The sequence below is a fragment of the Pan troglodytes genome, chromosome 1, assembly GCF_028858775.2.
Source record: "Pan troglodytes isolate AG18354 chromosome 1, NHGRI_mPanTro3-v2.0_pri, whole genome shotgun sequence".
Classification (NCBI taxonomy): Eukaryota; Metazoa; Chordata; class Mammalia; order Primates; family Hominidae; genus Pan; species Pan troglodytes.
In genome coordinates, this window is record NC_072398.2 from 51,104,875 (window position 1) to 51,592,461 (window position 487,587).

At 36.4% G+C, this 487,587-nt stretch overlaps 3 protein-coding genes and 2 pseudogenes across 13 annotated transcripts; 2 read left to right on the forward strand and 3 right to left on the reverse strand.

Annotated features, from left to right (window-relative positions):
- Positions 1–64,059: 64,059 nt before the first annotated feature.
- LHX9 (LIM homeobox 9) lies at positions 64,060–82,944 on the reverse strand. Of its 2 annotated transcripts, XM_009440369.5 has the most exons (6): positions 82,806–82,944; positions 81,558–81,676; positions 79,386–79,588; positions 77,900–78,255; positions 71,759–71,961; positions 65,813–67,628 (listed from the first exon to the last, which is right to left on the reverse strand). In XM_009440369.5, the coding sequence occupies exons 1-6, from the start codon at positions 82,876–82,878 to the stop codon at positions 67,572–67,574; spliced, it is 1,011 nt and encodes a 336-aa protein (XP_009438644.2). In that variant the 5' UTR covers positions 82,879–82,944; the 3' UTR covers positions 65,813–67,571. The 2 variants fall into 2 exon arrangements, with proteins under 2 accessions (XP_009438630.1, XP_009438644.2); XM_009440355.5 differs by lacking the exon at positions 82,806–82,944 and having other exon boundaries at positions 64,060–70,547; positions 81,558–82,183.
- Positions 82,945–92,226: 9,282 nt separating this feature from the next.
- Positions 92,227–97,076, reverse strand: C1H1orf53 (chromosome 1 C1orf53 homolog). Its single transcript, XM_001138922.8, has 3 exons — positions 96,711–97,076; positions 93,687–93,788; positions 92,227–92,435 (listed from the first exon to the last, which is right to left on the reverse strand). Exons 1-3 carry the CDS (start codon positions 96,972–96,974, stop codon positions 92,364–92,366), a joined length of 438 nt encoding a protein of 145 aa, XP_001138922.2. The 5' UTR covers positions 96,975–97,076; the 3' UTR covers positions 92,227–92,363.
- Positions 97,077–227,675: 130,599 nt separating this feature from the next.
- DENND1B (DENN domain containing 1B) lies at positions 227,676–485,207 on the forward strand. 10 transcript variants are annotated; one of them, XM_063794083.1, is made up of 23 exons: positions 227,676–228,240; positions 230,965–231,029; positions 288,553–288,596; positions 324,115–324,164; positions 326,130–326,249; positions 340,221–340,290; positions 346,269–346,349; positions 351,520–351,579; positions 352,895–352,948; positions 355,791–355,901; positions 380,922–381,022; positions 386,712–386,757; positions 391,507–391,608; positions 403,368–403,493; positions 415,451–415,552; positions 445,545–445,635; positions 451,869–451,909; positions 452,643–452,711; positions 457,631–457,687; positions 458,575–458,682; positions 482,645–482,727; positions 483,640–483,856; positions 484,612–485,207. In XM_063794083.1, exons 1-23 carry the CDS (start codon positions 228,191–228,193, stop codon positions 485,122–485,124), a joined length of 2,361 nt encoding a protein of 786 aa, XP_063650153.1. In that variant the 5' UTR covers positions 227,676–228,190; the 3' UTR covers positions 485,125–485,207. The 10 variants fall into 10 exon arrangements, 9 of the variants coding, with proteins under 9 accessions (XP_063650153.1, XP_063650157.1, XP_063650172.1 ...); XM_063794115.1 differs by lacking the exon at positions 227,676–228,240 and adding an exon at positions 228,298–228,357; XM_063794085.1 differs by lacking the exon at positions 227,676–228,240 and adding an exon at positions 228,328–228,758.
- LOC134808447 (protein FAM204A-like) lies at positions 256,130–256,995 on the forward strand (annotated as a pseudogene).
- On the reverse strand, positions 307,647–309,593 carry LOC129141244 (elongation factor 1-alpha 1-like; annotated as a pseudogene).
- Positions 485,208–487,587: the final 2,380 nt, after the last annotated feature.

The window sequence follows — 487,587 nt, forward strand, 5'->3', positions numbered from 1 at the left end:
GGTATAAATTTGGGAGCCCTGGTTTATAGGTTCCTAAAACTATTCCATATTCTTCTGAAAATTGCTGTCTATCTTGTCTGGACCATGGAAAATCTTTCACGTGGCTTTGAGCTCTGAGCAAGAACAGGACTTAAAATCAGCTCTAAGAAGTTTTCTCTGTTCTGAGGGATGTTTAACTCTAAGAGGTAACTGAGTGTTGGGGTTTGGGGTGATTGAGGAGGCATGGGGAACTGGTCAGAGGGAGAGATGAAGGCAGGGGAAAACAGAGGAGGGAAGACTAGGGTGAGAGAAATCGTATGATAATTGTGCAACAAAGGCTGTTAGGTCTGAATTTTGAATTAAGGGGATCTAAAAAAGAGATAGTTTTAGGTTTTTTAATATTTTCTTATCTTAAGGCCACAGTTTTGAAATCTGAATTTCTTTTGAATGCCTCCTTATACCAATGAAAACATGCAGAACACTGGATATTTGATATTGTGTTTCCTTTTTGTTCTAAGGCACCTTTCAAATAAATAATCTTGGTCATAACAAAAGTTCCCCACAGTAGCCCCTGCAATTCTAAACTACTCTTGGGGAAACTGGGAAATTATGACATTTAGAAAGAGAAGAACACAAATTTGGATTATAGCATAAATACATGGACGATGCAGAAGTCTAGCACAAAGAGGGAGTGAACTTAAGTTCAAATTGAGACAAACCCATAGGAAAATGGGAAAAGTTGTTCCCGTTATAACTTTACAAAACGTTACAAATGCTCATGTCCCAGACACCTGCAAAATTATAAAATCGCAACAAGGAGTGTGGAAAGGAAGTCTCTCTTAGAATTAGACTCTCATGAACAAAAAGCAAGGCAAGACAGAAAAAAACAAATAGAATTTGAGGAGTAACTCAGGACAAGATGTATCCAAGGAATGCCAGTCTGAGAAGAAAACTTTTGAATACCTCAGTTCCTGGGGTAGCTTGGTGTGTTCGTTTTGCATTGTTATTTGCTTTGTTATAAAGGACTGCTTGAGGCTGAGAAATTTATATAGAAAAGAGGTTGATTTGGCTCATGGTTCTGCAAGCTGTACAAGAAGCATAGCATCAGCATCTGCTTCTGGCGAGGCCTCAGGAAGCTTGCAATTTTGGCAAAAGGCAAAGGGGGAGCCAGAGTATTACATAGCAAGAGAGGGAGCAAAAGAGAAACGAGGGAGTGCTGGGCTCCTTTAAACAACCAGATTTTTTGTGTGAACTCATTACTACTCATTACCATGGGAATGACATCAAGCTATTCATGAGGGATCCACTTCCATGACCCAAATACCTCCCACAAGGCCCTACCTCCAACATTGGAGGTCACGTTTCAACATGAGATCTGGAGGGGACAGACATCCAGACGATAACATTTGGAGAATAAACTTATCTCGGGGCCTACTACACTCACACTTTTCCATATGAACTTTCATACTGAGGGACAACAAAAATGACAAAAACAGTCAGAGATAACCAATAGTGTTATTAGGAATAAGGCAGATTTCCACCAAGGGTAAGTATTCTTTTTTTTTTCTAAATCTAGTGAGATAACCAAAGGATATCTAAAAAGTATTTCTTACTACTAGGAGAAAAAAATAAAATCAGCATTTGAGGAGCTTAAATGAAATAGACCAGAGTTTAATAGACCAGACTCAATGCAAGGCCTGCTTACCCTTTCCTTCTTGCCCCATCTATGCCAGGGAGCCTGAGCAGGTTCACAAGGTGCCTCAGAGCAGTGAGTTGTTTCTCTGGGAAGAGTCTTGGACTTAGCAGTCTCAAATGAATCCCAGGGGCCTACAAGACTGTCAAATGCCAAATGTCACCAACCTTCTCACCCTCAGAATTCCTGCAAGTCCCACCCCCTTTAAAACCTACCTCATCCCTTCAGGATTTTGCTTTTTCTAGATTATGAAAGTGAATTTTAAACAAATAACCGTGAATATTAATGAGCTATTTTCTGATATAACATAAAATTATACTAACATCTTTAGACAGTAGACTGGTGGAAACATAATTTGGTCTTGGAGAGAGAGGGCCAGAGTTTTAATACTCTGTCAACCACTCTCCAACTGAGAGGTTTTTAATGGGCAAACAATTTCATGTGTCTGAATTTTTTCTTATCTATGAAATGAAAGTAATAATGTATGAGCTCACAGCATAACAAGAAAGACTAAATAAATTTGCACTAAATACATTGGTTAACTGTGAAGTACTAAGCAACACAAGCTATTAACAATGATAACCAAAGAAGAATGAAAGTTAATGGGGGAAATTTTGGGTTCTCTACAAGTATGAGATAAAAAATATTTTTCTAAATAGATAAATTGTACACTATCTAATCCTTTATATGAATTATATCAGTAGTATATGCATTTTTTTTAAATCCCCAGTTAAGGCATAGTGTCTGCAGATTCTAAAATTTTCACTGGTGAATACTCCTGCATTCTTTGTATTACTGATTTACTGATTTATAGGGTGGTTGTTGTTTTCTCATCTGATATATGTGGACTGAGGAGCTTAGATGAAGCTTATTCTTCATCAGAATGAAACTTTATAATTTACATTACTAGTCATGAATAGATAATAAATATTGGCTGGGCAAGGTGGCCTGTAACACTAACAATTGGGAGGCTGTGGTGGGAGGGTTACTTGAGGCCAGGAGTTCAACAGCAGCCTGAGCAACATAGTAAGACCCATCTCTACAGACAACAAAACAGAACAATTACCTGGGTGTGGTTACCTGACCCTATAGCTACTCAGAAGGCTACTCAGGAGGCTGTGGGGAGAGAATCCCTTGAGCCCAGGAGTTCAAGGCTGCAGTGAGTTAGGATTGTCACTGCACTCCAATCTGAATGACAAAGTGAGACCCTGTCTTAACAACAAAAACGATAATGAAAAATCGGCCAGGCATGGTGGCTCATGCCTGTAATCCCAGCACTTTGGGAGGCCAAGGCTGGCAGGTCACTTGAGGCCAGCAGTTTGAGACCAGCCCGGCCAACATGGTGAAAACCTGTCTCTACTAAAAATACAAAAATTAGCCAGGTATTGTGATGCAGCGTGCAATCCCAGCTACTCTGGAGACTGAGGCAGGAACATCACCTGAACGCAGGGGGCAGAGGTTGCAGTGAGCCAAGATCCCACCACTGCACCCCAGCCTGGGTGACAGAGTAAGAATATGTCTCCAAAAAAAAGATATTAAAAACCCACAGCAAGATTTGAAAAAAATAAGTATCTCAACTCAAAATGGAACAAATACAGTAGTCCCTCTTATCCCCAGCTTCAGATACTTATTGTCAACCACAATCTAAAAATATTAAATAGAAGATTCTAGAAATAAACAATTCATAAGTTTTTAGTTGTGCACTGTTCTGGGTAGTGTGATGAAATATCAAGCCCTCATGCTCCATCCTGTCCAGTAAGTGAATCCTCCATTTGTTCAATATGTCCACACTGTATGCACTACCTACTTAATATGGTTTGGCTGTGCCCTCACCCAAATCTCAACTTGAATTGTATTTCCCAGAATTCCCATGTTTAGTGGGAGGGACCTAGAAGGAGGTAATTGAATCATGGGTGTTGGTCTTTCCCCTGCTATTTTCGTGATAGTGAATAAGTCTCACGATATCTGATGGGTTTATCAGGGGTTTCTGCTTTTCTTCTTCCTCATTTTCTCTCGCTGCCGCATGTAAGAAGTGCCTTTCACCTCCTACCATGATTCTGAGGCCTTCCCAGCCATGTGGAACTGTAAGTCCAACTAAACCTCTTTTTGTTCCAGTTTCAGGTATGTCTTTATCAGCAGTGTGAAACAAACTAATACGCTGCTTGTTAGTCACTTAATAGTCATGTAGGCTATCAGGTAAAAAAAAAAAACAAACAAACCCTAAGCATACATAGAGTTCAGTACTATCTGTGGTTTCAGGCATCCACGGAGGGTCTTGGAACATATATTCTGAAGACAGTGGGGCACTATGGTACTCTCAAAATAGCTGTCTGGAGTTGTTGCACAATTTAGCATTTGCTTACCAAAATTTTTTAAGCCTGCCTCCTGGGTCCTATCTCTTGCCCTGAAAGGCATGAGACACTGCTTTGAAGGCAACCTCTTGGGAAATCACAATCTTGATTTTCCTCTGGTTAGTAAGTACTCAGGTTACCTAAGTAAACTGCTCTTGCTCATTGTTGCTACTGGTTTCATCTTCACCTTGGCTCTCCACTCCAAGTATTGCAACAGCCTCCTAACAAGCATCCTCGCTTCCACTCTTCTCACACAACACTTCGTCTTTAACACCGCAGCCAGGATAACCTTTTTAAAACATAAATCTGATAACATCTCTCCCCTGCTTAGAACTCACTTCAGTGACTTCCTGATGCAACAAGGTGGTAAAGCGAAACTCCTTTTCCCAGGTTACAAATTCAACCGTGATCTGGATACTGCCTGCCTCAGATATCAATTACTTATTACGCTGTTTCCCTTGCCCAATCTACTCCACCGTGCCAGCCTTCATGCTGACCCAGACACAATAATCTCAATCAAATCTGTGCCTTACATTTGCTTGCCACTCTCCTGAAATGTCCTCAGCTAACCGGATCTTTAGCAACATTCTTTTCTCAAATGCCATCTCTTTAGAGGGGACTCCCTGACCACCTACTAAAGTAGCTCCCGTACCCCACTTCCCAATTGCACTCTATCTCACTACCCTGTTTTGTTGTTGTCTTCTTAATACTTCCCACTATGGATTTTAAAAAAATTAATAATTTATGCATATGTTTACATTCTATCTCCTCATACCAGAACATCCACCTGCTTGTCTAGTTCATTGTATCCCCAGCACTAGAACAATGCCTGACATAGACTAAGTGCTCCACAAATACTTAAGGGATATAAATACCACTCATGTACATAAAACTCCCAAGCACTCCTGGGAGTCATAAAGACAAATTTGAATATCTGGTGTACGATAATTAATCTTATATGTCAACTTGGCTGGGCCGTGGGATGCCCAGATATCTGATTAAGCATTATTGCTGAGTGTGACTGTGAGGGTGTTTCTGAAAGAGATTAGCTTTTGAACTAGTAGACTGAGTAAAGCAGATGGCACTCCCTAATACGGGTGGGCATCACACGATCCATTGAGGTCTTGTATAGAACAAAAGGGCAGAGGGAGATTAAATACACTTCCTCTGTCTCCTCCCCTAGGCATTCCTGGTTCTCAGTGCTTCAGATGGAAATGGAATCTACACCGTTGGCCTTCCTAAGTCTCCAGCTTGCAAATGGCAGATTAAGGGCATTCTCAGCCTTCATAATCATGTGGACCAATATATTCTTATAAGTATCTTTTATATATATATAAAAAAGATATATATAAAGATATATTTTTATTATATTCTTATATATATTTTATATATTCATTTTATGTCTTTTATATATTATATATATCTTTTATATATTATATATTATATATTATATATACATAAATGTGTGTGTATATATCTTTTTTATATATTATATATTATATGTATATTATTTATTATTACATATTCTGTATGTAATTATACATGTATATTATATGTGTAATTATTACATATTATATAAAATATGTATATATAATATGTATATTATATATAATATATCATAGATACATATATAAAAGACAAATGTATCTTTATACACATATTATATATAATATATATAAAAGATATACACATATTATATATAATATATAAAAGATATATATACACATATATAATATATATAAAAGATATATATACATATATAATATATATAAAAGATATATATTATATGATATATAAAATATATATTATATGATATATAATATATAAAATATATATGATATATTATATAAAAGATATATCTTATATATAATATATAAAAATATATCTCATATGACATGTTATATATAATATATAAAAGACATATATACACACATATTATATAGATATAGATATAGATATCTATATCTATTGGTTCTGTTTCCCTGGAACTTTAATACATGGAGAAACATAACATGTTTCCTCACTAGAGGGCTTAATATTATAAAGATGTTGCTTCTCCCCAAATTCAGCTATTAAATTACCTCAACTGCAGTTCCAATTTCAATCAACAAAATGATTCTAAATTATACTTAAAAATAAATGTTTGGGAAAAATAAATTTGCTAAGTAATAAAAATATTTTTAAAACAAAACAAAAAAAGTAAAGACACAGTAGGCAATAGGGGGTCTTTCTTACCAGAGAATAAAACACAGGTTTAAAGCACTAGGGTTGGAAAAGACAGGTCAGTTGAAGAGAATAGAAATTCCAGAAACAGAATTAAGTCTATATGAGAAACAACTGTTCCTTTTACTGTGTTGAAAAAAATTGGTAAAATTTCCCTCTTAAAGAGCTTCTATGTAACAACAGCAACAAACCCCACAAAGTTAAAGCAAGAAGTAGGATAACATTTACAAAATATAATGTATGTAAAGAACCCCTTATATGTGAAAATATTTTTTCAAATTAATTTTTAAAAGACATGCTATAGAAGAAAACAAGTCTAAAAATACAAAGTGTCAGTACACTGTGGGAAAATACAAATATCCAATAAATGTACAAAAAAATTCTCATAATACAGTAAATGTACATTAACACGCTAAGATGGAATTTTCATTATTTAATCGAAAAAGATTAAAAATCATACTACTCAGGGTTGCTCAGCATGTGAGGAAACAGTGCCTTTAGACACAAGAAAGCCTAGAATAATATTTTGGTAGAATTCTTGTGGAAGCCAATTTTCCATTGTGATTTAAAAACCTTTAAAATTGCCAAATTTTAGCAATTCCCCTTTTAGTAATTTATAATAAAAAATTAATTGGACAAGTCTTATGTATAATAATGTTTCTTACACAGTTTGTAAGATAAAAAATCAGACAGTATAAATGTGTACATCGTGTCAGTCTAACAGTGGAACAGCAACAAAAAAATGATGGTGTAGCAGCATATTAATTAATATGCAAAGATGTTCATAATATATTGTTGACTGAATAAAGTATATTAATAGTAGTTTGTAGAAATTGAATTATAAATTAATATATATTTCTGTATATTGTATGTATATTATGATATATTGTATGTATTATACAATAGTTTAGAAAAAAGTGAACACTTAACTGAAGGTTAACTGTTATCTCTATCTTTTTTTCTTGGTGCTTATTTGCACTTTCTAATTGTTCTATAATGAATATTTATTGCTTGCATAGTAGAGAAAGTTAGAGAGTTTTGTGGGGAGAGAGGTTAATTACTGATCTCTATTTGGCTGCAGATACTTTTTGCAAGCCTATTTTTCATGAAGAAAATCTAGATTAAAAATATAATCATCCTTTGAGTTGAAGAAAACATGAAATATCCCACACATGTAAGTTTCAGTACTCCACCCACACAAGAAACCAGCTTTACAATATAGCAGCTCCTTTTCGTTTCTGTTACTACCAAGTAACACAGCCAATAAAGAGGCTTTGGAATGCAAAAATTTTAAAATAAGGTATGAGAGATAATGTGGTTATTGTATGGTAATGAACTTCAGAGGCATCAAAAGTTTAATATATTGCTGAGTGCGGTTATTTCCCTTGGGTGTAATTAAGATCTGAAAAGCTTGCCCCAGAGCCACTGATATAAATAGTTCTCCTTGTAGATAAATATGTTTCTAACTGTTGTATAGGTGCTTCAGTTGTATTCAATTATACTGTACTATAAAAACATAACAAAACTGATTCTGAATTAAGGTGTGGGAATAATTGGAGCAACCCAAAAGATTAATTCTAATAGCATAACTGTACAACATTACTAAAAGCAAACTACAACAACAATTACTAATGCGATTAGAAACATCACAGTAATAACAGCAACAACAAAAGACTTCTAAACCCTTGTCAGGCAGGATAATCTTTCATGTTTTATAAGCCTAGAAAATAAGCCCATTAAATATTTAACATTTAAATATTTCAACTAGAATGGATTAACCAAGCAGAAATGAAATCTGAAAATTCAAGCCTATTCAACCTCATGTAGATGCTAATTTGAACACACTTTTTTAAAAAGTGTGACATAATCAGGGAAAAGTTAAAAGTGGATATTAACAAATTTTTTAGAGTTGATAATGCTACTATGGTTATACTTTTTGAAAGCACTCTTACTTACTCTTAAGAAATACATTCTGAAATATTCCAGGATAAAATGATATGATGTCTAGGGTTTGGTTTAAATAATCCAGTGGGAGTGAGCAGGTACAGAGAAAACACAACTGGCTTTGAGTTAACCGCTGAAGACGGGTGATGAGTACATGTAGGCTCATTATAGTATTCTCTTCATTTTTGTGAATGTTTGAAATTTGCAATAAAAAGGTTGGTTTTAAAAAATTATTTCCTTCAGAAATAGTGCCTATAATCATTCTGCATTACTGCATGTTTTATGCAATTTGGTGAAAGTATTCATTATAAGGCTATTTTTTAATTCAACATATTTGGTAATACATAAAGACCCCATTTCTTTAATTAAAGAATTTCGCATTATTGAAAAGCAAATAACAATAATCACTGAAAACATAAAATTAAATGAGTATAAGCCACTCAGATGAAATAAAATTAAAGTATAAAATCTGGATGTGAGTCATATTTAAATATTACGGAGCTGAGTTCCTTACCAGAATAGTGGGGCATCCTATTTGAACTGAATTGAGAGAATTGCTGAAAGAAGTGATTCTTAAAAACTAAAATTCCCCTCAAAGAACAAATCGCTTGTTCTTTGGAGGAGTCACAGCAGTTGGTTATCAATGAATTGTAAAGAATTCTATTAACAATATAAAATAGGCCAGGTGCCGTGGCTCATGTGAAGCGGGCGGACTGCTTGAGCCCAGGTGTTGGAGACCAGACTGGGCAACATAGCAAAACCCTGTCTCTACCAAAAAAATAAAAAATTGCTAGCCAGTCTTGGTGGCGTGCGCATGTAGTCCCAGCTACTCAAGAGGCTGGAGTGGGAAGATTGCTTGAACCCGGGATGTCGAGGCTGCAGTGAGTTATGATCGTACCGCTGCACTCCAGCCCGAGTGACAGAGCAAGACCCTGTCTCGAAAAAACAAACAAAAAACCAAAAACACAATATAAAATAAAAGCACAAGATGTAGAAAGGAGCAAACCAATTTGGTTTCAGAGATAATTTGAAAGACTGCCAAACACGCACTTTCTCTCCTTAAATGGTAATTAAATTTCATTAACCTTCCACATTTCTATTTTGTATTTCACATTGCCTTCTTTTTTTTTTTTTTTTTTTTCCAGATGAAGTCTCTCTCTTTTGCCAGGCTGGAGTGCGACGGCACAATCTCGGCTCACTGCAACCTCCACCTCCCGGGTTCAAGCAATTATCCTGCCTCAGCCTCCTAAGTGGCTAGGACTACAGGTTCACGCCACCATGCCCGCTAATATTTCGTATTTTTAGTAGAGATGGGGTTTCACCGTGTTGGCCTGGATGGTGTCTATATCCTGACCTCATGATCCGCCCACCTCACCTACTAAAGTGCTGGGATTACAGGCGTGAGCCACAGCGCCCAGCCTCACATTGCTTTCTTAAGGCCACTAAATTAGTAGCTATCAACTCAGTTTTTTCAATCACCCACAGTAGGTCTAGGCATAGGGAACGCCAAATGGCGTATCATCTGGAGACTAGTCAGCTCTGGATACTTCACACCTTCACAGAATTATTCACACCTTCATATAATTTATTCACTTAAGAAATATTTATTGCTTTTCCTCTGTGTCTGACACTGTAAGGCACAGGGACTATAACCATGAACAAAATACTGACAGTTGGAATTAATATTGCAGGTCAGGAGGCTCAGGATCTATGTAGTTACCAAAAGCCAATTGACTCATTGACTGGACTATTCACCAAATTACCAATTCACTAATTTACTATGGTTTTAAATAAAATATGTTTAAGGGTCAGAGAAATTCATATTGGATGGATTGGCAGAGCCTGAGAGATATGTGAGAAGGAGGATGGGACTCTGGGACTTCAGACTGTCCTCCCTTACCTAAACTCTTCTTTCCTCTCACCCCTGTTTGCTTTTTCTCCCCTCTCTGACTTTCACTTCCCCTTGTCCCTGAACTTTGTCTCCTCCACTCTCTGGAACCCAGACTTCTCTCTCAGATGCTGCTGTGACTCTCTGCTCCTCCACCCCCATGGTCCCCCAGGGCCGGCAGCACAGGCTGGGCTATGTCCCAGCCTTCTAGCCTCATTTCCTAGCACTAAGTCTCCACTCTGTCTCACCTCCTCCAGACACAGCAGCGGGAAGCTGAGCCAGAAACAGGTTAAATATTTAAAAACAATTATGAAAACATAAAGCCGGGCACGGTGGCTCACGCCTGTAATCCCAGCACTTTGGGAGGTTGAGGTGGGCAAATGACTTGAGGTCAGAAGTTAGAGACCAGCCTGTCCAACATGGTGAAACCCCGTCTCTACTAAAAATACAAAAATTAGCTGGGCTTAGTGGCACACGCCTGTAATCCCAGCTACTAGGGAGGCTGAGGCAGGAGAATTGCTTGAGCCCGGGGGGCGGAGGTTGCAGTGAGCCGAGATCGCAACACTGCACTCCAACCTGGGCGACAGAGTAAGACTCCATCTCAGAAAAATAAATAAATAAATAAATAAATAAATAAAACCTGGTCACTGGAGCTTTTTGTGAAATGCTCAAAAACTGTTACAAAGCGTTTTATTCGACATATCAAGTTTATGCATAATTATAAGGAGCCAGTGTTTAGAAATCAGTCAATTAAGAAAATTGGTTCTCAACCCAAATGTCCAACAATGATAGACTGGATCAAGAAAATGTGGCACATATACACCATGGAATACTATGCAGCCATAAAAAATGATGAGTTCATGTCCTTTGTAGGGACATGGATGAAGCTGGAAACCATCATTCTCAGCAAACTATAGCAAGGACAAAAAACCAAACACCACACGTTCTCACTCATAGGTGGGAATTGAACAATGAGAACACACGGACACAGGAAGGGGAACATCACACACCTGGGCCTGTTGTGGGGTGGGGGGAGGGGGGAGGGATAACATTAGGAGATATACCTAATGTTAAATGACAGGTTAATGGGTGCAGCACACCAACATGGCACATATATACATATGTAACCTGCACGTTGTGCACATGTACCCTAAAACTTAAAGTATAATAAAAAATAAAAATTCTTTTAGAAGTAAAAAAAAGAAAAAAAAGAAAATTGGTTCTTGGGTGAATTGATTCTTTGTTGAATTGGCTTTTGCTGAAATTAGGCAAATGATGTTGTTTCCAAGTTTGACAGATACAGTCAGGAGCACCATGCAGGTAACACGAAATATGTCTCCAGAGCCTGGACCCACTTTACTTTCCCTATGTCTAGTCCCACCTCAGGCTCTAGGACAGGGGGGAAATAAAGAGCTGCCCATTTCTAGCTTAGCAGACTTGGCAAACCTTATGTGTGTATGATAGTCAGGTTTCTGCATTGAATTTTTTATATTAAAACAAGGCCCTTCCCTAGAGGTGAAAGCTTTAATCAATTAATATAGAGCAACGTTTCTCAAAGCATATTATGTTCAATGTTGTCTCTATTAGATGTTCTGCCAAAAATTCTTTTTTATCTCAAATAAATTTGGGAAATGTGGCACACAGTATTCCTGCTTTCTTGATAATTTGTAGTGCATATTAGTATATTAAATTCCTGAAATATATTATGAAAAAAAGAACCAAAATTCTGCCTTCTTCCCATGACTTTTGTTGTGGAGGCAGTTTGATTTCTCCCTTTTTGATTTATTTAAATAATTGTTACTGCTTAGAAGTCATGCAAGATATGTCCTACCATTTTGACACTTTGGGGGTTAGTTTCATGCTCTTTTTTATCCTAAAGTTTCTTCAAGTAGCGCCTACACTTGGCAGGGTGTGGGGAAGGAAGTGTGGAGGGAGTTAGCCACCACAAAGCTGTGGTGAATGAATATATTATCTAAAATAATCAAGCTGTAGTATAAACTAACAAGTGAAATCCCATAAGTGGTGTGCTCAAAAATCCTGAATTACCGAATTATAATTGATGCAGTGATAGTTGTAGGTAGTTCAGGGAAAACTATAGGCATAAAAAGGTGCTAATCTCATATAAGGCCTGAAAACCATGATATTAAAACTTAACATTGAATAAGTTCAGCAGAATTAAAACCAAAACATCATAATAAAAAATAATGTAAATGAGATTGTCACTTTCTCCAGGGGCCGATGAAGACTCAGAGTAAACGTAAGTTAGGTTTGATCTCCTTGCCCTGCTGTTTATCCAACTCAACCCAGTCAGAAATCTCGCTGACAGATTCAGGGCACACCTTCTAGCAGTTATAAGTGGCAACTGCTCCACTAGCATTGTTCCCCATTTCATTCCAAATACTTATGACTTCCATGACCTCGCTCTGTCTGCACCTTCCCAAAGAATTCCAGGACACCTATAACAAAAAGGCAGTACCAATCAAAGTTATTACTTCCCACTGCCTCCTGTATCTAATAATAAGTATTCTAGACTTTCACCAAGTTGCTTTTATTACTTCTTAATTTTCTCCACCTATGTTCACTTTTCTCTCCCTTTCTATTACAAAAGATTTAATTTCTATATTCTACTAGTCTTTATCCTGTATTAAAGCAAAAAGTAAACAAATATATAAATGCAAATAAATAAATAACCAGTGCCCTCATCTCTGTAACTCAATGTTTAATTCCTGGTACTTCTAGAGTATAAGTTTGGCACTTTTGATTTAATATTTCCAAATGCTCAAATCCCTAGTTTGTCCATTTTTTAAAACCATAAAACTTTAAATGAGAAAATAGGGAAGCAAATTCCTTGCCCTCCCAACATTGTCCCCACCTGTTCCTTAATTCAGTTTCAGATCATATCAATATGGAGCATCAGTGAGATCTATGTCATTTTTTTCTCATTCTTTATGTTTTAGGGGTTCCAACAACTTCACATAATATATAATCACCTTATTGTTTTGCAACATGGAAATATTTTTTACTGACATGAAATTCTCTTATTTATGCACCCAAAAAGGAAAAAAGAAAAACTGTCGATGTTCAGTTCTGAGAGATGGAGGTCAGAGTATGCTGAAATACCTAAATAAATCTGTAAGTGGCTCATAAATAATTGAACAGACCAACAAGCTAGCTCAATTATACCAAAAAATGATTGCTCAGTACCCCATATTATATCATTTGTGGAAGAAAAAAACTTTTGAAGTTAAATATAAATTTAACCCCCCGTCCCACTGTGTATGGTTTCCAAAAAGGCCTGTCTGGTAAGGTGAAATTTTCCATGCTCAGTTTCAGGCCCAAAGGGGAAACATTGATGGAGACTTGAAGAAAACGCTCAGCAAAGCCTAGTGATTTATGAAGGGTAAAACAAGTTTTTAATTTTATCCTAAAGAAATTATTTTGGGAAAACATAGTTAATGGAAGATATTTGTGTTAGAATCTCTACATGAATTGGTTACATACTCAGAGATGTTATCAAATAATTTGGGGAAAGTTCTTTTCACTCTATGATAAAAATCCATGTGTATATACTCAGAATAAAAATACCAACTACATTTAGAACAGTGTGACAAATAAATTATACACACTTCATAGGTACACAACACTTGGGTGTGAAATGTATTTTTGCCTCGCCAGAGTTTAATTATATTTATCAATCTCTGTCATAAGCAAATACTAAGAAAGCCAACCACTTCAAAAGTGACTCTTGACATCTTATTTCTGACCCAGAGTTTGTAACAACGCACCTCACTGTCGCAACTCATGACTACACCCCCACCTCCTTCATGACATCTTCCGGGATTAACCCCATCTGAGTTTACATGACGTCATCCTCAAGTGATCTTTTATGAAGTAGCCCTGAGCAGTGCATTGTGCTCCCTTCTGTAGATTGTAGAATTTGTGAGCACAGGAATCAGATCTATTGCTAATTTTATTTTTTCCAAGCTCCTAGACCAGGAGGGTGACCTTCATAGATATGTACCATTTATACCCACTCCACCCAGCCCCTGGCCGAGCTTAGAAAAAAATAACCATCTGTCCATAGAAAACATCCTCACATCTTCTACACAAGCGACACTGTCATGGAACTAGAAAAATAAAACAGAAAAGGAACTAAGATTTAGTGACTCTATGAAAAGTATGATAATAGTTATCTTTAAATACACGAAAATCCATTTACAAAAAGATTGAAACTAATTTAGTGTGAGTTCGTTGGTGAGTGGAAGTAAGGGGTATTTTTTTCACTTTGAGAAAGAATGTATGAATGACTGGAGGAGTCAAGAAAAACAGAATGAGTTTCATTAAGAGATAGTGAATTCTCTTAATACTGGAACACTTCAAACAGAAGCTGTATTACCAGTTGGGATATCACAGAAGAAACTTGAGACTTGAATTGGAGCGCATCATCTCTGAGATGCCTTAGTATCCTGAGCTTCTTATTTGGCAGACTCACTGTCTAACTTTCTGGTGGTCTTTGCTAATTTATTTTAGCCTCTGGTATTCAGACAATTGCCAACACCTAAGATTCTTGTAAAGAAAAGTTTAAATCCTTAACAAAGCCATTCTTACCTCACTTTTCAAATGCTGTTTGTTGTTAACATGTTTTAAAACCTACTGAAGAGCTTTTGATGAAAAGCTTTTACTGGAAAAATAAGTACCCAGAAGATAATTGCACCAGGAAATCAGAATTTTTCCTCAGGAAGATATCATTTTTCAAAAATCAATCTAACATGGCCAATTAACGTGTTGGAGAATAGTATGCCTTCACCGAGATAAATACAGGAGACTTCTTTCCTTTGAAATAAATGACATCCTAATGCTCACAGAGGTTCTTGGGAAATTTTTCTCTGACACTGAAATAAATATATGTGATTCATCATCAGAGAATTAGAAACTAGCACTCAGCTAGTTGGTTTACTTCTACTGCAGTGCACAGCTGATTTTGATACTCACAGTGGGCAAGATTTTAGAGTTGAGACTGTTGTATTCCAGAACCAGCTCCTGCATCTACTTGTTTGGAAAAGGGGGGAATGTACCTCCCTCTGATGTCAGTCCCACCATCCGTTCTCCCCATCTCTACTTCTTTAACTTTTCCAGTCTCGAAATAAATTTATTAGACACAACTAAGAAAAAGTCATAATTTGAGAGGGATTTTAGAGAAAAATACCAGTTAAAACAAGTCATTCAGCCCGTAGCTCTCTCCTGCATTCTCAGGGTCTTGAGTGCAGTAATGCATCCTCAGTTTAGACCATGGCTAATGGTTTTTCTCTGGAAAACCTTCCCTGATAAAGGCCACTCATTTAATCTCCAAGCTGCTAGTATTTTTAATACCTCTTTATTTCTTCTCGGTGCATTCGTATAATCACATAAGTATTCCATTTATCTATGCCAGATATGGCAAACTTATAGTTGCAGACCCTATCTGCCAAACCTGATGTCGTTTTATGATCAGTGCTTTGTTCAGTTTTTTGTTAATTTTAATTTCAAAGTTAAGTCTTCTGTTTCATCATACATCCCATTAGTCCCAGATACCTTACCTAGGCTAACATTCACACCTTTATATTACCTGTGTGGCTCCTGTGGCCATTTGAATTTGCATCTCTGAATTTTATGCAAAATACTTCCACATTGACTTGCATGTTTGTGCGTCTATATAGCATACTGAAAACTTAGGATAGCATATATCTCATATCTACTGCATGGTTTCTAACATCCGAAACCATGCTAGACATTGAATAATGGAAAGCTTTTGTTAAACCCTTAATATTTGAGGAAAAAAAATATTATCAGAAAAACGTCTAGAAGTCTATGCTCCTAAGAGTTTCTTATGCGTGTGTGCAGAACAGAGTGAAAATATGACTTTATTCTGCCTCTATGCTAAATAAAACTCCTGTTCCTTATTATGGCCTAATAGGTGGAAACATTTTTTTATAAACAGGCTTAAAATTTTTATTTTATTTTTTACAGAGGGCAAAGGATTGGTGGAAGAAAGAATATGACTTTGTTAAGATTAAAAAAAGCCCCCCTTATTTTTCATCTAACTGGGTCCTGGGCTTGATTATAAACTCCCTGGAGGAGAATGCAGTGGCCATTTGACATTCTCAGCACACACAGGAAGAGATATTTTAATGAGGAGAGTTACTCAGGCTTTTTTTTTTCCAGTGTCCAGAGAAGTCTCATGGAAATACAGTGTCTATTTAAATAAATATGATTTCAAATCTGTCATATGAATTTGGATATGCTTCTCCCCAAGCAACATCTACCTTGAATTGAATCATTTCAAGTAAAATGTTGAAAATGGAAGGCTAAAGGTTTAGAATGAACCAATCGGTCAAAAACAAGGCCAATATATAGAGACAAAGAGGTCTGCTAAGCATGTGAGGATCTGGGCAGAGAGGATTTCAAACTAAAAAGATACAATTTGAAATTTAAGTTTTCATCACACATCTAACTATTTTTGGCACATCTCTCTGACTCCTTCCTCCCTGCATTTTAGCTTTCTATTGCCCATTCCTTTTCTATCCATAGTTCCTTCATCTCCTTCTCAACACCCTATTGTTTCTCTGGCTAGTCTGGATGCATCATTTTTCTAAATGATTCACATCCATGTCCCCTTTTTCAAGCACGCGCACTGCTAGCCCACTCTCATGACTGGTTCCATTTAAAACAGACACATGTCAGATACCAGCCTACAGAGCTATTTCAGGTATAGTATTCAATCAGCACATTTAAAACAACAGAAACAAGCACATGCTTGGGAACTTTTATTGAATGGTAAAACATTTGTGCAGTTACTTCCCAAAGAAATGAGTGGATTTTGGAAGGCCATTTCTTCTCTCACAGAAACTCAGATGTTCTTAATTCTTTTCCTCTCAGCACATTGGATTGCATGCCTCTTTCATTTGTATACTCAACTTCCAGGCAAGAAGCTAAATCAGACTTTCAGGGCCAGACTGTCTCTGAACTTTCTTTTCCTTTCTTTAGTCTTATCCTCCATTGGCACACAGATTTTTTTTTTCCGTATTTCCTACAACACTGTTTTTATTTAGTTGCAATGGATTCTGTAAAGTAACATAAAATTCCTCTTGATAAATTTCTGCAGTTTTTGTTACTATCACTTAGCATCTACAACCAATGGCTAACTTTTTAGAGAAATATATGGCTCATCTGTCATCACACAAAAGCAGAGTTGACCACATCTCCTTTGAGAGTTTTCAAAGAGCTCCCAGAGCAAGGATGGTGCCCATTTCTCTACCTGATTAAGTTCTATCAATAGCATTTCCTGAGGCCAAGGAATGATAAAGAAACTGATGAAAAACTATGAAACAGTATGTTTAACAATTCTTAAAACAATCCCAAAAGAAAAGCACTATTTAATCCATCTTTCAGATAGCTGGAGACAGAAAGAATCTAGTCATTCAAATGACTGTCTTTCTTGACTTATGGTTTTCTACTGTCTCATCATTCAAATGTCCCAGGGGAGCTGATTTAATATTTTTAAATAGCCTAAAATGCCCAAGTGATCATTTTTCAAAGAATTTTTCATGTGCACTTACAATCCAGGAGTCTCTTCATGAGGGGTTCTCTCATTACTACTAGAGAGTACTCATTTCCAAACAGCTGTTGAGGAAAAGATTATTCATGGGAAACTTCTAATACTTTACACTGTATAAAAATTTTCATAGGATTATGAAATCAAAAAGATTGCAAAAGAACACATTTCCGTGTAATTTTACTGAAAATGGAAGAGACAGTATTTAAATGTTTCTTGCTATTTCTTTCATTTCAATGCATTGAAGTGTGAAGGCAAGTGCATGGGTTTAGGAATCAATCCTGAGTTCAAACAGCATACAGCTATCTACTCTGAAATCTGGGACAAGTTACTTAGCTTCCTGAGCTTTAGTTTCTTCATCTGTAAATTGGGGATAATAAGATCAATCTCATTGATTTGCTAAGAAGATTAAATAAGATTACGTGTGGCTCGGCATGGTGGCACACTCCTGTCATCTCAGCACTTTGGGAGGCCAAGGTGGGCAGATCATCTGAGGTCAGGAGTTTGAGACCAGCCTGGCCAACACGGTGAAACCCCATCTTTACTAAAAATACCAAAAAAAAAAAAAAAAGGCAGTTATCATAGTGCCTAACATATAGCATGCATTAACAAATAGAGTTAATAATATAGATTTAAATCAAAACATTGCACAATTATAATGGTTTAGGTTAGACTTTTAAAATTGTCAGAGATACTGGTAAAAGAGCAATCTTATGGGACTCCGGTTAGGTCTATGCATTTTTATTCATGGACTTCTTTATATCATCATTAAAATTTTATTAAAAATTATATAAAATAAACACCAAATTATATATATAAACTAAGCTTAAATTAAAATGATTTGGTATTAGAAGGGATCATGTGGAGAGAAATACCTTCAGTTACTCGAGTTGTCATTGCCTTAGTCAGGTGCCCCAAAAGCAGACCCTGCCCTGAGATAAAGAAGCATGTACAAGTGATTTATTAAAGAAGTGATTCCAGGAGACACCAGTAAGGGAGGAGGAAAGCTGAATAGGAGAGGGCAAGGGGCCATTTCAAGCCAAGTCCCAATCTTAGCCTGATCCTACGGGGGAGCTCTGGAGTACAAATTGTGTGCCAAGGGTGCTCCTGGCAAAGGGAATTGGGCTTGGCACTCTTTAGTCTTTGGGCTGTGAAGTGGAGGATGGGAAGGTGGGGAATGTAAACTCCAGGCACTCTGGGCTCTGTGGCATGTAGACAAAGCAGCTCCAGTAGCCCAAAGGCACTCTTCCATGCAGAGTGGCAGGTGGGTTATAAAAACCCAAACCAGTCAGAAGCGCAAGGGGAGCAGTTAGGAATAGGGTGGGATGTGTGCTCAGCAACAGTAAAAAGCATCAAGGAATATAAGGGGAGTGGAGTGGAGCACTGACTGTGTCTGCTATAGTCACACATCTTACATTGCATTGATAAGCTCAACTTCATACAAGATCCAGGCTGAGTATGGTGGCTTATGCCTGTAATTCTAACACTTTGGGAGGCCAAGGCAGGTGGATTGCTTGAGCTCAGGATTTCAAGACCAGCCTGGGCAACATGGCAAAACCCTGTCGAAGAAAGGAAGAATAAAAGTAAAAATAAGAATGAGAACGAGAATGAGGAAGAGAATGAGAATGAGAATCAGAACCAGAAGGAGAAGGAGTAGGAGGAGAAGGAGAAGGAGGAGAAAGAGTAGGAGGAGAAGGAGAAGGAGAAGAAGGAGGAGGAGAAGGAGAAGGAGAAGAAGACAGCAGCTTGATGCCCTTACTTGAATGAAATTAATTGCTTAGCAGCCAAGCAAAGAAATAAAATATACCTGCTTTGCAATTGTCCAAGAATGTCCTCACTTAAGGAAGACTAAATCTTTCTCATGTACCCTCAAAACATATACTACTACTAAATATCAATTAAAATATTTTTAAGGAAAATATCCAACAAAAGGAACAGGAAGGGACTAAAGGAGAAAAGAAGACTGAAGCTTTTTAATTTGATGCAGTCCCTTTGTTGATTTTTCTTTTGTTACCTTGGCTTTTGAGATCATATCCAAAAAATCATTTCCCAGACTAGTGTCATGGAGCTTTTTCCCTGTGTTTTCTTCTCATAGTTTTACAGTTTCAGGTCTTACATTTAAGCTTTTAATCCATTTTGAATGTTTTTAATATGGTGTGAGATAGGGTTCAATTTTATTCTTCTGCATGTGGGTACTCAGTTTTCCCAACACCATTTAGGAAACAATTCAGAGTCAAGGGACAATCTATAGATTGGGCAGAAATATTTTCAAATCATATATACAGTAAAGGGTTACTATTCAAAATATATAGGAACTCAAACAACACAATAGCAAGAAAACAAATAATCCAACTAACAATAGGACAGAGAACCTGAATAGACATTTCTCAAAAGAAGACATACAAATGGCCAACAGGTATATTAAAAAAAAAAAATGCTCAACAACACTAATCATCAGGAAAATGCAAATTACAACCAAAAGCTATCACCTCACACCTGTTAAAATGGCTATCATTATAAAAAAAAAAAGATAAGTGTTGGACAGACTGTGAAGGAAAAAGACCCCCTCTAAGCAGTGGGAATATAAATTAGTACAACCATTATGGAAAACAGTATGGAAGTTTCTCAAAAAATTAAACATAAACCTACTATCCAAACTAGCAATCCCATTTCTGGGTATTTATCTAAGGGAATTGAAGTCAATATGTTAAGAGAGAGCTGCACTTCCATGTTTATTATATCACTATTCACAATAGCCGAAATATGGAATCAACTTGTGTCCACCAACAAATAAATAAAAGAAAATCTGGTCTAAATACACAATGGAATATTAGCCTTTAAAAAGAAGGAAATTCTAGCTGGGCACGGTGGCTCATGCCTGTAATCCCAGCACTCTGGGAGGCTGAGGCAGGTGGATCACCTGAGTTCAGGAGTTCAAGAGCAGCCTGGCAAGCCTAGCCAATGTGGTGAAACCTCATCTCTACTAAAAATACAAAAAATTAGCTGGGCGTGGTGGTGGGTGCCTGTAATCCCAGCTACTCGGGAGGCTGAAGCAGGAGAATTGTTGAACCTGGGAGGCGGAGGTTGTAGTAAGCCGTGATAGCGCCACGGCACTCCAGCCTGGGCAACAAGAGTGAAACTCCATTTCCAAAAAAAAAAAAGGAAATTCTGACATTTGTGACAATATGGATAAACCCAGAGGACATTATCCTAAGTGAAATATGCCAGGCACAGAAAGATGATTATTGCATGATTTCACTTATATGTGGAATCTTAAAACATCAGACTCATAGAAGTAGAGCATGGAATGGTGGTTACCAGAGGCTGGGGATGGGGGAGAGGGGAGAGATGTTAATGAAAAGAAACAAAGTTTCAGTCAGACAGGAGGAATAAGTTTTTGAGATCCACTGCATAATGTGGTAACTATAGTTAATAATAATATAATCTGTATTTCAAAGTTGCAAAGAGAATAGATTTTAAATGTTCATGCCACAAGAAAAATGATAAGTATGTGAGATGGCAGATATGTTCATTCGTTTGATTTAATCATTCCATAATATATGGATATATCAAAACATCACATGGTACCCTAGAAGTATATACAGTTATTATTTTAATTAAAAATTTAAAAAGGAAAAGACAGACTAAAGATTAAGCAAGCCCCTGTGCCCACTCTGACCCTATTTTGCCCCATTCTGTTTCAATTCCAATCCACAAATGTAGGCCAAGGTATGCTGTAAAACTCCAGTGATGCCAATGGTAATATAGGCTCTTCATTACTAATGCACTTTGCAGCTTACAAATTATTATCAAATATGTTATCCACCTGTCACCATGCCCATGAAATAGGAATAATAATCATTATACACTACCCCATTCTCCATTTAATAAATGAAAACCTGGGGCTCAGAAGTTAAGTGGCATAACCAAGGTTGTATAGCAAATGTAAGAATTGGGACTCAATCCCGGGTTTGCTAATTCCAGTGCTCTTTCTAAGGTATCAGTCTGAATGGAAACATACCATGTAGCTGTAGGATGGTGCTGCAGTGGAGAGCCTCTGTTGGCCATCTGACTTTGGACTGCACAGGGGACCCTAGAACAGTCCTACCAGTAAAGATTCTCAATTGGATTTCTGTGAAGTAAGCAGATCAGGGACTCTTCTGTTTCAGGGTCTTCTCTGATGACTCTTGGTCTTTCAACCATCCTTTAAAGGCACGTTTTCTGCCTTTATTCATCTCTGGCTCTCTCTAACTCATTAGGTCATCTTATCTACTCTCGGGCTTTCAGCTCTTAACTCTAGTAATATTTTAGTGACCCATGAATCCACACCTCCTAGTTAAAACTACTCTCTAATCCTGAATGTTTATATATCCAACTAACTATTGGCTAACCTCAAATTTTAGACTGTCCCTAAAATTGAACACAGTAAAATCATATTCTGACTTAAACCTGTTTCCATTTTGTACTCCCTTTCTCAGTGACTCCCAGACATTGAAGCTACAAACTTGAATTCATTCTTGACTCCTCATCCCTTACAACAGATCTATTGCTAAGTCCTCTGGATTCCACATTCTCAACATCTGTCTCATATATACCTTTCTTCCCATCTACAGTGATTTTTGCCAAAGCAGGCAAATGCAACTCTGATCATTCTGTTTCCACACTTAAGAGTATTGGAATTTTTAGTTGCCCCTATCATCTGATGTCCAGACACAATAAGCTTGCTGAGGCTCTCCATGGCTGAGCTTCTGTCTACACTCCTAGTTACATTGACACTGCTTCCTGTGTTCCATCCTCCAGCTACATAGATAATATACAGACACTTGCCTCTTCTTACACCACTCTTTCTCTTCCAAAATGGGAAATTAGCCTTATTTATCTCTGCATTCCAAGTGTCTAAAACATTGTTGACATTTCATGGGTGTTCAATAAATTTTCATTGAATTGATTAATTGAACACCAACTTAGCCAACTGGAATTGTTATATAAACTATCTGATCAATATGTGACAGCTGTTACAGCCACAGTCTTCTCAATCTTTCATTCCATTCACTTGGTTTAGAAATATCCTTGTCTTCTTAAGGGATCATATCTATGCAGGGTACAGTTGCTAAAATTTTTAGAAAAACTTGGCTTCCATCTCCCAGTAAACAGATTCTTTTTCCAAGAAGTTACTCTTGGTTTTCAGATGACACTTTCTGTTCAAAGAGCTGAGTGATTTTTTCATAAACATTTCTACAGAGCAAAACAAACATTTCTACATAGTCAATTCCAAGTCACATGTTCATCTTAGCAGACAACACAGGTTAGCACCTGCCAATTTCAAAAAAGTGTCATGTTTCTACATGCTTTTCTAGTTATAGAGCCCTGGCAGTCTGATGCTTCAAATTCTGAACACTTCTTCATATAAAATTTTGGGGCTGGGCATGGTGGCTCACACCTGTAATCCCAGCACTTTGGGAGGCTGAGGTGGGTGGATCACCTGAGGTCAGGAGTTTGAGACCAGCCTGGCCAACATGGTGAAACCCTGTCTCTACTAAAACTACAAAAATTAGCTGGGTGTGGTGGCAGGCACTTGTAATCCCAGCTACTTGGGAGGCTGAGGCAGGAGAATCTCTTGAACTTGGGAGGTGGAAGTTGCAGTGAGCTGAGATTGCACCACTGCACTCCAGCCTGGGAGACACAGCAAGATTCCATCTCAGAAAAAAAAAAATTTTTGAAAGTACGATTAAAAAAAATAATCCATACGCATTGCAGCAAATAGGAAAGCATTAAAGTGTATGTATGTGGATCTCAATCTGACTTATTATTCTAACTTTCCCTGAAGAGGGGCTCCCAGATAGCCAGGCTCCTGTCTTGGCCTCCTGTGTCTCCCTGTTGCCTAGCACAAGGCTTTGGCCTATGGTGCTCATTGACTGAGTGAACAGATGAATTAATGAATCAATCCTTGAGGACCATAAAAGGAAGGTCAAAAATTACCAGTCGTAACATGTTTTTCAACCATCTGCCTTTGATTGTGAGACTAGAACAGATAATATGCCTACAATTATTTTTGGCTAAATGATTCTAATTTTGCTGGACAAAATTTTGTATTTTTGTACAATGCATAAAAACTCTATATATGGTAAGGTTCAGGAGGGAAGATGGATCAATCCCATTCACACTGTGATCTAGGCCAGTTTTCATGTCCGTTTACAAGGAAAGGAATGACTTTGTTTTAATGAAGCTCTCATTAGACTTAACTTCTTTTTTATTTACCCAATGTTTTATTTTGAAAATCTTCAAACCTACAAAAATACTAATATAGTACAATGAATACTCATATACCGTTTACTTAGATTTACTAATTTTCAACATTTTGATATTTTTGCTTTATATATGTCTCAAATATTTGTGTGTGTATGTAAATATATGTGTATGTGTGTATTTCAACTTGTTTCTCAACCATTTGAAAGTACGTTGTAATCACGATTTTTTACCCTAAGTTCCTCATACGTGTTTCCTAAGAACAAGGACATTCTCCTTCAAAACCACAATATGATTATCACACTCAGTAAATGTAATATTACACAATAACATTTTCAAACGTAAGTCCACTTCAAATTCCCCCAACTATCATCAAAATGTTCTTTCTAGCTATGTTATGAAGTGTGTGTGTGCATGCGTGTGTGCGTGTGTGTGTGTGTGTGAATGTTTGGTATCCAGAATCCAATCAAGGACATGACTTTTAGCTGTCATGTCTCTTTTTAGTCTTCTCCCACCTAGGAAAGTCCCCCTGTCTTTTATTGTCTTTCATAACATTGGTATTTTTGAAGAATCCAGCTAATTGTCTTGCTGATGTAGAATGTTTTCATAATCTGAATTGCTTTTTCTTACCTCAGGATTATATTCAGGTTAAACATTCCTTGAAAAAATATTACATGGGTGATGGCATGTACTTTGTATTATAGTGCATCAGTACCTACATAATGTGACTTTACCCAATCATTTGTGATCATAGATTTGATCTCTTCTTTAACATGATGTCTGCCAGATTTATCCATTGTAAAAGGAAACTTTTCCTTTTTTATATTTAATCATAGTCTGGGGATAATGCCCTGAAATTCTGTGAATATCCTGTTCCATCAGAAACTTACTTAATGGGTTTAATATCCATTGATAATCCTTGCCTGAATCAATTATTATATATGGGATTGAAGAATAGCTATTTTTTAAATTCTATACTTTTTTACATTTATAAACTGGCATTATTCTGTACAGAAGCTCTCTTACCATCCATCTGTTTTTTGAAGTACCCACACATTATTTTTTTAATCATAGTCTTAATACATTACCCTTCTTTATTGGGGGGGTGGGTGCTCAAATCATCCTGTGTCTTGTTAGATCCTCTTCAAGGCAGTTCCTGTGTCCTTTCAACATATAGCCATCATTCTTTGTATACTTTTTTGCTTTCTGATACAACAAAATGTTCCAGTTTTACCTTCTACTTTCCCTGCCTTCAGGATCCAGTCAGCCATCTCTCAAAGGAGCCCCGATTCCTTTAAGAAGGCAGTGGAATTTGGAAACCAAAATCTGTTAGCGTACTTAACGCTACAACTTAAACTTTTTGAAAACAGAGAAAGTGTTTGGTTTTGCTCAGTCTCGTATCACCAGTGCCTAAGCAGACGATCGCACAGTGTAAGTGCTCAATAAACACATGTTGGATGTTGACATTCTAAGAAGTGGATATGCTTGCAAAAATTATTATGTTTCTTAAGGGCATTTGAATTTGGAATATCTTTCATCTGCAGAGTCTCTGATCACATTTTATTATGTGACTTTGGCAATCACATACTTAGTCTTGAAATCAAATCTTAAATGAGCTTACTCTTTTCCTTTGTGAATGCTGATCTGGTCATAAGAGGGCTTTTACATTTAGGAGCCTTTTCCTGACAATGAGATATGAATAAACATATCTATACAAAAGACCAGATAAATATGCAGCACAAGTAAGGTAGGAAAAACTTGGTATTCAGTATTAAACATTTTTTTTCCCATAGTTTACAAATTATACCATTTTGGGGTAGCCCATTTCTTATTTGTCCGCCAACTCTCAATATGTCCAGATATAAGTGGAAGACTGGTACCTACATTTCTTCACTTTAACAGAAACTAGGTTCCTAAAAATTGTTGTATTTGACCTACAACTCTGGATGCTGTGACTGTAGACTCCATTTATACCAAGTATTAAAAGAGTTTTAAGATAAGAATTAGGATTTTTTTGCTCACCCTACTTATTTTTTCCTTAACTTACATCCAGTTCCAAGGGGGAGAATTACATGGCTTACTAGTTTTTTTTTTCTTTTTTCAAAAAGCTACAGTTTTCCGAAATGGCAGACTGCCATTTAAAGCAGAGTTGTTAGGCATCTCTCTTGTGGATTTAAACTGTGGCTGCTGGCTAAAAGCTGAAAGGGCCATTTTTCAAGCAGCACTTAGGTTTAGGAGCCAAGAGGGTCCTAAAATCTAAAGTGTCTCTACTTTTACTGGGGAAAAAGAAGTTAATTTTTTTTTAACCAAAAGAGAGTAGATGTTTTCACTAGTTTTTCTCTTTCACAGTCATCATAATTTTAAAAGCTATTCATCAAAGAGCTCTGACTAGCATATTTTGGCATAGCGATATATTTTTCTGAAAATGTCACCAGTTTATAAGCCACCTTTCATTATTCCCATCTTAAACCTGCATAGGGATGCTTCAAACGTGCATCTTTATGATTTTGATTATGAAAGTAACATTTTATGAAAACCTTTAATAAATAAGTATAATGCATTTTAATTAAATTCTTACAAAGAACTTTATTTGTACGCTAACAAAGTATACATTAGTGGTGTTATAAAAAGCATTTTCTTTACACCACATTATGCAAAACAATGTATTTAAATGTTTTTGCTATAATTTGTCACCTGTAACACTGAAGGTGACCTCTTAGGACATCAACACCTTATGAAAGGAGAAAACGAGTCCCAACTTTCTCCAAAAGAAAACGCAGTTATGACTATGATTTAGGTCAAATCCCTGAGGCAATGTCATGTTGGTTAAATAATTTGAAAAAAGCATTGAGCAAATGTGTAATTTATAAATAGCAAATTCCATTAGGTCTTCCTTAACAACTTAGCTATTCCTGGTGATGTGATTCCAGGCATTGTCAGAGCAGAATGGCTCGTGGTTAGAAATCCCTCATTTATACTGTCGAGGAACTTCTCTCTGGGTTCAAGTTTCATCAGAAATGGCCCCTTCTAACAGCATTTGTCCTGGGACCATTTTTTTTCTTGCCCCCATCTCCCCATATAGGCTTAAAAAATTATAACAGTCAGTAGTCATCAAGAATTTAATGACTGCCAACAGGGTGCATAGCATCGTACCAGGCTCCCCTGTTACTTTGATGCTCCTTTTTTACTGCTAACCATGAAACTGGCCTCTGTCTTTGCTGCAGCTGCCTGCACTTTACAATTGCTAGAGGGTCAAACACCTCTCATCTAAGGAAAGTTTGGTTTGAACTATGTGTATAATTACAATCATATAATTATAATCTATGGCAACACATGACTAAAAGTTGAAATTTTTATTATGATTCGCCAAAAATGAGATAATGTTTATTAATTATACTTAGTCAATTTAGATCCCTAAAAATCAATCTAACACATGGTTCACTTTGATGATTTTTGAGAAATATTTAATAAAAATCATGATTGTATTATTTTCTGTGAGGCATGGAAACTATAAGGAATAAACATTCATTTTTGTGGTTCCCCTATCTCCTACTTTTTTCTTCTTAATATTGAAATATTTAAGTAAAGTGAAACAAGAGGGGGAAGGAAAGAAACCTTAAATAAGGAAGATTTAATTCAAAAAATTCTAAGCTTCTATATTTATTCTTTAGAAAATGCTCACAGCATGGTTTGAGCACTTACTATGTGCCAGGCACTTTGTGACATGTTACAACAAACATAAGTAAGATGAAGTTTTAATCTACAAGAAAACAAACATCCTAAAAATTATACACCACCTTGGGCAACATAGCGAGACCTCATCTCTACAAAAATTTTTAAAGTGAAAAATAATTATCCATGTGTGATGGCACACACCTATAGTCCTACTACTCAGGAAGTTGAGGCAGGAGGATCTCTTGAGCCCAGGAGTTCAAGGCTGCAGTGATCATGCCACTGCGCTTCAGCCTGGGTGACAGAGTGAGACTCTGTATCAAAAAAAAAAAAAAAATCAAACAAGAAACTTCTAAGGATTACTCCAATTCAAATGCTGTCATTAATGCCAAAAGATGTTTAATCAGTTATTCATTTGGCACTCCTTATAAGGAAAAAAAATTTGTTAATAATTAAAATGTCCGTCCATTGATGGCTAATTACTAATTGATAATCAATGGAAAATAAATGGATTAATAAATAATGTACTACCGCGCAGCCATTTAAAAATAGGTCTGTATAAACTGACTTGTACAAGATCATCTAATAAAAAATGCAATTTACTGAGTAGTATTGCCATGTGACCTCACTTCTTTTACCTATATGCAAAATTAATTATACTAAATATTTTAAATTGGAAATCTAACCTAAAATTAGTACATATATATACACAAAGACAATCTGTATCTTATACACACACCCTTATAGATAGACATACATAATAAGTATGTATAATTTTCATAATAAGAGGAAAAAAAATTATGGATTTAATTTAAAATAAAGAAAAAAGAAAAAAATAATAATTGTATTTTTTTAAATAAAATAATTATTTTTTAATAAAATAATTATTTTTTAATAAAATAATTATTTTATTTTAAATAACTTTTATTTTTAAATGAAATAATAATTTTATTATTTTTTTTAAAGACAGGGTCTCACTCTCGCCCAGGCTCTCTGGGCACAGGTTCACACCAGTGCAGTGGTGTGAACATAGCTCACTGCAGCCTCAAATTCCTGAGCTCATGAAATCCTTCAGCCTTAGCCTCCTGAGTAGCTGGGATCACAGGTACAGACCACCATGCCAGGTCAATTAAGAATTTTTAAATACAGAGGATTCTTTAGTGATATGGCAGATACTGACAATACATCAACTGAGATAAAAATATTTCAAAGCAGCACACATGGCATGGTCCCAATGTCATATTAATAAAAAAAATGAATGTGTGTATGCATGCAAGTACACACATGTATTTGTACAGAGAAAAACTGAAATAGCCACCTAAACATGGAAAGGGTCTATTTCTGGAGGGTAGGCTGTGGTTGATTTGTTTTCTTCTTTGTTATTTTCTTCATTATCCTTTTTTAAAAGTTTTCCAATGTTTCTATAATAAACATCGATTATTTTGTAATCAGAAAAGTAACACTTTTTGAAGAAAAAAGCAATGTAAAAGGGAATTTGTTGCAACATAGTTTGTAGTGGCAAAAATTTAAATAAAGAAAACCAACCACCAGATAGTTAATATTCTTACTATTAGTTGAAGTGGGGCTGTGGACAGGACGATAGGAAAGGAGAAGAGTAGAGAATATATATGTATATTCACTACTCCATCTATATACACACACATTATATATGAACATTATATACAATACATACATACATTGCACTATTCAGCTAACAGTAAAATATGCTGGGAGCAGCATGCTTCCCACTTCTTGCCCTGCAAACCTGACATTTCCCCTTCCTAATCTCAGGAGTGGGTCCAGATGAGGTGAGCTCCTCGGTCTGATTCTGGACAAGTAGTCCATGAAGTCTTTCTGATGTTGTTGATGATGTCACCTTCTCCAGGAAGCCTTCCTTAACAACTCTCCCACTCGCCTGCTAGTAGGCATCCCTATTCAATGTTCCCATAATAACTTTAGCATTGAACTGGGAAGGTTATATTTTAAGTGCTAGCTTTCACATGTATCTTCCCCAGTAAACTGTATTATCTTATTCATCTTTGTATTCTCACTACCTACATGGTGCATGTACATGGTGTAGGTAGTACAACCTACATGGTGCAGTAATGATAGGTGCTTATTGAAAGTAAGTGTGTATTGATTAATTGAATGAATTACCAGATCCATTCCTGGAGAAGTCTGCCAGAAGGTTGGAAATTGTGTCACTTCAGGGCTGCTCTGTGACAAATTTAAATGCCAGTGTCAATCCCTAAAGTGATTTCATGACCTGATATCTTTCTAAGTCAAGAGACCAAGTCAGATGTTACACATCAAGACATAAAGTATGCATTCTCAACTGGGGAGATGTCATCCAAACAGAGCAAAAATCTATTCCTGGTGGTGAGGGGGTATCAGAAAAAGATCTGTGTTTTATAGTGGTTTGCAGTCTTCCAAAGCTTAATCCTATTTGACAAAATTCTTACTCTTTAGTAATTAATTCTTCTCATTAGGGAGAAATTAAAATAACTTATGTTTAAATTAAGATAATTTAATTTAATCAATTAATGTAAATTAAATTCTAATTAGTTAAGTATCACTGACCTAAAGTCAGTTGTACTCTGCTTGGATAAGGACCAACATTCACCTCCACTATAAGAGATAAAAAATAAATTGCCTAATTAATGAATTCCCATGTACCTTAATTTAATCTGAGGAAACTCAAAGTGCAGATTTGGATCCACAAAATACTCTTGTATTTCTTGCTTATCTCACAGCTGCCGTAACGCATCAGCAGGATACAGATACTGACATGGAAGGGACAGAAAATATGATCCTGTAGAAGCAGGGACAGAACACCAGGATCAGTCCATGAGGCAAGAAACAAAGCATGGAAAGAAGGTACATAGAGTTGTGCTTTCCCAATGAAAGACACAACAGCTAATGCAGTAACAGGAGCCAGGGAGGTCCTGAGGCCAGCTTCAGGCATGTCTTAGATCAAGTTTCAAGATACAAAATTAGGAACCATGTTGTTGCCACTCTCTTGACTTCAAGTGTCAACTCTGACAGAAAGTTGTGTTCCTATACCTCTTCCTTCAGATGAGGCCAAATGAACACACATGCTATTTTGGACCAAGACTCCTTTGATGTCTGAGACACATTACTGAAGGACTAAACCAGTTATCTAGTCTGATCACTTCCCTTGGCACTAATTCATCCTGGCTCTGGCTTCTTCTCTTCATCTGCCTGCCACTGAGGTCCCAGTAGTCCAAGTTTTCACACCAAGGGACCTTCCAATTATGACATGTTTATTATGTGATATATTCCTTGATTATACCACTAACAGATTCTGCCCTCTTATAAATTATCATGTGTTACCTGTTCCCCACATTTTGGACTTTAAACAAATGAGGGCTAACATTAGGCTCTAATTCATCATTTTCCAAACTGTGTTCTATAGAAGTGAAAAGACAATCCACGAATGGAAAAAAAAATTTGCAAATCACATGTCGAATAAGGGACTTATATCTAAAATGCATAAAGAATCTTTGTCACTCAAGACAACTGACCCAAATTAAAAATGGGTAAAGCTATTTTTCCAAAGAAGATACACAAATAATAAGCACATGAAATGATGCTTGTTATCATTAGTAATTAGGGAAATACAAATCAAAACCTCAATAAGATAACTTCTTCATATCCACTAGAATGGCTATAATCCAAAAGTCAGATTACAGCAAGTGCTGCAGAGAATGTGGAGAAATTGGAATGCTTATAAATTGTTAGTGGAAATGTAAAATATTGCAGCTGCTTTGGAAAACTTTGGCATTTTCTCAAATAGTTAAAGAAAGATATGATCCAGCAATTCCACTCCTAGGTATACACCCTAGAGAAATGAAAAACAAATGTCCACACAGAAACTTGTTCACAAATGTGATAGTAGCATTATTTGTATCAGGCAAAAAGTTGAAACCACCCAATTGTCTGTTACCTGGTGAATGGCTAAACAAAATGTGGCAGAATCATACAATGTAATAATAATCAGCTATAAAAAGGAATTAAATACTGATACATGCCACAACACAGCTCAACCTTGAAAATGTATTAAGTGAAATAAGCCAGTTACAAAAGACTACATATTATATGATGACATTTATATGAAATGTCCAGAATAGACACATTTATAGAGTCAGAAAGTAGAATAGTGGTTGCTTAGGGACTGGGAGATGGGAGTAGACAGAACAAGGTGCTGATAGCTAAAGGATACATATTGTATTTTGATGTGGTCAAAGTGTTCTAAAATTGAAGGTGGTAATGGTTGTACATATCTGTCAGTATAATACAAGCCATTAAATTGTATACTTTAAGTGAATGAACTATATGATATATTAACTATATGTCAATAAAACTTTTCAAAAATGTTCTAAGACCTTAGCTTTTTTCTCTGAACCTCATGGATTGTCAGTCCAAGAATGCAATAAATATCACTGTTGTTCTGTTTACCATATAGGTCAGAAAAGAAAGAATTTGACTACTGACCCTTATCCCACACACGCACACACACAGAAGCTAAAAAAGTATCCCCACATTTGGAAGAGACAAGGACTATAGTCATAGTTAGAGGTCATCAAAGTAAAATTTTTCAAATTCCTGGGGAGGGAAGGGCACACTGGCCTGCCACTGCCTTCCCCTGGTCTGTCTCTGATCCTGCCAGTCCACCTGCTCTGATGGCATATGTTAGCAGCCACCCAGCACAAACAAGAAGCCTGTGCTTTAGTTTTCTTCCACCTGTGGAACATGAAAGGACCCTTTTTAATAAATCAGCAATGATCCTAAATTGTATCATCCAAACATAGTCTTTTCCATCTTCAAATCCTGTGCCTGGGCTCACTTGACAGAACTGTGATATCTTGTTAACAAGATATCTTATTCACCAAATGCTGCTTTGTTTGGCTCCTGAATCAATACAGTCTGCATGTTTGCAATAAATGTTTCCTTAGATCAGAGTATCCATAAATAGTTCAAAAATCAGAAAGTAGAGGATTAAAGGAAGTGCCTTTTTCTCATTGTCAGAATTTTTCCTCTAGTCTCTAAAGTCCAGTTTTTGTTATATGTTGACCCTAGTTTGCAAAACCAGGATTACTCCAATAACTATGGGAAAAATAAATTACTGGAGCTAAATTCTTAGGTAAGTTTGAAAAGAAAATCCTCTGAACATAAAAATGAGTAGTCTAAAGAAGAATTAAATAGTCTTCTTCAAGTAGTTGACATTATGAGAAATACCAGTTGTGCAGTCCAAAGAACATAGGAGGGACTTTGTATTTAGTAAGTAGACATTGAGTAAGTATTGTAATATTACTTTAAAATTACAAGTTGGCCAGAGAACAGCTAAGGATTCTCAGCTATGACAATTGCCTTTGTTTCTTCTAAAGATTGAATAGCTGTTGCAGTCAAATAGATGGTAGATACTCAATAAAAGTCTGATCAATTGAATTATCAGTTTCTAGAAGTATTTTGATTAAAAAGAAAATGTTATATTGGGGAAAAAGTTAGACCCTACAAATTAGAACTTACATTAACAACTTAGAAATTTTTAAGAGATATTTGATAATAAAATATGTCAAAAAAAAAGCAACAATAACTAGACACCATTACCAAAATGCTCCTCATCTTAAATTGCCAATATTGGTTAAGAAAATCAGCATTCATTCTGTTGCCCAAGTTGGAAATCACAAGGTCGTCCTTGGCTCCCTGGTTCCATCTAATCAGCCACCATTTATTTCCTTTAGATTCTGCTTTAGCAATCTTCATATCCATTGTTTACTTTCTAGACTAGACCCTCATCCTTTATTCTTTCCTGTATTATTATAAACTGCTCTTCTAAATCACAGTCTTTGCTTCACTTCAACTCCCATTCTGCATACACATCTGAGCTAATCATGTTACCATGGTGCTCAAAACTCTCCATGAATCTCCATTGCCAGCAACATCCAAATTCCAGGCACAAAAGGTTCTTCAAAATCTGGTCCCAGTCTGACTGCCTGGCCTTATTTTCCAGGCCCGCAGTAGCACCTTCTGGTTGCTCCAGCAACATCCCTCAATTCCTTCTGTAACAAGCCCTGTATTTTCTTGCCTCCAGGCCTCTTGCTGCTGCCTAATATGATATTTCTCTTTCCCATCCCCTTTCCTTTGCTTGTGTCCTACTTCTACTTTAGGACTCACCTTACTCATCACTTCTCATTTCCTCTGTGTAGTGCCCTCTCATTCCCATCCCTGAGGCAGAATTAATTTCCTGCTTATCTGTATTCTCCTGGCACCATATAGCTCCTTGCTTATCACTTTGTATTATGGTTATGTCACTTACATGTCCACAACATTTTTAAAAGAAAAGACTTATTTATTATTGCATCATGGCACTGAGTCTGGCTTGAAGTACATACTGATTTTATTAAATGAAACTTCTATGTAAACACAAGGCAGGCAATACGATTTTTGGACCTTCAGATCTAAAGTTTCTGTTAACCGAAGAGGCAGTATAGTATACTAAGTAAGAGTCCAAATCTAGGCAGACAGAATAAGTTTGAGTCATGACTTGTGTCACTATGAGAAGTTATTTAACTTTTCTCTGACTCAACCTTCTCAACTGTATGTTGTTAATAATAGTACTATCAACTTCAAACAATTGTCCCTAATAGTTCAGGAAAATATGCTTGTCAAGCATGTTCAATAATATCTGTTAAATGTTAGACATACAGAACTTCTGTCACATTGATACAAAGACTGTGCATTACATGTTTTTTATACCAAAATATAGATTTTGTACTATAATCAGGATATAAGGGGAAAATAGAGTTCTCTGAAAACTTAGATATTAGTTATTCCCTGAAAGTAAAAGTAGGACGGGTCAACATTAGAAGGCACAAGCTTTAAGTCAGGCAGAACTGGTCTTAAATCCTAACTTGGGGCCAGGCATGGTGGGTCATGCCTGTAATCCCAGCACTTTGGGAGGCTGAGGCGGGCAGACCTCTTGAGCCAGGGAGTTTGAGACCAGCCTAGTCAATATGGAGAAACCCCATCTCTATAAAAGATACAAAAATTAGCTGGGCATTTTGGTGCACACCTGTGGTCCCAGCTACTCAGGAGGCTGAGGTGGGAGGATCTCTTGAGCACAGGAAGGAGAAGTTGCAGTGAGCTGAGATGGCTCCACTGCATTCCAGCCTGGGTGACAGAGAAAGACCTTGTTTCAGAAAAACTCAATCAATCCCAACTTGGTCCCTTTCAAGCTGTGTACAAAAAGCGAGTCCTTTAACTCTTTGAGTCTCAATTTTCTTACTTCAGAAATAGATATTATAATACACAGTCTGTGAAAACAAGAACCTGGTGGTATATTGTAAGCTAAAAAAATGGCAGTTATTATTATTATTATTTAGAGACAGAGTCTTGCTCTGTTGCCCAGGCTGGAGTGCAGTGGAGTGATCATAACTCACTGCAGCCTCAACCTCCTGAGCTCAAGAGATCCATCCTCCTTCCACTTCAGCCTCCTGAGTAGCTAGGACTACAGGTGCATGCCACCATGCCCTGCTAATTTATTTATTTATTTATTTTTATTTTTATTTTTGGTGGAGTCAAGGTCTCACTGTGTTGCCCAGGCTGGCCTCAAACTTCTGGCCCCAAGGAATTCTTCAGCCTCAGCCTCCCAAAGTACTGGGATTACAGACATGAGCCAGCATGCCTGGCCAGCAGTTATTATTATCATGAAATTGGCCATCTGTGGAAGAAGCCCACCTTAAAATATGGCCTAAAACTATGTGACTGAGAGATATTTAGAACCCCCAAGTTCAATCAACATTACTTAGCTACAGGAAAATATGATTGACTGTTAAAGTCACCTACGGTCTAATAAAAGAATGTGTTGGCAGAAGGGCTACAATCTGCATGGGATGCAGAATTCATGGAAACAAGAAGTCCAAGATTTTGACAGAGTTTACCTCGCTCCGAATCAGAAAAAAAGATGCTGAATCTAGTGGAAGAGTCACAGAAAAACTATGCCCTATTGAGAAGCAGGGAAAATTCACCAGGATTTACCATGGCATCACTGAAGTATCATTTAAACTAATCCAATTATCTTTGCTCTGATTCCACAATCTCCAAGCAGTATTCTATTTATAAATATGTTCTTGCTGGTAACTTAATTCTAGAAACTGGGATCCCTGAATGGCAGAAACAAATACCTGAATGTTGAAAGGACATATTCTCTGGAAATTAATAACTTGTTTCTTTTAATAAAATCAGGTGTTTGCTGTTATCGTTGTTAATTTAGTTAACATGAGCCAGACCTGAAGAACCTGATAAAGTCTAGAAGACATGGCAAAAGAAATCAAGATGCTTTGCCTTCAAACCAGAGGCCCATGTCCCAGGGTATGGAAACTCCATCAAACTACTGCTTCACTGTGAAAATCTGTCTAGCTGGCCAGCCTACCTGCGTCCCTGACATCTCTACTCTGACGATATGTCTTTAAAACCAACCATTAGAGTGTGTTGTGAATGACTCAGTTTGCAGATTTCCATCCCTGAAAAGATCAACCCCTAGATACTCTCGTTCTCATCAGATAGAATGAGAAGAACCTCGGCATAATATTAGGTATCCTGTTCAAGTCTGTACATCAAGGTGTTAACAGAGCAGGGATGAAAATCCTTACTACACCCTAGACTCTGATATCATCTCAAATGCACTTTCATATTTATAGTCATTTATCTCTATAAGATATTTATTACCTGTTATTGCTAATGGGCCATTAGTAAGGAGGATTGTATTAATAATGCCAATACAGGTATGTTAATCTTGGTTAATGTTTCATACCACTTGGTTAATTAAATGAAGAAAGAACTATGTGCCATCTTTCCTCTCTGGTCTTCATTGAGATGCTCCTGACAACTCACCCACAAGAAAATTAGTTATTTAGGCCAGGTGCAGTGACTCACGCCTGTAATCCCAGCACTTTGGGAGGCTGAGGCAGGCAGATGACTTGAAGTCGGGAGTTCAAGATCAGCCTGGCCAACATGGTGAAACCTCATCTCTACTAAAAATACAAAAATTAGGCAGGCATGGTGGCACGTGCCTGTAATCCCAGCTACTCAGGAGGCTGAGGCAGAAGAATCGCTTGACCCTGGGAGACGGAAGTTGCAGTGAGCCGAGATTGCACCACTGCACTCCAGCCTGGGTGACAGAGAGAGATTCCGTCTCAAAAAAAAAAATACATATATATATATATATATATATATATGTATAGTATATATATGTATAGTATATATATATGTATAGTATATATATGTATAGTATATATGTATAGTATATATGTATAGTATATATATGTATAGTATATATGTGTATGTATAGTATATATGTATAGTATATATATGTATAGTATATATATGTATACATATGTATAGTGTATATATATATATTTAAATGAAAATGGAACCTAGCATTTTATGTTTAAAATATAGACATATCAACATAAGCAAACACAAATGGAATGCCTTCCAAGTGTTTTAAATCAAAGAACTACAGAGAATTTCACAGTTTACTTCTTAGTTAAGGATGGTATCTCAAAATATGGACTGTTTAGTTTTAAAAAGCTTCCTGGCAAGAGAAACCTGTGAGCCAAAAGGCATGCAAAACTTGGAGAAGAAAAACACGACCTAAATTTTATTTCCAAAATCTATTAAATGAAAACATATATTCTATTAAGAAAAAGAGAGAGACGCTCCCCTCCCCTTTTTACCCTCAAAAAGGAGGATGTGTGAAATGTTGCAGCCCCCAGAGAGCAATATTTGACTCACAGCAGACGACGTGGTTTCACACGTTTGTTACTATACTAATCCAAATAGATGCAGAAATACACAGCCACTCGTTCACTAAAGAGTTTCCACGTTACTTATGAAATTCAGAAATCTTTCCCAAGAAATGTTTTCCAAAAATACAAATTTTCTTTTAGTTTATCACACTTCTAGCATAGAAATATGCTACTAAATGGGCCTATGGTCATATTTATTGAAAATCTTTGTGCTGCAATGTTCCCAAATATTTTTAAAATGTAATAAAATGAATACATTTAAATACACATTTACTAAATTAGTTTTAATATGTTCAAAGATAAAAGAAAAATACACTCCACTTAATAATTTTAATTCATTCTACTAAAGAAAAAGAGGGATGAAGAAGGCCCCCATTTACCAGCAGTGAGCTCTGTGAATTCACACCACATCACCCAAAGTCTTTTGAGTATGACAGAATAGTGATCTACTGGCAAGAGCCAACCTGAACCAGCAATTAACTGTGATATATGCTATTCCCCAAATGCTCTCAAGTCTCAGGAGAGAGATTGCTCAACATGTCAACAGAAATGCAGTTGTGCAAAAAAACTGGACGATGCAAACTATACATCTTCCAAAGTCCCCATTTAAGCCAACCTAGTAATATAAAGTCATCACACCTGGGGTGTTACCCCATCCCACAGTCTTCTCAGAAAACTTCCATTATCCACCCCCACCTACAGAGAGAAATTTGGCCTTCTGATTTGTACCAGATGACACCGCCTCATCTTGTGACCACAGTGGTGCCTATCAGAATTTCTCTCTCAGTGGTTTGGAATTGTGAGAGAGGCAAGTCAGTTAGCTACTCTATTCCCTCATTTCAGCCCATGTACACTCAGGGGCAGTGGTGCAACCATGTTGAACACATGCTGAGTAGCAAACACTCAACCACAGGAAAGTGAGGTGGGTGGGAGAAAGTAAAAGTCAAGAGAGAAGCCGAGGCAAAAGACCATGTGGGGCTGGAGAGGGGAGGAAAAGGGAGCCGCTACCTGGTCCCAATGTCATTCCAGCCCCTATTTCTAGTCCCTCAGATTCAACCACAATTATTTCTTCTTATTTTTACTTTTTAAAATGGACAAATCATGATTGTATACGTTTATGAGATACAATGTGATGTTTTGAGTATGTATACAATGTGGTATGTTTAATGCAAGCTGATTAACCTATCTATCACCTTGCTTTCCTGTCACTTTTTATAATTATAATAAGACATTTGAAATTTACTCTGTTATTTTGAATTAGATAATACATTATTATCGACAATAGTCACCCTGGTGTGCAATAAAATCTCAAAATCTATTCCTCTTGTCTATCTGAAACTTCGTACCGTTTGATCAACAGCTTACTCCCTATCCCACAGATAAATGGATAAAGAAAATGTGGTATATGTCCACCATAGAATATTATTCAGCCTTTAAAAGGGAGAAAATCTTGTCAATTGTGACAATGTGGATTAATCTAGAGGACATTATGCTAAGCAAAATAAACCAGGCACAAAAAGACCAATACTGCATGATTTCATTTACATGTGAAATCTAACCAAGCTCAACTCATAGGAGAAAGAGTAGAATGATGGTTACTAAGGGCTTGCAGGGTAGGGAGGTAGGGAACGGGAAGTTGCATTTATTTCTTCCCGTTTCATTTTCCCTTAAGCTAGTTCGAATGAGTTTTCAACTTAAGTCTGTTACAGCTCTTCTTACCGTCCTCTTTTACACATCTAATCACGTCCTATCCTCTTCCCACCACATGAAGCATACCACCTAGAAATCACATACTTCTTCCTAACTGCTCCCTTCTCATACTTTTCAGGTAGAATTTTGTGAAAATGTTTATGTAGGTATCTATTGCTGCAGTAAATTAGGCAAGTTTGAGAATAATCAATATTTGTTCTCACTTCTCTCTTGAATTTGGGACTTTTAGGCTCCTTTATTAAAAGGAATTTCCTTTTAAAATCTACTTACCTTTACTCAGAACCAGAAACATACAATCAACAGTTTGCAATAACACTAACAGCAATAGCAACAACTAAGAAGCAGTTGTTTTTCCCTTCACTTTGATTTCTGGTTAGTCTGTCTGGTGTGCTTGTTTCCACCCTTTAAAAAATAAAGAGAAAAGACTTTCTACCTGAATTTCCATATTTTTAATGATTTAGCACATTCACCTGCCAAAAAGCCCAAGGCTTAAAAACCCTAATAAGGCCTTATAATAATAGAGTTTCTCCTCAGAACAAACTTCTCCTCAAAAGCACCTGAGTCAGCTGGTTCAAAATGTAACAAGTTTCCTAACAAGCCCTCCTACTCCACATCTCAGCAAAACCAGAAAGGAGAATAGTGTTCCCAGGCACAAACCAGCAATCAGAGAATTCCAAGTACAATTCAAGCCAATGCAAAGAATTAGCAAGGAGACAGCTCCAAACTCAGAAGCAATATGGACTTTAAAAATATATATATTGACATTACAGTTTTGGAAACATAAATTGCATCTTTTTTTTAGATGTGGGGCTCACAATTTTTCTGGCTAAGATAACATGCTATCATTATAAATACACATAAAGGTCTTTTTTTCTTAATATGAAGGGTGGGACATTTCCATCTCAATGCACATTAACAAACTTCTTTTGTCTCTTGACATTAGAGGTCTTTCTCTACCTCTCTTCCAGGTGAAAACCACCTGGCAAGGTGACGCCTTGTACATATGAAATCCGGATTTAAAATTGCCTTCTAATGTCAAGGGTTACTAAAAAATAATGTTGACCTGCTCTTCTCTCTCTTCACTAAAGAAAATAAAAAAGGACATAGGATTTTAATTCAATAAAAGTGTTTTACAAAATCTACCACCTGAACAAGAGTGTTTGGCAGCAAATGACCAACTCACCTGGGTGGTGGCATTTTCTTCCCCAAGATGTTCAGAATTGGTGGGAGTATGTGAAGTCATCTGAACTAGGACCTCTTGAAGTTGCTTCCAGGCATGTGGTTTTATTATTCATTAACTTCCAGGAGTACAGTAACATTTTTATTAGCCTGCCCTCTCCTTGTGGAAACAGTAACAAACAGAAGTTGCAGCCTTGGGGGCACTTTTAAAACTTTAAGACTCTCATTAATTAATGGATTTTACCTGTTAGTCAAAGGCCTTTCTGTAAATTGGATTGGAGGACTCAGGACACAGTGGCCACAGTCTCCATTTTAAGAATTTCACTCTCTGGTCTCCACCTCCTCTCACACCAGCTCACTTCCTCTGGTACCATGACTCCAGCAATCCTTTGCCAGCCCAGGGAACCTCAATCTGTTGATCCGCCACCTTTTCAAGGTCCCTCAGCCCCATCGTGTCATCGCTGTTCTGTAACAGCTCAGCCTTTGTAGTTCATCATGATAATTGCTCCCTTGGTTAGACCCTTCACTCCATGGGCCCTCTCTCACCTTGTCTTCCTTGCTTGGCAAAACTCCAGCTCTCTGCCTAATCCATGCCTGCACCTGCTCAGCTGATTGTGGCTGGAGACAGGCCAGTCTCTGTTTAAATTCACAACCGTAACCTTAAAGGGGACCCTTCCAACTGGCAGGCAATTCAGCCATCATTTCTGAGTCCATGCATTCTCGCTTTCCCAAACCATTGTTTCATATCTTCTTTTTCATCAAACCTCTCACACCTCCTTACCTATTTTCTCTCTCAGTTGTCACCTTTCTTCCTTTTTCACTGAGAAAACTGAAGTAGTCAGTAGAGAATTTCCACAAACTCCCAAACATCACATTTACCCACCCCCTGCATTTGTGCTACAAACTCTACCTTTTTCCTGTTAGTCTGAATAAACGCCTGAGTTTTGGGGGGGACACCACATTCCATCTCCTCTCACCTATTGGAGAATGTCACTCCAGCAAACCTCTCCTCTCCTTCCCCACTATCAGTTTTCCCATCTCTGAGATATCTTTCCCACCAGCAGACACACATCTTGTCACTGATTCCATCTTAACTACTGCTTACTACCTGCTCACTCAACATCTCCCCTTGAATATCAAATACATATCTCAAACTTAATTTGTCTAAAGCCAAGATCCTGGTGTCCCATCCCCCAACTCCAGATCCTTCCTCCCACAGCTTCCCCACCTCAGCCAATGGCATCTCCATCCTCTGGTTGCTGAGTTTAAAATTTTTGGAGTGATTCTTAATTCCTTTCATTCACATCCCATATCCAATCCTGTCAACAAATTATTTGAATCCTACTTTCAAAATATATTCAAAATGTGATCACTTCTTGCCACCTCCATTACTCTAGCCTGGTCAAATCTACCATCATTTCTCAACTGAACTATCACAATAGTCTCCTAAAAAGTTTATCAGCTCCTCAGACTTTTCTCAACACCACAGCTCAGGTAATCAAGCTAAAATGTTAGACATTAGACGTCTTGGGTCACATCTCTGCTGCAAACCCCCCAGTGGCTTCACATCCCACACAGAGTTAAAACTACAGTGTGATGAATGCCTTACAGAAAAGACCCTGCATCATCAGCTTCCCCTGCACCCATTAAGGCTCTGAGCTCATCTCTTCAGGCTCTCACACTTCCACCACCCTGAACTGTTTTCTGTTCTTTTCTGTTCCTCAGGAGCACTCAGGCCATCTCACGACAGGAATTCTCATTTCACAGATAGCTAAATGGCTCTCTCTCTCTTCCCTCTTCCAGGTCTTTACTCAGCTGCCATCAATTGTCATTGAATACTATTTTTATATTGTGCTTAGGTTGGTATTTAAGCTCTCTTTGACCATAATAGACAATAAACTAGAATACAAGCTTCATGTAGTCTGCCTGCTACCATATCCCAGCACCTGGAACGGTGCCTGACACATAGGAGGCCCTCAAAAAAAAGCTTGTTGAATAAATCAAGAATGATGTGATAGCTGCCAGGTCACTTACTACCCTAGCTTGCAGTGCATCCATGTCTTAGGTGGTACCCTTTTGTTGCCTTTAAAGCAAGGATAATTAAATGTCACTCTCACTATCTCACCTTTGGGCTGGTAGGATGCAGACTGATAAAAATTAGAAGCAAATAGAAGACAGCTAATAGAGATCAGATATGGCAGATTGTATTGGTCAGCTCAGGCCGCCATAACAAAATACATGATTGTTGACTTCAACAACAAAAATCTATTTCTCACAATACTGGAAGCTAGAAGTTCAAGATCAAGGGTCTGGCCAATTTGGTTTCAGATGAAGACTCTCTTCCTGGCTTCTAGACAGCCACCTTCTTTCCATGTCCTCCTAAGACCTTTCCTTGGTGCATACCTAGAGAGATAATGAGAACCAGCTCTCTGGTGTCTTGTCTTAGACTTCAACCCCAGGGACCCACCCTTATGAACTTATTTGATTTTAATTACTTCATTAGAGACCCCATCTCCAAATACAGCCACACTGGGAGTTAGGACTTCAACATATGAATTGTGGGGGACACAACATTCAGTCTATAACATGACCTGGTTGAATTGTCTTGCCTCAGGCTGAGCATAAAGTAAGCCAACTTTTATTTTTCTTCATGAGTATAGCATATATAGGATTCAATTCCTAGAATATCCTTCTGTTTGTTCTCACACATGATATTGTTTGATGGTATATGATTATGCTTTTCTTTCCTGATATAATTATTATAAGTTTGTTTAAGATGCACAAATCTGTCACATTATCTCATCCACAAAAACAAAATAAAAGCATCACTTTAGTACTGACTTTTAAGGTTCTACTCATTATCTGATTCCCTAGTAATTAACAAATGGTCCAGAATTTACAAGTGCTTTCCTTAATTTGTTAATCTATCTATGTACAAGTATTTGCTATGCTCAGGTACAGGTACAGGCCCCCAAAACCACAAAAGAGGCACCTGGTGCTGTCCCCAGGTGGAAGGAGCCTCCAATCTTAGGAGAAAATATTCACACAGAGCACACAGCACTCAAATAGTGAAATACATGATAGAGTGACATGACAAGGTGCCACAGACAATACATGCTGTAGAATATCAGAAGTTTTCTGTGCACTTTGAACTAAATAAAGCCTCTTGGTGGCATTTCTACATATGAAAATAGTGTTGGTTCATCCCAGTGAACTTTAGTCATATATGACATATGAATTTCAAAAGTGAACACATTGAAAGCCAATGTGTCCTGATCAGCAGAAGAGAAACACCCCACAGCTCTGCTTTCTGATAGCCAGGGAGGAAAGGATACCTTCTCTTCTGACACTGGTCAGATTTAAGGGAGAGGAGGAAAAGTCGAGATACTGGTAGAAATGTTTGCCTTTGAGTGTAGGCTCATTGCTTTTTAAAATCAAGACCCACGTGGCAGTCACCAGAAGGAATTTACACATAAGACAAACTGTTATCCTGAGGAGTACATGCGTGGGTGGAAGAGAATTTCTTCTTAAATATTGTTTTCACACTGGTGAATGGATGATGAAGTGTTTGCAGTCTTTCGGGGGAAAAAATGTTGTCTCCTACCTAACTTACTGGAATGAGCACAAAACATTTGGCAAATTTCCTGGCAGAATGTTACTGTGTAACCAGTAGGAGAATGTGAAATATAATATGCCTAAAATTATCTAATCACATTTTTTAAAAGCCCTAGACTTATTTTAGTTCAATTTTGTAAAATTTAATTCTATATCTATGGAGTATTCATTACACAAATGAATGGATACAAAATATTTTGATAGTTTGTTATATTGAAAAATATTGTGTTTATAAAGAGATATATTCTAAAACAAAGAGTTTTCCCTGCTTAGAAAATCAAGGGCTGCATTTCTGTGTATTTCCTGGTTGTTAATGAATATTGATGGCAACTGGACTGTGCCAGGTTTGACACTCTGTCACCTGGTGTGAGTACAAGGGAAAGTCAGTCACTTTCAAGGCACAGTACTTCCCTATAACAAGTCCTTGTACTTTGAACAGTGCACGTTCTATAGCAGCTCTGAGTATTTTGCAATTTATCTCTGAAAAGGATTTGATGCAACGATAGCTGTAGAATCTTCTCAGACAATAGCGATGTTTTCAGCACCTTGCATTAAAAAGTAGAATCTTAATGGGCTATGATAACTTGTTCCAGGACCTGGTTTTTATCACACAAAAACCAAGCATTACAAAAATTTTGACACTCTTTGTCCTGCTATTTGGCTTTGTCAACATCATACAAGAGACTATAGTGATAGAAATGGTGTAACCCCCTGATGGTTTCTTCCTGCCTGCTGCACAAGTAAAGACCACAGCATTGAAGTAAAGGAAGAGTTTAATTGACACAAGACCAATCATGTCATGCCAGAGACAGAGTTATTACTCAAATTAATCTCCTTAAAGGCTCACAGGTTAGGTTTTTTTTTTAATTAGTTAGGAGGAAGGAGTGGGGGTGGCTGTGCAATGTGTGCTTAACTGCTGATTGGTTGGGGAGAAAATGAAGTCATAGGGGGTTGAAGCTGTCCTCTTGCATTGAGTTGCTTCTGGGTGGGGCCACAGAAGAGTCATTGGTCAATGGGTCCAGGTAGAGCCATGGGTGTGAGACATGCAAAAAACCTGAAGAGATACCTCAAAAGGCCAATCTACATAGTGAGGTTATATGCAAAGGTAACTGACAAGTTGCGTATCTTGTAACCAGTCTACACCTTAGCAGAATTCAGATTCCTCTCCTCCCCATAGCCTGGTGGTCTTTCATTAGCTTACAAAGTTGAGTTTTGAGGAAGGGCTATTATCATTTAAACTATAACCTAAATGTCTCTCAAAGTTAGCTAGGCCCAAAAGCCCAGGAATAATTGAGGAAAAGGCAAGATGGTGGTTGGGTTAGACCAGATCTCCCCACTGCCATAATTTTCTCACTGATACAATCTTTGCAAAGGCAGTTTCAGTGGAGCACATATTAGTTTGGAATATGTGCTTCTGTACAGGAGGTGGCTTTGGTATTTCCCAGAACCATTGTTTCTTTATAAATAAGACAGATAACAGATAAGGAACAAAAAATCAATATAGATATAATTTCATCACCCCCCTCCAAGACAAACAAAAAAATGTTACTAGCCCACCTCTTCTTATACTATTGCTCTCATGCTCAAACCTTTCCTTTTTTCTCTCCACTTTCCATCTAAATTTACATTCTTCCTTTGCATGAATCCCAGGTTCCAGGTGAATGAACTTATTCTCTTTATCTCCAGGCACATTGTTTGATTCCTCTCCTTTGTACTATTGCTCTGTTAAAGCAAACTAAGTATGGCCCAAGAAGTTCTCTGAACTTCTATATTTGAGTCCTTGTGGAGGAACCGCAACCTAGCTTAATAGGTTGACAGACTGAAAACCTAACTCAGGAGTATGCACCTGTAACAATGGCTGAGTCTTGGCCAATCTCAGTGGCCATATTTCAACCATTCATCACTGCTGAGTGTTCAAACTGTGTCCAAATAAGGCAAACACCAATCTGTAACCAATCCAGCCGTTCTGTACCTCACTTCCGATTTCTGTACGTCATTTCCCTTTTTTTGTCTATAAATCTTCTTCCACCACGTGGCTGCGCTGGAGTCTCTGTGAATCTGCTGTGATTCTAGGGGTTGCCAGATTCACAAATCATTCATTGCTCAATTAAACTCCTTTACATTTAATTTGGCTGAAGTTTTTCTTTTATCAGCTCTAACTGTCCCTTTTTCATATATTTATTCATCCTACTCCACCCTGAGAATTCAACCCCTCAATTCTTCTTAAATTTCCTTTAAGACTCACTTTACATCTTATGAACTAGTTGTATGATCATTTCAATCTGAAATGATCTTTGTTTTCCATAAACACCAATAATAATTATTGGCCATAAAATTGATATAGCCATCAATTACGTGCATCAACAAGAGGCAAGATCATGTAATGTCTTTTCTATTTCTGGCTGCCACAATTTTTAAATACTGTATTTTTTACGAAATTTCTCCTATTTACTATTTGACCCTGTAACTGCTCAACAGGTTCAATTTGCCCACTGCCTAGACAGAGCCGGTTTATCAACACAGGGGAATTGCAATAGCGAAAGCATTTAATTCACACAGAGCTGGCTGTACAGGAGAACGGAGTTTTATTATTACTCAAATCAGTCTCCCCACATATTTGGGGATCAGAGTTTTTAAGGATAATTTGGTGGGTGGGAGGCCAGTGAGTGGGGAATGTGGATTGGTTGGGTTGAAGATGAATCATAAGGAGTTGAAGCTGTCCTCTTATGCTGTGTCCTCTTGTGGGGGCCACAAGACCAGATGCACCAGTTTATTTATCTGGATGATGCTGGCTGATCCATTAAGTGCAGGGTCTGCAGAATATCTCAAGCACTGATCTTAGGTTTTACAATAGTGAGGTTATCCTGAGGAGTAATTTAGGGAGAGTCAGAATCTTGTAGCCTCCAGCTGCATGACTCCTAAACCATAATATCTAATTTTGTGGCTAATTTTTTAGTCCTGCAAAGGCAGTCTAGTCTCCAGGTAGAAAGGGGTTTTGTTTTGACAAAGGGCTGTTATTGTCTTTGTTTCAAAGTTAAACTATAAACTAAGTTCCTCCCAAAGTTAGTTGGGCCTATGCCCAGGAATGAACAAGGACAGCCTGGAAGTTAGAAGCAACATGGAGTTAGTCAGGTCAGACGTCTTTCACTGTAATAATTTTCTCAGTTATAATTTTGGTTTCACACCCAGAATAAAATTGTAAATTTCTTGAAGATGGTGACCATATCATAGTCATATGTTTAATTCCCTTAAGCAATGGTTCTCAAATTGTGGTCCATGGACCAGCAACATCAGCATTACCTTGGAAATTGTTAGATGTAAATATTTATGTGACACCCAAGACCTTCTGAATCAGAAATTCTAGGGTTCAGGCCCAGCAATCTGTGCCTTAACAAGCCTTCAGGTGATTCTGATGCTAAAGTTTGAGAATCAGTGCCCTAGAGCATCTAAAACAGTGCCCTGAACACTTATACAATCCATATCCATTCGATAAATATTTATGAAGTGCCTACTGCATGCCTAGCATTATGCTAGAAATACAGTGCAAAGTAGAAATGGTCCCTGGCTGTATGCATGAGTTTGTAGGCTAGTGAGGGAGACAGACATTATTAAGTAATCTCACAAATAAACATAAAATGGCAGCTGTCATAAGTTGTATAAAGGAAAGGCACGTGATGCTGTGAAAGCTTATTGTGGAAAATTGGTCTTGTCTTAGGTGTGCTTCTGAAAAAGTGTCACTTAAGCTGGAAATGAAGGATAAGTATGTGTTTTAACAGGTCAAAAGGGACCAAAGCACATTCCATGCTGAGGGAGCAGCGCTGAAAAGGCCTGTGTTGAAGGAGAACGTGGCCAGTGTGGCTGAAGCCCAGGAAGTCAGGAGCATAAAAGATGGTCCTTCCATCTCAAATATAAAACTCTGGCCTTTTTTTGTAAAATGCTGGAGAGCAATCTAGGAAGGGTTTAAAGCAGGATGACTGGGGTGGGGTTGGGGTCGTAACATTAGAGTTATGTTTTGAACACATCACATAATTTGGGAAATAAGTTAAAGGGGTCAAGAGTAGCTGTAGCAGGACAAGTTAAAAATGTTTGCTGTAGTCTAAAAAAATAAAGATGCTAGCTTATACCACAGCAAAGGGGAAAGTGAATTTGAAAAACATTTAAGAAGTAAAATGTTTAAAAACATTAAGAAGTAGAATGTGATGACAGATCTGATATTAAAGAAAACTAAGTGTCAAGGACCACTCCAGGGTTTCTAGTTTGCATAACAGGCAATCATGGGGTCATTCCTTAAAATAGCAAACACTGGATAGAGAGTGGATTTACCTGAGTACACATGGACACAAAGAAGGAAACAACAAACACTGAGGCCTACTGGAGCGGGGAGGGTGGCAGGAGGGTGAGGTCCAAAAAACTACCTATAAAGTACTATGCTTATTTCCTGGGTGACAAAATAATCTGTACACCATACCTTCACAACATGCAATTTACCTATATAACAAATCTTTACAGGTGCTCCTGAACCTAAAATAAAAAAAAAAAAAAGTTTAAGAAAAATAAATCTACTTTTTTTTTTTTTTTTTTTTGAGATGGAATCTCACTCTGTCACCCAGGTTGGAGTGCAGACATGATCTCGGATCACTGCAACCTCCACCTCCTGGATTCAAGTGACTCCCCTGCCTCAGGCTACCAGGTAGCTGGGATTACAGGTGCATGCCACCAAGCCCAGCTAATTTTTTTTATTTTTAGTAGAGACAGGGTTTCATCATGTTGGCTGGGCTGGTCTCAAACTCCTGACCTCAAGTGATCCTCCCACTTTGGCCTACCAAAGTGCTGGGATTACAGGCTTGAGCCACTGCACTTGGCAAAAACCTACTTTTTATAGCAATTTTGAAATATTAAAAAAGAATATACTACTTTTTATAGCAATTTTGAAATATTAAAAAAGAATATAAAAAAGCCTTTACTATTTTCAAAGAAAAATTAGCATTTCTAAGAGCTATGTATGGAATTACACTAATTTTGGAGTAGAGGAAGTTCACAGATAAAATCTACTACCTTTGAGGGTAAACATGTATTGTTGGAATTATCAAGCCCAACATAAACAGAGGTGTGATGGGGACAGTAGAGTGGCTTAATGGTTGTGTCGGTAGTTTATCTGGGTAACCTTTAATGTTGTTTCCAGTCCTGAGATATCAAGTAGCAATCTTAACTGGCCCTTTAAGTGTCATAAACTGAAGTTCGCAAAAATGTTTTGAAATAAAAAATATTATATATGAAAAAAGAAAAGAAAGTGGGCTTAGGGACTGATCTGTTTCTCCACCCAAATCTCACGTCAAATTTTAATCCCCAATATTGGAGGTAGGGTCTTGTGGGAGGTGATTGGATCATGCGGGTGGATTCTTCATGAATGGTTTAGCACCATCCCCAGTGATGTTCCTGTGATAGTGAGTGAGTGAGTTTTCATGAGATCTGGTTGTTTAAAAGTATGTGGCACCTCCCGCCTCTCTCTTCCTTCTGCTCTGCCCATGTGAAGCGCTCGCTTCTTCTTTGCCTTCCGCCATGATTGTAAGTTTCCTGTGGCCTCCCCAGAAGCAGAAGCCGCTATGCTTCCTGTACAGCCTACAGAACCATGAGCCAATTCAACCTCTTTTCTTGATAAATTACCCAGTTTCCAGTATTTATTTCTTTATAGCAGTGTGAGGACAGACTAATACAGGGACAATCAGGAGATCAGTTGGCATACAAGACAAAAGATGAATAAATTGTTGTGCAAATTTCATGAAAAGGCTAAAGAATGTGGGTCCACAGATGGAAGGATGTGTGTGTGTGTGTGGTGGGGTCTCATGAGGTTGCTCAGGCTCAAGTGATCCTCCCGCGTACCTGGCACACTGCACTGCACACAGCTTAGATGGATTTCCCCTCCTTTATTATGACAGGAGGGGAAACGCTGAATTTTGATGTGGCTAAGTTGGTATGTTTTAGCAGAAAGTTGATGCCGTTCCCATCTAATGGATTCTATTTCCTAGGAAATAAGCCAGGCCATTTGCTTAGAATAAGTGGAACATAGGATTGGTGGTACTGTGGAGAAGTTGGTGTTAAAGGTTTGAAAAGAGTGGAACAACTGAAAAGTTGTTGCAGAGAGTAAGATTAATCAGAAATAGTAGGTAGGATTGCCAGGAAATATTGAGGTTAGTATTGAGAACTTATCATAATACCCATCTGACCTATCATGCAAAGTTCTCTCACAGAGGCAGTTGTTTTACTGTGGTCGTGAAGAAAGTGCATAGTTAGGCTCAGCCAAGTTTTAACTTTTGTCATTCAAATGTGCTGAAAAGGTGGAGAGAGAGGACTTGGAGTATAACAAACAGTGTATAGATGAGTGAATGAATGAAGAGAGATGAATGAATTCTATTCTATGAAAATTTTACTCAGGTTCTTAAAATCCATGTATGAAAATAATCATTGCTGGACCACTTCACATATGACTGCATATCATAGTAACCTTAGAATACTTGTAACCTTGCTTGAAGGCCGCCCTCATGTAATCATTCTAGCATTTGCTTAGGATTTTGGCTGTCACCTCCCCTCTTTATATGTTCCATCTGATGAGCCCAAATTGCAGTGAGCTTGACGGTAGCATCAGGGGCTGACCCTGGGGATAGGTTCCAGGATCTCATTACTGGTGACTTGATTGAGAATGAAAAGGCTTGAGTTATGCCTGTGGCATTGATAAAAGCCACTGTGTCCCTTCAAATGCTCTCTAGCAGGGGTCGAAGCCAGCCTCTGTCTGCCTCACCTAGGTGATATGTGTCTTCACTCTGAATCAGATAAAAACAGAGATATGTCCTTCAAAAAGTTTTTAAAAGGGGAGTTGGGGAGGGATGGGGAGCTCAACAGGCTAGGAATCATCTGAAAATCCATTAAGAAGTTACATGAAAGTACAAAAATTATATCTATGTGTATACTCTGTCCTACTGTCCCTTCCCTTCTCCACTGATCCCTGCATGTTGAATACCCAACCAGAAGTCCTATTAATGAGTCACTTCCAAGCGAATGCAAGGATTTGAAGGCATTCGGCATTCACCTTACAGCTTTCAGGCTCTGCAGTAGCACTCACAAAACTGGCCCTTCATTTGAGTGCACCTTTGGGTCCCACCAATACAGATCATGCACTGATCTGGGCCTATCCTGGCCCTTTAAAAAAGAGTAAAACATAGAGTAATCCAGAGAAAAACTTCCATCTCTTTTCTGTGGGACCCTTCCAACCACAATGACTATATGATACTAGTCCTTCCTGCATCTTTGTTTTGGGAACACAAAAGGGTGTTGGATATCATCTCTTTCCTTGAATCTTGGACCTCCCATATTGCCTACCACCCTCAACTCAGCCTCCAATCCTCTTCTCCATCCCCTACATTACATTTTTATTCCCTTGAGATCTAACAAATGTTCTATCATTTTATTCTTATATAGAGTTTCTAAAGAATGCCCTTAATTGAAACAAAACTCAGAAAATAAGTTCTGAACTCTATATAAGAATAAAATGCTAGAGAGGGAACGAAAGGGAATGCTGTCATAGCTTCAAATAAATCAAAATATAAGAATTCAAGGAGTATTGCAGGATGATCATTTTTCGAATTGCTGATGGCTCTTCCTGATGGACCTTCATGTAAACAAATGAGGACAGAAAAGGAGGGAAGTTCAGGGGAGTAACAGCAGCAACCAGCCTCTTTCACAAGGTAGTGTGGCAATTCTGGTAACATTTTAGAACACCGGACCCCTTTACACTCAATATTTACTGAGGATCCTGAAGATATTTGTTTTTGAAGTTTATTTATATCACTATTTATGGTAGTAGAAATTGACTCTCATGTCTGGTTCTGCTTTCAATCTAAGACATTATTTTGGTTGTACTATATAAAGAAAACTTGGCCTTATAAGGATATGTAATTAGAAAATAGAGGAATATTTTAAGAGCCATATAATTGCCAATAGTCTTCTTTGACACTACACCAAAACATGACAATGTTTTTTAAAGGTCAGTTGCAATATGGAATCTGGCAACACAACAATAAATTTCTCATACTCCGAATATTCACTAGAAAATATGAGTGAAAATTACAAATGACAACTTAATACTACTATACAAATACTTTGACCTTATGGAAGCCCGAAAAGTGTCTGGGGTACCCACAGCAGTCTCAGGACCATACTTTGAGAACCGTTGCTTTAGAATCTCTGCAAGGAGTTTGCATGACTCTGACATGGAATAGATGGATTCAATTATAAGAATGAGGTATTATCACCTCTTTCTCTAAAAGTATGTTTTTGACTGACTGGAAACTATAATGGAATCATGAAACATTAAGATTGATAAGAACATTGAGATAATCTCATCTCAGTCGCTTATATTTAAGAAAAGGAAACTGAGTACTGAACAAGGTCAGAGGTGAGTTATATGTAAACCTGAAGCCATCCTGCTCATTTGGGAGAATCAAACTCATAATTCCTCTTAGCCAGGCATGGTGGCTCATGCCTGTAATCCCAGCACTTTGGGAGGCCAAGGCAGGTGGATCACGAGGCCAGGAGTTCAAGTCCAGCCTGGCCAAGATGGTGAAACCTCGTCTCTACTAAAAATACAAAAATTAGCCTGGCCCGGTGGCAGGCACCTATAATCCCAGCTACTCAGGAGGCTGAGGTAAGAGAACTGCTTGAACCCAGGTGGCAGAGGTTGCAGTGAGCTGAGATGGCAGCACTGCACTGCAGCCTGGGAAATAGAGTGACACTCCATCTCAAAAAAAAAAAAAAATTCTTCTCATTTGTGGATTGTAGAAAGAATGCTGGGAACCTGTGTGGAATATTTAACTGCTTCAGTCATTCTTCTTACCGAGACCAATGAGAAAACACCATACTCAGGTATTACTAGAATTCTTTAAATACTGGAGGAACAAATATATTTTTTACTATTTTCCGGCTATACCCATTGGTGTATGTCTGACCTTAAAAGACAGCATATCAAACACTGCAGGCTCTCATTTATAAGTGGGGGATAAATAATGTGTACACATGGACACAGTGTGTGGAATAATAGACATTGGCAACCTGGAAGGGTGGAAGAATGGGAAGGGGATGAGGAATGGTAAATTACTTAGTGGGTATAATGTGCATAATTTGGGTGATGGTTACACTAAATTCTCAGACTTCACCACTATGCAATATATCCACATAACAAAACTACACTTGTACCCCTTAAATTTATATAAATAATTTTAAAATGAAATTTTAGAGGTCTGAATAGCAGGCAACCTAAAGGAATAATGAGAAAAAAATAAGAAGAACAACTTTTTGTAATCATTATATTCTCTGAGAATGTCTTTGGACTTGTGCAGTGCACAGTCTATGCAGCTGTATTTGGCAGCCCTGCCCAATATTCCAATAGTGGGAGAGTGGTTACATGAAGTACCTACATGATGACATAGTATGCAGCCATTACAAATAATAATCTAACCATGTGGAAAATCCTTATGCTATAATAATAAAATCTTAATGAAAATATAAGTTGTAAAATTATAGCTTTCAGATGATCACAATGGTATGAAAACATGATGTCCCTGTGTGGTTTGTCCTGGAGAGAAACATTCCCCAGTCTTACTACACTGTGTCACTTACCTCAACCCAAATAAAATCACCATGTTCAAGGGATAACCACATCACATCTTTAGTTCTTATTGAGTCTGTCTGCTACTAAAATTGATCAGATTTTCTTCCCATATGTGCTGCTTAGCCATCTCTTCAGCCTTCTTGTCTCTTTCTCCTCACTCTGCCTGCCACCTCAGAGCCCAAGAGCTTTCAAATTGTGTTTCACAGAAAGTCCTCAGGGGCCATGGAGAGTGGTGCAGAGGAGTAAGGAGTGGGTTCCCAGAGCCTCCATTCCCACTTCAACCAGAACAAGTTTTTCTTACATATGAGAATTCTGGCAAGATTTTATTTGATGAAAGTATTCCATGGTAGTAGAATACTATGCGGCCATAAAAAAGAATGAGATCGTGTCTTTTGCAGGGGCACAGATGAAGCTGGAAGCCATCATCCTCAGCAAACTTACACAGGAACAGAAAACCAAACACTGCATATTCTCGCTTATAAGTGGGAGTTGAACAATGAGAACACTTGGACTCAGAGAGAGGAGCAACACATACCAGGACCTGTTAGGGGGTAGGGGGTGAGGGGAGGGAATTTAGAGAATGGGTCAATAGGTGCAGCACACCACCATGGCACACGTATACCTATGTAACAAACCTGCACGTTCTGCCCATGTATTCCAGAACTTAAAGTAAAATAAAAAATAAATACATAAATATAAATAATTAAAAAAGAAAGTAGTCCATGGTAAAATAAATGTGAAAGTCACTGCTATAGCTCATATCTATACAGGTGGAGTTTAGGACCTACATGTAGCTTTACGTTTTCTTCCTAATAAATTTTATCTCTTAGACTCAGATCAGCATTCCAATCTCTTAGTATATTTTTAATTCTGATTTTGCCATCCACTTTATTTTCTGTCCCTCCCAGCTTTCTGCCATCTACAAGTGTGATTAGCTTGACAGCTCTGTCCTCAAACTAATTCACTAATAAAAATGTTGAAAAAAAGTCATTGAACAAGCCCCTAGACACATCCCACAGGGTATAGTAATTCATTAATAGGTACTCTCTGGGATTCTTTTTCAAATCAGTTACCAATCTACACAACTATACATAGTGATTCTCCAATCCTGAGCCCAAATTCAGATTCCAACATGTCGAATCATGTCTGGCAAAATGGAGAGAACTGACAAGAGTGGATTTGCAGGTGTTAGTTGTTTGAGGACCTCTTTTTGGGAATAAATGAAGGAGAAGGATTGTATAAAGCTGCCTGGGGTGGGGTGGAGTTAGAATGGTATCTCTCCCACACAGTCTTCTGAGTTGATATCAAGGTCTGCGGATAGCAGAAACCAGAAGTTGAGGGAAGGACTCTATGACAAGGGAGTTCCCACAGTGCTGCTTGGATCCCAGTTGACCTGAAAAGTGCAACAGTGAGTGGGGAAGGAGTCATTTTCCTTCTCTGGGGACATTTAGGGAATAGCAGAACTTTTGATGCAAATGGTGCATTCTCTTAAAAGTCACCCTTACACAGCTTTATGAGAGGAAGACATCCAGGGGAAATCAGAGCTGAAGGGGAGAACATGAAATCACCTCCTATTATGTACTCAAGAGATACATGAGTATGTTTGAAACATCCCTAGGGACTTTCACATGTTTCTAGTAGGGGGTCTAAGAGAACCGTGGAAGTTGGGTGTCTGAAGTTATATGATGCCCTCTAGTACCCCAAGATAGACCAGGCCTGGAAAGATGCAGAGATATGTATGTTATTATTCAGAAATTATTTTACCCTAAAAAAACTCATGAAACACTTTAATAGCTTTTGCTGAACTCCAAGCAATGCCTTCTAATGTACACCCTAGTTTTTGCCACTTTCTAAAAGTCTCCTGACAGCTGTCTGGGCAAGTTCTCTGAGAATGAGACACCTTTGTGTAACTGCCATTACTCCATCATGTTTCGATTCCTGCTTTTCAGAGCTGCTCTACCCTTACTAATTTGAGGAAAAATGTTCCTGTCCCACAGGTTAGTGAAAAACTCAAGGAATTGAATGGAATCATCAAAACGTTAGTGCTGAAAGTAAAGAGCATCTGATCCAATGTTTTCCCAAAGTTGCCCCATCACTTGGGGTATATTTATGAAGAAAAAGAAAATGATTTCAGGCATCTTATATCGGGGAGAGTGAGGGCCAGAAACCCCCCACCCCCCAGCTTTTTTTTTTTTAGCAAGCCCTTGAGATAAACCTTCGGATCAAGTAAGTTTTGGGAGCTGAGTTAGGGCAGCCTCTCCAATGCCAACACTGTTCAAATGATTCACTTGAGGTTACAGCTTTATTTTGTCATGTTTACATTTTCCCCATATAATTGACTGCCACAAGAGTATCACTTTTGTTCCTTTATATATCAAAGTCTTTGACAGGATTTTAGGTTTGGATCTAAAATTTTGGTTTCCAAAGTGTTCACTTAGAAGTTTCCAGACTCCATGGCAAGGCTTAAGGTGTTGGAGACAGAATGGTGGAACCACGGCTTTTATTTTTTTTTTCCAGTGCTCTCTTCTCTCCACCAGAATAGCTTTATTCTTATCTGATTTATAAATTCAGTTTTATGGAAAAGTTCAATGAGCAATGTTTGTTGCTTAAAAGAAGAATTTGAGAATAAGCGATATAAAATATTTTCATCTGCAAGCCTGATCAACTTTAGAAGTTCACCTGTCTCAAAAGGAAAAAGTGTTCCAGAGCCTCTTATTTCAAAATTCATTCAATGTTCATTAATCTCCCTGCTAGTAACATCTATGTACACTTATCTAAAGGCCATATGTATTTTATTAATGTAGAGATAGCCAATTATTGGTCATTGTGCATCTCAAATAGTTCATACTTAATAAGGACTTAGCATCAATTTGGTAGAGGAGTTTAATACCTATTTTCTAATGTAAAAAATACAAAATCTATAACCAACCTTGAAAAATAATAAACACCAGTGAGCTGTAGGCTCCTGGGGAGAAAACAGCATACACCTCCTTCTTTTACAAAGCAATTCTCAACCAGGATGATGCAGCCATGGAAGCATGGCGAACCCTTCCCAGCTATGCTGTGAACACCTCAAAGATTTGATGCCACCTGGGCCCAGTGGCTCACGCCTGTAATCCCAGCACTTTGGGAGGCCAAAGCAGGCAGATAATTTGAGGTCAGGAATTCAAGACCAGCCTGGTCACCTGGCCAACATGGTGAAACCCCGTCTCTACTAAATATACAAAAATTAGCCAGGCATGGTGGTGGGTGCCTATAATCCCAGCTACTTGGGAGGCTGAGGCAGGAGAATCACTTGAATCCAGGAGGCAGAGTTTGCAGTGAGCAGAGATTGCACCACTACCCAAAAGAGCGAGACTCTATCTCAAAAAAACAAAACAAAACAAAACAAAAAACGATTTGATGCCATGCTTTAACTAATGTGCAGAATTTGTTTCTGCTCTGAGTTTATATATTGATAAGGTAATGCTGTTGGTTTCAGGTCGTGTTTAGCCAGATATGCTTGATATCAGCAACAGGAGAAAATGTAGTTTAACACTAATCTGGCACCAAAGAAATATTTATGCTTATTGAAATGTGAGATTTTGCCTTATGAATACGTAAGAAAGTCTGCTCAGAGCAATACACATTCTTACGCAAACCAAGACTCAGAACTGAAGGATAGATAAGTGAACAGTACAATTAAATGCCTTTGTCATTAATGAAAGGCGTTACGATTTAGTAGTAGTGATTTTGTGGTCATCATTAGTGACTTGTTCAATGCTCCTTTGAGTCTCTTAATTCCTTTCAAGTGTGCCTCCTGAAACTCTATGGTGGTAACTGTTCTTACAAAATGGAAAGAACTACTACAGTAACATAACTAAAATATTCAGGGCAAAAAGATTTTATCCTTCCCAATCAAAGCACCAGGACTGGTCCCTGGAATGCTCTCCCTGTGAGAAATTCATAATGATGCTGGGTGTTGCTTGCTACAGCATAGGATGAAAATAGTTAGCACTCTGACTTCCATTCTCGAGAAGCTAACCCCACATAGCACTTACTGGTCTCAGAGAAGGAAAGTAAGGCTTGAACAAGTCCTGCTGGGTCCACGTCATTGCCTTTCCCTTGACTTACATTATGAAGAATGGTAAGTGCCAGCAGTAGCTCTTCATAATGAAAGCTTCTCTTTCCCCCAGAATTCTTGACAAAATGTCTTATGTATGAAAGAGTTACTACATCACAACTCAATTTTTAAAATGCTTGTTGAACAATTACTATTTTCCTCATATGTTTAAAAATACAATTGAGGTATAAAAAAACCTATTTTCTCAAAAATAAAAAAAGTTTAATATTTGGGGAAGACATAGGAAATAACTAGACTTGTGCTATATATATAATAAAGGCCTACTATTCAGGTCAAATGTATGGGACACACAATGAATGCTATGGAGGGGTCAGAAAGGAAGGCATCAATTATGACAAGAGTTAATAGAGGGAATTTTCATGAAGATACTACAGAATAATGTAAATAATTAATGGCTTTGAGATTCAAATTCAATTACCACTTACTATTTACCATGTCCCAGATATCAAACTATGAACTTTAACAAAATTATTATAATTTTTCAAAAAAATACAAAGACTGGAAGAGAACTTGAAAAAATGTGTATTTATGATATATAATGGTTTATCATCATGATGGGGGTGGCCGGTGATGATTTTATTTCTTCTAAACATTTTTCTTTGTTAGTATTTTGTATTGTGCATGCAATAAGTAATGAAAAAGAATTTGTAAGATTTGGGCACATAAGAAGTAATGAAATCTGTTTTATAATTGGAGAAGATATTGTATGCAAAAACATGACAGAGAATTAATACATCACGTGCTGTGGATAACGGGGGGTTAGAGTGAGACAGGGTCATATTACAAAGAACCTTTACTGTTTCACAGAGGAGTTTATATTTAATCATATCTACAATGGGAATCTCTTAAAGTTCCTGAGACGAAGGAGTCATTGAAAGGCGATATTTAGAAAGATTACTCTTGCAACATACAGTAAATATTTCAGCCAAGAGAAATTAGACATAAGAGAATCCACAAATAAAGGACTGAAGTATGAAGAATGTGAGCAACTGAAGGATTGGACTAGAATTACAGTGGAAGAGGTAGAATCTGAACCCAGACCTGTCTGTCTGTCCAAATCCCATGATTCTCTGCTTCTTTTCTTTTCTTTTTCAAAGAGACAGGGGCCTGCTATGTTGCCCAGGCTGGTCATGAACTCCTGGCCTCAAGCAATCCTCCCACCTCAGTCTCCCAAAGTGCTGGGATTACAGGCATGAGCCACTGCACCGGCTGATTCTTCTACTTCACACACCTGTTACATGTGGTTGGAACCAGAGGAATCTTGATTCTACTCTACTCCTTCCCCACTTCTCAAACTCTTCCACCAATTTGTTCCTGAGAACCTGGAGTACAATCTTAGGATATCCGCCTGCAAACCAAAACTTTCTTTGAAGTAGCAGATTTTATCTTTACAATTCAAGCAAACACTTTTATTTTCTTACATTGCATATTCATATTTGTTTTAATAAAAAATTAATATTTAAAATTTTATCAAGTAAAATTAACAAGTACGATCATGCACTGTGCAACATTTCAGTCAATGATGGACTGCATGTATGAACTATCTTAAGTGGTTCCTTAAAACTAGCAGTTTTACTACATACATAGAGAGAGTTAAAAAAAGCAGTTTTACTATTCACAATAGCAAAGCCATGGAATCAACCTAAATGTCCATCAATGATAGACTAGATAAAGAAAATGTGGACCTGCTGTGGTGGCTGATACCTGTAATCCTAGCACTTTGGGAGGCCGAGGTGGGTGGATCACAAGGTCAGGAGATCGAGACCGTCCTAGCCAACATGGTGAAACCCCGTCTCTACTAAAAATACAAAAATTAACTGGGCGTGGTGGCACGTGCCTGTAATCTCAGTTGCTCGGGAGGCTGAGGCAGGAGAATCACTTGAACCAGAGAGTCGGAGGTTGCAGTGAGCTGAGATTGCACTGCTGCACTCCAGCCTGGCAACAGAGCGAGACTCAGTCTCAAAAAAAAAAAGAAAGAAAAGAAATGAAAAGAAAGAAAGAAAATGTGACACATACACCGTGGAATACTGTGCAGCTATAAAAACAATGAGATCATGTCTTCTGCAGGAACATGATTGGATCTGGAGGCCATTATCCTTAGCAAACTGACACAGGAACAGAAAACCAAATACTGTGTGTTCTCACTTATAAGTGGCAGCTAAATGATGAGAACACATGGACACACAGAAGGGAACAACACACACTGGGGCCTTTTGGAGAGTTGAGGATGGTAAGAGGGAGAGGATTAAGAAATATAACTAATGGGTACTAGGCTTAATATCTGGGTGATGAAATAATCTGTACAACAAACCCCTATGACACAAGTTTACCTATGTAACAAACCTATAGTTGTACCCCTGAACTTAAAATAAAAGTTTAAAAAGAAGATTATAGCATTTTTACCGTACCTTTTCTGTATTTAGATATGTTTAGGCATGGTGTTACAATTGCCTACAGTATTCAGTATAGTAACAGGCTATGCAGGTTTGTATCCTAGGAGCAACGGGCTATACAATATAGCCTAGGTATGTAGTAGACTATTCCAGCTAGATTGTTTAGGTACACTCTATGATGTTCACACAATGATGAAATCACCTAGCAATGCATTTCCCAGAATCCGTCCCCACTGTTAAGCAATGCATGACTGCATATTCTATTCTAAGTATACATGGGCTGAGAAAGCTCTCCTTCAGCTGCTGCAAATAAGTGATAATCAGGCTCTGTTTTTTAATTTATTTATTTATTTTTGGAGACAGAGTCTCACTCTGTCACCCAGGCTGAAGTGCAGTAGCGTGATCTTGGCTCACTGCAACCTCGACCTCTCAGGTTCAAGCCATTTTCCCATCTCAGCCTCCCGAGTAGCTGGGATGACAGGTGCGTGCCATCACTCCTGGCTAATTTTTGTATTTTTAGTAGAGATGGGTTTTCACCATGTTGACCTGGCTTGTCTTGGACTCCTGACCTCAGGTAATCTGCCTGCCTCGGTCTCCCAAAGTGCTGGGATCACAGGCTTGAGCCACCGCACCTGGCCCAGGCTCTTTTTAAATCCCTGCAGAGAATGATCAAAATCTTCTAGATCATATGATTCTACATTAGTAAGAAAGTTATTTCATATAGTTTAGATACAGTCTTTTTAAAAAGTCTGATCATTGGTTCTACTCTTCTAAGGCTGCAGAGAGTGAAGATGGAGGAAACAGCACAAAACCTGAAACAACTCATATGATGTCCTACAGAGAATATCTTCCCACCAATTAAGAAAACTTGGTTCTAGTGAGTACAATGATCAGGGGGATGTCAAAAATAAAATAAAATAAAATAAAAGAAGTAGATCAAGACTGAGATTAAAAACATAGAATGAAGAAAGGATCAATAGGATTTGGTAACAAAATGATACAAGATAATTTTAAAAAGAAAAAAAAAGAAGGAGAAGAAGTTGATGGAGAAATTGATGACTCCCAGTCTGGGTGACTGGGAGAAACTTCAGTAATGTCTTTAACAAAAATGGCAAAAAGTCCAGAAGTTTGCTGAAGAGAAAACTGAGTTCAATATTATTTATGCTGCCCTTCAAACAACAGCAGAAGAGTCAGGTGGAAATGTCTCAAGGAATATATTTGGAGTCATCACTAAAATGTTGAGCCTTTAAGAAAGAATGTTGTTTCCTGGGAAGCAAGTAGTGCAAGAGTGGAAGGAGATTTTGAAGCTGGACCGTGATGTGCTGGCTCTGAGTCAGCCGAACCCCAGGGAGAAGCAGCAGGTGCGTGGCCTGCGGGGAAATCATTTTGGAGAGAAGCAAGTAATAAGGAGTGTAAAATCTGGCACAAATGTAAATGTGAATAAAGAAGGGAAATACCAAGATTTGGGTAAGAGAAAGGTAATTGCTAACTTTAAGAAAAGTGGTTTCAATAGTGTAATGGGAATAGAAGTGATATGAACAAGAATTTAGGAGAAATGGTGGTAAGCCACTGATGGGTAATGGAAGCTATGAACATTTATAGAAAATTCAATGAAGTAATAACCATCCGTGTTTTATAATAACTGTAATCTATCTAAATGAATTGCAACTTCCAGTAACAATTCAGGGGCAATAAATAAGAGGTATCGATAGTGCCAAATTATTGCAATTACATTGTTTCAGCAATGGTTAGAAAAAAGTGTAAATCTGCAGAGATTAAGTGGAAACTCTTGATACACACATTTTTCTGAGGAAGGCCAAAAATTGTCTCTGAGCTAGAAACAATACACATCTGTCTGGGTGCTTTCCATTTCAACTGAAAAAATATGAGAATTTGAGCCAGACAATTTAGTAACCCTCTTTCTTGTACACAGAATGATTCTATGCTTTTATCAATATCCGATTCTAAACAGAAACAAAGTCTATGGTGGAAACTTTTATTAGTGATAAATTCCAATATAAGACACTCTGGAAAAGCAGAAAACATCAGTGTTGATCCCAAAGGCTTCATAATCCAACACTTAATAGTTAGGTATTCGGGATACTGAAGTTGCATATGTGGTGCAGTCTCAGGATCTAGCTGCATTTATTACATAGGACACACATTGAGCATGACATACTGGATACTTATGTGTACATAAATATGGATTGATTGATAAATGTATAGTTGATATTTACTAAGGAACTCATTGAAGTCCAGCCACTTTAATAGACCCATAATGTTGAAATTAAACCAAAATAGTCCGTTTGATTTGTGAAAGATCCTTTTGGGTTTTTTTCTTGTTTTTTTTTTTTTTTTTTTTTTTTTAGAGATGGTGTCTCGCCATGTTTGCCAGGTTGGTTTCGAATTCATGGTCTCAAGCGATCCTCCCACCTCGGCCTCCCAAACTGCTGGGTTACAAGTGTGAACCACTGTGCCTGGCCTATATAACCTTTTGTTTCTACTGTGCCTCTTTTAATAAATGAAGTAAATTATACTGTTCATTACAACAAAAATTACCTTTTTTGTTGTGGTTGTTTATGTTGAACTATAAGCATTTGCCAAACTTTGTTGAAGAGAAAAGTTCAAAATGGCAACACAAGTCCAGTAAAAAGCAAAGTTATGGCCAAGCTCAATGAAGAAAGTAACCTAGAAAGATCCCCTACTGCATTAGCAGGGAGGCTTTGGGGAGCGTGGCTTTATGTTAGGCTAACAAAAAGTAGGCCTATTACAATATCTCAACTGAAGAAAAATTGCCATTATTTTGGCGTTTTCTTTTGCTTTCAACTAAAAACTGGCTTTAGAAGAGATGAGCCTTCTTTCTTAAAAATATATATCTTTCTATGGGTGTTAGGATGAAAATAAACAACACACATACATACACAGGCTCATGATGCTGAATTTAAGAAGAAAACTAGGGAAATATATCAGAACCTTGGAAATATAAACATCTTGTTATTAAAATATCCAGAAGGAGGCTGGGCATGGTGGATCACGCCTGTAATCCCAGCACTTCGGGAGACCGAGGCAGGTGGATCACAAGGTCAAGAGATGGAGACTATCCTGGCCAATATGGTGAAATCCCATCTCTACTAAAAATACAAAAATTAGCTGGACATGGTGGCGCACACCTGTAGTCTCAGCTACTCGGGAAGCTGAGGCAGGAGAATCACTTGAACCCGGGAAGCGGAGGTTGCAGTGAACCGAGATGGCACCATTGCACTCCAGCCTGGTGACAGAGCAAGACTCCATCTCAAAAAATAATAATAATAATAATAATAAAAGAAAAAATATATGCAGAAGGAGACCTCAGAATCTGTACTCAATAAAGTAACTAAATAATTGTGTTTATAAAATAAACTGTCTCAATTTACGTTACAAAAATAATCATCACATAATTACATCCTAACATTTTGGAGGCTTTTATAACTCTTTAAAATTCATGTGCAGTATTTGGACCAATCAGGTAAAATGTTACAAATATTATATTTACAATTACTTTCCATTATATTTTTCTTCTGAAAAACTACTCTGTTTGCAGAATTCAAGCAGCTTTGACTGCTTGAAATCCTGAAATGCCTTTGTGCTTTCAAAAATCACACTTCATAAAGGGCATTTATTCTACAGAATTAAAGTTTACTGAATAATAAATATACTTTAAGTGATGCAAGCTGTCAAAACCCTTGAATGTTGAAGTTAAAGCTGATAGCCCTTCATAATTTTTGCTGCTTTAGAAAAGGAAAAGAAGCAGAATGAGAATAAGTAAAGGCAATTTCACCTTTGAATTTCTTCATCTTTGTATATTTGTCATAAATAACAGTTTAAATATCCTCTAAGGTTAATATTTTCTGATTTGATATGAAAGTACAGAAAAACATAATATATTCAGGCACAATATGAGGCAACAGAGACTGAAGCATCTTATTTGTAGCAAATTTTATTTTCAAATAACCATAAAAGGTATCCAATTACTCTTCAGGTTAATTTATAAGATCATGCAAAATGTAAACAGAAAGTTCCAAAAGAAAAAAACTTTCCTGACAATTCTAATATGTGAGGGAAAAGTACACAGAAATGCACACCAGGAACTTTCTACATATGGCTAATATCTGGATCTTTATTCTTGCTTGCTTTTTGTTATCTTAGCACAAGATAAAATGTAATGCAAAGAAGCAAAAATTAACCGAAAGGAAGAGAAACTTATTGATATGATACATAATAAGGGAGGGTTAACTATATTAATATTCACAGAGGAATGTTGCAAGTAGGGAGTGATGTTAGATGACATTATCTTATTCTGCAACACAGTTAAACAGAAATTTAGTTGTGGCAATAATGTTACTACTTACATCATATTCATAGACTTTTCCTTGAGTATCATGCACAGTTCTGAACTTTCCCTCTCCCAACCTCACCACCCCCCCAACTGCCAGGGAACCTCATAAAATAAAATGGAAATCTTCCCAGAGGGCATTTAAAATAATATTTTAAGTTAGAATTATAATTTATTTTTAAAATAAGGTAAATCATAATATTATTCTGAAAAAAAACTGTTGTGAGGGCAGAGCACTATTATTAAAATGTTTAAAATCAACAGTAAACCATTAAAAAACTTCCTATTTTTGACATTGGCTAGAAGCAGGGCTGTGGCTTTACATTAGAGGCATTTTATTTATTCTAATATTGAGAGTTTGTTCCCAATTACTAAAAACAGAAAACAGATCTAAAAGACCAATCCAGAGTTTATCTATATATATGGTTTCAAAGAAAATTCAATGATATTTCGTCAATTTGGACAAAGTCCTACTGTGCTTATGTGCTTATTTTGCCCTGTTGTGGAAGAGACTACAAAATGTAAAAGCTATTGAATGAGCTCAAGAGTACACGAACTCTCTACAAGTAGAGCTAGCTTTGTTTATAACATAGTTAAAATTTAAATAGCAAAACTTCATACAAAATTAGGTGTTTATATTTATTTTTTACAACAGTATTATCCCTAATATTCTCTTTAAGAGCCTAGAATGACACGATTCCAAATTTCCATTCCAGAGCTTCCCAGTTCTAATGATTTCCACCACAACATGCCTTGCAGTCACACTGCAACAGAAAATGAGATGATATTTATATGTGGCTAATAAAAAAACAATACTTTGACTCCCAAAAAAGGGTTATTATAAAAGAATGTGTGGTAGATTCCACTGGGATTTTGCTAAATAAAGCTATTTATGTTTTAGGTGATGAAAAATCACCTAAGTTTTAAAAGTATTTGCTTTGGGTCCTTTATTATGGAGTTTTATCCTTATTTGAGGTATCAAAAACCTACCCACTATGTAAGTCAGTATTAAGGTGGCTATTCAACCAAAGCACACAGACACTAACTCTCAGTGAAGCTTTTTGCCCAAGATCAATCTGCCAGAAGTTAGACTAACCCAGGCAACTGGGAGGTAGAAGCTATGAAAATTTAGTGTCCTGCTCTCAACTAAGAGGTCCACATTTTTCTATTCCACAACAAACAGTAAATGTGCAGTTGCCCAGACTCAAAGACTGCTTTACATCACAGTAAAGCACAATAGACCTTCCAGCTCTGCATCACACGCTTCCTCTTCCCACTCACATAATTAGTACTCCTTTCTCTCTCTCTCTCTCTCTCTCTTTTTTTTTTTTTTGGTTTTAAAAAATGTGCCTGTTTCAAATTTGTATTATTTTTTTCAGATGTCTAATTTCAGTTATGTTCTTTCCCTCTCTGGTCTCTTCCTGCATTTCACATACCAGACAAATATTTAAAGGTCTGTAAAACCAGGCGAAGTTCCAAAATACTTCTAAATGAAATTGCCATAGGTGACAGAACAGGGAAAGAAGGCAAGACTGTAGGGCAAAGATTTGAATAAACTGGCTGGAAATGCATTGGAAAATCTATTTAAGTTGCTATAGCTGTGGATGAGGTTTCAATGAGGCATAAACATTCAAGTTACTGACAAAACCAGCATGATTTGTGATCACTCAAAATAGTCTACTTGTCATGGTGCATTGCTTTTTTTTTATTAGTAAGTTGCTCTCTCTTCTTTAAAATTTTTTCTTTTTAGTATTCAGGAAGTGAAAGCATTTAAGAAAACATTCAAAATTCTGAGAATACATGTAAGTGAAATATTTAATGTCTGTCATTCATAAAAGTTACATCATTTACATAGGGTTCATTTGTATATAATAAAAATTTCATCATAATGAAAAATTTTCTGGGAAGTATATGTTAGTTTGTTTAACATATGCTTTGGATATACGGCTAAATAGGAATAGCTAAAATTTTATTCTTCAAATATTCCCTTTAACAATTAAAAAAACCTCATTCCTAAATATTTGTCTGTCTTTCCATTTGCTTTTTTGTTTGTAATAATCATATGTAACTTGAACTATGCAAAGATTGGATCTTTTTATAGTTCAGAATATATTTGTATACATCAATAAATTTGTTCATTGCATAGCAAACATGTAAACTCACATAGGATCTATAAATTTTACCCTAGTAATCTAAAAAAGTTGCTGAAATTTTACACAATAGTTTATTCTAAGGTTTATTTTGTTGTAATTTGGGTTCACTTTGTTTTTTAATACATGTGGCAATTGAATACAACAAATGAAAATAAGTCATGAAAAGGTAAAAACCAAGTAAGTAATTTTATCCTAGATTACCAGAATTTAATCTCACTATGCTGTTTGTATTTTTTCATTAGTATAACAAGTTGTAAATGTACTGTGCTGCCTCTTTAAGTGTTCAAAATTAATTTCAACAGCGTGTGTTTAACATAAAGTTAACTATGTTTGCATCAAATAAATGTTTATTAATGAAAGCTATTTATCATACAAGAAACAGCAAAGATAAGTCATCATACAGAGGTGTACACTAGAGGTGACATATGTAAAAGTGCATGCAGAGATTTCTGTTTAAAAAGGAAGTGATAAACAATAATGCTAAAATTACTGGGGTTTGATCCCTATACTCTTAAATGGGTGATAGCTTTTCTTTGAATTTACAGTTGGAAAATGCCATTAACAGGACTAATACACATTAGCAAGCAGGTGAAATGAATGTTTTGGACTTTATTTTACAACTATTTGTGCTTGACAAATGTGTGAAATTTTTTTCAATAATAATTTTTTTCAAATATGGGGTGGGCATATTACTGCCAGGTTGCTCTGGTTTTGTACATGGTTTATCTAATTTTGTTTAAACCACATAATTTTAGGCCTTCAGTTGTGTTAGACACCATAAAGAACACAAGATTCGTTAACATTCAGTAAATGACATTTAAGTCTCTCTCTCTCTCTTTTTTTTGGCTTAATAAATTTTTTAATGTATGATTATCATAACCTAATAGTGTCTTTGTCTTCACTGCAGTGGATTTCCGATCAAACTTTTCCCCTTCTTTTAATACTTTAGGGAATTTTCAAACGTCGGGATGTTTGGCTGTAATGCCCCAAGATTTGTTCTCCCTGAAAAAAATCATAGTGACAATTTATTAACTACAGAGCAACTTGGCTTTTAGGGGTCTGCAATTTCTATTTAGATTTACAAATATCCATTTGTGCTCAATAGACCTAACATGAAATCTTAATCATATTTAAGGTTTCGTTCCATGCAATTACTTTATATGCTAATTAGCCTTTTTATTCTAAAAATTGGACTGAGTCAAATCAGTGGGGCATTACTTTTGTTATAAGCAAATATATTCAAAGGTATTTCTAGGTTGAATTACATTGCATGTGCAACAATGTGTAACATTTCATATGAATCAGAAGTTTGGAAGTCTAAAAACTATTTGTATGTTTAAATATTTCTAACAATGTTGTATTACCATTTGAATAGCTTTTACCTATAGATGCTGGAACACACTAGTACGGTTAAAACTTAAATAAAACTGATGGGAAAGAAAACTCCTTAGATTCAAAATGGTTTATTCACACAAATTTAATAGGATATATCACAATTGTTTGGTCCATAAATATTTAGGGGAAATAGTTTCTATACAATGCATTTATCAATAAACAAAGAAACATGGACAATTTTGCTAGACCACTTACTGTACTATAAACACGAAGCTCAATATATAAGATTATTGAATTTATCAACTATATTTGAAAGAGTGCACAACTGCTTTCTATGACATGTTTGTCCCCTCTAACAGGATACACCATAAAAAGAGTTTCAGAAATAAGAGGTAAAACAGTACAAAACTAGTGAGGTGTTAAAAGGGCTTAAAACAGTTAATTTAACAAACAACACATATATCCTGATTTTTCACAAACTTACTTCCAAGTTATATCATAAGGCACATAGGAGAACTGAGTTATAATTAGTCTACTTAATAAAGTAGATCTATATAGTACCATATATTGTTCTGTCAAAGAACAAAATTTATAAGTGTCAATATTTTACCTGTAAAAGTGTATTAATAAGATCTCAGCCTTACCAAGGTTGTTTGGTCTGGTTAGTGGTAAATGCCCAAAATGTAATAGAAATATGAAAAGTCAAGATTTAAGCTCCATATAAGATGATAACCATACTTGCTAAATATATAATGGCAATCACACCTTTCTTCTGTTACAGTGTTAACTTATCTTCCATCATCTTTTTTTAAAAAATAAGCTACTTTCTGTGCTAATTTTCTAAAGACCCTGAGCAAAAGTTACAATAATGCACTTTAATGTGGGCAGTGAACTGTCAATATGTAACCACACATTTATACAGCCAGAAGGACACCTTTAAAATCTATTAAATAGCCACTTCGACCACCAAAGGAGATTTAAGGGGTCCAAAAAGTGGAAAATATGTGCAAAGTTATTCTTAACAATCCACTAAAGCAAGACATATATCTTGACTTCTTTTTTATTTTTTTAGGAAATCCACAATCTAATTGGTATTTAACTACAACAGAAGCGTAATAGATGAACATTCACCACTGCCCAGACCATTAAGATTTTAGCTTAAATTAAAAGAAAAAAATGCTACTGTAAACTAGGAAATATATTCAGATCAGCATCCACAAGGCTTCTGAGTTTATCTACTTTAAGACTAATAACTTCAAATCTCTAATATCAGAAAAATTATTTTCAATACATAAGTCAACCTATGTCAAAATAAAATAAAACAAAACAAAACCAATTGTTGGTATAAGTCTACCAGGCTGGGTATTTTAAACATTATTCATATAGAATGCCAGATACAATATCATGGTACAGCTGAAGCCAATTAATAGAGCTATTAATTAAATTATATTGATTTTTTTACTTCTTAAAACATTATATTTTGCTTATTTCCATTTTCCCTGGGAAAAAAAGTAACTAGAAAGAATGGTTTCCAAGCTATTGTTTTTAGCTTTAGGAGGTTAAAAGTATGGAATGTCAAAATCAATGCGGAATTTTCATGGATACATAGGGAGCTTAAGTATTTTTCAAATGTTGAAAAACAAATAACCAAGTAAAAAGTTTTTAGAGTTGTACACCACTAAGAGAAGGAAAAGTCACATTCCTGTAATAGATTTCTCACCTAATTAATCATTACTATTTAAAATGTCTGTAGTTAATGCTTTTATTTCATCATATTCCTCACTTGAATTAACAGTTCAGGTAAGAAATAGAAATACTAAAAACAAGTTTTCAGTTTTAAGATTTAAAAAATGTAACGTTTTCAAAACTCCATAATCACACATACAATTGCAAGATTTAAAAAGTAACTAATTAATTATCTGGTTCTTTATTAACCTAATCATTTAAGTGGGAATATGATTATTTGCCCATAATAATACCACTCTTTTTTCTTTTTTCTTCGAGATTCTGGAAATAAGTAACATACAATTTTAAGAGGCACTTATTAGAATTATTCAAAAACTCTCCTTACCAACTGAAAGACCTAATTAATTTTTTTAAATCCAAATACACTTTGTAGACAAAATATATTCACTTAAAGGAGACAATACTGTAAACTCATTTGCCAAGTGGCTGCAGATGCTACACACCAAGCTGTTATTTTTATTCCCCAAATATCTTGTGGGTTAGAAGGAAAAAAAAGTCTTGTAAATAATAAAATAATAATAATTAGAATAATAATAAAAAGAAGAGGAAGAATTTAAAAAATAAAAAAAAAAAAAACCAATGTTAGAAAAGGTTTGTTAAGGTAGTTTGTGAGGGGCTTCCGGATTCGTGGCTGTCCATGTTAGAGGTCACGGATGTCACTACAGTGATAGTGGGATTGGTCAGGTCTGTTAAAGTGGTCGCAGTGCCGGGTGGAGTGAGAGCTCCGCTGTCTGCTGAGGGCGGGGCCGGAAGCGACGTGCCGTCAGCTTTATCAACACCCCCATTCTCCTGCCGCAAAAGGTTCCTTCTGAATTTGGCTCGTGCGTTTTGGAACCAAACCTGCAAACCAATCCCAATTGATTTCTTTACCGATGTTCATTTTTATATTTCTTTTCTTTCTCTCTCACTTTTTCTTTTTTTCTTTTTCTTTCTTTCTTTTTTTTTTTTTTTTGATATAGGTTTCTCCTTTTAAATATAATTGTTTGTTTTTCTTAGGAGGAAAGGGGCTTTTTTTCTTTTCTTTTAAAACAGAGTTATTCAAGTAACACTACGGATTTATTCTCTCTCAACTGCACTTATTCCACCCTGTAGCATTAACAAGTGCCACTTGGAACAACTGATGCTTAAGTGGATATACCATGGAAATGAACACATGGTGATAAAAAGGGGGAAATACACGGTGATTCCTCAACTGTTATCTTTTGAGAAGGGGTAGAAGCAGGGCCATTGAAAGTATGGCAAAGTAAGAATCACTCATATGAAATGGACATCACTGAAACAGACTTCAAGCCATTCGTGAGCCCAACACACGGTATATATTCTTCACATAGAAAAAACTCCCAGGGCCACAGACCTCAAACAGCCTGAAACTGTTCAGCAGAATTTAAAATGCCTGCTATTTGTCACCAAGAAGTGAGAGAAGATCACAGGTGACTCACAGCAACCTATCATAATTTCATTAGTTATATGTTCTTGCCATGATGAGTTTAGGAAATCAATTGGACAGCAGAACTAACTTCCAGTATTTTGTTTTTAATTATGGTTTGTTAAGGCAGGAAAATACTTGCTCCAATTGGTTGCTGAAACACTAACCATACTTTTGGCTTTTCAGGAGTGGAAAAAAGGTTCCACCTGAATTTAGAAGGTGAGTGAGGCTGCCAAAAGTTTGCCGAGTTAAGGCAGTGCCAACAGGTCCCTCTCAAGTCCGTGCACTGAGCATAATATTAATGGAAATCGATAAAGCCACGGCCTGTGCAAATAACATCACTCGCATTTGCACAGCAGTGAGACAAGCTGTGCTGCCTTTGGAGGGCCCATCTCCACATATGTAGAGAGAATGTGGCTGTATTTAAAAAGACCCTGGGTCTCTGTTTGGGCACCCTCCAGGAAGCCCCTGCAAAATCTCAGAACACCCTCTAGGGAGATAGCTAAGATAAACTAGTAAGAAGCAATATAGGAAATATCTGCGTCACTCTAACCAGGGAAGAGCACTATTTTTACTGGGAAGGGGAAGGGAAATGTATGCACAGTCAATGATGCACGTGTCTTACCTGCAAAACTCTTTTGGTCAGACCTGTTTTCTGGGCAAGCTGCTTGAGGTCCTTGGCATCCGGGTTGTGGTTGATGGCAAAGTAGGATTTCATGGTCCGGAGCTGGTGATGCTTGAAAGAGGTTCGCATGCGCTTGGTCTTCTGCGAGGGTGGATAAGGCTGCTGGTCCCGGTCCAAGTGGTCTGCCTCATTCTCATTACAACCTGTTGCAGTAACAGTGAACAAACAACTGCTCAGTGGAAATTCTTGCATTAGCTGACATGATGGCAGGCTGTATGACACTGCTATGGTAATAAAGCAGCAGTGAAAAAGGTTGTCAACCCAATTATGAGTAGTATCTAGACAAAAAGAAAGAAGATAATTGCTAAAGTAAGCTGAACTCTTCTGTTAATGTAGACACAACCAAAGTTTATTCAATAGAAAAATATTGGTTAAATCCTCTCTTTTGTTTAATGGTTGCTAGAAGAATTTGAGAATATGAACAAACCCTAAGTAGTAAGGTGGGAGTGAGAGAGACCTACGAGAGTGAGAAGAAGAAACCCTTTTCTAATATAGTTATTTGTACCAGCTCCCCACTGCCCACACTCACAGTGTTTTAAGACTCTACCTTTTGTCTATATTTCTGGAATGAGACACACTGTCTGAAGGTATTGCTTTTTGTCATGAGACGTAGAGAAACAAGTATTACTACTCCCTCAAGTCTGAAAGTTTCTGAGAGCCCACCAACTAAGGAAGCATCTAGGTCAATTCTAAGGGTTAGCCTTTTCTCATATTCCTAGAGCTCTGTCAGTCAGGAAAATGTTAGAAAAGGCTGAAAAAGGAGGAGAAGTTAGAAATTTAAAATTTGTGAATTTCTTATGTAAACATAAGAATATTATTTGTTTCAGCTTTTAGCTATGACTGGTTAACACAGGGCTATACCAGAAAGAAAATATTTTTCCCCTGGAGTGATTTTAATAAATATTTCTGAAAGAGAATGAGCCCAGACTTCCCTTCACACGGTTCACGCCTGAAGCGCTCCCCACAGCTCACAGTTGAGAGATACTGATGGTGCTTATTTCTAGGCTCAGATCTTAGTCCCTTTTGCTCCAGATGTGTGTGAGTGGGATGTGAGCTGTGCCCCTGGCTGGCCTGGCAGAGAGAGGGCGGCATTTTCTCTTCCCTTACAAAGACTTTCTTAGCACCAAGGGCAAAACAACCCAGTCTTTGAAACCAGCCAGAAAGTCATTATCCCCAGGATGTAAAGCTACACTTTTAAAGGGTCATTTCCAAGAATCTACTGGCTCTGCATAGGAAATACAATTGTAAAATGAAAACATTTTGTGAAATATTTACACAACCAACTTCAGCCAACTTCACAAATTAAAGAGCATGGCAATTTTATTTCTTTAAATTCTTCCTTCAGATAGTTATATAAATTTAGATCTGATCATCCTGCTTTGTACTGCTTTATAATAGAAAATCTAAAACCAACCTGATCATGTCATTCCAGGGAGAAAGAAACCTGAATCTTAAAAAAGGGAGGCATCCCTTAATGTGAGCTCTTCCAATCTGCTTAATAAAATGTTCTGCTTAATACAATGTTATCTGCCTGCTAGGCTCTGTTTAGAATTACTTTTTAAAAAATATTCAGCAAATCAGCATATTTACAGAAAGACAGAAGTTTTGTAGTCATCACCCAAGAAGGCAGCCACATATAAAACTCACTTAACAAGAAATTCTTCCTAATGTAAAAAGACTAGACACAAACAAATGTCTCCTTTGTTTGTATTTCCATAAGACGCATAAGTAGGAGGACACACTTGGCAAAAGAACAGGTGAGTTCATTGAGGGAACTGACTATACCATATTCAACTTTGAATTGATTCCCTGAGTCAAACACAGGGGTAGGAGCTCAAGAAGCATTCAATCAAGATGTTGGGCCCTTTGTTCATCAGTAAATTACAAGTGAGTATTAATGCGAAATTAAATCAACTTGAAGTGGAATCCAAGTCAGATATATACATTCGAATGTAAAACATAGGCTTCCTAAACTCCACCAGAAAGGCTACCATATGTCCAGAGATAACAGAACGAGTATGCATTACATTTTATCCTATTTTGGCCCAGTGGGGATATGTCAAGTTCAAATATTCTACAGAATTGCACTTTCATATCCTCAAATGGATGAAACAGCATCTCTATGACCTACTATAAAACTATACTTATCTCCAGTAAACTCAGCCATATTTCATAACCAGATTATAAATATACCCACAAAAAATAGTCAAAGGGGCACACGTTAGTCATCGGAGGGTTCTTCAACTCAGATTTCTTTCCTATCATATGTAACATATAACCTTTCCTGAACAATACATCAAATTGAATTTCACACTTGGGACAGAGGACTTGGTGTTTAAATAATGCCCTTGGCCATCTTTCCCCCACTCCACACCAAGGCAATATATAGAAATGAATATGATTCCCAACCTGACTATATAATCATTAGTTCTTAAAATGAAATTTATGAAAAATAATTGTAGTAAGATTTAATGAAATGGCTTCCCTGAAAACGCACTCTATATCCATTATTGCTGATTAAAAACTCAGCAGAGCCTTTTAGTGTGTTAAATACAGTTATAGGCCCTGTTTCCACATAAAATACACAATCCAATATGTAAGGAGATAGCTCGTTGGGTCTTTATTAAACAGATATTACTATATATGATTTTCCTGTGACTGTTATATTATGCAACTTATTAGAGAAAGCTATTTCTTCTACAGAGTAACAGTGCATTATCTGATATTATTTATGTTTAACTACACATGCATTATATAAACTTGCAAATAACTGTTTCTCCAAGGCCTATTGCTAAAGCTGTAGGGGATTCCCCCACTCCCCGAATTATGAGATGAAATGATAACTCTTAAAACTGTCTTAAATATCTACCTGTCAGTTCACATCCAGTATTATAAGTTAATGAGAAGATCTAAGTATTTTATTTCCAGTCACTTATGCGATGGTCACCCATCCTAAAGTGAGTGTCGCTGTGAAGGTATGTAACCTTCTGAGAATGAAGTGATCCCTGGAAGACCACTAGGGGTCAGTGCCAGGCTAATTTAACCACCAGGAGCCTTAAAAGTTTGGATAGGAAGAAAGGGCTTAAGGAAAGGATATTTTGAGAAGTGGCAAAAGTTTAATCTCTCAATTAATGTTTAAATTACACAAATAAGAGCTTCCTATCCTAAACTAAATCTTCTTCTCATCCCTAGAGGGCTTTATTTCAAGCTAGCATTTCAGGTAAACTTTCCATGTCTCTTTCTAAAATATTTGCCTGATTAATTTGCACAGAGGTATAAACGAAACTAGGGACATTCTCATTAAAAGGCATTTGTCCTATCAAGCACTAGCTGGACTTTGCCAAGTTTCACATCTTCTCTGAGATTATTTGAATCACAAACATGTTTTCTGCACATTTTGAAAACATATTGTGTAAATTATACTTAGTTTAGTATCAACCTTACCCTTTATGAGACTTGTTTACATTTAATGTTTACATTTAATGAAAGATAGCAAGACAAAATCCAAAGAAGGCTAAAATAATGAGTTAAAACTGGATTTATTTTATTTTTTACATTTTAACGTGTGTTTAATTTGCTGAAGGGTTTCTTTCCCTAGTTTTGGAACAAAGTGGCATCAGATTCGCAAGCACTGTTTTAAATGATGGCCTGATTTCTGGTCAGGCATCTTCAAACCAATTCCCATAGATAATTTTAACCTGATCTTTAAAATATGTATACTATTGAATAGTATCTCTGGGAAAAGTCCAGAAAGGATGGAGTAGATGTTAACTAAGAGGCATCCAGTTTGTAGTGGTGCGAGGTACAAACTCTTCGGGCTAAGGGGGCCTAAGCAATTTTTCCCTCCTTTGGGACCAAGACAAAAGCGACCTTCTCCACAACAACTTGTAGCAGCATTAATTTGCAAACTAAAGACCTAAGTGGCTCAGAAGGATTCTTTTATTCTCCTTAAAAATAAATTTGTACTCTCTAGTTATTTTCAGAGAAGTAAAAGAATCTAAATTCTACTGTTCTTAAAGCTCCTTGGATCTAACATGAAGATCCAAGGCGAAATCAAATTTAGCTAATTAGATTAAATAAACAATCAAAAAGTCAGGCTTGCCTACTATTTGGCTAGAAATCTTCACTCTTCTGGACTTTATCCGGGCTGAGAGATCCTTTCTTTCCAAAAAAACCTCACTAGTTTGTGTATGAGTGGCTTGCTTTCTCTCTCTCTCTCTCTCTCTCTCTCTCTCTCTCTCGGGAATTAGGGCTTTGGTGAGTGGCTTGAGATTCCAATGTCACCTTCTATTAATAAAGAACAATTAGTGCCCTGCCTGCCCTGCCCTGGGGACCACGCATCAAAGAAGATGAAGTAAGCATGCTGGGCAAAGTGGCCCCTAACCAAATCTCCTGCCCCAGCACAGCAGGGGCCAGTGTGAGGGCATGGCCACTACTGAGGGTTGCCAAAACCCGGGGCTTCGCCCGCTGCCCTCACACAGATTGACCGACCCTGGTGAGATTTGCAGTGAGCTGGCAGGTCCTTTTCTTTTCGTCCAGCAGCCCTGGTATGAACCCCCTAGGGACAAGTGCTGCCGCACAGTGTTCCCCATTGCTCCCCATTCTCCCTGCAAGGCCACCCGCTGTGCTTGCCCATAAAGGATTCTCCTCTTCAGTTAGATCAGTCGGTAGAGAACCCCAGGAGAGAGCCTAACGGAGGTCTGAGACAGCGGCCACTCATCCTGTGTGGGTTCCCCTGAAAACTCTAAACTCAGAGCAGGATTCTTAGCTTCACATTCACACTGGCTGTGTAATCTTGGGCAAATCACTTAACTGGCTGGACACTGTTCTTCACCATTGACTAGCAATGTCAGGCACCATACCAGGCCCTGGGAACTGGAAGAGAAAAACAGGCAAGATCCCGTGCTCTGAGATGCCCATGCTTGGTATCTGAGGGCATTCATAGTAATAGAGTGGGGTTGCCATAATAAGGTCCTCAAGGTTCCTTCCAACAGAATGGTCTCCCCTGTCCTGAGTGTCAGTCTGCTGAGATTCTCAGCCAGGTGTGGGCCAGGGCACTGAAAGCCAAAGCAGTTAAGGTCCTTAGGCTCCCCAAAAGTTCGCCAGGGCTTTCTAAAACCTCTTTTTTCCAGTGATTGGGACTCACCAGAATAGCTTCTGTTCTGCTCAGAGTTAGATTATCATCTGCAGAGCCGATCACCATCCTCACCTGGAGGATGGGGAGTGGGGGCAGGCTACCAACAATGGGAAACTGCTGCATGTGAGAGATTGATACATGATAGGCGCGTCCCCCAAAGCAAGGAAGAATGTGTTCTTGACTTGTTGTCTGCATGTTGTTTTTAATGAAGAGAGAAGGTGGTTGAGTATAGATGAATGGCCTGAGATACCACTAAGCCTCTTCAGGAGGCCTGACCTGGAGGTACTTTCAGTTCCAGGGGTCTGGATGTCTGGATGGTCTATCACACCGGGAATGAGACGGCTGGTTGAATATCCTGGCTTAGGAAAGACACAGGCTAGCTCAGCTGTGGAGAGTGATTCCCACCCCTACAACTGCTTTTTGCCAAGATCAGGGATTAGGTTTTTCAACACTCTTGCCAACTGTGTTCCTGATTAACTTTGGGCTGGTGACCACAGCCTCTGACCCTCTAGACAGACTAGGGTTGGGCTCTGTAGACTTTTTTTTTTTTCTTCAGTATTTAGGAAACCTCCTACAGGATCTATAATTTGGCCTCCACAAAGAAATTGCCCTGGGGCTGTTTTGCTCCAACTGAGAGCCAGAAACTAATGGGCTCATTAACTAATGGGCAACAAGGATTTGGCTCTGCCTGTTTGGGGAAAGTCACTACAGCCCCATAGTTATGAATGTGTTTTTTGCCACAACCTAAATAAAGTGCTGCCTCTCCCTCCCTTCCCCCCTCCTCCTCCCTCTCTCCCTTCCTTCAGAGTGAGAGGGAGTTGCAGTGAGAACAGAGGCATTGGGCAAAACACACTCTTGCAGCAAGACTTTGGACGGGGAAGGAGCTCTACGAATTTTCCTCAGGGAGGCCGGGGCTGCGCCGGGGGTGAGGACAGGGGGCACACCTGAGTTGTAATTGACGATGTCCACTCCCAGCGCTGGGCTCTTCCGCTTCCGGGGCCGCCCTTTCTGCACGGTGCCCGTACCGTTGAAGTAAGGCAGGGCCAGGCCGCCGCTCTTGGCCGCCAGCTCCGTGTAGCTCAGCTGCGGTGGATACTCTCCTTGCAAGAGGGTCTCGAAGTGGGCGCGGCAGTACACCAGGCTGTCCTTCATGCCGAAATGGTCGCCCGTGGTCAGAGTCTTGTTGCAAGTGGAGCAGGTGAAGCAGCTCAGGTGGTAGACAGAGTCTCGGGCGCGCATGACCATCTCCGAGGCGGAAATGCCAAGGTGGCAGCGGGCACATCTCTGCACAGAGAACCTTCTGGAAGGAAACAGTTGAGTCAGGGCGCTAGTTGAAGCAAGGCAGAGCCATATCCCACCCGCGACACCTGGGTTTGGTCTGCAGTGGCCTGAGACTGGGACCTGGGAGGGTTCCAGGGGGACAGGAGAGTAGGCATTTATTTTATTTGCTCATCGACCTTTTCTGATAAACCAAGACAAAGGATCTTTACATTAAAGTCAGAAGAATCGGGCAACTAAGGCTTAGTTTTCTTCTCTGTAAAGTGAAAATTTAAAACATTTTAAAAAATTTAAAAAAGCAAACCACTAGTTAGCTCTAGCTAACTCACAGTACTAGAATATTAAATTGCCATGCCAAGTGAAAACACTTAATCAATTACAAAACATATGAATGAAAGAAGATATAATTATTCCTGGATGTGCGCGGGTGTGGGAAAGCATGCGGACACAGTCCTGGAAAATGACCATTTTGTAAAGGAAAGGTTATTATTTTTTTAACCATTTATCTTGCTTGGGCTGAGAGCGGAACTAGGTCACCTGCACTTAGTCCTGTCTTTCCCAATCCAGAAATATAACTGAGAAGAATCAATAAAGGCGCCTGCTGCTGAGTTTTCTCCAATCTGGCGGGCATGGTTGTAACTAGCGATAAAAGGAACCCGGAACTGAGTGGCTTGGGTTTTGGCAATGGCATTTATTCCTTTTCATAGTCATTTACAGAGTCTCCTGCCACCTGCGAAAACCTAACACTCTGTTGCTGCTGCCCGAGCCACTAGTTCAGTTTCAAGGCGCAGAACTTGCCCAATTCGTAGCAAGCGGAAAACAAACACCCAATCAAGTCTCGGTAGACGGAGACCACGTCCATTTACTCTTCCCCAGATTTCCCCAAGTTCCGCCAGCCAAGCTGAGAAGTGATGGGAGTGCGTGGTATTCGCTGATAAAGCTCTAGACTTTTAATGTCCCTCCCACCCACCCTCACCGTCGGTCAGGGAGATTACAGCTTGAAGGCATATGCAGTGGGTTTCCCTGGTCTCCGAAATGATAACCGCACCCGGAATGGGGCAAAAAGTAGGGGACGGAGAGGGGATTCCGGGCTCAGGCAGATGGCCCCTCCAGGTGTACTCGGGCGTAGGAAGTGGGGGTGTAGGGGAGTACCTGTAGTAATCCTCCTTGCAGTAAATGCTACCGTCCTTGGCAAAGCAGGTGAGCTCGGACTCGAGGGCCAGCTTACATTCACAGCACTTCAGGCATCTCAGATGCCACTGTTTGTCCACAGCCAGCAGATAGTACCTGTCCGAGATCTTGCCCCCGCAGCCGGCGCACAGGGCGGGCTTCTCCGGGCTGAGCGGGGGCATGCCCTGCAAAGAAAGCACACCACAAGGCTGAGGAGGGCGCGCGGTGTAGCCGCACGACGCGGGGTTCTCCCCCAGGCAGACCAAGCCCAGGGTGTGCAGGGAGAGCGGCAGGGGCCAGGGTCCACTGCACAAAGGCAAAAGTCAGGGGAAACATTTGTGATTTCTCTCTTTGCGGCCCGCTTGCTTTCTTCCGTGTCTGCCTGAACCGGCGTTCGCGTCCTCCCGGGACGATTAACCTAAAGACATCCCAGCCATCCGGAGCCTTGCTTAAAAAGGACTAGGAGAATATTGACTACAGTTTGGTGATCGTTTCCGAATTCAAATAATTACAAGCTAAAAATTGTGGTTTTCGACGCACACAAAATAAAACAACGGAAATGATAGGGGAGTGAAAAGGAAATTTCAACGAGCACAGGTTATTTTTAAACAAAAAATATTACAGTTCGATTTCTCTAAATTCTTATAAGCAGCATTGAAATCAAAAGCAAAGGGGAGATTATTGGACCTGTGCTCATAATTTGGTCGACTTTGTTTTGATTGAGATATATTTGGCAGACCCTGCTGTTCCCTAATTTTCAGGGCTATTGGTCCCGTTCCCAATAAATGTGTAAAGTGGCTGTTCCCAAAGAGGGTCCGCTGTCCAGCCCGCTCTATACAGTCCCCTCTTTCCCTAGCATCAACAGGCGTACTGAGACCTTTGTCTTGAAAATCTGTTTAGTGCCCAAGTTATGCTTCCCTCTGGGTCCCACTGACCCGACTCGGGATGCCCCAGTGGCCCCACCTTGAGGAGCCCAGCCCCGCTGCAAAATTTGGGTTTGGGTTGCTACTATTTGTTTTTAAAAGTGATGACCAGAAAAAGGGAAAAGGAGTTAACCTCCGGACATTTCCCTCACGACTAGCAGAAATGGGTTGATCTTCCCCACGAAACTTCAGCGGGCCTGAAAAAGTAAAGTTTAGCCCTTTACTCCGACCAGGGGCCCCGGCACTGAATGAGTGTTAGAAATATAGACACGTTCACCAGTTGGGCTACTTGGCCGGACCCAAAACCCAGCTGATAAGGGCTAGAGCAGTCTCCTGATTAGTTTGGGCTACAAGTCCTACTGTGGTACCAAAGGATCTACACAGCTATGTTTGGCCGAAATAATTTCCGGAGACTTCTGTAGTCCCCCCCCCGTTAGTAATCTGGAAAGGGAAGCGCTTAGATAAGTAATTAGTTTTCTTTATTAAGAGGACATGACTTTATTATTATGGATAGTAGAAACAGTGGTAGTTGATTAGCTTGTTTAAGGGTTGGTTATAAAGTTCATGCGTTTCGACTGGGTGCCGCGCTCCTCCGTATGTTTTATTTGATTTCCCCCTACACATGACACCCGCCCGGTCCTGGCGCTAAACGTAGTGCTGTCTCCTTAGAGGGACTGAGTCGGGATGCCAGAAACCCTGAGATTCTCTCGGTTAGGGGTCCCAAGCCCCGAGCGTCTAGAGAACTGGAAATGACCCAGTCGCGTCCGAATCTACTCCACAGGTCCGGTCATCAGGCCCAGAGACTAAGGCCACCTGGGCTCCTGCTTGGCTCGGACGCCTCGGCAGCGCGCCGTCCTCCTATTGCTTGCGCCCAGCTTGCCCTCGGAGCTGCGGATCCTCGCCGGGGAGACGCCTGCCCCGGAATCAAGGGAACCTTGAGGTCTGTAGAAGAGAATGCCACCACCCCCCACCCCACCTCCTCCCAGTTCCTCTCCCTGCTCTTTCGGAATCAGCTGCGACAGAGGATAGCCAGCTGCAGACATTTCGATTCAGAAAAACGACCGTTTCTTAGCCCTGTAGGCATAGGTGGACGGGAGAAAACTCACCCGCCACCCTCAAGCGGACGTCTCTACGACCCGCCGCCCCCGTTCTCCACCGGCCAGGGAGTCGGCTTGGTTTAACAGAGGGCGCAGGGGTGCCCGGCTACCGCCGCGGCGGAGCCCTTCCTTACCGCGTCGCGGCCGTTGAGCTGGGCGCCTTTGGCCAGACGGGCCTCAGTCTTGGATCTGCGCTCCATCTCCTCCATGATGCCTTGGATGTGGCCTCCGGAGATCCCGTGAAAGAGCATGGCTGGGGGGCGGAAAGGACACGAGTTGTCTTCTGCTCGGCACCCCACTATTTCCATATACACACGCCCGGGGCTTTCAGCTCATCCGAGTGAAGGAGGCAAGGGACCAGAGAGGGCTGCCCTGTAGGAGCGCAGAGACGCTCGAGGATGGAGGGAAAGAGGGAGAGAAAGGAGGAGAAGAAGCAGACGGAGTGGAAATCGGTCTGCTTGGGGGGCCGAGGGGAAGCAAAAAGAACTGGGAAGAGTTGGGGGGAAGCCTCAGCGGCTCCCTGAAGGAGATGTGCAGAAAACAAACAATTCGGGCGGAGGGAAAAAGAGGCGTAGAAGGCGAATCTTACTGCTCTGAGAGATCGAGTTACTAATGGGAAACAACTGCAGCGGGGGGAGGAAAACAAAATCTGGTGAAGAAAGAAAATAGTTTTGAACACAAAGAAAGAAAAAGACGTGCTATTTTCAGCGTTCCCTGGCTGCTTGCAAGTTCCCAGTGCCTGTAGATTGGGTTGGGGACTGCTCCTGCCTGAGCTGTGTCCAATTTGTTAAGAGACTAAAGCCAGCCCATTTTTGATAATTTAGTAGGAGGAGTTCTCTCCCCGGAGCTGCCACGGATTTTTATTCAGACAACAAAGACCTGTCATACTCCTCTCAACCCCCTGGTGATGGGCAAGCAGGACAAACATTACAAAGGGGTGGGGGGATAGAGAGCGGGGAGGCAGGAGGAGGGGGCATTTACCTCCCCACAAAACACACACGCGCGCGCGCGCGCACACACACACACACACACACACACACACATCCTTCCAAGAGTTCCCAGCAGTCATGTTTTAAAGGGGAAAAGGAGCTCTTGTTGTCCCCGCCCTGTTGCAGAAGGCCTAGAACCCGCCTATTTGATCCGAGTTCAAGATCAGACCTTGGCTCAGGACACACAGAATAACAACTTCAAACTTTGGATTTCCTCCTTGTGGACTTTTTCATCCCCAGCCTGCAGGACTGTCACCCGAAATGCATAAATATTGAGCAGAAATGTAAGCAATTTACTGAGGTGGAGATAATGCTGGTTCCTCTCCTCCCCATCCCATCTTCCTCAATCCACTTTTAAAAGCAGCTGTCTGACAATTCATCTCTTTGCCTCACCTTCTTGAGGGCCGGAGACCCTACTAGATGCTGGCTTCATCCGAAGTGGAGAGGGCGTTTGGAGCGTCTGCATTTCTCAGGGTTACTTTTGGCAAAACAATTTTCTTTGAGAAAATTAGAGTGTAGGGGACAGGGCATGGACCTGTACACACGGGTACGCAATTGCGCCTTGGCCATAGGGCGGCTTATTCTCTTCCCCGGTTCAGGTTTGAAGGAAGGCTGCCGGAGATTCTAATGTCTCATTTGAAGCTTGCCAATATGGGAAGCGACTTGCGGACTCCCGGGAGCTTGGCGCCTGCCCCCGCAGGACTGGGCGCTAGCCCCATCGCGTGCTGCTCCCACTACCCTGGCAGGACAGAGGACTTGTAAAACTGGGCGCACCCGCCCACTCAGAAGGGTGTGAAAGGGACTCTTTGCCGTGGAGGAGGGGAAGGTGAGAACTGACAAGCAGAATGGCAGACCTGCTCCTCACAAGAGGTGGGATTGTTCTGTCGCCCTCTGTTCTCGGCAGCGGCGGCCCCTCCCCGGCCCGATTAAACAGTGTCCACAATACTCTGATATTGTCGATTCATTCAAACGGCCAGAGGCCCCCTAGGAGTCCGAAGCACAGCGCTGCGGCAGGAACCAACGCGGCTTTACCCAGAGAGGAGGACGCGCCGGCCGCTCTCTGTTCCTTCCGTCCCCTTCGTCAGCCTGCGCTCCCCACTACTTCCCGCCGCCTTTCCCAGGACTGCGGTGCCTGTGTCCTGGCACATCCTAGATACCTCACAAGAGCCGCCCGGCCGCAGACCCGCTTCCCTCCGCCCGGGGGAGCCCGACCGGGAACTGTGGCCAAAGCTAGAAGGACGACGGGAGAAAAGCCAGGGAGAGAGGGAGAGAGGGAAGAAGGAAAGAAAAAAAGAAGTGAGAGGATGAGAAGAAGGGGAAGGAAGGAAGGCAGAAATAAAGCGAGGGAGGAAACGACCCCTGGTGCAGCAGCCTGACTTCCTGTCCCAAAGCGTTGTCTTCTGAGGCTCCTGGAGTGACCTCTTCCATGAAACTCAAGACACTACTGCTTCCCCTCCTTTTTTCTCAGGGTCAAAAATAATGTTATTTGCAGACTGGACGCAGTTTAGGTCCTCCGGGTGCCAAAATGCAGCTCATAAAACACAATTTCACACAAAAATGAAGCCAATCAAGTGAACTAAGCTGGAGACATCCCCCTCTTCCTTACTTTGGCAGCTATACCTGACAGCAGGGCTGCTATTTACTGTAAGTAATGTAATTAGCCCCTTTGGATGGGAATCAATGAGCTTTTCAAACCCACGTGCACACAAGAAGGGCCCTGAGGAGGGGCTGGGGGCAGCAGTCCTTTCAGAGACAGCAGGTCCTCTCACAAAGGGGCAGATTGCCTTCACACAAGTCAGAGGCTAAACTGGCTCAGAGCTGGAGGAGGAGAGGGAGAAAGAGGAGGAGGAGGAGGAGTCTCTGAGAAGTCCCCTCAGTCAATTCACCCAAGGAAGCTCCAAGCAAAAAGTAAATACAGGACTTCAACCTACTTTGTCTAGTTTCTGTGCTAAAACCTCTCCCAACCCCCAAATGGGGGTGTTTGAAATTAGGTTTGGTTCTTGTTGCATATTGCCCCTGCTCAGCAAAATCAACAATGAAGAACCCAAGAATACCACTGCTTCCTTGCAAGAGATAAAACTTTGGAGACTGCATGCAGGGAAAGTTAAACAACTCCAGGAAAAAGCCAGAACTTTACAGAGTCTCCAGGGAAGCCAAACACAGAGGTTTTGTAAGCCCTCCAATCATCCATTCATTCTTCTATTCCACGCAAGTTTGTTAATCATCTAGGTACAGGCAAGGGAGAACACCTTCTGCAATCAGTTTCCAAGTTGAATCCTAGCTATTCCTGCTCTTATAAAACTCAGGTTATAAGTTCCTGCATCCAGTGGCATTTGCTACTTCCTGTAAAGAAGCAAACTGCCAGGATTCTTCCTTCTCAGTGAATGCAGGAAGTCTGGAGAAAGCTGGGGGTGGGGTGGGGGTCAGCTGGAGTTTGGGAGGTCCTTGTTAGCTCTGCAGAAATAGGTCCCCATGGGTCCAGCCCTGCCTTCTCTCACAGTTCCTAAGGAGGAAGCCCAGGAAGGGTGGGAAGGAATGCCCTCGAATTGGGTGTGTGACCCTGGGTTTTCTACTCTTTTTGTCTTGGAGCCCCCAAGAAAGATTGCCTAAGAGCTCCCCGCTCCTCATTCTCAAAGGACTTTAAATAAGCACTTTAAATAAGGAGAGCATCTTTGTACCTCTGCCTTCTTTCACCTCTCCAGCAGAGGGGCTGAGGCCCGGTGGCTGGGGACAAAAAAAAAAAAAATGTTCCCCCTTCTCCCAGCTGTAGTCTGAATGGCCCGCAAGTGTTCCATAAAAATTACAGTGTTCGTTTTTTCAGTTCCTGAGCTGAGGGACAGGTGCATGTGGTTCTCTCTAGCCTGCATCGGGGATAAGATCTTAAGTCTCCTCTAAATTCAAAGTTCTACCAGGTATAATGGGGCAGGTCCCTTGACCAGCACTGCTCTCCCTCACAATTGAGCACAGGCAGTCCACTAAGCTTTCTTTCCTTTCTATTCTGACAGCACCCATCCCGCTACTGTTGCCGCTTTTAGGAAAGTGGACGGCCGGACTATAGTGGAGCATAATAGTTGGAACTGAGAGTTCGGGATCTTAGAATCTCTATGAAGGTCAAAAAGGCTGCAGCGCCCTTGTCGCGGGCTCAGGTGGGTCTACATGGGCAAAGAACCCGAGCCCAGTAGAATTCCCTAGGGGGGAGGAAAGGGAAATTAAACCCACAGAACAGTTAGGGTTGAGAGGGAAGAAGTAACCCAACAAATGTGCATATTTTGAGAGCAAAGGTGACTTAAGGTCTCTCTCTACCTGAATTTTGGAGGCCATGATTCTGTGCCTCTAAGTTTGCCCTTTAAGAAGGAGGCGTTACCTTTCCTCCAGACCCTGTTAAGCTGGTTAAGGAGCCCCTTTGGTTTGAAAGGCGCGGCTCTTAAAACAGTATCCAGCATCTGGCACTGTCCTGAGCACCCAAGGCCCAGTGAAACGTCAGCGTCAGCCTGAGGCTGGGAACCATGCGTTCAGTGCCGCGCCACCTGGCCCTGGATGCCCGGGCTGCGCTGGATGGAAGGTGAGCGGATTGCCGGGACACGCTGAGGCCTTTCTCCAGACAGTGGAGACTGAGATACTCCATGTGGAAAATTTCCCCCTACACTGAGGTTGGCAGATCCATACTGGGGCTGCTGCACGGGCGCACTTCTGATTCAGTCCTACTAGGGGATCCTCCCTCAAGACAAATGGGAGTCAGCCAAGCAGAGCTGGGATAGGGGGAGTTCGGCTGCCTGGAAAGGGGGACCCGAGGCCACGCTCCGGCTGCGCACCCTTGCCAGCCTTTCGCTGGGCGGTACTTCCCGGCCAAGGCCCTGCCCTTTCGCGCGTTCTCTACCTACCCTCACCCTTCGCGACAAAAAAAAAAAACCTCTCGCCAGCTTTTGCTTCCTTCAAACCTCTGTCCTCTATAGCCCCTGGGCTCTTCTCCCCAAAGGGGCCTGCGCCAAGTCTAGAATACAGCTTTTCTGAAATCTGATGCTCTTTTACCTGAGATTTGTTGCGCCGCCTGCCCTCAGCTCTGCAGAAATAAAGGGAGAAGTCCCGCACTGCGTCCGCTGAGATCAGGCGCAGAAACGGCTGCGCTGGGTTAGGACTGAACAACAACAAAAAAATGTGGGTGAAGCCAGTTTCCAGTTAACCCCTACACGTGTGAGAAACAGTGTCTTCTCGGCCCCCCTTCCATCCCTTCCAAGAAAGAGACACCCCCAGCAGCTCCCCGGAGGGTCAGGAGCGCGTCCCTGGAGCCACTGACTACTGGAGGATCAGCGGAACCAGGACCTCTGCCTGGCGCCCTGGACACTGATCCTGAGGAAAGTCAAAGACAGTCAAAGAGAAAGGCAAAAGGAGGGTTTCAGGAGTCCTATCAGGAGACTCTGAAAGAGAATGTGTATTTTTGAGCCTACGAAGCGCGGTTTAATTTTTAAGACAAACACACACTCCTCTTCGTTCCACCCAACGAAGGCGCACACACACGCACAAACACTCACATGGTATACGCACTGGCCCAAGGGGCAGAGAACATCAGAAGGAACCTGGCACATAACTCACCTGCCTCTAGAGTGGTACCGTTCAGCATTCTTAGAGGAAAAGGAGTGGATCACGCCGTAATGGTGGTTGCACTGACAGAGAAAAGCCGGGCGTCAGACCGGCGGTACGGCCCGGCTTCCCCAAGCACCTCCTCCCATCCGGTGGGGCGCGTCCAAACCACTCCTCCCGTGGAGACCTCAGGTAGGGACGCGGCTTGGAGCAAAGCCGGGCCTTCCTCCGGTAGGCTCCCAAGACGTCCCTGAAACTCCCGGGCGTCCGGGCGCACTCCGAGGGCAGAAAACTGCTCCGACTAAAATATCTCCATCAGGGTCTTACCTTGATGTCCAGATGTCAGACGTTTCCCCCACTAGAACTCGGTTCTCGGCGGGAGGCGGCGGCCAGAGGTGCGGACCAGTCCCTGCGTCTCGCTGAGGGTCCCCCTGTTAATCCAAATAAATAAATAAAGCGTTGGATGAAAATTAATTTCTCCCTTCTCTCTCTCCCCCACCCCGTTGGAGTTGATCTGTTTCCCTCACCTCTGACCCTTAGCTCTCTCCACCTGTCTTTTATTTTCTGTTTATGCTTCCAAATCAGGAGGGGGAAGAAGAAGGGGTGGGCAGAGGGCACAGACGCGGGCTGGTGCCCAGAGAAACGCTCTGAGGTTGCGTTCAGCCCTTCCAGCCTCTCAATAATCAGAGGAGGTGTTAATGGAGGACTCGGCGGTAACTGAACCTCATAAAGCCCAGAGCGTCTTGAGGCTGGGGCGCAGCAGGGGGACTGGAGTCCTGCGGCGTGCCCTGGGCTCCCGGCCCCCCAGCCAGCTTTTGCCTCCCTGCAGCTTGTACCTAAAAGATGCTGCCGCCAGCTGGTGCTTACATAGACGGTGAATGGGCGGTAGCTCCTGCGGGGAAACTAGGCTAAGCCATTGATTGTTCACCCACCGCGTCCCCGCCTTCCTCTCCCGGTCCCTCCTTCACTCCCCTCGCTCCCGGGCTGGGTATCAGGAACCCAGCACTCGGGAGTATTCTGCGCTCGAGGTCGGCGTTCGAGGCCGGGTCAACGAGAGAGCCGGGGCATCTCTTCCTCCCGGGACCCGGCTAGGGGATGGGGGTGGTGATTAACCTTCCGGGAGAAAACTCTCACTTGGACCCGGGCAGACAGGGGTTAGAGGGGATGCAGCCAGACCCGGGACGGGGCGGAGGCCACATTACCTGGTCTCAGGTTCCCAAGGGGCTGTGTTGCCCGGGGCGCAGTCAGGCCGCGGGAAAGTGGAGGGAGGACCGGGAAGCTGGGCCTTGGGCCAGTTATTTACCCATTCCCCCACCCGGTGCGCCCCTCACAGTCGGAGATGGGGAGGCGGGGGATTACAGCAAGGCTCCCGCGCCGGTAGGGAGGAGAGTATGAGCAGTGAGATTGACCGTTCCAAGATGCTGGTCCCGGTGATGGTGCCGCCCTGCCTACCCGCCCCTCCTCCACGTGCCACCATAGCTACTCCTTGGCCGTGCGTGGCGTGGGTCCAGGGCGCAGTGGGCGGGGTGGGGGGACGCCCGCTTGCCTCCCAGCCGCTTGCGAAAACCGCGTGGGATTGCTACTGCATGTGGGGCACGTGGGAGTGGATGCCGCCTCCACCCCTGCCCCACAAGCTCCGCCATACAGTTTAGGGTCGGTAAAGAACAAACCAGGAGCGGCGAACCCCCTGGCTTTCTCTTTTCATCCCAAATCCCGAAATGTAGCTCTGAGCACCTCCTACAAGATCTCTGTTCCTACCCAAACACTTGGCTTCGCTAACTAGTCCCACAAGCCTGGTCAGTCCCACCAGTTTACCTTTTAATCTCCCCTACACCTGACTTTCCTCTTTCCGCCCTGGCCTCCTTAGCTCTTTCTTCTAGAATCTCCCCTATATCGGTCAGGTTTCGCAGCCAGGAAGGGATAGTCCTCCGGGGTTCATCTTCTATGCTCATCAGCGAGGCCATCGAATGGATGGACGGCGATACCCACCCGAAAACGCTTGGGTGCTTTCAACTCATTCCTGTCGAAAGCAACCGGGTTTAACCTCTTCGCGGTCCAATACCGTTCTAGGTATTTGGTAACGACATTCATTCTATACACACACACACACACACACACACACACACACACACACGTAGGCGCACGCACACTGAAACGCGCACCAAAGCTCACACTTTAGAATACAAATTTCTGCTAGGAGGATGTGGTCGTTAAGGATCTTCCAATTCCTCTAGAGTCCATGATTCTTTGGTTAACACTGTCTTTTATGCCTGCAGTGTCAGGAAGGAAAGCCGTGAATCTGTGCGTTTTGTGTCATGAGCCCAACCTCGAAGCTGTTTGTGGGGACAGAGGTCAACCCAGTGCCCTGGGCACCCCAGCACACATCAGAGCATCCAGAGGTCCAGGGTACGCTGGACATTCCAGGGATAGCTCAGTCTCTGGCTAAAGACAGCTGCGTGTTCTTCCCCAACCTTTTTCTCAGAAATCAGGCTCTTCACAGAGACTCGCAAAAAGGATGTAGACTTTCTCTGCCCTCCACCCCCGACTTAAATATCTTACTTTTTTAATGATGGAAGGGGATAGTTTTGGTATCCAGGATTATGTCTTAATTTTTGCATGATAATGAAAAAATAGCACCGATTTTTCACTTCTCCACCACAGACATCCAATCCACAAACTCAAGCTATGGCTTGAATGTTAGAAAAGATGAAATGGCAGGTGTCAGCAAGGAGTGGAGGGCGAGGTTCCTTTTGCACTAGCCAGGGGCTGTGGGATCTCAAAGTGCTCATAGGAAGGCAACATGCCAATTGCCATTTGTCTGGTAGTGAGCTCTCTTCTCCAGCCTTGTCTGGAGACAAATCTAAGATCCGCAGATTTCTGACAGTGTAACGGTGTGTGCGGAATAGACTTTGCCAGTGCCTTTGGAGAAGGGATGCTGCGCTGGAACAAAGACCTGCGCCAGGCCCAGAGAGCGCCTCCACTTCTCAGGGCGCCGTCTGTTTCAAACACACCCTGTTTGAGAACCTTAAATTTTACTTGAAAAAAATAAAAGCCCTTCTCTTCCCTGCTCTGAATAAACAGTGGGGGCAGTGCTGCTGCTTGAAGAGACAGGAGTGTGCATCATGATCCACCTGCCATGACAATCAACGCTGCAGGAATCTGTCTTCACACCCCACCCCGGCAACCCTCACAAGATTCTCCAGTTTCCGTTGGGTCGTTTCACATACGAAACAATCTAAAAATCATTTTCCCTTGATTTATTGCACCCTGGGGCAGAAGGAGTCTCCAGAAACCTTGAAAGTGAAGCAGCACCAGAGTTGATTTAAACTCTAAAGTCTCTATGTACGTCTCTATTTCTTGGCATCCACATGTGTTTGTATACACACACCTAATAAGAAACCTGAATTTTACTTTACAATGTGCAAATACAATATAGCTTAAAGCTCTTACAGGGAGACCCATTTATGTGGCCGTATTTTATTTAATGTGGGAGCACTCGCCCCCGCTGCCACCTCTAACGTGTAGTTCGCATGCATTCCTCTAGAACTACAGCAAACTTCAGCCCTCCTTCTGGCTCCAGGAGCACGGAAGACTATAAGCATCTCTCTTCCCTAGTCCCCGCCGCAGCCCTCCAGCGGCTCCTTTGCTGTTCTTGCCCTCAAGGCTTGAAGTTCTGCCAGGAAGAATTGCGGATAAGAATTACGAACGTCCCACATCAGGGTCCTCCGTGACAAACATCCTTTCTTTTTCAGCCAGTTTCCTACTACAGGAAGTGCACTGGGAAGAGGCAAGAGCTGCGGGTAGGAAGGAGGCATCTTTCTACCTGCTAAGGGGCTTTCTCAGAACAGTCTTACCTCAGACCCCTTTTCAAAATGAATTTCCTTTCTTCGTTCCACCATTCTCCAGAAAGATGACATTTTAGACTCTACTCTCTTGCGGGGGGAGGGGGCTGCTAAAGAAACACTATCTATCCCACACACAGAATGGAGCAGAAAACATGGAAATAGCTGGTTGCTTCTTGACCAAAAAATGGAAAGGAAACTGGCTCCCAGGAATCCCTATGCTTTTCTGGAAAACTGCTTCAATTATCACAATGCTGATCACCTTCTCCTACTCCTCTGAAAGCAATTTCCAGATAGGACAGTACCAGTCCACAGACACTACTCTTTTACATCCTGCTGTTACCTCTCAGGGCTCATGGGCAGTGTTACTTAGGGCACCATGGTTAGAGCACCAGCAAAAGTAGGGCACCAAAAAAGCCAACAATTTGGGGAGACATTTTAATAGTTGACATTTAAAAATAAAAGACATAATCAGGAGGAAAATTAGAACTTTATTGGGCTTCTGCTCGCTCATTTCACGGTTAAAAATGGCTTTTATTTTGAATTGAATGTGGGAGAAAGTACCAAAACCTTTTGTTTGCTTAAGATTTCTAAAGCTCTTATTTGGGCCACAGGCAGAACCTGAGGCAGACCCCCGAGATGTCTGAGAACCTTTCAGATTCCACTGAGGGAAGGCTGGGAGTCAGCTCTGGGCAAAGTCAGTCTTCCAAGTGGGAAGCACCCTCATTTTTCTGAGTAGCGCAACTGGTTAGCAAAGGGTTTCTTGGGGACTGCTGTCCTCATAAGAAGCAGACAAGGTGTGGAAAGAAGCTCCTGTAAGCTCCTGACTCAGGCTGGAGACTGATGCCCAGGGGCATCACCGTGGTGAATGAAATAAGTGTACAGCTAATAAAATGTTCAAAGATAGATTTGCCTAGGAAGTGCCAAAAGAAATACAGGAGGAAAGGGTGGGGGAGAAAAGAAAGGATGGTCTAAGGGACACATCTTCAGCTGCCTGACCCTCAAGTCAAAATGATTTAAAGTTTTTATTGAAAGAACAGATGGAAGATGAGAGCATTTCTTGATGCAGGATGGCACTTCTTGGGCATTCATATGCTGCACGATATATTATATCAATCTCCGTATAGCTCAAGATATAAATAAAATGAAGAATATATCAAAACTCTTCTATTTGCCAGCAACCTCCCTGGGATTGCTAACACTGATGAGAAAACAGTAGGAGAACGGAGGCTAAGAAAAACCAAGAGCTACTAATGTGACCCGATTGCTACTATTTATTTAATGGAACAGCCATTATTTTTCTTCAACATATGTGTCTGATAATGAAGCAAAAAGAAAGGAAAATAACTATCAATGTGCCATTTCAGAAACACACAAACATTTGTTAGCTTTTCCATTTTATTGATGTTCTTTTAATATATGTATGTAGGATTAAACTAGTGTTCAAGTACTAATAATCCAGCAATTCTGAATTAGGGCTTTATTTTTTAAAAAATACAAGCACAGTTAGGGAACAGAGATGAAATTGTTGTCAAACATAAAAGTATGAATTGAATTGCTTCTTTTTAGATGGATCTTTAACATTGACTTGACCATATGGACACTGCAGAAGAAATAAAACAAATTATTATTAAATTATTTAACAATCATCTTGAAAAAGCACACTTCTCATGGTGACAAAAAGAGACTGTTAACAATTTTATATAGATCATTTGAACTATCAGGTCCTGCAGACTAAGAGAAAAATATTGGCAACCTCAGGCAAATGATCCTAATTAGGGTCCAAGAACCATTTCCTAAATTCATCCTTCCAAATTTAAGAATTTTACTGTCAAAAAATCCACTTTTAGAAAATCCTCAAATCCTCAATTTACAAAAAGCTCTTATGCATTTGATTAGAAACAGCTAAGGGCACAGGAACATACATAAAACGGAAGGTTTAATTTTTAATCCTGGCTACAGTTAATACATGCATTTAGTGTCTATTCTTTAATTATAGAGTGGCTAGTTAAAGGAAATTACACCTTCTTGCACCAAAACATACAAAGTGTTCTGTAAACAGAGGTTGTTACTGTTTATAATCTTGACCCTATAACAATTTACCTCACTACTATGCCTTTAAAAAGTAATAGTGAAGGATTCATTCCCATTTATTTTTTGCTTATAATAAGGAAGGAGAAGTTTGTTTATCTTAATTAGTGAACATAGAGAGGTATCTATTGAAATAAACATTTTAGGAAATGTACAGGCACTACATGCAGTATAATCTAGTTTCACAGTTATTTCAAACACAGACTGGAAAAGAGCCACAGAAAGGACCAGAGAGAGGAAGGTGGTGGCGGGGGGTGGGGAACAGAATGAGAGAGAGAGAGATGGAAAGAAGACAGGAAAAAAGGGAGGGAGGGAAGGAAGGAAAGAAGAAAAGAAAAAATCATTATCTGAAGGAAACCTACCTCTCAATGCTGGGCGAGTTTCTATTTATTCAACTAATAAAGAAGAGGGATCTCGTCTGCAACATTCTAGATTTCTTTTCCTGCCCTCTTTGTACTTGCCTAATGAAAACAACTTATTTGAAACCCCATGAAAAGTTTCCTTGTAATAAAGAGCTCCCATGAATTTCAAATCACAGCATTTCAAGGAACTGATGCTCACAGTGAAACTTTACAAAATTCCATTAACTTTAAAAGTCCTATGTTGGTACTAAGGACTTCATTGTCGTTGGCTAAAGTAGCTTGTGAAAAGTTCACTCCAGGTCTATTTGGTTTTTTATTTGACTTGTTGTTCAAATAATAGGTATTTACGAAGTTACAGAAGCACCGCAAACTGCTGCTGTAATGAAAGAATTGCTACTCACATGTCTGCAAGCAGAGCCACAACATTCACCTCTTTGCAAGTGGGCAATCTGCGTGAGCACCACATAGCCAGTAGCTGGATCCACATAGTTTAGCTGGCCAGCCTGAAGTGCAATAAAATGAAACAATTCATTAATCTCAATATTCATCATATCTCTTCACCATAATGTCTACACATAAAATACTGCAGAAAAATTTTAAACAATATTAAACTTCTTCCCAGCAGTTTTAGTGGCACTTGCAATTAAAGACCAAATGCACTCCAGCATTATACACAATCCAACTTTATGTGACATAAGGAGAAAATATACAGTTTGAGAAAAATGAGAAGTTGATGGAAAAACAAGAACTCCTCTGTACCTAATAACTATGTAGCCACTGCTCTGATATTTTTCATTTGGTTTCTAGGTAACAAGCTTAATAACAGGTGATTTAAATGATTTTAAGAGCTTAAGAGGCTGAAAATGAACTTTCACTCAGAAGTTGCAGTTGGAATTTCAGTATTTAAAATATGTGGATAATGATTTAAACTTACAGAAAAGGCGCTAATCAAAACCAACAGTCCTTATAGAAAAGTATTACCTTTGCTATTATTGAACACTTTCTTTACCTTCATGTGTTACTTCATTGCATATTTTATACTTTTTTTTTTTGCTGGTGTGTTATCAGTTGTATTTTTAAGTGAAAAAAGTATTGTTTTAACATATTAACACTCACAGTTTCACAAGTTTGATCAAAAGAAACTTTTATTGTACTATTTCAAATGTCAAGGAAGTATATTCTATCTACATTCAAACATGACTTAAAACGGTGTCTCAAGTACTTTGTGGGAAGGGAAAAGTAAATAACATAACCTTTTCTGTGGATTTGGGTCTTTTGGGTGATATTACTTAGCCTTGGGTTTTTGTAGAGGAACGTTCCCATGGACTTTTTGTATAACCTTTTTACCACGCAGTAACTCAGTGCATCAATCTTGTACAGAGTTTTTTTTTCATTAAAATACACATGAAACTTGCATGTCTTCTGACAAACACATTTTTGTATGAACCACCAACAACTTCTTCAGTGTCTCATTTAATGGCAGAATATTTTATTCTGGTTGAGGTTTTAACCCAATATGTTTCATGAAAAAAGTGTGTAGCAAAAGGACAGGTACAGTTGAAATCTAGCCTCACTCTAAGGCATCCCAGCAAAGCTAGAGCAGGGCAGGGCAGCAGAAATCCGAGCAAGTCCCAAGGCTGGTCTGAGAGAGACTTCCTAAGTCCAGGGAGACCACAGAAGCAGATTACATGAAATCAGGAGCACTCAGCACTACCTTAGAATGACCGATTGTCAGGACCTCACTTCTTTATTTATTTACGAAGCTCGTGTTTGGAGACTTGGAAGAAAAACAAAAAAACACTAGGAACTCTGTAGCAGGCTTCTTTTTGCTTTTCATAGCTTCTGGGAGTCTTCTGAGGGCAATTATCTGGCAACCTGGAAGCCTAACAGATTGCTCCTGCGCATGCGCCTGCTCTACAGCTTTCCATGTTGATTGAGCACCTCTGAGCTTGCTGGCTGCCCACACAAACTTAATTTGTCCTCAGTAAATGAGCCTCACGTAATGGTGGCCACAGACAAAGATGAGGCAAGGGTGCTGACAGTTTGACTGGAGAGCAAGATGCTCAGTGATGCGCATCGGTACCCGGAGAAAGGTAAGAGAGCTATCTGCTTTGAGGCTGGAAGAAGGACCATAGTGAGGGGGCTCAGATTTGTCGAAAAAGAAAAACAAGCAGCTTGTCATTTACTGGGCTTACTTATGCTCACCTGGATAGTCATTTAACCTGTGATACTGACACTGATGAAACAAGTGTGAATTTCCCGAGTGAGAAAAAGTTCCTTTCCTTCCCTAGACTGATTGAAAATTTATTCACATGATACTGGTGTTTGCTCTAAAGAGAATGACACTTTTCTTTAATATCCACCATATCTATATTGTGAAGTATGAGAACAAATTATATACATTATTTTTAAAAGGAGAGCATAAACAAGAACAATCAAAAGCTGCCAGTCACTTCCTAATGAGTCTTTATTCAGTTTCAGCACTTGAATGGGTCAGACCGACAGTGGATTCTCAGGGCCTACTAACTGTCATTATTTAAATAAGTCAATTTTAGGCAACCTCCGGGATTTTCTTCTCTACCCCTTTGGCTCAAGTCATACCATATAATGTTAGTCCCATCAAGTACTGGAGGCACACACACATAGCTTATTAAATGGGTTCATTTCATACTGCTTTTCTATCTTTATTATAGTCAGTTTCTCTTTTTTTCTCACTGTTTCTTTTGTAAAGGTAACCACGCTGCCTTTAAACTCACGCAGACTGTGTTAGAAGGCGTAAAGGGAGAGAAGTTTAGATACTGGTACTAACAGACAATTGTCAAATCCGCAAAACAGGAGAAAACAGCTGAGTGTCTACAAATGCCAGATTGTAGTTCCCTCTGCTCCGTTAAGAGTTAAGAGAAAGGACAAGAAGGCAATGGAAAAATTAAAATAAATGTGTCAATGTCTTTTTTTTTTCACTCGAAGAATCACTGGATTGCTAAGTGTTCAACTGACAATGCAGAAAAACACACAACACATTTTTGTTGTGACTTCTCAGTCCCTCCACCTTCTCCATCAATTCCTTAACACCCCCTTCCGCAACACACACACATACACCACAAAAGAGTGGTAGTGGGTCCCACACTGCGACCGGAGTTTAGCTCGGACGCTGATCGGAAAACAAATCACACTCATGCTCAAGACAGATACAGGGTAAATAAACCCTTTGTCTGGAACGCGAACTGTGGCCAGTTTTCCCGCGAAAATGTCGGGGCTGGAAGTTCGTGTGCGTGCGCGCGTGTCGCCCGAGGCAGGACCGCACCGGTATCCAGCAACCTTTGCCTCTGCCGGGCGGCCTCCGGGTCCGGAGAGGCCCGGGATGCGCAGGCGCGCCGAGCCCGGGGCGACCGCGGCGGGGCGGGGCGGGCAGGAGGGAGTCTCACCGCGCAGGCGGCAGCGTGCAGCTCTGCGATCTGTTGCTCCGCCGCGGTTAACTCTTCGCTCACCGAAGGCCTCGCCGCTCTCTCCGGCCTACCGGGCGTGCTGGGCGCGGAGCCGCCGCAGTTTCCCTCGTTAGCAGGGCAGAGGGTTAAGCTGAGCTGCTGTCGGAACCCAGCTCTTACCCAGAGAGGTGCTGGCGGCGGGGCGGCGGAAGGTTGCCTGCAGAGCGCGGCACCCGTCCGTGCCCAGATCTGCCTGGCCGCCATGCCGCCGCCGGCCTTGGGAGGCGGAGCACCCGGCGCTGGGGCCCGGAGGGGCGACCAACGCGGGCCTGGGCGCGGCGAGCCGGTCTTGGGCAGCTCGTGGCCACCGCTGCGTGGGGTCGGTTCGCGCTGCCGTGACAGCAGGTGGAGGCGGACGGACTGAGCCTTCTGCCTTCACCAGCGGGCCCGCTGCGGAAATAAAATGGGCTTTTAAGGCAGCTAACGAGGCTCTGATGAGCTGCCTGGACGGAGAAGAGCCTGGTGTTTCCACATCTTTGGACTTAAATTCTAAGCTCTTCCTTCTTCCCCCGCACCCACCCAGCTGAAAGGTGGACATTTTTTGTTATGTCAAACTGGACTTGGGATCATTCAGTATAATCTCCACAACTGTTAAGATCCCAGAAAGTGATCAAAAGACCCGAGGTTTGTGAATAACCACCTTGGGCCTATCCAGAAAAGGCCGAGTGTTTCCAGGTAGTATGTGATAGGAATAAAGGTGGAAGCGGAGCCTTCTTTGCTTGGTTCTTTGGCCCACCCTAGAATAAGGGCCAAAAGTAAAATCGCACACTGAATAAGAAAAGGTGTTGTGTTCATGTTGCTGAATATTTACAAAATCCAACCTAAAACTATTATCTCCTTTCTGATGGATGAAAGTGATCTTGATACCGTCACAGAATTGAATTTGAGAAAATTAGGGCAAGCCCGGGAAGTAATTTCAGGTGTTAGGATTAAATTAACACCACCCCATCTTCCTACCCCCCGTCTGGGTTTCAAGAAAAGGAGGGCTGAAGAGTACCAATTTTGTTAGTGCTCTTCAATACTGAAGAACGGAGGGCAGGAAATGATCTTTGAGGACAAAAGTAGATTATTCAGTTGTACAGGAGAAAGGCGACTAAGCCACTATAGACCATCACTAGGTGTTTTTTGGTTTCTGTGTTTACCATGCAACCCTGTAGTCATATTTTCATTTTCTTAAATCTTAGTAGGAGGTGATCGAAACAACCCTATTGGTTCATTAAAAATCTCAGTGAATTAATAAATTGGTATTATATTTTGCAAATTGATTTTCTTTTTGTTGGAATAAAAAATTAGGATCTGGAGACTGTTAAGTAATCTGAGGAGAGTTTAAAATCTGGAAAGCGAAGGAGGGACCCTAGAGAAAGCTGTGGAAGAGTGGGACCAAACATGAGATCACCAAAAATGAACAACTGTGATGTTATTCACATTCACCATAAGTCAGGTCCCCGCACCAACAAAAACCTGAGATTGATTTACTGCATTGCCTTTAAAATTAAGGATCAGGATCCACTAATAGGCCATGACATCGATTCAAAGGGTAGAGACAGCATTTTACAGGAATGAAATAGACTAGACCAGATTTAAATAGAAAATAAATGGAACTATCATATAGATACATATATAGATACATATGTACAAGAGTACATATTGTTACATGAAACTTCTTTTGGTGGAGATGAGAGGGTGGAAGTGGACTGTACAGGGCTTCAACAACAGAGATCTTGTGGGTAACAGAATAATTCTGTATCTTGACTATGATGATCACAAAAATTTACATGTGATAAGATGCCATGGAGCTATACATACATTGTTTTAATGTCAAATCCCTGGTTTTCATATTGTAAGCATGTAAGGTGAAAGCATTGGGGGAACCTGGGTGAAGTAAACACAGTACCATGTCTGCAACTGCATGTGAACCTGTAATTATTTCAAAATTTAAAAACAGTTTTTTTTTTTTTTTTGAGACAGAGTCTCACTCTGTTGCCAAGGCTAGAGTGCAGTGGTGCAGTCATAGCTCACTGCAATCTCTAACTCCTGATTTCACGTCATCCTCCTACCTCAGCCTCCTGAGTAGCTGGAACTACAGGTGTGTGCCACCATGCTTGGCTAACTTTTTATTTGTAGACACGCGGTCTCCCAATGTTGCACAGGCTGCTCTTGAATTCGTAGGTTCAAGGGATCCTCCCGCCTTGGCTTCCCAAAGTGCTGTGATTACAGGTGTGAGCCACCACACCTGGCTTAAAAACAGCAATTTTAAAGAGATGTAGAAATGGATTTCAGATTATTTGGTAAGGCAGATTACTGAATTAACCAAAATTAACTTTTTTTTTCTGTCTTCTCCATTCCCAGTGTCATTTAGATGTTGAATAGATTACCTGCCCCCTTCAATTTTCATTTGATCGTCATACTTTAGAGTCGGTGTCATTTCTCACCAAGTAACTTTCATTCATTATGTCTCTTGTTTTAGAAAGCCTCCTCAGGGCTTTACCCTTAGCTTATTCTATCATGTGTTCATTTCTCAGATTCTCTGTGCTCAAAGTAGACAAAACTGTATGAAAGTGGGGCACTAAGTCACACCTTAGAGTGGTACATAAAGTTTGAACTTTATTTACAAAGCATTTACATTTAGATTTGCTCTAGAGTCATTTTGTGCCACAACTCTGTGTGTAACATGTAATAGTTGATATATTTTATAACATTTATTATATCATTTGGGATATTTGTGTTAACATTGAACATGCTTGTTATGATGGAGGTGAGGCGATCAGAGAAATGCATTCCCCTAGATTTCATTGATATTAATTTTTAAATAGGTATATTAGGACTCTCTAGGTTGCAAGATATAGATTATACAACTCAATCTGGTTACAATAAAAGGAATGTGTTTGCTCATATAACCATGAAGCATGACTTGATTCAGGATTCACCAGGGCTTGGTTTTCATTTTTCTGCTTAGTCTCTTCAATGCTAATTCTCTTTTCAGGCAGGTGTTTTTCTCACTGGTGAAATATAGCTGCAGACAGCTCCCATGGTTTCATCCTTTCTGGTCCTTGTCCAAGTTAAAAAATAAAAAAAAGAGTCCTGTTATGCAGCTCTAGGATAAGAGAAGCCCTTTTTCCCTTCTGAAAGTCCCGTCAGCCATATCTTTATCATGTGCCCATTTCAGAACCAGTCTTTTGAGTATAGATTATACTTAAGCCAATCAGGGCCTATTCCTGGATCTGCCTATGGGCAACCAACCCAAACCTATTGCTGAAAATGGTCTGTATTAGTGCTGAGGACACAATTCACAAAAGTCCACTACAGCGTGACTTTCAAAAGCAAAGAAAATTCCACCAGCCCACCCAGTCCTTTTTAATACTTAGTATTTAAATGTTCATTTTTAAAGTTTTTTTATGTTCCTCTGTCCCCTCTAGAAGCCTTCCTTTTTGATTTCTCACAATTATTTGTGGCATTTGAACTTTTTATATTTTTTGCATTGTTTTCCCAACAGATCATAAGATAATAGGGAACATGTCATTTTCATCTTTTTATCTCTACAGCCCAACTTGTACTTCTGCAGAAAGTATTATGGCACATAGTGAATAATGAATAATGAATTTTTGAATGGACAAATGAGTCAGCAGTTTTTTATTCTCAAATACATATTCCTAATTACTGGACAAAAATGTCATGAAATTTTAATATTAAATTTCTATACATAGTATTGCATATTTGAACATATATAGTTGCAAATATTTCTTTAAAAAACTAAGTGAAAAGAGGTACTAAATCTGAAATCTTATTAAATTATATTATTAAATAAAGCGAGCTATTTTACTGACAGACAAGACAGATGCATATATTAAATGATCTGATCTAAGCCCTTGAAATGCTGCCTTTAATTGAATTTAAGTGTTATCTTTTAATGAATTATGAATGTATTGAGCTGATAGTGGACAAATTATTGCTGGAGCCACAGAGCTACCAACAGACTTCTTGTCCGTTTACTGCCTGTTTTGCACACTTCCATTTGGACACTGATTATGTATTTCATGTTTTCCAAATAGCCGAATGGTGTGTTATGACGTGTCATGCTCCACATAGAGTGGATTTTCACTATCAATTCTTATGATTGAGAGCAAATGTTACATGCCCCTAAGGTTGCCTATAGGGAATCTTTGTTTCATTTAATCGGACATCCAGTGGCACACTTTGTTTCACAGAGCTGGTCTTAGAAAATTCTTTTGGGAATTATAACCATTTCTATTTGCAAGCCCAGCAAATCTCTGCTGACTTCACAGAAGATGCTACTCTGCCAGTGTTACATGCCTAGAGCACTGCTGCATTTGGTGCCCATCTTTCCATTTTGTTTTTGTTATCTTGGACGAGTATAGATGAGCTATATAATATGAAGTAATCTAGCCATTTCATCTCCTCATCCACTCAGTCATTCTCTAATGGAATGGTAGTTGGCTTCTACCTGCACTGCCAACTTAAAGTGTTACTAAATCCAGTGCACTTATACAGCAGTTCCCTAACTAACACTGCTTGTACTTTAAGGTGGTCAGTTGTCTGCCCCTCAAAGCTATTCTCTTGACTTCTTGGACCCCGTATTCTTAAAATTTGCTTTTTATTTTTAGGATTATTCCTTGAATTTTTAAAAAGCGCTTCTTCTCTCCTCTTCATCCTTAAATGTTGATTTTCTTCAGATTTCTTCAGCAATTCTCAGCCCACTGCTCTCACTGTATAATACTTCTCCAAGTGATTTTACCCATGCTTATGTTTTTAATCTATTACCATGTAATGATTCTTCATCGGGTTCAAAGCTTTTGAGAGCAACATACCTATCTAGCCATCTGCCTGCTAGACATAGATGTTTAAAATTACCCCAAACTCATCGTGTCCAAAACAGACTTAATCACCATTACCTTTGAAATCTTACTTTCCCGTTTATTTTCAATTTTAAAGGCATGGGTGCCCAATCATTCATCAAATTCAGAGATCTTGGAGTAATTCTACACTTTTTCTACATCTCCCCATCCAGACCATCACCAACTCTTGTCAGTTTTGTCTGCAGTTAAAGTCTTAAATTGTCTCTAATTTCTCAAAAAGTCTCAAGTTGGTCCTTTCCTTTGCTTCTATCATTGTTCTTTATCTTTATCATTATCATTTCTTTCCCCTGACTACAACTATAACAGAATGGTTTCTTAATGGAAATAATATATAAGGAGGGCTTACTGTGTATCAGGGCACGCTGATAAGTGCTGGAGATTTATTATTCATATTTTGCACATGCTGTTTAGTCTGACAAAAAATACCCTATTCTCATCTCCACCTCAGTCTTCAGCTCATGTCTTTGATGAAGTTATACCTGTTTTTAAAGCCTCAGCCTATGCGTCACCTTCTCTAGTGAGCTTTTCCTGACTGCTTACTCTGCTCCTTGTCTGCTTTCCCCAGTCTTCTCTGCAGGCTGGCTAGGCACACCACCCCAAGGCTCCCATAATATCCAAAGCATGACTCTACATTTGCACTTTCCTATTGTATAATTTTATGTTTATGAGTTTTTACTGCCAGACTGTGAGGTCTTTAAGGATAAAGATTGTCTTAATAATCTGTATCTCCAGTAGCACAAGTTCGTAGGAAATGCTTAAAAAATGCTTGTTTAAATGAATAGATGAATGAATAATGGCAGCAAAAACCTACATATGAGTAACATAGCAAATAAATTATAGAAATGTATTTTTCCTTAATATTTTATGGTTATGAAGCAGTATTGCATTTTGCAAATACATTAGTTGTTCTCTGGCTATTGTTTATGAGACACAATATACCAAAATAACAACATAACTGTGATTTTATTTGGCAATCCATTTAGTAAGTTCCCCCAAAGTCATTGAATTAATGATAACTGCAGTGTATGAGCTGCATTCCAAATGAAGTAAGTGTATGTTGACAGTGAAGTGTAGCCTTGTTAACCCTGAACAATCATTTCAATTATAAACTACATGTACACAATCACTGTCATATCCAGACTAATTACTTCTAGCCCTTTTGTTATGCAAGTATTAGAGATGAAACCTACTCTTAGGTATATTTAGTATAACAGTGAAATCTCCAGGAACATCATTAGAAAAAAAAAAGGAAGAATTTTTACATTATTAAGATAAATGGATTAGCATCATGCTTTTAAAATTGCATGGGCAGCCACTGTTTTGTAGGATTTCCCACATACCAACACATTTGTAACAGATCTTGGTTAAGGCCATAAATACAACATACAAATCAGAGCGTTGTTCTCTGCACTCTTGTTGCTGCCTGAGGGGGAAAACCATGTCCACTGTTCCATGACTGGAATGAAAGGCACACTGAGTTTTAGGTCAAATATCCGTGACACTGACGTGTATGACTAGTCTACTGAGTATGATACATGTTAATATCTTCCCAGTGGTGGGCACAAGTGATATGCCTCAGTGATCAACACAGCATGCACAACCCCTTTAGGTTTTCTACAGGTGTAAAATTGAAATTGATGCATCTTTGAAATCCTGTGGAATGTGATTCTTCTGTGCAGTTAAACTGTACTACTGCTATGTGAGTTTTTTTCTGTGTATAATTCTGTAAGAATGTCATCAACATCAGTTGTTCCATCTGATGATATTTTTGATGGCACATTTCAGACAGCATTATTATGAACTAAACCTGTTTGTGTTGCATTGTTGGACCAATAAAAATAGAAAAAGCAAAGTTTCATGGCTGACTGAGTGCTGCAAAATATAAGTGCTATGCCCACATTGTGATTTCTGAAATGGTCAGTGGTACATTTGTAACATAATTATGTAATTCATATACAATCTAAGTTTTATGATAGAAACATGTATATTCTGCCTATCATCTTATTCCACTGTTAAGGACAGTGACTCACCCATAATTCACTGAATGAATATGTTCTTGAGTGGTAGCATGGAATGTTGAAAGAGCATTGTCTTTGAAGGCATGAAGACGTGAATTGAACCTTAACCTATCCACTTTCTAATTCTGTGACATTGAGATTATTTAAACTAAACCTTGGTTTCCTCCTCTGTGGAATGTGAATAGTATCTCAGAGCTGAATTATTGTGAAGGTTAAATGACATAGTATATATAAAACATCTGTCATGGTGTCTAGCACATAGTGGGAGCTCATAAATATTAGCTGTTGTTACTACTGAACTGGGAAACCACTTTTGTGCTTTTAGCCTTTTTGTATGTTAGCCTTCAGCTGCTTAATAGTTGCCTGTTTTACCATCAATCCTTAATGAGATGAGACTTAGGTTGTTTGAATGATGACTTTTTTTTAATAAATGACAAAAGCTTGTTATATACATACATAATCAAGCAGATTTTTCCATTAATTAAAAGTTTTGTACAGTGAGCTAAAGTTATATGTTAAGATTCCAGAGATCATGTTTCCAAAGCATATTGACTGTAAGAATATAAATAACACTCCTTGAGTAGCCCTAAATAGTTATGGACAGTAAGTGATAAAGGTATTCAGAATAGGGAGATATCTTTATAAGTTTCTTGGTGAGAAAAAGTTGTATGACAGAAGAAGAATTTGAACTGAGTATTAAAGAATGTTTATAATTTTGCTAAGAGCTATGAATGAACACCTTATTTTCAGCAAGAAAAAGATTTGAAGAAGAGAGCTTTTGTGGATGCTATTAGGATGCTTTTGGTTACAAGTGACAGCAAATGGCAACTCTCTTTGCATAAAATGAGAACATTGATCATGTCACAAAACAAGAAGTCCAGAGCTAAGTGCTGCAGGGTAGCCTGGCTCAATGGCTTTGTAGCAGCCCCAAGGACCTAAGTTCTTTGTCTTTTGCCCTGGCATTCTGAGTGAGCCCACGTGATACTCTTATTGCTTGCCTTAGAATGACAGCCTGGCTTGCTGCAGTTTCAGGCATCATATCCAGACATGGCAATGTTCAGTTGATATAGTTTGGATGTTTTGTCTCCTCCAAATCTCATGTTGAAATGTGACCTCCAGTGTTGGAGATGGGCCTAATGGAAGGTGTCTGGGTCTTGGGGGCAGATTCCTCATGAATGGTTTCAAGTTGTCCTCAAAGCAATAAGCGAGTTCTCACTCTATGAGTTCACACAAGATCTGGTTGTTTAAAAGAGCCTGGCACCTCCTCCCTTTCCCTCTCGTGTGCTCTCTCTCTCCTCTCCTCTCCTCGCTCTTGCTCTCTCACCATGTGAAATACTGGCTCCCACTGGCTCCCACTTTGCCCTCTGCCATGATTGGAAGCTTCCTGAAGCCTCACTGGGAGAAGATGCTGGTACTGTGTTTCTTGTACACCCTGCAGAACTGTGAGCCAAAATAAACCTCTTTTCTTTATACATTATCCAGCCTTAGGTAGTCCTTTATAGCAATACAGATGGACTGTCACACCAGTGAAAGAGGAAGGATGAGTTTTCTTGTGCCTCTTAAATTTTATTATGGATATGCAAACACACATACAAATATGAAGAGAGTATAACCAATACCCATATTCCTGTTACCCAGTTGAAAACATTAGAAACACAGTTTTAACTCCCTGTGCATACCACTCCAAGCATATTTCTTTTCCCCACATTCTGAATTTATCATTTCTGGTGTGCTATGGCTTTAGTTATATGGTCCTCCAAAATTTATGTGTTGAAACCTAATCAATAATGTGATGGTATTAGAAGGTGGAGCCTCTGGGAGGTGACTAGGTCATAAGCACTCTACCCTCATGAATGGGACTAATGTCCTTATAAAAAGACTGGAGGGAAGTAGCTAGGTTCTTTTACCCTTCCCTCCCTTCTGCCTTGTGAAGACACAGTGTTCATTCCTTTTTGTCCCCCTTTTTGTTCATTCCTTTTTGTCCCCCTTTTGCACCCATGTGAGGGTGCAGCAAGAGGCACCATCTTGGAAACAGCAGCCTTCACCAGGCATTGAATCTGCTGGCACCTTGATCTTGGACTAACCAGCCTCCAGAACTGTGATAAATAAATTCCTGTTATTTATAAATTACCCAGTATCAAATATTTTGTTGTAGCAGAAACAGACTAAGATACCATACATCCCTTTCACTACATGTATATCCCTCAACAATGTAGTATTGCTCCTCAACAATATAGTATTGCTCAACAATATAGTATCCCTCAGCAATATAGTATTGCTTTCTATGTTGTTCAACTTTACATAAATGATTTCATACAGCTACACAACCTTATAAAACTTGATTTTTCAGTTAACTTTGTGAGATGCACCTATGTTAATTCATGTAGCTTTAGCACATTCCTTTTCATCATGTATAGGATTCTATTTTGTAAATATAGCTAAAAGTGTTCAACATTAATAATTGGGAATGTAAATCAAAACTATAATGAGATATTATATCTATTAGGATGGTTATTATCCAACAATAATAATAAAATGAAAATAACAAGTGTTGGCAAGGATACGGAGGAAAGGGAACCCTAACATACACTGTCAGTGAGAACGTGAATTGGTACAGCCACTATGGGAAACAATATGAAGGCTTCTCAAAAAATTAATAATAGAACTACAATATGATCTAGCAATCCCACTTCTGGTTATTTATCCAAAGGAATTGAAATCAGGATCTTGAAGAGATACCCATATTTATTGCAGCATTATTCAGAACAACCAAGACATAGAAGCAACCACAATGTTCATCAACAGATGAATGGATAAAGAAAATGTGGTATATATGTACAATGGAGAACTACTCAGCCATAAGGAGAAAGTCCTGCAATATGGGACAACATTGATGAAGCTGGGGGACATTATGCTAAGTGAAATAAGCCAATCACAGAAGGACAACATGATACCACTTATATGGGAAATCTAAAGGAGTCAAACTCAAAGAAGCAGAGATAGAATAGTTGCTAGGGATTTGGGGGAGGGGAAAACAGAGAGGTATTAGTCAAAGGGTACAAAGTTCCAGTTACGCAAGATGAGTAAGTCCTAGTGATATACTGCACATCATAGTGCCTATAGTTAACAATAATGTAAACTGAAACATTGCAAAGAGATTAGATCTTAAAGTTCTCACCACAAAAAAAAAAAAAAAGTGAGGTGTTGGATATGCAAATTAGCTTGATTTAATCATTTAACAATAAATACATATAGGAAAACATCACATTGTACACCATAAATATAAGCTTCTGTCAATTCTACCTTGATAAAGCTGCAAAGGGGAAAAAGTTTATTTTGTACTTATCCAAAATCAGCTGTTGATATTTCTCATCAGTCAGTTCTCCTGGACAGTTTTCCATTAAGTAGTAATCCAAGAAATCAGGCTCCTTTTATTTTTTGCTGCAATTATTTGTAAGATATATCCTTTAGGTTTGCTGAAAGATACATAACCTACTCAGCCTGGAAGTGAGTTTACTTCACTCACCATTCATATTCCCTCATTCTTCAACTCTACTTTGCATTCCTGACTTACCACTGTTATCCTTTGCTCTTCACACCTTTCTTTAACACAGGAAAATTTATATGTCCCTTCTACCAACAGTTCCCAATACAATGAGCTATAACAGCCTTAAGGAATAGAGACACACCTACTAGCTCCTGTTGCAGTACCCAAATTAAATCCTTATATATGGTCGAGATGCCCTAATATTTATATAGTCTTACATAATTTTTGAAGTACATTCAGAAACTATAATTTTTACATTCTTTTAAGATAAGTATTAAATATATAATCATCTCAATTTTACAAATGAGAGAACTGGTCTTTATCACACTATCAAATATATTTAAGGGCACCAAATACTTGCCTTTTTCTCCTGTAACTTATCCTATATCCAACTGAATCACCAAATTCTATTTATTCTTCTCTCATACTTTGTCTCCCTTCCTTTGAATTTCTATTGTAATTTAACATGGTTTAGTTCATTATCATTTCATGCCTAAGTTACTGCAAAGCTCCCTAAATTATAATTACTGCCTCTAGTCTCTTCTCTCTCTAATTCATTCTCAACACTATTTACAAAATAGTACACATATTTTTATTGTCGTTTTCTGGTTCAGAAATCCTCAATATCACAACTGTACATGTAGGATAAAATATTAAATAATTACCTAGGCTTTTGTGGTACTCCCACACCTTGATGCCTGAAATACCTTTTCAGTCTTATGTTCTGCTGCTTTCTAATTCAAACACAAGGTTCTAGTCAGACTAATCTGCCCAGTCTCCCCTAAATTATCCATATTGCAGGCATGCTATTTTTGTCTCCCCAAAAGCTATTTCCCCATTCCCCAATTTTGTTTCATTGTCCATCACTTTCCTATGTGTCCCTGAGGTAAATCCTGACTAGTCTTTAATTAAATTTTGGAAACCACACTTTTCTTGCCATTGATCGATTTATGCAAGCAAGTGGCCAATGACACATGAGAGGAAATTCTGCAGGGAGACTACTGGGAAAGATTTTCTTAAGGGAATTTTGGTTTCCAAGAATATGGCATAGCAGATATCCTTAAAATGGAAAATTAAAACTATATCTTAAAAATGTATAGCTGAGCCTACATAAAGTAGAGAAAATCTAGGCACTAAAAATTGAAAACTGAGCTAAGCATTAGAGAGGTAATTTGTCTCTGGCACTACTGTTGCCCTGGAGAAATTTGTCAGTCTTTGTAACCATGATGATTGGATTTTAGCATCTGAATGGAGTCAGGAGTAAGAGCCTTGGCCTGTGCCAGGCGAGGAATTTAAGCCAAGATCCCTTTGTAAAATTGGAACATTCAAAGAGCTATACCCTTAGTCAGGCCAGCACTAGGGTGAAGCAAGTAGGGAACATACCTTAGTCACAGCCCGGCCCTTGGTGAATGGGTGTATTATAAACTAAATCTGCCTGCCAATCTTGGGACAAGGCAGAACACTTGTCTATCTCTGTCTAAGCTCCCCTGAAAATTTATGAAGAGATGTCCGCTCACACATGAGTTTGAGACTAAAACTTATGTTTCCTAAGTAAAACCCAATAACAAGAACTTGTCTTAGGTTGGTAAAATCCGTGGTTGCTTGAGAGAAGCAAGAAGAGAGAAATAAATTATCTCTAGAGAATTTACCAAGAAAAATGAACCTTAATCCTTGTCTCATAAGATTTCTATAGAAAAAGCCCTGCTGGGCCGGGCGCGGTGGCTCACACCTGTAATCCCAGCACTTTGGGAGGCCGAGGCGGGTGGATCATGAGCTCAGGAGATCGAGACCATCCTGGCTAACACAGTGAAACCCCGTCTCTACTAAAAACACAAAAAGTTAGCCGGGTGTTGTGGCGGGCACCTGTAGTCTCAGCTACTCGGGAGGCTGAGGCTGGAGAATGGTGTGAACCCGGGAGGCGGAGGTTGCAGTGAGCCGAGATGGCACCACTGCACTCTAGCCTGGGTGACAGAGTGAGACTCCATCTCAAAAAAAAAAAAAAGAAAAGAAAAAAAAAAGAAAAAGCCCTGCTGAACATAATCCCACAGCCCAAAATTACAAAACACATGAGGAATTCAGGCATCATGTAAACACAAATAACAAACAGCATAATTTGACAACCAAAATTTCTAAAAATGAAATTACTGATGTTAAGAGAAAAACATTTGACAAATTAAACAGAGTTTAAATAAGCAAAGAACAATTTATGAATCAGGCAGCCCCCAGAACCAGAACAGGTTCAGATAAACTCCAGGGCTGCCACATGGTTGGATCACATTTATGGAGAGAAAAAAAAAGTTGCATACAGAAGACAGAAGTAAAGTACAGAAACAGCTGGATTGGTTACAGCTAGGTGTTTACCTTATATGAACCTTACATGATTTTACCTTATATGATTTGAACAGTTGGCTGCCTCTGGTTGACTAAATTTTAGCTACTGTGATTGGCCGATACTCCAACACTTGTTACAAGAGTAGGTTACATTCTACTTACACATCAAGTTTTGTTACAGTTTATTATGTATGCAGAAACCTGTAGGCCAAACTTAAAATACATAAGGAGGCAGCCTTAGGCCAAACTTAATTTAATAGTGGATACAGAATATAAAATAATGCTTTAAATTTGTAAGGAAATAAGAATTAGAATTGGAACATGAGAAAGGAACAGGATAAAAGATTTTAAAAAGCCAGATAGATTTAAACAACAACTAAATGACAATTCATCAATGAAAAGAAGAATAGCTAAAATTAAAAACTCAATGAGTAGGTTAAAGAGCAGGTTCAGCACAAGTGAAACAATAATTCGTTAATTAGAATTAGAGAAACAGGGAGTGGTGGCTTGTGCCTATAGTCTTAGCTACTCAGGAGGCTAAAGTGAGAAGATTGCTTAAGCCCAGGAATTTGAGACCAATCTGAGCAACATAGTGAGACATCATCTCTGAAAAAAAAAATAATAAAAGAATTTGAATTAATCAAGAATTAGAAAAAATATTCATATACAAGGAAATCCAGAATGAAGCACAGAAAGCGCAAGAAATGTAAGATTTTAAATCGGGTAAAGAGACATAGAAGACAGAATTAGAAGATCTATAATACAGATCTTCTAAAAGGCGATAATGGAGAGAATAGGAAAGAAGAGCAAGAATTTTGTTCTGTAATGGCTGAGCACAGTGGCTCATGCTTGTAATCCCAGCACTTTGGGAGTCCAAGGTGGGTGGATCACTTTAGGCCAGGAGTTCAAGACCAGTCTGGCCAACATGGTGAAACACCGTGTCTACTAAAAAAATACAAAAATTCAAAAATTAGCCAGCCATGGTGGCACAAGCCTGTAATCCCAGCTACTGGGGAGTCTGAGGCACAAGAATCACTTGAACTCAGGAGGTGGAGGTTCCAATGAGCCAAGATTGCACCACTGCAGTCCAGCCTGGGCAACAGAGTGAGACTATGTCTCAAAAAAAAAAAAAAAAAAAAGAATTTTGTTCTGTAACTGATAGAACACATAAATTCTGAGATTCAGGAGGTACACTGAATTCTTAACAGGATAAAAAATAAATAGGCACTTATGAACACCATAGTGAATGTGCAGAACATTAAAACAAAGGGAAGATCTTTTTAAAAAGCCAGAGAGAAAAGGCAAGTTATCTACTCAGGAATTACAATTAGACTAACAGCTGACTTGAAAGCAGCAACAATAGAAACCAGAAGGCAATAATGGCATACTGTTTTTTAAACGCTGTGAAAAAATCTATCAACCTGGAATTGGATATCAAGGTAAACTACTGTTGGAGAATAGGGGTGAAAAATATTTTTCAGACAATAGCTTAAAATACTGACTAACAGTAGATAGTAAAGGAACTCCTCAACTATGTACTGCAGAAGGGACTGAGATGTGTGAAGGGAAGGTAAGCAATGATAATTGTAAATTTGTGAGTAAAGCTAAACAAAGGCTGATTATTTGAAATTATGATCCTAATGTATAATATATGGGATTTTAAAAACACTATTAAATAAAGCTAAAATAATAGTCAACAGTAGGATGTAAGCCTAGGGAGGGATAAGCAGATTTAAAGAGTTTTAAAATCTTGAATTGTTTGGAGGAGGAAAAAGTTATTATAACCTTAGATTTAGTTAAATATGCTTGCTAAAATTCAAAGGTAACCACAAAAAGTATAGAAACAGAGTATACAATTTTGAAAACAAAAAAAAGTCATAAGCAAAAAAATCAGTCAATCCAAAATATGGCAGGGAGAGAAAAAAAATGGATGAATAAGAATAAAATTAGGGAAATAAACTAAAATATATCAGTAATCATTAGTAAAAGTGAACTAACCTCTTAAAATATAAAAATTATTAGAATGAGTTTTCAAATTTCTATGTCATTGAAAAGAAACACAAATAAAATATGAACGCAGAAAAGTTGAAAGAGAAAAGAAGAAAAACATATACCAGCCAACTTCTAACCAAGAGAAAGCTGTTATATTAATATCAGACAAAATAAACTTTGAGACAAAAACATTACTAGAATGTAAAGGAATGGTATATAAACACAAAAGGTTTAGTTCACCAGAAAACTAGTATTTCTAAACAACTGTGCACATAGGATTATAAAGAATCTTCCTAAAATGATTTAAATGTAGCTGGAAACATCGACTGCAAACATCATTCTAAATGGTGAAAGTTTAGAAGACTGTGCTTTTAAAACATGGAATGAGAAAATGATATCTGCTATTACCACCTGTTTCCAACAATGTACTGAAATCCCTTATCAGCGTTAAGACAGACAAGGTAGATAAATAAAAAGTATAAACTTTGAAAATATAGAAATAAAATATCATAAATTTGTCATAAAATACACAAAAAGTTTAATTACCTATTAGAACAAATATGAAAATGTACAGGGTTATTGGAGTTCAAAATTCACATTAAAAGCCAACTTTATTATTTCTATATATGTTACAAATAATTAGAAGATACAATTTTAAAAGACATATTTATAATGCATCAAAAATATAAAGTATCCAGGAACAAATAGAACAAAAAATGTACAAGAACGTTTTGGAGAAACTTTTAAAACTTTATACGAGGACATAAAAGACAGCATAAACCATTGAAAAGCATTATAGATAGAGACTCAATATAATAGCAATATCAATGGTTCTTACACTGATCTCTATATTCAGTGTATTTCCCATCATGAAAACCAACAGGGATTTTCACTGAACATGAAAAGCTGATTTTAAAATGAAATCATTCCAAGTGTAATCATTTTATATGGAAGAGAAATAGGCAGACTACTACAGAAGACTTTGAAAAGAAAGAACAAGATATGGGGTGATACTACCCTGTTAGATTTCCAGATATATTGTAAAAGTAATGCAATTAAGACAACATGCACTTGGATAAGTGGTAGTAGACAAATAGTCATTGGAACATAGCATACATCTCATAAACAGACACACAAATATATAGAAACTTGATATAATGCAGTAGTGGCATTGAAGAAATATGTAGACTATTTAATTAATAGTCCTAGCTTATTTAGATAAGTATATTTTTTTAAAAAGATGTCTATTTCACACTATATGTAAAACCCAGCTTCTGCTGAATAAAATACTTCAAAGTGAAAAGGAAAACTTTAAATTTTCCAAGACAATGCATGAGATTACTTTATGACTTTTGTGTTAGGGGAATTTTTTTCAAACAAGATATAAAAAGCACAACACATAAAGAAAATGATAGATAAATTTGACTAAAGTAAAATTAAACTTCTGTTCTTCAAAATACACCATAAAAGTAAAGAGGCAGGCCACAAACAGGGGGAAAATATTTGTAACATATAACTGACAAAAGATTATTGTCCAGAAATATAATAAACTCATACGAACCGGTAAGAACAATACAAATTGATAAAATGTCAAAAGACATGAACAGTTATTTCAAGAAAATAAAACATAAATGTCTATTAAAAGTATGAAAAAATGCTGAGACTAAATTCCTTAGGACAATTCAAATTAATACCACAATTAGTTATTATTTTATACCAACAGATTGTAAAAAAAAAAGTCTGAGAATATTGAGTATTGCCTAGAGAATGGAACAAAGGAAAGAGTTATACTCTGTGGGTAGGAGTATAAATTGGCACAAGTATTTTGGAAAACAACTTGGAACTCTAATAAAGGCAAAGATGTGTATATCTTATAACCAATAATTTCACTTTTGACAATATATCTGCTATGTTTCCCCCAAATTCATATGTTGAAACATATGATAGTATTAAGCGTACGGCATTTGGGAAGTGATTAGGTCATGAGGGCTCCACTTTCATGAATGGTGTTAGTGCTCTTATGTAAGAGGTTTGAGAACTGCCCTTCCACCATGTGAGGACACATAGAAGACACCATCTATGAACCAGAGAGCCCTCACCAGACACTGAATCTGCTGGTGCCTTGATTTTGGACTTTCCAGCCTCCAGAACTGTCAGCAATACATTTCCATTGTTTATACATTACCCAGTCTAAGGTATTTTGTTATAGCAGCTAGAGGAGACTAAGAAAGTATCATAAATATGTGTCTGCAAACTTGTAGAAGATTGTTCCTAACAGCATAGTTTGTAAACAAAAACCTGTAGACCATGAAAATGTCATCCAGCAATGTGATTCTGGACAGCAATGAAAGCAAATGAACTGCAGCTACACAAATCAACATGATAGAATCTCACAAACATAATATTGATGAAAAAAGTTTTGAAGAATATGTACATGCAAAATCATTTATATAAGATTCAAAAAACATGCAAACATCAAACTTATTTACCTATGAACATATGTTTCAAAAATTATAAACAGAAATGGGAGCATTCATAGTATGACAATGCTTGGTTAACAGTCAACATCCCTCAATCACTGGTGTTCAGAAATCTGGTAAGATGCAACACAGCGTGATTTTACAACTGTCTCTTTAAGCGTTCATATGGCTTGGCTCTGTGTCCCCACCCAAATCTCATCTTGCACTGTAATTCCCATTGTTGGGAGGGACCTGATAGGAGGTGATTAAATCACGGGGGCAGATTTTCCCCTTGCCATTCTTCTGATAGTGAGTAAGTTCTCATGAGATCTAGTGCTTGAAAGTTTGTAGTAGCACTTCCCGCTTTTCACTCTAGCTCTTTCTCTCCTGCTCCACCATTGTAAGATGTGCTTGCTTCCTCTTCACTTTCTGCCATGATTGCAATTTTCCTGAGGCTTCCCAGCCATGCTTCCTTTATAGCTTGCCAAACTGTGAGTCAACTAAACATTTTTCTTTATAAATTACCCAGTCTCAGGTAGTTCTTTACAGCAGTGTGAGAACAGATTAATACAAGCATTTTGAAAGCCAGTTTCTCCAATTATTAAAAGTTTTTGGAGGCTGGCAAGATGGATGAATAGGAACAGCTCCAGTCTGCAGCTCCCAGCAAGATCAACGCAGAAGGCGGGTGATTTCTGCATTTCCAACTGAGGTAACCGGTTCATGTCATTAGGACTGATTGGACAGTAGGTGCAGCCCATGGAAGGTGAGCCAAAGCAGGGTGGGGTGTCATCTCACATGGGAAGCGCAAGGGGTAAAGGGACTTCCCTCCCCTAGTCAAGGGAAGCCGTGAGAGACTGTACCGGGAGGAATGGTGCACTCTGGCCCAGAGACTGCACTTTTCCCAGGGTCTTCACAACTGGCAGACCAGGAGATTCCCTCTGATGCCTACACCACCCAGGGCCCTGGGTTTCAACCACAAAACTGGGTGGCCATTCGGGCAGACACTGAACTAGCTGCAGGATTTTTTTTTTTCATACCCTAGTGGCACCTGGCGCCAGCGAGACAGAACCATTCACTCCCCTGGAAAGGGGGCTGAAGCCAGGGAGCCAAGTGGTCTGGCTCAGCGGGCACCACCCCCATGGAGTCCAGCAAGCTAAGATCCACTGGCTTGAAATTCTCATGGCCAGAACAACAGTGTGAGCTTGACCTGGGACGTTTGAACCTGGTGGGGGGAAGGGCATCTGCCATTGCGAAGTCTTGAGTAGGCGGCTTTCCCCTCACAGTGTAAACAAAGCTGCCTGGAAGTTCGAACTGGGAGGAGCCCACTGCAGCTCAGCAAGGCCGCTGTGGCCAGACTGCCTCTCTAGACTCCTCCTCTCTGGGCAGGGCATATCTGAAAAAAGGCAGCAGCCCCAGTCAGGGACTTATAGATAAAACCTCCATGGGACAGAGCACCTGGGGGAAGGGGTGGCTATGGGCACAGTTTCAGCAGACATGAACGTCCCTGCCTGACATCTCTGAATACAGCAACATATCTCCCAGTGCAGCATTCGAGCTCTGATAAGGGACAGAATGCCTCCTCTAGTGGGTCCCTGACCCCCTTGCCTCCTGACGGGGAGACACCTCCCATCAGGGGTTGACAGACACCTCATACAGGAGAGCTCTGGCTGGCATCTGGTGGGTGACCCTCTGGGGTGAAACTTCCAGAGGAAGGGACAGGCAACAATCTTTGCTGTTCTGTAGCTTCCGCTGGTGATATCCGGGCAAACGGTCTGGCGTGGACCTCCAGCAAACTCCAGCAGACCTGCAGCAGAGGGGCCTGACTGTTAGAAGGAAAACTGACAAACAGAAAGGAATAGTATCAACATCAACAAAAAGGATGTCCACTCAGAGACCCTATCCGAAGGTCACCAACATCAAAGGCCAAAGGTAGATATATTCATGAAGATGGGGAGAAACCAGCACAAAAAGGCTGAAAATTCCAAAAACTAGAATGCCTCTTCTCCAAAGGATCACAGCCCCTCACCAGCAAGAGAACTGGATGGAGAATGAGTCTGATGAACTGACAGAAGTAGGCTTCAGAAGATGGGTAATAAACTCCACCAAGATAAAGGAGCATGTTCTATCCGAATGCAAGGAAGTTAAGAACCTTGAAAAAAGGTTAGAGGAATTGCTAACTAGAATAACCAGTTTAGAGAAAAGCATACATGACCTGATGGAGCTGAAAAACACAGCACAAGAACTTCATGAAGCATACATAAGTATCAATAGCTGAATCGACCGAGTGGAAGAAACGATATCAGAGATTGAAGATCAACTCAAGGAAATAAAGTGAGAAGACAAGATTAGAGAAAAAAGAGTGAAAAGAAATGAACAAAGCCTCCAAGAAATATGGGACTATGTGAAAAGACCAAATCTACATTTGATTGATGTACCTGAAAGTGATGAGGAGAATGGAATCAAGTTGGAAAACACTCTACAGGATATTATCCAGAACTTCCCCAACCTAGCAAGGCAAGCCAACATTCAAATTCAGGAAATACAGAGAACACCACAAAGATACTACTCAAGAAGAGCAACCCCAAGACATATAATCGTCAGATTCACTAAGGTTGAAATGAAGGAAAAAATGTTAAGGGCAGCCAGAGAGAAAGGTCAGGTTACTCACAAAGGGAAGTCCATCAGACTAACAGCAGATCTCTCAGCAGAAATCCTACAAGACAGAAGAAAGAGGGGGACTCCTAAAGGAAGCACTAAACATGGAAAGGAACAACTGGTACAAGCCACTGCAAAAACATAAAAATTGTAAAGACCATTGACACTATGAAAAAACGGCATGAACTAGTGGGCAAAATAACGAGCTAGCATCATAATGACAGGAACAATTTCACACATAACAATATTAATGTTAAATGTAAATAGGCTAAATGCCCCAATTAAAAGACACAGACTGGCAAATTGGATAAAGAGTTAAGACCCATTGGTGTGCTGTATTCGGGAGACCCATCTCATGTGCAAAGACACACATAGGCTCAAAATAAAGGGATGGAAGAATATTTACAAAGCAAATTGAAAGTAAAAAAAAAAATGCAGGGGTTGCAATCCTAGTCTCTGATAAAACAGACTTTAAACCAACAAAGATCAAAAGAGACAAACAAAGGCATTACATAATGGCAAAAGGATCAATGCAACAAGAAGAGCTAACTATCCTAAATATAAATGCACACAATACAGGAGCACCCAGATTCATAAAGCAAGTTCTTAGAGACCTACAAAGAGACTCAGACTCCCACACAATAATAGTGGGAGACTTTAACACCCCACTGTCAATATTAGACAGATCAATGAGACAGAAAATTAACAAAGATATCCAGGACTTGAACTCAGCTCTGGACCAACAGAACCTAATAGACATCCACAGAACTCTCCACCCCAAATCAACAGAATATACATTCTTCTCAGAACCACATTGCACTTATTCTAAAATTGACCACATAATTGGAAGTAAAACATTCCTCAGCAAATGCAAAAGAATGGAAATCGTAAGAGTCTCTCAGACACAGTGCAATCAAATTAGAACTCAGGATTAAGAAACTCACTCAAAACTGCACAACTACATGGAAACTGAACAACCTGCTCCTGAATGACTACTGGGTAAATAACAAAATAAAGGCAGAAATAAAGATGTTCAATGAAACCAATGAGAACAAAGACACAACGTACCAGAATCTCTGGGACACATTTAAAGCAGTATGTAGAAGGAAATTTATAGCACTAAATGCTAACAAGAGAAAGCAGGAAAGATCTAAAAACAACACCCTAACATCACAATTAAAAGAACTAGAGAAGCAAGAGCAAACAAACTGAAAAGCGAGCAGAAGACAAGAAATAACTAAGATCAGAGCAGAACTGAAGGAGATAGAGACATGAAAAACTCTTCAAAAAAATCAATGACTCCAGGAGCTGTTTTTTTGAAAAGATCAACAAAGTAGATAGACCACTAGGCATATTAATAAAGAATAAAAAAGAGAAGAATCAAATGGATGCAATAAAAAATGATAAAGGGAATATCACCACTGATCCCACAGAAATAAAAGCTACCATCAGAGAATACTAAAAACACCTCTAAGCAAAAAAAAAAAAAAAAGAAAAAGAAAAAAGAAAAAAACTGAAAATCTAGAAGAAATGGATAAATTCCTGGACACATACACCCTCCCAAGACTAAACCAGGAAGAAGTTGAATCCCTGAATAGACCAATGACAAGTTCTGAAATTGAGGTAGTAATTAATAGCCTACCAACCAAAAAAAGTCGAGGACCAGAGGGATTCACAGCCGAATTCTACCAGAGGTACAAAGGGGAGCTGGTACCATTCCTTCTGAAACTATTCCAAACAATAGAAACAGAGGGACTCCTCCCTAACTCATTTTTTTGAGGCCAGCATCATCCTGGTACCAAAACCTGGCAGAGACACAACAAAAAAGAACATTTTATGCCAGTATCCCTGATGAACATCGATGCAAAAATCTTCAATAAAATACTGGAAAACTGAATCCATCAGCCCATCAAAAAGCTTATCCACCACGATCAAGTCAGCTTCATCCCTGAGATGCAAGGTTTGTTCAACATATGCAAATGAATAAATGTAATCCATGACATAAACAGAACCAATGACAAAAACCACGTGATTATCTCAATAGATGCAGAAAAGGCCTTCGACAAAATTCAACACCACTTCATACTAAGAATTCTCAATAAACTAGGTATTGATGGAACGTATCTCAAAATTATAAGAGCTATTTATGACAAACCCACAGCCAATATCATACTGAATGGGCAAAAACTGGAAGCATTCCCTTTGAAAACCGGCACAAGACAAGGATGCCCTGCTCCCCACTTCTATTCAACAGAGTATTGGAAGTTCTGGCCAGGGCAATCAGGCAAGAGAAAGAAATTAAGGGCGTCCAGTCAGGAAAAGAGGAAGTCAAATTGTCTCTGTTTGCAGATGACATAACAGTATATTTAGAAAACTCCATCGTCTCAGCCCCAAATCTCCTTAAGCTGATAAGCAACTTCAGCAAAGTCTCAAGATACAAAATCAATGTGCAAAAATCACAAGCATTCCTATACACCAATAACAGAGAGCCAAACCATGAGTGATTTCCCATTCACAATTGCTACAAAGAGAATAAAATACCTAGGAATTCAACTTAGAAGGGATGTGAAGGACCTCTTCAAGGAGAACTACAAACCACTGCTTAAGGAAATAAGAGAGGACACAAACAAATGGAAAAGCATTCCATGCTCATGGATAGGAAGAATCAATATCATGAAAATGACCATACTGCCCAAAGTAATTTATAGATTCAATACTATCCCCATCAAGCTACCATTGACTTTCTTCACAGAATTGGAAAAAACTACTTTAAATTTCATATGGAACCAAAAAAGGGCCCACATAGCCAAGACAATCCTAAGCAAAAAGAACAAAGCTGGAGGCATCATGCTACCTGACTTTAAACTATACTACAAAGGCTACAGTAACCAAAACGGCATGGTACTGGTACCAAAACAGATATGTAGACCAATAGAACAGAACAGAACAGAGGCCTCAGAAATAACACCACACATCTACAACCATCTGATCCTTGACAAATCTTGACACAAACAAGCAATGGGTAAAGGATTCCCTATTTAATAAATGGTGTTGGGAAAACTGGCTAGCCATATGCAGAAAGCTGAAACTGGATTCCTTCCTTACACCTTATGTAAAAATCAACTCAAGATGGATCAAAGACTTAAACATAAGACTTAAAACAGTAAAAACCCTAGAAGAAAACCTAGGTAATGCCATTCAGGACATAGGCATGGGTAAAGACTTCATGACTAAAACACCAAAAGCAATGGCAACAAAAGCCAAAGTGGACAAATGGGATCTAATTAAACTAAAGAGCTTCTGCACAGCAAAAGAAAATATTGCCGGGCACTGTGGCTCACGCCTGTAATCCCAGCACTTTGGGAGCCCGAGGTGGGCGGATCACGAGGTCAGGAGATCAAGACCATCCTGGCTAACACGGTGAAACCCCGTCTCTACTAAAAATACAAAAAATTAGCTGCGCGTGAAGGCGGGCACCTGTAGTCCCAGCTACTCAGGAGGCTGAGGGAGGAGAATGGCATGAACATGGGAGGCAGAGCTTGCAGTGAGCCAAGCTCACGCCACTGCACTCCAACCTGGGTGACAGAGCAAGACTCCATCTCAGAAAAATAAATAAATAAATAAATAAACTATCATCAGAGAGAACAAGCAACCTACAGAATGGGAGAAAAGTTTTGCAATCTATCCATCTTTGGATAACTATCTTGGTAGAGAGGCAGGTGATTGATGCCATGAACTTAAAGTATAAGTATGCCATACTTAAAGTATAATAATAAAAAAAAGAATGTGAAAAAACAAAACAAAAAAGAAATTACTTTAAATGTAAACTGATTAAACTGTCCAATCGAAAGACAGAAAATGGAAGAATGGATTTTAAAAAACATGACCAAAATATATGTTGAATATAAGAGACTCAATTTAGATCCAAATGCACAAATAGGTTGAAAGTGAAGTAAGGGAAAAGGATATTTTCTTTCCATGTACCATGCAACTAGTAACTAAGAGAGATTAAGGGTGACTATGCTAATTTCAGACAAAATAGAATTTAAATCCAAAAAAATTACAGTAACAAAGACAGACATCATTCATAAATGAAAGCTTCAATACAGCAAAAGATACAACAATTACAAACATTTTTGTACCCAATAATAGATCATCAAAATATGAAGAAAAAATCAACAAAATCGAAAGGAGAAATAGACAGTTCCACAATAATAGCTGGATATTGCAATACCCCACCCTCAGTATTGATAGAACACCCTGACAGAAGGCCAGGTATGGTGGCTTGTGCCTGTAATCCTAGCACCTTGTGAGGCTGAGGCAGGTGGATCACCTGAGATCAGGAGTTCGAGACCAGTCTGGCCAACATGGTGAAGCCCCATCTCTACTAAAAATACAAAAATTAGTCAGGAGTGGTGGCGCGTGCCTGTAATCCCAGCTACCCAGGAGGCTGAGGCAGGAGAATTGCTGCAGCCCAGGTGGCAGAGACTGCAGTGAGCCGAGATTGTGCCACTGCACTCCAGTCTGGGGAATGGAGCGAGACACTGTCTCAAAAAAGAAAAAAAAAAAAAAGAACACCCTGACAGAACGTAAGTAAAGAAATAGAGGACTTGGACAACACAATAATCCAACTAGATCTAACACATATACAGAACACTCTACTTAACAACACAGAATACATATTCTTAAGTGCATATGGGATATTTTCCAAGGTAGACCACATGAGACAAATTAAGTCTCAATAGGTTTAAAAAGATAGATATCATACAAAGTATCTTCTCTGACCTCATCAGCACAAAATTAGAAATCAATAATGAAAGATAAACTGTAAAATTTACAAATTTGTGGAAGTTAAACAAAATACTCTTAACCACTGGATCAAAGACTAAATTATAAGGGAAATACAAAATACTAAGAGACAAATGAAAATAAAAATAACATACCAAAACTTATAGGACACAGTGAAAACAGTGCTAAGGAAAAAAAATATAGCTATAAATGCTCACATTAAAAAACAAGAAAGATCTCAAATCAACAACCTAACTTTACAATTTAAGGAACTAGAAAAAGAACAAAGTAAACCCAAAGCCAGCAGAAGAAACGAAATAATAAAGATTAGGGCAGAGTTAAATAAAGTACATAGTAAAAAAAATAGAGAACAATCAATGAAACCAATAGGTTCTTTGAAAAGATCAACCAAATTGACAAATATTTAGCTATTAATCAAGAGAGATTAAGAGTGACTATGCTAATATGAGACAAAATAGTCTAAGAAAAAAGAGAGAAGACTCAAATTCTCAAATTACTAAAATCAGAAATAAAGTGGAAATGTTACTACTAAGTCCATAGAAACAAAAAGGAATACTTTTAGCAGTTATATGCCAACAAACTGAAAAGCCTATAAAATGGACCTATTACTAGAAATACAAACCCTATCACCACTAAGCCACAAAGAAGTAAAAAATATGAATAGACCTATAACTAGTTAGTAGATTAAATCAGTAATTAAATATATCTCAACAAAGAGAAACCCTGAACGTGATGGGTTCACTGGTAAATCTTACCGAATATTTAAAGAAGGACTAACACCAATCATTCTCAAACATTTCCAAAAAAATTGAAGAGAAGGAAACACTCTCTACACATTTTATGAGGCCAACATTGCCCCAATACCAAAGCCAGAAAATTACATTACAAGAAAACTATAGATCAATATCCTTTGTGAATATTGATACAAAAATCCTCTATAAAATACTAGCAAACCAAATTCAGCAGCATGTTAAAAGGATTATTCATCAAGTGGGATTTATTCCTGGAATGCAAGGATGGCTTAAAATATGAAAATTGATCAAAGTATTACACCACATTAACAGAATGAAAGGGAAAAAACCTGATCATCTAAATTGATGCAGAAAAATTATTTGACAAAAATCAACACTCTTTTATGACAAAAACACAAAAAAATAGGAATGGAAAAGAGCTACCTCAAAATGATAAAAGTCACATATGAAAAACCCACAGCAAATATCATATTCAGTGATAAAACACTGAAAGCTTTTCCTCTAAAAGCAGGAAGAAGGCAAGAATGCTTAATTTCACCATTTCTATTCAACATGGTACTGGAAGTCCTAGCCAGAGCAATTAGATAAGAAAAAGAAATAAAGCATCCAAATGGAAAAGAAGAAGTAAAATGATCTCTGTTTGCAAATAATATGGTCTTATATGTAGAAAACAAAAAATTCCACAAAAATATTAGAATTAATTAAGAAATTCGGCAAAATAACAGGATACAAAGTAAACATACATCAGTTGCATTTCTATACACTAACAATGAAAAATCTAAAAAAAAAAGGTAAGAAAACAGTTCCAGTTACAATAGCACTAAAAAGAATAAAGACAGGAATTAACCAAGGATAAGGAGGTTGTACACTGAAAACTAAAAAGACTTTCTAAAATAAATTAAAGAAAATATAAATAAGTGGAAAGCATAAATAAATCTAAAAATTTAATATTGTGCAGATGTAACTACTACCTAAAGTGATCTACAGATTTAATGCAATCTTTGTCAATATCCTAATGACTTATTTTTTGCAGAAACAGAAAAACCCATTCTGAAATTCAAATGGAATCTCAAGTGACCCCAAATAGCCAAAACAATCTTGCAAAAAAAGAATAAAGAATATGTCCTGATTTCAAAACTTACTACAAAGCTACAGGAATCAAAACAGTGGGGCATAAAAACAGACATATAGACCAATGGAATAGAATAGACAGTTCCAAAACAATCATTGCATATATTGTCAAATGATTTTAGACAAGGGTGTCAAGACCATTCAATAGGGAAAAGACAGTCTTTTTAAAGAAGTGGGGCTGGGAAAACTGGATATATCCACATCCAAAAGAATGAAGCTGGATCCTTATCTAACATCATATACAAAAATTAATTCAAACTGGATCCACCAGCTAATGTAAGACCTAAAACTGGAAAACTGTTAGAAAACACAGGGCAAGAGTTTCACAACATTGGATTTGGCAATTATTTCTTGGATATGACACCAAAGGCACAGGCAATAACAATAACAAAAAGACAAATTGGGAGGCCCAGGCAGGCAGATCACCTGAGGTCAGGAGTTCAAGACCAGCCTGGCCAACATGGCGAAACCCCGTCTCTACTAAACATACAAAAAAATTAGCTGGGCACAGTGGTGCATGCCTGTAATCCCAGCTACTCAGGAGGCTGGGGCAGGAGAATCGCTTGAACCCAGGAGGCAGATGTTGCAGTGAATGGAGATCACACCACTGTACTCCAGCCTGGGTGACAGAGCAAGTCTCCGTCTCAAAAAAAAAAGAGAAAGAGAAATTGAATTTCATGGCCAGGTGTGGTGCTTATGCCTGTAATGCCAGCGCTTTTGGAGGCCAAATTGCAAGGATCACTTGAGCCCAGGAGTTCAAGACTAGCTTGGGCAACATCGCAAGCCCCTGTCCTGGTATAAGAAAAAAAAAATTGAACTTCATGAAAATGTAAAAATTTTGTACATCAATAGACAACTATCAACAGAGTAAAAAGACAACCAAAAGGAAAAATATTTACAAATAATCTATTTCATAAGAAATTGATATCCAGAATATATAGAGAACTCCTAAAACTCAACAACCAAAAAACCCAAGCAATTTAATTCCAAAATGAGCAAAGAACTTAAATAGACATTTCTCCAAACTAGATATATAAATGGCCAATAAGTCCATGAAGAGATGCTCAACAACACAAATCATTAGAAATACATATTAAAACCATAAAGAAATACCACCTCATACCTATTAGGATGGCTGATATAAAAATGAACAGAAAATAAGTGTTGGTGAGAATGTGAAGAAATTGGAACCCTTATGCTTTGTTGGTGGGAATGTAAAATGGTACAACTGCTTTGGAAAACAGTGTGGCAGTTTCTTCAGAATTTAAAAATAGAATTATCATATAATTTAGCAATTCCACTTCTTGGTATATACCCCAAATAATTGAAAGCAGGAGCTTGAAGAGGTATTTGTATGCTCATGTTGATAGCAGCATTATTCACAATAGCCAAGTGGTAAAAACAACCCAAATGTCCATGGATGGATGAATAAACAAAATGTGGTATAAACAAGCAGTGGAATATTATTTAATCTTAAAGAAGAAGGAAATTCTGACATGATACAATATGGACGAACCTTGAAGACATTATGCTAAGTAAAATAAGCCAGTCACATAAGGAGAAACATTGTGATTTCACTTACACTAGGTACGTAGAGTAGTCAAATTTATACAGGCAGAAAGTAGAATGGTAGTTGGCAGGGTCTGGGTAGAGGGGGAATGAGAAATTCTCGTTTAATGAGTACAGAGTTTTGCAAGATGGAGAGTTCTGGAGATGGATGATGGTGATATTTGCACAACAGTATGAACATATTTAATGCCACTGAACCGTACACTTAAAAATGGTTATGATGATAATTTTTATATTATGAGTATTTACCACAAATAAAAATAACTTTTAAAAACGCTGTTGTTCTAAAACAATGTTCTTTTTCTAGAGAAAGTACTTATTAGTTCAAAACAATGTACATGTCAGTTCTCTGCTTCATATAATTTGTTTTCAGTGGAAGAAAATATGTTGGAAATACTTATGCCCCCTAGTTTCCTCCTCTCCCCAAATAATAAATGATAGGAGGGTGGTGTAATCTTGTCTTTTCTACTTGGGTGATCTAATTTTGGTTTAAACACATGTGTTAGTAGGTGTACTTTTTTTCTGTTTTTAGATTCCATTTGAAAGAAAACATTTCTCTGCTTCAGTAGTACACTCCGGCTACATTCTTTATGGCCTATTCTTTGTTGGGTGAGACTCTCTAAAATTAATGCCTACTCTTTATTGATTGCCCACCTGTGGCAGACATTTTGCAAACATTATCTTTAACTTTTTGAATAACCTTCAAATTAACTATTATTACCCCCATTTTTCAGGTAATGAAATGTAGATAGTAAGTAGTAAGCTCAGGATTTGAATGCAGATCTAGCTTTAAAACCTTGGAAAGTTGACTGCATAAATCTTTACCTAAAAGTTAAAGCCAAAGCCAGATAGACACTCAATCACCCCATCCATTCTATTTTAAACACAGGAAAGTTATCTCTATTTAATTCATATGAGTTTCAGTTTGCAAAATGGGCAACAAATCTTCATAGTTTTATAAGTGAGTAATTTGTAAATCCCTGAAGAAATGGTTTGTACCAGATGATCTTTAAGGATTTATGATGTATATGTCAAAAATAGATTATGTGGATTGTAAATAAATTGTATGGATTGACAGATTTTCACAAATTGAACACACCTGTTTAACCAGCACCTAGATTAAGAAACAGAACATTACCAATACCCTCCAAACACCCTTATGCCCCTAGCTGCTATATCTCCACTTTCAATAGCAATTGATTATTTTCACCTAAATGTTATTTACTTACTATTATTGACATTTAGTTTCCAGTTTTACTATTATGAACAGTGTTGTTATAAACATTCTTGTTCATGTCTTTTGGTGACACACATGCACACATATTTCTGCTGAGTATAAAACTATGAGTAGAATTAATTGCTGGATCACACTATATGCATGTGCTCAGCTGATATGGTTTGGCTCTGTGTCCCCACTCAAATCTCAGCTTCATGGTAGCTTCTGTAATTCCCATGTGTTGTGGGAGGGACCCGGTGGGAGATAATTTGAATCATGGAGGTGCTTTCCCCCATATTCTTCTCATGGTAGTGAATAAGTCTCATGAGATCTGAGATGGTTTTATCAGTGGTTTCCACTTTTGTATCTTCCTCATTTTTCTCTTGCTGCTACCATATCAGAAGTGCCTTTCGCCTCCCACATGATTCTGAGGCCTCCCCAGCCATGTGGAACTGTAAGTCCAATTAAACTTCTTTTTCTTCCCAGTCTTGGGTATGTCACTATCAGCAGTGTGAAAACGAACTAATACAGTAAATTGGTACCAGCAGAGTGGGGCATTGCTGAAAAGATACCCAAAAATGTGGATGCAACTTTGGAACTGGGTAATGGGAAGAGGTTGGAACAGTTTAGAGGACTCAGAAGAAGACAGGAAAATGTGGGAAAGTTTGGACCCTCCTAGGATTTATTGAATGGCTTTGACAAAAATACTGATTATGATATGGACAATGAAATTCAGGCTGAAGTGGTCTCAGATGTAGATGAGAAACTTGTTGGGTGCTGGAACAAAGGTGACTTGTTATGTTTTAGCAAAGAGACTGGCAGCATTTTGTCCCTTCCCTGGAGATTTGTGGAACTTTGAACTTGAGAGAGATGATTTAGGGTATCTGGCAGAAGTTTCTAAGCAGCAAAGCATTCAAGAGGTGACTTGAGTGCTGTTAAAGGCATTCAGTTTTAAAAGAGAAACAGAGCATAAAAGTTTGGAAAATTTGCAGCCTGACAATGTGATAGAAAAGAAAATCCCATTTTCTGAGGAGTAATTCAAGCCAGCTGCAGAATTTGCGTAAGTAACAAGAAACCCAATGTTAATCCCCAAGGCCATGGGGAAAATGTCTCCAGAGCATGTCAGAGGTCTTCACGGCAGCCCTTCCCATCACAGGCCTGGAGACCTAGGAGTAAAAAGTGGTTTCATGGACCAGACCCAGAGTCCCCAACCTGTGTGTAGCCTAGGAACTTGGTGCCCTGTGTCCTAGCCACTCCAGCCATTGCTAAAAGGGGTCAACGTAGAGCTTGGGCCATGGCTTCAGAGGGTGGAAGCCCCAAAGTGGCAGCTTTGACATGGTGTTGAGCCTGTGGGTACCCAGAAGTGAAGAGTTGAGGTTTGGGAACCTCCACCTAGATTTCAGAAGATGTATGGAAACTCCTGGATGCCCCAGGCAGAATTTTGCTGCAGGGGTGAGGCTCTCATGGAAAACCTCCCCTAGGGCAGTGCAGAAGGCAAATGTGGGGTTGGAGCCCCCACACAGGGTCCTTACTGGGACACTGCCTAGTGGAGCTGTGAGAAGAGGGCCACCGTCCTCCAGACCCCAGAATGGTAGATCCACTGACAGCTTGCACTGTGCACCTGGAAAAGCCACAGACACTCAACACCAGCCTGTGAAAGCAGCCAAGAGGGAGGCTGTACCCTGCAAAACCACAGAGGTGGAGCTGCCCAAGACCATGGGAACATGGTCTTGCATTAGCATGACCTGGATGTGAGACCTGGAGTCAAAGGAGATTCATTTTGGAGCTTTAAAATTTGACTGCCCTGCAGGATTTTGGACTTGCATGGGTCCTGTAACCCCTATGTTTTGGCCAATTTCTCCCCTTTGGAATGGCTGTATTTACCCAATGCCTGTACCACCATTGTATCTAGGAAGTAATTAGTTTTCTTTTGATTTTACAAGTTCATAGGCAGAAGGGACTTGTCTTGTCTCAGATAAGACTTTGGATTGTGGACTTTTGGCTTAATGCTGAAATGAGTTAAGACTTTGGGGGACTGTTGGGAAGGCGTGCTTGGTTTTGAAATGTGAGGACGTGAGATTTGAAGGGGCCAGGGGCAGAATGATATGGTTTGGCTCTGTGTCCCCACCCAAATCTCATCTTGAGTTGTACTCCTATAATTCCCACATGTTACAGGAGGGACTGAGTGGGAGATAATTTGAATCATGGGGGTGGCTTCCCCCATACTGTTCTCATGGTAGTGAATAAGTCTCATGAGATCTGATGGTTTTATCAGGGGTTTCTGCTTTTGCATCTTTCTCATTTTTGTCTTGCTGCCACCATGTAAAAAGTGCCTTTTGCCTCCCGCCATGATTCCGAGGCCTTCCCAGCCATGTGGAACTGTAAGTCCAATTAAACCTCTTTTTCTTCCCAGTTATCAGCAGCATGAAAATGAACTAATACATCAGCTTTAGTAAATATGGCAAGTTTTCCAAAGTATACATTACATTTTTTTTTACAAAGCATTAAGTAAAATCCTGACGGCCAATAGAAGAATAGGTAAAAGACTTGACAAAAAGGATCCCAAGTAATAAGAATAGCACAACTCTTGAAAATTGTAAGTCTTTTTAACCTTAACATTCTCTGATGCAAAGAGGAAAAAAGTTATTCTATAAGTATATTTAAAATGTTTGTCTCAAGCTAGCCAATTCTCTATTATATATTCTACAAAACAATTGTTTAAAACTTATGAAATAAATAGATACATCAATGGTTATGTTTTATCTGTAGTATAGTGGTTCAGAAGTTGAAAATACATATATTATTTTTCATTAAAGTCCATATTTTTAAAAAGCTTATTTACTTCACTTAAATTTAGAAAACAAAATATTTCAAAATCTCCAAAGTGATAGTATCTGGTTAAATTGTCTTCAATTTATTCAATTAATAATTAATAATCAAGTTGAAAGCAAACCAATAAAAGGGATATTCAGATAGATTTAACAATTATCTTAAGAGTCCACTACTTAAAAATAAATAAAACCAAATTTTTATAAATATATAAATTTTTTTACAAATTACAGGTAAATGGAATACACACACACAAAGTCCATAATCACCTAACAAGGCTCCTCCTTTGTAGTTTTTATTTTAGTGTTTGGAAGGAATGTTTAGTGTTTAGTTCTAAATTATTGCAATGCAAGACTGCAATACAGGTTAGGCTGTTATCTTGAATGTAAAGAAGTGATGATGAATGCATTGAAAAATAAGCAGTGAAAAAATGCAAGGCAGTTGAAGGAATAAAACTCCATGAGCTCTTGACCTCACATGTGTACAAATTAATTTAGCAAAATAAAAGAGCTATAATGTTAATGTGGCCTGGATTTTAAGAAAAATGTTAATTTTATTCTCTTTTCTGAGAGTGCAAAGGATAGAGAAAAAAAGTGAGAAGAAATAGTTCTGTGACTAAAGAGATTATAAATGGAAAATATGAGGTATTTTAAGAGCAAAAAGCATATGTTGATAAAGAGAGAGAGAGAAAGAGGGAGAGAGAGAGAGAGTCCTTACATATGTAAGGTCAGCCTTACGTTAGTGTATTCTTGCTGAATCTTTGACTGACATACCAGATGTTCATCACAGGCACACTTTACTTCTATTATTCCGTCTAGTTTTGTTTGTTTTCTATTTGTGTTTCTACGGAATCCATTCTCTTGTGATAAATGTGGAAATTTTGGTTGTTTTAATTTTATGATTGTACCCTCCATTATCTTTGAATTCCTCTAACTGGAACATTATTAAACTTGTCTCTTATAAGTGCCGTACTCTCATTTGTCATTGTACTACTAAAGGAACTTAATCCTTTGGTATTTGAGGTATTCTTGGGAGTCCTTTTAGGAACATGCATTTCACTGATGGATTTGACTGGGACTTTGGAAATATAATGGTTTTATGTTAATCTTGCCCATTAATGTTTTATGTCTTAAGACTAGAGACTTGGTTCCTCCTCCTGAAATTTTTAGCCCTATTTCCTATAAAGACTTATAGCTAGCTTGATTTGGGGTCTGCAATAAGTAAGAGATTTGGTCACTTATCTTTTCTCTCTCTTGCCATTGGGTGGATTCTATGAGCTGATTTTTCTTAGGCTTCTGTTAAACACACTTTTATTTCTAGAATTAAAGACAAATAGATAATCTCATCGCTATTTGCAAATATTGGTAGTATTTTCATATGCAAAGGTTTAAAGAGAATTCTTGGAAACCAGCACAGTAGAAGTAAGAGCAATGCAACAAAGCTACAGGAAGAAATGTTGGGCTTTGTATAGAGAGTTAGCATTCACAGTTTTCTAAACCTGCCTCTGGGAGGCAGTAGGGTGTAGAGGTTGAGTATGGCTTCCCATTGACTTCAAATCCAATACAACCACGCTCCTGTTGTGTGATCTGTGCCTTGGTTTATTCTGTGAAATAGGTATAGTAGTAAATCCTCCCCCATTGGGTTTTTGTGAGGATTAAATGAGATACTTCCTGCCGGGCACTTACAATTCTGTCTGGTACAGAATAAACGTTCAATAAAAGTTAGCTTTATTATTATGGAATAGGCTGTCTGCTTTTGTATGTTCTCCATCATTAGAGGAATTTAAGCAGAGGTGAAATAATAAATTGGTAGAGATTTTATAGTTAAGATTTAAGCATTGGATAGCTCCTTCAACCCCTCAGATTTGTGTTTCTATTATTTTGTTTCCAGTGAATATCAAGGTATCTTTCATATATGACAATGGTGGTATTAACCTATATAACATGCTTTTTTTTTTGGTAGTTCAATTCCAATGATACAGTCTCCTGTAGTCAATCTGGGACCTCAGAGTACGGCAAAGAAAACCACTGCTTAAGTCCAGTCTACATGCTGACCTTATGAAGCAAACCAGCTATAGATGCCAGAGACCTAAACAGATAGACTGTGAATTCAATTTGAGGAAAACACTGCAGAACAGTTCTTTTGATAACTTACAATCTTTCCTATCTGATGGCAAAAATTAAAAAGGGTTATAATATTCATTGTTGATAAGACATAAATGGGAAAATGGACACTGTAATATATTGTTAGTGGGAATATAAATTGCAAACATTTTGGAAAGAAAGCTGTCAATGTCTATTATAATTTTAAATATATATTCTCTTTGACCTGCCAACTCCACTTTTAAATGGCTTTCCTATATGTGTGTATATATATGTATATATGTGTAGATACATACATATACACACACATACATATATACACACATACATATATGTACACACACATATATACACATATATACATATATATACATATATACATATATACATATATACATATATGCATATCATTATTTAAAGCCACATTAAGAAACCTCTATTGTGGCATTAATTATGGTAGTAAAAATATGGAAACAATATAATTGTCTATTAACAGGGCAATACTTAAATGTGGTAAGCTCTTACAATGGAATATTATTAAGTGACTGTTTAAAAAAAGATTTAGATTTCTATCTATTGACATGAGAGGTCCGTGATGTACTGCTAAGTGAATAAAGTAAGTTCCAGCATAATATTTATAGTATATTTGATGTTTGAAACAGCAAACAAACAAACAAAAACTTCAAATTGCCTTTGCATGCTTTTATATGTAAAGGGAGAAGTGAGGGTGGTCACCAGGTCGATGACCTTGGTTACCTCAGTGTTGGGGCTAAAAGAGAATCAGTGTTTTCTATATATGTTTTTGCATTTTTTTACATGCAATAAATGAATTTTTTTGGAATGAAAAAGTAGAAGGAAATAATTTTATTTAAAGAACTTAATAATTACAAAAATGTACCTATTATAATACATGCACAATAGGAACATGCATTTCACTGATGGATTTGACTGGGACTTTGAAAATATAATGGTATTATGTTAATCTTTCCCATTAATGTTTTATGTCTTAAGGCTGGAGACTTGATTCCTTCTGAAATTCCTGGCACAATGCAAATTTCTTGAGAAAAATAATCCCACTCTCCCTTCCTGTGCTTATCATTATTCCTTTTTCTTCTGCCTCCTCTATAACTTTCTTCCTTATGCTTTTTCATTCCCACTTCCCCTCAAAAAAATAAAGTATTTTTGTGAAAATGGAAACATATTACCAGTCAAAATGTTTTACAAGTCTGAAAGTGATACAAAAAAGCAGTTCATTTTTTTTCCCTTTTTCACCTCAAACTCTAAAAATATTTTGTAAAAAACTATTTTTAAGTAGAATACAGGCCCTCTGACTCATATACGGTAAAGTTCTGCCATTTCTAGTGACATAGAGCTTCCTAGATCATGCTGTTCAGAAAGAACACAAAAACCAAATGCCTTCTTCCCTTCCTTCCTCCCTCCCTCCCTTCTTCCTTCCTTCCTTCTTTCCTTCCTCCTTCCTTACTTTCTTCCCTCCTTCCTTCCTTTTTGATAAATATTAGGAGCAGCAGCAGTATTTCTTCTTATGGTAAGTAATAATGGCGTGTGCTCTAAAAGAAAACTAGAATATTTTGACTCTGACTTTATGTGGACAAGGGCAAAAAAATGACTAAAATACATTAATTAATTGAAATTCATTAAAAAGAGGCAAATATAACCAAGATTTTTTCATGTAGTAGTAACAATTAACTATTATTAAACATTCATATAAACTAATTGAAATTTCTTTTCCTAAAATGGTATATCTTTAAGGTTTTAAAAAATTATGTAAACTCTGTAGTTGAACAAATTATATCATTTCTGAAGGATTTGATTTCTGGGTGAACCTTTTTAGGGTCGTTATTGTCTTTCATTACTTTTCTTTTTTTTTTTGACTTGAAGTCTCATTCTGTCACCCAGGCTGGAGTACACTGGCGGGATCTCAGCTCACTTCAACTTCTGCCTCCCAGGTTCAAGTGATTCTCCTGCCTCAGCCTCATGAGTAGCTGGGACTACAGGCACGTGCCACCACACCCCACTAATTTTTGTTATTTTTAGTAGAGATGAGGCTTTGCCATGTTAAACAGGCTGATCTCAAACTCCTGACTTCCAGTGATCCGCCCCTCCTTGACCTCCTAAAGTACTGGGATTACAGGTATGAGCCTCCGCTCCTGGCCATGTCTTCCATTACTTTTCTGAGTTCTATTTTTGTTCTTTTTTTTATTACCTTAAAATCTTTACTGTAGAAATACAAAAGCATACAGAAAAAATGTAATGAATCCCCATGTATCACAGCAATTCTTGTTTCATCTACAGCCCATCTATCCTCTAAATATATTTTGTAGCAGATACCAAACACCGTAAATGTTTTAGTACTTATGCCTACAAGATATGAACTCTTTTAAAACATAATCACAATATTATAAGTGTACCTAAACAAAGAGGGATATTTTCTTAATATCAACAAATAGGTACTGTTAAAATTCCTAATAGTCTCTTAAATGCCATAACTTTTTATAGTACACTGTTTTCCCTTTTGAAATTTATTTGTTGAATAAACTGAGTTGTTTTTACTTCGGCTCTAGAGACTGATCAGATTTAAATTAGTTTGTTTTTTCTTGCCAAGACACTTTATAGATATTGTTATATTTTATTGGGAGGCACAAAATATTTGACTGGCTCTCTTTTTGTGATGTTATTGGCTGTTAATGCTTAGTATCTACTTCCATTAATTTATCACAAAATAGTGATATTCTAATTGTAACCTTTGTTCTTTATTAGCTGAAATATCTCTCTAAAGAGAAAAATTCTACTTATCTATCATTTAGTTACTCAGCGTTACAGTTCATATAAAGAAAGCAAGATAAATGTTTGATTGTATCCCTTTATTTACTAATTTTCATAATGTATTTGTTCCCTAGAATCATCCAACAGTGATTAATTAGGTTTTTAAGAGTTTTTTTTTCATCACTACAAACGTATGGGTTTAAACATATTTTAGTTATGTTTTAAGCCATTGCAGCTATTATTCTTTTTTTTTTTTTTTTGAAACGGAGTTTTGCTCTTGTTGCCCAGGCTGCAGTGCAGTGGTGCAATCTCAATTCACTGCAACCTCTGCCTCCCGGGTTCAAGCGATTCTCCTGCCTCAGCCTCCTAAGTAGCTGGGATTAGAGGCACCTGCCACCATGCCCGGCTAATTTTGTATTTTTAATAGAGATGGGGTTTTGCCATATTGGGCAGGCTGGTCTCAAACTCCTGACTTCATGCGATCCGCCTGCTTCGGCCTCCCAAAGTGCTGGGATTACAGGCATGAGCCACCACGCCTGGCATGCAGCTATTATTCGTACTGATGCTCTTCTTGGCCAATGTTCTAAATGGTGTGAGTCCTGTCGACATGATCTTAATAACCTTTGATGGTTTCTTTGCTACTTGGTATGACAAGGTGTTCCACACTCATTTTGTACTTTTGCTGTCTTACACTTAGAACTAGCTGTATTAGTTCGTTTTCACACTGCTGATAAAGACATATACAAGACTGAGTAATTTATAAGGAAAAAGAGGTTTAATGGACTCACAGTTCCACATGGCTGGGGAGGCCTCCTGATCATAGCAGAAGGCAAAAGGCAAAAGGCACATCTTACATGGTGGCAGACAAGAAAGAAATGACAACCAAGCAAAAGGGGTTTGCCCTTATGAAACCATCACATCTCGTGAGACTTATTCACTACCATGAGAATGGTATGGGGGAAACCGTTCCACGATTCAATTTCCCACCTTATCTCCCCCACAAAACTTGGGAATTATGGGAGCTACAACTCAAGCTGAGATTAGGATGAGGACACAGCAAAATAATAGCACTAGCCAAGGCTCTTTTTAGTTTGTTTTTTTTTAGTGAGTTTTTAGTTCTATTAGGGTGACTACTTCCAGGCCTTTTCAGTGAACACAGTAGGGATTATTTTTTCAAACAAAATATATTATGAGCTCATATTTATATTTTCAATTCAGAGTTAGAGCAGTCTTACATCTGTAGTGCTTCTATTTCACATCAATATATCCTTTACACTGCTGATAATCCTAGTTCTTAAGGCTATGAAGGACAATATAATTAGACTATGTCATACTTGCTTATTTGCCATATTCTCAATAAACACACAGAATAACAGTGCTAACCCCACTAGCAACAATAAAAATATTGAAAAGAGTTAATGTTTTTTTACAGTTTTAATTTTTTGCCATGCTAGTGGGTATGTAGTGGTATCTTTGTATGGCAAATTTTTGACTGAATTCCAAACATTGTAGTTGCTGTCGTATTTTGCTGAATCTCCTTAGATATTATTAGATTTTATTCTAGGATTCTGCTAAATTACTTGTAAACAATTTTATCCTTTTAAGTCTCTTTTCCCAAACTTTGTTAGGGCAGGTCCAGAGCAGCTGTTCCTCTGAGGACTTATGCAATTCCACTGCTGAGGTAATAACCGTCTAAGGAGTCTACTCAATTCCCTACTTAATCAGGAGTCTTTCCCCTCTGATTGATTAGAACATGAAAGATTTCCTGTCCCTTGGATCTCCAGGGAAAAGTCCACCTATTCCCTTCCGTTGATCCTTTCTGAGGCTTTATGTAGTTTCCTCCACAATCTCCATGTGCAGATCAATACTCTGCCATAGACTAAAGCAGACTCCTGGACCTGGACAGATCTTTGGAGACCATTTTTTTTATTTGTTTGTTTGTTTGTTTTTTGTGCAGCACTCTTCTTCCTGAAGTTACACCCAGAAATCTAGCTGTTTTGCCTTTCTTAACTTTGAATTCTGTCTTTTCAGCTCAGCACTACTTTCAGGGTCTGTTTGGGGCCTCTTCTCACTATTATAGCCTGGAAGCCCTCTCTTTAAACAATAAACTGGGGTGATTGTAGGGGGCTTCTTTTGTTTCCCTTTTTTCAAAGATTATTGTTCTATACTGCTTGTCATCTAATGTTTCCAGTTCTTTAACATTGGAGGATTAATCTGGCCCCTGTTACTCCATGGTAGTCAAAATTAAAATGCCATTAATTTTTAACACTGAAAACTGAAGATCTATTGTTTTCTCTGGCTTCTGTCTATACAGCTTCATATCCCATTGTCTCTAGTATTTCTTTTTCTCTTAATATCCAGGATTCATCATCCAAACCAATAATAAAGATCAGCTCACTTTTGGTCTATTTGCTTAAAGACATGAAGAATCTGAAATATCCAAGTGGTAGTCTTGGCTTCCAATTTAATAGTACCATTTTTGTGTACCTAGAGGAACCATTTCTTCCCTAAGTGTTGATGTTTCCAAAAGGTTAGATCCCAGATTCACCATAACAGAAAGTATGTCACCTACAAACCTCTAGTTCATTGCACGGAGGCTCCAACTAGGTTCCCAGCTTTGAGCACCACCGCAGATGCTAGGACAGGACCCAGAGAAGTCCCAGGAGGGAAGGTGATTACTCAAGGAAAGAAAAGCATAGATATTTGCCTAAGGCTATCTCTCCTTCAAGGCAGAGGGGACAAGATAAACCATTAAAAGGTTTTGTCTTCATACTCTCCCACACATGCTTTTTAAAGGGTCAACCCAGGATGGGGCTGTAAAGTGTCAGTTGTGAATTTCTGTCTGGTGCCAGTAAATTATACAGTAATACCTGTAAATAAGGCTTGAACTTTTCCCCTTCTGGTCAATTAATAATAAGAAACTCCCCATGAGTCATAAATAGAGATTGAAGGAGGATGGCAGAGCAAAATACATAGGCAAGTTGGGAATGAAAATCAGTTGTTAACTCAATTTACTTGTGTTTTCAGGGTCTACTTTCTCTGGAGCCATATATTTCACTTCCATCTGAATAATGTAATGCCACTGAGTTTGTCTAAATCTATGACTAGGATGTCAAATAACCCCAGTTTGTTATAGCAATGGTGTCATGTTGCCACCCAATGTTCCAAAGTCAGACTTTCTTTTTGTTGTTGTTTTTATTTCTGAACCTAACATTATGAACATACCAAAGTCAGACTTCATTCTCTGCCAGGGACCAATCAAGTTAAGAGCTGTTTCTGAAAAGAGGATTGCTATTGCTAAAATACATGGCTTTGCTCTTAGACCTTGGGAGCCAACACTAGATTTTTTTCCTCCAGATTTGCCAAAAGTGTCACAACTGATCATAGACACTTGAGTATGAGTAAAGCTTCATTGTAATAGCATTGCATTTTTGTTCAGTTTACACTTGCCCTGGGATCCATTAAAAATATTCAGTCTTGGCCGGGCGCAGTGGCTCATGCCTGTAATCCCAACACTTTGGGAGGCCAAAGCAGGTGGATCACTTGAGGCTAGGAGTTCGAGACCAGCCTGGCCAACGTGGCAAAACCCCGTCTCTAATAAGAATACAAAAATTAGCTGGTGTGATGGCGTGCACCTGTAATCCCAGCTACTCCGGAGGCTGAGGCAGGAGAATCACTTGAACCCAGGAAGCGGAGGTTGCAATGAGACAAGATCCTGTCCCTGCACTCCAGCCTGGGCAACAGAACCAGACTCTGTCTCAGAAAAGCAGTATTCAGTCTTTTGGCAAATCTGACAAATGGATGTAAATCATATGTTTAAATATGATATTCATTACTTCCAAAATGAAAAGATGTTTACCAAGCCCTGTGCCTTTTTTTAATAGTAGGCAGTGAGAAGGTACAAGAATTTCTCCTTTCCTTTGGAGAAGGTATCTTGACATACTAAATTTCACTGGCTCTTCAGGAATTTTATGGAAGTGGCAGATCCCTGTATTTTGGTGGAATTAGTATCCAATGCTCTGGCACACAAGAATTTTATCAAGGCATCATGCATATCTGCCACTACATTGACATCAATGTAAGGGACCAGCATGAGCTCCTGTGAAATGACAATACAATAAATGTCTCCATGAGCTCAACTGTGGCACAGAACCAGTGAGTTGTCACCACTCTGGAACAAGATAGAAAAGGTATCCTGCTGTCCTTTCAGGTGAAAGAAACTGTGTTTTTTGATTAGCATAGAATGAAAGTATTTACCGCCCCAATAGCTGCATGTCATGTGCCAGTGGTATCAGTTTGCTCCAGGAAAAAGACACATCTGCAGTAGTTGCTATAACTGGAGCCACAAATTAATAAAAACAATTATTTGTAAATCATAGAAAACATTTAATGTGATAGTGTTTTTTAGACAATTAGAGATGTAAATGTTTATTTCTTGACTGCTTTTTTCTGATACATATATTCAATAATTTGCAAATTTTAAGAGTAAATCACTTGATACAAATTAATAATATTTGAATTTAATACATAGAAAATAAATACAGTCTAGGGCAGTTTTATCTGATTCATATTTCTGTGTGACTCTGGAAGGCCGTTATGAATGGCCCCTTTTTAATATCTACTTTGAAGTAATAACTGTGTGTTTAAAAATGTATCCCTTATAATATCTTTTTTTGCTGGTCTATTTGCTTTCTGATTTATTATTTAACATTAATCAAAGATTTAAAGTTATATCAACCAGATAATGAACTTTATTCATTTTAAGAAACACTAATTTTAAGGAGGAAGTCATTTATTTATTTGTTCAATAATAGACAATTCTGGTCATTTACCTAGACTTTTAACATAATGCGATTACTTACAACAGAATGGGTTTCTCCACTGTGAAAAATGAATACAATCATTTACTTGGGCCGTTTCTTGTGAAAATACATTTAATCTGGTAATATTTTATAATCTAACACTGTGATTGCTTTTACTATACTAGAAGGATTTCAACTAGATACAATTGAATTATTAAACAGTAAATAATTCCCATTTTCTTGTGTGTGTCTAATTCTCTTGTTTTCAATTACAACTCCTGGTCATAAAAATGCAAATTTAATATGCAAATTTAATTCACTTCAGTAAATATATTCACAGCAGCTTTAGGTGAAAACAAAACTACCTTTCAGCTAATGCCAAAACGTAAATCATGCCACTTTATAAAATAAGTCTGCATAATTTTCTTCAGGAAAAAAAAACACAAAAACTGTAACTGTAATTTCTTTCAAGATTGTTATATTTATGAAAAAAAGGGCATGGGTTGAAAATTTAGATAAATCAAGCACAATACATAGAGATTTATGGCTTCAGTGATTTTTTTTTTAATTTGTTCGTTTGTTTTTGAGACGGAGTCTGGCTCTGTCACCCAGGCTGGAGTGCAGCGGCGCTCTCTCGGCTTACTGCAGCCTTCGCCTCCCTGGTTCAAGTGATTCTGGTGCCTCAGCCTCTCAAATAGCTGGGATTAGAGATGTGTGCCACCATCCCGGCTAATTTTTTTTTTTTTTTTTTTTTTTTTTTTGTATTTTTAGTAGAGACGGGGTTTTGCCATGTTAGCCAGGCTGGTCTTGAACTCCTGGCCTCAAGTGATCTGCCTGCCTTGGCCTCCCAAAGTGCTGGGATTCCAGGCATGAGCCACCGTGCCTGGCCTTCAGTGATTCTTTGAACAGATAAAATATTGAGCTATTGCAAGGATGTAAGCAATGGCTAAATAAACATTATTATATACCTAGTGTGCAAAAGCTGTATAAAATGCTAAGTATGTAAGCCCTGAGGCTGCTGACAATAATATCAAGTCATTGGCTATACTAATTTAACAAACATTTATTAAATGCCTATCAGGTGCCAAATTTGTCTTAGACACTAGGGATTCAAAGATAAAGTCATAAACTTTATTCTTGAAGAGCTTACTTCCATATATAGGAAGAAAGGCATATAACAAATACTTACAATTCAATGTGCAGTAGTAGAGATTTTAAAATGTTAGAGGGTAGACTCACGGATTTGCATGGAGAAGTGGCAAAGGCTCCATAAAGGATATGAATTTTGAGCATTGGGAGATATAAAATATGGTAAATAAACTATATTTTGGTATTCAGAAAGTTGTTTATGTAAGGTTTATTAAGGGCATAGTATGATTAACTCTATCTGTTATCTATTGCTGTCTAACAAATCACCCCAAAGCCAGTGGCTTAAGACAAAAATACTTTATTATTGTAGGTAATGCATCCATAAAGACCATTTGAATTCCCACAGAAAGTTACTCAATTCTCTATTCTTATCTTGCACTCTTTTACTATAGTTAGTGGTTTCCTTCTGTAGATAGTAGCTCAGCAAACTATTGTTCACAAGACAAGCTGGCCTGCCACCTAGTTTTGAAAATAAAGTTTTATTTGGATATAATCATGCTCATTTATTTACTTATTGTATATGGCTGCTTTTTGAGCCACAACAGCAGAGCTGAGTTGTTACAATAGTGATTTTATGGTTTGCAAAGCTGAAAACCACAGCCACCACCCCTCAACTCTAGACCACTATTGTCCAATAGAACTTTCTGTGATGTTAATGTGGCTATAGAGCACTTGAAATGTGGTTACTGTGACTGAGAAACTGGATTTTAAAGTTTACTTAATTTTAGTTAATTTAAGTTTAAATTGCTACATGAGACAAGTGGCTACATATTGGACAGCCTAGTTCTAGACAGTAGGTTCCCTGAAGCCAGTGACCAACTTTGGGTTATCTTTTTTACCCCATTATATCCCATCGTGCCCAGTATATAGCTTTATACTTAGCAGACTCAGTTGTTGTCTCAACAAATATTTGTTGAATTAAATTTATCATGGTTGTTTTTATTTATTTTGGTCAAACTTTGTGAAATAGTTAAAGTATTTTTCTTGGGATGATTAGTGTTTGACTCAGTTCAAATGCCTAATGACTTCCCGAAAATGTCTCCAAAGGTTCTAGCCTACAGGAACTTTTCTCTCTGAAGGAGCAGCCATCTTCAAGGGTGTAATCCACAGCATAAATAATTCAACTTAGAATAATGGCCTCCAGCTGCATTCATGTTGCTGCAAAGGACACGATTTTGTTCTTTTTTATGGCTGTGTAGTATTCCATAGTGTATATGTACCACATTTTCTTTATCCAATTAATTATCCTAAGCGAATTAACACAGGGACAGAAAACGAATCCCGCATGTTCTCATATATAAGTGGGAGCTAAACATTGGGTATTCATGGGCATAAAGATGGGACCAATAGACACTGGGGACTACTAGAGGGAGGAGGGAACAACAACGGGGGCAAGGGTTAGAAAACTAACTATGCTCTCTTACCTGGGTGACTGGATCATTCATACACCAAACCTCAGCATCACATATGTAACCAACATCCATGTAACAAACCTGCAAATGTACCCCCTGAATCTAATATAAAAGTTGATATTTTTTTAAAAAGAATTACACTAAGTGCCCAGTTTGGCCATTATCTCAGATGCTGGGGCAAGGCCCTGCCCCTCCAGAGCAGCCCTGGGAGGGAAAGTGATTCTTCAGGGAAAGAAAAGCTCGCCTGGGATCTCAAGGCCTATAGCTCTTAATGACCCGCTCTGACTTTCCACACAGTCACTTCGCCCAGTGCTGAAGTCAACCTCAGGAGGACTGCAACAGTGCTTCAAGAACTACAGTTCCCTTTCTCTCAAAGACTCAGTTGCAGGGGCTGGCTTATCCATGCTCTTTCTTTGTTACCTCAAGGTAAATTTATTTATAGGATTTTACCACCCTGCTCTACCACTGCATTTTGGAAGGAGCCCATCTGTTTTTTCCAGAAGTCTTGTAGACTTTGAGTATCAGAGAATAGGAATGGGGGTACAGGTCATTCCTTCTCAGTGGCGTCTAATGCAAGTTGGTTCTTTATGTGCCAGGAAGAGGACAACCTTGTTAAATAAAAGGTGCTGTTATTCTTTCCAAAAGCAGGTGCCTTCTTGTCTTACATTTGCATAACTAAATAGTACCACTTGAAGGCTAGCAGAAAAGGGAAGTCAGCTTGGAGGCAACAATTTTTTGTTGTTGTTCTTTGTGACAGATGCTCTAATGAGCAAAATTTAGGTGCTTCCACTTATAGACTGATAGAAGGGAGGAAAGAAGAAAAGAATAAAGGAAAGAAGAAAAGAAGAAAAAGGAAAAAGGAAAGAAAAAATTAAAAATGCTTTGATAGACATGTTTATAGTTTTTTCATTTTGCAGTATACCCAATCTGTTTCCTCAATCCTATATTGGTGGCCTTTTAACTTTTCATCCACTTTCACTGTTATAAATAAGTGCAATTTTACATATATCCTTGTGTACCTGATAGGGTTTTTCTATAGGAAACGTTAAGAGAATGCACAATTTATAATTTGATAGATTGACAAATTGCCTTCCAAAACTATTTGCCACATAAAAATCTGTATTTCTGTTTTCTCTTGGAAAATTGAAAGTTTGGCCATCCTGGGCCTAAATTCCTACTAGGTAACCAATGTGCAGCAGTTGAGCAAGAGCTTCAGGCTTTCAACTGGGCCTGTGTGGTCCAGTTCACTATTATTGTGCCCCCCCCGTCCCTACTGCCTGTCTCTTTAATTTGAGATACCTATGTAGTTCATGAGGCCTTGAGTTTGCAACTCCTGCCTTAACACATAGCACACAAACGGTGACACAAACAACAACAACAACACACAAACAAAAACAACCACTTCCCAATAAGTGGTTGTTTTTGGAATAACCAGAAAAAAAATGGTTGCTCAACTCCTCCTCTGTAGTTTTAAAAGCTGGGGGAAAAAATGGGTAAAATCTATACAGGGTTTTGAAAATGCAACTAGATTTTGAAAGCCAGACTGGCCGGGCACGGTGGCTCACACCTGTAATCCCAGCACTTTGGGAGGCCAAGGCAGGCAGATCACTTGAGGTCAGGAGTTTGAGACCAGTCTGACCAACATGGAGACACCCCGTCTCTACTAAAAAAAAAAAAAAGATTAGCCGGGCATGGTGGCACATGCCTGTAATCCCAGCTACCCAGGAGGCTGAGGCAGGAGAATGGCTGGAACTTGGGAGGCAGAGGTTGCGGTGAGCCGAGATTGCGCCATTTGTACTCCAACCTGGGAAATGAGCGAAACTCCATCTCAAAAAATAAATAAATAAATAAAGCCAGACTGTTCATCAGTAGTAGGATATGGGAGCTATGATTCAGGCATCATGAGATAATTTACCCTGCCACCAACTTGCTACTGTATAAATGTTGAAGTGAGCGTTTCTTCTGAGATATATTCTGAGGAATCTAGAGAGCAGAGTATAATGGACTCATTTGTGTAAGAAGTAAACCACTATAGTTATTAATTCAAAGTCAAAACTCTTGTTTTTCAAATTTTATTTTACTTATTTATTTTTTAACTTTTATTTTAAGTTCAGAGGTGCAAGTGCAGGTTTGTTACATAGGTAAACTTGTGTCATGGGGGTTTATCTTACAGATTATTTCATCACTCAGACATTAAGCCTAGTACCCATTAGTTATTTCTCCTGATGCTCTCCTTCCTCCCACCCTCCATCCTCTGAAAGGGCCCAGTGTTTGTTGTTCCCCTCTAAGTGTTCATGTGTTCTCACCTTTTAGCTCCCACTTATAAGTGAAAACATGTGGTATTTGGTTTTCTGTTTCAGTGTTAGTTTGTTAAGGACAATGGCCTCCAGCTCCATTTATATCCCTGCAAAGGACGTGATCTCCTTCTTTTTTATGGCTGCATAGTATTCCGTGGTGTACATATACCTCATTTTATTTATCCAGTCTACCATTGATGGGCGTTTAGGTTGAATCTATGTCTTTGTTATCATGAATAGTGTTGCAATGAACATATGCATGCATGTGTCTTTATAATAGAATGATTTATATTCCTTTGGGTATATACCCAGGAATGGGATTGCTGGGTCAAATGATATTTCTGTATTCAGGTCTTTGAGGAATTGCCACACTTCTTTCCACAATGGTTGAACTAATTTACACTCCCAACAACAGTGTATGAGTGTTCCTTTTTCTCCACAACCTCACCAACATTTGTTATTTTTTACTTTTTAGTAATAGCCATTCTGACTGGTGTGAGATGGTATCTCATTATGGTTTTTATTTGCATTTCTCTAATGATCAGTGATGTTGCAGAGCTCTTTTTTAAAAAATAGAAAGTTAATTCAATTTATTTGAAAATATAGAGTTATTTTGATGATGATGTAAATAGATACATGTAAAACAAAGAAATGAGATAGGAAGTAGGAAGTTCTTTTTCTCTCTAACTTACCAGCAAGTAGGCAGGATATGAAATTGTTTGTTACTTGTTAAAAGATTGAACTACATCTTTACCTAAAGTGCAATGCTAGGCCATCTGGCAAAAGCCTTTTTAACCCATAAGTAGTTGGCTGTAATACAACTTCCAATTCTTGACAGCTTGTGTGGTCTTCAATCGTTCACAACGTGTATATGAGTGAGAGTGGAGGTAAGGAGTGGTTTAGGGTGTCTGAAAAGTGGGTTCTCTCTAATAGACAGTACAAATGGTAACATTTATAGAGGGCTGAGAGGAGTGAGAGTATTGGGGGTAGGGCTGTAAAGGCGATGCAGGACAGGGTGTGAGATCAAGTCTCCAGTGGTGTGGGAAGGAGAGCTGCAAGGTTTTCTATGTGTAGCAGCCAGGCGTTACTCAGCTCTACCTTCAAGAATAAAGGCAATTTAGCTAAAAGGAGTACAGCTAGCTGCTAGCCTCCAGTTGCAGTGCCTTCAGGATACATCTTAGCTTTGGGGCTGAGGAGATGCTCTTCCTGGGCAGCTTCCAACCAGTTATGGAACACTAAAGAGGTAATAAGACCTTCTCATTTCTGTCCAACATGGAACTCTTCTAACAGGCAATATTTTTTCCAAGCTATCCATTGGGTTGCTTGAGACTTTGCCAGAGATGCCTCCTGGTTAGAACCACATTCTTCCTTTCTCCCTTTCCTTTCACATGAGCATCACGGTCTGAAGGCTTTCCCTGCCCAATTCTTCAGCCTCCTCTTTTTAATCTTTCACTGGTGTTATTTCTCAATAAACTGTTGGCTCTCCTAACCCTATACCAGTATCTGCTTCTTAGAGGACCCAATATAGTGTCAGCTCTATGTAAACTCACTACTCCAGGAACAGTTAACCCCTGAACAACATGGGTTTGAACTGCACAGGTCCACTTATACTTGGATTTTCTTCCATCTCTGCCACCCCTACTCAACGTGAAGACAAGGATGAAGACCTCTATGATGATCCACTTCCATTTAATAAATAGTAAATACATTTTCTCTTCCTCATGATTTTCTTAATAACATTTCTTCTTCTAGCTTACTTCATTATAAGAATACAGTATATAATACATATAACATATAAAATGTGTTTATTGACTATATTATTGGTAAGGCTTCTGTTCAACAGTAGGCTATTAGTAGTTAAGTTTTCAGGAGTTGAATTTATACACCAATTTTTGACTACGCGAGTGTTGGTACTTCCAACCCCTGCAGTTGTTCAAGGGTAAACTATATATATATTTAAAGATTCACTAAGTAAGTCTGATGCAAATGCTACAAAGTATAGGAGATGAAATTAAATGTGTACAAATGCTGTGAAAACTTTTTACAGAATTAATTATATAACTCTAATTCTGCTTCACATTGCTTAATTTTTTAATGGAAGAAAAACTAAGTTTATGTATTTTCGATTTTTCATTGCCATTTCAGTGGGACCATTTGTATAATGTTTTCTCATATCATTTTCTTGAACAGAATATGTTTGACATGTTGAAATGCCTGATTTCTGAGGTTGCACAAGAGATTTATCTGCATCTCTTTTCTCCTGACGTAGCATCTGCTGAAAAGAAAATAGTATAGATTTTGGATTCATGTTCTTCTGTCTTTCAGAATTCACGAACCCAACATCTCCATACTTATAACTGGATTTGAATCCCTAAGATACTGTTTAAATTTTTTTCCCTTTTATGAGTTTTCTATTTCTTCAGTGAAAATCTTAAACATGTTATACCACTGGCTTGTCGATAAGGAAATAAATAATTAATTCAAAGAAAAACACAGCAAATACAAAAACAAGTCTAAAAGCAAACCTCAGAAGTATAATTTTTATGTTTATGACATTTGTGTTTTCCATATTTATGTTCACTGCAAGTAGCCATATGCATCTTTAAGTAATGTATATAAACAAGCAGACAAAGAAATGATGTTTGTATTTGTTTACTTATATTTAAAGATGCTCTGGATATAGCTTAGGTGCAGAGAGCACAGGAAACAAAGTATTAATCTAATCTGTGCGATGCCCCTTAAAGATACTTATTTATCTTTCTTTTTATCCTAGGCAGCAAGCAAATTGTCAGGAATTTATCAAATTGTTTACTAAAAGACTTAAGATGGTACTCTATAGAAGGTAACTTGATAAAATCTTTATGCTTTAGGTTCAAGTTTTTCCTTCAGTGTTTATATATGTTTTTATAAGATTTTTTAAAGTAAGGATAATTAAAGCCCTTTTTTTTTTTTTTTTTTTTTTTTTTGAGATAGAGTCTTGCTCTGTCGCCCAGGCTGGGGTTCAGTGGCGCGATCTCCGCTCACTGCAAGCTCCACCCCCCGGGTTCATGCCATTCTCCTGCCTCAGCCTCCCGACTAGCTGGGGACTACAGGTGCCCTCCACCACGCCCTAAAGCCTTTGTTTTTAAAGGCATCTTCAAGTAATTGCACATTCTGTCAGCAGACTTTTTTTGGTCTTTTTTAAAAAATGTGCTTATGATTGCACTATTCTTATCGGCATACTCTTTTACTTATTTGATGAATGGTGCATGTTTAATGTGTTTAATATTAAATAGTCTTTAATGCCAAAACATACTTCTGTCATCTCTTAGGTTTTCAAGTACAATTTTTTTATGTACATGTTCATTTGTGGTTTAAACTATTCTGACACACTTCAAATGAGAACAGCTAAAAATAGTGTGTTAAAGAAGAGTATTCTCCGTGCAGAAACCTTCTATTAAATCATTGATCATTTATTGGTAGTGGTTATTGAATTAGCCTATGTATATATGTGCATTAGGTTCCTAGGGGTTCCCTAACAAAATACCACAACCTGGGTGGCTTTAAACAACAGAGATTTAGTCTCTCACACTTTTAGGGGTTAGACGTCCAAAGTCCAGGTGTCAGCAGGGGTGGTTCCTTCGGAAGGTTCTGAAAGAGATCTGTCCATGTTTCTTTTCTAGCTTCTGGTGGTTGTCTGGAATCCTTGATGATCCTTGGCTTGCTGATGCACCCAATTTCTGCCTCTTTCTTCACACGGTATTTTCCCTTGTGTCTATCTCTTACGTTTCTTACATTTTCTCGTTTGTTTTCAAACTTGTCATTTCTTTCACTATGCATCTTTCTTTTCATGATGAATTGAAGGGAATTATTATGACTCATAATTGTCTCATATTTAATCCTGGAACCATTAATATTTATTGCTAGTATGTGAAATACAATTTCTTCACTAAAAGTCTTGCAACATGAAATAGTTTACATATTCTGAACATTTACATCAAAGTGTTCATCATCTGATACCCAAACTCTCTTCCAAATCTCTTAATGTCTGATCAGAATCTCTCAATCTATTAATTGAACAATTAAGTTTTGTCATTTTCAGTTCCCTTATTCTAAAATATTTCAAAGTCACTTAAGTTTTAGGTTAAATGTCATGTCATATTATAAGTATGGCTCTCCTGTTGACACAGGAGCTTGGTATGTACTCACAAAGACATGGAAGACAGGATGTGCAGTGAAGAAAACACAGGCTTTGGACAGAACCTGGATTCAAACCCTTGTTCTGCGACTCTTGCACGTATACATCCAGATGGCCTGAAGTAACTGAAGATCCACAAAAGAAGTAAAAACAGCCTTAACTGACGACATTCCACCATTGTGATTTGTTCCTGCCCCACCCTAACTGATCAATGTACTTTGTAATCTCCCCCACCCTTAAGAAGGTACTTTGTAGTCTCCCCCACCCTTAAGAAGGTTCTTTGTAATTCTCCCCACCCTTGAGAGTGTACTTGGTGAGATCCACCCCTGCCCACCAGAGAACAACCCCCTTTGACTGTAATTTTCCATTACCTTCCCAAATCCTATAAAATGGCCCCACCCCTATCTCCCTTCGCTGACTCTCTTTTCGGACTCAGCCCGCCTGCACCCAGGTGAAATAAACAGCCATGTTGCTCACACACACACACACAAAAAATAAATAAATAAATTTTTAATCTTGAGTAAGTTAGTTACTTTATCTGTGAAATGGTGCTGGTCATTTGGAGAATTAAATGACAATAGCTAATGCTTATGTAGCATTTATTATATGACAAGCATTGTTCTAAGTACGTTACATATATTAACTTTATTATCCCCATATTATAAAGAAGGGAAAGTGAGACACAAGAAAGTTTGGTAGCTTTCCCAAGTCAATTAACTAGTAATGATACAGATGGAATTTGAACACAAGCATTCTGGTTTCTAAATCTGCACTCTGAATAACTCCATATTGCCTCTCCAGTGAATCATTTATCACAGAGCAGCCTGACCCAGTGACCTCTGTACCTTTTGGTTTTTCACGTGGAGATGCATTCAGGCACCTCTATATATCTGCAGATGAATGGAAAATTCTTTGTTTTTACTACAAAATTAGATTAACAAGGTTCTGATGATTCCAAGCTCAGAAAGAAGGTTTTTACATTAAAAAGGAAAAAAAAAAAGTCAAGCATAATGTCTTCGGAAGGATGTGGAAGCTATTCTCTGCCTCTGATCAGCATTTTTTAAAATTAATTTAATTTTGAAGATGCCTTACTTATTCTCTTCATGAATAGCTATGAAGGAGATTATCTTATAGTCTTTAATATGTCATAATGAATATGAGAGTATCTGTTGCATAGGGAATGTTTAAATCATTCTTTAGAGTTTGAAACTATTCAGCAACAATTAAGTGGCCTGATAACACTTCAGAGTAACATACCAGATGTTTTAATGTTCTGTTCTCATCCTAGATGGCTGGACAGACTTAGAAATATGTGACTAATTTATAGAAAACTTCTGATGGGGGTCCATTATGGTCAACTCAAATACCTAAATTATAAACACTGCAGCAAACACAACAGAACATGAAAATACCCTCTTCACATACACAAGAACAAGGCACGTTGCACTCTAGGGACAAAACACTGTCTTTGATGAACTAATCTTGTAACTTAGACATTCGCCGGGGAGCAAAGTATAAATAATTTGAAGGTGTATTTAACTGAAAGAGACAGTCAAGCTACTCAGCTAGAACTAAGGCTTTTTTGTTTAGGTAGATGTGAAGGGTTAATTTCTGGTTCATGGCACTAGATAGTGGTGGTTCACTATCTGAGGAGGGGCCGGGGGAATCCGGTAGGAGGGTAAATCAAAAGTGTCTGGTGTATATGAGCAGCAGGCTGTGGGAAGCCCTCGTTTGACTGCTGATAACATATCTGTCTCCCTGCATTGAGGCTGGATCATGGTATTTAAAATATAGTCAGAGTATATTTTATGTTTGTGACACTATGGAGGTATTTATACAAATTTAAATCTTTAAAAAATTAAATTATGTAATATTTCACACTCACCAAATATACAAAAAATAAAATGACACTCACTTAGATATGATACATATTTAACCACTTGGTTGTAATAGATGCTTACATTTTTCTTGCTTGCATCCATTTTTCTTTCTTCTCCTCCTCCTTTTTTAAAAAAGTATTACTATGACATTTCAAACATATAAAAGAAGAAACAACAATCTTGTTTCATCTCTATAACTACCCACTTCTCTATCTCCTTAGATTATTTGGTAGCAAGTCCTAGACATCATTATCACTTCATCCATACATTTTTAAACATCGATCTTTAAAATAAAGGGATTAATTTTAAAAAAGATCTACATTACCATATGTCACCTAAATAATTAATAGTAATTCCTTAACATCCTTGAGTATTCACTCAGTATTCAACAATTCCTGTGTTTTTCATAATTTATAAGTTTGTTTGAATCAGAACCGAAGTGATGTCCATACATTGCAATTAGTAGATAGATTGCTTAGCTCTTATAATTTATACACTCTTAAATTTTTCTGATTGCATCCCAATAGCTCCATTTAACACTTTTCTGTGTTCCCTGTTTTTCAGAAAATTGGGGGTTGAATCTAGACGTTTATATGGAGATAAGCTCTCTTTTTTTGAGCAAGAATATTTCATAAATACCTTGTGTACTTCTATTTGGGGCATATAATGTTGATTTTGTCTTTCTCTTGTGATTACTGCTAAGATCATCTGAGCATGTTCTCTTTTATCATCCTCTCTTTAAAGAAGTAAAATGTTATAGATACCATTAAAGTCCTATCCCACCCTCTTTCCCTCCCTAGAGGTAAATACTATTCTGAACTTTGTATGTTTTGTGTCCATACATGTTTTTACACCTGGGCTCTATATGCAGATTTTTATAAACTAGATTTAAACTGTGTTTACAGTAAGATGCAATGGTTCACTCTTGTAATCCCAGCACTTTGGGAGGCCCAGGCAGGAGGATCCCTTGAGCCCAGGAGTTTGAGACCAGCCTGAGTAACATGGTGAGACTCTGTCTATACAAAAATTAAAATAAAAAAATTAGCCAGGTGTGGTGATGCATGCCTGTAGTCTCAGCTACTTGGTAGGCTGAGGTAGGAGGATCACTTGAGCCTGGGAGGTTGAGGCTGCAGTGAGCCACGATCATGCCGTGGCACTCCAGCTGGGCAACAGGGCCAGACCCTATCTAAAAAAAAAAAGTATTTTTATGTTTAAAAATGTAACACATTTGTTATCACATTGCATGAAGGCACTTACAGCTTTCTTTTGGGTTTGATCTATGTCAATATATGAGAATATAATTCATCTTTTAAAACTATAGTTTAATATTGCATTATATGAATGAATCCCACTTTATTTTATCAATATCTTTACTTTTGGACAAGCATGTCAGTTTCACTTTTTCCTATTATAAATAGCACTGCAATGAATATTCTTGTGCCTGAGTCCTTGTGCATATGGACTCAAGTTACTCCAGGGTAGGTACTTAAAAGGGAAATTTCTGAGTTGCAGTCATGTGCTGGAGTTAACTCATGCTGTCTCATGGAAGCCTATTAAATTGTCAAAATTCTGTAAGGTGGTTATTAAAAATAAAAATTATTAAAAATTAAATTCTATAAATATAATTATGCAAATTATATTAAGAACAAAAGTAATAAATACCTAAAATTCATCACTTGCTAATTATTTTACTCCAATTTACTATGTTCCTATTGTACATACTACAGTTATCTGTGCTCTTGGGGTTACGTACATCTATTGTAAATCTGTATGGAGGAAATACTATGTAACATCATGCTATCACTCATCTCTTCCCAACTCTGAGCTGAGTGGCATCACATTGGTAGCTTGAAATTAGCATGATGGGAGTATTTACACCACAGAAATTGGACGCCTCTATAATACAAATCAGCACTTAATTTATTGTTTTGTTGATGGTCTAGATTTGAGAAAATGAAGGGAAAATGTTAATAATGCAGATTAATTTTTAAAGTGTATCATGCCATGCTGGGCATGATGGCTCACATTTGTAATCCCAGCACTTTGGAGGGCCAAGGCAGGTGGATCACTTGAAGCCAGGAATTCAAGACTAGACTCGGCAAAAAAGCAAGACCCCATCTCTACAAAATAAAATAAAATACAATAAAATTAGTTGAGTGTGATGGCACAGGCCTGTAGTCCTGGCTACTCTGGAGGCTGAGGTGGGAGAGTCACCTGAACCCAGGAATTTGAGGCTGCAGTGAGCTATGATCACACCACTGCACTCCAACCTGGTTGACAGAGCAAGACCTTGTCTCAAAATGATAATAATAATAAAAAATAGTTTCATGTCTATAGCCATTATGTTGATTGCAAATAGCATAAAAATTTGAGGATATATTCTTCCAATATTTGATTAAAGATATCAAAGGACAATGCATTTAAAAAATATATTTTACTGTAGAGATGGGGTCTCATCATGTTGCCCAGGTTGGTTGGTCTTGAAATCCCACGTTTCCACTTTTTTTTCTTTCTCTCTCTCTCTCTCCCCCTTCTTTCTTTTCTTTTCTTTTTTTTTTTTTTTTTTTTTTTTTTTGAGACAAGGTCTTACTCTGCTGCCCAGGCTGGAGTACAGTGGCATGAACATGGCTCACTACAGCCTCGACCTCCTAGGCTCAAGAGATTCTCCCACCTCAGCAACGCCCCTGCATCCCCCAAGTACCTGGGAACACAGGCGCTTGCCATCATGGCTGGCTATTTTTTTCAGATTTTTGTAGAGTCAGGGTTTCACCATATTGCCTAGGCTCATCTCAAACTTCTAAGCTCAAGCCATTCTTCCCGCTTGGCCTCCCGAAGTGCTGAGATTACAAGCATGAGCCACTGTGCCCAGCCCACATTTTTCTTCTGAAAGAAAATGTAAGGGAATGTCTATGTGGCCAACAAGGAGGTATCACCCAGATCCATTTTCAGTAAAGGTCTCATTGGTCAGCTGCAATAAGTGTGGAAAGCTGTCAGCCTCTAGCTGTTAGCTTTGTCTGGATCCACGTCAGCTTTTAGCTCATGTTCATGCTGTTCTTGTAGGGGCCACCAGACAATGAGTGAGCAAGATGGTAGTCAATGTTCAAGCCATTTCCATCCAACACGGGATTCCTTGGATAGGCAGTCTTTGCTCTGGAGTCCCTCCTGGGCTCGTAGAAATGTATCAAATCTGCTTTTGGTTTGGCAGCCCAGTCCTGCTCTCTTTTTTTCATTCTTAGATGTTAAACCCCAGTAAGATTTTTGCACACCTGACTTCATCTCAGGGTCTGCTTCCTGGGGAACCCCACCTTCACTAATTTTTATGACTTTGAGTTAGAACAGGATTTTTTCCTTTATTATTTAAAAAGTTCTATGACATGAGTCCATTGCATTTTTGTTGGAATTGCTGATCATGATCACGTTATGGTAGGGATTGCATACAATTCCACTGAGTTTGGAATTCTGAACACTGAATTCAGACTTGATTCTAAAAGCAATTATTTGCTGAAATATTAGGTGCAGTTGTCAGGGCTGGGCGCAGTGGCTCAAGCCTGTAATCCCAGCACTTTGGGAGGCCGAGGCAGGTGGATCTCTTGAGCCCAGGAATTTGAGACTAGTCTGGGCAACATGGTGAGACCCATCTCTATAAAATATACAAAAAATTAGCTGGTCATGGTGGCACGCATATGTAGTCCTAGCTACACAGGCTGAGGTGGGAGGATCGCTTGAGCCGGGGAGGTCAGGGCTGTAGTGAGCCATGATGGCCTCACTGCACTCCAGCTTGGGAGGTAGAGTGAAACCATGTCTCAAAAAGAAAGGAAAGGAAGGCAAGGGAGGGGAGGGGAGGGCAGGGGAGGGGATAGGAAGGGAGAGGAAGGGAAGGGAAGGGAAAAAGAAAGGAAAGGAAAAAGAAAAGAAAGGAAAGGAGAAAGAAAGGAAAGAAAAGGAGAAAGGAAAAAAGGAAGAAAAAGAAAGAAAAGAAAGAAGTTGCTTTGGTTGGTAAAATTGTGGCTGAAATTTTTGTTTACTTATCTGTATTTTATCACTGATCTATAATTAACTTACTCTACTTTTATGTGAGTTATGTAAAAAAGTATGTTTCTTTAGGATGGGTGTTTATAACAATGGCTGGGAGCTTGAACATTAATGCTATTCAATTCAACAAACATTTGTTGAGAACTCACAAGTTGCCAGGTGTCATTCTAAAACAGTAAGGGGATTCAAATACAAGTAAAATTGTCCTTGCTATTAAGAATCTTACAAACTAGAATCAAGGCGAGAGATACTTTGTAGGAGTGTTTTGACCAATTGATTGTATTCTATCTTATTTGGTTTGATCAAATTAGCTTTGCTGAGAAACTTTTTATTTCCAGTTTTACGTGGTAACACCATTACCTCTAGAAAATGACTGTCCCTAGATTTACTTAAGGGGAGAAATCATTCCTTATTGGTGACACAGAATCTTTCCCACATTACTTCAAAATGGCCCTAGGAAATGACTGTTATGTGAGTGAGAAAATTTCTTCCAATAAAATTTCCCAGCTAGTTAGCTGGGACTCCGCTGTCTACATCAGCCGTGTCCCTGTTTGCTGGGGGCAGCATCTAAGTGCTGCTGCATCTATAAATAGAAAGGCTGTGCAAATGCGTGTGGAGTGCTCATCTGTTTCTACCACACACGTTACTGTTCTGAAATCCCTTTCCTGATCTCCGATAATCAGCCCTTTCCTCCCTTCCCTATAATGGCAAGAAGATGAGTGCCCTATGTTTAGAAATAGGAATAGGAATGCACATTGCAGCATTTCTGGGCAATAAAATAAGGTACAGTTTTTAAAAAGCGGTCTAGATTAATATTGAACGAAGAATGTGTAGGAATGAAAAGGAAACAGTTGTGTTCTAAAACTTTAAAATAAGCTGACCAAAAATCCCTTATGACAGAGAGAAATATGTGTCTGATGAGGCCAGTGGCACCAGACTAAACTCAGTGATAGTGATGATTTAGAATCTGGCATTGCAAAGTTTTTAGTTCTGTGTGTAAATTGTAACGCCCCCACACCCACTGGATCTGAATTAGAAAAGATACTCTAACTCATCTCCGTCAACCTTCAAAGGAAAGCTAATCAGAAGAGGAGCTGGAGGAGAGGAGAGAGGACTAGTTTTATGTCTAACCTGTCAGGGCAGTAGTCTCTGAATTTAGTCTTTCCAAACAGAAAAGATTGCTTATTGTTTTCCTTGTGGACCTATCACGTATCTGGCAATGTCCCAAAAACTCAATTTATTCTCTAGGGTCTTAGAACCAGAAAAAGACAAAGGAGAGCCTTTTCTCATGGTCACTCAGAGGAAATGGAATGAAAATCTTGTGCAGCAGTAGTTAAAAAGAAATGCCTCGAAAACTAAGAAATCCTCTATGCAATTTCTGTGTTTTGGCTGTTTTTGAATTTAAAGTGGAGATGCCTGAGAAGAGACAATAATAAAATATTTCATAGAGAGTTTAGTTTAGTGGTGTTTACTTAGTTGAAACTCTTACGGCCAGATATTTGGGAAAGAAAAAAGAATGAGTGCAAAGTCATGAGTTCCTAGTAGCTTTCTACAGTGCATATGGCCATGAACATGATGTACTGTCACAAACTCAGGCTAGAAATCTAAGAATTCAGGCCTTGAAACCCGTGACAAGGCAAGGGACTGCCCTTTACACATTTCTTCGCACTATCTCTACTTCCTAAACTTCCTAATCCATGGCGCCTCTGAAATTGGCTGTATTGTGATCCCTCACTTAGCAAAACTAGTACATTTCATCTATTTTAATATTTTTTCACATTTTTATTCATGTGAAATGAAATTTACCTTGATGGCCCATCATTATTTAGTTGGCAATATTTCCTTTTGTTCTTGGTGGGAAACAAAAGAATGGTTCATTTTATAATAGATTGGGAAAAATAACGCAATATTCATGACAAAAATAGCTGCATTTTTGAGAACCTTACTTGTACTAGTCACTGTGCTAAGTACTTTACAATTAGTATCTTAAGTAATCTTCACAAAAACATATGAGGATCAGTGTCACCTTATGTATTAGAAAACTGAGACCAGGAGACTTTAACTTGAAAGAAATAAGGCCTTCTAGAACCCAAGTCTATCTGATTCTAAACTCTATTCTCTTTCCACTATGTTACATTGCTTCTCATTTATCCAGTTTCAATAACAACAGCAACAATAGCAATGTTGTAATAGCAGCAAACACTTATATGGCATTTATGTGCCACACAATGTTTATATATATCTAAATTCATTTAATACAACACACATATAAGGTCAGTACCATCATTACCCTTATTTCACAAAAGAGGAAACTGAGGCACAGGGCCATTGCCCAAGGGCAGACAGCTAGTCAGTGGCAGAGTCAGCATTGAGTCAGGCAGGCAGTGTGGCTCCAGAGTCTTGAGCAACCCGTACTAGAATTAGCAACCTTCACTAGGGACCTCTGCTACCATAAGAGCTCATATCCCAGTGTCCACAGGCTTTGAACACTCTTCATTTATTTGTTTTTAGGAAGCAGATCAATTCCTATTCCAGTTTATTATTTTTTCCTCATGTCCTATATGCCTCAATATAGAATAGGCTTTTTGTAGGTTGTCAAAAAAAGTGTATATAATTACTCCTCTTTTGGGGGATTCCATTGAAGTACCAGGACTTAGACACATAAAACAATTAAATTATAGGGTAAAAAGGAATGGGATTTGCATATTTAGTACATAATATGAGCTAGGCATTTCGCTTAAGATACACATGTAATCCACATAATAATCTATTACTGTTCTCATTTTATAGATAAAGATTCTGGGCAAAGGTGAAAGGTATGAAATAATGTGAAGAAGGTCACATTGATAAGGGTAGAACATGTACTTCAACCTAGGTCTGTCTGGTGCCCAAGCTGATACACAATGGATATCTAAAACGCTTGTGGACAATAAAGGGAAGAATAGGAAGAAAGAGAAATCTGAGTTAGAATCCAACATGGGTCCCAGTAGTGGCATTTGAATGGAACTTGAGGATGGGGGCGGCATACTAGAAAGCTGTAGAGACTATGAGGAAAAAGCATGAAAGTAGCAGTAGCATGCTGTATGTGGAGGATGGTGGCCCTGAAAGGGTGAAAGTAATTTTGCAGGAGTGGGAGGTAAGCTTGGTGACCATTTGATTTCATAATGCTAGACTTTAGGAAGACACATGAAAAGTTTGAACCTGATTAGGAGTCATTGTGAGGCATTATAAGCCCCCAAGAAGTGTCTGAAGAACAATGTCATAATTAGTGAAATGAAATAATTATTTAGTGAACATGAGAGAGAGCACGTCCATTAAACTACGACTGAGATTAATGGAAATTCTGTGGTTAAAATTTAAAATCGGACGAATGATAAAGAAAATTCAGCCAAGCTTTTGCCACAAATCTGCTGCTTAAAAAGAAATAGTCATAGACCCTCAAAATAATACCCAGGCAATTGAAAAAGTCAGCAGGTGATTTACAATATGCCACTGAATTGAAGAGCTTTGGAGGGAGGTTTACTTAAACCTCATGAACACAATGATTTAAAGCATGGAGTGGAGTCACCAGTGTGGGCAGAAGTGAGAAAAGTTATTGCGAAAACAGCCTGTCTTCTCTTGCGTGGAAAAAAAAACAGAAGCAGGGAGGATCTGTAGTCAATCAGCATGTCTAAATGACTATATCACCCTAAAAAATGCAGATCAACACTGGGCTTTTCAAAGTTAAGATGGATTTCACCTCCCTTCCTCTTCCCTCCTCCACATGCTCAAGATCCTGTACCACCATCCTTTGTGATCACTACAGAATTGAATTGGTGATGAGCTGGAACTGAGATTTGGAACAGAACACTGTGAAGTCAATACACCAGCTGGGCAGAAAGTCCAAGAAACATAAATTTCTTGGAAAGTGACCCCATATTTTGGCAATCATTACTGTGAATGAGAGTACTTCAGAATCTTAACCCAGAACAAAGTAGCAGCTTTGTCCCACAAACTCCTCTGCAGTATGTTTTACTGTAATGTTTATCCCTGACTCACACTTGCAGGAAGAATGATGTTTATTCCTGAATTACTTTGAAGGATTTTATGCTGTAAAACAATTTCAGACTTTATTGTGTGCTATTAAAACTTTAAATTCTTTTTCTCACTATGAAGATTTTTCTTTTGAAGAATGTTATAAATGTATTCCTGGGAAATGCTTTAAAATAAAAAACACAATATATTTAGAATCTACTAATGTTTATGGTTTAAACATTTCCATTTTCAAGTATTAAACTTGTTGTAGCAAGTCAGGCTAACCTAGAACCTCCTGTAATTAGGACCCCACAGCAGAAAAGAGACAAATTACAAGTGAAACAGTTTTGCCATTTTCCTAGTTGATTTCTTTTGGCAGTGTACAGTAGGGAACCTGACGAATTCCACCTTATTCTATAGTAAGTAGCGTGTGCAAGTCCAAAGGTCTTTCTCTGCAGAAATAGTATTCTTTAAAAGTCTAGAAAAGGCCAAATGTAGTGGCTAAAGCCTGTAATCCCAGTGCCTTGAGAGGCTGAGGCAGCAGGATCACCTGACGCCAGGAGTTTGAGACCGTCCTGGGCAATAAAGTGAGACACCCCTCTCTACAAAACATAAAATCAGCTAGGTGGCGTTTGCTTGTAGTCTCAGCTACTCAGGAGGCTGAGGTGGAAGAATCATCTGAGCCCAGGAGTTTGAGGTTTCAGTGAGCTATGCTCGTACCACTGCACTCAAGCCTGGATGACAGAGTGAGACACTGTCTCTAAAAATAAATAATAAATAAATAAATAAAAATAAAATAATAAATAACAGTCTACAAAGGACTTGTAGACCTGGAGTTTGGGCAATCAGGGAGAATAAAACACCCTCTATACTGCTTTGTTAAGCCAGGGATGCCATCTTTCGCCTCCATGTTCCTTCTTGTATTCTCTTAATCTCTGAAAAGCAGCTGATAAACATAAGTGAAAATAACATGAGAACGGGCACTCCTCTTGGAGTAAAGCTCTGAGTTCTAGACACAGCTCTGCCATTTAACAGTATGGTCTTGTGGCCGGGCGTGGTGGCTCATGCCTGTAATCCCAGCACTTTGGGAGGCCGAGGCGGGCGGATCACGAGGTCAGGAGATCGAGACCAGCCTGGCTAACACGGTGAAACCCCATTTCTACCAAAAATACAAAAAAATTAGCCAGGCGTTGTGGCAGGCGCCTGTAGTCCCAGCTACTTGGGAGGCTGAGGCAGGAGAATGGCGTGAACCCAGGAGGCAGAGTTTGCAGTGAGCCGAGATCACGCCACTGCACTCCAGCCTGGGTGATAGAGTGAGGCTCCATCTCAAAAAACAACAACAACAAAACAAAACAGTATGGTCTTGTACAGTTTTAACCTCTGAGCTTCAGTTTTTGTTTTTGTTTGTTTTTGTCAACTCATTTATTCAAGCAATATTTACTGTGTGCTCTGAGTTAAGGACTGAAGTTATAGAAATGAACAATTTACACACAGATTCTGCCTTTGTGAAGCTTATAGCCTATGGAGGAAAATAGACACTAAACAAACAATTGCATTAATAATGAGTTGGTTATAGTTTTGATGAGTGCCAAGAAGGAACAGTACAGCAGACATTGATTCCTCGTAGCAGAGGATCCTAAGCTTGCTCTTGTGGGTCCTAAATGACAAAATGTGACTGGCACATAGTAGGTTCAATAAACGCAAGCTGAATCCGAAAATATGCTACTTGGCTAATGCATAAACTGGCAAAACAAAAACAAAACTCCATGTATTAGTCCGTTTTCATACTGCTGATAAAGACATACCCAAGACTGGGTAATTTATAAAGGAAAATAAGTTTAATGGACTCACAGTTCCACATGGCTGGGGAGGCCTCATAATCATGGCAGGAGGCAAAAGTCACATCTTACTTAATGGCAGACAAGAGAGAAGGAGAGCCAAGCGAAAGGGGTTTCCCCTTATAAAAACATCAGATCTCATGAGACTTATTCACCACCAAGAGAGCAGTATGGGGAAAACAGTCCCCGCCATGATTCAAGTATCTCCCACCAGGTCCCTCCCACAACATGCGGGAATTATGGGAGCTACAATTCAAGATGAGATTTGGGTGGGGACACAGCCAAACTATATCACCCCAGTACCAAAGTTCTCTGATTGCTATTTTAGTTTGCTTGCCTATCAGAAAATTGATAGCAGTCTTCTCATTCAGGGAGCTGACATAAGAAAAGTGAAGAATTTCATGTAGCTTGTGCTTTACCTTGAGGAGAGGTAGAAAATATTTCAAGGACTCAAATTCAGTATATCTCTTGGGTATAAATAAATCTTAAGGAATTCATGTAAGTGGCTTTTTTATTCTCTCTCTGTGTGTGTGTGTGTGTGTGTGTGTGTGTGTGTGTGTTCCCCCATACTGCTTTGGTGTGTCACCCAAAACTTAAATCCTTTGACAAGTGATTTTCTTTTCCTTAGAAAGAAGCTTAAAATATGAAGCAATGACTCAGGTGCCATTGGGTAAGATATTTAATAGAAATAAATTTAATTCAACTTTGTGCATTTTACCACATTTCTGTGAGGAAAAAAAAATAGGAGGAATCTGACCTGATAATTGAATGGAGCCTTGTTCTACTACCACTCATTAAATTAAATGATTGTTTGGCTGCAAGGCAAAGTAAAACTAAAAATGGAATATTATAGCCCCAGGAGGCAACCCAGGAAGTGTCATAATGGCTCACCTGATGAACTCTAAATCTAAATTTTATGAGGAAAAATACTGCTTTTAGTAATGCAGTGGTTCTGTTTTTTATATCATTGCTTGAGATATTTAGGATATCTTGTATTGTTGTGGACATCTTTAAGATCAAGAAACCCAAAACAACAAAAACGAGGAAGTTACGTCCTCAAGGAAATGTTATTAGTCAGAAGTAAGGCCAGAAGTACATGTCTCTGACTCACAGGATTCAGCTTCAGGAGTCAGTGGTATGATGAGGAGAAATGGCAAAATAAAGAGGGGGATGGGAAGAGAAATGAAGTCCATAGAGAAAGAGGGGAGAAAGAAGGAAGCTGAAGGAGAGAAATTTTAAAAGGATTGCTTCTTCCGTATTAATTTAGAGTGGCTGGGAATAATTTTATAGAAATTTTAATGAAAGTTACAACATCTGGGAAAGTTTTTCTTTGATTATTTCTTTTCTTTTCTCTCTTTCTTTCTTCTTCCTCTTCTCCTTCTTTTTTTTTTTTTCTTGAAGCAGGGTCTCACTCCTGTTGCCCAGGCTGGAGTGCAGTGGTGCCACAGCTCACTGTGGCCTTGACTTCCTGGGCTCAAGTGATGCTCGCACCTCAGCCCCTATGAGTAACTGGGACTATAGGGTGTGCCACCATGCCTAGATAATTTTTGTAATTTTAGTAGAGAAGGGGTTTTGCCATGTTGCCCAGGCTGATCTCAAACTCCTGGGCTCAAACGGTCCACCCACCTCAGCCTCCCAAAGTGCTGGGATTACAGGCATGAGCCACCATGCCCAGCCCTGATTGTTTCTTTGACTGTTTTTGAATGAATACTCCAAAACATTGATAAGTTAAATGTTCAGAAGATCAAACTTTGGAAGGGATAACATGATTTTTTTAAGTGAAAGCAAGTTTATTAAGAAAGTAAAGGACTAAAGAATGGCTACTGCATAGGCAGAGCAGCGAGCTAACATGATTTTAAAAATTTTACAGATTGGAAAATTGGGCCAAAATAAGTAATACAAGCTGTAGGATTGATAAATTAAAATTTAACATTCAGATTCTTATCTAATGACACAAATCCTGTCTACCCCAGCTTTGTTCAGAGCCCATGATGATATCATCCATAGGCTCTGTTTACTCCTTGCCCAACACCCAGGGCTAATGAAAGCAGGTCTTGTCAGTGTATTTGTAACTCCTCCCTGAAATGTGCCATAGAAGGTGCCACACTGTCATAGTTAAGAATGTGGACTTTGTCATCAAAAGGACTTTTCTTTGGATTATGCATCCTGCTGTATGATGTTGAGAAAATTAAGCTTTCTAAGTTTCAATTCCTTCATTTAGAAAATGTGATTAATGATAGTAACTAACCTAGACGGTTGCTATGAAGATTAAATGAAGTAACACATAACAAACTAATTAAAAGCAGACTTTGGAGCCAAAATGCCTGAGTTTGAATTCTACCTCTGCTAACTGTTGTCCATTTGATTTTAGGTAAATTGATTATATTCTTTGTGTCTCAGTTTCCTCATCTGCAATATAGGAGTAATACATACTATCTACCCCGTAGATTAGGGGGGTTAAATTAATTTAAGTAAAACACTTAGAATAGTACCTGGCATTTAGAAAGCAGCCAATAAGTGATTATGATTTTTATTATATAATTGATCAATATATATTAGCTACTATCATATGTCTTTATTTTTAATATTATGATTACCACTATATACATTATCTCCCTGAGCAACAGGGGAAGCATTGACCCTAAGCATCTCTATATAATGGCTATTTTATGTGTCAAATTTCAATAACTCTTTTCCTTATTTCTGATTTAAATTCAGATCTCTTTTAGTCTAGTAGCCTCACTGTGAACCACAATTCTTACTCTCTCTGTTTGACCAGAATTCAGTTTTCCTCATCCCAGTTCTAGATGGTAATTTCAGGATCCTCCAAGTATGGATTGGCTCTCGCACCAATGAAGACAGGTTTCTATGGGATGGTGACTCTGAGACCCACCTGATGACAAGAATCTTCTCTTCCTTGGAAAGCCACCCATTGTGGTTTTTGGATATCCACCCTAGTCTGGATCAAAATCAAGTTTCATGGGCCTTTAAATTTTATGAGTTAGAATTCTACACCTCTCTCAGGACTAGGTTGTGGGAATACCTGGTTGGCTATGGATGAGTTCTTTCAGTTCACCAGTCTCAATTTCTGGCAGGCATCACTAATATACAATTAATTTATATGGACCTAACAAAAGGTTAGTGTGTGGAGAGGAGAACATCTTAAAAGATCCAACATATGAATTCTCAATTTTTAAATACTGGGCATCAGTTTGATTGACAGGAATTATTAAGAGTATATCTAGTTCTTTTTTTTTTAAGTTATACTTTAAGTTCTGGGATACATGTGCAGAACGTGCAGGTTTGTTACATAGCTATACACGTGCCATGGTGGTTTGCTGCACCCATCAACCCGTCATCTACATTAGGTATTTCTCCTAATGCTATCCCTCCCCTACTCACTACCCCTTGACAGGCCCCAGTATGTGATGTTCCCCTTCCTGTGTCCATGTGTTCTCATTGTTCAACTCTCACTTATGAATGAGAACATGGAGTGTTTGGTTTTCTGTTCCTGTGTTAGTTTACTGAGAATGATGATTTCCAGCTTCATCCATGTCCCTGCAAAAGACATGAACTCATCCTTTTGTATGGCTGCATAGTATTCCATGGTGTATATGTGCCACATTTTCTTAATCCACTCTATTATTGATGGGCATTTGGGTTGGTTCCAAGCCTTTGCTATTGTGAATAGCGCTGCAATAAACATACGTGTGCATGTGTCCTTGTAGTAGAATGGTTTATAATCCTTTAGGGTATATACCCAGTATTGGGATTGCTGGGTCAAATGGTATTTCTGGTTTTAGATCCTTGAGGAATTGCCACACTGTCTTCCACAATGGTTGAACTAATTTACACTCCCACCAACAGTGTAAAAGCATTCCTGTTTCTCCACATTGTCTCCAGAATCTGTTGTTTCCTGACTTTTTAATGATCGCCATTCTAACTGGTGTGAGATGGTATCTCAATGTGGTTTTGATTTGCATTTCTCTAATGACGAGTGATGATGAGTTTTTTTTCATATGTTTGTTGGCCACATAAATGTCTTCTTTCGACAAGTATCTGTTTTTTTGATGTGTTTTTTTTTTTTCTTGTAAATTTGTTTACGTTCTTTGTAGATTCTGGATATTAGCCCTTTGTCAGATGGATAGATTGCAAAAACTTTCTCCCAATTTGTAGGTTGCCTGTTCACTATGATGATAGTTTATTTTGCTGTGCAGAAGCTCTTTAGTTTAATTAAATACCATTTGTCAATTTTGGCATTTGTTGCCATTGCTTTTGGTGTTTTAGTCATGAAGTCTTTACCCATGCCTATATCCTGAATGGTATTGTGTAGGTTTTCTTCTAGGGTTTTTGTGGTTTTAGGTCTAACATTTAAGACTTTAATCCATCTTGAGTTAAATTTTGTATAAGGTGTAAGGAAGGGGTCCAGTTTCAGTTTTCTGCATATCACCAGCCAGTTTTCCCAAAACCATTTATTAAATAGGGAATCCTTTCCCCCTTACTTGTTTTTGTCAGGTTTGTCAAAGATCAGATGATTGTAGATGTGTGGCATTATTTCTGAGGCCTCTGTTCTGTTCCATTGGTCTATATATCTGATTTGGTACCAGTGCCATGCTGTTTTGGTTGTAGCCTTGTGGTATAGTTTGAAGTCAGGTAGTATGATACCTCCAGCTTTGTTCTTTTTGTGTAGGATTGTCTTGGCTATATGGGCTCCCTTTTGATTCCATATGAAATTTAAAGCAGTTTATTCTAATTCTGTAAAGAAAGTCAATGGTAGCTTGATGGGGATAGCACTGAATCTATAAATTACTTTGGGCAGTAAGGTCATTTTCACGATTTTAAAAAAAATTTTATTGTTATTATACTTTAAGTTTTAGGGCACATGTGCACAATGTGCAGGTTTGTTACATATGTATACATGTGCCATGTTGGTGTGCTGCACCCATTAAGTCATCATTTAGCATTAGGTATATCTGCTAATGCTATCCCTCCCCCCTCCCCCCACCCCACAACAGTCCTCAGTGTGTGATGTTCCCCTTCCTGTGTCCATGTGTTCTCATTGTTCAATTCCCACCTATGAGTGAGAACATGCGGTGTTTGGTTTTTGTCCTTGCGATAGTTGGCTGAGAATGATGGTTTCCAGTTTAATCCATGTCCCTACGAAGGACATGAACTCATCATTTTTTATGGCTGCGTAGTATTCCATGGTGTATATGTGCCACATTTTCTTAATCCAGACTATCGTTGTTGGACATTTGGGTTGGTTCCAAGTCTTTGCTATTGTGAATAGTGACGCTATAAACATACGTGTGCATGTGTCTTTATAGCAGCATAATTTATAATCCCTTGGGTATATACCCAGTAATGGGATGGCTGGGTCAAATGGTATGTCTAGTTCTAGATCCCTGAGGAATCACCACACTGACTTCCACAATGGTTGAACTAGTTTACAGTCCCACCAACAGTGTAAAAGTGTTCCTATTTCTCCACATCCTCTCCAGCACCTGTTGTTTCCTGACTTTTTAATGCTTGTCATTCTAACTGGTGTGAGATGGTATCTCATTGTGGTTTTGTTTTGCATTTCTCTGATGGCCAGTGATGGTGAGCATTTTTTCATGTGTTTTTTGGCTGCATAAATGTCTTCTTTTGAGAAGTGTCTGTTCATATCCTTTGCCCACTTTTTGATGGGGTTGTTTGTTTTTTTCTTGTAAATTTGTTTGAGTTCATTGTAGATTCTGGATATTAGCCCTTTGTCAGATGAGTAGGTTGTGAAAATTTTCTCCCATTCTGTGGGTTGCCTGTTCACTCTGGTGGTAGTTTCCTTTGCTGTGCAGAAGCTCTTTAGTTTAATTAGATCCCATTTGTCAATTTTGGCTTTTGTTGCCATTGCTTTTGGTGTTTTAGACATGAAGCCCTTGCCCATGCCTATGTCCTGAATGGTATTGCCTAGGTTTTCTTCTAGGGTTTTTATGGTTTTAGGTCTAACATGTAAGTCTTTAATCCATCTTGAATTAATTTTTGTATAAGTTGTAAGGAAGGGATCCAGTTTCAACTTTCTACATATGGCTAGCCAGTTTTCCCAGCACCATTTATTAAATAGGGAATCCTTTCCCCATTGCTTGTTTTTGTCAGGTTTGTCAAAGATCAGATAGCTGTAGATATGCGGCATTATTTCTGAGGGCTCTGTTTTGTTCCATTGGTCTATATCTCTGTTTTGGTACCACTACCATGCTGTTTTGGTTACTGTAGCCTTGTAGTATAGTTTGAAGTCAGGCAGTGTGATGCCTCCAGCTTTGTTCTTTTGGCTTAGGATAGACTTGGCGATGTGGGCTCTTTTTTGGTTCCATAGGAACTTTAAATTAGATTTTTCCAATTCTGTGAAGAAAGTCATTGGTAGCTTGATGGGGATGGCATTGAATCTATAAATTACCTTGGGCAGTATGGCCATTTTCACGATATTGATTCTTCCCACCCATGAGCATGGAATGTTCTTCCATTTGTTTGTATCCTCTTTTATTTCCTTGAGCAGTGGTTTGTAGTTCTCCTTGAAGAGGTCCTTCACATCCCTTGTAAGTTGGATTCCTAGGTATTTTATTCTCTTTGAAGCAATTGTGAATGGGAGTTCACTCATGATTTGGCTCTCTGTCTGTCTGTTGTTGCTGTATAAGAATGCTTGTGATTTTTGCACACTGATTTTGTATCCTGAGACTTTGCTGAAGTTGCTTATCAGTTTGAGGAGATTTTGGGCTGAGATAGTGGGGTTTTCTAGATATACAATCATGTCACCTGCAAACAGGGACAATTTGACTTCCTCTTTTCCTAATTGAATACCTTTTATTTCCTTCTCCTGCCTAATTGCCCTGGCCAGAACTTCCAACACTATGTTGAATAGGAGTGGTGAGAGAGGGCATTCCTGTCTTGTGCCCATTTTCAAAGGGAATGCTTCCAGTTTTTGCCCATTCAGTATGATATTGGCTGTGGGTTTGTCATAGATAGCTCTTATTATTTTGAGATATGACCCATCAATACCTAATTTATTGAGAGTTTTTAGCATGAAGGATTCTTGAATTCTGTCAAAAGCCTTTTCTGCATCTCTTGAGATAATCATGTGGTTTTTGTCTTTGGTTCTGTTTATATGCTGGATTACATTTACTAATTTGCGTATGTTGAACCAGCCTTGCATCCCAGGGATGAAGCCCACTTGATCATGGTGGATAAGATTTTTGATGTGCTGCTGGATTCGGTTTGCCTGTATTTTATTGAGGATTTTTGCATCAATGTTCATCAAGGATATTGGTCTAAAATTCTCTTTTTTGGTTGTGTCTCTGCCCGGGTTTGGTATCAGGATGATGCTGGCCTCATAAAATGAGTTAGGGAGGATTCCCTCTTTTTCTATTGATTGGAATAGTTTCAGAAGGAATGGTACCAGCTCCTCTTTGTACCTCTGGTAGAATTTGGCTCTGAATCCATCTGGTCCGGGACTTTTTTTCGTTGGTAAGCTATTGATTATTGCCTCAATTTCAGAGCCTGTTATTGGTCTATTCAGAGATTCAACTTCTTCCTGGTTTAGTCTTGGGAGGGTGTATGTGTCGAGGAATTTATCCATTTCTTCTAGATTTTCTAGTTTATTTGCGTAGAGGTGTTTGTAGTATTCTCTGATGGTAGTGTGTATTTCTGTGGGATAAGTGGTGATATCCCCTTTATCATTTTTTATTGCGTCTATTTGATTCTTCTCTCTTTTTTCTTTATTAGTCTTGCTAGTGGTCTATCAATTTTGTTGCTCCTTTCAAAAAACCAGCTCCTGGATTTGTTAATTTTTTGAAGGGTTTTTTGTGTCTCTATTTCCTTCAGTTCTGCTCTGATTTTAGTTATTTCTTGCCTTCTGCTAGCTTTTGAAAGTGTTTGCTCTTGCTCTTCTAGTTCTTTTAATTGTGATGTTAGGGTTTCAATTTTGGATCTTTCCTGCTTTCTCTTGAGGGGATTTAGTGCTATAAATTTCCCTCTACACACTGCTTTGAATGCGTCCCAGAGATTCTGGTATGTTGTGTCTTTGTTCTCATTGGTTTCAAAGAACATCTTTATTTTTGCCTTCATTTCATTATGTACCCAGTAGTCATTCAGAATCAGGTTGTTCAGTTTCCATGTAGTTGAGCGGTTTTGAGTGAGTTTCTTAATCCTGCGTTCTAGTTTGATTGCACTGTGGTCTGAGAGACAGTTTGTTATAATTTCTGTTCTTTCACATTTGCTGAGGAGTGCTTTACTTGCAACTATGTGGTCAATTTTGGAGTAGGTGTGGTGTGGTGCTGAAAAGAAGGTATATTCTGTTGATTTGGGGTGGAGAGTTCTGTAGATGTCTATTAGGTCCGCTTGGTGCAGAGCTGAGTTCAATTCCTGGGTATCCTTGTTAACTTTCTGTCTCGTTGATCTGTCTAATGTTGACAGTGGGGTGTTAAAGTCTCTTTGTAGGTCACTAAGGACTTGCTTTATGAATCTGGGTGCTCCTGTATTGGGTGCATATATATTTAGGATAGTTAGCTCTTCTTGTTGAATTGCTCCCTTTACCATTATGTAATGGCCTTCTTTGTCTCTTTTGATCTCTGTTGGTTTAAAGTCTGTTTTGTCAGAGACTAGGCTTGCAACCTCTGCCTTTTTTTGTTTTCCATTTGCTTGGTAGATCTTCCTCCATTCCTTTGTTTTGAGCCTATGTGTGTCTCTGCATGTGAGATGGGTTTCCTGAATACAGCACACTGATGAGTCTTGACTCTTTATCCAATTTGCCAGTCTGTGTCTCTTAAGTGGAGCATTTAGCCCATTTACATTTAAAGTTAATATTGTTATGTGTGAATTTGATCCTGTCATTATGATGTTAGCTGGTTATTTTGCTCGTTAGTTGATGCAGTTTCTTCCTAGCCTTGTTGGTCTTTACAATTTGGCATGTTTTTGCAGTGGCTGGTACCGGTTGTTCCTTTCCATGTTTAGTGCTTCCTTCAGGAGCTCTTTTAGGTCAGGCCTGGTGATGACAAAATCTCTCAGCATTTGCTTGTCTGTAAAGTATTTTATTTCTCCTTCACTTATGAAGCTTAGTTTGGCTGGATATGAAATTCTGGGTTGAAAATTCTTTTCTTTAAGAACGTTGAATATTGACCCCCTCTCTCTTCTGGCTTGCAGGGTTTCTGCCAAGAGATCCGCTGTTAGTCTGATGGGCTTCCCTTTGTGGGTAACCTGACCTTTCTCTCTGGCTGCCCTTAACATTTTTTCCTTCATTTCAACTTTGGTTAATCTGACAATTATGTGTCTTAGAGTTGCTCTTCTCGAAGAGTATCTTTGTGGCGTTCTCTGTATTTCCTGAATTTGAATGTTGGCCTGCCTTGCTAGGTTGGGGAGTTCTCCTGGATAATATCCTGCAGAGTGTTTTCCAACTTGGTTCCATTCTCCCTGTCACTTTCAGGTACATCAATCAGACATAGGTTTGGTCTTTTCACATAGTCCCATATTTCTTGGAGGCTTTGTTTGTTTCTTTTTATTCTTTTTCCTCTAAACTCCTCTTCTTGCTTCATTTCATTCATTTTGTCTTCCATCACTGATACCCTTTCTTCCAGTTGATCGCATCAGCTACTGAGGCTTCCGCATTTGTCACGTAGCTCTCGTGCCTTGGTTTTCAGCTCCATCAGGTCCTTTAAGGACTTCCCCGCATTGGTTATTCTAGTTATCCATTCATCTAATTTTTTTTCAAAGCTTTTAACTTCTTTGCCATTGGTTCGAATTTCCTCCTGTAGCTCGTAGTAGTTTGATCGTCTGAAGCCTTCTTCTCTCAACTTGTCAAAGTCATTCTCCGTCCAGCTTTGTTCCATTGCTGGTGAGGAGCTGCGTTCCTTTGGAGGAGGAGAGGCGCTCTGATTTTTAGAGTTTCCAGTTTTTCTGCTCTGTTTTTTTGCCATCTTTGTGGTTTTATCTTCCTTTGGTCTCTGATGATGGTGACGTACAGATGGGTTTTTGGTGTGGATGTCCTTTCTGTTTGTTAGTTTTCCTTCTAACAGACAGGACCCTCAGCTGCAGGTCTGTTGGGGTTTGCTAGAGGTCCACTCCAGACCCTGTTTGCCTGGGTATCAGCAGTGGTGTCTGCAGAACAGCGGATATTGGTGAACCGCAAATGCTGCTGCCTGATTATTCCTCTGGAAGTTTTGTCTCAGAGGAGTACCCGGCCGTGTGAGGTGTCAGTCTGCCCCTACTTGGGGGTGCCTCCCAGTTAGGCTACGTGGGGGTCAGGGACCCACTTGAGGAGGCAGTCTGCCCGTTCTCAGATCTTAAGCTGCGTGCTGGGAGAACCACTACTCTCTTCAAAGCTCAGTTGGAAATGCAGAAATCATCCATCTTCTGCGTTGCTCATGCTGGGAGCTATAGACCGGAGCTGTTCCTATTCGGCCATCTTGGCTTCTCCCTCTGATTTTCACGATATTGATTCTTCCTATCCATGAGCATGGAACATTCTTCCATTTGTTTGTGTCCTCTCTTATTTCCTTGAGCAGTGGTTTGTAGTTCTCCTTGAAGAGGTCCTTCACATCCCTTGTAAGTTCTATTCCTAGGTATTTTATTCTTTGTAGCAATTGTGAATTGGAGTTTACTCATGGTTTGGCTCTCTATTATTGGTGTATAGGAATGCTTGTGATTTTTGCACATTGATTTTGTATCCTGAGACTTTGCTGAAGTTGCTTATCAGCTTAAGGAGATTTGGGGCTGAGATGATGGGGTTTTCCAAATATACAATCATGTCATCTGCAAACAGAGACAATTTTACTTCCTGTATTCCTATTTGAATACCCTTTATTTCTTTCTCTTGCCTGATTGCCCCGCCCAGGTCCCTCCCTCCACACATGGGGATTACAATTTGAGATGAGATTTGGGTGGTGACACAGAACCAAACCACATCACCTACAGAACCCCCTCCCTTGAGCCTCTGGCAACCACTGATCTATTTACCATCTCTGTAATTGTGCCATTTCCAGAATGTCATATAAATGAAATGAAATAGTGTAGATTCTTTTCAGACTGGCTTCTTTCACTTAGCAATATGCATTTAAGATGCAGGTATGTCTTTTCATGGCTCGATAGAAACATTTCATTATCACTTCCTTGTTGTCACTTGTTCATGTACTTTTTGGTTTCACCCACAATAACATAAATTTTGTGAGGACAAAGACTCATCTTTCTTGTTCATTTTATCCCCAGTGCTTAGCACAGTGCCTTAGTAGATTTTTTTAAGTCAATAATTATTTGCTCAATAAATAGACTCAATCAAATCCTTTCGGATATAGTTGTGTAAAAGCTGTTTGCTCGGTTCTATTTTGCTAATATGAATATTACAACTGTCAATATCTGCATCAGAAAAAGAGACCTTGCTTTCCAATTTTATTTGCTAATATTTTTGAATATTAGCAAATATTTCTTAGGCTTTTCATAAATGCCATGTATGAGATAGCATTTCAATTGCAGCCTTATTTGTGACAAGTACAAAACTGTAAGAGCTAACTTGCTTATTTTTCTTGGTACAATGTATATAACTTGAACATATAAAAATAGCATTAAAAAATCTTAGCAGTAAGTTTTGGCATTAAGTTTTACAACTTGAAAGAAGTCTCTATTTGTATTTATTTATATTTTAAGAAAATGAGAGCAGCCGGGCACAGTGGCTCATGCTTATAATCCCAGCACTTTAGGAGGCCGAGGCAGGCAGAGCGCCTGAGGTCAGGAGTTCTAGACTGGCCTGGCCAAAATGGTGAAACCCCCTCTCTACTAAAAATACAAACATTAGCCTGGTGTGGTGGCAGGTGCCTGTAATCCCAGCTACTCAGGAGGCTGAGGCAGGAGAATCACTTGAACCCAGGAGGCAGAGGTTGCAGTGAGCCGAGATTGCACCATTGCATTCCAGCCTGGGAGACAAGAGAGAGACTTCATCTCAAAATAAAGAAAAGAAAAGAAAAATGAGAGCAATACTTTTTATATTATTAAACTCTTTATTGAAATAAAATGCAGCTACGGAACAATGCATCAATCATAGGTGTGCATCTCTATGGCTTTTCCAAAATGAACACATTCAGTTTACCTTCATCCAGATTAAGAAATAGGATGTTATCAGAACTTCAGTAGTTCCTGCCATGCCTTCTTTTAGTCACTACCTCCTACCAAGGGTAATCACCCTTCTGACTAATTTGCCTGTTTATGAACTATTTAATTTCTTGTTTGGATTATTTTACTCAACCTTATGTTTCTGAGATTCATTCATAATTTTGTGTAGATTTAGGTATTTTTTTCATTGCTACATAATATTTCCATACATGAATACACCACAACTTATTTATTTGTTCAATTGTTGGTGGGAATTCAGATAGTTTCTGGTTTGCAGATATTTGGACAATGCTGCTCTAAAGATTGGAGTACATGATTTTGATGAACATAACATACATGATGTGTTGGCTGTATATCTAGGAGTAGAATGGTTTTGTCATAGAGCATGTGTAATTTTATGGTATAATCTGTTTTTAAAACTCTGTTGGAATTCTATTGATTGTCCAACAAAGCTAAAATTAAATGTTTTTCAAATGTGCAGTGTTTAATAGAAACATAGTATACTGTATTTCATTTAAGAATGTGAATATACCTGTGGTGGGCAGAATAATGTCTCTCCCATCTTCTCATAGGTCCTAACCCTTGGAATTTGTGAAAATGTTACCTTGCATGGCAAAAGAGACTTTGAAGATGTGATTAAATTGTCTTTAAAAGGGGAGAGTATCCTGGATTAGCCAGGTGGGGACAATATAATTTAAAGAGACCTTATAATAGGCAGCAGGAAGATCAGGGATGGAGAAGGAGATACAATGACAAAAAAGCAGAGGTCAGAGAGAGAGAGAGAGAGAGAGAGAGCGAGAAAGAGATTTGAAGATTCTACACCACTGGCCTTGAAGGCAGAGAAAGGGGCCATGAGCCAAAGAACACAGGTGATCTCTAGAAGCTGGACATGAAAGGGAACAGATTCTTCCTATAAGGGTCATCAGCAAGGGAACCTAATCTCCCCCAAGAGCCTCCAGAAGACACAGAGCCTTGCCAATCTTGATTTTGGCCCCATAAACCATTTCAGATTTCTAACCTCCAGAACTATGAGAGAATACATTTGCATTGTTTTAAGCCACTGAGTTTGTGGTAATTTGTTACAGCAGCCATAGGAAATAAGGCAATATCAAATGCGATCCTTTAATAATCAGCTATTCTAAGCTCTACTTAAATGTTTCTTAATGAAATCCCTATTTCATTTTAATATATAGTTTCATTTTAACACTAATGATAACTCATCTTTTGTATGTTAAATTCTACAGCATAATATTGAATAAACATAAGTTAATTTCAACCAAGTACTTTTATTTATATATTATGTATTTTTTGAGATGGAGTCTCACTCTGTCACTCAGGCTGGAGTGCAGTGGCATGATCTCGGCTCACTGCAGCCTCCACCTCCCAGGTTCAAGCAATTCTTCTACCTCAGCCTCCCAAGTAGCTGGGATTGCAGGTGTGAGCCACCACGCCTGGCTATTTCAACTAAATACCTTTGAAAGCTATTTTGAAAATATTGCATTTATTTTATTGATAGCATATTTATTTTTTAGCTTTTCTTCCGTAGCTTTATTTTCCCACATACTCATTTTTCTCTATTTTGTTTTGTCACCTGTCATTTTTTAAAGCTCTCTATAGTTCAGTTTATATTCCAAGACCACACTTTCTTGGAAGTGGCAAAAGTTTGCCACTCTCAACATCAGATACAGAAGAGCAACTTTTTGTGCTGAAATTTAGGTAAACAATAATTCTTGGGCCTCATTTAGTTATATTTCTAAAATATGGTTCAGTAAATGAATTGGTGGGCACAGAACACAGAGAATTTTAGATTGGAAAAAATCACTGTATTATTAACTTCTCTGAACTCTATCTTAATTAAACTTGTTTTTGATCTAAGTTTGGACAAGATTAATTCGATCAGCTGGAAAAGACAAGAAAAATAAACACAGAACCTATTAATATTCTTTAAACTCTATCTTCACCTGATCTCCCTAAATGTTTTCATCTATGTTCTCGCACCTTTTCTTTTTCACTAGAACATAGCCCCTCTTTAACCCAGCAAAGAAATAATTAACACATGGATAAGGACTTGATATAAAGAAAAGCATGATAATTAATGGTAAGTCCAGGAAATTTTTGGTTGTCAACATGTATTTCTGGAAATTAGAATATTGCTACAGCCCCCAAGGCTAAATCCCAAACCCCAAGGCAGCAGCATGGTAGCATCTGGGTGGGGATTATCTGATTCTACGGTTTTGTGTTGAAATAAATCTCAGGGAAATCAGATCCTCTTTAGGGACTCTGAGGCAATGTCTAAGTTGCAACAAAGACTCAAATGGCAAGATTTCTTAAAATTGTAGATATTGTGGGGTTTTCTTGGTACAGATTAGAGGGGAAATACTTTAACCCTGTCTTAAAGTAGAAAGCTGGCCACTACAGTATTGTCAGTTCTAGGCATAATGTATCAGCTGTACAGATGAGTCATAAAATTGGAAAACATCATATAAAAGAGACGAATTAGAGAGTGATTATACCTATGTATGTATGTGTGTATATATGTGTGTATATAAGTATATACATATGTATGTGTGTATATGTATGTGTGTGTATAAAATTTTGTTTTGTAAAAGGATTCATAGAAAGCAACTCATACATTTAACATATAATTCTTACATAATTGGTGAATAATATTTTTAATCTCTTCCTGTTTCTCCCCATCCTGGATTTGCAGTCTTGTCTCATTAAGGGCTGGTCAGAAGTGAACTGTGCAGTTCATTGCTGTGCACTAGTTAGAGTTCTTAGCCCTGAGATAACCTGCTGCAGATGCCCTTTGTTGAACTGGTAGTCTTGGTCGGAAGGAGAGGATATTTTATCAGGGTTAGTGACTAGAAAGAAAATGTATGAATTCAGGGGAGTATAAGTAGGTTACCAAGGCTGGAAGAGAAACAGACAACACCAGGAAAAGAAACTCTAGAGTATTTACTTTCTTTGAACCACAGAGATAAGATGAGCCAAGTACCCAAGTAGATTCAGGGTTTTAGTAAAGGTTGAATTAAAAATACTGCATTCCTAGTTGCCTTTGCAGAAGGCTCTTCCCCATGATAATGACATTAAAATGAAAGTAGATGCATGCAAATTAAGCAAATAGTAATTATAACTGAGTAACATATGTCTAGTTAAGGGGGGTTAGTCTGGGAGGTGGTGGTGCTACAGAAAAAAAGATTAAATCATGAAGAAAAGAAGTGAAGTTATAGGTTATAAAGGTAAAATAAAGCCTGCATGCTCAAGTGCCTGTGGGATGTTGGAGACTTTGGCTAAGTGTAGATAATAAGTCCTGTGATTAAATATGAATATATTTTGCCTGGTCCAGTCATCTTTATTGTTGCTTAGAAGTAACGTTGGTCTAGGAAGTCGTAGATCCTCATTCTCTTCAAAGTCTGGGCAATTCGGCTGGGGATTACAGAAATGGCCTCAGCCTATAGCTGCAATTGTTCATCTGTCCCATATGATCATTCTAAGAATTCCAATCCAGAATGAGAATAGAAAGGATGTTAATACTCTGCAATTCACTGGCCTCTCCCCACAGACTAGGGTGAGCCTAATCATTAAGGAACAGTTCCAAAAATAGACTCCTCTTTGAACCTTAATTGGCTGCTCTGGAGTTCTCCATCATCTTTCCTCCACAGTGTACCTCATCCTTTCATTTGGAATGACTTATTGCTAAACCTGTGAATGTACAATTGTTATGTACCACTGTGTATGTATGATGGGCCAAGATTTCTTCTTCACTGATTTATATACCATTGTACTTTTATGATATCGTCCTTTTATATTAGGCCTTTTCTATCTTTAAGAGGCTACGAATTTTAGAATACATCTGCCATTATAAACTGAGATCTTCTGTCATCTTAAATAGTGTACCTCTGTATGGTAATTTGGGAATGTGGAAAATGTTAACTTTGTGACAGAAAAGAGGAAAACAAGAATTTGTACTTGATAATCTTAACCTTTTAACTGAGGCATTACTTATATACTGTAAAGTATATGAATATTAAGAAAACAGTTCAATAAATTCTCACATATATATATACACCCAAGTAACCACAACTTAGATCTAGATTAGAACATTTCCATCACTTAAAAAGCTTCGCTCATTTAATCTATAATGATAGAAGTACTATCATTAGTACTAATTACTAATTTATTTTATTGATACCATATTTATTTTTTAGCTTTTCTTCCATAGCTAAATTTCCCTATTCAGCTTTGTATGAATAGAATCATACAGAATATACTCTTGTGACTACCTCCTTTTGCTCAATATTATTTCTGTGAGAATCATTCATGTTGTTGCATATAGAAAAGGTACATTCTTTATATTGCTGAGTAGTATTCTGTTATATGAATATATTCAAATTTATTTATATAAGTTCCTATGGATAGACATTTGAGTTGTTTTCAGGTTTTGGCTCTTATGTATGGAGTTGCTATGAACATTCTCAGACATGTCTTTTGGTGGATATGTATACTTCTTTCTCTTGGGTGTACACCTAGAAGTGGAATTTTTCATGTTGTAGGGTATTGTACATGTCACATTGCCATAGATACTGCCAAAGACTTTCTCCAGGTGGTTGTAGCATGTTACATTCCCACTCAAAAGGTATAGGAGTTTCAGCTGTTCCAAATCCTTGCCAACACTTGGTATTATCAATCTTTTTATAATTTTAGTCTTTTGAAAAATATACTGTAAGATTTCTTTGTTTTAATTTACATTTCCTTGATGACTAATAATGTTGAGCAGTTTTTTAATGTGCTTATTATTCATTTGGATATCTTCTTTTACAAAGTGACCAAGTCTTTTGCCCATTTTATTGAGTTGCTTTTTTATTGGTTAGTAGGAGATTTTGAAACATTTTGAATATAAGCCATTTGTAAGATACCAAAATATATATGTTGGGTTTAATTGTATATATGTCAGATGAAGACATATATGTATTTATATGTTAGCTTTTTTTTTTTTTTTTTTTTTTTTTTTGAGACAGAGTCTCGCTCTGTTGCCATGGCTGGAGTTCAATAGCACAATCTTGGCTCACTGCAACCTCTGCCTCCCGGGTTCAAGTGATTCTTGTGCCTCAGCCCCCCGAGTGCCTGGGAGTACAGGTGGCTGCCACCACGCCTGGCTAATTTTTGTATTTTTAGTAGAGAAGGAGTTTCACCATGTTCCCCAGGCTGGTCTTGAACTCTTGACCTCAGATGATCCACCCACCTTGGCCTCCCAAAGTGCTGGGATTATAGGCATGAGCCACTGCACCCAGTCTGTTAGCCATATTTTTTTATATAGACCAGATATAGCTATGTCAAATATCTGTATATCAGAGAATATACATACACATATATACTTTTCTCCAATCTGTACCTTGACTTTTTAATCTCTTTTAATAAAAATGTTTCTTAATTTTAATAAAATCTCTTGAGCCCAAGAGTTTGAGACCAGCCTGGTCAACATAGCAAGACCAACAACAACCACCAGAAAAACCTGTTTACTTTACTTTCATAAATGTATTAATTGGAATACAAATATTTGACAATTTGATCCCTACTTTCATCTAATTAACAAATATATGAACAAGCTTTGCTTCCACATATGGAAATTTAATTTCTTCCCTTTTTTGCCTTAAATTCATATTTACATTTTATCACAATGTAATATTTTTATGCTTTATAGTCTTTATTGAACACTCTATTATACTTCTATTCACAAAAATGTGTATAAATTCATATTTTCAACATGAAATATGAATATTTTCAAATATTTATTTGATATTAAAATTTTATTTTAACTGCTGCATGTATTAGACATAGTGTTAAACTTTTTTTCTGGACTGAATTTTGATTAGTACAAGAGGATTAAAATGTAATACAAATACTTGCTATGAATGGTAATATTAATATTTAAATGTGAATGTTTTAATTCTTTAAGTTTAAAAATAAATATGCTGTTAAATGAGTAAATTTTTAATGGAAATGCAACTTTTAACAAAATTAATAGGCTTTAAGGATAGTGTATGTCTCTGTGGATAAATATGACTTTTTGCTAATATGAAACAAAATTAAACCTGAATTTGTCATAGTTTCAGCCTGAACAGTTTTTATAGATGGAAGTGTGGAAATATTAATTGCCCGTGCAAATACATAGGTGGGAAAGGAAGTTTTGTTGTAGCAGTGTCACTCAATTATTTGACTGTCTTTCAAGTTATACATCAAAAATCAAAAACTGATCTATCATTTAAAATTATTTTATAAATATATTGTATATTTGAAAGTTGCTAAGAGATTTCAAGTGTTCTTACCACAAAAGAAAGTACATGAGGCAATGCATATGTGAATTATAATAGCTTCATTAGGCCATTCTACAATGTGTTCATATTTCAAACATCATGTTGTATACCATCAATATATACAATTTTTATTTGTCAATTTAAAAATAAAATTATTTTAGTAATATATCCACTAACAATTGTACTGGATCTTATTTTTTCAATTTTGCCTTTTTAAGAGCAATGAACTGGAAAACATCTTATGTATAAGGTGATTTATTACTAGTTTTTAGAGTCATTTTTCTATTTTTGGAATATACACCAAATAGTTGTTACCAAGAAGTAGATACCTGTTAATTGTACTAGTTACCCTTTCACTTAGGGACATATTGTTTATTTTTATATATTAAGAAAAGTTTCAGAAAATAGAAATGTTTAATCTCATGAAACTTTTGGGTTTTTTGTTTTCTTTAATATAATAAAATGTATCTTATTTAAAAACATTACATTATTATTCAGTTTACAAAAAGCGCTTTTATGTAACCTAACTGGCAAAGCCAGATCTTTTTTTGTGGGTATATACTAGGTGTATATACTTATGGGGTACATGAGATATTTTGATACACGCATGCAATTCATAACAATCAAATCAGGGTAAATGGGTATCTTTCACCTCAAGATTTATCTTTCTTTGTGTTACAAACAATCCAGTGATATTCTTTCAGTTATTTTTAAATGTATAATACATTATTGTTGACTGCAGTCACCCTGTTGTGCTATCACGTGCTAGATCTTATTCATTCTATCTAACTATATTTTTGTACCCATTAACCATCCTCACTCACCCTACCCCCTACTACCCTTCTCAGCCTCTGGTAACTATCATTCTACTCTCTATGTCATGAGTTCAATTGTTTTAATTTTTAGCTACCACAAATAAATGAGAACATATGAAGTTTGTCTTTCTGTGCCTGGCTTACTTCACTTAACATAATGTCCTCCAGTTCCATCCATGTTGTTGCAAATGACAGGATCTCATTCTTCTTTGTGGCTGAATAGTGTTCCATTGTGTATATGTACCACATTTTCTTTATTAAATTTGGTTTTCCATAGGCTTCTTGTACTTGAATATTGATATCTTTCTCTAGGTTTATGAAGTTCTCTATTATCCCTATGAATAAACTTTCTACCCTGATCTCTCTTTCTACCTCATCTTTAAGGACAAGAACTCATAGAACTGCCCTTTTGAGACTATTTTCGGGATATTGTAGGTGTGCTTCATTCTTTGTTATTTTTTTTCTTTTGTTTCCTCTGACTGTATTTTCAAATAGCCTGTATTCAAACTCACTAATTCTTTCTTCTGCTTGATCAATTCTGCTAAGAGACTCTTCATACTTCTTCAGTATGTCAATTGTATTTTTCAGCTCCATAATTTCTGCTTGATTCTTTGTAATTATTTTAATGTCTTTGTTAAATTTATCTGATAGAATTCTGAATTTCTTCTCTTATCTTTAATTTCACTGGGCTTCCTCAAAACAGCTATTTTGAATTCTCTGTCTGAAAGGTCACATATCTCTGTCTCTCTGGGATTGGCCACTGTCCTTTACTTAGTTTGTGTGGTGAGGTCATGTTTTCCTGATGGTCCTGATGCTTGTTTGTTGGTGTCTGGGTATTAAGGAGTTAGGTATTTATTGTAGTCCTCACAGTCTGGGCTTGTTTGTCCTTCTTGAAGAGGCTTTCCAAATATCCCAAGGGACTTAGGTGTTGTGATCTAAGTCTTTAATCATTGCATCCATATCTGCATTAGGGGGCACCCAAAGCTGAGTCATGCTGTGGCTCTTACAGACTTACAGAGGTACCACCTTGGTAGTCTTGGGTAAGATCCGGGAGAATTTCCTTGATTACCAAGCAGAGACTCTTGTTCTCTTCCCTTATTTTCCCCCAAACAAATGGAGTCTCTCTCTGGGCTGAGCTTCCTGGAGCTGAGGGAGAGGTGATACAAGCCCCTCTGTGGCTACCACCACTGGGACTGTGCTAGGTTAGACTCAAAGCAAGCCAAGCACTGGGTTTTGCCCAAGGCACACAGTGACCACTGCCTGGCTACCACTAATGTTCACTCAAGGCCCAAGAGCTATACTATCAGCAGGGAGTGAATCCAGCCAGGCTTCTGTTCTTCCCTTAAGGGTGGTGAGATTCCCCTGGCCCTAGACAGATCCAGAGATGCTGTCTGGGAGTCAGGGCTTGCAGTTCAGAACCATAGGAACCTACCTGGTGCTCTATTCTAGTACAGCTGAGCTGGCACCCAAGCCTCAAGGCACAGTCCTTTCTATTCTTCTCTTCCCTTTCCTCAAGCAGAGGAATCTCTCCCCATGGGCACCACTGCCCTAGGCCCACAGCAAGTACTGTCTGGCTACCACTGATGTTCACTCAAGGCCCAAGGGCTCTTCAGTCAGCTGCGGTGCATGCTGTCAGGCCTGGGTCTCTCCCTTCAGGGCAGTGAGTGCCCCTCTGGCCCAGGGCAGGTCCAGAAATGCCATCCAGGAGCCAAGGCCTGGAACTGGCAACCCCAGGAGATAGCTTGGTGCTCTACTTCACTGTGGCCAAGCTGAAAGACAAAGTCTCCTTTATTCTTCCCTCTCCTTTCCTCAAGCAAAAGGAGGCTCTCCTGTAGCCGCAATAAGTGGAAACATCATGGGTCACACCTAAAGCAAGCACTGCTCTGAGTTTCACTCAAGGCCCACGGTGAGTACTGCCTGGCCACCACTCACAATTATTCAGGGCCCTGGGGCTCTTTATTCAGCAGGTGATGAATCCTGCTAGGACTGAGTCCTTCCCTTCAAGGCAGAGGTTTCCCTACTGGCTGTGGGTGTGTCTAGAAATGTCACCAGGAGCTAAGTCCTGGAATGGGGGCCTCAGGATTCTGCCTGGTGCCCTATTCCACTATGGCTGAGCTGGTTTCCAAGTTGCAAGAGAAAGTTCTCTTTCCTCTTGCCTTTCCTCTTCCCTGGACTCTCCCCTGGAGCTGTGACCTGTATTGCCTGGACTTGGAAGAGGGGCCATGCAAGTACTCCTTTAGCCGCCTAGGCTAGGTCACGTGTCCCCCAGGTCCACTGGCTGTGGGCCCAGCAGACAGCACCGGGACTTGCCCAAGAATTGTACTTTGAGGCCTAGACTGACTTTCAAGTTTATTTAGGATCCCAGAGTATTTTCCTTCGTGGTGGCAGGACTTGCTGGATCTTAGGTTTTGATAGCTGGGATTGTCGAATCGCCTCTAGCTAGGGCTGGTCTAAATGCCCCCTCCACAGGCTCTAGCTAAATTCTGCCCTATGATGCTTTCTGCTGTGACAGGGTAGCACTGAGTTTCAATGTAAAGTCCCACAATCACTATGCTCTCCATCCCCCCAAAGCACAGATTCTCTCTTTGTGCCATGCAGCCACTGCTGGAGGATGGGGGAGAGGTGGTATAGACAATTCAAGACTGTCTTTTCTACCCTCTTCAGTGCCACTTTCCTTAATATTGATGTTAAAACCAGGTACTGTGATTGCTCACATGATTTTTGATTCTTATGAAGGTGCTTTTTTGTGTGGATAGTCATTCAATTTGGTGTTCCTGCAGCAGGGAATGATTGCTGGAGGCTTCTATTGGGTCATCTTCCTTTACCCCCATCTCTGAAGCTTTGCCTCCCAAAGCCAGATCTTATAGCCAAATATGTTGTAAAGTGTCTACCTATATTCTTCAGGTAAATGTGTAATATGAATTTCAAAGCACTTCAAAAAAAACTCTCAGGAATATATTGCCAGATATGCTTTAAAAATATGTTATTGGCTGGGCACGGTGGCTCACGCTTGTAATCCCAGCACTTTGGGAGGCCGAGGTGGGCAGCTCATAAGGTCAGGCGTTCGAGACCAGCCTGGCCAACATGGTGAAACCCCACCTCTATTAAAAGTACAAAAATTAGCCAAGCGTGGTGGCGGATGCCTGTAATCGCAGCTACTTGGGAGTCTGAAGCAGGAGAATCGCTTGAACCTGGGAGGCGGAGATTGTAGTGAGCCAAGATTGCACCACTGCACTCCAGCCAGGGTGACAGAGCGAGACTCCGTCTCAAAATAAATAAACAAATAATAAATAAATAAGTTATTAAAGCAGTCAATATTAAAATGTGTATTTAACATAATTTATTGGCTGGGTATGGTGGCTCATGCTTATAATTCCAGTACTTTGGGAGGCCAAGGCAGAAGGATTGCTTGAGGCCAGGAGTTTGGAACTAGACAACATAGAAAGACCCTGTCTCTTCAAAAACAAACGTAATTTATCAATGTTGTAGATTACTAAAGTAATAAATAAAAATGTCCTTTCTCATTACTTAATTAATAATATGAAGTATAGATAACATTTTTTATTAATTTATGAAAAGGAAAATAAAGTATATCTTTCCTTCAGTTAATGTGTGTGGGTATGCATGTATATAGTACATCAAACTTCAATGTTTGAATTTTTGGAATCATTAGATGACAATTAGATATAAAAATCAAGAATAACTCCATTACTTTATCTGAATATTATAATCAAATATTTCTTATGTATTTCATGGAAGAGGAAATATATACACTGTTAAAACTTACTGGTTCAGCAGCTATCATAAGATTTTATTTTTCTGTTAATATGACAAAGGAGATAATAAACATTTTATAAGATGAGAATTGACTATAAAGAAAATAAATATTTCATAATATAATTTGTAAAGAAGGTTTCATTACCCAATTGAATAACATACCATGATAAAATATTTATTTTTCTGTTTTATCTAAAGTATCTTGACATTTTTGATAGTCCCATATTTCAAGTAGTGACCACACATTAAACATGTATTTATTTTAATAATGAAGGAACCAGAATATGGGCAACCTGGTTTAAAGGAATGTAGGATAGACTGAAGAATATACAGTCAATGCAAGAAAAATAATGCTAGCACAAGAATGCAGAATTTCAGTGTAAAGTTGATTAAATGATCTTCAGGCAATACAATTGTAATTTGGGGGTTATCATTCTGCCTGGAACAAGTTATTTTCTTTTTTTTGAGACGGAATCTTACTCTGTTGCCCAGGCTGGAGTGCAGTGGTGCGATCACAGCTCACTGCAACCTCCACCTCCCAGGTTTAAGCGATTATCCCATCTCAGCTTCCTAAGTAGCTGGGATTACAGGTGTGCACCACCACACCAGGCTAATTTTTGTATTTTTAGTAGAGATGGGGTTTCACCATGTTGACCAGGCTGGTCTCGAACTCCTGACCTCAAGTGATCTGTTGGCCTCTACCTCTCAAAGTGCTGGGTTTACAGGCATGAGCCACTGCGCCTGGACCAACAAGTTATTTTCATCTCTGCTAAACAAAAGTTATTTGTATCGATGTTCTACAGGTTAACATTTAACTTTACCTAATTTGAGCCATAAACATTAGTAAGTTGCAAGTCAAATGTGCATTTATGGCTGGGTATGGTGGCTCATGCCTGTAATTCCAACATTTTTGGAGGTCAAGGCCAGAGGATCACTCAAGGCCAGGAGTTCAAGACCAGGTTGGGCAACATAGCGAAACTACTGTCTCTTTTATAAAAAGATAAACATTAAAAAAAATTATGAAGGTACATTCCCTGAGAGAATTAGACATTCTTTAGGTTGGTCTATAAGACAAGACAAAGTTTCAGAATGACTTTAAAAGGCACATAATTATCATTTTGCCTTATTTTCATAATGTGGATAAGTTTTCTTAACACAAGAAGTATTTCTGTTATATTTAAGAGTTATCACGAACATACAGTTCTTCAACAGTTCAAAAGTACCTGACTTTTTGACTAATGACATTCTAACTGTAATTTTCAAGTAACTATGTTATATGGATGAATGTTGATAATGGCCAAAAAGAATTATTTTTCATTTTAAACACAGGAAGAGGCAAAATCATATAACAAAACTTGTTACCACTCTAACAATCCATTCTTTCATATATTTAAATTAATAATATCCCAATATGGTCAAAAATACCCTGTTTCTAACAGGCTTCACGTTTACAGAAATAAATGTAAGAATGGAAGAGGCAGGAAGCTCCAGAGATTTATGGGGCTTTCTCATTAAGAAATGCTCTCCCTTTATTTGGAGCCCAAGGAGTTTTATATATCCTTGTAAAATATCTTTTTTTAAGATTTTGGATAAATGAAATATAGTACTTGCCTTTGCAAAATGAAAGGTTCATTTTCAAGCTGAACATTTTAAAAATGTACACATATGAAAGTTGAACATCTGGAAATTGATTCTTTTACAATTATCCCTGCCTGGATACCTCTTGGAAAGCATTTACATGTGGGAACACATGTAAGTTCTTTAACCTTCATTTGAGAAATTCTGTATTAAAACATGTTAATCATTCATAATTTGAGCTACTTAGTAACTTCGGTCAATTATCAGAATCTGAATGGTTTTATGGTGTGCTGGGTATCTTCCATTTGTCCCTTGTTACCACTCATCACCATTCACCTTGCTTCTTACTCTATGAGGCTAAAGTTTAATGGATTAAATCAATAGGGGCCTCTGCCCTCTGACTAGCAATAGGGTTTAGTCACTGGGAATCCCTGGCAGGAAGCAAGAGAATGAGGACAGGGTATCAATAACCCTGCCTTTTCTCCTGAGGAGCTCCCTCGAGCTGGCCATGTCCCTCTTCTACAGGTCACTGCTCTGCTCAATCTAATTTTCTCTCCTGGGTTTTGATAATCTCTGCCTTCAGCCTTTTGGCCCTAGAGGTGGGATAGTTCTGCTGCTGTTAGCCCAAGTTCTTTTGTGGCTTTCCAAAACTGCCACACCTTCTCAATTAGTCCCTCTGCAAATCAACCCTCCTTGAATTTGATCCCAATTTGAGAGTGCCATCTGCTTCCTATTTGAGACCCCCAACTGATAACTCAATTTAGAGATTACTGGCTATGCCCAAATTCCCTCAGGAGAGTAACTCTAAACATGTTTTGGAGCCAAGGAGCTCAATTGGGTATGGATGAGAGATACAGAGGCACAGGGCCATTCTGTTGGTTTCCTATCCCATCATCCGCTGCTACACCAGAATGAACAAGCATAAGAATTGTCTAAATCTGGAAGACCACTGGGTATTGTGGAGGCCTTGCTGGATGGGCGGACTACACAGTATCCCTCAGGGTCATGGCAAAATCTGAAGTGATGGCAAAGACCACAGAAGGGCCATACAGTCCAGAAGGAGATTCCTGACAATAGGGTAGACATGTTTAATTTTACTGAAGATTAGGGAAAATAAAAGGAATAACAGCAGAGGAAGAAAACAATGTAAAACGATTCCTTATGGTACTGGGACATAAATGTTTGAAGGAAAAAATAACCAAATAAAATAAATAGGCAAAAGATTCCTTAGCTATAACTTTACCATGCTTAAGGGACACAAAGGTTCAAACACCATTTCTCATGTTCTAACACCAAAGAAGTTGATCGGTTTACCTAGAATTATCCTGAAAATGGTCTCAGTTTCTAACTTGTGTTTTATGTCCTTGTCCCCCTCCAGGGGGTTTGTTTCCTTTAAATTCTGTGCAAAATTTTTACTTGTCTCTGGAGAATTCATAATTGCATACTTATCAGAATTTGTTATTATCCCAGGATCCAGCCTCTTTTGTCTTATAGTTAATATCCCTAAACCTGGGTATTCAGGGGTTTTTGTTGTTGTTGTTTGAGATGGAGTTTTGCTTTATAGCCCAGGCTGGAGTGCAGCAGCGCGATCTCGGCTCACTGCAACCTCTGCCTCCTGGGTTCAAGCGATTCTCCTGCCTCAGCTTCCTGAGTAGCTGGGATTACAAGCGTGCCCTACCATGCCCAACTAATTTTTGTATTTTTAGTAGAGACGGGGTTTCATCATGTTGGCCAGGCTGGTCTTGAACTCCTGACCTCAAGTGATCCACCCGCCTCAGCCTCCCAAAGTGCTGGGATTACAGGCGTGAGCCACCGCGCCCAGCTGGTATTCAGTTTTAATAACTTCAGCAGACCAGTCCGGGACAGGCTTTGGCCCTCCAAATCTCATCAAAAAGCCAAAGTGGAGAAGTGCATTTGAAATAACCTTTTGCCTTTATCTCATGAGGCTGAGTGCAGCGCCCACCAAATAGTAATCTCTGAATCAAGACAGATGTTAGTTCTAAGAGTACAGACTTTTTAGACCCTTAAGGAGAAAGATAATCACTTTCCTAACTTCTTCCTTTGCAAGGCTATCTACCCCTGCCGTCCACAGAGTTAGCTTTTACGTTACTATGCAAAATGTTTAAATTGCTCATGTTCAATGGAGTTAACCTTCCACATTATTATGCAGAATGCTTTAAGTTATTTATGTTCCTCCTTTCCCAAACTCTACCACTATCCCTTTCTACATTGTGACCTCTAGTCCTAATAGGATTAAGGACCATGATCATTATAGTGATATTCATCTCAATGGCTACTGCCTTAGCTACACTTAAAAATTTTTTTAAAAAAAGAAAAAAAAGGTCAAAGCTCTGACCTTCAAGCTTTTAAAGTCCTATGGTACTGGCCTTACAATGAAAAACAGCAGTCAGTACCTGCCCCATTCTTCCCCACTCTCTCTTACCATTCCATTTAGTACCTTCATTTTTTTTTAGTTCTTTTATTTTATATATTTCTGTAATTTTAAAAAGTATGCCTAGTCTGCAACTTCCGGATTTTAGCTTTTTTGATACACTGATTGAGGGTGCTGTGATGAGCTGCACCTTTAGGAATAAAAAGACTTACCCCCCTAGCTGCTGTGAGTGCTTCTGTCAGACAACCCTAAGTTTTCAGGCATCTGCATCTGAAGAGAAATGCCTTTGCCCCCCCCCCCTCCCCCCCCCGCCACCCCACAACCTCTTACCAGGGAGGCCTACATTAAGTGAAGTTATATATACAGGAGCATAAATGACTAGTCCCCTTGCCCCAACTTGGGCCAAACAACTTTGTGGAACTATCCAGCAACACAGTTCCCTGTAGAATTAGCAGAGGCCTTCTTTGAGACTCTACTACAGCCCAGCTGCTCCTTCTGCCCAATTCTGCTTTTTTTCTCCTTCCAAAGAACATTCCCCAATAAACTTCTAGCATGTCGATCTCCGTCTCAGAGTCTGCTTTTGGGAAATTCAATATGGGGCATTACCCACTGACTTTCTGCTATGGTAGATGAGGATTTTTCTATTTTGCATAGCACTTCTCTATCCTCTGTCTCTATCACAGCTTCCCCTCATTTCACCTTCTTTATGTAGTGATAGTGACATTTTTAGATAAATCAACATGCAATATAATCACAGTATAATATTCATGGCTGAGTCTTATAGTTTACTCTATATTTTATTTCATATACTTTTTTTTACTTGATGCAAACAGTTGCCTAATATTTTTATTTCCTTAGTTTTTGTAGCAATTATCTCATTCCAATATTGGAACTAATTCTCCTCTAAACATGTTCGTAAATATTAGCTATACTCAATCAGTTTTATATTCGTCTTAGAGACATTGCTCTTAGAGGTCTCTGTCCTGCTCTATTCTGGTCTTTTTCTATGTCTGCTGACTGCTGTTATCTTGGTATTTCTGTTCTCCATCATTCTGCAAATTCCTTTTACATTTTCCCTGAGTTGTATCCCTTGTTTCCTGAATCCCATATCTTTGTCTTTCTTGGTTTTATCGGAGCACATTCTCTAATAGCTTTCTGGAAAAGAGATCATGGGAGGTAAATTTTAAGAGCTTATATTTCTGAAAATGTCTTTATTCTATTCTCATACTTGACTAATAGTTTGGTTGGGTATAGAATTTTAAATTCCTTAGAATTTTAAAGGCATTTTTCCATTATCTTCCAACTTCCAGGGATGCTGGTAGAAGCAATGTATATTATTATTTTCAATAGAGATGAGGTCTTGCTTTGTTACCCAGGCTGGTCTTGAACTCCTGGGCTCAAGCAATCTTCCCACCTTGGCCTCCCAAAGTGCTGGGATTACCGGTGTGAGCCACCATGTCCAGACCTGGCTGCTAGTGTTTTGGGAAAAGGGAGCCAGAGATTGCAACATTTAGTATGTTAGGTTTTACTAATTCTCATTTTAAGTCTGGGGCGTCTCCCTTTTACTTTACCCTCCCCCCCACCCCCCCAACCACATTAGCTCTGCCAGATGTACTTAAACCCCTGTGGTTTGACTGCTGTAGAGAGTAAATGCATCTTCTGTTAGGAAGTCATATTTGTCTTGTTGTATGAGGTAGGAGAGATCAGGGTTAAAATTCCACTTACTTTAAAAGACTGTCAAGTCTTCTTCTTTTCAGTCTCATCCACAACCCTGTCTTCTGAAGTACCCATTGCCTCCAATTCCTTTGTCTTTCCACAAATCTGCAATGGGAACTGGTTTTCATCTTTTGGACATAGATGCTTACATTTCAGCTTTCTTTTGGACTCCTAAGTCAATTCCCTTTTCTGTTTCAAGATTTTATCTTTTGTACGCTGGCATATATTATATTTTCTAGTTTATGTGTATGTTTGCCATTTTTCCTCTTTGCAATCCTTGTAGCAGGGTTTGAGGAGGGAGTGGAAATATGTTTTTGTTCTTTATATTTAAATGACAGTCTCTCTTATGTCTCCCTTTTTTTCCATTTTAAATGACAGTCTGAGGGCGAGTATGTGAATCTCATTCTTTTAGCTTCATGCTCAAGGACATTATAAAGAGTATCATTTTCATTTAAAAGACATGGTCACTGAGACTTCATGAACAGCCTGGTCATATAGTACAATTCAGTATGAGTTAATTGTTACCCAAGAAGGCCCAGAGGTAAGAAAGTACAGGATAGGAGGAGAGCATGATACTTAACATTCTTTGGATGATTCAAATAAATACATAGAACATGAGGACACAAATAGGAAGGGCAAGTTTTGGCCTTTAACCAGTCTGAGAGAAAGAAGAAACAAATTGAATAAGCATGTCATCAAGAAGATTTTTTTTCTCCTTTTCAATGTTTTTCCCTCAATGCCTATTTGAATGCTGGATGAAAAAAAAAATGTTAAATAAGCAAATGCATTCATGCTGCTATTTTAGTATACATCAATTTTGAATCTAGGATTTATGACTTGCTTACTTCAAAAGGGTAGAAGTAGTTTAATATGTTAAATAATACAAAATGAACCATGAGCTGAATATCTTCTATTTGCCCCTCTAGATGACTCATCTAGTCTTCTTTACTCTGCTTTCTGCTCTGGGAGACTGACTTAGATCCAAGTTTGTTGTTGTTGTTGTTGTTTGAGACGAAGTTTCGCTTTTATTGCCCAGGCTGTAGTAAAATGGTGTGATCTCGGCTCACTACAACCTCCGCCTTCCAGTTTCAAGCAATTATCCTGCCTCGGCCCCCCAAGTAGCTGAGATTACAGGCATGCACAACCATGCCTGGCTAATTTTGTATTTTTAGTAGAGACAGGGTTTCACCATGTTGGTCAGGCTGGTCTCAAACTCCTGACCTCAGGTGATCTGCCTACCTTGGCCTCTCAAAGTGCTGGGATTACAGGCATGAGCCACCGCACCTGGACTGGATAAGTTCTTATACCAGCTGTTTTTTGTTGTTGTTGTTGTTGTTGTTGTTGGATCCAACCTAAGGAAAGCTGCAACAGGAGATTCAAGAAAGAAGGGGAAATGAACAAGGTATTTCTTCCTCTGACTCCCTCCTTGCAGTATCTTCTCCAGCTGCCTTTCTCCCTCTCCAAAGGAGATTGCTCTTTCAAGGCTCCCCATTTACACGACACTCTCCCTATAGCCTACTCACCCCTTCTTATCATGCAAATAGCATCTCCTCTTGCTTTGTAATTTTGTTGGGAAATACGGCTGGGGCTACACCTGAACTTTCAAACAGGATGTAAAATGTCGACATTCTGAATGGTTGTAAACAACTTGGGCTATGTGCCTTTGGGACTGATGTACTACAGGTTGGAGAGAGGACTGGTTTTCTTTTTTCTTTCTTTCCTTTTTTTTTTTTTTTGAGACTAAGTTCCCCTCTTGTTGGCCAGGCTGGACTGCAGTGGCACAATCTCAGCTCACTGCAACCTCCGCCTTCTGGCTTCAAGCGATTCTCCTGCCTCAGCCTCCCCGGTAGCTGGGATTACAGGCGCCTGCCACCATGCCTGGCTAATTTTTGTATTTTTAGTAGAGACAGGGTTTCACCATGTTGGCCAGGCTGTTCTTGAACTCCTGACCTCGTGATCCGTCTGCCTCGGCCTCCCAAAGTGCTGGGATTACAGGCGTGAGCCACTGCGCCCTGCCTAAGACTGGTTTTTCTTGGGTTTTTTCTTGCCTCTGGGTCCATGACTGAGGGATCCAAGTTACCAATATGTGAATTTAGTGAGTGTTTTAATGACTCTTCTTTCACACCCTCATGCCTAACAACTAAACTAAATGGATATGCTTCTATTTTGTTGGCGTTGGCTGAGTACATATTTTGCAGATTGATTGATGTGAAAGGACTAAAAGAACAAAGAGAAGCCTCTATTCTTGAGGATGTATAGGATTCCAATGAGGAAGTCTTTCCACCTGTTTCTATATATGCCACCTTCTTAGGGGCTAAGAGGGGAGACTGAATCCACATTGATTCACATAAATTACATCATGTAGTCTGAGATTCTAACACAATATTGAAGCAAATCTACCTGTAAATTGGTCATTAGGCAAAGGCTTGTTAGAAATGTGAGACAGTAATACGGGATCACAAAAAGGTAAGGTTCAAGGCAGCTTAAGTGAGATCAACGTTAAAATTTTTATGGACTCACAAGTTATTTAAGTCAATTTTCAAAGTTAGCCTGTGCCATAAAAATGATGTCAAATTTCCTTTCTAGGCTATTCTATATCATAGTTGTTTTATTTAAATTAAATTTATTAAAAATTATATACTTGGTAATTATTAAAATCTAAAAACAAAATATTTAAGAGAAAAAAGTTAGCATTAAAATAGATTATTTTCATTCTAGAAATTGTAAGTTCAGTCACTGATAGAAATAATGATTTTTAGGGGTGATATTTTAAAGAACCGCTGATAGGAATACACCAGATAGCTGAGATATTTATTTTTGCATGGTTAACGTGCCTGATGATAGGATAGAAGACTGTATTTTTCCTGTCAATTTGTGAATATAAAACACTATGGACTAGTTACATAGATGTTGTTCACTAGAATATATCAGGCAAAGGTTTTGAATGTAGATACCAAGCACTGCAGGTAACAGGTGTGCTGGAATGTGTTAATTGATGGCCCTGCTAGTATAAATGCATGGTGAGAGATCATGATTATTGTACATTTCACATGGTGCTGCAGAGGGAATATAGGTTTAAATGCAACTGCAAAGATTCTGACATAGTGAAATGCTTGAAGAAAAAGTAAGCTTTTGGTACACTTGTTATCAAAAGAAAAGTAAGCTTTTTTGTGTACCTAAAGAACAAAGCACTATTTATGTGAAAGCAAAAGCTGATTGCTATTGATCATGTTGGTCAAAGTTCTATTAAGGAATGTGTCAGTTAACTGGAGGTTTTAACATCACAGCTGAGCTACTCTATCCATAAATTCATGATCATGCATGAGAAACCATGAGGGAGTAGCTGCTGCAAAGCTCGGAAGATGATGTGACAAGAGACCAAATTTCATCAACAACACCCTGAGAGGAGCCAGTCGGCCAAAGGGAACAGCAGGGGAAACCCCTACCACTTAATGCAGAAAATGCTCATAACAGCTCCACCTCTACATTTGCCACATCTGCTGCAAAATACTTCATCAGGCTGAAAGGCGAGGTGTGACTAAGGGGCAGCACCAACATGATCTACAACTGTGAGAGGTTCACAACTCATTGCTCTATGGAAGTACAGAAGACACATTTTTCGAACAAAACTTAACTGCTTTCTAACAACAAATACTAGGGTTATGCAGCTCAGTCACTATGGTTTTTAAATACCAAGAAGCTAGGAAAATAAGTACTAAAAGATAGTACTCAAAAAGAGACGAATGAATGAAATGCTAAGTAGGTTTGGTAAAATTGGGGGGAAAGGAGAAGCAGAAGAGTCTGGAAGGTACAGAAACTTATATTCAATAAGGTTAATCTGGTGCCTTTGTGAGAAATCTCTAAACTTTAATTGACTGATGTATCCTTATTACTTGCTGAGGAATGCTCCTTTTCTCCCCATGCTCAAACTATTAGAACAATAAAATAATTAAGCATTCATATTCTAAGCCATTTTGATTTTATGGATTAAAATCTTTTTACAGAAAAATTCATATTCAGTTAATATTTATATTCATTTTTCATTTCAGCTTTTAGCTTTTTAATTCATTCAAGCATAATTTTATGCATTGAGCTGAATGCCTTTTATCAAACTCTTAAGGAAACAAAGTTTTACAAATAAACCCCACGCTGTAAACAGTAAAATCCAGAGTCTTAAAAGTTTCAGAATAACAATAATAGTTGTGCCAAATCCCTTTTGGCTTCAGTGAGCACGGCACCAGGTTCAAGAGGCTGAAGAAGAAACCTAGAGCCAGGAAATGAGACATGGGGTTTTATTTTTACATACACCAAAGAGAGCCCAGTGGCGGCCCGCTTGGCAGGAGAACAGCAACTTCTTGCAAAAGGCATGCAGTTTATATAGCATTTTCACTTAACACTCTTTCCCTAACAACTTCCACCTGGCAACCTTTATTTAATGCAAAATTCAGGGCCTTGAGCTTCTATATGGCCAGTGTTCCATGGGGAAATGAGGGGTGGAGGGCTATATGGCTCTTCATAGATAAGGAATGGATCTGCAGGTTTGCCACTTCTGGATTCCCTTAGCTCAGAACTCCGAACGTACATTCAGGTGCATCTGCTATACAGGGTCATTCTCAGGGTAAGCCCAAGTCAAGTTATCACTGTCAGGTGTGTCTACCATGCAACAGTTTATCATTCTTCCTTTCCTTGCCTGGTGGTTGTCACACTATTGTATTAATCAATCAGTAAACATTTACTGAATATCAAATGGTCCCCAAAGAGGGGGGAACACACACACAAAGTAGATACCATAGTTCCTGCTCCTAAGGTATTTATAGTTGGAAGTGCTTAAATTATTGTATATATAATAAAGCAAGGAGCAGTTAAATATTGAACAGCTAAGAATTGGCTAAAAGTGCCATAGGAACACAAAGGAGAGACATATTACTATTGACTTAAACTAGTGGAAGAAGTTTTTACGGAGAGAAGACCTGAGCTGGACCCGGAAGGATGGGTAGGAGGGAGAGGCAGGGTCATATAAATGGGATGGGTCAGCAGGAACACAGGCATGGAAGCTGGAAGAAAAACAATGCTGACGCTTGCTACTTACTTCCCCCATTAGAAGCCAAAGTGAGGTGTGACTCTCACAACAAGTAACCGACTGAAAGTACCAGGCTATTAATACATGAGGAGAAATGCTGCTTCAGTAAATAGATAGGTGGCGTTATTGTTTGGAGACTAATTTGAGTATTTATGTTTTGTGCCTGCAACAGGTGTGCTGAAGATACTTAATTAGTGATTAAAGAAGCTCCCATCAGTGTGGGAATAATGCTGCAATGAATATAGAAGTGCATACATCTCTTGAACATACTAATTTCATTTCTTTTTGATATATACCTAGTGGTGCAATTAATTGCTGAATCATATTGTAGCTGTATTTTTAATGTTTTGAGGAACCTCCACACCATTTTCCATAAAGGCTGTACCAATTTATATTCTCATCAACAGTGCACAAGCCTTCATTTTTGTCCACATCCTCACCAACATTTGTTATTTTTTGTCTTTTTGATGATAGCCATTCTAACAAGTGTGAGGTGATATCTCATTGTAGTTTTGCTTTGTATTTCCCTGATGAGATAGTTTTCTTAGTTTCTTTTTCAGATAGTTCATTGGGAGTGTATAGAAATGCCACTGATTTTTGCATGCTGATTATATATCATGCAACTTTGCTAAATATGCTTCTTAGTGCTAACCATTTTTTGGTACATACTACCATCTGAATGTGTCCGCCAAATCATATGTTGAAACTTAATTGCCAATGTGGTAATATTAAGAGATGGGCCTTTAGGAGATGATTAGGTCATAAGAGTGAAGCCCTCATAAAGGGAATTAGTGACTTTATAAGAGTTTAAAGGGAGCATGCTAATCTTTTTTGATATTCCACCTGCTGCCATGTGAGGACACAGCAGCAAAGTGTTATCTTGGAGAGCAGGAGCAAGTCTTCACCAGATACCTAATCTTCTGGTACTACGATCGTGGACTCTCCAGCCTCCAGAACTATAAGAAATAAATTTTGACTTGGCATGGTGGCTCACACCTGTAATCCCAGCACTTTGCGAGGCAAGACGGGCAGATCACCAGAGGTCGGGAGTTCGAGACCAGCCTGACCAACATGGAGAAACCCCGGCTCTATTAAAAATACAAAATTAGCCGGGTGTGGTGGTGCATGGCTGTAATCCCAGCTACTAAGGAAGCTGAGGCAGGAGAATTGCTTAAACCTGGGAGGTAGAGGTTGCAGTGAGCCGAGATTGTGCCATTGCACTCATGCTCCAGCCTGGGCAACAAGAGTGAAACTCTGACTCAAAAAATAAAAAGAAATAAAAAAAAGAAATTTCTATTATTTATCAATTACCCAGTTAGTCATATTTTGTTATAGCAGCAGGAAAAGATGGATATATTGGAGACTTTAGGGTTTTCCATATATAAGATTATGTCATTGGCAAACAGAGTTAATTTTTCTTCTGTTCTGATTTGGGTGCCTTTTATTTCTTTTTCTTGCCTAATTGCTCTGCCTAGGACTTATAGCACTGTATCAAATAGAAGTGACAAGAGTGGACGTGCTTGTCTTGTTCCTGATCTTAGAGGAAAAGCCTTCAGCTTTCCATCATTGAATATGATGGCAGCTCTGAGCTTGTCACATATGGTATTTATTATGTTGAGGTGCAATCCTTCTATACCTAATTTGTTGAGAGGTTTTTTTTTAATCATAAAAGGATGTTGAGTTTAGTCAACCCCATCTATTTAGATAATAATATGATTTTTGTCCTTCATTGTGTTAATGTGGTATATCACACTTACTGATCTATGTATCACACTTGCATCCTGGGGATAAATCCCACTTGATCATGGTGTATGATACTTTTAATGTACTGTTGAAATTGTTTTGCTAGTATTTTGTTGAGTGGCTTTTAGGATGATGTTTGCAATGATGTCCATCATTAATATTGGAGTTTTATTTTATTTTATTTTATTTTTAGACAGAGTCTCGCTCTTTCACTAGGCTGGAGTGCAGTGGCGTGATCTCGGCTCACTGCAAACTCCACCTCGCAGATACAAGCAATTCCCCTGCTTCAGCCTCCCGAGTAGCTGGGATTGCAAGCGTATGCCACAATGCCCAGTTAATTTTTATACTTTCAGTAGAGACGGGGTTTCGCCATGTTGGCCAGGATGGTCTCGATCTCTTGACCTCGTGATCTGCCCGCCTCAGACTCTGAAAGTGCTGGGATTACAGGCATGAGCCACCGCACCCAGCTATAATTTTATTTTCTTAAAACGTCCGAAGTCTGGCTTTGGTATCAGGATAAATTCTCGTCTCATAAAATGAGTTTAAAGGTGTTCCCTCCTCAATTTTTTGGAATAGTTTGAGAATGATTGACATTAATTTTTTTTTATTATACTTTAAGTTTTAGGGTACATGTGCACAATGTGCAGGTTAGTTACATATGTATACATGTGCCATGCTGGTGCGCTGCACCCACTAACTCGTCCTCTAGCATTAGGTATATCTCCCAATGCTATCCCTCCCCCCTCCCCCCACCCCACAACAGTCCCCAGAGTGTGATGTTCCCCTTCCTGTGTCCATGTGTTCTTACAGTTCAATTCCCACCTATGAGTGAGAATATGCGGTGTTTGGTTTTTTGTTCTTGGGATAGTTTACTGAGAATGATGGTTTCCAATTTCATCCATGTCCCTACAAAGGACATGAACTCATCATTTTTTAGGTTGCATAGTATTCCATGGTGTACATGTGCCACATTTTCTTAATCCAGTCTATCATTGTTGGACATTTGGGTTGGTTCCAAGTCTTTGCTATTGTGATAATGCCGCAATAAACATACGTGTGCATGTGTCTTTATAGCAGCATGATTTATAGTCCTTTGGGTATATACCCAGTAATGGGATGGCTGGGTCAAATGGTATGTCTAGTTCTAGATCCCTGAGGAATCGCCACACTGACTTCCACCATGGTTGAACTAGTTTACAGTCCCACCAACAGTGTAAAAGTGTTCCTATTTCTCCACATCCTCTCCAGCACCTGTTGTTTCCTGACTTTTTAATGATTGCCATTCTAACTGGTGTGAGATGGTATCTCATTGTGGTTTTGATTTGCATTTCTCTGATGGCCAGTGATGGTGAGCATTTTTTCATGTGTTTTTTGGCTGCATAAATGTCTTCTTTTGAGAAGTGTCTGTTCATGTCCTTTGCCCACTTTTTGATGGGGTTGTTTGTTTTTTTCTTATAAATTTGTTTGAGTTCATTGTAGATTCTGGATATTAGCCCTTTGTCAGATGAGTAGGTTGCAAAAATTTTCTCCCATTTTGTAGGTTGCCTGTTCACTCTGATGGTAGTTTCTTTTGCTGTGCAGAAGCTCTTTAGTTTAATTAGATCCCATTTGTCAATTTTGGCTTTTGTTGCCATTGCTTTTGGTGTTTTAGACATGAAGTCCTTGCCCATGCCTATGTCCTGAATGGTAATGCCTAGGTTTTCTTCTAGGGTTTTTATGGTTTTAGGTCTAATGTTTAAGTCTTTAATCCATCTTGAATTGATTTTTGTGTAAGGTGTAAGGAAGGTATCCAGTTTCAGCTTTCTACATATGGCTAGCCAGTTTTCCCAGCACCATTTATTAAACAGGGAATCCTTTCCCCATTGCTTGTTTTTCTCAGGTTTGTCAAAGATCAGATAGTTGTAGATATGCAGCGTTATTTCTGAGGGCTCTGTTCTGTTCCATTGATCTATATCTCTGTTTTGGTACCAGTACCATGCTGTTTTGGTTACGGTAGCCTTGTAGTATAGTTTGAAGTCAGGTAGTGTGATGCCTCCAGCTTTGTTCTTTTGGCTTAGGATTGACTTGGCAATGCGGGCTCTTTTTTGGTTCCATATGAACTTTAAAGTAGTTTTTTCCAAATCTGTGAAGAAAGTCATTGGTAGCTTGATGGGGATGGCATTGAATCTATAAATTACCTTGGGCAGTATGGCCATTTTCACAATATTGATTCTTCCTACCCATGAGCATGGAATGTTCTTCCATTTGTTTGTATCCTCTTTTATTTCCTTGAGCAGTGGTTTGTAGTTCTCCTTGAAGAGGTCCTTCACATCCCTTGTAAGTTGGATTCCTAGGTATTTTATTCTCTTTGAAGCAATTGTGAATGGGAGTTCACTCATGATTTGGCTCTCTGTTTGTCTATTGTTGGTGTATAAGAATGCTTGTGATTTTTGTACATTGATTTTGTATCCTGAGACTTTGCTGAAGTTGCTTATCAGCTTCAGGAGATTTTGGGCTGAGACAATGGGGTTTTCTATATATACAATCATGTCGTCTGCAAACAGGGACAATTTGACTTCCTCTTTTCCTAATTGAATACCCTTTATTTCCTTTTCCTGCCTAATTGCCCTGGTCAGAACTTCCAACACTATGTTGAATAGGAGTGGTGAGAGAGGGCATCCCTGTCTTGTGCCAGTTTTCAAAGGGAATGCTTCCAGTTTTTGTCCATTCAGTATGATATTGGCTGTGGGTTTGTCATAGATAGCTCTTATTATTTTGAGATACGTCCCATCAATACCTAATTTATTGAGAGTTTTTAGCATGAATGGTTGTTGAATTTTGTCAAAGGCCTTTTCTGCATCTATTGAGATAATCATGTGGTTTTTCTGTTTGGTTCTGTTTATATGATGGATTACATTGATTGATTGCATATATTGAACCAGCCTTGCATCCCAGGGATGAAGCCCACTTGATCATGGTGGATAAGCTTTTTGATGTGCTGCTGGATTCGGTTTGCCAGTATTTTATTGAGGATTTTTGCATCAATGTTCATCAAGGATATTGGTCTAAAATTCTGTTTTTTGGTTGTGTCTCTGCCCGGTTTTGGTATCAGGATGATGCTGGCCTCATAAAATGAGTTAGGGAGGATTCCCTCTTTTTCTATTGATTGGAATAGTTTCAGAAGGAATGGTACCAGTTCCTCCTTGTACCTCTGGTAGAATTCGACTGTGAATCCATCTGGTCCTGGACTCTTTTTGGTTGGTAAGCTATTGATTATTGCCACAATTTCAGCTCCTGTTATTGGTCTATTCAGAGATTCAACTTCTTCCTGGTTTAGTCTTGGGAGGGTGTATGTGTTGAGGAATTTATCCATTTCTTCTAGATTTTCTAGTTTATTTGCGTAGAGGTGTTTGTAGTATTCTCTGATGGTAGTGTGTATTTCTGTGGGATAAGTGGTGATATCCCCTTTATCATTTTTTATTGCGTCTATTTGATTCTTCTTTTTTTCTTTATTAGTCTTGCTAGTGGTCTATCAATTTTGTTGCTCCTTTCAAAAAACCAGCTCCTGGATTTGTTAATTTTTTGAAGGGTTTTTTGTGTCTCTATTTCCTTCAGTTCTGCTCTGATTTTAGTTATTTCTTGCCTTCTGCTAGCTTTTGAAAGTGTTTGCTCTTGCTTTTCTAGTTCTTTTAATTGCGATGTTAGGGTGTCAATTTTGGATCTTTCCTGCTTTCTCTTGTGGGCATTTAGTGCTATAAATTTCCCTCTACACACTGCTTTGAATGCGTCCCAGAGATTCTGGTATGTTGTGTCTTTGTTCTCATTGGTTTCAAAGAACATCTTTATTTCTGCCTTCATTTCGTTATGTACCCAGTAGTCATTCAGGAGCAGGTTGTTCAGTTTCCATGTAGTTGGGTGGTTTTGAGTGAGATTCTTAATCCTGAGTTCTAGTTTGATTGTGCTGTGGTCTGAGAGATAGTTTGTTATAATTTCTGTTCTTTTACATTTGCTGAGGAGTGCTTTACTTGCAACTATGTGGTCAATTTTGGAGTAGGTGTGGTGTGGTGCTGAAAAAAATGTATATTGTGTTGATTTGGGGTGGAGAGTTCTGTAGATGTCTATTAGGTCTGCTTGGTGCAGACTTGAGTTCAATTCCTGGGTATCCTTGTTGACTTTCTGTCTCGTTGATCTGTCTAATGTTGACAGTGGGGTGTTAAAGTCTCCCATTATTAATGTGTGGGAGTCTGAGTCTCTTTGTAGGTCACTCAGGACTTGCTTTATGAATCTGTGTGCTCCTGTAGTGGGTGCATATATATTTAGGATAGTTGGCTCTTCTTGTTGAATTGATCCCTTTACCATTAAGTAATGGCCTTGTCTCTTTTGATCTTTGTTGGTTTAAAGTCTGTTTTATCAGAGACTAGGATTGCAACCCCTGCGTTTTTTTGTTTTCCATTTGCTTGGTAGATCTTCCTCCATCCTTTTATTTTGAGCCTATGTGTGTCTCTGCATGTGAGATGGGTTTCCTGAATACAGCACACTGATGGGTCTTGACTCTTTATCCAATTTGCCAGTCTGTGTCTTTTAATTGGAGCATTTAGTCCATTTACATTTAAAGTTAATATTGTTATGTGTGAATTTGATCCTGTCATTATGATGTTAGCTGGTTATTTCGCTCATTAGCTGATGTGGTTTCTTCCTAGTCTCAATGGTCTTTACATTTTGGCATGATTTTGCAGCGGCTGGTACCGGTTGTTCCTTTCCATGTTTAGCGCTTCCTTCAGGAGCTCTTTTACGGCAGGCCTGGTGGTGACAAAATCTCTCAGCATTTGCTTGTCTGTAAAGTATTTTATTTCTCCTTCACTTATGAAGCTTAGTTTGGCTGGATATGAAATTCTGGGTTTAAAATTCTTTTCTTTAAGAATGTTGAATATTGGCCCCCACTCTCTTCTGGCTTGTAGTGTTTCTGCTGAGAGATCCGCTGTTAGTCTGATGGGCTTCCCTTTGAGGGTAACCCGACCTTTCTCTCTGGCTGCCCTTAACATTTTTTCCTTCATTTCAACTTTGGTGAATCTGACAATTATGTGTCTTGGTGTTGCTCTTCTCGAGGAGTATCTTTGTGGCGTTCTCTGTATTTCCTGAATCTGAATGTTGGCCTGCCTTGCTAGATTTGGGAAGTTCTCCTGGATAATATCCTGCAGAGTGTTTTCCAACTTGGTTCCATTCTCTCCATCACTTTCAGATACTCCAATCAGACGTAGATTTGGTCTTTTCACATAGTCCCATATTTCTTGGAGGCTTTGTTTGTTTCTTTTTATTCTTTTTTCTCTAAACTTCCCTTCTTGCTTCATTTCATTCATTTCATCTTCCATCGCTGATACCCTTTCTTCCAGTTGATCGCATCGGCTCCTGAGGCTTCTGCATTCTTCACGTAATTCTCGAGGCTTGGTTTTCAGCTCCATCAGCTCCTTTAAGCAGTTCTCTGTATTGGCTATTCTAGTTATACATTCTTCTAAATTTTTTTCAAAGTTTTCAACTTCTTTGCCTTTGGTTTGAATGTCCTCCCGTAGCTCAGGGTAATTTGATCGTCTGAAGCCTTCTTCTCTCAGCTCGTCAAAGTCATTCTCCGTCCAGCTTTGTTCCATTGCTGGTGAGGAACTGCGTTCCTTTGGAGGAGGAGAGGGACTCTGCTTTTTAGAGTTTCCAGTTTTTCTGTGGTTTTATCTACTTTTGGTCTTTGATGATGGTGATGTACAGATGGGTTTTTGGTGTGGATGTCCTTTCTGTTCGTTAGTTTTCCTTCTAACACACAGGACCCCCCTGCAGCATGGCCGGGTGGACGTGTGAGGCGTCAGTCTGCCTCTGCTGGGGGGTGCCTCCCAGTTAGGCTGCTCGGGGGTCGGGGGTCAGGGACCCACTTGAAGAGGCAGTCTGCCCGTTCTCAGATCTCCAGCTGCGTGCTGGGAGAACCACTGCTCTCTTCAAAGCTGTCAGACAGGGACATTTAAGTCTGCAGAGGTTACTGCTGTCTTTTTGTTTGTCTGTGCCCTGCTCCCAGAGGTGGAGCCTACAGAGGCAGGTAGGCCTCCTTGAGCTGTGGTGGGCTCCACCCAGTTGGAGCTTCCTGGCTGCTTTGTTTACCTAAGCAAGCCTGGGCAATGGCAGGCGCCCCTCCCCCAGCCTCGCTGCCGCCTTGCAGTTTGATCTCAGACTGCTGTGCTGGCAATGAGCGAGACTCCGTGGGCGTAGGACCCTCCCTGCCAGGTGCAGGATATAGTCTCCTGGTGCGCCGTTTTTTAAGCCCGTCGGAAAAGCGCAGTATTTGGGTGGGAGTGACCCGATTTTCCAGGTGCCGTCTGTCACCACTTTCTTTGACTAGGAAAGGGAGCTCCCTGACCCCTTGCGCTTCCCGAGTGAGGCAATGCCTCACCCTGCTTCGGCTCGCGCACGGTGCGCGCACCCACTGACCTGCGCCCACTGTCTGGCACTCCCTAGTGAGATGAACCCGGTACCTCAGATGGAAATGCAGTAATCACCCATCTTCTGCGTCGCTCAGGCTGGGAGCTGTAGACCAGCACTGTTCCTATTCGGCCACCTTGGCTCCTCCCCTCAAATTGCGACATTAATTTTTAATTGTTTGGTAGAATTCACAGGTAAAGCCATTAGGTACTGGGCTTTTCTTTGATAGCAGATTTTTTAAAATTATAAATTTAGTATCTTTGCTCATTGTTGATCTGTTTAGACTTTTATATCTTTCTGATTCAGTTTCAGTAGGTTGTAAGTTTTTAGGAATTTATCCATCTCATCTAGGTTATCCAATTTGGGGAAATATAATTATTCATAGTGGCCTCTTGTTACAGGATTCTTGGGGTGTCTCTTTGCCAGCCAGAAACCTCTGTGGGCAGTGGCACCTTTGCCCAAGTTTTGCTCAGGCCCACTGGGCTCGTTCTGCACACTTGGCCTCGCAGGCCGCACTCAGCTTGTGCTGCTGGCCTGGATTCCATGCCTGCCAAACGTCAGCCAGGCACAGAGCAGCAAAGGTTATGTGAGTGAGCATGGGGTCCTGCCACTGCACACAGCCAGGCATGCCAGCTGCAGCAGCATAGGCAGCTCCAGGCAGCAGTATGGGCGCTGGCTCTCTGTGAGGCTGTGGCTGGACCAGGCGTACCACAAGCAGCTTCCATGGCTGACACTGGCGAATGCGATGGTGCCTGCAAGCTTGGAGACACCAGGAACCATGAAAATCTCTGTGAGCAGTGGCGCCTTTGCCCAAGCTTAGCTCAGGCCCACTGGGCTTGTTCTGCCCACTTGGCCCTCTGTAGCTGGTTGTTCCATCGTCCCTTCTGGTCTAGCTGAGTCCAGGGCTTTTATGGCCTCAGTGGGAGGAAGTGTGTGCTGATTGGTCCATGGGTGGCCATAGGTGGGCCCAGAAAAAGCAACACAAGTTGTCACTCTGGTCCACAGGACTGCCAGCCCAGCCCCTAGGCCTCAGGCCCTCCCTGGGTGGGGTTTCACTGGAGACTCATCCCTCTCTGCCCAGGAGCCTGTCTGCCTCCTGCCACCATTCATGTCACCCAGGCTGTTCATACAAAGGAGTGCCTGCAGGCCAGCATTGAGCTGCTTTCAGCACCCTCTGGCCTCCCTCCCATGTTCATTGGTGCCCAAAGTCTGGAGGGAGCCAAGTAGAGGCCTGGCATGTTAGTACTGCCCTGAGTGTGCACACACCCAGCTGTGCTGTGACAGCACCCAGGCTCAGCCCCAACCTTGCTCTGAGATCAGAGTGGGCACTGGGAGTGGGGAGAAGGTAGGCAGTGGGAGCAGACACCTTCAAGCCTGCATTGGAAAGGGGAAGTCTTCCTGGGCCCCCAAGAGTGCAGAGATTCCTGGGTTCACAGTTGCAACTTGGGCAGCTGCAACTGTGCCTGGGAGGGTGAGGCTTCTACTTGCTTGCAGCTCTGCTGGCTTCGTGGAGCATGGCACTGTCCCAGGACCTGCTCCACCTCAGGGCTCCTGGATACCAGCCCCTCCATGCCTGATCATGCTGCTCCTCCACCAGTGGGTGACTCAACCTGGCCCCATTGCAGTGGCTCCCTCACTGGTGGTCAACTTGGTCCATCCTCATCACAGTGGCTCCCAGGGGCAGGCTCCAGGGACTGCTTGCCTCCTCTCCACATTTTCCCTGCAGTGGTGGCAGGCAAAGTGAAGACAGTGTGGTATCCTTGGCCAACTCTGCACAAATGAACCTGACACTCTCAGGGCTGGCCCCATGAGTCCTGGCTGCACTTCAGCCAGGTGCTCACAGGCTCTCAAGATGCAGTAAGGAGCAAAGTTGAGGCTGTGGCAGAGGCTTCAGGCCTGGGAGCAGGTCCTGCCCAGTCCTGCAAGGGTGGGGACAGCATGGTTGGCTGCCTTGGGGACCTGGGGCACATGGGTCCCATCGCTGCCACTGCTGCTCCTCCCACCACCTTCTGTGCCTCCCTGCTGCAGCCAACATGATGCCAGCACTCTGGACAGCCCACCACTGCCATCATTATGATCCTTTATATTTCTGTGGTATTAGTTGCATATCTCCTCTTTCATTTATAATTTTATTTACTCGAGTCTCTTCCCTCTTTTTTTGTAAAATTATTCTAGCTAAACATTTGTCAATTTTATCTTTCAAAAAAGTAACTCAGTTTTATTTATATTTTCTTTTTTTTTTTTTAGTCTCTATTCCTTTGATTTATGCGCTGATCTTTATTACTTCCTTTTTTCTACTAACTTTGGGAATCACTTATTCTTTTTTTATTCTCATGATATAATGTTAGGCTGTTTATTTTAAATCTTTCTTTTTCATACTGTGGGTGTTTATTGCTATAAACTTCCATCTTAGAACTGCTTTTACTGCATCCCATAAGTTTTAATATGTTGGGCTCATTTTCCTTTGTTTCAAGATTTTTAAAATTTCTTTTTACCCCATGCCAGGGCTCTCAGGCTGGCAACAGCTCTGGACTCCCTTGGGACAGAGTTCTCAGAGGGAGAGACAGGCCACCAGTTTTGCTGTCCTACAGCTCTTGTCACTCTTGTTTCAGGCTCTGAAGGGTGCATGGTGATTAGGGACTGGCATGGACTCCCAGCACAACACAGCCACCCCTTGGAAAAGTGGTCGACTGTTCATATAGGTCCCCATCCCCACTTCTCACTGGATGGGGCTGGGACTCCAGTACAACTACCCTGCCCCCACCTGAACATGTCAGTTGGAGGTGGCTTTGCATTTCTCTGAAGAGGAAATCCCAGAGTCAACTCACAACCCATCTGCCATTGCAGCTGCAGTGGTACTGCCCTAACTACCCTCAGGCTGGGGTAGGGACAAAGGGCCTAGTTGATAGGCTGGCACCTCCAGCACACCAAAGCTACCACATGGAGAAGAGTCCAGTCTCTCTTTCTTGTGAGTCCCCACCTCCAACTCTTCACCAGGCAGGGCCCACAACTTAGGACCGCAGATGAGTCACCCCACACATAGCTAAGAACACTTACTGGAAGTGGTTCTGAGATTCCCTGGGGATGGGCTCCCAGAGGCAACCAAAAGTCCCTCCTCTACAGCCACAGCAGCAGTTCTCCTCCTGCCCTTGGTCTGGGGAATAAACAAAGAGCCTTAGGGCTTTACCTGCACTTACAGCATGCCACAGTCACCATACTTAGAGGAATCCAGTCTCTCTTCCCTGTGAGCCCTCAACACCCAACTCCTCAATAAGTGGAGTCCCCAGCTCAGGCCAGCAGCTCAGCTGCCACTACCCCTGGCTGAACATTCTGAGTAGCAGCAGCTCTGCATTTCTCTGAAGTGGAGCTCCCAGAAGCCCCTCTGCCAGTGGTACTGCCCTTGCTGCCCTCAGACTGGGGAAGGAGCAAAGATCCTGAGTACTTTAACCATGCCTCCAGCAAGCCACAGTTACTCTAAGGAGAAGAGGCCAGTCTGTCTCCCCTGAGTCCCACCCACACCCCTGCTTATCATCAGGCAGGGATCCCCTGATTTGGGCTAATAGCACAGCTGCCCCATCTGAGACCAGTTGCACTGATTGATTGCAGCTCTTCATCTCTCTGGGGTGGAGCCCCAAGAGACAAGTGAAAGATCATCTGCCATAACCACTGCTAAGGTCCCTTCCCCTGCTGTTTCCAAGCTGGGAGGGAACCCCAGAACTGCAGTGTGCAGCCTTGGAGGGCTAACCCAAGATCTGCAGCCAGCACTCAAGTGGGAGAGGAACAGCAACTTCAGAGAATTGAGAGGGAGCATGGCCACAATCATGAGGAAATACAGACTGAGTAACAGCCTAACTACTGGCCATTATGCTTAAGTGCCACTTACTGGATCACAGCCCAAAACTTCAAAACTAAAAATACTTTGCTAATATAACCCCCCTGTTAAACCAAGGATAATAATTCAGCTACAAATAAAGACCTGACACAAAGCCTAGACTTTCTGAAAACATCCAGAAAAGAAGTCTACTGACTGTATTCAAATTTACACCATAGTTAAAGAAACATCAGCCCACACAGATGAGAAAAAACCAGTGCAAGAATTCTGGAAATTCAGAAAGCCAGAGTGTCTTCTTTCCTCCAAATGATTGCACTAGTTCCCCAGCAGGGGTTCTTAACTGCACTGAAATGACTGAAATGACAGAAACAGAATTCAGAATATGGATAGGAATGAAGATCATTGAGATTCAGGAGAATGTCAAAACCCAATCCAAGGAATCACAATAAAACCATACAGGAGCTGATAGACAAAATAACCATCATAAAAAAACGAAACTGATCTGATACAGCTGAAAAACACACTATACGAATTTCATAGTTTAATCACAATTATTAACAGCAAAATATACCAAGCAAGGGAAAGGATCTCAGAGCTTGAAGAATGACTCTCTGAAACAACTCAGTCATACAGAAATTAAAAAAAAAAAAGAATAAAAAGGAATGAACAAAATATCCAAGAAATATGGGATTATGGAAAGAGATATGACAGATTGGCATCCCTGAAAAAGATGGGGAGAAAGCAAGCAACTTGGAAACATATTTCAGGATGTCATCCATGAATAATTCCCCAACCTTGCTACAGAGGCCAACAGTCAAATTCAGAAAATGCAGAGAACACCTGCAAAATATTATCCAAGAAGACCATCCTCAAGACACATAATCATCAGATCCTCCAAGGTCAAAATGAAAGAAAAAATGTTAAAGGCAGCTAGAGAGAAGGGACAAGTCATCTACAAAGGGAACCCCATTAGACTGGCAGTGGATCTTTCAGCAGAAACCCTACAACCCAGAAGGGATTGGGGACCTATATTCAGTGTTGTTAAGGAAAAAAGTTTCCAATCAAGAATTTCATATCCAGCCAAACTAAGCTTCATAACTGAAGAAGAAATAAGATCCTTTTCAGATAAACAAATGCTGAGGGAATTCATTACCATGAGACATGTATTAAAGAAGAGCTCCCTAAAAGAACACTAAATATGGAAAGGAAAGACTGTTACTAGCAACTACAAAAACACAGGTATATAGACCAGTGACACTCTAAGGCAACCATACAAACAAAGCTGCATAATAACTATCTAACAACATGTCAGGATCAAACCCACACATATCAACACTGATCTTGAATGTGAATGGGCTAAATGCTCCAATTAAAAGACAGAGTGATGGGCACATGTTCTTAGGTTCTCCTGAGGGCTATTTCAGGGAAAAAAGAAAAGGCATAGCGTGGCAAGCTGGATAAAGAACCAGGACCCACTGGTATGCTGTCTTCAAGAGACCCATCTCACATGCAGTTACACACATAGGCTCAAATTAAAGGGATGGAGAAAAATCTATCAAGCAAATGGAAAACAGAAAAAAGCAAGGGTTGCAATCCAAATCTCAGACCAAACAGACTTTAAACCATGAAAGATCAAAAAAGACACAGAAGGACATTACATAATGATAAAGGGTTCAATTCAACAAGAAGACCTAACTATTCTAAATATATGCACCCCACACAGAAGAACCCGGATTCATAAAGCAGGCTCTTAGAGACCTATGAAGAAACTTAGTTTCCTAAGCAATAATAGTGGGAGATTTTAACATCCACTGACAGTATTAGACAGATAATTGAGTCAGAAAATTAACCAAGATATCCAGGACCTGAACTCAACACTTGACCAAATGGACCTAAAAGACATTTACAGAACTCTCCACCCCAAACCAACAGAATATACTTTCTTCTCATTGCCAAATGGCACATACTCTAAAATCAACCAGACTATCAGACATAAAACAATACTCATCAAATTAAAAAAATCCCAAATCATACCAACCACATTCTTGGACCATGGCAAAAAACAGAAATCAATACTGAGAAAATCACTCTAAACCATACCATTACATGGAAATTAAACAACCTGCACTTGAATGACTTTTGGATAAATAATGAATTAAGGCAGAAGACAAGAAATTCTTGGAAAATAATGAGAACAAAGATACAACATACCAGAATCTCTGGGACACAGCTAAGGCAGTGTTTGGAGGGAAGTTTACAGCACTAAATTCCCACATCAAAAAGTTATAAAGATCCCAAATTAACAACTAAACATCAAAACTAGAACAACTAGAGAAGCAAGAGCAAACCAAACCCAAAGCTAGCATAAGACAAGAAATAACCAAAAGCAAAGCTGAACTGAAGGAAATTAAGACAAAAAAAATATACAAAAGATAAACAAATCTAGGAGTTGCTTTTTTGAAAAAATTAAGAAGATAGACAATTAGCTAGACTAATAAAGAAAAAAGAGAAGACTCAAATAAACATAATTAGAAATGACAAAGAGAACATTACTACCAACCCCACAGAAATACAAATAACTGTCAGAGACCACTATGAAAACCTCTGTGCACACAAACTAGAAAATCTAGAAGAAATTGGTAAATTCCTGGACACATAAAACCTCCCAAGACTGATCCAGGAAGAAACTGAATTTGCAAACAGACCAATAAAGAGTTCAAAAATTAAATCAGTAATAAAACACATACCAAAAAATAGAAGTCCAGGAACAGATGAATTCACAGCTGAATTCTACCAGATATATAAAGAGGAGTTGGTACCATTCCTACTGAAACTATTCCAAAAAAATTGAGGAGGAAGGACTCCTCTCCAACCCATTCTACAAGGCCAGCATCATCCTGATGCCAAAACCAGAGAGAAAAGCAACAACAAAAATAAAAACATCCAGCCAATATCCTTGATGAACATTGATGCAAAATTCCTCAACAAAATATTAACAAATTGAATCCAGCAGCACATCCAAAAGGGAACCCACCATGATCAAGTAGGCTTTACCTCTGGGACGAAAGGCTGGTTCAATAGACACAAAACAATAAAAGTGATTCATCACATAAACAGAACTATAGACAAAAACCACATGATTATCTCAATAGATGCAGAAAAGACTTTTTATAAAATACAACATCCATTCATATTAAAAATCCTCAATAAACTAGGCATTCAAGGAATATACTTCAAACTAATAAGAGCCATCTATGACAAACCTGTAGCCAACATCATACTGAATGGGCAATAGCTGGAAGCATTCCCCTTGAAAACTGGCATAATACAAGGATGCCCACGGTCACCACTCCTGATCAACATGATATTGCAAGTCCTGGCCAGAGCAATCAGGCAAGAGAAAGAAATGAAAGGCATCCAAATGAGAAGAGAGGAATTCAAAACTATCCCTGTTTGTAGACTACATGATTCTGTATCTAGAAACCCCCATAGCCTCTGCACAAAATTTCCTTGAGCAATAAACAACTTCAGCAATGTTTCAGGGTACAAAATCAATGTACAAAAATTAGTACCATTTTTATACACTAATAACATCCAAGCTGAGAACCAAATCAGGAATGCAATTCAATTTACAGCTGCCACAAAAAGAATAAAAAAACTAGAAATACAGCTAACAGGGAGGTGACAAATTTTTACTGTCACCTGAGAATGAGGTGACAAAATGAGAATGAGAATTACAAAACACTGCTAAAAAAATTAGCGATGACACAAACAAATAGAAAAACATTTTATGCTCATGGATAGGAAAAATCAATATCATTAAAATGGCCATACTGTCCAAAGCAATTTACAGATTTAGTACTATTCCTATCAATTACATTCTTCACAGAATTAGAAGAAAACAACTGTAAAATTCATATGGAATGAAAAAAGAGCTCAAATAGCCAAGGCAATCCTAAGCAAAAAGAATAAAGCTGAAGGCATCATGCTACCTGACTTCAAATTTATACTACAGGGCTATAGTAACCAAAACAGCATGGTACTGCTACAAAAACAGACACATGGGCCAATGGAACAGAATAGAGGGCCCAGAAATAAGGCTGCATACCAACAAACACGTGATCTTCAACAAAGCTGACAAAAACAAGCAATGGAAAAGGACTCCCTATTAAATAATTGGTGCTGGGATAACGGGCTAGCCATATGCAGAAGATCAAGACTTGACCCCTTCCTTACACCATATACAAAAATCAACTTAAGATGGATTACGCCGGGCATAGTGGCTTACGCCTGTAATCCCAGCACTTTGGGAGGCTGAGGCGGGCGGATCATGAGATCAGGAGTTTGAGACCAGCCTGGCAACATAGTGAAACCCTGTCTCTACTAAAAATACAAAAAATTAGCCAGGTGTGGTGGCAGGCACCTGTAATCCCAGCTACTCTGGAGGCTGAGGCAGGAGAATCGCTTGCACCACAGAGGCGGAGGTTGCAGTGAGCTGAGATCATGCCATTGCACTCCAGCCAGGGCAATAGTGCGAGTCTCTGTCTCAAAAAAAAAAAAAAAAAAAAGATGGGTTAAATACTTAAATATAAAAAAATGTAAAACTATAAAAACCCTGGAAGATAACCTAGGAAATACCATTCTGGACATAGGTACAGGGAAAGATTTCATGATGAAGATGCCAAAAGCAATTGCAACAAACAGAAAATTGACAAATGGGATCTAATTAAACTAAAGAGCTTCTGCACAGCAGAAGAAACTATCAACAGAGTAAATAGACAACCTACAGAATGGGAGAAAGTATTTGCCAACTATGCATCCAGCGAAGGTCTAATATCCAGAATCTATAAGGAACTTAAATATTACAAGCAAAAAAAAAAAAAAAAAACCCACTAAAAGTGAGTAAAGAACATGAACAGACACTTTCCTCTGTCTCTGTCTCTTTCTCTGCCTCTGTCTCTGTCTGTCTCTCTCTCTTTTTTTTTTTTTTTTTTTTTTTTTTTTGAGACAAGCTCTTGCTCTGTTGCCCAGTCTGGAGTGCAGTGGTGCAATCTTGGCTCACTGAAATCTATATCTCCTGGGCTAAAGCCATCCTCCCATCTCAGCCTCCAGAGTAGCTGGGATCACATGCACATACCAACACACCAAGCTAATTTTTGTAATTTTGGTGGAGATGGAGTTTTGCCATGTTGCCCAGGCTCATCTCAAACTTCTGAGTTCGAACGATCCACCTGTCTCAGTCCCGCAAAATGCTGGGATTATAGGTATAAGCCACTGTGCTTGGCCAACAGACACTTTTCAGAAGAAACCATATATGTGGCCAAGAAGCATATGAAAAAATGCTCAACATTACTAATTATTAGAGAAGTACAAATCAAAACCACAATGAGATATCATCTCACACCAGTCAGAATGACTATTATTAAAAAGTAAAAGAAAAATTATAGATGCTGGCATGATTGCAGAGAAAAGGGAATGCTTATCAACTGGTGGTGGGAGTGTAAATTAGTTCAGCCATTGTGAATAACAGTTGCAAATCCTCAAAAAACTTAAAACAGAATTACCATTCTATCCGGCAATTCCACTACTGGGTATATACCCAAAATAATATGAATTGTTCTACTATAAAATACATGCATGCATAAGTTGATTGCAGCACTATTCACAACAGTGAATACATGGAATCAACCTAAATAACCATCAACAGTAGATTGTGTAAAGAAAATGTGTTACAAATACACCATGGAATACTACACAGTCATAAAAAAGAATGAGATAATGTCCTTTGAAGCAACGTGGATGGAGCTGGAGGCCATTATCCTGGGAAAACTAACACAGGAACAGAAAACCAAATACTGCATCCTCTTACTTGTAAGTGGGAGCAATACAACAAGAACACATGGACACTAAGAGGGGAACAACAGACATTGGGGACTACTTGAGGGCAGAGGATTGGAGGACAGGAAAGATCAGGAAAAACACCTATTGGGTACTATGTTTATTACCTGGGTAGTGAAATAATTTGTATCCCACATCCCTGTAACATGCAATTTACCTATACAACAAACCTGCACATGTACCCCTAAACCTAAAATAAAAGTTAAAATAATAAATGAATAAATAAATAAATACAATTAAAATTTATTTTCATTTCCTCTTTGACTTTTCAGACATGTATTAATGGCAACATATTTGTAAATTTTCCAATTTTCTATGCTATTGATTTCTAGTTTTATATCATTGTGGTCAGAAAAGATATTTGATATGATTTCAATCTTCTCAAATTTGCTGAAACTTGTTTTGTAACCTATCATATGATTTATGCTACAGAATATTTCATGTGCACTTGAAATGAATGTGTATTCTGCTACTGTTGAATAGAATATTCTATATGTATCTGTTAGGTCTATTTGGTATACAGTGTTGTTCACATCCACTCTTTCCTTATTGATTTTTTATTTTTATTTTTTGGTATGGATGTTCTATCCATTGTTGAAAGTGAGATATTGAAATCCTTCACTACAACTATATTGCTCTTTGTTTCTCCCTTTAGTTCTGTTAATTACTATATATATATAGGTGTTCTGATATTGGGTACATATGTATTTACAATTGTTACGTTCTCTTAATGGATTGATTCCTTTATCATTATATAATGACCCTCTTTGTGTCTCATTACAGTTTTCTGCTTAAAATTTTTTTTTTTTTTTTGAGACAGAGTTTCGCTCTTGTTGCCTAGACTGGAGTGCAATGGTGCAGTCTCAGCTCACTGCAACCTCCGCCTCCCAGGTTCAAGCAATTCTCCTGCCTCAGCCTCCCGAGTAGCTGGCATTACAGGCATGAGCCACTGCGCCCAGCCAAAGTCTATATTGTCAGGTATATTTATAGACACTCATGCTCTCTTTTGGTTATCATTTGCTTAAAGTATTCTATTCCATTCCATCACTTTCAATGTATATGTGTCCTTAAAGCTTAAGTGAGTCTTTTATAGGCAGCATATGGTCAGATATAGTTTTTAATAATCCATTCAGCAATTATATATCTTTGATTAGATAATTTAATTCACTTATATTTAAAATAATTATTGATAGGTAAGAATTTGCTATTGGCATTTTTGTTAGTTGCTTTTGTATTGCTTTGTTGTTCTTTTCCTCCTCTTACTGTCTTCCTTTGCAATTTAATGATTTTCCCTAATGGTATGCTTTGATTCCTTTATATATGTCTTTTCTGTATCTACTACAGCTTTTTTCTTTGTGGTTACCATGAGGAGTACATAAATATCTCATAGTTTAAAAAAGTATATTTTAAGCTGATAAGAACATAATTTCTATTGCATGCAAAACTACACTTTTATAAATGACCAAAAAGTGTATGAGAAAGGGCTCAACATCACTAATCAATAGGGAAATACAAATCAAAACCAATATGAGGTGTCATCTCACACCTGTTAGGATGGCTGTTATCAAAAAGACAGAAGATTACAAGTATTGGTGAAAATGTGGAGAGAAGGGAATCCTTGTACACTATTGGGGGAGGGGAGATTTTACATTGGTATAGCCATTATGAAAAACAGTGTGAAGTTTCCTCAAAAAATAAAAATCGGCCGGGTGTGGTGGCTCACGCCTGTAATCCCAGCACTTTGGGAGGCCGAGGCGGGCAGATCACGAGATCAGGAGATCAAGACCATCCTGGCTAACATGGTGAAACCCTGTCTCTACTAAAAATACAAAAAATTAGCCAGGCGTGGTGGTAGGCACCTGTAGTCCCACCTACTTGGGAGGCTGAGGCAGAAGAATGGCGTGAACCCGGGAGGTGGAGGTTGCAGTGAGCTGAGATCATGCCACTGCACTCCAGCCTGGGCGACAGAGTGAGACTTCGTCTCAAAAAAAAAACAAACAAAAAAAACCACTAAAAACAAACAAAAAAAAATCAGAAGTACCATATGATTTGACAATTCCACCACTGGGTATATGTTCAAAGAAAATGAAATCATTATGTCAAAGAGATGTCTGCACTTCTATGTTCATTCCAGCACTGTTCACAATAGCCAAGATACAGAATCAATCTATGTGTCCATCAGTGGGTGAATGGACAAAAAAAAATGTCAGCTGGGTGCGGTGGCTCATGCCTGTAATCCCAGCGTTGTGGGAGGCTGAGGTGGGCAGATCACTTGAGCTCAGGAGTTCAAGACCAGCCTGCGCAACATGGTGAAACCCCGTCTCTACAAAACAAATAAACAAACAAACAAAAATCAGCCAGGTGCGTGCCTGTAGTCATAGTTACTCAGAAGATTGACATGGGAGGATCACTTGTTCCTGGGAGGCAGAGGTTGCAGTGAGCCAAGATCATGACACTGCATTCCAGCCTGGGCAACAGAGCCAGACTCTGTCTCAAAAAGAAAAAAAAAAAAAAAGTCATGTATTTATATACAATGGGATATTATTTAGCTTTAAGGAATTTCTGCCATTTGTAATAACATGAATGAACCTGGAGCATATTATGTTAAAGCAAATAAACTAGACACAGAAAAACATACATTGCATGATCCCACATATATGTGGAATCTAAAAAATTTGAACTCATATAAACAGAGAGTAAAAGGATTGTTACCAAAGTTTGAAGTGTGGGAGAAATGGAGAAATGTTGCTTCAAGAGCACAAACTTTCCATCATAAGATGAATGAATTCCAGGGATTTAATATATATCATGGTGATTATAGTTAATAACACTGTGATGTATACTTTACATTTGCTAAGAGAAGAGATCTCAAGTATATATATCACACACACACAAACAAAACCAAATGTTTGAACTGATGGATATGTTATTTAGTGTGATTTTTGTGACTATTTTACAATGTATATGTATAATAAAGCACCATGCTATACAACTTAAAAGTTGCTGAGCTTCCTTAAAGCAATTAATTTGAATTCTTTGTCAGAGAGTTCATAAATTTTCATTTCTTTAGGATTGGTTACTCATGCTTTAATTTGTTCCTTTGGTGGTGTCCTATTTCCTTGATTGTGCTTGATCTCTGTGGCTGTTAGTGTCTGCACATTTGAAGCAGAGATTTATTCCAGTCTTTGCATACTGACTTGGTTTGGGAAAAGCCCTTCACCAGTCAGCCTATGCAGAAATTCTTGGCAAGCTGTCTGGTATGGTTTGTGGGTAGGCTTACTGTTCATTCTTAGGCAGGATGGCCTAGTGCCTGGGTTAGCAGGTAGGTGGGCCTGGCACCAGGTCCATGGAGTTGGGCCTAGCACTTGAATTCACTGGGGTGGAACCTGTTGATTGAGTCCATGGGAGTGCACCTAGAGTCTAGGTCTGTGAATGCAGGCCGGGAGCCCATGTCTGTGTGACCTAGCCTGAAGCCTGGGTCTATAGGAGCTAACCTGGTGCTGGGGTGAGCCTTGAGCCTGAGTCCACAGGGGTCATTCAGGTACTGGGATTGGCCTGGCATCTGGGTCCACTGAGATGGTCCTGCAGCCTGAGTCCACAGGAACCTATCTGGTGCTAAGGCATGCCTGGAGATTAAATTTGTGAGGGCAGGCCTGGGTCTTAGGTCCATAGGGGCTGGCTTGGAAAATAGATCTGCAGGGGTGGTCCTGGAGTCTCAGTTTACAGGGACTGGTCTAGCACCAGGGTATACTATGGTGGTGGGCCTGGATCCTGAGTCTCCTGGAGCAGGCCTGGACCGTGAGTCCACTGGAACCTAGTACCACAAGGACCAGTGTGGAGCTTGGGGCTGGCCTGCTGCTGGGGCAGGTGTGGAGCCTGGGTTTGTGGAGACTGGTTAGGAGCCTAGGACTGTGGATAGTGGTCTCATTCCTGACGCCATGGGGGCCGACCTGGAGCCTGGGGCTATGGGGCCAGCCTGGAGTCTGGGTGTTTGGGTGCTGGCCTGGAGGTTAGGTGCAAGATCTGGCCTGGATATTGGGGCAATGGGAGCTGGCCTGGACTTGGATCCACTGGGGCAGTCCTGGATCCTGAGTCTGTGGGGCTAGCCCAGTACTAGGGTATACTGGGAGAGCCTGGACCATTGGTATGCTGTAGTATAGGGCTGTAGGGCCCAGCTTGGAAGATGAGGCTGCAGGGACTGGCCTGGTATTGGGCAAGCCTGGATCCTGTATCAGTGGGTGCTGGCCTTGGGCCTGAGGCCAGAGGACTTGCCTAAAGCCTGGGGCTGTGTGGGCCGACCTGGCTCTGGGCTGGTCTGGAACCTGGGGCACGCATGAAACCTGGCACTCCAGGGACTGGCCTGGCCTGCATGGGCCTGGAGTCTGACTGGAGGCCAAACTAAAGGCTGGGAGATTATATCTGCAGGGAAGTTCTGAGGCTGGAGTCTGCAGAAGCTGGCCTGGAGCTGCGGTGGGTGGGCCTGGAGCCTGGGGCCTGGGGCAACAGGGGCTGCACTGTTGGAACCTAGGGCTGTCTTGGAACCTGGGACAGTGGAGGCCAGCCTGGTGCTGGAGTGGGCCTGGAGCCCAGGTCTGCAGGTGCCAGGCTGGTGGCTTGGTCTAGCCTCGTGCTGGGGTTCACTGAGGTGGGCCTGATGCTGGGGTGTGCAGCAAAGTTGGGTGCTCACTTCATTCTCCTTCCCTCATGCGAAGGGTATCTCTCTCTGAGCTGCTCTATCTGAGCTTGGGGAAGGGTGTAATATGAAACTGTCCTTCCTACCCTCTTCAATGCATCTTATTTCCATGCTTCACCCAGGTGGCATAATCTCTCACCTTAGTTCTTGTGAAGGTATTTTCTTGCATGGAAGGTTGTTCAAATTGATATTCCTGCGAGGGGATAAGCCCTGGAAAGTCCTATTCTGTCATCTTGCTGATGCCATTCTCTATTATATTCTTTATCTGCAAACTTTCTGGCTACTCTGTGAAATTAGGGAGACCAGTAATTGGAGGATAAAAGGGCCAGATCGCTGTATATTTAGATTCTAGAGTGATTAAAGTTTGGGGACACAATAGATGTAAACTCATTGGAGGGCCTTTGCTGTGAGGGGTTTCTAGGGGCATTGTAGCATAAAGTAGTGAGGTAACACATAGGAATAGTTTAATTATTAGAGACTTTTTGACATTTCATTATTATTTCACTTTTTTTTTTTGTTTTTTAGACTTCTTTGTTAAAAGATGGGAATAGGGACACAGTAAAGTTTCCATAGAAATATTTCTACCTTCTGTTATGATGATTCGAGTTTCACCTATGCTGGCCTTAGTATTTGGTAGCATTTAATATCGTGTTTTTAAACTTACCACTTGAACTTGATTCTGTGCTTGCCAAGCAAACTAAATGGAGGGTCTAAACGGAAGATCTCAGCTCAAGGAGCTTCTGTCCTATCATACTAATTAGCACATGCCTGAATCTGACTGGACAGCCCAGGGCAGAGTGAGTCAACAATGGCTAATCTGCTCTGTGCTTCTTATAGGAACTGTTTATAACCAGAGGTGCCCATTGCAGTGTGTGTGTCTGGCTGGGGGGACTTCTGCCCTTATGTTTACAGGACTTAAGGCCTGATTTCAGGACATGTTGGGGTGCTCTTACAATTCATTTTAGTGATTCTATAGATCCTATCCAAGCTTTATTAAGATGCCAAGCACCCACCCACTCCCATAACCCCCATAGTACCCCTGAATTAGTGTCATAGAATGTGAGACAATCAGAGAGCATCTTAATGCCTCCATGGTGAGTGCAAGGACACTACTGTCCTCTTCTTTTGGTGGAATTTATGGATGCTGTTATTGCTATGTGTTTTAAGCTTTTTGGTACATATTACCAAAATAATGGGGCTCTATCTTTCACTTTTGCAAAGGGTCTCCTGGGGGCAATCAATCATTAAAGAAAGCCCAGGGAAGAGGATAAAGTCTGAAATTTTCATCTGTCTTTCTGATAACCTGAGTCTGGAAAGCCTTACCAAGCAATGGGCTCTTAGTGTACCAGTAAGCCAAAAGCATGCCTCAAAAACTTCAGTTGTCTTCCTACAATGCCTGGAAATTATAATGCTATTAGCTGAGGTTCATAGGATGGAATATGCAGGGTGATTTCCTTGAGTGACAACTGTCTAGGACACATCTTTACTTTGGTGTCTAATGGCATCTCAACCTTTTAATGCTTAAAGACAGAGAATAAGGCTTCCTGGCAAAGGGAACAGGTTAATCCAAGTCCCTGAGGCTGTCTATGACACATCTTTACTGTGGTGTCTAATAGATATCTCAACATTTTAATGCTTAAAGTAGAACTTTTGGTTCCTTTCTCACCCCATACCCACACATCTATCCATACCTCTATTCCTTATCAAATGGCCCAAAAGCTAATAGTCACCTTCTTCTATCCACATCCAATCCATTGGTAATTCCGATGGGTAGATTGCTATGTGTATTTGAAATCTGTCTACTTCTTATCATTTGCACTGCAAGTATAATCCAGAACATTATTATTTCTCCTGAATTACACAGCAGCACCCTCATAGTCTTCCTTAAACCCTGACTTTGCCCCATGATTATTTCCTTCTAGTAGCTCCCTATAGCAAGTAGAACAAAATAGAGTCTTTACCATGGCTTGCAAAAACTCTTCACAATCTAGCCTCTGCCTACCTCTCTGGCCTTATCTCCCACTACCCTTGCCTGTCGCCCTAGCTTTCCTTAAATGTACCAAGCTAGTTTCAGCCTCAGGGACTTAGATTAACCTGTTCTCTTAGCCAGGAAGGCTTATTCGCTGAATCCTTAGACAACTGCTGTCTTCTCATCATTCCAGATGCAGTTCAAATATCTTCATCTTAGAGAGGCCTGCTTTGTCTATCCTAGCTAAAATAGTCTTCTGCCCATCACTCTATCTCATTATTCTGTTTCTTTTTGTTTTAGCACTCATTACCATCAGAAATTTTATTATTTATATATTTACATGCTTATATATATGTATATGTGTGTGTGTGTATATATATATATATACATATATATATAGTTTTTTTTTTTTTTGAGATGGAGTCTCACTCTGTCACCCAGGCTGGAGTGCAGTGGCACGATCTCGGCTCACTGCAAGCTCCGCCTCCGGGGTTCAGGCCATTCTCCTGCCTCAGCCTCCCGAGTAGCTGGGACTACAGGTGCCTGCAACCACACCTGGCTAATTTTTTGTATTTTTAGTAGAGACAGGGTTTCACCATGTTAGCCAGGATGGTCTTGATCTCCTGACCTCGTGATCTGCCTGCCCGGCCTATATTTGGTCTTTATTAACTAGACTATAATCTCCATGAGGGCAGAAACTATATGGTCTCTAGTGATAAAAATAATACTAGTTTAGGCAAAGAAGCCAAACTTTAGCAAAGAATATTATTAGTTTTATAACCATGTAAAGAATATGTATCAACTACTCCTTGGCTTTGGGAGCCAAGACACATATGGTCATCTGGGAGAGGTGAAGGCATGCAGAAAAATATGCAAGATAGCTGAAAACAAAAGGAAGCTATCTTTGAAGGCTTTGTTCATTCAAAGGAATAGGGCAAGATCTGGATAAGTCAAGGGCAACTACATAGCACAGCCTAGAACCAGAGGAGGCAACTTGGAGAAGAAGTAGAAAACACAATGGACAAACCAAAAAAGATGAGATTTGAACACTGATTCAGGGCAAGTGATTGAGCCCATCATAAAATAATGCCAAATCAATTCCACCCTAGCAGCTGGTTCTAGAATCCATTTCAATAATGTACATCTTGACTATGTACATAGCTTATCTTCATTGGCATTTTTTCCCTTTAGGCCCCCATGCTCCATTAAAGAACAAAACTATTTCACATATATTTTTCACATAACTGTATGTTAAGTGAAGTATCATACCACAAATACACAATAAAATGAATATAAAATGAAAAATAGTCAATAGGTTCATTAACAGAATCGTGACAGATTTATTTTCAATTTGTATAAATGTCCATAGAGAATTATTCTTTAGTTTTAGTTTTCTATTTTCATCTTTAAGAACCATGAAATCCAGTTTTTGGACAAAGAGTTTCTCTAAAAGATGGAGTTTGTCTATAGACTAATTTCATTAAGAAACTTTCTTTCAACATTAGCTTTCATTATCTGTAAAATGAGACAGTAATAGCAAGTAATAAAAAAAACCCAAATATCTCTTTCAGTTTCTTACATAAATGCCTTTTTTGTTGTTGTTGAGACAGAGTCTTGCTCTGCTCCCAGGCTGGAGCACAGTGGCATGATTTCTTCCTGCAGCCTCCACTTCCCAGGTTCAAGCGATTCTCCTGCCTCAGCCTCCAGAGTAGCTGGGACAACAGGCCAATGCCACCGTGCCCGGCTAAGTTTTATATTTTTAGTAGAGATAGGATTTCACTATGTTGGCCAGGCTGGTCTAGAACTCCTGACCTCAAGTGATCTGCCCACCTCAGCCTCCCAAACTGTTGGGATTACAGGCATGAGCCACCATGCCCAGCCCATAAATGCCTTTTTTAATCCTGCAACTTGTACAAAAAACTGTTAAAGAAAGGTATGATTACAGAAGTGTTTAGTGTGGCTTATAATTCATATTTAAAGATATCAACAAGGTATCACCTTGACTGAGGATTTCAAAAAAATACGATATTAACAAGGGAGATGACATATGATAATAAATGTTTCTGAATTGAAATATAGACTCACTTGAGCTTTGCTCGCTTTTGATTTGAGAGAGAGAAAGCAAGAGTGAGTGAGTGAGGAGAGATGCATATGTGCTTTATGAAGAAAATGGCTTTTGTAAATGCCTCAGTAGTATGCAGGCTGACTTTTATTCCCTGGTGCCTCTGGCAGACATGGGAAAGTGCATTCTTCCATACAGGCGTTCTTGGAATAAAATGTCCCTGTAGAGTTAGCTTCCTGCTTCATCATTTATAGTACCTGTTTTACCTACTAATCTATACCTCACAGAACTATTGAGAGGCCTAGCTAATAAAAAATGGTCATAAAGCACTTGGCAAAATCACAACAACTATAAAAAAGAATAAATGCAAATGTGGTAAAGCTTGTCTTTCTGGTATGTCCATGAAGTCTTTGTGCATGAAATGATACAGTGACTCAAATGTTAAAGTTTTTTTTTCTTTCACAAACTGGGAGTAGTTAAGCCAGCTGGTTTGCTGGAGTGAGTTGTTTCTAGCTCAATAGTAGGCCACTTGATTTAAAACCTTCCTACTAATTCTAATATTAAGCCTATCCTCATGAATTCCTGCATACATTATGTAATAATTAATGCCTGCTTATTTAAAGAGGAAGTACAACATGTTTGTGTCAAAAATCAGATAGGCATATAAATGGGTTGTGTAGTAATCAATGGCTGTACCTACATCATCACAGAATCTGAATTAGCAGCACCTATTTGGTAGTTTTATTAAGTAATCATAGGGAGAACACAGTATAATTACTATGCACAGTATACATACTAATGTCATATGTTCCTGATCCACAACTCAGTCCAAGAGGGAAGTGAAGGGAAGGCCCAGGAAACAACTGTGCAGCAGGCAGAAAGAAGTCACTACACACTGATGCAGTAATTTTATTAAGTCACTTGCATACAGTCAGGCAAATGGACAGGATCATGAGTCCAAATTCCTCCTTCCCATTCCAGCCAAGCCCAGCTGTCCTGATTGGCAGTCTCGAGAAGAAGGGAAGAAACTTCTGGAATTATGCACCGTGAATGAAGAAAGTCAGGTGAGACTGCATCCTTTTTACAAAGGAAACATATAAGTTCTCACCAAACTAAGAAGACCTTGATCAGTTTCACAGATACTTCTTTCTGTTCCTTCTTTCCCAGAGAAGATTACAAGCAAAAATGGTCTTACCAGACCATTTTTTGGCAAGTCTTACTTGCCTAAGACTTGGGTCTGTGACATCAGAAACAACAGCAGAGAGAAAGATGATGTCCATACTTTTGAAGCCCAGAAGAACTCTCAGTCCTTGTTCATTTTTATCTTGTTATAATTTGCAATAGTAAGAGATGGGGAGAGTTTGTCATCTGTTTTGGAGTTACAAGTCTCTGTTTCATATGAACTTCTGCTGTGGAATTATACCATTTGATCTGGTATTTGACTGAGTTCTATTTGCTGGAATGTTGCACTTTTCCCCTTCTAGAATTGATCATATACAAATGCATGTAATGTTTGGCTAGTTATTTTCTCTTATTTTAGGAAAGCAGAACTTGGCACACAGCAATTTGTTTTGATAATCTCTCTATTTGCGTTAGGATTAGGGTTGCTTATGGGGCTGCTGATTTTGTTGAACTATTATCATCATGTTAGATGATCATTTATGTTTCCTTCCAGTAAATTCTAATGACATTGCTCATTGGATGTGATTACTCATTCTCCTGAGAGTGTTAAATCGGTGTGAGCAGAGCTGCCATACAAGGAAGACTGTATTTACGTGGAGTATCTTGTAGGTGGCGTTGGGAAATTATTTCCCATGCAATGCCACACGGTTACACAAACACAGCACTCTTTCTTGAAGTCCAAATGAGAATCCTCAAAGAATCTCTGAAGAAAATTTGACTCCACTGATTACCATCTGTTGGTGACACTCTGCTTCAATTATTCTTTGTTCTGAACTCCAAGGACTGTTTTAAGTTCTACAATGTCTGGCAGATTGAGGAACAAAGATAAGGGAGAACAAGCAGAAACTGGTCAGAGGTAAGAAAATTTATTTAGAATTTTTGGCAAATCACCTGAAAAAGGCAGAAGAAGATCTTTTGCTGTGCTGTATTATTTTTGAGAATTTTACTGTATTTTCTTACTAAAAGTTTAAGAGCAAGATATACAAATATCTTCATCGACCCATTGAATTTTAGAAATATTTGGATATGTTCAGATTTGGTTGTAAAGGTGTCAAAATTTATCTGAGTTCTTTTGTCCACAAACTGGAAGACAACATTTTTATTAAACTGGATTTTAAATCAACATAGAATGCTAACTCTATGAGCTATGAGGTGTGAAACAACTCAGAAAGGCAAACTTTCAGGGAAGATATTGATCCCGAATCCCCACCTCCATCTTCTCTTTATTTTAAAAGTATTTCACATGTCTTGTTGAGGGAGATTTTACCTTCAGATTGAAATTCATGATATTGCTGCTAAGTATAAAAAGGACAACATGCCAGGAGGATGTTTTCCTTAACAACACTATCTCAGTCAATATTAAAAGGCAGGTCCTGATAAAATAATTTAAAGATAGTTTCCTAAGAGCTTCAATAAATTCAGTTTGTTAAATACTTTATAACTTTTCTTCTATAATAAATGAAGGTGGTAATACTATTAATAAATTTCACCTAAGAATAGTAATAAGAGGTTGTGCAGAGTTACAGTCTAGGAAATGCCTGACTTGGATACATGTTAGCTACAACTCATGAGATGCTTGCCTCAAAAAAATCATTTCTAAGTTAATTGTTTGGAACTCAAAATCTTTATATACATCGGTGAGGCTTATGAGTCTAGTTAATTTATACTGAACCTGAAGCATTATTAATAGTATTATTTTTAAAAATACCATTCTAGAGTTTATAATAGTGTTTATTATTTCACATTCAGAAGGGAAAGGAGCTGTCAACTTTAGTAGTCCTGGGTATCAGTAACTCTTCACTTTTGTTTAAGGCATATTACTACAAGGATTCAATGAATAAGTGGTTGGGGTTGGGAAGCCAGAAGTTACCTTTCTAATTGTCATAGTACACTGGAAATCAGGGCAGTTGGCTCACTAAAAGCCCTGAAGTTGGGTTTCTCTACACCATTAATATATAAGGATATATAAGTTGGGGACTTTTGGGACCTGGTTTGAGGAAAGTGGACCTTATTAGGTGGATTAAAAAGTTGCAATTAGTCCATTTTACATGACACTATAGTCAGAACCAAGTAATTATCCATTATAGTCTGATCAAAACTTTCATGAAAATCAACTAAAAATTCAGAATTAAGTATTTTTAAAAGCTTGCAATGCATTGAAGAGCAGGCAATCAAGTGAGAATACTTAGGGGTGGAGGATGGGGGACAAATAAAAGTAGCTACAAGAGCCACCTCTCTCTGTAATCCCAGCACTTTCGGAGGCTGAGGTGGGTGGATCACGAGGTCAAGAGATGGAGACCATCCTGACCAACATGGTGAAACCCTGCCTCTACTAAAAATACAAAAATTAGCTAGGAGTGATGGCAGGTGCCTGTAGTCCCAGCTACTCAGGAGGCTGAGGCAGGAGAATCGCTTGAACCCAGGAGGTGGAGGTTGCAGTGAGCCAAGATCACGCCACTGCACTCCAGCCTGGCAACAGAGCGAGACTCCATCTCAAAAAAAAAAAAAAAAAAAAGCCACCTTTCATCTTCATCTTCAGGGTTTTTCCTAAGCTGGATGAACTGGAAGACCATGAACTGTTATCATGGTCTTATGGGGCTTCAGACCCTTCCTAATGTGGGAAATCCAACAGGATACTCTTCATAAAGCTGATACACCCCAAAGGTATTCAAGGACAATTGTCTCAAACAATGGAGCATAGTTAAGGGGAAAAAAGCTTCCCAGAGGATTCATAGCTACAAACCAGGTCTCACATGAATGGTCTGAAGAATTTCAAGCTGAGAATTTAGTGTTTATGTTTCTGAATTGCTAGTGATCCCAAGCATCTACCAGCAGTAAATTAATATCTTCTCCAGAGAACTCATTTTCATTTCAGCTGTCACTCAATTTCTATATATAAAGTTCTAAGGATCACATAACATAAAAAGAAATCACATACATAGAAGAAATCAAGAGACCATAAGTATGAACAAGTAGAAAAAAGATCAGTTAGTAGAAGCAGACCCACAAATGCTTCAGATATTGGAATTTTTAGAAATAGAATTTAAAGTATGTATATTAAATATTTTTAATAAATTAAAGAGAGGCTGAAAATATGAGTTAAGAGAATACAGATTTGGAAAATAACCAAACAGAACTTTAGAAATAAAAATAATATAAATTAAAAACTAAATGGGTGACTTTGACAGAAAATGAGACAAAGCTGAAGAAAGAATTAGTGAACAGGAGAATATTTTTGAAATTTTCCAGAATACAGCATAGACAGATAAAGAGAGACATACTATAAAAGAGATGTTTGACAAACATGGAGGGTAGAATAACACATGTGTTATCAGAGTCCCAGAAGGAATGGAAAGAAAGGAGTCCAGAATTTTCCAGAACTGATGAAAGTCACCAATCCAGAGTCAAGAAAATTAAAGAAACCAAGAAAGATGGATGAATAAAAATCTACACCTAGATACTTCACAGTGAAACTATAGAAAACGAAAGACAAAAATGAAACATCATAAATGCAGTCAGAGAGAAAAAACAGATGACATTTTAAGATTACTTTCAAAGTTCCAATTGTTATTAGGGAACTTAGAAGACAGTGTAATGATATTGATAACATGCAGAAAGAAATAATAGTAAACTTTGAATTCTTCATCAGTGGAAATATTTTTCAAGAGTGAGGGATAAATAAATACATTCCAACTCAAACAAAAAGGGAAAGAATTTTAGGCAGAAGGAAAGTGATCCTACATAGAAGATCTAAGATGAAAATACAAAAGAATGGTAAAGTTCTGAGTAAATCTAAACAAACATGGACTGTATAAAACAACATTCATAATGCATTTTTTGGGGGGATTTTAGTTTTGAGGGGGTTTTAGAGGTTCTTGTATTGTTTGAGAGAGGGTGGATATCCTTGTGAACTCTGGCTTTAATCAGTTAAAATGTACCTATTAAAATTTCTAGGATAACTCCTAAATTAATAGAAACAGAGTAAATAACTTCCAAACTAGAAGAGGTGGGGGCAGAAATGAAAGCATAAATAGTAATCCTAAAGAATGCAAAAGTGAAAGAAAAAAACAGATCAGAAGAAACAAACGGGAAGTACACAATTAGATGGCAGAAATAGATTTAAATTTATCAGCATTTTTCTCTCTTTTTTTTATTTTATTATTTTTAGACAGTGTCTCACTCTGTCAACCAGGCTGCAATGCAGTGGCATGATCTTGGCTCACTGCAACCTCTGCCTCCCAGGTTCAAGTGATTCTGAAGCCTCAGCCTCCTTATTATCTGGGACTACAGGCTTGCACCACCCACCACACCCAGCTAATTTTTGTACTTTTAGCAGACAGGGTTTCACCAAGTTGGCCAGGCTGGTCTTGAACTCCTGGCCTCAACTAATCTACCCGCCTTAGCCTCCCAAAGTGATGGGATGACAGGCATGAGCCACTGCGCCCAGCCTAAATTTATCAACAGTTTTAATACATGCAAATTGTCTAGGGGTTTGATGTAACAGCTAAAGATGATCAGACTAGATTAAAAATCAAGACTAAAAATTTTAGATAAATTTGAAACATGATGGTTTAGAAAGTTTGAATGTAAAAGGATGAAAAGAGATATCCTAACATCAGACAAATACTATTCAGAAGAAAACTGTTTAGAATCTAAGGCAAAAGTACGATTGGAGGTAAAGAAAGTAACAACATAATGATGAATGGTTGTATTTATTAGGTAGATATAGAAATTATAAACTGATGTGTATATTATTACACAGCCCCAAACTGTGTAAGGTAGAACCTGAAAGAACTATAGGCTGAAATAGAAAAATCTACCATCATGTTAGGATATTTAAACTCATCTCTCCCATTAATTGAATTATGTCAAGCAGATGCAAATTCAGTAATAGAAGATGTCAACAACACAATCATCGTATTTGATCATGGACATATATTTAGAACACTGTACCCCAAAGCTGCAGAATATATATTCTTTACAAACCACATACAACATTTAAGTCTCAAAACATTTAAAAAATTAACTAAATTAATTAATTAATAACAAATTAATTAATAAATAAAGACCATGTTCTTTGACAACAATACAGACTATGTTCTTTGACTGGTATGGTCCTGAAAACTGTTAATATTAATTGTCGAGTAGGAAATATCATTGCTGAAATATGATCTTGGGAAGATTTAAGACTAATTTGAAGGTTTGCCCTTTGTACACTTCTCTATCAGTCATATGGGAAGTTCTATATGAAATGAGTATTACTAAAGTTATACCATCGATTTCATTAAAGCTATTACCAAGGTAAGTGTATGCTATTTGTTTTCTAATTTTTTAACACCTCATGCATGTAAATCATGTACACCTATGTTCCTATCCCTTTTATTTCAGTAATAACAGAACAGATAAATCTCTTCATTATGGTCAGCCTAAAAGCTCACTTAAAAAGATTTGCTTTGGGATGCGAATGTGTTGTATTTCCCTCGATATACTTAACATAAATGGAATGAAGAACAATTTTATACTGTTCAAGGGTATGACTGTCATTTAAAATAAAATCCCAACAATGGATGAGGAAAACAATTGTATTATTATCTCCTCACACCAAATTAAAAAGTCCTCAATATGGTCACCCCAAGTAGGGTTCCTTTCTTTGGAAATAATTAATTATAATGAAAGGAGAAGTTTGAGAAATTCGGTAACAGTTGGGGCAGAAGTGGCTTTTAGCTTACGAATTTTTTTTTTTCAAGGCTTCGGAGTATGGTCACTTATGCAGAAAAATCTTTATTTGGGAAAAGAAAACTTAAGTAGTATAGTTTGCCTAATTGTGAAACTGAAATTCACAGAATAATTTCTCAAAAGATAATACAAATTTGTAGCACCTGTTTTACTTGAACATCACACTGCTCATGTGATGTACAAGTAATAATTCCCATTTTACAAATGTAGGAACCGAGAAACTGAAGTGTCTCACCCCGAGTCAAGCTATGACAACACTTTATGATAAACACATGTTTTTTTTTTTGTTTTTTTTTTTCCCAGTTATGGCCCGTCCTCATTTTTTACTAACAGGCCCATGGCTATACAATATTTCTGATCTTGTTGACCAAGTAGTACCCAATTTTGGCAAGAAAGTTTAAGGTTATATAACTGAGTGCAACTTCAGGTTCTCTGACTCTTAAGTTTTTTAATTCTTAAGACTCCTTTTCTGACTTTTATGTCTTATGACTCACACTACATTCATACCACATTTGGTTTCCTCTCATCATCTTAACTTCTGCATGAATAAAGTCTGAAGTAACCACCTTTTGGAAGAAACACTGTGGCTATGTGTCAAGGGTGGCAGTGTTAGCTGGGAGAAGGCCTTTCCCAGAAGATCTCTGTGTAAGAGCCTGGCCTTCCACAGTCATTTGAATGTCCATCATAAGACTTTTCTACCTGTCTTCTCAGTAGATCCTAAATATGAGACAGCAGAGGAGGGAGACAGGCAATATGAGGTAGAAGTAAATAATCAGCATCAGATAGACCTGGTGTGAACTCCAGCTTTGCCATTACTCCCTGGTTTCTTCATCTGTAAAATGCTGATGAAAGTATCTATCACACACCTATGACAAGTACTGGGTGAGAGTGCACATAACCTGCTTCACATGTGCTTTAGGGCTGTGTAAATCAGTCCCTCCCACGTTTATTCAGTGGTGCCCTCCCTGAACTCGCCTAAACTGCCAGACTATGAGGCCTGCTACTATGTACATGTGTTCAAAAGTTAGTCCTTGGTTATTACTGCAGTCTGTGGTATAGGAATGTCTGCCTCCCACATGCGCAGACAAGTGGGGCACTACCATTTGGCTACTTGACAGGGCTATTTAGCAGGTGCACATGTCTGAACATTCCTGAATCAGGAGGGGGTAGCTCTGGATTTCAGAGAGCTGTAAGCAGGCCACAGCTGGAGTGACGCAAGAGCCAGGGGCATCAACTTGAGCTCTGAATTTGCAGTATGAAATGAAAGGAACCCAAGTCCGTGTGTATGTGTGTGGAAAACACTGCAGGTCGAGGTACTTTTCCAGGTACTTCGCCCTTTGTGGGGTTGCAGCCCCGACGCCCTGGAATCTGGACTGGACCCAGAAAGGAAGCCGGTTTGGTTCATGCTGAGGACACAGGGGGCACCTTGCCTTTCTGGCTCGGTGGCAAAGCGGTACGTGGGCCATCCCAGCAGGCACTAGCGCTCCCCCTGCACCCTCTGGCCGCCCGGGCGCGGGGACCTGGCCCCCGCCTCCTCCACAGTCTCCGACTTGCGAGCCGCACGGCCCAGGTGAAGCCGCTGGGCGCGTCCCCGCGCGCCCCTTCCCCCTCCCGGCGACTTCCTGATTTGCAAGAAGGTGCAGGAGCCGCAGCGGGCGGCCCCGGTCGCAGGAACTGAGAGGCCTCAGCTTTAGTGGCGGCTACCGGCGGAGACGGGGGCGGCGGCCACGCCACCGCTGCTGTCACAGAAAGGCTCTGGTGGGTGGGGTGGGAGGCGGGGAAGTGCCGGGGGCGCAGCCGACATGGGCCCGCCGCCAAGGCTGCTGTGAGCAGCCTCTTTCCCGGTGTGGCCGCCGGCGTGGGCGGGGACGGCGCGACCCTCGCGCGGCCGGGCTGCGGGCTTCCAGGCCAGCGCGCGGGGGCCGGACGGACAGCCCCACACCGACATGTAACCATGGACTGCAGGACCAAGTGAGTGGGGGGGCCCGGGCGCGTCGGGGGCGGGCGTCCCTCGGCGGCCCCTCCCAGGCCAACTCGGCTCCTCCGCGCCTCCGCGCTCAACCGGCTCCCCGGGCGGCCGAGGTTGGCCGGGCGGGCTGGGGGTGCGGTCCGGCCCCCAAGCCTCTGGCCGGCCGGCGGGACGGCGCTAGGCCGCAAAGCCTGCCCGCCCTGCGTCCCCGGCCCTCCGTGGTTGGCGCGGCTCCTCCCGGAGAGGCCACTAGCGCCTTGTCGACGCCCGCCTTTCGGGGGACAGGGGAGGCCGGGCGGCCCCTGACACCGCCGCTGAGGGGTTCTCGTGCTTCCCCCGAGTGTGTCAGATGTGACTCTCCTGGGGCTGCCTGTGTGCGTGTGGTGTCCGGGAGGGAGTCAGCGTTGAGGTTAAGAGGTTATTATTCCGAGTGCTCTCTGAGCATTAAATATAACCGGTGTTTTCTTAAGTCTGTTTGTTACTTTTGTCTTGGATGTTTTCTTATGATTCTGCTTATAAAATTAGATTGGTCTCTGGTGTTTCTTTATGCAGCAACTGTAGATGCATGGTTCTTGCAAAACGGTATCCAATTAGAGGGTACTTTTATGTGTGTGCTAAAGTATTTATCAACGACTACTTTGCTCAGGAGATTAGGTAAAAAGCAATTTTAATAACGGTGGTGATTTTGTTTCTAGGTATCTTAGAGGCATGAGTTTTATATTTTTCTTCTGAAACTTAACTTTGGAAAGAATTCCTTTTTACTTCGTTTACCCACCCTTTACTACCTCCTTCTCAAAAAGTTTAAAATAATGCCATGTATATTTGTATTATTGTGAAAGGCCGTTTGAATTTCACAGAAGTAAAACTGAGTCAATATTTAACTTTTGCACCTAAGAGAAATTCTAAAGAATATTAGGGAAAGAGGGAAATTATGTAATAGAATTATTTTCTTCAGTGTGTTTGACATCATGGTGGGCAGGGTAAGTGAGTAAAAATAGTATGCTTCTTGACATTAATTGTTTTAAGAGGGAGGAAGTCATCTGAGCCCAGATTATTCCCATTGAAACAAGTTAATAGCGGAAAGGCTAAAAAAATGTATATTTGCATGTTAATTTATATGTCTTGTCACTTCCTATATTTCCAGATTCATATCTTATAAGAAAAGCTTCCAAAAAAAGAAATGTTTTTTTTTAAAGTCAGAGCTGGCATTCGTTTCTTGAAGGAAGTACATATTAAATACAGCCAATGTACAAAGGCACTAAGGTTTTGTTAGCAGGAATAACTGAGATATTAACACATTGGCCGTTGTGGTAACAGACTTAATCTTTTACCTTATGATGGAACGAGAGATTTAAACAGCAATGTTATGAAGAAAAAGTGTCTCAGTATATTTCAGTTCACTTTTTGAAATTTAACCAATGTTGCTTTGAAATTTTGCAAATATGGCAAGTTAGTAAAAAAGTCAATAACTTCTGAATTAAGCAAAGTAAACTTACAGTTTCTAGTGGGAAAATCTAACATGGAAGCAGATGGCTGGTTTCTCCAAAGATAATGGAGAAAAAGAAGGCTTTTTATGTTGCTAGCCTTAGAGCTATGAATAGTTTGCTACTTTAAATATGCATAAGTACAGTAAATACATTTTAAGAAAAGTATATGCAACATATCACATTCATGGAGCATTATCAATGTTTTATGGTGATCTAGAACTTGGCAGGTGGAACCATGTATTCATCATTTACACTTACATTGCAAGTCCTTTGGAGACAGCCTGAGAACCTGTGTCAAACTCTGTTGGCAGGGTATAATGACACTTAGGGACACTCTGGCTTTTAAATTTGATCCAATAAGATAAAACCAATACTTTGCATTTTTGTAGCACTTAGTACTTAATGAAGTACTTGCACATATGTTATTTGATTTATAATCCTCACTGTTATTCTGTGAAGTGGACAAGGCACCTCATAGGTGCGGGAGAACAGTCTCAGCGTTTAAATGCTTTGCCCCAAGTTTCAGAATTCCTAAGTCTCAGCTCTTTTAAGTTGCTCAATTGAGAAAACAGTTTCATTGTTATTTCTACTATACTGTAGTAATACAGTCACATGAAATGTATTGAGACAAAAACAAGATTAGTTTTAGAATTAAGAAAATACAAGTTTCATGGAGATGTTTATTTGTCATAGGAAATTAATTTAAACTTTTTTCTTTTAGGGCAAATCCAGACAGAACCTTTGACTTGGTGTTGAAAGTGAAATGTCATGCCTCTGAAAATGAAGGTATGTGTCTTCTGTGTTCTGTTATTTGACAAGGTCTCTTTTTTTTTGGACAAGATCTCATTCTGTTCCTCAGGCTGTGCAGTGGCATGATCAGGGCTCACCACAACCTCTCCTTCCCGGGTTCAGGTGATCCTCCCACCTCAGCCTCCCGAGTAGCTGGAGCTACCAATGCACACCACCATGCTCAGCTAATTTTTGTATATTTTTTTGTGGAGACAGGGTTCACCACGTTGCCCAGGCTGGTCTTGAACTCCTGGGCTCAAGTGATCCACTCACCTTGCCCTCCCAAATTGTTGGGATTACAGGCGTGAGCCACTGTGCCTGGCCTGTTCTGTTAATTCTTAAAATAATTGATTGAATCTGTCAAAGCAAGTGTTAATATTGTGGACTGCTGGAACATGATAGTAATAGGAAAATAATACTACTAAATGTGTATTCTGCATTGAGTGTCTCAAGTTGCTGGTAATAAAATAGGTGTTAAGTCTTTGCCCTGGGATTGTAAAAATCATGAATGTTATCAGTGCAGCTTGAATTTCAGGTGTGTTGTTAAGCCCATATAACTTACAACTCAGCTTCACCATTCGTTGGTAAAGTTATCATTAGTTTTGGTGAAAGGGCGAGTCTTTTCATTTTCTTTCATTTATGTGTGGAAATTTAGTGTCTTTTTTTAAACATTAGTGCACATTCTCCTGCTAGTACCAATGGAAACTACACCACTTCCCTTCTGATGTTTCCAGAACGCAGAATGCAGACTGAGTAGCCCCTTCTGTTGGATTTACTCCAATAGCACAGCACTTTTGCAGGGAGGTAAACAATAGTGTGAAATTACTTGGAAGGGTTTCAGCTGTCAGTTCCGTACAATTTCCTGAAAAGATGAGAGCATAATACTTTAATGTCATGATTTTCATCATTTCCCTCCACTTTTGTCATATTGTGTATTGTGCATATGTGTGGTAGGGGGCAGGGTTAGCAGACAAGAATAAGGAATTCTTTTCTTGCCTATTTTCTTTTAATGTGTTCTTGCATGGTATGTCTTTCTAGATACTTAAAGTATATGTCTTTACTTGCTGTGTGCTTAGACCCTGGATAGCATGATGATTTAGCATAGGGGTTTTGTGGAGACTGATTGGCCATCCTAAAGCCTTGGAGGAAAGTCTGCTGACAATTTTAGCTTCAGAAACTATCCAGCAATTACCTACTCTTAAGTAATTTGGAGCTGCACACCTTAAAATAGAGAAGCCCAACCCAGTTGTGGTGAAATGGGCATGGCTAATTTTAGTATGAAGTCACATATTGTTGGCTCCACCAGCCCTACTACTGTACTCCTGGTCTATCTGAACTGCAGCTGTGGTCAGGTTTGTCTATTGGCAAGGAGTGATCCTAGGTTGTAGGGAGCCTTTTCTAGTTGATGAAGTTATCTTTTATTGTCCTGTATGTAGTAAAGTTTGTCCATTTGCATTATTTTGAGCCCCAACCGGGTTCTCTTTGAAGAATGGATATATTAGGTAGAATGGATACTCAAATGGATACATTATATTTTCAGCTCCAATTTAATTCTATTCTATAGTGGTTTATGATATAAGTTAATCTAAAAAATATCTACCACAACATTACCGAAGGTGCGTGAAGTAACGCTCATCTGATATTGCTTGTAAAGGCGTGGCACGGTGGCCACGCCTATAATCCCAGCACTTTTGGAGGCCGAGGTGGACAGATCATCTGAGGCCAGGAGTTCGAGACCAGCCTGACCAATATGGTGAAACCCCATCTCTACTAAAAATACAAAAATTATGGTGGCCTATGCCTGTGATCCCAGCTACTGGGGAGGCTGAGGCACGAGAATCAGTTGAACTGGGGTTGTGGAGGTTGCAGTGCGCCGAGATAGCACCACCACACTCCAGCCTTGGTGACCAAGTGAGACTCTGTCTCAAAAAAAAAAGTCTATATAGATATATAGATATATTTATAGATATATATTTATAGATATTTATATATATTTATAGATATATATTTATAGATATATATATTTATAGATATATATTTATATTTATAGATATATTTATAGATATATATTTATAGATATATATGTATTTATAGATATATATTTTTATATATATTTATAGATATATATACACACACACACACAAAACAGGCTAATTTCACTTGGAAAATATGGATTCTCTAATTTTAAATGTGTATTAAAGTGATCTTGTTAAAAGATCAATTTGCCTTATATGACACCCAATCTATGCATGTGTCAGAGAGATTGTGGTCTTCTTATAAAGGCTTTTGAGTGGTTTACTCCCTTCTTCCTCTTTTTGCTCTTTTCCACTTTTCATGAGCTAGTTATTCCAGTTTGTATCTTCTACTTCTGCCCTGCTTTAATATTACACCTTGTCTTTTTGCTGTTGTTATTTAAATCACTACTTTTTAGAAGCATCTTCATTTGTATTTTAACAGTTTATATCTAGCCTGGTAAAGTTGTAAATATGATAAATGGTTAAAGTAAATAATGTTGGCTTCTTTGTAGGTTGCAAATAATCCATTCTATATGGCTAAATGGCAGAAAATTCTAAAGATATTTTAAAAAACTAAACTCAGCCATGTAAGCAGCAGTAACCTTTCTTCTTTTATTATGACTTAAATAGTATGAATATGGCTAATATTTTAGGATCTAACAAGTAATAACTATAATCAGTAACTATAATAAATAAATGATAAAGTAGTAACTATAAATAATAAAATCAATAACTATAAGAGGGCTATAAAAGTAAATTTTTTTGCCAAATTGAGAGATTTATGTTTCTGTAATATTTTATCAATGTTCTACTTTACAGCTAAATCTTAAATAGAAAAATATATGAAAAATATTTTAAAAGTTATTGGAATCCTCATATTTAACTGTTAGTACCTATTTGTTTTAATGAGGCTCTGATATGTGCATTATCAGCTTGTTTAAGGTACGATAATTTTTTTTTGCTAACATTAAATGATCATGGGTGAAATTCTTAAATAGTAATAGACTTGGAAAACAAAATGTATAAATTAGGATGCTTTGGAGTACAAACATAAGATTGGTTTAAATAATAGAGAAGCTAGAGAAACTTGATATAGTTCATACAAGAAGTTGTCAAACATCCAGGTGCTTTCTGCTTCTCATTTCTGCCACTCACAGTAATGGTGTCATTGGAGGGCTTAGATTTCTTGCGGTTATAAGACTGTCAGTGGAAGTTGGAACTCTGCTTTTTTGTTTATGACTCTGGGGGTGACAGACACTGGCTTTACATGTCTCTATTTAGAGCCAGAAAGTTTCTTTTTCAAATCCCCTAGAAAGCCTTTCCTTAGATCCTGGTAGCCTAAGTTGGCATGCACCTGACCACTCCTGAAATTATCATTGGTGGGGTAGAGGTAAAGGGGTTGGTGGCAAGACTATTGTGATTGATTTATTTAAATTGGCAATGAATAGATGTTGAGAAATCAATTAAAATGCTTTTGTTAAAGAACTCTCAGAATATATAATTTTTGTTGACTGATCAAATAGAAAATGTATTTAGAGTAAATTTAGTTTATACTAAGATTGGTGACATTATGTTAAGGTATTTGGCATGCTTCTCTTGTTCATTTTTCATAGGTAAGTCTAAATGTTTTCATTTATCCTGAATAGCTTAGATAAGTATCTTCAGAGACAGGTTGTTAATTAAATTTTAGTTAACAGTGTGAAATGACATTAGCTTTTAAAATATAACTTGATAAAGCTCCTCTGGTAAGATTGTGATCTTTATCTGATCTACTGCTATTTGGACTTGTTTCAGAGGCATTATATTGATTTTTTTTTTTTTTGAGAACAACACATTTCAGAACATTCTGGAAAATAGCTTGTTAGTTTCATATGGAGTGCTCTACAAATCTAAAAAAATGCCATAAGAGGGGTTGGTAGTATTTCCCTATAGTGTCCCCTGTGTGTTAGTAGAATTTGTTCTTCTGGTGTCTGACAGATTAGTTGTGGCATTTTTTTTTTAATGGAGGTTTCCCTGGCAGAACAACCTCCCAGTAACTTCTGCTCCAGCTGTCCAAAAGTGAAGTGCCAAAATTTAGATCTTAATGCTCTTCCTGGTAGATCTCCAAGATAATTTCTAGTGTTCTTATTCTTTTTGTTGTCTGTCTTCCTTTTAGCAGGCAGGGAAGTACAGCCAGCAGTGATGGCCTCTCCTCAATTCTGTTAACAGAAGTCATTGTTACCATACTGTCCCCACCTTCCCCAAAGTGACTTAAGACTTCAGGGAAATGAAAAGTAACTTTTCGTCAATAAAAGATTGGGTATGCCTCTAAGCATTTCTCTTCTGGGAAGTGGCCTTGGTACTCTAGCTTTCTCTTTTTTTATTTTATTGATAATTTATTCCAAGTAGTAATAGTAGCAGTAGTAGTAGGAGGAGGAGGAGGAGCAGGAGGAAGAGGAGGAGGAGAAGGAGGAGGACGAGGAGGAGGACGATGAAGAGGAGGAGGAGGAGGAAAAGGAGGTGGAGGAGCAGCAGCAGCAGCTAATATGTTGTACTTATTCTGTGCTGCGCACAATTCTGGATATTTTTCATGTACTATTTAAGCCTCACAAAAATCTTATGATATAGGAAATGCTTGTTTCCATTTGGCACATGAAGAAACTGAAGAACAGAGAAATGATGAAACTTGCCCAGGGTAGTCTGTCCAGAGTCTGTATTTTAACTACTGCTGTGTTGCCTCCCATTGCATAGTGACTTCACGTGTATAGGTGGTTTTATCATGCGAGGAAATATTTGAGTATAAACTGTATGTGGTACAAATCATTTTTTCCAAATGGGAATACAGTGTGTTCCCTAAAATTAATGAATCCAATATAATTCCACCTAAAACAATTACTGAGTTTTTTCTTTGTGGTTGCAGAGCCTAACTCATCCCATTTCCCTCCCTGTCACTTTTCATTTTTAGGATTTGCATCTTCATATTTAGTGAATCTTTGATCTAATAGTTCTGGCTATTTAATAGTAGTTTTAAAACATCTTTAGCACGTCTTGTTTTCTTTATTCCTTTCTTTTTACCTAGAACAGTTTCTCTTAGGAACAAATTCTTCTTTGCTACCAGCTTTCTACTTTGATCTGCCTATCCAACCCAGTATCAAATTATCAATTTTTCTTATCTGCAACTTATGTTAACAGTTTAACTGCCTTTCACTTTTTTGTTAAATTAGAGCCTTAAGCCAAAGAATTCTTAGTGTCCTCCATGCCCTGCACAAGAAAGGTATCTCTAAACTTACTTTTTGCATTTGATAACTTTTTGTCTATAGTGATACTATCTACACTAGACTCTACAACATTTTGCTTCTGCTTGGTATTTTAGCACTTATTGTACTATTATAGATATGTTTAATATGGTCATTTAGAGAAATACTGATGTGTCTAAATGTATGTTTGCCCTGCTTGAGGTAAGTTCTTCATGAACCAGAACTTATTAATTTGTATTCTTAAGAAAAAACTTAACACATCTGACATGTTTAATGAATATTTACAGAATGAATAAAAGAAACTGGGGCTGGGTGCAGTGGCTCACATCTGTAATTCCAGCACTTTGGGAGGCAGAGGCAGGTAGATCATTTGAGGTCAGGAGTTTGAGACCAGCCTGGCCAACATAGTGAATCCCTGTCTCTAATAAAAATACAAAATTTAGCGGGGTGTGGTGTCAAGAGCCTGTAGTGTCAACTACTTGAGAGGCTGAGGCAGGAGAATCACTTGAACCCAGGAGGCGGAGAGAGATTGCAGTGAGCTGAGATTGTGTCACTGCATTCCAGTCTAGGTGACAGAGGGAGACTCTATCTCTAAAAAATAAAAAATAAAAATAAATTGGACCTAGCTTAATGCTTGGCCATTGAATAAATGAATGTTGATTACATTAATCCACAGAGAGCTGCTTGTAGAAATGATTTTAAATGTGTGCTGGTATGACAGTACAGGGGCATTAGAAATAGAAGTCCATATATGTCTTGGAATGGGCTGTTTTGGAATACCCCATCCTCAAACTCTTTTCATTCAGTGCTTATGTCTCCTTTCCTCTCCTCATAGCAAAATATTTATAAGAACAGTTGCTATATATGTTTGTGAATTTACCTTAAAACTCATCTATAAACATTCATACATACTAAAACCCAACAAAACTCTAACATTTGGAAAATAGAACCTTGATGAATCATACAGATAATAAAGTAGTTTAGGAGGTATTGCATTATTGTCCAACATGGAAAAAGTCTGAGTAAAATGTGGTTACCATGATAGTTGTTTTTGCTGTAACTTTGTGTTCATTTAAGAACTCTGAGTCTCTCTCAATTCAGATGCACTAGGATAAATTAGAGTAATGCAAACTGTATAAGCTAAATTGTTGAAGAAAATGAAACTGTGACCAGGCATGGTGGCTGATACCTGTAATCCCAACATTTTGGGAGGAAGAGGTGGGAGAATCCCTTGAGGTCAGAAGATCAAGACCAGGCTGGGCAACATAGCGAGGCTCCCATCTCTATTAAAAAATAAAATAAAATGAAACTGTTTTTTCTTTTGCACTGCTAGCCAGGAACAAAATGTAATGTGATTCTTCAGAACCATGTCCTTGGGTTATGCCCTTCTTGATTTATATAGAAAATAGTTGAGAATATATGTACTTTTATATGTGGCTTGGGGCATTACATCCTCCTTCACATAGCTGCCTGCAAGTGTAAAAAGCAAATCAAATTTCACTGTTCAGTATTTGTTGATTATTACTTTCATAGGTGTGTTGCAAATTTTACATTTTAATGGTTTGGTTATCACTTTCTCATTAGGTGCTTTCATTTGTTTACATGTTCTTTATTTTTGCCGCTTTAATCTAAGGTGACCTCTTGGTTTTTGATGTTCATGATTTCCACTGTAAAATGTGAGAGGCTGCTTGGCCTCTGCTGCAGATTTCACAGTGGTATGCTTTAAGACTGTTGTTTTGTCACTGCTGTGTTGCCACAGTGCAAGTTTGTTCAGGTTTTTTCTTATAACTTTGTTTTCTTGACTTTCAAGGTGATATGTTCCTGATGTGCTTTTGATAATATTCTCTCATTTTCAGATTTTTCTTAGGCTCAGATAATATATTCTTTTTCTCTAAATTTTCATGTTTTATTTGCAAGTTAGGGGATAATAATTTACTGTGTACAGTATACATTTTAAAGTGTTCATATAATACTAGCAATAGACATGTTTAGAGTGCTTTACGCAGATGGCCATGGTACTTTAGATAACAATGAGAATATCACATTTGAGCTCTTGGATTTTTAATCATTTCCAAAATAATACTTCTTCCTTGGAAATAAGCTTAATGTTTAACATTGAAAAACTTTTCCCACTTTCAAACTCTTGATTTATCTCAAGTAGTAATTTAATTTTATCTATAGAAAGTAATGTCTTGGCTCATGTTTCTGTGATAGGTCAGTCACTGTGCCTTGTGGGGGAACTTGCTAAAAGGTGATCCTGACTTGACCTTTTAGAAGTATTTATTTAGGAGACTGTGGTACTAATTCTTATGACATTGAATAAGAGAAGAGTAGAATAACAGAACTTGAGTTTCCTTAAAGAGCACTTAGTATAATCCCATGGAGTATGGAGGGAATTGCTTTGATGCCTTTTACAATTCCTGGATCCCCTCTGCTGTCACCTTGTAGGTGCCATTATCATCATGCTGCCTGGTGACTGGTAAAAATTCTCACAATGAGCATTATATAGGCCTGCTCCACTAAGATTACCCCTCTTCTCACCACTTTTCAACTAACAATTCCTTTTAAGTACACCGGTGTTACTTAAAGTATGTATCTGATTAATTAACAGTGAGGTGTGAACAACTGATAGCCTTCAGGGAAACATTTATTTTAATTTTTATTTTTTATTATGTATTTTTTAAGGGAACATTTTAATTTTAAAGAAAACCTTGTAAACTCAAATCAATTAAAAAGAAGCAGTTTTTATAATGGAAAGATCTGTTGACTAAGGGTCAAATGTATCTGTAACTGCCAAATCCTGGTTTCATTTTACCATTTTTCCACCATACGTGTTGATACTCTTGTAATTGTGATTAACAACTTTAGTAAGTGTATAAGTATATTTAGTCAGAGTATTAATTCAGTGAATTTCATAAAGACTTGTTTTTATTGCTTAAAGTTCCTAGTTAATGAGCTAAAGCTATAATGTCATGGTTACAGGACCTTATTTTTCAATTTATTTTCTCTGATTAGACTTCCAGTTAGATGTTCTACATAAATAGTAATAGAAACTATTTATTTGGTATTTATAATATGTCAGAAAATGTGCCAAGAGCCTACATCTTCCATTTGTCTTCACTTCAGCTATAAAATTTACTGACTGTTATTCTTTTCAAAGCATAAGGAAATTGAGGCAAGTTCAACAACTTGCCCAAAGCACACAGACTTAAGAGTAAGACTAGGATTTGAACTTGTCTCTATGGTACTAGAGCCTGAGCTCTTAACAATTATGCTGTGCTACCTTTAGAACAATAGCAGTGAAATCTTCTGCAGCAACTTTAAAAAGCCACTCGTTTTAGAAAATCCCTGACTGATTCTAGGCTTGACCAGAATTGTTGTGATATTCTTCACAGACATCAGAAGAAGAGCTTAAACACCATAGGAAGTATTCAGCCCTCTCATTCCTTCAGTGAATGTTTCTGAGTGCCAGTTATGTGTCATGCACAGATAAAATGCAATTGAGATGGCATTCTTGAAGGGGAAGTGTCAATTTCAAGTCAATAATTGTAAGAGTAGTAAAGGCTGTGGTAGAGGTTGTATAGTGCATATAGCACTGAAGTACGAAGAAGGCACCTAACTCAACTCATTGCTTAGGGAACAGTAGAGGAGTGGGGAGATCTTGGGGGTAGTTGTGAGATAATAGAGGGAGAGACAATTGGTTGTCAGGTGGTTATCTTTTTCTAAAGTTAACTGGAGTTTTACTTCATATTCAAAATCTTGTGTGAATAATTAAGAGTAAAGAATATATTGCTTTTGGTATAAATAGTTGCATCTGATGAAGAAGATAAAGAATCTCTCTGCTACAGTGTAACTTGCCTTGGCAGGGGATTGTTGCATTTAATTTTGTTTACTCAGAGCCTAAAACAGTGTCTGACTCATAGTATGTGCTCAGTAAATATTTGTTGGATTGTTAAACTGATAAAGGTACTGAGATGGCTTTTAAAGAAAAGGAATGGAAATTGTGTAGGGTATTATGGGCTTAATAATTTTTGTTAAATTCCTTTCTTTTAAAAGAAGTATAATTACAGTATTAAACAGGTAAGATTTGTTAAAGTGAAGCTTCAGAAATAAAAAAAATATATAAAAAGAAGTGACAAAATTATAGCTCACTGCAGCCTTGAACTGGGCTCCAGGGATCCTCCTGCCTCAGTCTTCTGAGTAGCCAGTACTACAGGCGTATGTCACCATGTCTGGCTAATTTTTACATTTTTTGTACAGATGGGGTCTCACTCTGTTGTGGAGGCTGGTCTTGAGCTCCTGACCTCAAGTAATCCTCCTGCCTTGGCCTCCCAAAGTGCTGGGATTACAGGTGTGAGCCACCGCCAAGCTGGCAGATGTCTTTACAAGGTGGTGATTTTATCTTTTTTCCAGAAGAGGGATTGCTGGGTCCTGTAGTAGTTCAGCAGAAGAATGGATAAAGAAAATGTGGTGTGTATACATATATGCAATGGAATATTATTCAGCCTTACAACGGGGGAGATAATGCCGTGTGCTACAACATGGATGGGCCTGGAGTACATTATGCTAAATGAAATACGTCAGACCCAGGAAGAACAAGTTGCATGATCTCACTTATATGTAGAATATATATTTTTAAATGCTCGGATACACAGAGAATGAAACAGTGGTTACCATGGGTGGGGTGGGGGTAGAGGAAATGAGGCAAGGTAGGTCAAAAGACACAAAATAGCAGATATATAGAATGAACAAGTCTAGAAATCCAATATACAATATGAGGACCAAAGTTAATAAAATTGTACTGTATTAGGGATTGTTGTTAAATACATGGATTTTAGCTGCTCCTGTTGCAAAGAGGTAAGTATGTGAGATGATAGATGCATTAATTGGCTTCACTATAGCAACCATTTTACTATCTATATGTATTTCATCATGTTGAGCACCTCAAATAAACACAGTACAATTTTATTTAAAAAGCTTGGTGGCGGGCACCTGTAGTCTCAGCTACTCAGGAGGCTGAGGCAGGAGAATGGCGTGAACCCGCGAGGCAGAGCTTGCAGTGAGCCAAGATTGTGCCACTGCACTCTAGCCTGGGCGACAGAGCGAGACTCCATCTCAAAAAAAAAAAAAAAAAAAATGCTGACTAATAAGCCTTTTGGTGTCTGTCTCGTGGAAGTTATAGTCTATCTTGAGCTAGGTCTTTATTGTCCTGATTTATGTTGTTTATTGGATTTCAGACTTTTAAGGACAAGTACCTCTTTGAATCTCTTGTAGATTTTGGGAAGGTATCTTACACGAGAATGGTGTTCAATGATTACTTGCTATAAGTTATATTGTTATTACAGTGAAATTAGTAAAAGATTGTTCTGATTATCAATTCCTATTGAAGATTTCTTAAATCTTAAAAAAAAATTGAACATAAAGGACTTTGAAAGCTTGCAGATTTTTGTCATCACAAGCAACGGGCACTTTATTTAAAAAAAAACTTTTTTTTTTTTTTTTTAAATAGAGCTGTTGAAAAACCGCAAACTGTAACTTTGTAGGCAGAACTGGTAAAGATCAAGATAGAGCCTTTTCCTTTTTCAGTTCCTTCTTAATTATCACTCGAATCTGAAGAAAAGCACACAACAACCAGTTTAGTTCATCTGATAGCCTTCTGCGGATATATATGATTCCAGAAATTACTCATTAAAATAATAATTTTATCTTGGTTTGGTAGCAGAAATGCACCAGCATGAGGGTGTGTTTAGTATACAAATTTACTATTAATTAGAATTAAGCAGTCCTTTAAAATTTTATCACGTGGGTAGTTATAAAAACTTAGATGACTTTTATTTTCTTAAGATTATCATCAAATTAATTATAAGTTATTTGAAATTAACTTACATGTTTATACAGGAAACATGGTTCAAATGAAAGCCAAATAAGTTCAAATGTGTTTTAATACACGGGAACATCATATGTCCTCAAGGTCTATGCATTAAAATTATAGGTGCTCTTAAACTTGCATGGAAGTGGTTCAGAAAGGATTCTTTTTTTTTCTTCTTCAAGATTACAGTGTATTTTAGATATGATATTTGGAAGAGGAAGTAATATAATATTTAGAAAATATTTTTGAAGGTCTTCATCATTTTTACTCATATTAAAAGAGCAATTTCTGTTTAATAATTATAAGCAGTTAATGAAGTTAATTTTTTTGGTTTTTAGAAAATAATGTCTTTAAAATTTTTTTGTTCTTATTACTTCAAGACTTGAGAACTAAGTTTTGGAGTCTTAGTTTTACTATGAAATGTGTGATTTTGTTGATGAATACCTGCAGAGTAATCACTGACAATAAGGAGCAGCACAATTTCATCAAGGTTATGTGTTGGTTCTTTCACTGTGTACAGGTTTAGACATGTTAGAGAAGAAATAATAAGCTAAGAACTGTTACGTACAAAAATACTAGCTTCCAACTTTTAATGATTACTGTAGTGTTTGTTAGGGACATTGAGTGTATACCCTAAATGTGGAAATATTGAAATGGAATGCTAGTTGAAAGACAAAATTTTAATTTGTAAATATTTGCCTCATTTTAGCTTAATAGTTGAAGACATAAATGAGCCCGCAGTATAAAGTTTAAGATGTCATTGTTCTAAATTTTGCCTTTGATAGAGCTGATATAGCTGTTTAAAATTCATTATAAAGCCCATTACTAAACCCATTGACTAATAATTTACTCTTCTTGGGGGATTATAAAATCTGTGGGTAATTTTTTTTTTTTTTTTTTTTTTTTTGAGACAAGGTCTCACTCTGTTGCCCAGGCTGAAGTGCAGTGACGTGATCTTGGCTCACTGCAACTTCCACCTCTTGGGCCCAGCATGATCTTCCCACCTCAGCCTCCCGAGTAGCTGGGATTACAGGTACACACCACCATGCCCAGCTAATTTTTGTAGAGATGGGGCTTTGCTCTTTTGCCCAGACTGGTCTTGAACTCCTGAGCTCAAGCGACCTGCCTACCTTAGCTTCCGAAAGTGCTGGGATTATAGGTGTGAGCCACTATGCCTGGCCAGTAATTTTTTGATTCATTTCTCTCAGTAATTGTCCAGATTAACAATGACCATTTTGTTTATAAATGGATATGGAGAGAAAGAGAGGAGATGGCATTCATATCAAATTTTCTACCTGAAACCTTGCATCACTTACTGCTACTTTCTTATGATATACTCAAAATATTGATCAAAGCATTAAAAATGTTTGAAGTCACTGAACTCTTCTGGAATGCCTTCCAAATCATGAAGATTAAAATTGCTTTCTAGTCATCTTATACATTTTAAGATGGCTTACACTTTACCTTTTCAGGGTATCTTAGTTCTTCAAAAATGTATAATTTACATTGTGTTTAATATATATGACAGACTAAAAATATAATTTAAATTTATTTTAAAACAATTTTAAGTATGATTAAAGTCGATCTTTTTAAGGTATGGCTGAATTGGTCAAAACACAAAAATTATTTATGTATTGCTGTTAAGGGATTTTTCAATCTCATTCTGAGTTAAAAATTTAAAAGCTGGGTTTGAGGAGAGTAGATTGAGGGTGCTTTTGCCTAGTTTATGGGGAAGAGATAAATAAGCTGGTGCTCTCTAAGAGGTATCTTCCTCCTGCATACTTTTTTTTTTTTTTTTTTTTTTTGAGACGGAGTCTTGCTCAATCACCCAGGCTAGAGTGCAGTGGCGCGATCCCAGCTCACTGCAACCTCCACCTCCCGGGTTCACGCCATTCTCCTGCCTCAGCCTCCTGAGTAGCTGGGACTACAGGCGCCCACCACCACGCCCGGCTAACTTTTTTTTTGTATTTTTAGTAGAGACGGGGTTTCACGAAAGATGGCCTGCTGGTTCTTTGCACCACCTCATGCCACCTGCATGAAGATGGTGCAGATACTTTCATTTTGGAATTTGTATTTTTGCCTTGTTTCACTTTTATCTTGAATGTATTTGGTGTTTTTTTTCATTTATTATATATTTAATATTTTTATGTTACTTTAAAATGTTTTAGCTTAATTCTTTAGTTCCTAATTTTACTTTTAATTGTATTTTGCTTCTTTTTATTATTTTATATTAATTTCTTTTATTTGGTTTTTAAAATTTTTTAAAGAAGTATTTAAGGCCAGGTATGGTGGCTCACACCTGTAATCTCAGCAATTTGGGAGGCTGAGGTGGGTGGATCACATGAGGCCAGGAGTTCCAGCAACCTGGGCAACGTGTGAAACTCCATCTCCACCAAAAAATACAAAAGTTAGCTGGGTGTGGTGGTGTGCACCTGTAGTCCCCAGCTATTTGGGAGGCTGAGGCAGGAGAATTGCTTGAACCTAGAAGGTGGATGTTGCATTGAGCCGAGATCACACCACTGTACTGCAGCCTGGGCGACAGAGAGAGACTCCATCTAAAAAAAAAAAAAAAAAAAAAAATTAATGAAGTACTCTATTCTTTGGGAAAAGTTGTGCTTTTTCTTATTCTAATTAGTGTGCCTTTTGAACCTTTTTCCTTTTTAGTGAGAAACAAGGAGAGAGAATTTCATAAGATGTAGCAGACACATTTTAATAAAACTAATACTTATGCTTTAATGGACTGTGAATAAGTAATTAAATCTCTGTTTCAAGGTGAACAGGAGTAATGGGTTTGATGCCATGATTTTCTAAAAGCCTAAACTCTGGAATCCTCTTAAAGATAAGACAGATATTTTACCTGATAGACATCATGGTGGAATGGGAAGATACTGGACCGAGAGTTGAAACATAGTTCTTGGTACTGGCTTCATCACTTGTTAGATGTCTGACTTTGATCAAGTCCTTTAAATTCTATTACTTTCATTTTTCACTTTTGTAAAATATTTGCACTGCGTATCTCTAATTGTTATGAGAGTCAAATACATAATAGCATGAAAATGCTTCATAAATTGCACCATGTAGATAGAAACTTTTATTTGGTTTCTGTGTTGTGGTTGTTAGCCGTATGAAAAAAGGTATGATCACTTCAACAGAAATTGTTAGTAAAAAACTTTCCTCCTATTTTGATGTATGTGATCAATCTGGAAGACAGGAATGCTAAAGAAAGGTCACATAGTAACTTCCAAGTCCCCTCTTTAATATTGCAGAAGTGTCAGGAACAAGGAGGATAGAAGACACGTATTTTGGTATTTTGCGCTGTGATTAGTGAATTTCACTTTGAAAAGGATATTTAGCAGAGAATAAGTTTGTAGTACCGAATCTGACAGCATCCATATAAATATTTGGTGAGGTCCAGAGAGGTCAAACAGGAGTTGAAAATTACAATGTGACTTTTCTTTAGCGCTCCTTTCTTCCAAATTTTTCACATGTACAACTTCAGCAACAAATTTAGAATTCCATATATGTGTAAGTTTTCAAACTTCTAAGAGCTAATATTGATAAGCTAGAAAGTTGTTAGAATAGAAATAACACTGGGCTTATATCCTTGAAGGAATGATGATGAGCTAAAATTAAGGATAATATTACAAAAGTGTAGGGTTCTCAAAGGAAATATTAGTTGAGAGGTATAGTGTAATTGGTTGTGAGGTCTGTGTAAACAAATACTAAGTATTGCAACTTCTGAATGATTAAAAAATACAGAAAATTCAAGGCTATCTTGGTAATGACATTATTCCCATTTATTTGAATTCCTGTATAACTTTCTTGAGTGAATGCTGAATTTAAGTCCAGAAATTATCCTTGAAGCAAGATTCTGTTATATCATTGATATAAATCTCCTTTTTATAGGTAATTTAATAATGTTGATGAAGTTTATATTTTGTCAGACAAATTTATGTAAGACCCTTCTGTAGATTCCTGAGTTCTCAATAACAGTGTTTCTTAATTTTATTTATAACACATAGAAAATGACAATATTTGTATGGTACTTCTGGGCAAATGGACTTCATGCAATGATAGGAGGTAAATGGCCTGGGGTCTGCTAGGGTTGAGGGGATCAATACGTTCTTATTTCTTCTTACCCATTAGAGAGGCACAGGCTGGGATGTTCTCTTTATGGTTTCTGTGGTGAGACTGGCTTTTTATTCACTGCTTTTGTTCACTGTTGTTTTATGCTACTAGGTAGGATGGCAGAACTCTAGAGTTAGATTGGAGTTAGAAATTGGGTTGGAGTTCCAGTTGAACCACTCTGAGCCTGTTTCTTTGTCTTAAAATGAGAACAGTTATGATCCGCCTTCTCTTTCTTCTGTAAACCTATGATGATCAATAGAGATAATAAATTATATGAATATGCTTTTAAATAGAATGTTATTTTTAATATAATTTAAGCAAACTGCAGGTACATCTCTTTTGTAACTTGCAAGAAGAAATAGATTCTTTTGTTTTATATACATATATGTGTCTGTGTATATATATAGTGTGTATATATATATGAATATATTTAACATATAATGGCATAGTGTCACAGTATATCAGTGAGGACTTCTGACTCCAAAGCTAGGAGAGAGAATTGCAAAATTTAACACTGGCAATAAAAATTAAGGATTATGAGAGATGTATTACATTTATGCAAATATTTCCTTCCCTTTCAGGCATAGTATTTTCTTTAATAATGATTAACTCTAATTATGGGTTCTGATAATTATTACACACAAGTATCTAATGTTCATCTGTTTTAATGAATTTTTTTAAATAAAAAGGATAATGAATAAAATTTATTATTAGTTTATTATTAGTGACCCATGCTTTTCTGAAAGTCTGGCTGTTTATGCCATTGTTTTCCCTAAATAATAAATCTAATTGTTTAATGGGGGCATATTCTTTTTTTTTTGAGATGGAGACTTGCTCTGTTGCCCAGTCTGGAGTGCAGTGGTGCGATCTTGGCTCACTGCAACTGCTGCCTCCTGGATTCAAAAAGATTCTTCTGCCTCAGCCTCCTGAATAGCTGGGATTACAGGCGCATGCCACCACACCCAGCTAATTTTTGTGTTTTTAGTAGAGATGTGGTTTCGCTTTGTTGGCCGGGCTGGTCTTGAACTCCTGACCTCAAGTGATCTGCCTGCCTCCTCCTCCCAGACTGCTGGGATTACAGGCCTGAGCCACCATGCCCAGCCTAATGAAAGCATATTCTAATTGTTGGAAAAACATTTAGGAACAAAGAGCGTCTGGCCTGGTAGGCTAAAATCCACAGAGGAACAGGTGAATGTATTAATTCTATCAATCAGTTAGTTAATCAAAATATTCTGTTCCTTAATTCTTCCTTCCTAGACTATGTGTAGGATAATTCTTGGCATTCTTAATGAAGAACTAGCCTGATGCCATTGGTGAAAAAGATTTTTTGGTTTTACTATACATTGTGTATATTTCCCTATACTTTTAAATGTACAGATTTTTTATTCTCTATGTGACTACTTTGTAACTACTGATATGGGTTGGCTCTGTGTTCCCACCCAAATCTCATCTTGTTGCTCCCATAATTCCCACATGTTGTGGGAGGGACCCGCTGGGAGATGATTGAATCCTGGGGATGGATCTTTCCTGTGCTGTTCTTGTGATAGTAAATGGGTCTCACGGGATCTGATGGTTTTAAAAACGGGAGTTCTCTGCACAAGCTTGCTCTTTGCCTGCTGCCATCCACAGAAGATGTGAGTTGCTCTACCTTGCCTTCCACCGTGGTTGTGAGGCCTCCCCAGCCGTGTGGAACTGTTAAGTCCAATAAACCTCTTTCTTTTGTAAATTGCCCAGTCTCGGGTATGTGTTTATCAGCAGTGTGAAAACAGACTAATACAACTACTTCTTCATTTATTTGATTTTTTTAAAAATGGAAATTCTTATTAGTTTAAGCTCATTTTATTTCCTTATTGTCTGCATATATTTCTTCACATATTTTCTCTTTGCTAGTTTTCTTCCCATTTTTAAAAGTCTGATCTTTTTTTTCTTTTGTTTTGGCATCCTGTACCATTGTACTTTTTTTTTTCTGTTGAGCAGTATACTACTCTTAAGGGTATACTACCAATATTAATAGTTTAGATACTTCCACTACTACTAATTTAGAAAGTATGTTGAGAAAGTATTTTTCATATGAATTATTTATTTGATTCTCATACCTATCTTTTGGTAGGCTATATACTCGTATTCCTATTTTACGTTTGAGGAAACTGGAGCACAGAAAAGTGAAGTGACCAGGCTGATACATATAACTGGCAGACTTGAACCAAGATTTCAACTCTAAAACCCACACTTTTTCCAGTAAACCTCAATTTTGTATCAGATAAGTATAGTAACTTGAGAGACTTGCCTGGAATTACAGATTCAAGTGAACGATTTCTTTAGGTAGAATGAAGTTTTTCTTTGCTAGGAGAAATTGGAAGTTAGGGTAGCCAAATACTGTCAGTATGTGTGTCTGTATATGTATGCCTATGTATGTATATGAGTGTAAATGCCTTTATGTTTTATCAAAAAACTCAAGGCCCATTGCAAAAGATTCAAATAGAAGAAGAAAATAACATGAAGAGACTAAAATTCTATCACCCAGAGAATATAATGGGTAATATTTTGTTGAACAATCTGTTACACATCTCTACATGAGTATATTTGCATGAATATGCATTTTCCATAAACTGGTTCATCTGTTCATGGTATCCTATTATCTAACCATTACCAATTGATAATTTGTTATGAACATCTTCTTGTGTCTGAAAATAGATCTACTGTATCAGTTTTTTTTTTTTTTTTTTTTGAGACAGAGTCTCGCATTGTTGCCCAGGCTAGAGTGCGGCGTGGCACGATCTTGGCTTACTGCAGCCTTTGCCTCCTGGGTTCAAGTGGTTCTCATTCCTCAGCCACCTGAGTAAGTGGGATTATAGGTGTGCACCACCACATCTGGCTGATTTTTCACCATGTTGCCCAGGCTGGAACTCCTGGCCTCAAGTGATCTGCCTGCCTCGGCCTGACAAAGTGTTGGGATTACAGGTGTGAGCCACTGTGCCCGGCCTACTTTATCAGTTTTAATAGTTACCTTGAATTTTATTATATGGGCCGACTGTGCATGTATCTCATTTATACTTGTATTATTATCTACTTCAAATAAGTTCTTGAGTATCATTGTTGGACTTTTGATATGTATTGGCAGATTGCCTTTCCGAAAAGATATATAGTCTTATCAATAGTTAGAGAGCCTCTGTGTACCACAGTTCTCCACAATACTGGGTATTAATCCTCTTTTAAAAAATATTAACAATGTATTTTATTTAATTCCATATTTCCAAAACATAATTTTAATAGTCAATATTGAAATATTATTAAAATAATTTACAGGTTTTTTTTACTTAGTCTTTTAAGTCCTATATGTATTTTAAAAATAGAATTTATTTTATTTATTTTATTTTATTTTTTGAGTTAGAATCTTGCTCTGTTGCCAGGCTGGAGTGCAGTGGCACGATCTCGGCTCACTGTAACCTCCGCCTCCCGGGTTTAAGCGATTCTTCTGTCTCAGCCTCCTGAGTAGCTGGGACTACAGATGTGTGCCACCACACCCAGTTTTTTTTGTATTTTTAGTAGAGACGGGATTTCACCATGTTGGCCAGGCTGGTCTCGAACTCCTGACCTCAGGCGATCTGCCTGCCTGGGCCTTCCAAAGTGTTGGGATTATAGGCGTGAGCCACCGCGCGTGGCCATCGCCTTTATTTTTAAAGCAGTTTTTGGTTCATAGCAAAATTGCACGTAAAGAGTTTTCCCATATATCACTTGCCCTGACATCTGCACAGCTTTCTTCACTATCAACATCCCCCACCAGAGTGGTAAATTCATTACAAGCAATGAATCTACATTGACACTTTGTTATCACCCAAAGCCATAGTTTAGGGATCACTTATCATGTTGTATATTATATGGGTTTGACAAAAGTATAATGACACGTATCCCCCCTTATAGTATCAAACAGAAATAGTTTTATTGCCCTAAATATTGTCTGTGCTTCACCTTTTCATCCCTTCTTACCTCCAACCCTTGATCTTTTTACTGTCTCTACAGTTTGCCTTTTCCAGAGATATTTCCCTTTTTTAATTTTTGAAAGCATTTTTGCCTGTCTTGCTTTACTTTATATTTCGATTAATTAGAAAAGTTGGCCAGTATTTCATGTTGGCATTAATATTTCTTTGGTGCATTTTATATTTTTGTCTTTTGCACGTTTGATCAAGGCTTTAATTTTATCTGTAGCAACCAATTATTTATCGCATATTGATATTTTTCCAATTTAACATTTATCTTTTAATTTTGTTTTATGTTCTTTATTCAGAAGTTTAAATTTTTTTGTAGTCAAATTAGTCTTTGAACTTGGAACCAACCCAAATGTCCATCAATGATAGACTGGATTAAGAAAATGTGGCACATATACACCATGGAATACTACGCAGCCATAAAAAAGGATGAGTTCATGTCCTTTGCAGGGACATGGATGAAGCTGGAAACCATCATTCTGAGCAAACTATCACAAAGACAGAAAACCAAACACTGCATGTTCTCACTCATAGGTGGGAACTGAACAATGAGAACACTTGGACACAGGGTGGGGAACATCACACACCGGGGCCTGTCGTGGGGTCGGGGAGGGGGAAGGATAACATTAGGTGATATACCTAAATGATGAGTTAACGGGTGCAGCACACCAATATGGCACATGTATACATATGTAACAAACCTGCATGTTGTGCACATGTACCCTAGAACTTAAAGTATAATAATAATAAAAAAAGAAAAAAAATTAGTCTTTGAAAAAAATTTCTATTTTGGTGTTTTTGCCAAAGAGCTACTAAACTCAGGGAAAATCAGAAGTTAGTGTTTTCAATATATTTCTGATAAAATTGCTTTATTACAATTACATCTTCAATGTATATAGAAACTTAATTTAGTTGAATTATACTGATACTGTTGTTTTAAACGTTTGATAGAATTCACCCATGAAGTTACCTAGGCCCAAATGTTTCTTGTGGGAAGGATTTTAATTATGAATTCAAATTCTTTAGCAGATAAATGATTAATCAGACTTTTGGATTCTGCTTGTGTCAGTTTTGGTAATTTTCAAGGAATTTGAAATTTAAACAAAATTCAGGAATTTTATTTAATTGTGAAAGGTATTGGCACAAAACCATTCATAATATTTATCTTTTTAATTTTCATAAGATCTGCAGTGATAAGCCCCCTTTTCTTCCAATATTAATAATTCGCATATCACCTCTCTTTTTTTATTAGTCTTGTTTAGGAGTTTATCAATTTCATTAATATTTTCAGAGAGCCAATAGAGTATTTTGTTCATGTCTCCATTTTCTGTTTTCATTGATTTCTGCTTTCTTCCTCCTCTTCTTCTTCTCCTTCTCCTCCTCCTTCTCTTCCTTCTTCTCCTCCTTCTTCTACTTCTTCTTCTTCTCCTCCTCCTCCCCCCTTCCTCCTCCTCCTCCTTCTTCTCTTTCTTCTCCTTCTTTTCCTTCTCCCCTCCTCCTCCTCCTCCTCCTTCTCCCTCCTCCTCCTCCTCCTTCTTCCCCTGCCTTCCCTTCCCCTCCCCTCCCCTTTCTCTGTTTCCCAGGCTGGAGTGTAGTGGCACGATCTTGGCTCACTGCAACCTCTGCCTCCTGGGTTCAAGTGATTCTCCTGCCTCAGCCTCCTGAGTAGCTTGGATTAGAGACACATGCTACCACACCCTGCTAATTTTTGTATTTTTAGTAGAGACAAGATTTCACCATGTTGACCAGGCTAGTCTCGAACTCCTGACCTCAAGTGATCCACCCACCTCGGCCTCCCACAGTGCTGGGCTTACAGGTGTGAGCCACCGCACCTGGCTGACATTTATTATTTTCTTCTACTTTGGATTTAATTTTTTCTAGCTTCTTAATGTGGAAGTTTAGAGTGTTAATTTTTAAACCTTTCTTTTTTTCTAATGTAATCATAAATGTGTAAATTGACTTTTAAGCAGTGTTTTAGCTGTGTCCTACAAATTTGGATATAGTGTGTTTTCATAGTTATGTAGTTGAAAATATTTTCCAGTTTCACTTGTGACTTCTTTCTTGATCCGTGGGTTATTTAGAAATGAGGTGCTTACTTTCCAGATATTTGAGATTCTTTATGATATATTTTTATTAGTTATTTTTCATTTGATTTAGGTCAGAGAACATACTCTGTATGACTTCAATCCTTGGAAATATGAGATTTGTTTTATGACCCACGAGGTGGTCTATCTTGGTTAAAATTCAGTGTGCACTTATATAGAATATATATTCTGCAGTTGTTGGATGTATTGTTTAAATGCCAGTTAGATAAAGTTGATTGATAGTGCTTTTTGAACCTTTTATGTTTTTATTTTTTGGATCTGTTTCTTTCACTTACTGGGAGAAGAGTGTTAAAATTTCCAACTATAATTGTGGGTTTCTTGATTCCCTCCTTTAGTGCTGTCAGGTTTTGCTTCATGCATTTTGAAGCTCTGTTGTAATAAGCATACACATTTACAACTGTTATGTCTTCTTTATGAACTAACCATTTTAACATATGAAGTTTCTCTCTGTCTCTCTGTCTCTGTCTCTTTTTCTCTGACAGAGAAATTTCATATGTTAAAAGGGTTAGTTCAAAAGGTTGTTTCTTTATTGTGGTTTTCAGAAATTTGCTTGTGATGCTTTTTGTCTTTACTTTTATATGAATAGAACTGCTCTGCCTTCCTCATGATTAGTGTTTGCATGAAATTCTTTTTCCATTCTTGTTTTCTAAATTGTCTTATGTCTAAACTATGTCTATATCTTTATCTATCTATCTATCTATCTATCTATCTATCTATCTATCTATCTAGGTTTGCTTTTCTATCCAGTCTAACAATCATTGCCTTTAATTAGAATGTTTGATACATTTGTATTCAGTGTAATTATTGATATGGTTAGATTTAAATTCATTATCTTATTTGTTTTATGGTTGTACTTTTGGTTTTTGTTTGGATTGTTGTTACCTTTTTGCTTCCTTCTCTTCTAGATTAATGTATTTTTCTTTTTTTTAGTATTTTATGCTTTTCTCTTCTCTTGGCTTTGTTTTTAGTAGCTCTAAGGATTACATTGTACTTGATGATTATGTCATATCTATTGTGATCATATCTACAGTGAATTAAAATTATACCACTGTGAGTATAAGAGCCTTCCAAGAGTTCACTTATATTTTACTCCTTTCCTTCCTTTGTGCTATTGCTGTCATACACTATTTTTTCTATATGAAAGAAAATCCTGGGCAGGCCTGGTGGCTGACGCCTATAGTCTCAGCAGTTTGGGAAGCTGAGGTGGGAAGATTGCTTGAGACCAGGAGTTTGAGACCAGCCTGGCCAAAATAGCGAGACCTCATCTCAACAAACCATAAAAGAATTAGCTGGGTGTGGTGGTGTGGACCTGTAGTCCCAGCTACTCTGGAGGCTTAGGGGAAGGATTGCTTGAGCCCAGGAGCTCCAGGCTGCAGTGGGCCCTGAGGGTGCTACTGTATTCCAGCCTGGGCGACAGAGCAAGATCCTGTCTCAAAAACAAACAAACAACAACAAAAAAACCCAAAAAACTTCACTATAAATTGAAATTATTAAGTAAGAGAATCCCCATAATTATTTTTGTTTAGACAATCAGTTCCTTTTTTAAAAAGTTAAGAAATGAAAAAAAAATCTTATGTACCTACTATTTACCATTTCTTGCATTCTTCCTTTATGTAAATTTGAAGTATGATCTGGCCTCATTTTCTTTTAGCCTGAAGTATTAATCGTACATCAAGTCTGCTGGTGACACATTCTCTCAGATTTTATCTGAAAATGTCTTTATTATATCTTAATTTTTGAAGGATAATTTACTTGGGAATAGATTTCTAGTTTTTTTCTTTCAGCATTTTTAATAAAGTTCTGTTGTCTTCTGGCTTGCATAGTTTTTGATGATACCTAAGCAGAAGTTTTTAATCATTATCTATGTGATATCTTTTTTTTTCCTTTGTCTGCTTTTAAGGTTTTCCCTTTTTATTGTGGTTTTCAAAAATTTGGTTGTTATGTGCTAGGTTTAGTTTTCTTTGTATTTATCCTGACTGGGACTTTTTGAGCTTCTTGGGTCTATAAATTTATATATATGTACATACATATTCAGAAAAGTTTTGAACATTATTTTATTGAAGCTGTTTTTCTGTTTATCCTCCTTTATTCTTTTTCCCTTGGGGACACAGTTCATGTGTGTTAGACTGATAGTGTTTCATGAGTCACAGGGACTCTGTTTTATTTTTCTCAGTATTTTTTGTTTCTGTGCCTCGGTTTGTACAGTTTCAATTATTCTGTACTTAGGTTCTCTAATCTTTTATTCTACAGTATCCAATCTGCTGTTAAGCCCATACAGTGAATGTTTTTGTCTCAAATAATGTATTTTTTCAATTGTAGATTTTCGTTTTGAATCTTTTTAATAGATTCTGTTTTTCTACTGAGGATCTCTATCTGTTAATTCATTCTATCTTTTCCTTTAAATACTTCGATGTAGTTTTAATAGCTTGTTTTAATTTCTTGTTTTGCCGTAACAAATTACCATAAACATAGTGGCTTAAAATAATATAAATTTATTATCTTACAGTTTTGGAAATTAGAAGGCTGAAATGGTACTCACTGAGCAAAAACCAAGATGTCAGCAGGGCTGTGTTTCTTTCTGGAAGCTCTAGGAAAGTGTTTTCTTTCCTTTTTCAGCTTCTAAGGGGCTGCCTGCCTTCCTTGGCTCTTGGCCTCCTTCTGTCTTCAAAGCCCACAATAGCCGATGAGTCTTTTTCCTAGTTTGTCCCTCTGATACTGACACTTCTGCTTTGTCTTCAACATCTAAGGATCTTTGTGATTGTACCACTTGGATAATCTAGGATATGCTCCCTATTTTAAGGTCAGCTGATTGGCAACCTTAACTGCATCTGCAATCTTAATTCTCCTGTGTTATATAATACAGTCACAGGTTCTAGGCATTAGGATATAGATATCTTTGAGAGGCCACTGTTCTGCTGACTGCATAACTCTTTTTAAAAATTCTTCTTTGGTAATTCTAATATCTGTTTCATTTTGGATTTGTTTCTGTTTACTTTTCATGCCCCCACCCCCCGACCCCTACTTCCCTGACATTTTGTTGATTCCTTGCATGTCTGATAATTTTTTGTTACATGCTGAATATTTTGGATATCATATTATTGACAGTTTGAAATTTATCTTTTTTAACTAAGTATCACATTTTGTTTTGTTGGGCAATCAAATTTTTTGATGGACCAATTAGATCTTTTCAATGTTTGTTTTTAATCTTTAGGTGAGTCTAGAGTATTTTACCTCTAAGGCTAAAGTAGCCTTACTCCTAAGCTGTGTGTCAACAACTGTGTAGAGTTTGAGATTTTATTCTATTTACGTGCTAACTGGTTAGCCTCTTATGGTTTCATTGATGCTATCAGAAGACATGAGTTTCCATGATCAGAAATAGAGGACTTTATTATCTATGGCACAAGTGACATGAGCATCAATAATTTGTGTCAGTTTTCCTTGCCCCTAAATCACAGGAGTGGGGTGTGAATGCACCCAGGTGGTTGCCTGCAAATGCAGTTGGATACGTTATAGAAGAGGAACCCTGAGTGTAGGAAACCCAAGTAGCATGTAGTGTGCAGTAAGCATGCCTGCTTTTTGCTGTTGGAGGCAGATACTTTAGGCAAATCTTGTTTTATTACACTTTGCTTTGTTGTGCTTTTTAGGTATTGCATTTTTTAAAAACTGAAGGTTTGTAGCAGCCCTGCTTTGAGCAAGTCTACTGGTGCCATTTTTTTTTAACAGCATGTGCTCACTTTGTGTCTCTGTGTCACATTTTGGTAACTCTCCCAATATTTAAAACATTTTCTGACGGGGTCTTAAGATGGCTGCCAGGTGACCGCTTCCTGACAGACGAAAAGATGTGGAGTGGGCTGCTACCTCCTGGCCTAAATGAAAGTGATGTTGAGTGAAACTCTGAAGATGAAGCTACATTGCAGAACTCTGGAGTTAACTCACAAGAAGATAAAGAGGATGGGAGCATCAGAAAAACAGAAATCATAGATTCTCGATAGATGAACCCAAAACTGAAACAGAGTCGAATGTAAATGCCTATGAAGAGTATCCTTCTGGAATTCCCCTAGATATGTAGAATATATTTCAAGAATTGCATAAAAAACATTCTGAACAGAAAAACGCAACCTCAAGATTCAGAGGGAAAAAAAGAAAACGCTCCAGAAAAGATAAATTGAGGAATGAAAAAGAATCTCACAGTGAACAGTTCTCAAATGAAACCCAGTGGAAGGAGCTTACTCAGTATTTTGGAGTCAATGATTGATTTGAACGCCATGTTAAAAGGAAAAATGTTGAGAAATCAGGCCTTGAAGAGAGGATAGACCAGGCTATGGAGGGGTGGAATATTGAGAAGACTGAGGAACTCAGAAACCAGCTAGCTACTCGAGAGCTTGGTGTAAAAATTGCCAAAGCAGTTGCCTGCCACAACTTTGTAAAAGCCAAAAAGGAGGTTGAAAATTCACAGGCTGCCCCCAAAAAGAAGAAACTTGCATGGGGGTTTGAAGCAAAGAAGAGATGGGAAACCCAAAGTGACATGGGATATGCATAACTTGCCAGAGTGCTTCAAGACATTTGTAGACTCAAATGCTCAATTTACTGAGAACGTTTTCCAGCCTGTGTTAAATATGTCAGAAAATTGATAGCACTAGAACAAAAATAAGCATAAAATTTGGGAGTTTGATTATCAGCTCTTTTCAATCTTTCTCTAAGGGCTTTGTCCTACTGAAGTGAATAAAATGAAGCATTCTCATATTTGTATAAGAAATGTAAGAAAAAATATAGAAAAATAGGATAGAATTTTGTTTATTTATTTGTATAGACCCATGGTATAAAATCAGTTTTGCTGTTTTTCGTTCATTTGGTTTAGTGTAGTCAGTGATCTTCTCATACTTTCTTTCTTTCTTTCTTTCTTTCTTTGAGACAGTCTCTGTCACCCAGGCTAGAGTGCGGTAGCATGATCTTGGCTCACTGCAACCATTTCCTCCTGGGTTCAAGTGATTCTCATGCCTCAGCCTCCTGAGTAGCTGGGATTACAGGCAAGTGCTACCATGCCCAGCTAATTTCTTTTTGTATTTTTAGTAGAGACGGGTTTTGCTGTGTTGGTTAGGTTGGTCTTGAACTCCTGGCCTGATATGATCCATCTGCCTTGGCCTCCCAAAGTGCTGGGATTACAGGCATGAGCAAACATGCTGGCCTTGTACTTTCTTATCTGTATCCAGTGTAACTACACGTTTACTGGTACTGTGTTTTTAAGATTAACAGTTGTTTATAATGGATTAGTCGTAAATGCCAAAAAGTTTCAATTGACACTGTCTTTACAAATGACTTGACCTTAATGTTATAAAAGGAGTTACTAATTTTTTTATTGGAGGCAGTAGACTTGATATTTCAGAATTGCATAGTAAAAGCAATTTACTATTTTTTTTTGTACTTTCAGATAAACTGTTACAATAAAGAAAGGGGCAGAATGTAGTATTTGGAAGATGATTTAAATTCAGCAATGCCTAAAAATGTCTTCCTAAGTATCTTTCTCAGCCATGCCGTTCTTTAAATTATGGGATGGTTCTTAGAAGTGAAAATGGTGTAATTGTATTAAGCAGACAGTTATAACTCAAGATAATATAACTTTGAACCTTCTAAAAATTTTCATTATTATTATATATATTATATATATATATATATAAATAAGGTGATCTGTTATCAGTGATCTTTGATGTTATTGTTGTAATTGTTTTGCGGTACCATGAACCATGCCCATATAATATGGCAAACTTGATTGATAAATGTATGTGTTCTAACAAGAGAGATGGGGCACCCCAGACCAGCTGTTGCCCCATCTCTCTCCCTCTCCTGGGGCTCACTATTCCCTGAGACACAACAACATTGAAATTAGGCCAATTGATAACCGTACAATGGCCTCTAAGTGTCCAAGTGAAAGGAAGACTCACATGTATTTCACTTGAAATATAATGCTAGAAGTGATAAAGCTTAGTGAGGAAGGCATTTAAAAAGCTGAGATAGGCTGAAAGCCAGGCCTTTTGCACCCGACTAACTGTTTGTGTCAGGTTGTGAATGCAAAAGGGAAAGTTCTTGAAGGAAATGAAAAGTGCTACTCCAGTGCACACACAAATGATAAGGAAGCAAAACACCCTTATTCCTAAGGTGGAGAAAGTTTTAGTGGTCTGGACGGAACCATCCACAAACCATCCACAACATTGCTTTAAGTCACAGCCTAATCCAGAGCAAGGTCTTACCTCTCTTCAATTCTGTGAAGGCTGAGAGAGATGTGGAAGCAGCAGAAGAAAAATTTGAAGCTAGCAGAGGTTGGTTCATGAGATAAGGAAAGAAGCCATCTCTGTAACATGAAAGTGTGTATGGTGAAGCAGCAAGTGCTGATGTAGAAGTTGTAGCAATTTATCCAGAAGATCTAGCTAAGATCATTGATGAAGGTGGCTACATTAAACAACTGATTTTCAGTGTAGATGAAACAGCCTTATATTAAAAGAAGATGCCATGTAAGGCTTTCTGAGCTAGAAAGAAGTCAGTTACTGCCTTCTGAGTTTCAAAGTACAGGCTGACTCTTGTTATGGGCTAATGTAGCTAGTGACTTGAAGTTGAAGCCAGTGCTCGTTTATCAATTCAAAAATCCCAGGGCCCTTACAAATTATGCTAAATCTACTCTGCCTGTGCTCTATAAATGGAATAACAAAGCCTGAATGACAGCACATCTGTTTGTAGCATGGCTTATCGAATATTCTAGGGCCACTGTTAAGACCTACTGCTTAGAAAAAAAGATTTCTTTTAAAATATTGTTGCTCATTGACAATGTACCTGTTTACCCAAGAGCTCTGATGGAGATATACAAGAAGACAAAAGTTTTAATGCTTGCTAACACAATATCCATTCTGCAGCCCATGGATCCAAGAGTAATTTTGACTTTCAAGTTTTATATCATTAAGTCTAAATGTAAGAAATACATTTTGAAAGGCTATAGATGTCCTAGATACTGATTCCTCTGATGGATCTTGGCAAAGTACATTGAAAAATCTCTTTGGTGAATGGAAAGGATTCACCATTCTAGATGTCATTAAGAATATTTCATGATTCATGGGAGGAGGTCAAAATATCGACATTAACAGAAGTTTGAAACAAATCGATTCCAACCTTCATGAATGACTTTGGAGGGATTTAAGACTTCAGTGGCATAAGTAACACAGATGTGGTGGATATAACAAGAGAGCTAGAATTAGAAGTAAATCCTTAATATGTGACTGAATTGCTGCTATCTTATGATAAAACTTTGATGTATGAGGAGTTGCTTCTTACGGATGAGCAAAGAATGTGATTTCTTAAGATGGAATCTACTGGTGAAGATGCTCTGAACATTGTTGAGATGACAACCAAGGGTTTAGAATATTACATAAACTTATATGATAAAGCAGGGAAGGGTTTGAGAGGACTGACTCCAATTTTTTTTTCTGTGATGGGGTCTTGCTATGTTTCCCAGGCTGGCCTTGAACACCTGGGCTCAAGCAGTCCTACTGCCTCAGCCTCCATAGCAGCTAGGACTTCAGGCCTGCACTATTGTAACCAGCTTAGATTGACACTACTTTTGAAAGATGTTCTACTGTGGATAAAATGCTATCAAACCACATCTTATGGTACAAAGAAATCTTTTGTGAAAGGAAGAATCAATTGATGTGGCAAACTTAATTGTTGCCTTATTTTAAGAAATTCCACAGCCATCCTAGCCTTCAGCAACCCCCAGGCTGATCAGTTAGCAGCCATCAACACTGAGGCAGACCCTCCACCAAAAAAAAGATTACAACTTGCTGAAGGCTCGGAAGATTGTTAGCATTTCTTAAAGCAATAACATATTTTTAAATTAGGGTTTGTACATTTTTAAAGACATAATGCTATTGCACACTTAATAGACTACAGTATAGTGTGAACATAACTTTTATATGCACTAGGAAACCACAAAATTTGTGTGACTTGCTTTATTGTGATACTCATTTTATTGAGGTGATCTGGAACTGAACCTGCAATATCTTCAAGGTATATCTGTGTTTCTGTCTTCCAAGGCTATAAGGTAATGTGCGCTCTGCTTGGGATGGAGACTGTTTTCTAAGGGTGTTTGATTTAATCTTGTTAATATCATGTTAATAGCTTAAAATTTTGTTAATGATTACTTCCCTTGTCAGTCAGTCATCCTGGAAAAGATAGTCTGGAATAAAACTCAGTCATCTATCCGGGCTCTAAAGAAGTGAAGTGAAGTGAGAGACCCCTGGAATTGTCTCCTAACAGTGTGACCTTTCTGAGGTGTCTCAGTTGAATTCCTCACATGTCCATGGTTTTATCTGCTTGTTCTGTCTCTTGGTTCTATGTGACCACCAGAATCTCCATTCAGCTATTCACTGCCAGACATTGTCAAGAGTGTCACCCTGCACATATGCAACCTAGTGTTTGGCCAGAGACTTAATATGACCCTTATACAGATTTCTGATGCTCCTTGTATTTGATATTATCTTCCACAAATTTTGCTTCATCTCCAGACTTTATTCTCTTTTTCCGCTGCTCAGAAAGACTGTAGTTCTTTGTGTGCTGCAGTTCTGAAAGTGCCTTCAGACAGAAAGCCAGGGAAATTGTAGTGCTTTTTTTCCCAGAGACCACAGTCTTGCTTTTCCTGTTGCTCAACTTTTAAAAATATATGTTTCAAATATTTTGTACAGTTTTACTTTATTTTACATTGTTTATGGTGGGCCAGCTGGTTTGTGCCTGTTACTGCCTCATGACCAAAAGTGAAGTCTCCTATCACTTTAATTTGCATTATTTATGAATATATAGTATTATGCCAGCTAGACTGCAAGATTGGTAAAGTCAGAGATGTTATCTTTTCTTCTTTTAAAAATTATTTAGAGTATTATATAAGTAGGTACTCAGTAAAAGTGTCTTGTTCCACAAAGCACACAGTAGAAATATGAGACTGAAGTATAAAAATTCTGTCCCTTGATATTATTGTTATGGTAATGATGAGAATTAGGATGTTATATGACAGATTAGTTTGTGGTTATTTACCTCTAGGTAAACATATGCCTACAGTTGATAACATAAAGCATTTTATGAACTGAGTTTTTGAAAGAAAAAATTACTAAAGAAATTAGATTGCTATGTTAGATGATATCGACCAAGACTTGAAATAGTGCCATTGTATTATATTTAACATTTCTCCTTGTAATGTAAATTTGTGTACTAATTTACAGATTGAAAGGGATTTTACATATATTATTTTAAATTAATTTTGATTTTCTCAGCAACTCTCTATGTTAGGTTCAGTAGCTATCCTCATTTTATTGAGCAAATTAAAGCTCAGTGAAGTTCTTTCATACTTAAGATTCCAAAGTTATAAAGTGGAAGAGCTGAGACTGCAAATTGAATCTCTAAATGAAGTTTAATGTTCTTTCTGCCTTTCTGCATACCATAGGCGTGGGTTGCCACGTTTATTTTAGTTCTTTTTTTTCTTTTTGAGTGTATGTAGTTTATGCCCATTTTATTCATTCTGTGTATAGGATTATGAAACTGAAATTTTAAATTCTTTACCTGGTGAGATTGTATAGATACCAATGTTTTAAGTTTTGTGCCTGTTAAATATTTGAAACTACTTTTAGAAGTTTTATTAAATAGTAAATCTTTGGTAATGGCATAAAAGGTATGTTTTTGTGTTACTTTATAATTACTTTAAATTGTCAATTTGATAATTAGGTTCAAACGATTGTGCAGAAATGTGTTAAAGATTGTGTATTGACATTCTCACATTAGGCTTGTTCTACTTTGAAGATTAATATTCTAACATTAGAATTTTAAAAGTATATTTGTAGTTTAAAACTGCTTTAATGATTATTTGCCCTATAAATATGCATAAATAAGGATGGCATCATTGTAATCGCTTTAAACCCTTTTTTGGGTAATACATCCTTAGTTGGGTTGAGTTGGAAGTGATGATCTTTGGAATATGCACATGAATTAATTGGTTACTCTATCTTATGTCAGAAGTACTACTGCTTCAGTGAGAGGACTCTGGCAGGAGATGTTATTTTTTACCAGCCAGCGGTGTTTATCTTGATTTGAAGGAAGCAAGCTTTATCAACATAGAGGATAATGATTTACTTGTCTTATCCTTTCTCTTTGTAGCCTAGAGAAATTCCAGAAAATAGTCTTTTTTTTTTTTTTTTTTTTTTAGGAAGAAAATATAGTCTTCATATGAAAAGCTTTGTGTGCTTTTCTGATCAAAATACAGAAGGATTTTTATCTTTTGATCTACTAAATTTACTTATCAACATAGGTGTTAGCTTTGCTTTTCACTCCTTCCTTCAAAATTGTAGGACAGAAATTTGGAAGTCAGGAAAGCAAGTGAATGTGACAAATGCTTATTTATCTTGCAAAAGTGCTTTATAAGTATAGTCTTTTCTTCAGCTTGTCCTTCATACCATTGATAAACTGGACTTTAAAGAACTTATTAATGAAGGTGGCAATTTAGTTCTGCCTGAACCAACAACTAGTTATATGATCTTGCATAAATCATTTTTCCTTTCTTGACTCAAGTTCCTTCAGGTAAACAAAAGCTATAGACTATCCGAAAGCCCCTTGTAATTTAAACATTCTGTCATTTTAATTGTATTATTGTTTAGTTCTTCAACTACATTATCAACTCACTGAAGCAAGGATTTCATCTTCCTTTTGATAGTTTTCACAATATATTGTGTAGCGTATTCGATACAGTAATAGAAATTTGTCTACAACCTCAATTCTCAAACCTTGACTTTCTGAGACTCAGTCTTCCCCATATAGGGATCTCTTGCTCATAATTCCTTTTTTATTCATCCCTCTGCCTTTTCAAATCATTCAAGTAAAAGACTTGCCAGGGACCCACAAGGCTCCATATAACTGGCTCAAATCCCCCTTGTTTACATTTCTAACCTCATCCTTTCCCACTTTTCTCCCTTGCTCTCTTAACTGCAGCCACACTGGCTTCTTGCTATCCCTGGAACAACATCAAGCATGCTCCTTCAAGGGTTTGCATTTTTTGTTTACTTCTAATACACTTTCCCAAGATATCTGCACAAGTAATTTCTTTACCTTTTTCAAGTTTTTGCTCATTGTCAGTGAGTCTCACTTTAACCAACTTAACAGAATTAAAATCGCACTCTCCTTCCTTTTGCGCTCATAATTAGGTTATATGCCTGCCCAGCCCCAAATCAAACACAAGTTCAGGGCTGTAGTGATTGTCTTTGCTGATGCAAAATTATATTTGATAGTGCAAAATTTTCATAGGGTAACTGAAAGGAACTGTTAAGAATATCTTAGCACATTACATATTCTAATTTAGAGGTAAAGGTCTGATTTCTTAGAAATTGGTGGAAGCATTTTAAGACTCAATTATGTTTTATTAAGATGAAATCATTTGCTTATTTTCCATCTGTATATCTTCTTTGGTGAAATGTCTGTTCAGCTCTTTCTCTTATATTTTCTTTATTGGGTTGGTTTCTTATTACTGAGTTTTGAAAGATTTTAATATATCCAGGATACAATGACTTTGTTGGATTTGCATTTTTTTCTCCCATCTGTATTTTGTCTTTTCATGCTTTTAACTAACATTGTCTTTCATAGAGAATAGTCCTTTCTTTTGATCACTTTATCAGTTTTGTTTCTATTTTCATTTAGAGTTCATTTAGATTTTCATTTCCTTTTGATTTCTTCTTTGACCGTTGGGTTATTTAGAAGTATGTTATTTAAGTTACAAATATTTGGGGATTTTCCTGTGATGTTTCTGTTACATTTTGATAATGTAATTCCAGAGAATATCATGGTATGGCTTGAATCCTTTTAAATCAGTTAGGACTTGCTTTATGGTGCATTATATGGTTTCTTCTCTTATATGTCCCATATGCACTTAAGGTTTTGTTTTAGATTACAGTTAAGTTATTTGGAAACAGTTTGAACATTTGAGACTTGCTTTTAAGCTTTGGCAGGTGAAACCAGAGTCATCTTCAGTCCAGTGCTGATTTTGTCCCACTGCTAAGGTGTTACCCTCTGAGTACGGTACAGGATACTCTTGTTGATTATGAGGTTTTCCCACTCTGGGTGGTGTGAATGTCAGCTGATCCTGGGATTTCCCCCCCATTTCTTTTGGGTGATTCTTTCCTCAGTGTCTGGTAGTTTCCTCATATGTGTGCACTGATCATCAGCACTAAAGTCTTGGGTGGGTTGGTGGTGAACCTTCTGCAGCTCTCCAGAGCTCTATTCCTGTGCAGCTTCGTCTCTGTTCTCTTTGTGGAGTCTAGATGCTTTGGCCTTCCAACCTCATCTCAGGAAGACCACCGGGCTCTGCCTGGGTTTCTCCCACCTTGTGCCACATCCTGGACTCCAGATATTAAGACCAATTGTAAGGCTTACCTTGTTTGTTTTATCTCTGTCAGGGATCACTGTCCTGCATTTACTAATGTCTGAAAATTGTTTAATGTATTTTTTTAGGTTTTTAGTTGTTAGAGAGAGAGCAAATACAGTTTGTACTTTCTCTTGGCTGGAAGCAGATGTCCTGTTTATGGATGTAAAAGTGCTGCTTTAACATTCTGCATCTATGGTTAGAAGAAAAGCTATGGTAACTAAGTACATGGGTAAATAATGTTTGGGAATATAGTTACCATGGAAGTTCTGAGGATCTTCTGTCATCTTTCTGCCAAAAAGTGATTCTGCATCAGCATCTTCCATGTTGTGTTTCACGGTTAATAACCCAAGTCTTCTATGAGAAAGAAACTGGCCAGATTAGGTCATGTGTTTGACTTATCAGCTCTGGCCTGAGGTCACATTCACCAATTGTGGATGCAACTACTGAAAACCCACCCTGGGTATAAGGTGTAGTTCCCAGAAACGAGGGAATTGTTGTGACCTGGCTGTCATTCTCTATGTGGATTTAATGTTGATATTTTTTGGCTTTGAAAGGAAAGTACTTCTATGTCTAAATGAGAAAAATAGCACCTTAAATTCAAAATTCAGCATTGGTTCAAAATCATTTGTCATGAAAGCTTCTTTTCCAGTTATAATATTAGATACTCCCCTTTGTCCTGTTATATAACAGAGGGTACTCATGCATGCTAATTCATACTGGATCAGTGACAGAGAGGAGAAGAAATGTAATAAACAGGTGTCAGAGAAATCTGTGTAAATACAGTTGAAGGGGAAAGTAAATAGGGACAATAAATTATAGGAAATTAGGAGGCAATCAAAACCTGCGGGAAGAAAATGAGCTGGGTTATCTGCTTCCAGGTCAGATATCTATGTTACCCTCTCCTTTCTAATAAAATTTCAGCATAATACTGGAAATTTTATTTTAGAACTAAGTAATGCTTTATTTCCTCAAGGTGATTGGAAAACACAGTTCTACCAGACTAAAGGGAGATGTGTATTGTAACTCAACAGGAAGACATAGCTTTACTTGTTTTTCTTTTTTTGAAGCAGAATTCTAAGTATTTATTTTTAAATTCACCAATTTTTACATAATTAGAATCTTGAGGCTTCCCTACCTGTAGTAAATTAGATCCTGGATACCTATGTGAATGTTTTTCTTGTCTAGCTAAGAAAAGGCCTAAAAATGAATAAGAATCATTGTTGCATTCTCGCCGTAATGATTAAGTAGGAGAATCTCCTATAATGCTTAGTAGATAGAGGCAAACAAGTCTAATAGAGTGCAAAAATCTCCTTGTTTTCAGGGGCCTGTGGAGTTTTGTCATACCTCCAAGATGGAATGTTTAATGTTGCTAGACAGATGTCCACAAGTGTTTAGAAAGAGCTGCTATTCAGTGTTTGTCAGTATGTGATTTAGAGCTATAGATGATTTATTGAGAAGTCAGGATCCTGGGACATACTTTGATTATTTTAAGGATGGAGGTGGGAGTGTAATCTACATTTTGGAAAAAGTTTCCCAGGTGATTGTTATGCATCTGAAAGTTTGAAGCCATTGTCTAAAGGAATAGGGCTATGGTGGTGCTTAGATCCAACCACTTCGACATAGGGCAGATGATTTTCCCACTATTCTGTTGGAGATGTTGCTGTCAGGTTTATTGGTGTGCTGCCTTATAGCTGATTGTAGGAAAGGAGCAGTGTCTCTGATATGCCCTATGTGTGCAATTGGAAGAACTGGGATAGAGTTAGGAATGGATGAGGGCTTATCAAAGATGAAGTATCATTTAGACTCAGAATAGGCTTTTTTATGTGCAATTAGGCAGGCTTCGGTGATTTTCAAGAGACATAGCAATAGTTTTGATGTCTTGCATAAATGCTAGTATTGAGAAATCTCATTTATGAAGTAGTCTCAAAGAGACATTCAAAAGAATAGATGCTTGGGTGTGTACTCAGCAGTCGCAAATAAAAAGGAAGCTGTTTTCAGAATGAGTGGTATAACAAAAATATGGATAGCAGTCTAAGAGAAAGGCAAGCAAGATCAGTAGAGCCTTGGGGCTAATGAATAGCCATTCCAGTACAACAGGAATGCAGTATGGGCATTTGTAAGGAAAGGTTACAGTAACAAATTTATCACAGATTATCTCAGGGATGATTTTTATGACATACATAGAATTTATTATTTTAATTTAAAACATAAGAGGCTGTGCATGGTGGCTCACACCTCTAATCCTAGTGCTTTGTGAGGCCAAGGTATGAGGATTGCTTCAGGCCAGGAGTTCAAGACCAGTTTGGACAACATAGTGAGACCCTGTCTGTACAAATTATTATTATTTTTTAATTAGCTGGGTGTGGTGGCACACGCCTGTAGTCTTAGCTATTTGGGAGGCTGAGGCAGCCTCAACTGAGGCTGCAGTAAGCTATGATTGTGCCTCTGTACTCCAACGTGAGCAAGAGAGCAAGATCCTGTCTCGATAGATAGATAGATAGATAGATAGAGAGACAGACAGACAGGTAGAAAGAATTGGGCAAACCATTTAATCCCAAGTCTCAAAATGAGTAGATCTTATGTTATCTCTGACTCAAAATTTTTGCTATTCAAGTTCAATAAAAGTTGGAATCTGCAGCTTAAAATTGAGCTTGAAATCAAAAGTGGGTTGTTTTGCAGTATTCCAACCTATATTTTCTTTTTTTTTTAAAGTCCAATATTTATTTAAAAATCTAATCTGCCAGTTTAGCGTTTTCCACCAACTCGAGAACTGAAACTTTCACAGGCTTCACAATCATTTACTTAGGTGCTGCCTTTGTAGGTGCCTTAACAGCAGCCATTGCAGTGTTTTTAGATACTTTGCTTAGCCTTTTTTGCTTCCTTAGCAGCCCTGATACCTTGTTCTTGTTGAGCCTTTCTAACTTCAGGTTTCTGATTCCTCTTGGCCATTATATCAGCAGGAGAGGCACCTGTAATAGCCCCCTGCAATTTGACTGCTCGGCAAGTTCTTTTCTTTTGAATTTCTTCCAATTGTCCCTTTTTGTGCTTCTTTCTGTAGAGGACAGTCCAGTTTATCTGCCGAGGATTCCCCCTGGAAAAGTACGCCGATTCGCATTTTGCATTAAGAAACTGGAAAACTTTCCTGTCGGTCCTGGCGTAGCGCCTCCCGTGTCCGGGGTAGACCTTGTACCGGCTGAAACCGCATAGCTCGACCTTCATGGCGGCAGCTCCACGGGAGGAGAAAAGATGGCCCCAACCTGTATTTTCGAGTAATACCCTTTAGAATTCATAAAAGTCTAAGAACACTTTGTAAATGGAATGTTTCATAGTTCACACTAAAGTGAACATAAACTGTTAAGCAAAACTTTAGATCACTTCTTCTAACAAAGGAAATGTACCCGAGAACCCATGAGAAGTAGCTTCAGAGTACTTTTTTTAACAGTGAATTCTCTGAGGTCTTGGACTTTTAAATTTTATTTAGTTTAATTGCCAAAAGCCAAGGTGGAGCTGTGTAGCATTCTGAGGAAATAAAACCACTTGAAGCAGAGGTATAATAGAATAAAGCCATTCTGCCTCCAGGATTTGGGTGGATGTATTTGGTACTGTAATCATTTTACAGATTGCTAATTCATTGATGTAAAAGATACTCAATGGTAGGCATGTTGGGCCCATTCAATATTGTTTTTTGTACCTTTCTGTTAACTTTTGTATTATTCACATATAATATAGATTTAACCAAATCTATTTTCTTAAAATTGCATATTACTGTTTTATGAAATGTTCTTTTAAATTTTGTTAAAATTTTGTCCGCTTTTTCTACAGAAGTAGGAATGAAATATTTAACATTTTCTGCCAGTTCTTACTTATCCACTGTGTTCCAGAGTCTTTAATTTAAATATTTTTGTTTGCCAGGCTTAGATTTTCATGTGTCTATTAAAAGAGTAGGAACATACTCCTCCATGCCAGACATCTGCTATGTATAAGCATTGATTATTTTCCCCCTTATGAATAAATGTATTTCTTTTGTTAAGTTTGTTGTAGGTTAAAAAAAAAAGCATATTTATGTTTCTCCTAAAATTTGGGAAATCAATTTATATTACTCTATGGAGTATGTAACAAATGATGTATTCTTTAATTCTGAATCCTGTATACAGTAGTTACACCCTTATCTTTCATTAATTGCTGTCTGTTTGTAGGGTTTTGAACTATTCTGATTATTTTGCAAAGTTTTTTTTTTTTTAAATTACGAATGTAATGTATTGCAGTCAATTTTGAAAGAAGGAAAAAGATTTTTCTTTTTATACCAATAACACAAAACATCTATTTTTGTGTATTCCTTTTTAGATTTCAATATGAGCTTATTAAATGTGGTTGTAATCATATATAGTTTTCACTTAATTTTCAATATTTGTTGTTGCTATTGGTTTAAATTACAAAATATTTCATAAACTGCAGCAGTCCCCAAAGCCCCTTGTAAATATTCATGAACTCAACCATAACTTAATATACTTGAGAGAATTATCTTTCACTACCATCATATGACTGAATTTAAATTTATCTAATGTGTTTAACTTTTTACAGGTTAAAAAATTTACAGATAGTTTTTATAAGAATGGTTTGGTTTATATACTCTATTTTCATTTCTAAGTTTTAATCAGTTATCTACTTTTTAGTTTACTGTTTCTCTTCTGTTCAATATTTTAAAACTTATTCAGGAATATGAAAAGATATGACAGTTTTATTTTGACTTCTGCATTTTGATTGGGTCCTTCAGTGAAAAATACAGTAGCAGAATTTCTAATGATAAATATTTAATGTAAATACTGCAAATAAAATATAATTTCTTGTAATTTTTTGAATGTATCTTTTAGTTGCACAGATTTTTAAATGCAAGAGATTAGAATGTCATAAATAAGCCTGTGTATTATTTTAAGAGCACGTATAGAGGAAGGGGTTGTATGTTGGTAAAATACATTTACTGACCCATGTGTGAATTGGTGACCAGGATTGTTAAAGCATTGAGTTCTAAAAGTTTTTCTCTTATCTTTATGTTCAACAATAGAAAGTTTTACCGTATGGTCAAATAACATCTTCATCAGGTTCTCAACAGGATACCTTAGTTAATTTTCAGCTGAGTGCTTGACAGGATTTTCTCTTTGGCTAGCTGGTTGGATGAGAGTCTAGACACTGAGAGGCCAGGCTTTCGTGGGGCCTCACAATATCATTATTGTGCATGTTGAGTAGGAGCAGCTTCCTCTGATGTAGGGGCTCCATGCCCAAACAACGAAGACAAAGACAGAGCTTTTGTTCTCGAAGAGAAGAGCTAATCCGACTGCTGCACACTGTGAAAAACCTTTTATGAGAGAGGAAAAAAAACTTTCCTGGAAGGTGAAGGGTTAGCAGTTTAACCTCTGACCGTAAAATAAGCTGGTAAGGGGGAAAAAGTGTTGGGTAAGGTAGAAGAATAACAGGAGAAACATTCATCAAGGTTTGTATGCTGTGTTTATAAAAACAGGTTAAGCAAATAACTGTCAGGGGTGGATACTTGAGGTCTAATAATACATGCATATTTCTAATTTTTTTTGTGCTTATTCTTAAACATAGGTGTTTAAACTTCTTAATTTGAAGAGTGTATATTGCAGACCACACTATAAATGCAGGAAACAGTAGATGTCTAGTATTTACTCTTTTTCCTAAAAAGCTCCATTATAGACTTCTGTCAAGTTCTGAATATTTATTTTCTTGTTGTGTGAGTACAAAATCTTGATCCTTTTTCTTCATTGTTTTTTTCCCCAATTTCCTTGTTTAATATGATCATGTTTGTCTATAGAAATAAAGAAGTAGGACACTGCATATCTGCGGTACATAATTAAGACTCTTTCCAATTTGGTATTTGGCATTTTGATACCTATTCTGTTGATACATAGGTCTGGTGGGCAGTGTTATTATACAACTCCTTGGAGGAGATGGTTGCAATCTTAGTGTACAAAGAATCCGGAGGCTCTGTCTGATCTTATATTGGCATTGTCAATACCAAGAATGTAGTTACAGTCCATTTAGAGGTGATGGAAGTTAAGTTGCTAGTAACTGTGTCATCTGTCTGCTTTTATTTACCAACCTGGACTAATTGCTTCTCCTCTTGTCAGTCACATATCAATCTTGAGCAATAATTAAGGTTTTATGCACTTGGGCTTCTTGCTTGGATGTATTAATGTATGTAACTTATTCCTGAGAATAACTATGCATATGGGGAAGCAGCAGCTTATATTGTATTATTTGAGTCATATTCTAAGGATCAGTCTGCCATGGTGTCTTTTAACTAACTTAATGTTTCTTCTGTTATTCCGATTCCCTTTGGTAACAATACACATTTCTTCCTGTAGTTACCCAGTTTCACTTTTACCATGACAGAAAATGAGGAAAGGAGATAGAGAAGGTGAGAGAGAGGAGAGATTGTGCTGGCCATTGAGTGATAATGAGGTAAGGGCAAAGAGATAAGTATAGAAAATAGAAGTTGAGAGTGAGTTGAAGGAAAGAAGAACACGTGAAACACATAGGTGGGCCAGTTAGGAATGGATGGTGAGCTGTTGTGCAGCACTCTTAAGTTTTGAACTAATAATTAGTTGACCATAAATGTAAAAATTTCTTAAGGAATTACTCTTTAAGACAGAAGTATAGAAGGATGGCATTACAAAACAAGTGACCAGACTTGGGAAGGTCCTGGGTGAGGGGAGGTAAATTTATATGAAGAGAAAGAAAGAGCCAGTAATAACCTACAATTTTGCTTAATGCATTACCTCTGTTCACTATGGTCAAATTTCTGCATCAGTATCTCAGCATTTTTTCCATCTCGCCTTACAATGATGAATAAAGTGATAGCGAATAGTGATAGTGAATGCATATAATGATATAGTGAATATATGTAATCTCCACTCATCCTATCAACATCTCTCAAGGTGGGTACTGCTATTATCACTACTTTACATTGCAGAAAAGTGAGGCACAGAGTGCTGTGTAGCTTGAGAAAGATCATGTATAGCAAGCTTGTCCAACCTATGGCCTGCAGGCTGCATGTGGCCAGGACAGCTTTGAATGTGGCCAAAAAATTCATAAACTTTCTTACAGCATTTTAAAAGTTTTTCCTTTTTTTTGCTCATCAGCTATTTTTAGTATATTTTATGTGGGGCCTGAGATGATTCTCCTTCTTCCAGTGTGGCCCAGGGAAGCCAAAAGATTGGACGCCCCTGGTGTATAATGAGTGAATGACAGTGCATGGCATGTCTATATGAAGTTTGACTTCAGTATCCAGCCACGTAACTACCATGCCGTGAATGCTTTAAGAATTCACTGAAGATATAATTATATACTACTGAAAGTTTTAAATTTCAAATGATAATCCCCCAACTCTTTTATTGTTTTACTTCCTTACTACTTTTTTTTAGGACAACCTAAATGGGAATTAATTGCTCACTTTCCTAGAGGATAGACTAGTATTAGAATATACAACAAATATAAGCATATTTTTGGTCTGAGGTCATGAATTTCAAATTTATTCTTTTTCTTTCAGTTTGTTTTCCTGCTATAGTTTCTCAGCCAATAATTATTTTTCTAAATGTGTGATTCTGTTTGTTGTTCCAAAGGACATAATTCTTCTCTTTATGAGTTCTTTGCTAATCTGTTTTAATCCTTTTGGCTGTCTCATTTTCTCATTGTTTCTTACAAGTTGTGATGTAAATACTCTCAAGAAGTTACCAGAATAAAGTAGTGTCTGCTATTCCTCGAAACTTTCTGGTAGCCAGTATCCTCCCAGATTTCAGTTGTCCTTTATGTTGAATCATGAAGTTGTCATATGGTAATATCAACATTATGGGCTCTAGTAAGCTAATTTTTAAAGTGATCAACCCTATTCTGAGATTGTATTTTCTTTTGATAGTGTGCCTATAAAATTCAGACATCTCAAAAATGTCAAATAATATACATATATAATGTATACATGTACCAATTCTGATTAAACAACTTGTGTCTAACTTATTTTTTTAAAAGTTCTTAAGGTCAAGGAAACAGGTTTAATAATGTCCATGTTCATTTTCTTTTAAAATGTTAACCTTAGAATCTGCAAAATTAGGATTAATTTTCTTGCATTTAGTGTGGCACATTTGAAAAAAATTAGATAAAAACTATTTTCAGTCTAAAAGCCACTGTAACAGATTAAAAAATTCAAATAGCCCTTTACTTTAAACATGTGATTAACCTTAAAGAATTTTTTCTTTTCTAATTTAAGTTCCCATGTCATAATACAGAGATAAAAAATAATGGCCCCCTGACACACCTTATTTGGCTCACATGGTATTCATGAAATGTTTAATTATTTTTCCCAACTTAAAAATTAGGTGATTTTGTTTTCATAAATATTCTGGATTTTCTTGAAAAATCAAAAGTATCTGTCAACACTGGGCCCACATTCCACATGGATGGAGCTGAATAATGGTTGCTTTTTTGGGAAGGGGAATGGGATCTATTTTTTACTACATGTCCTTTTATAGTCTGTCTTTTGTAGGCTCACTCTACTCATTTTTATTACCTATATATCCTAAAGGCATTTAACCTTGAAATCTCCCCTTTGTCTTTTCTACCTGTAAAAAGGGACTATATTTGTGTAATATATAAGGTATAAATAATTATACCTTGACTTTTTCTCAGGTTTTAAAGAAAATCTTAATTAGAAAACAAGTTTTATACCATACATAAAAACATTATTTTAATCTGTTTTTAAAATTCTTTGTGATATACCTTTGGCTCTCAAAGTGTAGTCTAGGGGTCTGTGGCGGTTCCCTGGAGTACTTCAGGAGTTCTGTGAGGTCAGAACTTTTTTCGTAGTAGTGAGACATTATTAGCCTTTTTCGTTCCCATTTCTCACAAGTATATGGTAGATTTTTGCATAGGCTTCAGGACATGAGAAGTTATAACTCTGATGACTAATGAAGTGTGTACTTGAAGATTTTTGTGCTTTACTAATTTTTAAGTTTTGATTTTTAATACATAAATGTCATTTACTATAACTCACCTAAACAAAAGTTCTTTGACAACCTCAGTGATATTTGAGAGAATAAATCAGTCCTGAGACCAAAAAGCTTGAGAGGTATTATGGGGGCTAACTAAAAACACGTCAGTGGCAAATGCCCAAGGATAATTTGTATAATTACTATTTATTCTACATGATTACTATTTAATTGCCTATTTCTTTCTTGAAGTATGGGGCTTTCTTAATTAGTAATAGCTTTACTCTGCTCATTTGCTTGTTATCTTTAGTGAAAATATGTAGTGAAAATAAGGGCAGATCACTTCACTCTCTTTGGTGTTAAGGATTACTTGATTTATTATATTACCTTTAAATCAGAATTGATCAGGTTTATGTTAGGGTAAGCCAGCTACTTGTTAAAATAAGCACATTAAAATAAGCAAATAAAGCTTATGACATTTACTGTGAAAAATTGATATGATAGGGAATAATTTTATTTGCATTATATATATCCATTGAATGGAAAGAATGGAAAATATACTCAATAAAAAACTGAAAAAGCTGCCTTTATAAAGTGTACATTAAAATTTGAAACATGATTCCGGCTTTTAGGAGCTTTGTTTAAATGAGGAGACACAAATAAGATGGTTTGGTAGCGATGGTTATTGTCTGGAAGTGGGATAGTCTGTGTGGTTGTAGTATTTTGGGAAGGTCTCATAGCATAGATCAGGAATAATGTATTGATTTTAGAGAGACAGAGAAAAGTGAACATAGGATTTCAGAAGGGGGTGCAGCATGTGTTGGAGTATAAGTAAATCCTTGAAATTGGGAATAAATTTTATTTATGTGAAAGGACACTGGGATTGAGTAGAAAATTTGCATTGGAGTTGGTGGGAAATACATTTAGATAGGTAGGATGGAATTGGGTAGGAAGTGCAGAATTTTGCAACACTGGTTTTAGTATATGGAGTTATGTTAAAATTTTAAAGTTCTATATGAGGCATTAAATATTAACACAGTTTGATGAGTTGGGTTTTGTTAAGCAGTAGTGAGCCACTGAATATTGTTCTGTGAAGGGAGGAATAATAAAAACTCTTAAGATTAATTTAGTGGCAATGAGTTGAGAAGAGCTGAGTGGCAAGAAGACTAATTAGGCAATAAGAATTTAGAGTAAGATGAATATGGAAGAGGAGGAATGGATGACAACTGCATTTCGAAGAAATAACTAACATGGTTAGGCAGCTGATTAGACGTAGAGGATGAAGGCGTGTGAAGGCTGATTCTGAAACTTTTAGCACTGGTGTCTGGGTTCCATAGGTAGAGTGAGAGGGATATGATTCAGTGTTGGACACTAGTCAAGGGGATGTTGTATTCAAGTCATTGGGAAAATTGAATTTGAGATATAGAATTTTTGCTTCATTTATGCTTATGAATATCTACAAAAACACTTAGTTTTAGATATCACATTATATATTATGTTCTTGTTTTTAGTCCAGTTTAAAACAATATTTGAAACTTGAAAAATGGCAGAAGGTTTTTAAAAGGCTTGAGAAAAATTTCTTTACAGAAAGATTTGTGGCAGTAGTTTTCAACCAGAACAGCACATAAGAATCACCTGGGGAGTTTTTAAACAATTGTAGATGTGTCTAGAATGGTATTGGGTGGGGTGAAGGGTCACTTTTTAAAAATTTAAATGATCTTCCTTAGGTAATCTAATGAACAGAAAGGGTTGAGAACTGCTATGTAGATATATAGGAAATAATTTGTGAACAATGGGAAATAGAATTTCAGTAAAAGTTTTTGAATTTGTTTTAAATTATATGTGGGGGTGATCCATTTTTTTTTTCACAGCTCTTCAACAAGAGAGAAAAGAGTTAAATTATCTTCTGAGAGATTTAATTGGACATTGGGAAGAACTTTCAACTATTAGTTTACACTTTAGGAGGGAAGCTGGGAGATTTGGAGCAGTCCCTGTATACGTGCAGAATATAAAAGGATGTGTCTTTTTTTAGTGGAACATAAAGGAGCCTGCCATGTAGGGAGAGGAAACAAGGTCTCTTGTGATCCTTCTTACCTCTGATCTAAGATATATGGCAATTTTGTGTAATGTCACATGACAAATTATCCTTGTGAACTTGTGTTTGCTCTTGAATTCTGCTTTGTAGAATCCAGTCCAAATGGCCTCAAAATCAGATCACTGTTTTCTATTAGAAATACATAGCATTTTTAATATAATTCCCAGTAACTTGATAATTATATGTTTTCTTTTTCTTTCTTTGTTTTTTTTTTTGAGAAGGAGTCTCACTCTGTCTCCCAGGCTGGAGTGCAGTGGCGCGATCTTGGCTCACTGCAAGCTCCGCCTCCCGGGTTCACGCCATTTTCCTGCCTCAGCCTCCCAAGTAGCTGGGACTACAGGTGCCTGCCACCACGCCTGGCTCATTGTTTGTATTTTTAGTAGAGATGGGGTTTCACCGTGTTAGCCAGGATGGTCTCAATCTCCTGACCTCATGATCCACCTTCCTTGGCCTCCCAAAGTGCTGGGATTACAGGTGTGAGCCACTGCGCCTGGCGCTAATTATGTTTTAAGAAAAATGGGTGAAAATTACTGTAGGACTTAATTATTAGTAAGCATATTCAGACTAATAGTTTTCTGCCCCTTCAAGGAAATGATTCTTTTTGCCAGTATCACAGTGTTGTATTTACCAGTCATAATCTTGACCTCAAAGGTTAATGATATTTACCCATTATTAGTTTAAGGAAATTCTGGATACGATCAGGGAAGATTTTAGCAATAAAACAACATATTTAATTAGAAACAGAATAAAATATTCACATCTCTACTTTCATTTGCTTTTCATTCTACATCAACAGAGACCTGTGAACTGAAATGTAATAGCTATGTTGTGTTCATTTTATTATTATAGTTTTATGTTAACAAGTTTCTTAGTTTTTACTATGAACATTTGAAAGGTGTTCCCCACAAGTCCTTAGATTTCTCTAACATGAAGGTATAGATGACATCACATCACATTGATATTTAGATTCAGTTTTTTTCCAGCTTGATAACCTCTTGAGTACCTTCTGGGTCTCGATCCCATTTTGAGGTATTCATTCTCTTTTAGTATTTCTGTGGCCCTCCAGGGGTATCTCATAAGTAGTGAGGAATTGCTTGTCTACCTCAACTACTATGCTTCATGCCTTTGCTCTTAATGTCTCACTGTGATTATTTCCATATCACTGATGCAATCATTTGTCTAGACCTTGTTTTAGTGCTTCACCTAGGATTACGCTTCTGAGTTTGGTGGGTGCTGACAGTGATATTCACCCTCATCTTAGCCCATTGTTTGAAGTATATCCTATTTCATTATTGCTGCACTTGGCTCCTGGACTGCCATTCATGATGATGTTGCTAGTCACAGGTCTTTGCAGTTTTAATGTCATGTGATCCTTCACAGCCTGGGTTGCAGTTCTGCAAAGTGAGTAGGGAGGGCTTCTCAACATCTATGTTGAAGTTCTTCAGATCTAGAACTCATTTAGTTGTATAAAACACGATTCTTTTCTTTCCAGAGTATTTACATGCCAGCAAGATCACTGGGTCCACGTCAGGTTCATAAAACACCCACTATAATCTACTGGGAGAGTTTCCACTGGACTCTTGGACCCTTATTGCCCTTGCCATGAATTCTGTCTCAAGAGGGTAGATCATCTTGTAAATTTTATGTTATCTGCTTCCTTCCCTGATATTTTACCACAAATTGTCTATATATATGTGTATGTGTGTGTATATACATATGTGTGTATATATATGTGTGTGTGTATATGTATATATATATATCTGAGTCATTCATATATATATGAATGATGTAAGTTCTTTTCCTAAGAGGTTCATTTTAAATATTATCTGTAACATCATAACTGGGTTCATTATTTTATTACCTTTCAGTTTATACTCAACACAGAAGCCAGGGTGATCCTGTTAAAATATGTCAGAGCATGTCTCCTCTCTATTCAAATGCTGCTGTGGCTCCCTTTCCCAGAGTGTAAGCAGGTTCCTTTTTATCACTCTTAAGGCCCTTTATGTTCTGCTTGTTCCCCCTTAACTCTCTGACCTCACCTTGTCTCATTATTTTCATTTATCACTCTTTTAGATTTTTTTCATATGAACAAATATAACTTTTTTTTTTCAAGGCTATAGTCCTTTTCAGAGTTGTATAGTGTTTCATAGAATAATAATGGTATAATCATTTTCGTATTGATGGGCATATAGGTTATCTTGCAAAACTTTGCTAATTGTAAACAGTGCTTCAGTAAACATTGTTTTATATATATGTTTGCATGTAAGAAATATATAATTTCTTGCATTTTATAAAAAAGGAGAATTTTTCTGTTACAATTTCTTTAGCTGCTCCTTTAGAAAGGGTCTATTCTTGGTAAATCTTTCCGTTTTGTCTTTCTGAAAATGTATTTATTTTCCCTACATTCCTGTTTGCACAGTTCTTAAGTTTTAGAGTATATTATTCCACTGTCTTCTGGCTTCCATTGCTGCTATTGAGAAGTCTGCTGTCGATGTAATAATGTATGTAGTTTTCTACTTACCTCTTTTCTCTCTAGGATGCTTTGAAAGGTATCCATATCTTTTTATACTTTGCAATTTCATTGTGATGTATCTAGTCATGTCTGTCTTGAGATCTTGCTTAGGTTTGTTGTCATTTCCAAATCTAAAGATGTGTCTTTTATCAGTTTTGGAAAATCAGCCTTTATTTCTTCTAATATTATTTTCTTCCCTCTTCCATTATACACACTCTGGTATCTTTGGTCTGATCTTTTAGAAATTTAAATAGATTTATTTTATTCTGGTCTCCATTTTTCTTAACCTCTTTTCTCATTTATTTTGCCTCTTTATGGCTCAATCTGTTTTAATATCATTTGTGTCTGACTTAGTTCACTATTTCTGTCTTCAGTTTTATAAGATATGCTGTTCTATTCATTGAGCTTTTAATTTCATAGATTATATTTTTATATTTTTAAAAGTTCTAGTTTTTAAAATTTGCTAGTTCATGTTTTGAGTTATGTTATTGTATAACATTTTAAATATCCTTACAATATATGCTGTTTCAGGTAATTTTAATATCTGAAGCCTGTGTGGGAGGAACAAAAAAAATTAGTATCTTAATTCCATTCTTTGTGTCTGATGGTTATAATCACAGGTGTTTAGATTTTCTGTAGTAATTTTGAATTACCCATTTATGTTAGGCAAGACCTGAGTTGATCAAGTGTTTCTTCTTCAAGAGGGCATTTGTACTTTCCTTTTGTCATGTGCCTGAGGTGCCATCTCTTTAGGGTGACAGGATCCATTCCTAGGCTTTGTAGATACAAAGATAAATAAGAGTTATTGCATTTACAGTAAGTTTCTTAGTGACTTTATTATATTCATTAGAATCTTAAATTTATTCTACATTTACTTTTATTGTAACTTGAAAATATCCTGAAAGAAAGGTCATGCATGGTTTAATTTGGTTCTTTGATGTTTTGTTTTAATGTATTTTTCATTTTAAAATTAATTTTAAAATATTTTTGGCAGTTATTCTTAATGTAGCTTACACATGTTTTTATGTTAGTGAACTTTAAGTCATTTTAAGTTAGTATGATTCTATTCATGAATTTTACCTTATTCTCAAGTCATTGGAACTGTGTCTGTTATATCCAGGAGTATTAGAAGTTTACTGTACTTCAGACCATCTTTATATCAAGCAAGAAAGCTTTGAAGCATTTGCACATCTACCCAAAATTACTTTTTGGTGTAATATGAACATGATTTTAAATGTCATGAATAAAATGAAGCTGTTTTATGAGCAGTTCAGTTAATTTTACATTCTGAAGTTTCACATTAAGACTGTTTCTTGACAATATTTTACTTCAAAGAGTTAAGTATAATGAGTGCTGTGAATAAAAATATATGTCTTCTTTTATTTAACCATATACATGCTTTTTTATAATTCTTATAATTATAAAAATTATAAAGAATTATAACAAACAACAGTCTCATGCTAACTTAAAGCATGGCCTCTTACCTTCTTTCCTCCTTAAAGGAATCATAATAAAAGCTATTGCTTTAGGATATGATCTTAAAGCAACTTTAAGATCTTAGCTGACTCAAAGGTATATTAGGTTCTGTATGACAGATCATCTTTCTACAAGCAACCTATTAACTTTTTTTCCCTGTGTTCTTATAAAAACGTTTGTGTTGGCTTTTAATGATTAGTATCTGAAAAATGTCAAAACATTGATTCTCAGTTGTAAGTTCCTTGTGATAGATTAATCAAGATTGAACATCTGTGGTACAGCATTTCTTTCCCTTCTTTATTGTTGATGTTTTTTTTAAAACTCTCATGAAGGGCCCTTGGGACAGATGGCCCCTCACTGTTGATGGTTCGATTACCATGATCACCCACAGCTTCAGAGGAGTGCGAAGAAAAGAAATTGCTTTCTTTGTCAAGGTGTTTTCAATTCAATTCTCACCCATTAGCCCTGTTTGGTTAAGTTTGGAATTACTCTATCAGGTGATTGATGAGGGTTTTCATTTTATTATAATAGGTCTTGTTTAAAAGGAATGGATGTAGCAAAATGATATATCTAACATGCTATGAGTTATATTTTCTTAAGGTTCTTTGAAGTTCCATTTTCATTACCTTAGTTAGAATTTGCTAATATTTGCTCAAAAGAGAGCTTCCTTGTTTTAAGTTGTGATGCTGATTTTACATCTTTCTAGAAATATTTAGAAAGGTTAGAATTATCCATTATCCAAATTGTTTTTTTAAGGTTTGAGTTTCAAAAACACCAAAATTATTTTAAAGTGCTAGTTTGATTTTCCAGGATGGCTTATTCGAATGAAGATAATCACAGTGGATCATTACATTAAATTTTATTTCCACCATTTCTTATGTGCATTTTTAGAATGGTGAACAAATGGACATATTTTCAAAATTGCTTAGTTTTAATTTTAAATGTATGCATTATGTAAAATAACAAATAGAAGTGTGATCTCTATTTTTGCAAGTGATTATAAAGTAAAAGATCTTGAAATAATGTTTTCATTTCTGTGAGGTCTTTGTATGTGTGAATCAAACTTACATGATTAAATGAAGAATTATTTTAATTTCAGATTGAGAAGGTATTGATTTGAGTATTATTAGTAATTAATCTCCTTTTCTAGGTTTCTTCACATACAAATTTCCAAGTATTGTTCAAAGGAAGTCTGTAAGATTTAGGCCATTGTTTTACAAAATACAAATGTTTGGCTTGGTGAGAATGTCTTCCTATAGATAACTAAGAGACGTTTAGACTTGTGGATGTTCTTTAAATTACTGTCTAATGAATGAACAGTAAAATCAAAGATCAACCAAGTATAGCAAATTGCAGCAGCATATTTTAGAAAGGATGTTATATAAGAAGCAAGGATACCTGAATCCTAGTCTTGGCTTCAATAGTTACTAGCTCTAGACACAGGATACAGTGTAACTTTGGGTGATTAAAAAAAAAGAATATTTAATGTCCTTTCTCATTCAGAAAATACAAAGTTTCTATCCATATATAATGAACCTTTTCTTGAAATACCAAATAAGTAAATAAAAGAGGCCTTATTATTACTATTACTATATTTTGCATTCACAGATAGTCTTTCTGTTGTCCATATTGGAACTAATTGCTTAAATTCATGAAAGAAAGCATTGTAAGACAGCACAGCAAGAAAAATTTTCTCACATATCTGAGTTGGAAAAGTACAAAAGGACATCTATCTTGTTTAGATATGGACTACCAATATGTATGTATACAGCATACAGCATATAAAGTTAGAGGGAATAATAGGCAGTATATCTTGTGTACACATAACTATAGTCCTCCATAATTGTTCCTTAAATCATGTGGTTCCAGTGTCACAAAACATTCAATTTTGAAATAAAATTCTTTCATTGGGATATGGAAATAGAATTATAGTATCAGTAGTATTTGGGTTTTAAAAACATTTTGGTGGTATTTTTCTTGCTAAAATTATTTTCTGCTGTAAGTGGTATAGTTGATGTTTGTTTCTAGCCCTATGAAGATATATTTGTTGTCATATCAAGTATATATGTAATAAAGGAAAATATAAATTATTTATTGTCATATTTTAAAGAATATATTTTTTATAAATATATAAAAGTGTCATGCATACTGGTTCTTCACTCTAGAATGTTCTCCCCTGCCCACTTTATGGCCCAGATTATCCTTTGCTTGTCTTACTTGTGTCAATTTATGTCCTTTCCTTTTGAAGGAAATATTAAATTTCTTAACATGTGACGCATAATGCTAATCATTGTGAGAGATACATAGTCCATGCTGTTAGTTCTCAAAGTGTGGTCCTGAGACCAGTAGCATCAGTATCACCTGAGAGCTTTTTAGAAATGCAGTTTCTCGGCTGGGTACGGTGGCTCAAGCCTGTAATCCCAGCAGTTTGGGAGGCCGAGGCAGGCGGATCACGAGGTCAGGAGATCGAGACCATTTGGGCTAACATGGTGAAACCTGTCTCTACTAAAAATAAAAAAAATTAGCTGGGTGTGGTGGTGGGCGCCTGTAGTCCCAGCTACTCGGGAGACTGAGGCAGGAGAATGTCATGAACCCGGGAGGTGGGGCTTGCAGTGAGCAGAGATTGTGCCACTGCACTCCAGCCTGGGCAACGGAGTGAGACTCCATCTCAAAAAAAAAAAAAAAGCCGTTTCTCAGGCCCACCTCAGAAGTTTTGTGTGTGGGACCCAGCAGTCTGTTTGTGTAGATATTTTTGTTGAAGTTTGAGAACTACTGAATTAGACCTTTAAGAAGATGATAAAATTAAATATTGTCATCTATAGGTTAACTTCAAAATAATTTGTACAAACATCTGCTTATATATGTTTTATCAAGATTAGATGTAGTCTGAATTTAAGACTTTCCAGCAATGAATTTGTTTTTATTTTCACTGTTGCTTATAATCTTAAGGTTTATAGTACAGTCTATCATACTACTCTTTTTTGAGTGGATCAGTGAAGCTTTTTATTACTACTTTGTCAAAATGAGTGATATCTTTCTATCATGCAGTAAATCTGTGTTTTGCTGGAGTCTGTGCCAAGGAAAAATGGCAAAAGTGTCGATCTTCTGAATCTCTGGCTTCACCAAAGTCATTTGTGGCCCTAAATGATTGAGTGAATTATTTCCTTAAACCCTTTTTTTTCAATCAGGCTGAATATAAAATTATGATAAGTCTGAGTATGTTGGCTCGCACCTGTAATCCTAGCACTTTGGGAGGCGGAGGCAGTACGATCACCTGAGCCCACGAGTTCAAGACCAGCCTGGGTAACATAGCGAGACCTCATCTTTACAAAAAAGAAAAAAAAAATTAGTTGGGCATGGTGGTGCATGCCTATAGTCCCAGCTACTTGGGAGACTGAGATGGAAGGGATTGCTTGAGGCTGGGAGAGTGAGGCTGCAGTGAGCCATGCTCATGCCACTGTACTCTACCCTGGGTGACAGAGTGAGACCCTGTCTCAAAAAAAATTACAATAATTAATGAGTTTGAAAATTATTTTGGCAGATGTAATAAAATATCATTTTAACCATAATTATTAAATTACATGCTTATCAAACTTTTTCAAAAATAGCACACGTCAAAAAAGGTATTTATATAGTACACTTGGATAAATAGATGAGACTCTTTTAAGAACAACCTAGAGAGTCTGAGGGAGAAAGAGACAAGGAAATTGATTTGCTATTTTTCAAAACCTACTTCTGATCATACACGGAAAGCATTGTGTTATTCATAAGTAGAAGACCCAGACTTCAACTATGTGATTTCGTAATTCTACTTCCATTTATTTATGTCATCTTATTTCTGAATCCTACAGTCTTCAGTTATATGTTGTAGACCTTTAACTGAAACTATGCTGTTTTAAAATACATTTGTATCATTTGGTATAACATATAATATTAATGGACTTTTCAGAAAATATGACTTCCTTTTTATTAGCTTTAGATACGTAATTCAGATCTGCAGCCACTCTTTTAGATTATCTTCCCATCCACCTGACTAACAGAAACCTCACCCCGACAGAATCCACCAATTGAGAGAAATGCCACTTTACTGCCATTAAATGCCATGTTGGATATCTACCTATATTGAGAACTCTGCCTGAAATGGTTATTTCATACCTCCTCCTTAAAGCTCCAACAGCTTTTTCGTGTGTTTTAGCAGAAAGCTTTGCTTTAGAGAACTACCTACTACATAGAAAAATATTAGCAGTTTTTTTTTCACAAAACTCGTATTTTTGCACTACAAATTTACTTGGCTTTATGTCTTTCCTCTTCTCTTTTTCCTATAACAATGGAAAACGTACTTCAGCTTCTGTCTTAGGCTCCTCTCACTGTCTCTATCTGAATTCCAACCTTCCTGTCTTCTCAGGGATCTTGTATTCCTTCTTTGCTGGCTCTCTGCTAGCTCATGAATTCCCATAGCCTTTTAAACATGTTCAAGTCTGTACCAGTCAAAAGAAAAAAACAAATATCTCTAGCTTAAGCTTTCTGTCTACCTTTACTTTCCTCTACTTTGTGTATCCTTTCTTAAGTAAATTGCCTCTGTACATACTGCCTCTCTTTCATCATACTCACTCATTCCATAATCTTAAATCGGCCACCTCCTTCCTACCCTTCCACTGAGGCTCATCTTACTGTGGTGTTATGTCTTTTAATATAGTTGCCATTCTTCAGTCATCATCTCTCAATGTGTTGCAGCATTTGTTTGAGGATTTCTTTTAGATACACCCTGTTCTCTTGACTTTCATAATAACACACACTCTAGCTGCATTCTCCCTTTCTGGTTGTTCTTTCTAACTTGATTTATACTACTGTCTGCTTCAGTGGCTTCCCTTGCCAATCCAGCTTTATCTCTAGACATTGTCTCCCTCTTAGTCTACATTCAGATATGTTAGATGATTTTTCAGTTTCTAAAAGGTATTCTGCTTTCTTTTAACCTTCAAGATGTCATGCGTATTGGTTCTTCACTCTAGAATGTTCTCCCCTGCCCACTTTATGGCCCAGATTATTCTTTGCTTGTCTAACTTGTGTCAATTTATGTCCTTTCCTTTTGAAGTCCTTTAGTGACTCTCTAAATTAGATTTCCTTATTATGTGCTCCTGCAGTACCCCTTCTTCTAGTATCATAAAAATGCATTAAGTTTTATTACATTATATATGTAGATGCTCCTCTTCTCTGTAAGTGGTAGACCCTGTTTTGTTTAGTTCACCATTATGTGTCCACAGGTGAAAGAATAAAAATCATACATTACCAAAAAATTACACATTTTCTTTAATGATTTTTGCTCATTTCATTGCTTCATTAGGAACTTTTTTTTTTTTTACATTTTTAAGCCAGTGAATTTTCAAGTTGAGTTCAAATGTTCCTACAGGATACCTCACTTAAAAGAATATTTTGTACAAAAACGAAATTGCCCTTTGACGTTTCTCTTTGTGAATGTTGTAGGGCATTGTAACGCAGGGACTTTTCCTCTTTCTTTAGCACTGCATAGATTTTTGAATGAAATAAATTGAACTTTAAGTTAAATGGGCCACAAAAATTTGTGAATTATTGGAAATTATTTAAAACATATGCTCCTCACATCTCAGTAAAGAAAGCTGTAACCTCAGACATTACCTAGCTACGTGAGTAAATCACACTTCTCATTGTTTTGACCTCAATTTCTTCATACATATTCTTCTACAGTGTGGGTATATTAGGCACTGAAACCCGTAATCAAGAAAAATACTAATATTATATATTATACTTTTCCAAAAGTATGTAGTCTCTGAACTGAGATTTTACAAATGCATAAATTTGAAGATACTGTATATTTAATCATCTTTGAATTCCGCAGAATTAAGTAAATATTATCCTTTTGTGCAAATTGGAGCTCTTTTACTGCATACTCTTTTTGTAGTGTAGTAGAATCACACTGGTATTCTAAGTTATTTTAATTTTGTTTTCAGTTAAGGGCCAGGAAATGTGAAATATTTGATTGGGAAAATAAAATATTGCTGACTTTATCTTACTTTACATTTAAAAAAAAGCCTTACTAGTGAGTTTGGAATCCTTATGTTGATGATGTGCAAATCATACTTTAAATATTCATCTTCTAAAGTTACTGATTTAATAAAAATTTGTATTTTTTTATTACTATGCTGTAACATTATCTCTTATTAAACTAAGAGATTAAATATATTTATGTCAAAATCAAGTATTCTTCCTTTTATATTTATTTGGTTTCTAGAATGTTGGCAGTAAAATTTTTTTCTTTAATTACGATATGGAGTCTCCTTTGATTTACTGGTAGGCATTGGAAAAAAGAGAAACACAGTGTATATCAGTCATAACTGGCAACGATGATTCCCACCAGCAGTTCTCATCCTTTCACCCATAAAATCAGCATAAAATTGACCTAACATTGCCAGATCAGATTGAGTATCTGGAAAGTAATCCTCAGGGAACAGAAAATTCAGTCTTTGTGCATAAAGTTGTTGAATCGGATTATTTTTTTCAGAGCCCTTTTGTTTCTTCCTTTGCAGTACTTCTGAAAAGTTGCTACAAAGATGTGTCAGATGTGGTCTAAATCTAATCACATAGGCAGTAACTAAGTTAATCCATTTCAAAATATGGATGCACATGATTATAATAATTTTTTGCATGCTGAAGGGTAAAATTCATTTAATGAAAAGAGCTGGGATATTTTCTACTTTGTGCTTAAACCAATAGATGCAGTTTTCATGTACTTATTTGTTCTCTCTCCGAAAAAACAGAGTATACAGAAAAAAAATGGTAGTGAGGAAAAGTCAGGCAGCAAAACATATTTAGGTAAATGCTACAAACAGCAAGGGCAAACTGTAAGCTATTCAATAACATAAGTATACTTATTTAAGACATAGTTGTAAGAAAGTTGTCACAAACATCTTCTCAAATAGTAATTACAAAGTTGAGGTTACTTAAAAGGGAGATTTTAAATATTCACATTGAAACCCTGTAATTTCATTATTCATGAGAAAGAACTGTTCTGTATTTCTGCATGAGGATTTGTTTATGTAGCTGTTAGTAATTGTATTACTTTATGAAGATAAAAACTTTCATTTAATATTTTATGAAAATTCTGTCATATGCCTTTGTTTTATGAGATTCAAATTTTAGCAGCTACCATTTTCGTAAAACTGCCATATAAATATGTCTATTTTTTAAATTGGGAATATAATTATCCACAAGATATTTATGTTTGAGTGTTTTTAGGTGATGTGTAATGCATTCCACATTCATTTTAGAAATGTATGCATTTCGTTTTACATGAGGATATAATCATTTAATATTACCTTCATAAATTTGTAATGTATTATTCTTATATAAGATGTTTTAAATTATTGATTTTTATTATTTATATGGAAACTTTTTAGTCCTTAATAAATAAAAAGTTTAATCGTCGAAAGCTTACTTTTTTCTTTTTAATTTAAAATACCTGAAAAAAATTCTGTGGAACTTAAGTATAAACACAAGAGGAGCCAGCTCATGCTAAAAATGTTGCTAGACATTTATTGAGTTTTATAATTAAAAAATTTGAAATATATATGTGTTTTTTAGAAAATGGTATGAAATATTGGAAATAATGGAATCAAGCTGTAAGTTTTCACTGATTGGTACATGAAGTGTTATCTTTGATCCACAAGTCCTTTTACTTGGCATGGAGTTCAAAACCTGTCATATGGGTGGTACTTGTTACACACATTAGTCTTATCTTGGGCTTTCAAGTTTTGTTTTTTTTTTTTGCCCAGAAGAAATAATCCATTATACACTATCCCTTTAAAACACATTTGAAGTATTCAGAAGTTTATTTTTGACAGAATTAAACAATAAGTATATGGCTAAAATATTTATTAGTGCTTACTAAACTAAGATCTTAGCATTTTAGTGTGCTAAGTAGAAGAGAAATACTGTGAGAAAAAAAGAAAATGAAAAACTAGTGTGAATATTTATAAACAATATTGATTTATATATATTAATTACTAGATAAAACATGCTAGAAAAATTTCTGTGAAATGCCCTGCAAATATCAATTGTATTTTAAATGAACTGCTTTGTATCTACTTACCAACTTATCTATTACTGCAAATATGAGATTTAAAAACTGATATAAGGCAAATATTATTACAGTTTTTGTAAATCTTAATTGGAATTTTAAATGGATATTTAAGGTGTATTTTGGTCTAGTCTCTGAGAGCTATAATATATTTTATTACATACTTGATACATTTGTATTTTTCTTTTCAAAGGAATACCAGTATTTTAAAAGTGTAGTTAAAATAGAAAATTCAGAGTTTAAAATCTTAAAATCTAAGGTATGTCAATAAAAAGTGAGTTGCTAAAAGAAATACAGTAATGATTTTTAATAACCTGACCAAGTTATTAATATCATTTATTTCTATTTTGAAGGTCATTACATTTCTTAAAAAATCAAAATATTTAATTATAGAAAGGAAGAGAAGTGAATGTCATCAACTATAAATGTTTAAAGAAAAATTTAAATGTTGTAATTAAAGTAGCTTTGACAATTTTAAGAGTGTTTAACCAAGATTGTTCCTTTAAATGTGTTCTTTTGCTGCTGTTTAATTATACATGTCAATTATTTACAGATCCTGTGGTATTGTGGAAATTCCCAGAGGACTTTGGAGACCAGGTTGGTACCACATAATTTTTAAAAAAATTTAAAGTTGAAGTATTATGATTGTTGCTACTATTACTGCTGCTGTTGCTAGTATAACTACTAGTGAACATGGATTGCTAAAATTATTTTCTCTTGATCAACTGTGAGACAAAAATGCATGTGTGCGGAATATATGGAAGAATCTTTTAAAGTTACCAAGTAGATGGGTGATGAAGAAGTCCTTATATTGAAACTCATAGGAGCTAGATGTTTAAACTTTCAACATATTTTATACTTGTTTAATTTATCTATAGAATATATATTGGAAAACATTAAAAACAATAAAAAGTTGACAATATGAAATCTTTGTTAAATATACTCTTATTGTTTCTGTGTACTTAGAAGTAAGCGTTACTGCCATAAATAAGTGATCAGTTCTCTCCTTGTCACAGTAGTATCTGAGTCATTTACATATAGAAGTTGAATTATCACTTTTTTTATTTTAAAATAGTTCTTACCTATAGCTTTACTTTCTTTAAAAAATATGGCATGCAAGACTACTGGATGAATTTATTCCATTTGCATTTTATGTTATAGTCTTCTATAGTTCCTCAAATATTTAGTATGACCAAAATGATGCAGTAGTTTTACATGATATATGTAAATGGAAAAATCATTTAAACTTTATGTTATAGATTTATCATTTTGATGTTGCTTTATATGTAATATATGGTAAATAATACAGATTTAAGGATTTTTTTGCCAATTTTTTGCTTTTTAAAAATTGATAAGGCTGGGCACAGTGGCTCACGCCTGTAATCCTAGCACTTTAGGAGGCTGAGGCGGGCAGATCATGAGGTCAGGAGTTCGAGACCAGTCTGACTAACATGGTGAAACCTCGTCTCTGCTAAAAATACAAAACAGCCGTGTGTGGTGGCATGCGCCTGTAATCTCAGCTACTTGGGAGGCTGAGGCAGGAGAATCACTTGAACCTGGGAAGTGGAGGTTGCAGTGAGCCGAGATCGTGCCACTGCAGTGCTCCAGCCTGGGCAACCAATGCGAGACTCCGTCCCAAAAAAAAAAAAAAAAGATATATAATTATACATATATATGGGTGATATTTATTATTGGTGTATATGTATATAATATATATGTATAACATATAATATATAATTATATATTATATATCATAATATGTAATATATAATTATATATTACATATTATAATATATATTTTAATATATAATATATAATTATATATAATATATAATATATAATAATATATAATATATAATATAATATATAATATATAATATATAATAATATATAATATAATATAATATATAATATATAATAATATATATTATATTATATAATATATAATATAATATAATATAATATATAATTATATATTATAATATATATTATATATTAAAATATATATTATAATATGTAATATATAATTATATATTACATATTATGATATATAATATATAATTATATATTATATATTATATGTTATACATATATAATATATTATATATTATATATGTTATACATATATAATATATAATATATTATATATGTTATAAATAGATAATATATATTATATATTATATATGTATAACATATATAATATATATTATATATTATATATGTTATACATATATTATATATTATATATTATATATGTTATACATATATAATATATATTATATATTATAGATTTATACATATATAATATATATTATATAATATAATATATATAATATATTATATATGTTATACATATATAATATATTATATATTATACATTACATATAATATTATATATAATATATAATATTATATATATTATAATTGTTATACATATATAATATATTATATATAATATAACAATAATTATAATATATATAATATATTATATATTATATATAATATAACAATAATTATATTATATATAATATAATATAATATAATATATAATATATTATAATAATATAATATAATATAATTATATTATATTATTATAATATAATTATATATAATATAATTATATTATATTATTATAATATAATTATATATAATATAATAATATTATAATAATATAATATATGTATATAATATATGTATATAAATATATGCATATAATTATACATATATAGATGATAATGATATAGATATTATACATATATGTCATATTTTGATACATGTATACAATATGTAATGATCAAATCAGGGTAATCAGCATATCCATCACCTCAAACATTTATCGTTTCTTTCACTGGGATTATTCAAAATCTGCTCTTCTAGCTATTTGAAAATATATGATAAATTCTTGTTAATTATAATCACCCTACAGTGTTATAGAACACTAGAACACCATTCCTCCTATCTATCTAGCTGTCATTTTAGATCCATTAACTAACCTCTGGCTATCAGCCCCAAGCCCCTGCCTGCCCTTCTCAGCCTCTAGTAACCACTATTCTATTCTACTTCTATGAGATCAATTTTTTAAGCTTCCAATATGAGTGAGAACATGAGATATCTGTCTTTCTGTGCCTGACTTATTTCACTTAACATAATATCCTCCAAGCCCATCTGTGTTGTGTTGCCATGAATGACAGGATTTTGTTCTTTTTTTATAGCTGAATAGTATTCCATTTTGTATGTATACCGTATTTTTTAATCCATTCATTTGTTTATGGACACTTAGGTTGATTCCGTATCTTGGCTCTTGTGTTGCAATAAACATGTATCTCTTTGGTATACTGATTTTCTTTCGTTTGGATATATACCCAGTAGTGGGATTGCTGGATCATATGATAGTTCTGTTTTTAGTTTTTTGAGGAACCTCCATACTATTTTTTATATAATTGCTATGCTAATTTACATTCCCACCAACAGTGTGTGGAGTTCCCCTTTCTCTGCCTCCTTGCCAGCATTTGTTAGTTTTTGTCTCTTTGATGATAACTATTGTAACTGGGGTGAGATGATAACTCTTTGTGGTTTTGATTTGCATTTCCCTGATGATTAGTGATGCTGAGATTGTTTGATGTGCCTGTTGGCCATTTTTATGTCTTTTCTTGAGAGATGTCTATTCAGCTCATTTGCCCATTTTAAAATTGTATTGTTTGTGTTTTTGCTGTTGTTTGAGTTCCTTGTATATTCTGGATCTTAATAATTTGTCAGATGATTAGTTTACGTATACATTCTCCCATTCTGTTGGTTGTCTCTTCAGTCTGTTGGTTGTTCCTTTGGCTGTGCCGAAGCTTTTTAGTTTGATATAATCTCATTTGTCTATTTTTGCTTCTGTTGCCTGTGCTTTTAAGGTTTTCTTTATGAAATCTTTGCCCAACGCAACATCCTGAAGTGTTTATCCTATGTTTTGTCCTACTAGCTTCACGCATTATTCGAGGTTTTATATTATACAAATTTAAGTTTTGATAGAAATAAGTACTTTTTGCTGGATGCCTGATGAGCAGGTTCCTTTCTTATGTCTTCAAATAAATGGGATAAGACAGTCTTGTCACTGTTAAATTCAGAATACACAAACTTAGCTATAATTTAAGTCCACAGATGGAGTTCTCACCATTTGCAAACATGAAAGCTGGTAAAAGTATGTGTTTAAAGCAGTTCATTCAGAAATAAGCCTACAGACATGTGATTTTGAATAAACATGAAAGAATACTTTTCTAGATGTGAAAGTCAATCTGAAAGACTCAGAAATTACACTCAAAAAGTCTGATAAATGGGCGTGATAAATATTAATTACGTCTAGTACAACCTTTGACCATGGTTTCACATAAAAAGAGGGTATAGAATTATAATTTGATTTTAGCTTTTTAGATTTATAAATATCTTAAGTATGTAAAAGAACTCCCTACAGTGAAGACATGACTTGGGAATAAGAAGTTTGCGTTTGATCTCAAGTAGCTTGTAGTTAGACTAGAGCCTTGCTCACTCATTTTACCATTCCAATATATATATATATATTTTAGTCTTCTCAATTCTGTCTTGTCTGTTCAACCAATTACAAACCTCCTATTCCTGTTCAGGTCTTTTTTTTTTTTTTAATTTCTACCTTTTACTTTATAAACTGCCTCTGAGCATTTTTAGGGGTTCTGAAGACTGCTAACTTTGGGTTCACATGAGAGTGATAATGTACTTGTCAGGTCCAGCTTGGATTTTTTTCATTTGGGGCTTAATTGTTGTTCTGTTTCTGAAATTGTGAGATCACTGGGACATCAATAAGCCTTCATATGCTTAGTGAAATACAGAAGCGCTTAACCATGTAATGGTGGTGAACATTCATAATTCTTAGGATTCTAGTTTACAACAATTCTTATAGCCTTCTTGAAGGTTAGAGCTGAAAGGAACTTTAGATACCATTTTGTGTATCTATTTCATTTTACATCTAAAGAAATCAAGCTTTACATGGGAATCTAGTCAAGGGCCTTGAATAATTGTTTTGCTATATACTTTTTTAGGGAATTTATTGAATTGTACAGAAGAGACAAGTACTCTGTGTATATTTCTTAACCCTTTTCCCTTTTACTGCTTTTCTCTACCAACTGCATTCTCCTTAACTAGCCTTTTCTCTGGATCTGCGGCTACCTCAGTAATTATAATCTTAAAAAGCTCTTTGTTTCACTCTTACCATGCACTGGGCACTATACTAGGTGCTTTATGTGCATACTTCATTTTATTTTTAAATCCTCCCAGGGCTAATAGGAGATAGTATTATACCTGAACTGAGTCTTAAGTAAGAAACTTACCTGAGGTCACAGTGCTTGTAAGAGGCGGAGCTAAGATTTGAAGACATGTTTGTCTGACTCAAAAGCGTTTACTCTTAAATTTTTAGCTTTATTGTTTTTTTTCTGCTTGGAATGTTGTCTCAAACTTACCTCACTTATTTTAGCTCCCTTAAAAAAGATTATTGTAATAATTTTTCTCTTGGTATCTTTAGAATTTAAAAGCAATATGTAATTTAGTCCAAAGAAATAATATCAATCCATTTTTCATAACATGGAGTTGTTAGTACCTGTAGGCACTGGTTTATTATACGCTTCTCGCAGTATGTTTTCCTTCTTTTGGCAATTGAGGAACCAGTGGGACAACTGACATGGCATTTCAGGAGCTTTGATTATATATTTTTTCTTTTTTTGATACAGTGGAGGGTTTTGTACAGGAGAGTATTGGGAGATAAAACTATAAAAGTAAATGAGCTAGGTTTTGGCACAGTTTGCCTTGCTAAAGAGTTGGTCCTTCAAGTGGGAGAGATTTCAGTATGGATTGGTTTTGGTAGAAACTAGAGGCGAGGAAATTAGTTTGGTAGTTATTTTAGTAGTTCAGTGAAAAGTAAGAAGGATCTGAAATAGTCAGTTACATTAGGAATGGAAAAGAGTATAAGTGTAAGGGAAAAAAGAGATTGCATGAAAACAATTTTTATTTTTTATTGATTGATTGAGGCAGTTTCTTAACCTGTTGCCCAGGCTGGAGTGCAGTAGTGCCCTCATGACTGGCTCCCAGACTGAAGTGATCCTCCCATCTCAACCTCAAGCAATCCTCCCACCCCAGCCACCAAAGTGGCTAGGACTACAGGCATGTACCACCACTTCTGGCTAATGTTTTTTATTTTTTGTAGAGATGGGGTCTCACCCTATTGCCCAGGCTGGTCGTGAACTCCTGGGTTCAAGTGATTTTTTCCACCTTGGTCTCCCAGAGTCCTGGGATTACAGGCATGAGTCTGACCAAAAAGTTTATTTTTGAGGGACTGGAGAGAGATGGAGAAAACTAAAGAAGAGAGGATGAGTTTGATTTTTATCATTTCAAGAAATGTTGAACAATTTTCTGTGTGAGTGAAGAGAGGAGGCATCAAAGATTTGAAAAGAATGGAGAATGTTTGCAACCTAAGAAAATAAAAAAGTGTGAATATTCAAATTTGAGAATTGCCAGAGGTAGGAATAACTTTGTTATTGTAGGCAAAAAAATTAATCAGTAAGCCAGGGAAGCAAACCCATCAAAATTGATTGAAGTTTATTTTAACAATTTTTGTAGCTTCTTTTTAGAATCAGATATTATCAAACAAGACAAAAATCACATTTTATTCCCTTGTGTGCTCATGTTCAAGACCAAACACTTTAAGACATCTCAGAGGTCTGCAAAGTCAAAATGATGATGATGAAAAGTAATACCATAATCATTTATGGTATTTGTGTTAACATCCAACAGATTCATGATTGCTATTATATGGATCCATACCTCTTAAAAAATGTTTCAAGTTTGATTTCTAATATAATACATTTCAATAGTTATACATGAACAACAGCTCTGCAGGGTCCCTAATAAGTCCCAATAAAGAAAAGGAGTATAGAGGTGGGTTTTTTTTGTTCTTTCTTTCTTTTTTCTTTTTTTTGTAAAAGCAAAGCTGAAGTGGGCCGAGTGCTGTGGCTCACGTGTATAATCCCAGCACTTTGGAGGCCTAGGCAGGCAGATCACTTGAAGTCAGGAGTTTGAGACCAACCTGGCCAACTGGTGAAACCCTGTCTCTACTAAAAACAAAACAATTAGCCGGGCCTGGTGGTGCAGGCCTGTAATCCCAGCTACTTGGGAGACTGAGGCAGGAGAATTACTTGAACCAGGGAGGCGGAGGTTGCAGTGAGCTGAGATGCTGCTACTGCACTCCAGCCCAGGCGACAGAGTGAGACCCTGTCTCAAAAATAAAAACAAAACAACAAAAAAAGCAAAGCTGAAGTGAACTGCTGATTTAGGGCAAAATAATTCTTTCTCTTTAAAAAACAAAAGTATATACTCAGTTGTTTCTTTGACACTGTTGCCCCTAGTTTAGTCTTAAACACTCATAGTATTATAATTACAACTTTTAATCTAAGTAACTAATGTCTTACAGGAAAACAACAACAACAACAACACTTGAGGGGTAGATGATTGAGAACTTTCAGTCATACACAAGCATTTTAACAGACTGCCAGAGCTGCCCATATCTCTTTTATGTTTTAGTAAAATAGGAAAAATGAACACATTTGTTAACATAACTCAAATTGCCTTTTGATGGCATACAAAAATAAGAAGAAAAAGTATATAGACAAATTGTGCTTAGTAATTAATGTTTTAGTGTTCTGAGGAATTATCCATTGATTAAATCAATTTAATATCAATTCCACATTTTGGTTACCTAAAGATTTTGGAAATTATATTCAAGTAGATGTACTACATAATATAATCACTGCTGACATAAAGTTTTCCAGAATAGTGATTAAGTTTGGTTAAATAGAAATTTACATGTTATATAACCTTAACGTGTCATAGTTGCTTATTAGTTCAATAACTTGTATACATTTGGAAAAAACATACCCAAGTAGAATAAAATGTGTACTTGCTCTGTCCTTAACATTATTAAATCAGACAAGACATGGCTATTTTTATTAAGCCAAAGTTATAAAACTTGAGTTTTCTAAAGATTTACCTTAATAATGTGAATTTGAATCCTCTAAGAATTATTTTGAAAGTCTAGCTCATTTGAAATATTAGAAGTTCAACTTCCTTATTTTATAGATGTTTTGGCAATATTCTGTTTATGTACATTTCTCTCTAGAAGTTAGTCAGAACAGAGTGTCTTTAATTTATGAGGCTTTATAATCTACTTTATTGATACACTCCAGAGATAGGGAAACATTTCATACTAACACAAGAGCAAAGGTCTTTATGAAATATAGACATACAGTCTCACAAGCATCAATATTTTTGGTGGTGTTTTTAGTTATACTGTGTATAATAAACAGAGTGAATAGATATGTAGGAAAATTGTAAGAATTATAAAAGTAATGCTATATTTTTAAGGTATTTTAAGTTATATTTTTGATTGTTACTCTTAAATTAGAGATGAAAAATTTTACCAAATATTAAACAAATGAACATAGCCTAGGCAATTAGCATGTAGCTCTAGTTGTCTTAAGAATTTAAAATTACTTGTAGAGTACTTTGAAAGGTGCTTGTCTGGCACAATAAAGCTGTAAAGAAGACGATGTGGTTCTTGCCTTCCAGAAGTCTGTTAGGAGAAGGAAGATTGGACTGGGAATCAGATGTGAGCAGTTCTGGCTTTTCTCCTTTTTCTTTCTTCTTTCTTCTTCTATCTTCTTTCTTAAAAAAAAAAAAAAGCCGCGGAAGGGGGGGATACAAGTACAGAACCTGCAGGTTTGTTACATAGGCATACATGTGCCAGGGTGGTTTGCTGCATCTATTCACCTGTCCGCTAAGTTCCTTCCCCTCACCCCTGGCCCCCGAATGGGCCCTGGTGTGTGTTGTCCCCCTTTCTGTATCCATGTATTCTCATTGTTCAACTCCCACTTATAAGTGAGAAAATACGGTGTTTGGTTTTCTGTTCCTGTGTTAGTTTGCTGAGGAAGATGGCTTCCAGCTTCATCCATGTCCCTGCAAAGGACATTATCTCATTCCTTTGTATGGCAGTATAGTATTCCATGGTGTATATGTACCACATTTTCTTTATCCAGTCTATCATTGATGGGCATTTGGGTTGGTTCCATGTCTTTGCTATTGTAAATAGTGCTGCAACAAACAAATGTGTACGTGTGTCTTTATAGTAGAATGATTTATATTCCTTTGGGTATATGCTTAGTAGTGGGATTGCTGGGTCAAATGGTTATTTCTGGTTCTAGATCCTTGAGGAATCACCACACTGTCTTCTACAATGGTTGAACTAATTTACATTCCCACCAACAAAGCATTCCCGTTTCTCCACAGCCTCGCCAGCATCTATTGTTTCCTGACTTTTTAATAATTACCATGCTGACTGTCGTGAGATGGTATCCCATTGTGGTTTTGATTTGCATTTCTGTGATGATCAGTGATGTTAAGCTTTTTCTCGTTTGTTGGCTGCATAAATGTCCTCTTTTGAGTAGTGTCTGTTGATATCCTTTGCCTACTTTTTGATGGGGTTGTTTTTTTCTTGTAAATTTGTTTAAGTTCCTTGTAAATTCTGGATATTAGACCTTTGCCAGATAGGTGGATTGCAAAAATTTTCTCCCATTCTGTAGGTTGCCTGTTCATTCTGATGATAGTTTCTTTTGCTCTTAGTTTAATTACATCTCATTTATCAATTCTGGCTTTTGTTGAAGTTGTTTTTGTCATGAAGTCTTTGCCCATGTCTGTGTCCTGAATAATATTGCCTAGGTTTTCTTCTAGAGTTTTTATGGTTTTTGGTTTTACATTTAAATCTTTAATCCATCTTGAGTTAATTTTTGTATAAGGTGTAAGGCAGTGGTCCAGTTTCAGTTTTCTGCATATGGCTAGCCAGTTTTCCTAGCTCCTGAATAGGAGATCCTTTCCCCATTGCTTGTTTTTGTCAGGTTTGCCAAAGATCAGATGGTTGTAGGTGTGTGGTGTTATTTCTGAGGTCTCTTTTCTGTTCCACTGGTCTATATGTTTGTTTTGGTACCAGTACCATGCTGTTTTGGTTACTGTAGCCTTGTAGTATAGTCTGAAGTCAGGTAGTGTGATGCCTCCAACTTTGTTCTTTTTACTTAGGATTTTACTTTTTACTTGGCTCTATGGAGTCTCCTTTGATTCCGTATGAAATTTAAAATAGTTTTTTTCTCATTCTATGAAGAATTTAATGATAGTTTGATGGAAATAACATTGAATCTATAAATTACTTTGGACAGTATGGCCATCTTCATGATATTGATTCTTCCTATTCATGAGGATGGAATGCTTTTCCGTTTGTGTCCTCTCTTATTTCCTTGAGCAGTGGTTTGTAGTTCTCCTTGAAGAGGTCCTTCACGTCCCTTGTTAGGTGTATTCCTGAGTATTTTATTCTCTTTGTAGTGATTGTGAATGGGAGTTCATTCATGATTTATTTGGTTCTCTGCTTGGTTATTTCTAGTTTATTTGCATAGAGGTGTTTATATTATTCTCTGATGGTAGTTTGTAAAGGAATACTTTGTGATATTTGCACATTGATTTTGTATCCTGAGACTTTGCTAAAGTTGCTTATCAGTTTAAGGAGTTTTTAGGCTGAGATGATGGGGTTTTCTAAATACAAAATCATGTTGTCTGTAAACAGACACAGTAGTTTGACTTCCTCTCTTCCTATTTGAGTTCCCTTTATTTCTTTCTCTTGCCTAATTGCCCTGGCCAGAACATCCAATACTGTGTTGAATAGGAGTAGTGAGAGAGGGCATCCTTGTCTTGTACCAGTTTTCAAAGGGAATGTTTCCAGCTTTTGCCCATTCAGTGATATTAGCTGTGGGTTTGTCATAAATAACTCTTATTATTTTGGAATATGTTTCATCAATATTTATTTTATTGAGAGTTTTTAACCTGAAGAGATGTCAAATTTTATCAAAGGCCTTTTCTGCATCTATTGAAATAATCGTGTGGTTTTTGTTTTTGGCTCCATTTATGTGATGGATTACATTTATTGATTTGCATATGTTCAACCAGCCTTGCATCCCAGGGATGAAGCTCACTTGATCATGGTGGATGTTTTATGATGTGCTGCTGGATTCGATTTGCCAGTATTTTTTGAGGATTTTTCGCATTGGTGTTCATCGGGGATATTGGCCTGAAGTTTTCCCTTTTTTTGTGTGTCTCTTCCTGATTTTGGTATCAGGATTATGCTGGCTTCATTAAATGAGTTAAGGAGGTGTCCCTCCTTTTCAGTTATTTGAAATAGTTTCAGAAGGAATGGTACCAGCTCCTCTTTGTATTTCTGGTAGAATTCAGCTGTGAATCCATCTGGTCCTGGGCTTTTTTTGGTTGGTAGGCTATTAATTACTGCCTCAATTTCAGAACTTGTTATTGGTGTATTCAGGGATTCGACTTCTTCCTGGTTTAGTCCTGGGAGTGTGTATTTGTCCAGGAATTTATCCATTTCTTCTAGATTTTCTAGTTTATTTGCATAGAGGTGTTTATATTATTCTCTGATGGTAGTTTGTATTTCTGTGGGATCAGTGGTGATATCCCCATTATCATTTTTCATTGTGTCTATATGATTCTTCTCCCTTCTTTATTAGTCTAGCTAATGGTCTGTTTTGTTAATTTACAGAAAAAAACAGCTTCTGGGTTCATTGATTTTTTTTTGGTGAGTTTTTCATGTGTCTATCTCCTTCAGTTCTTCTCTGATCTTAGTTATTTCTTGTCTTCTGCTAGCTTTTGGATTAGTTTGATCTTGCTTCTCTAGCTCTTTTAATTGTGATGTTAGGGCATCAATTTGAGATCTTTCTAGCTTTCTGATGTGGCCATTTAGTGCTATAAATTTTCCTCTTAATACTGCTTTAGCTATGTACCAGAGATTCTGGTATGTTGTCTCTTTGTTCTCATTGGTTTCAAAGAACTTCTTGATTTCTGCCTGATTCATTATGTACCCAGGAGTCATTCAGGAGCAGGTTGTTCAATTTCCATGTAATTGTGGGGTTTCGAGTGAATGTCTTAATCTTGAGTTCTAATTTGATTGCACTGTGGTCTGAGAGACTGTTTTGATTTCTGTTCTTTTGCATTTGCTGAGGAATGTTTTACTTCCAATTATGTGGTCAATTTTAGAATAAGTGTGATGTGGCACTGAGAAGAATGTATATTCTGTTGATTTGGGGTAGACAGTTCTGTAGACATCTACCAGGTCCACTTGATCCAGAGCCTGAGTTCACATCCTGAACATCCTTGTTAATTTTCTGTCTTGTTGATCTGTCTAATACTGACAGTGGGATATTAAAGTCTCCCACTATTATTGTGTGGAAGTCTAAGTCTCTTTGTAGGTCTCTAAGAACTTGTTGTATGAATCTGGGTGCTCCTATATTGGTTGCATATATATTTAGAATAGTTAACTCTTCTTGTTGAATTGTTCCCTTTACCATTATGTAATGCCCTTCTTTGTCTTTTTTGATCTTTGTTGGTTTAAAGTCTATTTTGTCAGAGACTAGGACTACAATCCCTGCTTTTTTTTCTTTCCATTTGCTTGGTAAATTTTCCTCCATCCCTTTATTTTGATCCTATATGTATCTTTGCATGTGAGATGGGTCTCCTGAATATAGCACACCAGTGGGTCTTGACTATCCAATTTGTGTTCTGGCTCTACTTCTAATTGGAGTGCAAGACTGAGATTCATGAGGAAATGCTGGTGTTTAGGAGGAGTACATAGAAGGTGATCTTTAAGCCTTATTTTTTGATCACTGAGTTTTGTCCGTTAGTTGGTCCTCTTCTTAGGGTGAGAGTGGAGGACACTGCCATATAGTTCAGATAATTGAGTGTGATACCCTATTGTAGCAGAAAGACAGAATGATGAAATTAATTCATGATTTGAAGTTGTAGTAGAGTGATAGAGATGTTGGAATGTTGTTTCTTTTATTTAATTGAAGATTTACATAAATTTTTGGTAATATAGACATGAGTTTGAATCCTAACCCTGTCAGTTATATGGGTTTTGCCATAAAAAAAAATCCCCTGCTATCAGTGACATGATAGTTCGCGGGATTCATTGTAGGAGTTAAGGTCTGTCTGAAGCACTGTGGAAGATATTCAGCAAATGAGAGGGCATGGTCAGACTTCCTTCACACACTATCCCTGTCTTCTTAGGTTTTGTTTCTTTTCCTTTTTTTTTTTTTTGTGTGTGGAATTTCTGTTTTTGCTTTTCCATTCTGTTTCTTCTTTTGTGTGGTCCAGTTCTGTTTATTAAAACTCAGTTTGAAAATTAATCCTTCTTTGAAGGCTTTCCTGAGCCTCCAAGGCAACCTGTCTGTACTTCCGTAGCTTCTTATATGTACCTCTAATTTTAACTATATTTTCATTTTTTTTTTTGCATGTCTCTGTCTCTCCTAGGCTGTATGTATGTTTCTTGAAGGAAAAGGGGCAGAACTTTCTCATTTTTCAATCTCCGCATCTAGTAGAGTGGCTGGAACATAAGATATGAATAAGTGTTTTTGAACGGCTAGTTGAATGAGTGACAAGTCAGAGGAAGTTGAATAAACTCATGATAACTTATCTTAATCTTCTTGGAAAAATAATAGGCAAGGTAATTTAAGAAGGATGGATTTAAGAGTGGTGTTTCACCTTAAATTTGGAAAGATTTCAAACTGGTGTTATGACACATATCGTAGGAATTCAACAAAGTTTGAATGAAATGATGTAACTTAGCAGAGGGGTTAGGTAGCATGAAGATTTAATAGGTCCTTGACTGTTCATGATAGTACCTGACTTGTTTGTTCTCTCCTCTGTCCCTCATTTCTGTAGGAGGTGAAATTAAATTTCAGTATATACTGGCAACCTAGTATGTGCTTCCATGATAAATAATGAAAATGCATTAAGAAATGCTTTTAGAAAAGTGCATATGTTACATGATTATTTTAAATTATAACAATAATAAAAATTCCATTAATTAATCAAATCTTGGTAGAAATTATCTGGAAACAGTTTAAAGTATAACTGTAAGAATGAATAGTAGTAAAAATTATGTATTATACAAAAACAGCAGAGAGTTTTAAATTTTACCCTTCAGCTGCATCTTCATTGGAATGAATGGCAGGCAGCTACTTAGCTGACATTAAATCCAGTCTACTCAGTACTATATACAGTTTTGTTTTTATATTTAATAATGACTAATGGGTCATTATTGAATATAAAAAGGATGGGTCATTATTGAATAAAAAAGGATGCAGGTAGGAGTTAAGGTCTGCATAGTTTAGGAAGAATGCCTGTTTTATTAGTAAACAATTTTTTTATACATTCATAATTTTAAAAATTTTGTATTGATTTAAAAGGTATTTGGTAGGAATGATTAGTTTTTCATTATTTGAAATTGAGACACATTGAGTATTCTATAATTTTGCTTCTTGCATCATCATAAAGAAGATCTAAATTATTCAGAAATAATTTATTAAATTCTAATACTCTGAAAATAAATATTTAAATGATCGTGGATTTCTAAAAATTGGATATTTTTTGGTTGTTTGGGCTTGATTCTGTCATTTTTAACTACCAGTCAATTACATGAGACAGTAAATAATTTCATGGCATTCTATATCAACTATTGTTTTTCAAATGTAAAGAATGAAATGTCTTGAACCAATTTTTGATATGTAATAGTAAATTCTCTATAAATGTTATATATAAACTCCTTTTTCTAACCCTGTGAATATTATATATAAACTCATATTTCTAAAACAAATTGATTTCTTAATGTTTAATTAAATAAAAATTTATAAATTTTGTAGAGATGATGGGTAAATGTAAGATAATTATAATTATATTATGGCTGTTTACTTGGTTTCATATTCCAAAAATTTTATTAGTTATATATTTCAGTAATGCTAAAATAGCAATTATTTCCTATCGGCTTCTTTGTACATACAACCACTATAGTGGTATAACCACTATACCAATATACTATTGGTATATTCTTATGACTAAAAAAGATGAATCAGAACGAAACATTGTAAGGGGCAAACATGGAAAAATGTATAAAAGTAAATCTAAAATCATCATCATAAACATATCTTTGTATCTATGTATCTTATGTAGACTAGATTTTTATTTCTTTAGCAGGCGCAGTTTAGGAAGCTCAAGGCAAAACATAATCACATTCTTATTTTACCTGCATGCTTATTTTATATTCTCTACTGCTAAAATTTTAAAATTTTAATGCAAACAGGGAAACTAATTTGGAAAAACATAGTGATATTTTATGAACTTTGCTTTATAGTTGAAGTATTTGCTGGAATATTTCATCTAGCAGACTCCCATTGAAAAGAATATTTTTGCATACATTTTAGATAATAAAATTGTATTTGAAAACCCCTGTACAAATGACCTTATTTTTCTGTTGAAGGGTGAACAGATTTTTACTTTAATGAGTTCTTAGAGGTGAGGTTTTTATATCTATTTTTATGGCAGTGAAATTTACATTCTAACTATATAAATGATTCAAGCCAGACCTGGAAGGTCTGATGTTATGCAGCAATCTATAGAAATTAAATAATGATAAATGATTCTGATTGAAAGAAATAAATCTGGTTTCCCAAAAGCTTACTCTTTATTAAGCTGTAAACATTTGTCAAAAGTGAAACTGGAATTTAGTTCTATAAAGAGTTCTGAATCTTTGAGAGAAATAGAGTGGAGAAATTATTTTTTCAAGGTTACCTAACATAGGCTGATGAATTAGAAGCAATTCTCCCGAAGTCGGGAGAAAAAACATAAATATAACATGACATGAAAATCTCTCTTCTAGTTCAAAGTTTTGCATTTCAAATTTATCTTTAGTTTGAAAAGAAGTTAAAGTTAGTTAACTGTGAAGTGAAACAAATAATGGAAACAACAAGAGTAGCATTTAAAATGTTACTCGGTAGAAAATAAAGTCTTGCAAAATTGGCATAAAGTCATTATTAACTCATAAAATATGTTACTTTGAAATAATTTTGTTTATTATAACTGTATATTGCTTTAAATGACTTTTAGGGGAATTTTTCTAATTTTTTTTAGCAAAATAAGGCTAAGTTGAGTGGGTTATAAAATGAATAATTATCCATGAATTGCCATCTCACCTTTCTCTTTGGTGTGATTTCTATTTTTCCTTCCCCCTTTCACATTATTAATAGATAAACGATTTAAAGGAAGTATTGCCAGGTTGCTTATTAATATTTAAAATTTAAGCCTGAAATACACTTTAGGATAAGAAGTAGGTATGAAGGTACTTCATTATTAAAATTTTTAAGTTTAAAACTATTGTGTATTAGCTGAAAATATTGAACTTGATCAACATATGTTACCAGCTAGCCTCTTCCCCACCCGATCTTTTGTTATCTTGTTATTGTTATAAGGCTTAATGACAGTTGTAGGCCATAGTTCTGGATGTGGGGGTTATTCTACCCTGGGGAGAAGAGGAGGAAAAAGCAGTGTGGATTATGGAAATATGGACTGATCTAAAAAGAGACCTCTTGTAAAAGAATGGAGCTCAAAGAAAAGCTAGGAGAAACTGATGAAAAGATGATGGAATATGATGTGAAAATGATAATTTGAAATCTTTCATTCCCAGCTGCCATGTTTTGGAGAAAAGGAATGCATTTGTATATTAAGAGAGAGCTAAAAGAGTCCAGATGAATGGTATTACTTATTAGATATATTTTCATTTTGATTCAGATAAATTATGTGCATTTTAATAGACCTTTACATATTTAGACATTTTAAATCTTAAAGACATAATGTTAGGTATGATATTTCATAAAAATATTTTAAGTAGTATACAATATTTGCTTAATATTTGGGCACCTTTAAATGAACCTAATTTCAAAAATTAACTTCATGGTTGTTAAATTTAAGCATTTTAACTAACTGTGATGGTGAATGTTTTATTTAAAGTATGAATTATTTTGTTACCTTTTAACAATTATTTAAACACACAGTCACATGTTTACTTATGTTTATTTTTCTAGATAAGTGACAATATTGCAGCTTATCTTGGTGAATTAGTACTAAGTGGTAACATACAGCTATATCCTTAGCCTATTTGACCAGACAACAATGCAATCTAGTGGTCATTTTTGTAAAATGCAGACACAGAGTTCATGTGGTTTTAACTAGTTATTGATGTGTTAATAAAGGAAAGGTTGTTCCCTGATTCTAAAGTTTGCAAAAGGTTAGATTAGGGAAAAGTTAGCATGAAAATGTAAAAATAAGGCATATGGTAAGAGGATCATATTTTGAGGGAAGATGATGTTTTTAATTTTGGATGTGCCAGGTATTCTAATAGGAATATCTTCTAAGTAGAAGGAAACCTCTGACTGGAGTTCAGGAAGAGGATGATGGTATGGAATTTACTTCTGTGGATGAACTTACCAGGCAAAGTTTAGGGAAAGAAAAGAATCTCCAAGAACAACTGCTTTTATAGGCCCCAACCTATGTCTTTAAATCCATACTGAAAAATATAATTTGATAATCATACCCTATGACCCTTGTAAATATTTTGGTTTTTAAGAGGTAAACAATATATTTCACTTCCTCCTTTTGATGTAACCAGCTAGGATTATTTAATATGTTTTGCATTGCAAATTGTAATAGTCTGAAGTTTTACATGATTGTCTGTGGAGTTATTATTTATAGGATATGGGGCATTAAGGAGGAAGATTAACATCAGATAACTCCAATTTGAGCCATAGGGAATGGAAGAAGTAACAAAATATTAAATTAAGCACAATAACTTGTTCAAATAACTGCTAATTTCATGTGGTTGGAGTGTGGGATTTATGGAACTTGATACTGAGGCTACAAAGGTAGTTTGGTCAGATTATGAAGAACTTTGTATACTATGCTAACTGCTTTGGCATTGACTAATAGGAAATAACCATAAAATGGTATATATTTAGGAGGCTTCCACATCACATCTATATTTTAAAGAGGTAACTTTAGATTTAGGTGCTTTGAATTGGATAAAAGGAGCCTGTTGGAGACATAGAGACTAGTTAGAAGGCTATGGTAATTGTTTAGTAGAACTGTTGAGAACCTCAACTAGAGAAAGCTTAAAGAGAAAGTGGGAAAGGGAATGGATTTGAGATTTTCTTTTTTTTTTATTGTGGAGGCACAGATACATGAGATCTACTCTATAAACAAATTGTTAAGTTTATGGTACAGTATTGTTAACTATAAGCACAGTGTTGTATGTCAGACCTCTAGAACTTATTCATGTTATATAACTGAACTTTGTACCTGTTGAACAGCAACTTGCCATTTCTCTCTACTCACAGACCCTGGCTGGCAACCAGCATTCTACTTTCTGCTTCTGTGAGTTTGACTATTTTTGATGTCTCATTTAAGTGGAATCATGCAGTATTTGTCTTTTTGAGACTGGCTTATTTCACTTAGTGTAATGTTCTCCAGATTCATTCATGTTGTGGCAAATGACAGGATTTTCTTTCTTTTTTTAAGGCTGAGTAATTTTCCATTGTATGTATATAACACATTTTCACTATCCATTTATCTGTTGATGGACATGTAGGATGTTTCCACATCTTTGCTATTCTGAGTAATGCTACAGAGAACATGGAAGAGCAAACATCCCTTTATGATCCTGATTTCAGTTATTTTGGATAAATACCCAGGAGTGGGATTGCTGGATCATGTGGTAGTTCTATTTTTAATTTTTTGGGAAACGGTTTTCCATAGCTGCTGTAGCATTTGATATTCCCACCAATAGTATACAAGGGTGCCAATTTTCTACACTCTCTCCAACACTTATCTTTGTTTGTTTGTTTATTTGGTTGTTGATAATGGGCATTCTCACAGGTGTGAAATGATATCCAACTGTGATTTGCATTTCCTTCATAATTAGTGATGTTGAGCATGTTTTCATATAACTCTTAGCCATTCGTATGACTTCTTTGGAGAAACGTCTGTTTAAGTCCTTTGATCAATTTTTGATCAGGTCTTTTTTTTTTTTTGCTGTTAAGTTATAGGAGTTCCTTATATGCTTTGGATAGTAACCCTTTATCATATGTATGGTTTGCAAATATTTTCTTAGATGTTATAGGTTGCCTTTCACTCTTCAGGATGTTTTCTTTGAGGTGCAGAAGATTTTTAGTTTGACATAATTCCACTTGTCTATTTTTGCCTTAGTTGCCTGTGCATATGTTTATAAACGTCCGTATCATATATCCATGATTGGTGTTGTAGCCAAGAAATTATTGCCAAGACCAATGTCATGAAAGTTTTTCCATGTTTTCTTCTAAGAGCTTTACACTTTTCATGTCTTATGTTTAAGTCTATTTTTTTCATTAAAATATATTTTAATGGGTTTCAAAGTTCTATGACAGATTTTTTTTTGGTCAGGTTATTTCCATTAAGAAGTAATTATTTTAAAGACTAACAACTTAAGAACTCTCACACAAAAAAAACCCAAAAATGTTCCATAAAATGTTCTCCTTTCCTTCGGAAGGTTTTGTAATGCATTGCTATCATTAATCAGTTTTTTACTATTAAACTTAAAATGGCCTATTCAGGCAAATACTTCTGGGACTGTTCTTCAACCACTGAATAAAACTAGGGTGCAGGTATTAGGGATAATATTCATTTAGCCTCCTGAACTTTCCAGGCAGACTTGCTGACCTTCCCAACTCTAGCAGCCCTCTTGTCCACTGCTTTGAAGACACCCACAGCAACTGTCTGTCTCATATTATGAACAGTAAAATGACCAAGAGGGAGATGGTCAGAGAAGCTCTCAACACTCCAGCAACCATCTGAATGATGGCAGCATCACTAGATTTCAAGAATTTAGGGCCACCTTCCAGCTTCTTACCAGAGTGGCAATCAATCTTGCTTCAATCAAGCAAACTTGCAAGCAACATAAGCTGTGTGACAGTCTAGTATAGGAGGATAACCAGAACCTATTTGGCCTGGTTGGCTCAAGATAATCACGTGAGCAGTGCAGTCAGCTGCTTCCATTGGTGAGTCATTTTTGCTGTCACCAGCAACATTGCCATGACGAGTATCTTTGACAGACACATTCTTGACATCAAAGCCCACATTATCCTTAGGAAGAGCTTCACTCAAAGCTTTTTGGTGCATTTCAACAGACTCTACTTCAGTTGTTGTGTTAAGTGGTGCAAAAGTAGACCACATGCTGGGTTTGAGAATAGCAGTCTCCACTAGCCCCAAAGGGACAATGCCAATATCACCAATTTGTAGACATCAGGTAGGGGCAGACACAAGAGCTTGTCAACTGAATGAATTGATGGTAGGATGCAATTCAGAGCTTTAAGCAGCATGGTTTCACTGGTATCGCCATCTTTACAGGTGTCTTTCCATCTCTTGAGCCAAGGTATGTTAGCACTTGACTCCAGCATATTGTCACCATTCTAACATTGATGGCAGGGACTGTTTCTTGTTCACTGCTGCACCTCAGTGCCAGGCATAGTGCCTGGTAGGTAATAGACTCCTTAAGTTTTGTTGAATTAATAAAGGATGGATTAAAAAAAAAGAAATTGGCACAAATGCTACTGTAGCAGGTCCGTAGCCAGTTTTCTTAATATGGGTGCTGATTTCCTTAATGATTTTCTCATATCTCTTCTGGCTGTAGGGTGACTCAGTGGAATCTGTTTTGTTAACATAAACAGTTGGTTGTTTTACAATCAATATGGAAGCCAGAGGGATATGCTCATGAGTCTGCTCATTCTTGGAGATACCAAGTTCAGATTCATCAGCACCAGCAGCAACAGTAAGGATAGCACAGTCAATTTGATATTGACATGATTTGTCTCTGTGTCTCCACCCAAATCTCATCTTGAGTTGTACCTCCCATAATTCCCACATGTTGTGGGAGGGACCTGGTGAGAGATAATTGAATTGTGGGGGCAGTCTCCCCCATACTGTGTTCATGGTAGTGAGTAAGTCTCACGAGATTTGATGGTTTTAAAGCAGGTTCCCCTTTCACTTTATTCTCTTTCTCTCTTTGCCTGCTGCCATGTAAGACATGACTTTGTTCCTCCCTCGCCTTCTAACATGATTATGAGACCTCCCCAGCCATATGGGACTGTGAGTCCATTAAACCTCCTTTTCTTTATAAATTACCCAGTCTCAGGTATGTCTTTATCAGCAGTGTGAAAATGGACTAATATAATAAATGTTTCTCTAATCATGTTTTTGGTAAATTCTCTGTGTCCTGGGGCATCAATGATAGTCACATAGTAGTATTTGGTGGTCTCAGATTCCCATGTGGAGATATCAGTGGTGATACCATGCTCAAGCTCAGCTTTCAATTTATCCAAGACCCAGGCATACCTGAAGGACCCCTTTCCCATCTCAGCAGTCTTGTCCTCACATTTTTTAATGGTTCTTTGGTCAATTCCACCACATTTATAGACTGGATGGCAAGTAGTAATGGACTTGAATGAATCTACATGTCCAGTGATGATGATGTTGATATGAGTCTTTTTCTTTCCCATTTTCGGTTTGATTTAGGGGTAGTTTTCATGATACCTGTATTCTGGTGGCAAACCCTTTGCCAAAAAGCTGCTTAGGTCTTTTGTCCATTTTGAATAGATTTTTGTGTATAGTGTAAGATAAGGGTCAAATTTCGTTCTTTTACATGTAGACATCCAGTTTTCCCAAGTGTTTGTTGAAGAGACTATCCTTGCCTCATTGTGTGTTCCTGGTACCCTTGTTGAAAATTAGTTGAACATATTTGCATGGGTTTAATTCTGAGCTCTCTATTTTGTTCCATTGGTTATATGTCTGTCTTTCTGCCAGTACCGTACTGTTTTAATTACTGTAGCTTTGTAATATACTTTGAAATCAGGAAATATGAAGCCTCCACCTTTGTTCTTCTTTCTCAAGATTGTTTTAGCTATTTGGGGTCCTTTGTGGTTCCATATGAATTTTAGGTTTGTTTTTTCTATTTCCATGAAAAATGCCATTGGGATTTTGATAGGGATTGCATTGAATCTGTAGATTGCTTTATGTATTATGGCTATTGTAATGATGTTGAAGTCTTCCAATTCATGAACATGGGATGTCTTTTTATTTATTTGTGTCTCTTAAAATTTATTTCATCAGTGTTTTATAGTTTTTCATTTGCAAATCTTTCATTTCCTTGGTCAATGTTATTCCTAAGTATTTTATTCTTTTTGATCTTATAGTAAATGAGATTGTTTTCTTAATTTGCTTTTCAAATAGTTTGATGTTATTGTATACAGACACAGCTGATTTTGTATGTTGATTTTTATATCCTACAACAAATTTTTCTGAATTTGTTTAGTATGTCTAATAAATTTTTGATGCGCTCTTTAGGGTTTTCTACATATAAGGTCATGTCATCTGTGAACAGAAATAATTTTACTTTTCCCTTTCTAATTTGGATGCCCTTTATTTCTTTTTATTGCCGAATTGCTCTGACTGTGACTTCCAGTACTATATTGAATAGAGGTGGTAAGAATAGGCATTTTGGCTTTGTTTCTGATCTTAAGGAAAGACTTCCAGTTTTTCACTATTAAGTATAATGTTAACTGTGAGTTTTTCATATATGGCCTTCATTATTTTGAGATAGTCTCACCCTGTTTGTAGTTTGTTGAGATTTTTTATTATGAAAAAGTGTTGAATTTTGTCAAATGCCTTTCTGCACCTATTAAGAGATCTTGAAGAAAGTGAAGAGTAAAGAGTTACTGAAATTTCTTGCTTAGAAGATTAGATAAATGGTGATGCTACTAATTAAGGGAAAGTAGAAATTTTTGAAGAAGATAAATAGATAAGTCTTAGACATAATGTGTTTTATTTCTTCAAACATTCTGGTTAAAATATCAAAGTAACAGTTGTTGCAAATGGAAAAAATATGCAGCTCTGAGGAGACATTGGAAGCATCGATAATACTTAGAAAAACCTTACCTAATGCTGCCCCAAGCACTTTACTCTTGTAAATTCATCTAATTATCACTGTAACACCACAAAGTAGCTATTAGTTGTTATCTTATTTTATAGATGAGAAAGCTGAGGCACAGAGAGGCCATGTCACTCACCTGAGGTTCCACAGCTTTTAAGTGGCAGAACATTGATTTGAGTCAATGCATTCTGAACTCTGTGTTCATGTTCTCAACTATTTATACTATTCTGCTTCAGAAATAAAGACTCCCATTTACTAAGCATTTTAACATGCTAGACATTGTATTGAACATTATTTGTATTATATCAATGATCTAATCCTCAATACAGCTCTTTTATTTCACAGAATAGGAAATTGAAGCAAAGAGAGGAAAAGTTGCATGAACGATTTTACACAGCTGTTAGGTCGTTCAACTGGATTCTGAACCTAGCATTCTGGCTGGAGAGCCCAAGCTTTTATCAGTTGTGTATAGCAGTGAGAGTAGATTCCCCATGGAAAGGTAAGAGCTGAATACAGAGTCCAGAGGGAACACCAATATGAAGAAGGAGTTGTGAAGCAGCCTGAAAAGAAATGACAAAGATAGGAAGAGAGTTACAAAAAAAAAAAAGAGACAGATATCAAGGAAGATACTTTTCAGTGGAAGGAGATTAGTCTAACATCTTGGTTTTCTTAGATTAAGGAGCAGAGTACTTTCATCTTTGAATCCTAGTTTCATACGTAGTACATTTCTTAATAAACACATGTTAAAGTCATTGAGCGAGGTGTCACACATTGTAGAAAAGTTAAATATGATAAAGAATGGAAAAGGGCTACTAAATGTAGAAACTAGAGATTACTAGTGGCAGCAGGCTGAGAAAACTCAGTAGCAAAATGTGGTAGAGACTTGTTGAATGTATTATGCTTTCAAGGACATTTTCAGTGAAAGGAATAACTATTTTAGTTATTCTTTTTAGCTGATCTAAGGTTAAGTCTAACTTTACAGAATTTACCTTAATCTGCTTTTATATATTAGTCATTCCTGTTTTATTTTGTCCCTTATTTATGATATATTTCCATAAAATGTAAGAATAAGTAGAAGGCATGATATAATTTATTCAGGAGAATTATTTATTTTTAACTGAGAAAGCTTATTAAGGAATTTTATTTATAGTTCCTCCCTTATTGAGTAAAATCCTCTGTAAGAGACTTAGGAAATTGTGTTTTCTCTTTAAGTTCTCTTGTGCCAAAGCAGACTAGACTGGAGTGATCAAAACTCATTGCTATTTGGTGAGGGCTCTTTGATGGCTTTCTGTTATGTAAAAACAACTGGTATTCATATTTCAGTTTATCATAGAAAGCATTCTACATGATAAGAACTAAGAACAAAATTGGCATCTTCACTTATAAACTCAGCAAGAGGCCAAAGATTACATCAGCAGGAAGTGTGAACTAAATTTTTATTCCAAGAGGTTGGTCTTCTATAATGGATAAGGTAGTATAAGTTTGCAAAATATTAGCTCCCAATATTTCTATTTGGAATTTCAAGAAACACTCAATTAAAAAAAAAAACACTTAGGACTTCAGATTTTAAATTTTGGGGCTGGTCTGAGTGCAGTAGTTCTTACAACTAATTGATCACTATCAGTTAACATTTCTTTGTTCCTTCTCTACTTCCACTACTTCGTTTGACTAGCCTTAAAAAATGAATACATAAATAACATTAATGGGCATGTGTATTTTTGTAGAAGAAAAATCTTGTGTAATTTAAGATAACCTAAAAATACAGAAAATAATTAGGATCTCCTAGATTCTTGATTTTTTTTAGTACACCTTGCTGACTAAATAAAACCTGAATATAATTTTATTTTACTTGCTAAGTACTTAGTTCCTGCTTTAAGTTGAAGGAGTTATAAGAAGTCTAACAAAGTTTACTGAATAAAATTGCTGAAAGTATAACAACTGACCCCAGGTTGTCTCCCTTCCAAGTTACATGTCTTTATCTGACCACCAGGTATAGACAGCTTTGTCTTATTTACAGATTCCCAATCCTGAGCTTAAGATGAAATAGTCTGTCAACCATATATTTCTCTATTATTATTGACCTTGCTTAATCTCATCCTGCCTGTTATTCTAGTATTATTTATTTGTTCTGATATGACTCTTGTTCTCAATATGACATATAATTTGCTTCAGTTTTTGTTTTGTTTTGTTTTGTTTTTTGAGATGGAGTCTCACACTGTCACCCAGGTTAAAGTGCAGTGGTGCGATCTCAGCTCACTGCAACCTCTGCCCCCTGGGTTCAAGCGATTCTCCTGCCTCAGCCTCCCGAGTAGCTGGGATTACAGGCACCCACTGCCACACCCAGCTAATTTTTTGTATTTTTAGTAGAGACGGGGTTTTACCATGTTGCCCAGGCTGGTCTCGAACTCTTGACCTCGTGATTCACCTGCCTCAGCCTTCCAGAGTGCTGGGATTACAGGCATGAGCCACTGTGCCTGGTCCAGATTTTAAATAAAATGCCTCAAATTTAATTACTTGGTGTTTTGCTCATCTGTGAGAATCAGTTTAAGCTCTTATTTATAAGTCTATTACTTGAAAAGAGTTACATATATGTTTTTACTGTAAATCTGATATTCTTAGTAGTAACAAATAAGCAGAGATATAAGTAGCATCTTTTTTTGGCCTCACGGTATAATTTCAAGGGAATAGAACAATCTATGGCAGATAAGACTCACATTTGTTATGACATATTGTCTCATCTCCTACCATTCTTTCATACCCCATCCCTTTATTTTTTTATACACCAGATTAAACCTTGGTTCTGAAGTATTTATTGCATAATCTTAACTCTTCATATATATGGATAATATACATTGTATAAGGATCAAGGAGGCATCACATTTAGGCATCTGCTGATTATCGATTGCAATCTCGATGAAAACAATGTAAAAAAATACATAGGGTTGGGGCATAATGGTTTGAAGCTTCAGGCTTTGTTTTCAAATCCTAACTCTATTATTTGCTAGCTGTTTGACTTTGGACAAGCTACTTAGCCTCTCAGTCGCTCTATTTAATTTTTTTTCACACGTAAAAGGGAATGAAACATGGGTTGTTGTAAGGTTAAATGGGATAATGTATGCTAAGTGCTTAGGTCAGAACTTGGCACAGAGTAAGCATTTATTTTATCTTGTCTTTATTAGGAAGATAAAGCAAGCATGCAGACTCTTTTAAATCATATTACTTGAAATGTCTATCAGGGCAAATTGATTCTGATGGTGCTAAAATGGTGTCGTTTTACATGAGTTCAGATTTTTTCTTAGCATGAGTAATGTGCCAGGCACTGATTAGGCCCTAGGGCACCTCCGAAGTTGAAAACAGCCGCAAAAACTTCGGAGACATACTTGTTCCAGCTGATCTTTCCAACTGTAACAACTAGAGCTTTCTGATTCACCACTAACTCCATTGATCTGGTTGCTAACTAATCAATCACATATTGTGATTATAAAATCAAAAGTGGTTGAACACATTAAAACCTATGTCTTGATACAAGTGGTTAGGAAAATAAAGATATATGTTTTCATCGTTGTAAGAGAAAATGTAGTGATTTCATGCTTGAGAATATGATAATAAAGTTGCTTATTGATGGGAGTATAAAAATATGAAGAAGGATATTTATCTTTCGTAACATTGGAGAATACAATAGTAATATCTCTTACTGCTTTTATATCTTTTAATCAGTGCGAGTCCCAGATCAGGTTCTCTCTGTGGAGCACCAGAAATTTTATCCAGCTACCTCTTGTATGTCTCCATTTTTACTCCTCTGTATATCTCAGTTTTGTGCCTGTTTCTGCATTCTTGCTGCAGCTATCTTATTTCAGGCCAGCACCATACACTTCAATTACTGTAAAAGCCTTATATCTGATCCCCCAGCATTTAGTTTTGCCCCTTTTCAGCCTTCTCACACTATAGCCAGAGTGATCTTGCTAAAATTGAAGTCCAATCATATCCCTTCCTTGCTTTAAACCCTTTAAATTGCCTTTATTTCTCTTAGGGTAGCCATATGATTTATTGTTCAAACTGAGATATTTATTAATTTATTTTTCAGCTATAATTTAGATGTGGTCAAATGCAGATCTTAAATATACAATGAGATTAGTTTTGACATATGCATACAACTGTGTAACCCATATTCTTTTCAAGATACCTTGTATTAATCTATCACTCCAGGAAGTCCCCTCCTGCTGCTTCCTGGTTAATCTATTTAATATCCATTCTAATTCCTCATTCTACTCCTCCCCCTACCCCAGACAAACACTCGCTGATTTCCACTAATGTAAATTATAACTCAGATACTTTTGAAAGTAAAAGAGAATGCTACTGATAATTATAATGAGAAGATATATGTAAAGTGTTGCCAGGAGGAATGGTTTCCTTACCCTTTGTATTAAGTCCAAAGTTTTTAATTGGCCTAAAGGCCTTATATAATCAGTCCCCTGGTTATTTCTCAATCCAGTTTGTCTTATTACTATCTCAACATTTGTACTTCTTTTTCAACTCCAGACCTTTCTTTGCACATATGTTTTCCTGTGATGGAAGGACCACCCCTACTTCCCCTCCACCACTCTTTCCTCATGCTGTAGCCTGGCCAACTTCTTATTCGCTCTTCATTTCTCTATTTACATAGGATTTCTTCCTTTGGGACTTTTCTCCTAGACCTGCCACACATTGATTTATATGTCTGTCTTTTAGAGTCCCTACTATTTTTCAATTTTCCTACCAATGCTCTTATTACTCTATGTTGTTATTAGCTGCGATTGCTATTCTAATGTATTAAATATTTGCAAAGTGAATATACATAAAAATTAGTTATTTGTATAATTTCACATTGAGTTTGTAAATATATGAGTGGAACTGACTAGACTTTATACCTTTTAAGTAAATAGTCTTCATTAAATAATCTGTTTTTAAAAATTGCATAATTATAATTTAGTTCCTCTAGACAAAGCTTCCAAATAACTGAATGAACAATCAGTTATGATTTTTCCAAACTTTTCAAATACACCATGAATCTCATTTCTACTGGGTGATCTCATAGACTTCCAGGACATTCAAGGCTTAAATAAATAATTAATAATATGCCACTGACGCCAGAATATAAGAACTAGCTAAAGGTATATTTTCAGACACTTTAAAATGTAGGGTCCCTGATTTATTCTTGAAAACTAAAGGCCTTATTGTTTCTTGAAGCAACTAGATAAACCACAAGAGTCCTATCTGGTTTATCACAGGATTTACTATTTTGGGAAAACAAGCAGTTTAGGGATAGTTCTGAACTAGGTTCCAGGCAGGACCAGAAAAACAAAAACAAAAACAAAAACCAAGGTTAATTATAATTTATTGCTCTGAAACATATTTTATCACTATGTTCCATCTGTTGCACAAAAATCAGTTTTCTAATATATGGCCTGGGCAGTTAATGGAGAATATTTGCATGAATATGATGACAGAAAGATAGTATGAACATAGACTAGGTGTGAGGACTAGGAGAAATAATGTGGTGGTTTGGTGTCTACAAGACTGAGGAGAAATGTAAAATAGAGACTGACAAAGAACAAAGAAAGATTGCTTCAAAAGTAAAATAGAAACCAAAATTCTGTAATACAAGGCAATGATAGAAAAAGGATGTTCTCTAAGGTTATCTTTAGCAATACCCTTTGTCAAGATAGTTGAAGACAAAGTCTGAAGACAAAGCCTACTTTTAGGTTGTAGATGAGACCAATAAATACTTCTGTTCCTCAAACTGGCCAGTGCCTTACGTAGAGTTGGTGATTAATCTTTATGATTGGATTGTTGAATAAGTACATGAATAAAAGAATTTGATCAGTATGTCCCCCTTAAATTGAAAATATCTGTTGATATGACTCTGAAGGTATTTTTAATTTGAAAGAAAGCAGCCAATGTAGTAGTCCAAAGTAAGCTTTTTGTATGTGATGAAATCATCAGATATGTACATCGGATAACTTTGCAATGTTAACAGTGTTTGCTTCTATTGTGTTTGGTTAGATAGAAGTAGTTGCATATATTCAAATATATATTTGTACATACATCTGTATCTACATCCATACCTACTTACAAAATGCATGAAAAAATCTTCAAAAGAGCAGATAAGTTACTCAGTATAATGCTTTTCATCATGTTATATCTCAGTATGTTAAAGTTTTGGCAACAGGCGTTGGACACAGGACCTTTAACATTGTACTGTACTTAGTAAACACTAGTTAAATATATATGAATTTAAATTCATATAACAAGAGTTATTAGAACAAATAGCTGACTAATAAAAGAGCTAACAGTTGTTGGGGGTGGTTAATGTGCTTGATATTATCCTAATCATTTTATATGGATTTTTATTTTATTTTCACTTAATCCTCATATAAATTCCTCAAATAAATCCTTGTGTGATCTTATGAGATAGACAGTAATTTTTGCCCATTTCCTAGATGAGGAAACTGGAGCACATAACCAGTAGTTTGCAGAACCAGAATTTGAATGAGTTAAGTACGTCATACACTTGGCTACTTTGATATGCTGCCTAATGTGTGTGTGCTTGTGTACATGTGAATATCCATCTATTTTCTTTTTTAAATCTAAGAATATAATTTTATTTTATTTTCAATAAAACACATACTTTAAAATGTACATATTTATTGGGTTTCACACATCTATTTTCTAATGATCTAAAGTCTCCCTAGTTTTGAAAATTAGGAATTGTATTTCCTTTACTCTCGATAGCACATAACTGTGGGTTGGAGTCATGGTAACTGATCATTAGTCAACTGCTGTAAAACTTTTTCTAAAACTTGAAGCATTTTCCTACTTATCTTAAGTCTACTTATGTTGATTTAAATGATTGCTTGATATTCATTTAAAAATACATTAGTGTCTAGAAATGTAAGCAAATATTATGGGGAGTGTTCTATTTTATGATCTATTTCCTTTGATCTAGAAAATATTGCTAGTTAGTATAGGAGTGAATGAAGCGGAGATATATTTAGTCTGAAGGGGGTAGGACGTTATATGGTCATCAAGGGAAAAGAGTGGTAGTCTTCCCAAATGTCTTTTTCTTAGATAGAGCTGAGTAATTTCTATTCAAATCTCTGCTTAAAAGCTAGTGTTAACCTGGGGACACAACTTTTTTTAAGAGAGTGGGTCCCTGTCACCTAGTGAAGTGGAGTGAAGTAGTGCGATCACCTCCAGGGCTGAAGCAATCCTTCCACCTCAGCATCTTGAGCAGCTGGGACTATAGGTGCATGCCACCATGCCTGGCTAATTTTTATATATTTTTTAGAAACAGGGTTTCACCATGTTGCCCAGGCTGGTCTCGAACTCCTTGGCTCAAGCAATCCACCTGCCTTGGCCTCCTAAAGTGCTGGGATTACAGGTGTGAGCCACCATGCCTGGCTGGGGCATAACTTTGAAGACAGTTTTTAATAGAATTTTTGAAAAAAAAAAAAAAACAACCCTTGGAAACCCATATTCTTATATATACACTTTGATTTTTTAAAATACTTCTCTTTCTTAAACTAATGAGAATAAATGTATTTTGCCTTTTATTTGCCAAGCACACCACTTGTCTTGTTGTAAATATAGATAATATATATAAATATATACATACACAAAATATTTAGATACATATATATTTTTATAATATATGTAAGTACATAAATACATGGAATATATGTGTGTATATATAATCCTATTGGTTTGGGATCCCCATGGATACCAAAATTCCACAGATGCTTAAGTCCTTTATATAAAATGGGACTTTTGTTTTGCATGTAACTATGCACATCCTCCCATATATTTTAGATCATCTCTAGATTTCTTATACTATCTAATACAGTGTAAATGCTCTATTAATAGTTGTTATAGTATATTGGTTTTTTATATGTATTATTTGTATTTTTTCCAAATATTTTTAATCCACAGTTGGTTGAATCTGCAGATGCATAGTCTTCTGATTTTTTTTTTTTTTTTTGGTAATGTCACTGCACTGCTTCCAATCTAGTCTTTTTCATTGACATTGGATCAAACTAAAGTGATTGCATAGGTTTCATCACCTAAGACTTATGCACATAGAACTGAAATTTCTGAAATTTATATTTTATAACATAGTTCTTTTTATGGCAGAATGTATTTGCTTCATGGCAGTTATTTTAATATTCTAATAATATAAATTTATTTTAAATTCTTGATAGTGAAAAATAACTTAATCAGTTTTAATAACCTATGTAGTTTTAGTGTTGGAATTCACAGACTTAGAGTGCTTTCCCTAATTTAAGGAGGAGGGGTAAAATAGGGATTTATTTCTAACGAAAACACTACATAAAAGTAAAATCCAAGAGAAAAATTCCACACTGGGCATAGTTGTCCTAACAGTTCCTTTTTGGCCCTAAGTTTAAAAATATATTCTCCAAGGGACATGGATGAAGCTGGAAACCATCATCCTCAGAAAACTTAACACAGGACTAGAAAACCAAACACTGCATATTCTCACTCATAAGTGGGAGCAGAACACTTCTTAAAAATAAAAGATGATAGGCTGTCTCTGTAATTTGACAAATTAATATAATTCTCCCTGTAAAATGCATTTTGATTTAATCACCCTGTTAATATAACTTTGTTTCCCTTGAAAATTTAAAATATCTGACGGTGTCCCTGAGAGTTTGCTGTGGTGCCCTGGAACATCTAAGTGCTGTTCGGGAATCTGTTATTACTCTCTTGTGTAAAGTATAAATAAATTGAATGAATGTGTAGTATTAGGTAATTCTCACTTATTTGGGGGATAATATTCAAAATTAAGTAATCATCTTTTCAGAAATTCATGGCCTTTGTGAAAAATTCGATTAAAATGGACAAGTAGCTCATTTAGTTGTAGCAAAATGATTCTGAAAGTGTTATTCATATGAAATAAAATTACAGATAGTTTAAAATTGTCCTTATATGATATGGTGTAATATTTTTATTGAGAACTTTAGTATAAACATAATATTTGATTAATATCATTATGAGGATTCTTAAGAAATAAAAGATAATATACTTCACTTGTATTTCTCTGTAATTACATGTGTCATGGTTATCGGGAGACGAATGGGTTGAATTCTGACTTTTACTCTAACTAGTCTAAGGCTAAACTGAGCATAGATAACCATTTCCCTTGCCAGGGATTAGTTTAGGAGTGGCTTATGACCCTGTGGCTAATTAAATGTAATGGGAAAGTCAGGGATCAGACTTCTGGGAGAGGTTTCCTCACTGATAAAAAGACTGACAGAAAGGGAGGCTTCCTTCACTGAACACTGCTGTATCTTCATGGGATGTGCTGAACTCTGGAAGCTCATTTTGTGATCATGAGTAAAGATAGCTGAGGAAAAAGCCAACAAATTTAGCCCAGCAGGGCAGGAGGGAAGACTTCTGGGTCCATGAGGTAGATGTTGAATTAAACAGTCTCTGAACAAGTCAACCATGTCATTTCTTGCTATGAGAGTATAACTTTTCCTTATATACATTAAGCACCCTTAACTGATGTAGTTACTCCTAGTCCTTAATTATTGGTGGTATTCAAACTGAAGTTAAAGACTCAGGACCCTTGTGGGTTTCGTGTAGGCAATCAAATTTGTGTTTTGAAAAACACTCCCAAGTGATTCTAAAACCTCTTCATCTTCTTTCTAATCCTTTCCACCCTCCATTGAGAACATCTGGAGCAAGATAGTTATGAAATTGAATGAAAGGACTTGGTGAGTGATTAATTATATGTGGGGGTCAGGGAAAAGGAGGGGTCATGGTAACTACCGTGTTTCTGATTTGGGTAACTAGGTAGATGGTGCTGCCAGTTTAGGTGATAAGGACCATAAGTAAAAGAACAACTTTGGTTTTGTACATTCTTCATTAGAGGTGTCTGGGAACATTTAGAAAGTCATACCAGAAAGTAGTTAGAGCCATAATCCTGGAGAAATATCTAAACTACAAGACTAAGAGATTTAGTAGTTGTAGTTGAAACTGTGGGTATAGATGAGATTGCTTACAGGTATATCTTACTGAGTAGGGAAGAGAAGAAACTATGCAATTTCAGAGAACACTCTGAAATTTCAGTGTACGGTGGAGGACAAAAGTGGTTGAGAAGGAGGAAAAACAATTAGTGGTATCGACAATGACACATCTCATTTTATCTTAGATTATTCTCAGATAAATTCAAAGACCTTTGTTCTAAGAATAAATTCTAAGAACTTTGATCAAGATGTAAACGTTAGTGTTTTTTTTTTTTTGAAGTAAATTCTTTCTTAAATGCTTGTTTTCCTTTTCAGTTGATCAATTTATGGTGCTAAATGGTAACCTGATGGGATAAATAATTAATATACCACTCTAACACTAGCAATTGGCCCTAGTTCTCTCTTACAAGATCAATTTCATTGTAATGCTTATTACTAGAGATACACTGGTATGGAACCCAAAACCCCCCAAAATATAAATTTTCATCAGTCCTTGTTTCCAGTCATTAACATGATAGTAGAAGTGCTGTTTTAGGACATACACAGAAATATGTATTATTACCTCTTTCATTTTGCTGTTCATAATTTTGTATTCTATTCCATCCATTCTTTTTATTATTCCTATTTTTATCATTTGACATGTGTTAGCCAATATACTCTTTTGGCATAAAAATAAAATATTTTGGAGGGTTAGGAGGATTCTGAATCCAAAATAATTTTTCTTGGCTAAGGAGTATTCTTTACATGCAAAAGTCTGTAGAAAAAGGAAAAATTGATAACTTCTGGAGAGTATTGTCTTAAACCTTTCACATAATCTGTGGATGCTAACCTAGGATTTCGTGTGTGCGTGTGTGTGTGTGTGTTTGTATATGTGTCATATTAAAAACACTGTGTAGTGAAAATACCAGCCTTCACACACACTTTTGTAATAAATGTGGAAGTATAATTTTCAATTAATACTATTGCTAAGAGGATCCATAAAAGCTATTTGCATGCATTTTATGCCTCCTTCCAAGTCTCTCTCTTTTCTTTTTACACTTCAGTTTCAATAGCACCTGTAATTAAGGAAGAAAACCAAGCCCTGGGAGCTAGGTAGGACTTCCAGCTATTGATCTGTGTAAACCCAGTTTATACTGTCAGGGGAGAAACAGTCAACTGCTGAGCTGCTTTGTCACTGACATAAGCTGAGAGAGGATTTTTTTTTTTTTTTTTTTTTTTTTTTGTCTATACTGTTTATACACTAGTCTATAGACCTGCTGGCTGGTTGAATTTTAAAGAGTGCGGAGGTTTAAAGACTTGTCCCCTGAGGGATGCTTCTGCCAGTTGGGAAGCGAGCTGAGGCTGTTTCGCAGAAGTGTATGCATGTGTGTTGCTTGTGGAAGAAGGGAGGGGGAGGGTGTGAAAGATTGAGCAACTAACTGGGAAGCGTTCGTCTTGAGTCTTAAAATTGATGTGAAATATATTACTAATTTGTGTATTTAGAGGCAGATATTGAATTTTGAATATATGTTCTTTATTGTTACAGAAATTATGTGGACAATTTTATAGGAGGAGGTCTGAATAGTGTTCACATGTATAGTAAAAATGGTGAATGGTTTCACTTTATGAAGTACAAGATAAGGATTAAGCAATGGTCAAATGAAAATGAACTGGTCTCATTTGCAATGAACTGTTTTTCAGTTTACAGAATTTAACTTACTGCAAGTTTAGTGACTCTTTTAACTACATTTAACAAAATATTGTCAGTGGTGAAACAGTTAGCTTTCGCTTAATATGGAGTCTGTGCTCATATTTTTAAAGGTACATGATTATGATTATAAGCAATCCAGGGTACCCTGCCCTAAGAGTAGATGATTTTTTTTTTTTTCTACAAGATCCTTTTCTTTCTGCTTATGTGCATTAAGGCACTGAAGCTTTCTTAGGTATTGGTATTGGAATTTTATAATGTTTTATTTTTAGTTGACACTTTATTGTAGTCTACCTTTTTAAAAGAATGCAAGAAATTCTACTTTAAAACACTCAATGCTATATTTATGTATACGGTTTAAATATTCAGATATTGATGACTTCTGTAGACCTTAGTTTTAGTGGCAAAGAAGTGGTAGCAAAAATATTGTTCAGTGAGGATGACTGCTGCATTGAGATATTTGCTCTTTTTTCTTTTTAATGGGAAACATCCTTATAAAATTCTTTGTCTTGTAAAATTGCCTGACTTTGAAGTTGTATGATGTTGTCTTCAAGTTTAAAGTTTAACTTTTGAATCAGACTTAATTTTATTTTTCAAATATAACAAAATAGATTATTAAGACTTTGTTTGCCAAGTAGCTGATAATTATTTGTATTTTATTATAGTTTTTAATGTGTATGGTTTCTAAAAGATTTTAAAATTATTTTTAATGACTGTTAAATAACTGAAGGTTTCAAAATCATTCAGATTATTTTCTGTGTTTTATTAAAGCATTGATTTTCATATTAGGCAATCCTTAAATGAAAGTGCACAGAATAGAAGCTGTATTTTTGACAGCTTGTTTTTAGATACACATTTCTTTAAGAGTGTTAAGATAAAACTTAATACCAAGAATTGAATCATGTAAATGTTTCTTTGGCTATAGAAAGTCTCTCTCTCTTTTTTTTTTTTTTTAACTGTTTGACTATGGGACATGTAGAGTTGTTATACCTCTCAGTAATTCATTCTGCTGCCAACTTCATTCCCTTTTCTCTGCCTGCATTTTAATTGAAACAACATTTATATTTTTGAGCCAGGATCTGTCAGAAGTCCCTATGGCTAGACTGTGGTACAAGTAGCAGCAGACGTAGCTTACCCATATGGTGCGGTGCTTCTTGTAAAATCCATATGGCCTTGTTGAAGGGAATCCCAGCGGGGATGTGAAGGGTGTTAATACCCTTCAGGCCAGGCCTTTCCCCCCTGGGGTTTCTGTGGCATTGTCAGTGCAATCTGCCAAAGCACAAACTTAATTCCTTTTTAATAATCAATTATTTTAGTCTAGGAACCTGTGCTATTTTTCTTAAGGACAAAGAAAGCATCTTTTTCTCCTAGAAAATGTCTCAAAGAAGTTTTAACTGCATCTTAAAAAATATTCTAAAACTTATTTCTTTTTTTTGAAATTTCCATTTGTAGGAAATACTACAGAGTGTGCCAAAGTTCTGTTTTCCCTTTGACGTTGAAAGGTACAGTATAAGTATCATTTAAAATAAATGTAGATTCTTATAGTACATACTTGAAAATGATTACATGTGCTTTTTTATAAAATAAAATGTCCCTTCTCTTTATTGCTTCTCACAAAAAGGCTAGAGATTGAAAAGAGGTTGAAAATTAATTAATATGTGGAAGAGGAAGCCTTTTAAATCACATCTTTTATTTTCTCTACTATGACCAGTTAAGACAAGTTTGAAAACACATTGCCAACAGGTTCTATTTTTTCCCTTTGTTCTCTCTTCAGGTAGAAATTGTGATCACTAGTGGAAAAAAATACTAATATGACCTTGATTGGAGTCTTAGAATTATGTCTTGATGTATGTTTCCTGGTTTCTATCTCACTTCATCCTCATTGAAAAGACCATCTGTGTCATGCTGTAAAACTCATGGCTACTTGTCTCTCAATAATAGCTTTATAGAGGTAGTGTAATATTATGGAAAGCTATAGGGAAACTCCTCTAGTTTTGAAAATCTTGTTTTTATATTTCACTGAACAAATACTGAATGATGAAATTGCATAGAGTTGAAATTTCTTGGAACATACAGCCCTGTGAGCATAACAACAGATCGTTTATTGTTTTTCATGTGATTTTTATACTCTATTTTCAGTTTACTTAAGAGGGTGATATGAAGGGTTTTTGAAAGAATATTTATTTTAGGAAAATACTTCACCAAAGTATTAGTGAGACTTTATGATTTTACTGTATTAAAGATAAAGCCTTCTGAATGATGGACTAATCAGTACTAATAAGCATTGCTGATGAATGATACTCCTTGTTTTACCTTATCTGAGGAATCATTGCCCTACCCCTACCAAAAAAAGTTACAAGTTTCATATTAATAGTAAGGAAGATTTAGGATCCAGCTACAAAAAGGATATTATGAATCTTGGGCACTAGAGGTCACATTTGTCACTAGAGGGTTTTTTTTTAAATTTTAAGTTTATTAAAGTGTAAGAAAAACCTATCCACTGAAAAGTGTAGTTGTTAAATGTTCAGCATTTGAAATGCAACATTTCCTGACAAAACTGTTTGTAGCATTGATACTGGCAGTAATTTATTTCCTTCTGCACAATCCCTATGGCTATTTCAAAACCAAAGTGTAGGCGTCATGGATATTTTATTTTGGGACAAGGAAGCAAAAGTTCGGTTATGGTTATCTAATGGCAAGATTACAGCCAGTACTAGGAAATATATTCATATATTTTAAATAGAAATAAAGATTCAATCTAACGTTTTATATTGCCCCTTATACCAAAGTGTGACACATATTATGGTAGTATGATACTTCAAAGTTGACTAGAATTCTTTACAGCTTAGCTGATAAGCCTTTTTTTTTTGGTAGAAATTATATTCTTATTTTATACTTGGAAATGTATTCCTCAGTATATTGATAGCTGTACAAGAGAATTCTAGAAAAAATATAACAAGGGTATTTTTGTAGGGTACTTTATTGGGTGAGAATGTCAACAGGAGAAGCAATTAAACAGAGTTGGTGGTGGCTGCCATTAGATTCTAAAGCGACATGATTTGCTATCTAAGCAATTTTAGAATAATTAAGAAAAGAGGCTAAAGTTGAAGAAAAGGACTTAGTCATCATTTCTAGCTGCTTCTACAGTTTCAGTAATAATATTTTGATAATTTATGAAATATGAGCACTTTTAGTCTTATGATCATTTATGGTAGACTACCTTATGATTTCCTAGCGAGAGATTAATATATGCTGAACTGTTCAGTCTGTGAGGTATTACAACTTATTTTGGTGTTTACTTTACAAGTTTCACACTTCCTCTAGTTTTAGAACATAGTTCTAGCTTCAAGAACCAACTGATTAGAAAGATGAAACCAATGTCACATATAAATATACTCTTGTTTTTGTTTTTCTTGAAGAAAATTGTCATACAAGGCACAATGTTTCCTAATGTTACTATATTTTAGGGTGTCTCAGAATCAAGTTGGACAGCACTTTACCTTTGTACTGACAGACATTGAAAGTAAACAGAGATTTGGATTCTGCAGACTGACGTCAGGAGGCACAATTTGTTTATGCATCCTTAGGTGAGTATTTGTAGTAAAAAAAATTAGATGCAAAATAGGTAACTATCTCTCTTTTGTACTTTGTTACGCTTGGGATGAAGAAAAACTTGTTGTCTTTAAAAACAAGTTGAAAAATAATTTTCCTGATTTTCTGTATACAGAATCAGTTAAGTTTAAAGATTTACCATTAACATAGTGGAACTTTCCTTGAAATAATCGATTTTTTAAAGATTAGTTTTTTGTAGAATTATTTTTGAAAACTAAATATAAAGAGATGTATTCAAATAATATGAGTTTCACCTATTAAATGGAATACAAAAAAAAAAAAAAGTTAAATTAATGTATGCCCTTTTCTGTCACTGAACCAGAACTTGGATTTTTAAAAGTGAACTGCTGCTTTAAGACAGAGGTTGCAAACTGATGAACCTGGTAGAAGCGTTTAGAGGTTTTCGTTTGGCTACTGGGTGTTTAAAAAATTTTAAAGGACGTTAACCTTATGAATTTGAGGAAGTTTTGTATATAGTTCATATTTCGAATTCCTTTTGAAAAGTGAGGCTATCTACTAATTCTGCCATGGCAACAATAAGCTGGAACTGAATAGCAGATTTTTAGTTGTGTCATGAGCTTGCTAGTTTCCAAAGGTCCTATCTGTCCTGCCTAATTGCTTACATTATCTGCCTTGATTCAGTAGGTAGTTTAGAGTATGTCTCCTGCCTGTGGACTTGGGATCTGAGTTGCTGACTGTTAGGAAGAAAGGGTTCTAAAGGTTAGCATTCTTGCAATATGTCCTGATGAATCAGAAATCCAGATGTAGTCTATAAAAATAGGACTCCAAACTATTATTATAACATGGATATTGGTCAAACTGGATTTCTTAGAAATGCTTATAGGAAAAGAAATAACAATTTATGAAATAACATATTACAAAGAAAACTTTGGTGTAAAATCAGTCTTCCTGTTCATTTGCTATTCATATTTAGCTACAGTTATATCATTCATTGAGAGGTTGTTAATTTACTTAGAACATTGGTTAGAGCTGGAGAGTTTTTTTCTATCTTTATTCAAAAGTAAGTGCTTAACTGCTTTAGAAGTTATAGAATCGTGAATGTGCCCCCATTCTCTCTTTAGCACAACTTTTTCATCTGGATAAAAATTGTGCTTAAAACTTACACTTTATCCAAAAGATGTCATGCTTAAAACTGTAGGTTATTTTTTTGAACTTGGAGCAGGTTGGCTGGGCAGTGGGGTTGGAGATGACAGTGTGGGCAATGGTGGGGAGAGTTCCTTTTATCATTGTTTCATGCTGAAATTTTAAAAGCTACAGTTTAAAGGGGAGTATATCTTTATGCACTGTGCCCAAGATGGATTTGCCCTAATGGAAAGACCAAAGCTGTATATGCTTTCTTATTTTTCTCAATGCATTTTTGAAACTTTTCATTAAAAAATTGAGATTTACAGAAAAATTTTCATGGTACAATAAACTTTTATATAAACATTACCTAGATTCATAAGTTGTTAGCATGCATTTCTCTTCCTCTCTCCCCCTCTCCCCTACTCTTCCTTTCTCTCTCAATACACACACACACACACACACACACACACACACACACACAGTCTTCCCCCCACCTTTATTGTTGTTTTTGTGCACCCATTTGAGAGTAAAAATCATTTTCAGGTAAGATTTGAGTCTGTATTTTATAGCTTACCTCACTGCCTCTAAACTGACCTCCTGATATTTATAATGTAAAAATCTGAGCCTTTTGTTTTGAACTCTTAAAATACTTTGAATACATTGAACTTATTAATCATTCACAAATAATTATTGAATGTTTAGAATAGTTTCTATAAATGTGCTTGTGGAATAAATATTCTTAGGAATTTCTGTTTAAATTGAGGAAAGCCATTATTACTTGAAAATATTTATACAAAACATGAACTATAACTATTTGTTAATCGACTGAAAGAATAATATAATGTCCATATCGACAACCCAATTGTCATTAATTTGTAGAAAACAAACTCTAAAGCAAATACAATAATCAAATTATTTTTATCTGCGGTTCTAAACTTGTATATGTAGAAGAACACCTGAATTTTGTGGTATATTCTTTGAAGTAGGAAGAGTTTTTAACCTGCAGAAAATATGATTATATTAGATAAAGATAATGAAAACCAAAAGTAAAATCGTGTATTCCAATAAAGAGAACATTTCACAGTATTATTGAATATTTTATCTTTTATTTAAAATAATGTTTCCTTTTATATTTATTTTTGTCATTTGACAGTGCTTTTGGTAGATAAGAAGTAGGAGGTGTCAAAACTTTATGAAAAAATCATAGAGGAAAATCTTAAATTTAGAAAATTCTATTCTTCAGCTTATTTTTCCTAGTAAATTAGAAAAATATTGCCCTTTTAAGATTTTAATGGCATATCTTAATATTTTTTCTGAAAGACAGTATGTGAAGGGATTCTTTGAGAACAGCTGATTTAGAGAATAACCAGCAAATTAGATAACTATTTAATTTTAATAATGAATGGAGGATTCAAATATAATAGAATTCAGCATCTTATTCAGAAAATTGGAAAATTATAGATAGATAAATGTCTATTTGTAAGCTATAATCAGTGTATCCCCTGGAAAGGAATTTTGGCAGATTTCTGTAAGTGCTACAATAAGAGGAGTTATGGTGCTTTTAGTCCGAGTTTATCCACCTAGTTTGATGGGTCCTTCACCACTTTTAGCTTTAAAATTGTTGAAAGGATGGATAAAGCTATAAATGTCAACTAGAAGAAAAAAATTACTGTGGCAGTGAGAGTATACATGGAATCCCTAAAAGATTTGTGTATTTGAGCACATAATGATGAAAATGCTTGTATGGTGACAAGTATAATAAAATCTAAAATGCAAATAATAAACTGGTGGAAATATATTTACAACCACTATAAGAAAGGGTTAATAGCCAAAATACATAAGCACCTATAAGTTAATAAGAAAAATAATCTGATAGAAAAATAAGTAAAGCATCTAATAACTTACAGAGGAAATGTAAATAATATATGCAGCTATGCATGATGCTCAGCATTGCTGAGGGTAAAAAAAATGAGCCCATTAAGATTAGCAGAATTGAAAAAATTTTTAAATAAGCATGAGGGAAAACACACTTCATGTGCTGTTTGTAGGACTAAAAAATGGTATAAGCTTTTGAAGGAAAATTTAATAATATCTATTAAAATTATAAAATCTCATATTTCTTCAGTCAGTAATTTCAGTTCTAGGAATTTAAATCCAGGATTATTTCTAAGAGTGAGGAGAAAAGTATGAACAAAGGTATTTATTACAGCATGGTTTATAGTAGGAAAAATGCTAATTAGCTAGATTTAGTCATTCCACAATGTATATGTACTTGAAAACAATGTTTTCAAGTATATACAAACAATGAGAGTAACATTCTGGTGGGAGAGAAGGGAAGGGGTTGTGGGACAGAGAGGAGGTTATACTTGAAAAGAAAGTATACGCAATAAGTACATAGAATTTTATCTGTCAATTTAAAGAAATAATAAAAAATAAATTTAAAAGTGTTGACAACATGAATGCCCCTCAGTAGGAATTGATTAGGTATATTATGGTACATTTTGTAACCTCCTCTCTGTCCCACTACCCCTTCCCTTCTTTCCCACCAGAATGTTACCCTCATGAGGGCAGGGATTTTTGTCTTTTGTTTACTCATATATTCCCAGTGTCTACAATAGTGCCTGGCACATAATTCTTAATAGACTTGATAGATAATTATTGAATAAATAAATGAATAATGCAGCAACTTTTTTTGCTATTAAGAAAAACATACACATATATACACCCTGACTTAGAGAAATGTTTATGATCTGTTGTAACATGATGAAAAATTTCAAAATAATATTTATAGTATGTTGTTATATTTGTAGAGAACAAGTTATATGTGTATGTAAATGTATATGTATTTTAAGAAATAGCTGGCCGGGCGCGGTGGCTCACGCCTGTAATCCCAGCACTTTGGGAGGCCGAGGCGGGCGGATCACGAGGTCAGGAGATCGAGGCCATCCTGGCTAACACGGTGAAACCCCGTCTCTACTAAAAATACAAAAAATTAGCCGGGCGTGGTAGCGGGCGCCTGTAGTCCCAGCTACTCGGGAGGCTGAGGCAGGAGAATGGCGTGAACCCGGGAGGCGGAGCTTGCAGTGAGCCGAGATCGCGCCACTGCACTCCAGCCTGGGCGACAGAGCGAGACTCCGTCTCAAAAAAAAAAAAAAAAAAAAAAAAAAAATAGCTAACACATAAATATTTGTATCTTAATATGGGATTGTATGTACTTATAAAAAAGTCTAAAAGGATATACCCTGAATTTTTTTTACTTTATTCACTTCAGCATTTATCTACTTTTTACAATAAGCAAAAATCATTTCAATTTTTTCCTGCTCTAAAACTCTGAGATGTTATGATATAGATAATAAACTATAAATATGGAACCACAGGTATCATATTAAAACTTAGTAGGAATTTAGCTAGATCATTTTTTACCAGGTAAAATATGTGCGTGTTTGCAGGATGGGAAATTATCTTACTAGTATGTTTTAGTATAGGCACTCCATACAAGTCAGGTGATCATGGTGACATAGCAGAATTAAGAATGGAATTGGGGGCTTGGTGCAGGGGCCCACGCCTGTAATCCCAGTGCTTTGGGAGGCCGAGGCGGGCGGATTACGAGGTCAAGAAACCCCGTCTCTACTAAAAATACAAAAATCAGCTGGGCGTGGTGGCGCACGCCTATAATCCTAGCTACTTGGGAGGCTGAGGCAGGAGAATCGCTTGAACCCAGGAGGCGGAGGTTGCAGTTAGCTGAGATTGTGCCACTGTACTCCGGCCTGGCAACAGAGAGACTCTGTCTCGGAAAAAAAATGATAATAATAAATAAAAATAAAAAGAATGGGAATGGGACAGTTTCATTCCGTGTCCTTGAAAATTGGGATTTAAAGAGAAAAAAATATTGCTGATGGGGTGGCTTTACAATCTTTGAGCCAGATATTGATGTTTCTCTGTAATTTCAACACAAAATGTTCAACCAGATGGGAATGATTTGTAAGATGCTTGGAGAAATTCTATGACACCTAAAATTAATTTATTTTTTCTCCTTCTCCAACAGTGGTTACTTAATTTTACTGTACCCTTAAGATGTGGTTGAAAAAGTTTGCCTTTTTTTTTTTTTTTTTTTGAGATGGAGTCTCGCTCTGTGGCCAGGCTGGAATGCAGTGACGCAATCTTGGCTCACTGTAGCCTCCGCCTCTCGGGTTCAACCGATTCTCCTGCCTCAGCCTCCAGAGTAGCTGGGAATACAGACCTGCGCCACCACGCCCAGCTAATTTTTGTATTTTTGGTAGAGATGGGGTTTCACCATGTTGGCCAGGATAGTCTCAATCGCCTGAACTCCCAAAGTGTTGGGATTACAGGCGTGAGCCACTGCCCCCAGCCTAGTTTGCCTTATTTCACTATGTAACCAAGACTTAGAATAACTAGTAATTTTAGGGGGAAAAGGAAGGTAGGATTATCTAATGAGCTATTCATAGAATGGTTTAGGGTAGTCAGGTCTCTTAATTTACAGGCCAGCTTCCTTTATAACAGACTGTGCTGCTTCCAGAAGTATATGAGAGAAGATCAACTATGCTCATTTTCTGAGTTATTTATGAGTAGCTGGCAAAAGCCTTTTTGTTTGCAGTCAGTTTTGTAGGAGTGACCTCACTTTTAGAATTCATGTGCTTAATAGGGCCAAAATTTATTGAGAAGTTTGATAAAATCCTTGCATAAGCAAGACATAGACATATGCCTTTAACCATATTTCTGATAACAAAAATAATTTATTTGCTATAGAAAATTTGGAGGATCCAGAGAAGTTTAAAAGATAAAATAAAAATCACTTATATTTGTGAACACATAATTGTCACTTATGTTTTGGTATTTAGTTCTAGTTTTATTTCAAAAGACTTGCTAAGATACATTTACAGATTTTTCTGTGTTAAAATAAATGATTAACTGTAGTCTTTATTCACAGTTTGCAAAATGAATGAATGCATCTAAAGCAGTTCATAAATTGAAAAAGCTACAGTGGCTTTCATATCGTCCATAAGTGCCTAGAATGTTTACACATGCTTAATCTGACAATTGTTCATTGCTGTTGTTTCTTTTCTTGTAAGTTGAGATTTCACACAAAAATATTTCCCTTCTGAATATAGGTTATATTTAATCACTTTCTTATATCTTTACCAGTAGTGTATTATGACTTTTGGATGTTAAAAAATGTTAATACCTTCTCCTTAAAGGTGCCTTTTGTGCAAAGTTAGTGCCTTTATACTGAAGCATTCTCCATTTGTAGGTATTCTACTGTGAGATAATAATGGCTTGATTATCCAGAGTTCATTGTCAGAAGCAAAGGAATTAAGATTCTTGGACAGAAATTAATTGATATTTCTCCTATTGTCTTTCCAATATCCTAAACACTAATTTTTTTCTATTGTGATAAAATATATTTTCATAAAAATCTTCTCATTTGTGAGCTATCTTCTACTGTTTGAATTTGTCTTTTAATCCAAAAATTGTAAAAGAAAAATATTTATGAATGTCTCTTGAGTTTTTGTTGAAGCATAGACATAATTAAAATGCCATACATTTAAGAAGCTTTAAGATATTTCAAGACAAAGTAAAGTAAAACAGTACAAATTGATAGAATATTTTCATTAGAAATAGCAGAAAATAATTTTGTTTGGATTTCTTGACTGGCAGAGACTCTTTTGGTTAAAGATGTTGATACTAATGATACTATGTGGCAATTAATTAACAGCAACATCATTTAGTGTTTGTTTACCATAGCCAAGTGGTCTGCTTAGTGACATGTATGCATTATTTTTTAAAAAACCCAAAAAACTATTCTAGTCCTTAGAGTTCTAAGCTAGAACATTTGTATATAATGCTTTAAAGCTGCTTTTATCTACTCCTGGATGATGCTATTATAGGACTTGAAATTACTGTAATCTGCATTTACCTCGGAGTTCTGAGAAAATTGCATGCTATGCTATATAAACCACGTGTCCATTTTCTCCTGGATTTATGCCATTACAAGATTTGAAAGTTAGTACATTTCTTTGATTTCTATTTATTTTGTTCACCTTTCAGAAAAAAAATTAGAATTTAGGCCTATTTAATACAAAAGTTGATACTTAATTTTGAGCCACTGTTCTGTTCTTTTGTTCTTTCTATGACATGTCTATCCTACTTTTAACAAGATTTCAAAAATATCCTGAGATATTACTAATTTAAATCTGGCAATTGTTTGTATTTAGAATTGTTTCATATGCTAGCAAAAATGCAAGAAATAACTTTTTAACCTAATTTGATTAACATAATTTTATAACTATAAAATTGTCGCCAAGGGTTCAAAATGAAATACTCCAATAAGGAAGACAGATTTATGTTTAGGGCCTTTGTAGTTCCCCCTCCCCCCTTTAACTCATTCCAAACTTGAAGCTTTCACACTCTTCCTTTGGGCAAATCCCTTAGAAGCAGAATGTTTCAATTTTACACGTTTTGTGTCAATTTTCCAGACAGAAAAACAGCCTCTAGACATTAGACGTTTTCCTACGGAAAGGCAGTTTCCTTAGTTTTATTTGATTACTATAAGTTAGGTTCCTGCTGATTGCTTAGACTTTAGTGGTTACCTGACTATTTGACAAAAAACATTTCCTTTCCTTTATTTAACCTTTGACTTTTGAATGTAAAAGTTTTATCAGCTCTATAGTGGAAGTAGAAGTGTGGGGGAAGTCTTCTTACTACCACAAAATGGACTCATGACTTTATGTATATCTCTCTCTTTTGCCTTATGTCTTTACAGAAAATTAAGGAAATGATCTTACAATTAAATTTTAACTAATCTCCTGTACTTTGTTTTAAAATAATTGCTCATAATGTTTTACATTTATATATGTTGGCAAGACTGCGAGAGTCACAGTTATTCTTTGTTCAATTTTAAAAATTCAAGTGAAGTGTCTTATTCACTTGTTACAATATGTCGAGTAATTTTTTTTAACTTCCTAGGATTTTTGTGGTCTGTTGTAAGAATACAGACTTTGACTGTCTTTGGGACTGTAAAATTTAGTGAAAAACATTTTAACATTTTACCTTATTGATAATCAGTTTAAAATTAGTTGCTTTGAGCATGTATCGTTTGAAAATTCCCTAAGAAACCACAAAATAAAGACTTGAAAATAACGTTTCTTACTCTAGCAACATAAGTTTATATAATTTATAGTATTTTTTATCTCTCTTTCTGTGTGTGTGTGTGTTTCAAAAGTTTTCTTTTTAAAAATGATGTTGTTTTTGCCATATATTTAGACTTAAAGTGTACTTAGAGTATAGTTAAAATTGGAATTACTGGACTACTTTGTATACCCTGGATCATTTTCTTGTCAGATAAGAAAGTGAGTAGTCGGTAGGATTTCCTGTTGAGCAGTTGCTTCTTATCAGGAGTTGTGAATTCAATTACCTATGTAGACCAGGTAAGGGACTCAAATGAGAGAAACCTGTTAGGTGCCTAACAATAGGAAGTTGGGGTAAGTACGGTGATCTGAATAGTACATGCCACACTCAAAGACAGAAGCCACAAAGCCCTAGGAATTTGTTGCACAGTGAAAAATGTGTGGCCAGTATTACCAGTTCTTTTGACTTTTAAGAGAAACAAGAAGTCTGGATTTTTACAGTGAATTATCTCAGATTTGGAAGTTGGCAACTTATTTAATTAAACAACAGTACAGTGTTGACCAAACAAAATATGCCCTTAGGATAGAAGCAGCCTGCAAATAGCCAGTTAGCACTGTTTGCTGTAGATGCTTGTTTATTTACAACAGAAAATGTCCTTGCTTTCTTGATGTTTCTAGGAGCAATGGCTACGTTATAGAGTAGTTCCACTTTTATATGTGATGTTTTTATTAAAAAAATGAATGATATGTACTCTTTAAAAGGAGAAAGTTATCACTGAGAGCCAGTACATGTTTACAAAGAGAGCATTGTTTATAACTAGGCTTGGTTTATTATGGTGATAGTACATACTGATGTAACAGGGAGTGCTGTAGTTGAAATTTGAGTCTGTTCTAATATTTCACAAACAAATTATGTGCAGAGAAAAGTGTTGGTTAGATGATACAATTATGAGTCTTTTGATTAGGTTAAAATTTCATACTTAGAATGTTGATAAATAATTGGCGTTATTTTGGGAGGCATCTTGAAGACTTTTGCAGGCCATATCCTTTTCAAAATTTTTATCCACAGTGATGAACACAGAAGCAATACCAAACTTAAAATTGGAAGGGTTTACCAAAATGTTACTTTAAAGAATCACATTGAATAGACCTTTATTTGTTGGGAAATTTGCCCCTATAAACAAACTATAATTTAAAAGTCAAAAAGATAATGCTCTGAATGTTAAATAAACAAATGAATTTTAGAAGATAGAATTTGCTTCAGTGGATAGGACATATAGGCAGGCTGATTTAAGATTACAACAGAATGATTTTTGTCTCAGTTCATTTAGCTGCCTGAAATGCCTGGTCATTGAACATGTTTATTAAAAGGCTCACTGTACATTAGCAGATATACTTAATGTAAATGACAAGTTAATGGGTGCAGCACACCAACATGGCACATGTATACACACACGTAACAAACCTGCACATTGTGCACGTGTACCCTAGAACTTAAAGTATATGTTTTTTAAAAAAGGCTCGCTATATAGAAATACACGCCAAGATAGGGTGATAGACTGTCTGTGGTAGACCCCTGAGCATATATTACTCAGGTTGATTAGGGTTCTAATCCCAAGATTGCCATTCCATAGCTTTGTGACCCTAGATAAGTTGCTTTATCTTAGTCAAGTATGTATCAAAGCATTAGTGTAAGAATTAAATGAGATAATACATATAAGTATCCAATGTACTGTCATTCATATAATTACTCCTTAAGTAATTTTACTTCCTGCACTTCCAATTGTTTTAACACATAAATTCTATGATTCTTAGATTCTGCTCTCAACCCCTAGATGGACGTATAACTAACTAGTGAGTTATACTCCCCAAATAGAAATAATAAAGTATTTTGGGGCCTTAGAGATGACTATGAGAAATATCCCATAAGGGTAAAGCTTATTTCTAAACAGTGTTAGTTTAATTTATAGATGAAGTCATAGTTTGATTTATAGATGAAGTCATAGCCTGGTACCAGGATGAAATTCAATAAAGCTTATTATCTTGGACATGTAAAAAACAGTAATAATTATGTAGATACCAAAATGCCTAGCACAAATAAAAACTGTTTAAATTTTTAAAAGTAACTTAAATATGGATATATTAATTATTTATTCAAAGACAAGGATATAGTCTTACAGATAAATTACATTTATCTGTATAAATTAGCTTCTTAATGAAAAATCTGATTCTGATGTGCCTTCGCAATTTGAAAGGAAATTAAAAGGGGAAGATAACCAGTGAAAAACAATAATATAAAGTTCAGAAAACCAGAACATTGAAAGAAATGTTAAGGGTTTTTGGTCTAGAATGAAAAACATTATCTCACTTTCTAATAACATAATTGTTGTTATGTATATAGTTTTTATAGTAGACCATGAAAGAAAAATTAAGGTTACCAAAGGCCTCACTTTATTTAAATAAGGTGAAAATGACAATGTAAGCATTAACAGGTAGACATGCAGCCACCTACAATCAATACATTTTGCTTTATCTAAAGCTCCTTGAGAGTTGGATAGAAACAGACCAGCATGTTCTTTGAATAGATTAGGTCTCATCTGAATTTTTAGGTCTGAACTACATGACACATTGAAATTGTCTGGAAATAGCAATTTCTTCAGGCTATTAAAAGTTGAAATGTGAGTTTGAAATGACTACAAATGAAAGCAATTAGGCTCTAACTAAGGATTATGTGTCTTGGTGGAAGGAAATTTGCCATGAAAACTATTTCTTTGAGTTATAGTGAATGCAGAAACTATGATGTGCTGATTTGCATTATATTTAGTTAGTATTATAAAAGTATTAGTAATTTTTAAGGGTTTTATTTGTAAGTGGAAGATACACATAGTAAAATAACGATCTAAGCACTGGGACTTGAAGAGTTAAGTAATTTAAGTAGGAAAATTGAGATTACCAATAGTAATTTCTAATTTTTAGATTCCCCAAAAACTGTCACAGATGTGTCACATACCTGTCCAGATTTTTCCAGGCTTCCAGGCAAAGTTGTCAATATGCTTATTGTAAACACCCTGTTCCAGCATCTCTCTCCTAGAGCCTTCATTCCTGATTCAGTCTGGGCTGGTTGCTCTCGAGGCCTTTGCACAACTGTTCTTCCATGGTCTTAGATTTCTTGCCTCCTACATCCGTGTATTCCTTCTTTTTCATCTCCTTTATTTTATTTTAGCCATCCTTTAGGATGTCTTAGGAGGTGAAGTTTTGAGTCCTTGCCTGACTGAATATGCTGTTAATCTGTTCTCACACTTTATTGATAGTTTGTATGGACATAGAAGTCTTGAGTGCAAAGAATTTAACCTTTGTATTTTGAAGGCATTATCTTCTAACTTTCCTTATTGCTGTTGAGAGGTTTGATGACATTTTTGAACTTGATCTGTTTGTTACTTGTTTTGTCTCTTTGGAAAGTCTTAGGCACTCTTCTATCCCTTGTTTTGGAATTTCACAGTGATACTCTGGTTTGGAACATTCTTTGTGCTGTTCATTCACTCATTCTTTCAGTCTGGAGACTCATGTCTGAAGTTCTGGGAAAATTTCCAGTCATTCTTTAAAATGAAACTTTCATTCATTTCTTTCCTCTATTTTTTCTTTATGGAATGACTATAGCTATATGATAGTTGAGATTGATGGCCTGATAGTGTAATATTTTTCTCTTATTATTTATCTTTTTTGTTATGAACATAAATTATTATTATTTATTATACTTTAAGTTCTGGGATACATGTGCAGAACATGCAGGTTTGTTACATAGGTATACACATGCCATGGTGGTTTGCTGCTACAAAGATAATAAAATACCTAGGAATAGAACTTACAAGCGTTGTTTATCTTTTTATTCTAGTTTCTGGGAGATTTTCTGGAGTTATCATCTAAACTTTCTATTGACTTTAATTTTTTTCTGACTTTAGAATTTCTTAAAGCTCTTTCTTCCTGTCTAAAACTTTCTATCTTTACTTTTTAGAAAAGTTTAGTTTTTTTTAATAGCTTCCTGCTCTTAATTCAGCTCCTAAGGATATTAAATATAAGTTTTGGAGTTCTCTTCAGCTGTTTGTATTGTCTATATTTACTTGTAGTTCCTTTTATGTTCAATATAAACATCATTTTGTATTTGTGTTTCCTCAAATATCTGGTGGTTGGCTATTAATTTGTATTCAAAAGGAAGGTATTAAACTGATTTGGAAACATTGCATGTATAGTAGTGGGTTTCATTCCAAGAAAATAGGACTTCGAGGGGCTTTTTTCTTTGAGATACTGTTAAATCAGTGTTTCAGAACTCTTTAGAGAGCACTTCTGCTGGTCCTTTTCCTTTCTAATGGCATTTAGGTTTTGGTTTCCTCTCTTCTGCTGTTAGTTATCTTTCTGCTTACCATATTTACAAAGTCACCCACCTGCATTGCTATTGTTTTTTCCTCCATTTTGCTTGTATTCATTAATATATACACTTTTTATTCATTTATTGTCATTTTGGAGTTATTTCCAGAGGACACAGAGATAAATACATACAGTCAATATGTTAGATTTAACCAGAGTTGGGTAGATATTTTAAAGTATCATATCAGTTTTCATATCATTACTTAGTATTTGTAATTATCATTTTAAATAACACTATAACATTCTGCTGAGTAAAGATACTGTAGTTTATCTAAATTCCTCTTTTATTACTACTTTCAGTTTCTGATTCAAATGGCATCATTCATAGTCACTAACAAATCAGACATTATATGAAAAAAATCCTGTTAGAATTCTTTTTTTACGTTCTACTTACTGATTTTTAAATTTTACATGTTATGTGTATGTACTATTAATCTGTGTACAATTATGTAGTAAAAGCATCACAATATTTTCTCTTAAAAGTAGCATGTTGTATTAATGCTTTGAAGAAAAGTCTTGAGTATTTGTCAATTGATAATTAACAACAGTGTATTTTGTGATTTCCTCTTATTCTACATGAAAAGTGTACAGTTTAACATTAAAATCTTTAGACATTAAAAAATATACTATTTTAATTTTTAATAAGGAATATAGATTTTGTTTTATATAAATGATTTTTGGATTTAATATTTTGCTATCATAAAAATTATAGTTTTATCTAGTACAATGAATTAAATTTTGAATTATATTTGGTTTTGATATATAAAAGTCATTTAAAATTTTTTATAATTTTTAGAATAGTCTTTTTGATATGTGTATTGAGTTATTTTGAAATTTGCCATCATTCTTAAACATCATTTCTGAAGAATTGAAAAACACATAGTTTTGTTGTATTATATACTCCAGTAACATATTAAAAGGAGATATTTTTGATATCTTTTGTTTTAAAAGCTTTTTAAAACTAGATTTTATATGATTTTTTTATAGTGGTTAATTTTTATCTTATGCATGCTTTTATTGAATACCATGAAAATAATTTTAAATATTGCTGATGTAAAATAGAAGTATGTAATGAACAGCTTTTTAAATAGAACTCTAGATTCTGATTTGTTTTATGAAAACTAGTAATAAATAATATGTAAAACTTTGCTGAAAAAGTAAAGAAAATGGGTATAGTTCTTTTTTTGACCTCCAGGATTAACCTGTTTGAATTAATATGAATTAAATGTTTATATTGTCTGTTTTCTGATTCTGAATTTTATGTATATACATTTTAAAATAATTATTTTACAGTTACCTTCCCTGGTTTGAAGTGTATTACAAGCTTCTAAATACTCTTGCAGATTACTTGGCTAAGGAACTGGTAAGCTATTTTTTCCCCATTTTTAAATTGTGGTAAAATACTTATAACACAAAACTTACCATTTTAACCATTTTTAAGTGTATAGTTTTGTGACATTAAGTACATTAATGTTGATCTGCAATCATCAATACCATACATCTTTTTTCCTTGCCAGTCTAAAACTCTGTCTGTATCCATTAAACAGTATCTACTCATTCCTCCCCAACCCTTACCATCCCTGGCAACCACCATTGTATCATCTGTATGAATTTGAATACTCTATGTATCTCATATAAGTGGACTCACACAGTATTTGTCCTTATTTGCCAAGTGACTGGCTTATTTCATTTAGCATAATGTCTTCAAGATTCATCCATGTTGCAGCATGTGTCAGAAATTTTTTCTTTTTAAGACTGAATATCAATACACCCCAGTTTGTTCATTCATTCTTCTGTCAATGGACACTGGGGGTGCTTCCTCTACTTTTTGGCTATTGTGAATAATACAGCTATGAAAATGTTTGTACAAATAATGTTCCAGCCCTTGGGTTCAATCCTTTTGGGTATATACCTAAAAGTGGAATTACTGGGTAGTAAGGTAATTCTGCATTTAATTTTTTGAGGAATCGTGAGAGCATTTTCCACAGTGTCCACATTTTCCACAGTGTCCACATTTTTCATTCCCATCAGTAATGTACAAGGGTTCCATTTCCCTCACAATCTTGCCAATACTCGCTCTTTTCTTTTCTTTTCTTTTTTTTGGTTAATAGTTTTGTAATGTATGTGCAAAGTGGTGTATTGTTGTGGTTTTAGTTTGCATTTCCTTAATGGTTAGTGATATTGGACATTTACTTGCCATTTTTATAGCTTCTTTGGAGAAGGTCTTTAATTGTGCAGACAGAAAATTACAACCCGGGATAAATGCTCTGGGAACACAGCAAGCATCACCTAAGTCAACCTGGAGAGTCAGGAAAAGTCTCTAGAGAAGTACTTGTTGGAACTCTTTTATCTGTGTCTCAATAGCAAATAGGTATTGAGTCAAAAGTTGTAGAAGGTCTGTTCAAGTCCTTTACCCATTTTTAAATCATGTTGCGTTTTTTGTTGTTGAATCGTAAGAGTCCTTCATATATTCAAATATTCATTTCTTATTAGATAGATGATTTGCGAGTATTCTATCCCAATCTATGGTTTGCCTGCCTTTTTGTTCTTTTGATAGTATTGTTTGATGCACAAAAGTTTTTAATTTTAATGAAGTCCAATTTATCTAGTTTTTGTCTTTTGCTGCCTGTGCTTTTGGTGTCATATCCAAGAAATCTTTTCCAAATCCAGTCTTTCAAAGCTTTCTTCATATGTTTTCTTCTAAGAATTTTATAGTTTTAGCTCTCAATAAAAGTCTTTATGCTTTTCTTAAAAAATAAAAATAAAACTGAAGTTTGCTTTTGAATGAACAAAATTCTATGGGATAATGATTTTAATTTTTTTTCCCTTAATCTTTGATTTTTTTTTTTAATGTTTTTTGGAGACAGAGTCTTGCTCTGTTGCCCAGAGGTGGAGCACTGTGGTACAATCATCACTCACTGCAGCCTCAGCTTCCTAGGATCAAGCAATCCACTCACCTCAGTCTCCCAATTAGCTGGAACTATGGGTGTGTGCCACCACAAATAGCTAATTTTTAAAAATTTTTTTGTACAGATAGAGTCTCACTATGTTGCTTAGGCTGGTCTCAAATTCTTGGCTTCAAGGGATCTTCCTGCCTCTGCTTCCCATCTACCAAGCCTGGCCATTCTTTGATGTTTTTAACAAGAGCTAATTTACTAAAATATTAGCTATGCTATTTGATACAATTTAATTGAAATAAAATGTGTTTTAAAAATTCTTTATAATTGTCTATTGTCTATTAATTTTTACATTTAGGGTGTACTTTCCATTCTCTGGTTATCTGTTTAAATTCTTATTTGGTACTCTGTCACTCTTGACATTGTGTTTTTCTGGATTTCCCTGACATTGTCTTTTCTTTGTTTTACTTATGTCCTCACCTTCTCTTTTGGGCCTTTTTTGTCCATCTACATCTAAAATTTTGGTGTTATTTATGTTATATTCTTGGTTCTCTTTTCTCTAGATACTATTTATGGGTATTTCAGACACACTCTTTGTCTGAAGAGATGAAAAGAGTCTTGAAGACTCTTTTCTCTTCAAGATGAACTTTCTGAAAACTGATTTTATTCCACTGCTTACAATCGCTTCATAGTCTCCTCTTTTTCTTAGAATAAAATTTAAACTTGTATGCAGCATGACATATAATAACTTTATGATCTGGCTTCTGACCTTCTCTTTGAATTAATCTGCTCCCACTCATCTGCTGCACATAATGTACTATCTAATTATTTTGAGCCACTTAAAGTTCCCAGAACATAACTCTATACAGTTGTGATAGATTACAGACCACTCACTAACTGTTACTGGTAGAACACTTATCTTTTAAGAGTTAATGGGCCGGACGCGGTGGCTCACACCTGTAATCCCAGCACTTTGGGAGGCCGAGGCGGGCGGATCAAGAGGTCAGGAGATCGAGACCATCCTGGCTAACACGGTGAAACCCCGTCTCTACTAAAAATACAAAAAAAATTAGCCGGGTGTGGTGGCGGGCGCCTGTAGTCCCAGCTACTCAGGAGGCTGAGGCAGGAGAATGGCATGAACCCGGGAGGCGGAGCTTGCAGTGAGCGCAGATCGCGCCAGCGCACTCCAGCCTGGGCGACAGAGCGAGACTCCGTCTCAAAAAAAAAAAAAAAAAAAGTTAATGTAGTTATCTTTTGAAACAAACCTAATTTCAGCACAAGTACTTCTCTAGAGACTTTTCCTGACTCTCCAGGTTAAGTTAGGTGATGCTTTCTGTAGGTTTCAAGAGCATTTACACTGGGTTGTAACTCTGTGTCTGCACAACTAAAGTAATAATTGAGAATTGGAACTGTTCTATCTCTGTGTCTCCCATAGCAAATAGATATTGAGTCAAAAGGTGTAGAATAAGTAAAAATACGTTAGAAAGTTTCTAATATTCAGTTTTTGGCTCTCCATTTTATAATTGTAGAAACTAATATCCAGCTATTGTGACTTTTTTGTTCACTGGATTCTGTATGCCCATGCTTTAACGTCAATGATAGACAAAATTGTTGATGGAATTTTTCAAATAGGAATATAGTAAGACAGAATGTTATTTTCCTCACTCTAAATTTTTCCATAGGAAAAGCTTGTTTTCAGCTTTTCAGTATACAATCATTTATTTCTTTATATTGTTTTAAAACTTCTGTTGACTGAATCTGGAGCAAAATATCCTCCTGGGCATAGTATTTTGAATTTTTATTTAATTTTTAAAAATTATATAGCTTTGGTAGATACAGTTCAGCTAAAATGGTATAGACATTTCTGTCTGCCCAGTATGGTGAAACAGGCACTATGTTAAACATGGATGCAGACTATATTTGAAAATAAGCTTGTAAGAATAAAAATTAATGATTTTGATAAATCAGCTGAAATCCTTCATTTGCCTTAAGTGGTGGTGGTCGCAAGTAAAGGTGAGTATAGTCACCTTAGAATTAAAATCTTTATAAATGTTCCCAGGAAGCTTAATGCAGTATTGGTAATACAAAGGTAACTGGACTTTTGGCAATGTGGTTTGATTGAACCCTGAAATCCTGGATTTAAATTCTTTTTTTTTTTTGAGACGGAGTCACGCTCTGTCGCCCAGGCTGAAGGGCAGTGGTGCGATCTCGGCTCACTGCAACCTCCACCTCCCAGGTTCAAGAGATTCTTCTGCCTCACCCTCCCAAGTAGATGGGACTACAGGCATGCACCACCACGCCTGGATAATTTTTATATTTTTAGTAGAGACGCGGTTTCACTGTATTGGCCAGGCTGATCTCAAACTCCTGACCTCTTGATCCACCCACCTCAGCCCCCCAAAGTGCTGGGGATTACAGGCGGGAGCCACCACTCCCGGCCTAAGTTATATTTTCTAATATCCTTGTGACTTTGATTAAAGTACAGTGTTTATCAGTCAGATAATCAGTTCTGTCACTTGGAAAGTAAGGGAGGTATTATTTATATAAATAGGATTTAAATGTGTTATTAATAAAGGTAGTCCTTTTACTCTTCTAAAATTGTCAACCAATTTTTTATAATGTAATTGCAAGTTTTAATGTTTGTCAAAAGTCTAGTTGTTTATGTGTATGTGTTTGTGCATGTAAATATTTTTCTGTATATATTTGATTGCTTAATTCTATGAAGTATATGTTAACATCATTTTACAGTTGAATAATTTTATGTTGAAGCTGTACAGACATTCACTTGCCTAAGAAAATAACTGGAAATACTACTATTTATTTTTTTGCAATGAAAAGTCAAAACCAGAATTCTGGTTAAATTATTCGTGATAATTTCTTGTTCTTTGTTTTTGTGAATGTACATGTGGAATTCACATTAATTATATTAGTTTTCCAAATTTTGAATACTTTTCCTTTATTTAGTAACTTTTAGTAACTCTTACTGATAAATAATTATTATCTCCATACTGTGTATCTTTTTTTTCCTGAAACCATCAGTAATACTGGAATACATAAAAGAAAATAGCTATGAGAAAATTTATATAATTTTGGCTTTCTGAGAAGAGGAAATAGGGGAGGCTCCATTTGTGTTCCTTATTTGAGGAAGAAATAAGTTTATAGCATTAATTAAACCAGAAATCTGTAATTGTAGTACTTTTTTCTGTTCATTTCTAATTCAGTGCCATAGGTTATTTAAGTAACTTTTACAGTTCAAGTTATCCTTACTTGATCAATGTAAGAAAGTGCAAAGAATTTTTAAAAGATAGTCTAAAAATTTTTGTACCTATAAGAATTTTGTATAAACAGAATATCAATATGATCCACAATTTTCTATGGTATACTTCATTGTTTAAAAGTCCAAGAGGTAAATTGTTTATTTTGCAGTCCTTGTACAAGGTAATTCTAAAACAACCATATGAGCCTCTTTTACAAAGGGGAATGGTATTATCTACAGTATTCTCTGATACATTTCGTTGTTTAAATGATCAAGAAATACATTGTTTTTGGTCTTTTTTTGTCATTCTGAAGAGTACTTCAAATAGGTAGTTTTGAATGAATACTTTTCAAAGTAGTTACAGAGTTCTGATTTATTAAGTTTTGGTATAAGTGGATAGACAAGGCATAAGAAAGATCGTGAGAAGTCTATGTCTCGTATCCAAACTTATTAAAATTGCTAACTTCTCTGAACAATTGCCTTTTCCTTTGATTTATTCTTTCCAATATGAAAATAGAGAATAAGGATAATTATGTCTATAAAAATCTTTGTATATTTTTTACTGGATTTGTAGTATGTGATGCAGAAAAATTGAGAGTGCACATCAAGGCACATTATTATTATACAAATCCTATGAAGTAGATTTGTTGTATGTTTTATTTAATCCCATTTATTGTGGGTCAAGTAGTGACCAGTAGCAATGTAGAAAAGAAATATTTAGAATAACCTCTACATTGCACTTCAGTGAAATAATCTTACTTAAATTGTTTCTATTCCTTAAAAATTGCTTTGGGATTTTAAAATGCAATGGAAAATAAGAGTACTCTGTGATCTGATAAAAAGTTGTATTACTATTTTTATTCAATCCAGTTCTTATTGGATTTAATGATTTAGATAATTTACTTTTATAGCATTAGTATATTTTATAATAACTAAGTTTTTCAAATACATGTGTATACTAAATAGAAATATTGCCATTATTCTTCTGGATAAAGGGATTTAAATATGTTTTCATATTTTTAGACTCAAATATTTGAATTTCAGGTATTTGAAATGTTTCTGTGGAAAACATTTATATAAAATATGTCTAATATGAAAAGCCATAGTAGATTATTTTATCAAGTAGTTTTAATTGCAGTTGCTTGGTATATGTTTTATTTATAAAATGTACTTTTTCTTTTGCCCTAGGAAAATGATTTGAATGAAACTCTCAGATCACTGTATAACCACCCAGTACCAAAGGCAAATACTCCTGTAAATTTGAGTGTGGTAAGTATTCAATCAGTAATTGTTTTTGGGAGTCATAGCTATGTCTCAATTTCGTTAAGAGCACGTGTACCTTCAGGCAATTCTTTACCAAGTCATCTCTGCTTCCAGGAAGACTTCATTGCTAGTACTAACATAACAAGGTGATAATATTGTGTCTTTTTAACATGCTGTAACTATCATAACTTCATATATCAGGTGTGTTGAATTTAAAAAATTTTATTGTAAACTAAAAGTAACCAAATCTATGAGGATATTTCACTTTTAAGAAACATTGATTTGGCTGGGCGCGGTGGCTCATGCGTGTAATCCCAGCACTTTGGGAGGCCGAGGCAGGTAGATCACAAGGTCAGGAGATCGAGACCATCTTGGCTAACACGGTGAAACCCCATCTCTACTAAAAATACAAAAAATTAGCCGGGCGTGGTGGCAGGCGCCTGTAGTCCCAGCTACTCAGGAGGCTGAGGCAGGAGAATGGCGTGAACCCGGGAGGCGGAGCTTGCAGTGAGCCGAGATCGTGCTACTGCACTCCAGCCTGGGTGACAGAGTGAGACTCAGTCTCAGAAAAAAAAAAAAAAAAAAAAAAAAAAAAAAAGAAGCATTGATTTTCAGGTGAAATCCGTGCATAAGGAATATACACACATGCTTAATAACCCTCCTAAAATGAAAACGGTATTTAGTAAGAATAGAAAATGACATATAACATATAAATATGTGATAAAAATTCTGGGTGAAAAGTTTCATCTGTTTTCCCTATACAGTAATATGTCTTCTAGTATAATCACAAAATACTGGAAATATGATTGAATTTTTGTTTGTCAGACAACAAGCCTGTGATGGGATAGATTATTTATTGTACTATTGAAACTTTTAACGAAGTGTACCATCTATATCTAAAAACACTCATGTTTTGGGAGTTTTTGTAAATGCTTAAAGTTCAAAATCATAAAATATGGATTTTTTATTAATTTTCTTCATGGTTTTGGCATACGGGCTAGACTATTAAAATTTATTTATATTAATTTTGTTTCTTCTAAAATAATAAACTTTTCCTAACAAAGAATAAAAAATATAATGTCGCAAGAGAAAATGAGAGAAAAGCTAACTCAAAGTATATATAATAATAAGTCTTTTGTGTTTTTATGAGACAGGGAAGTTGTTATCTTTATTGTATTTTCTTTGGTAATAACTTTCTTCTTTTTAAAAATTAATTAATTTTTAAATTTTTCCATAAGTTATTGGGGTACAGGTGGTATTTGGTTACATGAGTAAGTTCTTTAGTGGTGATTTGTGATATTTTGGTGCACCCATCACTCTAGCAGTATACACTACACCATATTCGTAGTCTTTTATCCCTTACCCTCCCTCCCACTCTTCTCCCCAAGTCTCCAAAGTCCATTATATCATTCTTATGCTTTTGCGTCCTCATAGCTTAGCTCCCACATATCAGTGAGAACATACGATGTTTGATTTTTCCATTCCTGAGGCACTTCACTTAGAATAATAGTCTTCAGTCTCATCCAGGTCGCTGCAAATGCTGTTAATTCATTCCTTTTTACGGCTGAGTAGTATTCCATCATATATATATATATATATATATATATATATATATATATATATATATATATATATGGCAGTTTCTTTATCCACTTGTTGATTACTGGGCATTTGGGTTGATTCCACGATTTTGCAGTTGTGAATTGTGCTGCTATAAACGTGTGTGTGCAAGTATGTTTTTCATGTAATGACTTTTTTCCTCTCGATAGATACCCAGTACTGGGATTGCTAGATCAGACGGTAGTTCTACTTTTAGTTCTTTAAGGAATCTCAACACTGTTTTTTCATAGTGGCTGTACTAGTTTGCATTCCCACCAGCAGTGTAGAAGTGTTCTTTGATCACCGCATCCAGGCCAACATCTACTATTGACGTGGGATGCGGTGATCAGGTGATCAGTTTAATATTTGTTTAGTAGATGTGTGAGGATCATATTTTGGGATACCTACATGTGTAAGAAGTTTTAAACATTGAATAATTATGTTTTGTTGCTGTTTGCTAAATAATATGGTGGCTGATGTTTACAAAAGTATTTTGATTTTTTGATTATGGCCATTCTTACAAAAGTAAGGTAGTATCACATTGTGGTTTTGAGTTGCATTTCCCGATTCATTAGTGATGTTAAGCTTTTTTTTTCATGTTTTTTGGCCATTTGAATATATTCTTTTGAGAAATGTCTATTCATGTCCTTAGCTCACTTTTTAATGGGATTGTTTCTTTTTACTGATTTGTTTGAATTTATTGTAGATTCTGAACATCAGATGTATAGACTGTGAGATTTTCTCCCATTCTGTGTGTTGTCTGTTTACTCTGCTTACTGTACCTTTTGCCCTGCAAAAGCTCTTTAGCTTAATTAAGTCCCAACTATTTATCTTTGTTTTCATTGCATTTGCTTTTGGTTTCTTGGTCATGAGATCCTTGCCTAAGCCAATGTCTAGAAGGGTTTTGCCAGTGTTTTATTCTAGAAGTTTTATAGTTTCAGATCTTAGATTTAAGTCCTTGATCAATCTTGAGTTGCTTTTTGTATAAGCTGAGAGATGAGGATCCAGTTTCATTCTCCTACATGTGGCTAGCCAATTATCCCAGCACCATTTGTTGAAAAGAGTGTCATTTCTCTGCTTTATGTTTTTGTTTGCTTTGTCGAAGATCAGTTGGCTGTTAGTATTTGGGTTTATTTCTGGGTTCTCTATTCTGTTCCATTGGTCCATGTGTCTTGAGCAAATTTCATCCTGTGATTTCATGTGATAGTAGTGTTCTCTTACATTATTCCATTCTTTAACCACTACTATTAGTAGTAGACTAAGGTGGTTAGCACCTTAGTTCTGGTGCTTAGTACTTCAAAGAGTTCTTAGTCTAGAGCCTCTCTCCTTCCAGTCATTTCTACAAAAGACTGTCAGATGAAAGTTACTTAAGCTATATAAAGTCCCCTGCTGAAAACCTTTTGTAGCTCCCCATTTTCTATAGAATTTGTTAAAACGTTGGCCAGGCTTTCAGGACCATCCATTTCTTAGATTCAATCCAACTTTTAATTTTCCTCCTCTATTCTGGTCACATTGTTTTGTTCAGCTTCTTGAATGAACATCATGCTTTCCTTTTGGACTAAAGCCTCTTTGTTGACTATGTGTTGTTAGTCTAGAACTTGCTCAGTCTTCAACTTTGTGAAACCTCTTGTCATACAACTTAATGCAGTGTTTTTTCTTTCCTGTGACCCTCTCTGCTGCTTTATGTCTGCATCTTCTTTTGTTGCACACTGTCAAAGTGGAAAGGTTTACTAGTCATTTGTAGACTGGGTGATAAAAAACTAAGGATAACCTGGAATTTTTAACCCAAATTTGGGAGTCAGCAGCAGTCATCATTGTAGCTATTTAAAGGATAAAATATAGAAGAGCACAGAGCAGAGGCTAAGTTCTAATTGCCCAAATAGGCTACAGGGAAAAGGAAAGGAGATCCAGTGAAAGAATTGGGGGAAAGAGCAGTTAAGGAGAAACTTAGACTTGTAGGTCATTGATGCCCAAAGAATCCAAGGTTTATGGTCAGTGGAAATACAATAGAAAGACCAAGGGAAAGGTCAAGGAGAATAAAGAAGAGCCTGGGATTTTCCAAAAAATGGTAATTTCTCTTTGAAAGTGTTATATTTATAAAGTTATTCTAACACTCTTAAAGAGTTAAGGAAAATAAAGGTGCTAAGACAATGGAGGTGGCATTAATGAGAAATACAAATATGTTCTCCCTTTAAATTTGAGTATCATATTTGCTCAGGGGTAAATAAATACAAAAGTACATCTCAAAACTACCAGCTATTGAAACACTTCATCTTTATTAATAAGAACCATAAATTAAAGATTTCTACCCCTTTTTACCTAGGATTAGAAGATTTTGGGTTAAGTTACAGTCACTAAGTGTGTAATGTTAGTCAAGAAAGTTAATCTCTTTATATGATCCTTTTTTTTCCATTTGAGAAATTGAGCATGTCAACTTTTGAGAAAGTTGTTTTGGTAATCAAATAAAATGATATATCTAGATATACCGTGAAGAGCTATTCAGGTGTTGGTTGGTAGTAAATTGAAGTTTCATCTCATATGGAGAAAATACTTCCTTCTGAAATAGCTAAATTGTAGCTGAAATAATCTTGTCGAAGGAATTTGAGTGGCTGTGTTCTGTTCCTATGTATAATAGTTATTTCCATAATTAAGCCTTCTTATACACACTTGAATTAATAGTCTTATAGTTTCAAGTCTTGTATACCTATTTTAAAGTTATAATATCTTTTTTTTTTTTTTTTTTTGAAGTGGAGTTTCGCTCTTGTTGCCCAGGTTGGAAAACAATGGCGTGATCTCAGCTCAGTGCAAACTCTGCCTCCAGTTTTGAGTGATTCTCCTGCCTTGGCCTCCTGAGTAGCTGGAATTACAGGCGCCCACCACCAAACCGGGCTAATTTTGTATTTTTAGTAGAGATGGGGTTTCACCATGCTGGTCAGGCTGGTCTCAAACTCCTGACCTCAGGTATTCTGCCCGCCTTGGCCTCCCAAAGTGCTGGGATTACAGGCGTGAGCCACTGCATCTGGCCTAGTTATAATATCTTAAGTATTGATAAAATCAGCTGTTAATGTTTGTTTACTATGAATTATTAATTGCATTTGATTTCAATAACAGACTCCTAAAGTACTGTATCTAGTGTTATACTGTTAAATAAGTGACAAATTTGGGACTAGGACACTTGTCTTCAGCTACTAGAGGAGATTTTAGTTTTATGATGTAAGATTAAAATGGATGATTATGGAAGTTTTTGTTCCTGTACAAGTGGATAATGGCCATTAGTAATCAGAGATTTTTATAAAAAGTTAATGTCTAATGAGAATGCTTTTTTTTGAAACATTTCAAAATCGTTAAATATCCACAGCATTCTCTACTCTTGTAATATGAAAATACTTTCATTAGGATTTTTCTAGCATAAAATTAGCAAATCAGCATTTAAAATAATACTTATAATTAGTATTATTCAAGTATTTTTTAGTGGCTAACTTGGCTACATGGGTTTGTCTCAATTACACAGCAAATTGTTGTGTAAGCTTCTCCCATGAAAGTAAAATATTCATTTTTTTCTCTCATGTATTATAAGAACCAAGAGATATTTATTGCCTGTGAGCAAGTTCTGAAAGATCAGCCTGCTCTAGTACCGGTGAGTTAAAAGGACATTGGCTTCTAAAAATCACTATTAAATAGGAAAAATAATCACTTATTTCACTATGCCTTTAAGCTTCATTCACTCCAGCCCTTTGGGAAATGGTGAATTTGACTCTTAAGAAAATTAATCATTTGGAATATATAATATTTTCTGTTTATACTATCTTTTAAAGCAGAGTTTTATGAAATATAGTACTATTAAAAACTATTCCAAATAAAAGTAGGTTATAGAGACCAAAATCTTTGCATATTCTCCATTTTCAGTAGTAGTAATTTTAAAGTATATTCACAGCACAAGATTTGTCACATTTTTTGGTCCCAAGATCACAAAAGATCTTGTGATTTATCTCCTATTGTTCTTCTACCCTGGAAAATTATAGATTATGACTGTGTTAACTATCCTTCTTCTGACTAGTTCAACTGTGCTCAAATATTGGCTAAAATGTTTCTTTTCTAATCATTAATAATAAGATATTATTAAATATGTCCTTATGTGATTAAGATATTAAATAATTTTGGAGATTAATATGAACAGAAAATAAAACTTTTGATGATTAAATTGCACTTTGATTCTGGGTGGTAAAATTTGGGAACATTGTGGGAAACATGAAGGCATATATACACAATGTATTCTTTATGTAAGTATTCTGATGAACTGTTTTACTTCTTTGAACATTATAGAAGCTAATTAATATTTGGCAGATGTGTAACAATCATATTTTGGGATTACTACATGTTTAAGAAGTTTTAAACATTGAAAAATTATGCTTTATTGCTATTTGCTAAATAATAGGGTGGTTGATGTTTACAAAAGAGATTTCTTGTGACTTACCATAGAAACCCAGCCCAGGAATCTTAATAGATTTTGATATATTTGGTTAGCAAGCTTTAATTTTTCCAGTCCACCTCAACTAAATGTGTTTTAATAATATATATGTTTATATGTATGTATAGGTGTGTATGTCTCTATATACTGTATATATACACATACGTGTATATGTATATATGTACAAAATAAACCTTTCAGCAATATACTCTTTTTTTGCCTTAACACTTTTTCCCTATTTTAATTTTAATTTTAGGGTCAAATATTTTTAACCAAGTCTTAACTTTTTGTATGGCAATGTAATTGTTAAATCTCATATAAACCCGCTAACTCATTTAAGAATCTCTCAAATTCAACAAATCCTGAATGTCAGTCCATGGCATTTTTTAATTTACTCAATATATTTTTTTCTGATTTTCATTACAAATTATATGTTACCAGTTTTAATTATCTTTTTCATATGTGATTTATTTGTATTGATTAGCATTCCTACTTCATTGCCCCTGATGTAACTGGACTCCCAACAATACCCGAGAGTGTAAGTTTCCTATTTTCTACTTTAATTATTCTTATATTATTAATTTTGTTTATTTTGGTCTCACTGTTTATGCGTTTTTATATAGAGAAATAGGATACATTGTAATTATCTGTGTTTGTGAGAAATAATGAAGAAATAAGAAATAATGATATTATTTTCTTGTCTTCTTTATATATCTGCCCCTTTACCTTCTTCTTAATATCTGGTTGTGGATAAGGAAAATTAAGGACAATAATATAAGGAAAACTATTTCTATCATTTGTAGTAATTAGGTAGGATCATATATATATTCAATTAGGTCTTCAGCTTCACTGTATATGATAGAAGAGATACCTCAGGAGATGGCTTCTACTTGTGGAGAAGAATTCTAGCAATGGGAAATGTCTTCACACAAATCATTATTTTAGTGAAATTGACATAGTATTTTATATTCCTTGTATATAATGCTTCAAATTGTAGATGAACTGTTCTTAATTTCCTGATTTTAATTTAAAGTAATACATATCTTGCAAGGTTTGATGGCTATTGTAAGAAATTTTAAAAATTGCTAAAATTTTCATTTTATTTAGAGTCCTAATTCTAGCCATACTAGAACTATTTTCAGTATTTTAATAGTTATTACACATTAGTATTTTGTAGAAATGTTTACATAGACAAGTAGAAGTAACAAATATGCTTTTATGATTTTGGATAACTATGTGAAAATGAAGTATTCCCTTACGTAATTTTTCTTCAGCTTCCCTTGGAAAGTTAAAATGAATCAGTAGAAATAATTCAATCAAAAGTAAAGGAAAAATCAACAGAAAAAAAGTATTTCAATATATACTTATTATTTACTTTGGGATTCTAGTGTTTTTCCAAATGTTTTCAAACCTACTGAGTGTTTGGTTTCCAAAAGCATGTGGGTAGTGAAGGAAGTCCAAGAAGACAATTGTAAATTTTCTGATACCAAACCAAGACTGTCGATGGTGTTTTCAGTACAGATGGATCCAAAAAACCCTTACGAAAAGCTTTGCATCAAGTTGCTCGTATGGGCCTGAGATAGATAATCAAAGCTCTCAGGTGACATAATGGATCCTAAAGTATTGACTGCTGTACACTGTAGGCCAGGTACTCCTTGTTAATGTTTTCTTTAAGGCTGACTGACCATGTCTTGACTTATATGACCCTTGTCCCTTCACTTCAGAGTTTCAAAGTCAAATTTGCTTCCGTCTACTCTCTCTCCTATTTACCTTTCTCTTATGTTTACTAACAAACAACTAATAACTTGATTTAACAAATGTCACATTTTAAAAAAGATGATTACTTTGAAAGTTTCAAGGAAACAAACATTCAAAGGAAAAACTGCCACTGAGAATATGTATTTTTACGTCTATTAACATGTTTTATTTTGCAGAAAGTCCTGTTTAGGGAAAAGAAAGCAAGAGAATAAGCATAAGGCAGCACTCTATGTTGAGAAATAATTCCCCATCTAAAAATTACCTTTCTTTTAGATTATAGGAAATATACTAATCTTGAATAACTTGAATTTTTATATGGAGAGTTGAATTGGAAGGTGAGAAAGCACGAAATAAACCTCTTCCCACCAAATTCAACATCACCCACTGATAGTTACAGGTTCTATTGATGTGCTCTATCATGATTACCAATTTGTGATGGTAAAGTTTCTATCTTCCGGAAATTGAAGAAGTAATTGGATTTCTTACATTCTTGCCCAACTAGAAGTTTTAGCCTACTAGGTCATAGCCCACCTGATGCTACAGTTTTTGTTTGTTATATCTTGTTGAATCCCTTAATTAGTTTGTTGCTTTCTGATGTATTTGTTTCATTATAGAAAATTAAAAATAAATAATAAGAAAGGAGAAGATCTAAAAGTCAAAGTTAATGTAGTAGCTTATCCCAGTTTCATTCTCATGTGGGGGATAAGAGTGCTAAATTAAGGAATCAATTTAGAACATCATCAAATTATATTTGATTATAGTGGATATAAAGCAAGCCTGACATGAAGTATAAACAAGGTAATTTCCTTAATAAAGTACCAAAGGGCTGTTTTATAAATTCACCTCATCCTTTGGGTACCTTGTGCATGCTGTGTCGTATCAGATGATGATTGTGCCTGCATAGTGAATGGCAAACATGAAAAGACTCAAATGTATTGTCTGGGGCAGCGGTTTCTGAAGGATCAGTGTATATAAGAATCACCAGAAGTATTTGTTTACAAAACAGATTCTTGGCCAGGTGTGGTGTCTCATGCCGAGGTGGGCAGATCATCTGAGGTCAGGAGTTCGAGACCAACCCGGCCAACATGGTGAAACCCCATCTCTCTACTAAAAATACAAAAATTAGCCGGATGTGGTGGCGTGCACCTGTAATACTAGCTACTCTGGTGGCTGAAGCACGAAAATCACCTGAACCCAGGAGGCGGAGGTTGCAATGAGCCAAGATCTCACCACTGCACTCCAGCCTGGGTGACAAAAAAGAAAAAAAAAAAGCAGATTCTTGGGGACATACACTAAAGATGACAGTTCAACAGAGCAGCTCTAGGTTGGGTCCCAGGAAATTAGCTTCTTTTCAAATACTTAGCGGGTAAGAAAGTTGGGAAATCTGTGATCTGATCATCCTCTGCAAATACTTACCTTGAGTAGGGTTATGTTTCAACTAATAATAGAATATTATGTGCTTTATGTGGCAGCCGACTAGTATTACACTTAATTATTCTAATAAATACCATTTTAAATAATAATACCCTTTGAACTTCAAGACTTTCTGGTAAGTGTGTAAAATGTTTTTCTTCACATTCACTATGAGCTGTAACTTACACAATTATTTTTTACTTGTACAGAGAAATCTTACAGAATATTTTGTTGCTGTGGATGTGAACAACATGCTGCAGCTGTATGCCAGTATGCTGCATGAAAGGCGCATCATGATTATCTCGAGCAAATTAAGCACTGTAAGTACTTCACACTTCTTTTAAGTAGCAGGTATTGAGTGTTTCACAAAAAGACCTAAAAACCTTTGCAGATTTAGAAATGTGCTATGTGTACTTATAAGACAATATCTACATACGTTTTTGATATATGGTTTTAATCTGGCTCTTGAAGTACAAAAGTCTGATTTATAGGAAGCCTTCTCAGATGCATTAAGTCAGGTTAATTATTTTTTCTTATCAGGAGATGAGAGTTTTTTTTTCTTTTTAACTCTCCAGAGTTCATTTTAGTGCCTTCTACCATATAAAGAATTCTTAAGAGCTATTATGAGATTTTTATTATTCACTTGTGGCTTTTTCCATTGGAGCCACTTGAAAGAAATCAAGGGGCCATGATAATAGCTGCTATCCTAACCTGGTAATAGGTAGATTCATCTTTGTTGCCAAGTAGTGGTTTGGGAGTAGATTGTATAATAGTTTGATTTAGAGCAGCTCTTCGGGCTGATAATAACTTAAAAGTCAAAGTAGCATTTTTTATAAATCACAGGTTTTATGACATTCACTAAAATGTTCTTTTGGAAGGTCTTTATTAATATGGTAAAGGCAGTGAGAGAAAGATTTTTCTTGGGTCATAGAAAAATATTCAGAAGTATTTTGCTAGATTTTATAATTTTTTTCTCATTTAAGCTTAAAAAATTTAATATTTTCAACTTAAATTTTTAAATACAAATTTAAATATAGTTTTAGATAATCTATGATGTATTTATTTAGCAAAAACTACTATTCAATATTTTATGAATTTTCTTCCTCACAAATTTGATTAATTGATAAATAAAACCATATTTTTAATGTTTTCTTCTCCTATAGTAGAAATAAAAACCTTAATCTGTATTTTAGCATTTAAAGTAGAAGGAGTTTCAGGATTTCTGTAGGATATCTGTTTAACATTTAACAGTGAGAAAGGTATTTTCAGTGAGATTAAATGACCACTTCAAGGCCAAACAGCTAGTTAGAGACAGATAATGTGAAATTGAGTCTTTTGATTCTAATTTTTGGGTTATTTCCATTACTCTACAATTGAAAAAATTACATACAATTGTACATATGATTTGTATGAATTTATAATTCACGAAAATCTCAAAAATACGATTTTGAGATTTTGAATTGTAATTTGATATGCTCACTCCTAAAAGTTGAAAATGCACTTTACATATTGAAAAATATATGCATTTAAAAGCGTAAGGGTGGATAAATGATGCAGTAATATCAGAGAATAAGTGCTAGTCAATGACACAAGTAATTTTTTTCTTACACATCTTAGAGATGTCAAGAAATTCAGTTTGACTCATTTGATATTTTAATTTGCCTATCTGCTATTTTTTAACTTACTATTGAAGTGAAACATTCTTCTTCTTTCTCCCCAGCTCCTCCTCCTCATTTTTTAAACATGATTTTTTTTTAAGATTAAAAAGGATATTTTTAAATGGATATTGTCCTCAAAATTAAAAAGATTGTATAATAGGCCTTGGAACTAAATTTTATCAGGATTAATTCATGTAACAAATGTTTATTAGGCACATACTATGTGCCAGGCACTTTCTAGACATTAACCATATTCGACTGGCATGAAACAGTTTGTAAACAAGTGAGCAAACAAATAGCAATTATTTATTAGCCAGGGTTACATAATGGATAAAGTGAGTGGGTTTACAGGGTAGACAGTGATGGACAGGTTTCCATTTTATGTAAGGAAGGCCTCTCCAATGAGGTAGTATTTTGTTTGTTTGTTTTTTTGAGACAGGGTCTTGCTATGTTGCCCAGGCTGGTCTCAAACTCCTGGGCTCAATGGATCCTCCTGCCTTGGGTTTCCAAGTAGCTGGGACTATAGGCACACGCCGCTGTGCCCAACTCAGTGAGGTAGTATTTGAGCAGAGATCCAAAGAAAGTGAGGGAATAAGCTATGTGAGTGAAGCATAAGCTACTGTATGTGTGTATTAGAAATAAATCTATGTTTTTGAAAAATATTGGTGTTTTATTTAATTTATATCCACCTCTTAATGACCAAGTAATCTGTTTGACTCAGTTTCTTTAAGTGTAGAGTAGGAGCAATAGTAGCCTTAATCTCATAGGGTTGATGTAAAGATTAAGGAAATACATATATATAAAGTGCTTAGAATGATATCTACATAGAATATATGTTTAGTAATTATGAGCTATAATTTTATAATAGTTTATATTTAATCTTTTTTTTTTTTTGAGACAGAGTCTCACTTTGTTGCCCAGGCTAGAGTGCAGTGGTACAATCTTGGCTCACTCTAACCTCTGCCTTCCAGGTTCAAGTTATTCTCCTACCTCAGCCTCCCAAGTAGCTAGGAGTACAGGCGCCTGCCACCACAACCAGCTAATTTTTGTATTTTTAGTAGAGACGGGGTTTCACTATGTTGGTCAGGCTGGTCTCGAACTCCTAACCTCAAGCAATCCACCCGTCTTGTCCTCCCAAAGTGCTGGGATTACAGGCGTGAGCCACCGCACCCGGCCTCTACATTTAATAATAGTCTACATCTGCAGTTAGAGTAAAAATTAACATTACTATCTTTTAACTTAGTATTTGGCTTTAAAAACAAATTGTTATCATACAGGCTTAGTATTTTGGGGGAGTTGTTTTCTATGTTTGATGTCAATTTATTATCAACTGTTTATGACAATTCATGAAAACTTGATGGTGATGTCACCTCTAAGTTACCAGCTCTGTTTTGGTTCACTCTCTGGGACCGTTGGGCTGATAAAAGAAACATAATTCAAGTTCTCTTTCATGATCTTAGTCTTCTTTTATGGAGGAAGCTGCTTTACTTGAATCTGTCTTGAATAATTCTTTTATATATACAGTATATAAAATATGTCTGCTATAAATTCCATGCATAGTGGCATTTAAGGTCAAGGACTCATTTCTTAACATAAATTAAAAGTAATTTATGTAAATTAAAAGTAAAATCAATGAATTTACTTGTTTTTAAGCTTTTTATACTCATTTTTATATATCACAGAGACTATAATGTATGTAATGTTAGAAATTAATGTTTTATCCATTTTTAATTTTTTAAGTATACAGCCCAACTCTTAATTTTTAGAGGAATATATGTAAAGGTGGCCTAACATTCATAATTCTATTGTAGTTTTAGAAATTTTGTCTCAGTTATTTACTTTTTGACAATCATGATTTTTCATAGTTATAATAGAATGATAATTATAAACCTTACAGCTTGCTGTAGGTTTTAGTGGTGACACTCTCATTAGAGAATCAGCTAGCTTGTGGTTCCTTTTCTTTAGGTGCTGTTTGTGGTTAAAAATGATAATTTCTTGCCGGATGCAGTGGCTCACGCCTGTAATCCCAGCACTTTGGGAGGCTGAGGCGAGCAGATCACCTGAGGTCAGGAGTTCGAGACCAGCCTGGCCAACATAGCGAAACCCCATCTCTACTAAAAATACAAAAATTAGCCAGGCATGGTACCACGCACCTGTAGTCCCAGCTACTCGGGAGGCTGAGGCAAGAGAATCACTTGAACCCGGGAGACGGAGGTTGCAGTGAGCCGAGATCACGCCATTGCACTCCAGCCTGGGTGACAGAGCGAGACTATGTCAAAAAAAAAAAAAAAATTAACCTTTAAAAGATGAAAAATTTAAAATTAAAAAAATTAAGATATGTAAGCACAGATATCAAGAATATTGTTATGTTTTCAACATTCTAATAGGTTTTCTCCCTATATTTTAAAGTGTGGTATTGTGTTAGTACCTATTATTATATTTTTGCATGTTTGAGTTTAATGAATTGAGATATAATCAGTTTTGTTTTTATTCTGTTGATTCATACATTATTCTGTTGATTTATACATTGTCAAGTACACATGGAACGGTTTCTGGTAATCCTGAACAAGAACATTGATTTTATCCATGCTGTAGGTAGGCCATAGATGTTTAAGCCCCAAGCGAATCTTGGTAGACTAGCAGAACATCATATTAGATTCTCGTGTATTCAAAGCAGAGGCATAAATCATGATATTACAAGGGGGTATCAGTTGACTTATTGCTGTTTTGTGACCATAGGTAGGTTGGATTGCTGTTTAAAGCCATGTCAGTGGTTCTCAAATCAGTCAGGCATGAAGCCTTGTCATATGCCTCTATAATTGTACCTCACCAGACTTTCTCTAACTAGTCAGCTGGGGCTGTGCATTTTGTCTCAAACACCCGGCTGGCCAGCATCTGACAGGAGCTTTCTCATCATCCTGTCAGTAATATGTTAACTAGAGTGTATCTTTGTGGCCTGTAGAAGCAGGTGGAAGGGATGCTTCTTTTAAAAGCAGATGTCTGAATGTTAGCTATTATTTTGACCATTATTTAGTTAGTAAATTCACCCTCAGAAAGTCTATAAGCATATTAGTTACAGAGATTTGATTGTGTAGTGCATGTTGTTTTGGGGATATTTAGAGCAAGCAATATGTTATGAGTACTGGAATTACGTTAATAAACTGTAATTTCTTCCTTTGTTATAGTTGCCCCCAGGCATTTAAGCATATGCTTTTCTCTCCTCTCATTAATTCCATCAAGGGCATATGTAAAAAGAAATCTTTCGATCTCTGGAAAATCAGCTATTAAATGTAGATTTTACAGGTTTAGTCAGACTGAAAGGCAGTCCAGAGGATTTTAACCTCTTCATCTGGATTATACATATTCTTGATTTGTCTCTTAATGGTGCCACCTGTGTCAGCATTTAATCTGAAACCCGAAGTGCAGAGACTCTTTCTGGGGATGAGGAATTGAACATTTGGTGAGAGAACAAAGATTACGTAGTCCTGCTTCCTAGTTAAGGTTATTAAAGTGTATTTTTGTGCCTCATGTTTTTAAAGCTGCAGCAGAGTGGTGCAGTTAAAAATTGTTATCATGATCTCTCAGGGAAAGATTCTAGAAGCAATTTTCAGATTTTTAATTCTTCCCCAAACCCGTAAGCAACCAGTTATGTCATCTGAAACTGAATAATTCTACTTACCAGTTTATCATTTCACCGGTACACAGCTATTCTGAACATTGTATTTTTAGTCAGTGCTAAGTGAATATGACTGGAGTGGGGAAATGGTACTGTTGAGGTCATCAGGAAACAGTTTATTGGAAGGGATGTGTGAAGGTTATTTGGAGGAGACTTCTGTTACAGGAAAACTAGAGGTGTTTGTATCTTCCAACTCCTGTAGTGATAATGGCTCTGTTTTTCATGAAAATAAACACGTATTTCTGCCTTATGATTTAGTCCATTTGTGTTCTAAAAGTAAAGAATTGGCTTTTAATTCACAATGAAGGATTTTTTAATTTAACAATTATGGAATTATCAAAGAGTTGTTATTAACTTGTCATTCCCCTAGGCTCTGTAAGCTTTGTTCCTGTATGATATCCACAAAAATGACCTTGGATGATTTCAGTTTACCAAGCATTTTTTTTTTCTTTTTTCTTATCCTTATAGCTTACAGACAGTGATAATGTTAGTATTTTTTATATGGAACAGTGACAATTTTGTGCTGATAGTGGTAATCAACATTAAATAAAAGAAAATAATGTATGTGTTGGTTTTGTTTCTTTAATAAAACTATTGAGGGCAGTGTGTTTATTTTAAAATGTACCTTCTATATTTATATGTTTTCACATACTATAATTTTTTTTTTTTTATTTTACAGTTAGGCAAGTTTTTCTCTTCCAGTGAGCTTTCTTATAGTGCAGTTTAGCTCATTGTTGACATCCCATTCAATACTGCCAAAATGGAACTCGCCATCTTTTCCCCATGGTCTCCTTCTCCTACTATAAAGGGCTAATTTGGTGAATCACTCCTCCCTCTCATCTGTTTTCCCCACCTACATCCTATAGGTTCTACCTCCTTAATCTTTTCTTCTCCGATTCCTGTTCTTCAACTGCCCACTGTCTTAGTTCAGCAGTTACTACTTTCCACAGATATTATTTTCAGATCATATATACTGAATTCACTTACATAAAATGATGATGTTATTAATAATTATAGCCAATATATAGTATAGGGCATGCTTTGCGCTACTTACCCTACTGAGAAATTTATTTAAACTAACTCATTTAATTATTATATATTGTGTGGTAGGTACAGTTGTTATCCACGGTAGACAGATGAAAATGTGGATTTTGAAATTGAGAGGGAGTGAGTTGATCAAGGCCATAGTACTAGGAATTGGTTTAACCAGTTCTGTATGATTCCAAAGTATATGCTTACAACCTTTATGCAATTTTGCCTCTTACAATGACCATCTTATAAAACCAAATGCATCCTTACCTTCTGCCCCAATATAGTATCCCTTCCCTTAAGGAACCTCTGTTTATTATTTGAATTACTTACAGTGAAGTGACTTTTTTCCTTGTCTTTGCAGGTCTAGTCGATTATCTCTCAATGTGTCATATTTATACCTTTCTCTCATTTTGAATACCACTTTTAGGGCTAGCACTTATCTTCTGTTTGGACATCTCATTTTCCATTTTCTCATCTTTTAGATTCATTCTATATGTAATTAATCCTTCAGAATAAAAAAAATCTATTGGTTACTCATTGCCTATAAACTGCTAAGTCTGGTAAAAAACTATCCATTATCTGATCCTAAACTTGTCTTTCTGAGTTTTTCGATTACTTATAGTCCACACAGATCTTTAGACAATAAAGTTATCAGGGCGGGTTTTTTTTTCTTTCTTTTTTTTTTTTTTTTTAATCTGGTTCAGTCAGTCACTACAATGTATCTGTCTCTTAGGACAGTGTTGATATGTATCCATAGAAGGTTTTAACAATAATTTTCTGAGTGAATGGATGAAATTGCACTTTTTGCTCTTCCTCATATGTGTTTTAAATCTCCCACATGCATGCTTCTGAATGTTTTTCAAAATCTGGTTTGCTTTACAGAAGGCTTAGTTTGTATGAGTAACCAGTGTAACATCTTTCATCTCTGAATTATCATAGCATTTACCACATACCCTTCTCAAATTTTAAATATTAGTGAATATGTCAAGCTCTTGTATTAGATATCGATCTCTTTAAAAATTAAAAACCTGCCTGGCATGGTAGCTCATGCCTGTAATCCCAGCACTTTGGGAGGCTGAGGTGAGAGGATTGCTTGAGCCCAGGAGTTTGAGAATAGCCTGCGCAATGTAGTGAGACCCTGTCTCTACAAAAAATGAAGAAAATTAGCTGGGTGTGGTGTCACACGCCTGTAATCCCAGATACTCGGGAGGCTGAGGTGGAAGGATTGCTTGAGCCCAGGAGTTTAGTACTGTAGTGAGCCATAATCGCACTACTGCATTCCAGCCTGGCAACAGAATGAGACCCTGTATCAAAAAATAAAATAAAATAAATAAAACCATGGGTTGTGTGTGTCTGTGGGTGTGTTCATGTATGTATTGAAGAATAAATTTAATCATTTAAATTGTGTCAGAAAAGTTTTTAAAATAAAAAATTATTAATTATATTATAGTGTAAAATATAAAGTGTTCATCTGATACTGAAAATGCCAGAGTAGAAACTGTATCTTTGTCAAGTAGAAATGTATCCCTTGATTTATCTCTTTGACATTTGTCTCTTTAAATAATGAAAGTTTCTTTGTAAACCTCGAAGTTTCCAAGTTAGGTGCTGATTACTTCCTCCTTCCTTCCCTTCCTTCCTTCCTTCCTTCCTTGCGTCCTTCCTTCCTTTTCACGCAGAGTTGCACTCTGTCGCCAAGGTGTTGGAGTGTAGTGATGTGATCTGGGCCCACTGCAGCTTCTGCCCACTGATCTCAGGCATCTTTCCACACCTCAGCCTCCCAAGTAGCTGGGACTACAGGCATGTGCCTCTGTGCCTGGCAAATTTTTGTATTTTTTTGTAGAGACGGGGGTTTCACCATGTGGCCCAGGCCAGTCTCGAACTCCTGGGCTCAAGCAACACTCCTGCCTCGGCCTCCCAAAGTTGCTGGGATCACAGGCGTGAGCTACTGTGCCCGGCCTAGGCACTAATTTCTGTGTAGGTGTTGTCTTTAAAAGAAGATTTGTGTTTAGCTATTTTCTACTAGATAATTTTTTTTAAAAGTCTATGCCAAAACAGTAATGCCTTAGGGAAAAATGTATTAATACATCTTAAACCCTTTTCAGATTCATGGATTTGTATTGCAGTTATGACTCTTGTTCAGCCTATACAGGAACTTAGTTTGGTATTCTTTGGTCTTCATATAGTCTTAAATAGAAAGTTTATTACTTTCTTTCTATGAAAAATGTTCATTTGTTCATTCATTGAATCATTCCTCATTTAAGGAATGCTTAACTCATGCCAGGCAGCGTTCTATAGGTAAGATCATAAAGTAACAGCCTTTGTATCAGTCTGGATATGACCAGGAAAGAGAAATTACATAGTAATTTGAACAAGGAAAGTTTAATATAAAGAATTTAAAAACTATAACATTGGGATTGGGGTAACAAGGGATGGGCTACTAGTAAGTGAAGGAAATTCTAAAGACTATAGAAATAACAAATATAAAGCAGCTACTAGTCTTAGGGCTGAGACGGAGCACCCAGGGAAGAAGCCCCATCTGGGTGTGAGATCCAGACTCCAATGGAGAGGGCACAGCTGTGGCTCATTGGATAGCAGAGAAGTTGCTGTGGTGCCACACTGGCAGAATTTTCTGGAATCCTGCCCTTTGAGGTGCCCAGGAAAGCTGCCCTCAGAGAAATGCCATTCCTTAGAACTTGCTGGAAAGCCATATGAGAGGTACTGGGGAAGCTGTTTTCAAGAGATGCCTCACTCGCAGCAGACTACTATAAAGCCTCCTAAGGTGAAGCTATTAACTAGGATCGTGTTACTGGGGAAACCCCTTAAAAAACTAACAAAGGGAAGCTGCTGGCCACTTGGTACTGTTGGAAATTGTACACTCCAATAATCAGGTGCAGGAGATGCCTCCTGGGCTGCAGGAACCAGGCACTAGAAAGGCTTCAAGTGCTGCAAGAGCCAGGGGTACTCTGCTATAAGGTAGGGGAATGCTGAGGGAAACCTTTGGCTGCCAGTACCTGCAGGAGCCAGGCACTGCAGAAACTGCCCACTGCATAGGAGCCTGGTGGACACCTGTGCTATACAGTACCTGCAGGAGCCAGGCACTGCAGAAACTGCCCACTGCATAGGAGCCTGGTGGACACCTGTGCTATAGGAAATGGGCCCTAGGGAAGCTGCAGGTACAATAGGAGCCAGCCCTTGATGAGCCATAAGCTTTGCAGGAGCCTGCAGAGTGTCTCACTGGAACCAGGAGCAAGTTCTCTCTTTTTGCATTGTCCCTTTAGTACCCTCTCCTGACAAAGTTTGACATCATGCCAGTTGCTAAAAGGAAAAATATCCAGAGTCCAGATCCATTTTCACAGATCAGGCAGTGAGGGGCAGATTTGGAGCTGAGAGGCAATAAGTTGATAATTGGTACAGTCCACCCCTTTGGATACTCAGCCTCTATTTGTACCCTTCTACACATATTTGAATTCCTGTACAATAAAACAAATCTATATTTCTACCTAATAACATACAACTATCATTTTTTACAAATGTAGACATTCTCACCCTTTCCTCTAAAGGAGAAGCCCTTGTTTATGTAACTGGTCAAGAGGCCATAATTGGTATGTATGGCTTCCTTTTATTACCCATTCCATATTTCTCTCACCCTCAGCTAGAACTTCACCTGGACAGGATCTTTATCTGGTAAAATGTCCCATTCTCAAAGAATCTCAATCCTCAAAGATTTAGCTGTGTTTTGGTTGTTGTAGTTTTTCGTTAACTTTTACTTTAGGCATGCAAGTCCTGAGGCACCATAGAGAATCCCCTGGTTCAAGACACGTTTCTCTTTGCCAAACTATTATGTAGAAGCACCCCAGTTTCCCTTTGGTTATTGAGAACAATCACTCAAGCCAGTAGATTAACTTCCTCTTTTTCAGCCTGTTGATTCAGTGGCATATGGTACCCCAGTTAGCCAAGTGGCATCTTAAAATTAAAGTAGAAGCATTCTTCTGTTAAATAGGAAGGAGTTAAAAATAGTTAACCACCTGAGAAGGAAAGAAATGCCTTTATTTTGAAATAAATATTTGGCATGAGTAGAGTTTCCAAAGATAAGGTATATAAGTATTTATTCATTTGTGCATTGATAAATGCTATTATTTGCCAGGTACTAAGTACTGGGAATTTCAGAGTTACTAATTTGTGATTCTATAACAGTGTCAGTGAGTCAAGGACAGTCAGTGTGATAAAAATTCTAACATGGGAGATATTAGGAGGTAGAGTGGCAGACTACAGAGTTTACTTCAATATGACACCTCATTCTCGAAAGGAATTTGTATCATGTCTAGGAAATATATCTTTAATATATTACTGTTTGTGTATGTGTATGTATGTTTGTATATGGAGAGAGTGGGAGAGAGAGAAATCAGACTACAAAATCTATTTGGGGATATAAACAGTGGCCAGATTGTGAAGAATCACATTTGCTAATTTAAGAGGTTTGGCTTTTATCCAACAGATTGTGGGGAGGCAAATGAGGTACATGACATGATAAGTTTTGTTTTGGAGAAGATAACACTGGTGGCCTTATAAAAGAAGAAATGCAGTAGGGGAAATCCAGCTGACAGGAGATCAGTTAAAAGATTGTTACAGTAATAAAAGCGAGAGATGATTAGCTCCTGAACTAGAACAGTGACCTTAAGAGGGAGGTGAGGTTGGGTTTTAGAAACATTTCCAGGCAAAAGTCTTTTGCCTGTGGTATTAGCTTAAGAGTAGGTAAGAAAAGGGAGAGTGTAGAGTGGCATACACAGGACAAGTCTTTACCAAATGTTTACTTAGTATCTGCTTTATAAGGGGACAGTTCTTGATATCATTTACTAACAGCAAATTTCACTTTATAATTATGTGTATGCATATACACACATATACATACAGATATTCACATATATATGATATGCATGCTAAATATACACATGTATGTTAAACAGACATAAGATAAAGGTTATATATAGTAATTTTAACATTAAAATATGTATAATTGTTTATTCTTATTTAATTACAAATTATTATATTTGTTAACTCTAAAGATTTAGAATTTACTTTGTTGTTGTTCTGCCATTGTGATTGTCTCTTTTTCAGTTGCTGGTGGTTTGCAATCAGTTTTATTTTGTTCTGGGTGAAAGATATTTTAAATTATGATTTCAAATATGACTAATAGTTAAAGAGTAGCTTCAATCAGTTTTTATTTACTATTTATTTGAAATATTGTCTGAATATATGGTAGTAATGTGTTCATATTAATAATACCTTCTAAAATTAGAGATTTGTGTTTTAGTCCTAACTACTCTACAGTACATCAGCTACCTTCTTATAATTCATTTAATTTCTTTTACCCTGAAATTTCTTGTCTAAAAAATGAAGAAATTGAACAAGAATGATTTCTAGGATCCTTTCTAGTTGTTAAATACAATGATTCTTATATTGTATATTTATTGTTTAAAATGATTGCCAAATTATGTAATTTTTGTATAAACCATATCCTAACCCTTCATCCTCCAGAATGTAGAGTTTAGATATTTGTGAAGAGAAAATATAGACAGATTTGAGGAGTGTTGTAGTGTTACACTCTTTAATTTTGGTGGAAAAGTAGAAGGGCCTTCTCTAAGAAAAGAAAAACTGCTATTGAATTGACTTTTTGAGAGTGAGAATTAGAAAGGAGTAAATTTAGTGATAGGGAAATGTCATGTAGGTGAGGAGATGTATTTGAGGGTATTGGCATTTATGTATAATGTGATAGCACAGAAATCCAAAGAGTTGTGACGAGGTGAGTACAGCGGTAATGGTGGTATATAGAGGGTAACTAGAATGTAAGTTCCTTGAGAGTACAGATTTTTGTATGTTTTGTTCATTACTGTATCCTCACCACTAATAATAACGTCTGGCACAGGTTTGGTGCCCCACTTGCTGGCTTAGTAATCTTGGGCAATTGACTTAACTTTGCCTCAGTTTCTCCAACTATAAAATGAAAGAAAGAATGAATACTTGAAGGAAGCAAGCAAGAAAGAAAAATTTAGAATTATTTGGCTAGGAAGAGCTAATAAACCAATGACTAAATGTGAGATGATTAGAACTTTCCAAAGGACTTGGGTATGATGGAAATAGTTTAGAATAAACTTTTAGCAGTGAAGTATCAGAATTTACCATCAACTATGGTCTGACTGTGTCCCCTAAAATTTGTATTTTTGGAATTTAAAACCTAATATGATAGTATTAAGAGTTAGGGCCTTTAGGAAGTAATGAAATCATGAGCCCTCATAAATGCAATTAGTGACCTTATAAAAGAGCTTCAAGGGAGCTGTTCAGTCCCTCCTGCCGTGTGAGGATGCAGTAACAAGGTGCCATCCTATGGAGAAGAGAGCAAGCCTTTACCAGGCACTGAATCTGCTGGTACCTTGATGTTGGATTTCCCAGCATCCAGAATGGTGAGAAATAAACTCCTATTATTAATTAGTTAACTACTCTAAGGTATTTTGTTATAGTAGCCCAAAGAGACTAAGATACCATCCTAAGAGAATAAAGGAAGAAAATAAAGTATAAAAAATTTAGGTTTATTTGAAACCACCAAAATGTCTTCCAGAGTGGCTGTACCATTTTGTATTCCCACCATAAATGAATGAGAGTTTCTTTTCCACATCTTCATCAGCATTTGTTGTCAGTGTTCTGGATTTTGGCCATTCTAATAGGTGCGTAGTGGTATCTCATTGTTTTAATTTGCCTTTCCCTGATGACATGTGATGGGGAACATCTTTTCATATGCTTATTTGTCATTTGTATATCTTTGCTGAGGTTGCTGAGGCGTCAGTTACAGTTTTTGACCCATTTCTTAATTGGGTTGTTTGTTTTCTTATTATAGAATTTTAAGAGTTTTGTATATTTTGGATAACAGGCTCTTATCAGATATGCCCTCTGCAAATATTTCCTCTAAAGTCCGTGGCTGCTTTTTAAATTCTCTTGACAGTGTTTTTCACAGAACAAAAATTTTAAATTTATTCATTTTTTATTTTATTTTATTTTATTTTATTTTATTATTATTATACTTTAAGTTTTAGGGCACATGTGCACAATGTGCAGCTTAGTTACATATGTATACATGTGCCATGCTGGTGTGCTGCACCCATTAACTCATCATTTAGCATTAGGTATATCTCCTAATGTTACCCCTCCCCCCTCCCCCGACCCCACAACAGTCCCCAGAGTGTGATGTTCCCCTTCCTGTGTCCATGTGTTCTCATTGTTCAATTCCCACCTATGAGTGAGAACATGCGGTGTTTGGTTTTCTGTCCTTGCGATAGTTTACTGAGAATCATGATTTCCAGTTTCATCCATGTCCCTACAAAGGACATGAACTCATCATTTTTTATGGCTGCATAGTATTCCATGGTGTATATGTGCCACATTTTCTTAATCCAGTCTATCATTGTTGGACATTTGGGTTGGTTCCAAGTCTTTGCTATTGTGAATAGTGCCGCTATAAACATACGTGTGCATGTGTCTTTATAGCAGCATGATTTATAATCCTTTGGGTATATACCCAGTAATGGGATGACTGGGTCAAATGGTATTTCTGGTTCTAGATCCCTGAGGAATCGCCACACTGACTTCCACAATGGTTGAACTAGTTTACAGTCCCACCAACAGTGTAAAAGTGTACCTATTTCTCCACATCCTCTCCAGCACCTATTGTTTCCTGACTTTTTAATGATTGCCATTCTAACTGGTGTGAGATGGTATCTCATTGTGGTTTTGATTTGCATTTCTCTGATGGCCAGTGATGGTGAGCATTTCTTCATGTGTTTTTTGGCTGCATAAATGTCTTCTTTTGAGAATTGTCTGTTCATATCCTTCGCCCACTTTTTGATGGGGTTGTTTGTTTTTTTCTTGTAAATTTGTTTGAGTTCATTGTAGATTCTGGATATTAGCCCTTTGTCAGATGAGTAGGTTGCAAAAATTTTCTCCCATTTTGTAGGTTGCCTGTTCACTCTGATGGTAGTTTTTTTTGCTGTGCAGAAGCTCTTTAGTTTAATTAGATCCCATTTGTCAATTTTGGCTTTTGTTGCCATTGCTTTTGGTGTTTTAGACATGAAGTCCTTGCCCATGCCTGTGTCCTGAATGGTAACACCTAGGTTTTCTTCTAGGGTTTCTATGGTTTTAGGTCTAATGTTTAAGTCTTTAATCCATCTTGAATTAATTTTTGTATAAGGTGTAAGGAGGGGATCCAGTTTCAGCTTTCTACATATGGCTAGCCAGTTTTCCCAGCACCATTTATTAAATAGGGAATCCTTTCCCCATTGCTTGTTTTTGTCAGGTTTGTCAAAGATCAGATAGTTGTAGATATGCGGCGTTATTTCTGAGGGCTCTGTTCTGTTCCGTTGATCTATATATCTGTTTTGCTACCAGTACCACACTGTTTTGGTTACTATAGCCTTGTAGTATAGTTTGAAGTCAGGTAGCATGATGCCTCCAGCTTTGTTCTTTTGGCTTAGGATTGACTTGGCGATGCGGGCTCTTTTTTGGTTCTATATGAACTTTAAAGTAGTTTTTTCCAATTCTGTGAAGAAAGTCATTGGTAGCTTTATGGGGATGGCATTGAATCTATAAAATACCTTGGGCAGTATGGCCATTTTCAAGATATTGATTCTTCCTACCCATGAGCATGGAATGTTCTTCCATTTGTTTGTATCCTCTTTTATTTCATTGAGCAGTGTTTTGTAGTTCTCCTTGAAGAGGTCCTTCACATCCCTTGTAAGTTGGATTCCTAGGTATTTTATTCTCTTTGAAGCAATTGTGAATGGGAGTTCACTCATGATTTCGCTGTCTGTCTGTTATTGATGTATAAGAATGCTTGTGATTTTTGTACATTGATTTTGTATCCTGAGACTTTGCTGAAGTTGCTCATCAGCTTCAGGAGATTTTGGGCTGAGACAATGGGGTTTTCTATATATACAATCATGTCATCTGCAAACAGGGACAATTTGACTTCCTCTTTTCCTAATTGAATACCCTTTATTTCCTTCTCCTGCGTAATTGCCCTGGCCAGAACTTCCAACACTATGTTGAATAGGAGTGGTGAGAGAGGGCATCCCTGTCTTGTGCCCGTTTTCAAAGGGAATGCTTCCAGTTTTTGTCCATTCAGTATGATATTGGCTGTGGGTTTGTCATAGATAGCTCTTATTATTTTGAGATATGTCCCATCAATACCTAATTTATTGAGAGTTTTTAGCATGAAGTGTTCTTGAATTTTGTCAAAGGCCTTTTCTGCATCTGTTGAGATAATCATGTGGTTTTTGTCTTTGGTTCTGTTTATATGCTGGATTACATTTATTGATTTGCGTATATTGAACCAGCCTGGCATATCAGGGATGAAGCCCACTTGATCATGGTGGATAAGTTTTTTGATATGCTGCTGGATTTGGTTTTCCAGTATTCTATTGAGGATTTTTGCATCAATGTTCATCAAGGATATTGGTGTAAAATTCTCTTTTTTCGGTGTGTCTCTGCCCAGCTTTGGTATCAGAATGATGCTGGCCTCATAAAATGAGTTAGGGAGGATTCCCTCTTTTTCTATTGATTGGAATAGTTTCAGAAGGAATGGTACCAGTTCCTCCTTGTACCTCTGGTAGAATTCGGCTGTGAATCCATCTGGTCCTGGACTCTTTTGGTTTGGTAAGCTATTGATTATTGCCACAATTTCAGCTCTTGTTATTGGTCTATTCAGAGATTCAACTTCTTCCTGGTTTAGTCTTGGGAGGGTGTGTGTGTCAAGGAATTTATCCATTTCTTCTAGATTTTCTAGTTTATTTGTGTAGAGGTGTTTGTAGTATTCTCTGATGGTAGTTTGTATTTCTGTGGGATTGGTGGTGATATCCTCTTTATCATTTTTTATTCCATCTATTTGATTCTTCTCTCTTTTCTTCTTTATTAGTCTTGCTAGTGGTCTATCAATTTTGTTGATCCTTTCAAAAAACCAGCTCCCCTGGATTCATTAATTTTTTGAAGGGTTTTTTTGTGTCTCTATTTCCTTCAGTTCTGCTCTGATTTTAGTTATTTCTTGCCTTTTGCTAGTTTTTGAATGTGTTTGCTCTTGCTCTTCTAGTTCTTTTAATTGTGATGTTAGGGTGTGAATTTTGGATCTTTCCTGCTTTCTCTTGAGGGCATTTAGTGCTATAAATTTCCCTCTACACACTGCTTTGAATGTGTCCCAGAGATTCTGGTATGTTGTGTCTTTGTTCTCGTTGGTTTCAAAGACCATCTTTATTTCTGCCTTCATTTTGTTATTTATGTACCCAGTAGTCATTCAGGAGCAGGTTGTTCAGTTTCCATGTAGTTGAGTGGTTTTGAGTGAGTTTCTTAATCGTGAGTTCTAGTTCGATTGCCCTGTGGTCTGAGAGACAGTTTGTTATAATTTCTGTTCTTTTACATTTGCTGAGGAGAGCTTTACTTCCAACTATGTGGTCAATTTTGGAATAGGTGTGGTATGGTGCTGAAAAAAATGTATATTCTGTTGATTTGGGGTGGAGAGTTCTGTAGATGTCTATTAGGTCCGCTTGATGCAGAGCTGAGTTCAATTCCTGGGTATCTTTGTTGACTTTCTGTCTCGTTGATCTGTCTAATGTTGACAGTGGGGTGTTAAAGTCTCCCATTATTATTGTGTGGGAGTCTAAGGCTCTTTGTAGGTCACTTAGGACTTGTTTTATGAATCTGGGTGCTCCTCTATTGGGTGCATATGTATTTGGGATAGTTAGCTCTTCTTGTTGAATTGATCCCTTTGCCATTATGTAATGGCCCTCTTTGTCTCTTTTGATCTCTGTTGGTTTAAAGTATGTTTTATCAGAGACTAGGATTGCAACCCCTGCCTTTTTTTGTTTTCCATTTGCTTGGTAGATCTTCCTCCATCCTTTTATTTTGAGCCTATGTCCTATGTGTGTCTCTGCATGTGAGATGGGTTTCCTGAATACAGCACACTGATGGGTCTTGACTCTTTATCCAATTTGCCAGTCTGTGTCTTTTAATTGGAGCATTTAGTCCATTTACATTTAAAGTTAATATTGTTATGTGTGAATTTGATCCTGTCATTATGATGTTAGCTGGTGATTTTGCTTGTTAGTTGATGCAGTTTCTTCCTAGTCTCGATGGTCTTTACATTTTGGCATGATTTTGCAGCGGCTGGTACCGGTTGTTCCTTTCCATGTTTAGCACTTCCTTCAGGAGCTCTTTTAGGGCAGGCCTGGTGGTGACAAAATCGGTCAGCATTTGCTTGTCTGTAAAGTATTTTATTTCTCCTTCACTTATGAAGCTTAGTTTGGCTGGATATGAAATTCTGGGTTGAAAATTCTTTTCTTTAAGAATGTTGAATATTGGCCCCCACTCTCTTCTGGCTTGTAGTGTTTCTGCTGAGAGATCCGCTGTTAGTCTGATGGGCTTCCCTTTGAGGGTAACCGGACCTTTCTCTCTGGCTGCCCTTAACATTTTTTCCTTCGTTTCAACTTTGGTGAATCTGACAATTATGTGTCTTGGAGTTGCTCTTCTCGAGGCATATCTTCGTGGCGTTCTCTGTATTTCCTGAATCTGAATGTTGGCCTGCCTTGCTAGATTGGGGAAGTTCTTGATAATATCCTGCAGAGTGTTTTCCAACTTGGTTCCATTCTCCCTGTCACTTTCAGGTACACCAATCAGACGTAGATTTGGTCTTTTCACATAGTCCCATATTTCTTGGAGGCTTTGTTCGTTTCTTTTTATTCTTTTTTCTCTAAATTTCCCTTCTAGCTTCATTTCATTCATTTCATCTTCCATCACTGATACCCTTTCTTCCAGTTGATCGCATCGGCTCCTGAGGCTTCTGCATTCTTCACATAGTTCTCGAGCCTTGGCTTTCAGCTCCATCAGCTCCTTTAAGCACTTCTCTGTATTGGTTATTCTAGTTATACATTCATCTAAAATTTTTTCAAAGTTTTTAACTTCTTTGCCTTTGGTTTAAGTTTCCTCCTGTAGCTCAGAGTAGTTTGATCGTCTGAAGCCTTCTTCTCTCAACTCGTCAAAGTCATTCTCTGTCCAGCTTTGTTCCGTTGCTGGTGAGGAACTGCGTTCCTTTGGAGGAGGAGAGACGCTCTGCTTTTTAGAGTTTCCAGTTTTAATGAAATCCAGCTTATCAATTAATTTTTTCATGGTTCATGACTTTGGTGTTGTCTCTAAAAGTCGTTGCCAAGCCCTAGTTCATGTAGATTTTCTCCTGTATTATCCTCTAGGAGTTTTATAGTTTTGCATTTTACATTTAGGTCTGTGATTCATTTTGAGTAAATTTTCATGAAAAGTGTGAGGTCTGTATCTAGATTCATTTTTTTGGCATGTGGATGTCCACTTCTTCCAGCACCATTTATTGATAAGACTGTCTTTTATTCATTGTATTGCCTTTGCTTCTTTGTCAAAGATTAGTTGATTATATTTATGTGGGTCTATTTGTGGGCTCTCTATGCTGTTTCATTGATCTAATTGTATGTTCTTTTATAAATGCTACACTGTTTTGAATATTGTAGCTTTATAATAAGTTTTGAACTCAGATAGTGTCAGTCCTCCAACTTTGTTCTTTCAGAATTGTGTTGACTATTCTGTGTCTTTTGCTTCTCGATTGAAACTTTAGAATCAGCTTCTTGTTTTCCACAAGAAAACTTGCTGGGATTTTGATTGGGATTGTAATCTATAGATCAAGTTGGAAGGACTGACATCTTCACGCTATTGAGTCTTCCTACCCATGAACATGGAATATCTCTCCATTTATTTAGTTCTTTGATTTCTTTTATCAGAGTCTTTAGTTTTCCTTATATAGATTCTATACATATTTTGTTAGATTTATATGTAATTATTTAATAGAGCATTTTTATGATACTATAATGATGGATACATGTCACTGTAAATTTGTTTTATCCTAGAGTGTGAACTCTGATGTAAATTAGGGACTCAGATGACAATGATGTATCAATATAGGTTCATTGACTGTAACAATGTACCAGTGTGGTCGGGTATGTTAATAATGGAGGAAGCCATGGGTGTGTGAGGGCAGGGAGAACATGGGACATTTCTGTACTTTCTGCTCAGTTTTGCTATGAACGTAAAAGTATTCTAAAAAATAAATTCTATTTTTAAAAAATGTACAAAATATTGTTTTTGCATTATGTAAAATTTCTGTTTTCCAAACATTTTCTTATAAGTCTCACTTAATTTGAATATTAGCGTTTTTCTTAAGTGAGACTATTTAGTAGTTAATGTTGTGGTTTTCAAATACCCTGCTGCTCCCGTTTTTGGTCTGAACTTTAAAATGTGAATATAAATTAAATGTGTTTAAACAGTTTTTTTCTTTATGGTTTCCACTAATTTTTTTAAAATTTTATGAGGAATTCATTACATTCCCATCTGCAGCAGTTTACTCTTTATACTTATAGTTATTTATGATGCTTAAATTTCTAAATTAAGTATTGATTCAGTTAAAAATCAGGTGAGGTCTCTAATACATGTTTCTTGGATTTTATTAATAAATGCTTTCTTAGGGAATATAAATCTGCCCCTCAGTAACTCATTTAACCCTGCAGTAACTCCTATAACTCGGGATTTCTACAAAAGAATGAGGCACAATCTAGATAGGTGATACAGAGGCTAGAATAGTGTGAGTAGCAATGTGTCTATATGATACCTTTACCTGTAAAGCATGCTAGTTAAAATTGTGCTATTTTTCATAGTGGTGATTATACTAGATGGATTGTCTTTCTGCTGTGTCCATGGGAATCTGATAAATGTCTTTTTCTCCTCCCTCAAAATACATGCCTATTTAATTGCTTAAAACAATTCTAGTTTTATTAGTAGACTGATTTCTTCTAATAAATATAGTTTAAGAAGAAGGAACAAATCAGATTTTGTATCACAAAGCAGGACAACTTTGGTTCAGTTTCAAACTTATGTGTACTCACAGACATAAGTTGAGATGATAACTTGTAGAATTTGTATCAATGATCTTATCCTTTTAACATTTTCTGGGAGAGTCTGTTTTATTAGTTACCTGCTGTAGTTACAGTCTGTGTTGCCTGAGGAAAGTTTTGTAAATCAGATCTCTGTCTATCATAGATTTCTCATACAAAGGTCAATGGTTCTTGTTTGATTGTCTGGTCCAAAGATGCATTCTCTATTATACAATTAGTATAAAACACAATATTTTCAGTCAGTGGATGGTATTCAAAGCCTCATAATGATGATAATTTAAAATCTTTGTATATTGAAGGCAGTTTGAAATAGTGGTTACTATACTTTGGATCTAGCCTGCCTCCAGTTGTATCCTGGCTTTGCTGTTTATAAGCTCTGTGATCATGGGCAGTTGGTTGAACTTTGTCTTAGTGCCTTGATCTGTTAAGTAGAAGTAATGATAATAGTACTTGATGAGGTTGTTGTGAGGATTAGGTGTGAGTAATTCAAGTACTCATAACAGTTCTTGGCACATGGTAAACATTATGTAAACATTTGTTGTTGCTATTATTTTCAATGGCACTACCTATGTTTAGACCTGGTGACCTGGGACCAGAAGTTTCAAATGCCTTTGTTCTATGACTGAGTTAACTGTTGCAGACCTTTGCTGTCAGGTTTCTCTGTCTGGTTTCACAGGCATTAGTTCTTGTCCCTTCTCATGATTCCCATATATACTTATGTTGTAATTGAAGTCCATAGTAAATCAGTATTACCAATGTTTCTATTTTGCATTAGTCAGCTCTTTGGAACTGTATTAGTTCAATATATTGGGTATGCTTTATGAAAATATATGTGCATTTTAAATATCATATGCCACATAAAGATAAGAAATTTTTTTCCATAAACCTTTATTTGGTAAATTCATTTTTATCTGAAAATTATAACAGTGTATTATTCAGTTTCAGGGTATAATGCCAGAGATATGTTTGAACTGAAACATGGAAATTCTTCCCTTTACCCTTTTCTCTGCTTTCGTGAGGAACAATTGTGGTATTAAAGAAGCAACTGACGATATTAGAAAAGCAATGTGGAGTCTTGGCCCTGTCACTAATCAGACATATGATACTTGGGTAATTCTAGCCCAGAGAAAGACTATATGATATTTCATTTTTTTTAAGCTTAAAGATTCAATATATCATAAATAATGTTAAATTAATAAGATTCTTCTTACTTGGCTTATTAAATTGTTCTCATTTCTTTGTAGTACTTTATATTGCAAACCAAACTTCTAAAATATGTAGTTTATTTTCCTTTAATTTGTGTATTCTCAAAATGTTCCAGGTAAATAGTTTATTATGATAGCACTCTCTTCAGAGGTATGTAAAAATGTCATCCAGAATAATATTTAGAGTCTTTGCCATGTCCTAGAAGGCTCTATTTTCCTTTAATTTGTATATTTTCCTTTAATTTGTATATTCTCAAAATGTTCCAGGTAAATAGTTTATTATGATAGCACTCTCTTCAGAGGTATGTAAAAATGTCATCGAGAATAATATTTAGAGTCTTTGCCATGTCCTAGAAGGCTCTCCATCATTGATTCTGCTTCTCTATCTGACCTCATCTCCTGCCATTCTCCCACTTCCTCCAGTCTGATCTCACTGACTTCCCCATTGCTCTGTGAAGATGCCAAGCATGTTCTCACCTGGGACTTCTGAATGCCTCGTTTAATTTACCTGGAATGCTCTTCTTCCCAAATCCACGAGTTTACTCTCTCCCTTCAGTTAGGTTTCAGTTCATATGTCACCACATTAGAGTTCTTCTGTAATCCTCCTATCTAAAATAGCCCCCCACCCCCATCACTCCCTACTTTAGGTTTCTTTATAGATCTAATCTCTGACAGTATTTATTTTACTTGTTTATTGTTTGCTTTCTCCACTAACACATAAGCTCCATAGAAACGGGGACTTTGTTCTGTTTAGTACTGTGTCCCTGTTGCCTCATAGGGATTTCGATTGCATATAGCAGGCACTCAAAATTTTTGTTGAATTAAGCAAAAAAATTACTATAATATTTTCAGTTGCATAATTACCTTATGGACTTTAGAGCACCTACTTTATGAAAGCACTTTAAAGCACTTAAACTTTTAGATATATTTTGAAAGTGGATCTGAATTATAGTCCAGTCATAGTATTCCGTTAGCCACCAGGGTAGAAGAAATCTCAATACATAAGAATATAAAAAAGATAGAATTCATCTGATCTAAAAATAAAGAATGTTTGATCTATGAGAGAAAATACTTACAGATCATCTAGCATAGAGTTCTTATTTTAAAGATCAGAAAACTGAGACATGGTTATATTTGTAGATGTGCCAGAGATCACATGGCTTGTTGGTGGCAGAGCCCTAATTTTGTGTCTGTAATATACATGTTATGATTTTATGCAGTTTACATATGAATGTGTTACATTTTCTAGTAAATTTGTTTTATTCTATTTACTTGCAACTTTGCTATCATCTCTAAAAGAATATGCCATAATAGTATTTTCTCATTTTTTTTAAGTTTCACAGCTCTTGCATGCTACTAGGTGAATATGGAGGATTATCTTTGGGATGCTTCCGTCTTCTTTGGAAATCTCCATTTAGGTGTCTCATGGTTAACAGAATAAGTATTTGCCAAAGCAGATTCCTTATAATTCTACTTAAACCTGACACTTTTGCTATATTACCTTTAATAATTCATTCTGGTTGCTTAGTTCCAGAACTGTGGTTGGGAAGGAGTTGTCATATATTTTTTCCTCTCCTTGTCACCTATACCCCACATCCAGAAAGTTGCCAAGTCCTGTAGAGCTCGCTTCTCTCCTGGTAGATCTTGATTAGCAGGCATAACCCTCTACCAGATGCTGGCCATTGCAGAAATTTTGTGACTCTGCATATAATTACAGAAACCATCCTCTAAGAAATCAGTCAAATTCATCAGATAATGTTGAATTTTGTTAGCGAATAACTAATAAAACTTCATTTAAGGATGACCAGTAAGGAGGCAGGGAAAGTATTTACATGGCATTTAGTAGAGTGCTTTGGACTCTGGGTATGCCCAGTGAAATAAATTGCCCAGTGAAATAAAGTGAGGTATTAAATATAATACCTCACATTAAGAACGTGTTTTTCCTCTTGCTACAGTTTTTATTTGCTCAGTAACAAAAAAAGAACACTCTCTCTTTTTTGTTGTTTTTAAGGCTTTAAATGAGCTGTTTAAAAAGTCATCTGTGTGCAGATTGAGAAATTGAATAATTAGCTGCCTTTCAAAGCTGCATAAGCTCTTTTAGCCCATCAGGTTAAAAAGGGGGTGGAAAGAGTTAATACAGTCTTAAAGAGGCCTAATTTACAACTAAGGAGTACCTGAGAGCTCTTGGAGAATTTGACACAATGAGTTAGATCAACCCCATTTTCATTTCCCTCTAGCTGCAGTTTGTAACATAAATAAATCCATGGTCTATAATTGTTAAATGGAAGTATTTGAATGCCTCCTAGTGGCATATTGTAGGCTCTAATTAAGGAATTTAAAAAGTAATACTTATTGAAGGAATACTATCATAACCTATTAAAGCTTGTAAGTACAAGGTAGTAAAATCCTTTAATGATAACATCCTAAGTGAAATCAAAATACATTATTTGCCATACAAAACTGATTAAAAACGTGACTGGAAAAAATATGATACATATGGCAAAGATGCATATACTTTGAATAAAAATTTTTGGTTTTGGTTCAAATCGAGTTATTTTAATTGACTATGTAATGGATCTATTTTGCACTTAAACATAGACAAATGTGGCTAATAATAGGATTTGGATCGCTTTGTGTACATTCTTTTTTTAAATTAATTGTGCTTATCACTTAGTTTCTTTAAATATCTTTGTATAATAATAGAGAAAATGGTTTATAGAAAGTCTGGTTCATTTTCAGATTTTTTTTAAATTCTGATCTTCAAGTTGAATAAAATAATTTAAACGGTAACCTTGAAATACAGACTATAGCAAAACTTTACAATGATTAAGAATGCTGATTTAATTACTGCTTTATGCATAAAAATGACTTTACATCTACAGAAATATAATTTAAAATGGAAAGAAAGTCACATTGAAAGAATTCTGATGAGGGTCAGAAGATGGGAGAAAAAAGTGATATCCTTTTGTTAAGTACTAAAAAATGTTTAATTAACTGCTTACCAAAACAAAACAATTAAAATGGCAATTACCTTTAAAATAGCAACAGTGTAATTACAGCTGTTGTGATATAAAGCTAGGAAACAAAATGTTAATCTGGAATGAACAGTTTAAATATGAAATTATGATATACTTGGCTTCCTGTAGTACAGCTGTCAAGCTTGGGCAGTTCGCTGGTCAATAGTGACATTCTATGTGTCAGTGAACAGAGTCTCTTGATACCGTAACCCGCAGTTCACACATTACTGAAGCTCCAACTGTCGAACATTCAAGTCCCCTGATATTATTGCAGCTTTCAGACTCTCCTAACTGGCTCATGTTTCATTCTTTGGCAATTTGCCCTAATGATATCCCTCAGGAGCTTTCAGCCTCTCTTCCTTTCCATATTTAATCATCTTATATTAATCTGAGTGATACACAAACTATGCTGTACAAATTGTAATTTCCTACAATTTTTCTAAGATGCACACCTAATTTTTCAGTTTTACTTTTACTTATGTTCTAAGTTTTCAATCCCAAGCTCGGTATTTTCAGATGATTATAACTATCTACATGATTCCCAAGAAGCTTCTTTTGCTGTTTATATATGTTTCAGAGGGGCCTCTGAGATGTAAGAAGACTTTTTACATGTAGAAGTGATAAAGACAATGTGATTTATGTAGTTATGTAAATTGTTCTGTGATTACTGTTCATTGTTGATACATTGAACATTGCTTTTTGTTTGGAAGGTCAGCAGCTACTTATTTTTGTTATCCTTTTACAAATTTTAGTTAACTGCCTGTATCCATGGATCAGCTGCTCTTCTATACCCAATGTATTGGCAACACATATACATCCCAGTGCTTCCTCCACACCTGCTGGACTACTGCTGGTAAGCTGGCTTTTGCCAGACTCCTTTAAGTTTAGGTTTCATGATTAGATTATCTGTTTATTTGTGAATTAGGTAAACTTGGGGGCATATTTAAAAGAAATCACAGAAACTTACATTTTAATAAATAGTAAAGATGGCTTTTATGAAGGACAGAATAATTCTGTACAAAGGTAGCGCAAGTTAATACCTAGCAAACATAAAGTTCTTTAGATTTTGTGAATTTCTTCTGCAGTCATTTAGATAACTCAATGCAAAATAGAAAAAAATAACAGTCTTAAGTTGTGTTAGGAAAACTGTATAGAAGTTATGGTGTCAGTTAGAGAACCCAGTATCCCAGGTGTCAGAATTTGTCTGGCAAATCTGCCAGCAACCACATTGTCTCTGTCAGGGCATACTCTTGTTACCTTTACTTCAGAATACACTTCTTTACCCCTCTTTTTTCAATAATAGCACACCAAATACCAAGTACTGACAAAGGGGTTGTCTCTAATACAAGAATTCTTGTTTTTTGTTTAAGTCAAAGTCTCAGCCTTGAGCCACCATGAAAAGCAATGTTGAAAAGTATTGGGAGTAGTTCTGAAAAGTTTCCTGGCATTAGACACAATTCCTAAAGGATCCCAATAACCAGGCCTCTAGACCCTCCTTGTTCTCTTCACCTGGAAGAGTCTGCATATTTATCATGAGTCTAAACAAGGATTAGACTTCTAAATAGCAGCTTCTGGGCCTTCTTCAAGACTAGGGGGGGAAATGTTATCTTCATTGCATAATCATCTTCTGCAGGTATAGCCTAATTCTTAAGAAATGTGATGGGATTTTTCCTCTAAATCATTGTGCACACACATAGAAGGAAACAATTTTGACCTTAATGTGTTTGCTTATTTCACTGCTAATGTTACTAAAACACAGCACTTTTAGAATCAATGCACTCATTTAACTTTCTTATTTCATAAAAGGCAGAAAGTATTAAGGATTAAAAATGATTTAAGTTCATACACAGAGGGTTTCTATTAACTTTTTATGACTGAGCCTCTTCAGAACAAGTGATTGTAGTGACAACACATGTACTTGGCCACATATTGATTACGTTAATATATTGGTGTGTTTCCACAGCATGGTAATATTATTAGTATTGATAATGCTGTGAAGTAGGTGCCCAGTGACCTACCATTGCTATTATGCTGTTTGAGAACTAGAAAGGAGAAACTGTTTGGCAGGAAACTATAGGAATGTAGTTTATATTGTTAAGTGTCACACACACAAGTCTAAGAATAAAATAAATAGGCCCTTTGTTATTCATTTTAGAGTTTTTCTTTAACCAACATACCTATAATATTTTAGCATTCCTTAAAGGGAGGGTCTCATTTATTTATGTTGACATATGCAGTAGATCTTTGTATATACTGTTCAGTAATTAAACTTTATTTATTTAAAAATATATTTTACAGCAGTATTTGGAAATATATTGATATATGATTTTACATAATATATCTTTAGAATTACATTTTATATATGATGTTAGTGCCATCTTAATTTTTCTATTAAAATGTTCTAACCTCTTAAGAGATAACACACCTTTAATTAAGTTCAATTATCTGTAATGAATTACACATTTAAGACTTTCTAAAATGTTATTTAGAAATTATTATATGACACAGGCAGTTCTGTACTAATTTTTTTCCAGAGCTTTTCTAATCATTTCTACCCCTGCCATAAAATTCGATGAAGTAAGCTTCTTTCATATTTCAGTCCCTGGAATTTTCTTTCTAGTGTCTAATGTCTGAAATAGCCTTTGGGTTGAGTTCTAAGAGCTTGCACGCCAAAAACCTCCCTGGTTCAAAGAGTAAGTCAGTGATATTCAAACAAGAAGTTATCTGAAACTTTCTGAACCTTAAGGTCACAATGATAGGCTCAGCTTCTATCATAGGAACTGAGTAATATAATATAATTATTTTTTTAAAGAATAGCCATCAGAAAACTTGGTAAACTAAACTGTTTCCTAGGGTAAACAGTTTTCTTCCATTTCCATCCTTGAGGTTAAAAAATCATACTGATCTACATGTAAAAGGGAAAAAATTTACAGATCATCCCTTCAATCTCATAGTTTTGATTAAATACTTTTTATGAATATTCCAGTTCAAAAATAGTGTCATGAAGATTTGATAGGAAAAGATATATCTTTGCTAACTCTTTGGCATGATTGGAACTTTCTGAATCCTGAGGTAATCCTACCTCCATAAAGTATTTCTGTTTTTGCAACTGGTAGCTCTGGTGTGGGTTGGACTGTGGAGAGCCGTAATGCCATCTTGTGACCATGGATGGATATCGCATCTTGGTCCACCAATAAAGCCTTGCTACTTTGTTGATTCATTCATCCATTCACTTGTTCATTAAACATTTAGTGACCATCTATTAATATTTGCCAAGCTGTGAGTGTGTAATGTAATGAATAAGATTTAGTTTCTGCCATTGCAGGATTCACAGATAGCAAGAAATACACACATACTTACATGTGCACACATACACACACACAGCACAGTGTAATACTGCAATACTATAAGTATTACAGAATAGGCATACAAAGGACCATGGATGGCAACACATAAGAAGAAGTGGCCTACAGTCCCTGGTAGCTTAGGGAAGGTGCCTGGGAGGAAATGACACCATCTGCATTTTCCCCTAATCAGCCAATGTAAGAGTACTTTAATATGGCAAGTCTATGATGTTGCAAGACAGTCTTAACCTATCTAACTCCATAAACACATGGCAGGTAGTGTGACTGTAGGACTAGTAAAATTATAATTATCTATTATTTGTTCGTGAATGGTTGAGTCACTATTTAGGCTATATGACTCTTCTTTTTATGAAAGGAGCAGATTTAGCTTCTGAGAGAATAGGTTTTTTTTTTTTTTTTTTAAATGGAAAATTGTATTCTTTAGACTACCCCAATAGACTGCTGTTATAGTCTGTGTCATGAGTGGTCTCTTTGTAAGAAAACCTAAAAAGAAAAAAATAGCTATTCTTAAGTACAGGTGAATTGCTACCAAAAAGAAGCAGCAATCATATGGAGGCTTCTGTATCCTATCTTTGCAAAATAACTTCATTGAAAGAAAGATTTAGGACAGTTTTTCACATAGAGGACAAAACATCTGTGTTGCCAAGAATCTCTTCTTGGCTTGTTAATGCCCTTATCTAATTAGGAAATTTAAGGCTAGGTTTGCAAAGTTACTTTTCATGAGATTTGGGTGATTTCATATTAGGATTACACAATCCAGTTTTTGTGAGAAAGAAACAACTATTCACTCTATATTCTGCAAAATGTAATTATTTTAGGAAATTAGTCTCTAGGTTAATAAAGTTTACAGTTCTAACATCTGTGTTTTAGATTTTGTGAGAAATTGGTGAGAAGAGAACATGTGGAGATAACAAGTGATCCCATTTTAAAAGTTTCAAGTTATTATATGATTAAATTTTGCATACAAGCTTTTTAATGGATATTTTTATGCCAGCTTAACAATTTTTATCAATGTGTTTTTTATACTTCTGAAGATAAGTATATCTTCCATAAAGTTTAAAATGTTTTTGCCTGGGCGAAAGAGCGAGACTCCGTCTCAAAAAAAAAAAAAAAAGTTTTCCTAGATGTATTCGGTAGGTTATTTAGCAGTCTGTTTCTGATTTTAAGAAACTCTGACCCACCCATTTATCCCACCAACATTTGTAAAATGGACTTAGTAATTATTGTTTTTAGAAGGCTTACCTATTTTAAAACTCTTTCATTAAAATGTACTTTGAAATTTCAGACAGCATGGGCTTTTCTGTATTATAAATCTTGTGAGTAGAATAAACTAACCTGAGGTTAATTGGAAGTTTACACAGTGACTTTAATAATTTTATGCTATTTTGGACATAGGCAGGGCTTGAGATATTTAAGATTATGGGAGTTGCCTAACTTCATTTTGTTAAAGTTATCAAAACCTTGTTGTGGAAGCCTAGATTTGTTAGTGATATGCATTTTATGTCTTCTTCTCTGGAGACCCAGAAGGAATTCAGGGATGAGAACTTGAATTAGGGAAGTAGTGGAACAGTCCACATTTGTTCCTCCTGTTTCCTTTTGAAGGTAGAAAATCTGTTAGGTCTTAAGGATATCAAGGCCTATAAACAGTTTTCAACTTTCAGCCAAGTGAAGTATCCAGAATATCAGATCAATTCCAGATGGTCTCTTGCATTCAAATTAAAAAAAAAAAATAGGAAGGAACAAAGCTACAAAGGGCAAAGACAACTGGGAATTAGAATCTAGTACAATAAGAAGTAATGAACTAGAATGTACAGGCTAACGAGGAGTAAAATAAGAACTTTAACACTTATTTTGTAAATTCTGGATATATAGATTGGTGGTTAGCCATCTTTAAATAAATTTGGAACTTTTTAAGGTTACTTTGAAATCTCTGGGTCTGTCAGGGTGGCTGTGTAATCTATTGTTGGTTCTCAGTAGCGAAGTGAACACACAGAAATTTGGACAGCTCTGTTCTAATAATGACAATGATGTTTAGAAAATTATGCAAATCTTTTGAGAAAGAGGATTATCTGTTTGCATTAACAGAAAAGGAGTGTCATAATAGAGCACAAAGATGCCTATAAAAGAATTGCCAAAAATGTTTTATTTTAAAATAGCTATTTATTCATATATCTGCTATTGACTTCGTAGATATCTGTCAATTCTCATGTTTTTCTGTTAGATAATATTTTAGGTTTGAAGTGTCAAGTTGAATAATTTTCTTCTTGTATTTCGTGAGAAGTATTTCTGAAATAACCAGCAATTCTTATTCTATGTATTAAAAATTTAACATCTATACTTTTTGCAAGAGTATAAAATCCATAGGGAATATATTCAGTTTATATTGTCTATTATTGTTCCCAAGTTTCTACCCTAAGGCCTGGCACCTGCTATGCTCCAAATATCATGTGTTGAATTAATTAATTCAAGATTATGCTCACACTTGAGTATTTTTAAATTTATTAAAATTGTTAATAAAAGTGAAAGTTGGATAAATCTGAATTTATAAAATTAGGTAAATAAAAGACAATGTACATGAGGGGAAAGATAGCACAGTAGGTGAGGAAGTTGTTTCCTTTTGTACATCCAGTTCCAGAACAGTGCCTGACAAACAATAAGTCTTGATAGATATTTGCAGACTGACCCTCTGATCCAAATATTTGGTGACATAGGAGGTATGTATCAATGAATATATATATTAAGAATATCATAGAAATAAGAATTTAATTGAATAGGAAAAGATGTGCAAAAGGGATGTTAATAAATTTGATGATTATTTAAGATATATTTGCTATGAGGTATATGGAAAAGATTCAATTCAGACTATGGCCTAGACCTGGATATTCTTCTTAAGGTAAAAACAAACCAACAAACAAACTTTTTAGGCATTATAACTCTTGATTAAATTATAAATGATTTTATGATGTTTATAAAAAGCAATCTTAATTTTAAATATATTAATGGCCTCTAAGATTAAATTTGAGCTTCATATATTGAATAATTTTGAATATCTATAATGTGTTATGCTGGAACTGAGCATTTAATACATTTAATTTTTAATCATTTTGAATTACTTATACTGTTGTTTCAGTTTTAATGAACTATATGAATCTATGCATATATATATTTTTAATTTAGTGCCCCAATGCCATACCTGATTGGAATACACTCCAGCCTCATAGAGGTGAGTATCTTTCAGACATGAGATAGTGATAAAATTAACTCATAAAATAATAGTTAAAACAGTTTTGTTTTGAAGGAATACCAGTGGTATAGGACAAAGAAGTGACTAGTTTCATATTTAGAGTATGCTTATCATTTTTAAAAAGACAACATTGAAATAATTAAATTTAAATTAACATACTAAATGACCATTTTTTATGGCATGAAATCCATAAAAATAGGTTATGTTTGGTAGAAATCATATGGTAAGTTTTAAATACTAAAACTTCAGTCCTTGATCAGTTGCCTTTTTTTATGGCAACTTGAGATCATTTATATCTCTTTTTCAGACCTATATTTTGAAAGTCAAAATTTATGTACTTATGAGTCATGAAGTAAAATTTTTTATTTTGCAGACTTCATTATGTTCCCATTTATCAGTGTGTACATTTTAAATGTGGTTTTAATATACTAATCATGAACTTTAGAATATAGCCTTAAGTTTTAATTTTCAGTTCTGTTAGGGAATATAAAATTTAGTAATTTTTTTCCACAATTACCACATCATTTTAAAATTATTTTTGTCACTTAAGTTATTCCTATAGTGAAAGATCTTGAACTATTAACACCGTGAACTTGAAATTAGTGAGATTTCCAGGAAGGTCTTGGTATAGGATCAGCATCTAATAAAATAAGCAAAAGGCTTTAATTAAAACAAAGTCTTGGGTCAATTGAGTGGTGTCATTATGCTCGATGCTCTCAGTTTTATTCAGATAAATTTGTCTTTTTTTGCTGGTTGTACAGATTGTACTTTAACCCAGTTTCTAATAAGCAACCTAAATGAGTTAGCTTTGGTTTTCCTCTTGCCATCACTGTATACCCTCCATCAGTCCTTACTTTGATCAAAGATGAGTCTGTTGATATATTTTAAAACTCCTGAGGATCATATTGGGAAAGAGTCACGCCCCTTTAGGAGGTCCAGGTTGTGGATTCCGACCGGTACTCTAGGTTCCGGCATTTTTTCTTATCACAAAATGCTAGGGCAACATTTTTTATTTGTTTCACCAATAACAAAAAAAACATATTTAAATGAATATCTTTAGTAGGTTTGTTTGTAATATTGAAGTCTGAGTTGGATAACTTTATGACTCCTTATTTTTTATTCATTTCTAGAAAACTTATTCTTACATGCCAAGGTACTTTCAGTGAAAGGATAAATTACATAAAATAAAATATGAATGAGTAGGTACTTAATTTGTTATTAGATTGTGGAATATATGACTAGCATTTAATGTATCAGTAATTTGACTTCATTTAAAATCTAACCTTGGTTGGATTATTTTCTAAAAAGAGTCATCAAATTTGATTTTTATATTAGTGTACTTGTCGCTTCTTAATGAATCTAATAGGATACATAATTTTTATAACATGTTTATTTATTTATAGAGATGAAAAATATTTAAAGTTGTTGGTTACCTGGTGATGTTAATTTTTTTTTTGCATAATGATTCTACATCAACTTTTAAAACAAATGATTCAGCGTTTCCAAAATACTGTATAAAAGGGTATATATTTTAAACATTCAAGTTAATTTATCATATGTTCTTGGATACCTATAAAGAAAACCAATACTGTTTTTAAGTAGCAAATTTAAGAATTATTTGCTCCTTAAAAAGTGTTGTCTTAGAGAATAATCCATTCTAACTTTAAATTGGCTCTTATTATTAAATGAGAATATTTGAAGCCATTATTAGTTAGACTGGTTGAAATCTCTGTATTTTTCATACTCTGGACTTATCTAAGTGTCTTAATAGTCAGCCTTATTTTATTTAATTGGTTTATTAGTGAATGAGAAGCTATACTGGGGACTTCAGGAATTCTTTTAAAACAATTGGATACCATTCAGCAACTTTCTTGTTAATCTATTACAAGATGATGAAATCCTGCAAATTTCATTCTTGTTATGCCACTATTAGGCAGATTTTTTCACTAAAATTTCTAGCTTTTATGCTTTTTAATTTTACCAAAATGGTCTCATAATTAAAATATTGATACAGCTATTTACATATTTAGTATGTAAGACTGAACTGAGTAAATGTTTGCATTTTGCCTGGCAATTACAACCAATTTTTTCTTTAAGGAATAATTAAAATATTTTCTTATTCCCTCTCTCTTGGTCAAGAGAGTTTCAACACATTTTATTGTATTATTAGGTTGGTGCAAAATCAATTGTGGTTTTTGCTATTTTTTTTTTTAATGGCGAAAACTGCAGTTAATTGCGCACCAACCTAATGTAACAACTTCTAAATGTAGTTGTTCAAAGTCATGAAATTCATACCCCTTAACATCTTTCTTTCAGTTGTTTTAATGAAATTATGAGTAAAGGATGGCCAGATCTTTTTAAAATACAAATTTCCTTCTAAAATAAAGGCTAAAGACATTTTGTTCTGCCTGAAAACTAGACTTTGGGGATGAACTCAAGGCAGACTAAAGCCTGCAGGTCATTAGGAATAAATTAGTAAAGGCTACAAATGTGAGGATTATCTTGTTTGTTTTAATATACAATGGATTCTAAATAAAATGTTGACTCAGGTTTATAAGATCATGTGATTGCTGCCACTGTGTCATTTCTTTGTATTAATGTGCAAAAGTACCTTTGTAGCCATATTGTAGGGAAAAGTTAAACATAGAGGGTGTGAGAAAGACTTCACTAACTTCACCACCTTACAGTTGTTCTTAATAAGCATTTCAGTCTATGTCTAATATTATTTTCTTAATTTTGAAGAAAAAGATAATTTTTTAAATTTTCTTAATTTTGTATCTCATAACTTTATGAGATGTAACAGTGAGACACAGAAGGAGGTACCATTTTATATACCACATGACTTTCAATGCCTATTTAGAAAAAAAAAATAGCTGAAGTCTAATTTGGAGGGAAAAAATTGATGAAATATTGATACTAATCCAAATTTAAAAAAATTTGTTACACTCTATTTTTTCCTTTTTTGTTAATGTATTAATAGAATTATTTTCATGTTAGGGAATCTCAGTTTATTAATTTGAAATGAATATATTTTTCTATTCTTTTTTGAGTGGTCCCTTAAATAAAATTTAATATTCAGCAATTACCAGATTTTTAAAACTAAGAGCAGTTTTGAAAAAATTGTACATGTCATAGTAGTACCAATTTCCTTGTTCTGAGTTGAGTGATAATGTCCTCACGAAACACTTTGGGGGCACATAGCTTTGTCTTAGGCTATTTACAGACTAACTCATTTTATCCCTTAACAAATACATCAGGTTTATTAGATTATAGTTTCTGTCATAAAATGACAACTTAAAGTTGAAGATGAAAATCAAAATTATGACATGCAATTAACATAATTTATATTTTTACTTATAAAATAGGTTACTGTAGTTATACTATAGTTACTTTATAGGTAACTACACATATATGTACTTAAAGCTTTTTGCATATATGTAAACATGTGAAAAGAAAAGGAAATAAGTGTATTTGTTAATATTTTTGCAGTAGTATCACTATAAGTGACTCGCTGCTAATATCTTAGAAATGGCCATCTTTTAAGTCTTTATAATAAAGAAGACAGATTTTGAGAATCATCTGTCCTCACTGTAGACGTTATGCCTTTCTTAACATGTGGAAATTCTCTGCTTTAGACTACCATTGCTTTAGAAAGTTTAACATTCTAATATGCAGAGATTTGAAATTGTAAATGAATCAGAGAAATTTTAATTATGACCAACTTAGAATAACCAGTTTGGCCAATTTAAAATATAAGGTAATAATAAGATTTTAGGTGACAGTTTTCAAAAATGACTATTATTGTAGACCACCACTTAAAAAATACTACACTAAAATTATTAACCTATTGCTAGTTGACTTATACAATTATGAAATTCAGAGTTCATGAATATATTTAATTAATGAGTACTTATCATTAAGGAATAATACTATTTGTTACAAATTAAATAAGACTAATAAAATTATATGAATTAAGTATACCTATTAGTTTAAGTAGGAAAAATGAACCATAAGTATTTTCTTTAAGGATGAAAACTATGATAAAATTCTTATTTACTATTATTTGTAGACATATTGAGATAATTTGACTATTTTGATTAAACTTTCAAACAAATGGGACAAGTCAAGGTAGTCTGATAGGCTATTAAATTTGGTACCTTCTGTTGAAATTCATGTGAGAAATATTACTAACAATAAATTCCATATTGCTATCCTTTTTTCTCTTATTCAGCTTTCAGTCCTCATCACCAACATATACCTTTTTGTATAGAATATAGATAAAAAATTTAAATTATAGTTTAATGCTGTAGTCATAGTTATTGGTTTATGTTATCCTTGCAATATGCTTTATGCTAAACATAGGTATAGAGCTGGCCATGAATTCTTGTATCATGAGACTGAACTTAAATGGGTAAATTTTAAAGAATATAATTTGTTTACAGTTTGATATAACTGTGCCTATTTTATAAGAATTTTTGTTGTAGTTATGTTTAATATAAGATGAGGAAATATTCAATTTTAAGCATTTTTACTAAATCTTTTCGTATGAGTTGTAGTCAGACTTTCTCAGGAGGCAAAGTTGTTTCTATCCTTTCATAATATAGGATTTTCCTTTTTTCTTTTCCCAAGCCTAATGCATTAAGATAATGTTTTCTGTTTCCAAGCTCATCATAACTTTGTAAAGTAAATATACTGATTTGTATTCATAATTGTGTTTTTTTTAAATAGAGAGTGAAAAACAAATCATTGGAAGATGTTGTTATGTTAAATGTTGATACAAACACATTAGAGTCACCATTTAGTGACTTGAACAACCTACCAAGTGATGTGGTAAGTATGAAGGCTATTCAGTGGTGAACATATATGTTTTCTCCTGGACCTCTGAATTACTAAGTTATTTTTCCCACTTTTAATATCTGAAATAAAAGGGTTGGGTATTTGCATGGGGTGTGAGAGAAATCAATGTTGATTCTATATTTAATATTTTTACCTTTTAGCAGTTGAGATTTTGAATGGAACATCATATTCCTTATTGTAAAAGTAAGATCATAATTAAAAAGCTAGATGCATTCATTAGGCAGAGTTTCTTTAAACCTAAGTCTCTTCATCTCATCTTAATCATTATATTACAAAGTAGGCATTTCTGTCTGCCTAGTGGCATGTCTTGCAAAAGAATGAGAGAGTTTTTGAAGGCAAGAAGAAGAAGGGGGCCAATTATCGGCTTTTGCTTCCCTGCCACCTGCCAGCGCTTTTCCTTTTAATTAATGATCTGATGTTACTGGTCAATATAATAAGAAATGCTTGTACAGTTGGGGTCAGAAAATTCTGGCTTTGATCTCCCTCAACTTTCTGAAACATTTATTTGTTTTCTCTAAATTATTTCAGTTTTATTTTAATCTTTTCTATCCTGCTGAGGGCCGCAAGAATGAAAACCTACACTGTTTGTCATTTGCTTTGGCAGAGCAAAGACTGCTTACTTAGAATTCTATTTGTAAATTAAACTGCAAACCCAGTTTGTCATAAAAGACATCTGATCCTTTTGAAATGACGAAAACTGTCTTTTGTCTGTAAAGGCTGATAAATTAAGTGCCAGTTCTCTTCTGGTCTTTGATCTTGCGGAGGGTTGTGTGTGTGTATGCGTGTGTCTGCAGCTTATAATGGGACATATTCTGTATGTCACGTTAAATAGTCTCCAAAAGTGCATTATTTTTGGCCTTCATATTCCTTAGTACAGGACAAAAATGCAAACTAGTACTGTTTCTGTATATATTTTAATGGCTACTTAAAAATATCTTTATAACATAGTTCTAAGTTAAAATAACTTCCTTTTTTAAAAAACAAAGCATTTATTCTTTATACGGATATTAAAATTTGGGAATAAAAATGCCTTCAGAGCATATTTTTCTGTAATATTGAACTACTTTGAAATCCATTATTAAGGAGTTTGAGAAAGTGAATTTAAAAATCCTAAACTCAAAAATACACTAATACCAGCCTTGATTGTCCTTCTGTCTAATGATAGGAAAAATATGATTTTAAAGTCAAAATCAGATTATTTATGCCCATAATACCGTAAAATACTTGCTGACCTTGAGACATATTAAAATTCAACTACCTTATCTTACTGTAGTAAAACTTATGCTATGAATATACAAATCTAATCCTAGGCCAGTGAACAATTACATCTTTTTAGCTCATTATAACTAGATTACCTCATTATAAAATTTTTGCAAAAACAAAATCACAAAGAAATTATTAGAGTTACTCATTTAAAAACTAATCAAAGTATTGTTCAATGGATAGAGAAATAATTATGAAAATAGAATCCCAACTTTTAAGAATGCTTTCCTTATATGCATGTACTTCCTACCATTAATGCCCCAGGGAGAAAGATTGTTAAAAAGAGAAAGAAGAAAAAAAAGAGAAAGAAATTCAGCTTTTCTGTATGTGATATTAAAATTTTTATAGGCAGCTTCAATCAATGATAGATGATTCTTGAAAAAATAATCTTTGAAATTTTATTTTTTGATGGGTGATTCTTTTTTAAATTGAAAAGTACTACTTTCCTAGTAGAATTAGTTTGATGATTAGAACATTTATTTAAATATATGGAGAAGTTAAATAATATTTCACACATGTAAGTATTTAAATATATGGAGAAGTAAATAATATTCACACATGTAAAGGCCTGAATATATAAAATGACAGAAGAGACTATCTTGTTATTTACTCATAAACGACAATATAAACATAACTGAAATATTTAAAAATATAGATAAAAATTATACTGAAAGGTGGTGTAGATTGATTAACTAAATATATGCTTGAAATTCAGGGACACAGACTTATAAAGAAATTTAAAGAATAGACAAATAAAAATAGTTCTGAGATGGAGCTAGGACCATTTACTGAAAGTGTGAGATGGTTTAAAGTTATAGTAATTTTCTAAAAATATTTTGGGTGATTTTTAGAACCCATTTCTAATAAATATAGCTTTTTCATCAGTTTTCTAAAGTTATCTCTTACAATTTTGGTGGAAATAGGATGAAGCATCACATCATATTTTAGAAGCTCCCCTGCCCCACTAGACAGAACAGGACAATTGTAAATGTTTTAAATGAGATGTGTTAAAATCACAAATGATCTTACTAAAATATTTTGTGTGTGATTTAAATTGATAAAATATACTTGAAACCTGAAAAATGTTACTATTAGTATTGTTTGATTGTTTAATAGGTTAACTGAGATTTAATTGGGGGGGGTCCTTTTAAAATCCTTCACCAAAGCATTTAAATTATACTTACAGGCTGGTTGACTTTCTATGCATGTGTACTCTATTATTATGTCAGATTGACCAGTGGTCTTGGCTGTTCAAAGGTCAGTGGTCACAGTTGTCCTGAATTACTAGTTCTTTTTTCCTGTGGACCCTCTGCTGTGTTGCATGCTGTAATCTTCTTAATGGCTTCATTCCAATATTCACACATAATATTTTAGATTTATTGACTGTTAGAAATACTACCATGCCAGTAGCAGTTCCGCTACTCTTAAGGTATTTAAAATTGGAAAAATAAATCAGGGCAAAGCTTTCAGGATTCCTTTGTTTTCGTTAAGGGAGGGGGAAAACCTCTTTTCCTGTCTTCTGACAAGAACACTTGTTTTTTGATTTCATCATTTCACTATAGATTTGGATCATTAAAAGAAAAAAAATCATTTTATTGGGAGTGATTTTAATGATATTGATTATTACATGGAATAACTTTTAAAGGCAGTAGATCCAATAAAATATACTCTTGTAGTTTTTGTCTATTAATATATTGTGACTTTATTTTTTAGTGGCTGTGCCAAATAGACACCTTCAAACATCTGTAGTATAGTTTGAATGTTTGAAATAAAAAAAAGTAAATGTTAGGACTCAGTTACAGCATCAATCACAGTTAGTGTTATTGTAGTATGTTTATAAGGGTGAGAAAAAGAACCAATTGAATTAAATATAACATTTGAAATCTCAAATGAGTTGATTTTAATTTATGAAAATGCAGTATTAAAACCTCCTATTCCAAATCTATATAGAATTTAGTTTTAATTGCATAATAATTTAAAATATATTTCTGAGATATTCCTGCTCATTTTAATTTTTATCATTAACGTTTTAAAAAGCAATTTGGAGGTTGTTACTATTTCAAATATAAATAGAATTACTCTCTTACTAGGAATTAAGCTAATAATTAGAATTATAATATTTAGGAATTCTCTCATATGAATATTAAACAATTGTAAATTCCTATAGGTGAAAGCACATTAGAATTGACATCTGAAAAAGTTACATGTATTAGAATATTCATTACAACGGGCAAGTTTTTTTTACCTGTATTGCTTAACGGTCTCTAATAATTTAAACTCATTAGATTGTAAGAATAGTAATAATATTGATAGGTCAATATGCTATTCCTATTTTAGATAAGAAAATCAAGGCACAGAAAGTATACTGTTAATGGTATATCTATAGATTCATTTCATAGAGGTTGATCCTCAGGCCTGTGCCCGAAACAGTAGACCATGGTCCCTTTCATATAAATGTGATATACAATGTAATGAATAACTCATTTAAAATATATTGTAGAAGCTTACTTGCCACTTAAACTTGTTAAAGAAATATCAGTTTGATCCATTTGATTTAAATTAGGATTTTCAGCACTATTTTTAAAACTTCATTTTCATCTTAAATATAATACTATTGGAAAATGATTTTCTGTTTTCTACTATGAGGGTATATAGAAAATATGGTACACTTAAGAGTTATTGTACAAGTCACTGTAGACCACTATATGTTACAGGATAGCTATATTTTGTATGAAGCATATTTAATTACTAAAACGTTGAAAAGACCTTATTATAATGATGCTATCTAAAATATCATATATATTATAGTGAAGCTTTCAGGAATCATAAGAAGGAGTGCATTAAGTGGTTTTATTGTGATAAAAAAAGGAAAGACACAAATTGCTCTGAATCACCAAAAATCATTAAGAGCATGTAAGAACTGGAGAAAACCTCTAAAACTCTGATATCAAATATTTGAATATCTACATTCAAGTGAATTTATTAATTTGGGGATAAGTTTGAGAGAATTAGTTTTTTCAGAGAATTCTAAAATAAACTTTTCAAAAAATATTAAGTTATGTAAGCAAATTAAACTCTTAGAACCACACAGATTGTCAATGGATATGTTTAATTCATTGAATATTTCCTGTAATCTAACATGAAGGTTTAACATGTTAAATTGTCATAATATATGTTATAAAGAAAAAAAAGGGCCCCAGAGAATATTATATTAGTTCCAGGTTTGCCACAGTTCTGCTGTAATCTTTATTGTGTTTAATGGTAAATGAAGTCCCTAACAAATTTCTAGGGTGGTCAGGTTAGAAAGATTCATTCAGCTTCTAGAGTAATTTGGAGAACATTTTATTACTTCAGGAGACAAATATTACTTTCAGTTTGCCCTTGGAAAAGTATAGTCATGCTTTTTCTCCTCTCAGTCTTCAATTGTTAGAACTCAGGCATCTAGTTGTACCTTGCCTCCACCACACAGCCTTGGTACAGTGCTTTGTAAATAGGCATTCAATAAGTGATTGCTGAAAGGAAATATAATTACACTTCTTTTATCTTTTGTAATAGAAACTTGCTTTTAAAGTCTGTTTACAGTTACCTCCTAGAACATTTTATAAGGATATTTCCATTTGACTTTAATAATAATAATGAAAATGAGAAACCTGGACGCATATATAAACTATACTTTTTGACTATGAGCATAACCTTTTATTTCCTGTATTTAGAAAAAGAGACCATGTTGTGATGGCAATCATTGTGCTTCTGCATACCCAGCTGAATGTCTGTGGAAACTGAGCTATTCTTTTAAATAGTTATTATCAGAGATATAATTATTTACAAAGTAGTTTTTTTTGTTTGTAGGTAAACTATTATAGATTTTGCTGTTCTCCCAACTGTTTTCTTGGTGTATATTTTGAAAATATAAACCTTAAATGTTAGAACAAAGAAAACAAAAGCAAAACCTGAAAACCTTAACTGTGCTTGTAAACATTTAAAATATTTTTGTTAGTTTCTCTCAATTGAGTAAGAGAACCTGGCTTTCCCACAGCAATGATCCAGGCTTTGGTAATACCCCCCTTTATGTCTCTGTACTTTTGCCATTCTAAAGTTGATTTATTGTTTGTTACTTTTAGTGATTTTAAGTGCTCAATGAAGTTCCTTGGCTTTCTCATGGCTTTTCATTTCCAACTAAATTACCTAGCCTTTCTTTTAATGTCTTCGTCCCACCCACCATGTATTATCTTAATAGCACGCTTCTTTCTCTTGTTACTGCAGATATTTTTTTTTTCTAAAAAAGGTAAACCTTGATTTTGGCTGTTAAAATTATTTCCAATTTATTTCTGGTCCTTTAAATTCTTGATTTTTCCATATCCAAGCAACTTTTTGTGTGTAATATTGTGAGCACTGTCACAATAGCAGTTCCCAAACCTTGCCGATATCATAATGACCTGGTGACCTTTTAAATGAATTATGTTTCTGAGCACCATCACAGATACTTTGATTGAGTCAACTGGAGGAATAAATGTAGAATTGTGCATGGAACCGATTGTTAGATTTGTTCATTTATTCATTCATTCAACAGGTATTTATCAAGTGTCTACTATGTACACGCATTGTGCTAAGAACTGGGTATATAGTGGTGAACAAGCAAACATATACCCTGATTTCATAGAGTTTATGGTGTGTTAACACTCATCTAGTATTACAAATAGAGACAAATGTTATAAAAGAACAGGGTGCAGTTGGAGAGAATTACAGTGGTATCCTAATTTAGATTAAGGGTGAGATAGGTAGAGGCTGGACCTGTTGTAGCTCAGTGGCACGGGAAAAAAACCATGTGTGTCTCTGTGGTGCAGCAAGGCATTATCTTATGTGGTAGTGCATAAATTCTCGGGGGCTCAAGTGTTCTTCTCCAGCTTAATAGTAAAGGCTGCAAGCCTGAGGTTTCATTTTTCTTATGACGTGGCAGGAACCTGATGCTGTGCCAGTTGCACTGAGGATGGGATTTCAGGTGCACCAGTATGAGAAAGTATGGAAGCAGTTAGGAGCTTGGTCTATATTCTTATTTCATATCTCTCATATATCCTTTATACTGTTTGTTTATTATCCTTTATACTGTTTATTATCCTTTATACTGTTTGGTATATTTATTAGGGTACAAGCTAAGCTGCTATAACAGAAAGACCTGAATACTCATTCTTAGATCAAAATAGAAATGTATTTCTCTATTGTATAACAATTAAGAGGTAAGTTTTCCAAAGATGTGGGACAACTCTGCCATCCTCAATACATAGCATCCAACTCTAGGTTTAAGGTATGCTCTTTGTCTACCTTGCCGTAGAGTAAAGAGGAGAATCCACAGAGGGGTATTCATATCCCTTTTAGGGACAGACTGAAAATGTCATGTTCCTCAACTCACATTCCATTTGTCTGAACCCAGCCATACGGACACACCAAGTTCCAAGGGATGTTGGAAACTAGCTGAGTTAACCTAGTTTTGTTAAATATGCACCAGTCCAAACTTAAGATTTCCATTAGCAAAGAAAGGGAGAATAGATGTTGGTGGACTTAAAGCCATCTCTGCTGTAAGTAAACTGATAAGAAAATAATTTTAGCCAAACTGAGATGCCATTTTTACTAGTCCGCACTCTCAGATCAGCCTTTTGTGGTCCAGCCAAGCTCAGTGTATCAGGAACATCTTTCTGCAGAATTGGCCTCAATGATGATGAGTATGAGTAAGCCAGATGGGAGGAGGAAGAAGAGGGGGAGGAGAGATAACATATATAAAGGTTTTCCTGTGGGGAAGAGGTTGGTTAATTCAAGACCTATATAGCTGTAGTGAAATAGACAAAAGAATTATGCAAAATGAGATAGTAGAGATAGGCAGGGGCGATCATAAAAGATGTGTAGTTCTTGTTAAAGACCTTTGGATTTTATTGGAAATTCATTGTATACTTGTAGATGATGCCATATTCGTTAGGATTTGACAGGTACTTTAAACATACAATGAAACAATGTAATGATATGCTCTGTAGGTAAGTATATCATATGCTTTTCATTTAATAAATGTTAAAGGTTACTGTTTTAATCTTCGAATAGAGACTTGTTAGAAAATTATTAAGAGAGAAGTGTTAACTTTGCTTCTTAATAAACTGAACTTTAGAAAGGTTAAAGAAGTGTAGGGATTTAATATCTAATTCATGTGATAACTATAACATGATTCATGGGAGAATAAAAGTTTTCAACTTTATAACTTTGTTCTACAGATGATTATTTGACACTTTAACTTTTCTAAATGTATGTAGTTTTTAGAGAGCAGTTTAGTTATATGAAAGGAAATATTTAAAAATATCTTAGGAGTGTTTTAGGTTGTGTAGATTATCTAAATATTATTTTGGAACACTTATTTTTATCTTCTCTTCTTTACCCTGATGCTTCTCTTTGTGATCATTAAAAGTAAAATAAAAATTTCTAGGTATAGCAGTTAATATATTTTTACTGCAAAAGCATATCTAGAAATCACATCTAAAAGTTAAGTAAAAGAAAAAATCTGTTACTTCTCAGAAAAACTCAACCCCCTTATATGCTCTGCCTTCCTGGCTTACTGTCCTTTGGTATAATTACTTCATTACTTAGACTGGGTGCACATGGCTTGCACTCTTTTAACATGTACCTATTTGCTGTGTTTACTCATGTAATTCTGTCCTTTTATTCATAGTCACTTTAGTGCTAAGAGGGTAAAAGTGGGGAATTGGTGGTAATATTATTCATGCTGCAGTGAATTCCCAGCGTGCTAAAATCCAGGTTATAATTCTTCCCATGGATGGCTGCTTGAAGGTCTGAATTCTCACTGAAAGGAATTTAAAACATTTGATAAGAGCAATGAAATGATGCTTATTTCTGAATTTTCTTTTCATTGTTTAACTTTTCGTTTGTGATCTATCCTAATACTAAATTAGACTAAAAAATGTATTTACAGAGTGTAAAATCTCTAAAGACAATACAATAAAATGTCCTTTGTGAAGTAATCCTTAGCCATTGGAGGTTGAGGCTAGCTTGCTTTCTTAAGAATAAAAAGAGAAAACAATTGATACTTCTTCAGTATTAATAGGATTATGTGATAATAGCCATATGACTAAGGCTCCAAATGCTTTTCTGAATTCAGAGTTATGTGTGAGTATAAGCCTTAGGATTTCATGGGAAGAGATACATTTATTTCATAACTAAAGTTAGAAGTTTGGAAATTAAAGCAGAAAATGCTCTTTCCTAGACCAGGTATTAAAAAGTACAGGACAGACCCCATCATTTTTATAGATAAAAACTGCTAAAAGCTAATTAGCACTGCAAAGGGCGTTGGTAACTGGTGATAATTTACTCCAGTGATGTAAAGACCAGAAACACAGCAAGGTTGATGCAATGATTTTATATTATATTAATATCCTTATATCTAAAACTGATTTTTAAAAAACAATTGTTTTCTTACAGACTATTTTTGAGCATTCATTTGCCCATGTAGAAACACTTAGCTGCCCTTCTGGTCTCTGAAAAACAGGAACAACTTCAGATGTACTGACAATTGAAGCCCACTAGAGTAGGTCAAGGAAAAATTATTTTTATGTAATTTGTAAAAGTTGAAAATAATGTAGAAAGAGGCAAAGGAGAAATATAACTATATTTCTTGCCAGGCAATTTTAGTTTAAAATCTGTGTGAAATTAGATAGTATACTCATGTAGAATAACATTGTCCAAAATAAAATGTGAGCCACATGTATGATTGTGTTTTCTTGTAGCCACGTTAAATCATAAAAGAAATAGGTGAAATTAATGTTAACGATATATTTTATTTAACCCTATACCTAAATATTATTGCTTCCAAATATAATCAATATGAACATTATTGAGTTTTTTTTGTACTGAGTCTTCTAAATACAGTGTCTGTTTACTCTTATGGCAAATCCCAGTTGAGACAAGTCAAATATCAAGTGTGTATATGACTGATAGCTACCTTATTGGCCAGCATAGTTCTAGAACAGGTACTTTCTTTTCCTATTTTCTACACATCCACAGGGATCTCAAGAGCTATCATTGACTAGTTTTGGAAGTGAAGGCTGCATATTTATGATTTGGTTTGGAATGGCTTGTGGCATTGTGTTTAATACTCCCTTATAACTCAGGCAACAATTATGCAGTCAAAGATCTGGTATAATAAAGGCTGAGGAATGGCTTGACTTGCCTGTATTCTTAGTGAGCATACGTGTTGTGATTGTCCGGAGAACATTGTGTTCTTGATTTGTGGAGAACTGAGTTGTGAATTTCATGTTTTATTTTTAAAAATACACATTAAGGAATTTTCTTTTGCAGAGATGTAAGGTGCATTTTAATTTTTTTTATTTTCTAAAGTAAAAATCTTTTTAAAAAACTATTTATATATAATAATACTTTAAAAAGACTGGAATCATATTCCTTACATCATAATCTTTTTTGGGGGTGGAGGTAGTAATTAAATACGTATATTGATATGCACTCCCATTGCTATTGAAGGCATTTGAAACTTAAAAATAGCATTAGAAGTTTCAGAATAAAGGACATTAATTTAGATTTATTTTTATAATTATTATTGTTTGAATATGTGGGTTACCAAAAAATACGCATTTATTGAGATTAGATTTTAATAATAAAAATCCCTCTTAAATGAATCCTGGTTTATGCACTTTGTGGGCTAAATGAATTAGGCTCTCAACTTTTATCTGAATCTATGGAGCTTGGATATAAATTGAAAAGATCACAGCTATGGGGAGAAGACCTACACTGCAAAGGCCTTTCTGCATAGATTATGAACATAACTCAATAATTTTTTCAAAACTGTGGTTATAATTGGACCCAATGGGGGTCTGTTTCTTTGATCAGATCACAGTAACTGTGACTTTACACTGGAAAATGTCACTACTGTGAAGTTTTATCACCTGTAGAGCTGGTCTTTCCTCTGATGCTGTGTGCATTTCTCATTAGCATTATTCAAAGTTTAGTTGTTAATTAGGTTGACAGTTCAATTACAATCATATACAAGCAAAGTCAGGGCTACTTGCATAAAGAAATAAAAATAACCCTTCTTGCATAGATATATGTGTGCATGTGTATTTGTGTATATGTGTGCATGTGTTGTGTGTGTGTATATGTGTGCATGTGTATGTATGTGCATATATGTTTGCATATATATGTAGGCACATATATACCTAAAAAGGAGAAATGACACTATTTTGTTATATGATAGTTTCATAAGGGTAAGAATATGCTCTGTTGAGTGAGCATTCTTTCCAAAATTTGTCGTACCAGTTTTTTTCTAAATAAAACAGAATTGTTACACAACTTAATATGTTTCCATTTTAAGCATTGATGAATATATATGAGAACCAATATTTTTAAGTGAACAGAATATAGTTTTCTATTTTGTGTGAAAGGAATTGGTACAGTGAATTGGATGCATAGGAGCATTTTATATCTCCTCCTCCTTAAAAAATAAGAGTTTACATCAGGAGTATGATCTCACTTAAAATTCTGTTCATAAATAATATGCATTTTCTAAAATACATAGCACTTGAAAGATAGAAAAATGTATGAAAAATTAAAACTTAAATATCTTTTAAAATTATGCAAATTTTTAGATAAGTTTTTCTTTGATTTGAAACATTAGTGTTTTAATCTGATTACTGGTTCATGAGGCAATGATATTGAATTCAAACCCACCATGTGGTAGTGGAAAAAACTGGACAGAACTAGGTTTAGATCCCAGCTTTGCCACTTATTGGCTACATAGTAAGGGCAAATGAATTCACATCTTTGTTCCTCTATTTCTTCATTCATAAATGGGAATATGAATGCTTTTCTTAGAAGACTGTGGTGAAGATTAAATGACACAATGTATAACATTTGCATAAAATTCTCCACTCATGGTATAATTTCAATAACTTTATCTCTTCTCCCCTCTTCTTTATCTCATAATGACAAAAACTATTCAACAAATGACTGGAAAATTATATATGCAAATGAGACTTCCAAAAATAAAATTAAATGGTAAGTGATCCTGGAGGACCTGTAACAAATAACCTTACATAGCAAAAACGAACAAAACCTAACCTGCTTCATCTCAAAACAAGTAGACACATGTTGTAATTGCTAGAAATCTGCAGAAATGTGGCTCACAAGCAGTTTATTGTAAAATAATTAAAGCTTATTTATGTCAAGAGGCCTTGGGAAAAAAAGAGAGCATAAACCAATTTGCATTAACACGTTACTCTCCTCTCCTGCTTTCGTTTCAATTAACAGACCAGCAGGTGCTCTCTGCAGTTAAAAAGATAAGCTATCAGGGAGGAGGATGAATTTTTGGCTGACCTACAGACACTGTGGTTTGCCTGCTGCTTGGGTTCCTACCTCGCTGTACAATTTCTGAGGTGTTAATTTAACTGTTCCTCTCTGTCATGCAGGTCTCGGCCTTGAAAAATAAACTGAAGAAGCAGTCTACAGCTACGGGTGATGGAGTAGCTAGGGCCTTTCTTAGAGCACAGGCTGCTTTGTTTGGATCCTACAGAGATGCACTGAGATACAAACCTGTAAGCGTTTTGTTTCATCACTGTTTTAACTTGCTTTTTTATGGTTCTTTGGAATGAGACAGAAAAAAAGAGACATCATTTTAATATTACACCTTCAAAAATATCATGGAAATCTTTTAAGATCCAAAATAATGTGTTTTAAAACATACATTTCATCTCCAATTTTTGACTTTTTATTTTTAGTTTTGTTTAGTACTCTTTCATTAGTATTTCCCAAAGTCTTTGTGTTACATTATTAATGCTCTAGGATTGGAATACTTACTCCTTAACTAATTAAAGACTTGTATTACTGTATTTTAAAACACTTACCTGATCTTGTTAAGATCATTAAGAAATTCACAAGACAATTGGGCTTATTAGATTAATGAGTTTAGAAATGACAGGTACAAAGTGATACTTAAGAAAAATAGAACTTGAAGGTTTTACAATATTTGGAAATTTGTTGTCTTCCTAATTCATGACCCTTTGCTAAGGTGGGTTTATCTCTTTAGCATATCTTAGCTCATTTTCTCATTCTTTCTGTTTTAATACCCTAATTATTATTGTGTAGAATTATAGCCAAGTTTTTAAGAGTATCCAAAAAGGTGCAAGTCAAAATACATTTGTTGCTCTCTCTGAATTGTTGGTTAGAGCATGTTAGGCTGATTTTACAGAAATTATTACGCTATTCTTCCTTCACTGGGTGAATAAGTTGTAAGAGATAAAACCATTGATTTAGTAATAAGAAGACCTGCTCTCTAATAGGAGTTGTTACTAAACTGCGTAACCTTGACCCATTTCCTTAGTCTCTCTAGATTTTGATCTTCATGTTTGTAAAATGAGAATTCTTATACCTTCCCCCTCTATCTTTCAGGATAACTCAGTTGTAACTCAGTTAAACTCAATTGTAAACTCTGAAGCACTAAGCAAATGTGAATGGGTTGTATCTTTTCTAAACTGACTTCTGAATTAGTGGTTCCCACTCAAGTGGTCCTTATAGCTCTAAAAGGTCATCTAATTATTGGAAGGATTCCTTAAATGCATGGGCAGATCAGCTGCTGTTTCTATAAGTTCAGCTGCTTGTTTGTCTAGTTTACTTGCTAATCTTTTTGAGATATGTGTATATTTTTAAAGCATTATATAATTCATAGTACTATACAGAGTATACATATCTCACATTGGGGAGTCTTAAAAAGTTGTTCATAGTTATAAGGGTCTCATTCTTTAAAAGACTGGAAACCAATAATCTATACTACAGTAGGGCATATTCGTATTTGAATTGTTCAGCATCAGTTAAAACATAAAAATGAGTTTGAAACACAAAATTGGTGATTGATTCTGGTTATGTCAAAGTTTGAAAATAGGGATTGATTTCAAGTTTACAGTATGGGAAGGAAAGTTAAAAATATCACTTTACTTGAATTTTGACATATTTAAGTACGTATTCATCTTTATAAACTAAACTTCATTTTTATTTTAAAATTTTTTGAGTACTTCAGATTTGAAGAAAGGAGCAAATCAAAGTGAGAACATTTTCTAAAATGATTTAAACTATCAGTTTGTTGGGTGCTGACTGAAATTAATAAAATATCCCATCTTTAATATTAGTTACTGTAGATTTCATTGTTTAATTTTCTCACCCTTTAAGCTTCATTGCACAGATAGGAGTATAAGATTTCAGTGACTTTTAAAAAAAAAATCTTGAAAGCCATATTGTTACTATCTGTGAAAAATGTTTAATTTTATATTAGAGTATATTTCTTGTTTATTGATCACATTTTGTTATAAATTTATTTGTTTAGTTGCCTACATTTTTTTCTTTTTACATTTGGTATTTTCCTGTTTTCATTTCTGCTGCTAGTTTTTTTTTTTTTTTAGGAGTATTTTCATTTTCTATGCCTTTACATTTCTTCTGACTCAGTCTTTGAATGAAAGCTTCCTTTTTAATGTATACTGAATGCACTTAGATGATTATTTTCCATTTATTTTCACAAGAGATAGTTTTTAGGGAAAATGATTTATTTCTTTTTGTGCATAAACTATGCTTTTCAACCATTATCTTTATACATTACTTGTATCATAATTTATTAAAAGTATATTAATGTTTTGTTTTATAATTCTTTTCGGTCATTGATATAATAGACCAATGTCTTCTCTCTTCACTTAGACCTTTTTTAAAATACCAACCAAAAATATTTTATATCAATCAAATATATTTTGGTTGATGTTTAAAAAAAGGGCTAAGTGCAGAGAGAAGTTTCAAAAACATATTTAAGGAGTATCCTGCTACTATAGTACAATTGGAAAGGAAAATATTACTCAGTAGGTGTTAATAATGTGAATTATTTTACTAGACATTACTTTTTAAAATTTTATGATTGTTTATACACATAAAAATAAACCATTATTTCCCTTACTTTTAACAGAACTAAACCTGTAGGTTAGACCAATGACAGATCAGTCTCAGGTGCCATCTCTTCACCTGGCATTCAAGGCCCTTACCATGGGCAGGCAGTCTGTTATCCTTTTTTCCTAAACTTTGACCTCAGTTCAGAGAATTCTGCCTGTGGCTTCGAATGTCCCAAGCTTCTCAGGCTTCCACACATTTACTTATAGTGTTCTTTCTTCCTGGCAACGCTTTTAATCCTCACTTTTAATAGCTGTCTAGTTCCTTCATGATCCTGGAAGCTGTAGTTTGTGTTTGTACTGACCCCTTCTTTCTATGAATTAATTATACTTATTGTAACACATTTCTTCAGCCTTATTCATATATGATTTGTTAATTACATTGTTATTTTGACTGATATTCATAATTTTTGATCACTATTAAAACGTTAACTGACCATTGAGCACCCATTGGATGCCAGGCATTGATAGGCCCTTTAGATAAGTGTTCTTATTGAATTTTTACAAGCCTTCAAAATATTACTCTTTATATTTTAAAGATGAGGAAAATGATACTCATAGAATTTAAGTAACCTCACTGTTTCTCTAGCTAGTGAAGAGTGGGGCTTAGGTTTGAATCTGTTTTTTTCACGGTCCCTCTCTTGCTCTAGTGTGGCATATTTCTGTTCTACCTTGCCTCTGTTATCATATGATGCTTTTTTTTTTTTTTTTTTTTGCGACGGAATCCCACTCTGTCTCCCAGCCTGGAGTGCAGTGGTGCGATCTCAGCTCACTGCAAGCTCCACCTCCCGGATTCATGCCATTCTCCTGCCTCAGCGTCCCGAGTAGCAGGGACTACAGGTGCCGGCCACCATGCCCGCCTAATTTTTGTATTTTTAGTAGAGACGGGGTTTTGCCGCGTTAGCCAGGATGGTCTTGATCTCCTGACCTCGTGATACACCCGCCTCGGCCTCCCAGAGTGCTGGGATTACAGGCGTGAGCTACCGCGCCCGGCCGTGATACACTTCTTAAGATATGTTTCCTGAACATGCATTACTTCTAAATGAAGATACATGAAAGGCATTCAATATTCACTAATGGAAAGACCAAACTGAATACAAAATCTTAGGAATTTTCTTAATGGAAACAGGTGGTATAGGCATCTCATAATGTGTATATAAATTGGAGAAATTATTTGATATTTATGCTGTCTCTTTCCATTTATGGTTTTGTTTACCTGGAGTAACTACTAGTACTCAAACTGCTTCATCCTCTTCCCTTTAGTCTTCTAATTCTTCTCTTCCCTTCTTTGTCTTAATGCTCTACACAGCAGGACTGAATATATTGTACTGAAAGGGAGTTTTGATTTGTCTATTTTTCTCTTTCTGCAGAAAAGCATCTAAAGTAAAAGTCAATGGCAAGCTGCTTCATTGTATAAGAATATACTTCTTCTGTTTATTAGGATGCATTATAGATATAATTTATGTTTATCAGATATATGTTGAATGCAGCTATAATAGGACCTCTCTGAAGCTTCTGGACCAAAAAATAATGTTCAGCATGTGCCCTGCCCCCATCCCCGCAGGAGCTTATAGTGATAAAAGGTGATATAGTCATTTCTTCTCTAGCAGTAGTAAACAAAATGAATCCGAAAATTATAAAAGAAAATTATACTTCTAAATGTATGGGAAATAAGAAACCTGGGAGATAACTATTGAAAATGTGCATTTTTCGTGTCTTTCACCATGTTCTCAAAAAAGAATAAAACCAAAAAGGGTTAGGATTCGCTCCTATAGAGGCAGCAGAACCAGTCATAAATGACCTTTCAATCGGGAGAGTTTCAGCTTTATCTTACAATTAATGCACAGTGTTTACAATTATTTATCATGGGAATGCAGTGCTTAGTGTTGTATATTAGAAAGTTCACTTTTATGATGTTCATGTTAGATCAAAGTTGAGCAAGACCAGAGGCGGGGAGACAGGTGTGGCTATTATGGTCTTATTGAAGAAGAGGAAGAAAGGACCTTTGTGAATATCCTGAAGGCTCAAATCTCAAAGACCTTAGGAAGGAAGACAGGAGTACTGGGGAACCAGTGGATGTGGATTATGAGAAAAATACCCACTAGGATGATTTGCATATCCCTATACAGATACTAAATACATAAGCTAAATACTGCTAAAGAGTAACTTATTTTATAAATTAAGTACTTAAAACGTCTAAGCTGGCAACCCTAAATTGTTGTTACTTACAGTGTGTAATCCACACTCTCTAAATGTTACCTTGGCATGATTGGCAAATAAATTTTACCTACCCTTAATTACAGAGAAAAATATAAAACTCCTTAAAGTTGTTGGAAATTTAAATAAAGTAATGAATATTTTACTCTTTTTTTTTGGATTTTAGCCAACAGTAAGTTAGCTACTTTTTAAGAATTGAAAAATGTGAGATAAAATTAATGTACTAAATGAATGGAAGAAAAGCGGTAAGAGCACAAGACTTTGTAACCATACTGCCTGGATTCATCCTCATTCTGTGACCAACTAGTTGTATGACTTGGGGCAAATTAACCTATTAGTGCTTTGGTGTTCGCATTTGTTAAAAAAAAGTAATGATGCTTCTTGGATTGCCATGTAGTAAATGCTGTTTACGTCGTCATTATTAAAAATAAAATATTAAAATCAGTAGATTTAGTAAGGAAAATCCCTTTAGCATAACCACAAACAAAGCATCTTTCCAGAAAGGAAAACACTGCCTTAAACATGACAATACTTTTAAATGATTGTATTAAATAACTAAGAAATGGTCTTTAGTTGTACCTCTTTGTATCACTTGTGTCAGAAGCTATAAAAAATAAGTCAAATTTTTAAATAACAGCTAATGCTGAAGAAATGTTTGTTTGAGTTAAAATATTGTTTAGTATATTCAAAGACATACTTGATTATCCTGTCTGAGAGCACAGAAGTAACACTCAAGTTTATTCCCTTTAATGCTTAAGGTGCTGTCATGTGTTTCCATCACTCAAGCTTTCCTGGGCTGCCTTGAACCTTGCTAATGGATAAAAAATAAGTTACTTTAAGAATAAAGATTGGTTAGTAATCTGGGCCTCCGTTTGACAAGGTGGAGGAGTTATCTTTCAAACATTTTTTGATTATTTTCTTTAAAACATTATCAGTAAGTAATGTTGTTGTATTTAGTGATTAAGCTCAAGCAATTTAAACACAGGGTTGGCATCCATAATTTAAAAGGCCATTCACTAAATCTTTGTCTTAACATTTACATTTAAGAAATTTGTAATTGTCAACTTATTAGAGTTTTAAAAATCCAAGTTGAAAAGTACTACTCACAGTTTTATGGTTACTAAAACATTTTACACATCCTTTCATGTCATTTCTCTTGCTTGAGCACAGATAGACCTGTTGACTTGAGAGATGGTTACCACCAAAGAAATATTTGGTGTGCATCTGGCTTTTTAATGGATAAAAGTTGTTTTATGGCACTTTCTTTCTGCTCATTTCTAATTAGTAGGGAGAGAATTTTGCTTAATTGCTTCAGTAATAATATACAGTTTCTCCTCAAGTACTTTGGAATAGTTAGAACTAGGGACTTGGGTAGTAAGTGTTCCATTTATATATCACTGATATGTTTTATGAGAATTGAGAGTGTTTTTCTTATTGCCTTAAGTTGTGGGGAAGAAAAATGTAATTTTTAATAGTATGAACAAAGTTAATGCACAATCTATTAATTTTTTCTAAGTATTTAAATTCACACAAAAAGCTAGAAACAGCAATGTCTAATTTAGAAAAATTAGTTCCTTTTTCTATCTTAAGTTGCTGAATCATAGGTAAATAGAACATTAGTAGGTAGCTGTAGTTTTTCTTTTTTCAAGACAGATCCAGCAACTTGAGGATAAAGTAATAAAATAATATGTACAAATAGAATATTTTGATGCTGATGATTAAACTTTATAGTTTGACTGTGAGGTTCTTTTTCATTGACTTCTAGCTAAAGTGCCAACAATGGAAGAAAATTACTGTTTCCATGGTTAATATACTCTGAAAGTAGAGTTGCTTTATCTTACATAATAATAGCATTGGGACATGTAGAAGAAAAATGCTGTATAACCTGAAAATCATTTATTATTATTTCCTGTGAGAATCTGCAAATATTTGAACATTCCCATGAGATATCTGACAGCAGAGTCTTTCAGATATTTTAAATTTAAAATAGCCACCAATATGCAGACATTTTTGCTTAGTTTGTTTATACTCCTTTTGTAATGGTGACATTACATTGAGTCCAGGTGCATTAAGGAACCGAATAAGTATAATGTTGATGTTTTGGATTATATTTCACATTTTTTACGTTATCATTCTTTCTGATGCCCTAATTTTCTTTCACAGTGAACTCTTGCTAAGTCATACACGTCCTGATAGTATAAGATCTAATCTATGTTTTAAGTATTTTCTTGTTCTTACAAAGTTTTCTACTCCAGGTACAATATATAGAACTTGAAAGATACTTATTCTTAAAACAAACAAACACAAACATTATGTCAATAATGATTATCACCCTGAAGTTGAGCAGCATACTTGGGTAGAAAAACAGCTGTATTTCATCCATAACTTACTTGTGGCTTAATTATTCTATATAAATAATTCATATAGTAACTAGCAGATATTTATTTAACACTCAAAATGCAGGGTACTGGGTTGGGTGCTGCAGGGCAGGGATCCCCAGCTCCCCTTAGGAACCAGGCCAGATGGCAGGAGGTGAGTGGCAGGCAAGGGAATGAAGCTTCATCTGTATTTACAGCCGCTCCCCATGGCTCACATTACTGCTTGAGCTCCACCTCCTGTCTCATAGGAGCAAAACCCCTATTATGAACTGCATATGTGAGGGATCTAGGTTGCATGCTCCTTATGAGAATCTAATGCCTGATGATCTGTCACTGTCTCCCATTACCCCCAGATAAGACCATCTAGTTGCAAGAAAACAAGCTCAGGGCTCCCACTGATTGATTCTACATTATAGTGAGTTGTAGAATTATTTCGTTATGTATTACAATGTAATAATAATATAAATAAAGTACACAATAAACGTAATGCACTTGAATTATCCCACAACTATTCCCCACTCCTCTGGTCCGTGGAAAAATTGTCTTGCACAAAACCCGCGTCTGGTGCCAAGAAGTTTGGGGACCACTGCCATAGGGAATGCAAAGATGATCAAGAATTTAGTCCCAGACCTCCAGAGTTCACAGATAAGATACATGAAAATAACCTTGAATGTATGGCAGAAAATAAGTCCCTAAGAAAATCTGTTTCTCTTCTCTGTAATATAAACTTTATTCCGATTCTACTGCAGATTATGTTTTCCTGATAGCTGTTTATGTTCCTTTGTTGGGCTTTCCATCGAAATGACTGCTTTTGATTCCTTTCTTTTTGCCCCATCACTGTTTTATGGAGCAAAATATTCAGTTGTTTTTCTCTCATGTCAGAATTATCTCATGAAGAGATTTTCTTTTCCATTGTTTTATGTTTCTACGTGGTTACTTTGTGTCTCTACAGAATCATATGTTTACTTACTTTTCTGTGAATGAATAATACAACATTTAAAAAAATAGATTATAGATGGGTATTTCTCAATTGCATAAGTCGTTTTCTATAAGTAGATTGATCAACTCAACTTTAATATTCAAGTCTGTACAGATAATTCTTAAGTATGTATTAAATAACAAATTTTCCTAACACGAGTTTCTAGCTTTGTGCTACATATCTTCATGTATTTCACAGACATCTGTAGTAGATATTGTTGGTGCCCTGCCCAGATCCCCTGTACTTGTTGCCGTTTTGTGAAAAATTGCACTTAGCTAAATGGGAGTGCCTCACCAGGAAAACTGTGTTCAACCCTCATCTTTGCACCTCTCACCATTGAAAAAGACCACTTCTTATATGGGGTATAAGAAGCTGGCCTCTCTGCCTCAAAGTGGGATCAACTCTGTAATACAGTCAGTGCTTTCCCATGGGATTCGGCTGAAGCTCGTCTCCAGTTGAGACCATATTCTTGCCTGACTTTTTCCTCTGCCCCGTCTTGTTTTCTTTAATACCTTTTTCCTGAGAGTGATCTGCGAAAATCAATTGAACCAAGAACCCCTGTCTCAGGCTCCAGTAGGAATACTACCGAAAACATATGCCAAAATTGATTTTATCAACTTCTCCTTAAATGTGGTTTTCTTTCTATATTTTCAGTCTCTAATAAATAATGTCATTTTATGACCCTTAATCTAGAAATCTGGAAGTCACCTTTGACCCCTACTTGTTACTGTCGATATCAGTGGTTCTCAAACATTTTGGTCTCTGGATGTCTTTATACTCTTAAAAATTATCAAAGAACCTTAATTTATGTGAGGTATATGTATACATATTTACCATATTAGAAATTAAAACTGAAAAAATATACATTTATTTAAAAAGCAATATAAACTAATTAAATATGAATATAAAACATTTTTGTGAAAAATTGCTACATTCCTAAAAAAATTTAGTCTGAACAATATCATTGTTTTACATTTTTTTCAGATCTCTTTAATATCTGGCTTAATAGAAGTCAGCTGGATTCTGATATTTGATTCCGTATTCAGTCTATTGCAATATTGCCAACCATGTAGCTTTTGGGAAACACTGTTGGATCTCAGGAGAAAATGAGAGTGAAGAGTGACAATAATGACTTACATTATTATGAAAATACTTTTGTTGTTACAGATCCTGTGGAAAAGTCTGACCTTGGATCACACTTTGAAAAACATCACTGCATATCAGTTGACAAAACTAGTCCTATTGATTTTGCCACGAAATGTTTAACAATGTAGTTAACCACATGAACTTCAAATACTCATAACCTGGGTTAAAATCATAGGCAGAATTCTTCTCATGTCATTCAATTCAACTTTGATTTTAAAGAACTCATACTCAAGAGTCATTTATTAATATCTCTTTCATAACATATGCCTTAAGGATGACAGTAATTGAGGCTTCCAGTGATGGCAGTAATTGAGGTTCTTGTATATTAATATATACAACTTTAAAGCATTATTAATAAAGACTTATTTTTCTCCTTGAGAGAAAATTCTGATGTGTCAGTGCTTTGCCTTTTGTTATTATCAGAGATTCTTAGTAAATAAACCGTGTTAATCAAATTGAAGGTTTAGTTCAAAGTTTTTCCATGATTTGTGTCATCACAAGTGGATGGACAGCAAATCTGAGCTTTTTCTTTACTTGTTCTCTGGAGAGATTGAAAGTACTCAAAGGTTAATGAGGACAGAATTCTTCCAGCTTAATTCACATAGGCTAATGATTAAACTATGCCCAACTCTTAAGAAAGCATAGACTTTAGTCTCTCATCCATTTCTTCTTGTGTTGAAATACATCTTTACATGTTTAAGGAAAAATCTATCACATAAAAACTAAAGTTACTATTAGTCCTGATTACTTTGTAATAGCAGTGATGCCAGAACTGCCATTAGAGGCAATTACTTATATTTATTTTTAAAATTGTATTTATTTTTGTGAAGATGATATGTCATATAGAATAAGGCTTAGCTCATTTGCTATTTTTATTTTATTTTTAAAATTCAATCATAAAACATTTATCGGGCTCCCAGTGTAACTAGGGATGATGCTAGTACTAGAGATTAGAAAACAATAGACCTTTATTTTTAACAGGCTTGCCTTCCTCCGATAGATTATAAATTCTGTGATAGTGGAAAATATAGTACATTTGTGATCATCCAAAATATATTTATGTAAATTAGTCCGGTTTAAAAAATATGTAATTTAAAGATCATCTGTAGCTCTTTACCATTGGCAATAATAGGCTAGGTTGGTGACTTATGCCTAGAATTCCAGCTTTTTGGGTGGCTGAGGTGGGGAGATCACTTGAGCTCAGGAGTTTGAGACCAACCTGGGCAACATAGCGAAACCCTTTCTCTACAGAAAATACAAAATGTTAGCCGGGCATGGTGGCATGTGCCTGTAGTCCCAGCTACTTGGGAGGCTGAGGTGGGAGGATCACCTGAGCCCAGGAGGTCAAGGCTGCAGTGAGCTATGAATGAACCACTATAATCCTACCTGCATGGCAGAATGACACCCTCCCCAACCCCTCCCCCCTGAAAAAAATTGGCAATCATCTGTATAAAAATGTATAATGACATTTTTATTATGAATCATTGGCTGGTAGCTGATGGTAGGTGACACCACTTAAGAGTTTATCGAACTGTCTTCTTTAATAATTTGTTTGAATTTTGTTTTCTTTTTTCTATAGCAGTGCTATCCAGGAAAACTTTTTATGCTGAAGGTAATGTTCTGTATCTGTGCTGTTCAATATAGTAGCCACTAACCACATGTGACCATTGAGCGGTTCAAATGTGGCTAGTATGACTGAGGAACTGAAGTTTTAATTAATCTTCATAAATTTACATTTACATAGCTACATGTGATTAGTGTCTACTGAATGTGACAGTACAGTTCTATAGTGTATTAACTTTATCAGAAAGTGGTAATAATTTAATTACATAGTTACTCTCATTATTTTATTTATACAGGAACCTATTTTCAGAATTGTACTTAAAGATATCTGTAATAATATTGAGTCTTCCTTAAGATTAAATTATAATTGTAATTAAATTATTCTTATTTTTTTCCAAAGTTCTATTACAAAGTAAACAGGCACACTTTTTCTTTTTCCTATGACATAAATATTGCTACAAGGTGCATTGTAATGAAGGAATCATTTTTATTCATCTGTGTTTTCATTTTTGTCATAAAGTTTAGTCACTTATCTTTTTTTGTGTTGAATGGGCTAAAGGGCTGTTCAGGCTGATGAGGGAAATAGCAGGTGGTAGGAATTAGCCAGTGGGTGATGATTTTCTGCATTCATGCAAAGGAATAAATAGAAAAAAATGGAATCAGTAGGACTTGAGATTTAAGTCCTTGCTGGTTTGGAGGAGCATTTGGTAGAGCTACCACAAGACGCTTGCAAAAATATGATTACTTAACGCAAAGGATTAATGAAAGCAGATGCCAAGTAGGACTTATCCTGGAAAGTATCCAGCCTGAATTGTTTTGCAATCATGAAGAGAAGGTGATTGTAGAATCTTTTCATTAATTAAAAAACAAATTAATGATCATAACAACTAAGTGCGAATGTCAAATATCATGCAGCAGTTTTTATAGTAACAGTGTTTTCCAATCAGGATGCAATAAAATTATGTGATATTTTCAGGTATGTGTGCTATGTTTAATACTCATAATTCAATCTGATGATGTCAAATCTTTATTTTTAGGGGATTTACTTTTACTTGAGGGAGTAAAATTGAGCAATTTTAAGAGTACATGGGATCCTGGATTAGAAAGCTGTAGTACAGGCTTATTAGTAGAGGAATATTTCTGCTAGCCTAAACTATTCTGTGTAAGGAAGGGTCTGTTGCTTCTGCACCTTACGCTTCCTCTATCACTCTCCACATACCTATTTAAAGAGACTAGTTCTCTCTGACTAACCTTTTATTGATGCCCTTAAAATCTTTATTTCTATCTAGGGTGAGCCCATCACTTTCTGTGAGGAGAGTTTTGTAAAGCACCGCTCAAGCGTGATGAAACAGTTCCTGGAAACTGCCATTAACCTCCAGCTTTTTAAGCAGGTAAGAGTGGACCTCCACATTTTTCTTTTGTAAGACAACATTGTCAGTTTTACACATTTGTATTACTATAAAACTATGTACAAACCCTGAGTAGCATCTTTTCTAGAATGTCAGGAAATTTTTGTTTCTTTTGTAAGTCGTAGCTAGTTATGACATAGCACTCTAGAAATATAATAACTTTGCTATTAAAAATTTCTCATCAAATGTGGCTGAGCTTAAAGTCTCATTGAGGAAGAATATACATTCACAGAAGCAGCAGCAACATGACTAGTTTTACTTATACAAGGCATCTTAGAAGAAGTTATTTTGGTATGGTGGATTGATATGGTAAACTAACAAACTGTATTTTGATAGGATTATTCCATTGTAATATAGTTTATAAAATAGTTCATAAAATGAATATTTAACTTTTTAAGCTTTGTAAGACTTTTTAATACTCATACATTCAGAATCAATAATAAGACTCATAGTTATGCTGTTTGTCCTGATTTTTGGTTCAGAAAATATAATTGCTATTTCAAAAAAGCGGTAACTAGACATCAGATTTCAGAAATTTTGGATGCACTGCTTCTGTCATTCCATTGTGTAATCATAGCAAGTGTCTTAAATTGGGTTGTCTTAGTTTCTGTATACAAAATTTGAATTAAGTTCTTAACACTTGTTTTTCTTATTCCACATGACAATGTTAAGTGTAAAGTTTACTATGTGAATTAAACATTTAATGAAGACCTACTGTGTGTCATAAACTGTGCTCAGGGCCAGGATACAAAAATGAATAAAAACTCAGTAATGCCCTTGAGAAGCTGACAGTCTAATAATTTTTTTGAACTGTTAGAAGGGAAGATACTATATCATTCAAAATAACCTTCAAATTAGGTCAGTAAAGAAGTCAGCATGGCAACAATTAATGCTACTACTTCTGAGGAAATTTTAAAAAATAATCTGAGATTACAAAATACTCTGGGGCATGGGGAGATACCTGTCTTCCAATAAGTGAAGTTTTACATTAAGGAAAGGGTTAAGGTTATCCTGTACACAAACTTAAGGAGCATGGATTTCAGGATCAGAGATGTCCTGTGAATTTCCAAAAAATAGAGTGGGCTGCTTTTGGAGCTTTTTGTCCCTAGAGGTCTCCAAGCATAGACTCAATTACTTCCCAGGGTTGAAAGGAAGATCAAGTGATAGTGCTTTATAAATGCTGAAGTATAGCACAGTACAGTCCTAAGCTAGTCATGCAGTGCATGCTTGTTGAGTAAAATATCAGTACCTTTTTGTATTTTTCTCTATCAAGAAGAGGCACTATCTTCCATTATCAAAACTGAGTTTTGAAGATTAAATTATATGGGGGTTAGGGATTGAATGGGTAGGTAGAATATCTAACTTATTTCCCTTTGATCATGAACTTCTGTAACTAGTTCCTTACCACTTAATAAAGTTAATAAAACAGTAATTTTTTTGCATAGTTACAGAAGCGTTTACTTTTTAGGAGTCATGTATAGTTGGGTTACATTTTGACTGTATCGCAGAATATCTGTTTTACATGAGTACATATTTCTTTTTCTTTAAAATAGAAATATTACCACCTACCTCACAGGATTATAATAAGGTTTATGTGAATTAACACATGTACACTCTCAGCACAATGCATGGTGCCTTGTTGATGCTCAGCAAATCTTAATGTCTGCCTCATTCTTAGAGAAATTACATTAACAAAATACATATCTGTGTAGGACTTTTAAAAAATACAGTTTGTTCAAGGACGTTAAATGTAAAATATGAAAATGGTCAACCAAAGAACTAATTATGTGGACAATGTGGATAGTCTTACTTGCACAAATTGGCTGTCTTCTAGAACTTGATATGCTCATGATTCTTAAAAAAGTGATATGTGAAGATAGCCCTGAAAGGATTGAAAAGATTCTCGTTGACAGAGTTTCACAAACTTCTAAAAGAAGAGTCAATTGGTAAAAAACTAACACAGATGAATCCTCAAAGATACTACTCATATGGCTGAAAAAATATAAAAATATTTATTAGGTACAAAAGATTTATGACTATGACTTTGTGATCCATTATAGGTCTAGAATTATTCAGGTTATCTCTTAGAACAACTTATGCTTCAAATTTGAGAGGACTTTGACCCAGGAGAGCAGTATATAATTTTAAGGAAAGAGTTAAAGTGAAGTTTTATTTCTGATAATATGGCAGGGTAGGATCCATAAATAACCTACATACTACAATTTAAAACGTAATATTTAAAGAACTCCTTATGTTGAGACAGTACAGGAGACAAAGCCTAGTGCTCACTTTACAAGATGAGAAGTGTAAGAGGAGACCCAGTTCCTGTAATTCTGAGAAGACTTAATGTACAGGTAAACTAGAAATAAAGGTGTTTACTTTCTCAGTCAGTTTCCTGGGGATCTGTAAGGAAACTCATACATCCAAAGCATTAGTGCTGGGTAGAGGGAAGGGAAAAATGCTGTTAAGAAATAACCACATGTCAGTCTGCACAGAAATTTGCAGCCTGAATTAATATTTTCTGATTTTGGCTGACAAAACTCAAACGAAATTTAAAGGACCCTAAATGTTAGTGCCCCCAGACCTCAGGAAGAGGCAAACATATATTCCCTCTTCAGGAAATCACCTTCAGCCAGGCATCAAATAATTCTTCCAGCTAAAATTCCAAAAGGAAATTTTGCTGTTAAAAATTATTAAAAGGGCCAGGCGCAGTGACTCACAGGAGAAAATTATTAGATCCTAGCAACAGGTACCTGTAATCCCAGCACTCTGGGAGGCCGAGACGGGTGGATCATGAGGTCAGGAGATCGAGACCATCCTGGCTAATACGGTGAAAACCTGTCTCTACTAAAAAAAAAAAAAAAATACAAAAAAATTAGCTGGGCATGGTGGCAGGTGCATGTAATCCCAGCTACTTTGGAGGCTGAAGCAAGAGAATGGCATGAACCTGGGAGGAGGAGCTTGCAGTGACTGAGATTGCACCACGGCACTCCAGCCTGTGCGACAGAGTGAGACTCTTATCTCAAAAAAAAAAAAAAAAAAAAAAAAAGAAAAAAAAGAAAGAAAAATTATTAAAAATACAATGAAAGAAATTATAAATGAGAGCTAGCAGAAACAACAGATGAAACTGACTTGCAAAGACTTTAAGTATTGGAATTATCAGAAATAGAATATGAAAATAGCCATGTTTAACATGTTGAAAGAAGAAACAAGCTTTAAAATGTTCAGAGAAGAAAAACTTCAAAGAGTGCAAAGCCAATTTCAAAAAGGTAGCAAATAAACTTCTGTTAAGGAAGCATGTAATAATTGAAATTAAATAAGTTGATGGGTGTAATTGCAGATCAAATCTAAGTGAAGAGAGGTTTGCTAAGCTGAAGATATATTTGAAAAAGAAGTTATACAAAATATGGTATGGAAAGACAGAAATGGAAAATATAGGAAGTTGATAGACATAGAGGGTAGACTAAGAATGTCCTTAAATTCATATAGTCAGTTCTAATAGGTGAGGACAGAAAATGGAACAGAGACAGTAGTTGAAAGGATAGTGCCAGAACCAATGAAAATACACTTCATAAATTTACAAATTTATAAAGTCTTAACATCCAAACTGAATAAAGAAGAAAGAATCTATGCCCACACACAGTGTATATTCATACATCCAAAGCTATAAAACACTAAACAAAATGGAAATTTGTTTAAATAGGAGAAAAAAGATTACCTTCAAAGGAGCAATATATTGACAGCTTACTTCACAGCAGCAACAATGGAATCTAGAAGATACTGGCATGATATCTTCAGTGTGTTGAGAAAAAATACATAGAATTCTATGCCAAACAAAACACCTTTTAATTATGAGTGACATGAGGACATTTCCCAACAAAAACTGAGTTTGCCCCCCTTGTGTTGGTTTCATTAATGTGTCCACTTGGCTAGGCTACCATCCCCAGTTATTCCATCAAACAGTAATTTAGGTTTTGCTATGAAAGGATTTTAAAGATAAAATTAAAACTCCTAATCATTTGACTATAAATAAAGAAGATTATTCTAGATAATCTAATTGGTGCACCTATCTGAATCACTTGGAAAGCCTTAAAAAAGAGGACTAACCAGCCTGGGCAGCATAGTGAAACCCTGTTTCTACAAAAAATACAAAAATTAGCTGGATGTGGTGGTGCACACCTGTAGTTCTAGCTACTATGTGAGGCTAACTAGGGAGGTCCCTTAAAGGGAGGGACTTTTTTTTTTGTATTATACTTTAAGTTTTAGGGTACATGTGCACAACGTGCAGGTTTGTTACATAGGTATAAGGAAAGACAGTGTTCTCCTAGTTTACTTATCATTTTAAAAATATTTCAATTGTATAATTTTTGTTGTATTTTATTTTTTAAAAATTTTAATTGACAATAGTGTGTGTTTATGGGGTACAATGTGATGTTTTGATACACACATACACATTGTAGAATGATTATATCAGGCTAATTAACATATCTATCACCTCACATTTTTTAGAATGCTGAGAACATTTATAATCTACTTTTTTAGGCCGGGCACAGTGGCTCACGCTGGTGATCCCAGCACTTTGTGAGGCTGATGGGGGTGGATCACCTGAGGTCAGGAGTTTGAGACCAACCTGGCCAACATGGTGAAACCCCGTCTCTAATAAAAATACAAAAATTAGCCAGGCAAGGTGTCACACGCCTGTAATCCCAGCTACACAGGAGGCTGAAGCAGGAGAATAGCTTGAACCTGGGAGACAGAGGTTACAGTGAGCTGAGATTGTGCCAGTGCACTCCAGCCTGGGCAACAGAGCGAGACTCCATCTCAAAGAAACAACAACAACAACAACAACAACAAAAACCCTACTCTTTTAGCAATTTTGAAATGTACAATACATTAGTATTAACTGTGGTCACTGTACCATGCAGTAGATCTCAAAAACCTATTTCTCTTGTCTAACTGAAACTTTGTATCCTTTGATCAAAATCTTCCCCTCCCCTGGACACTCCTTCTTTCAGTCAACAAAGCATAAGCTACCAACTATCCTTGCTTTATTATTATTATTTAAACTGTTAATATTTAATTAAAGTATTGTGTTAAAACATATATATTTTTAATGTTTATACGTCATCCAGTAATAGGCTGTATTTTCATTGACAGTTGACTTCTTAACCTCTTTTGGTCTCAGTTTCTGCATTGTAACATGAGTTAGAGTAAAAGATCACTGAGTTTGAGATACCTCTCATCTCTAACATTCCATGATACTTTGAAATAAACATAGCTTAGATGGATGATAGTGGGTTCCATTTGTATGAATTTCTCTTTAGATAATGGATTTGGAAGGAATCCCAGAAACAGTTCCTTAAATCCACAACTCTGACATTACCGTCTTTCTTTAGCTAGCAGCTTTACAAAGACTTAAGCCATTATTTTCAGGTCTCTTACTTTTATCTCATACTAATACAATGAAGGAAATTATTTTCTTCTGTACATTGCTTGTTATTAAGGCCCCTGGAACTGAAGTTTTTTCTGCTCATCTTACCATACATTCGCCATGGCTAAGGACCACGGCAAAACCAAACCTTTCCCCCAAAACCTCTCCTACCATTCATATAGTAATATAAATGTGTATTTCTCAAACTTTTCTATCCAACAGAGTGCCCCCCATGGCAGAAGAGAATGCATTTTTTAAAGAGTATGGGGGGTGGCTGTATGAGCTCACTGATAAGCACATTTTAGGAAGCATTCTGCATTTTTCCAAAACATTTATACATTGTATATTCTATACCGCAATGTAGCTATGGCAAGTGGCTATAATAGTTCGAATGTCAACCCTTAGGTCAATCATCTCATCTTTTCTCTTCCTTTAGAGCTCTGTTCATGTCTGAGTTATAGAATTTATCCCATGTTGTTGTAATTTATCTTTTTTATATTGACTTCATCTCTCTAAAGTCTTCCCTGAGTGTCCCTCCCCCTCACTAAGTCTGTACTCCTTTTTTTCTGTGCCTATATTACTTTAAACACATTTTATTTATTCATGCAGTCTGATTGAATTTAGTGTGTCAATCCAAGAGCCTCATCTAGAACTATAAACTTACGGGCTCTCCATGAATATAGGCCTTTTAAACTGATAATCTAGATTACTGTTAGGAAACTTATTTAATAGTGAAGGAACTCACATATATTTAAATAGATATTCAAAATAATTCTTCTTGCCCAAATTCTAACTCTTATCAGGGAGGAAAATGATAAAGATTCAAATTGGAAAACTCTTTTTTAATGTTCCCCCAAAACCTTTTCTACCTTTCATTGAGTAATAAAAATGTGTATTTCTCAAACTTTTCTATCCAAAAAAGTGCCCCCCATGGCAGAAGAGAATACATATTTTTAAAGAGTATAAGGGGGTGGCTGTAGAAGCCCACTGACAGGCACAGTTTAGGAAGCATTCTGCATTTTTCCAAAACATTTATACATGTTGTACATTCTATATCACAACATAGCAGTGTTTATTTTAAAGTGAAAACATTTTAAATACTGGTTGTATTACCCTCTTCTTACCTTCATATTAAAATAAAATTAAAATTTCAATTAAATATACCACATACATTCTTTGGCGTTGTGTTCTTGGTCACACCATTGAGTGTCACTAATGGCAGGTCTGTACCCCTGTGAAGAATATTGGCTTGGAATCCAATAGATCCGGGTTTGTATCCTGGTTCTGCCACTTTCATGGAGTATCACACTATATAAGGTGCTTGGTGCCTCTCTGGGCTCCAAATCCTTTCCAATTTCCTATTCTAATGTAATATGCAATCACATTGAATGTTCCTTCACACATACATTTCACAATGTCAGGTTTTGTCTATGCCATACTATACCATCAGTGTTAATATGCTTCCTGTCATTCCGCCATAGCCTCTTCAAACGTCAACCCTTACATTGATCATTCTGTCTTTTCTATTCTTTAGATTTTTTTTTCTTTTTCTTTTTCTGTTTTCTTTTTAAATTATACTTTAAGTTCTAGGGTACATGTGCACAATGTGCAGGTTTGTTACATAGGTATACATGTGCCATGTTGGTTTGCTGCACCCATTAACTCATTATTTACATTAGGTATTTCTCCTAATGCTATCCCTCCCCCAGGCCCCTACCTGCCAACAGGCCCTGGTGTGTGATGTTCCCGCCCTGTGTCCAAGTGTTCTCATTGTTCAATTCCCACCTATGAGTGAGAACATGCAATGTTTGGTTTTCTATCCTTGTGATAGTTTGCTGAGAGTGATGGTTTCCAGCTTCATCCATGTCCCTGCAAAGGACATGAACTCATCCTTTTTTATGGCTGCATAGTATTCCATGGCGTATGTGTGCCACATTTTCTTAATCCAGTCTATCATTGATGGACATTTGGGTTGTTTCCAAGTCTTTGCTATTGTGAATGGTGCCGCAATAAACATACATGTGCATATGTCTTTATGGTAGCATAATTTATAATCCTTTGGGTAAATACCCAGTAATGGGATCGCTGGATCAAATGGTATTTCTAGTTCTAGATCCTTGAGGAATCCTCACACTTTTTTCCACAATGGTTGAACTAATTTATACTCCCACCAACAGTGTAAAAGCTTTTCTATTTCTCCACATCCTCTCCAGCATCTGTTGTTTCTTACCTTTTTAATGATCACCATTCTAAATGGCATGAGATGGTATCTCATTGTGGTTTTGATTTGCATTTCTCTGATGACCAGTGATGATGACCCTTTTTTCATATGTCTGTTGGCAGCATAGATGTCTTTTGAGAAGCGTCTGTTCCTATGCTTTTCCCACTTTTTAATGGGTTTTTTTTCCTTGTAAATTTGTTTAAGTTCTTTGTAGATCCTGGGTATTATCCCTTTGTCAGATGGGTAGATGGCAAAAATTTTTTCCCATTCTGTAGGTTGCCTGTTCACTCTGATGGTAGTTTCTTTTGCCATGCGGAAGCTGTGTAGTTGAATTAGATCCCATTTGTCTATTTTGGCTTTTGTTGCCATTGCTTTTGGTGTTTTAGTCATGAAGTCCTTGCCCATGCCTATGTCCTGAATGGTATTGCCTAGGTTTTCTTCTAGAGTTTTTATGGTTTTAGGTCTAGCATTTAAGTCTTTAATCCATCTTGAATTGATTTTTGTACAAGGTGTAAGGAAGGGATCCAGTTTCAGCTTTTTACATATGGCTAACCAGTTTTCCCAGCACCATTTATTAAATCGGGAATCCTTTCCCCATTTCTTGTTTTTGTCAGATTTGTCAAAGATCAGATGGTTGTAGTTGTGTGGTGTTATTTCTGAGGCCTCTGTTCTGTTCCATTGGCCTATATCTCTGTTTTGGTACCAGTACCATGCTGTTTTGGTTACTGTAGCCTTGTAGTATAGTTTGAAGTTAGGTAGCGTGATGCCTCCAGCTTTGTTCTTTTTGCTTAGGATTGTCTTGGCAATGCGCGCTCTTTTTTGGTTCCATATGAACTTTAAAGTAGTTTTTTCCAATTCTGTGAAGAAAGTCATTGGTAGCTTGATGGGGATGGCATTGAATCTATAAATTACCTTGGGCAGTATGGCCATTTTCAAAATATTGAGTCTTCCTATCCATGAGTGTGGAATGTTCTTCCATTTCTTTGTGTCCTCTTTTATTTTGTTGAGCAGTGGTTTGTAGTTCTCCTTGAAGAGGTCCTTCACATCCCTTGTAAGTTGGATTCCTAGGTATTTTATTCTCTTTGTAGCAATTGCGAATGGGAGTTCACTCATGATTTGGCTCTCCGATTGTCTGTTATTGGTGTACAGGAATGCTTGTGATTTTTGCACACTGATTTTGTATCCTGAGACTTTGCTGAAGTTGCTTATCAGCTTAAGGAGATTTTGGGCTGAGATGATGGGGTTTTCTAAATAGACAATCATGTCATCTGCAAATAGGGACAATTTGACTTCCTCTTTTCCTAATTGAATACACTTTATTTCTTTCTCTTGCCTGATAGCCCTGGCCAGAACTACCAACACTATGTTGAATAGGAGAGAGGGCATCCTTGTCTTGTACTGGTTTTCAGAGGGAATGCTTCCAGTTTTTGCCCATTCAGTATGATATTGGCTGTGGGTTTGTCATAAATAGCTCTTATTATTTTGAGATATGTTCCATCAATACCTAGTTTATTGCGAGTTTTTAGCATGAAGGGATGTTGAATTTTGCCAAAGGCCTTTTCTGCATCTATTGAGATAATCATGTGGTTTCTCTCATTGGTTCTGTTTATGTGATGGATTACATTTATTGATTTGTGTATATTAAACCAGCCCTGCATCCCAGGGATGAAGCCGACTTGATAGTGGTGGATAAGCTTTTTGATGTGCTGCTGGATTCGGTTTGCCAGTATTTTATTGAGGATTTTCGCATCAATGTTCGTCAGAAATATTGGCCTAAAATTCTCTTTTTTTGTTGTGTCTTTGCCAGGCTTTGGTATCCAGATGATACTGGCCTCATAAAATGAGTTAGGGAGGATTCCCTCTTTTTCTATTGATTGTAATAGTTTCAGAAGGAATGGTGCCAGCTCTCTTTGTGCCTCTGGTAGAATTTGGCTGTGAATCCGTCTGGTCCTGGACTCTTTTTGGTTGGTAAGCTATTGATTATTGCCACAATTTCAGAGCCTGTTATTGGTCTATTCAGAGATTCAACTTCTTCCTGGTACATAACGAAATGAAGGCAGAAATAAAGATGTTCTTTGAAACCAGCGAGAACAAAGACACAACATACCAGAATCTCTGGGACACATTCAAAGCAGTGTGTAGAGGGAAATTTATAGCACTAAATGCCCACAAAAGAAAGCAGGAAAGATCCAAAATTGACACCCTAACATCACAATTAAAAGAACTAGAAAAGCAAGAGCAAACACATTCAAAAGCTAGCACAAGGCAAGAAACAACTAAAATCAGGGCAGAACTGAAGGAAATAGAGACCAAAAAAACCCTTCAAAAAATTAATGAATCCAGAAGCTGGTTTTTTGAAAGGATCAACAAAATTGATAGACCGCTAGCAAGACTAATAAAGAAAAAAAGAGAGAAGAATCAAATAGACGCAATAAAAAATGATAAAGGGGATATCACCACCGATCCCACAGAAATTCAAACTACCGTCAGAGAATACTACCTTTGGTCTTTGATGTTGCTTGCCTACAGATGGGGTTTTGGTGTGGATGTCCTTTTTGTTGATGTTGATGCTATTCCTTTCTGTTTGTTAGTTTTCCTTCTAACAGTCAGGTCCCTCAGCTGCAGGTCGGTTGGAGTTTGCTGGAGGTCTACTCCAGAGCCTGTTTGCCTGAGTATCAACAGTGGAGGCTGCAGAACAGTAAATATTGCTGCCTGATCTTCCTCTGGAAGCTTCGTCCCAGCAGGGTACCTGCCTGTATGAGGTGTCTGTTAGCCCTTACTGGGAGGTGTCTCCCAGTTAGGCTACAGGGAATCAGGCACCTGCTTGAGGAGGCAGTCTGTCCATTCTCAGAGCTCAAATGTCATGCTGGGAGAACCACTGCTCCCTTCAGAGCTGTCAGGGACGTTTAAGTCTGCAGAAGTTTCTGCTGCCTGTTGTTCAGCTATTCCCTGCCCACAGAGGTGGAGTCTATAGAGGCAGTAGGCCTTGCTGAGCTGCAGTGGCCTCCACCCAGTTCGAGCTTCCCGGCCCCTTTATTTACCTACTCAAGCCTCAGCAATGGCGGACGCCCCTACCCTCACCAGGCTGCTGCCTCACAGGTCAATCTCAGACTGCTGCGGTAGCAGTGAGCAAGGCTCTGTGGGCGTGGGACCCACTGAGCCAGGCACAGAAGAGACTCTCCTGGTCTGCTGATTGCTAAGACCATGGGAAAAGCGCAGTATTTGGGCAGAAATGTCCCGTTTTTCCAGGTACAGTCTGTCACGATTTCCCTTGGCTAGGAAAGGGAAATCCCCCAACCCCTTGTGCTTCCCGGGTGCGGCGATGCCCCACCCTGCTTTGGCTTGCCCTCTGTGGGCTATACCCACTGCCCAACCAGTCCCAATGAGATGAACCATGTACCTCAATCGGAAATGCAGAAATCACCTGTCTTCTGCATCGATCACACTAGGAGCTGCAGACCAGAGCTGTTCCTATTTGGCCATCTTGGAACTGATCCCTCTTTTAGATTTTTATTCATATCTCACTTGTGGCATTTATCCCATGTTATTGTAATTTCTCTTTTTAATATGTATTTTCACCTCTCTAAAGTCTTCCCTGAGTGTCTCTCCCCGTCACTAAGTCTGTACTCTTTTTTCTGTGCGTCTATTAGTTTGAACACATTTTATTTGTTTATTCACTCTAACAATTACATATGGATTATTTATTTTGTGTCAGGCGCTGCTACTCCAAGCACTTGAGATTCAGAGATGTGTAGCCTTCTGTTATGAAGCTGATATTTCTAGTGAAGGAAATGGGTTAACAAACAAACAAACAGCAAATAAGAAAAATATCAGTGAGCAAAAAGTTCAGAGTATATGAGACATTGACTGGATGGCCAATTTAGATTGAGTGACTAGAAAAGGCATTACTGAAAAGGTGATATTTAAGCTACGTCTAAAGAAGGAATCAGTTTTGAGATATGAAAAGAAGAACATGGTTACAGGTAGGGAGAATTGTTACAAAGACCTAAAGGAGGGAAAGAACTTGGCATTTTCTAAGATCCGAATAAATGAAATGTGGGCACGGAAAAGAGTTGTACTAAATGAAGTTAGAATGGCATAAAAGGGACAGATCATACAAGGCTTTGAAGGCATAAGGAGTTTACCTTTTATTCTAAATGGAACAGTATGCTGTAGGGAAGTTTTAGCTGGCACATGATTGGATCTGATCTGTATTTTGTAAAGGTTGCCCAGATTACCATGTGAAAATATGTTAGAGGAGAGAGAGGTGGCAAAAGTCCAATTATGAGGCTTTTGCAGTTGTCCAGGAGAGAAGTGATGGTGGTAGTAAACAAGATGGAGTGAAACAGGACAGAATTTGTTTATGTTTGAGAGGTAGAATTGTCAACTCTTACTTGTGGGTTAGAGTAGAGAGAAATAAGAAATCAAAGATAATGTTCATATATGTCTTTTTATATTGACATTTTAAATAACTGTCTTATTTACATATCAATTTTCTCAATAGGTTATGAACCTTTCTAATACTGGGACCATTTATGATTGCATTCTATATATCCAGTTTCTTGCATAGGACCTTGTCAATGTTGGGTGCTAAATAAATTTTAGTCACATCTCTCCTTAACATATTTTTTATTATTACACATAAAAAGCGATTTTGAATAGTCAAATATTTGCTTATTACAGTGATAACAACCATAAATAATAAGTAAAGACTCTAAGATTAGGGACATAGGGAGATTTCTGTTTCATTAAAGGTAACCTCTTTATGACCAAAAGAGAACACTAAGATAACATAGTACATTCACTAAAGTGTATAAATTATAATATCAGGGTAAAAATCCTCAAGATCATCCACCTCTAATAAAATCACCATTCCATTTTGTAAACATGCGCTCAGTTCTATCAAATGTTTATGTAATTTTATTGACATAAATTGAAAAATCTTAGTTTTGTTTCTTAAGATTATTCTTACCAGGTAATTGAATAAAAATATATTTCGAAGTCTCTGGTGGGCCTTGGATAACTACATTGTTATTGTGAGGAAACATCTGAGTACTTATTATTTGATAAAATAAATCCCATGTAGTTTTGGAGAGGGGAGATCATTCTCAGCTAATCTTCAGTACTTCTTTGGAGATAAATTCCTATGTCACATAAGGAAAATTCAGTAACCATGGTATAGCCTGGTTTAAATTTTTTTTTTTTTTTTTGAGATATGGGATCTTGCTATGTTGCCTAGGCTATTCTTGATCTCCTGATCTCAGGTGATCCTCTCACCTCAGCCTCCTAGTGGTTTGGGGTTACAGGCATGAACCAGTGTGCCTGGCCATTATTTTTTTGACAAATAAAAATTGTATATATTTATGATATATAACATGATGTTCTGATATTGGAATTTGATTATAGAATGGCTAAATTAATTAACATCAATTTTGATTGTGGAATGACTAAATCAAGCTAAGTAACATATCAGTTAACTCATGTAATTAACATTTTTTGTGGTGAGAACGTTTAAAATCTACTCTCCTAGCAATCTTCAAGTATTTAATACATAGTTACTAACTATACATTATAGTTATTAAGTGTACTCTCCATGTTGAACAATAGAATTCCTGAACTTGTTATTCCTCTTGTCTAATTAAAATTTTGTCTGCTTTACCCCAACCCCTGGTAACTACCATTCTGTTCTCTGCTTCTCTGAGTTTGACTTTTTTAGTGAAATCATGTACTATTTGTCTTTTGATGCCTGGCTTATTTTACTTAGCATAATGTCCTCCAGATTGAATCATGTTGTTGCAGTTGACAGGATTTTCTTCTTTATAAAGGGTTAATAGTGTTCCATTGTGTGTGTGTGTGTGTGTGTGTGTGTGTGTGTGTGTGTGTGTGTGTGTGTGTGTATACCACATTTTCTTTTTGTATTCATCCATTCATGGACAGTTAGGTTGATTCCATATATTTGTTATTGTTGAGTAATGCTGTATTGAACATGTAATGCAGATAGATCTTCAGCATACTGATTTCATTTCCTTTGGATATATTCCTAGAAGCGGAATTGCTGGATCATATAATAGTTCTATTTTTGGTTTTTTGAGAAACTTCCATACTGTTTTCCATAATGGTTATACTAACTTACATTCCCACCAGTAAGGTACAAGGGTTAGCTTTTCTCCACATCCTGGCCAAAACTTATCTCTTGTCTTTTTGATAATAAAAATCCTAACAGGTATGACATGATGTCTCACTGTGGTTTTAATTTGCATTTCTCTGATGATTAGTGATGTTGAACATTTTTTCACTGTTGGCCATTTGTATGTCTTCTTATGATCAATGTTTTTTTTTTCAAATATTTTGCCCATTTTTAATTGGGTTATTTATTTTCTTGTTATTAATTTGTTTGAGTTCTTTATATATTTTGGATATCAATTCCTTATCAGATATAATTTACAAATATTTTCTCCCATTGCAGAGATCATCTCTTCACTCTGTTATTTCCTTTGTGTAATCATATTTGTCTATTTTTGCTTTCGTTGCCTGTGCTTTTGAAGTCATGATCCAAAAAATCTTTGCTCAGACCAGTGTTGAGAAGCTTTTCCCCTGTGTTTTCTTCTTGTAGTTTTATGGTTTCAGGTCTTATGTTTATAAATCCATTTTGAATTGATTTTTATATATAATCTGAGATAAGTGCCCTATTTTATTCTTCTGCACATGGATGTCCTTCTCCATTTTGTGTTCTTAGCACCTTAGTTGAAGATCAGTTGATGGGAAATGTATGGATTTATTTTTGGGTTTTCTATTCTATTTCATATGTCTGTATATCTGTTTTTATGCTAGTACCATGCCATTTTGGTTATTATGGCTTCATAGTATATTTTGAGATCAGATAATGTGATGTCTCCAGCTTTGCTCCTTTTATTCAAGATTGTTTTGTCTATTTGAGGTCTTTTGTGGTTCCATATGAATTTTAGGATTGATTTTTATATTTCTGAGAAAAATATCATTGGAACCTTGGTAGGAATTACGTTGAACTGTAGATCCCTTTGGGTAGTATGGATAGTTTAGCAATGCTAATTCTTCCATCCATGAACACATGAACATGGAATATTTTTCTATATATTTTGTCATTTTCAGTTTCTTTTATTAGTGTTATAGCTTTCATTGTATAGGTCTTTCACTTCTTTGGTTAATTTTATTCCCAAGTATTTTTTTATGCTATTGTAAATTTAATTATTTTCTTGCTTTCTTTTTGGATAGTTATTAATGTATACAAATGCTACTTTTTAATACGTTGATTGTGTATCTTGCTACATTACTGATTTTGCTTATTAGTTCCAACAGTTTTTTTGCTCAAGTCTTTGGAGTTTTCCGCATGTAATATGCCATGAGCAAACAATTTCCCTCCCTCCCTCCTTCCCTCCCTCCCTGCCTGCCTTCCCTCCGTCCCTTCCTTCCTTCCTTCCTTCCCTCCCTCCCCTCATCTCCCCAGTTTGGATGCCTTTTATTTCTATTTCCTCATGAATTGCTCTAACTAGGATTTCTACTTCTGTGTTTAAAAGAAATGGTGAGAATGAGAACTCTTGTCTTGTTCCTTATCTTAGCTTTTTACCATTGACTATTATATTAGCTGTGAACTTGTTATATTTTTCCTTTTATTGTGGTGAGATAAATTATTTTATACATAATTTGTTAAGTGTTTTCATCATGAGTGTTGATTTTTGTCAAATGCCTTTGTGCATCTGTTGATGTGATCATAAGGTTTTTGCCGTTTATTCTGTTAATGTAGTGTATCACATTTATTGATTTGTGAATGTTGAACCATCCTTGCATTCCAGGGATAATCCTTTTAAAACACTGTTGAATTTGGTTTGCTAGTATTTTGTTGAAGATTTTTGCATCTATGTTTAAGGGACATTGGATGTAATTCTCTTTCTTTTTGGAGTCTCCTTGTCTGGCTTTGGTGTGAGAGTAATGCTGGCCACATAAAATAACTTTGGAAATATTCTCTTCTTTTAAGTTTTTTTGAAGAGTTTGAGGATTGGTATTCTTTAAATGTTTGTTACAATTCAGCAGTGGAGTCATCAGGTCTGGGGTTTTCTTTGATGGAAGATTTTTGACTACTGATTCAATCTCCTTATTCATTATTTCATTATTTGTTAATAGTTCAGTTTTGATAGGTTGTATCTAGGAATTTATTCATTTCTTCTGGGTTATTCAATTTGTTGGTGTATAATTGTTGATTATAGTAGACTCTTATGATTCTTTATATTTCTGTAGTATCAGTTGAACTGTGTCCTCTTCCATTTCCAATTTTACTTATTTGAGGCTTCTTTATTTTTTTCTTTAATTAGACCAGCTAAAGGTTTGTCAGTTTAACTTTTCAGAATCTAATGTTCAGTTTCATTGATCGTTTCTATTACCTTTCTAGTTTCTATTTCATTTAGTTCTGTTCTAATCTTTATTTACTGTCACTATTTCTGTCTTTATTTACTGTCATTAGTCATTATGATTTACTGTCCCTCTAGGAATAAATGAATGAAGAAATGCACATATACTTGTTGTTCTTGTTTTCTCTGCTTTGAATATCCTCTCTCCATTTTACATTCCACAACTCAGTCTATTCTTTCTTTAAGAACAAGCTCAGATACACCTTTTCCAGGAATTTTTTTTTTTACCTCTCATACTTCTATGAATTTCCCTTCTTTTAGCACCATATGATATTTGTTGGTTTGTTTGGCTCCTTCTTGTGTTGTAGATTCTGTAAAAACAAGGTTCATGCTTTAAGTGTTTTTGTATCCTAATAGCTAATACATAATAGGCATTTAAGTTTATTAAATAAATAAATGAAAAGTTGATGAGTGATTCCCTATTATAAGGATTATGCATGAAAATATTTTGACAGTTTTAGTAGATGAGGAGTTTATGAAAATCAATATAATGAAACTTATCTAAGAGCTGTATGAAAATTATAGGAGTTATAGATATGTGGCGTTATTTCTGAGGGCTCTGTTCTGTTCCATTGATCTATATCTCTGTTTTGGTACCAGAAAATTTTTGCAACCTATTCATCTGACAAAGGGCTAATATCCAGAATCTACAGTGAACTCAAACAAATTTACAAGAAAAAAACAAACAACCCCATCAAAAAGTGGGCAAAGGACATGAACAGACACTTCTCAAAAGAAGACATTTATGCAGCCAAAAAACACATGAAAAATTGCTCACCATCACTGGCCATCAGAGAAATGCAAATCAAAACCACAATGAGATACCATCTCACACCAGTTAGAATGACAGTCATTAAAAAGTCAGGAAACAACAGGTGCTGGAGAGGATGTGGAGAAATAGGAACACTTTTACACTGTTGGTGGGACTGTAAACTAGTTCAACCCTTTTGGAAGTCAGTGTGGCGATTCCTCAGGGATCTAGAACTAGACATACCATTTGACCCAGCCATCCCATTACTGGGTATATACCCAAAGGACTATAAATCATGCTGCTATAAAGACACATGCACACATATGTTTATTGCGGCACTATTCACAATAGCGAAGACTTGGAACCAACCCAAATGTCCAACAATGATAGACTGGATTAAGAAAATGTGGCACATATACACCATGGAATACTATGCAGCCATAAAAAATGATGAGTTCATGTCCTTTGTAGGGACATGGATGAAATTGGAAACCATCATTCTCAGTAAACTATCGCAAGAACAAAAAACCAAACACTGCATATTCTCACTCATAGGTGGGAATTGAACAGTGAGAACACATGGACACAGGAAGGGGAACATCACACTCTGGGGACTGTTGTGGGGTGGGGGGAGGGAGGAGGGATAGCTTTAGGAGATATACCTAATGCTAAATGATGAGTTAATGGGTGCAGCACACCAGCATGGCACTTGTATGCATATGTAACTAACCTGCACATTGTGCACATGTACCCTAAAACTTAAAGTATAATAACAATAAAATAAAAGAAAAAGAAAGAAAGAAAGAAAGAAAATTATAGGAGTAAAGTGTTACTGTATTTTAAATAAAATGATATCTACAATTTTAAACTTGGAGTCACATAGTGGTGTAGCATGTAGAAGTGGAAATTCTATGAGATCCTGAGCACATGCTCTGTTTTGTGCTGTGATCTACTTTCCCTGACATAATAAGATGTTGAATAAAAGGAGTGGGACCAAAGTGAAATATTTCCTTTTATGTTAGCTACAGATTTTCAGAAGATATTTAAAAGCTTTTAACATAAAAAATTGTTACAGATTTCTACATTTTCGTATTATTCTTTTTCATGATAGTGATTCATGGTATGTAATCTATAGCCAATGTCAGCACTTGTATTACTAGTAAATGAAGATTCAACAGTTTTGGAGTGTTAAGAAAGATTTGAGTTATGAATAGATAGGAGATGGTAATTGCATCAAGCATGTATTTTATAACGTGAAAAAATGATAAAATGTAATGTGACATGGGGGAATATAGAGACGTAATGACAGAAGAAATGTACAAGAGGAGACAGTTTATCAGGATAAAGGATACTTTTTCTCCCAGCATCTCTTGTTAACTGATTTCAATATCCTAAATAGTGTTTCTCAGAGTGTAGTCTCAGACTGCTTGCTCTCTTATGGTAAGACTGACTTACCTGGAGAGCCTGTTAAACATGCATATTCTTGAGTCTCACTTTCAAAACTAATGATTAAAGAGGCCTGGATTAAAGCCCAGAAATATACATTATTAATGAAATGCCATAAAAAGTAAGAACACTAAAATTTAAGAAACAGTTTTTAAGTATTCTTTACTCATAGCTCAGATATAGTGTGGGTTCAGTTCCAGACCACTGCAATAAAGTGAATATTGCAATAAAGTGAATTACACAAAGTTTTTTGTTTCCCAGTGCATATAAACATTAGGTTTATACTGTCCTATAGTCTATTAAGTGTGCAATAGCATTGTGTCTGAAAAATGTACATACCTTAATTGAAAAATACTTTATTACTAAAATATGGTAATGATAATCTGAGCTTTTAACAAATCATCTTTTTTTTTTTTTTTTTGCTGGTGGAGGTTCTTGCCTCAGTATTGACGGCTGCTGACAGATTAGGGAGGTGGCTGTAGAAGGTTGGGGTGGTTGTCTTTTTCTTAAAATAAGACAGCAATGAAATTTGCCACATCAATTGACTCCTACCTTCATGAGAGATTTCTTTGTAGCATATGGTGCTATTTGATAGCATTTTATCCACAGTAGAACTTCTTTCAAAATTGGAGTCAATCTTCTCAAACCCTTCTGCTGCTTAATCAACTAAGTTTATGTAATATTCTAAATTCATTATTGTCAACACTCTTCACAGCATCTTCACCAGGAGTAGATTTCATCTCATGAAACTCCTTTCTTTCCTCATCCATAAGAAGTAACTCCTCATCTGTTCAAGTTTTATTATGATATTACAGCAATTTAGTCACATATTCAGGTTCCACTTAGAATTCTAGTTTGCTTGCTGTTTCCATCACATCTGCAGTTACTTCCTCGAAGAAGTCTTGGACCCCTTAAAGTCATCCATGAGAGCTGGTTGGAATCAACTTTTTCCAAACTCCTGTTAATGTTGCTGTTTTGACCTCTTCCTATGAATCATGAATGTTCTTAATGATATCTAGAATGGTGAATCCTTTCCAGAAGGTTTTCAATTTACTTTCCCCAGATTTATTGGAAGAATAACTACCTATGGTAGCTGTAGCCCCAATGAAATGTATTTCTTAAATAATAAGACTTGAAAGTCAAAATTACTCCTTGATCCATGGGTTGCAGAATGAATATTGTTTTAGCAGGCATGAAAACAACATTAATCTCCTTTTATATCTCATTAGAGTTTCTTGGGTGGCCAGGTGCATTGTCAGTGAGCAGTCACGTTTTGAAAGGAGTCTTTGTTTCTGAGCAGCAGATCTCAACAGTGGGCTTAGAATGTTCAGTAAAACATGGTGTAAGCAGATGTATTGTCATCTGGGCTTTGTATTATTTATAGAGCACAGGCAGAGTAGACTCAGCATAATTTGTAAGGGCCCAAGGATTTTTTAAATGGCAAATGAGCATTGGCTTCAATTAAAGTCACCAGCTGCATTATCGCCTAACTGGAGAGTTGGCCTGTCCTTTGAAGCTTTGAAGCCTTGAAGCCAGGCATTGACTTCTCCTCTCTAGCTATGAATGTCGTGGATGATATCTTCTTCCAACAGAAGGTTGTTTCATCCTCATTGGGAAATGTGTTGTTCAGCCACTTTCATCAATAATCTTAGCTAGATCTTTTGGATAACTTGCTACAGCTTCTGCATCAGCATTTGCTGCTTTACCATGTACTTTTATGTGTAGAGATGGCTTATTTCCCTAAATCTCATGAACCAATGTCTCCTAGCTTCATAATTTTCTCCTACAGCTTTCTCACATGTCTCACCCTTCATATAATTGAAGAGAGTTAGGACCTTGCTCTGGATTAGGCTTTGGCTTAGGGGAATGTCATGGCTCGTTTGACTTTTTCTATCCAGACCACTCAAACGTTCTCCATCTCAGCAATAAGGCTGTTTCACCTTCTTGTCATTCGTGTGGGCACTGCAGTAGCACTTTCCATTTCCTTCAAGAACTTTTCCTTTGCATCCACAACTTGGCTAATTGCTTGGTGCAAGAGGCCTGGCTTTCAGGCTGTCTCAGTTTTTGACATGCCTTCCTCACAAGCTTCATCATTTTTAGCTTTTTCCCTTGGATGCGTGGAGGTCATTGTAAGGTTATTAATTAGGGAATAGGAAAGCCTGAGGAGAGGGAGAGAGATGGGAGAATAGCCAGTCAGTGGAGCAGTCAGGACACACACAACATTTATCAATTAAGCTTGCTGACTTATGTGGGGGTGGTTCCTGGCACCCTAAAACAATTATGATAGTTACATCAAAGATCACTGATCACAGATCACCATAACAACTATAATCATATAATATAATCCTGTAATTCTAATATGATTATAATGAAAAAGTTTGAAATATTGCAAGAGTTTCCAAAATATGACACAGGGACACAAAGTAAGCAGATGCTGTTGGAAAAATGGCACTGATAGACTTGCTCAATGGAGGGTTGCCACAAACCTTCAATTTGTAAAAGCTGTCTTTGAAGTGCAGTAAAGTGAAGTTCAATTAAATGAGATATGCCTGTATCCATTGTATAATAGGAAGTGTTTTGGGTGAGGTACATCAGAGAACGAAGAAGAAGACAATCTCTGACTTTGTGAAGCTTTTATTTCTAATAACAAATTATAATTTAAAAATAATGTTGATCTTCAAAGATCAGAAGTACTATGGGAAAGTAGATAGAACAGGGTATGTTAAATGGGGACTGCCAGAGGTGAGGGTAGGATTACAATTTAAAATAATATAGTCAATGTAGATTTCCTGGAATATGTGTCACTTCAGCGGTATCCTGTGGGGTGGCCAAAAGTGGAAACAGAGAGAAAGAAGATTTAGAAAACTATTGCTATCATCTAGGTGAGAAATTGATGGCAGTGTGGAACTGTTGATTGAAGATATGATGAGATTTGGTCAGAATATGGGTTTATTTTATAAATAAAGCCAATAGATATTCTGAAGGATTTGATATAAAGATGAGAGAAAGCAGAGTCATGGATGATTCCATGTTATCTCATCTGAGAAACTGGAAGGAAGTATTTGTCTCAATTAAAATTGAGATTGGGAAGACTGTGGGCAGAAGATGATTTCGTCAAGAAGAACAAGAGTTGAGTTTCAGACATATTAAGTCAAGATATCTATTGGAGATGCAAGCAGGATATTGATTAGGTAAGTGGATGGATAAAGGAGGAGGGGAGAATACTGGACTGGAGGTATACATTTTGGAGTCATCAGCATGTAGGTAGAATTTAAAGCCATCAGCATGTAGATTAGATGAGATTACCAAAGGAAAAAGTATAAATAGAAATGATAAGAAAGTAGTATAAGAGGGCACTAGCAACGGAGGTTATGAAAGAGTGGATGAACAATTAGGTAGGACAGAAACCAGAAGAGTACTTTATATTAGCAGCCAACAAGAATACCAAAGAGGGAGGGATCAACACTGTCAAATGCTCATGACAGGCTCATTAAAACAAGGACCTAGCATTGATTACTGGATTTAGTAACCATGGATATATGATGACCTTAGCAAGAGCAATTTTGCTGACGTGGTGAGACAGAAATTGTGATTGAAGCATGAGAGGAGAAGACGTAGACACAAAGTACTGACAGCTCTTTTGAATTTTGCTGTGAAGAATGGAATAGCACATAACTAGAGAAGTAAGTGGGGTCAAGAGAAGAAATAACATGTTTGTATGCTGCTGGGAAGATCTAGTTAAGAAATAAAACTATATTCAGAAGAGAGAAGGAAAAATTGTTAGAGAAGTTAGTCTTTGCAAGAGCACAGGCAGTTTATTCATAACAGGAGAAAAGGCAGTCTGTGAGCGCAGATGGGTGAGGTAGGTAAATGTGTGACTTAGAGCTTGTAGAATTTCTCTTTTAATTACTTCGGTTTTCTCTTTTTTGGTGAAATTAGGAAGAAAGATCGTCAACTGAAAGAGAATGGGAGAGGTCGTTAAACATTTAAGGAGAAAGAAGATAGGACATTGTAAAATGGATGGGGAGAGTGAATGGAGTGACTGCAAAGTAAAATAGAATTGCTTGGTATTCAAATCCTATTGGAGGTTGAGGTTTATAAATTTTGAGTGCAAATAGTCATTATGGCTGATGGGATTTTCTCCTGATACATGGAGCCTGCCACAGGCCTACTGAGTACCTGCCTGTTCCTACTCCAGTGTGGGTATTTACTCTAGCTATTCCCTTTGCCTGGAATCCTCTTTTCCCATTAAACCTCCTCATGGCTTTGAAGACTTGGCTTAAATGCTGTCTTCATGAGACCTACCCTGACCACACTATTTAAAATAGAAAGTTCCTTGCCCTAGATTTCCTAACTTCCCCTAGGAAGTCTATCTTATTCTCTAACACTCATCACTTTCTCACATACTACATCATTTGTTGTTTCTTATTTCATGCTAAAACTCTCTTCCCCTACCTCCACTACATGTTTAAGCATCACAAGGGCTTGGATTTTTGCCTGCTTCATTTATTCCTGTATTTCAGGTATCTAGGAAAGTGCCTGGAATATAGCATATATATTCAGTGAAATATTCACTGAATAATATAATTAGTTGATTATTTTGGTCTGGTGATCATAAGGTTCAGCAGACTAAATTCTTTAGCACATTATTTAATGTCAATTGACATATCCTTGAAAGTAGTATTGTTGTCTTATTACTGTTATTTTAGGTTATTAGTTTTAATAATACATTGCACTGAGTGGGCTCTTAATACTCTTCATAGTGTTTTCCTGTTCATGATACCATGGTAGTCTAATTTAGTATACTGGAGCCTGATGGTCATCTCATTACCTAATGGCATAAAAATAACAATTTATTTCTATTCTCCCATATACTTAATTTTCTTAGTTTGAGCTGACCTACCTTGCTTATTCCCACTTGTTATAGGCAGTTTGTGTTTATATATAGCTACTAACTGAATGGCTTGCATTTAGCAGGTGTCTATAAATATCTGTTGATGTAATTTATTGTAACACTTCAGTGTAGTTTTCACTAACCTGTCAAGGTTTACTGAACATTTCTAAGAAGAAATATTTAAATTAGACTACTTATTAAATTTTTAGCCCAGAGCATTATATAAAAAGGCAAATTTTAAAGATTCATAAGAAATTAGTTTATTTTTGAAAGCAATTTTTTACTGTATTTATTTTTCCTTAAATTGCTGATTGATTTTTAAAACTATTTTTCTCTAGCTCTCAAGACTTGAATCTATTAGTTACCTCTTATCTTTGTACCTAAGAAGGGTTTCTAATGTGAGATAAATTTCTGAGCCATGGTAATGTTTCCTCCAGGCTGAAGAAGGAATTTGGGTGTGTAGATTTGTTTATTGTGTTGCTTCAGCACTTCTGCAGCTTTGCTTCAGTAACAGGACTGCCATGTTAACACAAAAAACAACACTGAATCTTGCTACTTCCTCAGCTCGGCAGAGAATTGCACCACTGCCTCATCTCTCTACCAGAATCTTTTTTATAAGGATTTTAAAAAGATCAAATATTTCTTTTAAAATGATACTAGAATCCTGAAATTCAGTTGTCATAGAGTTTTGATGGAGTGGTTGCAATTAAATATTTATATAACATGTGTCTAGACCACTAAGGGAATTAGAACACTGATAATAGCATAACTTGTTTTAGGATTTTTAGATTCAATGCCGGAAATACACTGACTGGTAAATAATTAAAGAATTGTAAAAGGCATATGACTTATCTCTTAGAGGACATATACATTCCTACCAGTTTACTGGCAGCTATATTGAAGTGTAATCTGTGACTTTGATCAAAACATATTCTTTATATTTTTTGGAAAGAAGCCTCCTATGGAGTCTATTCTTTATATTACATATTTGAAACATTCATTTTATATTTAATTGTATTTAAAAAATGAATTTGAATAGTGAATGTTAATTTTCATTTAACAGTATTACTTACTGAAGTATATTTAAAGCAACAGATAATTTCTTTAAATTGACTCAGTGTCGTATTAGGTGGCTATTGGAAGATAAAAACACTTTTAAAAACCTTAGTGACATCAATATCAAAAAGAAGAGCCAGAAGCAGTTTTGCTGCTTGAAAATATTTATCTTGTAACCTGTCACAGTATTTTAAGATCATGTCATAAGCAAGGTTGAAAGGAAACCTGCAAACCTGAGTGCCCTCCAGTATAATGGACTGGACTAATTATTAATGATTTTATATATATATTATTTTGATGTAACAGACCCGTGATTGAAAACTAGAGGGTGGCCTCTGGTGTTATGTAACATGTATATTTGTTTTTGTCCATGGTTCCTGGCTCATAGCTCCTAAAATCCTTGTCATCTCCAAAAGCGAAAAGATCATGTCATAAAGATTAACAAAATCTGGTTCTTGCAATTGTTGATGATTTAGAGGGAATAATGTCATTGATCTTGAGAATTACATGTATTATTATTTAAATCAATTTTATCTATTTATAATTTATGAAATTATGGAATCCATACTATGGGATAATATCTATGAATTTTTGTAAGATTTCCAGTTATGTTATTTATGTTTTGGTGTGATTAACATGTTTAGATCTAGATTTTAATTTTTTTCTTTTGGAATAAAAAGAAAAATATTAAGATTTATATAAAAGCATCATCTTAAAGCAAATTCTTAAGTTCTTTTAAAAATCTACTTGCAACCTAATTTTATGTTATATTGATGTCACTTTTATTGTTATTAACAATGCTATTTGTCATTACTTATAATAATAAACTAATTCTTTCAAAGCTTATGTCTTCCAATTACCTGTAGATATGTGTTTACTAAATGAAATAGGTAACTGTTTATAAGGCAACATGTGATAGCACATTATAGAGTCACAGCTTTTCCAACAGAGATGATTTTTTATTAGTTCAAAATTATTTCTCTGCATCAGTAACTAAAAATGTTCTTATCTCTTTTACTTATTATGAAATGCTCCAGAGTTATTAAAGTGATATAACCATGAACCAACTCCACTTGGGGGAAAAATAGCTGTTATTGAATAAAAATAGAAAAAGGTGTTTGAAAAACTGTTAAATTCAGCATTCTTCTCATTAATAACGCTTTTCAGTTTATTCCTGGATGTCTATTTATATGCATCTACATATAATATATGTATGTATATGCATGAAATCAATCTTTTGTTATAAGAACAAACATTTTCACTCATTGTGTACATTGGTGTCTGCCACTGACAAGATTGTTTGCAAAGTCAGTGATAACACATGTCATTTTACTGAGTGATTAATTTCTATTGGCTCAAATCACTAGGTTAGTAAGACAGAGTAGTTACTCATACTCAAAAATGCATAATCAGTAAATAGTTTTGGGATTTATCGCTTTTTAGACTTGAACTGTTCCACTTATTTCTGAAATGGATGGATTATTTCCAGTAAACACAAAAATGAAAACCTTTTAGCAAGTCTTCTAGTCTTAATCTTTTAGAGCAAATTAAGTCCTTTAAAGGATGTCTTAGTTTGTTCTATTTGTCAGTAATGTATTACTTTCACTTTATCATTTTGCTTTCACTTTATTTTTTAAAAAATTATAACTAGTCCATCAAATGAGATCACTTTGATTTATAATACTGTGTTACAAATGTGTGCAAGTCAAATTTTGCATGCGTTTTAAACCACCTTATTTAAAAATTACCATTATGTGTAGCAAAGATGCCAACATTATAAGTTCCTAGCTTTGACCTCAAGATAGAATGAAATGAATTAGTTCTATGCATTATAATTATTTACCTTTAAAACTGGGTAGAAGTATATGAACTTCAGCATTGTTAAAGTGTACTTCCGTCTTTCCACAACATTTACTCAGTTCAAACTTTATGGCAGGTATTTTGCCAGGTATTGAAGATGCATACATGTGAAAGACAGTGATCTTTCCCTTGGGAAGCTCATAAAAATTGGACAGAGATAGAAAAGGTGGTGGTACTGGGGAAAGTGGACTTTATTATTTAGCATTTATTGGGTGTACACAATGCAGACACTTTATATTATTTTAATTAGCTCTTGCAATACCCCATAAGGTATTTTTATTACTCCCATTTTACAGAAGGAGAAATAGTCTTAGAGGTGACAAGTGGCCCAAGATCATAAAACTAGTAAGTGGCCGAGTTGTGATGCAGGCCTTTGATACTCCACACTCCATGTTAATTTATACTATAGGAAACCTTTTGTATGCCAAGCATAATGAAGATGTGAAAATGGGTAATGTATGGTCCTTGTCCTCAAATAGTTCTAAGTTTTGTGAGAACAACTCATGCTCTAAAAAATCTAAGATTCCATTATTTTAGGCTATGTTTATTTAAACCTGTCTTACCACAGTTTTCACTCAAAAGCATTAGATGATGATAAAAGGATGATTAAACCACATTTTTCCATTAATAGTTGTTTCCATTCATTCATTATTTTAGACTCAGAGGTACATATGTAGGTTTGGTACATGGGTATGTTGCATGATGCTGAGGTTTGGGCTTCTAATAATCCCATATCCCAGATAATGAACATAGTACCCAATAAGTAGTTTTTCAACCTCTGCCCCACTCCCACCTTTCCCCACAATTTGGACTCTACAGTGTTTGTAGTTCCCATCTTTGTGTCCCTGTATACCCAATGTTTACTTCCCACTTTTAAGTGAAAACTTGCAATATTTGATTTTATTTCTGCATGAATTTGCTTAAGATAATGGCCTCCAGCATCATTTATTGGTTGCAAATGACATGATTTCATTCTTTTTTATGGCTGCAAAGTATTCCATGGTGTATATGTACCACATTTTCTTTATCCAGTCTGCTGGTAAAAGGCACCTGGGTTGAATCCATGTCTTTGCTATGTCAATAGTGCCGGGATAAACATACAAATGCAGGTGTCTTTTTGGAGGAATTATTTATTTTCCTTTGGCTATATACCCAATATGGGGATTGCTGGATCGAATGGTAATTCTATTTTTAGTTCTTTGAGAAATGTCCAAGCTGCTTTTCACAGGGTCTGAACTAATTTGCACTCTCACCGACAGTGTATAAGTGTTCCCTTTCTCCACAAATTCGTTAACATCTGTTACTTTTTGACTTTTTAATAATAGTCATTCTGACTGGTGTTTGTGGTTTTGATTTGCATCTCTCTGATGATTAGTGATGTTGAGCATTCTTTCATATGTTTGTTGGCCACTTATATCTTCTTTTGAGCAGTGTCTGTTCATGTCCTTTGCCCAATTTTTAATGGAGTTACTTGTTTTTTTCTTGTTGGTTTAAGTTTCTTATAGATTCTGGATATTAGTCCTTTGTTGGATGCATAGTTTGCCAGTATTTTCTCCCATTCTGTAGGTTGTCTGTTTACTCCATTGATAGTTTCTTTTGCTGTGCAGAAGCTCTTTAGTTTAATTGGGCCCCAATTTTCAATTTTTGATTTTGTTACATTTACTTTTGAAGACTTAGTCATAGGTTATTTGCCTAGGCAAGTGTCTGGAAAGGTATTTCCTAGGTTTTCTTCTAGGAAGAAAGGTTTTCTTCTAGGGAGAAAGGTTTTTAGTTTGAGGTCTTACATTTAAGTCTTTAATTCACCTTGAGTTAATTTTTTTTTTTATATCTTGAGATGTAAGACTCCAGTTTCATTCTTCTGCATATGGTTAGCCAGTTTTCCTGGCACATATATTGAAAAGGGTGTCTTTCCCCATTACTTATTTTTGTCAATTTTGTTAAAGATCAGTTGGTTGTAGATGTGCAGCTTTATTTCAGGTGTCTCTATTCTGTTCCCTTGGTCTGGGTAAAGCACATTTTGAACATGAATCTGTTGATTCATTTTCTATTCTTTCTTAATTTTTTCTGTAAGAGATTTTTGTATCAAAGTCTTATAACTGGTGTGACTTACTGCTGTTAATTCTCTTCCCCACCCCCTCTTTTTTTTTTTTTTTTTTTTTAGATGGAGTCTTGCTCTGTTGCCAGGCTGGAGTGCAATGGTGCAATCTTGGCTCATTGCAACCTCTACCTCCTGGGTTCAAGAGATTCTTCTGCCTCAGCCACTTGAGTAGCTGGGACTACAGGTGTGCGCCACCACGTCCAGCTAATATTTTTTGTATTTTTTAGTAGAGATGGAGTTTCACCATGTTGGCTAGGATGGTCTCGATCTCTTGACCTTGTGATCCCTCCACCTCGGCCTCCCAAAATGCTGGTATTACAGGCATGAGCCACCACGCCCAGCCTATTAATTATCTTAAATTGCTGCTGAGGAATATTGTATTGTCCTATACAACTCATCTCAATTAGTTTTGTTCATTAACCGTTCAAACAGAAAACCAAGGAAGTATCTGAGTTTTTCTTTTTAAAGACCACCTACTTTATTTTAGTTCAGGTAAAATTTAAATTTCTAGGGTAAAAAATTATGGTCAGGATTAGTTAGTTTTTGGATGCATCCAAAAGATGGAAGTTTTAATCCATCTTCAAGTCCTCCTTGCAAAAAGCATGTAAATCTTTCCTATGTTATCCCCTGCCTCTTAAGCAAGGAAGACTTAAAGATACTTCATCATAATTATGGATGGAGTAAACCACAACATATCAAATTCTAGGTGCCGCAAATCAACAAAATAAAAGGTAACCAAGTGCTAGTAATATGTGTGTGTGTGTGTGTGTGTGTGTGTGTGTGTGTGTATAATCATTGATTTTCACCTTGGGTTGGTCATATAAAAATACCCAGGATACTTTGCAAATGCAGCATTAATACTGTGAGATTCTGATATGCTATGTATGTTGGAACAGGTGAGGACTGGAGCAGAACAGGCAATGTAAGATAGTCTCCAGGGTATCTGGATTTCTGCACTTCGAAAAAGATCTTCGGGTGCTTTTGAGAGTTTCAGTTTCCCACTCCTCCAACCTCTTTTTTAAGAACACTGAAAAATATTGCCTAAAATAACCTCATGCATGTCAAGTCAATATGCATTTACCTCAACTGTATTTAACTTAATAATCATAATTCTTGTCATTCAGTGAGAATGTATGCCAGGAACTATGAAAGTTGTATTGATTTTATTGTAAATGGTTAAAATTATTTGGTGCTCTATTATGCTTTAGAATATAATAGGTTAGACAAGTAGTGTTTTATTTTACTGAATGAAGTTAATAAGCTGAAAACAGGTAATGTCTAACATCTCACAGATACTTGCTGTGTCACATTTCCTAGGTTAATCTAATTTGTTGTTTGCAGCAACACCGTGAGGCAGGTACTGGGTAAACAGGCCTGGCTGGGGAAGACAGAGCCCCATGGGTAAATGGCTTGGCAAGGCAACAGTACCTTTGTACAAACTCCTCTGTAGAGATTGTGCATTGAGCAACCTATCCAGAGCCTATGATCTTTACTACTGCACTTTGCTATTTTTTGCTAATAAGTTAGAGTTAGACTCTTTGCTGTACATTTGCAATTTAATTAATTAGCTGCTGTCTACTGAGCACCTGTTCTTTCCATTGTTTGAGAATTTTCTTGTGTGTGTGTATATATACACCATATATGTGTAATTTATACAAGAGTCTGTTATTAATGTTTTTGATGTAAGTAAAAATCTAAGCTTATAAAATGAAAAATTAACATTTTATTGGATAACACTTTATTTGATACATTTTATTTGACACTTTTTAATTCTAGTTTATCGATGGTCGACTGGCAAAACTAAATGCAGGAAGGGGTTTCTCTGATGTATTTGAAGAAGAGATCACTTCAGGTGGCTTTTGTGGAGGTAAAGACAAGTTACAATATGATTATCCATTTTCTCAATAACAATTTTCTTGGTCTTTGCACTTGTGTCTGATAAAACCTATTTCATAAACAACTAATGATTTTCTCCTAAATATGTAATGTCTTAAATACATTTTTCATCTTATAAAAGCTATGGAATTAGCTTATTTTGCCTGATACCTGTTACTCAAGGCATTAAGTTGGCCTCCTGAATTGGCAGCTGTTGGCCTCGATAATCTCTTAATATTGCTGGAAATTAGTAATACAGAAATCCAATCAACTCATATCTTCCTGTCTTTCCTTCTGAATAGTAGTATTCTCTGCTAGAAAACTACTAGTGATGGTTATTACTGAGTATGAATTTAAGAACTGAGGTTATGATTGGTAATACAATCCAAAAAGAAGGGTCTGAACACCAAAATTCTTTATACATATTTAAGTAACTGTATTATTATTATACAGATGTCTTTACCTTTTTTACTTTATAGATCACTGCAGCATTAAGAAAGTTTCCAGTTTACCATTCCATAAGTACAATTAATCCTTCTAGTGTAAATGTTCAAATACTGTTATAATTATCTAGGCAATTAATAATTTACAAACTGATATTTTTGCACGATTGTTGTGGTGTATAGTCTTGACTTGCAGAGCATTTTGCTTGAGTCCTTGAAATGTCCTGTTCATTCATTATTTGCTGAGTGCTTACAATGTATTAGGCACTGTTCTAAATATTAAGTGTACTAAATAAACAAAAATCCCTGTATTCTGTATCTTAGTGTGTTAATTTTTGGCCTAGTATAATAGCAATTTTTTAAACTTCTTTGTATGTTTGTTTTGAGGGAAAAAAATTTCAGTCTATATGTAAATAAATAGATGCTGGAATTCAGAAATGACACATGAAAAGACAAAACGTAATAAGTACTCATCTACACATTTCACAAAATTTAACGTTATTTTTAAGATTCATTTTCCCATCATGAAAATATAGAAACCATTGAGATAATTGGTTCATTAAAGGAGGTACAAATGAACTCAGTAGTTGCGGACCTTTATCTGATGTAAGTGTAGCATTTCATTGAAAGCATTTAGCTTGGGGAAAAGTTAGTTTGCTTGACTCAGCAAGTAAGCTGAATGTGGACTCATTCAGCTCCTTGCTTCCTTCAGTTCATGGGTAAAAATTTAGCTTCAATGGAACTTTTGTGTTAAAATAACACTTTTTTACTTCTCAACTCAGACAAGCAAAATTTTGTCAGCCCATGGACAAGTTGCTTAAGGCATCTATTCAGTATTTACATAACTGCTGTCTCATTATCTTTATGACCCGTGGGGCTAGTAGCTTTCATAGAATTGAAGATGACATTTTGTGACAATAAGAGGCTAGAACTATGATCCTTTTGTACAGTTAAATTCTGTAGTCTTAACCATTGGTCCAGGTACCTCTGTAATAGAGTAGAGATAGGTGGCTTTTCTGGTGGGAGGGCCCACTAAAATTTTTCACGAAAAGCCTTATTGTTTAAAAAAGATTAGGAGAATATGATTACCGATAAGTATCTGACTTAGAAACTGCTGCATTTTCAATACAACTTAATGCCCACTACTTTGTTGTTCTTTATTAAAATGAAAAGGTTTTGAACTCTTATTTTAATTTGAGAGAGCCAGTACTTATCTAAAAGGAAAGCCTAATTTGACAAATATTAATTCCAGTGAGTACAGCAAGAAAGTCCGTTAGAAATTTGTGCCTGTCAAGCATTATTTTTAAATTATTCTATGTTATGTTATTTTATACATAGACTTTTTTTGTAGATGAAAATAAAGCAAAATGTGTTAGGATTTGAAATAAAAAGATGACTTATACAATAAAAATTAGCAGTGTTCTAACTATTAATTAGAAGATATCCATCTATCTAGGGGGGGTGTGTGTGTGTGTGTGTGTGTGTGTGTGTGTGTGTGTGTGTTTATAAAATGGTTCCTAGAGGTCAGTTCTAAACATATGTCATTCACATTACCCTTGTGAGAAAGAAGAATATATCGATGTCATGAAATTAACCTGTTCTTCAAAGAAGTAAACTGATCTAACTTTGTTGTTTATCTCATAATAATAGTAATATAATTGCTCATATTTATTGAGCACTAATATGTGGCAGAAACTTTCCCAGGAGCTCTACAAATATTATCTCATTTAATCCTCACAACACCCAAGGAGGTACTTTCTTTTTTTTTTTAATTAAAGTTTTAGGGTACACGTGCACAACATGCAGGTTAGTTACATATGTATACATGTGCCATGTTGGTGTGCTGCAGCCAGTAACTCGTCACTTAACATTAGGTATATCTCCAAATGCTATCCCTCCCCCCTCCCCCCACCCCACAACAGGCCCTGGTGTGTGATGTTCCCCTTCCTGTGTCCATGTGTTCTCATTGTTCAATTCCCACCTATGAGTGAGAACATGTGGTGTTTGGTTTTTTGTCCTTGCGATAGTTTGCTGAGAACGATGGTTTCCAATTTCATCCATGTCCCTACAAAGGACATGAACTCATCATTTTTTATGGCTGCATAGTATTCCATGGTGTATATGTGCCACATTTTCTTAATCCAGCAAAGGAGGTACTTTCATTACCTCATTTTTATTGAGTATTCAGCTCAATAATTTGCTCAAGGTCACACAGCCAGTAGTGGCCAGAGTCTCAATTCCACATGTGTCTATGTGGCTTCAAAGATATACTGTTTTTTATAGTAGATTTTCTTAATGCAAAAACATTCAGTAAACAAGAGTAATACTTAACCCTTTCCTACTCTGATTGAATCAAAGCAAAATTCTCATCTCTTTTGAATTTCTTGTAGATTTTTTACACATGAAGTCCTAGAAAGACCACTGTGGCAGAAATTAACATTAACTAAAGCTAAGAAAAAATTGTGTTCCTTTAAGCAACAATAATTAGGAAATTTGAGAGAAACATCTATTTTCTCCTCTTTATCATTGCAGTAGTAGTTTATACACTATTTTTGTTAATGCCGATGGTTATGATAAAATGAATATGAATATGATGGAGCTTTATCATTATTGTGGCTCTGATTAAAAATATACAGTGCAGGACAATCAGATAAGGAACATCTAGATTCACATTTGAATCTGGAACTGTATGGTTAAAGAATCTGTGAATACATGCATTTTTTCAAAAACTGCCTCTGCCCTGTGAGCCCTCATCAGGACTATTAAGGAAATCCACGTCATACCTTATTCCTTCATGAGACCCTTGCAAAATCTTCCACCTTAACTTAAAAGGAATGTGTGAAGGGAAGAGTAACCATGGAGTTTGAAAGATAATAAAACAGGACAGGAGTAGAACAAAGGATGCATTTAAGTAAACACAGTGTTGGTCTGTGAAAAAGCAGGTAAGAAATATTGAGTAGTTAAGAACATATTCTTTCTTTAAATACTTTTTTTCATTTAAAATAAAACTAGTTTTTACATTTACATCAGCTTTAAACAGGAGAAATGTTTTCAGATTCATTTTATGAGGAGTATGTGGTTACTCTCTATCACTAGCATGTGTTTCTTCCTTAGTTTACACATATAATCTGATGAGTCTTTTATTTGTTCATTTATTTATTTTTCCATTCTTATTTAGTTTTACTGACTAAGGTATCAAAGGAATTTGAAGACGTGGTAGGTAATATCAGTTTAGTGGCATTTTTCTGGCCTTGTTGAACAATTTAGACCAATTTACGTTTTGAGATAAATGAGTACAAATTACTGGAATTTAAGCAAGTACATTTGAGGAGAAAGTCTTGGCATAAATGAGAAATAGATATTTTGTCCTTAAGTGTGAGAAAATCACTAGTTTTATTAACAAAAATAATGTTAAGAATTTCCTCAGTAATGCCTATTATTGCTATAATCCAGTTATTTTAAAAGAAGGATTCTGAGGGATTTCTTTAGCATTCAAATTAATTTTTAGAATAACAGCCTTTTTCTAACACTGCTAAAGAATAATGTACTTTTCTCATAAATATTGTGGAAGTAGGAACCTTAAATCATAAAAGCAGTAAAATTTAAAGGCACAATTAGCCCTTAAAACTTTTAAAATAGGAATCTACCTAAATTGTACCATGTTTTCATAACATCGAAGCAAGGGACTTCTTCTTTGCCCCTATACTATGAAATTTTAGATTATTACTGGTAATTCTCTCTATTAACCTTCTTTTTCAGGGTATTAGCCTTGAGCAGCCCCTTTCCCTTTCAAATATAATTGCTTTGGGTGTGATACAGAGGAAACTCTGTATAACTTAAGTTTTAATCATATTTTATTTAGCAGTCTTAGAGGGAGTTTTTCAGAGTTGAAGGAATAATGAACCGGGGATTAAATTCCTAGATTCTTATTCTGTTTCAGTTGCTAGCCTTGAGAACATGGCTGAATAATATGTCATCATAGAACCTCAGTTTTCTATTTTGGCAAATTATTTATAGTAATAACGATCATTTATGATATTTCTTCAATATACTATGTACCATACTAAACATTGTTTAATCATTATCTTTCATCCTCACAATAATCCTGAAGGACAATGACTATTATGCTTATTTGATGAATGAAGAAGCTGATGCCCAGCCAAGTTAAGGACCTCATCCCAAATCACATCCTTCACAAAGATAGAGTAGGCCTGAGCTCTAAAGGTCCATTGGACTCCAAAGCCCACTTCCTTCTCATTGAACTGACTGCTTATGGCACTGTTTGCCTATTTTACAGTAGAAAAATACAGTTCAAATAATGTAGATAAAAACATGCGATGACTTGTACAGAGCTGAAAATTAGCTTTTTAAAATTCCTCATAGTTCTAAATAAGACCCTAACCTTTCTACAATAGTTTGAAACTTTTATCATAGCTAGTTTCTTTGTGGTTCAGAGGTTTAAAAGAATTGTTTTCTGGATTGACAAAGGTTACAGAATGCTAAACTGGTGTTTGTTTCTTCTTCCACTTTCTTACATTCATTTTGGGAAAATAATTAAAACACTTTCCAGAATACTGTGAATAATAACAAAGTCTTAAATATGTGATTTCCACTCAGCCATTTTTAGTAGAGAAGTAAAAAGTATATGAACTGATGAGAGCTTTTAAATACAGAAACATATATGAATAATCTGGATGAATAAAGATCTGCAGGGTTTTTTTGTTGTTGTTTAAAAAATCTCCTTGAGAAATAAATTGGTAGAATAACTTGGAATGTTTTATTATTTTACAAGGGAAATATACTTTTAAAAGTTTGGTCAAGCCAAATACCACCTGAAACTCATACCTTTTAAACAGGGCAACTTATTTTTACAAAGGTTATTTTAGGTAGTTACATTTTGCTGTAGTTATTTCACAAGTTAAGAAAAAAAATTTGTCTTCATGTTTCATCCTCCAGAAAAGGTGCAATGCTGTGTTCTGAGTAGTCAGAGATGTTTTTCAGAATAAAAATTGTTTTTTGATATTTCTTTTAAATTAGAGTAAGATTTTAAATACAGAAGTGAATCCAGAGCTGGACACTTCTTGCCTGATGTTGATTAGGGATGCAAAGATAACAGCTAGAAAGAAATTTTGGGGCTGAGATCATTTTGTCTCTATTTTGTAAGAGCAAGGTGATACATCTTTAAAAATCCACAGCCACAGAGTAGAGGAGAACAGTATGTTTTAGGGGTTCTTTGTATTGGATAGTGTCTGAGTAGCCACTGGGACTTTAAAAAAAAAAAAAAAAAAGAGATGGGGTCTTGCCCTGTCTCCCAGGCTGGAGTGCAGTGGCATAATCTTAGCACACTGCAACCTTGAACTCCTGGGCTCAAACAGTGCCCTGGCCACAGCCTTTCAAGTAGCTGGCACTATAGGTGGGAGCCACCACACCAGGCCTGGGATTTTGTTTTTTTATTGTGACTTTTTACCCCTGCGACTTAGGGAGTATTTAAGCTTTTAAACAAGAAGGTAGCTGAAATCTAACTGAGATCAGTTGATGGGAAAGATTAGATAAGTTGTATATGTATTTCTTTTTTTACCTTCTGATATCATCTTATTGACTAAATTATTTATGAATTTGGAACCAGATATGCTGATCGCTGGATTTTATTAGAACTACTTTTCAACATTGCATATAAAATTTGCCTACTAAAAATTGTGCAAATACTAGTTCTTGATAAATTTTGGTTTACAGATTTATTTTTGATCAACCATTCCTGGCATCTCATTTTTATATATTCCAGGGAACCCGAGGTCATATCAACAATGGGTGCATACAGTCAAGGTAATCATAAGCTTTCAAATGTTATTCTTTCACTCTAATATAAATGGAGAAATGTTCAGCAAAAGTATGCTGTTTATACTTATGCTGTTTATTTGAAATATTTGAAATGTTTGTATATTTTGTCACATTTAAAATATTCTTATTTTATGTTTATAGTTTGTTGATACTCTTTAAGATAATTTTTAAATGGAAAGTTTTGGTCCAAAGATAAATGGCTCATTTTGAAAAGCAAGATTTTACTGCCAAATCTTGTTTTTCTTATATTATTTTCCAGAAGAAGAAATTAGGTGGGGTAGTAGGATTTGATGGCAATTTTATAATTTGTGGTAATATAGTTTTGTTAATATGATTTTTAAATATGAAACTTTCTCCCCCAGACTGAGACTTTATTTGCCCGATATTAAAACAGCTGATAAACTTGTATTTCTTTCTTATTAAGCTTTAAATACATTCAAATTACTAGTCATATTGCTCAAGTCTACCTAAGCTTCAAGGAAGAAATGATTTTTAAGTGATGTATTATATCAACTAAAGAACAAGGTGGAAAGTGTACATTTTGTTTGAAATTATTAAAGTACATAGAAACTTGAAAACACTGAACATGAAATAATTTGTATAGGTCTTTAAGTTGTGAGTAAAGCCCTTTTTTTAAATATGCAACTTACTGTAATACTTTGTTTTCAGGACATTTTAGCTAAAAGTTTTTGGAAATGTTTCTGTTTTTCTTTTGCAGAAAGGAGGTGCACTGTTCAACACAGCAATGACCAAAGCAACCCCTGCTGTACGGACAGCATATAAATTTGTAAGTTTTTTTGATATTTAACAATCCTATTTATGAAATTATAAAACATTTTCCTAGGTGATAGACATATAAATTCTGAATATTTTCTATTTTTCTTTTAAATAAACCTAAAAAAATTAGGATTAATATTGACCAAAGCAAATTCAATTGTTAAAATTATAACATTGCATGCAGAGGGTAGTTTCTTTTATATAATCTAAAAGTGGTTCTCATTTTATTCCAAAGCTATCGGCAAAGTTGTGCAGCAAATTGAAACAGTTATGGATGGGGTACCATTTTGTAAAATGTCATTATTTCATTTAACAACATTTTACATTCTTGCTGTGTACTTGCGACTCAAGTAGAAAAAAAAAAGAAAAATATAGCGAGGTCTTTTCCCTCAAAGATGCATTGACTGTTTATTAACATTCTTCCGTGAGTCTCCAAGGCAAGCTTGTCCAACCCATGGCCTGTGGGCTGCATGTGACCTAGGATAGCTTTGAATGTGGCCCAACACAAATTCTTTTTTTTTTTTGAGACGAAGTCTCGCTCTGCCACCCAGGCTGGAGTGCAGTGGCACGATCTCGGCTCACTGTAACCTCCGCCTTCCAGGTTCAAGCAATTCTCCTGCCTCAGCCTCCCAAGTAGCTGGGATTACAGGCACCCACCACCATGCCTGGCTAATTTTTGTATTCTTAGTAGAAACGGGGTTTCATCATGTTGGCCAGGCTGGTCTCAAACCCCTGACCTCAAGTGATCTGCCCGCCTTGGCCTCTCAAAGTGCTGGGATTATAGGTGTGAGCCACTGCGCCCAGCCCCAACAGAAATTCTTAAACTTTCTTAAAACATTCCAAGATTTTTCTTGGAATTCTTCTTCTTCTTCTTCTTCTTCTTCTTCTTCTTCTTCTTCTTCGTCGTCGTCGTCGTCTTCCTTCTTCCTTCTTCCTTCTTCCTCCTTCCTCCTTCCTCCTTCCTCCTCCTTCCTCCTTCTTCTTCCTTCTTCTTCTTCTCTTTTCTTCTTCTTCTTCTTTTCTTCTTCTTTCTTCTTCTTCTTCTTCTTCTTTCTTCTTCTTCTTCTTCTTCCTCTTCCTCTTCATCTCCTTCTCCTCCTTCCTCTTCTTCCTCTTCTTCCTCTTCTTCCTCCTCTTCCTCTTCTTCCTCTTCTTCTTCTTCCTCTTCTTCTTCTTCCTCATCCTCCTCTTCCTCTTCCTCTTCTTCTTTCTCCTCCTCTTCCTCCTCCTCTTCCTCTTCTTCCTCTTCCTCTTCATCTTCATCTTCTTCTTTCCCTTTCTTTTTTTTTTTTTAGCTTATCAGCTTGTGTTAATGTTAGTGTATTTTATGTGTGGCCCAAGACAATTCTTCTTTCTCTAATGTGGCCCAAGGAAGCCAAAAGGTTGGACACCGCTGCTGTAAGACTTGCAGAAAAAAAATAACGGGAATAATAGTAAGAATAATAAAGTAAATAATAAATGATAAAGTAAAAAAACTCTTTAATATGACAATTAAGACCCTTCAAAACCCAACCCTTCATGTCTAGTTCCTTTTCCCCCTACTCCTCAGAATGTTCCATATCTCTGAAGATACTTAGCTACTCCTCATTTCATGAATGTGAGATATTCTCCTCTGCCCTTTGATTCTTGCTCAAGCCATTCCTATTAATTGGAATGTCAGTTTCTTGGCCTTTATCCACCTAGTCAACACCAGTTCATTTTATAGGACTTAGTTCAGACATTATTTCCCCTGAAAAAATTTTTCTGAACCGTACACAAAAAAAGCTTATATACATATTTTTGTCTTCTCAACCCTACACAAAAATGTTTATATACGTATTTTTGTATCTGTAGGACCTTCTGTTTCAACACTTGTTTTGTCTGTGTACATTTCTCTCTCAATACTAGTCTAGTAACTTCCCAGGAGAGAAGCTAGTGTGTTGTGTTCAATAAATTTTTTAAAATTCAATAGGTCGGATATTTTATATTTCTAAAAATATTTAAGGCAAGGGTTTTGATTTTGTAAGAATTTGTCTTCAAAAGCTTTTCTCGGTAAGTGAGTTGATGTGATTGAATTAATAACAAAATAGTATATTTTAATAAAAGTTTAGAACTTCTGTTATTCCTTGAGTTAAAATTGTGATATGAATGTGGCCACCCTTTCTGTTTAAAAATTCCATTCAAATATTAAATTTTATAGTAGGGAAGCTAATCTATAGAGTTAATTAAAAAATACAGTCCCAAAATTAGAATTATTTGATCCCTAACCATAAGGCCAAAATAGGACAAGGTTATCATTTTCCCTTAGAAACCTCAGCCTCTGCGTTTTGTTTGGTTGTTCTATGGCTTTCCTAGGAAACCTCTCTGGTGGTTTAAGTGCAGTTTTTGAAGAGATTTTTTTTTACAATGAAATAGTACACAACTACCATGTGAAAAAGCAAAGTAATGTTGATCCTTGTTTCTCACATTCATTTAAGATTCTAAAAATGGTTTCACAGTCAATAGCCCTTCATTTTCTTCTGGAGCGGGCAGTTGAGGGTTTTTTTAGGCTTAGAGAAGTTGTATTGTTTTGCCAAATATGTGTCTTGCCTTAATTTCACTCATATTTTTCACAAAAGCACAGCAATGAAGCAAACATGTTCAAAACCCTATTCATTATTTTAAAATTTATCATTCTAATCAGTGGAGTATTTTATTTTGAACTCTTCTCTGCAAGGAAGTAAAATCTTTTCAAATTAAAAATTATATTCTTTGGGCCGGGTGCTGTGGCTCACACCTGTAATCCCAGCACCTGGGAAGCCAAGGCAGGTGGATCGCTTGAGGTCAGGAGTTTGAGACCAGCCTGGCCAACATGGTGAAACCCCATCTCTATTGAAAATACAAAAATTATCCAGGTGTGGTGGCGTGCTCCTATGGTCCCAGCTACTTGGGAGGCTGAGGCAGGAGAATTGCTGGAGCCTGGGAGGTGGAGGTTGCAGTGAGCCAAGATTGTGCCACTGCACTCCAGCCTGGGCCACAAAGTGAGACTTTGTCTCAGGGGAAAAAAAAAAAAAAAGGTTTCTACTCTGGAGGATTGTTCCCTAAATTAATTTCAGGTGAATTAAGATCTTTAGAATATACCTAATCACTTTTTTATCATTTATCTTGTGATCATATCATCCCTGAATCAGGAGGTTTGGGGCAGGTAAGTCAGTCATTCTGTGATCTTTGTAATTGTTTCCAAAACTGATCTTTCCAGACTGCTCATTTTCTGAAATCTGTACTCTGAAATTCCTTCTTTGACCACAAATTGCTATGAATAAAACTCCTAATTTCTGTTGTGTGGTATAACAGAATTTACTTACCTTGGTTTTCTATAGATAGTAAATTTTTCAAAAGTAGGAATCATGTTTTTACCTCTATCTCATTTATTCAATAAATTATTTGAGTGCCTGTCATGAACTAGGCCTTATACTCATCATTGGAGTTATAGCAGAACATGAAGGTACAGTAAGAGATACTGTCCCTACTTTTATATTTGTTTTCCTATCACTTTGCTCTGCACTTTGAACATACTACAGAAATACTGAATATGTGTTTGTCAAAACAAATAATGATTCCATCCTGTTCTTATAACATTTTTATACTTATTTTTATAGTTAAAATTTTTTTTCCTATGCTTTTCATGCATATGTTTTTCTATGCTGATAGGGGCCATAAAGAAAACTAGAGTTATCATACACACTTGTATAAATTTAAGAATAACAGCAAAGTGGAATTCATATTTTATTTGGCTAAACGGTTTTCAGAGTCATCTTTCTTGTTAGGTCTCCATTTTAAATTATTACCAAAGCCATTTGCTTGGAGCATTTCTCTGGAGAATACTTGCATTTTGTTAAGCTTCAAATTGGTAAGTTGAAAAGGATAGAGAGAACCTATATCCGGCCTTCCAGGTAATCTGAAGGAAGTCAGAGGAGGACATGGGACAACAATTATTTTAATGAATCAGTGCACTATGGAATTATAGAACCATGGAAGAGACTGACACTAGTAGCTTCAACTCTGTATACTAAAGAGCATCTGAAAATATTAGTGTGATCAAGTGGATTCGAGGATAGTTAGCTAGATTACAGTCTCCCTGAGTCACTTTCCTTATTTTAAAATGTGATCATAGTAGTACTAATCTTACAGAATTGTTGTGATAACTACCTAAGATCATGCTAAGCACCCGGCACACAGTCATATATTTAGGAAACAAAATAAATATGAATTCCTTTTCTCCTCTTTTTCACCTTTGCCACTGTGAGTAGGAATTTCTAGTGGAACAAAGGCTAAGGCTTTTGTGAAAGCCCCCAGTTGTCTTTAGTTAAGTTATACCCCACAGGAATCACAGCAGGATGTGAGAAACTCAAATGCTGGGGCCAGGTTCCCTGTGAAACATGAGGATAGCTTTAAATTGTTAAATGACTTTTAATTTTTACCAGAAAAACTATATATGAAATACCATTCCATTAAGATGGCTCTGCTAATAAAATTCTGTGTCTGCCTGTAAAAGCTCTTAATAAAGCTTTGTAAAATTGCCAAAGTTTTTTCAAGTTCAAACATCTACCCAAATAATTTGCTGTGGGGATGTACTTTCTCTGTTCCTCCAGTTTGTTACAGTTTTAACATTGTAATCTGGTTTATTCCTTTTGTGTTCTTTATAGTTTAGGAAACAAAATAGTCTAAATGTTAGCCTTCGTATGATACTTGTATACAAAGAAGAGACTAACGGTTTTACCAACTGATTTAGGTGTAATAAAATAGTAAGTGATATGTGTATCCCTGATAATAGAATGTTAGATTGTAATCTGTTCTTTTTCTAAATCATATGAATATTTAGTAATTGTCATTAAATTTTATCTTGTATACTTATTCTTTAAATGGTAATGGAACCATCCTGAGCCAGGCACATTCATTATCATTTTCTAGGCAAAAAATCATGCAAAGCTGGGACTAAAGGAAGTGAAGAGTAAACTAAAACACAAGGTATGTCATATTCATTTTTTTCCATTTTACCTTGATTCTTGTATTAGTTTGAAGTTTATACTTACAAATTAGAAATTTGTGTTTTTAATGACATTTGAAATATGCTTAGCCCTTTGTTCAAGAATGTATTTTTTATAACAAGCCCTCTGGCAACTATCTGCTCTTCTGTATGCATTCACTGAATAATCTCTTTACTGTTTGAATATTTTATCACAGAACTATGGAAATCTTCAAAGATGTTTTAACAGGATGTATGTTTTCATAAAGTTAATTGCCTTGATATCACAATTGAAGTTCTTGCTTTATGCTAAGAATATTTTTAAAAGATATCTTTTGTGTAGAAGTAACCCAGGAATGCCATCATTTGTTTTGATATTCTCATTCCAATAGTAGTTACTTTAAAATGAAGAATGTTCTTAATTTACAAAATATTATGTATGTATTTAAGTTATGAATATTGCAGATATGTAAATATGTGTATATGTGTGTTGATTTTAATTTGTATCTTCGCAGATTTTATTATCAGTTATGTTTTGAATTTTTACCTTTGGAGAAAACATACTACTTAAATCTTCCAGTGTAGTGATAGCAAATTATCTTTATATAAATTTTATTCAGATTATTCAAAGTAATCAAAGATTTTTAATTATTTTTATTAAATTAAATTTATCAGTATAAATAATTAAGATCATTAACCTTATTTAATTAAATTTATTAATTTTGATTATAGAAAAATGCATTTTCTTCTTAAATAGATTCTTTACACTTAAAGCTGAAGTGTTATTTTGCTACTTGTATGTATATCAGATACTTTGTTTATTAATCTAATACATTAGTAATAAAAGGAGTACTTTACAATTATTGCCTGTATATTTTTTCATGTGTAGGAAAATGAAGAAGATTATGGGACCTGTTCTAGTTCTGTACAATATACACCAGTTTACAAATTACACAATGAAAAGGGAGGAAACTCAGAAAAGCGTAAGCTTGCTCAGGTAAGTAAGGTTATTTACCCTTTATTCCCCCACATTCTCAAATTATATAATTCCAATAAATTATTTAGGAACAATTTGGATCCACTAATTTTTTATCTTATATGAAAACCTGCAGTATTGGTCAAGGGGAGGAGTTAATGGAACCTGGGAAGGCTACAAGGGGATTGAGAGTCAAATGTTTCAGATATCAGTCTCTACATGCTTTGTTAGCCCATGCCCTCATAGATCTCATAGTCCAGTGAAGGAAAAGACAATTGAATGTGTGATTCTTATAGAGTGTGAATAGCTTGATGATAAACTGGAAATCATAGGATTCCTTTACTACAAAAATAAAATCAATCTTATACATGGGTATTTGGCCATTAAAATAGTCTATAGAAATTAAAATCTGAACTACTATAAGTCTATCCTATTCTAAAGTTAGATTATTTTATTTGCTATAAATAGTTAAAGCTTCTTTTTATATGCTGATGCTACTTAAAATATTGTTTCAAGTGACTGAGTGTTCAGAATCATAGCTATAAGTGTTCCTGGTTTTTTTTTTTCATAAGTACATTTATGAAGGCTCTAACTAAACAAAATTGGTATATACGAAATTGGATCTTAAGTGGCCTTAGAAAACTAGCTTCAAAAAAGAATTCTTGAGTGGACTGTAGCTACAAAATTACAGAACTGGAAGTGGCTGCAAAGCTTCATTTATAATAGTTGCCAAGGTTTGCAGATGAGAAAGTTGATAGCTAGAATGGTCACAACACTTGCCATAAGTCTCATAACTTATCAGTGGCAGAAGGAGGCGAAAAGCCATCTCTGATGCTCAGTTAGCTTTCCTGGATAGCCAGGCACCACAGAAGTATACATGGCCATAAGGTGCTTCCAGGGTCTTTGTCTTTGAGCCCATTTTGTGCTGCTGTACCAGAATACCTGAGGCTGGGTAATTTGTAAAGAACAGAAGTTTATTTCTCACAGTTCGGGAGGCTGGAAAGTCCAAGATCAAGGCACTGGCACCTTATGAGGCCCTTCTTGCTGTGTCATCCCATGGTGGAAGGCAGAAAGGCAAGAGAGATGAGGGGGCCAAACTCACCCTTTTATAACAGCACTAATCCCACCCAAGAGGGTGGAACCCTCATGGCCCAATCACCTCTTAAAAGTCCCACTTCTTAATACCATTACAATGGCAATTAAATTTCAACATGAGATTTTGAGAGGACAAAATTCAAACCGTAACAACAGTCTTTAAGAATGGGAAAGGATAGTGAAGCTGTACTGAAACTCTAGTCCTTTGTAAAAAAAAAAAAAAAAAAAAAAAATCCCATTAATTCAGTCATTCGTCAACACTATATGCCACACACTTTTCTAGATACCAGGTATATATAAAAGGAAAACACAAAAATTCTCTGCTTTCATGGGACTGTTTTTGTAACATACTGAGTATTTCCTCGTGATTATTCATTTATTAAGCTGATATTTTCACATTAGAATTGTGTGATTGTAGCATACTGATAGTCAGTACTGATTGTCTGTTCTAAAATAAGCCCTTCAATAAAATAATTATTCCCGAAGTCAGAAACCTTTTCTTGTTACTGCTGTTAACTGGAGAACATTTATTAATGTGTGAACTAATAATGGATTTGCTATTGATTTTTCTGTTGTTTTTTTTTCCCACCACTAATATGTTCAATTCTTGTCTGTTTTCAAGCTTTAACATCTCAAATACTGTTGTAAAATGTTTATGGCTTAATATGGAGCATTTAGGTTATCTTTACCATGGCGAGTAGATTTTCTGTGAAAACGAATATGAGATCTTTGTTACCTATAGGATACTTTAAGATGTAAAAAAACATGATTTATATTGGAGAAACACGTTTCCTAAATATCAGTTTCAAATTACGACAACTACTATTAGCTCCTCATATTTTAATTAATTTATTTTTCATTACAAGTTGATGGTTTATAATTATATAAATTTATAGGGTCTAAAGTAATGTTATGATTCATGAATGTAATGTGGACTAATTAAATAAAGCTAGTTAACATATCCATCACCTCAAATACTTAACATTTTTTGCGGGAAGAACATTTGAAATTTACTCTCTTAGCAATTTTAAAATGTACAGTACTCTGTTATTAATTATATTCACCATGCTGTAAAGTAGATCTTAAAAAAAAATTTTAAAGTCTTCTTTCCTTTAACATGCATAGCATTTTTATGATAATGTAATTAAAAAATACATTACTGATTTCTGTTTTTGTTTTCTGTTAACTTCTAGAGACAATTTCTTTTTTTATTATATATATTTAACGTGTATAACATGATGTTTTGATATACATATACATAACGAAATGATTACTGCCCTCAAGCAAATTAACACATCTATTATCTTACCTGTTTTTTTGCAAAGTAAGAACACCTAAAATCTATTCTCCTAGTAATTTTCTAGCATACAATACAGTATTATTAACTATAGTCCTCACACTGTACATTCTGATAGAGAAAATTGTATTAGGTTATGGAAAACCTTATAGAATAATGGGTTCCATTCAGTGTATACTTACACTAAGTCTTCAGGGCTACTATATATTATCATTAATTCAGTTATCTGCATTGATTAGCATTTTATGGTTTACAGTAGACATGACAGCAATAATTATAACAGGAATTGAGAGGAGTAGGGCTTATTCTTTAAGAGTTCTAACATGATTTTCCTACCTGCTGTATAAGAATTGATTAAACATACATGTTTAGAATTGTGATGCAAATGTTGATAATATCTGAATAACAATCTTTAGTTTTCAAATGATAAATATCTGAGTTTCAGGAAACATGTATACCCAGTATGTATGTTTCTTTGTATTCGTTATGTGTCCCATTATATAAATAGGTAAATATATCTGTGTGTTGTATGTATCTTTTTTTTTTTTTTTTCTCTGAGACGGAGTCTTGCTCTGTCCCCCAGGCTGGAGTGCAGTGGTGCGATCTCGGCTCACTGCAAGCTCCGCCTCCTGGGTTCACGCCATTCTCCTGCCTCAGCCTCCCAAGCAGCTGGGACTACAGACACCCGCCACCACGCCTGGCTAATTTTGTTTTTGTATTTTTAGTAGAGACGGGGTTTATGTTAGCCAGGATGGTCTCGATCTGCTGATGTCATGATCTGCCCGCCTCGGCCTCCCAAAGTGCTGGGATTACAGGCATGAGCCACCGAGCCTGGTCTGTGTTGTATATATCTTAATAGCAAAATTTTTAAGAGTTCATATCCTGCCTACTAATATCTATTATAATTTAGGATTTTGCTTGCATTTTTTTTCTGTAATTGAAATTTGATTTTTTAGTTTTAGATTCACATATGTATTTAACAAAGAGCTAAATTTTGGGCCCTCTAGCAATTGTTTTCTGCTACATTTCACCCTTAATTTTTTTTCCCAAGGCTTCCAGAGTCCATGCTATCTTGCATTACTAATGTTACTTCTTTGAATTGATGTTGAGTTGTTACTGCTTTGAAATGATAGCCAACTGGTGGCCAACAGTTTATTTATAAAAGCAGAGCGGGTACGTTTACATTGAAATTATCATCAAATCCTTGATTTTAATTATTTAGTTTTAATAGTGTTAGCAAACTCACAAATTAAATAAAATAATATCAAGCCATTTATTATAAGGATATAGGCATTCTTTAGGACATCTAATTGCAGGAATATATCTAGGCTTCCAGTAGGATTAGAACTAGGAAATGGAAAAAGTAATCAGGGAAGAATATCAGCTTCTCTCCCTACTCATCTCATCTCGTCTCGTCTCGTCTCGTCTCGTCTCGTCTCGTCTCGTCTCATCTCATCTCATCTCATCTATCTCTCTCTCTCTCTCTCTCTCAATCTCTCTCTCTCCCTCTCTCCCTCCCTCCCTCCCTCTCTCTCCCTCTTTTCCTCTCTCCCTCTCTGTCCCTTTTCTTCTTCCTCTTCTTTTCTCCATCTTCCTCCCTCTCCCATCCCCTGTTCCTTCATTTCTCTCCTCCCCTCCCACTCCCCCTTTAATGCTTGGCCTGTTCTTTCTGCTTATTTGTTCATTGTGCATTCTGTAGACTGGTTTTCTCAGCTTCTCTGTGTCCTTGACACAGATCTTATAGGCCCTCAGTTGAAGCAGCCACTAGAAATGGATAATAATTCTAGAATCCAGTTCCTTAAGGAAGAATGTAATCAGCTCACTTGGACCAGGCATTAATTCTTCGTTCAATAAACTCCAGCCAGAGAGGCAAGGAGAGTACCGTGTTACCGAGGACACAGGAAGGGCAGTAGAAGTGAGTGGGGTGAACAAGGGAAGCAGTTCTCAGAGAAGTGGTTTTAAGGACTGTGACAATATCTCACAAGATGTCTACTGTTTCTGATTGCTTCACACTATTTTGCTTTTCAGTGTTTCATTTACCTACAGTTAGTGTGGTCAAAACATATTAAATGAAAAATCCCAGAAATAAATAATTCATAAACTTTTAATGACATGCTGTTCTGAGTATTACTATAATTGTTCTTTTTCAGTATCAGTTATTGTTGTTAATCTCTTACTGTGCCTCATTTATAAATGAAACTTTATCATAGGTATGTATGTTTAGGAAAAAACATAGTTTGTATAGGGTTTGGTACTAACTGTACTTTCAGGCACCCAGTGGGGGTCTTAGAACATATCCCCCGTGGGTAAGGGGGAACTGCCGTAATGCTATTTGCCAAAAAGTCATATTTGCAAAATAACAAAAACAGATCTGCATTTTTAAATGCCTGGAGGCTGGAAATTTATACCACAAATCTGGGGTTTGATAAGTTTAAGGTCAGCCTACCCTAATGGATTGATGTTGCCTTAATTCTCTCCTGAGAATTGAGCCACTTACACTAGCAAAAAAGGCTACAGGTGGAAATGAATTTAGGGTACTATATTTGCACATTGGGCAAGGAAATCAAAAGGCATCAGCCATAGTCTGCTGCCTTTTCTTTGCAATCTGATATTGCAGAAGCTTCTTTGGTTCACTTTTTTGGAGATAATCCAGCCCCATTGATTTAAGTGAAATATGATACAGTATGTTATGGAAGAGGCAGAAAGCTGATGCTAGAGCCACGGGCATACTGTCGTATGATGATTACCAAATCCAGGAATTCTCTTACTCCTAACTCTCCAAGTATAATAATATTGGTATCTGAGTATATTAAGATTTTCAACTAAATATGTAATATTTCTAGAAATATTTGGATGTGGTTAAAGGCAAAGTCTAGTTATCAGTATGTATGTCAGAGAAACTAATGTCTATTCATTTATATTCTACCTATTTCCAAAAATACTTTAATATCTTACAAAGAACCGTAAAAAGATTAAACTGTATTAAAATTAGGTAAGTTTTAAGGCAGAGAAAATGTTAAATGTAGTAAGAAGCTGTTAAGGCCTATTCCCTGCACAGCCAAAAAGAAGAGAAAAGCACAGCTACATGGTTCATAATCCGCAAAGTTTTGGTTTTTAAAAAGTTGCTTATGAATTACCCAGTCATTCCAAAGAAATAGGTTAGATGTTTTAGATCCACAAATCTTTTCAGTGTCACAAGAGTTCACATTCTGGTGGAGGTACCTAGCAGAGACAAAGACTTTCGTTTTGGAAGACAGAAATTTAGTTTTCTTCATTTAGTCTTTTCTGTGCTGTTTCTATTATTTGAAATGCTTAGTCTCATTAATACCTCTCTCAAAGACAGCTTAGTTTACTAGCTGTTGAACCTCATTAAAAAAGGTGAAAACAGGTACAAGTGGAAATAAAATACACTCTTTTCTTCCTACTGTAAGGCTACTGAAGAGTAGCATCACTGTCATGTTAGAACTGGCTCAAGTACCCAAATTCTTTTAAAAGATTTGTTATGTGGTGAATTTAATTGCCTAAAGGCAAATTTCTGCAGGGACCTTTGTGATTTTTGTAATCTAGATAATTTTCATGTTCCTACTACTATTTTTCAAACTTCAATTTTTATACAGTTGAAATAGTAGAAAAATGCACTAGAGCAGCCTCAGAAGACCTGGGAAAGATGGACAGTTTTGTGATAACAGTGAGGCTGTCTGTGTATGTTTGTATTTACGTGATTCATTTAAAACTTCCAACAATCCAGTCAGGGCAAGAATTATTATCCGCGTTTTTCAGATTTAGAAACAAATGGAGACTAATAAATGTGCCCAGAGTTCTACAAGTAATAAATAGCAGAATAGGAATTAAAAAGCAGGCAGACTGATTCTAGAACTTAGGTACCTAACCACTATTGTCATGCCTTTATGTTGGATGGAGTGATTGTAGAAGAGGGATAGTTAGAAATAAGGATATGGAGTTTAGAGCCAGACAGAACTTAACTTTGAAAAAGGTACTAGGATTTAACATTGAGCAAAACAAAATATCCCTAAGCCTTAATGTTTACATTTGTAAAATAATAATACAAGTTATTTTCCCAGGATGCTATAGGCATTATAAATAATGTATATAAAATATCTGCCACATAATAAGTACTTGATAATCGGTAGCTGTTTGTTTATGGTTACCATATCATATATCTTGAACTCCAGGTCTCTGTAGCAGTGGCACCAACTGATTTCTCTCTTGGTAGTTATAGTCCAGGATCACTAATAATCTCTAATCACTAAAGTAGTTAGGACTCCTAAAATTATCCATCTTCATTCTAAGTAGGGATGACCATAGATCCCAGTATATTGACTTGAATAGAAATATAAAACTTATTGTACCAAGAAATATCTTATTTATAAGTTTATAAGACCTTGAGTATGTCATTTTATTGTGAGTAAAATTGAGTATAGTCTTCACTCATCCTATTCCTAGTCCATTTGATTATTCGTTTCAGAAGTGGATCTCAGTTGTCTAAAGAACTTTACATTTCCAGTTTCCAGCTAGACTTGTCAGTGAGAGATTTTATTTTCATCTGTTTTTCAAAAGATGAAAATGGGATTATGATCATTTAAATTCCAAGAATGTATTTTAAAGTAAAACATTATGAAGTTTTACAATCTGTGTGCTGTAGAAAAGAACAAAGTTCTAAGCCTGTGTTTTAAACCTGTTTTCCATTATTTAGCTTATCTTTGGAATAGATTGTGAATCTATAGTCCACATCCAACAAATAGTAATTTGTGTGCTGGTCTGCTAATTAGTATGGCTGTTGCTCGTTTTGTTGATGAGGCTTAAATAAATGTCAAGGGTACAGCCATGAAGATCTCCCAATTAGGCTCCACATTTGTAAAACCCAACCCTTTTCCCTTTTGTGTAAAGATGACAGTTCCAACAGCAGCCCCAGCCTAACAGGACTCCAGGGAAAGGATCCTTCTCTGGTTTTATTGAAAACAGGGCCAGTGAGTCCACTGAGAATATAGCCACTGGTCATGGTGCAGAACAGTCTTAATCCTATGTACTTATGTTCTTTCATCAGTTTTATTTTAGAATAGAATACTGGAGACTTAGTGAAAAATATAAGATAACATAAATCTGTAATCTGAGATTATGTTTAAAAATACTTACTTGTAAACATTTACTAACATTTTCTTTTCTAAGAATAAGAAATTTCTTTAAATAATATGTAAAAGTTATATATATCTGAGATATTGCTCCATATTAGCCATGCGTGGCTTAGTCTAGCAGTTATAATGTGTATGTTTCTGTGTGTCTTCATGAGACTCACAGACACCTCAACTATACTAGTGAACAAGCATGAGAGCTTAGCTGTATTACAAGTCAACATTAACAGATGGATGGCCCTAAGCAAGGCAAAATCACCACAACAAAACCTAGGGAAAGTGGGGGACTAAAGCTTTTTGTTGTTAAGCCCTATTAAAACCCTGGCACACGCACATGCACACACACACACACACACACACGTGCGCGCGTGTACACACACACATATATATACACACATATATATACATATATACATATATACACATATATACATATATACATATATACACATATATACATATATACATATATACACATATATACATATATATATATATGACTCTTAACTATTTCATGTCGGGAAAAATAGCAATATTTTTAGATTTTCAACCTTCAGTTAATTATGTAAAAACAGCATGAGAAAATGAGTGGAAAGTTGTTTTTCATTTGCAGTGTGATACAAAGCAGTATGCTTGTTGATAAATACTCTCACTTGGAATGTTACCCAAATAAAGTGTTTACAAATAGAAATATGTTTAATAGTCACAATTTCTACTATTAGACCAAGCACTATTAAACTGGTGGACATTTATTTTACTTAATATAGTCACATACAGACTAATAGTTTTGAGGTATAAAGAGTTATCTTTTGAATGCACAAATAAGAATGTTTTAAGCATAAAATATAATCTGTGATTTTATATTTTTATCCATTATACAAGGTGATATCACACTTAAAAATGAAACTTTTTGTCTTTTTGAATCTTTATGTATTTAATGGTTTATAAAACATTCTAATGGATTTGTGGAACATAGCACAATAGCTATGAGTTCATTTTATAGTTGATGAGTAACATACTTTTATATTTTAAAATATGCTCAGAAGTCATATATACTTTTATGCATGCAGAGACTTACAAGTAAAGCATTTCAAAGCCATGTTTTGATTGAACAGGGACTTAAGAGAAATCTCAATATGTTAGCATCTTATTTAAAAATATGAGCAATCAAATAGTTTATTTTTATATATAATAAATGTCATATTTTAAAATGCTACAGATGTAATTTTCTGTGAAACTTATAAGAAAAGAATATCTTAGGTTCTCTTAAATTACTTAGTTCCTAAGCATAAGAAAAGATGGGATGTCCACACCTAGTAGGGTGTGGTTTATAGTATTGTATTTATGAAACACTTTTATTCATAGGAATTCATTGGACTCTGGGAATAAAATAAATGTAATTAAATACAGTGTTTCTTGTTCGGATGATGTAATAGATTTCGGAAAACTGTATACTTGTTGGGATCTTTGGAAAAATACTATCTATTGAATAGTTTGCCTTACTGGTCAGGAAAGAAATGGTGTACTCAGTGTTTATAGAGGAAAGTAACCACTTACTTTTGACCAAGAAAAAAAGTGATTGTAAATCAAAAAAAGAAAGATAGTTGTTACATGGGGTGAGAGTGGGGCAGAAAATTAGAAAGAATACTTTACTTTGTAAAATAAATGTTTACAAAATAATACAAATAATTGAATCAAATCATGATAAGCAAGACAATATTTTTATCACTGTGTAATTTGGCTCAGTATTGAGAACACTGTTATCAAGCTGAAATGTTAAAGTAATAAGAAAATATTGTAAAACTTCAAGTGATAGGCCAGGCACAGTCGCTCATGCCTGTAATCCCAGCATGTTTGGAGGCCAAGGCAGGCGGATCACTTGAGGTCGGGAGTTCAAGACCAGCCTGGCCAACATGGAGAAACCCCATCTCTACTAAAAATACAAAATTAGCCAGGCATAGTGGTGCATGCCTATAATCCCAACTACTCGGGAGGCTGAGGCAGGAGAATCACTTGAACCCGGGAGGCAGAGGTTGCGGTGAGCCAAGATCATGCCAAACTCTGCCTCAGAAAAAACAAAAAACAAAAAAAAACCTTCAAGCGATCAACTCTTTTGAAATAAGTTAAGTGAATGTTCTTCTTTTAACACACGTCCATGTCCATAAAAAAAATACTGCCTAAATGAAAACACATTTTAGCAGTCAGCGTTCCAAAGATATATGTAGACTAATTATATTAATACTGTCAATAATTTATAAAATTGATCTTTTGAGTTCACTTTGAAAAATACACTCTCCATATTGTTAATGTGAAAGAAAGTTATTTTTCTCTTTTGTTTCTCTGTTGAAATAATATTAATTTCCAAAATATTAAATTTGATTATAATTAAATGTTTGTTTTAAATCAGTTATGGATTACAAGGGTGCCCTCTAGTGGGCAATATGTAGTACTTTCCTTAAAAGAAGATAGTTACACAAAAAATTTTTAGCGCCTTTCAGAATAGTGTGTCTTTTAGAAACACAACAGAATACACATTGAGACATTTATATTGTCATAAGATTATTCAAGAACATAATTCTATCAAAGAAATAATTCAAAACCAGCTCCTTTCAATAACTTGCTTGGACTTCATTTTTAAAATGTTTAGCTCTGCTGAACAATACTAGTATATTAATAACATATAATGGAAGATAATCTTTTTATGTGAACATGTTCAGTATATATTTTGAGACATTTTAAAGTTGACATGTACCTTAATGTTGTAATTTTACTCTTCAAATTTATTGCCAGAAATGACTGTCATTTATTACAATGTCTTGAAACAAAAACAAAGGTACTCAATTTCTCCATTTAGTAAATCTAGTGAATACTACCATTCTAGACTTTACATCAGTAATCACATCATTAATATTTTTTCCTCCCTATATTCTGTCCTATTTGACTTTGTTTTTTTTCCCTGTTGCCTTTTTTGTTTGTAAGGGGTCTTGATTAAATTAACAACAGTTCTCTATTCCAAAAGTGCCTACCTTTTGTAAACAAATTATTATTGTTTTCCAAGAATCTTAGGATAAAGAAATGCTGATTTTCTTCTGGTTTTGAATATAGAGCTGCTTTTAAAGTTTGTCAGAGATCAATGCTGGTGTTGATGAAAGGAAAAACCAGTCTTTTCTTTGTAGGGCTACTGCTGCTGCCTATTAGTGTCCCCCAAGAGAAAGGAATTTTCAGAAATGTCAATAGATCTCTAACTATGGGGGTATAATAGGATCTTATAATTTGAGCTGGATTTGTATCTGCTACACATTGTTATATTTCCTAACATGTTTTCCTAACATAAAACACTAGAATAATACATAAATATCTTAAGTTGGCCTGTGCGCCTATACTAATTACAAAATAGGACTATGTTTTTCAACCTTCTCTGAAGTTTCTTTATGGTATTTCTAACATATGAATATAATATCAGTTATTTCACAGATCTGTTCTCTTTTTGCCTTTATTAGTGTCTTTGACGTTTATAGTAAATGCTTTTGAAAACTAGTATTATTTGATTCTGACACCAAAATATAATTGCAATTTCTGTTAAGACCTTTGATTCATTTAACACCAGAAGCATTTTAATACTCTACTTATGTGTGATTCCACACATACACATTTATGTTCATTATATATTAATATGGTAAATCTGAGAAATAAAATGCAGCTATAATTATTTTACTAACAAATATTTTAACCCTTAGCTGTATATTTTTTGAAAACATAATTTACTAAGGTGATTGAAAATAATATGGTTCTTTTCTTCAGTACTGACTTTTAAATTATTTATCCCAGCTAGAAAAGTCATCTTCACATTAGTTAGTGAGAGGAACTGAATTCTGTGTCTTATTGATAATACAGTAGACTTGTCATGTATTAAGAAACCTTTTTAAATGTTGAAATATTGAAACCCTGTCAACAAAAGTGAAATTGCAAATAGCTTACCATTTATCAAAGGGTTACTGACTTATTTATTTTGTTTTGAGAATACTATTTAATAGTCTTATAAAACTTGTATTTGCACTGATCAATAATCTTTTGGTCCTGAAAAGTTAGTGCAGGGTCTTTGGTAGAATTTGCATTTTCAAATATTAAAGACCAGAAAAAAGTAATGAAACAATGTATTTTAAAAATTTAAAATTGATATAATTACTTGGCATATGAACTATCTTTAAAAGTTGGCTAAAAGTATTAACAGTTCACAACCATACTACATATAAACACAGGTGAATAATGAGACCTCCTGTGAATACAAGACCTTCTTTCTACCTATTAACACACTTCAGTGAGAGACAGTCTTTTAGAATCCCTGATAGAGTGCTGCCATTGAATGGGTTTTTATGTAGTTTCTGATTAACAATGGGGAAATGAATTATAAACTACTGTGTTTCTGGGATCTTTTAGATAGAAACTAAACTTCCTAATCTGTGTTCAGTAAAAGCAGTCTGTAAAGGGGTCAGTTCTGATTTCTCATATTCTCTCTAAAATCTAATATGCAGATTTCTTTAGTCAAATTCTAGAACAGACCCCAACTTAGCATTAATAAGCATTTAATGCATTGTGAACAGAATGGACATACCATAATGGAGAGTCTGTCTAATTCAGTTCAACACAACCAGTATCTAGCGTGTGCTGGTTTACAGCTTTCCAGATTGTATACCTCCTCTGAACACCTACTTTGTGCTAGGCCTGCTGATCTAGAGTTTTCAAGATCACTTATCTCCTCTTAACTTACTAAGGACCATTATTTACAAATTCAGGAAGACTTTACTTCATTGATGTTTATTTTTACTCTTCCTTTTTACATCCAACCATCACCCTCATCACTTAATAGAAAGACCCCCTGTGGGAATGTAAAGATTCCAGGCTTTGTAGTATAAGAGATCAGGATCAGAACAGTGTGCCGCTTGGATGGTATGTGAACTTGAGTAACTTTCCTAACTTCTCTAATCCTCTTAGCCCTCAGATCTATAAAATATTGATAATTATATCCACTTCCATAGAGTTATTGTGAAGATTAGAATTAGTGTAGTGACAGAATTTGTTCTTCCAGCAGTCACCAGAAGTTTCATAAATATTAGTAATATTGTTTATATCCTGTCAACTTTTAACAACAACATACCAAAAAAAAATTAATGAATGCCAACTATGTGTTGGGAGCAGAATGAATTAGACTGGTTTCTAATATCCCTCAGTTCTTGGATGCTTTGTTTTGTTTCTTCTTGTTGATTTTTTTGTTTGTCTTATTTTTCCTGCTCTCTTCTTCCTTTGTGTTTCATTTTGAATAATTTCTATTGACCTGTCTTAAAGAGCACAGAATCTTTCCTTAGTCTTCCAATGGGCCCATCAGAAGAATTCTTCATGTCTTATATCATTTAAATTTTTTTTATCACTTGACTTAAAAAAAATAGATTCCATTTATCTGCTATCATTCCATCTATTCATGCATGTTGTCCATCTTTATTTTTCTTGCTTTTTCATGTCTTATAATTCTTAATTGAACAATGGACCCCATGTATAGAAAGAGTTAAACAGTATTTACACCCAGAAATGGGTAGAAACAGTTAAATAGTATTTACACCTAGAAACTGGCAGGCTCTTCTTTTATAATGCTGTTTGTATAAGAGGCTGAGTCCATCGGAAAATGAACTGGATTTTGATTTTGTTGATATCATTGCCTGTAATGGGCTGCTATTATCTTGTGCTTAGAGTAGAGTACTTCTAAAGAAGGTACTGGAAAGCTTTCTCAGTGTTCTTGCTTCACTGTGAGCTATCAGCAGTCCTGGAACCCCTGAGCTATATAGAGGCTTTTCTTTCAATGTTTTTGCCCCTCCAAAGCAGTTAACATCTGTGACTAGTTAGTTGATCCTAGCCTTATGTGTTCTCTATGCTTGTCTTAAGTGGGCCATGCACCCCCGTGCCTTAGGAGTGGGGCTTTTCTTAGCATCCTTCCACTTTCTTTTCATGGCAGAGAAACTTCCTTATATCTGTGATTGGTCTTAGGTGGCCGAGGCTTTTCTGCCCTGCTCAGTGGTAATAGACCTCTGCTTGGTATCAATATAGGATTCTGTGCTTAAGAAGGTTTCTTATTCTTCCCTAGGGCAGATAAAGGTTTTACTTCTACATTTCCCCCAGCAGTCTTGGGAGGCAGTGAGTTTGTCAGCAGTTTAAGGCTTTTGTTTTATATAAATGAATGTCCTCAAAGGTCAGTGGGACTTCATGCCTGTCCCTGTGCAGCCTGTCACCTCCTGCAAGCCTGAACCACCAAGGGGAGTGCTTTTCAGTCTCCTGTACTGCTCCCAATTTTTCTTATGAGCATGAGGTAGTAGAGTTACCTCAATTGGAAATAAAATTAAAGAAATTTATATATGGAAAAGAGCTTGCGTGTGCAAACTCCCCCTGTCTTTGAGACGCTCAGCTATTCTAAGCTGACATGTTAGCCCATGGTTGGCCTTTAAGACCTTATTGACATTTTAGCAGATTTTCTTCTTACCTGTTTATATGGCAGCTACCTCTTCCCTTGAGCTTTGCCAATGGTGAAATTAATCCTGTCTCTCATCTCTCCTTGGAGGAGCTTCTAATATATGAAATTCAGTTTACTTGGTTGACTTGCAACACAGGTCTCATAGGTTCAACAAAAATTACGATTTTTTAAAAAGATTATCCAGCTTTTTCTCATTGTTAGGATGGGAGTGACATCCTCTTGCAGGTTTTACCTTCTAAGTTGAAGTGGAAGTGATATTAGAAGCAAAACAAATGAAAAGATATGATTCTTAGTCTCAAGGATTTGGTAAGAGAGGAATGTACTTAAAATTAAACACTGCCTTTATAATGGAGAATATATCAGGTGACAGTTGAGTGGTAGAGAAATAAGTGAATAAAACTGACAAGGATTCTGAAATCACTATGGACTGGGAGAATTGGTAAAGGGTCCTTGGATGTGTTAGGGCCACATCAGAATCTTTCCTAGTGACCTAGTCTCACATAGCAGTCACCTGCTCAAGGAATGTAATTCTGATGCTTGTGTAAAATTTTGTGTCCTTAGCCTAATAATAACAGCCCTTAATCAACTGAATTCATCAGACTTCACCAAATACGTATCTTGATAATCTTCCAGTTTACCTTTTTGCCCTGACACGTATGTTTTCAGCATATTTCGCAAAGTATGTTCAGCTCTTGTCTCTTCATCCTGACATCTCACCTACCTGGAACATTAGCACTCTTATTATTCTGTAACTACCACTTGCCTTAAAAAATGAGATTTATAGCTTGCCATTTTTAGAGCTAGCCTTTCTCAGGCTAGTTCTTGGACATTTATTTCTTCTGGGTCTCTCTGGACTTATTTATCTAGCATAGTTATGATGAAAACAGTTCTGTTCATGAGTCAGAACACTTGGGTTGGAGTCACATTCTGTCACTTACGATTTACCTTGTCTTGCCCAAGTCACTTTGCTTTGTTAATCTTTTGGTGTCCTAATATGTAAAATAGAGAAAATGTTCACCAAATTTGTTGTATAGTAGATATTTAAATGAAATAAAATACAGTACATAAAGTAGCTAACACATTGAAGCAAGTCAATCATGGGTAAGTCTTTTAACTCTTTAGTTATTACCTATACAAATTAAAACACATCTTTTTAAAGCTTGTTTTGAATTATAAACTGCCATGCATTTTAATATGTCACTATTATAATTCTACATTATTATTTAATTTATTCACATATTATTTCATGCAGGTATTTTTTTCTTAGGCTGCAAAATACATAAGCTTGGGGATTTGTTGTAGACTTTAGATAAGCAAGGTAACACTTCTGGATCTCAGTTGCCTCAACTGTAAAATGGAGGGTAGTACAGATTGTACCTACTTTCAAAAAATTTATGTATTACAAGCATCTTAATTTTCTTATGTCTAAAAAGTTATATTTTCTCATTCGTCTGCCTATATCCCTTATTCCTCCCCCTCCCAAACCCCAGGAATTTAAATTTACCCTGCATTTTGCCTTTTTAATATTTGTCTGCCACCTGGTGATCAAAATGGTAACTGCAAGGTTAACAGTCTCCTTGGTGCATCAGGGGAGTGATTTTCATCATTCTACTTTCTGATTCACTTTCTGGAAACCATTGCAGTGAAAAGAAAGATTTATTTTGCTTACTGTAACGAAACTAAACTTATTTCTTGAGATCTCCTCAGACATTAAGTTCTATGATTTTGTGTCTTGGTCCTTCTACCTCTGTCACATTTTGTGTACATTTTCTTACATTTTTTTCTTTCATATAAAATACTTTTCCTTCTTGTCTTTACCAGTGTATATTTTTTCACTTAGTGTCCACCTGTAGGGTCAGTGTTTCTAGTAGAATATCTCCTCTAATAAGTTGTATTGCATGCTGATAGCCTTTTTCATTAGTTTAGTACCTTTTCACATTCTTAGCAAGCATCCCTTGTTATACGAATGTTCACTTCATGAATTTTTACATATATTAGATGTGTACTTGACATTTTACATTTTCAGGGGAGCAAAACTTTTACAATTATGTGTGTTTAGGCCCTAGGAGCAGTCTAATTGAGGTTGTGTGACATCCAATTCCCCATTTTATTCTTAATTCTTTGTATGAGAATGATATAAAACTTTGCTTATTTTGTTTTCTCATGATGTATTTTACATCCAAAAAAATGTACCCTTGTTTTGCACAGTACTGTCTTTCAAGAGAGTTACTAATTTGCACAGCATCAACATGACTAGTGAAATAACCAGTGTTAATGTGATAGCTACACCAGGTCTGTACAGTTCAGAAACTTCTATACCTTCTTATTTGATCTCAGAATTTACCAATGTTTATAATATGTAGTTACAGTTATATTATTAGCTGACTGGACCTATTTTTTCATTATTTAGGAACATCAACAATTTGACACTACTTATCAGTATTAATGGTCATTTATGTAAGATTTTCATCTATGATCAAAAAGTTTATCAATTATGTTCATACAATGAGGAATAAAGTTTTTATTTATAACTGCTCTACTATATGTAGTATTTTGGCATTTCACCCTATATTTTTTAAGTGTCTTGAGAAAAGGGAACATCTTTTTCATTTATTTTGTTATGCTTCACAGCATGGAAGGCAGTAGTATGCATGTAATAAGTGCTTAATGGATGTTGAAGTGAAGAGATGCTAAGAACTGAAAGAAAAATGAGATACAGCTACTGACTTTCAGGGAATATGCAGTAGCAGCTTTCAGTAGGTTCTCAATAAATATTTCTTGATTAGATGGCTTTCTATTGCTCTTCATTATCAGGACCTGTAAGTCCAGAGGCTATCCCATGCCTGCCTGCCCCTACTAAATTCTCATCTCCCATACTTCCCTGCTAAATCTATGATTTCCCCCACCTTACTATTATAATCCCCCTTGAATTTAAATTTCCAGCTTTTGCCTTCTTAATATATGTCTGCCATCTAGTGATTAAGAGGATAACTGCAAGTCTTAATGGGCCCCTTAAAAAATCCCATGTACCAACATAAGCCCCAATCCACAATGCACTAATAGTTACCTTTCATTCCTTAGTATTTGCCCTGATTGTCCCACCACTGGACATTTGCACATATTGCTACATCTTCCATCATCTAACTAACCTACTAACTTTTCAGAGCTCAACTCAAATATCTTTCAGGGAAAGACTTCCCTTGACCTCCCACACTAGGTCAACTTCCTGAAGGGCTTTCATAGCAATCATAGTTTAGTACAAATTAACCGAAGTCATAATTTTTATGCTTATTTGTATGACTGTTCAATTTAATTCATGTCTCATTTACTAGAATATAATATCCATGAGGACAAGGAGCCTCTTCTTAGTCATCACTGTACTCTAGCGTGTAGCCCAATGCCTGGCACAAAGCAGGCATTTCTTTAATCTTTGTTGAATGAATGAATATAATACCCTTCTGTGCCTCATGGACACTAAAAATGTTTATGTCAGTGAACTAGTATAGTACTTTATCCTTTATGTTTTTCTTATCAGTTCATTAATAGGTTCTCAGCAAAAACTACCTACTATGTATAAAGATATTCATTTATTCAGAAAACATTTCTGCCTGACCTAAAGAATAATTTTACAATAAAAATAAACTTATAACTCATATTTCAATTAGCTCATTAATTAATATGGAAACCCCAGTAAGGTGGTATAAAGGACAATCTGAAAAAGAGAAACACTCGAGTACTGACATGTATATGCTGACAGATACAAAACCATAATATCCACAATGTAATAATTACATCTTCACTGGACAAAATTTACTTGCATCTCTATGGACAAGAAACATTTGCATTACCCTCAGTCTTTCACAAGTTAATTTCTATCTTTACAGAGCTATAAAAATAGAACCTATGAATGGTGCAGACCTGTATAGTATCAGAAAAACCTGGAAAAGAATGCTAGACAGCACTCAGCATTCCACTGGGAGGATGGCAATATTTTTTTTGCCCATTTCAAAGTCTTTCACAGTTTTCCCGACAGTCTCCCCACTTGTGTTCATAATAATCTCTAAGATTGTTCTTAGTCACAAAAAGAAGACTGTTCTTACTAGATTTGGCCTATTTATGTTGGGGCAACCAGAAAGCTAATTAACCATTTAAGCCTTCTTGAGTTTGCATTGTAAATCTAGAGCCATGCAGTATTGACTAGCTAAGCCTTCAGAATTTCCTTACTTATGTTAATTTTCATAAGAAACCTCAGATTGAGCCTATATAGTCTCTGCTATTTGCTATCTTGAAGCTAAGCAACTAAGCCCAAGAAAACTTGCCACCATATGGTTTACCTGAAACATCTGTAAATTAAGGTGAGTTCCTCTTGAGATTCTCCAAATTTGCTAAGGTTCCTGGTTTTCTAGAAAAGGGCCTTCCTTACCCCAATAAGGTTGGACTTTCTCAGGCAGACAGCATGTAAGTTTTCCTGGGAGGGTTTTGTGGGCATTAACTGCATAAATACAACAACCTCTTTGTTCCATTATAGTGGATTGTCATTACTGCCACTTAAGATAAGGCCTTGGTTGTACAATTTGTCCAATTATATCCTGGCAAGATAGTTGAAGACAATGAAAGATGCAGAGCACTACAAAACTTGATAACCCCCACAGGACCTTCTAGACAGCATTCATAATTCCACTGGTCAGACTCCTCATAATCATTTTGCTCCTTTCAGAGTCTTTTGCAGTTTTCCTGGAACTAGTATGTATGACACAATGTGCTAGATTCTGAGGGCACAAGAGATAAATTAGCAAGGCAAGGGGTCTGCCCTCAAAAGCCTACTGTACGGTGGGAGAGAGAATGTAATGGCATATAAATTAATTGGTGAGCAAGGGAGTGTTTCCTGGAAAGATAAACTCTTGAGCCAAGGTTTGAAGGATAACTAAAAAAAAACAAAAAACAAAAAACAAAAAAAACATGGGGAGGCTGGGGGGAAGAGCCAGGAAGAAAGAAGTTTTGGTAGCATGTCAGCCCACTTGTAGGACAGAGGCAGAAGACATTGAGAAGTATACAAGAGAAGGAGATGGTGTAGTAGTGTGGAGCAAACATCTCTATGGCAGGTGAAGCCTCCAGAGAGGCTGCCATAGCCAGATCCTTCTGTGCAAGGCAAGTAGTATGAGCTTTATCCTGAAGACTGTAAGGGGCCATTGAAGGATTTCTTTAAATAGGAGTATAGCATGATTAGGTTTGCCTTTTGAAAAGATCACTCTGTCAGCAATTTACAGACTGTAACATTCTACAAGACAGAATAATAGAGACTCAATATGGGGTAGGCAGTTACTACGTATTTTTGAATGGAAATCGATGTGTATAGACAAAGACAGTGCAAAGAGGATAAATGTAAGAGAAAAGTGTTTCTTGTAAAGGAATCATATGCAAAGGTCCTGTGCTAGGACAAATCAGGACAAATATAAGGGGTTGAAGAAGGCCATGTGATACCTTTGGTTAGAACAAAGGGAACCCTAGGGTGCAGACCTTGAACTTGCAGGACCTAATGAATGAAAGGCAAGTGAATGTCATTTATTCCTTTTTTCTTTTCATCAGCAAATAGTTATTGAGAACCTTCTGTAAGCTGCTATTCTGTACTTCCCCCAAGTAAGGCAACAGCCACATTTAATTATTCTCTGAATTTCTAGCATCTCTTTAATCCACAAACACCCAGTAAGCACATCCTCATTCATGCTACTACTGTCTTCCATGCTAGGAAGGCATATACAGTAGGGTGCAAAGGGCACAAAGAAGTATGAAATTTGAATCCCACTTATAGAGAGCTCTGAGTGTAGTGGTGCAGGCAGACACATGAGCAGATAACACAATGAGATTAATAGTACATTTGCCAAATGTTTACCAAATATGTGGCCATACAGAGGAACACTTACCAGATAAAGCTTTCCAGAGGCTACATTTGAGCTGGATGTTGAAGGATAAGTCACTATACCCAATTGTGTTAAAATAATGTATATATCTTTTATTTTTATTGTGTGGGTTGAGATTATTTTTCTCTATCATAGTCATTTACATTTCAGGTCCTGCATAGTTCATATGCATGTTTTTAGTAATGATATGTCTGTGATTTGTTAACCTAGATGAAGATGTACTGTTACTGGCTGGGTATTGGCACCCTTAAGAATACACAATATGTTTTCTGCAGTCTAAACTTACTTACTACCATTTCCCCACAAAAGACCTTTATTTTTAAGATTGTGACCAGGCCTTTTTTCCCTGTGTTGTTATGTTCCGAACATGGGGAAAACTGTCCTTTATTTCCCCTGAAAGCACTGTGCTTCAGAGTCGCAACCCACCAGAACACCATCAGCTGCTGAGCTTGTATGGACCCAGATTATCTCTACTGCTATTCTTCTCTGTCTTAAATGTCGATTACATTATGATTATCTTTCTCCTTAATTTTTTCTCTTTTTTTGTGACCTTAACACAATTATGTAGAAGTCATCAAGCAATTGACATATTCTATCACCTGTTTGGACGTTGTTATTTCTTATATATAAACTGCAGTTCCTAATGCAGGTTGATATATATTCAATGACTATTAATTAGAAGAAGCTTATTTCATATATGTAAATAATTTTAAGTACATAAGTACATGTATAATAAGTATGGATAACACAAAGGTCAACAGCCAAGGAAAGGAAAACAACATATTAATCAGTTTTACTTCTGTTTATAATTTAATTGTAGTGTTAAAACTTATCATAAGATATACTGTTTAACATCCCTATATAGAAATGGATAGAATGCTTGTCTAGCTAGGAAACATGAAACTAAAATGTAAATGTATCTGTGAAGCTTATATCATGACGTAGGTGTTTGATTGTGGAAAAAGCAGTAGCTTCATAAAAAAAGTTGGACTTAAAAAATAGAGATGCTATAGTATATGCAGACAGCTACAGAATATAAAGGTAACTTTTGTGGAAGAAAATGAACAAGGGACTTGCAACACAATAGGGAAAGACATAAGTTCTGTTTTCTGGTTCCTAGTTTTGATAAAGTGTGTGTCCTTGGGCAAATTATATACTTCTCTGGGAATAACTCCAGATTTATTGTAGGGTCCATTAGACTTAGAGCTGTTTAGTGTCAAAGACTTGACTTAATTTAACTTCGTAGTACCTGTGTGTATGTGAGTGTTTTGCAAAGTACTCTACAAATATAAACACTGTTGAGTATGTATTATCTAATCTTCCTGTATTAGTTCTTAAGTAGCAGTGATTTTAATTGATAGCAATATAAAGTCTCAGCTTCCTCATAGACTTTGTTTCAGTTTGTTTCATTTGTAAACAAAAACTTAAATGCAGGACCTGCTAGCTGGTATAAAGCCAAGCATATACAGAGCTCAGTGTAAAACTAATGGCTTGTCTTCAGAAACAAAGGATTGTATCATATTTTGTGAGTTTTGGAGAGAGTACATGAAATGTATTTTTCCCACAGAAATATTGCTGTGAGTGGTGGCTTTGTTCTTAGGCTACTCTGCAGATTTCTGTTTAACTCATGTACCTTAAACTTATAGTGATAAAGTGATAGGTCCCAGTTTTAGACAGTTAGAGGCCCCAGATACATTTCTAATCCCTGAACTTATGGAAACCTCACTACACATTCAGAGTAGGGGTTATAAGAGCATATTTTACTACTCATTCCTTCCTTTCTGCCACTCACAAGCAGTGGCATAGAGGGAGTGGAGTAGGGATCAGTTCTATAGGTTCCATAAATTTGCTTACTCTTTGTGGCTGCAATAAAAGAAGACAATTATCTAGATTGGGAACTCAAAATCAGAAGGCAGAAAGTTATTCCTCTCTGGTGTCATGGTTGAAGTCTCCAAATTCAAGTTTACTGTTGTTCATTCAAAAGGATGGTTTGCAGCCATAAGCACCCATAGCACCCAGACTCGAACCTTTAAATGCCATTTCCCATCTACAGAAACCAGTGTTTTTTAGAAGAAATGGCTGATTCCAGGTTTGATGCAGAAAAATTCTAAGTTGAAATGAGACATCTTATTGTGCCAAAACCAGGAAACTTACTAAACACTTCTGAGTTTATGTCAAAGGACACAGGAATCAACTTGAAAGGGCTACCACTGGTAACAGATGGGACCACTAAAAAAAAAAAAACTTTATTTTGAAAATTTCAAACATATGCAGAAGGAAGCAGAAGCTTACAAAAATCCCCAGGAACCATTTATGTAGCCTTCACCAATTATCAACTCATGGCCAATCTTATTTCAGTCACAGCCTCACCTATTCTCTTTCTCCACCATTAAATTATTTTGAAATAAATACCCAAAAGGATATCATTTAATCTGGGAATATTTCAAGATATAGCTCTAAAAGATAAGGACTATTTTAAAAACATAATCATGGTGTATTTCAAAGATGGAACAATTTGAACATCAAGAAGAAGAATTGTGGTGGGTTGAACAACATCAAGTATCTACTAATAATGGGAATTTTTAAAAAAACCCTCATGACTTGCCTTTAGAGATTGTTAGGACACTAGCTTAGCTCATCACTCTCAAAATTGTTAAAAGGAAAGAAATCAAGGATTTGTCCTGCCTGTCCCATACATTGTATTTTGGAATAGTCAAATAGTTGATAAGGTAAAGCTCTTCTTTATAGAATGCCAGCAAATAAATATAGAATTATGCTCTAGAAAAGCATAATTCTTTAGCCCCTAATGAAATAGTGGATTTAGCCAGTGGTTATCATGGAATGCTAAAACCTTCAGGTCAAAAGTTGATAATGAAATGTATAATGGATCGCTCAACGAATCATACCTGAAGTCATTAATGAATCTTAGTACCACCAAAAATGAGATATTTAAACATTATGTGCCTATACATGTTACAGTAAAAATGCACATATCAATACCCATGTAATATTCTTGCCAAAATCAAAGGAAGATGAAAAAGAAACTGAGGGTAAGCTTCCAGAGGTAGCTACCAATTTATAGGAAGTGAGGACAGGATAGCATGTTAAAGGGTATGGATGGCTTATAGGAGAGGGAAGGTTGAACTGAGTCCCCTGAAAGAGACCTGAGAAACATATCTACCAAATACAATGTTAACTTTGTTGGGATTCTGGTCCAAAGAAACGTACTAAAAAATATGGGGAGAAATAGAGGAATATGAATATGGCCTGAGTACTATAAGATATTAAAGAAAAATTATTAACTTGCTAGGTATGATAATGATATTTTGGTTATGTTTTTTAAAAAGTTGTTAAAAATACATAGTGAAGTACTTCAGGTGAATCAATAGGTTGCCTGGGATTTGCTTCAAAAACTTAATGATTCAAAGTGTGACCCCCCAGATTCAGCAGTATTGACCTTACCTAAGAGCTTGTTAGAAATGCAGAAATTCAGACTCAGAAACACTATAGAACCAGAATCTACACTTTTACATTTTTATAAGTCCCTAACCGATTTATACGCACATTAAGATTTGAGAAGCACAGGTTTAAAATACTTGGGGTGGAAGAGAGTGTGGGCTGGGGATAAAAGAAACAAAATTGGCAAATACTGTTAATTGTTGAAACTGTGTGATGGGTGCATGAGGGTATAATTGAGTATAAGTCAAGTATCCCTAAATCAGGGCCTGAAAGTCTATGTGACTGTGCATATGTATTCAATCCAGTGATCTGTTGGGTTTTTTTTTTTTATTGGTTTGAGAAGTTAGTAAGTGTTGAGATAAATATACCTTATTGCTTCCCTTTCTTCCTGTCCCAGTTTGTCAAGTTATTGGGTAATATTCAAAAACCCTGAATGCATATTTCTTGCAAAAGTGTTTCTTATCAAATCACATTGTTGCTTTAAAATTTGCTAAAGAGACTTATTTTAAACTGCTAATGCCAATTTATTGTCAATTTCTCTCTCCAGGCACGCTTAAAAAGGCCTCTTAAGAGCCTTGATGGTGCTCTATATGATGATGAAGATGATGATGACATTGAAAGAGCAAGCAAGTAAGTAACGGATTTTGGTGTCCTATTAAGTGGAATGGCTTAACAGCAGAAGTTTTTGGTGATAAAGGGTATTTCGAAGAGTATGCACTCTTAGAGCTCAGATGTTGCCCTTTTACAGTGTTCTTCAGCAAAAGGTCCTGGAATGTTATGGGGGATATCTTGGGACAGGAAACTAAGATGGACCTTAAATATCTTGTTCTTGGAAAGCAATAATGTCTACAGAGATATCTGGGATAGTGTTAAAGGGGCAATAGAAGCCCATCTAAATTAGGCTCTTACTCATTCTGAAGAGAGGAAGGTTAAATATCAGGAATGGTGATAATAGTCAATAGAAAGAAATGGAATTGAGGGTACAGGAGACTTAAGTCTATGGTGATATCAGAAGATGAAAATTTAATAAAAAGTGTTAAAAATTAATTTTAATATAAGGGAAATAATATATGTTTAGCTTCTTACAATTGATGTATGACAATGACAAAATGAACATTCTTTTTTCTTCATTAACTATATCTCTGTCTATGTAAAGGCATATGCATTCTCCTCTAAAATAAGTGAATAAATAAAGGAAAACCATATTAAATATTGAAAGTGAATTTAGGCTATAGCAAACTTTCCAAGTAGTTCAGTCTAATATTCCTAAAGTAAAGGTCCCAAATTCCACAGAATTAAACTGTGAAAAGCCCTGCTTCTACTTTCAGTTTCATAAGGTACCGTAAACTTTTTATTTGTTCTTAATGCATGCACAAAATATTTCCATATTGGAATTAGTATACACATCACGGTAAAGAATTTGGTGATGAACTAATTATTGATTTTGTTGTTAACTCTCTCATTAATGTAACTGGTGAGAGATTACTTACATGCAGCAAATATGGTTATTTACCTACTACTGCGTGTTTTATTTTTCTTCAGGTTATCTTCTGAAGATGGTGAAGAAGCTTCTGCTTATCTCTATGAGAGTGATGACTCTGTTGAAACAAGAGTGAAGACTCCTTACTCAGGTGAAATGGACTTACTAGGAGAGATTCTTGATACATTGAGCACACACAGCTCAGATCAGGGGAAGCTGGCAGCTGCAAAGAGCTTGGATTTCTTTAGATCAATGGATGACATTGATTACAAACCTACGGTTAGTAGATTTTTTTTTACTTATAAAATTAGAAGAAAATATTCTTGCCTTTGCTGTGATTACTGGATCTTATAATCTTTGTTGGTAGAAGCATTTAACCTCTAAGTAGGTAAGGGTCAAAACTTCAAAAATACGATAAAATTTAATCACTAGAAATTATTTCTATTATTAAAATTCTAGTATTTTCCCTTTCATTTATCTAGTTCTAGTGGTTATTGTCATTAATTGAAATTATTTTGTCAAGCAATAATGTTTTCTTGCAACCTAATTTTATACTTGTCTCTGGGGAATTTTTAAAATGTGAAATGTTTTCACTTTTTCCCCATATTTCCTGAGTTTTCAAAAAAACTTCAGTAAATGTATTCATTCAAATCATTTTTCTTACCCAAAAATGAACATGATTTTATTTTTTAACATTATTTTATGCAAATTTAACTGAATGCTTAAAAACAGCAGAGATAGAAGTATGAGTAATGACAATCCTGTTCTGATAGTAAGTGACTTCAGAACTTGGCATTAATTATATAATCTAGTTTGAATTTGTTAGGTGACAGCTGCAAGGCAGTGGAAACCAAAGTCCATTCCATTTCATCCCTGTTAATAGAGCCATTTGGAAATGTTTAAAATTGACTCTCAATGCTGTATTTTCTCTGGGAGGAACTTAACGCTATTAACATTTATTTCAAAAGAGAAAAAAGAACTAAATTAATGCTTATTAAAAGTTTTCTGAATTTGTTGTTTCTTCTTTTTTTCAGAATAAATCTAATGCTCCTAGTGAGAATAACCTGGCTTTCCTCTGTGGTGGTTCTGGTGACCAAGCAGAGTGGAATCTTGGGCAAGACGATAGTGCCCTCCATGGCAAACACCTCCCTCCATCTCCTAGGAAGCCGGTTTCCTCTAGTGGTTTGACAGATTCTCTGTTTATCCTGAAAGAGGAAAACAGTGACAAGCACCTCGGTGCTGACAATGTGAGTGACCCTACTTCAGGACTGGATTTCCAACTCACTTCCCCTGAAGTTTCCCAGACTGATAAAGGAAAAACAGAAAAGAGGGAAACACTAAGCCAGATTTCAGATGATCTGCTTATACCCGGTCTTGGGCGGCATTCATCGACTTTTGTTCCTTGGGAGAAAGAAGGGAAAGAAGCCAAAGAGACTTCAGAAGATATTGGACTGCTCCATGAAGTAGTGTCATTATGTCATATGACATCTGACTTCCAACAAAGCTTGAACATTTCAGACAAAAACACAAATGGAAACCAAACTTAAATCTTGCATCCAAGCTTCTATGGAGACATTTTGAGATTCAATGCAATCTGTATAATAAACAGAATTATTTGTAGGAATGGTAACTCATACTATTTAAATTTTTTTTTGCATTTGCAACATTTTCCTCACTTGTTCATTTCGAGGATATATGAAATGCATTGATTTTTAAATATAAAGCGAATTCTACTGTGCTTTTAAATCAGGTACTAGTTTGTATGTATGTTTAAGGTATGTATTGAACATGAGATTTCCCAGTGTTTGGTGCTTAATGCCATTTATTTTATTTAAGCTAAGAATGCATATGTAACCCATGCACATAACCAGTAGCTACTATACTAATCTGGTTGAGCATGAACTGATCAAGATATCAAAACTTATCAAAACTAGCCTGAAGCTGATGAAACTGTTAACCCACTAATTGCCTTAATCTTAAAGCTGTTTTAAGCATACTTAAATAATGTATGAAAGTATGTATAAAGTTTGAAGGATAAGTTATTAGTGTTCTGCAGAGCAATAATGCCTTTTTCTATTCATCAAATCAAGGTCAAAATTCATCTTTTCAAGATTAAAAAGCTCTCTTAATGGAAATATTTAATTTGCTTATATAAAGCACTATAGCCATGTTTTCCAAAAAGTATAAAAATATACATTTACCTTTCATTCAGTGAAATATAGGAAGTGCTGAATTACAATGTGAAGTTAATGACTTCTGTTTACAAATGAGACACTCTAATGAGTTTTCAGTCTCTCTGTATGCCTTTGCTATTTAGGGGTCCACCCCAAGAAAGCCAAATACAACATAAACTGTCCTGACAAAAAAAAAAAATCTTTTTTTTAACTAATAATTCTCTATCAAAATGCTTCATATCATCATCTCAAATTTACTTTTTAAAATAATTGACTTTGTATTTTAGAAGTTTTAGATTTACAGAAAAATTGCAAAGATAGTACAGAGAGTTCCCATCTACCCTTGTTACTAACATCTTACGTTACTATGGTACATCTGCCCCAATTAGTGAACCAATATTGATAGTCCATACTTTATTCAGATTTTCTTAGTTTTCTCCTAATATCCATTTTCCACATCAAGATCCTATTCAGAATACCACATTATATTGAGTTGGAATGTCTCCTTAGGCTCCTCTTGCCTGTGACAGTTTCTTAGACTTTCCTTATTTTTGATGACATTGACAGCTTTGAAGAGTACTGTCAGATAAATTGTAGCATGCTCCTCTCTTGGAGTTTGTTGAGTATTTTTTTCATGATTAGACTGGGATTGTGGGTTTTGAGGAGATGATCACAGAAGTAAAGTGCCATTTTCATCAGGTCATATCAAGGTTACGTACTGTCAACATGATTTGTGAATGCTGACAGGGACCTTGATAACCTGGCTGAGGTAGCGTTTGTCACTCTAAAGTTCTTCCTGCCCTTTCCATGCTGTCGTTTTTGGAAGGAAGTCACTACATGCAGGAGTGAGGAGTCATAATTCCCCTTCTTTAGGGCAGAGAAGTATCTACATAAATAACTGGGAATTCTGTATAGAAAATTTGTTTCTTCTTTCTCAAATTCACTGTTGAGCTTTGGAATTCATCTGAGAAGGAATCATGTACTAATTACTTCATGATAGACTAGATTACCAGGCACAATCAGGGAAAAAAGCAGTGATAGTATGGTTAAATTGTTATTAGCATTTTCAGTATATCCACTTTATACATCCCCAATCATGACTTTTTTTACATTTCTTTTTAGAAAAGATGTTCAAGAAATCATTAAAGAACCCCAATAAGACTATATTCTAAATATTTATTGAAAGAATATAATTTCAGCTAAAATCCTAGAAGAGGGTTTGAAATAATTTAAAGAAAATGACCAAGTTTTTTTAAAACCTACGTTTCAAAATCTAAATGGATATGTGTTATTTGGGACACTTATTCATTATGATTACATAAGAAGACAATTCTTGTTTCCCTTATAAGTATGGACTGTATACATTAAGGAAAACAATGTTTAATCCTTATTTTTTAATACAGAAGTCTCAAGGTTCTTGTCAAATTTTGCCTTTATAAGCTTATTACAAAATTACAACTTACTTTACTGAAGTTTATAATGGAAGAAGTCCATATAGCAAAAGAGCTGTTTTAAATCAGAAGGAAAAAAGGTTACTCTGGTTGTTAATCTGCTTGGCAAATATTCCTTCATAATTTGTGAAAAGAATGCAAATCAGCATTTTAATATGAATTTTGAAATGAGGTATGGTTTTTTGTTTGTTTTTTTCAGAACTCAGTCTGAAAAACAACTGTGAGTGTAGCATGGGTCAAATTTGGTTTTTAGTCCATTTGCTTTATCAACATCACGGCTTCAGAAATCCAAATTTTGTTCTACTTTTCAGCCAGCTTTCAAGGTGTTTGGTTATAATACTGTGTTGCTTTGAGGATATTTAGCCACTCATAAATAATTGTCTCA

Bases quoted from the DNA above. Each gene is read 5' to 3' on its own strand.
- LHX9 (XM_009440355.5), bottom strand. From the start codon at position 81,731: ATGGAAATAGTGGGGTGCCGAGCAGAAGACAACTCGTGTCCTTTCCGC. The intron at 78,256-79,385 runs GTACTCCCCTAC...GTTTCCTTCCAG, and splicing joins TGCAAGGAGGATTACTACAG to AAGGTTCTCTGTGCAGAGAT. The intron at 70,548-71,758 runs GTAAGACACGTG...ATTGGTTTGCAG, and splicing joins TGACCAAAAGAGTTTTGCAG to GTTTGGTTCCAAAACGCACG.
- C1H1orf53 (XM_001138922.8), bottom strand. From the start codon at position 96,974: ATGGCGGCCAGGCAGATCTGGGCACGGACGGGTGCCGCGCTCTGCAGG. The intron at 93,789-96,710 runs GTGAGACTCCCT...ATTGCACTTCAG, and splicing joins TGCACGCTGCCGCCTGCGCG to GCTGGCCAGCTAAACTATGT. The intron at 92,436-93,686 runs GTGAGTAGCAAT...TTTCTTCTGCAG, and splicing joins GTGGCTCTGCTTGCAGACAT to TGTCCATATGGTCAAGTCAA.
- DENND1B (XM_063794083.1), top strand. From the start codon at position 228,191: ATGCTGAGGACACAGGGGGCACCTTGCCTTTCTGGCTCGGTGGCAAAG. The intron at 346,350-351,519 runs GTAAGTATTCAA...ATGTATTATAAG, and splicing joins CTCCTGTAAATTTGAGTGTG to AACCAAGAGATATTTATTGC. The intron at 351,580-352,894 runs GTGAGTTAAAAG...TGTATTGATTAG, and splicing joins ATCAGCCTGCTCTAGTACCG to CATTCCTACTTCATTGCCCC.